The sequence below is a fragment of the Homo sapiens genome, chromosome 2 (assembly GCF_000001405.40).
Source record: "Homo sapiens chromosome 2, GRCh38.p14 Primary Assembly".
Taxonomy (NCBI): Eukaryota; Metazoa; Chordata; class Mammalia; order Primates; family Hominidae; genus Homo; species Homo sapiens.
The window spans coordinates 85,096,757-85,519,600 of NC_000002.12; the positions used below are offsets into that span (position 1 = coordinate 85,096,757).

At 47.3% G+C, this 422,844-nt stretch overlaps 6 protein-coding genes, 3 long non-coding RNA genes, 1 other non-coding gene and 8 pseudogenes across 83 annotated transcripts, besides 61 other annotated features; 9 read left to right on the forward strand and 9 right to left on the reverse strand.

Annotated features, from left to right (window-relative positions):
* On the reverse strand, nt 5,221-5,943 carry LSM3P3 (LSM3 homolog, U6 small nuclear RNA and mRNA degradation associated pseudogene 3; annotated as a pseudogene).
* Nucleotides 23,075-23,674: an enhancer, noted in NCBI's record as "OCT4-NANOG hESC enhancer chr2:85346954-85347553 (GRCh37/hg19 assembly coordinates)". NCBI's record gives its function as "activates a minimal SCP1, AML or CMV promoter by ChIP-STARR-seq in naive and primed H9 embryonic stem cells {active_cell/tissue: H9 hESC(naive and primed)}" and the evidence as "EXISTENCE:reporter gene assay evidence [ECO:0000049][PMID:30033119]".
* Nucleotides 36,236-36,305: a silencer, noted in NCBI's record as "silent region_11694". NCBI's record gives its function as "represses an Ori minimal core promoter by ATAC-STARR-seq in GM12878 lymphoblastoid cells {active_cell/tissue: GM12878}" and the evidence as "EXISTENCE:reporter gene assay evidence [ECO:0000049][PMID:35858748]".
* On the forward strand, nt 36,636-213,631 carry TCF7L1 (transcription factor 7 like 1). 2 transcript variants are annotated; one of them, XM_006712109.3, is made up of 12 exons: nt 36,636-37,177; nt 37,260-37,323; nt 37,567-37,694; nt 186,739-186,822; nt 205,728-205,860; nt 207,136-207,241; nt 207,499-207,582; nt 208,504-208,647; nt 209,450-209,609; nt 209,696-209,803; nt 210,886-210,961; nt 212,273-213,631. In XM_006712109.3, the coding sequence occupies exons 1-12, from the start codon at nt 36,929-36,931 to the stop codon at nt 212,704-212,706; spliced, it is 1,770 nt and encodes a 589-aa protein (XP_006712172.1). In that variant the 5' UTR covers nt 36,636-36,928; the 3' UTR covers nt 212,707-213,631. The 2 variants fall into 2 exon arrangements, with proteins under 2 accessions (XP_006712172.1, NP_112573.1); NM_031283.3 differs by having other exon boundaries at nt 207,139-207,241.
* Nucleotides 36,671-37,245: an enhancer, noted in NCBI's record as "NANOG-H3K27ac-H3K4me1 hESC enhancer chr2:85360550-85361124 (GRCh37/hg19 assembly coordinates)". NCBI's record gives its function as "activates a minimal SCP1, AML or CMV promoter by ChIP-STARR-seq in naive H9 embryonic stem cells {active_cell/tissue: H9 hESC(naive)}" and the evidence as "EXISTENCE:reporter gene assay evidence [ECO:0000049][PMID:30033119]".
* Nucleotides 37,821-38,395: an enhancer, noted in NCBI's record as "OCT4-NANOG-H3K27ac-H3K4me1 hESC enhancer chr2:85361700-85362274 (GRCh37/hg19 assembly coordinates)". NCBI's record gives its function as "activates a minimal SCP1, AML or CMV promoter by ChIP-STARR-seq in naive and primed H9 embryonic stem cells {active_cell/tissue: H9 hESC(naive and primed)}" and the evidence as "EXISTENCE:reporter gene assay evidence [ECO:0000049][PMID:30033119]".
* Nucleotides 38,396-38,969: an enhancer, noted in NCBI's record as "OCT4-NANOG-H3K27ac hESC enhancer chr2:85362275-85362848 (GRCh37/hg19 assembly coordinates)". NCBI's record gives its function as "activates a minimal SCP1, AML or CMV promoter by ChIP-STARR-seq in naive and primed H9 embryonic stem cells {active_cell/tissue: H9 hESC(naive and primed)}" and the evidence as "EXISTENCE:reporter gene assay evidence [ECO:0000049][PMID:30033119]".
* Nucleotides 62,722-63,312: an enhancer, noted in NCBI's record as "H3K27ac-H3K4me1 hESC enhancer chr2:85386601-85387191 (GRCh37/hg19 assembly coordinates)". NCBI's record gives its function as "activates a minimal SCP1, AML or CMV promoter by ChIP-STARR-seq in naive H9 embryonic stem cells {active_cell/tissue: H9 hESC(naive)}" and the evidence as "EXISTENCE:reporter gene assay evidence [ECO:0000049][PMID:30033119]".
* Nucleotides 66,154-66,653: an enhancer, noted in NCBI's record as "H3K4me1 hESC enhancer chr2:85390033-85390532 (GRCh37/hg19 assembly coordinates)". NCBI's record gives its function as "activates a minimal SCP1, AML or CMV promoter by ChIP-STARR-seq in naive H9 embryonic stem cells {active_cell/tissue: H9 hESC(naive)}" and the evidence as "EXISTENCE:reporter gene assay evidence [ECO:0000049][PMID:30033119]".
* Nucleotides 84,636-84,773: a silencer, noted in NCBI's record as "fragment chr2:85408515-85408652 (GRCh37/hg19 assembly coordinates)". NCBI's record gives its function as "represses an EF-1alpha promoter that drives an FKBP-Casp9 reporter gene in an ReSE screen in both phorbol 12-myristate 13-acetate-treated (for megakaryocytic differentiation) and untreated K562 erythroleukemia cells {active_cell/tissue: K562 | K562(+PMA)}" and the evidence as "EXISTENCE:reporter gene assay evidence [ECO:0000049][PMID:32094911]".
* Nucleotides 84,882-85,529: an enhancer, noted in NCBI's record as "H3K27ac-H3K4me1 hESC enhancer chr2:85408761-85409408 (GRCh37/hg19 assembly coordinates)". NCBI's record gives its function as "activates a minimal SCP1, AML or CMV promoter by ChIP-STARR-seq in naive H9 embryonic stem cells {active_cell/tissue: H9 hESC(naive)}" and the evidence as "EXISTENCE:reporter gene assay evidence [ECO:0000049][PMID:30033119]".
* Nucleotides 89,653-90,497, forward strand: TCF7L1-IT1 (TCF7L1 intronic transcript 1). The gene is made up of 2 exons (NR_046797.1): nt 89,653-90,042; nt 90,430-90,497. It is a non-coding gene; the product is annotated as a TCF7L1 intronic transcript 1 (long non-coding RNA).
* Nucleotides 93,035-93,536: an enhancer, noted in NCBI's record as "H3K27ac-H3K4me1 hESC enhancer chr2:85416914-85417415 (GRCh37/hg19 assembly coordinates)". NCBI's record gives its function as "activates a minimal SCP1, AML or CMV promoter by ChIP-STARR-seq in primed H9 embryonic stem cells {active_cell/tissue: H9 hESC(primed)}" and the evidence as "EXISTENCE:reporter gene assay evidence [ECO:0000049][PMID:30033119]".
* Nucleotides 108,170-108,276, forward strand: RNU6-674P (RNA, U6 small nuclear 674, pseudogene; annotated as a pseudogene).
* Nucleotides 116,802-117,303: an enhancer, noted in NCBI's record as "H3K4me1 hESC enhancer chr2:85440681-85441182 (GRCh37/hg19 assembly coordinates)". NCBI's record gives its function as "activates a minimal SCP1, AML or CMV promoter by ChIP-STARR-seq in naive H9 embryonic stem cells {active_cell/tissue: H9 hESC(naive)}" and the evidence as "EXISTENCE:reporter gene assay evidence [ECO:0000049][PMID:30033119]".
* Nucleotides 116,896-121,413, forward strand: LOC102724579 (uncharacterized). The gene is made up of 3 exons (NR_136323.1): nt 116,896-116,937; nt 120,264-120,450; nt 121,244-121,413. It is a non-coding gene; the product is annotated as an uncharacterized LOC102724579 (long non-coding RNA).
* Nucleotides 118,146-119,080: an enhancer, noted in NCBI's record as "H3K27ac-H3K4me1 hESC enhancer chr2:85442025-85442959 (GRCh37/hg19 assembly coordinates)". NCBI's record gives its function as "activates a minimal SCP1, AML or CMV promoter by ChIP-STARR-seq in primed H9 embryonic stem cells {active_cell/tissue: H9 hESC(primed)}" and the evidence as "EXISTENCE:reporter gene assay evidence [ECO:0000049][PMID:30033119]".
* Nucleotides 118,330-118,624: a silencer, noted in NCBI's record as "tiled region #8481; HepG2 Repressive non-DNase unmatched - State 20:ReprD, and K562 Repressive non-DNase unmatched - State 20:ReprD". NCBI's record gives its function as "represses a minimal TATA promoter and a strong SV40 promoter by Sharpr-MPRA in HepG2 and K562 cells {active_cell/tissue: HepG2 | K562}" and the evidence as "EXISTENCE:reporter gene assay evidence [ECO:0000049][PMID:27701403]".
* Nucleotides 138,000-138,505: an enhancer, noted in NCBI's record as "H3K4me1 hESC enhancer chr2:85461879-85462384 (GRCh37/hg19 assembly coordinates)". NCBI's record gives its function as "activates a minimal SCP1, AML or CMV promoter by ChIP-STARR-seq in naive H9 embryonic stem cells {active_cell/tissue: H9 hESC(naive)}" and the evidence as "EXISTENCE:reporter gene assay evidence [ECO:0000049][PMID:30033119]".
* Nucleotides 141,036-141,541: an enhancer, noted in NCBI's record as "H3K27ac-H3K4me1 hESC enhancer chr2:85464915-85465420 (GRCh37/hg19 assembly coordinates)". NCBI's record gives its function as "activates a minimal SCP1, AML or CMV promoter by ChIP-STARR-seq in primed H9 embryonic stem cells {active_cell/tissue: H9 hESC(primed)}" and the evidence as "EXISTENCE:reporter gene assay evidence [ECO:0000049][PMID:30033119]".
* Nucleotides 141,542-142,045: an enhancer, noted in NCBI's record as "H3K27ac-H3K4me1 hESC enhancer chr2:85465421-85465924 (GRCh37/hg19 assembly coordinates)". NCBI's record gives its function as "activates a minimal SCP1, AML or CMV promoter by ChIP-STARR-seq in primed H9 embryonic stem cells {active_cell/tissue: H9 hESC(primed)}" and the evidence as "EXISTENCE:reporter gene assay evidence [ECO:0000049][PMID:30033119]".
* Nucleotides 158,739-159,461: an enhancer, noted in NCBI's record as "OCT4-NANOG-H3K27ac-H3K4me1 hESC enhancer chr2:85482618-85483340 (GRCh37/hg19 assembly coordinates)". NCBI's record gives its function as "activates a minimal SCP1, AML or CMV promoter by ChIP-STARR-seq in naive and primed H9 embryonic stem cells {active_cell/tissue: H9 hESC(naive and primed)}" and the evidence as "EXISTENCE:reporter gene assay evidence [ECO:0000049][PMID:30033119]".
* Nucleotides 159,462-160,185: an enhancer, noted in NCBI's record as "OCT4-NANOG-H3K27ac-H3K4me1 hESC enhancer chr2:85483341-85484064 (GRCh37/hg19 assembly coordinates)". NCBI's record gives its function as "activates a minimal SCP1, AML or CMV promoter by ChIP-STARR-seq in naive and primed H9 embryonic stem cells {active_cell/tissue: H9 hESC(naive and primed)}" and the evidence as "EXISTENCE:reporter gene assay evidence [ECO:0000049][PMID:30033119]".
* Nucleotides 162,350-162,644: a silencer, noted in NCBI's record as "tiled region #427; K562 Repressive non-DNase unmatched - State 20:ReprD". NCBI's record gives its function as "represses a minimal TATA promoter and a strong SV40 promoter by Sharpr-MPRA in K562 cells {active_cell/tissue: K562}" and the evidence as "EXISTENCE:reporter gene assay evidence [ECO:0000049][PMID:27701403]".
* Nucleotides 162,350-163,076: a biological region, named in NCBI's record as "Sharpr-MPRA regulatory region 427".
* Nucleotides 162,354-163,076: an enhancer, noted in NCBI's record as "NANOG-H3K27ac-H3K4me1 hESC enhancer chr2:85486233-85486955 (GRCh37/hg19 assembly coordinates)". NCBI's record gives its function as "activates a minimal SCP1, AML or CMV promoter by ChIP-STARR-seq in primed H9 embryonic stem cells {active_cell/tissue: H9 hESC(primed)}" and the evidence as "EXISTENCE:reporter gene assay evidence [ECO:0000049][PMID:30033119]".
* Nucleotides 163,077-163,798: an enhancer, noted in NCBI's record as "H3K27ac-H3K4me1 hESC enhancer chr2:85486956-85487677 (GRCh37/hg19 assembly coordinates)". NCBI's record gives its function as "activates a minimal SCP1, AML or CMV promoter by ChIP-STARR-seq in primed H9 embryonic stem cells {active_cell/tissue: H9 hESC(primed)}" and the evidence as "EXISTENCE:reporter gene assay evidence [ECO:0000049][PMID:30033119]".
* SNRPEP11 (SNRPE pseudogene 11) lies at nt 165,158-165,558 on the reverse strand (annotated as a pseudogene).
* Nucleotides 165,782-166,709: an enhancer, noted in NCBI's record as "H3K4me1 hESC enhancer chr2:85489661-85490588 (GRCh37/hg19 assembly coordinates)". NCBI's record gives its function as "activates a minimal SCP1, AML or CMV promoter by ChIP-STARR-seq in primed H9 embryonic stem cells {active_cell/tissue: H9 hESC(primed)}" and the evidence as "EXISTENCE:reporter gene assay evidence [ECO:0000049][PMID:30033119]".
* Nucleotides 188,868-188,937: a silencer, noted in NCBI's record as "silent region_11695". NCBI's record gives its function as "represses an Ori minimal core promoter by ATAC-STARR-seq in GM12878 lymphoblastoid cells {active_cell/tissue: GM12878}" and the evidence as "EXISTENCE:reporter gene assay evidence [ECO:0000049][PMID:35858748]".
* Nucleotides 193,194-193,694: an enhancer, noted in NCBI's record as "H3K4me1 hESC enhancer chr2:85517073-85517573 (GRCh37/hg19 assembly coordinates)". NCBI's record gives its function as "activates a minimal SCP1, AML or CMV promoter by ChIP-STARR-seq in primed H9 embryonic stem cells {active_cell/tissue: H9 hESC(primed)}" and the evidence as "EXISTENCE:reporter gene assay evidence [ECO:0000049][PMID:30033119]".
* Nucleotides 197,623-198,294: an enhancer, noted in NCBI's record as "H3K27ac-H3K4me1 hESC enhancer chr2:85521502-85522173 (GRCh37/hg19 assembly coordinates)". NCBI's record gives its function as "activates a minimal SCP1, AML or CMV promoter by ChIP-STARR-seq in naive H9 embryonic stem cells {active_cell/tissue: H9 hESC(naive)}" and the evidence as "EXISTENCE:reporter gene assay evidence [ECO:0000049][PMID:30033119]".
* Nucleotides 209,457-209,957: an enhancer, noted in NCBI's record as "H3K4me1 hESC enhancer chr2:85533336-85533836 (GRCh37/hg19 assembly coordinates)". NCBI's record gives its function as "activates a minimal SCP1, AML or CMV promoter by ChIP-STARR-seq in primed H9 embryonic stem cells {active_cell/tissue: H9 hESC(primed)}" and the evidence as "EXISTENCE:reporter gene assay evidence [ECO:0000049][PMID:30033119]".
* Nucleotides 212,880-213,763: an enhancer, noted in NCBI's record as "H3K27ac-H3K4me1 hESC enhancer chr2:85536759-85537642 (GRCh37/hg19 assembly coordinates)". NCBI's record gives its function as "activates a minimal SCP1, AML or CMV promoter by ChIP-STARR-seq in naive H9 embryonic stem cells {active_cell/tissue: H9 hESC(naive)}" and the evidence as "EXISTENCE:reporter gene assay evidence [ECO:0000049][PMID:30033119]".
* Nucleotides 216,629-217,129: an enhancer, noted in NCBI's record as "H3K4me1 hESC enhancer chr2:85540508-85541008 (GRCh37/hg19 assembly coordinates)". NCBI's record gives its function as "activates a minimal SCP1, AML or CMV promoter by ChIP-STARR-seq in naive H9 embryonic stem cells {active_cell/tissue: H9 hESC(naive)}" and the evidence as "EXISTENCE:reporter gene assay evidence [ECO:0000049][PMID:30033119]".
* TGOLN2 (trans-golgi network protein 2) lies at nt 221,271-231,233 on the reverse strand. Of its 4 annotated transcripts, NM_001206844.2 has the most exons (5): nt 231,161-231,233; nt 230,223-230,929; nt 229,752-230,048; nt 228,159-228,242; nt 221,271-225,985 (listed from the first exon to the last, which is right to left on the reverse strand). In NM_001206844.2, the coding sequence occupies exons 1-5, from the start codon at nt 231,204-231,206 to the stop codon at nt 225,980-225,982; spliced, it is 1,140 nt and encodes a 379-aa protein (NP_001193773.1). In that variant the 5' UTR covers nt 231,207-231,233; the 3' UTR covers nt 221,271-225,979. The 4 variants fall into 4 exon arrangements, with proteins under 4 accessions (NP_001193773.1, NP_006455.2, NP_001355025.1 ...); NM_006464.4 differs by having other exon boundaries at nt 229,752-230,929; NM_001368096.1 differs by having other exon boundaries at nt 221,271-226,002; nt 229,752-230,929.
* Nucleotides 229,836-230,005: an enhancer, noted in NCBI's record as "active region_16116". NCBI's record gives its function as "activates an Ori minimal core promoter by ATAC-STARR-seq in GM12878 lymphoblastoid cells {active_cell/tissue: GM12878}" and the evidence as "EXISTENCE:reporter gene assay evidence [ECO:0000049][PMID:35858748]".
* Nucleotides 230,246-230,425: an enhancer, noted in NCBI's record as "active region_16117". NCBI's record gives its function as "activates an Ori minimal core promoter by ATAC-STARR-seq in GM12878 lymphoblastoid cells {active_cell/tissue: GM12878}" and the evidence as "EXISTENCE:reporter gene assay evidence [ECO:0000049][PMID:35858748]".
* Nucleotides 231,286-231,595: an enhancer, noted in NCBI's record as "active region_16118". NCBI's record gives its function as "activates an Ori minimal core promoter by ATAC-STARR-seq in GM12878 lymphoblastoid cells {active_cell/tissue: GM12878}" and the evidence as "EXISTENCE:reporter gene assay evidence [ECO:0000049][PMID:35858748]".
* Nucleotides 231,626-231,795: an enhancer, noted in NCBI's record as "active region_16119". NCBI's record gives its function as "activates an Ori minimal core promoter by ATAC-STARR-seq in GM12878 lymphoblastoid cells {active_cell/tissue: GM12878}" and the evidence as "EXISTENCE:reporter gene assay evidence [ECO:0000049][PMID:35858748]".
* Nucleotides 237,796-238,295: an enhancer, noted in NCBI's record as "H3K27ac-H3K4me1 hESC enhancer chr2:85561675-85562174 (GRCh37/hg19 assembly coordinates)". NCBI's record gives its function as "activates a minimal SCP1, AML or CMV promoter by ChIP-STARR-seq in primed H9 embryonic stem cells {active_cell/tissue: H9 hESC(primed)}" and the evidence as "EXISTENCE:reporter gene assay evidence [ECO:0000049][PMID:30033119]".
* On the reverse strand, nt 244,225-245,168 carry PEBP1P2 (phosphatidylethanolamine binding protein 1 pseudogene 2; annotated as a pseudogene).
* Nucleotides 245,199-257,772, reverse strand: RETSAT (retinol saturase). Of its 2 annotated transcripts, NM_017750.4 has the most exons (11): nt 257,580-257,772; nt 254,924-255,106; nt 254,024-254,265; nt 253,284-253,485; nt 252,628-252,825; nt 249,219-249,338; nt 247,838-247,976; nt 247,483-247,592; nt 247,243-247,409; nt 246,883-247,042; nt 245,199-246,625 (listed from the first exon to the last, which is right to left on the reverse strand). In NM_017750.4, exons 1-11 carry the CDS (start codon nt 257,749-257,751, stop codon nt 246,486-246,488), a joined length of 1,833 nt encoding a protein of 610 aa, NP_060220.3. In that variant the 5' UTR covers nt 257,752-257,772; the 3' UTR covers nt 245,199-246,485. The 2 variants fall into 2 exon arrangements, with proteins under 2 accessions (NP_060220.3, XP_047300784.1); XM_047444828.1 differs by lacking the exons at nt 245,199-246,625; nt 247,243-247,409.
* Nucleotides 257,774-258,275: an enhancer, noted in NCBI's record as "H3K27ac hESC enhancer chr2:85581653-85582154 (GRCh37/hg19 assembly coordinates)". NCBI's record gives its function as "activates a minimal SCP1, AML or CMV promoter by ChIP-STARR-seq in naive H9 embryonic stem cells {active_cell/tissue: H9 hESC(naive)}" and the evidence as "EXISTENCE:reporter gene assay evidence [ECO:0000049][PMID:30033119]".
* Nucleotides 257,840-258,239: an enhancer, noted in NCBI's record as "active region_16120". NCBI's record gives its function as "activates an Ori minimal core promoter by ATAC-STARR-seq in GM12878 lymphoblastoid cells {active_cell/tissue: GM12878}" and the evidence as "EXISTENCE:reporter gene assay evidence [ECO:0000049][PMID:35858748]".
* On the forward strand, nt 258,013-294,992 carry ELMOD3 (ELMO domain containing 3). 29 transcript variants are annotated; one of them, NR_138131.2, is made up of 15 exons: nt 258,013-258,073; nt 258,320-258,414; nt 260,211-260,496; nt 265,430-265,504; nt 266,341-266,410; nt 271,930-271,998; nt 272,983-273,074; nt 274,330-274,453; nt 274,684-274,806; nt 280,588-280,718; nt 281,189-281,267; nt 290,342-290,469; nt 292,995-293,071; nt 293,382-293,509; nt 294,004-294,992. NR_138131.2 is itself a non-coding variant. In NM_001135021.2 (15 exons), exons 5-15 carry the CDS (start codon nt 260,443-260,445, stop codon nt 294,204-294,206), a joined length of 1,146 nt encoding a protein of 381 aa, NP_001128493.1. In that variant the 5' UTR covers nt 258,013-258,073; nt 258,320-258,414; nt 258,799-258,960; nt 259,846-259,911; nt 260,211-260,442; the 3' UTR covers nt 294,207-294,992. The 29 variants fall into 29 exon arrangements, 26 of the variants coding, with proteins under 26 accessions (NP_001128493.1, XP_047301928.1, NP_001316720.1 ...); NM_001135021.2 differs by lacking the exons at nt 281,189-281,267; nt 290,342-290,469 and adding exons at nt 258,799-258,960; nt 259,846-259,911; XM_047445972.1 differs by lacking the exons at nt 281,189-281,267; nt 290,342-290,469 and adding an exon at nt 258,799-259,777.
* Nucleotides 258,276-258,775: an enhancer, noted in NCBI's record as "H3K27ac hESC enhancer chr2:85582155-85582654 (GRCh37/hg19 assembly coordinates)". NCBI's record gives its function as "activates a minimal SCP1, AML or CMV promoter by ChIP-STARR-seq in naive H9 embryonic stem cells {active_cell/tissue: H9 hESC(naive)}" and the evidence as "EXISTENCE:reporter gene assay evidence [ECO:0000049][PMID:30033119]".
* Nucleotides 258,410-258,469: an enhancer, noted in NCBI's record as "active region_16121". NCBI's record gives its function as "activates an Ori minimal core promoter by ATAC-STARR-seq in GM12878 lymphoblastoid cells {active_cell/tissue: GM12878}" and the evidence as "EXISTENCE:reporter gene assay evidence [ECO:0000049][PMID:35858748]".
* Nucleotides 271,526-271,824, forward strand: RN7SL113P (RNA, 7SL, cytoplasmic 113, pseudogene; annotated as a pseudogene).
* On the reverse strand, nt 276,698-276,758 carry LOC124906137 (U7 small nuclear RNA). Its single transcript, XR_007088705.1, has one exon. It is a non-coding gene; the product is annotated as a U7 small nuclear RNA (small nuclear RNA).
* Nucleotides 294,846-322,784, reverse strand: CAPG (capping actin protein, gelsolin like). 16 transcript variants are annotated; one of them, XM_047445951.1, is made up of 10 exons: nt 322,651-322,784; nt 305,367-305,402; nt 305,029-305,201; nt 304,773-304,927; nt 304,409-304,573; nt 302,380-302,529; nt 301,934-302,026; nt 301,264-301,396; nt 298,782-298,870; nt 294,846-294,933 (listed from the first exon to the last, which is right to left on the reverse strand). In XM_047445951.1, the coding sequence occupies exons 2-10, from the start codon at nt 305,387-305,389 to the stop codon at nt 294,853-294,855; spliced, it is 1,062 nt and encodes a 353-aa protein (XP_047301907.1). In that variant the 5' UTR covers nt 305,390-305,402; nt 322,651-322,784; the 3' UTR covers nt 294,846-294,852. The 16 variants fall into 16 exon arrangements, with proteins under 16 accessions (XP_047301907.1, XP_047301904.1, XP_047301906.1 ...); XM_047445948.1 differs by lacking the exon at nt 322,651-322,784 and adding an exon at nt 321,511-321,676; XM_047445950.1 differs by lacking the exon at nt 322,651-322,784 and adding an exon at nt 316,387-316,483.
* Nucleotides 305,074-305,573: an enhancer, noted in NCBI's record as "H3K4me1 hESC enhancer chr2:85628953-85629452 (GRCh37/hg19 assembly coordinates)". NCBI's record gives its function as "activates a minimal SCP1, AML or CMV promoter by ChIP-STARR-seq in naive H9 embryonic stem cells {active_cell/tissue: H9 hESC(naive)}" and the evidence as "EXISTENCE:reporter gene assay evidence [ECO:0000049][PMID:30033119]".
* Nucleotides 309,056-309,105: an enhancer, noted in NCBI's record as "active region_16122". NCBI's record gives its function as "activates an Ori minimal core promoter by ATAC-STARR-seq in GM12878 lymphoblastoid cells {active_cell/tissue: GM12878}" and the evidence as "EXISTENCE:reporter gene assay evidence [ECO:0000049][PMID:35858748]".
* Nucleotides 313,628-313,677: a silencer, noted in NCBI's record as "silent region_11696". NCBI's record gives its function as "represses an Ori minimal core promoter by ATAC-STARR-seq in GM12878 lymphoblastoid cells {active_cell/tissue: GM12878}" and the evidence as "EXISTENCE:reporter gene assay evidence [ECO:0000049][PMID:35858748]".
* Nucleotides 313,788-313,837: a silencer, noted in NCBI's record as "silent region_11697". NCBI's record gives its function as "represses an Ori minimal core promoter by ATAC-STARR-seq in GM12878 lymphoblastoid cells {active_cell/tissue: GM12878}" and the evidence as "EXISTENCE:reporter gene assay evidence [ECO:0000049][PMID:35858748]".
* Nucleotides 316,714-317,215: an enhancer, noted in NCBI's record as "H3K27ac hESC enhancer chr2:85640593-85641094 (GRCh37/hg19 assembly coordinates)". NCBI's record gives its function as "activates a minimal SCP1, AML or CMV promoter by ChIP-STARR-seq in naive H9 embryonic stem cells {active_cell/tissue: H9 hESC(naive)}" and the evidence as "EXISTENCE:reporter gene assay evidence [ECO:0000049][PMID:30033119]".
* LOC105374841 (uncharacterized) lies at nt 316,955-320,205 on the forward strand. The gene is made up of 3 exons (XR_940316.3): nt 316,955-317,311; nt 318,043-318,214; nt 319,338-320,205. It is a non-coding gene; the product is annotated as an uncharacterized LOC105374841 (long non-coding RNA).
* Nucleotides 317,111-317,160: an enhancer, noted in NCBI's record as "active region_16123". NCBI's record gives its function as "activates an Ori minimal core promoter by ATAC-STARR-seq in GM12878 lymphoblastoid cells {active_cell/tissue: GM12878}" and the evidence as "EXISTENCE:reporter gene assay evidence [ECO:0000049][PMID:35858748]".
* Nucleotides 317,291-317,370: a silencer, noted in NCBI's record as "silent region_11698". NCBI's record gives its function as "represses an Ori minimal core promoter by ATAC-STARR-seq in GM12878 lymphoblastoid cells {active_cell/tissue: GM12878}" and the evidence as "EXISTENCE:reporter gene assay evidence [ECO:0000049][PMID:35858748]".
* Nucleotides 321,299-321,408: an enhancer, noted in NCBI's record as "active region_16124". NCBI's record gives its function as "activates an Ori minimal core promoter by ATAC-STARR-seq in GM12878 lymphoblastoid cells {active_cell/tissue: GM12878}" and the evidence as "EXISTENCE:reporter gene assay evidence [ECO:0000049][PMID:35858748]".
* Nucleotides 321,405-321,940: an enhancer, noted in NCBI's record as "NANOG-H3K27ac-H3K4me1 hESC enhancer chr2:85645284-85645819 (GRCh37/hg19 assembly coordinates)". NCBI's record gives its function as "activates a minimal SCP1, AML or CMV promoter by ChIP-STARR-seq in naive H9 embryonic stem cells {active_cell/tissue: H9 hESC(naive)}" and the evidence as "EXISTENCE:reporter gene assay evidence [ECO:0000049][PMID:30033119]".
* Nucleotides 321,419-321,578: an enhancer, noted in NCBI's record as "active region_16125". NCBI's record gives its function as "activates an Ori minimal core promoter by ATAC-STARR-seq in GM12878 lymphoblastoid cells {active_cell/tissue: GM12878}" and the evidence as "EXISTENCE:reporter gene assay evidence [ECO:0000049][PMID:35858748]".
* On the forward strand, nt 321,958-340,273 carry SH2D6 (SH2 domain containing 6). 26 transcript variants are annotated; one of them, NM_001394463.1, is made up of 24 exons: nt 321,958-322,174; nt 322,273-322,488; nt 325,447-325,558; nt 325,674-325,734; nt 325,840-325,934; nt 328,552-328,651; nt 331,828-331,941; nt 332,616-332,712; nt 332,831-332,856; nt 333,225-333,259; nt 333,608-333,678; nt 333,782-333,896; nt 334,454-334,512; nt 335,143-335,203; nt 336,343-336,365; nt 336,815-336,875; nt 337,277-337,355; nt 337,584-337,614; nt 337,717-337,741; nt 338,309-338,367; nt 338,657-338,740; nt 338,910-339,068; nt 339,710-339,838; nt 340,081-340,273. In NM_001394463.1, the coding sequence occupies exons 8-23, from the start codon at nt 332,710-332,712 to the stop codon at nt 339,824-339,826; spliced, it is 1,008 nt and encodes a 335-aa protein (NP_001381392.1). In that variant the 5' UTR covers nt 321,958-322,174; nt 322,273-322,488; nt 325,447-325,558; nt 325,674-325,734; nt 325,840-325,934; nt 328,552-328,651; nt 331,828-331,941; nt 332,616-332,709; the 3' UTR covers nt 339,827-339,838; nt 340,081-340,273. The 26 variants fall into 26 exon arrangements, 25 of the variants coding, with proteins under 25 accessions (NP_001381392.1, XP_016859328.1, XP_016859330.1 ...); NR_172131.1 differs by lacking the exons at nt 321,958-322,174; nt 335,143-335,203; nt 338,657-338,740 and having other exon boundaries at nt 322,175-322,488; nt 325,681-325,734; nt 340,055-340,273; XM_017003845.2 differs by lacking the exons at nt 321,958-322,174; nt 322,273-322,488; nt 325,447-325,558; ... (2 more) ...; nt 328,552-328,651; nt 333,782-333,896 and having other exon boundaries at nt 331,182-332,383.
* Nucleotides 323,807-323,956: an enhancer, noted in NCBI's record as "active region_16126". NCBI's record gives its function as "activates an Ori minimal core promoter by ATAC-STARR-seq in GM12878 lymphoblastoid cells {active_cell/tissue: GM12878}" and the evidence as "EXISTENCE:reporter gene assay evidence [ECO:0000049][PMID:35858748]".
* Nucleotides 334,854-335,525: an enhancer, noted in NCBI's record as "H3K27ac-H3K4me1 hESC enhancer chr2:85658733-85659404 (GRCh37/hg19 assembly coordinates)". NCBI's record gives its function as "activates a minimal SCP1, AML or CMV promoter by ChIP-STARR-seq in naive H9 embryonic stem cells {active_cell/tissue: H9 hESC(naive)}" and the evidence as "EXISTENCE:reporter gene assay evidence [ECO:0000049][PMID:30033119]".
* Nucleotides 335,526-336,196: an enhancer, noted in NCBI's record as "H3K27ac-H3K4me1 hESC enhancer chr2:85659405-85660075 (GRCh37/hg19 assembly coordinates)". NCBI's record gives its function as "activates a minimal SCP1, AML or CMV promoter by ChIP-STARR-seq in naive H9 embryonic stem cells {active_cell/tissue: H9 hESC(naive)}" and the evidence as "EXISTENCE:reporter gene assay evidence [ECO:0000049][PMID:30033119]".
* Nucleotides 336,197-336,867: an enhancer, noted in NCBI's record as "H3K4me1 hESC enhancer chr2:85660076-85660746 (GRCh37/hg19 assembly coordinates)". NCBI's record gives its function as "activates a minimal SCP1, AML or CMV promoter by ChIP-STARR-seq in naive H9 embryonic stem cells {active_cell/tissue: H9 hESC(naive)}" and the evidence as "EXISTENCE:reporter gene assay evidence [ECO:0000049][PMID:30033119]".
* Nucleotides 340,697-341,126: a silencer, noted in NCBI's record as "silent region_11699". NCBI's record gives its function as "represses an Ori minimal core promoter by ATAC-STARR-seq in GM12878 lymphoblastoid cells {active_cell/tissue: GM12878}" and the evidence as "EXISTENCE:reporter gene assay evidence [ECO:0000049][PMID:35858748]".
* Nucleotides 341,137-341,246: a silencer, noted in NCBI's record as "silent region_11700". NCBI's record gives its function as "represses an Ori minimal core promoter by ATAC-STARR-seq in GM12878 lymphoblastoid cells {active_cell/tissue: GM12878}" and the evidence as "EXISTENCE:reporter gene assay evidence [ECO:0000049][PMID:35858748]".
* Nucleotides 341,490-342,006: an enhancer, noted in NCBI's record as "NANOG-H3K27ac-H3K4me1 hESC enhancer chr2:85665369-85665885 (GRCh37/hg19 assembly coordinates)". NCBI's record gives its function as "activates a minimal SCP1, AML or CMV promoter by ChIP-STARR-seq in naive H9 embryonic stem cells {active_cell/tissue: H9 hESC(naive)}" and the evidence as "EXISTENCE:reporter gene assay evidence [ECO:0000049][PMID:30033119]".
* Nucleotides 342,007-342,522: an enhancer, noted in NCBI's record as "NANOG-H3K27ac-H3K4me1 hESC enhancer chr2:85665886-85666401 (GRCh37/hg19 assembly coordinates)". NCBI's record gives its function as "activates a minimal SCP1, AML or CMV promoter by ChIP-STARR-seq in naive H9 embryonic stem cells {active_cell/tissue: H9 hESC(naive)}" and the evidence as "EXISTENCE:reporter gene assay evidence [ECO:0000049][PMID:30033119]".
* RNU7-64P (RNA, U7 small nuclear 64 pseudogene) lies at nt 345,162-345,219 on the reverse strand (annotated as a pseudogene).
* RN7SL251P (RNA, 7SL, cytoplasmic 251, pseudogene) lies at nt 345,739-346,035 on the forward strand (annotated as a pseudogene).
* Nucleotides 349,386-350,035: an enhancer, noted in NCBI's record as "H3K27ac-H3K4me1 hESC enhancer chr2:85673265-85673914 (GRCh37/hg19 assembly coordinates)". NCBI's record gives its function as "activates a minimal SCP1, AML or CMV promoter by ChIP-STARR-seq in naive H9 embryonic stem cells {active_cell/tissue: H9 hESC(naive)}" and the evidence as "EXISTENCE:reporter gene assay evidence [ECO:0000049][PMID:30033119]".
* Nucleotides 350,036-350,686: an enhancer, noted in NCBI's record as "H3K27ac-H3K4me1 hESC enhancer chr2:85673915-85674565 (GRCh37/hg19 assembly coordinates)". NCBI's record gives its function as "activates a minimal SCP1, AML or CMV promoter by ChIP-STARR-seq in naive H9 embryonic stem cells {active_cell/tissue: H9 hESC(naive)}" and the evidence as "EXISTENCE:reporter gene assay evidence [ECO:0000049][PMID:30033119]".
* Nucleotides 358,288-359,277: an enhancer, noted in NCBI's record as "NANOG-H3K27ac-H3K4me1 hESC enhancer chr2:85682167-85683156 (GRCh37/hg19 assembly coordinates)". NCBI's record gives its function as "activates a minimal SCP1, AML or CMV promoter by ChIP-STARR-seq in naive and primed H9 embryonic stem cells {active_cell/tissue: H9 hESC(naive and primed)}" and the evidence as "EXISTENCE:reporter gene assay evidence [ECO:0000049][PMID:30033119]".
* Nucleotides 362,170-362,725: an enhancer, noted in NCBI's record as "OCT4-NANOG-H3K27ac hESC enhancer chr2:85686049-85686604 (GRCh37/hg19 assembly coordinates)". NCBI's record gives its function as "activates a minimal SCP1, AML or CMV promoter by ChIP-STARR-seq in primed H9 embryonic stem cells {active_cell/tissue: H9 hESC(primed)}" and the evidence as "EXISTENCE:reporter gene assay evidence [ECO:0000049][PMID:30033119]".
* Nucleotides 394,169-395,024, reverse strand: RPSAP22 (ribosomal protein SA pseudogene 22; annotated as a pseudogene).
* Nucleotides 416,592-416,771: a silencer, noted in NCBI's record as "fragment chr2:85740471-85740650 (GRCh37/hg19 assembly coordinates)". NCBI's record gives its function as "represses an EF-1alpha promoter that drives an FKBP-Casp9 reporter gene in an ReSE screen in both phorbol 12-myristate 13-acetate-treated (for megakaryocytic differentiation) and untreated K562 erythroleukemia cells {active_cell/tissue: K562 | K562(+PMA)}" and the evidence as "EXISTENCE:reporter gene assay evidence [ECO:0000049][PMID:32094911]".

Consider the following 422,844-nt stretch of genomic DNA (forward strand, 5'->3'; position numbering starts at 1 on the left):
TTTTTTAAGAGACAAGGTCTTGCTATGTTGCCCCCAGGCTGGTCTGTGGTCTGGAACTCCCAAGCTTAAGGTGTCTCGGCTTCCCAAGTAGCTGAGATTACAGGCACTCATCCCTGCACCTGGCTACGACACTTCTCAAATTAGCGATGAGAAATTTCAGTTTTCTGAGTCATTTCAATGCACTAGAGGACAATGGACACAAAAAAGTTCATCTACATAATTAAAGATATTTGTAAATGGGCTTTACATGGGCTTTGAGTTTTCTGTTCATTTGTGTGTCATCTGTGGTGAGCAACTTACACATTCAGCAACGGCTCCCACAAAAGTGAAAAGACACTCGACTACAAATCATAGTCATTTGACAAGTAAACGGGCTGATTATTGTAAGTAGTTACTGGAATCTTCAAACAGACTAAAGTTTTTAAAAGTCACAAGCAGAAAAAAGGCTCAGGAAAAAAATTATTTAGTAGCAGAATTATTGCCTAGGATAGGAAAAGTCATACAGTTAATGAGACACTAACAATGCCAGATGGAAACTTAGAGTTGAGCAGACTCTAGAACAATATGCAGCATGAGAAATGGGAGGATTTTGCTCCCCCAAGTGCAACAAGGCCCCCTGTTAATGACATTGTTACCTAATGCCAAAGAGGTTTTATGTAATACAGTAAAATTAACAACATCTTTATCCAGACTGAGTCAAGAGATGTCACCAATAAATATAATACCTTAACATTTGTAATATTTGTAAATTGCAATAAAATTCAAGATCACTTTTCCTCTGTAAAGAGGTGCCGCAAAATCCATCAAGAAAATGTAGCAATTACACACATATATGCAGCTAACAACAGAAATGCAAAATATGTGAAGCCAAAAAATGAAAGAATTGAAGAGAGAAATAGACAATTTGACAATAATAGTTGAAGACTTATATGCTTCATTTTCAATAATGGGTAGAACAACTAGACAGAAGGTCGACAAGGAAATAGAAGACTTGAACAGCGCTAGAAACAAACTAGACTTAACAGACATCTACAGAACACTTCACCCAGCAAAAGTGGAATCAAAATTTTTAAGTGCACATGGAACACTCTAAAGATAGATCATATGACAGGTCATAAAACAAACCTCAATAAATTTAAAAGGACAGAAATAATACAAATTATGTTCTCCAATTACAATTAAATGGAAATAGAAATCAATGGAGAGAAATTCGGTATATCCACAAATAGGTGGAATTTTTTTTTAATTACTGACTTGAAGCTCATATAGGTGGAAATTAAACAACACACTTCCAAATAACGATTTAGTCAAGAAAGAATTTTTTTTTTTTTTTTTTTTTGAGACAGAGTCTCGCTCTGTCATCCAGGCTGGAGTGCAATGGCGTGATCTTGGCTCACTGCAACCTCCGCCTCTCAGGTTCAAGCAATTCTCCTGTCTCAGCCTCCGAAGTAGCTGGGACTACAGGTGCCCACTACCACGCCTGGCTAATTTTTGTATTTTCAGTAGAGATGGGTTTTCACCATATTGGTCAGGCTGGTCTCAAACTTTTGACCTCAGGTGATCCACCTGCCTCGGCCTCCCAAAGTGCTGGGATTACAGGCATGAGCCACTGCGCCTGGCTAAGAAAGAAATTTTTAAGGCTGGGCGCAGTGGCTCACACCTGTAATCCCAGCACTTTGGGAGGCCAAGGCAGGTGGATCATGAGGTCAGGAGTTCGAGACCACTCTGGCCAACATAGTGAAACTCTGTCTCTACTAAAAATAAAAAAAATTAGGCCGGCATGGTGATGTGCACCTGTAATCCCAGCTACTCAGGAGACTGAGGCAGGAGAATCACTTGCACCCAGGAGGCAGAGGTTGCAGTGAGCCAAGATCGCGCCACAGCACTCCAGCCTGGGTAACAGAACGAGACTCCGTCTCAAAAAAAAAAGAAATTTTTAAAAATCAGAAAATACTTTGAGGCAAATGAAAATGAAGACACACATACCAAAAGTTATGGGATGCAGCAATAGCAGTGCTTACAGGGAAATTTATAGCTGTAAATATCTACATAAAAGAAGAAGAAAGGTCTCAAATAAATAATTAAATCTTCTACATTAAAGAACTAGAAAGGGGTCAGGCATGATGGCTCATGCCAGTAATCCCAGCGCTTTGGGAGGCTAAGGCAGGAGGATTGCTTGAGCCCAGGAGTTCGAAAGCAGTCTGGGCAACGTGGCAAAACTCCATCTCTACAAAAAATACAAAAATTAGCTGAGTGAGATGGCACGCACCTGTAGTCCCAGCTACTCAGGAGACTGAGGTGAGAGGATCACCTGAGCCCAGGGAGGTTGAGGCTGCAGTGAGCCATGATTGCACTACTGCACTCTAGCCTGGGAGACAGAGTGAGACCCTGTCTCAAAAGAAAAAGAAAAGTAAATTAGAAAGAGAAGAGCAAACTAAATCCAAAGCAAATGGAAAAAAGAAATTAACAAAGATTAGAACGGAGATACATGTAATAGAGAATAGAGAAACAACAGAGAAAATCAACAAAATCAAAAGTTGGTTTTTTGAAAAGATCAATGAAATTGACAATATTTAGCTAGACTAACCAAGAAAAAAAAAAAAGAGAAGACTCAAGCTACTGAAATCAGTAAAGAGGAAATTTACTACCAACCTTACGTAAATAAAAAGGATTATAAGAGGCCAGGTGCGGTGGCTCACACCTGTAATCCCAGCACTTTGGGAGGCTGAGGTGGGCTGATCACGAGGTCGAGAGATCGAGATCATCCTGGCCAACATGGTGAAACCCCGTCTCTACTAAAAATACAAAAATTAGCTGGGCGTGGTGGCACGTGCCTGTAGTCCCAGCTACTCAGGAGGCTGAGGCAGGAGAATCTCTTGAACCTGGGAGGTGGAGGTTGCAGTGAGCCAAAATCATGCCACTGCACTCCAGCCTGGCGAAAGAGCAAGACTCTGTCTCAAAAAAAAAAAAAAAAAAAAAAAGGATTGTAAGAGACTACTGACCAGGCTCACACCTGTAATCCTAATGAATTGCTTGAGACCAGGAGTTTGAGACCAGCCTGGGCTACATAGAGAGACTCCATCTTTTTTTTAAAAAGTTCTTCTCACGCCTGTAATCCCAGCACTTTGGGAGGCCGAGGCGGGCGGATCACGAGGTCAGGAGATCGAGACCATCCTGGCTAACACGGTGAAACCCCGTCTCTACTAAAAATACAAAAAATTAGCCGGGCGTGGTGGCGGGCGCCTGTAGTCCCAGCTACTCGGGAGGCTGAGGCAGGAGAATGGCGTGAACCCGGGAGGCGGAGCTTGCAGTGAGCCGAGATCGCGCCACTGCACTCCAGCCTGGGCGACAGAGCGAGACTCCGTCTCAAAAAAAAAAAAAAAAAAAAAAAAAAAAAAAAAAAGTTCTTTAACTAGCTGGGCATAGTAGGATGCCCATAATCCTAGCTATTTGGGAGACTGAAGTGGGAGGATTTCTTGAGCCCAGGAGTTCAAGATCACAGTGAGCTATGATCATGCCACTGCACTCCAGCTTCGGTGAGAGAGTGAGACCTTGTCTCTAAAAAAAAAAAAAGAAAGAAAGTAAAGAGAGAAAAGAAAAGGAAAGGAAAGAAAGAAAAAAGTATGTCAACAAACTGGATAACTTAGATGAACAAATTCTTAGATAGACAAAAACTACAAAAATTACCTCGAAAGGAATAGAAAATCTGAATATATTTATAACAAGCAAAGAAACTGAGTCATTAATCTAAAAACATTCAACAAAGAAAAGCTACCAGATGGTTTCACTGATGAATCCCACCAAATGTTTGAAGAACTAACACCGACCCTTCTCAAACTCTTCCAAAAAATAGAAGAGGATGGAATACTTCCTAACCCATTCTATGAGGCCAGTAGTACCCTGATACCAAAGCCAGACAAAGACATCACAAGAAAACTATAAACCAATATCCCTATGCATATAGACACAAAGATCCACAACAAAACACTAGCAAACAAAAGTTTGCAACGTATAAAAAGTTTTATACACCATGACCAGGTGAGATTTATCTCAAGGATGGAAGGTAGGTTCAATATATGAAAATCGATTAATATACTACATCATATCAATAAAATAAAGGACAAAAACTATGCGATCATCTCAATACAATTAGGAAAAGCACTGGACAAAATCTAACACCCTTTCGTGACAAAACATACTTAATAAATTAGAAATGGAAGGGAATTCTCAACCTGATAAGGGGCATCTCTGAAAAACCCATAGTTAATAGCATAATTAACGGTGAAAGACTAGATGCTTTCCCCCTAAGGTCAGGAGCAAGACAAGGATGTTCACCAATTGTAGTCAGCATAGTACTGGAGGATCCAACCAGGGCAATTAGGCTACAATATGTAATAAAAGCCATCAGGATGAAAAGGTAGAAGTAAAGCTATCTTGATTTGCAAATCTTATATATAGAAAATCGTAAGGAATCTAGTAAAAAAATTATTAGAACTTGCCCAGGAGCGGTGGCTCATGCCTGTAATCCCAGCACTTTGGGAGGCCGAGGCTGGTGGATCATGAGGTCAGGCGGTCGAGACCATGGTGAAACCCCGTCTCTGCTAAAAATACCAAAAGAAAAAATAATTAGCCGGGCGCGGTGGCAGGTGCCTGTAGTCCCAGCTACTCAGGAGGCTGAGGCAGGAGAATGGCGTGAACCGGAGAGGCGGAGCTTGCAGTGAGCCGAGATAGCACCACCGCACTCCAGCCTGGGCAATGGAGCGAGACTCCGTCTTAAAAAACAAACAAACAAACAAAAAATTATTAGAACTAATGCATTCAGCAAGATCACAAGATGTAAGATCAATATACAAAAATTAATTATATTTCTACACATTTGTGAAGAACAATCTGAAAATGAAATTAGGAAAACCATTTCATCTATGATATCATCAAAAAGAATAAAATCCTGGGAATATAGTTAACTAAAGAAGCATAAAATTTATACTCTGGAAACTATGAAAATATTCATGAAAGAAATGAACAAATCCTAAATAAAAAGAAAAGTATTACACGTTCATGGATTAAAAGACAATTTTTTTTCTCTTGGTGGTCATATTTATTGAAAGAGCTTGAGAGAAATGAAAATACCATTTAGCTTAGTTATGAGTCATCTGCAAATCAACTCATTTCAGGAGTGGAAGAATCCCCAGAATTATTTCTTTTTTTATTTCATTTTTCTTTTTTTTTTTGAGATGGAGTCTCACTCTGTCGCCCAGGCTGGAGTGCAGTGGCACAATCTCGGCTCACTGCAAGCTCCGCCTCCCGGGTTTACGCCATTCTCCCGCCTCAGCCTCCCGAGTAGCTGGGACTACAGGCGCCCGCCACCGCGCCCGGCTAATTTTTTGTATTTTTAGTAGAGACGGGGTTTCACCATGTTAGCCAGGATGGTGTCGATATCCTGACCTTGTGATCCGCCCGCCTCGGCCTCCCAAAGTGCTGGGATTACAGGCGTGAGCCACCACGCCCGGCCTCAGAATTATTTCTTAATATCAAAATGTATGCAGGATTCTCTTTTGAATGTCTTGTACATTTAGAGAGGCCACTGTGCAAAGTCTCCTATTTTCCATACAGGACAAATTCTTTGTTTCAGCCAACTCTCAGTGGAGGGGCAACCAGGACAACGACATCTCCCTGGACAAAAAGCATTGGAATATTCCATTTCATTGGTTTATATATCTCTTCATATGTTTCTTCATCAATTTCTATAGTAGTCACAGTTTCTTCCATGTCTCCCAAGATCATATTTAAATGTTGATCATAAGCATGGTAATCTGCCTCGAAGCTCTCGGTCATTTCTCATTTTCACATAAATTCTCTCACCTAGGCTGAGCCTGATAAAATCCAGGGGCTCCTCTACAGTGTTGGTAGTTTGTTGCTGGTCTACTTCGTCCGCCATGTTTCCAGAAGACGTAAATATTTTAAAATTTATTTATTTATTTATTGAGATGGTGTTTCACTCTTGTCACCCAGGCTGGAGTGCAATGGCACAATCTCAGCTCACTCCAACCTCTCCCTCCTGGATTCAAGCCATTCTCCTGCCTCAGCCTCCAGAGTAGCTGGGATTACAAGCACCCAGAACCACACCCGCCAATTTTTGTATTTTCAGTAGAGATGAGGTTTCACCATGTTGCCCAGGCTTGTCTTGAACTCCTGACCTCAAGTAATCCACCCACCTTGGCCTCCCAAAGTGCTGGGATTACAGTCATGAGCCACCACATCCAGCCTATTTATTTATTTTTACCATAAGGCTTTTTTGTGAATACTTAATATTGTTAAGATGGCAATACTCTCCAAATTGATTTACAGATTACATCAATTCTTATCAAAATCTCAGCTGACTTCTTTGAAGAAATTGACAGGCTGATTCTCAAGTTTATTTGGAATTGAAAGGAACTCCAAATAGCCAAAATAATCTTGAAAAGGAAGAACAAAGTTAGAGGACTCACATTTCCTTATTTCAAAACTTAATACAAAGCAGCAACAATCAAGATAATGTGGTACTAGCATAAGGACAGATATATTGATCAACGGAATAGAATTGAGAGTCCAAGAATAAAACCATGTGTCTACAGTCAACTAATTTTTGACAAAGATGTCAAGATCATTCAATGGGAAAAAAATTGTCTTTTCAACAAATGATGCTGAGACAACTGGTAGCCATATGCAAAAGAATGAAGTTGGCTTCTTACCATATAAAAAAATTAATTCAAAACGAATATAAGACCTAAGTGTAAGAGTTAAACTATAAAAGTCTTGGAAGAAAACATGAAAGTATTGGAAGAAAAATATTGATTACCTTATATTTGGCAATGGATATTTAGATATGATACCAGTAGCGCAAGTAACCAAGGAAAAAAGAGATAAATTGGTCTTGATCAGTATTAGAAACCTTTGTGCTTCAAAGGACACTATCAAGAAAGTGATAAGACAACCCACAGAATGGGAGAAAATTTTATAAATCACATCGCTAATAAGGGATTTATAGCTAAACACATAAAAGACATAAACAACACAACTCACACTCAATAAAATACAGATAATTAAATTTTAACATGGGAAAACCACAACTAGGTGAACGGACTTAGCGCTATTGAACTGTATATGTAAAAGGACTAAGATGGTAAATTTTATGTTATGTATATTTTACCAGAATTTTTTTAAAGTTTTTTTAGGCCAGATGGGATGGCTCACGCCCATAATCCCGGCATTTTCGGAGGCCAAGATGGGAACCCAGGAATTTGAGACCAGCCTGGGGAAAATAGCAGGACTCCATCTCTACGAAAAATTTGAAAATTAGCCCGGCATGGTGGTACATGCCTGTAGTCCTAGCTATTCAGGAGGCTGAGGCAGGAGGACTGCTTGAGCCCAGGAGTTCGAGGCTGCAGTGAGCTACAATTGCACCACTGCACCCCAGCCTGGGTGACACAGCAAGACCTCATCTCTGGAAAAAAAAATTTTTTTAATGGGCAAATGTTCAAAACAGACATTTCTCCAAAGAAGAAACAGAAATGGTCAATGAGCACATGAAAAGATACTCAACATTATTAGTTGTCAGGGAAATCCAAATCAAAACCACAGTGAGATACCACTTCACACCCACTAGTATGGTTATAATGAAAAAGATAGTAACAAGTGTTACTGAGGATGTGGAGAAATCAGAACCCTCATATACTGCTGGTGGTAACGCAAAATGGTACAGCTGCTTTGGAAAACAGTTTAGCACTTCCTCAAATGATTAATTATAAAGTTAACATATGATCTAGCAAATCTACTCCTAGGTGTACCCCTGGAAGAATTTAAAACATATGTCTACATAAAAACTTTTACACAAATGTTTATAGCTTCCGTATTTATAATAGCCAAAAAGTAGAAACAACTCAAATGTCTGTCAACTCACAAATCTGTAAAGAAAATGTAGAATGATATATCCAATCAATGAACTGTTTTTTGGCCATAAGAAGGAATGAAGTAATGGCACAGGCTACAACGTGAATGAACCTGAAAACGTTATGATATTTCTCATAATGATACTGTAATCATTTTATATGATTCTATTTAAGAGATTAGTGGTTTTCCTGGGCTGGGATGCATGGGGGAGAGAGGGGGTCACAGCTGAAGGGTATAGGGTTCATTTTTGAGGTGATGAAAATGTTCTAAAATAGACTCTGGTGGGCCAGGCACGGTGGCTCACGCCTGCAATCCCAGCACTTTGGGAGGCCGAGGCAGATGGATCATGAGGCCAAGGGTTCGAGACCATCCTGGCCAACATGGTGAAACCCCGTCTCTACTAAAAATACAAAAATTAGCCAGGTGTGGTGGCATGCGCCTGTAGTCCCAGCTACTCGGGAGGCTGAGGCAGGAGAATTGCTTGAACCCAGGAGGTGGAGGTTGCAGTGAGCCAAGATCGAGCCACTGCACTCCAGCCTGGTGGCAGAGCCAGACTCTGTCTGGAAAAAAAAAAAAAAAATTGACTCTGGTGATGGTTGCACATTTCTGCGAATATACTAAAAACCACTGAACTTTATACTTTCAAGCAGTGGATTGTACGGTATGTGAATTATATCCTGATAAAGCTGTTTAAAATTTTTATGAAAAGGAAAGAAATAGATTAATTTCAATAAAGGTTAAACTAAGCTTAATATTTTTCAAGAAAGTTTGGTTAAAAAGTCATTTTTAGTTTTTAGTGGGGATGAAACATGCACTATATATCACAGTTGATCAACATCTTGTGTAGTAGAAATTTGTAATAAGGCTTTGGATTTTTTTGGATAAAGTAAAATAAGGAAGACATTTTTAAAATGAAAAGGTTTCTTTACCTATACTATTGATTTGCATGGGAGTTGACATCCTTTGTGGATTGGAGGGACCACACAAAAAGTGTGTGCTAATAAGTTCAGCAAAATGCACAACTCACAGGGGAAAAAAAAAAAATTCTCGACCAGGTGCGGTGGCTCACGTCTGTAATCCTAGCATTTTGGGAGGCCAAGGTGAGTGGATCACCTGAGGTCGGGAGTTCAAGACCAGCCTGACCAACAAGGAGAAATGCCGTCTCTGCTAAAAATACAAAATTAGCTGGGCGTGGTGGCGCATGCCTGTAATCCCAGCTACTTGGGAGGCTGAGGCAGGAGAATCACTTGAACCAGGGAGGTGGAGGTTGCGGTGAGCCAAGATTGTGCCACTGCACTCCAGCTTGGGAGACAGAGCGAAACTCCATCTCAAAAAAAAAAAAAGAAAAAGAAAAGAAAAAAATTCTCTTCTCAAAATGGCATTACTGATTTATTATTGAATGATTATATCTACATCTTAATAATCACACTAATATACCATGAGCTGTAGGTATAATTTTTATGCAGGGGTTCTCTGAGACCTAAAAATCATTTCAAGAGTTGTTCTAAGCAGTACGGTGGCTCACGCTTGTAATCCCAGCACTTTGGGAGGCCGAAGTGGGAGGATCACTTGAGCCCAAGCGTTTGAGACCAGCCTATGCAGTTTAGTGAGACCTCATCTCTACAAAAAATACAAAAATTAGCTGGGCATGGTGGTGCATGCCTGCAGTCCCATCTACTCAGGAGGCTGAGGTGGGAGGATTTCTGAAGTCCAGGAGGTCCAGGCTGCAGTGAGTTCAACTGCAGTGCCACACTGAACTCCAGCCTGGGTGGCAGAGTGAGTCCCCGTCTAAGCAAAAAAAAAAAAAAGGAGTTCCCCTGGAGTGAAAAGATTGGGAAAGACTGCTCTATAGGCAACCGTTTCTGCTTTCATTATTTATGAAAATATAATTTTAATATATAATTTATATATTCATATTTCCACACTTTTCTTACCCAAAGAATGGCACACTATGCACTGTTCTGCCCCTTGCTTTTTTCCATTTAGCCATATTTTCTGGAATCCATGGAGGTAGATAGGGGTTCTTCTCATTGCTTTTTACATCTGTATAGGACTCCACTGTATAGCTGCGACATTCAACCAGTCCCCAAACACCATTTTTGTTATTTCCAGTCTTTTATTGACACAAATAGTGCTGCAATGAATTGTCTTGTTTGTATGCCATTTACTGGTTTTGCTAGTGCGTCTTGGGATAGATTCCTAGAAGTAGGATTGCTAAATCAAAGTGTAAATGCATATTCTGTTTCATTAGACATTGCCAAGTTGCCTTCCACAAAGATTATATCATCCTGCATTCCATAAGCAATGTATAACAGAGCCTGACTCCCTATATCTCAACATCAGAGTATGTTGTCAAACTTTTGGAGTTTTGCCAATCTGATAGGGGAGAAATATCTCAGGATGATTTTACTTTGCACTTCTGGCCAGGCGCAGTGGCTGGTGCCTGTAATCCCGGCACTTTGGGAGGCCGAAGCAGGCGGATCACTTGAGGTCGGGAGTTGGAGACCAGCCTGGCCAACATGGTGAAACCCGGTCTCTACTAAAAATACAAAAATAAAATAAAATAAAATAAAATAAAATAAAATAAAATAAAATTAGCCAGGCATGGTGGCACGCGCCTGTAATCCCAGCTACTTGGGAGGCTGAGGCAGGAGAATCACTTGAACCCGGGAGGCGGAGGTTGCAGTGAGCTGAGATCATGCCACTTCTCTCCAGCCTGGGTGACAGAGCCAGACTCTCTCTCAAAAAAAAAATAAAAAACTGCACTTTCCTCATCATGTAAAAGGCTGACCATCTTTGCTATTTGCCTTTCTTTTAGAGACAGGATCTCTACCGTCACCTAGGCTGGAGTGCAGTGGAGTGATTATAGCTCACTGCAACCTGGACCTTCTGGGCTCAAGCAATCCTCCAATCTCAGCCTCCCGAGTAGCTGGGACTACAGGCATGTGCCACTGCATCTGGCTAATGTTTTTATTTTTATTTTTTGTAGAGAGTGGGTCTCACTATGTTGCCCAGGCTGATCTTGAACTCCTGGCCTCAAGCTATCCTCCCATCTCAGCCCTCTCAAAGGACTGAGATTACATGAATGAGCCACTGATCCCGGCCTCTTTTTTTCACTCTCTATGTTCATATATTTTGCCCTTTCTCCTTCCTCATGATTCTAAAAATCATGAACTCTTTGTATGTTAGGAGTATTAGTGTGTTATGACTTGTCAATACCTTTTGACAGTTTGTTAATTTCTTTTAAATATTTTAGGTCTTCCTCTCTCTCTCTCCCTTCTTCTCTCATGTTTGCAAATAATATTTACATTTATATAGTAACAGTTATCAGTCTTTTCTCTATAGCTTCTGCTTTTAAAGTTATAAATGTTTTCCCACTCCCAGTTTAAAAAGACACATTCAGTTTTTCTTCTAGTATTTGTGTTTTCATTTTTCATATTTAGATCTCTTACCCATTTGCCATTTATTCTGGTATATGAGAAGAATGAAGCTGATGTTATATTTTTCCATATAGGTACACGGTTGCAGTTGTCTCAATACCGTTTATTTAAAAGTTTGGCTCGCCGGGCGCGGTGGCTCACGCCTGTAATCCCAGCACTTTGGGAGGCCGAGGCGGGTGGATTATGAGGTCAGGAGATCGAGACCATCCTGGCTAACAAGGTGAAACCCCGTCTCTACTAAAAATACAAAAAATTAGCCGGGCGCGGTGGCGGGCGCCTGTAGTCCCAGCTACTCGGGAGGCTGAGGCAGGAGAATGGCGTGAACCCGGGAAGCGGAGCTTGCAGTGAGCCGAGATTGCGCCACTGCAGTCCGCAGTCCGGCCTGGGCGACAGAACGAGACTCCGTCTCAAAAAAAAAAAAAAAAAAAAAAGTTTGGCTCTTCCCCACTGCTTCGAGATGCATCCTTTCATTGATCTGTCTATTCATATATCAACACTATACTCTTTTAATTACAGAAACTTTATAACATTTTAACGTCGTGGAGGGCTAGCCTCCCTATGTATCTCTTTCTTAAAGAATTATTACTTGTTTATTCTTTTTTTTTTTTTTTTTTTTTTTTGGACACAGGGTCTTGCTTTGTCACCCAGGCTGGAGTACAGCGGCATGATCTTGACTCACCGCAACCACTGCCTCCCAGGTTCAAACGGTCCTCCCACTTCAGCCTCCCAAGGAGCTGGGACTACAGGCATGTGCCATCCTGCCCAGCTAATTTTTGTATTTTTGTAGAGATGGGGTCTCACTGTGTTGCTCAGGCTAGTGTTTATTCTTTTTAAAAAAATCTTTATATAAAAAACTTGTAAGACTACAAAATTATCAAAACCTCATGGTAATTTCCACTGGGATTATGATTAATATATCATTTAATTTAGGGAGAACTGACATCTTTATGACAGAATCTTCCTATCCAAGAACACGGTATGTCTTTCCATTTGTTTAAGTCCACTTTTGTGTCTTCCATGTGTGTTTCATAGTTTTTACTCATATAGGTTTTGCACATTTCTTTTGGTCTACAGCAAATATTTTACTTTATTGTTGCTATTTTAAGTGGATCTTCTCTCTCATCTCTCATTATATTTCCTGTTCTTTTTATTTTTATTTTTATTTTGAGACATAGTTTCACTCTGTCGCCCAGGCTGGAGTGCAGTGGTGTGATCTCGGCTCACTGCAACCTCCACCTCCTGCATTCAAGCGATTCTTGTGCCTCAGCCTCCCGAGTAGCTGGGATTACAGGCGCCTGCCACCACAGCCAGCTAATTTTGTATTTTTAGTAGAGATGGGGTTTCACCATGTTGGCCAGGCAGGTCTCCAACTCCTGACCTCAAGTGATCCACCCACCTGGGCCTCCCAAAGTGCTGGGATTACAGGCATGAGTCACTCACAGCACCAGGCCTTCTCTCATTATATTTCCTAATTACTTACTGTTTGTATATATGCAGATGATTTCTACATGGTGAATTTATTTATTTATTTATTTTTTGATGGAGTTTTGCTCTTATCGCCAGACTAAAGTGCAATGGCATGATCTCGGCTCACTGCAAGCTCCACCTCCTGGGTTCAAACAATTCTCCTGCCTCAGCCTCCCGAGTAGCTGGGATTATAGGCATGCACCACCACACCTGGCTAATTTTGTATTTTAAGTAGAGACAGGGTTTCTCCATGTTGGTCAGGTTGGTCTCAAACTCTTGTCCTCAGGTGATCTGCCTGCCTCAGCCTCCCAAAGTGCTGGGATTAAAGACGTGAGCCACCACGCCCGGCCCATGTTGATTTTTATATCCAGTTACTTTACTTAGTTTGCTTATTGTTTGTGAGAGTTTTTCTTTCCATCCTTTTGGGTGTTCCAACTAAACAATTATGTTGTCTATAAATAGAGATTGCTTTATCTGTTTCTTTTCTTTTTTCTTTTTTTTTTTTTTTTTTGAGACGGAGTCTTGGTCTGTCGCCCAGGCTGGAGTGCAGTGGCGTGATCTCTGCTCACTGCAAGCTCTGCCTTCCGGGTTCACGCCATTCTCTTGCCTCAGCCTCCTAAGTAGCTCGGACTACAGGCGCCCACCACCACGCCCAGCTAATTTTTTTTATTTTTAGTAGAGACAGGGTTTCACCGTGTTAGCCAGGATGGTCTCTATCTCCTGACTTTGTGATCCGCCTGCCTCGGCCTCCCAAAGTGCTGGGATTACAGGTGTGAGCCATCGCGCCCGGCCTCTTTCTTTTCAATTACTGTGTCTCTTGTCTGATATGATTTCCCTTGTATAATTTGCTTTAGCTAATACTTCCAACATAATGTTCAATTGTAGAGGAGATAGTAGACATTATTCCTCACTTCAGCAATTTTTTTTGAGACAGAGTCTTACTTTGTCGCCAGGCTGTAGTGCAGTGGCACCATCTTGGCTCACTGCAGCCTCTGCCTCCTGGGTTCAAGCAAAATCTCCTTCCTCAGCCTCCTGAGCAGCTGGGACTACAGGCACATGCCACCATGCTGAGCTTATTTTTATATTTTTATTAGAGACATTTTCACCATGTTGGCCAGGCTGGTCTTGAACTCCTGACCTCAAGTGATCTGCCCACTTTAGCCTCCCAAAGTGCTGGGATTACAGGTGTGAGCCACCACACCCAGCCAGCATTTTTAAATTAAGATAAGAGGCTAACTCTTGAGGAGTTTTACATAGATATAATCAGGTTTGAATTGTGTCATGTGCCTTTTCACATTATCGTTGAGTTCCCCTGAAAACAGATGAAGAATTTTCTGCATATTGTTTATGTGGGAAGGTGAGCCCAGAGAACAAGCATGAGAAATAAGGAGGAATGAAACAGGGAAAGCCAATGCAAGATGCACTGACCAATTGGCTGGCGTTATAGGTAACCAGTGCTTGATTCTGTGGAGTCATCTGAGGAGTCTTATGAAATGTGCTTCAGAACTGTTTGCCAGGTAATGAAAAGCTAGCTTTGATCAAGATACCTCACATATAAGGGTTGACCATATATGAATGCTGAGAGGGTTCCTGCTGGTATCAATGGCACTGTGTCAGAGAAGTCTTGGGGCAGGAAATAAGCATTCATTATCTTATAGCTTCTGTGGGTCAGGAATGTAGGAATGTCTTAGCTTGATGGTTCTGGCTCAGGATTTCTAATGTGGTTGCAGTTAGGACATCTACAGGTCCTGCGGTTATCTGAAGGCTTAATTGGGGCTAGAGAATTCACTTCCAATTGACTCATTCATATGCTTGTTGGCAGGAAGCCTCAGTTCCTCATCAGGCGGACCTCTCCATTGGTTGCTGGAGTGTCCTCACAATATGGCAGCCAACTTTCCCCAGAGCCAGTGATCTACAAGGGGATGGGAATTAGACTCCACCTCTTGAAGGGAGGAACATCAAAGAATTTGTGGACATATTTTAAATCCAGCAAACTGTCATAATATAGTCCAAATAGATCTTGACTATCTGAACATCCTGAAGAATATCACATTGGTCCATTTTGTCAATAACATGATGTTTATCGACCACATGAGTAAGAAGTGGCAAGTAAGTTGAAGCCTTGGTAAGATACACATTTTCCAAAGAATGAGCAATAAATGATAAATCTTAGGAAGATTCTGGGTCCTACCAGATCCGTGACATGTTTAGGGATCCACTGAGATGGAAGCATGATACTCGTTAGCCTCTTTGGGTTCTGGAGATGGTATGTTTCATACTGGGGAAAACTACTCTGACTCATTTACTGAATCACATGGAAGGCTGACAACTTTGAGTGGTGTCCAGAGTAAGGAAAGGCTCTACAGCTGGTTCATGCTGCATTACAAGCAACCCTGCCACTTAGGCCAGGTGACCCAGGAGACTTTGTGATATTAGAGCTTTCTGGGGTGTAAAAACACCTGTAGGAATGTATGGGAAACCCCAGACAGCTACATGCCACTCAATAAATAGTTCCTGGCATACTCCTGGGTCATGGTAGAGACGAATCAGCTGACTATGAGACATCAAGTGGCCTGTGGTTAGAACTGCCCATCCTGAGCTGGTTTCTGTCAGACCCATCAAGTCATAATGCTGAGCGGGTCCAGCAGCAGCCCATTATAAAACTGCAGTAGTGTGTCAGGATTGGGTATCAAGTAGAGCCAGAGGCTAAAAGTAAGCCACTAGCCACATGTCATCCTGTCATCCAGTACTGTTGCATGGATGCCTTTCCCTGGATTCCATTTACATCCACATAGAAAGTATTATGACCAACTGATGGAGGAAGCAAAGGACAAGCTTGATTCTTGGACGCACTAGCTTGATTTGTGGATATAAACCAAAAGCAGACTGGTGATACAGTGCTGTCTCACTCAGGGTGCCCCTGAAAGCATGTTGAGATAAAATCCTCCCATGGTCAGAGCTTTGGGAAGTACATCTGGTCTTCTACTTTATGTGGAAAGAGAAGTACCCCAAGATGAAAATATACACAGACGTGAAGGCAGTGGCAAATGGCTTAACTGAACAAGGACCTGAAAGGAACAAGATTGGAATACTGGGGACAATATTGGAAAGAAGCATGTAAATCAAGAATCTGCAAACTTTTTGTATAAAGGGTCAGAGTAACTATTTCAGACTCAAGGGCCATATGGTTTCTGTTGCAACTGCACAGCTCTGCTGTTGTAGTGTAAAAGCAGCCATATTCAACACATAAATAAGTGGCATGGCTGTGTTCCCATAAAACTTTATTCATAAAACAGGCAGTGGGTGAATTTGCCCTGTGAGTTTTAGTTGCCAACCCTTGGTAGAGATGGACCCAAAGAAGTGGGCAAAAAAAAAATGTGAATGTCTTTTTCTGCATTTCATTGACCACATGACAGCATCCACCAACAAAAGACTGACTGGACAACCAAATAGACAGGATGACTCAACTAGTTGATGTTAGCTACCCTCTGTTATCACTCACCACAGTTCTGGCCAGATCACCTCACAAATGGGGTAGTCATATGGCAAGGTTGGAGGCTATGAATGGCACAAAAGTATGAGTTCCTACTTACTAAAGCTGGTATAATTACTTTTGCCATGCAGTGCCCAACCTGCCAGCAGCAGAGGCCAATGCTGAGTCCCCAGCACGGTATCATTCTTTGAGGAGACCAACCACCCACTTTCTGCCAAGATGATTACCAGGCCCTTTCCACTCTAGAAGGAGAATTGCTTCATCTTGACTGGAATTAACACATGTTCTAGATATAGTCTTACCTTTTCTGCCTGCAGGGCCTTGGACAACACTCTGAGAACTCACAGAGTGATCTACCGGTATGGAATTCTGAATAGCATTGCCTCTGACCAAGAAACCCAACTTACAGCAAGAGAGTGTGGCAATGGCCACATGACAATGGGATCCACCAGTCCCATCATATACCACATCACTCAGAAGCTTCTGGACTCAATAAAGTGAGGAAATAGCCTTTGGAAACTGTAGACAAGATACCAGGTTAGAAATGATACTCGACTGGGCACAGTGGCTCAGGCTGGGCGCAGTGGCTCATGCCTGTAATCCCAGCACACTGGGAGGCCAAAGCAGGCGGATCACAAGGTCAGTAGTTCAAGACCAGCTTGGCCAATATGGCGAAACCTCATCTCTACTGAAAATACAAGAATTAGCCAGGCGTGGTGGCAGGTGCCTGTAGTCTCAGCTACTCAGGAGGCTGGGCAGGAGAATCACTTGAACCCAGGAGGTGGAGGTTGCAGTAAGCCAAGATCGTGCCACTGTACTCCAGCTTGGGCAACAGAGCAAGACTCCATCTCAAAAAAAAAAGAAAAAAGAAATGACACTCAACAAGAATAGGAAATCATCTTCCAGGATGCAATATACACCCTAAATCAATGACTATTACATGATATTGTATCCCCAGGAGACATAGTACATGAATTTGGAAACCAAAGAATGTCAATAGAAATGGCCCCAATTACCATCAATCCCACTGGCCCACTTGGGAAATTCGTGCTTCCCATCCCCTCAATTTTAAGGCCTAGAGATCCTGGTTCCCGGGCGGGGGTGGAGTGCTTCCACCAGGAGACATGGTAAGAGTCTCCTATAGCTATTGCCTAGTCACTTTGGGATCCTTGTGCCAAGAGACATCAAGAAAGGAAAGTAGTAACCGTACTGTCACAGGTAGTTAAGTGATCCTTATCATCAGAAGAAGATAGGGTTGCTGTTACTCAGTAGGGATAGGGAAGAATGTATTTTGCACCCAAGTGGTTTACTGAGAAATCTCTTGGTACCCCCTGCCCAATATTTATGGTAAATGGACAAGGACAGCAGCCACAGTCTAAGAAGGACATGATGACCATGTAAAGCCATGGCCACTCAATAATGACGGTCTGGGCCACCCATCAAATAAGCCATCTGGACCAGCAAAGGTGCTAGCTGAGGATGAAAGAAATCTAGACTCCTAGACTAGAGTAAGTATTAGAGGAAGGAGACTGTGGCTCAAGACCAGCTGAAGCAGTGAAGGCAATAGTTTGTCCCAATAACCTTCTTCTCAAAGTTTTTCCAGGAAAGAAAATTATTCAGAATCCTGGAGCTGTCCCCAGAATTGAATGCACAAAGTAAGCAGATCCAAGTGGTGCAAGGGATAAGCTGTAGTGGATGCTGTGGTATACCACACAGAATTCCCCCTTTAGGATTGAGCTACTCATTTCTTCAGCTGCCAGGAGTATTTTCTGCCAATGGCTCACAGCCGAATCCTTCTCTAGAAATTGCTCTGGGCAAAAGAGAGCTGCCTTGCCCAAGGTTTTGCCCCTACTCTGGCAGCAGTCCATATCCAACAACTAATCAATATAGGGATACAAAGGTCTGGCCCCCTTGCCTCAATGTGGGGCAAATCTAAAGGAATATTCCAGCACTAAAGCTCCCTGTGAGATCCATTAAGTCCTCTCTTGCAATTGTTGTGAATTCAAATTTTCTATCTGCCCAATCCTGACACACACACACACACACACCCCCCACAATGTCAAAGGAAAAAGTCTCCCCTATGAGCTCATCTCCAGAAAGCAGCGCTGCTCACTGCTTGGTGGATATTGCTTCAGATTTTTTTTCTATATAGCCAATAGCCAATATATCTTTCATAATTTGAAGAAACAATAATAAATTAAAAATATTTTAAATACCAAAAGATGATAAGAAATGGGATTAGAAAATATCAGAATTTGTTCATCTTAGGGCTCTCAGCAGTAAAAACTAACTCGCTTTATCAAAATTCTGTGTGTGTGTGTGTGTGTGTGTGTGTGTGTGTGTGTCTGTGTGTAGAGCATGTCCCACTTTAAGATACTAAAAAACTTTTTATGCTATGATTAGAGAAAAGTACTTGGGTGTCATCTCCTCTTTCAAATCAGAGCGAAAAAGAACATAAAGCATGAGAACGATAAAAATAACACCAAATGGCTAGAGGCCAGACTGTCCATAATAAACTGAGAAAGGAAAAGTGACTTGTTGGAGGAAAATACTAAATAATAAGACTTTTTATAAATTGTCATCTTCTCTTTCTATACATAGACCATGTTGAGATTTCCCCTGTTGGACCACAGATGTCCTTAGCAGCTGATTTGTCTGTATAATCAGGACCAGACAAGACATTTCATGGTTCTGTTTTCCAGTTTCATAGATGAGAAAACCAAGGCTTCAGAATACTAAGCTGACTTGTCCAGAGTCACATAGTAATGATTAGAACCCAGATGCAAACTCAAATCCTCACAGCTTTCAGTTGGCCATGTTCTTCATGCTGGCAACAATAGGAAAGACAGGTCGATGCACAATCCATTTTTAAAATCCAAAGAATGCTTAATAAACATTTATTGAGGTGATTCAGTGCAATTTTTGGTAGATGGGAAAATCCTTCAACTCATGGAATAAGTAGGCTATGCACTCTTGTTCAAATCTTAACCTACCCATAAAATGATTTAATTCCATATCTGCAAAAAGACACAAGGATGTAACTAAAAAAATTCATTCTGACCACAGCAGATTTGTCATGAACAGGCATGCAGTAATATGAAAACACTTAAAATATACACGTTATATTAAACTGGTGTTGCATGCCAGGAACATTTTGAGCCACCTGGAAGGAATATTTATTTCTTTAGAAATGATTACCCTCCAAAAAAAAACTGCAATTAGGAAAAAATTTCTCCAGGTAATTAATGCTCTGCGAAAGAAATCTAGAACAAAAAAGTAAATAGCTTTGGACTTTGCAGTCAAGATAAGAACAAAACAAATCCTCACCCCCTCTCCACCCCCTCAGCTTCCATTCCTGGTGTATCAGAACAACCACCAGTGATTGCCGCAAGAAATTATCCCAGATTAGAACAAAAACCATTTGTTATGACTTATACTTTATTTGCCAGTTTGCAGATGATGCTAAAATATGTTGGTCAAATCGACAAAAAGAAATGCAGACTTCTACATATATTCTATTTACTAGAAAATAGCACTAGCTTTAAAATTAGCAGCACAAAATTGGACTTGGGAGCAGTTTACAAATTGGCATTCCACTATGTTCATGCTCTATCAAATCTTTGTGTGACTTTTATGTATTGCTAGAGTAGCATGAAGAAAATAATGAAAGATGTTTGAAAAAAGGGGAAAAATCACCCACTTCATCCACGACATGAACACATTTTCATTTTCCTTAAAGACCTTGTCCATATGTGTAATGTAATGATCTGGTACCTATAGTTTTCCATTGTGCTATTTATTGCTTAGCATTGTCTGTGTTGCTACATAGTTATCTGCAACCTCTATTAAATGTAAAGGAGGTGACAGAATCTTAGAGGTTATGTGTGTACACACACACATATTTATTAATTTCTAATTTGATTACAGTTTACAAACTCAGAACAGGAATATTATTGCATTGACTTACTTCTCAAATATCATGGCAGCAAAAGTTCAGCTGTTGAAGAACTTGATGTCACTGAGCATTTAACTAACCTTTCAAAAAACATGATTGCAGCAAGACTTTGAGGTGAAAAGTCCAGATTTTATAAACCATTCCATTTTTATGCTTTTGTCTTTTGAGCATTTTTGTCATCGCTTTACCTTGATTTCCTAATAAAAGATATTTTAAGGAAATTCCCATCTGGTCTCAACTGAAGAAAGAAGTACAGGAAGTTGCCCTCTTCCAGGCTATGAAAGTCAGGGAGATCCATAGGCCCAAGGGGTCAGGTGTAAAGGGTAGCTGGGCCAGCAAGGGTGGAGACAGTGAGATCTCCCTGGGTCTGCAGTTGCACAGATGGGAGCAGAGAAGGTAAGAATGAGGGGCAGCTGGTGCTATCCCAGGGCATTGCATGGCTCTCTCTGTTTTACCTCCCTGAGAGACTGCAAATTCCCCAGGGCACAAACCATATCCTGGGCAAACTTACCACTAGGTCAGTAGCTGCTGAATTCATGAACTTACGTCTTGGAGAAAGTTTTGAGGCATTATAGAAGAGTGGAAATCAGCTGGGAGCTGTGGCTCACGCCTGTAATCCCAGCACTTTGGGAGGCCAAGGCGGGCAGACCACAAGGTCAGGAGTTCGAGACCAGCCTGACCAACATGGTGAAACCCTGTCTCTACGAAAAATACAAAAATTAGCTGGGTGTGGTGGCACTACCTGTAATCCCAGCACTTTGGGAGGCCAAGGCGGGCAGACCACAAGGTCAGGAGTTCGAGACCAGCCTGACCAACATGGTGAAACCCTGTCTCTACGAAAAATACAAAAATTAGCCGGGTGTGGTGGCACCACCTGTAATCCCAGCTACTCAGGAGGCTGAGGCAGGAGAATCGCTTGAACCCAGGAGGCGAAGGTTGCAGTGAGCCGAGATCACGCCACTGCACTCCAGCCCAGGTGACAGAGCGAGACTCCATCTCAAAAAAAAAAAAAAAGAAGAGTGGAAATAATAATAATGGCCACGAAGTTGTTAGTTTATTTATGCAACAAGTATTTATTGTGCATCTACTATTTGTCAGGCATTAATTACGTTGACTACCTTTTCATATGCTTCTTGGTTATCTGGATATACTTTTTGATGAAGTATCCAGTGAAGTATCTTGTCTATTTTCTTCTTGGGTTGTCTGGTTTTTTCCTTATGGGCTTGTGTAAGTTATTCATATATTCCGAATGAGTCTCTGGTCAGATATGTGTAAAGCAAATATTTTCATCTTGTCTGTGGCTTGCCATTTTACTCTAATAATGATGTTATTTAAGAAATCAAAATTCTTTATTTTGGGAGGCTGAGGCGGGCGGATCACGAGGTCAGGAGATCAAGACCATCCTAGCCAACACAGTGAAACCCCGTCTCTACTAAAAAAAAAAAATGCAAAAAATTAGCCGGACATGGTGGCACACGCCTGTAATCCCAGCTACTCAGGAGGCCGAGGCAGGAGAATCACTTGAACCCGGGAGGCAGAGGTTGCAGTGAGCTGAGATCGCACCACTGCACTCCAGCCTGGGTGATAGAGCAAGATTCCGTCTCAAACAAAAAAAAAAAGAAAGAAAGAAAGAAAGAAAAAAGAAATCAAAACTCTTACTTTTTTTTTTTTTTTTTTGAGGCAGGGTCTCAATCACAGCTCACTGCACCCTCAACCTCCTGGGCTCAAGCGATCCTCTCGCTTCAGCCTCCTGAGTAGCTGGGACTATAGGCACACACCACCACACCCAGCTAATTTTGTATCTTTAGTAGAAATGGGGTCTTGCCATAGTGGCCAGGCCTGTCTTGAATTCCTGGGCTCAAGTGATCTGCCTGCCTCAGCCTTCCAAAGTGCTGGGATTACAGGCAGGTGTGAGCCACCATGCCTGGATCAAAAGTCTTAAGTTTAATATAGTCCAGTTTTCACTTTACCTTTATAGTTAGTACTTGTGGGTCCTATTGAAGAAATCTTTGCTCACATCAAGGTTGTGAAGATATTCTCCATATTGTGTCCTAGGAGCTTTGTTGTTTTACTTTAAGTGTAGATCTACAATCCATCTGAATTGTATTTTTGTGTATGCCCTGAATTAGAGATCAAGGTTTTTCCCTCCATATGGATGGTTGCTAATCCCATCCTTTCTCTCTTTCACTGACATGACAACTTTATCATAAATCAGGTATCATGTAAGTGTGGATCTGTGTCAAGATTTTTCCGTTAGTCTAATTGTCTAGACTAGCACCAAGAAGGGGCACTGTACATTTCTAACAAGTCTTAAAATCTTTTAGTGCAGGGTGGGTGCGGTGGCTCATGCTTATAATGCCAGCACTTTGGGAGACCGAGGTGGGTAGATCATTAGAGGTCAGGAGTTCGAGACCAGCCTGGCCAACGTGGTGAAAGAAACCCTGTCTCTACTAAAAATACAAAAACTAGCCAGGTATGGTGGTGGACACCTGTAGTCCCAGCTACTGGGGAGGTTGAGGTTGAGGCAGGAGAATCAGTGGAACCCGGGAGGCAGAGGTTGCAGTGAGCTGAGATTGTATCACTGCACTCCAGCCTAGGGGACAGCTTAAGACTGTCTAAAAAAAAAAAAAAAAAAAAAAAAATCTGTTAGTGTAAGTGTTCAGGTTTTGTTCTTCAAAGTCATCTATGCTATTTTTAGCCTTCTACATGCCATATTGTTTTAAAATGTAGGTTTTATTATTATTCAGGTTTGGTGAGACTGACAGATTAAGGAACAACTGCCATTGAAAAGATAATTTGTTATTCACCGTGCCCAAGAAGAAGGGGTATGCCACACCATACAGGGCCACGTGGGGAAGCACCATGGCCAGTTAGGAGGCAGAAATGAGGAGAAAGCATGGGTAGGAGCCTTTTTTGTGGTTTTCACAGGTAGTATGGGAGAGGCAGTTACAGGCTAAGAAGGACTGGCATTGGCTAGTTTGAATAAATTCAGTAGGCTCCAGGGAGCAGGAGTGGTCCTGAGCTGTCTGGTACCTAGCCCTGGGGTGATTAGGGAAGGAGAATATTGAGGAGTAAGAGCCCTGTGAGAGTGCAACAAAGGAGGAGGTTGGAGGGTATGGGCTCTGGATTGGTTGTTTTGCATCTGAAAAGCTCCCTCACAGGAAAGCCATTTGCTATTTCTAGGAATTAGCTAGCCCTGAGAGGGGCAGTCTCTCCCAGGTCAGCAAGGCCTCCAGGATCTAAAAGATTAATAACATACAGAAAATAAAAAACATGATTAATACACATATCTATTGTAGAATCAGCTTGTCAGTTTATACACACAAACACACACACACACACACACGGTTTTTTAATTGGGTTTATATTGAATCTATTCATCAATTTGAATAGAATTAACATTTTTATAATATTAAATATTCCAGTTGATGAAAACAGAATATTCCTACCTTTTCTTTCTGTTGAAGTCTTCTTTAATTCCCATGAGTAATACTTTTAGTTTTCTATGTAGATGACTTGCATATTTTTGTTGAAATTATTTCTGGGATTTGGTAAATTTTGATGCTATCTAAATGATATCATTTATTGGATTTTTCTCATTGTTGATTGCTAGTATGTAGAAATACAATTGATATTTGTTATATTGATCTATAGAGAGATTTTGCTAAATTCACTTAATTCTAATAGTTTATGAATTCTTTTACATTTTCCTACATACAAATCATATTGTCTGAAAATAATGAGTTTTATTTCTTCCCTTCCAACTAATATAATATACCTTTTCATTCTTTTGAGACAGAGTTTCGCTCTTGTCACCCAGGCTGCAGTGCAATGGTGAAACAGCTCACTGCAACCTCCTCCTGGGTTCAAGCAATTCTCTCGCCTCAGCCTCCCGAGTAGCTGGGATTACAAGCGCATGTCACCATGCCCCACTAATTTTTGTATTTTTAGTAGAGACGGGGTTTCGTCATGTTAGCCAGGCTGAACTCCTGACCTCAGGTGATCCTCCCCGCTTGGCCTCCCAAAGTGCTGGGATTACAAGTGTGAGCCACCGCACCCAGCCTCTTTTTTTTTTTATTATTATTTTATTTTTTGAGATGGAGTCACTCTGTTGCCCAGGCTGGAGTGCAGTGGTGCAATCTTAGCTAACTACAACCTCCAGCTCCCGGGTTCGAGCAATTCTCCTGCCTCAGCCTCCTGAGTAGCTAGGATTACAGGTGTGCACCACAACACCCGGCTAATTTTTGTATTTTTAGTAGAAATGGGGTTTCACCATGTTGGTCAGGCTGGTCTCGAACTCCTGACCTCAAGTTATCCGCCCATCTCACCCTCCCAAAGTGCTAGGATTACAGGCGTAAGCCACCGCACCCAGCCCTTTTTCATTATTTTGCTTGCCTTGTTGTATTGTCTAAGAGCTCCTATCATAAATCTGAATAGAAGTGATGTTAGCAAGCATCCTTTTCTTATTCCCAATCTGAAAGGGAAAGTTTTCAATATTCCATCAAGCATATTTACTGTATTTTTTTGATTGACAACCTTTACCTTATTACAGAAATTCCTGATATTTCTAGTTTGCCAAGAGCTTTTATTTTTAAAAAACTATACATAGATACTGAATTATATAAAATAATAGTATCTATTGAAGTGATCATATAGTTTTTCTCCTTTATTCTATAATTGTGGTAAATTATATTGATTATATTTTTGAATGATAAATGAATTGTCAGTCTTGGAATAAATCCAATTTATCATGACTTACTATTCTTTTTATTTATATTTAAAATTTTTATTTAATTAATTTATTTAGAGCTGGGATCTCCCTATGTCACCCAAGCTGGTCTTGAACACCTGGCCTCAAGCCTTGACCTTCTGAGTAACTGGGATTACAGGCCTGAGACACTGCACTCAGCTCTATTCATTTTTTATATATAGCTGAATCCAGTATAATAATATATTATTTTGACCGGGCACAGTGCCTCATGCCTATGATCTCAGCACTTTGAGGGGCCGAGGCAATCAGATCACTTTAGGCTGGGAGTTCAAGACCAGCCTGGCCAACATGGTGAAAACCTGTCTCTACTAAATACAAAAAAATTAGCTGGGTGTGGTGGTGCACGCCTGTAATCCCAGCTACTTGGGTGACTGAGGCATGAGAATGGCTTGAACCTGGGAGGTAGAGGTTGTAGTGAGCTGAGATCGCACCACTGCACTCCAGCCTGGGTGACAGAGTGACACTCCAGCCTGGGTGACAGAGTGAGTCTCTGTCTCAAAAAAAAATTTTTTTTATTTTGTATATTTGCATATATGGTAATGAGAAAGACTGGCTTGTAATTTTCTTTTCTTATATTTTTTAGTTGTTGTATCAAGATTATGTTGAACTTACAAAATGAGTATTTCTGCTTTTTCTCTTCTCTGGAAGAGTTTCTATAAAATTGTGTATTAGTATCCCTAGGCTGTTGTAACAAAGTACTGCAAATTGGGCTGCTTAAAACAACAGAAATATATTCCCTCATAGTTGTGGAGGTTGGAAGTCCAAAATCAAGGAGCAGTAGCGTTGGTTCCTTCTGTGAAGGCTCTGAGGGAGGATCTGCTCCATGCCTCTCTTGTGGCTTCCGGTGAAGCCAATCCTCAGTGTTTCCTGGCTCACAGATACATGGCCTCCATCTTCACCTGGCATTCTGTCTTCGCATGGTTGTCTTCTTATAAGGACTCAAGTCATATTGGTTTAGGCGCTCCAGCGTGACCTCATTTTAATGAATAGCATCTGCAATGCCCTATCTCCAAATGTACTCACATTTGGAATTCTGAGATACTGGGGGTTAAGACTTCAACATATCCATTTTTGGAAGGGACACAATTCAACCCATAACAGATTGTGTTATTTGTTTCTTTGAAAGTTTAGAAGAATTAATCAACGAAGCCATCTGGGTGTACAATTATATTGTAGGAAAATTTTAAATTATGGATTTCTTTTTTTTTTTTTTTCCAGACAGGGTCTCTCTGTTGCCTAGGCTGTAGGACGGTGGCACAATCACAGCTCACTGAAGCCTCAGCCGCCTAGGCTCAAGTGATGCTCCCCTCTCAGCCCCCAACAAGTAGCTGGGACTAGAGGTGCTCACCAACACATCTGGCTAATTTTTAAATTTTCTGTAGAGGTGGGGTCTCCCAATCTGCACAGACTGCTTCCAAACTTCTGGCCTCAAGGAGTCCTCCCACCTCAGCCTCTCAAACTCTTAGGAATACAGGTGTAAGCCACGGCACCTTGCCACATTCCACTTATTTAACAATAATAGACCTATTCAGATTTTTCAGTTCTTATGTGAGTCGAGGTCAAGTTTTTTAAGGAATTTGTTCATTCGTATAAATTTTCAAATTTATTAGCATAGTTGTTCATAATATCCTTTTACTACTTAAGTATTGATATATTTTGTGTTTTATGGTCCCCTTTCATTATGGTACTATACCTTTTCTCTTTAAAAATATATTTTATTTTTAAATAAATAAAATGGAATATATTTGCATAATTTCCAAAATTGTAGGGATATTCAAATTTTTTGTTTTCTTTTAAAATTGCTTATTAGCTTATCTTCATTGTGGTCAAAAAACATACTCTGCATGGCAATTCTTTGAAATTTGCATGTGCACTTAATAAGTATATATACAGGCAGTGGCTCACACCTGTAATCTCAGCACTTTGGGAGGCCGAGGTAGGCGGATCACTTAAGGCCTGGAGTTCCAAACCAGCCTGACTAACATGGCCAAACCCCGTCTGTACTAAAAAAATGTATATATACAAAAATTAGCCAGGCGTGGTGGCACATGCCTGTAATCCCAGCTACTCGGGAGGCTGAGGCAAGAGAATCGCTTTAACCTGGGAAGCGGAGGTTGTAGTGAGCCGAGATCGTGCCGCTGCGCTCCTGCCTGGGCAACAGAGAGTCTGTCTCAAAAAATTAAATTAAATTAAATTTTAAAATAGGGCCGGGCGCGATGGCTCACGCCTGTAATCCCAGTACTTTGGGAGGCCGAGTCGGGCGGATCACGAGGTCAGGAGATTGAGACCATCCTGACCAACACGGTGAAACCCTGTCTCTACTAAAAATACAAAAATTAGCCGGGTGTGGTGGCACGTGCCTATAGTCCCAGCTACTTGGGAGGCTGAGGCAGGGGAATCACTTGAACCCAGGAGGTGGAGGTTGCAGTGAGCCAAGATCACGCCACTGCACTCCAGCTTGGCGACAGAGTGAGACACCGTCCCCAAAAATAAAATATATATATATATTTTATTTTAAATAAATAAAATGGAATATATTTGCATAATTTCCAAATTTTTCGGATATTCAAATTGCCTATTTTCTTTTAAAATTGCTTTTTTTGAGATGGAGTCTTTGCTCTGTCTCCCAGGCTGGAGTGTAGTGGCATGATCTCGGCTCACTGCAAGCCCCGCCTCCCAGATTCACGCCATTCTCCTGCCTCAGTCTCCCGAGTAGCTGGGACTACAGGCACCCGCCACCACACCAGGCTAATTTTTTGTATTTTTTAGTAGAGACAGGTTTTCACCATGTTAGGCCAGGATGGTCTCGATCTCCTGACCTCGTGATCCGCCCGCCTCGGCCTCCCAAAGTGCGGGGATTACAGGCATGAGCCACCACGCCCGGCCTTAAAATTGCTTTTTAGTTTATCTCCACTGTGGTCAAAAAACATACTCTGCATGGCCATTCTTTGAAATTTGCATGTGCACTTAAAAAGCATATAGAGGCGGGGCGCAGTGGCTCACACCTGTAATCCCAGCACTTTGGGAGGCCGAGGTGCGTGGATCACTTGAGGCCAGGAGTTCGAGACCAGCCTGGCAAACATGGTGAAACCTTGTCTCTACTAAAAATACAAAAATTAGCTGGGCGTGGTGGCACGCACCTGTAATCCCAGCTACTCGGGAGGCTGAGGAATTGCTTGAACCGGGGCGGCGGAGGTTGCAGTGAGCTGAGATCACACCACTGCCCTCCAGCCTGGGTGACAGAGTGAGACTCCATCTCAATTAAAAAAAAAAAAAGCATATGGATTCTGCAGTTGTTGTTGCAATGTTTTCTATATACGTCAAGTTTGTTAATTGCATTGTTCAAGTCTTCTATATTTTTGTTGATTTTTTGTGGCTTGTTTGGTCAGTTACAGAAAGAGTTATATTAAAATTGCCAGCTATGATTGTAGTTTTGTCTACTTCTCCTTTTCGTTCTGTTTTTACGCATATTTTTGAAACTATGTTATTAGGTAAATGAAAATTTTGAGTTATTTTTATCTTCCCCTTTTATCATGATGAAATGTCCCACTTATTTCTACTAATATTTTTGTTTTAAAGCCTACTTCATCTAACATTAGTATAGATAAATCAGCTTTCTTCCCCCACGCTATCCCCGGAGTCTTACTCTGTTGCCCAGGCTGAAATCTGGAATGCAATGGCGGAATCTTGCTGCCTAATGGTTTCAAGCAATTCTCCTGCTTCAGCCTCCTGAGTAGCTGGGATTACAGGCATGTATCACCATGCCCACCTAATTTTAATTTTTTTAGTAGAGATGAGGTTTCACCATCTTGGCTAGGCTGGTCTTGAACTCCTGGCCTCAAATGATCCACCTGCCTCAGCCTCCTAAAGTGCTGGGATTACAGGCGGGAGCCACTGCACTCGGCCTAATCAGCTTGCTTTCTTTTATTTATTTATTTATTTTTGAGACGATGTCTCACTCTGTCGCCAGGCTGGAGTGCAGTGGCACGATCTTGTCTCACTGCAACCTCTGCCTCCTGAGTTCAAGTGATTCTCCTGCCTCCGCCTCCCGAGTAGCTGGGACTACAGGCGCATGCCAACACACCCAGCTAATTTTTGTATTTTTAGTAGAGACAGGGTTTCACCATATTGGCCAGGAGGGTCTCGATCTCTTGACCTCGTGATCTGCCCGCCTTAACCTCCCAAAGTGCTAGGATTACAGGCATGAGCCACCGTGCCCAGCTAATCAGCTTTCTTTAGGTTAGCATTTTTTATGTTTATCCTTCTCCCTCTTTTTACTTTCAACCTGATTTGTCATCACCTCAAGGGTGTAGCTTTTGTAAGCAGCAGATAGCTGCTTTTTAAAAATATACTCTAAAAATCTTGTCTTTAAATTTGGAGTGTTTAGATCATATACATTTAAAATAATTACTGAAATTTTGACTGTATCATTTTAATATATTTTTATTTGTCTCATTTGTTCTTTAATTTTTGTCTCCTTTCTTCTTTCTTGCTCATTAGTTTGTTAGTAATATTCTTTTCTTTTTTTTTTTTTTTTTGAGACAAAGCCTCCCTCTGTCACCCAGGCTGGAATGCAGTGGCACAATCTCGGCTCACTGCAACCTCTGCCTCCTGGGTTCAAGTGATTCTCCTACCTCAGCCTCCCAGATAGCTGGGACCACAGGTGTGTGCCACCATGCCTGGCTAATTTTTGTATTTTTAATAGAGAAGGGGTTTCACCGTGTTGATCAGGCTGGTCTCGAACTTCTGACCACCTGCCTAGGCCACCCAAAGTGCTGGGATTACACGTGTGAGCCACCACACCCAGCCAGTTATACATTCTTTAATTATTCAGTGAGTGTTATTCTAGGGATGAACACATGCATTCTTGACTTACTAGAGTGCACCTTATTTATTTATTTATTTATTGAGACAGAGTCTTGTTCTCTCTCCCAGGCTGGAGTGCAGTGACACAATCTCGGCTCACTGCAACCTCTGCCTTCTGGGTTCAAGCAATTCTCCTGCTCCAGCCCTCCTAGCAACTGAGATTACAGGTGTGCGCCACCATGCCCAGTTAATTTTTGTATTTTTAGTAGATACGGGGTTTCGACATGTTGGCCAGGCTGGTCTCAAACTCCTGACCTCAAGTGATCCACCACCCTCAGCCTTCCAAAGTGCTGGGATTACAGGCATGGGCCACCACGCCTGGCCTACTAGAGTGTACTTTAAATTCCTACTTTCACGACTTCTCAGACAACCTTAGTTTGGTTCAATGCCATATCCCCCCTCTGCCTTTTGTCCTATTGTTGTCATGTATTTTATTTTATTTTATTTATTTTTGAGATGGAGTCTCGCTCTGTCGCCCAGGCTGGAGTGCAGTGGCACAATCTCAGCTCACTGCAACCTCCACCTTCCGGGTTCAAGCAGTTATCCTGCCTCAGCCTCCTGAGTAGTTCAGATTGCAAGTGTGCGCCACCACATCCGGCTAATTTTTGTATTTTTAGTAGAGATAAGGTTTTGCCATGTTGGCCAGGCTGGTCTCAAACTCCTGACCTCAGGTGATCTGCCTGCCTCGGCCTCCCAAAGTGCTGGGATTACAGGTGAGCCACTGCACCCAATCCCCATTGACTATTGATGTTATTTTCAATGTCCTAAACTCTTTTAGCAATGGTGAAAGGCAAGTTTATTTTCTCTGGACATATTTCTGTGGCTACTGCTCTTGAGTACAATTTAATTAAGTCACCATCAGTTAATAGCTCTCCTTGCTTTACTAACAAATGAGCCTCTAGGACACTTACTTTGTGAAGAAATTTTGCTGTGATTAGATATTCTGATTTCAATTTTTTTTTGAGATGGAGTTTCGCTCTTGTTGCCTAGGGTGGAGTACAATGGTGTGATCTTGGCTCACTGCAACCTCCGCCTCCTGGGTTCAAGCGATTCTCCTGCCTCAGCCTCCCTAGTAGCTGGGATTACAGGTGCCCGCCACCATGCCCAGCTAATTTTTTGTATTTTTAGTAGAGACAGGGTTTCACTATCTTGGCCAGGCTGGTCTCGAACTCCTGACCTCAGGCAATCCACCTGCCTCAGCCTCCCAAAGTGCTGGGATTACAGGCGTGAGCCACCGCGCCCCGCTTGATTTCAATTTTTAAATTTTTCTGGTCATTCCTTTCCTCTCAGTTGGGAAAATTGTTGATGAGTGCTTACTCTCGTGATGTTGACATATGTTCTCTTAGCATAACTGCTGTTGTTGCATACTAAACACAACGCTTTGTCACCTAATTTGCTAATAAAATAATCCATACTTCACTGTGCCTTCAAAGCACAAAATTCATAGTCTACTGATATGGTTTGGCTCTGTGTCTCCATCCAAATCTCATGTTGCATTGTAATCCCCATGAGTTGAAGGAGGGGCCTCGTGGAGGTGACTGAATCACGGGGCAGGGGGACCTTCTTTCTTGCTGTTCTCATGGTAGAGTTCTTACGAGATCTGGTTGTTTGAAAATGTGTAGCGCTTCCTCTCTGTCTCTCTCTCCTGCCACCATGTGAAGAAGTCGCTTGCTTCCCCTTCACCTTCTGCCATGACTGTAAGTTTCCTGAGGCTTTCCAGTCATGCTTCCTGTTAAGCCTGTGGAACTGTGAGTCAATTAAACCTCTTTTCTTCATAAATTACCCAGTCTCAGGTACTTCTTTATAGTAGTGTGGCAACGGATGAATACATCTACTTTTCTTTTCTTGTTTTGACATAATGGATATGCCCTGGTAATAAAAATTTAAAATAAATGTCGCAGTACAGAGATATGCATGGCACTGAAAACACTGTATCACCGTGATTTGTGGTGTACTGAGCAGCAGTATGAAGTGATAAGAGCATATACTGTCCCTGTTGCAACTACAGTCAGGCACCATATAACAAAGTTTTGGTCAATGAGGGATCACATACATGATAGGGTCCCATAAAATTGTAATACTATATTTTTACTGTGCCTTTTCTATCTTTACATATGTTTGGATACACACGTACCAATGTATTACAGTTACCTGCAGTATTCAGTACAGTAACATGGTGAACAGGTTTGTAACCTAGGAGAAACAGGCTATACCATATACTCTAGGTGTGTAGTAGGCTATACCACCTAGGTTTGTGTATACTCCATATGTTCACAGAGCAATGAAATTGCCTATTTCTCAGAATGTATCCCTATCATTAAGCAATACATGTCCTAAACTCCATCATTGTTTTGTGAAAGCAGCCATTGGCAATGTATAGGCTAAGGAGTATGGCTATGTTCCAATAAAACTTTATCAACACTGATATTTGAATTTCATATAATTTTCATGTGTCATAAATATTATCCTTATTTTTATTTTTATTTTTTGGGACAAAATTTCGCTCTTGTTGCCCAGGCTGGAGCGCAACGGCGCGATCTCGGCTCACTGCAACCTCCGCCTCCCGGGTTACAGGCATCTGCTACCACGCCTGGCTAATTTTTTTTTTTTTTTTTTTTTTGAAACGGAGTCTCGCTCTGTCGCCCAGGCTGGAGTGCAGTGGCACGATCTCGGCTCACTGCAAGCTCCGTCTCCCGGGTTCACGCCATTCTCCTGCCTCAGCCTCCTGAGTAGCTGGGATTACAGGCGCCCGCCACCACGACCGGCTAATTTTTTGTATTTTTAGTAGAGACGGGGTTTCACCGTGTTGACCAGGATGGTCTTGAATTTCTGACCTCAGGTGATCCACCCGCCTCGGCCTCCCAAAGTGCTGGGATTACAGCCGTGAGCCACTGCGCCTGGCCCTTATGATCTTTTTCAACCACTTAAAAATGTAAAAAAAGCGGCCGGGCGACGTGGCTCACACCTGTAAAACCAGCACTTGGGCGGATCACCTGAGGTCAGGAATTCGAGACCAGCCTGGTCAACATGGAGAAACCCCGTCTCTACTAAAAATACAAAATTAGCCGGGCGTGGTGGTGCATGCCTACATTCCCAGCTACTCAGGAGGCTGAAGCAGGAAAATTGCTTGAACTCGGGAGGTGGAGGTTGCAGTGAGCCGAGATGGCACCATTGCACTCCAGTCTGGGCAACAAGAGTGAAACTCCGTCTCAAAAAAAAAAAAAAAAAAGTAAAAAAAAAAAGTCTTAGCTGAGACCATTCAAAAACAGGCAGCAAGCTGTAGTATGCTGCTCTAGATGGTTGTTTTTGGTTTGGCCTCTATGCCTGGTGCTACAAATCACCAAATTCTCTGAGGGGATGAAACAGCAGTGAATACAAACTCGCTTGAATGAATTTCCCTTCTGGTATTTTGACTCCTCACGTCCTGGCTGACTTGGTTGACAGTGATGCCTTCAACTCAGCTGGGTTTTGTTGTTTTATTTTGGTATTTTATCCAGTTTATAGTTAGTTGTTCTTGATGAAGGAGTCAATCTGACATCAATACCCCATTAGAATGGGAAGTGGAAGTCTACATGTTAATTTTAATTTGCTACTTTTGCTTACCATTATGAGCCTCCTTCTATATTGACAAATATATCTCCACAATGTCATAACATTCCATTAGATGAATGCACCATGATTTAACTTAATAATTCCCTATAGGGGACATTGAAATTGTTTCTAGATTTTTTCACTGTGATGAACACACTTCTACAGGTTTATTTTTGTACCTAGTTGTTTCCTTCAGATAAAATCCTAGAAGTACGTGGATAAGTCAAAGGGTTCACACTTTTAAAGGTATTTCACAGGTATTACCAAACTTCTCTTTAGAACTGTTACACAATGGCCCAGCATCTATGTGCTTCTTAGTATAGGGGCCAATGCTGGGTGTTACCATTCTTTTCTTCCTTTGCCAATCTGACAGATGAAAACTGGTTATCTCAATGCTGTTTCCGTTTGCATTTCTGGTTTATAGGTGTGGCAGGCTGATAATGGCTTACTCCCAAAGCTGCATCTATGACCTAATCCCTGGAAACTGTGAATGTTTAAGGAAAAGAGGTCTTTGCAGATATGAAGTTAAGGATTTTGACATGGACAGGTTATCCAGGTGGTCCTTAAATGCTATCACAAGTATCACTTTTTTTTTTTTTTTTTTTTTTTTGAGACAGAGTCTCACTCTGTCGCCAAGGCCGGAGTGCAGTGGTGCCATCTCAGCTCACTGCAACCTCCTCCCTCCAAATTCAAGCGATTCTCCTGCCTCAGCCTCCCAAGTAGCGGGGATTACAGGCGCCTGCCACCACACCTGGCCAATTTTTTGTATTTTTGGTAGAGACAGGGTTTCACCATGTTGGCCAGGCTGGTCTGGAACTCCTGACCTCGTGATCCACCTGCCTTGGTTTCCCAAAGAGCTGGGATTACAGGCGTGAGCCACTGTGCCCGGCCACAAGTATGGTTTCTTACAAGAAGGGGGCAGAGGAAAATTTGTCACAGACAAAAAAAGGAGAAGGCAATGTGATTACAGACGCAAGGGTGGGAGTGATGTGGTCACAAGCCCCCAGAAGCTGCAAGAGACAAGGGTAGATTCTTTTCGGAGCCTCCAGAGGGAGCATGGCCCCGTCAACACCTCCATTTCTACTCAGTGAAACTGACAGTGGACTTCTGTCTTCCACAACTATGAGAGGATAAACTTCTGTTGTTTTAAGCCACCAAGTTTTCGTGATTTGTGACAGTAGCAGCAGAAAACTAGTACAATAGGTTTTTCATATATTTATGGACCATAAACATGAAAAATCGTCTGACTTTTAAATCTTATAAAAATAAAATAACACACAATAATACAAAGAGTATGATTCTATGTATGTACATCAGAATATCTGTAAATACGTTTACATATGTTCATAACTGCCTAGGAAAGTGTCTGGAAGGATATATACCAAACTAGTGACAGTGGTTAACCAGAGGCAGTTAACTGAAAGTGGTTAATTAGAAGGGTCCTGTGTCCTGAGGGGGAAAGAGGAACTTTTACTTGTTACTCGATACTGCTCAAGATACATCTGTTATTTGAAAACGCTTTATGAGACTGTACTCATGTATTGTGTAAAAAATTAGAAAAGGCATATCTGCTTGTTATAAAGTTCATAGAAACCAGAAAACTATCTCCTTTCACTTATCCTTTCCCAGAAATAGTCATTGATAATAATTTGCATCTTCTCAGATTTTTTTCTACGCAGAAATAAATGTGTATAATTTTTTTAAAAACAAAAATAAAATAGTGAGTGTCATATATAGTGTTTCATTTAAAGATGTTCCTCCAAAATCAATCTTGGTCCATGTGCCTGTGTGTGTGTGTGTGTGTGTGTGTGTGTGTGTGTGTGTGTGTGTGTGTATGGGTGGGGGGAGGGGCGGGGACACTGCATAGAACTGGCCAGCTGCATGGACTGTCACTGTAAAGAAAGATGAAGAATGCATGTCACCAAGCTCTCTGATGCTTTGAACCTAGCATATGTGGCTTTGCCCATATGTGCGGGCACCTCTGTAGAAACTCTTCTGCCAGTTGGGCTGAAAATAGTTTTACATAGTTCCATACTGCCTTCCAAGCTGTTTTCAAAGTTTATGCTCTAATAGTTCCCCACGGAGGATAACACAAGATATTCATTTTCCTCAAACTTTCCCGCACAGGTTGGAGAGAAACGACATCTTAATGTCATTGTAACAGGCATTTCTTTATTAAAAAAATTTTTTTTTTGGAGACAAGGTCTTGCTATGTTGCCCAGGCTGGTCTCAAACTCCTGGGCTCCAGCGATCCTCCTGCCTAGGCCTCGGGAGTAGATGGAACTCCAGGCGCGGGCCGTGGCGCTCGCACCACAGGCATTACTTAGGTATGAGGCTGGTTGAGCATTTTTCTCGTGTTCACTGGCTACTCACGCAGCTTTGTGAATGGCTTCGGAGATCACTGGACAGGCAATTTTCCCTCTCAATGAACCAAATCCAAATTCTTTTGGAACCCAAGACCGCGATTTTTCGATTTAGGACCTAGTCCCAAACAATGAAGAAAAGGTGATCTTCAAGATTTCAGCAGGGAAATCTGTATATCTGTACAAGGTTGAAAACCTGGGCCGGGGGTCGCGTTGGAACCCCACAGGAAAAAGGCGCGGAAAGCCGCCGGGCATTTTCCGGGGTTCCATAGATGTCCCCAGTGTCCTAGTCCGTGCATCAGCTCGCGCACTCGGAGGGACTCTAGGCAGGGGGAGGGCCCCGCGGCCAGTATGTGCGTCCGAGGCTTTCCCGCAGGGGGCAGTGCCGCCCGCCCGCGCGCCGATACGGTGGGAGGGGGTGGGAACCTGCGCGGAGTTCTGGAGGTTCTTTGGGAGAAAGTTAGGGGATGCGGAGGGGTGGGCGCAAGACTTCCAGGACTCCAGGGAGGCCGTGGGGAGGGCCGCCGAGGGTGCAGTGTGAGGCGCAGGAGGGGGTTGGGGGCGGTGCACGTTGCAGGGAGACGCAGCCCCTGGAAGATGCGAGTGTGAACGTGTGAGTGTGAGTGCGTGTGTATGTGTGTGTGTGCGCGCGCACCGCAGCTCTCCGGGTTCCGCGAGGCGCGCGGGTGTCAGCTTGCAGCCGGGGCTCCTCCCTCCGGCCCCCCTGCCCAGCCCGGCGGTCCCTCCTCCCTCCCTCCCCGCTCGCCCCTCCCCGGCGGGCCAGGGGCTGGGACGCCCCGGCGGAGCAGGCGGCGGCGGTGGCGAGTTGGGGAGCCCTAGGCTCGGCGCTGCCGGAGGGGCCCGAGCCGAGCCGCCTGCGCCCCGGCCGGGCAGCGCCGGGCCCGCTTCCCGCGGGGCCACGCCCTGTCAAACTTTGTTGCGGCGGCTAGCGCAGCGGGCCCGCAAGCGGGCGGGAGGGGCGCCGGGCCGGGCCGGGCAGGGCGCGGGCGGCTAGGGGCTCCGAGAGCGGCGGCCCCGGCCCGCGGCCCCACCATGCCCCAGCTCGGCGGCGGGGGCGGCGGCGGCGGCGGCGGCAGCGGGGGAGGCGGCGGCTCCAGCGCCGGGGCGGCCGGCGGAGGGGACGACCTCGGGGCGAACGACGAGCTGATCCCCTTCCAGGACGAGGGGGGCGAGGAGCAGGAGCCGAGCAGCGATAGCGCCTCGGCGCAGCGGGACCTAGACGAGGTCAAGTCGTCCCTGGTCAACGAGTCGGAGAACCAGAGCAGCAGCTCGGACTCGGAGGTAAGGAAGCACCGCGGCCACCCCCGGGGGATCCCGGCCCTGCGTCCGCTCACCCGCTCTTGCCTTTGTGTCTCCTCCGCAGGCGGAGAGGCGCCCGCAGCCCGTCCGGGACACTTTCCAGAAGCCGCGGGACTATTTCGCCGAAGGTATGTGCCCGCTGGGACAGCCCCCCACTCTCGATTCCCGCTGCGCTCCGCTGCTCAGCCCGGGCGGCCCACCGTCCCCCTTGCTTGGGTGGACGCACCCTTGCCCTCCGCCTTTATTGGCGGCAGCCCCCGTGGGGCGCGCGTGGGGGGCGCTGGGGTCCCCAGCTCCCGCCTCGAGCCCCCTGCCGCGGCGCTGTCAGTCCCGGGGGCCTGGGCCTCACCTCGCCTTGGTCTTGTTCGCAGTGAGAAGGCCTCAGGACAGCGCGTTCTTTAAAGGACCCCCGTACCCTGGGTACCCCTTCCTGATGATCCCGGACCTGAGCAGCCCGTACCTCTCCAACGGACCCCTGTCTCCCGGAGGAGCGCGCACCGTGAGTGCCCGTCGGGCGCGCCGGGGAGGGTGGGAGGCCGCGGCCCGCAGGATGCGCCCCCGGGCTTGGCCATGGAGTGGGGGATGGGGCCTTCTGCGCCGATCCCAAGCAGAACTTGTTTGCGGAGTTGAACTACTCTCTGGCGGCCGAGCGCGAGGCTGCGCTGGCCAGTGCCTGGATGAAAGTAAAGTTACTTTAACTTTTCCCCTCTTGCGGGTTGAGGTTTTGGAGTCCACCTCTGGGATCTTCCTTGGCCTCCAGAATTCTTCGCCTGCACCGAAGGAAACTTGGATTTGTGCCCGCTTTGGGGGGGTCTCGCTTTCCTTCTTGGAAATCGGTCAGCTTTCTCTGGCAGTGGGGCAAGGGGCCTAGGGAGCTGGGTTGGCGACGTTGTCCTCCGACTCCGGGTTCACTGGGCGGCTGCAGGCTGGTTCCTAAGAAACCCAGTTTTCGTGGCGGGTTATTCACAGCCCCCGTTCCCACCCCCAGCCCTCGCACCGGGGCCTCAGCTTTTCTGCGGAGCTAGCTCCGAATTTTAAACTCGCGTAGATGATTTCGAGGCGACCCAAGGCATTCTTCAAGTTGAGGAACTTGGCTTTTTCCCCCTTTTGTCGCCTGCTTTTCTCATTTAAAGCGAGCGCTGCGACACTTTAAACCTGTTAATGGGCGCGTATTGTGTGCTGCCCGCTGGCATTTAGAGCGGTGATTAAGCAAATTGACCGGGCCCCAGACGACGTGCAAATGAGGGCGGATTCCTTCGCCCCCTCTCTCTGGCTCTAAACTCCCGCCCCCCGCGTTGCGAGGGGCGCAGCTGGGGGCTGGCGAGGCCTTTGTGTCCCCCAAGCCGCCACTCCACCCCTAGGCTCCCTGCCCAGGTGCTGGGTCCGATGACAGATGTTGGGTGAACGCCTACCTACTGTGTGCCAGGTTCCCGCGTGCTGCTGCTTGGGCGCGATGTGAATCGTAGTAGTTCTTTGCTTCCCGCCCAGATTCCCATTGCCTGCCACTTCGCTGTCGACGGTGGGTAAGGGGGCAGGGAGTGTTAGCCTCTTAGGAGCAGGGTCCCAGCAACACACTTTATGCTAAGACTGCCCTAAAATAACGACGATAATTAAAGGGTGCTAGAGAAAGGCTAGGTGCTGAATGGCCATTCCTGCTGTCATTGTACAGCGGTCGGTGGAGAGCCAAGTCCTCCACATTTGGTTCAGCGGGGGCGCTACCATCACCAGATGGGTTGGAGGGGGATTGACGGGGGGCGGTGGAAGAGACTCTGACTGAGAGAGAGGGGAATGGGGAGTGGGACTACACAGACCTCACAGTTTTGCCCCGAGAGGGAGGGAGGTCTTGCAGCTTTGGCCCTGCTGGCCTGGAGCACCCCAGGAAGTCCTGAATGTAAGTGTCAGTTTTGCAGTGAAAACTGGATGTGGGTCTATGGCTGTTGCTTTTTCTCATTAAAAGAAAAGAGGTGCGTGCCAATCAAAGGGGGGGGGGGATCAACGAGCTGCTGCGGTCTTATTTAGGTTTTCAGTGATTCCCACCAGTGCCCACACATGTAGCTTAGTTCTGCAAGTTTTGTTGGGATTCGTGTAACTTTGCGTATGGGGGAGAGTTAATGCCGCTAAAGTCTCAGGTTTCCATTTACTATTAGGATATCTAGAGAGAGGGGTCTGGGAGGCACTAGCATCTGTGCATCAGCCCTCAGCCAAGTCCTGATGCAGTTAAAGTCACCAGAAATGACTATTTCACCATCAAATATGACTATGGCTCCCTCAAGGCTATTTCTCCATGCACCCATTTCTCTTTAGGGCATTTTGATTCATCCAGGCTCTGCTGTCTGCTCTCTCTGACAGTCCAAGTGAGACAGATTTTTGTTAGTGTCCCCTCCTTCCTTCCTTCTATCACATTATGTGTTCTTTCGCCTAAGAACTTCCAAAGGCTGATTCTTGCTGATCCTGGAGATTCCTGATTACTAAATCCAGGCCCGTGTGGGATTTTGGAGCCCCTCCTTGAGGCAGCCAACCTTTCGTCTCTGCATGCCTCTCTGACTGTCCTTGTTCATCTCTGCAGTTGTTCCCTGCCCTGGCCCAGGCACCAGCCTCCTTTCAAGCCTCCTAGGACATGTACTTTCTTGGGGACTTAGTATGTCCCATCCCACCCCCATACCTACATCTTGTCTCCCTGGTGACTTGCCCTTACAGAAGTTAGTTCAGTTCCCAGTGTTTCTGTGTCTCTGTGTGCCTTTCGCTGTGTTAGTTCACGGATATACTGGGGAAGTGTCCTGCCCTTAGGTCAGCACAGTTAAACCTAATTTGACCCTGTTCGTTTGCTGCCAGTAAGTAAAGCAAGTGAGGAAACACTTAAGCACTTGGTTGTCTGGACTATAGGGTGGAGATGATGGTTTTCTGCTGAACGATTCTATTAATATAATTAAGATAATTGTCACTGTAGGCAAATGGTAGGTACAGACAAAGTGGCCCTCTGTTGGTTTCCCAGCCTGGTAAAATGAATGTGGATAGATACGAGTGGGGAGGGAGGAGGGAGGAAAGTGCCTGGGATATATGATCCGATCTCTCTGACATCTTAGGTCTTTTTTATTGTTTGGCCTCTAAACTGCACCACTTTAGGCTTTGCTGCTCTAAGGCCTAGAGGTAGTATAAAATTAGGTGACCCCAGTTATCTGCTGCTCTAACACTTCCTCTGGAAATACCAAGCCAGATGCAGAAGTGGGAATTGTCTGGATTGTTTTCAGGGTGTTAATGAACCCTAGGAATAGCAGGCAGGAGGCTTCAGCAGCCTCACCCACTGGCATAATTCCTGCTGAGACCACTGGGGGCTGGCCCATCCTACAGTCTGGCCATCTCTCCCCATGAGCCATCACCCTTGCCCTCCACTCTGGTTTGGCTGGGATGCTGGGAAGTGGCTTTTTCCTGAGGCTCTTTAGAGAAGAGGTCCCCTCAGCATGGGATGTGGGCCAAGTCTCTGTGAGCTGCAATTGCTTCTTGTCTGGAGGCCCTGGGACCCTGTGAAGAGAGGAATAACTGCCACAAACCATTTTTCAAATAATCACCTCAAAATTATACATTCATTTCTGAAAAGGCTTCACGGTTTACTAAACTACTTTGGGGCTGTTGCCTAGAATTTTGTTAGGAAAATGTAAGTTGGCTGGGTGCGGTGGCTTAGGCCTGTAATCCCAGCACTTTGGGAGGCCAAGGCGGGCGGATCACCTGAGGTCGGGAGTTCGAGACCAGCCTGGCCAACATGGTGAAACCCCATCTGTACTAAAAATACAAAAATTAGCCAGGCGTGCTGGCGAGCACCTGCAATTCCAGCTACATTGGAGACTGAGGCATGAGAATCTCTTAAACCCGGGAGGCAGAGGTTGCAATGAGCTGAGATTGTGCCACTTCACTCCAGTCTGGGCAACAGAGTGAGACTCTGCCTCAAAAAAAAAAAAAAAAAGAAAGAAAGAAAATGTAAGTCAACACATTAGAAAGTGAATGCCAAAAATGGTTTAAGACAAAGAAGAGCCAAAAAGAAAATGTTGAATGTGGTTCAGCAAGCCAGCTACAATGTGATAGAAAGTAATTTGACTGTGACCATGAAGTGAGGGCTGATGACATTTTGGAAAGAAACACTTCTAGGTAGTATTGCTGAGGGAGTCTGTGGTTTTTGTGTCCATCTTATAAATTACAGAACCTCTTTCGTTCAGCACAAGCACACGAAAGGCTTTGCTTTATTATTTCTCAGACCATCTCATCTCAGGCTTGTGTATGAAATTGTCCTGGTCCTCAAACGCGTGCTCATTTTTAAGTCCTTTATATCCCACTGCTTCCCATGGGCAGTCTTGCTCATATCCTGGGAGCTCCTGTTCTTTCAGACCCAAAGGAACCCAAGCAGAAATCTTTGTATGTATATGTATGAAGAAGTTGTCTGTTTTTAGGAGTTGTATGTAAAAGCTAAGGAAACCTTTTCTTTTGGAAGATCAGTATAAACATGCTGCTTTTGGTAAAATTCTTTTGAGCCATTTCATCTAAATATAACTTCTGTTTCATTTTTTTTTCTAAATATAACTCAGAGTTTAATGAGGGCTTTTCACATGGAACAAGCTTTTGAGAGGGCCTGTGTTGCTGAAGTTTTCGCCCTTGGATTGCTGGGGTGATATTGGTGACAAACTCTGTAGGGAAGGACTGGGAACCTGTCAATCTTTTTTCTTTGGTTGGGTGGATTGGGCAGGGAATAGCTGACTTGATTTGTTATAAGTTTGGAAGGTTATAGTTTGGTCACATTCTTCATTGATCACACTTTTAGGGATTCTTGAAGAAAAGGGAAGCAAAACATACACACACACCCCCACCCAATCTAACAGCGTATTCCAGCCTTTACAGTGATGTGCAGTGTTACTAAAATAATTGGGAAATAAAAAAGAGTATAAATGATTAACTCGCTGGAAAATCTTTTAAATCTTCTATAATAGGAAGGCCCTACTTACATTCTAATTTAGAGACACCTTTTACATGCCAACCTAGGGAAATTTAGATTTACACTTTTCTTTTTTTTTTTCTTTTCTTTCTTTTTTTAGACAGGGTCTCACTCTGTCGCCCAGGCTGGAGTGTAGTGGTGTGATCTTGGCTCACTGCAACCTCCACCTCCTGGGTTCAAGTGATTCTCCTGCCTCAGCCTCCTGAGTAGCTGGGATTACAGGTGCGTGCCACCACGCCCAGCCAATTTTTGTATTTTTAGTAGAGACAGGGTTTCACCATGTTGGCCAGGCTGGTCTCGAACTCCTGACCTCGTGATCCACCTGTCTCGGCCTCCCAAAGTGCTGGGATTACAGGCGTGAGCCACTGCGCCCAGCCTAGATTTGCACTCTTAAAACTAATTCCTAACTCTTAAACTTCTTCAACTGAAGTCTATTGGATACCTATCATGGGCAATGGCTAAGGGACCATGGGAAACAAGATAAGACCCAGGCTTTGCCCTAAAGGATTTAAAAATTAAGTAGGAAAGAAGTCATGGTAGCACTGTAATAAGAAGTTAAGAGGTAGTAAAGTCTGGAGAAGCATTTTCATAATAGAAATTGAGAAAAATTACTTCCTGGGTGATCCAAGAAGGCAGGTCGAAGAAGTAGGTTTAAACTGGTCCTTAAAACTCAGTCATTCTTTAATCCAGGTAATTCTTGTTAATTTAGAAGAATGTAAATAGTAAGAGGAGGCATTTAGAGTGAAAAAGTGGAAGTCTTCCTTCACTCTCATCTTGAGGTGGGAGCCAGGACCAGGAGAGTGAAGACATGGAGGAAGGAAAAGTTCAGGGCGATTTGGGGGTAATGCAGCTTATTTCAGTTCCATTTGCCTGGAAGGAGAAGGGGCCAGGACATGGGCTAGGGGACCTAGAATGCCATGGAAGGAATCTGATCTTATTTAAGAGGCAGCAGAGAACCATCAGAAGTTAGGCTGGGAAGTGATGTGACTTGTACACATGGCTAGAAAGATAATGGTGGATTGGAGGACGAGGACCTGGAAGGGGATAGAGCAATTAGACTCACAGGAGTCAGGGGTGAGGTGAAAAGGGCTTCAGAGTAGCAGAGTGGAAAGGAAAGGTGGGATGGGAGGAAATAGGATTCTTGTCTGTACCTCTTTGGGGAGGGGAGGTACCAGATCCAGAAAGTGGCTGATGTCACAGTTAATTCCTGGTGTCCAAGCTCAGGCACCTGGAGACTGACTTCTGTGGGTGGGGAGGCCTCCCCAGTCTCTACCTCCCCAGTGGTGGACAGATGCTTACTGAATATTTTGGCGATGACAGAGCCCACACAGTCTATGAGAGGCTCTCATTGGGAGGAACCCTCGGTTTCATTGGAGACACGTTAGGTGTGAGGGGATGTTGAGGGGATGATTGAAACTGGCTGATGTAAGAGAGGTATAGAAGTAGGAGAAGGGATGCTTAGAGCAGGGACAGAAGTCGTTGGAGGAGGATGGAAGGGAGCATTGGGTAAGGTAGGAGAAGCACTTAGGGACTCCCCTCCCCCTTTCTTTTCCTCCATGGTGGAAGCTGGAGGGAAAGAAAGTGGGAGGCCAGGTGCAGTGGCTCATGTCTGTAATCCCAGCTCTTTGGGAGGTCAAGGCGGGTGGATCACCTGAGGTCAGGAGTTCGAGATCAGCCTGGCAAACACAGTGGAAACCCTGTCTCTACTAAAAATACAGAAATCAGCTGGGCGTGGTGGCAGGTGCCTGTAATCCCGGGTACTCAGGAGGCTGAGGTAGGAGAATCACTTGAACCCAGGAGGCGGCACCTGTATCCCAGCTACTTGGGAGGCTGAGGCAGGAGAATTGCTTTAACCTGGGAGGCAGAGGTTGCAGTGAGCTGAGATCGCACCATTGCACTCCAACCTGGGCAACAAGAGTGAAACTCCATCTGAAAGGAAGAAAGAATCCAGCCTGGGCAATAAGAGCGAAAGAGAGAGAGAGACAGAAGAGAGAAAGAAAAGAGAGTGTCCTTGGTGTTAGATGCCACAGAGAGAGAGGGGACAAGAAGATCGAGGAGTCAAGAGGAGCTTTTGAGCCAGATGCTGTGGCTTGTGCCTGTAATCCCAGCTACTCAGGAGGCTGTGGCAGAAGGATATTTTGAGGCCAGAAGTTCAAGACCAGCCTGTACAACATTGCAAGACCCAATCTCTAACAAAATTTTAAAACTTGTCCGGGCATGGTGGTAGCTCAGGAGTTCAAGGCTACAGTGAACTATGATTGTGCCACTGCACCCCAGCTTGGGTGACAGACAGTGAGACCCTGTCTCTAAGAAATAAATAAAAATAAAAAATAAGAGGAGCTTTTGGAATTCAGCTATTAGGAAGTTACTGGTGCCCATGGAGGGAAGTGTTCCAGGCAAGTGGTGGTGTTAAAGGTAGAGAGAAGAGACATTAGCTCAGTGCTTCCCAAATAGGATAGCCAAGGCGCCAAGCTGCAGACTGATCTCAGGTGTGGCCCAGTGCCTCCCCCTCAGCTGGAACCCCAGACCAGACTCCTGCAGTTTCAAGCAGCCTCCTCCTTCTATCCCGGTGTACCTTCCATATCTCAGTACCACCACGGGGAACCTCAAAGACTCGACAACCCATTTCAAAAGCCTGGCTATGGAAAGAAGAGGAAAGGGAGGAGCCGCAAGTTTGGGAGAAAGTGTATTTGGGATGCTGGAGTGGGAGCCTGTTTGTAGGAGCCATAGGGCAGGCTTGAAGATGAATGGGAAAGAAGATGAGAGGAAGAGGAGGTGAGACTGAGAGCTTCAAAAGCAGGTAGGCTTCTTACTTCATCCGTGGAGGGTGCTGTATAGTAGGTGTCCCCCCAGCTTTAAAGACGAGCCCAAGACTTGAAGATGAGGTTGTAGGGGAATGCAGAGGTGAGTTGGCAGAAATGGATAGTGTGCATTGGAGGACCAGATGGCTTCTTGGTATTCTCAGGAAAACCAAGGGCAAGTTGGCTAGAGTGGGGGCCTTGGAATTTTGTTGGCAGTAGGGAGACTGCAGGAACTTCCTCTCCATCCTCTCATAAAGCCCAAAATGTTGGGAACCTTTTAGCTACATGTTAGATAATGAAATGTTTGTGTATTGATTGAAAGGAAGACATGGCACACCTGGGAAATTTTCCCTCCTTTTATTATCTGGAGCTGGCTGATGTTGAAGAGGGATAGAGCATCAAAATACGCTTTGTGTCCTGGTGTGGTGGCTCATGCCTGTAATCCCAACACTTTGGGAGGCCAAGGCGGGCAGATTGCTTGAGCTCACGAGTTCGAGAGCAGCCTGGGCAATATGGCGAAACCCCATTGCTACAAAACATACACAAACTTAGCTGGGCATGGTGGTGGGCACCAGCTTCTTGGAAGGCTGAGGTGGGAGGATCACTTGAGCCTGGGCATGGAGGTTGTAGTGAGCCATGATCACGCCACTGCACTCCAGCCTGAATGACAGAGTGAGACCCTGTTTCCAAAAAAAAAAAAAATGTGTGTGTGTGTGTGTGTGTGTGTGTGTGTGTTGTGTGTATATATATAATATATATATATATATACACACACACACAACACAGACACAATTTGTGTGTAGCTAGGGGCAGATATTGAGATATTGAAGTGATAAGTAACTGGGGATGGGGAAGTACTGGTCACTTAAGAGCATATAGAAAACCGTCCCAGATTGTCTTTTCTAATCTATTTTTGGAGGAGGTTTTTATATATCCCATGTTTTATATTATTTCTCCCAAACCGGATTAGATATAGTGAACAATAAAATAAATGCAGTTTCCAAAACCTTGGTGTTCAGAAATGAAGGGAACCATGAGGGGAGTGAAGGGGACTTGCCCTTTGCTCTGTGCTGTATGCACTGCCCAGGGAACAGCCCCAGGACACTTCTATAGTTTCTTTCTGAGACTCACAAGGTGTTAGCAATGCTCTGAGCTCACTCAATTGACAGATACGTTTAAGGTTCTCAAATAAATTTCAAACTTCTAAATTTTTCCTTTTCATTGTGTGCATAATGTACAGATTAGGAAAATGATCTTCTAATTGAGAAGTATACTTCAAAGTTTGGAAATAAAATCATAAAAATGTTTTCCTAAACATAGCCTTTTTCAGGAGTTTTTGTGGATATGGTCAAAGGCAATAGCTCTAATTATCTGGGGTCCTCAGGACAGGAAATGAGCTCACACTCATGCTCTCAAACTGTGTCACAGCATTTTTGGAAATATTTTCATTTCTATTCAAGAGGAGGAACAAGGCCCCAAGTGTTCACCCTAATTGTAGAAAATAAACATAAACATGAAATTCACAAAAGAACAACTATAAATGGCTGCAAATATGTGAAACTATGTTTAACTTCCCAGGGAGTCAAAAAATACTAATTAATACAAGAATCATCTTTGGCCCACCACATTATGATTTTGTCTGAATAAGCCTCTTCAATGCTGGCAAATATGAGGTAAAATGGCTGCTCCGGCTGCTCTTTTTGGCTGGTCTTAAGGGGCGCAAATAGCTCCACCCCATTTGGAAAGCACTTGGCAATGGCTGCTAAGACTTTAGTGTTTTTCATAGCTTCTAACCTGCTAAGAAGTAGATACTTGTTCCCATTTTGCTGCTGTGCAAACAGACTTGTAGAGGTCAAGTATCTCGTACAAGGTTACATTGATGGTGATTGATGGCGCCAAGATTTGAACTTGGTTGTGAGTCCAAAGTCTAGGTCTCCCATTCTACCCATGTGATTTTACACACATGCCTGATATAATTAGCTCCTCCTCCTCTCCAGAGAAGGGCAGCTGACCTTTGTTTCCCAGTTCAGAAATCCTGGTGTGAGTTATCAGCTGGGGTTGAGGGTGGATAGATTTGTTCCAACTTTACACATTGGACCTGAGAATGTACTTTCCTGAATAAACAGTTGTAGAAGCGAGTGACAGTTGTGGTTGAAGTTGTTCCCCCAGTGCAGTGCCCCAGAGGGGTTAATGACCTTTCGTGGGCTGTCCCAGGAACTTCATCCGAGGAAAAGGTGCTTACCTGCTAACATTTGACCTGTTTGGAAATTGGGGATTGTTTTTCCTCATTGAAATTGGTGAGGGTTGGAAGAATACGCAAACGAATGTTTGGTGTGGAAGAACGCTGGAGGAGTAAACTTACTATACTCACAATTTGGATTACAACATAGTTTGGTTAACCCAGCTCTGGTGAACCAAATGTACAAGTATTATTTCCTTATGGTTCATCTTATAAAATATTTTATAAATTGGTTGCTTTCTTTAAGCTCTCCACAAATGAAAAATCAGTCCCAAAAATCTATAAAAGACTATTTCAGCGTTAATTGACCATTAAGGAAATACATACTAGGCTGCATGTGGTAGCTCACGCCTGTAATCCCCACACTTTGGGAGGCTGAGGCAGACAGATAGCCTGAGCTCAGGAGTTCGAGACCAGCCTGGGTAACTTGGCAAAACCCTGTCTCTACAAAAAAAAAAAAAAAAACAAAAACCAAAAAAAACATTAGCCAGGAGTGGTAACGTGTGCCTGTAATCGCAGCTACTCAGGAAGCTGAGGTGGGAGGATTGCTTGAGCCCAGGCTGTTGAGGCTGCAGTAAGCCAAGATTACCCCACTGTACTCCAGCCTGGGTGACAGAGTAAGACCCTGTCTCAAAAAAAAAATTTTTTTTGAACAATAAAGAAATACATACTAAACATTTACACAGTTATTTTGGGAATTGCAGAGGGGATATTTGTCTTCTTTCCCATCCCCCTTTCTCTCTCTCTCTCTGTGTGTGTGTGTGTGTGTGTGTGTGTGTGTATGTGTGTGTGTGTGTATGTATGTTTAAGATGGTTAGAAATCATGAAACTCCACCGGGCACAGTGGCTCCCTCCTGTAATCCCAGCACTTTGGGAGGCCGAGGCGGGAGGATCACTTGAGGTCATGATTTCAAGACTAGCTTGGCCACCATGGTGAAACCCCGTCTCTACTAAAAATACAAAAAATTAGCTGGGTGTGGTAGCACACACCTATAATCCCAGCTACTCGGGAGGCTGAGGCGGGAGAATTGCTTGGACCCGGGAGGCAGAGGCTGCAGTGAGCCAAGACTGGGCAAAAAAGCGAGACTTTGTTTCAAAAAAAAAAAAAAAAGAAATCATGACATTCCATACTTTTTCCTTTACTTCCCAAATTACTTTCCAATAATAGCATGGTGGAAAGATTAACAAAGGGGGCTTATGATATGGTTGACAGAAGTTGGGAGGCTTTTGGGGTCCTACCTAAGCCATCCTAGAGACCTGGGTATTGCAAGGCACTAAATCTTAGATAAATATCTTAGACCTCATTAAAGTGAATGGGGCTATTATATGTAGGAATGTCCATAGAGAATGTGTGGAGAAAGCAGAAAGGTGTAAGTTTGAGAGATGGCAACTGTGATTAAGGAACAGATGGATCTCATTGATAATGAGGAAGAAAAATGAAGTAGGAATGAGTGGTATGAAAAGCAGATCAATTTACAAGTCCAGATTTGTTGGCAGTAGTGCTTTCTGATGTTTGGGACTACACTCCCCTCTGTAAATTCCAAAAAAGGATATGTCAGGGTCATTAAACTCAGCCGGATTTGCAAGACATACCTTCTAGAGGTGGTTGGGTGTTAGTCCCTGAGATTCTTATCAAGGACCCTGCGGGAGTGTCCTCTAGCCCTCTGAGCTAGGTGGAACCATCCCGCCCACCCAACAGGTGAGGAGCACAAGCTCAGGGCAGTTGTTGACCTGCCCAAGGGCAAACAATTAGGAGTGATGGAAACAGGACTAGGGTCCAGCTGCACTCTACAGTGGTAAAGCTTCATCTTCTACCACTCAGGGAAGTACACAGCCAGCAGTGCTCCGGAGATGATGCACATCTTTTTGCTATGTTTTTATTTTATTTTATTTTATTTTATTTTTTGTTTATTTAAAAAAAAATAGAGACAGGGTCTCACTATGTTGCCCAGGCTGGTCTCGAATGCCTGGGCTCAAGTGATCCTTCCACCTCGACCTCCCAAAGTGCTGGGATTACAGGCATGAGCCACTGAGCCCAGCTGAGATGATGCACCTTGAAATACTTCTTTATCTAAAACCTAACACCTGACTCATAATAAGCGATTCACTTGTTGATTGTTGACAACATGAATATTTAAACATCAATATTAAAAAATAGCCCCATAAGCACCTTTAGTGTTCCAGGGCACTATATCACGCTGTTCTAACTCTTCCTACACTGAATTCTTGTGCATCTGATATTATCACCTCGATTTTATCCTTGAGGAAGCCAAGACTTTGACAGTAAACCAGAGGCCCAGAGTCACCTCCCCAGAAGGTGATAGAGCCAGCATTCCAGCTGTGGGGGATTCTGGTTCCACTGGGCTGCAATTTCCCTCCACTGAAAATTGAGAGCCAAATTGACGTGACAATGCATGAAAATGCCATTTGGGGCAAGATTCAAAGAAATGGTGTGTAGAAGTAAAAGATGAGTAACATCCCTCAGCATATATTCTTTTCAGTGGCATTTCTTTTCTTTTCTTTCTTTCTTTTTTTTTTTTTTTTTTTTTGAGATGGAGTTTCGCTCTTGTTGCCCAGGCTGGAGTGCAATGGCACGATCTCGGCTCACTGCAACCTCCGTCTCCTGGGTTCAAGCGATTCTCCTGCCTCAGCCTCCTGAGTAGCTGGGACTACAGGCGCCTGCCACCACGCCTGGCTAATTTTTTTGTATTTTTAGTAGAGACGAGATTTCACTGTGTTAGCCAGGATGGTCTTGATGTTCTGACCTCAGGTGATCTGCCTGCGTCGGCCTCCCAAAGTGCTGGGATCATAGGTGTGAGCCACTGTGCCTGGCTTCAGTGGCATTTCTATCCCTTTCACTTAGGAGGCATTTTTAGTACCTGACGTAGAATCAGAGCCTTAATAGCTGGTTGATTTACAGTCTCAGAGGTGGTGTTAATTGCTATCTTAATCTTTCTTTGCTTTTCTGCACTGTGCAGCTCTATTGATTCTGTTTTTCCCAATCTCCAAATTCCCTTGTGTTTTTCTTATGATATTTTGAGGTGGTACACTTGGTTCCTTAAATATCATAGGTGAGATGTTAACAGTTCTAGGTGGAGATACACGGGCAATCAATCTATTCACCCAACTTCTCTGTATGTTTGGAAAAGTTCGGAATTAAAAACCCAGGATAAATAAACTAAGGCCTATTTCTTCAGCCACATTCAAAGTCCCTGTAGTCTCACATCTGGAAACCCTGCAGTCTGCCTAGGCCGTGTCCTCCACCTCAGGCCAAGGTTGCAGCAGGTCCTTATTCTCTTGTCCATGATGAAGCTTTTCGTGGGGGGTCCGGGTAGCAAAATACTCTCACCCTGTCCTCACTCTGTGGAATCTTCCATACAACCCGAACTAGGGATTGCTTGTGTGTCCCCCTCCCACCTGTCACTCTTTCCCCACCCCTCCCCACGTGATGCTGTGGGAACCCAAACCCCAGCACCTCCTAGATGAGGGCAGTGGTAGGGCGCTAGGTGGAGATGGGGAGAGGAGGAAAGACAGGGAGGGGACTCCTGGCTCTTGGGGTCCAAGGGGATTCCAGAGAAAGTGAGGGAGGGGAGCCCCAGTCCCAGAGATTGAGGAGGACAGGATCTTGGTGGTCCCAGCTGGGCCAGGGGCCCCAGGACCCTAGCATTAAGGTGTAGCCCCTGTGCCACTTGTGGATGAAGCTGCCCTTGGGGATCCACTCACTGGCAGACGTGGTGGTGTCTGGGTGTTAAATCTATACACCATATGTAATAATGGTGGGCATCTGTTTGGTGCCTTAGTTTGTTGCCTCGCTCATACTCCTGACCAGCCCCACATCCTCGTGCATGTGTGGGTGTAACTTTACATTGGATATACAGATGCGACTGGACTTTAAATGGGCTTACATCTGGATAAACCCATCGTAAAGTCAAAAAAATATTAAGTTGGACCATCATAGGTTAGGGACTGTCTGTAGTTTTTACTTATTAATTATGTTATTGACTTAAACTATGTTCTGGGTGGGATGCATAGAGGAGAGTTACCATGGGAGGGTAAGAGTATAGTAGGAGTATTAGAGTGCATGAGCTGAAAACACTTTGCTTTCTACTTTACAACATAAGCTTTTTTTGTTATAAAATCCTTGTTAGGGAGAGTGAGACGCTGGTGCTGAAGCTTTGGAGTGGAAAATGGGTCATCTTCACAAGGGTGTTCCCAGATGATGCAAAGGAGAGTTAATGCAGGAAGGGGCTGGGATGGGGAGAGTCTGTGGAGTCTGAGACAGCCCTTTAATAAGCAGTTCCTTGGACCTTGCATGGAAAGAGAGGAGAGGAACTTGTGTGGAAAGAAAGAAGCCCAAGGCTTGAGGGATGGAGAATATTCTACTAACAGGCCACCCCTTGTCCCTCCAGGTGGCAGTGTGTCTAGGGGGGTCTGGAACTTGGGTTTTGACCAGGGTTTGCAGAGCACTGAATCCCAGCCGCGTCATGAGTTGGCTGTGTCCCTATGCCCCAGGGCCCCCCTCAGGGAGAATGGGGATAATGATAGTCATAATGATAAATGGGGACAGATAATGCTTTGAGAAGCACTGAAGTAACATTTTGTCTGAATGGACTGTGTTTTAAAATCAGGAGTTGTTCGAGGCTGAAATGAAATATCAGCATCATAGAATCTCCAGGATATAAAAAGAAATTAGAAATGTTACCAAAATAATATACAGTATTATCACAACTTTATTAAGATGTTTAGTAGCCAAATATTTTAACCAGCATCTTAACAAGTGGATCTTTTCTTACAGTATTTAATTTTTTTTTTTTTTTTTTTTGAGACGGAGTTTTGCTCTTTTGTCCGGGCTGAAGTGAAGTGGCGCGATCTTGGCTCACTGCAACCTCTGCCCCCCCAGGTTCAAGCGATTCTCTCTCCTGCCTCAGCCTCCTGAGTAGATGGAATTATAGGCGCCTGCCACCACACCCAGCTAATTTTTGTATTTTTAGTAGAGATGGGGTTTCACCATGTTGGCCAGGCTGGTCTTGAACTCCTGACCTCAGGTGATCCACCCGCCTTGGCCTCCCAAAGTGCTAGGATTACAGGTGTCAGCCACCGCGCCCAGCCCTTAAAATTTTTTTTATAGGAAATGACTAAATGGAGTCAGGGGAGAGGCCAGAAATGCATAAACAAAAGCAATTAGTATTTAGTGCGGGTTTTGAATTTACATGGTTGTCAATTCCCTTTGCAAAAACTTAACAAATTACTTTAACATAATTGCCAGTTTGTGTGAGTTCTTGATCAAATAGCTATCAACAAGATAATGTGCATATATATGTGTGTATATGTGTATATATGTATATACACATATACACATATGTGTGTATATGTGTATACACACACACACTAACTTTATAAATAAGTTGAAATTTATATGTAGGATATATGTAAGCAGTATAGTATATAAATATAAATTACATTTTAACTTTTAATTTTATAATAATTTCAGTCACAGAAAATATACAAAAATAGCACAAATAATTCCCTTGTACTTTCCCCTAAATTTGCCTTCTTTCTGTAACTTTTTTTTTTGAGATAGAGTCTGGCTGCAACGCCCAGGCTGGAGTCAGTGGCGCCATCTCAGCTCACTGCAGCCTCCGCCTCCCGGGTTCACGCCATTCTCCCACCTCAGCCTCCCAAGTAGCTGTGATTACAGGCACCTGTCATTACACCTGGCTAATTTTTGTGTTTTTAGTAGAGACAGGGTTTCACTATGTTGGCCAGGCTGGTCTCAAACTCCTGACCTCAAGTGATCTGCCTGCCTCAGCCTCCCAAAGTGCTGGGATTACAGGCGTGAGCCACCGCGCCCGGCTCTGTAACTTTTTTCTGAGCCATTTGCAAGTAAGTTGCAGGCGTAATGTCCCTTTACTTAAGGGGGCATAATTTGTTAGATTGCATCTCTGATACTATAGAGCATATTTGTGACTCTAAATAAGATGAAGGGACAAGATACGTTCTAAAAACAAGGACATTCGCCAAAGTGTAATTACTGAAATCGGGAAATTAACATAGAGACAGTACAATTGTCTCATCTATGGAACTTATTAAGATTTTGCCAGTTGTCTTACTGATAGATGTCTTTTGTAGAAGAGGAAAACATTTTTACTTTTATTTATTCATTTTTTTTGGCTTTAGGATGAGTTCAACATCACATCTTATGCTTAATTGTCTCTTAGTCTCCTTTAGTCTGGAAGTTCTTCGGCCTGTCTCTCATGTTCTTGACTCTTTTTTTTTTTTTTTGAGACGGAGTCTCGCTCTGTCGCCCGGGCTGGAGTGCAGTGAAGCGATCTCAGCTCACTGCAACCTCCACCTCCCGGGTTCACGCCGTTCTCCTGCCTCAGCCTCCTGAGTAGCTGAGACTACAGGCGCCCGCCACCACGCCTGGCTAATTATTTGTATTTTAGTAGAGACGGGATTTCACCGTGTTAGACAGGATGGTCTCGATCTCCTGACCTCGTGATCCACCCGCCTTGGCCTCCCAAAGTGCTGGTATTACAGGCGTGAGCCACCGCGCCCGGCCATGTTCTTGACTCTTTAAAGATTACAGGCCATTTATTTTGCAGAAGAACCTTGACTTTTTTTTTTTTTTCTGGTGTTTCTTCATGAGTAGCTTTAGGTTGTACATTTTGGGCAGGAAAGATAGGGTGTTCTTATTGTATCTCCTCAGGAACGTTATCTATTTTTCCCATTATAGGTGATACTAATTTTGTTTTCTTGGTTAAAATCATGTGTTCCAGCTTTCTCCAAGAAAGTTACTACTTTTCTTCTTTGTAATTAATCAGTACTTTATGGGACATACTTTGAGACTATGTAAATATCCCATTTCTCATCAAACCTTTACCCAATGGTTTTAGTGGCCATTGATGATTCTTGCCAGAAACAATTTCCACTGTGACAGTTGCCAAATTGATGATCAGTTTTTAAAAATTGACAGTGTAGGGCAGGAGCAATAATTTTTTCAGTTGCTAGATTGTTTCTGTGACACTATAGAACATATTTGTGCATACTAAATAAGGTGAAAGTATGAGATATCTTGGGGTCTCTCATTTTTAAAAAATAACAGGTTTATTTTCTCTGAAGCTTTTATAGTCTTTATTATGTCTGGATCAAAGATGATTTATCAAGAAACTATACTGCAAGATTTTGGAGTTTTTTCCTTACGAAATGTTGAGATAGCAAAGTTGACATTCTGCTCAGCATTTTTCATAGGATGTGAGTAACTTCCTAATTAGGTTTTTATCTTGATGACTCCTGTGGAGTTTTTCACAGTCTGGATTTTGCTAAGTGCAACCTCATGATATCTTTTAACATGTTGCTCTATCCACTGAAGTTCTTGAAAATTATTAGATTTAGATTTTTGGTCAAGATTCAGAGTGTTTCTCTCTCTCTCCCATTCCCTCTCTCCTTTTTTAACTTATTTTTGCAAGACTGCTTCATATAATAGATGTTGTTTTCCATCAGAGATACTGATTATCTCTCTGTGATGTCAGCAGCTACTAATTATCAGCACCCACATCCTTTACCTCATTTGCAGTTTCAAAATGGTGATAGTCTATTTGTATCATTCCCTTGTCTATCAGTTATAATATTTTTAAAAAGAGAAACTACCCCTCACCAACTCTTTAGTTACCTCAGATCAGAGGTCAGCAAACTAGAGTCTACAGGCTGAGACCAGTTTGCCACTTACTTTGATAAATAAAGTTTTATTAGAACACAGCTATATTCATGCATTTGCATATTGTTTAGGGCAGCTTTGGGGCACTACAAGGTGCCCAGTTAATTAGCTGTGATTGAAGCCATATGTGGCCCACCGAGCTGGAAAGATTTTCTGTCAGGCCCTTTGCAGTAAAAATTTGCTGACCCTTGTTTTAGATCATATGGGGAAAGCAATTTAAATGCCTCATTCTTTCCCTTTATATACCAGTTTCCTCCTGGTTTCATGGCACCCTGTAAAGGTGACCAATGAAGCTTAAAATATTATGAAATAGATTTAAACCTACTTAATGTCTTTCAATCCATTTGCAATTATTATCCTTATTGATACCCAAACTGTCCCATCTTTAGCCAGGGGGAGCCTCTTCAGGCTGGCTTCTGAGTCCTTGTGACACAATCCTGGTGGTCTTGGATGCTTCTCTGCTTACTGGTCTGGCAGGATACTCCAGCACACCTTGTACATTTCTTGTCCCAGGCCAGGAGCTGGCCATTTCTAGAAGAAGCTCTGTCTTCTTTTAGTGGAGAATGTTACTTACAGACCACTGTCTGAACCCTAGGGTTGCATATATAGCTACTAAAGGTTATTGTGTTTAATGTTATGAGTGCACTAAGCAGTTCTGTAGCGACTAGAGGTAGAATATAATATGCCTATTGTAATTTTAAAACAATAAGCATTTATTTGCTCTAAAAGGATATACCATTCTCTCTCTCTCTTTTTTTTTTTTTTTGAGACAGAGTCTCACTCTGTCACCGAGGCTGGAGTGCAGGGGCGCGATCTTGGCTCACTGCAACCCCAGCCTCCCAAGTTCAAGCAATTCTCCTGCCTCAGCCTCCCAAGTAGCTGAGATTACAGGCACGTGCCACCATGCCCGGCTAATTTTCGTAGTTTTAGTAGAGACAGGGTTTCACCATGTTGGCCAGGCTGGTCTTAAACTCTAGACCTCGGGTTATCTGCCCATCTCGGCCTCCCAAAGTGCTGGGATTACAGGTGTGAGCCACCACGTCCAGCCTAGTCTCTTTTTTTAAATGTACTCTTAATATTGGTGATTCTGTTCATCAATCCCCCTACTTAATAGTTGTATAATTTTACATGATAATTGCTTTCTACATAAAATTAATATTTTTCATGCTTATATTTTACTCTTTCAACAAAAAATAAGCATATATATATTTCTACCAACTGATACATTTCAAGAGATAAGGGTCACAAGGAGATTTTCACTCAAGTTGCACGTGGAATGTTTACCTGTTTTTGAAAGGGCATGCTCAGATAATGACAGCAGATTTGAACAATGCTTCGTTTCCTTAGTTCTCACATTGCTACATGGATGGGATATGTTGGTCACCTATGTGATTACATCATCATCAATCAGGCAGAAGTTCAGTCCTTCTGAAGATTCATGCTAAAGCTGGATAACAGATTTCCATTGACTAGTATAGGCTGAAGCCATACTTTGATGTATTCCCAGGATCTACCTCATAGTTGCAAAGATTAAATAAGGTTGCATATAAGCATGTAGAACAGTGCCTGGCACACACAGCAAGGGTTTTGTTAAGATAAACTCATTATCTGTTTTAGTGGTCCTGGGTTTCATGATCTTGCTAGCCTTTATAAATTTTTTTTTTTTTTTTTTTGAGATGGAGTCTTGCTCTGTCACCCAGGCTGGAGTACAGTGGCACGATCTTGGCTCATTGCAAGCTCCGCCTCCCGGGTTCACGCCATTCTCCTGCCTCAGCCTCCCAAGTAGCTGGGACTATAGGTGCCCACCACCACGCCCGGCTAATTTTTTGTATTTTTAGTAAAGATGGGATTTCACCGTGTTAGCCAGGTTGGTCTCGATCTCCTGACCTTGTGATCCACCCACCTCGGCCTCCCAAAGTCCTGGGATTACAGGCGTGAGCCACTGCACCCGGCTAGCCTCTATAAAATTTAATCTCTACACTGCACTATTCCTAGGACACTAACTTATGTTTAATTTTGGATTGCTAGTTTTCTAGAATACATATTCTTAAGTATGTTGGCTGTCATATTTCTCTTTTGATGATCATTGTCGCTAACACCATTCTTTGCACACAAAGTCTGCCTTCTTTCTGCATATGTGTGAATATCTGTTACTGTTGATTTACATTTCCCTCTTTTTTATGCACAGTATGTAATAAAATAAACAGCAAAAGCTGTCTTCCTCTTAGACATTTTAGGTTAACAAGGGAAATCATTGTTCACTTCGGGTATCTTTCCATGTGTAATTTTTGATAAGTTGATTACTGGTGGTTGTTCATTTTTATTTTGCTTTTTATGGAAGTTTTCTCAATTCGTCCCAGAATTGAGGCTGTACATCCTTTAAAAATAAATAAAGCCGAGGTCTGTGCTAGAGTTAGAACATTGAATCTGGCTCGCTGGTTTGTGCTATGGACTTTCCTTCATCTGTGTTACTGGGAGTATGTGAGCAGTTGTAGAGGCCATATCGTTTTATAGGCCTGTGCCAAGGAAAATACTTGAGAATTACATTAGCAACTCCAAGGTATTTTGGCTGCTCTGAGAGGACACATGATAGTTTTCCAGTTATATGAACAAGAGCTTTTGTTTTATACTGAAGTTTCTTATAGGCTATGAGAACAATAGTGCCTCTTTAAGTACTTCCCAGAGTAACATCCTTGGGATGTTATTAGGTAGAACGTGCTGGGCTTCATTTCTGCAGGACTTCTCAGGCCTTTAACATGCCAGTGAATCTCACAGAAGGGAGTGTATTATGCAGGATTCCTTGGGTTTGTTTGACCAAGGCTTTCCTTGTGTTTGGAATACTACCCCTCCACCTACTCCCCGTCACCCCATGCGTAAGTCTCACCTCATACTTCCCTGCCTCCCAGCCTTAGATGTGGTTTCCCTGCTGTAAGTTCTCAGCTCTCTGTACTTGAGCACATTTCACTGTCGGTAAATATGTGGCCTAATAATGATCTGATCCTCTGGATCTTAAACTCACTGAAGAAGGCAGGCAGTGGATTTGTTTTGTTCCTTCCCTCCTGTGTTCTCAGCACCAGATATAAGGAAGGCCGTCAAACAAGTATTTGCCGTCCAAGTGAGTGAGGCACCCATAGAACTTTTTTTTTTTTTGAGACAGTTTTGTTCTGTTGCTTAGGCCAGAGTGCGGTAGCACAATTTCAGCTCACTGCAACCTCTGCCTCCCGGGTTCAAGCAACTCTCCTGCCTCAGCCTTCTGAGTAGCTGGGACTACAGGTGCGTGCCACCATGCCTGGCTAATTTTTGTATTTTTAGTAAAGACGGGGTTTCACCATGTTGGCCAGGCTAGTCTCAAACTCCTGACCTTGTGATCCTCCTGCCCTGGCCTCCCAAAGTACTGGGATTACAGGTCTGAGGCACCACACCCAGCAGAACATTTTTTCTCCAAGTAGCATCTCATGGTGAGAGGTGAAGCCAGCTGGACTTCCTTGGTCGAATGGGTACTTGGAGAACTTTTCTGTCTTACGAGAGGTTTGTAAAATGCACCAATCAGCACTCTGTAAAATGGACCAATCAGCACTCTGTAAAATGGACCAATCAGCAGGACATGGGCGGGGACAAATAAGGGAATAAAAGCTGGCCACCCCAGCCAGCAGCAGCAGCAACGCTCTGTGGAAGCTTTGTTCTTTCGGTCTTCACAATAAATCTTGCTGCTGTTCACTCTTTGGGTCCGTGCCACCTTTAAGAGCTGTAACGCTCACTGTGAAGGTCCACAGCTTCATTCTTGAAGTCAGCGAGACCATGAACCCACTGGAAGGAACCAATTCTGGACACAGTGGGACTTGTGCTCCACAGAACCCACTTTGAGAACCATAGATTGGTCTATGGAACTGCTCTAGTCTTCGTACTTCATTTTCAAGTACAAATCACTAGAATACTATAGATCTTCATAATTCTAGTTAATTTACTTCATGTTTTCAGCTAACAGGGAACTGTTAACTAATTTAAAGATGAGGCTCAGCACTTGAAATAGATTGTCTTAGTGGCCCACAGAGAATCAGCCAGGATTAGGACGTTAATTTCCTGATACCTGTCCTAGGGCCAGTTACCCACCAGGCCCGTCTGCACCCCACTCTAACATTGTTAGTTACATAAATAGGAACCAGTGTTTTAGACTGTTGGGGGAGGGGGGAAATCAGATGCCCCTTTGTACACTAATTAACGCAGGCAGAACAAAAGGCCCAGCTTGGTTTTCAAGTTCAAGTTTGGCTCATATGTGGTCCTCAGTGAAGATTATGATCTTGAATAAATTAAAAACAAATGTTAAAGAAGTCATAATGAGGTAAAAAAAGGAGTTCAGGATTCTGGCCTTTAAAGACTCAGGGTAAACAGACTTCTCTTTAAAGCTGATGTTCACCTCCCCTCCTCCACTTTACCAGTCCCTCTTTGGAACTTCTGTGTTCCGTCTTCGTGATAATTGTTCATTTTTACTTCAGTGAGCCAAGTGGGTAGGTATGTACGTCTATGGTCTCATGTCGGTGAGCACAAGCCTCATTCACCAAGCTCTGCTGAACTAGGAAAATAGTACATTGAGAAGTCTGGTCAAATCCACTAAGTCAAAGGGATTTGCACATTTGGCAAAATGCCCTCTTCCTCAGGAATGACCACCGCAGCCTGCTGCCCCAGTCCAGCTTCAGCTTCCTTTTCCTCCAGGGTGCTCAAGGCGAGTGTTCAGGAAGGGAGCACACAGAATCCCCCTGTGTTCGTCTCCCCCAGGCCAAGTTCCCAGTACATTCTTGACCAGGGCAGACCAGATGTGGGGAGCTCTGGGGCCAGTGCGTTTATGCACTAAATGGGACTCTGTATGTATATGCCAAATTAAGTCTGCAGGCAGTCTTTACGAGCACAGTAACCGTTTTACAGATGTAAAGAAGCTCAAAAGTCCTGTGTATGTTTGTAGTCTCATTCCCTGTAAAGTTTCCATGAGCACATTTCAAGGCCTCTGTACACAGAAATTGAGTTCCTCTGCTCTCACCAGCTTACCTCTTCACTGTATCAAAGTTCGCATCTTATTATTCTGTGTGTGTATGTGTATACGCGCATGCATGCACATGTGTGCATGATGAATAAGTTCTCAGCTTGGGGCAGCATTGCTGCCCAGGAGACATTTGGCAATGCCTGGAGATATTTTGGTTAGAAATATTTTGGTTAGAAATATTTTGGTTAGACTTGGGTGGGGCTGGGGGCACATTCTACTAGCATCTAGAGGGTAAAGGTCAGGGATGTTGCTAACCATCTTACAATGCATAGGATGGTTCCTCACAACAAAGAATTATCTGGCCCCAAATGTCCATAGCCGAGGCTGAGAATCCCTGGTGTACATATACACATATTATATATACACACAAATAAAAACATATTCAGTATATATTTATTTACTGGAAGAGGCCTTAGAGACCCATTTGAATTTTAGTTATAGTTGAGGAAACTGAGGCTCAGAGAGGTGAACAGTGTTCCTAATGTCACAAAGCTCTTGAGAAGCATAGCAGGCCCAGAACTTGGGCTTCTGGCTTCTCTGAACAGTGCTTTTTGCAGTGATAATAGTTCTTTCCGAACTACTGCTAGATTGAGAACCCTCATTCTTTGGGTGTTCTCTGTGTCCCAGAGGAATATTGCATGCATTACTTTGTTTAGTCCTCAGAATGACCCTGCAAGTAGGAACTGGTTATTCATCCTTTACTCAAGAGGAAATCAAGGCCCAGAGAGGTCAAGATCCTTGCCTGAGGCCATTCAGCAAGCCTGGGGCAGGGACTGGCTTGGAAACCAGATTCACCCAGCCCCTGCCATGTGGCACCACCTCCCCCAGGGCCATGCTGACAGCTTGTGTAAGCCTGAGGGACAAGGCAGTGAAGATGCTGAACTGGGGACCCATGGGGTTCCTTCCAATAGTTGCATTCTGAAACTCCAGTTTGGAAATGGTTAATAATGCCTGAACCTTGTCCCTAAGAGGCCCTGAGCTATTGAACCCATGGGGTTTTCGGGTCTGCAGCCATTGCTTAGGAGGCCTCTGGGTGAAGAGCAAGAATGATGGTGGCCAATCTACCTGCAAGGACCAGGGGAGCTGGGTAGGGGCAGGATGGAGGGGCCCTGACTGGCTCTCCTGCCTTCCCCTCCCCTCCTCTCCCTCCTTCCCTCCTTAAGGGAGGTCTCGGGGTTAATGCGAGGTGAGGGGCAGTTAGTGGTAATTGTTCATCATTTGTGCAGATGGGGGCATGGCTTTTAGAGGTGCCTTCTGGGATGGAGAGAGCCTGGGAACTCAGAATGCTACATGGCGGACAGAGGAAAGCAGGCATTTCCAGGGAAGGAGGAAGGACTGGAGTTGCTCCTGGGAAGGTCAGCTTTACAGACTCCTGGCCATAGTGGTGTAAGGTGCTAGCTGAGTGGGCAGAAGGCGGGGCAGGGGCTAGGAGAGCTGACAGCAAGTGTGGTGCATGGCCCTCAACGTCCACCCCAGTCTAGTCCAGGACTCCTGCTCTGGCTTCTGCAGCCAAACCCAAACGGACTGGTAAATGACTTCATTTAACTTCCCGTGCCCACCAGCATGGCACTTTAGAACATAGGAGACCCAGTCCCCTCTGGGAGTCCTCTCTCTCCCCTCTCCTTTTGGGTCTGGTGTCCAGGAGACCATGCACATGACTCCGTGTGAAGCTGAAGCCAGTCCAGAACTCCGAGGCCCAAACCCCTGCAGGCTGTCTTAGTGCTTATTCAATGTATTTTGTCTTGGGGTGATATGAGCCTGTTTAAAAATAATGTCTGCCCAAACTCTTGCCTGAGAGAGGTTGGGGGCAGAAAGAAAGCTCACATTTGAGTCCTAAGAAAAGTCATTGTGTCTCTATTGCCAAAATCATGATAGCTCAGGTCAGGTTAGTTTCGGAGGTGTGATAAAGTTTTTATCTCTTTTGGAAAAAAACTCCCGGGATTTTCTATCGTGGACATATCTTTCATCTACATGTCCAGCTTTAAGAAAATGTGATTATGCCTCTCTGTAAGTGGATAATTGAGCAGAACAGCATGCTAATTTCTCTCTGTCAGGCCTTGGTTGAAGGCCGGCCCTTTGGAGGTGGTCCAGGCCCTGTGGCCACAGCTCACCTACTGAAGGGCCTCCTGGTACTGCCACAAGCTGGGACCCAGCCACACTTTCTGTTTGTCCTCGGAAGGTTTGCTCCACCCTAAGGTAGATCTCTGTTACTGAAGAATGTGTCTTTAAATCTACCTGCATTTCCATGTCTGGTTACAAATTGTCTTAACCCCAGGCAAGTTGCTGTCTCAGAGTTGGCTGCGAGGATGTTGAAGCATAACCCGGCTTTGTGGTAGAGGAGGGCTTTGTAGCACCGTGGACAGTGCGGTTCAGCCTTCGATCAATAAATAGAAGCAGGCTCCAGCTTCAGGAAAAGGGGAGTCTTGGACCGAGAGAGATTGGCGTTTGAGACAGGAAACACTTCCTGGTGTTCCTGCAGTGTCTGCGGCTTCTTCCCAGCCTTTTAGGCCTTTCCTAGGGTTTACAGACCACCCCTCGAGCCTGTGTTCTCCTCCTGATGGTGCCCAGGCGCCCGGGGCTCCCTGGGCAGACCATTCACTTCGGGAACCTGGTCTCCTGCTCAGCCTGCAGCTTCTGTAGGTTTAGCTGTCTGTTGGTTGCTCTGGGCTACTCAGGGACCAGTTGTGCAGGCACTGTCCTCTTTTGGCCTTTCTTCCGGCCTTACCAAGTTGTGGTGGTTGTCTGCATGCCCAGTGAAACCTTCTGCAGAAAGGACCAGGAAGGGCACACATTGGCTGCCTGCACTTGGGAAGATCTGAGGGAATGTGAAAGGAAACAGGTTGGCAGTTCCTGGTGCCTTCCAGACCAGTGCCTGCCCTCTCCTTTGCTTGTGGTACTGGCCCTTTGACCTACTGGAGATGGGAGAAGCCCCAGAGAAATTCAAGATCGCCTTCAGGCTTCCTTGACCCAAGGCCTGTGGGAAGGCTTGCGCCCTGGGATGCTTAGGGTGAAGTGTAACATCTGGCCTTCTCCAAGTCCCTCTCACAGCAGGCCTGGCCTGACATCCTGCCGGCCTTGCTGGTTTCCTTCTGCCCTTCACAAAGTCCCTCCTTGCTGGCTTTCTCGTGTGCCAGGGGGACCCAGCTTCCTCCACAAGCGTCTCTGTTGCTTCCCCCTTTGTTTGGCCCCCTCCTGTCCCCAGGCTCCCTGACCGATGCCCACTGGCTCTGTAGGTTTCACAGGCACCTGGGACACTGTCACATGGTGGGGGAGTTCACGCCATGTCCCATCTCCAGCCAGTGCTTTTCTCACTCTACCTAAAGGCTTTTTTCCTTTCAAAAATTTTAAATTAGCATACAGAAAGATTGAGTCTTTGGGTATACAGTTTACGAGTTTTAACACATGTACAGATTCATGTAACCACTGCTATAGTTCCAAATTCCTAAAATCTCCTGTGCCACCCCTTTGTAGTCATGCCTCCTTCCCCCTGGCAGCCACTGCTCTGTTCTCCAACACTCCAACAGAGATTTGTTGGCCGCATTGTGTGCATCTTCTGAGAAATGTCCTTGGTACCTTCTGATGTAGGATAAAGACATGCAAATCACCTCCACTCTCCTGTAGCCTCCCATCTTCCTTGGGATCACAGGCATGTGTCACCACGCCCAGCAAATTTTCGTATTTTTAGTAGAGATGGGGTTTCACCATGTTGGCCAGGCTGGTCTCGAACTCCTGACCTCAGGTGATCAGCCCACCTCAGCCTCCCAAAGTGCCGGGATTGCAGGTGTGAGCTACTGCGCTCGGCCTTATTTTTTGAAGTCTTGGTACACCTTTTTTTAAAAAAAGAAGCAGGCTGGGTGCAGTGGCTCACACCTGTAATCCTAGCACTTTCGGAGGCCGAGGTGGGAGGCTCCTTGCTTGAGCCCAGGAGTTCCAGACCAGTCTGAGCAACAGGGCGAAACCCCATCTCTACAAAAAATACAAAAATTAGCCAGGTGTGGTAGCAAGCCCCTGTCCCAACTACTCAGGAGGCCGAGGTGGGAGGATCACTTTAGCTTGGGAAGCAGAGGTTGCAGTGAGCCTAGATGCGCCACTGCACTCCAGCCTGGGGGACAGAGCAGGACTCTGTCTCAAAAAGAAAAGAAAAAAGAAGCCGCTTAGTTTTGTTCCAGAAGATCATTTGCAATCATCAATGAGAACCCGCACATCATTCCTGTTTAATTGGTGTAAAACAGGGGTGGCTGTCGGGGTCTGTCCGTGTGGAGGAATGAGGACCACAGTCCACTGGCCCACAGGTACATGCATGCCCTTAGTGGGCCGACTTCTGGGAATACACCAGCATCCGTAGAGCTAAGGATTTACCGTATGCCTTGTCCTCAGAAAAATCGCTTCCCCTGCCCATGTCGCCCTGATTACTGTAACAGCTTCAACGCATGAACCAGATTGTTCTCATTTAATGAAGTGTTGACTCTGGAGTCTCCAGGATAACTTGCAGTTGCCCAATTTCCTGGTGAATTTTCAGGTTCTCTAGTGGTTTGGAGACATGAATGAACTCAGGAATTTTTTAAGGTAAATAAAGTCTATGAAGTGTGATTTACTTTCTTGGTTTTTGGCGCCTGAACTTGAAGTGATGGGCCCTAGCTAGAGGGGCATGGAAGTCAGTCTGAAGGCTGCAGTTATCTTTGCAGCAGGGAGAAGCTGGGCTCTGAGCTGTGAGCAAGGGAGGTGCTTCGGGGCCGGTGGAGCTGCTTCACTGAGCTGGGAGCTCTCCTGCCCTCCCCGGGCTTGCTTCCCCTGCCTCCTGGGATGGGGATGGCTGGCCTCAGAGGAAGGGAAAGATTGCTGTTGGCAGAGGATGAACTCACCCCTGCGGTGTTGGTCTTTGGTCTGGGGAGCCAGGTTAACACGTGAAGCTCAAGGAGCACAGAAGTCCCTGTTTCTATCTTTGTGCAGTTTTGGTCCAGGGTAAAAGGATGAGAGTGCCTTTCCACACTGTGGCCTGCGGGTTTGTGGTGATTAACTTGTGGTGGGGCCTGCACTCTAGGGTCATCCACTTGGTCAGGTTGGTGCCAGGATGCTGGCCTGAGAGCAGGAGCCAGGGCTGGAAGCAGGGCTGGGCGTGGCTGGGTCTTTCGAGGCAGAGCTCAGAGGCTTGTGGTGATCAAACAGAGCCGGAGGGGGAGCCAGGGGAACAGTCCCACATGGGAAACAGAGGCTGAGGGTCTAGCGAGGCAGGCCCAGCAAGGCAAGCCAGGTGTTGGGCCACAGGCCTGGTGGTCTGCCCTCAAGATAGAGGTTTGGAGAGCAGTGCCCTGAAGTTCCCCCAAAAGTTGAGATTTAAAAAAAAAAAAATCAGAATACACATGCCTGGCTGGGTGTGGTGATGCATGCCTGTAGTCCCAGCTACTCTGGAGGCTGAGGCAGGAGGGTTGCTTGAGCCCAGGAGTTTGAGGCTGCAGTGAAGTATGATTACGCCACTGCACCCCACCCTGAGCAACAGAGGGAGACCCTTCTCTCTCAAAAAAAATAAATAAATAATTTTAAAAAAAGAAAGTCCGCATGCCTGACTTCTGTGCCCAGAATCTCTGGACATGGGGCCCTGGAACATACATTTATTCAAAGCTCACTTTTAAAAGTTGGTACACAGGTAGGGTGGCCACAGTGGGATCCCAGGCTGCTCTGTGGATCCAGGTAGAAGGCAGCCCCTGCTGGAAGGTCAGGCACTACTTTACCCAAGCCAGGCCACCCCTTATTAAACACCAGCTTCACTCGAGCAGTGGTTCCCAAATTTTCTTGGTCTGTGAAGACGTATTTTCTCTATTTTTAGCCAAACAGAATGATTTTAGTCCATCATGGGTCAAACCTTCTGATATTCTTTAGTCCCCATGGAAGACATTCTTGTTTCTCCTTTAAGACCATCTCTGGGGTCACCTTCGGTTGCCTTGGGGGTGTTTGAGCCTCTGCCGCAGGGACACTGATAAGGACATGAGTTGTGGTACGCCCCGTTTTGTGTAGCAGCTGTCAGTTTGTTTCTGGAATGAGACTGAGCTTCTAGAAGTCTGGGCATTTGGTTCTGGTTCACCTTTGAGCTGCTGGCACGGAGGAGCTTTGTAACACAAGCTTACTGAATTGATGTTTTAGTGAAAGGGAGAAAAGTCCTTTTCAGCTCCCTTTTTCCCACCATTCCCCGCTGTTCATCCGAATTACTCATCCACACATAGCCAGTAAAGGGCGCCGTAGACTGAACCTGTAGGAAACCAGACTCCAGGCAGCCCCAGAGCACACTCCCCAGAACCACTAAAATAAACACAAAATGCACTCTCGCCGGATTCTGAGAAGGAAAGGCCCTCCAAGGTCGTAGGGTCCAGTGGCTCTCAACCCTGGCTGCACATTTGAATCATCTGGGGAGCTTTTTAGAAATGGTCATGCCCAGCCTCCACCCACAAAGATTTTGATTCAACTGGTCTGGGGTGGGGCTCAGGCTTTGCTGGAATTTTCTAAAAGCTCCCCAGGGGCTTCTAATATGCAGCCAAGTTTGCAAACCACTGCTCTAGTTGAAAGCTCCTCACTGAATATCTGAATGAAAGGATTAAACAGATCCCTGCCTAGTGAGGTATTGGCCCCCCTCCCCCATAAGACCATGGGCTGGTGGTAGAGTTGCCAGCAGTTCTTTCCTGGATTCCCTATGCCCCTCCATCACCCAGTCACATCATCCAACAGACCTACCTCGGACCATCCCTCCTGCCCGACCAGAAGCAGACTCCGAACAGAATCTAATTTCAGATCGATCAGTGGGCAAACATAAAGGATGTGATAAGCTCCAAAGTAAGATTTCCTTGTTTCAGGCCATACGTTTGATTTTGAATGTTGTATTTTTGTATTAATTTGTTAGGGCTGCCATAACAAAGTACCGCATGCTAGGAGGCTTAAACAACAGAAAGAGTCATTGTCTCACAGCTCTGGAGGCTGGAAGTCTGAGATCAAGGTGTCGGCAGGGTTGGTTCCCTCTGAGGCTGTGCGGGAGGGATCTGCTCCAGGCCTCTCTCCTTGGCTTGTAGGGGGCTGCCTTCTCCCTGTGTATTCAAACAGTCTTCCCTCTGTGGATGTCTGTCTCTGTTCCTGCTTTTTATAAGGATAGCAGTCCAATTGGATTAGGGCTTACTGTAATGACCTCATTTAACTTGATTATCTCCTTATGTGGAGACAGGGTCTCCACATAGTACACATACATAGTACACCCTGTCTCCACATAAGGTCACCGTCTGAGATGTACTGGGGGTTAGGACTCCAACATAACTTTTTTTGTTGGGGGTGTATGAGGGGGATTCAATTCAACCCATAACAAATATCTTCCAAGCCGGCCACTTTGACTGCAGCCTTTAACGGGTAGCTGCATATTTTTTTTTCTTTACACCCACTCTCACCCTCAAATTGCTCAAAACACCGGAGCCCAGGGCTGGTTGCCTGTCAGCGTTCAGCACGAACCTGCCCACTGACTGGCGTCTGCTCCCTGGCTTCTGGGTACACTCAGAGGATGATTGTTTGCATTCAGGCTCCTCCAGAGATGAATATAATTCCCCTAATTTCCTCACAGTGGCAGCAGTGGCTGAAGGGAGAGGTGAACTGTGAGAGATGGGCCCCTCTTGCCTAAGATGAAGGCTGGGGTCAGGGGCAGTGTTAAACATCAGCTGGAGAGGATTGTGAAAACTCTTTGGACAAGAGGGGTTTGTTTTAAAGCGAGGCTACTTTGGAATGGACATCTCATTAGTGAACAGGTTGGGGAGTGGCAGGGTTATGGAGAGGAGGAGGCGTTCCATTCCCGTAGCTATTCTGTATCAACCGCTGGGGTCAGAGGCTCTCAGCTGGAGTCCACCCACAGACAGAATTCAGGGAAGCTCCAAAAACCTGAATGGAAAGAAATTACATTTTATTTTCACTAACTGAAAATTGGCATTTTCTTCAATTATGAATGTAGACTATAAACCACAGGGACATTAACAGTTCTCATGACTGTCACCAGTAGCAATTGCAAAGTGCATTTTTAAAAAATGTTTGTGGGTACATAGTACACCGATGTATTTATAGGTACATGAAAGCAAAGTTAATTTTTTACAGTGTGGTAGAGTCATTGTAAATGTCTTGATATACTGTTATCCTTAGCAATTCTTAATACTTCAGAATTAAGGTTGTTATGAGATTCGCTGCTAGGTCTTATTTAATATGTTAATTAAATATTACCATGGTGGAAAATATAAAATATTTTGATAACTGCATTTTACTGTAATTGGTTTCCTTTGCAATGCTGTGTATTTAATTTGTGCATTTAGCATCATTCTGTGGAGGCCTCTGTGGGCTTCCCTAGCCTACCAAGGAGTGGTCTGTGGCATTGAAGAGGATAGGGATCCTTGGTTTGCATTTATAGTAACTGTTTCCTGTTCCCAGTCAGTGAATAAATCCTGTAAGTGGAGATAACTCTAGATTACAGTCTTGACCATCGCTTGATTTATTAATAGTTAAATTTACAGCTCCTCTTTTTGGCTCCTTGAGGCTGCCGTGTGTGTGCACACATGTGCGCCTGTGTAGACTACGGCTTGCCTTCTTTTCAAAGACATCAGAGATTAGGTGATTAGGTAGAAGCTTTTGAACAAGCCCAGCCTTAAATCTGCCCTCCAGTCCTGTTAGATCCTTCTTGGGAAGCTGGTCCCTGTCCCTGGCCAGTCAGTCTCAAGTGAGTGGGGCTGAGAGGAGCTGCAGGCAAAATAAATACCCACTCCTTCCAGAGTTACTTGCCTTGAGACGTGACCTTCTGGGTCACTCTGGAAATGTGCAAAGTTCCAGTGCCCGAGTGGCGTGTGTTGGAGACGCTGAGGCTGGTTGGATGACAACACTAAAGCTGGGGTTGGAAGACCTGTTTGGGGCGGCCTGGAAAAACATGTATGGTGCCAGATCATGGGCCCTGGTTGATGTGAAAATAATCTGCTGTAGATCATTAGGTTTATGGAACTTGGTTTGTTTTTTGTTTTAATTCTTATTTTTAAATAATGATAGACTTAGGTTGCAAAAATAGGACATAAGATTCGGGAGAACTTCCTCCAGCTTCCCCAGTGGTGTCATCTTATGTAGCTGAAGTTCAATATCAAAACTAGAACATCAACACTGACACATTACTGTTAACTAGACTACAGACCTTCAGCCCTCACCATTCTTCATGTTTTGTGTGTGTGTGTAGTTTGTGTGGACAGGTCTATGCAGTTTTATCCCATGTATAAATTTGTGTAACTAACACCACAATCAGATACAGAGCTGTTTTATGGAACTTATTTTAAAACTTGATCGGGAGGCAAATGGCAGTGAGTTTGCATCAGTTCTGTTAAATTGTCCTTTAGCCTCAGGTCACAGTGGTGGTTGTAACATCTGCCTCCTGAGTCACCTGTCTGGTCAGCCTTGGGGCTGGAGGTAGAGATTTGACTGTAGGGCTGAGCCCCAGAGTATTTGGAGTCCAGTGCTAGGTGGGCTATTATTTACAGGGCTCAGCCTGGATCTGGAGCACTGCAGCAGGAGTCTTGGGTGCCAGTGGCCTCTTGCTTCACAGGCACAAGCACTCTGGGGCTAGACCTTGGGAGCAGAGTATGTTTCTCTGGGCTGGAGAGCAGGAATAATGTGAGTGAGGGGCAGGGCACAAGGGCACCAGCTGAGTCCTCAGGGGTTCAGAGAAGAGCTCCAGGCCTCATAGGCAATGAGGGGACAGGTCAGGAATAAATAGAGATGCCCTGACTAGACCTGGGTGGCGTGGTAAGGGTTGTAGGGTAAGGTCTTAGCCTGGTGGGCATGGGGGTACCCAGGAGCCCTGCCCTATCCTTCCCATGCACACTGGAACTGACTGTGCTGAGTACAGTCAGATCGGACATCACTGCTGGGCATGGCTTCCTACAGCCTATAATGTGAGATCCGATTACCACAGTAGATGGGAAGGCATTTGATACAAATCCCAGAGCACACTCAAAAACTAAGGTGGTGGTTTTGTCCCAAAGCTGGTCATGGGTTGATTGTCTCTTTAGCACCTCTCAGTTGACCAGGACATCTGATTAAGTGGAAAGCTACATTCTCCAACCACAAAAGATAATAATGTTCATACTGTGTCTGGGTTTTATGGTTTTAGATATCTGGCAATGCTGGTGCGTGTATTTTTTTCTTTTTTCAGACGGAGTCTTGCTCTGTCGCCCAGGCTGGAGTGCACTGACGTGATCTCGGCTCACTGCAAGCTCTGCCTCCTGGGTTCACGCCATTCTCCCGCCTCAGCCTCCCGAGTAGCTGGGACTACAGGCGCCGGCCACCACACCCGGCTAATTTTGGTGCATGTATTTCTATTTTTATTTTTCGTTTGCCATTTCTTCCAGTTTCCTTGGTTAAAGTTTTCAGCTAAGTACTTACCTTTATAGTCAGAGATAACGCCTACTCTACACCTGCAAGTATCATTCTCCCACCCTACCTTTTCTCCTGGCTGATTCCAGCAATGTGGGACTGGCTGGGGGGTAAGGGGCTAGCACATGGTACAAGACCAGCTCCCAAGAGCAAGTGTTGAGTGCAACCACTATGGAAAACAGTATAGAGGTTCTTCAAAAAACAAAAAATTAATTAAAAATTAAAGAATTATATGATTCAGCAATCTCATTACTGGGTATATATCCAAAAAAATTGTGAAATCACTGTCAAAGAGACGATCTGTACCCCCACATTCACTGCAGCACTATTCACAATAGCCAAGTTACAGAAACAACCTGAGTATCCGTCGACAGATGGATGGCTAAAGGAAATGTGGGCTCTGCACGCAATGGAATATCATTCAGCTTTTTAAAAGAAGGAGCCAGGCATGGTGGTTCATGCCTGTATTCCCCAGCACTTTGGGAGGTTGAGGCAGGAAGATCACTTGAGCCCAGAAGTTCGAGACCAGCCTGGCCAACACAGTGAGACCCCGTGTCTAAGAAAAATACAAAAATAAGCTGAGCATGGTGGCACATGCCCGTAGTTTCGGCTACTCGGGAGACTGAGGTGGGAGGATCGCTTGAGCCCAGGAGGTCGAGGCTGCAGTGAGCCAAGATCCCACCACTGTACTCCAGCTTGGGCAACAGAACAAGACCCTATTTCAAAAAAATAAACAAGGAGAAGGAAATCCTGCCGTTTGTGACAACAAATGGATGGACCTGGAGGACATCATGCTAAGTGAAATAAGCTAGTCACAGGACAAATATTGTATGATTCTGCCTGTATGTGGGATCGAAAATAGTCAAACTTAAAGAACGCTGGTTGCCAGGGAATGGGGGAAGAGGGAAATGTGTTGTTCGGTGGGTGTAAAGTTACAGATATGAGATGAGTAAGCTCTGCAGCTCCGCTGTACAACATAGTGCCCATGGTTTAGAGTTGGGCACTTACAACTTTATTAAGAGGGTCAATCTCATGTTAAGTGTTCTTACCAAACACACACACACACACACACACACACACACAAAGGGACACAAGGAAGCTTTTGGAGGTGATGATGTGTTTATTACCCTGACCATGGTGATGGTATTATGGATGTATGCACGTGTTCAAACTCATGAAATTATCTATATTAAATATGTGCAGTTTTTTGGTATATCAATCATACCTCAACAAAATTGTAAAAAACAAAAAAAGAGTAAGTGTGGGAACAGTGAAGATGGAGAAGGAGGGGTAGGGGTGGTTTAACCAGGCAGGCCCTACACTGTCCCTGAGGGGGACACCTCAGGTGGTGTGGGGGTGTCGGGGAGTCATGGAGCTGGGTGCTGCCGAGTCTGAGCACCATCCACCCACCGCCTGGTAGAGCTGCGTGGACTGAACCTGGGACAGGCTATCAGAGGAGGGCCACAGGTCCATCTGTAAATACGACTTTTTTTTTTTTTGAGACAGAGCCTCACTCTGTCACCCAGGCTGGAGTGCAGTGGTGCAATCTTGGCTCACTGCAACCTCCGCCTCCCGGAATCAAGTGATTCTCATGCCTCAGCCTTCTGCGTAGCTGGGACTACAGGCACCCGCTACCACACCCGGCTAATTTTTGTATTTTAGTAGAGATGGAGTTTCACCATATTGGCCAGGCTGGTCTCAAACTCCTGACCTCATGTGATCCACCCACCTCGGCCTCCCAAAGTGCTGGGATTACAGGTGTGAAACACCGCACCCAGTCTAAATATGATTTTTGAAACTAAACTTGTGGCAGGAGGACAGGGTTGCTGCAATCCCAGGACAGAATAAATCTGAGAACCTCCTGCCTCTATTTCCTCCATTCAACTTCCCTTGCCCATTAGTGTCAGTTTCATCTTCCAAAAAACACCATCATTTCATAACTTCATTTCTAGGAAAGCCACAATTGCTCCTTTTCACTTCACACACCAAGTCTAAACTTCCCTGTGTAACTCTCAAGGCTTTCCCCATCTGACCTCACTCGGTCAGGTCAGCCTTCCTTCTCATCAGTCCTTCATTCAGCAGTCTCTGAACCTTCCCCACTGAACACACCTAGTGCGCTTCTACCTCCTTCCAGACTCTACCCCCTAGCATGCTGGCCTAACAACATTGGCTTTGATGACCTGAACTCCAGATTCGCCTGCTGTCCACAGTTTCTTTCTTTCTTTTTTTTTTTTTAATGAGATGGAGTTTCGCTCTGTTGCCCAGGCTGGAGTACAGTGGTGCAGTCATAGCTCACTGCAACCTCGAACTCCTGGGCTCAAGTGATCCTCCCACCTCAGCCTCCCAAAGTGCACATTTTCTCATATGTACCTCACAATCAAACACAATTGCCTTTTTATAGGATGTATTATCTTATAACTTCTACCTGTCATTTATCTATGTGTGATTGGTGAACAAGACAAAGCATATTGTGTTGTTCCCTAATTGTTTCAGTGCAGAGGCCTTGTCTCCCTAGCCAACGGGAGGGGAGGGATTTTTAACCAAGGCTGTATTTTTTGGTCTGCTCTGGGCACCCGTGCTGCCATGTACCTGCATCTGTGCTTGCTAGGTGACAGTACAACCAGCTCCCATGATGCAGGGCCACACAGCCCTGGTCTGGGTTCTTCCTTGGCAGACTCGTCCAGCACAGACTGGAGTTTATAATTACAGTAGTCATTAGCCTGGAATGCAAGGGCCTGGCAATCAGGATTTTTTAAGATAATGTTTAGGTTTTACTTGGGCACAAGATAGTTAAACTCATTTTGAGATAATTGTGAAAGATCCAAATTGAAAAAGAAGAGCCAACAATACTTTCTTGTTACTAAAAGTTGATATCGCATAAACCTGCGTTCTGCAAACTTGGATCTAGAGCATGACAAGATAGCCTTGAAAGATGAATATTTCAGAGAGAGGAGGATGAGATCCCAAGGGCCAGCAGTGTGCTCACTCTCTGGAATAGCTCCTGCAGCCCAGTGAGTAGAGTTGTGTACCCCACCTTCCCTTCTTTGTGGAGACTGGAGCTGACTTTGCTCTGCTGGGTCATCTTAGGGTTGGGGCAGAGACTGTATCTTCCATAGGTGGATTTCATTTTCAGAAGCATCAAGCCTGGCATTTTCAACAAAGTGAGCAATCTCACTTTGTAAAATCAAGTCAATTTTGGAGGAGTAAAAGTCATACATATTCATCAAAAGAAAATTGAGCAATATAGAAAATTGAGATATAAAAAAATTTAAGGAGCAAATAGCTATGCTCAGGGTTTGGAGTGCCAAATCATGGGTTTGTTCCTGGTGCCATGCCACTGTGTTCTAAAACAAGCCAGAGCCTCCAATTATAATCAGTAGCTCTTCCTTGGTTCCTTTTGCCACTGCCTTCCTGCTGTTATCCAAAGACTTCTTCCCTTATTGTAAAGGGGGAGAGTTCTCTCTGATTCTTCTTCCTCTCTCTCTCTCGCTCTCTCTCTTTCTGCTAATTGGAGAAACTTCTGTCTCATAAAGATCTTAGTACCCGGACATCCCAGGAAAGAAAAATGGTGCCCAGGAAACCCACTCAGAGTGGAGTTTTGAAAGTGATTTTTTCCCGTCTGCCCAGGAAGCCAGCACATAGTAGGTGTGATGCAGTCTCCCTTGCTGCAGCCATTCCCCGACTGGAACCACAACAGAAAGACAACAGATGGGCTGTGGACAAAAGAATTTCCTTGGATTTTCCTGCCTAGGGACATCTTGGAAAATGCATATCTTGAAATTAGTTCTGTAGCCGCTTGTCAAAGGAATAATGAGGCTGTTGGTTTTTTAGACTTTGGGAAGGTGCCTGTTCTCATGCTGCTAATAAAGCCATACCTGAGACTGGGTAATTTATAAAGAAAAAAAGGTTAATGAACTCACAGTTCCACATGGCTGGGGAGGCCTCACAGCAGAAGGGAAAGGAGAAGCAGAGGCACGTCTTACATGGTGGCAGGCAAGAGAGCATGTGCAGGGGAACTCCCCTTTATAAAACCATCAGCTCTCATGAGACTTATTCACTGTCACGTGAACAGCATGGGAAAGACCTGCCATCATGATTCAGTTACCTCCCACCGGGTCCCTTCCATGACTCGTGGGAATTGTGGGAGCTACAATTCGAGATTTAGGTGGGGTCAGAGCCAAACCACATGAGAAGGATTATGTCAGAATGATTTGGGGGTGCTGTTTTAAAATGCACATCCTGGGCTTCACCCCTGTAATTTCCGCTCCAGATAGGACAGAACTGGGAATCCACAACAACTTCTAGGGTGATTCTGACCACAGCCAGGCTTGAGAGCTTTGTGGTGTGTACTGCTACTCACAGGACTGGGCAGTAGACATGAATGAGATGATCTGCCTTTGTCAGAGTCCTTCAGAGCTTCTGTTGTGGGTAAATATTGGGAAAGCCAATCCTCTTCAATAGGGTTCATATGAAATTTTATAAGCCATTTTTATAAGTCAGAAATAGTTGATGGTTAGCAATTCTATGCAGTTTCACTGATAGAGCCAGGAAGTGAGGCTGGTTGGGGCTTGGAGTTGACCATCTCCTGCCTGCTAGCTTTGCCGCCTTGGCCAAATAATTTGGACTCTCCAAGCCTCCATCTTGCATCTCCAGAATGGGGATTGTGACATCTCCTTTGCCAGATTCTTGTAAAATGTAGAGTTTACCGTGTACATGTCAAGTGTCCCTGGTACCTCAGTAGCTACTGTTTTTATCCTATTGTGATAACCATTCCCATCTTCCCCCCTCCCCCCACACTGCCCTAAACACATCCCGGGTTACTGCCTGAGTCCTCGTAGACCTTGGGGAGACCAGTTTCTCAGTCTTCACTGCTCCTAGGTGTTCTCCCGCACCGTCCAATGAGATGTGCAGTGTCCTCCCCGAGGCCTGTTTGAAATATGTCCTTGATGTTGCCACCAGAAGGCCCTGATTGCAGCCACGTGTCCACCAGGGGAGCCCCGCAGTGCTTCCCACCTCACATCCCACTCAGCCACGTCCAGCTTGGTATACCAACAAGCATCAGACAATGATGTTAGGGCCATGGGGTGCCATTGAGGTAATGGTCGGCCCTCCTCTCCCTTGGAGAGAAGGCAGAATTCTTCCCACTGAGCTGACCTCCCCGTGGCCCCTGTGGCCACCACCCCCACACCAACTTTGTTTGATCCATACTTCTTATTCCCAAACTCACTTGGCACACTCTTGTCACACAGCCTTTCACTTGTTCTGTGCCTCCTTCACCTAGAACATTCTTGTTTGTTTGATTGTTTGAGACAGTCTCGCTCTGTCGCCCAGGCTGGAGTGCAGTGGCGCGATCTCGGCTCACAGCAACCTCTGCCTCCCAGGTTCAAGCGATTCTCCTGCCTCAGCCTCCTGAGTAGCTGGGATTATAGGCAGGTGCCACCACGCCTGGCTAGTTTTGTATTTTTAGTAGAGACGGGGTTTCACTATGTTGGTCAGGCTGGTCTCGAACTCCTGACCTCAGGTGATCTGCCCGCCTTGGCCTCCCAAAGTGCTAGATTTATAGGCGTGAGCCACCGCGCCCGGCCACCTAGAACATTCTTTATCCTTTCACAACTGCAGGCTTGCTCCCCACTTCTTCCCTCCTTTAGTTTAACCGTCACCTCCTCAGTGAGGCCTCCCCTGACCACCCTATTTACAATTGCAGCGTCCGCCCCACCTCCAGCCCTCTTCACCCCTCTCCTGGATTTATTTGAGTCCAGAGCACCCCTGCCATCATTGGTCATTGCCCGTCTCCACTCGCTACCACAGCAGCGCCACAAGGGCTTGTTCACTGGTCTACCCCAGCACCCGGACAGTGTCAGCACACCGGAGGTGCCCAAGAAACGTTTCTAAAAGAACGAATAAATGAGTGGCAGCAGTATTTTAAAAGATCGAAATTTCCCGCCTTTGCCCACACACACCTTATTTCCTGAGAAAAGTTAAACTTGCCAAATAAATATTCCTTTCAAAAGGAAAATGAAGATAACAAGCTTGTCTTCTCCCCATCTTTTCCTGCTCTGTCTGAGCAGAGGGGCCTCACCGGGTGACTGATTGAAACTATTCATTCTGAGCATTGGCACAAGCACAGACCTGCCCTTGCACAGTTGAGCTGCAGGGGTGTGGAGGAGCAGGGGAGTGGGTACGGAGGGGGTGGGGGGCTCCAAACAGCAGGTAGGTGTTGGCCCACAGCCTGACAGGGAGCACTGGAGACAGGCAGGAGGCAGAAAAACAGAAACAGCACCATGGGGGGATATATAGAAGCACTCTGCGGGGAGGAGGGGCGCATGATTTTGATTACAGCACAGGGTACCTATTGATTGAATTATTAATAAAGATTAAATTGAATCACACATATCCTATATATGAAGGCAGGGGAATCGCAAATACATTTATGCCAGTTTTTGTTTTTCAAGAGACAGGGATATCGAAGTCTCCTAAACTCAAGGGGTCCTCTGGCCTCAGCCTCCTGAGCAGTTGGAACTATAGGCACATACTACGGTGCCTGGTTTAAGCCAGTTTTTAAACAACAGCTTTACTGAGATTTGCATTCCATAGAATTCATTCTTTTTTTTTCTGAGACGGAGTCTGTCTCTGTTGCCTAGGCTGGAGTGCAATGGCGCGATCTCGGCTCACTGCAACCTCTGCCTCTTGGGTTTAAGCGATTCTCCTGCCTCGGCCTCCTGAGTAGCTAGGATTACAGACCCGCACCACCACGCCTGGCTAATTTTTGTATTTTTAGTAGAGACAAGGTTTCACCATGTTGGTCAGGCTGGTCTCGAACTCCTGACCTTGTGATCCGCCCGCCTCAGCCTCACAAAGTGCTGGGATTACATGCGTGAGCCACCGCGCCCGGCCAGAATTCATTCTTATAAAGGGTACAATTCAGCAGTTTTCAATATATTCACAGGATTGTGCAACCATCACCACTATCTAAATTTAGAATATTTTCATCACTGCATTAGCAGTCACTTTGTTCTCCTCTCCCCCAACCTTTGGCAGCCACCGGCCTTCTTTTTCTATGTTCTGGACCTGTCATATAAAGGGAATCGTACAGTGTGTGGTCTTTGTGATTGGTGTCTTTCACTTAGCCTGGTGTTTTCAAGGTTCCTCTGTGTCATGGTGTGTATCAGCACTTCCTCCGTTTTTGTTGCCAAATACTGTACTGCATTATATGGATATACTACATTTTGTATATCCATTCATCATTTGGGTTCGTTCTACTTCATGGCTACCACTGAGTCATTTGGAAATGTGATGCAAGGCTCAAGGCTAATGGGGTTTCCTCGCTTCCAAAAAAGAGGTGATGTTGCCCACCTGGCAGGTGGGTATGAGGCTCAGCAATGGTACATGCATCTCATTTAACTGGTCACTGTCAACTCCAAAAATGGGCCTTCCCCCATTTCTGTGGCTGTTCTGTGCTGGTGTGCAGTGTGTAAGATGGTCAGTGTTCCTGTGTTTTGACTGGTGAGTCAAGTCTGAACTCACTAGCCTAGCACCTGAGAGCCTCCTCATGGGATAGCATCCCCCTGACTCCGCCTGACAACCATCATTTCTCTTCAGTTTTCACTCCTGCCCAACTGGTTTCTTCGCAGTCTATGCCCAGGGCCTCCAGCTTTCTCACACTTGGGCCCTGCTGGGGCATCCAGCCTCTGCTCCTACATCCTTGGGTCACTGCAGGTCCCTGCCCGACCCTACCTTTCTTCCTCCGGACCTCATATTAGACCAGCTCCTCAGGCCTTTTTGGACATGACCGTCTCAAAGTGTTACTATGTTTAAGTGTGTGGTTTTTTGTTTATGTGTGTGGTTTTGTGTCTTTGATATCGTTGATTTGCCTTATGGCCTCAACCAAACCCTCACTGTAACATGGCACAGGCAGCGCCATGTGACATCCTTGTCCCTGGCCCGCCCGGCGCAGCTCACAGTGGGCTCTCTGTGAATGCTGGCTGGCTGAGTGTCTGGGAGTTGTGAGCCCTTTGCCATGTAACTGGAGAGGGTGGAAGTGTGAATGGAGACACCTGCTCAGTTGTACAATGCTCTTTGGACAGGGGATCAGGTTTAAATCAGTTTGAAGCCTGCTTTACCACCCCCTGCCCCCACAATTGTTATTTCCTGAAAGCATATGGTTGGCTGAGCTAGCTGAAAAATTACCCGAATTTTGATAAAAATTTGAACCATGGATTTCCTTTCTGACCATGCCTAGCTGTGTAAATTCCACAGGATAGTAACAGGTGCCTGGCCACCATCCAGCAAGACCCCTGATAACGTCCATGCAGTGGGGAGCCACGGGGGCAAGTGCTTCCCCTCCCTCCTGGTCATAGGCTTGAGCATGGGTAGCCAGGATGGGGGGTGGGTGCAACTTGAGATAAGCAAATCGACAACAATGAGGTACACCCTGTTCTTTGTCCTCTTGTCAACTTGTGATTTCCCGATGGATCAGGTAATCCCCAGTAGCAGATAACTCAGTTGAATTTTTTCACTGTCGCTGTTATCTGTATTCATTGTCTGCCTAAATAGTAGTGAACAGAGAAAAAAAGAACATTAAAATAGGAAGCTGGGAATGACAGGAAGAGGGACTGTAGGCCTGGTAAACAAAAGTTGGCTGTAACATGAGCCAGGATATGGAAGCGTGACCAATACTTTGGACTCTCTCAATGCTGGCCCTCTGCGGTTCATGGCTCTCCTCCCTTTCTCGCTGTCACCAGCCACGTTTAGGTCAGTCTTTGTTTTTGGCTGTTGTTCCTGAAGACGCATTTATCAGGTGGATCTCTTAAAATCAGGGTTAGGGATTGGAAGTCTAGCTGGGACAATTCCTGTGAAGACAGACTTCCTTCTGATGAAATATTTACTAGCTTTTGTAGGAAGCCATCTCCTCCTCTTTGCTGTGATAAGAGGTACTCCCCACCTTTCTGTCTCATGGCAAGGGTGGAAACTGATGATATTTGTAGGGCATACTGGGGTGAGCCAACAGGCTGGAGGCAGCCAACCCTGGGCATGCAAAGAAGCACCGTTTGGAAGCTCTGGTGTAGCTCTCGTGCAGCAGCAGTCCAGGCCCTGGGACATCTGAGTTTGAGGCTTCAGTCCTCCGCTGACTGACCATATGTTTACACTGCAGCCTGTTGTGGTATGAAATGAGATCTGGAAGCACCTGAGCTCCCCAGTGTCTGCAGGTAGATGATTATTTAATACCCTCTTCCCATACATCTTCATGGTCAGGAGACTGGACCTTGGCAATTCTGTTATTAGACAGCTCCACTCGTAGGGAATTTCTCCCTTATATTTAGCTGTTGTTTTCTCCTCCATTCCACTGTCTGGAGTCCCCATGGCAAGTTCGCATCCTCTTTCATGTCCCTGGCTCCAAAGGCTTTGGTGTCTCCAGGTAAGTAGTTCTCACATGGGCTATGACCCCTCATCCTTCATTATCCTAGAAAAATAATGCTTTTCTGAAAATTGTATATTCCATGGGAAAATCAGTAGATTTTGGAAGCCTGACATCTTAGTCCGTTCTGGCTGCTATAACAAAGTGCTGGCCAGGCACAGTGGTTCACGCCTGTAATCCCAGGACTTCAGGAGGCTGAAGCAGGTGGATCAGTTGAAGTCAGGAGTTCAGGACCAGCCTGGCCAACATGGTGAAACCTTGTCTCTACTAAAAATACAAAAATTAGCCTGGTGTGGTGGCAGGCACCTGTAATCCAAGCTACTCAGGAGGCTGAGGCAGGAGAATCGCTTAAACCCAGGAGGTGGAGGTTTCAGTGAGCCGAGATCGCACCACTGCACTCCAGCCTGGGTGACAGAGCGAGACTCTGTCTCAAAAAAAAAAAAAAAAAAAAAAATCCAACCACAAAGTGCCAGAGGGTGAGTGGACTATAAACTGCAGACATTTATTCTCATAGTTTGGGAGGATAGAGGGTGAGATCAGGGTGGTGGCACTGTCGGGTTTTGGTGAGGACCCTCTTCCAAGTTGCAGACTGCTGACTTCTTGCATTCCTCATACAGTGGAAAGAGAACAAGCCAGCTCTCTGGCCTCTTCTTATAAGGGCACTAATCCCATTCATCAGGGCTCCACCCTCATGACCTAATTACCACCCAAAGGCCCCACCTCCAAATACCATCACATTGGGGATTGGATTTCAACACAGGAATTTGGTGGCAGGGGTGTGGGGCACAAACACCTTATAATATTTGCCATATGTTTTAAAAAAATTTTAAGTATAAAGTCAACATCCACCACACTATATAAAAGAGAGACCTGGAGTGGTGGCTCATGCCTGTATTCCCAGCACTTTGGGAGGTCGAGGAAGAAGGATCACTTGAGCCCAGGCATTTGAAAGTGGCCTGGGCAAGAAAACAAGACCCCATCTCTACAAAATAATAAAAAACTAGCCAGGTGTGGTGGCGCATGCCTGTAGTCCCAGCTACTCGGGAGTCCGAGGCAGTAGGATTGCTTGAGCCCAGGAGTTTGAGGCTGCAGTGAGCCATGATTGCGCCACTGCACTCCAGCCTGGGCAACAGAGCAAGACCCTGTCTCTAAAAAATAAAAATAAAAAAATGAAAAAAGGGAAAAGACGATTATAATCCTACCACCTAACAAACTGTTTTCATTTGAGTCTTATCTTTGTCTTTATTCTGATGAATTCATATTTTATATAGTTAAAATCAAAGCATAGGTACACAGTTTTTGGTGGTTTCTTCATTTCATTATATAATGATTTCCCTCAAAGTTCTAGGCATTATAAGATGAAGACGACAGAACACAGATATCATGTAGCTGCAGTAAGCATTGGGATGGCTGCACACCATTCTGTGGAACGGATATAGAGTCATTTGTTAACCAGTGATACTGACAGAGAGCAAGCAGATCAGTGAAGACAGGAGCAGGGCCCCCGAGCCCTGAGAAAAAGCAGGGACCTTGCCAGGTGAGGAAAAAAATGGTATGAGGTAGGGCTACACTACGCTCCCAGAGACGTCTCCATGGACAGTGAGCTCTTTAGAGGGGAAAGGAGTAAGCTTTTGAACCATTTGAATTATTTAGAAGAAAAAAACACAGTGCCTTTCTTACACACTTTTCAGAATTTCCTGTGTTTTCACCTGCCATTAGCTGGTTACTGTTTGGGCTTCCTTTCATGGTGGTAAACACAGTTTGTTTTGTTTAGCCATTTCCTTCCCCCTCAAATACCAACACAGATCAATTCAGTCTTTGCCTGAGTCATACATGGTTCATGTGTCTCTTTCCTTCCATCTATCTCCCCTTAATTCACACTATTTACTGAACTCCTCCTGTGCACCCAAGTCTCCAGAAGGAGCTGGAGAAGGAGCAGGGTGGCAGGGGTGGGAAGGGGACAGCTGTGTGGAAGGCAGCGGGGCTGGAATCCTGGCATCTAGGCCCTTTCACGCTCCCACTCAGAGGGCTCTCTCTTCAGGCCAGAAATGCTGATATTTAATGAGCACTTACTAGATGGTTATTTGTCCATTTTATAGACAGGGAAATTGAGGCCTGCCAGTGTTAATTGACCTTTCTACGGCCTAGAATCTGAAGTTGGTGCAGCCTCACTGAAGCCCTGGCTCAGCCATGGTTGCCACCCATCCTGTCTGAGCTTTGAGAACCACAGAGACAAGACAGGCGGCAGGGCTGTGATTTTAGACACTCTTGTCTTAGGTGTCTCAAGGTGGGGGTCACTTTGGAGCCTCAGCCAACCCCACTGTGATTGGATCTCCTGCCTACAGCCTGTTTCAAAGGGAAGTGGAGTTTAGGGAGACAGTCAAGAGGATGGATGGAAGAAAGGGGCTGGTTAACCTGAGAGGAGAGAAAGTAACTACCCACCCGTCAGAGCCTGGGGCTGATAAGGGAGGGCTCCTGGAAGACAGAGCTGGTGCTTCTCTCCACCTCTGAGCTGCTTTCCCTCCAGGGCCACTGGCTTCTGCAGGCGTTGTTGTCTTTTGCTCCTAAACAGCAAAAAGAGACTAATTGCCTTTATTGCCATGTTAAAATCAATAGAGCCACTCACCCTGAGTTCAAAATGATACGACCTAGGGAATGAAATTGGGACCACCTGTGGTTTGTTTCCTATTAGCCAGGCACAGAACAGTTTCTTGTTTCCCTTGGAATGAAACACAACCTGAGTCCTGGAGGAATAGTTCTCAAATGCATCCGGATCTCCTGGAGAGCCTGTTAACACACAAGCTGAGCTCCATTCCCAGAGTGTTTGATTCGGGGATTCTGGGGTGGGGCCCTGAGAATTTGTATTTCTAAGTTCTCAGGTGATGCAGATGCTGCTGGTCCCAGATGGGACTCTGAGAACCTCTATACTAGGTCATCTCTCAGACTTGGGCCTTTGTTCTCATCTTCCCCCTCCAAAACCTAACATAATCCACTACATGTGGTAGAGAGCCATCAAAAAGAGAGTTTCAGTCAAGGGGCTCTGGCTAAGTCCTGGAGCTGAGCTGCCCCCTCCCTTGCTCTGCTCACACCTTTCACCCCTCAGACTGAAACCCTCCGTTACCTGCTGCTATGCAGGGATTAGGATTAGAACAGGGCTGAGTGGGCTGGTACGGGGAGGGCCCTGCTGTGGTGTTGGTTTAGCTCCTTTTAGCACAAGGAATTTGATGAGCTAAGCATTTTCCACGGCAAGTGCATAAAAAAGATTTCTTACCATTTTTTGAAAGAAAGAAATATATCCTTTCTCTTGAGTCATCACTATTGTTAGTTGCTGAATGAAAAAAAAAGACTTAAAGCTCTGTTCTTTGAACACTTTTCTCTGGGTGCCTTTCTGTAGCTGTAGAAGATCTCTTGGGTTAAATTTTAATAATTGTTAATGGCTTCACACATAGGGGGTGTCTTGCCCTCCTGTGTAGGGTGTCACTGCCCAGGACGTGGCTTAGCCGGGTCCTGGGAACAGCTGCAAGGACTGTTGGAGAAAGGGGCAGGGGGCACTGGCTGGGGAGAGGGCCGAGAAGATCTCCTTTGAGAGATGGGGAGGGAGATGTGAGGCTGAGAATCTAGTATTGAGTTTCTAAACTTCTGATCTGCAAAGTGGTTTTTTTTTTTGTTTTTGTTTTTGTTTTTTTTTTTGGTAGAGACAGGGTCTTGCTATGTTGTATGTTACCCAGGCTGGTCTTGAGCTCCTGGCCTCAAGTGATTGTCCCGCCTTGGCCTCCCATAATGTTGGGATTACAGATGTGAGCTACGGTGCCCCAAAGTGCTCTTTTTGTTGAACAGTGTGTGAGCCCAGCTACCTGGAGGGTGTGTCTACCTGCCTGACCCTCAGCCATCGCAGCCTCATGACGGCTACACCCCGCACATTATCATACCCCTCAAATGTGCCTTCCAACCCCACACAGATTTCTTGTGGTTCCCATCCTGGTGAATCTTCTCAGTTATCCACATTACAGACCTCAGTGGAATCTTCCACACCACCTGGCTCATGATGGTCTCTGCTCCTTGCCTTTCACGTTCTTCAGAGGCTAGTGACTTCCTAAAGTGAGGATTGAGGAAATAACAACCACGATAAGAGTTACAGCTGACCCTGGAGTGTTTCCTGTGCACCAGGAGCCCGTTCCAAGTATCTGTATTTATTCACTCGTGTCATCTGTAGCAGCCCCAACACATAGGTTAGGACCTGTCACTAGTCCCATTTATAGGTAAGGAAGCTGAGGTGCTGGGAGGTTGCATGATGTGCCGAGCATCTCACAGCCAGCAAATAGCAAGTAGCTAGACCGCTTCCTCCCTGGCAGGTCTGAAGCACATGATTCCTAGCCCCAGCCTTCCTAAGGGCCCCTAACAGACGGTGGCCTTCCCCTGGCATCCAGAGTGGCTCTGCTGACTGGAGCAGTCAACTGTTTCTCCTCTGCAGTTCCTGAAGGAAGGAGAAAAGGGGGAGGCTGGTGGGTTCAGGTTTCGTAGACCTAAGAGGCCAGCTGCCCTGTGACCCCTCCTGAGTTGGGGCTTCTTTTTGGGGGATTAGGGAGGAGAGTTATAAGAGAAAGAGGTGCGGAGAGCAGGGAGCACCTGAGAGAGGGCTGGAAGAAGTGGTAAATAGATGGACCTGCCCAATGAGAGTAGCCAGCGTGTGCATGTGAGGGGCAGGTAGCACAGAGGGAATGTATTCCTTGTCTAACTTGGCATATAGCCAAAAGCTAGGTGTAAGTTAGTAAACTACAGCCTTCAAAACAGCCCCTGGGAAAGGCCCTGCTTTGGAGGGTAGAAGGACATATAGGAGGCTCCCAGAGGTACGGGTGTGCCTCCCTGCTGGGCATGGGCCCGCCTGCTGGGGGCAGCAGCAAAAGGAAGCAAGTAGCCCGGAGGAAAAAAAGAACTATGTGTGTGACTGTGTGGTGGCCAGGAGAGAGGGAGAGGGTTCAGCACACACAGGGAACCCCAGGCAGCTCCCAGAGCCCAGGGGAAGCATTCCTTTTTGTAGTTGAATGATCCCAGGGGAGCAAAAGGCTGGCTGGAGGAGAGGGAGAGGAATTCTGCTTGGAGGAGAAGGTCTGGGGCCAAACTGCCCCAGCTAAGGTGACTGGTCCGTGTGTCTGCATCTTAAATCTGAGACCATTGGTTCCTTTGCACCTGTGTAGTATCCTCAGGGAGGGTTCCCAGGGCGCTCGTCTGGTGTTGCCCCTCTTTGAGGCACCTCACTCATTGACCATTAAGCAAGCATCGAGTGGGTGTCAGTTTAACAAGTGTCTTGTGTTCAGTGCCAAGGCCAGGGGCAGGTACAAGGCATGCTGAATGCAGCCCCTGCCACAGGATCCATGTTTCAATAGGGAGGGAGACGCAGAACTTTGCGTAAAACTGAAACCTTATGGGGCGGGCCCTGTGGTGTCTAAGGCCACACTGGGAGTCTCAGATCCTGCCAAAGGACAGGGGAAAAGGGAGCAGCTGGTGGACATGGGGAGGAGGCAGGATGGACGGGGCGCCTGAAGGAATTAAGTGGGATTTCGGTTGGAGAGGAAAAGCAAAGATGGCAGGGAGAGACGAGGCCCTCAAAACTGAGCTTGTTCGTCAGATGGGAGATGGACATCCAAGCCTCTCCATGAGGTCTGGCACGTGATCTGGGGCACGGTCTGTTCTGCAGTCATAGCTGCTGGCCTGCGGGACCTGCAGGCAGAGTCCCTGATACTCACTCTCTGTGAGTTAAGGCCAGATGCAGGCTTCAGACACCTTTAACTGAGAAGCAGGTGGGTGCTGGCCTGGGGTGCCAGGGAGCTGAGGGTAGAAGGAATGTATTAATGCCAGCAGCTGCTCTCTGATCCTGGCCCTCTGTGACTTCCTCTTCACCCATTGTAGCATACCAGCCAGACTGTGAAGGAATGAATGAAGTGGGTAGAGAGGTTCCCGGTCAGGCTGTTCCAGGCAGGATAAGATAACCCTGGTTCTCTGCACTCCAGAGAGCTTGTGCTACCAGCTTTTGATGCTAGAAAACCCCAGGTGGGAAATGGCCCTCTGAGTAGACTGGACATGAAGCTGGTGATGATTACTGCTTCAGCAGGGACAGAATAACCACTTTCAAAATAACACCCCGAATGGCTTAGCACAATACAAGTTGATTTCTCTCCCCATCACGGTCCAATGCAAGTCTGCATCAGCACTGCCTGTTCATTCAGGAACCCAGATCTCCCTGTCTAAGAGCTCTGCTGTCTTCCTGAGTGGTGGCTCCCACTTGGAGTGTCAGAATCACCTGAGGACTTGTGAAAATACATTGCTGGGTCCCCACCTCCAGAGGAAAGGTCCTGAGAATCTGCATTGCCAACAAGTTCTCAGAGGATGCCGATGCTGCTGGTCCAGGGAGCGCACTGAGAATCCCCGCTCTAGGGCTTCGTGGTTCCTCACTAGAGCTTCTGCTTCAAGGGGTGAGAGAGCAGAAGTCAGACACAATGGCCCCACTTCACTCCAAGGAAGCCTGAGAAATGTAGTCCTTTTGTGCACCCAGGAGGAAAATCAAATGGTATTGTCTGTGCCACAGTGAAAAGGGGCAGCACAGAGCCGGGTTTAACCTGGTATCTGCCTGAAATACTAGATATCAAAATGCATTTCAAATGGATGGGCAAGTCAGCCAAGAGTGTCACTGACTCATAGGCATACATGCCTTTCAAGAAGGCAGATCATGAATGGAGGTCATTACTAATGTATAACTTGTCCTATTGTGCTAGCACCAAGGGGAGTCACCTAGGACTTGGGTTCCTAGGATGGATGGCCCGTGGTGTCCCTAGTCCAAGCTTTATATCCTAGGCCTAGGGAAGAATGCGTCAGACAGTAGTCAGATCATCATTGGACCTGATGGACTTTGCTTCTGACATTTCCATGATTTTGACATGTCTTTCTTGGTGTCTTTGCTGCCTGGTGTCTCTCAGAGCCCATAACCCTGCTGGCTTGAATAAGGCAGTAGGTGTTTTATATTCAGAATCTTAGCCATGGTGAATAAGCATGTCATATATAGTTCAGCCCTGATTTTGGGGAAAATCATCGGGCGAGTCAGCAAGTTTATGTCTGTGCCGAGCATTCTGGAGGATGTAAGAGAACATGACTCCAGGCTGTTTGGAGAGGCAAAAGCAACCCAAATAAAGTAAGTGAGGACTTAGTGCAGACTGCAAGTGTATTAGCCAGAGGTGGCATTACAGAGCCCAGCTCAGGATACGGAATGGCTCCAGCAACTCTGTACTGCTCAACCCACTTCTGGAGCTTCAGGCTTAGTTCTAGGAGCTGCAGTTTCACCAGGACTTAGACAAACAGATGATAGCAAGGGTCTGGGAGGCCTCTGCCTGGAGAAGAGGGAAAGTCAAGGGGCATTTCAGCCATTGAAATCTTTGTAAAGTTGGGTCGTGGTTGTGGGAAGAGAGGTGATACAAGGTGTCATTCCAGGAAGGAAAGCTAGGCCTAAGTTCTCTCCTCTTCTCAGTGGAGTGAGGTTGTTTTTTGTCTTGGGGTATGTAGGCACCAGAACTGTTCACACAGTTTGGCAGATTTCATGTTAAGGAAATGACTTTGGGAAGAAAAGGAGGTGTCCATGTGGGTTAGAAATCTGGAAGGGCATTTTCCATGGAGCGAGCCTTTAGCCAAGCTCTAAAGGCCAGGTAGGATTTGGGTGAGCAGGAGGAGAGGACGCTGCAGTCAGCAGATGGGCAGTGAGGCGGGGAAGAAAGGCGGAACCAGGCCTGGTATCAGAGCTGGGGCTGGCAGGGGAGAGGCAGTGTTCGGGAAAGTGGAGTCCGCCTGAAGATTGTGGGACCTTCCGTGGGGAAGGTAACCCGGAAGCAGTTTCAGATTGGGTATTGGAGGAGAATGAGCGGACAAGGAGCAAATTTAAGAGCCAGCTTTCAGGAAATAGGTCTATAGTCCTTGGTGGTTCTGGTGTCTAGATGATGCTGGTGATTATGAAGTCTCTTTGCAGCCCCAGCCCTTGGAGCATGCAGGTGGAAGGCCAGATTCCTCACCTGGAGAGCTCCGCAGAAGATGATCTCATCAACCTACCCTTTTCTTGGCCCATCTTCATGGTGTGTAAGGACAAGGCTGCAGCACTTGGACCCTCTCTCAGGGGATGCTGCTGTGCTTAGACTGAGGTGGCCCTGCTGATGTTCCCTGCCCTTGGTATAGGGGCGGGACAAGGCTAGGGAAACTAACGGCTGTGCTCCCCTCTCTTCTACCTGGGCTAGGTCTTTGCTGTTCAGTTTGGCCAGGCGGGCTGGGCTGTCACATGAGTGATCCCTTCTGATCCTCACAGCACCCTTACAAGGCAAAGACTCTTAGCAGCCAATCTGTTTTGTTTCTGACTGAAACAAGCTCAGAGAGTCAAGGGCCTGGCCCAGGGTGTCACAGCAAAGTTCAGTGACAGGTTCTACCTGTGTCTTAGTTCTCTGACTCCACATCTAGAGCTTGTTCTCTTCCACCATTCAAGATCTTTTATAGCCCCAGATGAAGAATTTCATGTTTCTTAGGAAAGTGACTACCTGGGCAAGGACTTAGCGACGCCTGAGAAATTAGCTTCAGGAGAGTGTGCCCTAGTAATGATAAGTGACGTAATAACCAGCCTGTATTGAGGGTCTACTCTGTGCCAGGCCAGCGTTTGAACTCATGAATCTGCATCACAGCATTTTTTTTTTTAAGAGATGGTGTGTTGCTCTGTCACCCAGGCTGGAGTGCAGTGGTGCTATCGTAGCTCACTGTAGCCTCAAACTCCTAGGCTAAAGCGATCCCCCTGCCTCAGCCACCCCATTAGCTGGGACTACAAGCAAGTGCCACCACACTCAGCAACATCACGTCTTACAGAAGAGGAAATGGGAGGCACAGAGAAGAGAGAGGTTAAATGAGCTGTCTGGGGTCACACAGGTAGAGCCAGTCTCAAGCAGGAGCCAGCCGATAGTCTCACACTGAACCACAGGGCAGCCAGAGCTCCTCATGGAAGCTCGCTTGTTTATGTGGCCCAGCTCCAGAGAGGGTTGTCCTGTCTATCTCTGCTTGTGGGTTTTCTGGGGAGGCTGCATTGGAGAGAGAGGATGTGTCTCAGCCTGACACACCACACTCTGCTGAGGTTGTGGCAGTCCCTGGCTTGGGGTTAGGACATCTTAGGAAGTGGCAGCTCACGCCTGTGGCGGGTTTTTGTGATGGGCTGATAGAGAGGAAGGTGGTCAGAACTGGGAGGGCCCTCACTGTGCGGGTAGCCCCATGTTGGTGGAGGCCTCCTAGTCTGTTTGTATGCACTGCTGCCTCATTTAACTTGAGACTTAGATCCTCGGAGCAGCCTGCCAGGAGATACGAGTTTACCTCCCAGTCAGGAGACAACACAGGGGATTTTTTTTTTTTTTTTTTTTTTTTGAGACGGAGTCTCGCTCTGTCGCCTAGGCTGGAGTGCAGTGGTGCAATCTCGGCTCACTGCAAGCTCTGCCTCCCAGGTTCACTCCGTTCTCCTGCCTCAGCCTCCCGAGTAGCTGGGACTACAGGTGCCTGCCACCACGCCTGGCTAGTTTTTTGTATTTTTTAGTAGAGACGGGGTTTCATCGTGTTAGCCAGGATGGTCTCAATCTCCTGACCTCGTGATCCGCCTGCCTCGGCCTCCCAGAGTGCTGGGATTACAAGCGTGAGCCACCGCGCCCGGCCGCAGGGGACTTTATTTTAGAGCCCGATCAAAGTAACATGGAAAAGCTAAAGGTTCTCTGAGCTGCAGTGGCTCCTCCTTTCCATGAGGGGGCGCCATCCAGAGTCAGCGCTTCCTCTGAACACATCCCACTTGAATGGGACAGGCAGCCATGGTAGCCATAGAGCATATGGGCCCACACTGCTTGCATTTAAATTTTCACTCCTGTTGTTTCCATGATGAGCATTCCTCAGGTTCTATGCCATAAATTTATAATTTGGGAAATATGGTCACCATTACCATATGGCTCCCATTGTGTCTTCTAATTTAGCAAAGATGATAAATTTGTTTCCTGAAAATTTTAGGGTTAAAAGCATTCAATTGGATTTGATTCGTTGGGAGTTGGTGATGTGCCTGATGTATCTGTAACAGGAATATCCCATTCTTCAACCATGCTGCACACAGAGTTAGGAGTCCCAAAGAAGGCATTTGCCTGAATAATTCCATAAAACGTGTATGTAAAAGAAGTCATAAACGGAGGAAGGAAAATACTAGGTAGGTAATAAAGACATTTTTCATACTTTTATCCTGTTTGGAATATAAATTCTTTGTTCTCAGCTAGATTTGTACTGTACTAATGAGGAAAGGTAAACAACAACGAACTGCCACCCTTTGACATGTATATACACTCCTTTTCTTTGCATGTGAGTTGGTGGATACCATGTATAAATGTCTGCACATGTTGGCTGAGTGTAGTTTGGTGAACATACTCCGTCCCCTGCCCCCAGCCCTGACTAAGATGCAGCACCAGATACACATTTTGGAAGAACTGACCTTATTGTTGTCAAGTAGGTGGAACTTGTCAGAACGTCATCTTTTTCCTCTTACCCCTCCCACCCTCATTCATTCTCCAAGTGCCCTTTTCATTTCACTTCCTTTTAGATCCTCCTCTCAGCTGTCAGCTAAAGAAGACCTGATACTCTGATTCACCCCAAGATTCAAAGCTCTCATTTCTTATCTCTCCCAGAAGAATTTTCTGGATGAGCCTTTAAGCCAAAGGTATGACTGTCTAATAGCGGAATTTCAGTCATCTGGGACAGACTAGATGGGGAGATGTTAAGGAAAGAGACTCTTCCTGGTGTACCCAGAATTATAGAACTCAGATGTCCTCATGTGCCCTGTGTTTCTTGCTAAAAGTTGTATAGTTTTGTGTTTTACATTGAAGTCTTAAGTCTTACATTTAAGATCCATTTTGAGTTACTTTTCATATAAGGTGTAATGTTTAGGTTGAGGTTGATTTTTTTCCCCCTCCTGTAGATGTCCACTTGCTGTAGCACACTTTGTTGAAAGGACTACCTCTCACCATTGAATTGTTTTTACACCTTTGTAAAAAAGCAAGTGGGCAATTTGTGTTCTCTATTGTGTTCCATTGATCTCCATGTCTAGCCCTCTACCAAGACCATGCTGTCACAGTTACTGGAGCTATATAGTAAGCCTTAACACTGGGAAGAGAGATTCCTTTATTCTTTTTCAAAATAGTTTTGGCTCTTCTAGGGCCTTTCTCTTATGTTCACAAGGAAACTTATACATGTGAATGTTCATAACACCTTCATTCAAAATAGCCTCAATCTGGAAACTATCCAGATGTTCTTCAGTGGTGTATGGTTGACCAAACTGTGGTATATCTATACCATGGAATACAGCAATAAAAAAGAAAAAATTATTGATCACATGCAACAATATAGGCGAGCCTCAAGGAAATGATGCTGAACGAAAAAGTCAGTCTCCAAAGGTTATATACTGCATTTGCCATTTATATAACATTCGTGAAATGACAAAATTATAGCGAGGGGGAACAGATGAGTGGTTGCCAGGTGCTAGGGATGAGGGGAATAAGGGATAGGTGTTGCTCAAAAGGGGTAGCATGAGAGAATCTGGTGGTAATGGTACAGTTTAGTATTTTGATTGTGGTTGTTACACAAAGCTACACATGTGACAAAATTACATAGGGCTACACATACACACACACACACGAGTGTTTGTAAAACTGGTGAAATCTGAGAAAGTTCTGTGGAGTGTGCCAATCTCAATATCCTAGTTTTGATAGCATGCTAGTTAGCTATGCAAGACGTTAACATCGGGGGAGGCTAGGCTAGATGCTTGGAACCTCCCTGTACACTTTTTTTCCAACTTCCTATGAATCTATAATCATTTTGAAATAAAAAGTTAAAACAATATTACATTCTGTTTATGTCACATCAAGAATGGCAAACCTGTAAAAATATGGACATACAGTTGCCTCTGCAAAAGGAGGCTTCATCTGATTTCATAACATTTTATTTGTTTAGAAAAACCTGGTCTTGAAGCAAACATAACAAAATGTTAACATTTGTGAATTTAGGATGATGGATTTTATTTGTTGTGTTTTTCCCTGTCCTTTATTATGTGTTTGAATCATTCCATTATTTAAAAAATAAAATAAATGTAAACAAAAGCAATAATTATGCCAGGGTATGTATCTCCCTGGTATCTTGGTCCACTCACAAAAGTGGTCTGAATGTTTAATATTTCCTTAGTAAAACTGCTACTTGGTCACAGGCTTCTCTCCATGAATTACTAACTCCGGGTTGGGAAGCCTAAGAACATAATCCATCTTTTTTATTATGACAAGCTAATTTAATTTTAATTGCTCCTTATAGTATTGCATTATGAGGAGGAACTATCTTTAATTATCTTTTTGGGGGGGTGTTTCTAAAGTAATGTGATCTCAGAAGCAGAGCATCGTCCCTTCCAAAGTAGCCACCTGACTGTGAACTTAAAATATTTGTGTGCAACAGTGTAAATAGACTTCTCTGCTCCTCCAACTGGTGGAGGCTGCCCTTCCCCCCGAAGCAATTAAAAGAATTCCAGATGGGTGATTCTCCCCTTCCTGGTCCTATTTAAAAATACAAGTGTCGCTTCGGGGATTTTTTTTTTCCTGGAATATACCAAGTGAGTGACACAAGAATTGGGACTCTCCATTCCTGATTTAAATATTGGCCGTGTCCTTTCGAGATCATTTTTCTTGGTGACATGTTAGACAATCTCAGGTCAGTCTGTGTCCTTAAAGATCACTGTGGGTGTCAGGAATGCTGCTTACAGATGTACATGATGGGCACATGGAGGCGCCCTTCAGGGCCTTTGGCTCAGATCCCCATCCTGCTCTTAAAGAAAAGGGCATTCTGTTATTTATTTGTTGGATTTTAATTTCTGCCTCTAGCCCTCTAAGGCTTCTCCATGTAGTGCCATCCTCTGCTGCTGTTACCACCATCAGGGGTGGGGGTAGGGGTGCTGTACAGTTGGCGGCCAGAGGATGCCATTGAAAAGTGGAGAAGTCTTCACACTGCTCTTTGTGGAAGGACGGCCTCCCTTCCCGTGGGCAAACCCCGGGGCTGGAGCCCTCCCAGCTGCCCAGTGGCTTTTGTGTGTGTGCAGCTTTCAGCTCCTGTCCATCAGGCTGAAAGGGCCCATTCAGGGGCATTCATGCGCCTCCGAGACCCCGGCCGCCTGGACACAATCAGCTGAGAGGGGCGCTGCGAGCCTTGCACATGAGAATGCGCCCACTCGGCCTGCCTCCAATTGTTTGGAGAAGCCCAGGGCCCGGGAGTGAGCCCAGAGGAATGACACTGGACAGCCACTTGGGGTTCATTCATTCTGTGCACTTGGAGCCTCTGGAAGGGAGGGGTGGGAATACCTTGCAGTGAGCTGGGAATGAGCAAGTTCAGGGCTGCTAGGGCTTATCTTTGGTCCTGACCTTCAGCTTTTATCTTTGTGTACACCTCTTGGAGCCCCTGCTTAAGGGTAGAGACCTTGTCTTCTTTATCTTTATAGTCCCACATACCTGAGGCACTCAGTAAGTCCTTGTTGAAGGAGTGAACTACATTGCTGCTCCTTTCATATAGCCCCAGGCACACTGATGTACTTTACTGTCCTTTGAAGAGGCCACAGAATATTTTGCCTCTTGGGGTGTGATCACCTTACTGAAAAGACTGGGCTCACCTCTTAGGTCAAGGAGAGTAGACTTTGAGATCTTGGAGGGACGAAGGACATTTTCAAGGTGGGAAGTTGCCGTAGAACAGAGTGCTGATGGCCAGGGATCTGCATTTGGAATTTGAGAGGCTGAGTAAGGAGCACCATAGGCCTCTGCAGAGGCCAGTCTTGGGTGGCTGGTTTGCAGGAAAGGGCAGGACCTGGTGCTGACTTGGAACCAGTTGGTGGTAGATGTGGAGATGGGAGAATGGACTTCATGGACACTTACCATATGGCAGCCAACACCCTGGGAACCTCTGGCACCTGATGACTGACCTAGGAACATGGGGGAATGAAAAGCACAGGCCAAGATGCTAAGGAGCCTTTGTGTTTCTTAGTTTTACAAAATTGTGTTTAAGGATCACAGCAGCAGCAGTCACAGTAGTAGCCAAAGAGATAGTAGAATCTTCTATTTATTGGGAACTTACTGGACTAAGAGCTTTGTACATAATACTTCACTGACTTAAGCTGTTCTGTTGTTATATACACCCACGTATGAGTGGTAAGTGCTGCAGGCATTTTAAGGTAGGAAAGGTTATTATTCCCATTTATGGACGCAATACCTGAGGCTCAGAAATATTAAGTGGCTTCCCAAGGTGAGTGGCAGAGCTTCAGTGGAAACGGGGGCTTAGGCTCTTAGCAACTGAGGCGAGGGCTGCTGCCAGCATTAATGACTCTGGTGCAGTGAACTGAGTTATCTTTATAATTTCTCCTTCAATTTTAAGTGTTAAGAAAGAAGGAAGAAAAGGAAAAATACCTCTACTAGTCTTTAAGAGCCTTATAACTTATTTGGAGAAACGCAGCACACAATATAGAAACACTTGCCAAGCTGCCAGTGCCGAGTGGTGGTATCAGTGCTGAGGACAGATAGGGAAAAGCTTTCCTACTTGTCACATACCCTGGGGAGGTGATCACAAACCCACTGCATGGCCTTCCTCCCAAGGAAGGAGTTAGGTTGCCCCATGGCTAAGGGAGGGATGTAGAACCACTTAACATGACATTGGTTTCAAACCCTCTGGTCCCGCCAGCTTCTTCTGTTAGGCACAGGTGCTATGTGACATCTCACAGACCCTGATCTGGTGCCAGCCCAGGCCAGATCACCAAACCCTGCCTGGCCTCAGCTCCCTGCACTATGCAATGGTATAGAAGTGGGATGGCACCTCTCATAGGGTTAGTTAGTATTTGCATGCTGTGTGCTCTGTACTACTCTGTTTAGTGCATTTAGAAGTTGATTTCCTTGGCACGTGACTCATGCCTGTAATCCCAGCACTTTCGGAGGCTGAGGAGGGCAGATCACGAGGTCAGGAGTTCGAGACCAGCCTGATCAACGTGGTGAAACTCTGTCTCTACTAAAAATACAAAGATTAGGTGGGTGTGGTGGCAGGTGCCTGTAATCCCAGCTACTCGGAAGGCTGAGGCAGGAGAATCGCTTGCAGCTGGAAGGCAGAGGTTGCAGTGAGCTGAGATTTTGTCACTGCACTCCAGCCTGGGCAACAAGAGTGAAACTCCATCTCAAAAAAAAAAAAAAAAGAAGTTTATTTTATTTCCTCATTGGATGTGACCAACTTCCTACAAAGGGAAGAAACTTCATCTTCAAGTCCCTAGGATAAAGCTTTTCATAGGGAGGGGACAAAAATTTAACTCCAGGTCACCAAGAGAAGTCATTTTGCAGCATGGAACTTAGTGCACTTTTGTTTTCACTATGGTCCCAGAATCCATTTGTCCTCTGACAAGGGGACTCTGTGCTGCATAGGGCTGGGTGTTCCAGCTATGTAGCCCTGTGCCTGATGGCAGGTGCAGCCACAGTTAGCTGAGGGGCAGTGGTCTCCATTCAGAGGTCTGCTTCCTTCTACCCTATTTCACCCTAATGAAGATATGTCATCTTGCAAATGACTACATGTTTTCTATCCTCCTCATTTCTAATCCTGAATTTAAGCATTGGAAAGAGCTTGAGCAAATCAGTCAGCTACCGCCCCTCTCCCCCAAACTCAGTCTAGTCATCTGCAAAATGGAGCTAGCAGTGAAAACAGTATGTATTAAATGAGATGATACATGTGAAACATGTAGAGCTCTAATTTTATTTTTTTTTTATTTATTTTTTTGAGACAGAGTCCCGATCTGTTGCCCAGGCAGTGGTGTGATGTTGGCTCACTGCAACCTCCGCCTCCCGGATTCAAGCGATTCTCATGCGTCAGCCTCCTGGGTAGTTGAGATTACAGGCATGTATGCCCAACTGATTTTTGTATTTTTAGTAGAGATGGGGTTTTCAGCATGTTGTTCAGGCTGGTCTCGAACTCCTGGCCTCAGGTGATCCATCTGCCTCGGCCTCCCAGAGTGCTGGGATTACACGTGTGAGCCGTGGCACCTGGCCTAACTAATCTTTTTTTTTTTTTTTTTAAGTGCACTGCACTGAAGTGCAGTGGTGTGATCACAGCTCATTGCAACCTTGAACTCCTGGGCTCAAGTGATCCTCCTGCCTCAGCCTCCCGAGTAAGTGGGATACAGGCATGCACTACCATCCTTGGCTAATTTTTTTTAAATTTTTTGTAGAGAAATTTTTGTTTCTCTACCAAGTTTTTGTTGCCCAGGCTGGTCTTGAACTCATGGCCTCAAGCAATCCTCCCACCTCAGCCTCATAAAGCACCAGGATTACAGGCATAAGCCACTGTGCCCGCTCTGTCTTATCTAACTGGGTAATCACTCAATAAAATTAAGTTCTTATTTTTTCATTTGAATGAATTGTATCGATACCTGGGAGAAGCCAAAGGTTGCTTTGTTAGTTGTAACTCCGCTGACTGACCACCTTTGCTGTGCTTGATATTTATGTAGAGCACTCAGGCTAAAATGCCCATGGCTTCCCTGTCCTTTTATTCTCGTGGGTGATGGCGAGTAGAGCACAGAGGGCCAAGTGACTTGTCCAATCTGCGTAGACAGTAACAGTTCCCCATCCATGGCTCTTTCCACAGCTGAGGAGCCAAAGTCTCAGGCAGGTCTCAAAGCTGGCAAGTTTAAACTAAGTGATATTTAGTCTGGGTGGGATACTGATCATGCATTTTTCTTTCTTTTTTCTTGCTCTAAAGGGCATTATTAGGGCCGGGTGCAGTGGCTCATGCCTGTAATCTTAGCACTTTGGGAGGCCAAGGTGGCAGGATTGCTTGAACCCAGGAGTTCAAGACCAGCCTAGGCAACAAAGCGAGACCTCATGTCTATATTTAAAAATAAATAAGTAAATAAATAGAGGGCATTATCAGGACAGCTGGCAGCATTTGAATAAAGTCTGTGGATTGAGTGATAGTATTCTACCAGCGGTAGTTTTCTGTTCTTTGTTCCTTCTCCTCTACCACTGCTCCACTTGACTAGCCTTAAAAAATAAAAAGCAATTAAAATAAATAAGATGGCAATTTTATGACTAGGTAAACTGGTATTGTAAGAAAATGTCTTTTTTGGGAAATACAGAAGTATTTAGACAAAAGGGGACATCATGTGTGCATCTTACTCTAAAATGGTTTGGGGAAAAATGCATATAGAGAGAGAGATAAAGTAAGTGTAGTTAAATGTTAACATTTGGGGTATGTAGGTGAGTGGTATGTGGAAGTTCATTTTACTATTCTTGCAACTTTTGTATAAGTCTGAAATTATTTTAGTATTTAAAAGTTTAAAAAAAAAAAGGCCCTCCTGTGGCTGAGGTGGTAGGAGGGTTAGTGTGAAAAGATGGGAGAGGGGCTATGGGATGGAGAGGGGTGGGGCAGAACCCTGGAAGGTGACCCCCTGGGAGTGGATGGCTGAAGACATGTGAATGAAGAGAGGAGAAGGGGGGAATAAACTGAATAAGAAAAGTCCCCCAAACAGAGCACCTTCCCACCGAAACAGGAGGGATTACCTTCGGGAAATGATGTGGGCAGACTCTAAGGCATTGCCAAGTTGGAATTACAGAATTCAGGAGTGGTGGCTCACACCTGTAATCCCAGCACTTTGGGGAGGCCAAGGCGGGTGGATTACTTGAGGCCAGGAGTTCGAGACCAGCCTGGTCAACATGGCAAAACCCCATCTCTACTAAAAATACAAAAATTAGCCGGGTGTGGTGGCGCACGCCTGTAATCCCAGCTACTTGGGAGGCTGAGGCAGGAGAATCAGGCTGATAATGAGCCAAGAGAAGAGGAGAAACCAAGTCTGCCAGGAGAAATATGAATTTGGACCTTGGAGAATGAAAATTGTAGGAAAAGTAGGCAGGGTAGATGGGCAGGGAAACCCAAAGCATGGTCAGGGCATCTTCTGAGGATGATGGGGATCCTGCAACTAAGCCAGCCAAACTTGAGTCTAGAATTGTGTGCCCCCAGGTGCCCTTGAGCCCAGGGTAAATAGCTGGTGTGATTACAGCAACCAGCAGTGTGTGCCATATCACAGTAAACACTCCAGGAGTGGGTTCTCACAGAAGAATCAGGAGGAAACCCCTGGCATGAGATTCAGAGCAGAATCCCCCTCAAGTTCTTGGATGGTGGCAGCAGCTGCTGTGGAGTCTCTGTTGCAAGCTTTTAGTTCGCAGGCACACTGGTTCAAGTTTAATCACCACAAAAATACTGCTTTGTGTGAAAATAATACATGAGTAGTCCTTATTGCAAAAGGTTCAAAGCAAACAGAAGGAATACATCAGAGGCCTCTTTCAGCTCCACCCCCCAGTCCCACCCCCGAGGTAACAGGTGTGGACAGTTCGTCTCCCTACAGTCCTTTTTCGCAGCATTTGCCCTATGGCGTAGTGGCTGGGACTGTGGGCTTTGAAGCAAGATCATCTGGGTTCACCAACTACCTCCACTACCTACAAACCTTGTAACCTTGAGCAAGTTACCTACCCTTTTCTCTGCCTACATTTTCTCATCTGTAAAGTCAGGATAATAACAGTCTAGACCTAATAGGGTTGTCATGGAGACTGAATGAGTTGGTAGGTGAAAAGAACCAGCACCTGGCACAGTCAGTGCTCAAGAAATGTTAACGTGCATGGGACGTGGTGGCTTATGCCTGTAATTGCAACACTTTGGGAGGCTGAGGCAAGAGGATCACTGGAGCCCAAAAGGTCAAGGGTGCAGTGAGTTGTGATTGTGCCACTGCACTTCATGCTGGGTGACAGAGCGAGGAGACACTGTCTCAAAAATAAATCAATAAATAAGATCTCATTACATATGAAGACCGATTTTCTTGCTTGCTTGCTTTTTGCTTGCTTTTTTGCTTTCCTTTCTTTTTTTCCTTCTTTCTTTTTTTGAGACAGGGTCTCACTCTGTTGCCCAAGCTAGAGTGCAGTGATGGGATCATGGCTCACTGCAGCCTCAACCTCCCAGGCTCAGGAGATCCTCTCACTGCAGCCTCCCGAGTAGCTGGGACTAGAGGGGCACGCCACCACCCCCGGCCAATTTTTGTATTTTTTGTAGAGATGGGGTCTCGCCATGTTGCCCAGACTGGTCTCATAATCCTGGGCTCAAGCCATCCTCCTGCCTCGGCCTCCCAAAGTGCTGGGATTACAGGTGTGAGCCACCATACCTGGCCCTATTTTCTTTCTTAAAAACCATAAAAAGAGTCCTACTCTGAATATTTTTATCAGTAGCATTCTTAGTTTTGAGCAGTAGGTATCAGCTGACTGAGATCAGAAAAAGGATTTCTTTAAAGGACATTGGGGTGGTTCCCAGTCTTGCTGGGATGGCTGTGGACTCAAACCATGGAGACCAGGCAGCAGCCCAGTCTGCACCCACAATAGTCACAAAACCAGAGTGGTGAGGACACTGTGCTGTTGATGTTGCTGGCATTTCCAGCTTCCAGAGTGGGAGGTGAACCCTGCGTCCTGCCAGGACTCATACGAGAAGCAGGGATTCCTAAACTCGGGACAGGAGTTCAGATGCCAGGGGCAAGTGTATCCCTGAATAGTTTATGATTCATTTGAGCCTTTTGTGCCCACATAAACGATGTCATTCTTCTTCTCTTAAAGACAAACTTCGCTATATTGCTTAGGCTGGACTCAAACTCCTGGGCTCAAGGGATCCTCCCACCTCAACATCCTGAGTAGCTAGGACTATAGGCGCAGGCCACTGCACCCAGCACATGTTATTCTGCACATTTACCTGTGCCAGGTGCTGTGCAGCAGTGATTCTCAGCCCAGCAGCACATTGGAATTACCTGGGGAGCTTGGATGATTTGGAATGTCCAGGCCGGGCCTGGTGGTAGGTCCCAGCCATCAGGACTATTTTTTTTTTTTTTAAGAGACAGGGTCTCACTATGTTGCCCAGGCTGGTATTAAACGTTTGACCCCAAGTGATGCTCCCACCTTGACCTCCTAAAGTGCTGGGATTACAGGTGCAAGCCACCACACCCAGCCCGGACTTTATAAGGTTCCAGGTGATTCCAATGTGTAGTCAAGGTTAATAACCACAGCTTCTAGAGGATAGTGCATTTAATAATCACCTCTATATTGGGTAGGTGATGTTTTTCTGAATTTATACATGGGAAACCAAGCCTGAGAAAGCATTCCTGCCTTGCTTTATGTCACCCAGTAAGTGAGGCATTCCCACTGCCCAACCCCTTCCCCTGACTGCAGTGACTGCTGCTGCTTGCCTGGATGGGGAGGAGGAGCAAGCCTCTTCCTCAGCCCCCGGCACTCCCCAGCCACACCAACCTGCCGCAGGCCATCCAAACTCCACGGTTTCAGGGCCTTGCGTGCAGGTTTCTCTGCCTAGGTTGGTGTTACCTCACTTCTCACTTGGACAGTTTCCACTTACCACCCCCAGCCTAAGTAAGTCCTCCTCTTCTTTTTCCTTTGTGTTACTAAAACAGTATGTGATTGTATATGTATTAATATGTATTAATCCGAGCACTTTGCAGGGCCGAGGAAGGTAGATCACCTGAGGTCAGGAGTTCGAGACCAGCCTGGCCGACACGGTGAAACCCAGTCTGTACTAAAAATACAAAAATTAGCCAGGTGCGGTGGCAAACGCCTGTAATCCCAGCTATTTGGGAGGCTGAGGCAGGAGAATCGCTTGAACCCGGGAGGCAGAGGTTACAGTGCACCACTGCACTCTAGCCTGGGCAACAAGAGCGAAACTCTGTCTCAAAAAATATATATATATTTCGGGAGTGGGGTGGCACAAATAGGCAGAATGTCTGCTAAGGCTCCTTGTGGGACAGTGATGAAAGAAACACCAACAAACACTGATGCGACTAAAGGCTATCCTAGGATCAAAAGGCAGTCTACTAAAAGTCCATTAATTAGCATTTGCTACCACTTATCTGTGGAAATTAAGATTTTTTTTTGGTTCTCTGCAATCAAAACAAAATTCAAAAATAAAATATTAGCTGATGTGGCTGATATAAGACAACTGTCAATCGTCACCCTGCCTTTTAGGATGCAGCAAAACACCTTTGTTCTTCTTACAGATTCATCTGATTTTTGTGTTGGAGATTTGAGATTTTGCTCGTTACTGAAAATGTTTCCTCTGCTGAGAGTTTGAGCAGCCTCCTGGTTGTGCAGAGTGGCCAGGGTTGGGCTCAGCTGGCCAGGTGGCAGGTGCAAAGCAGGGTTCTAGAAGAGAGTCTGCCTGTGGCCTCATAGGGGTAACTTACTTCAGTGAGCAGTGTTGGGTGCCTGAGTGAGGAAGTAGAGGTGGCAGAGGAGGGGTCCAGTGGGCTGTCTGGGCCATGTGAGGCTGTCTGCAGGACTCCTCAGAAAGGTTCAGGACTCACGTTCAGTGCAAGGGAAGACAAAGACCTTTATTGCTACAAAGTTGGGTGGGAGACTGAAGTCCTCAGATGGTCTACAAGCTTGAAAACCAAATCAAGTTGACCAACAACCTTCAGTTACAGTCATGTGGTATTGCTGCGACTTCTGAATTTCCCATTTGGGGTTTTATTAGCTTTTAGTAAAAGGCGACATTGTGAAGAAACCCAGATTAGAATTCAGTTTATAAAACAGCTGAGTGAGAAAGTGGGATAGGGGAGCCAGGGAACTACATAGAAAATCATTGAGCAATTACTCAACACAATTAGAGCCCAAACACCACCATCTCATGTGCACTCCTTGAGCTGGCAAGTAGGGAAGGGGGTGCAGAGCCGGAGCTCAGGGAGAGGTGTCCGTGGCTCCCTCACTTCTGGTCTCAGAGGCCTGGAGTGTCCTCTGTTCTGAGCATTTTCCACAGGCAGGGGCTGGTTTCAGGCCCAGACAGACTCCCAAAGCTAAACAAATGAGCAGCCCTCGCTGGCCATGACTTTGCCATTTAGAAGTGGCTTTGGGGCTCCAGAATGAATGGGGAGCCTAATGCAGACCCAACTGACCAACTTCGGCAGCTTTGGGGAAAGTAATAAAAATGAGCCCAGGGGTTTGAGACAAGCCTGGGCAACAAAGTGAGATCCCGTCTCTACAAAAAATTAGCTGGGTGTGGTGGCACACGCCTGTGGTCCTAGCTACTCTGGAGGCTGTGGCAGGAAGATCGCATGAGCCCAAGAGGTTGAGGCTGCAGTAAGCTGTGTTTGTGACACTACACTCTAGCCTGGGTGACAGAATGAGACCCTTTCTCCAAAATAAAAAGAAAAAAGAAAATGAGACCAGTAGTGATCTAAATAAGTGAGCACTTTGGGATGGCTTCCCAGAGATAAGTAGGTGATGTAAACCTCATCTTCCCAGCCCTGTAAAGAAAAAAGGTTTTTTGTGGGGGTAGGAGGAGGCTCCATTTCATCAAATCTGAAGGTGGACTTGAGAGTTTATAGTTTTCCCAGACTGTGAGGCTCCACCCAGGCTTTCTGTCTCTGCCAGTGCCAAGATGCTGCCTGTCCTACCACCTGTGCTGAGAGGGTGTCCCTAATGTCCATGATGGTTCAGGCTGGAGTAACTAGAAAAAGAACTCAGTTTCCTTCCCAAGGAAGAAACTGTAATTCAGTCCCTGCCCAGCTCACAATGGTGATCTCAGTATGTCTCTTAGCCATTTTGCATTTAAGATTCTCTGTCTATAAAATGGCAATCTGCTGATCTTAAAAAAAATGTGGAAGAGACAATAAAATAAAATCCCAGTTCTACTGAGTTCTAACAGCCAGAAACCGTGAGCCATTTAAAATTTTGTTTGTCTCATGTTTATGAGAAAGGATAAAATAACAGATATCTAAACCAACACCAGGGACTCTTTTAAAAGCTCAAATTCTAGGGCAGTGGTTCTCAACTCAGGCTGCACATTAGAGTCAACTGGGGAGCTTTTGAAAACACCAGTCCCCAAACTCCACCCCAGACCAATTAAATCATAATCTCTAGGAAGGAGGTCCAAGCGTCTGTATGTCTTTAAAAGCTCCCCGAGTGATTCTAATGGGCTGCCAGGGTTGGGAGTCATTGTTGGGGTATGCCAGTTGGATATAAAGATTCAGATTTATTTCCAGAAATATTATACAAGATAATTTTTTTATTTCTCTAATAGCTGAAAAATATATCTTATTTATTTATTTTATTGAGATATAAATCACATACCATGAAATTCATCCTCTTATTAAAGTATGCAGTTCAGTGGCTTTAGTATACTCACGGAGTTGTGCAACCATCACCACTCTCTAATTCCAGAAAAAACCCTTAGCTGTTAGCAGTCACTCTCCTTTATCTCCTGACAACCACTCCTCTACTTTCTGTCTCCATGGAGTTGCCCATTCTAGGCATTTCGTCAGATGGAGTCATACAACATGTGGCCTTTTATGTCCAGCTTTTTTCACTTAGTCTAATGCTTTCAGGGTTCACCTATATTGTAGCGTGTATCTGTACTTCATTCCATTTTATTTTTGGATAATATCCCATCGTGTGGATATCCCACATTTTGTTTGTCGATTCATCCATTGGTGGACGTTGGGGTTGTTTCCACTTTTTGGCTATTGTGGACAGTGCTGCTGTGAGCATTCTTGTACAGGTTTTTGTAAGGACATATGGTTTCAGTTATATTGGGTATACAGTTGACCTTTGAACTATGCAGGGGTTAGGACGCCAACCCCTCATGCAGTCGAAAATCCATGTATAACTTTTGGCTCCACAAAACTTAACTACTAATAGCCTACTCTCGATTAACAACTTATTTTGTAGGCTATATGTATTATATACTGTATTCTTACAATAAAGTAAGCTAAAGAAAAGGAAATGTTATTATGAAAACCATAAGGAAGAGAAAATACTGTATTAATACCATAAGTTTACATTGTCTGTCTACAAGAGGAATTGTTTGTCTGAAATGACAGGCAACTACACAGCTGCAGACCTCAATTTCTGGTACATATCAAGCAATTCAACTTTTTCCTGTAATGTCATGACTCTTCTCTTTTCTTGGGAGCACTTTCAGCATCACTAGTGGCACTTCATATGGGGCTCATGGTATTATTCAGGGTTTATGGTATTGCACTAAACACGATGAAAACTACATGAGAACCGCAAGAGATCACTTTTTACTGGAATAAGCAGTTTACTGGAGAGATGAGCAGCTCACATAGAGATCACTAGCATCTAGCTGTTGGATACCTGCGACACTTGAGTTACCTGCGACACTTGAGTTACCTGCGACACTTGAGTTCACGGCAATAGCAACAGGAGGTGGCTGTGAAATTATTACAATAGTGGCCAGGCACGGTGGCTCACGTCTGTAATCCTAGCATTTTGGGAGGCCGAGGTGGGTGGATTACCTGAGGTCGGGAGTTCAAGTCTAGCCTGGCCAACATGGTGAAACCCTGTCTCTACTAAAAAATATAAAAAATTAGCTGGTGCAGTGGTGTGCGCCTGTAATTCCAGCTACTCAGGAGGCCGAGGCACAAGAATTCGCTTGAACCTGGGAGGCGGAGGTTGCAGTGAGCCAAGATCACACTACTGCACTCTAGCCTGGGCTACAGAGAGAGACTTCGTCTCAAGAAAACAAAAACAAAAACAAAAAAATTATTACAGTCATACAGTATGCACTGTATTTAATTTTATGCAGTGATTATATTGCATCTTTATGTTTGTTTACATTTCTCTGACTATAAATGGTGCCATGTACAGTCTGTGTGTGCAAAAGTTTTGATAAATTTTAATGTTTTATGATAGATTTATGGATATTTGTGGTAGTAAATGATAAAATAGACTAGTATCTACGTAGATTTGATGCATTCATGACATACCTTTTTCTTAATTTTTTCAGCATTTCTAGGCTACATAGTTTACAAGTTTTTCCAAATTGTCACAAATCTCCAAAAAATGTTCCAATATATTTATTGAAATAAATTCACATGTAAGTGGATCTACAAAGTTCAAACCTGTTTTGTTCAAGGGTCAACTGTATATCTAGGAGTGGAATTGCTGGGTTGCGTGGTCACTTTATGTTTAACCATTTGAGGAGCCGCCAGCCTGTTTTCCAAAATGGCTACACCATTTTACATTGCCATCAGCAGTGTATGAGGGTTCCGGTTTCTCTACATCCTCATCAACACTTGGCATTATTTTCTGTCCTTTTGACTATAGCTATCCTAATGGATGTGAAGTGGTATGTCATTGTAGTTTGGTTTACCTTTTCCTGATGGCTAATGAAGTTGGGTACCCTTTAATGTATTTATTGGCCATTGTTAAGTCTTCTCTGGAGAAATGTCTATTCAAGTCTTTTGACTTTTTATTTATTTATTTATTTATTTATTTATTTTATTTTATTTTTTTGAGATGGAGTCTCACTGTCACCCAGGCTGAAGTGCAGTGGTGCGATCTCAGCTCACTGTAACCTCCACCTTGCAAATTCAAGTGATTCTCCTGCCTTAGCCTTCTGAGTAGCTGGGACTACAGGCACATGTCACCATGCCCAGTTAATGTTTTGTATTTTTAGTAGAGATGGGGTTTCACCGTGTTGGCCAGGCTGGTCTCTAATCCTGACCTCAAGTGATCTGCCTGCCTTGGACCCCCCAAAGTGCTGGGATTACAGGCATGAGCCACCATGCCCGGGCTCTTTTGACCTTTTAAAATTGAGTTATTTGTCTTTTTATTGTTGAGTTGCAAGAGCTCTTTCTTTATGTATTCTGGGTACTAGATCCTTATTAAATACATTATTTGCAAATATTTTCTCTCATTCTGTGGGTTGTCTTTTCACTTTCTTTGTAGTATTCTTTGAAGCACAAAAGTTTTTAATTTTGATGAAGTCTAATTTAGCTATATTTTCTGTTATCATTTGTGCTTTAGGTGTCATATCTAAGCAACCACTGCCTAGTCCTAGGTCATAAAAAATATGTCTTTAATTTATTCTAAGATATTTATAATTTCAGTTCTTAGAGGTCTTTGATCAATTCTGAGTTAATTTTTACATACAGTGTTAGGCAGATTTTATCACTCCAAAAAGGTAGGAGTACAGCTTCATTCTGTGCAAGATAAGTTGATCATATTAGAATATTAGAGCAGGCCACGGGGCTTGGGAGCTCTAGTCCCTTATTGTAATGGTGAGGCACGTAAGGTACTGTGAGGTTCAATTGAGAGATAAACACTGACTCTAAAGGCCTATTTGAACCTAAAGTACCTCCGAACTCTTTTTCTTTTTTTTTGAGACAGAGTCTCGCTCTTTCGCCCAGGCTGGAGTGCAGTGGTGCCATCTAGGCTCACTGCAAGCTCCACCTCCTGGGTTCACGCCATTCTCCTGCCTCAGCCTCCCAAGTAGCTGGGACTACAGGCACCCGCCACCACGCCCGGCTAATTTTTTGTATTTTTTTGGTAGAGACGGGGTTTCACCATGTTAGCCAGGATGGTCTTGATCTCCTGACCTCGTGATCCGCCCGCCTTGGCCTCTCAAAGTACTGGGATTACAGGCATGAGCCACCGCGCCCGCCCAGTACCTCCTAACTCTTATGAAAGGTTAAAGTGTATTCTCCATAGTTTCTCTGTTCAGTCAATTTTAATAGCATTTCTAACATTGGGAAGCTATAACTTATTTCTGAGGTATTATGTGTATCTTAACACCAGAACATGACCAGAACATTGCATGGCTCTGTCACAGGTGAGTTGCCAAACTCACTGTCATATTTTTAAAGATCTTAATTCTTTGGTAGATAACCAAGATTAGTTGAAATGCATGTTCAGATTATGGATACATCAGACTCAGCTAAATGGAAAATGTATACCATAGAAGAAAATATATTCCAATCAGACATGGTGGCTCACGCCTGTAATTCCAGCACTTTGGGAGGCCAAGATGGAAGGATCACTTAAGGCCAGGAGTTCAAGACCAGCCTGAGCAACATAGCAAGACCCTGTCTCTACAAAAAAAAATTTTAAATTAGCCAGGCGTGGTGGTGTGTGCCTGTAGTCACAGCTACTCAGGAGGCTGAGGTGGGAGGATCACTTGAGCCCAGGAGGTCGAGGCTGCAGTGAGCCATGTTCACACCACTGCACTCCAGCCTGGGTGACAGAGTGAGACCCTATCTCAAAAAAAGAAAAAAGAAAAAAAAAGGAAAGAAAGAAAGAAAAGGAAGGAAGGGAAGAAGGGAAGAAAATAAATTCTAAATAGATTAAAAAGAAGTTTAAAAAACTTAAAAGATACCTTTAACAGTATTGAAAACGATGTTGAAGCATCCTATAAAAGCCACAGCAAGTGATAATGATGTGATAATAGATGAAAAGAACGCAAGGGAAATCTCCTAAACGACTCAAACTATACAGGGAGGGGCGGTTTGGAAGGGGGAGTTAGATCCCTACCTCATGCCACACTCAAATATATCAACTGAATGAAAGATTTATTTCATTATTCTTTTTATATTTAATAAAGAGATGCTTGCTAATGGAGGTAAAAAAAATCAAACAGTACAAGTAAAATGAAATTCTTCCTTGATTTTCTTTTCCCCTCTCTGCCTAGCTCCACTTCACTCACTGCTATTTGGTGTGTGTTCTTCCTGGCTGGTTTGAATATATACATATACAACTACTATGTATTATTTTGTGGATTTTTTAACACAAAGAGGATTCTGTTATTTCTATTTGATAACTTGCTTCCCCCCCCCCCCCCACTTAATAGGGTATCTCAGAGACCTTTCGATGTCAGTACATACGCGCTTACCTCATTCTAATTAGCCACTGTGTGGTATTCCATAGTAGAGATGTACCTTGTAAGCATTCCCATGTTGGTAGGCATGTTAAGAAGAAAAAAAGAACATACTTGAACACACCTTTGTGTGCCCAAACTAGTCTTTCTCCAGCATAGATTGCTAGTAGTAGATTTACTGGGTCTGATAGTATTTGTGCATTTTATTTTATTTTATTTTGTAGAGGCGGGGTCTTACTATGTTGCCCAGGCTGGACTTGAACTCCTGGGCTTAAGCAAACCTCCCACTTCAGCCTACCAAGTAGTTGGAACTGTAGGCACGTGCACCACGCCCAGCTAGCATTTTAAATTTTAATAAATTCTGCCAAAATACCATCCAAAAAAAGGCTTTGTGAAATTACACTGTAATGAATAGTATGGGAGTGATACCCTTGCCAACTTTTTAAAAATTTAAATTAATCCAATGGGCAGAAATTATACCTCATTTAAATTTTTTTTTTTAATAAGCAGAGAAAATACTTGTAGAAGGTATTACTTAGTTTTGTTTGTTTTTTTTCTTTAGTCTATACACAGAAAACTACCTGGGGCTCTCTTTGACAGCACATAAACTAAAATTGGAACAGTACAGAGAAGAGTAGCATGGCTCCTGTGCAAGAATGATGCACACATTTGTGAAGCGTTTCATATTTTAAACAACATATTTAGAGATAGAAAAGGGAAAACTACCTAGAAGTGGAATGAGATTAGGAGAATTAGGAGGATTAGTTAGAATTTTTTCTGGTTAGAATTTTTATTTTCTAAATTGAAATTCTAGTTTCAAGTTGTTTTAAAATAATACAATTTTAGTTTCAAGTTGTTTTAAAATAATAAATGTATATTGCTTTTGGAACTTGAAAAAGAATAAAGATATTTTTTAAAAGAAAAATAAAGCCCTCTTGCAGCATAATTTACGTTGCATTTTCTCTCTCAGTGCTGAGCAGGCCTAGAGTTGAAGGTCGTGAGTGAACTGTATATTAAAAGCCTTTGTCTTCCGGCTGTAGCAATACCATACTTCTGTATGGCCAATTGTCAACTAAAGCCTGTATCTTGAAATGATGGACTCATGTGCAGATAGATTGTTGTGTGCATCTACACTCCCGGCCTGTTCATAGAAGACTTCCGGGGCAGCAAGCAGAAATGCTTGTCAGCCCACATTGTTTTTTTTTTTTTTTCAATACAGAGTCTCTGTTACCCAGTCTGGAGTACAGTGGTGTAATCTTGGCTCGCTGCAGCCTCTGCCTCCCAGGTTCAAGCGATCCTCCCACCTCAGCCTCCCAAGTAGCTTGGATTACAAGCCTGCTAATTTTTGTATTTTTTTTTAGTAGAGAAGGGGTTTCACCATGTAGGCCAGGCTGGTTTCGAACTCCTGACCTCAAGTGATCTACCTGCCTTGGCCTCCCAAAGTGTTGGGATTACAGGCGTGAGCCGCTGCACCCAGCCTCCATATTCTTTATTCTAGCTGCTCAAGCAGTTTTCTCCACACCTGTGCTTCTTTAAAACAGTGGACTTGATGGAAAAATTGAATGTTACCACTTTAGTTGGATCCTGGAGATGGATAATTCATTGATAAGGACTGCCATCCACTTGGATGCTTTCTTCAGAGCCCTGTCACCAAGAACAGATTGGCAGTCCATTCTGTAATTCACAGCATACCTTTATTGCTGACAAAGTTCCAAGTGAAGGTACCTGTTAGCTGGGGCTATTAACTCCCTCTTGTTGGGCTCCTGTACCCTGTCTGCAGGGGCTAGGGCCAGTGGCCATGATGAGAAATGAGCACACGTGGCTCAAGAACAGAGCCTGTGATTTGCCCATTGGTACTGAGTCCACCTTGGTGGGAAGTCAGTGGCAATTCTTCCACCCACACACCACTGACCTTGCCTTGTTGGTGGCCATCTTGTGTGTTGGCTCTTGACCAGAGACGCTCTGCAGTCACTCTGTGGGGCTGTTTGACCACAAAATGTGTCACTGGGTTAGTGGTTTTATGCCAAGGTAAGATTCTGATAGAAGGCAGTTAAGGTGGTAGTGTAAAAGCTGCATGAACAATCATGGTTCTTCTTGAATACAAAACAGTAATCTCTGCCACTAATTCATTGACTGCCAAGTCCCAGGCTCTGGGATGGGTACTCTTTGTAAGTCATGATTTCATTTAATTTCCCAAAAAGTCCATCCCATCACCTGTAATCTCACAGCTAGCATGTGGCCGACACTATATTGAGAGTGGGGTTTGTGCTAATCCAGACTCAGCAAAATCTTGACTACTGGGACCCTTTCATCTCATCCAACATATTTGAGGGATCTCCTGTGGGCCAGGCACTGATCCTAGTGCTGGAAGTCCAGAGATAATGCCTCCCTTCAAAGAGTTTCTAGTTCAATAAAGAGAGCCTCATTTAATCAAAAGTGTTGCACATACTATAATTTTAGGAGAAAATTAATCCCAGGAAACAAACGTCTTAGGAGATATTTTACTCTAGGAAAAAAAGATAATCCAATCTTTTAAGGATTTGTTTTTAGGACAATACACATTAAATCATTCTCCTGAATGTGAATGTTGACACCACTCTCTGGTCAGAAATGTCATTCAGAACAACAGTGTTAAGGCGCGTGCGTGGTATTCTGTCACCCAAAATGTGTTAGCTATGTTTACTCCTCATACCAAGATTTTTCTCAGACACTCAAGAAGCATCTTCACTGATGCAGAACAAATAGGAATTTAAACCCACATTTTCATAATTGATTTTAGTACTCTTTTATAATCAGTGTAGGGGCAAACATTTTAAGTTTGTTCATCCCTTCTATAAATCTTGTAAATAAAGTTAATACTTGCATGTCACTGATGAATTCACTTCCAAGTTACTGCCTGTGACCTACCATGCACACAAAGCAGTGGTTGCTGGCAGGTGTGGCCTGACCCTTGTTGTCTTTCACACCACTTTGTCCCTCAGTCACAACCACCAAGCTCCGTCCACTGCACCTGCCCACGTCCTGTGTGCTCTGCACATCCCTGATTCCCTAATCATACACAGGTTCCTCCTTTTTCCTTTCTCACAGCACCCTTGGCACTTATCTGAAACATAGCTTTGTATTTTTTTGTACACACAGCTGCCGGCTAGCTATCCCTCCAAGAGCAAATACTGTGTCTGTTCTCTTCACCCATTTATAAAATGGTCATCATGGTGCCTCACTCATCATTAGCTTTTACTAAAGGGTGGGTAGATGGAACGTGAAAGGGTAGGTGGGTGGATGGATGGACAGCTGGAATAGTTCTTTCACCAAGCAGAGATGGCCCCTAACTTATGATGGTTTGACTGAACAATTTTTTGATTTTATGGTGGTGCAAAAGTGATACACGTTCAGTAGAAACCGTACTTCAGTGCTGTATTCAACAGATTACATTAGATATTCAACACTGTTATTAAAAAGGCTTTGCGTTAGGTGTTTTTGCCCAACTGTAGGCTAATGTAAGTATTCTGAGTGTAAGGTAGGCTAGGCTAAGCATTGATGTTCAGTAGATTACGTCTATTAAATGCATTTTTTTTGGGGGGCGGGGACAGAGTCTTGCTCTGTCGCCCAGGCTGGAGTTCAGTGGCGCCATCTCGGCCCACTGCAAGCTCTGCCTCCCGGGTTCACGCCATTCTCCTGCCTCAGCCTCCTGAGTAGCTGGGACTACAGGCGCCCGCCACCACACATGGCCAATTTTTTGTGTTTTTAGTAGAGACAGGGTTTCACCGTGTTAGCCAGGATGGTCTCGATCTCCTGACCTTGTGATCCACCAGCCTCGGCCTCCCAAAGTGCTGGGATTACAAGTGTGAGCCACCACACCTGGCCTATTAAATGCATTTTTGACTTAGTATATTTTCAGCCTACAATGGGTTTATCAGGATATAACCCCGTTGTAAGTGGAGGAACATCTGTACTTGAGTATGGGGTACTTTCTAGTACTGGCCTGTTGCAGTGAATCAGATGTCACCTCTCAAGTCACCTTCTGGCAGGAGAGAGAGACATACGTATACAGCGTGTCAGGTGGGAAAGGGCACTATGAGCAAATAGAGCAGATAAAGCAGAGTAAGGCAGGTAGAGAGAAGAGGTGGGGATGTTGTTGTCCGTGTGTGTCACCGCATGGAGAAGGTGATATATAAGCAGAGACCCGAAGGAAGTGAAGGGATGAACCGTATCCAGTTCATGGCTAAATTCTCACCATTCCATGTTTTCAGAGTGAATTCTATCTGTGTGTCTATCTTGTCTCATGGTGCAGTTTTAGTTTTTGCCACACATCTAAAGCTAAATACACCAGGTTTAGTGGAAGAGGGCCTCTGGAAGGATGGAAATGGGAGCTGCCTCTTTTTGTGGAAGGGACAATTCCAGGGTGGGAAAAAGATATTTATGGGCCACATTTTTTATATCTTCAATTTACTTTTTATTATCTTGAGGAAGTAATAGATCATTGAAAATGTGAATTTTTTTACTTCTCCTGTTGAGAGACAATATGAAGTTAATAAGAACAAGATTACTTTACAAAACATTCTGGGCTTGGCAGGTTCAGCCTCATTTGTATGTCATTGATTTCTTTACATTTTTCTCTGCATCTGTTGTAGGATTTTACAGGAGTCATAGAATAACGGGGTCAAATATTTCTCTTAATCTGAAAGGCGCCACATTAAAACAGGGTGGTCTGGTTGTAAGCGTTTCCTCCGAGTGGGACAGACGAATGTTACATATCCAGTTCAGGTAGCAGGCAAGCTGTTTCCGATTGCCAGGAAGGCCCTTAGAACCAGCTGGCCTTCGTTAAGTTAGGCTAGAGAGCGAATAAGGCAGTATATCTCTAAGCAGTAGCCCAAAGAGGAAAGTGATTGCTGTCTCCAATGGAGGGATCACAAAGGTGTGGAGGCCTGAGTGACCTGTTCACCTTCCTTTGCCTGCAACTGTGGACACAGTTATATGTGAGGTGGTGGCACTTGTCCTATTCGGGTACATGCATGAGATGGAAAGGCTTAGCTGACCATTCTGCAGCCCTTTCCAAACTAGGTGTTTCAGTGGCAGTGCCAGTACTTGCTGGGAATCCTGCTGCTTTTCCTGTGGTCTGCCCGTTGCTTATGCTCTGAAAAGGCACTGTTTGAAACCTCAATGCCCTAAGGAGCATCTTGGGTGAGAAGAGAGATTGGGAAACTACACAGAGGATGCTCAGGAACTTCAAACCTGGAAAATGCCAGGGCAGTAATTCTCAGAGTGTGGTCCACAGACCCCTGCTTCAGAATCATCACAGGTGCTTGTCGAAATGCAGACTCCTGGGCCCATTCCAAAGCGCAGAAGGTGCAGCACTGGAATTAAGGGGCTGTCTCCCAGGGGTGACAGGCACATACACCCAGGCAATGGGGAGCGACACCTTTGCACAGAAACCCACCGAGGCAGCTATTGCATTTCCTGATTATGAGGTGATTTATTTCCTCTAAAAATGTATCCTATAGCCCTTTCCCAGGGAGTCTAATTTAGCAGATCTGGGGTGGTTCCAGACAGGGAAATCAGTTAGAATATTAATGAATTAGGAAACTGTTTTCATTTTTTAGCAGGGATCTCTGTTTGAGACATGGGTGTCTCTTGGTAAACTCTAAGGCAATTGGATCTCCATATTCTTAGAATCCTGGCAAAGGGGAGAATTCAGAAGGGCCCCACCTAGGCTGTGCCCATGATGAACTGGATATAGTCTTCACAGGTCAGTGTTGATTCAGCAGTATTTCTTGAGACCAGCCCTGGGTGAGGCCCCATGGGGAACACTCCCAGCCATGTTACCATTAACTGGCTCCTTATAGTAACCCAGCTGTGCCTTTCCCCTTGCCTCCTCTGAGAGGCCTCGCTCCTGCCTGGCCCCTTCCCCACACACATGGGCATCCCCATCTTCATTCTACCTTCTGCCCTGCTGGGGAGGCTGAGGGCCCAGCACAGCTATGGCCCCTGGCTGGAGCCCTGTAGTTTCTCCCCTTGGCAGGCATCTCCACTAGTGCCATAGGGTTGGTGCTAGGTAGACAAGTGTGAAGGGCTAGGAGAGGAGGACAGGGGTTTTGCATTGGCACAGTAGCCAAGACAGCAAAGGTTGGAAAAGAACAGGTAAAACTATCACAGTTTGCAGATTGTCTACCTGGAAAACCCAAGAGAGTCAAGTGAAAACACCATAGCCAAGATTTGTCCAGGGGAGGAAGAGGTTTCACCAGGCCATTGAAGGAAGTTTCAGACAACAGTGCGGAGGGAGGGCTGGGTTCATCCAGGTTGTTCCCAGCCCTTTGTCCTTGTCTGTTAGGGCCTCTTTCTTCCATGGGGCGTGGCAAGGGAATAGCGACTTAGTGTTCTAAATAATAACATGGTCATTTCCGGAGTACTTGCCATGTGCCAGGCATCATTCTAAACATGTATGTTAACTAATTTAATCCTCACAACAGCCCTGTGAGGTGGCGATTTCGGTCAGCATCATCTCATTACCTCCACATGCAGGGAGGGAAAATGAAGTGTGGAGAATCGCAGCAACCTGCCTAAGGGTCACATAGCTAACAAGTGGCAGAGCCCAGGAACCTGCGCGAGGCACCACCCACTCTGCACTGCCTCCCGTCACACAGCAAGATGGGTCTATCTCCCAGAGGCACCTTGACTTCTGCACTCATAAAATAGGCCACACAGTAGAGATTCAGTACGCATTGTTGAATAGCTTTCATCTCTAGGGCAGTTTTCTGTCTTCAAGACAAACAGTGGCCTGAGAGCTCTGAGAATTTAGGTATCCAGGGATCCAATTGCTTTCTTATTTACTGAGAGATAGGCATGTCTCTGGTGAGATCCTGCCAAACATAAACTCCTCCTTATTAATAAATTTAGGAATTGTCTGGAACCACCACGATGGAGACTATCAACAATATGTACATCAGTTCTCTGAGTTGAAAGGTGTGTGCACAGCACTGCCCCTGATGTCTGTGACTTTCGGTCAGAGACTTAACCTCTCTGATCTTTAGATCTTCACTGGTTTAAAAAGAAAGAGCTGGGTCAGTATTACCAACCTCAACAGGTCATTATGAGGATTAAATGAGACAACACATGGGAAGGGTCTCATCCAGTGCTGGCTCGTAGTGGGATCTCCATGAAGGTAAGTCTATCCCTGTGCCTTCCAGGAGGGGCAACAGCTATGTGGGATTTCATAAAACGATGCATTATAGGACCTGCTCCCTGCCCTCACCTAGCTTATAATTTAGGCAAGAAGAGTTTCTGAAACCACAGACATAGAAATCATAATTCCAGGCCACAGCAGGGGAGACCCCACATGGCAGTGCCTGGTCTGGTCTTTAGAGCAGGCATGACCTATGCCCGTGGGCCCACATCCCTTGTAGCTGTGATTTGGGGCAGGAACAGTGATTTTACAAAGTTAAAAAAGGCATGTAAAAATCCAGACTTTCGGCCAGGAATGGTAGCTCATGCCTGTAATCCCAGCACTCTGGGAGGCCGAGGCGGGTGGGTCACCTGAGGTCAGGAATTCAAGACCAGCCTGGCCAACATGATGAAACCCCATCTCTAGTAAAAATACAAAAATCAGTCGGATGTGGTGGCACGCGCCTGTAATCCCAGCTACTCGGGATGCTGAGGCAGGAGAATCGCTTGAACCTGGGAGGCAGAGGTTGCAGTGAGCTGAGATCACGCCGCTGCACTCCAGCCTGGGCGACAGAGCAAGACTCCATCTCAAAAAAAAAAAAAAAAAAAAAAAAAAATTCCAGACTTCTAGCCTGTCTCAAAAAATCAGGAGGTATGGCAAGAATGGGCTCAAATTCCTACACGGTAACAGTCAGCAGCCCCCAGATGGGCTGTGGCCACCCCTCCTGCAGAGCTCTGTGGTGTGTCTGGGCTGAGTGGGGCTGGGTTCAAACCCTGGACCCACCACTTACCAGCTGGCATGACCTCAAGCAGGTTACCTGACCTCTTCTGTACATCTGGGCAGTGGCAGTACCTGCGTCCTGATCTTGTTGTGGGGATTTGCTGAGCTTCAGTCTGTGTAAAAGCCCAGAAGCACCTGATAATTATTATTGTGGCTGCTGTTATTATCTTGACTCCTCTATGCCCAACCCTGGGAAGCATTCATGTGCTTGCTCTGTGGGTCGGAAGAAGGAAAACTCATCACAGCCTGGGGATTGATGGACTTTTTAGAGGACCTGTCTTTTGAATTGGGCCTGAACTGCGAGAGGGAAGAGCCATGCTAGGCAGGGGGACAGCAAGAGTAAAAGCGCAGAGGTGGAAAGTGTGCACCGTGTCAAGTGGCTGTCAGCAGGGTCCTTTTATGACTGATGAGTTTTCTTTTGTTTCTGTGTGAGTTGCAAATGGGTTTGGGTCTTGGTGCACGTCAGTATCTTGGACCCCTGAGGAAGGATGTCATCACCCCCAGGTTGAGCATGCACAGCCTTCTTCAGGACGGTGAGACGAACCCGCTGAGCAGGCTGTGGGCAAGGTCACTGTGGGGTCCAAACAGAGACATGGGGAGGGTCAGAGGACCCTTCTGTGTCATTACGGGATTGGGAAGTGGAATGGCCCTAAGATGTCCCCTGGGACTCGAATGTGACAAAACCTTGTCCCTCAGCAGAAGAGAATCTAGAAAATCTGTCTGGTGGAGTCCTGGAAGTGGGTGAGGTGTGGGGTGGGGTGAGAAGGGGTTGTGCAAGACTGGACTGGTGACCCAAGGGAGGCCCAGAAAACGCCTTGAAGGGGAGCACAAAGATGGGCAGGAGAAACCTCCAGTTTCCCTGTGGCTGGGGTGGGGGGAGGGTTTGGGGGCCAGGTGCATGAATGGACCCCAGCTCCTTTTTGGGTGGGAGCAGCCATGACAAGGAACTGTATTAAACTTCGAAATGCAGAACTCTAGAGTAGCCTGTGTCTACACTGATTTTAAGTTATGAATTTTCTAGTGGTTCTTATTATAGGTAATGAGACATATTCCCTACAAATCAGGAATATCCTATAATTCTATGGTTTCCACCTCCCAATGACACCTCTCTGATTGTCTCACACTTAGAAGTAATACCCAAAAATAGCCTTTGAGGAATCCTATGCCCCAGTGTTTTATTTGGAAGGTAAGGTCACTGTATTTATGTATCAGCCATAAATACTTGAATGAGAGTGAAAATTCCTAAGGATTTGCCATTTCCGGCTGATGGCACTAGATCCCTTGGAAGTGTCCCATGTCATAATATGCCAACACATTTAGAATTTTCAACAGTCATGGAAACAAACAGGTGCTTGGGGCAGCTAAAAATAACCACCCTGGGAAGTGAAACTGTGGCAGTGCCAAGGAGCTAAGGTGGGCAGTACTGCGCTTTTGGGTGAGGTCAAAACTCTGGAGGGAAGGCCAAGAAAAGAAAATTCTGCCCATGCCCCTCCTCCCAGCACCCAGGAGTGTGTTTTCTCTTCTCAGAATCTCTGTCTGATGTGCTAGCCTTTTTGTGTCATTTCGACTGAAACGTCTCACAGCTCCAACCCACTGCCCCCATATCTTGCATAGCTTTCTGTCCAGATTTCTGAATTAAAGGCTGGATCCAGAGGGTGTCCCACTGTGCATGGATGGGGGGCTTCCTCCCACCCCAGTGGGATGCTCCTGCTGCCATTCTCACCCCGGAACGCCCCTGACTCAGCCACCTCCGGGGCGGTGAGAGGTGTGAGGGATGATCGGGGAGTGCCATGCTCAGCAGCCTGAACCGTGTCAGGGAACCCAGGCATTCCAGCCTGTGTCATCCTCCCCCTCCCGTGAAGAGCCACAGCCACATCCTCCATGCCCTGCTGCACTTCCTGAGGAGTGAAAGATGGTGGCTGTCAGCGTGTCAAGGATGACGGGTGGCAAGAGGGGTAAACACAGCTTGTTACTACCAGATTCGATTACCGGGTGATGCTCGAAGACAAATGGCCTGGGGCCTTTCTGCCCCTTGAGGGCAGGGGCAGTCTTAGTCACCAGGAGCAGGGTCCTATGAGGAGGAGTTAGGGATGTTGTGGAATTGTCTCCCAAAGCCAGTGCCAGCCGATAGGACTAGTTGTGTTATCTCGAGTTTTCGTTGTTGGTAGTTTTGAATTGGGAGCCTTGATTTGACCCTGAGAATAACCAAAACTGTACAAAAGACATGTGTATTCAAAACAAGACACAATAAGGCTCAAAAACAAAACTGTCTATGGTGATAAAGGTTAGAGTAGGAGTTACCTTGGGGGCAGAGGAATGTTGGCTGGGACAGGATATGCAAGAACCTCTAGAATGGTTCTGGAATGTTCTGTATCTTGATCTGGTGGTGGTGACACAAGTTTATACAGATGTATTAATTGAGCTGTACATTTAAGATGTGGGGAATCGCTCTGAACCTATTCTGGTAACAGGGGCTCCCCGAGTTTTAAAAAAGATGTGTACATTTTACTGTATATATGCTATATCTCAGTGAATAAGTAACAATAAAGAAAAATATGCATAAAGGTGGACTGTGAACAGAAACACCTTGGCAACATTTGAATAACCTAGCTTTTACCATATTTGGAGTTTGCTGTCCCCTGGTCCTAGGTGCTAAAAACCTGATTTGGTTCAGTCCAGACATTTAAAACACCAGCCAGCTATGGAGAGTAAAATAATGGCAAGTCTCTTCCTAGTTTGACCATCAAGAGAGTAATTTGGAAACTCCAGCCCTGTGCCCTGAAACCAGAGTCTGTCCATCCCTCTACAATTAGATGAGATTCCTGGGGCATCAAGGTCAAGCAGATCCAGCTTTGAATTGCTGTTCTGCCACTTTAACACCGGGACCTTCTGAAAAACAGTTGCCCTCTCTCAGGTTCCGTTTCTTTGTGAATTGGGTGAACTCTTGAGTGTTCTTTAGCAAAGGAGTACCTGTAACGTGCTCCACCCAGTGGTGAGTCCGTAGCAGGTGATCAATAAATGCTAAAGATGCTGATTGTCATTGTCACCACTATCACGAAATTGTGCAGCGTTCGAGGGAACTCCAGGGAGCCACATACCCTCGCCAGTGATGTACCTCTACAATGGCTTCAACAAACAGTTCCCACACAACGCAACTTTTCCTACAGTTGGGTGGGCTCCAGGGTGCAGAGGCCCCCCGCCTTGCTTGGCAGGTTGGCTTGGCTGGAGCCTTTGCTGGTTCTCAGAGCGGGAACATGGTCGAGTTGGCCAACAGTGTACCCACGTTGAAGCAGCTGTGCCGAACATCTGGCTCTGATTATCTGGCTGGGAATGGCCGGGGGTGGGAGCACTGTGATTTATAGATTGCTCCTTTGGCTGTAAATCCCATCTGTAATTGTGACTTCTCTGTCCCTAATTGTTTGCAGAGAAGAGAGGAGCTCAATGGCTTACAATCCCTGGCAGAGCCCAAGGCTGCTGGGGTGGGGGTGGGGGGGGGTGAGGGGGGTGGTGAGGTTTGTTGCTAGGACACGGCTGTCTTTGTTTTGGTCCCTGCTCAGCAGTGTTTTTAAGGCCCTGTATACATTTCTCTGTATTGTTAATGTAATTTGTTCAGGCAGTGAACAGCCAAGTTCAGCCGAAGGAATCCGATACTCATAACAGAAACACCAGAGGCCAGGTTTTTGTGGTCAAATTAGGGTTTTGAGGCCTCTGAAGAGAATGAAATGTTGGCGCTGGGCGGGGGACAATCTCCCTTTCTCCTCTTGTGGTGATGCTGGCCTGGGTTCAGCTTCCTTGAGGAGCTTGGCTTTGGGGCACCAAGTCCACTGCATTCAGGGCTGTGTTAGGTGGGGAGCCCGGCTGCCCTTCTCCGAGAAAGGGAATGCAGATTTTATTCAAAAGGGAAGAAAAGGCACTAACAAAGTATGAGCAAGTTTGGGCCCTGCCTGCCCAGCCTTTCCTTCCCCGTGGCTCCGGGCAGCTTTTTTCCCCCCATCCCCCACCCTGCATTACTTGACTGGTGAGGAAATAATAGTTGGGCTCTGCTGAGAAGGTATGTGACTGTGCAAAATGCAATTTGCCCGTTTCCGCTGCCCATGAAGACCCGACAGCCCACTTGCCATCTGGGAACCTCGCGCCCTGCTGTGCTTGGAGTTTTCGGAAACGATGGATTCCAAACAACTTCCAGTGAGCAATTGGTGATATTAAGTTAACTGAGTTCATCTTACCCTTTTTATTTTGCCTCAGAGAGTAAAATAAGATAGAAGCAAACATACCAGCCCACAAACATGTCCATGCTTCCTTTTGCTTCTAGAAGGCGTATGTTGGGAAATTAATCAGACCAACGTTAGCCCCTTCCTCCCGGCCCTGGAAGAATGCCTGGTGTGTGTGCATCCCCCTCTCCAGTTAGCAATTACCGAACAACTTCTGTGGCTACCAAGGAGAGCATGATAGGGTCCCAGCCCTCCAGAGCTTACAATGTAAGAGAACAAACAGGAACATGAGTCTTTACAATACCTGCAGTGAGCGCCAACAAAGTGGAATAAAATGTCACCTGAAATACCTGAGAAAGGGGCTTCTCAAGCTTGGAGAAGGCAGAGGCTTTGGAGAGATGTTTGATCTGAGCCTTGCAGGAGACCGTCCAAGTGTGGGTTCTAGTACTACCTGGATGCAAGCCTTCCTCCGCCTGTGTCCCAGCAAGGAAGAGTTGCCTTCTTAATGACCCCATTCATTGTCCCTAGAACGTGGTGATTTACCAGAAGTCTTCAGAGGCAAGCCATCTTCAATTCAGAAGGGGAATCCCACATGTGTGTTGAATATGAGGCATTGTTTAAGACACCTCCTGCCCTCACCACATTGGCAAACTGACAGCGTCAACTTGAAACAAGTCTGCACATTGTGGCCATTTTCACTCCACAACAAATGTTTGTAAGTGGCCACCTAAGCCTGTGAACTTCCTAACTTTGATAATTACAAACACGAGGTAGATAAGATTGAAGCAAACCTGGCAAGTTATACTGACTTGCAGCTGAAGCACTCTGAGAAACAGAACAATTTGTTCACAGAAAAAGGAAATTAAGGTGTTTCTACACTCTTTAATTTCCAAGGTCTTTGTTTAAAGTGAATGAGTTCAAATGAGGGAAGACACATTCTGCTCACGTTTGATGTCACTCACTACTCATGTCGCAGCATAGGGTGTCACAGCCTGTGTCCCAGCTTCTTCCCATGGGCACCATGCTCTTCAGCCATACAGACTCGGACATTCCACTGCCAACCAGTATCCTCACCAATGACCCCAAGGTGCTGTTGAGGCACTTTTCTTTTTCAGAGTTTACTGACATCCTACCCACCACTGAGTAGCATGTTCCTTGCCCATGATTCCCTTCTGTACTCCCTCCCCCAATACCCTGTATAGGCCAAGTATCCCTTATCCAAAATGTTTGGGGCCAGAAGTGTTTCGCAGTTTTGGAACTCTTATTGGATTTGGGAATATTTGCATTATACTGACCAGCTGAGCATCTGTAATTGGAAAATCTGACATGCCCCAGTCAGCATCTCATTTGAGTGTCATGTTGGCACTCAAGAAGTTTCAGATTTTTGAGCATTTTGGATTTTGTATTTTCGATTTTGGGGTTAGGGATGCTCAACTTGTACTAGCATTAAATTAGGTCTAATCAGTTTTTATCAAAATAATTTTTTTCTTTTTTGTCTCCTTCACTAGACCATGGAATTCCTTGGAATCAAAAATCATGTCCTCTTCTCCCGTGCCTAGAAGAATGCCCGAGAGGTGTTCACTATGTATTTATAGGGTGAAATTTTCCTATATATGTCTTATATCCCTTAAGAAATTTTTTTCCAGACAATAAATGCTCCCTTTTCAAAGCACTATAATTAACTCTAGGTGTTTTTGATTTAAAATGTTCTGAAATGCATCCCACACTTTTCTAACTTTACTTATTTTATTTATTTATTTATTTATTTATTTATTTATTTTTGAGACAAGATCTTGCTCTGTCACCCAGGCCTGGAGTGCAGTGGCACGATCTTGGCTCACTGCAATTCCGCCTCCTGGGCTCAAGCAATCCTTCTGCCTCAGCCTCCTGAATAACTGGGACTATAAGCACATGCCACCATGCCTGGCTAATTTTTGTATTTTTTGAAGAGATGGGGTTTCACCATGTTGCCCAGGTTGGTCTTGAACTCCTAGGTTCAAGGGATTTGCCTGCCTTGGCCTCCCAAAGTTCTGGGATTACAGGCGTGAGCTACCACGCCCAGCGTTATCTGACTTCTAGTGGTTCCAAACATCTATATTAAAATCATGAACTAGGAAATATTTAGTTAAAATATCTTTTTATTCCAATGGGGGGGGGAAAACTGGTGATAGTGTTCTTTCCTAAAGCTTTTGCATTTTTTCCTCTAGGAGAGGTCCTTGGATATTTACCCAGGCTTTCCTGACTTGATAAAAGAACACTGCTTGATTATATAGTGCAGTCATCTGCAGATTAAGTGGCAGCTGACCATCTAGGCAGGGGAAAATATGAGAAGTAATAATATAAAAGGATACTCTGTGATGGACGGGCATAATGGTGAATAAGATGTTCAGAGCCAGGAGCACTGGGTCACACCTGTAATCCCAATACTTTGGGATGCTGAAGCAGGAGGATCACTTGAGGCCAGGAGTTCAAGACCAGCCAGGTCAACATAGCCAGACCCTGTCTCTACAAAAAATAAAATAAAATAGGCACACACCTGTAATCCCAGCTACTCAGGAGGCTGAGGTGAGAGGATGGCTTGAGCCCAGAAGTTAGGGGCTGCAGTGAGCCACGCTTGTGCCCCTGAACTCCAGCTTGGGCAACAGAGTGAAACCCCATCTCAAAAAACAATTTTTTTTCCCCAGAAAATGCTGTTGTATGCTTTCCATTGAAAGAAAGAAGCAGGATCAGAGAAATGCAGACTAAAACAATGAGACGGCAAAAGTTAAAGTCTAAGCATACTGGTGTTGGCGAGGATGTTTGTTAATAAATGACACATTTGCGTATTATATTGAGGAATGATTTGGCAATATCTAGTAAAATCAAAGATGCACATATCTTATGACCCAGCAAATCTACTACACATGAGCACAAGGGACATGAACAAGAACGCTCCTTGCTGCATTGTTTACAGTAGCATAAACTAGAAACAACATATGTGGCCATCTATGTATTAAATAAATAAATATAGTCATCTAGTAGAATATAGTGAATTAACTCAGATCTACATGTATTAACATGAATAAATTCTAAAAGTGTAACACTCATTAGAAAAAGTAAGTGGCTAGGCTGGGCACAGTTGCTCACACCTATAATCCCAGCACTTTGGGAGGCCGAGGCAGTGGGATCACTTGAACCCAGGAGTTTAAGACCAGCATGGGCAGCATAGTGAGACCTCATCTCTTTGAAAAGAAAGAAAGAAAAAATAAGGGGCTAAAAAATACCTAAAATGTAGTGCCATTTATAAGAATGTTTGTAACTCCCAAGAGAATGATAATTGCATTTGGTTATACAGGAGAATGCCCTGGTGTTTAGGAGATCTGGGCTGAGGTATTTGAGGGTAAGGTGTTACAATGTTGACAACTGACTTTCAAATGGTTCTGCAAAATTAAAATGTGTTTGTGTGAATACATACATAGGGGAGGGAGGTAAGCAAAGCCAATGTGTGAACATGTTAACGATGATTGATCTGGATGAAGGACAGATGGGTGTTTATTGTACTTTTCCTATAACTTTCCTGTAAAATGGAACTTTTCAAAATAAAAAATTGAAGACACTCATTGAACCTATAAATTGTGGATAATACATATGTAGTGAAATATATTCAATGAAAAACATGCAGAGGTATGACAAGCAGTACCTTTAGGACAACATTACTTCTGGGAGGGCAGATAAATGAATGACAGATCGGATACTTGAGCTATATCAATAACACTTTATTTCTTTAAGAAAAAAAAGAGGTGGGGAGCTCTAGATTAATATGGGAAAATGATAAGCTATTCAATCTGGTGTCCATTAGTGTCTCTACTTACTTTCTGTACTTAAAAAAAAATATATATATATGTATATATATTTTTTGAGATGGAGTCTCACTGTCACCCAGGCTGGAGTACAGTGGCGCAATGTCAGCTCACTGCAACCTCCTCCCAGGTTGAAGCGATTCTCCTGCCTCAGCCTTCCGAGCAGCTTGGACTACAGGCACGCGCCTCCATGCCCAGCTAACTTTTGTATTTTTGATAGAGACAGGGTTTCACCATGTTGGCCAGGATGGTCTCGATCTCTTGACCTCGTTCTCTACCCACCTCAGCCTCCCAAAGTGCTGGGATTACAGGCATGAGCCACTGCACCCAGCCTATAGTTTTATAACTAGATGATAGTTTATTCCATAACTATAAACAACATTTTTAAAACTTCAGAAAAGTGGGAATAAATAATTTAGTTTTCCTTTTAAAATTAAAGCTTATTTTGAAAGTTATTTTGGTGCTTAAAAGAGAGAGAATATATATTTTGTAGCTCTATCCACTGGAAAAGATTAGAAACAATGATTATCTCAATAGCACTGACCAGCTCCAGTGCTCAGATTATATTCACCAAATCCCATTTCCCAGTTAAAATAAAACCAGGCTCCTGGGAGAAGGAGCTGATTCGATGTATGAAGTTAGCCTAGAATATATTGTTATACAAGAAAGCATGAAAGCTATTGAAGACCATTAGAGACCCAAGTCTATTGTTACGCACTCAGGTACTAGGGCTGCTAGGTCGGAAGGACTCAGCAGCCAAACTGAGTAAGACGGAAAAGATGAAATAATTAGATCATCAAGAATATATTATATTTATTAAAATCCTTAAGTTCACGCTGACACCAAGAAAACACAACAAAATAAACACAACACTGGTCTCCTTTGGAGGACAACAGGGAGCTGAGTCATTATTTTCAATATGTTAATAGAAAGAATCACGCATTTGTCCTGCCTGTGCTGTGTGCTGTTTGCCACTGGGCCACTAGTTGAGGAAAGTTTTTCTTTACAGAAGTATTTCAGCTAATAAATGAAGAAGAAATAGTCTTGTTTCCTGTCTTAGTTCATTTTGTGTTGCTGTAACAGCACACCACAAACTGGGTAATTTATAAAGGAAAGATATTTACTTGGCTCACAGTTAAGGAGGCTGGGAAGTCCAAGGGCATAGTGCCGACATCTGCTCAGCATCTGGTGCAGGCCTTCTTACTGCATCGTCCTATAGCAGAAAGGCAAGAGAGTACGCCTGTGTGTGCACAAGACGGCAGAATGGGGGATGGGGGGCAAACTCATACTTTAATCAGGAACCCACTCCCACAATAAGGGCATTAATACATTTATGAGGGCACAGCCCTCATAACCTAATCACCTCTTAAAGTTTCCACTTCTCAACACTGTTGCATTATGCATTAAGTTTGCAAAACATGAACTTTGGGGGACATATTCAAACCATGGCATTCCCTCTCCCCTAAATAAAATAAAGTAAAATAACATTGAACCTGAATTTGATCAAGCCTCTAGATCTAATTATTAATTTACCAGAAATACAATTCAGAAGAACATGTTAGATTGACACCATGAGGATATGATTAGCAAAATCCAGACTTAAAAAAAAAAAAAACTACAGGAACAATAACTTGGTTTCCTCCACGAATAATACAGGAGGCGTGGGCAGGGTGGAAATAGGGAAAGAGAAAGACTCCTAAAGATTAAAAGGCTATAAAAGACTAAAGGTGGCCAGATGCGGTGGCTCATGCCTATAATCCCAGCACTTCTGGAGGCCGAGGAGGGTGGATCACCTGAGGTCAGGAGTTCGAGACCAGCCTGACCAACATGGTGAAACCTCGTCTCTACTAAAAATACAAAATTAAGCGGGCGTGGTGGCGCACGCCTGTAATCCCAGCTACTTGGGAGGCTGAGGCAGGAGAATCGCTTGAAACCAGAAGGTGGAGGTTGCAGTGAGCCGAGATTGGCCATTGCACTCCAGCCTGGGCAGCAAGAGTGAGACTCCATCTCAAAAAAAAAAACAAACAAACAAACAAAAAAAAAAACACTAAAGGCTTGGCCAGGCGTGGTGGTTCACGCCTGTAATCCCAGCACTTTGGGAGGCCACGGTGTGGATTGCTTGAGCTCAGGAGTTCAAGGCCAGCCTGGGCAACATGGTGAAATCCCTGTCTCCACCAAAAATACAAAAAATTAGCCCGGCACAGGGGTATGCACCTGTCGTCCCAGCTACTTGGGAGGCTGAGTTGTGAGGATTGCTTGAGCCAGGGAGGCAGAGGCTGCAGTGAGCCTAGATTGCACTGCTGCACTCCAGCCTGGGTGACAGAGTGAGACCCCATCTCAAAAAAAAAAAAAAAAAAAAGATTAAAGGCTTTAAAAAAGAATAAAAGACATAAATTGACCAATAGCAAATGTATGGACCATGCATTGGATCCTGATTGGAATAAACTGTAGGGAAAAATTATTTGTAAGACATAATATTAGAAAATTATTGTTAACCCTTAAAAACATTTTTTAGGATTTTAAAAAATTTTCTGCTTTCTAGAGATAACACACAGAAATATTTACCAATGAAGTGATAGGCTATCTGGGCTCTGTTTCGAAATAGTCTTGGGCTTAGGGGTGGATGAGCAAGGAGTGGGTGGGGGATGGATGAATGGAGACGGGCCATGAGCTAGTAATTGCAGAACCTGGTGGTGGCTTAACCAGATTCATTATATTGTTCTCTCTACTTTTGTGTACATTGGAAATTTTCCAAAATGGTTTGTTTTTGAGATGGAATCTCACTCAGTCGCCTAGGCTAGAGTGCACTGGTGCAATCATAGCTCACTGTAGCTTCAAACTCCTGGGCCCAAGCAATCCCCCCACCTCAGCCTCCTGAGTAGCTGGGACTATAGGTGTGTGCCATCACGCCCTGCTAATTTTTCTAAATTTTTTGTAGAGACAAGGTTTCGAAATCCTGGCCTCAAGTGATCCTCTTGCCTTAGCCTCCCAAAGTGCCGGGATTACAGGCATGAGCCACCACACCTGGCCACAAAATAAAAGGTTTTAAATATTTCATTTTTATTCACCTGGCAGAATCCCAGGTAGAAGTTAGAGTGTTTGGTGGATGGTTGAGTGTCTGAGCAGGACCCCACAGCCAAGGGGGGTTAGAGGGAGGGGCCGGCAAGGGTAGGGAATAAGGCCTGATCAAGTGAGCTGCTGGAGGTGGATGTATGGGGTGTCTGCTTCCCCAGGTGGAGCTGGATAGATACTGGTGTGCTGAGAATGAGAAGGAGGATGAAGAAAGTTGCAAAACCCAGCAAAAAGTACCCAAAAGCAACCACTCACAGCAAAAATTGGGGGAATGAGTGATTTAACCCCGCAAGGCATACACTTTCTAGGACTTTACAAATAAGAACACCTTTAGTCCCTACAGCAACCCTCCCATGAGGTATGTGCTTGCTGTTCTTTGTCCCTATTTTACCTTTTTTTATTATACTTTAAGTTCTAGGATACATGTGCACAACGTGCAGGTTTGTTACATAGGTATACATGTGCCATATTGGTTTGCTGCACCCATCAACTTGTCATTTACATTAGGTATTTCTCCTAACACTATCCCTCCCCCAGCCCCCACTCCCCAACAGGCCCTGGTGTGTGATGTTCCTCTCCCTGTGTCCATGTGTTCTCATTGTTCAACTCCCACCTATGAGTGAGGACATGCAGTGTTTGGTTTCCTGTCCTTGTGATAGTTTGCTGAGAATGATGGTTTCCAGCTTCATCCATGTCCCTGCCAAAGGACATGAAATCATCGTTTTTTATAGCTGCATAGTATTCCATGGTGTATATGTGCCACATTTTCTTTATCCAGTCAATTATTGATGGACATTTGGGTCGGTTCCAAGTCTTTGCTATTGTGAATAGTGCCACAGTAAACATACATGTGCATATGTCTTTATAGTAGCATGATTTATAATCCTTTGAGTATATACCCAGTAATGGGATTGCTGGGTCAAATGGTATTTCTAGTTCTAGATCCTTGAGGAATTGCCATACTGTCTTCCACAATGGTTGAACTAATTTACACTCCCACCAACAATGTAAAAGTGTTCCTATTTCTCCACACCCTCTCCAGCACCTGTTGTTTCCTGACTTTAATGATCGCCATTCTAACTGGCATGAGAAATCTCATTGTGTTTTTGATTTGCATTTCTCTGATGACCAGTGATGATGAGTATTTTTTCATATGTCTGTTGGCTGCATAAATGTCTTCATTTGAGAAGTATCTGTTCATATCCTTTGCCCACTTTTTGATGGGGTCATTTGTTTTTTTCTTGTAAATTTGTTTAAGTTCTTTGTAGATTCTGGATATTAGTCCTTTGTCAGATGGATAGATTGCAAAAATTTTCTCCTATTCTGTAGGTTGCCTGTTCACTCTGATGATAGTATCTTTTGCTGTGCAGAAGCTCTTTAATTAGATCCCATTTGTCAATTTTGGCTTTTGTTGCCATTGCTTTTGGTGTTTTAGTCATGAAGTCTTTGCCCATGCCTATGTCCTGAATGGTATTGCCTAGGTTTTCTTCTAGGGTTTTTATGGTTTTAGGGCTTACATTTAAGTCTTTAATCCATCTTGAGTTAATTTTTGTGTAAGGTGTTAGGAAGGGATCCAGTTTTAGCTTTCTACATATGGCTAGCCAGTTTTCCCAGCACCATTTATTAAATAGGGAATCCTTTCCCCATTGCTTATTTTTGTCAGGTTTGTCAAAGATCAGATGGTTGTAGATGTGCAGTGTTATTTCTGAGGCCTCTATTCTGTTCCATTGGTCTATATCTCTGTTTTGGTACCAGTACCATGCTGTTTTGGTTACTGTAGCCTTGTAGTATATTTGAAGTCAGGTAGCATGATGCCTCCAGCTTTGTTCTTTTTGCTTAGGATTTTCTTGCCTATGCCGGCTCTTTTGGTTCCATATGAAATTTAAAGTAGTTTTTTCCAATTCTGTGAAGAAAGTCAGTGGTAGCTTGATGGGGATGGCATTGAATCTATAAATTACCTTGGGCAGTATGGCCATTTTCACGATATTGATTCTTCCTATCCATGAGCATGGAATGTTCTTCCATTTGTTTGTGTCTTCTTTTATTTCGTTGAGCAGTGGTTTGTAGTTCTCCTTGAAGAGGCCCTTCACATCCTTTGTAAATTGGATTCCTAGGTATTTTATTCTCTTTGTAGTAATTGTGAATGGGAGTTCACTCATGATTTGGCTCTCTGTTTGTCTGTTATTGGTGTATGGGAATGCTTGTGATTTTTGCACATTGATTTTGTATCCTGAGACTTTGCTGAAGTTGCTTATTAGCTTAAGGAGATTTTGGGCTGAGACGATGGGGTTTTCTAAATATACAGTCATGTCATCTGCAAACAGAGACAATTTGACTTCCTCTTTTCCTAATTGAATACCCTTTATTTCTTTCTCTTGACTGATTGCCCTGGCCAGAACTTCCAATACTGTGTTGATAGGAGTGGTGAGAGAGGGCATCCCTGTCTTGTGCCGGTTTTCAAAGGGAATGCTTCTAGTTTTTGCTCATTCAGTATGATATTGGCTGTGGGTTTGTCATAAATAGCTCTTATTATTTTGAGATACATTCCATCAATACCTAGTTTATTGAGAGTTTTTAGCATGAAATGCTGTTGAATTTTGTTGAAGGCCTTTTCTGCGTCTATTGAGATAATCACGTGGTTTTTGTCGTTGGTTCTGTTTATGTGAAGGATTACATTTACTGATTTGCATATGTTGAACCAGCCTTGCATCCAGGGATGAAGCCAACTTGATTGTGGTAGATAAGCTTTCTGATGTGCTGCTGGATTCGGTTTGCTAGTATTTTATTGAGGATCTTCGCATCGATGTTCATCAGGGATATTAGCCTAAAATTCTCTTTTTTTGCTGTGTCTCTGCCAGGCTTTGGTATCAGGATGATGCTGGCCTCATAAAATGAGTTAGGGAGGATTTCTTCTTTTTCTATTGATTGGAATAGTTTCAGAAGGAATGGTACCAGCTCCATTTTGTACCTATCCCTATTTTACCATTAAGGAAGCTGACACACAGATAAATTACTTGCCTAAGTCAGTGGCAAGTCCCTTAAGTCACTGGCAAAGCCAGGATTTGAATCTGGGCTAGCCTGGAACCTGGCTTCTTTGCTGCTGTGCCACACTGTGCTTCTCTATGTCAGTGCAACTTCCAAGTTTTGGTGGAAATCTACCACCATAAAGTAGCTTCCTCTCCCAACTTTATTCTCTTAGTTCCCATTCTCCTAATCACCCAAACTTGGTGACTTCAGCTCTTCTCTCCCTCCTGTCCCATAATAACCACTCACTCCTAGGTCCTATGTATTCTCTAAAACTGTCCTGTGATCCCAGAGCCATCTCTCAGAACACAGTTTGTGGTTTTCCAGCCTGGATCACTGCAGTAGTGCCCCTGACTCCAGCTCTTCCCTTTCTGTTTATCTCCCCCCGCCTTTTTTTTTTTTTTTTTTAACCTCCCAGTGCACCACTTTCTCCATGTCATTCTCGTGCTTGCAAACCTTCAAGGCATCCTCATTGATCATAAATTGAACACAAGGTCTTGCTTCTAAGACAGCGAGAACAGTCAGGGCTTGGGTTCAAATAGCACCGCTGCCGCCGTTTTACCCTGTGACCCTGCAGGATGGGGATGGGACTCACTCAGAGAGGCTTTAAGATCAGATGTGCAAAAGCGTACATAGAGTGGCTGAGAAAATACAAGCACTTGGTCTCCAGAGTGAGTTGGTGCTTAACAAATGTTCACTCCTATGCTGTTTTGCTGTTTTTCCGGCATCTACCTTGTAACAACTCTACCAAATCCCTTTATCTTTGGACTTCTCTTCCTGCCCTCACCCCTTTGCACTTAGCTCCGCTCACTGCATTGCTCTGCTCTGCTTACACTGTCAAACCCCCTCTGAACTCAACTAAAGGAGCCTCCCTCTCCCTCAGGCCTTGGCGACCTGTTCTTCCCATGAACTACTAGAGTGGTTGCCACTTGAACAACGCCTGGGTTTTTTGGACCATTCGAATTTCAGAAAACTTGGTGGGGAAAAGGGACTGTCAGAGTAATACCCCCTCTTTTTTTTTTTTTTAACCAAGTAAGAATATTAAGAGAAACAACGATCCTAATTTCATGTGAAAAAGAATATTTTAATAATAACAAAAAGGGTGGGTGGGGGGACAAGCTCACCCTAGAGCAAAGGACAGTCTTTTAAATTATATAAGCTTAGCTTTAGTTAAAAACTTGACTCTTCAGTCTTGTTTCTACCATTCTAATAGAAACCAGTGATGCCTGCCACTTATTTGAGTGTATATGGCTCATTTCCCATCCTCCTTATAAGCTCTGGATTCTGGGCTGGGCACAGTGGCTCACACCTATAATCCCAACACTTTGCGGCCCAAGGTGGGAGGATCTCTTGAGGCTAGGAGTTCAAGACCAGGCTGGGCAACAGAGTGAGACCCTGTCTCTACAAAAATAAAAATTAGCCAGGCGTGGTGCCGTGCACCTGTAGTCCCAGCTACTCGGGAGGCTGAGGTGGGAGGATTGCTTGAACCCAGGAGTTTAAGGCTACAGGGAACTATGATCTCCCTACTGCACTCCAGCCTGAGTGACAGAGCAAGACCCTGTCTCCAAAAAAAAAAAAAAAAAAAAAAAATTAGTCACAAACATTTTCATGTTGTTTGGGTATTTGTTTTTCCATTCAACATTTAATCCTTGAGTAGGTCCTAGCAGTCTGGGCAGTGTCTTAGGGACTAAGGTATTATAAAAAGATAGGAGACTGGGTGTGGTGGCTCATGCCTATAATCCCAACACTTTGAGAGGCCAAGGCAGGAGGATCACTTGAGCCCACGGGTTCAAGATCATCTTGGGCAACATAGCGAGACCCAGTCTCTACAAATAATTTTAAAAATCAGCCATGTGTGGTGGTGCACGCCTGTAGTCTCAGCTACTTGGGGAGTTGAGGCAGGAGGATCCCTTGAGACTAGGAGGTCAAGGCTGCAGTGAGCCGTGATTGCACCACTGTACTCCTGCCTGGGTAACAGAGTGACACAAAATTCTGTTTAATAAAAATTAAATGATAGGGTTCCAGCCTTAGAGGGACTGCGTTTCAAGTGAGAGAGAGGGATGAATGTCCAGTCACCAGTGGGGACGTTGTGCTGAGGAAGGGCAGCCTAGACCTTGAAAGGGAGCGAAGAGGTGGGTTGGGGCTCCCTGCAAAGTATGCCACCTGACTTGGGGTTCCCAAGGAGTTCAGAATGGTTGGAATTTAGTCACAGGAAGCAAGGAAGGAGATGTTGAGAGATGGGCTAGGGAGGTAACAGAGACCAGCCCTCAAAGTCCTTCTTTATCATTCTTAGAAATTTGAACCTTAGGCTGGGCTCGGTGGCTCACGCCTGTAATCCCAGCACTTTGGGAGGCCGAGGCGGGCAGATCATGAGGTCAGGAGATTGAGACCATCCCGGCTAACACGGTGAAACCCCATCTCTCCTAAAAAAAAAAATACAAAAAATTAGCCGGGGAGGGTGGTGGGCGCCTGCAGTCCCAGCTACTCGGGAGGCTGAGCCAGGAGATTGGCATGAACCCAGGAGGCGGAGCTTGCAGTGAGCCGAGATTGCGCCACTGCACTCCAGCCTGGGCGACAGAGAGAGACTCTGTCTCAAAAAAAAAAAAAAAAAAAGAAAGGAAAAGAAATTAGAACCTTGGGCCAGGCGCGGTGGCTCACGCCTGTAATCCCAGCACTTTGGGAGGCTGAGGCGTGCGGATCACAAGGTCAAGAGATTGAGACCATCCTGGCCAACATGGTGAAACCCTGTCTCTACTGAAAATACAAAAAATTAGCTGGGCGTGTTGGCACACACCTGTAGTCCCAGCTACTCCGGGAGGCTGAGGCAGGAAAATCACTTGAACCCGGGAGGCGGAGCTTGCAGTGAGCTGAGATCGTGCCAGTGCACTCCAGCTGGGAGACAGAGCGAGACTCCGTCTCAAAAAAAGAAAAGGAAGGAAGGAAGGAGATTGGAACCTTATTCTGAAGGAAACAGGAGCTATTGAAAAGGTGTCCTATAACCCCAATTCTGCTAAAGAGATGGAGAGAGAAAGAACTGGAATGATAGGAACATGTGTACAAGTGCAGCTCTATTCTGACAGGACACTAGGAAGAGGCACACCAGACTGAGTTACATACAGAGAAGGGGGGAGCACATTCAGAGGGGTCATCACCTCGTCTGTCTTGAGCTACTAGAGAGAGAGAGAAGGGAAGGTGAAAGTGTGTTGATTAAAGAAAATTTGGAGATTGGGGGAAGATTTTTTTAAATTTTACTTAATCATCCAGCCACCAATATATATCAGTTTTAAAATGTTGGTCCAGTTTGGGTGCAGTGGCTCACACCTGTGATCCCAGCACTTTGGAAGACTGAAGTAGGTGGATCACTTGAGCTCAGGAGTTTGAGACCAGCCTGGCCAACATGGGAAAACCTGTCTCTACTAAAAATACAAAAAAATAGCCGGACGTGGTGGCACAGGCCTAGAGTCCCAGCTACATGGGCTGCTGCGGCAGGAGGATCGCTTGAACCTGGGAGGTCAAGGCTGCAATGAGCTGAGATAGTGCCAGTAACACTCCAGCCTGGGTGGCAAAGTGAGACCCTGTCTCAAATAAATAAATTAAATGTTGGTCCACTTTCTGCCAGACCTTTCTTCTGGCATGTAAGTTTTCTGCTTCTTTCTCTTTTTCAAATATCGTTGTCTTCATACTGAGGTACAATTTGGTGTCCAGCTTTTTTCACTTCATACTTTATCCTAAGCACTTTCTTCAGTTGACTCCCCTGTTTCCTTGTTTTTAGAAACTCGGGTTTTTCTGGTGCTTTACTCTCATAAACAATAGTGCAGTGCATGATTCTTATGGATTAAGCTTTTTCTGAATTTAGGATTAGTACCCTGGAGTACAATCCTAGATTTGGGCTCATTGAGTAAAAGGCTAGAAACATCTTTTTTTGAGACAGAGTTTCACTCTTGTTGCCCAGGCTGGAGTGCAATGGTGTGATCTCGGCTCACTGCAACCTCCACCTCCTGGGTTCAAGTGATTTTCATGCCTCAGCCTCCCAAGTAGCTGTGATTACAGGCACCCATCACCACGCCCAGCTAATTTCTTGAATTTTTAGTAGAGATGGGGTTTCACCATGTTGGCCAGGGTGGTCTCGAACTCCTGACCTCAGGTTATCCACTCGTCTCAGCCTCTCAAAGTGCTGGGATTATAGGCATGAGCCACCACGCCCAACCTTAGAAACATCTTAAAGCTACATCATATCACCAGATTTCCTTGCAGGGGGCTGAATCAGCTTATACCGGGGGCAACCATAGAGTGCCCATTTCTCCTGCATCCCTACGTGACACTCTGCTTTCTGTGGGGCAGCCTTGTTATTGCGAAGAACCAGTACTACTAACGTGCTTTTTTAAAAAACAAAAATTGTAATAGCTTCAAGGCTGCATACACGTTGCCAGAGGAAAAGCCTGAGGGGATGGGTGGATATCGCCTTTTAATTTGCTGTTAGTTTTCCATAAAGGAACAAATGCCTAAAACTTTCCAAAACTTAGTCTAAGTTTGGACAGATCCCTGTGTCTTGAAATCTTGGTCCCCTCAGGAATAATGCTCTATTTAGAGAGGAAGAACATATAAATGTTCCCAGAAACATTATAGGGTACTTGAAAATCCTTTGGAACATCTGCAAGTATCTTGCAGATGAACGAGGTTACTAAGCTGGCCAGCAGGAACAGCCAGGTCTAATGTGCGCCCCCAGGAAGCCAGGCCTGTTGAGGTGGGTCTGTTAGAGAGCCCCAGGCTGTAGGGTTGCCCACCTGACTCAGCTGCCCAAGCATCTCTCCTCTGTCTGGCGCTTCCTCCTAGCATCCTGGTTTGTATTCCTACTTTGAGTTGAAACTGGGCTTTTCACTCCTGAGTAGCTCTAGAAGACCTAAGAACCACTTCACATCTGAGAATGATCAATTGTTGGCTGAGATGACAGAGTTATCTGGTCCAACTATTTGTTGCCTGGCCTCTGCCTGAACACCTGCAGTGATGGGGGCAGCCTAGAGCAAACTGAATTCCTCCTCGTCCACGTGACAGCCTTTCACTTTTCAGATCACCTTCCTCACACTGATGGTCTCATACAACATCATTTTGAATGTCCTCAGCTCTCTGCACCACCCACCCAACTCCACTCTGGGCCACCGCTGGTGTATCCAAGATCAGGACACCAGTCCCTGGGCACCAGGGAGTATGCTGGCCACTGAAGCAGCTTCGTTTTTCCGGCACCCATGTTGTAAAATCGACTCCCCCAAAAGTTATTGTCCACATGTGTAACTGTCCCTCCCACCATGTCCCCTTCCACACACTATTTCCCACCCCTGGCATGGGTATAGGACGTCATTTCTGTTAACCTTGTGTTGGTGGGTTTATCTCTTTTTTCTAGCGTAGTGTAGGGATTGAGGGTGCAGACCCTTTGGTCAGGGTAGGTTTAGATCCCACCCTGGGTGAGTCAGAGAGCTTCCCTGTGCCTCCGTTTCTTCATCTGTAAAATGAGACCCTCAACAGCCCCTACTTCAGATAGTGCTCAAGAGGATTGAGTTAATGTTAGCGAAGGACTTCGGATGGTGCCTGGTATGCTGTAAGATGGGTGTCATTTCTCATTGTCACACCGTTGAGAGTCCAGATCTTCATCATGTTTCCTCTGCATCTGACTGGTGAGCCTCCCAGATCAGCAGCCCACAAGGCGATCGGGTCAGGGCTGAGTAGCTGCCAGCAGAGGCTGGAGACTTGAGGCTGTCGTGCAATCCATTCTCGCCTTTGTCTGCTTTCTGTCTTTTGTTTTCTGCTCTGTGTGTGTTTGTTTTTGTGATTGTTATTTTAAGTCTCTCTCAGGAATGCTTCGTGATGCTCAGCCCGGTCAAGCGATCTGTATACATCCTCCATTATTTCTTCTCCATTTCTTTTTAATCATATTTCCTCCTCTGAACTTCTACCCTCAGATTTATTCATTATCTAACAAATACTGATGGTGCAGCTCCATGGCCCAAAGCTGTTCTGGGGGCCACAGCAGTGATATGAGTGTCCTGGGGAAGCTGACATTCCACGGACACAAGCAGCCATTCGTCTGTCTCATTCCGCCAAGACCTCTGTGAGGTCTTGTTGACCCCTTTGCATGATGATCTTAAGTTTGTTCACCACTGTTCAGCATATGGGCATTAAACCCTATTTTTGCATTCTCCTTCCCACTATTTTCTCCTACTGATTAAGCGGTATCTCCTCCACTGTTATTTTTCTTCCAGTGACATATTCAGGAAGAGCAAGATCTCAAAAAATATAAATGTTGATGTTCCCCATCCAATCCCGGTTGTCATTAGAATGTTTATACTTATCCACGCAGTGCTTCAGTTCTGGAATATATTCATCTTTACCTTACCCTGGTTAGCAATAACAGCAACAGGAATTAAAACCAGTGGGCTACTGTTACAGCTTGGCAGGTGTAACTTCAGAGAACAAAGGGGATTCTTTTTTGTTTTTTGTTTGTGATTTTGTTTATTCATTTATTTATTTTTTTGAGACAGGGTCTCCCTCTGTCACCCAGGCTAGAGTGCAGCGAAATCACAGCTCACTGCAGCCTCGACCTCCTGGGCTCAAGAGATCCTCCCACCTCAGCCTTCTCAGTAGCTGGGACTACAGGTATGTGCCACCATGCCTGGCTAACTTTTTGGGTTGTTTTGTAGAGAAGAGGTCTCCCTGTGTTGCCCAGGCAGGTTTTGAACTCCTGGGCTCAAGAGATCCACCCTCTTCAGCCTCCCAAAGTGCTGGGATTACAGGTGTGAGCCCCCACACCCATCCTGGAGATTCTTCTTCATTTTCTCCTGACCTGAAGAGTCAGCACACTTTCTTTTTGTGTTCTCTAAAAAGGTTAAATTCAGAGATTTTTTTTTTTTTTTTTTTAGATGGAGTCTCGCTCTGTTGCCAGGCTGGAATGCAATGGCGTGATTTCGGTTCACTGCAACCTCCGATTCTCTGGTTCAAGTGATTCTCCTGCCTCAGTCTCCTGAGTAGCTGGGATTACAGGCACACACCACCACGCCTGGCTAATTTTTGTATTTTTAGTAGAGATAGGGTTTCACCATGTTGGCCAGGATGGTCTCGATCTCCTGACCTCGTGATCTGCCCGCCTCAGCCTCCCAAAGTACTGGGATTACCAGCGTGAGCCACTGCACTCAGCCAGAGAATTATTTTTAACATGCTATAAAATTAACTTTTGGGGTTTTAACAAATTGTACCACCACAATCATGATATAGAACAATTCCACCCACCCCCAAATTTCCCTGGGCATCCCCTTTGTAGTGAGCCCCAAACCCTGGCAACTGCTGATCCACTCTCCATCCCTCTGGTTTTGCCTTTTCCAGGATATAAGTGGATTCGTATGGTGTGTAGCCTTTTGATTCTGGCTTCCTCTGCTCACTAATATGCACTTGAAATTCATCCACATTGCTGCAGGTATTAGTAGTTCTTTTTCATTACCGAGCGGTTTTCCGTTGTATGGATGAACCCGTGTTTGTTTATTCATTCATCTGCTGAAGAACATTTGGATTGTTTCTAGTGTGGGAAGATTATGTATATAACTGTTATAAATAGTCACGTAAAGTTTTTGTGTGAGAATATAATCTTCTAATAAGGCATTTCACTTTTCATCTCTCTTGTTCCACTCTGCTTTTTTCATTTCTTTTCTTTTTTCTTTTCTTTTTTTTTTTTTTTTTTTTTTCGAGATGGAGCCTCGCTCTTTCGCCAGGCTGGAGTGCAGTGGCATGATCTCAGCTCACTGCAACCTCTGCCTCCCAGGTTCAGGCGATTCTCCTGCCTCAGCCTCTCGAGTAGCTGGGAATACAGGCACCTGCCAACACGCTCAGCTAATTTTTGTATTTTTAGTAGAGATGGGTTTTCACCATGTTGGCCAGGATGGTCTCGATCTCTTGACCTTGTGGTCCACCCACCTCGGCCTCCCAAAGTGCTGGGATTACATGTGTGAGGCACCACACCTGGCCATTCCACTCTGATTTTAAAGGTTGTGGAAATTTTGGTAGAAACTCTGCCTGGTAAGTTACAGATGGTACTGCATCTTTTGAAGGAATGCCCCCATTCTTTCAAAAGATTGATTTCACGAATTCCCAAACATATGCCAAAGAATTTCTCACCTCTTGAGAAGTCTTGGACCACATTCCCCATCTGCTGGAATTTATGTTCTGCCCGAAGTGGATCGCCTACTTAACTTTTAATTTTTTGTCTGTGGGTTGATACCTTTCTAAATCACAAAATCACCATGATGCTAAGCAAAAGATGAAGACGCTAAAGGTGGTGAGGTCCAGGAAACTCAGAATAGGGCTTTGTCGTCTCATGGACACATGGGAAGAAAGGTGAGGTCAGCTTGAGTGTGCAGATGTTGGCATCATTGAAGGTGAAAGGGTGGCTTGGATTGCAGAGGCTCTGCAGGAGAGGGTTGCTGGGGATGGGCCGAGGTTTGGGGATTTAACTTGTTTCTGAAGGGTGTTCTCAAATCCTGCTCTGGATAATTCCCCAACTACCATTTAATCAGCTCCATTAAACCCTGCCCTGTCTAGCGCACTGTGCTCCAGACAGGGCTCTCCTGGGCTCCCAGTAATAGCTCAATTGTGTGTAAGTGGCTGTGAAGAGGCTCTGTGTGCTGGATGAATAGGCCTCATCTCCATGGAAACCAGAGCTTACTGAGGGGCTGACCTCTGACCCACTTGTTGCCACCATACTGTTAACCACTGGTACCTCTTGGGTGGAGAAAGAAAGCAAGGAAATGGCTGTCAGAATTGTTTTCATTTTCCCTTAGTTTAGGCCTGGGTCCCCACTAAGTACAAATAACACGCTCATATTAATCCAAAGCACTTGGATGTGAGTTTGGCTTCATTATGGACTTTGTCTGTCCCTACCCTGTCTCCCCGAAGCCATTTCTTTATCCTACAATCTAGGATGCAGTGGAGTGAGCAGGGTTGGTTTATCACCACCCTCTGGGGATGCTGGGAATGTGGTTCCTAAGGGGCAGTGTGGAAAAGAGGAAGGCCCCGTGCTGGGAGCCCCACCCCCTAGGCTCAGGGCTGGCTCCCTTGTGGTGTGACCATGGGCACATTTCCTCATCTGTACCATGGAGCTAATCCCTACCTGCAGCCCAGAAGCCTCGCGGAGCTCAACTAGGAAGAGGCAGCCAATGTGTTATACCTGTGACGCTCTCCACTAGCCAAGGCATTAGGATCTTAAGGGCAAGGGCAAAACAGGTACCTTTTTAGCAATGACATAAATAAAAACTTGGCTACACCTTATAAGGGGCCAGGTGCGGTGTGGCTCATGCCTGTAATCCCAACACTTTGGGAGGCCAAGGTGGGAGCACTGCTTGAGCCCAGGCATTCAAGATCAGCCTAGGTAACATAGGGAAAGTCTGTCTCTACCAGAAATAAAAACCCACCAGGCTGGGTACTGTGGCTCATGATTGTAATCCCAGCACTTTGAGAGGCGGAGGCAAGAGGATCGCTTGAGCCCAGGAGTTCAAGACCAGCTAAGCAATATAGTGAGACCTCGCCTCTACAAAAAAAATCAAAAAATTAGCCAGGCATGGTGGCATGCCCTCAGCTACTTGGGGAGCTGAGGTGAGAGGATTGCCTGAGCCCTGGAGGTCAAGGCTGCAGTGAGCTGTGATTGCACTGCTGCACCCCAGCCTGGGTGACAGAGCAAGACCTTGTCTCAAACCACGCCATCCCCCCCCCAAAAAAAACCCAACCTTGAGACTCATGCCAAGATGGCTTTAACAACCCTGAAGTGAGTTATTCACTCAAGCCCGGTCTGTATCAGTGAGTATTTCAGACCCTATGGCACTCTGTCCATACAGGCAGATTTTTCTGGACTCTGTTCTTTGCTTTGAGATGACCTGGGTCACCATGGTTGTCCTGGACTCCAGGAGACATCACAGGCAAAATCAGGTCCATACTTCCCCCGTTTGTCTGCAGAGAGGCCTCTGGTGTGGGTCAGATCCAGGGGCTTTCCTTCTATGTTTGCAGCTGGAGGCCTCTGGATGCAATTGTGTGAACCCCCTGGTGTGTCCCTGGAGCCCCAGAATGTAAGAATGAATTTTCAAGAGAAAGGTGAGAGACAGGTGCTGGGCTTGTCAGATTTCTGGCTGGGAGGCATCCCATAAGGTAAGTCAGGTAATTTCTTGGAAAGAGAGCCTTGCCGGGGATCAGTTATATGTATCTACCCATGTATCATGCTCTGGGGGCTGTGTTGGGGGCAGGGGCAACATAAGAGGTAAACAGAGTCCCAAGTCTGAGCTCCTGGGAGAAAGTCAGAATGCAAAGTAACAATTTCATTTTAGAGGAGCGTCAAAAGTCTCATGGCTTTCTAGGAATTGCCGAGTAATAGGAACCAGGAGGAGAGAAGGAGGGACTGCAGGGTCATTTGCAGTGACTGAGATTTCCAAATGCTTTGTTCCCTAAACCTGTCTACCACCACGGGGCGAGGGCATCAGCTCTTTGCATCCCTCAGACCCCAGGTCACTGTCGTAAGCTCTTTTCTTGGAACTCTGATCTCAGATAACCTGCATTAGTCTGAAATAGGATGCTGAGATACCACCATAGGCTCAGGAGAGGTGCTTTTTAGACCTTTCTGGTTGGGTTTTCCCATCTGCCCTGAAGTATGGTCCAGGAGGTGGTGATCATTTGGAGCACGTCTTAGGACTGGAGAGGCCCAAAATACCTTCAAGCCTTTTGTTATAGTTCTAAGGTATTTGTTAGAACTCCTGGACAGTTTGTCTAGTGGTTTGTTGTGTTTTTTAAAATTTCCAGCAACTTGCCCACACACTTGGCCAAGCTTTGGACTGAGAAGGATGCAGTGGTGCAATCACAGCTCACAGTTATAACAAGGATCCTTCACTGGATCCTTGTTATAACTGTGGCCCCTGATTGGAGCCCTGGTGACTCCGAGGTCTGCAGTGCAGCCCCCTCTCAGCCTGTCGCTTGCTGTCTGGGGCTTCCACAGTGTGGAGCAGCTGCTCCTTTCCTGGGCTACAGGAAGGCTATGTACAACCTGCACAGGCATCCACAGGATCACTCACTCTAAGTGGTTCAACATGCTTTTCCATCCTCAGAAAATGTCACTATCCATGTACCAACTATTTACAGGAGATTGGGTTGGGGGCAGTGTTCCCTCTGCCCCAAGTTGTGGGGAGCCAGAAATACACATATATTAACCCTGGGCTTGGAGAGTGGAGAAGAGAGCATCTCTTCATTCTGCAGCTGTGTAAACAGTGGGGTTGGGGGGTGGGTTGCAAAGCTAAGGATAATGGGGGAGGGAGGAGGGGCATGAAGAAGGAGGGAGGGGGCTGGTGGGGGGCTGCCAAATCAGGCAGGGTCAGGGAGGAGAGGGTAAGAACAGGAGGCCTAAAGCGGGGTTCGCGGGCTCCCTGGCTCTTCACATATGGAGGACATGCCTCCGCAGAAGCGGGAGGCATGCAAGCAAAGTGTGAGCGGACAAAGAGGAAAGTGACGCAGGGGGAAGGTGATGCGGGCAGGACCCAACAGGTGGTGGCATTCCAGGCGAAGGAGGCTTCCGCCCTGGGCCGCCAGGGTCAGTGGGAGGAAAGGCTCTCCCTGCCTGGCTCAGTTGAAGCAGATGATTATTAGGTTCCTGCTGTATACCCAGAGCAGCCCTGGCGCAGTGGCAGCGAGCGAGGGAGGTGGAGATTCAGTTGTGTAAGACATAGGCACTATTCACTAACAGTCCATAAGTGCATGGGGAAGAAAGGCCAGCACACAGACGACTCCAGGCTTCGGCACTTTGTGTCCTGTGAAGGGTTTTGGAGGAAGGGGAGGAGCCCCGAAGTCAGGGCAGGCAGCGGGAGGCGGGCTTAGGAGCTTCAGCTGGGGCAGGGAAGGCCGTTCTCCAGGTACTGGGGGAAGGGCACAAGCAAACAGAGACACGGAGCCTTCAGCTGCCTTATCTGCAAGGAAGATGACTACTCTTTTGGGGGGATTCAGAGCAGCATCTTATCCGGCACATGGCACCCGTGGTAGGAACTGAGTCATCCCGCACAGCCGGGGCCGTGATTCCTTCATTGATTCTTCCTTCAACGCTTCCTTATGGATTGCCTTCTGCCTCCAGTCACTGTCCTAGGAGCTGAGGATGGGGCAGAAAACCACACAGGCAAAGTCTATGCCCTCATGGATATCACATTCTGCTGGGGGGAAACAGAGAGTGAACAGATGGAAACACCCAGACAGTAATGATACACCATACAGAGGACTGCGCAGCACAGTGGGGTAGTATCTGAGGGGCTACTTTAGGTTGGATGGACAGGGAACAATCTTTTGGAGCATTTTATTTATTTATTTATTTATTTATTTATTTATTTATTTATTTATTTATTTATTTTTCTTGAGACAGGGTCTTACTCTGTCGCCCAGACTGGAGTGTCGTGGCGCAATTTCCACTCACTGCTGACTCCGCCTCCCGAGGTCAAGCAGTTCTTCTGCCTGAGCCTTCCAAGTAGCTGGGACTACAGGCGTGATCCACCACCACACCGACTAATTTTTGTATTTTTAGTAGAGATGGAGTTTCATCATGTTGGCCAAACTGGTATTGGAGCATTTTAAACAGGGGTCCAGGGGTATGACTAAATCTGATATAAAATTTAACGTAATTCCTTAACTGTGTAGAATTTAACTGTGTAGAAAAGAGATGGAAGGAAGGGTTAAGAGTTGGGTCCCTGTTTTGGAGATGTATATACCCCACTTCCCTCACTGGACCAGCCCGCCAGGCTGAGGCTCCCCCTGCAGTCCCTGTATGCTCCTTCCTATGCAGTCGGAGGCCTTCCCTGTGGTCCTTTGCCCTGCTTCTCTGCTGCTGTGAGGGTTGCTCCCTGCCCTCCAGACCCCTCCCTGCCCTGCCACGGACACAGACCCCAGGCAGCATCCCTCCCCCTCATGCTGGGCACAGTGTGGACTGTTTCTCCTCTATGTGCAAACTCATCACAGTGTGGACTGTTTCTCCTCTATGTGCAAACTCTTCCCAACCCATCATGCCCTGGAAGATGCCATGCCCCCAAACGCAGTGGGAGCAGTGGATTTGGCCCAGGTCTGTCCCTGGCCTGCTGGATGACTTTGCACCAATCTCTCCAGGGTGGTACTGTCCAATAAAAATGAAATATAAGCTGAAGCAGTAATTTTAAATTTTCATGTAGCCACATTAAAAGAGAATGAAGATCGGGCGCAGTGGCTCATGCCTGTAATCCAGGCACCTTGGGAGGCTGAGACAGGCAGATCACTTGAGGTCAGGAGTTCGAGACCAGCTTGACCAACATGATGAAACCCCATCTCTACTAAAAATACAAAAAATTTAGCCGGGCATGGTGGCACGCACCTGTTAATCCCACCCACTGGGGAGGATGAGGCAGGAGAATCACTTGAACCTGGGAGGCAGAGGTTGCAATGAGCCAAGATCGCGCCACTGCACTCCAGCCTGGGCAACAGAGCGAGACTCCATCTAAAAAAAAAAAAAAAAACAAAAAAAAAACAAGAATGAAAAGGAAGCAAGTAAATTAATTTTAATAGTATATCTTATGTAACCCAATTCATCAACAGTATTAGCATTTCAACATGTAATCAATTTAAAGACTGATTACTGAGACGTTGGATGTTCTTTTCTCGTACTGAGTGTTCCGTGTGTGTTTCCTGTGGCCTGCATGCCATTTCCAGGGCTCCATAGCCACATGTGGCAAGTGGCCACTGCACTGCATGGACCACGTTGCACAGAGCAGCTCTGGGAGCCTCCCTTTCCTCCTCTGCACAATGGAGATGATTATGTCCCTGCACCTCCCTCTCTCACAAGGCTGTTGTGAACACAGAGGAAGCCGGGGGACTGCTGTGGAGATGAAGGATGTTTTAAACCTCAGGCTGTCATCGCAGAGGGTGTGGATGGCAAACCGGAGAGGAGTCAAAGGGCTGATATGGGAACTTCCCTCCTGTTTCTAACAGTTCCCGTGTTAGAGGTGAAGGAGATAACTGAGAAACACACAGATGATAAAACCATTGGCTGGGCATGGTGGCTCACACCTGTAATCCCAGCACTTTGGGAGGCCAAGGTGGGTGGATCGCCTGAGGTCAGGAGTTTAAGACCAGGCTGGCCAACATGGCCAAACCCCATCTCTACTAAAAATACAAAAAAAAAAAAAAAATTAGCTGGACATGGTGGCGAGTGCCTGTAATCCCAGCTACTCTGAGGCAGGAGAATCGCTTGAACCCAGGCGGCAGAGGTTGCAGTGAGCCAAGATCACACCAGTGCACTCCAGCCTGGGCAACAGAGCAAGACTCTTGCCTCAAAAAAAAAAAAAAAAAAATCAGTTGCCTGAAATAGTGCTTGTACTTACAGATTAAGTCACCAAGGGGCAGAATTTTGTGCCTGCTGAAATTTGAAAAAATAGTCTTGCAGCCAAAAGAGAGAAAAATGTGTTTCTTTCCTAAACTATGGTAATAGTAAAAGTATGTGATGCTTTTTGTTAAGTTTTATTTTAATGGAAATATTAAATCTGTGCCTTTTGTTTTTGTTTTTAAGGAAATGGAGAAAGGAAGGAAGCTGGAGGGTTTAAATTCATTATGCTAGCTTTAGATTCTGCAAAATCAGGAAATCAGAAAGTACAAGTTCTCAGAGTTAGTGACATTTAACTCAATTGGGAAGGGCCCGCCCAAGGTCACCCTTTTAAAGGGTTTGTCTTCCTTTTCAACATTTTTTACACAGCATGTCTTTTGGAGCTCAGCAGTTTTTGCTCTCTTTCTTTCTCAGTGTGGGAACAGAAGTTGGCACACGAGTATTTTCCTCATTTGACTCTTGAAATGCCCTGTCCTCAGTGCCTTCTACATGGTGGTGCACAGTAGAAGTTTGTTGACTGACTCATTGAGTCTAGAGGATGGGAGCAGGGGAACAGCAGGGAAGAGCCTCTTTGCACTCTTTGATCCAGAGGACTGGATGCACTTTGTTTTTGTTTTTTTTTTTTTTTTTTTTTTTTTTTTGAGATGGAGTTTCACTCTTGTTGCTTAGGTGAATGCAATGGCACCATCTTGGCTCACTGCAACCTCTGCCTCCCGGGTTCAAGCGATTCTCCTGCCTTAGCCTCCTGACAGCTAGGATTACAGGTGCCCGCCACCATGCCCAGCTAATTTTATATTTTTAGTAGAGACAGGGTTTCACCATGTTGGTCAGGTTGGTCTCGAACTCCTGACCTCAGGTGATCTGCCCACCTTGGCCTCCTAAAGTGCTGGGATTATAGGCATGAGCCATCGGGCCCAACCTGGGTACACTTTCAAGCAGTCCTTGTTCATGCATGATAATTCAGGCCCCAGATATATTTTTATTTTATTGACTTCCTTAGAAACTTAAAAAAAGAAATTAAATACAGCCACTGTTTATTTTTAGTATTTTAACTAAACTGTCTGTTGGACTCTATTTGTATTTCCTTAGGACCTGGATAACTCCGTGAGTCCAGGAATAGTTTGCTTTTTGGTAAATATTCCTTTCAGGTTTCTCTTTGCTTGCTTGCTTTTTTTTTGGGCGGAGGGGGGCGGTGGTGCGGGGGGGCAAGAATAGATTTTTGAATCATGAGAACCTAAAAACATCTGTAAGTCTAAGGGACCATCTTAAAGAAGCCAGTGAGAACTTCTTCTATTATCTGGATCACTTAAAATCAAACCAAGCATTTACCTACAAGGCCCCAGGGGCTCTGACATTTGTGATCTCATAATTCTTCCATTGATACCATGAGGCTGGAAACCCTATGGTTGCTGGCTTCCCTGGGTCACTTGGCTGCCTCTGGGCTGCCAACATAGAACCCACGTCACATAAAGCCCCGGCCCAAGTAAAATGCCAACATCCAGGCCAAATCCACACTTTTCCATTTGTGAACATGTCGCGCTTAAGAATTACCTCCCTTCTTTCTGGGATGGCTCAAATAATGGAAGGAATGGTCCTCCATCACCTTGAGGTTTTGTCAGCTTGACGTCCTCATCCAAGCCTGACCACAGCCGTTATGACAGCATGAATGCAAACACCACCTCTCCTGACCTAGACGCTGCACCCGGCTGTGCCCGCTTCTGCTGTAGGGAGAGTCAGTGAGGTCCATCTGCAGCCTTCCTCCTTTTCCTTGAATGGGGCTTGGCATTGAGGTTTGTGCACACCCTGTATAGAAGGCAAATGTTGAGGCCAGCCTTGTCCCCAGGCTCAGTCTTCCTGAAGACTTTGTCACTCCTGCTCACAGCACCCACTTTCTCCCCTTCCACACGGGATGTGTTGCTTCCTCCTGTTTCTTCTCTTTGCAGATCTCCAGTTTTCTGTCTCCTTCAAGAAATCTCCCCAGGGCCTCTATATCCCCTTTTCTCTGCCTCCCTATTGAAGCAGATGTTTTACCTCAGCCTTTCCTAGTACACTGTACTGTTTTAAAAACTATTGAATGAAAGGGCATGTTTTCCTTTCCTTTCCCCATTTAGATTACACACCTCTGGCAGTGGGGCCTCCAGCAAGTCTTAAAGATCTCGACGCACCGACATCTTGGCACATAGTAGTTAACAATAAGTAACTGTTCAATTGGCTTCTAGTTGAACCTCATATGTCTTGGTTAACATGTGCAGGATTGGTAGGCATTCAGCCCCAATTATTCCGCCCTTAACTCATTTTTGCAGTTTATTAATAATCAGTTGGCACGCAGTTTCGAAAGAACTAATTCTGTAATAACATGTTATGGCTACTCCTCGGCGCCATTACATGCCTGAGGTCCCTTGCTGTCCCTTTGTGTTTTTGATGAAAGGTAACAGCCTGGTGTTCCCAGCCGTCACCCAGAGGTGGGAGCAGATCCGGCTGCTGCAGCTTATTGCTAGGAATGGGTGAGGCTGAGTGGAAGCTTTAGTAACTCAGGTGCGGCTCTTAAGCTTTGTTTTGAGTTTCAAAAGGGCTGTTTTGTCCCTTACTCGTGAAGTGGCCTTGTGTGACATAATGGCCCCCTCTGTGCAGGGTTCGAGGGGAAGGGAAGGGGAACATGCCCAGCGACTCCACGTGGGGAAGTTGCATTTCCACACCATTCACAGGGGATCCAGTGTTTTCGGAATTGTCTGGGTGTGAACAGCATAAGAGGTGCTAGAAACTCAGCAAGGGAAGGGGGAGCTGGGCCAGGAGGAGAAGGCTGGGGATGGGCTGAGGAGAGAGAGCTTCCTGGCCAGAGGCAGCCCCAGGCATGGGTCTTGGGTTCTGAGTGGGCAGGATTCTGGCTCAGGGTGAGAGGTGAAACTTCGTTCAGGAGATATACGCTGAGCCATCCACTACGTGCCAGGCACCTTAGAAAGGGCCGGGTATTCATATTGTGACTTCACACGGCTCCCTGCAGAGTTGACGTTGGGAGCTGCCCTGCTAGCCACGGACCACATTGTGAACAGCACCCCCTGGGGGTGGGAGATGTGGTGGGCGGAGTTCAGGATCCAGCCACAGGGAAAGAACGAACAGGCAAACTGTGGGATCCCGGCCTGCCAGGGAGGGTTCAGGGTAAAGCCTTCAGTTTGCTTGTTCATTCATTTATTCAATATTTATTGAAGGCCTCACAGGGAGGTGACAAACTCTATAGACACATACACGGGGGAAGAGCACGCCAGGCAGAGGGAACAGCAGGTGCAAAGGGGATGGCGCTTGGTAGGTTCCAGGAGCGGGCAGAACAGAGTGGCTGGAGCAGAGTGGGCAAGGCTGGGGGGCAGCACTGAAGGAGGCACAGTCAGAAAGGGGACAGGGGGCTGGTCACAGGGGCATGCAGCCCATGATGAAGCCTTTTGACTGAGATGGGGAGTAGAGAGGGGTCTTGAGCAGAAAGGTGACGTGATCCAACCTTTGTTTTAACGTAGCGCCATGGCTGCCATGATATAATCATAGACCGAAGGGGTCAAGGGTAGAAAATCAGAGACAAGTTGTTGGGCCAGTGGGGCCTGGATGGTGGCAGTAGAAATGGGGAAAGTTCTCAGATTCTGGACCCATTTTGAAGGAGGAGTGACAGGATTTGCTGATGGAACAAATGTGGGGAGCAAGAGGAAGAAGAGTTAGGAATGTCTCCTGGGCAGTGGGAAAGAAGAAAGTGTCATTGACAGAAATGGAGAAGACTGTGGGAGGGGCAGGTTTGGGAGGAAATAATTAGGAGCTCTGTTTGGGACATGTTGTATTGGAGATACTTTTTGGACATCCAGTGGGGAGAGTGATAGGTGGGGTAATTGGGTCTAGAAGTCAGGGATGAGGTCTAGGTTAGAGACAGAGACTTTAGTCATCAGCATGTTGATGGTACTTCAAGCCATGAGACTGGAGGAGATCCCTGAGACTGAAGCTGAGAAAAAAAGAGGTCAAGGGCTGAGCCGTGGGCACTACAGCTTTTGCACACTGGAGAGAAGAGCAAGAACTGGCAAAGGAGACTGAGAAGGAGCAGCCAGAGAGGTAGGAGGAGACCTGGTGGGCGCCGCATTCCTGCAGCCAAGGAGGGGAGTGTACGAAGGAAGAGGGGCTGCTGCTGAAGGTCGAGTGAGATGAGGGCTGAGAAACAACCATTAGGTTTAGCAAATGCAGGTCTTTGCTGTCCTCAAAATATAGACTTGGCACTCTGCCCGCTAGCAGGACAGATTCCAGAATAGAATCTGGTATCAAGACAGATACCAGGGAGAGGAGGCTCTTCAAAATCCCAGGCACGTCTGGCCCCCTAGGAGACTCAGGAAAAAGTCTCCAGACTTGGAACCTAAGCTGGACTGCCTTATCTGAGAAGATTGGTGTAATCAATGGTTTGGTGTCAGGCTCCCATAGAGAATGGGGTGAAGCTGACTATGGCTCAGCACTTGCTTAGGATAGTGGGCCATAGGGGGTTCCCTTCTTGGATGGAGGGCCGAAGGCAAGCCTCTTCACTGGGCATCAGTCACCAGTCCCTCTTCCCTCTAAGATGGGGTAGGTTGGCTGACAAGGCTTCCCACTGGCACAGTGCAACCAGAAGTCCCAGATGGGGACCTGGAACCATGTGGCTCATCTTTGAGCTACAAGGTCAGAGCCAGGGGCCTCTTTAAAACAGACCGGGCCAGGCACGGTGGCTCACATCTGTAATCCCAGCACTTTGGGAGGCCGAGGCGGGCAGATCACGAGGTCAGGAGATCGAGACCATCCTGGCTAACACGGTGAAACCCCGTCTCTACTAAAAAAAATACAAAAAATGAGCTGGGCATGGTGGTGGGCGCTTGTAGTCCCAGCTACTCGGGAGGCTGAGGCAGGAGAATGGCATGAACCTGGGAGGAGGAGCTGGCAGTGAGCCGAGATCGCACCACTGCATTCCGGCCTGGGCAACAGAGCGAGACTCCATCTCAAAAAAAAATTAATTAATTAAAAAAAAAAAAAAACAGACCAACAGTTGCCCATAGACCAACAGCAGTTTGTCAGATGGAAACAGTTAAAGGATGGCCATGTCCTTCTTGGGCAGTGCAGTGCCGGTTTTGGTCACCCGGTGACTGACCAGCTCTCCTTTGCCCAGAAAGATCTCCAAGTGAATGGCAGTCAGGTGTCCCCCATGAATGTGGTTTAGGACAGGACTGTCCACAGTGCTGACTCAATGCAATGGTGTTATTTATTGCTTCTGCTAGTGGTGGTGGTTGGCTTGGTTCTGATCTCCAGATGTAACAGTGCCATCCCGGCAAGTGAAATCATGCATTGGGAAAAAATCGAGGATGGACATCTCAACACAGTTGGGTGTAGTTTCCACTTGCAATTACTCATAAGCTTCACAGGCTTAGTGGAATCTTAAACTGCCCTCAAAGGAAAACTCAATTAGATCAAAATGGATTTAATTACTTAATGAATTCTAAATGTGTCAAAATTGACAGGCAAGCTTATTTGGGGGCCTGGGAGAGGGAAGTACTATGAAGAGTGTCACATGCCTTTCATGACAGAGCAGAAGGGAGCTCACCTCCCACACAGCTCCACCCACATATTCCCAGATTGACATACTTAACGACTCACATCCATTATCTCATTTCATCCTCAAAATAGTTCTAAGAATTAAGTGCAGCTGGTATAATCACTCCTATTTAATAGACAGTGAGTTGAGGCTTATTGAGGTGATGGATTTGCCCCTGGCAAGGCGAGGCTCTCCACGCAGGTCTCCTGACTTCTCCATCTGGCCGTTGCTCGGTGGGGGAGGAAGCAGCCCCTCTGACAAGTGTACTCATGGATATTGCCACCAGCATTTATTAATAACAGATGAGCCAAGTGCTCAGCAGAATTGCAATCCTAAGGACTCTCAAGCATTTCTCTCAAGATATTTTTTTCTTATCTCATGAAATCATGCAGTCTAGTCATTATCTGATACATGTACCCCCATGATGGTTTTGACCACCACCCTCCTTCCCTCTTGTCCACTTGTAGGACAGGAGAATTGCTCTGTGCCTGATGTCACCATAGGTCCTGGCTACCCACCATTCTCTGTAAAGAGTGAGTGCCAAGAGCTTTCAGTGAGGTACATTCCACTGGAGTGGGAGGTTTTAGCAGCTCTTTCCTTCATAACTGAAACAGTTGATTGATTGTGCTGTTACCAGGCTCTGTTTGTTTGCCCCACTGGGTTTGCATCCCTACAAGAAGCCCCCTCTGTCTTTTTGCAGGTGCTTGAGCAAGTACACCATGCTAGTGAGCAGTTCAACAGAATCCATTTTCTTAGAGAAACTGGTGAAGTGAACACAGCTTACCAGGATACAATATCCAAATTAGCACACTACCTTTTATTGTTATTAATATCACCATGACCGCTATTATTAACCTCTCCCTCTTATACAAACACATTCACTCATATGCATCCTATTTCAGAAGGTTTATCTTCTTAAAGACTGATATAATTTTCACATTTTACTTTAAACAGTAAATACAAGTGTAGGAGGCCAGAAAGCAACAGCTAAGTTAGACCCTAGTCCGTAAATTCCAATCCCTTATAAGAAGGAATCTCTTCCAATGAGACCTTTTGTTTTTCCTGCCCCAAGGTGAATGTTTTGAGAACCTTTGCATCAAATCAATTCAGATACTTGTCTTTAACTTGCAAAACTTAAACAAATGGACTTTTTTCTGCTAGCACTATTTTAGGATTCACAGAAAATCCAGTCTCCTTAAGCAGTTGAATTGAGGTTTTTGCCAAAATTGTGAGGGTTTGAAAATCGGCTTTAAATTTAGAGCATGCCCATGGTAAGGTTGCGCGGGTGTCCTATGGCTCTGTAGAATTAAGCATTAACGTTGCAGCTGGATTCCATTTCTTTGTGAACATGCAAATTAACATCTTCAGTGGCTTCCTCTGCCTGCATACTTATATACCAGCCTCCAAATGTGTTATTTGTTATTAAAATCACCGTATTTATGTGTGGGGGTTTGCGGTGACTTTCCCAGATGCAGTGATCCTAATTGTAACCATACAGGTTATTCAAACATAGCTTGGATATTTAAAACAGAAGCGAATCTAGGCCAGCATGCAGTTAGTTGAGTGTAATGTAGATGTGAAAAGACTCCTTGTGGCCGGTAGTGTTCGGTTCTGTTAGCTCCAAGAATATATCTTCCTATGGTGATTGAATAATGTGCAACTGACCTGGGTCCTTCCAGGTACCTACTTTTAAACCAGGAGTTATAATAGATTTATAAATCTTTAGGCTTTACTGGTATTTGCTTTCTGTGAACAGGAAATCTAGGGAGCTAACTGCCCCCCTGCAATATGAAAGGCACATGTTCCCCAAATGTGACTTTGGGGGCTCTCTGGGGTTTAATAACAAACACTTGCTTGGTTTTTGGGACTGGCGTTTCTTCAACTCACCCATGCATGGGAACCGTCTGAAGAGATTGTGTAAACGCAGATTCTACTTCAGTAGGGCTGTCGTGGGGCCTGGAACTCTGCATTTCTAACACAATTCCACATAGTGCTGATGGTACTGGTCCAGGGAACACACTTGGAGTAGCAGGATCTGCAGCCAAATAAATACAACCCAGTCTCCAAACTAGAGCGGACAGGCCCCCAGGAGGCTGTTTCCATGGGCCCTGGGTTTTGCTAGCCTTCCCGTCCCACTTATACACACTTACATTTGCAGAGGAGAAATGGTGAACACCTGACAACATTTGTTTAATTTTTATCGTTGTGGGGCCTTTTGGGAGGGAGGAAGAAGAGTATCTCAGCCAACCACCAACTCCCACCCCCTAAACCATCAAGATTGCTAGCGTTGTGCTTGTAGTTTTCCAAAAATGTACATGAACATAGCTGATCCACCCACTTTGGTGGATAACCTTGCCAATAACAGAGGCAGCTCAGCCAGGAGTGAGTGATTGGTCCAGAATAAACCCACCCAGGTGGCAGTCAGTTCTTCACTGCCCTGTTTAGACCTGGCCTGAGGATTGACATTTCCTTTAACTGTCTCAAATGAGAGCTATCCTGGGCTTCTTCCAGCAACCCGTGCCTCCTCCCAGACTCTGCAATCCTGTGGGTGCTCCATAAATACTTGTTGACTGACTTGACTCATTCCCTTGGGGAGGGAAAAAAAAAACAGGAGGAAGTAGGGAAAGGGGGAGTGAACTTGGTTTTCCGTCTCTTGTAAGTATCATAAGGAAATACCTAGCCTAATGTCTGTTGGCAGACTATGACTGTTTGCATTCTACAAAGTAGCATTTGAAATTTTAGTTTTTGCTTTTCACTAGTTGCAGTTTTTCTCTGTGTGCTGAATGCAGAAAGTAGTTCCCTTTGGAATTTCCATCTGGGAACCCAGCAGGAGAACCAGCTGCTGCCACTGCCGCTACTGCTAAGGAAAAAGTGGTCCCTCGCTGGCCTGTGCTGGTGTGGGCCCCGATTCTCGTGCAGTTACCCTTGCATGGGTGAGCAGAGTCCTGGGTATTTGCTCTGGCGACACCAGTTTTTGATTGTTTACAGGCTGGGTTTTCCCTAGTTGTTCAGCTGTGAGAATCTGAGGATATGTTTGTTCTTTCCTAATTGCATCCTGTGCCTCTTTCCTTTTTTTCCCTCCAGAAGTGGAAGGCATTTTTCTGCCTTGATAAAGTGTACCAGGCCAAGGGGCCTGTTGTACTCCAAAACCCCTCTTCTCAAGGTGACCCCAGTTGCCACTCACCTGCTTTTCTGGGGGTCTGCGGAACCTTCCTCACAGCCTGCACAACTGTCTCCCTTAAGAACCCTTCCTGGTACAAAGCCTCCATAAAACTCATTTGCTCTTGAGTCTTAGTTCTGGTGGAACATATCCCTGAGTTTTTGCACACTGGGCCTCCATCCAGGCCTTTTCCTGGGAGAGTAGAAAACCCATGGGCTCTGTGGGGTGGGGAAAAGCCCTCAGTTCTGGGTCTGGAAGCATCATCAGTTGCAGCCATGAGCAAGGTTTTGCCATTCTGTGCCTCAGTTTCCTCATCTGTGAAAAGGTGATAACATTATTTCTTTATCCCACTATGTTGTTCTGAGGATTAAGTGAGTTTGCAGTGTAAAGACATAGACAAAGACATAGGGACAGAGAAAGGTAACATTTGTTATTGTTGTTTTTCTGTAGCATTTGTGTCTAATGCAGTGGACTGTGTGCCCAATAAATGAGTCCTTTAAATTAATGATAGAAAGAGAAGTGGGGAAATGGGTTATAAGCAGTGATGTACTGGTAAATATTTAACAGTCAGCTCCTGGTGGGGAGGATTGTGCTCTGATTAGTGTTTGCCAATTTCCATGATGTAAATACTCTCCCTGTGGCTGATTTCAAGCTACCAACGTGACATCACTGAACACTGAGTTTGAAGGAGATGCCAGTACACCAGTGCCAGCTGCTCTGGTCCACTACTGGAAGGCATCTGCAATAGACCAAAGCCATAAGGCACCCATCACCCCTGGCCTTCTCACCTTGCCACACACAGGAATTGGTAACTGGGCCTTTTAAAAAAGCACTCGGTAATATATTAAATATTAAACATAGACTAGCTCAAAAGTGAGAATTTTTTTTTTTTGAGACAGAGTCTCGCTCTGTCGCCCAGGCTGGAGTGCAGTGGTGCTATCTCGGCTCACTGCAACCTCCACCTCCCGGGTTCAAGCGATTCTCGTGCCTCAGCCTCCTGAGTAGCTGGGATTACAGGCGCCGGCCACCACGCCTGGCTGATTTTTGTATTTTTAGTAGAGACAGGGTTTCGCCATGTTGGCCAGGCTGGTCTCGAACTCCTGGCCTCAAATGATCACCCACCTCAGCCTCCCAAAGTGGTAGGATTACAGGCGTGATCCACCATGCCCAGCCGAAAAATGAGATTTTTAATAAGCCTGGCTAGCTTTGTATTACACTATTTTGTGTTTCGTGTATGTTAAAAGCTCCCAAGTTGTGCCGTCCCCTGCAAAGAAAGCCCTGAATGCACAGAATTAGGCACATCTTGAGGACAGATAACCTTTGAGAGACCTTTCAGAGCCACTAAAGAAAGGCAAAGGAGAAACTGTAGTCTCGGAGAATGCTTAGTGTTCAGACTGAGCAGCAAAAAGGTGTTAAATAAGTAATTAACAGCTGGATTCTAAATAGCAGCTAAGAGTTAGAGGCCTGAGAACATGGCCTGAGGCCACCAGAAGGTGGGAGAGAGATAAACCAGCCTATATTTAGGAGTTAAACAGATGGCAGGATCAGGGCCCTACTTTGTATTTAGGAGGTTTGTGTGGTTTGTTTACTTGGGTTTTGTTTTTTGCTGTAACTAATTTAACAATTTAGGAGTGGAAAGAAAAATTAACCAATTTATCTTGCTGTCTGAATAATGTTTTGCAATAACCAAGAATAGGTCAGTGGACCAAGTGGGTAGGTCACTGCCCTGCTTAATGACCCATATCCGGATATTATTATGTCTAAATGATAATCAGCACTCATTTCTATGCACACAAAGAGAAGCTTGTGAGGAAGAAATAAAAAGCCTTTGCCTTTATTGTGTACAGTATATAGTGTAAACAGTAGGGGTCTAATACATGTTTGTTTCCATAAAGGCTTTTTCTAGCAGCTGTGATCAGCAAGGGGAAAGGACCTGCCTAAAGTCATCACACTGCTAATTGGGGTCGAGTTAGAACCCAAGTCTCTGGGCCCCGCTTGAGGCTGTTTACCTCTTCAGGACAGAAGGGACCAGCTGGATATAAGAGCTGAAGGAGAGAGACCAGACCAGAGCATCTATTCAGGTCACTCTTGTAAATCGCCGCTTTTTGATAGTTCCCTGTGACTGGCATCTGATTGAGAAAATGTGACAAGAAGCTACCTACTGCTTGCCCCTTAAACTAGCTGACAGTTTCCCATTCAAATTCCGATTGCAATTCAGAGACACTCTAGGCTAGGTGCAGTGGCTCACGCCTGTAATCCCAGTATTTTGGGAGGCGGAAGCAGGCAGATCATTTGAGTCTCAGGAGTCTGAGACCAGCCTGGGTAACACAGCAAAACCCCATCACTACAAACGATACAAAAAATTAGCCAGGCGTGGTGGCACGTACCTGTAATCCTAGCCACTTGGGAGGCTGAGGTGGGAGGATCACTTGAACCCAGGAGGTCGAGACTTCAGTGAGCTGTGATTGCGCCACTGCACTCCAGCCTGGGTAACAGAGTAAGATCCTCTCTCAAAACACACACACTCACACTCCAGATGCTTCTCTGCTGCTGTGTGTGCATTGGGTGGTACAGTGACAAGAGGGCTGGGGGAGGCAGGTATCACAGAAAGGACTCTGAGGGAAGTGAGTGGTGCACCCAGGGAAACTGAGGCTATGGGTGGTCCTCCCACATCCTCCCCACAGGCTAGCTGATGCCTCTGGCCTCTCAGTTGTTTTCATCTAAGGAAACTTATTTTGAAGCCATATTCATGGCAGCTGTAGTCCTGAGCATTCGCAGGACTTGTAGATAATTCACCTACGTGGTCTCGGGCAGTTATACCCTGTGATAATTTATAGCCACCCGTTCAGGCAGACAATTCCACATGAGCATTTGCTATCACTCTACTACCCTGACCCAAGCCTCGGTGTGACCCAAGCCTCGGTGTGACCCCTCTGCATGGCCTCTCCAAAAGAGATCCCTTCCCTGGGAGTTTGGGGAGCCTCTGACTCCCAGGAGAGTAGCAAAGCCAAGAAGGGGGAAATAAAAGACCACAAAAGAGCGGTGTGTTTTGAAGGAATGAATGTTTTCTACAGCCCATTTCCAAAGAACAGTCTAGAAATGCTTGCACACAAACAGTGTCATCAGAGTAGAGTAAGTGTGTGGTTTCCAAGCAGCCCCTACCACAAGCTCCCCGAGGCCTGTGCCTGCCAGGGAGCCCAACCTCAGCACCTAGTATCCAGCTCCCCAGGGAAACTGTTCTGAGCATTAGTCCTCCCTTCTCTGAGCCCAGAACGGCAGGCTGCAACTTCTAGGGTTGAATGGATGGCAGCTCAAGGAAACAGAATGGCTTTCTGGTTTTAAAACCTCAGAAAACCTAAAAACTTGATCTCTATTGCTTTACTTTAGGAAATTTTAGGCCCTTTCTCAGACGGCCTAAAATTAGACCTTCGCCACTCCCAACCAAAGCATGTCATGACATGGAAGAAGGTGGTCCCTGGCCTAATGACCCATTTCTGTAAAAATGAGGTAGGATGTGTAAACAGTGCAATAAGACTATGGAACAACAGACCGTGAGCCAGTGTCACCTTAAATGTAAACGTTAGAGATCTAGGCTTCTGAAGAAATGTTGGAAAGCCTATTAAACCACATAGGTTTGGGATTTTTCATTGTGTAGCAGACATATGGCTTAGTGTTTGATTTAAAAAATAGGAAGTTGGTGGCCATTTTCATGAATAGTTTGACAGCCAGTCAGAAGTGTGATTGTCGTTTTACCTAAACGCAACTGCTGTTGTTCGTAAGGTCAGAAACCTGCTCACAGGGGCGGGGGCGGGGAGGTCTGGTCTGTTGGCTGTTTGACCCATTTGGTTACGACCTCCATGCTTTGTCCTGAGTAGGCTGGTTCATGCTGGCAAGTCAATGCAGAAATATTGATCAGGTTCCTACTAATTGCAAGGATTGGGTTGAACGTTGCAGTAGGTAAGTAAAAGATGAGTGGGGCCATGACCTTATATAGGAACTGTCTGTTTCCTGGTCCACCAGAGCAACAACACAAGTAGTGGAACTGATCTCAAGGCAGGGAAAGGTTAGTGTCACAACAGAAGAACAGTGAGCTTTGGAGCCTCAAAGAAAGAGGGGCCATCTCCCTGTCCTTAAAAGAAATCTTCCTCCTTTTTACTACCATCGTAAGAGTTTACCTACTCCAGGCCCTGTGCATGCTAAGCGTTCACTCAGTTAAACCACCACACAATCTTAGGAACTGGATTATACTAATACCTTTTCAACATGTGGGAGCTGAGGCTCAGAAAGATTAACTTTAGATCAAGGTAACAACTGGTAAGGGGTACAGTCAGGATTCAGTCCTAGCTCAGCCAGACCCCACTGTCATGTGTGACCTTGCAGTGGGGCAGGGAGTGGCAGCAGGAGACTGAGTGGGAGCCCTTGGGTCTTTGGGATGGTTTCACCTTTGGAAGATCCAGGCCCCTCTTGCCATGAGAGCCCCATGAAGGGCTCATGGCCTGGAGCGGGTGGGAGGGCAGGAAGCCCAGCTGGGCACGGGGCAGCTGGAGGAGTGCCTTATTTGAGGCTGCTCTCGCATCATCTCATTAGGGATAATCATTTGTAGACTTGCTGCCACTGCAAACCATCGGCCCCGCTCAAATTTTCCCTGCAGCAGTGATGATGAAGTGATTCCTTAGCAGAACTGCTGGGTAACACAATTAATTCAGACTTGGGGTGGATGTTAGTGTGAATTAGGGGGTCTTCTGAATTATAAAACCTTTCAAAAGGAGCACAGGTTTATTGCTTCTGAACTTCACCAGGAATTGAAGCCAGACTGGCAAGGGGGCTCCCTGGACGAAGTCCTCTGTGTGTCCCTTGTAGGTCAGTGGTGCTTTTTCCTGCATTGGGGGGGCTTGAAGGTTGTTTCATAGCCATTTAGATATTCCCCTTGGAGTCTTGCTTGCAATTAATCTGTACTGTCTGTAAAAAGGGTTTGCCTAGCAAAGGTAAACTCCAGCACCCCGATCCACATTAATGAGTTTTGCCTGTGTAAACCACGTTAATTGTGGTTGTTGCTTTTTAATTGTCCTTAAGTTTCTTGTATGTTAACTGCTCCAGGCTAGAACTCTGGTTTCTGTTTCCGTTGGGGGCTCTATTCTCACTCCTACCCAAATAGCCTCGCCAATCTGCACTGAGATCTGCTCCCCTGCCCCCACCCTGTCTGGCATTAGTACTAAGAAGAGAATGAAGCTCAGAAAAACAGCCTCACTGGCCTAGATGAGGAGGCACAGGTATGTGGGGAAAACACGAGTGGAAGCCACAAGGTCTTCTGAGGGTCTGGAACTACCAGGTCAAGAGAAGAAAGACTTCAGATTGTCACTGTTGGATGTCTTAATATGAGGAAGGACTCAAACAGAGCTGTCCGCAGCTGCAACTGGCTGTCTTGAGAGGTGGTGACCTTTCTCGAGAAGGGTGGAAACTGTAGCCAGACAACTACTTGGTGAAGCAGCATACAGAGAGATCGCCCTTCTGATGATGCGCCCAGTCTGAGGCCTCACTGAGATGGCCTCAAGAGTGTGTCTTGAGCTGGTTAGAAACTTACCATCCTGGGCCCCACGACACACCTCTTGACCCAGACTGCATCTTAACAGGATCCTCAGCTAATGCATGCGATTGTTCACTTCCAGGGCCTCTGGTTCAGGACCAGGGTGCATGAGCATCACCTGGAGGAGATTTTTAATACAAATGCAGGGGCTGAGCTGCTGGCCTAGGACATAGAAGGACCATTCCCATACCTCACAGTCCAGCTGTCTCCCCATTCCCTCCCCCCTACATGCTGTTGTGTTTCCAAGTTCATGCCTGTGTGCACACCTGCACACAAGGGAATAGGAAAATGGCTTTGATGTATGGAATCATGTCTACAAGCTGCTTCAGTCAGGGGCCCTTCTTGCTGAGAGACCAGGCAGCTTTCCCAGGGAGCCCCAGGGCAGGGGCCTGAGGCACCTGCTTCCTGTTCTGTCCCCTGAGAGCTCCGCTTTGCCGGGAGAAAGGAGAAGCCTAAACAGGGTGGGCTGGGTCTGCGAGGCCTGCCTAAGGCTGCCCTCTGCCTTCCCAGCCCTTCAGTCCCTGATCCTTTCGGGCCCCTCCTAGGCCAGAATGTCCCAGATTAGATGGGGTGGGGAGGATGTCTTCTGGTTGCTGTAGGCCTGCATTAGGGGAGTATCCTCTCTGGTCCCACGTGGGGCAGGTGCCCAGAGCCAGGAATGAGCCGCCTGTGGTGATTCCTGTGTGTCTGGAGTCCAGGAGTCCCTTGCACTGTTGGCCAGTGGTCACTGTGCGGTGATTGACTGGGCTCAGTGTCTGTAGCTTTTGTCTGAGCCCCTTGCACCCCTCCCCGGGGATGATTGTCTGAGTTGGTGGATGTTAATCTGCAGCCCCTGAGAAGCTGCCTGGCAAATGGGAGGTTAATGTGCAAACAGCGGGGAGCATTGTCCATGTGTGAGGCTGGACAGCAAGTGGGAGGGAAATAGTTAAAAATCCTATTCATGGCTCAGGAGGGGAGGAGGGGTGGGCGCAGGAGCAGGCCCGGCCTTGTGCTAATCTTGCTGGAATGTAACTAGTTCGGGCAGTTTCTGGCTTCGATGTGCTTTGGGGCCGGTTGGCGTCCCCCCCGCCCCAACCCAGTACATCGATGGTGCGTCCGCGCGCCGAAGGCTGCTCTTTGTGTTCTCTGCAGCCACAGCTTAGAAGCGTCCGAGTCAGACCGCTTTCAGTTGTAAGGATGGGGAGGGAGGAAGCTCAGCGAGGCAGTTGTGTTATCCAAATCCACAGGCTCTTTCTCTGTTGGAGGATTTGGGTGGGGGAAGGGAATGGGCAGAAGAGAATGTTCAAGGAGAAAGACCCTAAACCTGTTGGGTCAGGCTGCTCAGCTGCCTAGAGGCCTGGGAATGCCTAGGGGGAAGCCCCTGCTTCCGGACACACAATCAATTACATATAACAGTGGGGCCTTGTGTGTGTAGGCGGGACACTGGGAGGGGTCGGCTCACAGCTCATGTTTTAATGCTTTACAAGGAGAGTGTGTTCATGCATTGCTTCTGCAACTTATAATCAATTTAAAACATTCTACATCTTGATCTAGGCTGGTGGTTACATTGATATTTACATATTGGGCCAGGTTTGGTGGCTCATGCCTGTAATTTGGGAGGCCGAGGTGGGTGGATCACCTGAGGTGTCAGGAGTTCGAGACCAGCCTGGCCAACATGGCGAAACCATCTCTAATAAAAATACAAAAATTAGCCGGGTGTGGTGGCGGGCATCTGTAATCCCAGCCACTCGGGAAGCTGAGGCAGGAGAATCACTTGAACCTGGGAAGCAGAGTTTGCACTGAGCTGAGATCGCACCATTGCACTCCAGCCTGGGTGACAGAGTGAGACTCTGTCTTAAAAAAAAAAAATTACATATTAAAAATTCACTAGAGCCTGGGCAACGTAGTGAGACCCCCATCTCTACAAAAGTTTTAAGAATTAGCTGGCTGTAGTGGCACATGCCTGTGGTCTCAGCTACTCGAGAGGCTGAATCAGGAAGATTGCTTGAGCCCAGGAGTTCGAGGCTACAGTGAGCTCTGATTGAGCCATTGCACCCCAGCCTGGGCAACAGAACAAAATCCTGTCTTAAAGATTCATTGAGCCGCACACGAGATTTGTGTACTTGCTTATGTATACATATTACACCTTAGTTTTAAATATTTTAAATTAATTTAAAAAAAGAAAAATCCCTCCTTCCTGACCTACCAAGGCCTTGGCTGTCCAGCACAGCTGCAGGGAGGAAGAACAGGTTCCCCGGCTTAGCTCCAGGGCATCCTCGGACTGCCCACTGGAGTGGGCGCTGAGCTCCCACACCGCTGTTTGGAAACAGAATGAAGTTGCACAGCAGCCAGATTCTGGGGCTTCCCCACCCAAGTTTGCCACTTTGCTCATGGGATTTGAAGAAAGCATCAAAGGCAGCAGCTTTAGAAAATAGCTCCAAGGGCCCCCCTTGGAGTGAGGTCACCTTCTCAGCTCACAGAGGGCTGTGGTGCCAGCTGCTGGCCACACATGCCCACGGGGCTGCTCTGGCCCTGCCTGACCCTGACTGGCTTCCCCTTGCATCCCCTGGGGAGCCCACGCCCACTGCACAGCATACCCACCAGGTGCTGCTGCCCTCCTGAACTCTGTGGGACACACTGCTGCCCACGTGGGGACTGCCCCGGAATCAGGACCCTGGATTTCTCCTCTGCTACCTGCCCCCTCCCGCCACGTAGTGAGGGTTCCACATTATGAATGTCATGGTTCCTTCCGGCTCTTGATTTTCCATGATTCGGGATCAGGAAATGATTTTCCTCTGAGTATTTTTAGGCCATGAGACTCAGTATAACAGTCAAATCCTGGCTCCACAACCCCTAGCTGTGTGGCCTTGGATAAATTAAAATCTCTCTAATCTTAGTTTCCTCATATGTGAAATGGGAATAACAACAATACTAAACTCAGTAGGGCTGATGAGGATTAAGTGGAAACCAGACTAATGTTGTATTCATTATCTGGGATAAAGGTTAGCCTGTATCATCATAATCAAAACCACACGACACAGTGTGCCTCACAGTCCAGTGAGCCAAATCCTTGCCTGTGCACACTGTACCCTTAGACCTGAGCAGGGGGGGCCTGCATTGGACCCTACTTTGGAGGGCCCTGCTCTGACCACCCTGACCACTTCCTTCCTGACCAGGCCAGGAATCCACGGAGCTGAGGATCCAAAGAATGGGATCCTGAGGCTTGAGAGCCTGCCTGACTCTTCCCTGGACGTGCACCAAGCCACTGGTGTGCACACCTATAGGTTGAGATAGGGGGCTCGCGTTTGCCTGGGGCTGAGCTTTGATGGGGGTGCTGAGATGTCTGGGATGTTTCCATGTGTGGTCCCAAGACCTCATAGGACAAGATGGAACTGGGAATGGTGGGGGTGCCAGATCAGGCTCTCTTACCACCACCGCATTCTGGTACAGAACCCAGGAGTCTGGGAATTCTAAATTCGAGCCTGGCCTTTTCGTAGCATTCATATTTGTCAAGGGAGGAGGAGAGAATGTATTTAACAGTTTGTCAGCTTGAGTTATAACTTTTACATGTGTAAGCGTATGGGCTTGCATCTATGTTCTTGTCCCAAACCCTGCAGATATTGGGGTTGGGGGGGCTGTCTGCATGCCCTTCCTTCCCCAGTGGGTGACCATCACTGACCCCTGAGACTTAAGACAAATTGTAGCCATGCCCGCCTCCGAAGGCGTCTTTAGGAAAACAGTGTCGTAGGTCCTTTCAGTTCAAAACCCTTGCTTATTTATTAACATGAATACGTTGGTTCTAGAATAGAGCCTTGCCCTGTGGAAATTGCCATCTGTACTCTTCGAGGTCTACCTCAGATCCCACCTCTTGGCCTAACTCTGTAATACCCCCACACTCGGTGACACCCCCACTCTATGACATTTACCATTTGGGACAGAAGCCCTGTCCTCCCTACCTATAGCTGAGGCCACCTCCCAAGACACATTGTCATTCTGTCCCCCACAGCACCACACACAGTGGCTGCGCATGGTGGATGCACAGTGAGTATTTGTGGAATGAGCGGCCGAGCCGCTGCAGACTGATGAGTGTTCTGGGGCCTGTGTTTGTTTTCTAAAACTGCTCTGTCAGTAAGCGCCCCGCCAATCCCCGTGTAAACATATTCAGATCCTAAAGAAGATCAGGCAGCCACCCTTTAAAAAGCCCGATAAACCCAACCTTCATTTGTATTATCTTTGGGCAGGGTTTGCTTGGGAATTCGTATCTGTAGGAAATCTTAGTGCTCGCTGCTGGGAGGCAAATTGTTCGCATTCATTTGTTCTTTCAGTGGTTTGGCCCTATAAAGCAGAGGGCTGGCCTGAGGGAAAATTGTGAAAGAATCTGAGTTTGTCTTTGGGGTAGAAATTAAACAGCTTCTCTAGGCCTTGCCCTCAAACTTCAGCCCTGTTTACTATTGAAGATTGTGTGTCTCAAGGGGTAAAGAGAGCCGTGGGATAATGGAGACTGAAAAAATGTTGCGATTTAGCCATTTTGTTTTCTTTTTTCCTTGGAGAATAATCTTTTGGGAAAAACTTGGATAGAGACCCTTTGAGCCATACAATTTTTTAAAGTTGAATTCAAGCCTCTAGTCATGGCTTGATTCATTTTTTTCTGAACAATGAACAAAGAAATGCTGGTAGAGAGCCTTGAAATGCGGGGATGTTGAATGAGGAAAGGAAAAAGGAGGGCCGTGAGTGTTCCTGAGCACTGGCTGGACCCTGCAGAAGCTTCCGATCATTCTGGAGGTCTCCAGAACTTGGTGGCTGGGACACCAGATACTGTGCATATGTGAGGGGAGGGCCTCTGAGAACTCCCAAGAGGCCCCCAGCAGCCTCCCCCACAACTGACCTTTCACAGTTGGCACTAAACTGCAGGCTTATCTCCTTTCTCCATTTCCAGGACTGCAAATTGCAGCACCTGGAACTAAGACATCCCTGGAGGGCAGGCCTTCCAAACTCGCCCCCATTGATTAAGGCAAACACTGCTTCATCCACAATGTTACAGTAACATCAGCAAGAAGAAATGATGATCATAGCTGATAGCTGTCAAGTGCTTACAGCGAACCAGATGCTTCTGGGTGCCCTTCTCTATTTAATCTTGGTATGGCAGTGTACGTTGGCAGGGGACTGGAATTTAAGCAAAAGAAGAAATACTGATGTTTCCAATTCATCATTTAAAGAGACCTTGTACGTGGCCGGACGCAGTGGCTCATGTCTGTAATCCCAACATTTTGGGAGGTTGAGGCGGGCAGATTGCTTGAGCCCAGGAGTTCGAGACCAGCCTGGGCAACATAGTGAGACCTCGTCTCTACAATACAGGAAAAAAAAAATTAGCAGGGCATGGTGGTGCGTGCATGTAGTCCCAGCTACCCGGTGGGGACTGAGGTAGGAGGATTACTTGAGCCCTGGGAGGTCAAGGCTGCAGTGAGCCAAGATCGTGCCACTGCACTCCAACCCCGGTGACAGAGTGAGACCCTATCTCAAAAAAAAAAAACAGACAAATAGACCTTGTACGTGAGGCCTGGCCATTTGTTAACCCGTGTGAAAGATGTTTCGGTGGCCATTTAATGAACATATGTTGAATAATGTGCTGTACTGTGTACCACAGATACAAAGGGGAAAAAGATACAGAAGGAAAAAAGAAAACTCAGTATCACATACTCAGCCCCTTCTGATAGAACAGGTGTGTCCAAGCAGCAACATCCTAAAATAGTTGTCCTCCACTCTGGGATGTAAAAGAAGTTCTTCTGGGATTTGGTTTTATTACAATGACTGAGAATTTGCTCTCCCTCAGTTATCATATCTACTGTGACAGGCCTTGCACACGTCCTGTGAGATCCTACCTGCCAAGAACCTGTCTGCCATTTCTCATTAGTATCTTTGTGGTTTGCAGTCACCTGTGTAGAATTTGCACATATACTCAAGTGTTATTTGTTTTCAATTACTTCCTCAATTATTGCTGGTGTGTGTGTGTGTGTGTGTGTGTGTGTGTGTGTGTGTGTGTGTGTGTGGTATTTCATAGCCAAAGCTATAAAATGTATTTCCAATAATATTAGTAGAATTTTTTCAGCCCCTAAAACCCACCATAAAAGTTAACTATAATAACAAGGCCCGTAGGCCTGTACACAAGGGCATGGTTTCTATCGAAGTGTATTACACAGGCCAGACCTCTGGATTCTCCACCTCCAGTGGCTGCTGTTTAAAGCAGGCATTAAAAGGAAGATCATTTTCATGTTTGTGATTTGAAGCATGTGTGTGCTCACGAAGGATACCTCCCTGGACAATGCCTGGAAGAGGACTTTGTGAAGTGGAGACTGTACATGATTCCACCAGCAAGCATGTGTCTTGACAAAGGTTGTTAAGGACAAGAAGTTGTGCCTTAGCTGTAACCAAAACCCAGCCTAAGCAATCAGGTGAGTTGAAGTAGATGTTGTCAAAGCTAAAAAGAAGCCAAGCGTGGTGGCTCACACCTGTAATCCCAGCACTTTGGGAGGCTGAGGCAGTGGGATTCTTGAAGCCAGGAGTTTGAGACCAGCCTGGGCAACATAGCAAGATCCCATCTGTTAAAAAAAAAAATTAGCTGGGTGTGGTGATGTGTGCCTATAGTCCCAGCTACTCAAGAGGTTGAGGTGGGAGGATCGCATGAGCCCAGGAGGCCACAGTGAGCCATGTTCGTGCCACTGCACTCCAGCCTGGGCAACAGAGCAAGACAGCATCTCTTTTTTTGTTGTAAGACAAACAATCCCATAGCATTTATTGCCATCTTGTAATAACATAAGGGTAATCAAAACAATATGAATAAATGTTCATATTGGACAAAGGACAGCTAAAAACAAACTGTATCCTTCTCAACAATTTCTCACTTCATTGATCATTTCTAGCTGGAGACACTTTGTAGCAGAGGAATACCTCCTTTTAGCATGATCCGACCCAGTTGTTTTCTTGACTTTGTTTTAGAATGAATCTCTTCCGCATCATCTAATAACAAGGTTCGTATACTCATTAAAACCAATGATACAGCCTTCTGTCCGCATATTCACTTGCTCATAGAGCCACACCTGAATCTGCGATCTATTTTGTAAGTATCTGAAGATGAGGTTGATGGGCGCATCTTCACCTTCTGCACTTTCTGGCCCTGGCCATGGTATGCCATGGTGGAATTTCACAAAGAGCACACCCGCACGCTGCCTCTGAGAGCAACTTCCAGAATCAAGACACCGTCTCTTAAAAGAAAAAAAAAAAAACTAAAAAGAATAAGATGTAGGCTTAGGGCTTCCTCCCCTGAGGAATTCTTTTGGATCCCTCTGGCCTCTGACAAGCCAAGCAGAATATGGAGAAAGGAGTCTGTAGAGGCTGCTGTCAAGTCCAGGGTAAAAACACGAGCATTTCCAAGCATTTCATCAAGGACTTGTTAAAGATCCAGGTTTGAAGTCTCCAAGGAAGACTTTTTTTAAAGATGTTGCCCAAAGGAAAAGAGATCAAACCAGCAGAATGAATTCCCCATCATATACATGGGGGATACCCAGGAACTCACAGGGTCTCTCCGGAACTCTGAAAGCAATTAGAGAACAAGCATATGGGTTGTGGTCCCTAGAGTTGGAGCCTGATGCCATCCTCCAATAAGTTCTCCAGCAGATTCCCTTTGGAAGGCTACTCATGGACCCGGGAAGAAATGACACCCAAGAGCGGGGAACTAGAGGCTAACACAGGGTACTTGCTACTGCAGTGGCTTCAGATACCCTACCCCTACCCCAAACTTGGGCCAGGCCAGTGGCTATGGAACTCCAGAAAGAAGGGCCTCAGAGAGAGAGAGGGAGAAGGAGAGAGTGTCATCTACATCATGACAGTTGCACCTTTTCCATGTGCAACTGGGGAAAGCTGCGGTCCCTCAGCAGCCCTTTGCCTTCACTTGGGCCAATGACCAAAGGTACCCAGGGTGGTAGTCCAGTCACTGGCAAAAGCATGGCAGCCTTTTGGCAAAAGACTTGGGGGCATAAATAGTGAAACACTCAGAGAATGGAATGATTGGCTGGCTAGAAAATGGATGGAGGGTGTTGTTGGGAATAGGCAGTTGGAGATGGGAAGGGTAGGCCAGGGCTTTAATGCCCACTGAGCAGGCATCGGGAACCGCTGGAGCTTTTGTTGGGGGTAGGGTGGAGGGGGGGAAGTAATGCAATCACAGGAAGGGTGGGCTGGCCTGGGGAGGGGCTGCCGGCAGGAGGGCAGCTCAGAGTCTTTACAGAGGTCCAGGGCAGTGAGCAGCAGAGATGAAGGGGAACAATTGGAGAGACAGTCCAAGTTAGAATGACAAGACTTGGTCCCCTGTCAGTTGTAGAGAGTGAGGGAAAGAGAAGAGGCCAGAATGATCCCCAAGGTTTGTACAATACTCAGGGTGACCGCATGTCCTGGTTTACATCATCCATCATAATTGTTAAAGGTGTTCCCTTTCACTTTCAAAGGAGCCTTGGTTGATAGGATGTAGGAAACAGGATCAGGGCTGGATTTTGATGAGTCTGTGTGGGATTGAGCTGCCTGTAGCACGGTGTCAAGGAAGCACTTGGAGATGAGGAGGAAGGCTGGAGCCAGCTGCAGAGATGAGCGTGATCACCGCGTGGGTGCCAACCTGCAGGGGGAGGAGGAGACTACCCAGAGAACACCAGCTTTCGAGGCATAGGCCAAGGTTCTGAGGAGCGGCTGGAGGAGTAAGTGGAAAACCAGCCGAAAGGGTGCCCCAGAAGCTGAGGGGCCTCTTAGGAAAAAGACCTGGAAGATGACATTGGGTTTGGTAGTTAGGAGGTCAGCAGTGGCCTTAGCGAAAACAGGGCCAGTGACGTGGAAGGCAGGTGGCAGTGGGCCGAATGATTGGAGGGAGTGGAGGCATTGACAGTGGGGGTTTGACGGTTTTGTAAAGAGCTTGTAAGGGAGAGACGGCCTCAGCACAGGGCCCATCCAACTGTGGGTCTCCAGCCAATTGCACTGATTTTTCCTGCCCATTCTTCCTTCTTTGAAGGGAAAAATGGAAATTGAAGAGGAAGAAATCAATGACCCATTTGAACCATGACTTGGAGTTTAATTCAGCGTGTATCTGAGTGACTACGTGAGTACTCCTGACCTCCAGGAATGGATAGAATGGAATATGGAAAATCAAGGTGGATCAAATGAGAATTTGGCCAGTGGACTTACAAAAAAGTATTCAAATGGGCCACACCTACCCAGTCTGGTGCTGTGCATGCATCACAAATCCTCGGACATGAGATGGAGTTGTCACCTGGTCAGTGATTGGGTTTCAGAGTCTGGATAGGAACTGGGGGCTCAGGAAGGAAGTGGCAAAGATGTGGAATTTTCAGGTCATCATCAGGCCTGAACAAGACCTGATCACCACCCAGTCTCGGTCCTCAAACAGCTGCTTGTGAAAGTTAAGTTCTGTAACCAACTTCATGCACAGGCTATGCCTAGAATTGGTGTTCTACTAGGTCAGTCAGGAAGTGACAGGGGATTTGAGAAATGTTTTTAGAGCCTTTGTGCTCTGAAATGTACCCTCCTCCCTAACCCAACTAGCCTAGCCTGGATGCTTGAAATTCCATAAAGACCAAGCCCTGGATTTGATTGGAGAGTTGGGGGAATGTGTTGCAGCCCCTCTCCCAACCCAGAAAGAAGGCATGTAATGTGCTAACGCCGTTAGGAGTGTTTATGGCATATGGGTTATGATATTGAATTTGTCCAATAAACCATCAGGAAACTTGTGTGGGCATTTCCTGTCTCACTTTGTGATGGCTAATTTATGAGGGCTGCTGTCAGGTTATAGATTCTCCATTTTTACCAGAAACTTCCACCTTGAGCCTTATAATGGATCCACCGGAATGAAGATATGTATTCTAGGCAAGGATTTAGGTAGGGGAGAACCATGAACCTGGCACACAGTAGCACTAAACAGTGTTTAATGGGTAAGTGGGTGGATGCTTGCTCTGGGCTGTGAAAGAAGAGTGTAAAAGAGACAGGACCATAGATCCAGGAAGGTCATCTTTGAAAGAGAAGCCCAAACAATGGGTAGAAACTACAGAAAGTTATGGAGGGGTAGGTGTGAGCATTTGGGGACCACTCTGATCGCACATTAATATTACCTGGGAGCTTAAAAAAAAAAAAAGTAGATGCTTAAGCCCCACCCTGGAAGAGTTAAATCATAATGGGGAACGCAGACAGGAATCAGTGTTTTTAAAGCTCCTCCCAGCAGCCCTGGTGCCAGTGAGATCTGAGAACTAGCAGACTGGGTTGTCTCCTCTGGTTGAATTGGCGCCCAGACCTTCCCCCAGAGGGGAATCCCTCTGGAAGGGAAAGAGTGGAGGAGAGTGTCCAGGGCGGGGCTGTAGAGTGGACCCTTCCTCAGCCAAGGAAGGACTCGTGCAGCTGGCAGTCACAGCACTTACTGGCCCCAGCGTATGTTGCCCAGGAACCATTGAAGGCTTCCAAACGGCTGAGGTCACATTTTTCCAGGCCCTAATGGGAACGGTTGGGAAGGTTGTCAGGGGCAAGACCCCATTCAAAATAAAACAGCACTCAGAAGTTCAGAAATGAGAGGCTGAAGATTTGAATATAGACTTTACTGGGTTTTTTTTTTTTGAGTGTTTTTATATATTTAATTTTTTTAATTAAAAAGTGATTCCCATTGCATATATTTGCATTTACCTTTTAAAATCAATGTATGTTTAGCCAAAAGAATAAAATAAAAACACCCATAATCTTGTCTCCCAGAGAGATTAAGTTCAACTCACCTCTTAGTGTATATTCTTCCAGATTTCTCAACACATACATAAAGATACCTGTTTTACAAAATTACAAGTAAAAGTAGGATTCAATACATGTTTTTTCTTTTTTTAAGCACTCCCCATTACACAGGTGGAAATACATGTTTCGTATCTTGCTTTTTCACTTAACAGTGTAAACACCTTTCTGTTTCTGTAAATAACCACCTACTACATAAATTCAGATATCATAATTGCAGCATAAGGCATTTAATATCTTTCAGCTATTATAAACAGCTCTTCAGTGAACATCCTTGCAGCTATATTTTGCTTGCATCCTTAATTATTTCCTTAGGATGCATTCCTAGAGACAGTAAGCCTTCAGAAGACTTGATACATACTTCCAAATTGCACAAGACAGGATTTACTAATTTACTTTCCCACCACCAGGGTATTAAAAAGTGCCTGTGGTAATTAAAGGGGGAAAAGGCCACTGCCAACATGAGAGACTAAAAGTAGTTAACTCATTACTGAGTTCATAACTTCTTTATCTCAAATTCTGCAAACAAATGGGAGTGGAACCCAGAGATTTTCCTTGACGGCTTGATGCCCAGCCCAGGAGGATCTTTGTTGTCTGGCCCACCAGGTCACCGGCTCCTGGGGTTTTCAGTGCAGCAGGTATCCTTGTCCAGGGCCTTTGTTTCCCGCTGGTCATTGGTCCAGCATGCTTCCGGTGGGGACTTGGGAACCACCAGGGGGCAGTGTGGAGCTGTTGAGCATGCTCTGCATGCCTTACGGCTTATCCATATTGAAACTTTCAATAATACAAGTATTCTTTTGTTGTGTTTTATGACTTCTCAGATTGGTATTTATAATATTGATTTGCTTACATTAGTATTTCATCCCCTTCCAATTATTTTTATGTTTATGTGTTGTAAAAAAAATAACCTGATCCATCATAGCTGTTCTGTAGCTGGCGGCCAGGACACCTGGGTTGTTCTGATCCCAGCTCTGCCAGTGTCCTCCGTGACCTTGGTGGGACAGCTCACCCCATGGGCCTGACTGCCCTTATCTGAGGAGTGCCAGGATGGGCTGCAGGAGTGGTATGTTTTCTTCTCTTCCAGCACTAGCATAATGAAAGGATTGAGAGTTGGCCTTGGCCAGGTGTGGTGGCTCATGCCTGTAATCCCACCACTTTGGGAGGCCGAGGCGGGCGGATCACTTGAGGTCAGGAGTTCAAGACCAGCCTGGCTAACGTGGTGAAACCCTGTCTCTACAAAAATACAAAAATTAGCTGGGTGTGCACCTGTATTCCAGCTACTTGGGAGGCTGAGGTGGAAGAATCACTTGAACCCGGGAGGCGGAGGTTGCAGTGAACCAAGATTGTGCCACTGCACTCCAGCCTGGGCAACAGAGCGAGGCTCTGTCTCAAAAAAAAAAAAAAAAAAAAAAAGAGTTGGCCTTTGGGGCTGGGCATGGTGGCTCACACCTGTAATCTCAGCACTTTGGGAGGCCGAGGCAGGTGGATCACTTGAGGTCAGGAGTTCAAGACCAACCTGGCCAACATGGTGAACCCCTGTCTTTACTAAAAATACAAAAATTAGCTGGTGTGGTGGCGCACACCTGTAATCCTAGTTACTCAGGAGGCTGAGGCAGGAAAATCACTTGAGCCCAGGAGGCGGAGGTTGCAGTGAGCCAAGATCGCACCATTGCACTCCAACCTGGGCGACAGAGGAAAGACTCTGTCTCAAAAAAAAAAAAAAAAAAGAGTTGGCTTTTGGGTTTGGGATAGACTGGGGCAAGTTAGTTAACCTCTTTGTACCTTAATCCCTCCATCTGTTAAATGAGGATAATAATAGCATCAACTTATAAGGCTGTGGGGGTTAAACGAAATAACACATGGAGTATCTGGCACAAGGTAACGCATCACTAAATGTTTTCTTTAAAGAAATCTGTTTATCCAAGATTTATGCAGACAGTTTCCTGTCCCTGGCTTTGGCACATACTTATTTGCTTATCTGAAATGATATTAATATCAAACAGAGTATGAATTTCAGAAGTGCTGTATTCCACAGTGGGGCTGAACAGAAGAATCCCAGCATCAAGGCCCCCAGCTACAAAAGATTAGAATGTTTTTGTTTGTTTTTTAATAATGTATTAACTGTAGGGGAAAATATAAAAATAGAAGCAGATATGATATTGGTAAATGTTTTTTATTTGATCACTTTAGGTAAATGGAGTCTTACTCACCTGATAGGGTCCCCAGTGGCAGCGGACTTTCCCATTCCCTCTATCCATCATTCTCCCAAAAGGTGATGGTTTCTCTGTTCTCACCCTAGGTCAGCTAAATTAGGGTCTGTGGCAACAACCCCAGGAGTGTGACCGCTAATTGCCTTTGCAGACAACATTTCCACTAGAGCTGCCTGGGAGGCAGCACCTCCAGAGAGAAGGACTTGCACCTCTAATTTGGTTAATCCTAGAACACCCTGCAATAGTCATCAAGCACCTCTCACAAATGATATGCTGTGCTTAAGGCCGTGGGGACCCAAAGGGCGAATAAGATTGGATGCCTTTTTTTTTTTTTTTTTTTGAGACGGAGTCTCGCTCACGTCACCCAGGCTGGAGTGCAGTGGCACGATTTCGGTTCACTGCAACCTCTGCCTCGTGAGTAGCTGGGATTACAGGCGCCCGCCACCATGCCCGGCTAGTTTTTGTACTTTTCATAGAGACGGGGTTTCACCATGTTGGCCAGGCTGGTGTCGAACTCCTGACCTCAGGTGACCCACCCTCCTCGGTTTCCCAAAGTGCTGGGATTACAGGCGTCAGCCACCGTGCCCAGCCTGGATGCCTTTCTGAAGCGGCAGGTTAAAAAAAAAAAAAAAAAGATTGGATGCCTATCCCCAAAGAGCTTAGGGGAAGCTAAGCGAGGAAATGAGCCTGGCTGTGAGCTGGAAAGTCAGCGGGCAGCAGGGTGTGTGACCGACCTGGAGGAACGAGTGTGGGGCAAGGTGAATGTTAGGGAGCCATTGCAAGACAGTGGTAGTTGAGATTGAAAAAACACAGGACTTGATGGGCTAGATGACAAAGTGAGGAAGAAGGTGGAGGAAAAGATGTCTGAGGTTTTGACCCTGCAGGTACATGAGAAGAGAGAGATGGTAGATCTCGGTGAGAAGCAATTTGGGAAGACAATAGTGGTGTGTCCTGGGATGCTCTGACCTTTGAGTCTGTGTGCAGAACCTCTTTCTCCAATTCCTAGGGGTGCCCTCATCCACAACTGGCAGTAGCCCCTGGATGGCCACAAACATGCAGTCCTACAACCATATTCCCTGGATGTCACTTCCTCACATAATCTTTGCCACATACCACCTATACTATTTACATAATTATTTTTCTTTGAATTGATTCACTTTTTTCCACTTTTTAAAAATGGAGCTTCACTGTAAGCAACAGTATCCAAGATATCAAACTTTGCCTGTAACATGCATGTGTAATTGTGTATACGTATATACATGTGTATACACATACATAAAAAATACACATACATATGTATTTATAATTTTGTTTGTTTGGCTATATATACATTTTTGTTTTGTTGTGTTTTGTAGAGACAGGGTTTCACCATGTTGCCCAGGCTACTGTTGAACTCCTGGGCTCAGGTGAGCCTCCCAAAGTGCTGGGCTTACAGGCGTGAGCCACCACACCCAGCCAAAAATACTGGCTTAAATACTTAAATATTTTAAATACTTAAATATTTTAAGGCCGATTAATGTAAATATTTTAGGTACTAAAAAATAGGAGGTGTTGTTTAATAGTATTGAGATGGGAACTTCTCAGCCCTTCCACTGTCCGTCATAACTTCCTGCACCCTCCCTTCAATATGGACATAAAATCGTGTTGTTCCCTGAGATATGTAAGCCACATGTGCACCCACATTTGCATACACACTAGTGTAGGGTGCAGGACCCCTTCTTCAGGCTCCTTTATCAGGAGCAATGGCCCTGTATAGAGGTGGCTGGTGTGACCCTTATTCTCCTGTGTTCTTGTTCACCTGTGGGGTCGGAGAGCTCTCCTGGAACTGCCCGTCTATGGAGAGGCCTCCTCAGACATTTCCCATCTCCCGGTGCCCAGGAGTTGTTGACTTTGGCCAGCTGCTGGGCCTGCAGGAGCCGCGGGGAAGGGTTCTAAGAGACCCTTGAAGCTCTGTGGCTGGAAGGCAGCTCCAGGCTGCCTGGCTGTTCTTTTGTGTTGAGTATTTCACTGGCCCCAGATAAGCGCTTCCTGTTCCTCACTGATTATACACAGATCCTGCTTCCTTTCTCCTCAATACCTGGGATGCTTTCCAGCTTCTCCTCCCATAGGGGAAAGTCCGTAAACTTTAGAATTCTCAGGCCTGCTTTTGGTCAATGGACTTTCTGCAAATTATGACTGTTTTTGCCATCTAGTCACATTCTTGGTGAAGCCTTCACCTCTGTCTAGGAGCTGAGTTCCGCTTTGTGCCAGCCAGGAGAGATGCTTCTATGACCTGGTTTCTGCCCCTCCTTCTCACCAGACAGAACATCTGTATCTACCTCCTGGCGTAAATCAGAGAGAATAAATAGATTGCACCTTACAGGTCAGTTTTAATCAACTGTTAGTAGCTGCCTCAGTGTTGAGGATTCTGAGGTCTTACCCACCTTTAGCAAGAAAGAGTGCCATGGTCTACTAGCAGTGTCTGCCACAAGCACGGAGGGATGGGACTGCTCCTGTGCCCCATATTTGCTATCCCAAGATTCCGAGATCAGTTGGAAGTTTCTTTATTTTTTATTTAGAGACAGAGTCTCACTCTGTCACCCAGGCTGGAGTGCAGTGGCGCAATCACAGCTCACTGCAGCCTCGAGCTCGAGGGCTGAGTCGATCCTCCCAGCTCAGCCTCTCGGGTAGCTGGGACTACAAGCGTGCGCCACCACACCTGGCTAATTTTTTTTGTATTTTTGTAGAGACGGGGTCTCATCTAACTTTGTTTCCCAGGCTGGTCTTGAACTCCTGGGCTCAAGTGATCCACCTGCCTCAGCCTCCCAAAATGCTGCGATTACAAGTGTGAGTCCCATTCCCAACCACAAGTTTCTAGAAGGCAGAAATCATGTCCTTGTACCCTTAGAGTTACAACATAAACGCCCAAAGTCCTATATTCTAGTGCCAGTGTCGAGGAAATCCAACAGCCTCCAGCAGGCTCAATTTCCTTTGTTTTTTTGATTCAGAGTCTCCCTCTGTCACCCAGGCTGGAGTTCAATGGTGCGATCTCAGCTCACTGCAACTTCTGCCTCCCAGATTCAAGCAGTTCTCCTGCCTCAGCCTCCCAAGTAGCTAGGATTACAGGCACCCGCCACCACACCCGGCTAATTTTTGTGTTTTTAGTAGAGACGTGGTTTTGCCATATTGGCCATGCTGGTCTTGAGCTCCTGACCTCGTGATCCTCCTGCCTCGGCCTCCGAAAGTGCTGGGATTACAGGCATAAGCTACCGCGCCCGGCCCAGTTTCCCATTTTTTAAATGAACATAATAATATCTGCTTTACCTATATCCAGGAGTCAGTAATATCAAATCAGATAATTCATATGGAATGCTTTAAAAAGTAAAACAACTGTAGAAGTATATCCTGCCTGCAGGACCCAGCACAGATGCCACCTCCTCTATGAAGTTTTCAGTTGTAACACGATAATTCTTGCCCATTGCCATCCCTGTCTTATCTGAACCTGTCATTTATAGGCTTATAGTCTAGTTATTTATGTACTTTAAAAATCTCTCCTGTGGTATATCATGCATATAAACAGCCACCTTTTATATGAGATACTCACTAAACTTTGATGGAGGGCTCTGTACAGAGCTGTCACTGCATCTTGATCATCTGGTAGGCAGTCCTGTAAGAATGAGTAGCCTCCTGCTAGCTTTAAACAGCACAGTTTTATGTTTTAGAAAGATATTTCTAGAGGTAAGTGAAGGGTAGACTGGAAGAGATGAACTGAGAACAGGAGCACTGATGACTCAATGGAGAGAGGATTTGGGATCCCTTCATTTCTGTCAACTACCCTATTCTTGGACAACAGACATTTTGTCAATGTGAGGCAAAGCAACCTGCCGATGTGGTTTGCAGCCCACTACCACCCCTTTCAAACCGGGTTGCCCCCCACCCCCGCTGCCTTCCTCCTGGGTGAGAACCTGCAGGAGCTCAAGCAAACCCAGAAGGCTGCTGCAGGGGCTCCTCCTCGGAATAGGGTTCAAAAAATGTCCAGAAGCCATATAATTGGGTGGCCCAGAGCAGGTTAGGGAGGTAACTAAAGTCATTAAAGTGGATTTTGAGGTTTCTGGTTAGGTACACTGAAGGCACAGGATTGAAAATAATTCATCTGGGGTTACTTTTAATAGCTTTGCTTACTGTTGCTATGATATAAGACATACTGATTGTAAAAATTTCAAGTGAAGAAGAAAAATATGAAAAAGGAACTAATAAAATTGCCTGAAATGTTAAAAATCCAGCGATAACATTTGGGTGACTATGCTTCCAGATTATTTAATTGGCTTTTCTCACTGAACAGTTTGTCCAGCACACTTTATTCAGGTCAATAAATGTGGATGACCGGGCGTGGTAGCTCAAAGCTATAATCCCAAGCACTTTGGGAGGCTAAGGCGAAAGGATCACTTAAGGCCAAGAGTTTCAGACCAGCCTGGGCAACATAGTGAGACCCTGTCTCTACCAAAAAAAAAAAAAATTAGCCGGGTGGTGTGGTGCTTGCCTGTAGTCCCAGCTATGCAGGAGGCTGATGTGGGAGGATTGCTTGATTCCATGAAGTCAAGGCTGCAGTGAGCTACAGTCGTGCCACTGCACTCCAGCCTGGCTGACAGGGCAAGACCCTATCAATCAATCCATTAACCAGTATATCAATCAATCAATCAATAAAAAAATCACCCAAAAGGCATGCAGAACCTGCAGCCACAGGGCAGGAGCGGGGAGAGGCTTCCCCAGAGCTGCCCATGTCATGTGGCAGTTCAAAAGCCAGTTGCCTTTATTTTCTTCCTAAAGTCATCCATGGCCTTGCAAAGACAGGAGAGTGTCTACAGAGACAGTGGAGGGAGTGGAACAGAAGCCAGCCTTCTGGGGGCTGAGAAGTACCTGGGAGGCGGGGAGGGCATGTAAGCAGCCTGTGTACATGCGGGGAAGGGAAAGGGGGAGAACCAGAAGGGGCAGCTGCCCACCAGCAGCTTCCTGGGCTCTCCTCCCACCTCCTCCTCACTCACAACAGCGCACAGACTCAGCCTCAGCTCCTTCTCTCTGGCCTCTTCCACCTGAGTGAAGATCAAGTGCAGGAGAGGTTGCACAGGCTGTGCCAGCTGCAAGGAACCCACAGACCCCTCCTGTGTTTCACCTGCAGTGACTCCATATTCGTCCTCCCCCATCCCCGCCATCCAGCAGATTATGTGCCCCACTTCCTCTGTGCCACACACATCTTTTTTCCCTCCTTCAAATCATCACCCATACAGAGGACAATTCGCAGCCTCACTCATTATAAGAGTAATGGAAACTCCAGTGAGGGACTTTTTTACCTGTCAGTTTGGCAAAGTTTAAACAGTTTGATAACCTTGTATGGGCAAGGGTGTGGGGAAATAAGCCCTCTCCCAGGTTGCTGTTAGCAGTGTCAACTGGGAGAAATTTAATAACACTCCTCAGAACTTAAGTGTGCATATCTTTGACCTAGTGATTCCCCTCACAGCTGGAAATGTGTCCTCCCACTATAGACATACATGGGCGACACGGTGAGTGTTCAAGGGTGTTCACTGCAGCAGAAGCCTGGGAAACACCTCCATGTCTGTGAGCATGGGCCCCTTGAGTCGGTTATGGCACCTCCTGTAACCCAGGAGGAGGCAGCTCTGTGGGGATGGCTATGGGACCAGCCCTACTATGCCGGCGAATGGAGTGGGGGCAGAGTGGCGTGGGTGGGTATGGGCAGGCCAGAGAACAGGCTGCAGGCTGTGAAGGAGAAAGGCATTTGCTCTTTCAGCCCAGTCTGAGCTCCTGGTCAGAGGCCAGCAGGTGGACTCTGCATCCTGTGGGGGCCAGGGCAGATGTTCTCACCTGAGGGCCTGAGGGGAGGGAAGCGTGTCAGTAGATTCCCAGGCACACAGCGACAGGGGAGAGACAGAGGGAGGGGCCCAGCAGGGTTCACCTCAGGGAAAGGAGGACTGGGCCTCCAAAGCCAGTTTCCACGAAGACACTTCCTGCAGCACATTGGTGGCTGGGCAGTGAGCATAGACACTGCACAGACACTGCCCAGGCCCAGCAAACCCAAGGTCACAGCCGATGGGAGAGGCAGCTTGCGACTCAGCAGGCCCAGCGCTCCAGGCTGCAGAAATGCGGACTCGAAAGCAAGTTGAACTTTGACATTGTTTGAAAGCCTAGGGCTCTGTCCCGGGGTCCCCCTGGTCAGGGCCACCACAGAATGGCTGTGCCTAGTGCTCTGGGAGCAGAGTTTTCCCTCCTCCAGAGCATGCAGCTGTCGGGGGACATACCTAGCCAAGTGTCCGGCTCTCCATCAAGACCTCAAGCAGGCCCACGTCAGCTGAGAACCATGTGTGTCTCAGCTTTCCAGCCATCCCAGCAAGTCAGGACACATCTGAGACCACCCCTCCAACCCAGCTCTTGCCCACGGTCATTGGTGTGCCTGAGCCAGCTGGCACCCAGCCAATTGGTAGCATCTCTTCCGCGCTGAGCCTTCAGTGACTCATCGTGGTACCTTGAAATCAGCGGGAGTGTTTACACCATGAATACCAGCAAATGCTTTGGTTTTTCACTTTGTTTTTTGCTTAGAGAGCCAGTTGTTAGGCATTTACCAACACACCACCGAACCAGACCTGTCTCCCCAGGTAAAGCGCAGGTCACAGGCTCCTAGAATACCAATAACTTACACATTTAGTGACTGAACACAGATTTCTTACAAGCTCCCCGCATGCCCCACACTCTGCCTGGTCCTCTCCAGTGTGAGAGGACACTCACACTTGAGTGTGACAGCCACACGTGAGATAATCACTCTGCCAGGCAGTAGGTGTTCTTATTCCTATTTTACATGTGGAAACCAGAGGTTCTGAAAGGTGATGTACACAGGCACACAGCTTGTAAGTGGGGTTCAGCTAGGACCCCTGATTCCGTATTTGTTGAACACCTCAACACGGTCGGCACTCCCAGTGCCCTCTGTGTTTAGACAAACAGCTGAATTTGATTTTTCCTTCCAAAGGAGACCATCTAGTCCAGGCCCCTGCTTCAGGCTGATGAAGTAAAATATTCCCATTTTAAAGATGAGACGATGGAGTCCAGAAAGGTTAGAAAGAGCCTGGAACCCTGATCTCTTGCCTCCTGTGCTCTAAAACGAAAGCTTGGCTTCTGCGGGGGAGCCAGTTTTTAAAAACAAACCTTAGGTCAAATCTAGGAGGCAAAATTGCCAGGTTCTTTGGAATGCGAGGGGAAGAGAATAGTTTTGAGATCATCCACAAAAGAAAGAATCATTTGGGGAAAGCAGAGGAAAGAGGTGTTTATGGTGAAACTGACACCTAATTGACACACTCTTACTTTTGAGTTTACTATTCAGTTATGAAATGCTTTTGGAGCCCCTCTGCTACCAGTGCATGGGCTTTAAAGCCATTTGTTGACTAAATGCTGTGACAGGTGCTAGAGAGAGCAAAGTCACTTCATTGGTTTAAGACCAGTGTAGGCCAGGTGCGGTGGCTCACCCCTGTAATGCCAGCAGAATTGGGAGGTGAAGGCGGGCAGATCACTTGAGCTCAGGAGTTCGAGACCAGCCAGGGCAACATGGTGAAATCCTGTCTCTACCAAAACTACAATAAATTAGCCAGGCATGGTGGCACATGCCTGTGGTCCCAGCTACTTGAGAGGCTGAGATGGGAGGATTGCCTGAGCCCAGGAGGTGGAGGTTGCAGTGATCTATGATTGCGCCACTGCACTCCAGCCTGGACGACAGAGTGAGACTCCATCTCAAAAAAAAAAAAAAAAAATACCTCAAGAAAGAATCTAACCTACCCTCAGGTAAAACAAAAAATGTGTTTGGGATTTAGTGCCATCCACAAAGTTAAGCAAAGGCATAAATGACTCATTCTTAAGAAAGAAGGGATAAGAGTGTAAAACTTCTTTTATACTTTTGCCCCTGGAACTCTTTGTCTAATCCATCTTGTTTGGGAACAAGTTCTTTACACTTTCGTTTTCTCTTACCGACTGCTGAAAACTAAAAATGTTTTCCCAATTGGGAAAGCTTTTCTGTCTCCCTATTCCTGAGTTCATTGCTCAGTGTCAGTGTATTTTCAAACTTAGATCCATTTGTGAACTTTAGTACAGAAGATAGAAACAGGTCTCCAAGAACTGGCCAAGTTGGGCATCCCAGCCTCCATGCTACATTTACGTATTCTCGGCAGACTAAGCCAGTTACTGTGAGAAGCAGGCGTTGCCCATGAGTGAAATGGGCTCCTGTGTGGCGGCTTCCCACCACAGTGACAATGACATTATTCAAAATGCTCTCCTTGTCCTCTTAGAAGCTCTATGTAACAGGAACCTATACTATAACCGTATTATAAATGAAAAATGTGAAGAAGCGATCCGTGTCTCCCCGTCTCCATTCTGCCACAGTTGCAGTCGTTTCTTTCCTGGACTACGGCAAATCCTACCAGAGTCAGCCTTCTAAACACCAGTCACATCTCTCCCCTGCTCTAAAGGCTTCAGGCAGAGGCTGTTCAACCCCTCGTTACAGATGTGGAAACTGGGCCTAAGCTCACGGCATTAATACAGCATGGGACAGGGTTTCAACACATCATGATTGCCGGGTTCTGGGTGAGGAATTGAGGTGCAGCATGACCCTTGAGGAGCTTACCGTCCCAAGGGCAGACAGAGTGTGCAAATGGGGAGGAGTAGCCTGGTGAGTGCTATGGAAACACCGTGTACCGCTTCTCGAGAGCGACAGACTCATGGAGGCTTCATGCCAGGGAGGGTGACCTTGGGAGGAAATGGGTTTTGAAGAAGAGGGGTTAAAGTTTCCCACGAGTGAAGGATGCAGTAAAGGCCGTAGCAGGCCGGGGAGCAGCAGGGCAGCATGGTGCGTTCAGAGTGCAGTGAGGACTCTGTGCAGCTGGGGTGGGGGGCGGTGAGGGTGGAAGCCAGAAGGATAGGGTGGTGTGGGATTGCTGGTGAGTTTGGGGGCTTTATCTCTTGACCCCAGAAACCAACCAGGGAAGTGTTCTGAGCAGGGGAGAGATGTGACTGGTGTTTAGAAGGCTGACTCTGGTAGGATTTGCAGTAGTCCAGGCAAGAAACGACTGCAACTGTGGCAGAATGGAGACGGGGAGACACGGATCGCTTCTTCACATTTTTCATTTATAGTACGGTTATAGTATAGGTTCCTGTTACATAGAGTTTCTAAGAGGACAAGGAGAGCATTTTGAATAATGTTATTGTCACTGTGGTGGGAAGCCACCTGCACCCGGAGTTTGGGTGTAGCCTTGGGTTCTGGGTGGCACTGGGACTTTACATCTCCCGAAAAGCCTGGGCAACCCTTGCTTCTCTATCAAAGGGGATCCTGGCTCTAGGTCCCCAAAGTCACTGTTTACCATAGGGGTCCAGAGAGGCAGGAAGGACCGGTCACCAAAACTGGGACCCTTTGTGTCTGCTGATGGGCAAGTGGCCAAAAATGGGCGAGACCATGGGGCTGGAGCAAGGGGCGCTTTCTCTGCCTACTGGGCCTTTCCTCTAGAAGCAGCGGAAGGCGTTCTCTGGGCTGGAGTTTTCTCACCTGTGCAGTTTTTGGAGCTGACTTGTTTTCCTTGCATGCAACTGTGGGGAGCTGTGGATTCTGTAACATGAAGCTTTGTTTCCTCTGTTGCCCAGGCCCTGCTTAAAGGCTTTTCTGTGAGAACGTGCGAACAGGGAGAATGTGGGCATTCCCCCGAGCCCTGTAGAGTCCTGTCCACACTAAGCAAGTGTGGGACAGGGTGAGGACGGCTGGGGCGGGGCCCTCCCTACCTTCTGGGAGCCGGAGGGTTAATCTCCGTAGCTCATTGGCAGTCCTGCCTCTGTACAGGGCATGCTGGGATTTCCTCCCAGCTGTTTTACATCACGAAGATTTGTGTGTTGGGGAAATTCCAGGGCACAGCTGCAATTAATCTGCTCCATGGCTCCAATCAAAGCAAGGATTCTGTAGGATGGATTCTCCGCCTTCCTGCAGGAAAGGGGGCTCTAGCTCTCTAGTGACAGCATCCTTCAGAGGGACCCTTCCCGAGATCCACGTTGAGCAGAAACAGCCCGCCTGGCCAAGTGCTCGCCCCAAGGAGGGCTCTAAGGAGGGGCCCAAAACATTGAGAAAGAGAGGAGCAGAGCCCCTCTGAATAATAAAGCCACAAGGACACTGATGGCAACACTCGATAAAGATGTCACCCAAAGAAAAGAAAACTTTGTTCACCTTTACTTAGGAATGTAAAAGTCAAAAATTTAAAACATGACTAGCATTCCACAATACAGCGTAAGAAGGAACAAACCACCATGACCAAATAGGGCTTACCTGGGAAATGCAAAAATGCCTTCATGTAAGAAAATCTATTGCTATATATACATCTCATAAATGAGTCAAATAAGAGAAACCACATGACCATTTTGGTAAATGCCGAGAGAAAAATGCAACAACTGCTCCAATGAAAACAATGTAAAAATAGGATTAGAATCATCCTTCCTTAATGAGGTAAAGACATGTTTTAAACCACAGCCTCAGTCTACTTAACTGTGAACCACAGTAGCAGAACCCCAGTCCCCAGAAAAGTGTTTCTCAGATTCAGTGAGATTGGAAAACTGTGTATCTGTCCTGTCTTAGATAGTCACAACATATGTAAATCGAAGACAGTAGTACCTGCCGTTTGGGTTTGGTGTTTTCCTTTCTATTTTTGAGCATCCAAAAGCGGGTATTTAACCCATAGAAAGCACCCCAGAAGTGGGAGCGATCGCTATTGCCAGGCCATCAGTTGCATTGATGCCATTCATCACCATTTCAATGTGTTACATTCCGGTGGGCATCCCCCAGGAGGGAGGTGGCTGGACCAGCCCGTGTACACATCTTCGCTGTGGGCTGAAGCCCAGCCACGACACACTGGTCAGGAGCTGGGCCTTGCAGAGCCAGTTAAATGTAGCCTAGACTGGGCATGGAGAAACCAGCAGTTTTAACCTGCCCACATACCATTACCATGCAAAGAATCTAAGCACAGTCAGCCATCACTTACTTCCCCAAGGACATGCTCCCACCCATGAGTGATTGCCCTCAGGGTGATCGTGGGGTTGGCCTTACAGCTAAGAAGAGCTTTATTGGCTGGGCATGGTGGCTCACACCTGTAATCCCAGCACTTTGCGAGAGCAAGGCGGGAGGATTGCTTGAGCCCAGGCGTTGAAGACGAGCCTGGGCAACGTAGCAAGACCCCCATCTCTAAAAATAAAAAATAAAAATAAATAAATAAACAGAAGCACTTTATTTCCACTCTAGTTGGGCTAGGCCTGATGCTAGGAATTCAGAACTACCTGGCCATCTTCAAATGTCTAGTACTGCAGTGGAAGAGGATTACAAGGGTTGTCACTGGCTCCTGCTGCCCCAATTCACGGTTCTGGGAAGTTCAACTGTCCTTTCCTCAGAGTTGTGATGCAGAGGCCGTCCATGGCCAAGCTGTAGGGGCTCCAAAGTCTTAGAGCTCTTCCTCCTCCCCCCGTCACTCATCTCCAAAACTTAAAAAGACAAATAGAAAAGGGAAAGTCACGATCCTCCACACTCCTGCCTCCCAGAGTGAGTCCCTCCCTACACACCGCCCCTGCACCACCCCAGGCATGGCTGGAGCAGGGTCAGTCCCGGTGAGATGCTCACTGTTCCCAGGACCACCTCTCCCTTCTGGTCTTTTCCCTCACACTGCCTGACTTGTCTGTAAGGGGCCAGGTATCAGTGGTAGGCACGACCAGTGTGGTCTCCTCCCAGCAGAAGCCAAGACTTCTTGTTACATAGATAAAACAAGTACATGGTCAGACACCCAAAAGAGTGGCTGTTACTGAAAACCCTTACTATGAATGTGTGTACAAAATACAAGCATACATAAATGTACCTGTACCTTGATATCCCCAGCACCAAGGCAGACAAACCCTCATGGAGCTTGCAGTCTATTGGGTGCCAGCTCCTTGGCCACTAGAGCAGTGATTCTCAGTTGCGGGAGGGAAGATTCTCTCCCTCAGCCCCAGGAGACATTTGGCAAAATCTGGAGATATTTCTGATGATCTATATGGGAGTGCATCGGCATTTAGTATTATAGTTAGAGGCCAAAGATGTTGTTAAACTTTCCAGGACAGCCCACCACCCCCAATAAAAAAAGTATCCAGCCCAAAATGTCATAGTGCTGAGCCTGAGAAACCCTGCACTACAGTCCTACAAGCCGACTCTGCCAGACAATCTATAAGGTCACTTGAGAGGATTATTTAAGACCCAAAACTCTAGCACCATCCCAGACTAGGGTTTACATTTCTTTGGACCACCCCCATATGATCTAAGGACATCCCTGGTAAGCCAACAAGAATGAATGTGTGTCTTTGTGGCCCTAAATAGGGGGCAGATGCTGGTAGAGTTGATGGATTTTTAGGTACCCATCTATCCTGTTTAATATTAGGGGGTATAGATTTGGGATACTTCTCTTTAGCACCTGGTAGTTGTTATTGTAGTTTAATTTTTAAAACCAGAAATGTTCAAGTTGTTGCTTCTAGAAAAACGAGTGTGGTGTTTAGGCTTCAAGTGCAAGCTCTGGGCACCTTCAGCATCCCTCCAGGAGAACACTGACATGCATGGACCCATTCTGTTTCTGGGTGGCCAGCCCCGTGCAAGACAGAGAAGGAGAGAGAAAACACATCCGAGCAAAGAGAAGGCTGCGGGTGGAGAGTTGAGGAAGACAGTCTTAGGAAAAGCTTCGTGACTTGGTCTTGTGCAAGGTGTGGGATTTGAAGTCCAGAGACCTAGGCTCCAGCTCCAGCTGTCTTGTATGAAGTTGGGGAAGCGTTTAGCCTTTGTTTATGTCCATTAGCTCCTTTTTTTTTTTTTTTTTTTTTGAGACAAGGTCTCACTCTGTCACCCAGGCTGGAGTGCAGTGGTGTGATCTCGGTTCACTGCAACCTCCGCCTCCTGGGTTCAAGTGATTCTTCTGCCTCAGCCTCCCAAGAAGGTGGGACTACAGGCACACGCCACCATGCCCAGCTAATTTTTGTATTTTTAGTAAGAGACGGGGTTTCACCATGTTGGCCAGGCTGGTCTTGAACTCTTGACCTCGAATGATTTGCCCACCTTGGCCTCCCAAAGTGCTGGGATTACAGGCATAGCCACTGCGCCCGGCCTAGCTCCTTTTAAAATTTGGGATAGTCACCCCTACTTGTCATTGCAGGGTTGATGTGCAGATTACACTGGGTTTTGTGTGTGAAAATGCTTTGACAAGTGCAAATGTAGCACAAATGTTATTCACAGTGAAAATGAGTTTTAACTATTGATACCAATATTTGCCCAGTGCTTTTAACTTGCCACAGGCATTGAAATCCCAGTTAATTCATGTCGGGTGTGTGGGCTCTGGGTAGGGCAAGGGATGGGTGGTGGTGGGAAGGGAGGAAGAAGATAGGGTCAGCAGAGGACAGGGACAGAGGTGACACCCCATTTGAGGGCTGAGGGGTGGGGGTACAGAGGTCGCAAAGTGAAAAGACTGTCCTAATTCATAGGGCTTCGTTCCCACTTCCCACCAGGTCTCCCGCGCCAGGCCTGCTTGGCCCATCCCATGTGCTAGTCTGGCCTGTGGCACGTGTGACCTTAAGTTGTTGTTCCTGCCCATGGACACCTTTTTGAAAGCCCAGTCAGTCCCTGCCATCTTGGTCAAGACTTATGGTGAATGAAGAGCAAAGGGGCCTTCTGGGGCTCTTCCCATCGCCCTCCTGCTCCTGTACACAGCAGAGCCAGATTGTGATTGATTTTTCCTGATATTACATGACCAGAGTGAGGGATGATTCAAAGGCTTCTTTTTTTTTCTTTTTTGAGATAAAGTCTCACTCTGTCGTCCAGGCTGTAGTGCCATGGCACGATCTTGGCTCACTGCAACCTCCACCTCCCAGACTCAAGCGATTCTCCTGCCTCAGCCTCCCGAGTAGCTGGGACTATAGTCCTGCGCCACCACACCCAGCTATTTTTTGTTTTTTTAGTAGAGACGAAGTTTCACCATGTTGGCCAGGCTGGTCTTGAACTCCTGACCTCAAGTGATCCATCCACCTTGGCCTCCCAAAGTGCTGGGATTACAGGCATGAGCCACTGCACCCAGCCAAAGACTTCTTTCTGTGAAACTTCCTGGGGCCACCACTTTCCGTTACAGCTTTCATTCTCAAAGGAGTCTCAAGAATTCTGCAAAGAGGCTGCTTGCGGGTCTGTTGCCCAGAAGCAACCTGTCAGCGTTGACACTAAGACAACATGTGTGCTTTTGCTCCTGGCAAAGACTAATGGTTTGCTTATGGAAATAATAGGCGTCATTTATCAAATGTCTCCCATGTGCGAGGCACTGTGTTCAATATGTGACACCGTCCCTAGTCCGAACAACCTGTACCGTGAGTGATAATAACCTTGCCTTACAGATGCTGAAACTGGGACTCAGAGTTGTTAATCACTCATTCAGGGTCACACAGCCTATGTTGGCAGAGTAAGAGCCTGAACCCATGAATGCAGGGCTCCGGAGCCCAGAAGGGCCCTTCCCAGTGCTCCTGACTGCTGCTCCACTCAACTCATTCTTTCTAGGCTCTTGGCAAGGACTGTGCCATGCCAGAGAGAGAGAGAGATTGTGTGTGTGTGTGTGTGTGTGTGTGTGTGTGTGTGTGTGTGTGTGTGTTGGGGAAGTACTGTTTGGTTTGGGTTTTTTGCACTGACATGAGAAAGAATGGGGTGCTGGGTAATCTTTTTCAGGGTTGAGAGACGCTATAATGAAGGAAAGCTCAGCATCCTTGAGTTGGGGTAGATGTTGCCCATGACTCTGTGTCAGGCAGATGGCTTTTATTCATTCATTCCCAGATACTTCTGGATGGCTGTTTCGTAGGGAGCATTGTGTGTGGATGTCGTAAGTGATGGAAATGGATGGGGCAGGATGGCCATCTGGGAGCCTCTGCCTCCTTGGTCAGCCCTGCGTGTCCATGACTACAGCATAGGGAGGGGACTTGAGCCTCACTAGTAGGTTCTTTGAATATGTTGATTGGTTGTGCTGGAATGGATCGGTTCTCTCCACCACTTAAAGTTCAGCTTAGTTGTCATTCGTGTCCCCCCCCCCAAAATGACATAGGGCGTGGTGAGGCTGGTAGTGATTGTAAATATATGCTCGCTCCTGTTATAATCGTTTGGAAATTGACCCAGTACAGGGCATGTGGCATGAAAATGCAGGCCACCCCAATGGCCTGCCCCGGTGCCCTAACAGCAGAGCCCAGCAAACTTTGAGTACTTGTGAGGCCTCATCTCACCAACAGCTTTTTCTTTTCTGTTCCCTGTGCAGTACCTGCAGATGAAATGGCCCCTCCTCGATGTCCCCTCCAGCGCCACAGTCAAGGACACGAGGTCACCATCTCCAGCACACTTGGTAAGTCTGTTTCACCTTAAAGCACCAAAGGGCCACTATTAGTGGCCTCATCCCATGCCACTGCCTTCTGCCATCACGCTGAAGCAGATGGGGTCCAACAGTGTTTCCTCAAATGTGTGAGTACAGTGAGGAAGAGCTGAGTGCTTGGGGCTAACAATTGGGTTGTGACCTCAACACACACACCACACCGCCTCAGATGTTTTGTAATTGGAATAGCCGTCCCCCAACCCCCATGGCCCTGGCTGCTCACCCTGGTTCATCACAGAAGCCTGCCTGCGATCCTTCCCGGCTGCCATCTGAACCCGCTGCCCACTTCACGTGGGCAAGGGTGGCTTCTCTGTCCTGTTGAGGCTTACCCAGAATTGCCTCCTCTTCTCCCTCATAGCTGCCAGGCAATAGTTGAAGAGGCTCTTCTGTTTTTGTTTTTGTTTTTGTTTTTGTTTGTTTTTTGAGACGGAGTCTCGCTCTTTTGCCCAGGCTGGAGTGCAGTGGCACAATCTTGGCTCACTGCAACCTCTGCCTCCCAGGTTCAAGCGATTCTCCTGCCTCAGCCTCCCAAGTAGCTGGGACTACAGGCATGTGCCACCACGCCTGGCTAATTTTTGGTATTTTTAGTAGAGACGGTGTTTCACTGTGTTAGCCAGGATGGTCTCGATCTCCTGACCTCGTGATCCGCCAGCCTTGGCCTCCCAAAGTGCTGAGATTACAGGCATGAGCCACCGCGCCCGGCCGAAGAGGCTCTTCTGTACAGGATGTTATAGGAAAGAATTCAATAGGACGTATGCAAACAAATGCTCCTCAGGGCAGCCGAGCCTCTTCTGCCAGGCCCTGTGGCAATACCAGCTGGAAAGGAGGGTCTGGACAATCCTGGGAGACAGGAGCAGTGGATCCAAGCAGTACCTCTGGCCTCCTCAGGACATGCAAAGGACTGAAACCCAAAGCTGATAAGAGATGCTCCTGGAACAGAACCAGATATCCTACTTTCCTGGGCTTTTCCTGGGTGCTTGGGTCAACACTTGCCTTAAGATGCACTCACCCCACAAGCTAACTGGTGCTCGCCGACTGTACAGTGAGCCTCAGAATCAGGGAATGCGGTTAGAAGGGACCCTCATCCTGCATGACCTATGCATTTTACAGACGAGCAGACATAGGACTTCACTGTTACTGCCCTGTACTAGGTATTAGGCGTTGGGCTTCTATGATGTTTATTAAAGTTTAATTACAGAAAATTTTAAAGATGTATCAAAGTAGAGAGAATTACATAATGAATCCCCATGTTCCCTTCACCCAGAATTTCCCTCCTGCTACATAGGGGATTTAAAGTGAATCCCAGACATTACTTCATCTCATAGGACATTTTAAGAGATACTGATAGCTGGGCGCAGTGGCTCACGCCTGTAATCCCAGCACTTTGGGAGGCCGAGGTGGGCGGATCACGAGGTCAGGAGATCGATACCATCCTGGCTAACACGGTGAAACACCGTCTCTACTAAAAATACAAAAAATTAGCCAGGCGTGGTGGCGGGCGCCTGTAGTCCCAGCTACTAGGGAGGCTGAGGCAGGAGAATGGTGTGAACCCCGGAGGCGGAGCTGATAGTGAGCCGAGATCGCGCCACTGCACTCCAGCCTGGGTGACAGAGCGAGACTCTGTCTCAAAAAAAAAAAACTGATAATTCTTATTCATTAAAAGCTTAGAGTCTAGCAGAAGAGAAAGAAGATATGTGCAGAAAGCTAAATAAATAAGGGTGCAGGGAGCCTGTATGATTTCCAGTAATCAGGAGACCTGCTCCTGTGGAGCCCTTGGGAGTTTACAGTGGGATCTACAGTGGGATGCCACATGCAGCTCTCAGGTGATTGTCACAGCCATCACCAGGGAGTCAGGCAAGGATGACAGTGGAAGGAACCGTGAGTGCGGGACCAGCCATCCGGGAAAGGCAGCAGGTTCTGCAGCCAGTCGCCAAGGCACAAGCTGCTGTTGAACAAGCACTCCACACCTCAGGCATAAGCCAGGGTAGTGGCTTTGGCCCAGAGTCCCACTTGGGATAGCCAAGCACGAGGCGCGGGTGCCCTCTAGTGGTGCCAGTCAGCCCTGGTGGAGGATGTGCGGACCACATCTGCCCACCCTAGACCTGGCTCGTGCCCTGCACCTCCCCCCAGTGCAGCCATCTCTGTTTCAGATCTGTGCCTTCCTCTACCTCTCCTGTGCCGTCTGCCAGCCCACTCCTGAAGACCTGAGATGGCTGGGTCCTCTGTCTTAGTTTCTCTCTGCATATTGTCGCATCTCCATCTACTTTTCAAGAATGTTATTTCCCTTTAAAAACTAACACATGAGGCCGGGCGTGGTGGCTCACGCCTGTAATCCCAGCACTTTGGGAAGCTGAGGCAGGCAGATAACCTCAGGTCGAGAGTTCGAGACCAGCCTGACCAATGTGGAGAAATCCTGTCTCTACTAAAAATACAAAATTAGCCAGGCATGGTGGCGCATACCTGTAATCTCAACTACTCAGGAGGCTGAGGCAGGAGAATCGCCTGAACCCGGGAGGCAGAGGTTGCAGTGAGCCGAGATTGTGCCATTGAACCCCAGCCTGGGCAGCAAGAGCAAAACTCCATCTCAAAAAAAAAAAAAAAAAAATCGGCGTGGTGGTACGCGCCTGTAATCCCAGCTATTTGTGAGGCTGAGGCAGGAGAATTGCTTGAACCCAGGAGGTGGAAGTTGCAGTGAGCTGAGATTGCACCACTGCACTCCAGCCTGGGCAACAGAGCAAGACTCTGTGACTCAAAAAACAAACAAACAAAAAAAAAAACTAACATATAGTGGCCAGGTATGGTGGCTCATGCCTTTAATCTCAACACTTTGGGAGGCCAAGGAGGGAGGATTGCTTGAGGCCAGGAGTTTGAGACCAGTCTGGGCAACATGGTGAGATCTCTACAAAAAAGACGGAGTTTTGCTCTTGTTGCTCAGGCTGGAGTGCAATGGCGCGATCTTGGCTCACCACAACCTCTGCCTCCTGGGTTCAAGCGATTCTCCTGCCTCAGCCTTCCAAGTAGCTGGGATTACAGGCATGTGCCACTATGCCCGGCTACCTTTGTATTTTTAATAGAGACAGGGTTTCTCCACGTTGGTCAGACTGGTCTCAAACTCCCAACCTCAGGTGATCCACCCTCCTCGGCCTCCCAAAGTGCTGGGATTACAGGCGTGAGCCACTGCGCCTGGCCAAAATTTTTAAAATTAGCCAGATGCAGTCATTCACACCTATAGTCCCATTTACTCAGGAGGCTGAGCTGGGAGTTCGGAGCTGCAGTGAGCCATGATTGTGCCACTGCACTCTAGCCTGGGTGACAGAGTGAGACCCTGTCGTGAACAAAAAAACAAAACTAACACGTGTACTCTGAGTTTCCCATTCTTCCTTTTGCACAGAGCAATCCTCTGAGAAATGAAAGAAAAACCCTGTGTTCAGCCTTCCTGTTCCTGTGAGCACCGTCCTGTTTCTTTTTTATTGTTTACCGCCTGACTTCCCACACCTCTGTCACCTCCTTTATTCTGCCACTCCACTGCAGCCCGGCTTAGCGCTTCAGTCACCATCGAATAACTAACTCCACTCATTTTCCTGCTTTTTTGCAACACAGCCGACAGCCAAGGCCTGACTACTCTCTGCTTCCTGTAAATCTTATCATTGACTCCAAGATACTGTATTAATACACATAATCAGTTGTTTGTCTTTTTGAAGCTTCCATTTTCTTTCTAGACTTTTATTCAAATAAATCAACTCTTCATCATCACTTATTCCTCTCAATGTTTGTGACAGAAAAAATATATAAAATCCCATCAAGAGAGCTGTAGAACTCTCAAGAAAGTTCTACACCCGTAGTTCCAACTGCCAAACAAACATCTAACCATTGCAGATGTGTGCTCTGCAAATAATAACTCAGCATTGTGGTGGAGCAGGGGTCCCTTATTTTGTCTAAGGGCAGAGAAGCATGAACCGTTGCCACACATGGCATTATAGATAGCAACATGGATAGTTTTCTAGTAAATTTTATATTACCGTAGTCTATATTATAATATAGCAAAGCAGACACAGGCCTCAAAAACTTAAGGAACATTTATGGGAGAAAATCTTAACTGGGAATTCAACAGATGGGGAGAAGACCATCATTCTCAGTTTTTGAGGCAGAGCATCTCATTCCAACGAGAGGTGTGTACGTGCAGGAGCAAAACCTGAGACACCCGGGGAGGAGGGTATATGAGTGGGAGGCTGTATAATACACTTGGTTGCAATCCCAGATCCACCTCTTTCTATTTATGCAGCTCCAAGCAAATTACCTCATCTCTCTTTGCCTTGGTTTCCTCATCTATTAAATGGGGATTAGAAGAGACTGACTTCATAGAGTCGTTGTGCGAAAATGAGCCAGTGTATTGTAATGAGTCTAGAATTGTGCCTCTACCACAAAATAAGTCCTCAATAACTATTAGCTTACTACTCCCAGCGTCACCACCACCACTACCGCTACCTCTACTATTATTAAATGAGAGGGAAAGAACAACGAAAATACTGTTTAATTAGCAAAACTAAGAGGTAATGAGGGCCTGAATTAGGTGCCAGAACAAATGGACAGATTGCAGAGGTAACAGAGATAATGAGCCTATAGAATTTAGCATCTAATCCCCCAAGGATATGATTTAATTGGTCTGGGGTGCGGCTGGTATCTTAGTTTTTAAGCTCCCCAGGAGATTCCAAGGGGCAGCCAGAGTCGAGGATCATTGTTGTAATTGCAAATCACAAACCAGAGGCGGAGTGGAAGGAGGACCTAGAGACATCCCAGTTTACTCCATGCGGCTCTCCAGGCTAGACGTGTGAGCAGAACTTGAAGGTTTTTCGGAGGGAGTCACAGAGGTTTGGACACCGGCTTTTTTGTTAAAATACTTGAGATTATGAAATGTATTTTAGAGTCAGGAGTAAAATATTTAAGGTGAGGTTTGCCCTGGGAGTAGAGCAAGCGAAGGAAACAGCCTGCATACTTGCAGAGATTTAGTGAGTCATGTAGAAGCTGCCTAACAAGGAAGTATGTCTAAGCAAGTCACAACTGGGCCCGGGTGCGGGATGAAGTTAAGTGCTTAATAATTTGGACTTTACACCTTCAAAACAAGCTCTAAAGACTAACAGTAACATTGTATAAGCAACTATTTGTAAGATCCGATCAGTGTAATTTCATCACTTGCAGATTATTATCCAGACCCCTCACCATGGCCCCACATGCCAGGTGCCTGTCTTCCCTCCAGTGTCCCCCAGGAGCACTGTGTCCAGCCACGCAAAACACATATATGCCCCTCTAGAATATAAGCAACACGAAGACAGGAATCGCATCTGAGCGCCTGTTGTAATGCTCGGGAGCATTTGTTGAATGAATGGAAGAATGAATGGTCTGGTAAAAAGTTAATACCCCTTCTCTACCCACATTTACCCAAGATCCAACCCCTTTTTTCATTCAGAACTGTTTTTTAATTTTAAAAAATCTTTTTTTGAAACCGTAAAAGTAATGCATGCACTGTGTAGAACTCTTGGGAAAATGCCAGAAAGCACAGAAAAAGATCTATAATCCCACAACCCACAAACATTTTGTTAAATAGTATTTCAGTCTGGAGTGTGTGTGTGTGTGTGTGTGTGTGTGTGTGTATACTTATAACTTGCTCTCTGATGACCAAAATGCTTCCTGTCCAGGTAGATGCCTAATAAATTCTGCTGAGTTACAGGCAAATGGGGCCAGAGACCCAGAGACCAGGAGACAAATAATCCAGATAACTTGGAAATGGTTGCAGTTCTCCAAAACTTTAGAGTGACTTAATCCAGCTTTTTGGAAAATGGTCAGATATTCAGGGGTTTTTTAATGCAAATTTTAGCTGTTAGGCTGAGCATCCAGAATCAGAAAAGGGACCTAGAGAGTAAGGAGTTGAGGGATAGAGGAAGGTGTAGAGAAAAATCTAGATGAGGTTAGTGCAAAGGCAGAAATATCTACCACCTTTGAAACTTTGCCACCTCTCTCTTCCTGGTTGCCTTTTATTTAAACATTTTAAAAATAGATAGACATAGATGGTTTCCAGTTGTTTGTTTGTTTTGAGACAGTCTCACTGTTGCCCAGGCTGGAGTGCAGTGGCACAAACTCAGCTCACTGCAACCTCCACCTCCTGGGTTCAAGAGATTCTCCTGCCTCAGCCTCCCGAGTACCTGGGATTACAGGTATTCACCACCACGCCCAGCTAATTTTTTTGTATTTTTAGTAGAGACGGGGTTTCATCATGTTGGCTAGGCTGGTCTGGCACTCCTGGCCTCACGGGATCCGCGCACCTCAGCCTCCCAAAGTGCTGGGATTACAGGCACGAGCCACCACGCCTAGCCCAGTTTTTTTTTTTTTTTCTCCGAGACAGAGTCTCACTATGTCGCCCAGGCTGGAGTGCAGTGGTGCGATCTCAGCTCACTGCAACTTTCACACTCCGGGTTCAAGCAATTCTCCCTGCCTCAGCCTCCCAAGTAGCTGGGATTACAGGCGCCTGCCACCACACATGGCTAATTTTTGTATTTTTTTAGTAGAGACGGGGTTTCACCATGATAGCCAGGCTGGTCTTGAACTCCTGACCTCAGGTGATCTGCCCGCCTTGGCCTCCCAAAGTGCTGGAATTACAGGCGTGAGCCACCTCACCCGGCCCCAGTTTTTAAGCTAAAGTTAGCATCCTGTGCATATATTTGTATACGTGTGCGCTTTTCCCCCCATTTAAAAAAAATTAGAGTTAGGGTCTCGCTATGTTGCTCAGGCTGGCCTTGCACTCCTGGCCTCAAGTGATCCGCCTGCCTCAGTCTCCAAAAGTGCTAGGATTACAGGCATGAGCCATCATGCCCAACCTCCCCATTTTTAAGATATAATTTACATATAGTGAAATTCACATGAGTATATAGTTCTGTGAGTTTTGACAAACTTTTGCAGTCATACATGAGTTCACCACAATCAAGATATAGAACAGTTCTCCTAGTCAGCTTAGCTTGGTATGAAAAGTAAAAATAAAAAAGATATAGGACAGTTCTGTGTTAGGGTTCTCCAGGGAAACAGAACCAAGGTGATGTATGTATATATAGCGAGTGAGTGAGTGAGTGTGAATGTGTAGAGGGAGAAAGATTTAAGAGGGTAAGCTGGCAGGCTGGAGACTGGCAGGGAAGAGTTACAGTCTAAGTCTAAAGGCAGTCTGCTAGCAGAGTTCTATTCAATTTAATGCTCAAGAATAATCCTCTTTGGCACCATTCATTCTCTGTCCTTCCAGCCCACCAGGATGGGAGCTGGGAGCTGTGCCCCTGAGGCCCTGGGCGGCAGCCACACCTTGTGAATCCCCTCTTGGGGTCATTCTTCCCTCTTCTTGAAAGATAACAAATGTTTGCAGCCACATCACTGTAGCCCATTCTGTAGAAGTCTGACAGCCTTCCTTCCCTTTGTCCTGTCTTTGTCCATTTTAATCCAAAAGGGCAGTATTTCTGCTGAGGTGGTTGGTTGAATCCATGCTTCACAGCCCCAGTCTCATTATCTGATCGTCCAGCCACACCATTGGTGTTCTCTTAGGAACACACCTTCTCATTTTTTTGCAATGAGGCTAGGCTGAGAATTTTCTAAATTTTCAAGTTCTGGTTCCTTTTTGCTTAACAATAATTTACTTCTCACATTTTACTACAAGCAGTAAGGAGAAACCAAGCCACACCTTCAGCACTTTGCTTAGAAATAACTTGTGCTGAATATCTAAATTCATCACTCACAAGTTCTACCTTTCACAAAACACTACAAAATAACTCAGCCATGTTTCTTCCCACTTTGTAACAAGAATCGCCTTTCCACTAGTTCCAATAACATGTTCCCCATTTCCATCTGAAGCCTCACCGGAAGCACCTTTAACATCCATATTTTTGGGGTTTTGTTTTTGTGTGTATGTGTTTGTTTTGGTTTTAGTTTTGGTTTTGGTTTTGGTTTTGGTTTTGGTTTTAGGACGGAGTTTCACTCTTGTCACCCAAGCAGGAGTGCAATGGCACATGATCTCAGCTCACTGCAACCTCCACCTCCTGGGTTCAAGAGATTCTCCTGTCTCAGCCTCCCGGATTTTGGTTTTTTGTGCTTTGTTGAGAGACAGGATCTCACTCTGTCACCTAGGCTGTAGTGCAGTGGCATGATCATAGCTCACTGCAGCCTAAACTCAAGCATTCCTCCCTCCTCAGCCTCCCAAGTAGCTAGGACTACAGGTGTGCACCACCACATCCAGCTATTTTTATTATTTGTTGTAGAGATGGGGTTCCACTATATGGCCCAAGCTGGTCTTGACCTCCCAGGCTCAAGTGATCCTTCTGTCTCAGCCTCCCAAAGTGCTGAGTTTACTGGTCATATGTATTTTTTTTTTTTTTTTTTTTTTTTTTTTTTTTTTTTTTTTTTTTTGAGACGGAGTCTCGCTCTGTCGCCCAGGCTGGAGTGCAGTGGCACGATCTCGGCTCACTGCAAGCTCCGCCTCCCGGGTTCACGCCATTCTCCCGCCTCAGCCTCCCAAGTAGCTGGGACTACAGGCGCCCGCCACTACGCCCGGCTAATTTTTTGTATTTTTAGTAGAGACGGGGTTTCACCGTTTTAGCCGGGATGGTCTCGATCTCCTGACCTCGTGATCCGCCCGCCTCGGCCTCCCAAAGTGCTGGGATTACAGGCGTGAGCCACCGCGCCCGGCCGGTCATATGTATTTTTAAGGGAGAATGGGAACATTTCAATGGTAGCTGCCTTTGGGAAGTGGGGAGGAGCATAAGACTGGTGGAGTGTTTAAGAGGATTTAACTTTCTGTGATGTTTTATTTAAGAAAAAAAGAACAAAATTTAAAAGCTATAAAAACAATCCCACATGGCAGGTTTTGGGTGTGGTATCATTCTTTATACTTTTCTGTATTTCTCAAAAAATATTTTTGTAGACTTTATGTCTTAAGTTAGCTATTTCTCTCTTTTTGTTTTTTAAGACAGGGTCTTGCTCTGTCACCCAGGCTGGAGTGCAGTGGCACAATCTTGGCTCACTTCAACCTCCACCTCCTGGGCTCAAGTGATCCTCCCACCTCAGCCTCCCAAGTAGCTGGAACCACAGGTGTGCACCATCATGCCCAGCTAATTTTTTGTATTTCTTATAGAGACGGGGTTTCGGCATGTTTGCCAGGCTGGTCTCAAACTCCTGGGCTCACCCAATCTGGCTGCCTTAGCCTCCCAAAGTGCTGGGAATACAGGCATGAGCCACCACACCCAGCCCAAGTCAACTATTTCTTTCATAATGCTGTGTAACAAACAATTCAGTGGCTTACATTAGTAAACATTTCTTTTTCCACTGATGGACCTGTGGGTCACTTGGAGTGGCTGTTTTAGCTTGTTAAGGGGGAGGTTCAGGTCTTCTCCACATGGCTCTTATCCCAGGACCAGTGGCTATCCAGGTCATGTCCTTCTCATGGCATGTGGCAGATACAAAAGAAGGGAAGCAGATTGAAAGCTTCCTTTCACTTCATTTCATGTCCACTAATATTCCATTGGTCAGAGCAAGTCATAAGGTGATATGGTGTGGATCTGTATCCCCACCCAAATCTTGTGTCTAACTGTAATCCCCAATGTTAGAGGTAGGGCCTGGTGGAAGGTGACTGAATCACGGGAGTGGTCCTTCATGAATGGTTTAGCACCATCTCCTGGTGCCATTCTTGTGATGGCGAGCAAGTTTTTATAAGATCTGGTCATTTAAAAGTGTGCAGGACCTCCCCCCACTCTTTCTGTCTTGTTCCTCCTCCACCAAGTAAGATGCGCCTGCTTCCCTTCACCTTTCTCCATGATTAAAAGTTTCCTGAGGCCTCCCCAGGAGCCGAGCAGGTGCCAGCATCATGCTTTCTGTACAGCCTGCTTAACTGTGAGCCAATTAAACCTCTTTTCTTTATAAATTACCCAGTCTCAGGTATTTCTTTATAGCAATGCAAGAACAGACTAATACGTAGGGGCAAGTCTAATACTGATGGGGCAAGGGAAGGAAAGAGAATTATAAATAAATAGTAAAAGCAAACACATGGCTACATCCTGACCTATTGATCTTGTTTAGCATTTGAGATTCAAGAATGTAGAACATACTCTAAACAGAAATAAATTATTGCAAGTGTTAACAGTCTCGTGTCCAAGTACTTCCTGTCAGAGTTTAGCATCTTCAGTAGGATCAAAATTAGAATTTCTCTTGGTTGTCGTCTTCTCAGTATTAGAAGGACCCTACCAATACTGTTTAGACACTGGCAGCATCTTCCTTATCATCCGGTTGGTGGGTCTCTTGAGCAGGCATCGGAGTCATCTGGGGAACTTGTTAAAACAAAGATTGCTGAACCCCACCCCTAGAGTTTCTGATGGAATTTAGGTGTGGCCTGAACACTGGGATTTTTTTTTTTTTTTTTTTTTTTTTTTTGAGATGGGGTCTCCCTCTGTCGCCCAGGCTGGAGTGCAGTGGCACGATCTTGGCTCACTGCAAGCTCCACTTCCCGGATTCACGCCATTCGCCTGCCTCAGCCTCCTGAGTAGCTGGGACTACAGGCACCCGCCACCACGCCCGGCTAATTTTTTGTGTTTTTAGTAAAGACGGGGTTTCACCATGTTAGCCAGGACAGTCTCGATCTCCTGACCTTGTGACGTGCCCGCCTCGGCCTCCCAAAGTGCTGGGATTACAGGCGTGAGCCACCACGCCTGGCCGAGCATTGGGAATTTTAAAAGCTCTCTGGATGATTTCAACTCTGGGTGAATCACACTTTGCAGAGTTTGATTCAGTGGGTCGCGGTAGGTCGAGCCTGAGAATTTGCATTCTAACAAGTTTCCAGGTGATGCTTATGCTGCTGGTCTGGGGACTGAGCTTTGAGAACCACTGGCATAGGGACATTGTCTGCACTAGTAATGGTAAACACCCAGTTTTAGCATTGCAAATTGGGTCACTCTCAGAAGCAAACTGGAGAGTTTCATGTCAAATTATTGATTGCTGAGCCAGTGCTGGATGCTCTCTGAAAGAACATCAATAGCTCTGCCCCAGCTTTGAGCTGAGAAACCTGACGCTGCTTAACATGCCAATTCTCAAAAATATTCATTGGAATTTCCCTTTTACAACTGTACATACAGCCAGGCACGGTGACTCACACCTGTAATCCCAGCACTTTGGGAATCTGAGGTGGGAGGATCACTTGAGCTCAGGAGTTCGGGACCAGCCTGGGCAACATAGTGCGACCTCACCTTTACTAAAAATAAAAAAAATTAGCCGGGCATGGTGGCACATACCTGCAGTCCCAGCTACTCGGGAGGCTGAGGTAGGAGGATTGCTTGAGCCCAGGAAGTTGAAGCTGCAGTGAGCCATGATCAGGCCACTGCACTCCAGCCTGGGTGACTGAGACCCTGTCTGAAAAAAAAAATTTTTTTAAATAAAATTCTACATAACTTCTCCATCTTCTTACCAGTATACCTGTGTAGATGCAGAAAACTCCAAAACCCATAGCATATCCTGTTGGTGCTCTGTACTACCCTCAATACTGATTGTAATTCTTAATACACAGTAATAACTTTTGTTTTGTTTTGCTTTGTTTTGTTTTTTGAGACGGAGTATTGCTCTTGTCACCCAGGCTGGAGTGCAATGACGCGATCTTGGCTCACCGCAACCTTTGCCTCCCAGGTTCAAGCGATTCTCCTGTCTCAGCCTCCCTAGTAGCTGGGATTACAGGCATGTGCCCGCATGCCCGGCTAATTTTGTATTTTTAGTAGAAACAGGGTTTCTCCATGTTGGTCAGGCTGGTCTCGAACTCCCGACCTCAGGTGATCTGCCCGCCTCGGCCTCCCAAAGTGCTGGGATTACAGGCATGAGCCACCGTGCCTGGCCACTTTTGGGTATTATTTTAACTCCCAGAAAAGTTTCAAGAATAATACAAGGAACTCCCATATAACCTTTATCCAGATTCACACATTTTTCCCCTGGGCTTTGTGCTTCTCTTTCTCTCTCTCTCTCTCTGTTTTTTCTTTTCTGAAAAGTTTGAGAGTAACTTGGAAACATTGTGACCCTTTACCCTTAAATATTTTAGCTATATTATCTAAGAACAAAGGCATTCTCTTAAATAATCACAGTACAGTCCTCAAAATGAAGAAAGTAACATTTACTTTTTTTTTTTTTTTTTTTTTTGAGACCGTCTCGTTCTGTCGCCCAGGCTGGAGTGCAGCGGCACGATCTCGGCTCACTGCAGCCTCCGCCTCCTGGGTTCAAGTGATTCTCCTGCCTCAGCCTCCTGAGTAGCTGGGATTACAGGTGCCCACCACCACGCCCAGCTAATTTTTGTATTTTTAGTTGACACAGGATTTCGCCATGTTGGCCAGGCTGGTCTCAAACTCCTGACCTCAAATGATCCACCTGCCTCGGCCTCCCAAAATGCTGGGACCATAGGCTTGAGCCATCATACCCAGCCAGTAACATTAACTTTTCATGTCATTATCTTACTCACAATATAGATTGAACTTTTGGCCGTGTCCCAATAATGTCCATGATAGCCCATGTGTTTCTCCTGGTCCCAGGTTCCACCTGGCATCATGGATTACATGTAGCCCTCATGTCTCTTTAGTTCCCTCGAATCCAGCAGAGGTCCTTAGCCTGTCTTTGTCTTTCTTGACCTTCACATTTTTTGAGAAGTACAGGCCAGCTGTTTTGTAGAATGTCCCTTAGTTTGGGTTTGTCTGATGTTTCGTCATGGTTAGATTCAGATTGTGCATTTTTGGCCAGAATGTCACTGCACTAAAGTTGCATCCTCGTTACCTCATTTCAGGAGGTAGCCCTACAGTCTGCCTTTGTCCCAGTATTAGTGATGTTAGCATCAACTGTTTGGATTAGGTGGTATCTGACAAACGTTTCCACCCTAGGGTAACAATTTTTCCCTTTGTAATTAATAAGTGTTTTGTAGGGAGAGGCTCCAAGGCTATGCCAATGCCCTATTTCTCATCAATTTTTCACCCACTAGTTTTAGCAGGCAGTGATGGTTTTCCACCTGCATCGTTCCTTCTGTTCATTTCTGCTGTTGAGCTTCAGCGTCTTTGAAATTCTTACTCATGTCTCCCAGCCCATTCGTCTTTGTATAGACTGGAGTTGACATTGTGGCAAGTCACATTTGTGCCATTTGTAACTGTGATGAGAAAGTCGCTGATAGATACAGAGAAAAAAAATTAAAAACCATTCTACAAATAGTGTTTCTAAAGAAGAGACCAAACTGAAGGAAAAGAGGCAATTAAGAAAGTTAAAATGGGCTCTAAAAACAAAAACTTGAATTTATGGATTGAAAGAGCTCCTTTGAATTCTATAAAACTCAATGAAAATTGACATTCACCTAGACATATCCTAAAAACAGTTCAAATTGCAAGGGTTTAGAAATGTTTTCCTTCAAGCACCCATGCAGAAGAGAAAAAAAGGCAAATGCCAAAGGAACAAAAATAAAGGTAACCTTAGGGCTGTCTTTTGCCACCCTTAATGCCAGCAAACAGTGGGAAAAGAAGAGTTTGGGTAAGGAAAGGCTTATCCCAAGAATGACAAATCCTGTCCTACTTGCAAAGACCTCAGAAACATACCATTGCTCAGAAGGACCTGAAAGCACATTCCAGGTCCCAGAGTCTTTTCTCTCTCCTATTGCCCTGCAGAGACTCTTGACTTACCTTCACATTTTTCGTAGCCTGCAGCACACCACTTTCAGGAGCTCAGAAAGTATTTGTTGACCCATCCGTACAGACCCTCATTCTCCTCTCTGCTGCAGCCCACTGGCCTGCCGTGGGTCCTCACACGTGCTATGCCAGGCATACTACACTAGTGTTTCTTTGGCCAAAATGTCCTTCCCCACAATCAACGTGTCCAGCTCCCCACTTCTTTCAAAATGTGAAAGTCATGCTCTCAGGCCAGGCGCAGTGCCTCACACCTGTAATCCCAGCATTTTGTGGGGCCCAGACAGGCAGATTGCTTAGTCCAGGAGCTCAAGACCAGCCTGGGTAACATGGCAAACCCCCATCTCTACAAAAAATACAAAAGTTAGCCCGGCATGGTGGGAAGATCCCGTGAGCCCAGGAGGCAGAAGCTGCAGTGAGCTGAGGTCACACCACTACACTCCAGCCTGGGGGGACACAGTGAGACTGTGTCTCCAAAAAAAAGTCATTTTCTCATTGACACCTTCCCTGGTCATCCTGGGAAACATCCTGTTTAACCTGCTCACCCCCTCTATATTTCTTTTCTACTTTCTCTTAGTTTTTCTTCTTAGCATTTTAACACTGTATTAAAATATTTTAATAAACTTATTTATCTAATATTTTTTATTTTATTTTATTTTTGTTTGAGACAGAGTCTCCCTCTGTCGCTCAGGATGGAGTGCAGTGGTGCGATCTCGGCTCACTGAAACCTCCACCTCCCAGGTTCAAGCGATTCTCCTGCCTCAGCCTCCCGAGTAGCTGGGATTATAGGCATGTGCCACCACGCCTGGCTAATTTTTATATTTTTACCGAGATCATGCCACTGCACTCCAGCCTGGGTGACAGAGTGAGACTCCATCTCAAAAAAAAAAAAAAAGTGCAGGCCGGGCGCGGTGGCTCACGCCTGTATCCCAGCACTTTGGGAGGTTGAGGTGGGCAGATCACGAGGTCGAGAGATCGAGACCATCCTGGCCAACATGGTGAAACCCCGTCTCTACTAAAAATACAAAAATTAGCTGGGCATGGTGGCGGGTGCACGTAGTCCCAGCTACTCGGGAGGCTGAGGCCAGAGAATTGCTTGAACCTGGGAGGCGGAGGTTGCAGTGAGTCGAGACTGCACTCCAGCCTGGTGACAGAGCAAGACTCTGTCTCAAAAAAAAAAAAAAAAAAAAAGCATGTGAGAGAGGACACATGGCTTCCTAGGGAGACCAGAGTTTAAAGACCTTTGTCTTGTACCAACTCTAGAAACAGACTGAAATAGACGGGAAACACCTGAGCTAGAAAGAGCTGGCTTGCAGCGCTTGCCTGAAGGATTTAGGTCTGAGGTGGCTCTCAGGGGCTCTTTGGATGCATCTGGATTCAGCTTCCTGGCCATGCACACCCATGCCCACGCTTGTGTGTTTTGTCCCTGTTGGGGTTATCCACAGAGGGGTGTGCGGTGGTTCCCTACATTCCTAGTCCTCGGTTTGGGTATATGCTGTGAACATCCTGCCCCTGGGGGCAGCTGAGGAGAGTAATGAGCAGGAACTTTTATTGGGACAGAAGCCTGCAAGGAGAACCTTCCTTCTAGGAGGCCACTATCTACTTACCGCCTTCCCTCCCGGTTCATTTTCTGGACAATGATGCCACCTAGTGGGAAACGGTAAGAACTCACACAGCATTTCGACAACTATACATAGATCTTCAAATAAAAATTTCCCTACTTTGTATTAGGTTGGTGCAAAAGTAATTGTGGTTTTGCCATTAAAAGTATGGCCAAAACCACAATTACTTTTGCACCAACCTAATACTTAATTCTGTTACCCATTGAGTCCTGTTTGCTGGTTTCTCCCCAGGCCAAATACAGCACATGAGCAATCAGGATTTGCTAATACTATCACCAGTTTTTAAGACAGCTATAAATGATGTAAATAAATGTAAATTTAAAACTGATGCAGAGGCTGGGCGTGGTGGCTCACACCTGTAATCCCAGCACTTTGGGAGGCTGAGGCAGGGGGATCGCCTGATGTCAGGAGTTCAAAACCAGCCTGGCCAACATGGTGAAACCCCATCTCTACTAAAAATACAAAAAAATTAGCCGGACATGGTGGTGGGTGCCTGTAATCCCAGCTACTTGGGAGGTTGAGGCAGGAGAATCGCTTGAACCCAGGAGGCAGAGGTTGCAGTGAACCGAGATCACACCACTTGCACTCCAGCCTGGGTGACAGAGCAAGACTCTGTCTCAAAATAGAATAAAATTTTATTTTGAGCCACTGAGCCCGGCACAGTGGCTCACACCTGTAATCCCAGCATTTTAGGAGACCAAGGTGGATGGATTGCTTGAGCGCAGGAGTTCGAGAACAGCCTGGGCAACATGGTGAAACCGCGTCTCTACAAAATATTAGCGAGGTGTGGCAGTGCGCATCTGTAGTCCCAGCTACTTGGGAGGCTGAGGTGGGAGGATTGCTTGAGCCTGGGAGGTAGAGGCTGCAGTGAACCGAGATTGCACCACTGCACTCCAGCCTGGGCAACAGAGCGAGACCTTGTCTCAAACACACACACACACACACACACACACACACACACACACACACACTGATGCCCAGAAAGGCTTAATGAAAGGAGATATGCCAAAATGACCATAGCGACAGGGTTAGGATGGTGCAGTTATGTTGTCTAAATGCTTTGTGATACAATTATGATATAGTTTGCATTTCTTTCTTAGAAAGTTTGTGTTATTCATAGTATATTTTTTTAAGTAGTAGATCATGGTGAAAGTAAAGTTGGAAAATATGGAAAGAGAGACAATAAAGACAAAGTTACCCATAGTTTCACCACTCAAATATAACTTGTTTACATTTTTGGTGTGCTTCTATTTAGCCTTTTTTTAAATTACAGAGTTTATGTATTTTTTAATTGTGATTATGTATTTTCACGCTGGTAATAATTCTATTGGATTTATTTTACTAAAAGTCACCCTTTAGACAAAGCTGTTTCCAGAAACTATCATTAAGATGCATTGGCTTCCTGGAAATCTGATCTTACAATAATTTTTAATATTTTTGTGTTGTATGTTCATGTATATGGAGATATCTTCAAAAACGAGTAATTGGACAGGTGAAAACAGTAAGAAGACAGTACTTTTTAAATTCATGATGCAACATCCAGTGAGCCCACCAGCCACCAGCAGGGCCCAGCTGTGTGCTGGCGCCACCTGGTGGTCATGGTTATAAACGGTTTAATTCTCCGCCTCTCCTCTCTGCTTGGCACACTGAAAAGGAACAAGGCTGTGGTGAGCTCAAGGATACCCAGGAAATCTATGGATTGGAGTTTGCATTATGAGTACCAAATAGGCACCACATGAAAGGAAAGAAAGGTCTCATGGAATCTACGAAATGAAAAATTCAAAGAGGAATATAGCCATTTGGAGTTGTAGCCCTTGGGTTACCTCCAAATCATCTTTTTTACAAATCTCTTTTTTTTTTTTTTGAAATGGAATCTTGCTCTGTCACCCAGGCTGGAGTGCAGTGGCACGATCTCGGCTCACTGCAGCCTCTGCCTCCTGGGTTCCAGCAATTCTCCTGCCTCAGCCTCCTGGGTAGCTGGGACTATAGGCACACGCCACCATGCCCGGCTAATTTTTGTATTTTTAGTAGAGACAGGGTTTCACCATGTCGGCCAGGCTAGTCTCGAACTCCTGACTTCAGGTGTTCTGCCCGCCTTGGCCTCCCAAAATGCTGGGATTACAGGCATGAGTCATCGTGCCCGGCCACAAATCTCTTTTAAAAAGAAATCTCTTCTCCACTTGTAACTCACTTATCTTATTATCAAAAAACATAATTTCTGTCCTTTCTCTGTGACAGATAAGTTTTACGTTTTGAGAAGGTTCTGGGAGAGACAGGTTGTACAAGAGAAAACATTCTTGTTTATTAGAGCCATAAACAGCTGATATGAATCCCAGCTCTGCCACTTACTAACCGTGTCCCAGGCTAAGTCATGTAATCTTTCTGGGCTGTTCCCTCATCTCTGGAATGGGGGTAATCACAGCTTCTTTTCTAGGTTATAAGGAGTAGAAATTATGCCTGGTGCTGTGTTTGTAATGCAGGGTTCAGTGACCTGTAGATGTTTTTAAAATAAAAAGCCTTATGGATAAGTCAGATTAGGTTTAAACAATTAAAAAGTTAATTCTGTTTACCAATTGTAGAACGCACAGGTTTTTCCCATGTTAACATCTCTGAAGATGTGTCTGTGGCGTGCCAGCGTTTTTCTCAATAGCTTTATAAAATAATGGTGCTCCTTCCATTTGGTGGTGTTTTACACAGAATGTGGTAGTGAGGTCAGCAGAGTAAAGTGTTACAGAGAGAAGTGTTTCAAGTGCTTTAGGGTTGTGTCTGTAAAGCCTGAATATGAGACTTGGTAGTATGAGGTCTAATGGGGGCAACTCTCCCCCTGCCCTGTTCCCAGTCCCAGACTTGAACCTGAGAGCAACTGTTTCTATGAAGTTTATTTGAAAAATGTGTGTTAAACCTTTTCAGGGCCGGGCGCAGTGGTTCACACCTGTAATCCCAGCACCTTGGGAGGCCGAGGCGGGTGGATCACCTGAGGTCAGGAGTTCAAGACCAGCCTGGCCCACATGGTGAAACCCTATCTGTACTAAAAATACAAAAAAATTAGCCAGGCGTGATGGCAGACGCCTGTAATCCCAGCTACTCCAGAGGCTGAGACAGGAGAATTGCTGGAATCCGGGAGGCAGAGGCTGCAGTGAGCCGAGATCATGCTACTGCACTCCAGCCTGGGTGACAGAGCAAGACTCCATCTCAAAAAACAAAACAAAACAAAAAAAAAACCTTTTTAGATTCAATGAGATGACACAGCGCAGATCATCCCTCAGCAGCCTGTAGTGTTTGAGATGACACAGCGCAGATCATTCCCCAGAAGCCTGTACTGTTTCCCACACACAGTGCACGTGAGGGGAGCGATGGAGGGTGGGTGTGATCCCTTCTCAAGTCCTGCTGCTCTGCTGTGTCCACTGCTGTCATCTCTCAGGGACTGTTTTGAGGACTGAATGGGATGTTGCCTGGAAAATACCTGGCACTTACTTGATTCCATAAATAACAGCTGGTCATACTCTCCATCTCCTTGGCAACCATTCCTGGTCTTTTTTGTCTCTTTCAGTCTAATAAAGTTCCTGTCGTTCAGCACCCGCATCACATGCATCCGCTGACTCCCCTCATCACCTACAGCAATGACCACTTCTCCCCCGGCTCCCCTCCCACCCACCTCTCCCCAGAGATCGATCCAAAGACAGGTAAGTCGTCTGCCACTCAGGCAGTGCTGCTGCAGGGCAGGCGGGCTTCTCTTTTGTGGGAACATAACAGCCCTTGAATCAGGCTGACCTGGGTTCAAATCATGGCTCTTTGTCTCAGGAGTCTTTGGACCTTGTCTGCTAACTTTAGCCTTGTCATTTTTTTTTTCATCTGTGCCTCCCCTGTACCTTCTCCACCATAGGGTCACGATAAGGCCCACAGGAATTAAATGCAGTAAAGCACAGGGCCTGGCTCCATAGGCAGTGTGTGGGGTGGCTCTGCCCAAGTCTAGCCCAGCTGTGGGCCGTGCTTCCCTACACCAAGACATGTTTGCCCTAAACTGAACATTTTTAAATAGATTCATCAGTCTAAGCAGACACAGAAGTGCAACCGTAAAGCAGTGAGGCCAAACTGGCTTTTATTTATTTATTTATTTAAGACAGTCTTGCTGTGTCGCCCAAGCTGGAGTGCAGTAGTGTGATCTCAGCTCACTGCAGCCTTGACCTCCCGGGCTCAAGCAGTCCTCCTCCCTCAGCCTCCCGAGTTGCTGGGACCACAGGCGCATGCCACCATGCCCTTGCCCAGCTAATTTTTGTATTTTTAGTAGAGATGGGTTTCTGCCATGTTGCCCAGGCTGGTCTCAAACTCCTGGACTCAAGCAGTCAACTCACCTAAGTGCCGGGATTACCGGTGTGCCACCATGCCCAACCTGAACTGGCTTTTTTTTCTTTTTTTTTTTTTTAACTTGCCCACCAGACCTGTCCATTCCAGGGAGCCACTGTCTTTATAGCATTCACACAGAGTTGCCAGGGGAAGGCAAAGCATTTTTGGAGCCCCTCTTTGGAGAAATAACAGTCACTACAAGTTACAGATAATGAGGAAGACACATGTGGAGGAGGAATCCAAAGTTTATTTCTCCATGAATGAGGCGGGCTTTCTAGAGACTTGGTTCACCAGTGACTCTTGTCATTGGTCTTGTGGGTCCTGTCCCTCTCTTCCAGGACGCTGGCTTCTGTATCACAGCCAGCTGGAAGATACTCTTCACAGAGATAGAATCCGTGCAGCTAGAGAGGGGGTGCATTAGTCCTGCCTCCCCTGAATATGTCCTTGACTGACTGGTGAGAGCTGCTAGGGAGTTGACAGAGGGCAAGGACAATGACACAAGCACCTGCTAGGCTCCAGAGCACCAGGGACATAGGGCAGGATGCTCCCATTTGATGTTCGTTAAGGTGCTCTGGCAGGGCGAGGGAACAGTCTGACATATCTCTCTTTGGAAGCAGGAATCCCCCGGCCCCCTCACCCATCCGAGCTGTCACCGTATTACCCACTCTCTCCCGGAGCTGTCGGACAAATCCCCCACCCCCTCGGCTGGCTCGTCCCACAGTAAGGAACCCACAGCCTCTCTTCCCCCTGCTCCCTCCTTGCGCTGAGCTCTGCCTCTGTGCCCTGCGCGCCCTGCACAGTGGAGCCCCCTCAGAGGCAAGCCCAGGACTAGGCCTCCCTGCCCCCGCCCAGGCAGCGTGCTCCCAGCATTACCTTCCCGCTTCCTTCCCATATTTCTCATCCCTTCTTCCCAAGTGCCTCTCTTCCTCTGCCCTGAGCTTTCCCAATATGCTGACCAGATTTCCTCCCCCTCACAGGCAAGGCCAGCCCATGTACTCCCTTCCTCCCGGTGGCTTCCGGCACCCTTACCCCGCCCTCGCCATGAACGCCTCGATGTCCAGGTGAGTCCCGGGGCTGGGGCTGTCCGCATGTTTGTCTTAGCAACCACGCCATTTCTGACCACGAAACAGCTTTTTCTTGCCAGTTAATGAGCAGGCACAGGGCTCACCCTCCCCCCACCTCTCTTTGATCAAGCATCTTCTCACGTCCCGCGCTCCCCACCCCCAGGTCAGAATGGAGACCACAGGATCACTGTCCCCATCTCTCCAACAGAAGGATTGCAAAGCCCTAGCACTCTGCCTCCTGCCATGGGCTCTGGCACTGAAGCATTTTGAGGACAGATGCTCCCCGACTTAGGATGGAGCCGCGTCCTGATAAACCCGTCGTACATTGAAAACACAACTTTCCCCTTAGAATATTTGCAACATATGATGGTTTTATCCAGACATAACCCCATCTAGGTCAAGGAGAGTACTGAATTAATATCGTTTTTGCACCATCGTAAAGTCAAAATATCCTAAGTCACGGACTGTCTGTATATCACACTGAAGCTAGGGACTGGGAGAAGATGAATTTTTCCTGAAATGATGTCAGGAGAGGAGACGGTGAAAGGGGATTTCTGTCTCAGGGACCAGCTCTACCTGACAGTGGAACCTCTGAGGACAGAGGAAAGCTGCCCACAGCCTAAGCCCTTCTTTTCCCCAGTATGCCCGGGCCTCTGACCCTCCTCCCCTTTTGTGTGTTTCATCCCACCTGCTTCCAGCACCAGATGGGCAGCCTGGGTGTTGGTGGGGAGAAGGAAGAGCCATTAAGCATCTCCCAAACCTGGTTTTCTAGAAGACGACAAATAGCCTTCTAGTCCTGAGACTCTGCCCCACGGACATGCCTGTGCCCTTAAGGCAGAGAGCCACCGTGTCCTCTGCTGGGTGGCAGGTATCCAGCCTGAACCCCTCTGTTGCCATTTGTTTCTATCCGGTGCACAGCCTGGTCTCCAGTCGGTTCTCTCCTCACATGGTGGCTCCTGCCCACCCTGGCCTGCCCACCTCAGGGATCCCCCACCCTGCCATCGTCTCCCCCATCGTCAAGCAGGAACCGGCACCCCCCAGCCTGAGCCCTGCAGTGAGCGTGTAAGTAAGCGGCAGCCTGGATTCAGGTGGGAGGGTGCAGGCTGTGGGGAGGGGTGGCCACACTCTGAGCAGCAAATGTCATGTACTCTTCTCTCTTGGTGTCACTCAGCAGGCATCACAGCCTCCCCAGCCAGGCCCTCCCTCTTCCTCGGGACTTACTCCCTCTGACCTTCTGGGTCCCTGTCCTTTCAGGGACATGGTGCATCTTCTCTCTTATTAAGGAAAGTTTTACTGTCAGGTCTCAGAGGCTGAAAGAGAACCTGAGAAAGCTTTTAACACCCCACCGTAAGATATATGAAAAGGTGAGGCCCAGAAAGGAGACAGTGTTTTCTTAAGGACTTGTGGTGGGCTGGTGGCCGAGCTGAGATGAGCACCAGGGTCCTTACCTTGCCCGTGTACCATAAAGATGGCAGGAAGCCAAAGTCAGTGCTCCCTGGAGATCCCAAGAGAACCCCCTCCCAACTTGGTTCTGCCCAGAGTGCCCCACACTGTGTCCTGTCACCGCCGCCAGCACCTGCCAGCTCCAGTGAGAGCTCATCTCAGCAACCCCACCATGCTCTGTTCCTCTGTCAGGAAATTGGAGAGTAGATTTTCAAAGAATCTGGCGTGGAGATCGTTCAAAGGTGGGAAACTACGGGAGGAAGGTACTCAGGTGTTGAGTGCAGCCATGGGGCCACTTGAATTAGCATCCAGGCAGCCCGCGCCCCTCCCCAGAGACAATCAGCGGTGTTTCAGTGACAGGTGGGGATTGATGAGTTGTGTGACACCTGACATGCTAACCTACAACCACGTGCCTTCCCAGGAAATCACCAGTCACCGTGAAAAAGGAGGAGGAAAAGAAGCCCCACGTGAAGAAGCCTCTGAATGCCTTCATGTTGTATATGAAGGAGATGAGGGCCAAGGTGGTGGCTGAGTGCACCCTGAAGGAAAGTGCAGCCATTAACCAGATCCTTGGAAGAAAGGTAAGACCTGCCCTCTCCCTCCAGGCCAGGGAGGCAGCGTCCCTGCATTGATGGCTCCGTGTGGTCTCTGACCCTCTCTCCCCCAGTGGCACAACCTGTCTCGAGAAGAACAGGCCAAGTACTACGAGCTGGCCCGGAAGGAGCGGCAGCTTCACTCGCAGCTCTACCCAACCTGGTCAGCCCGGGACAACTATGTAAGTGCACACTCTGGGCAGAGGACGCTCAGACCCCAGGAACAGCCTCTGCAAGAGGAGGAAGGGTGAAGGAAAGCAACTGCATTTATTTTTATTTATTTTATTTTCTTTTATTTTTTGAGACAGAGGCTCACCCTGTCACCCAGGCTGGAGTGCATGCAGTGGCGCGATCTCGGCTCACTGCAAGCTCCGCCTCCCCGGTTCACACCATTCTCCTGTCTCAGCCTCCCGAGTAGCTGGGACTACAGGCACCTGCCACCACACCCGGCTAATTTTTTGTATTTTTAGTAGAGACGGGGTTTCACTGTGTTAACCAGGATGGTCTCGAGCTCCTGACCTCGTGATCCGCCCACCTCGGCCTCCCAAAGCGCTGGGATTACAGGCGTGAGCCACCGCGCCCGGCCAGCGACTGCATTTATAGAGGACTCTTAAGATCAGGGAGAAGCCCATACTTCTCTAGAAATAAGGAAGGTGTTTTAATTCTCAGGAGGTCAACAAGTCCTGAGGACGGACTTCAGTTGATGCATTTCCCTTTGAACTGGACTCTGCCCTCGATTTCATAACACAGGGCACGGGGTTAGCTGTGGTAGGAAGAGTTGTCTCCAGCCACTCCTAACCCAGGGCTCAAAGACCAGTGTGTGAGCCTCAGGGGGCGTGTCTCTAAGCTCCCGGAAACCAAGCCAATTTTCGCATGCGTGTTCTTCTTTGCTTTTTTTCTGGTAAGAGGACCCACAGTTGCATCAAACTTTCAAAGGGACCTGGGACCCCTCAGAAAAGATCTAGAAGCACTGTTCTAGGGAGAGAAACAGAAAAACAGAGTCTGAAGGGCAGTGGAGGGAGGAGGCCTTCCAAGAAGGCCTGGACACCCGACCTGGAGGGGAAACGCGTTTGTAGGGGAGGAAGGGCTCCCTCTGCCTCCTCACGGGCTCCCACGGCTGTGATCTGAATTATCTCTCCACACTCTCCCTGAGGGATCGAGAGCAGTAAAGGGCAACGTCCTGTCTTCTCTCTGATCTGGGAGCCCCTGAGAAGCCAGCATTCTTCTCTCCCAGCTTACCTCTTCCTTTGGCTGTATTTTCCAGGGTAAGAAAAAGAAGAGGAAGAGAGAAAAGCAGCTGTCCCAGACACAGTCACAGCAGCAAGTCCAGGAGGCAGAGGGTGCGTCTCGGGGCACTGGCCTCTTCTCCTGCTTTTCCTTTTGTCACAGCCACACCTGCCCATGCTGTCTCTAGCTCCCTGATGGGTCAGGGCTTCTGCCTCGGTATTCGCGGGCGGGTATTATTACCCCTTTCTCGAGGTGGCCACTTAAGAGGCTCTGAGATGTGAAGGCATTTTCCCAGGCACTCTGCTTCAGTGGTGGTGGTAGGATTTGATCCCAGGACTTTGTCACTTCAAAGCCTAGACAATCTAATTCCATTGAAAAGTGAATCATCCTACCTGAGGGTTAATGGAATGAGGTTGAAATTGTCTTTGAAATACCCTTAGGAAGGCAGCACATGAGCCCCTGACATCCCACCTGTCAGTGGATCCAGGGGAGCCCGGGTTTCCTTGGATGTTTCTTTGGTTGAACACCAGAAAAAATTAGTTTGCTTGGGTTTAGGAGGCACTTTGTGTCAAAACCATGTATAAAATCTCTATATTACCAGAATCATGCCTAGCACAGAAAGATGCTCACACTGTGACGATTATTATTAATATTTAGGTCACGCCCCCCATCTCATGCTCACTCCAGGACAAGTGTATCGCTGCTTGCACGATGTAAAGTGCTTTCAATCTCTCTTCTTCATTCCTCCCTCCCTCCCTTTCTTCCTCCCTCCCTTTCACCTTCCCTCCCATTCTCCTTCCCTCCCTTTCCCCTTCCCTCCCTCCTTTTCTCCCTCCCTTTCTCTTTCCCTCCCTCTCTTTCCCTCCCTCTCCCCCTCCTTCCCTCCCTTCCCCCCCTCCCTTTCTTCTTCCCTCGCTTTCTCCTTCCGCCCTCCCTTTCTCCTTCCCTCCCTCCCTATTTCCTTGCCTCCCCTCCTCCCTTCCTTCCTTCCTTCCATTATACATAGGAGCGCACATGAGTGGAACCCGTACCTGCTACAGAACCCGCTGTCTGGCACGCTGTTCAGCAGGCATGCACTCTCTCTGACTGTATTAATACCATAAACCAAAGATTTCAAAGCAAACTGGAGATTCATCCCAAAAGTTACCAGCTTTAGGAAAGGAGGGTGGTCCTGTGAGACACTGAGCCGTCTTCTCTCCGATCTGATGCTGGGTGGATCTTCATCAGTTTGGGCGTTGCCTCTTCTCTGTGCTCTGGGTATTTGTGAATGCAGTTTCCTAGTCTTGAAAGCCTTGGAAGTAATGTCAGGTCCTCGCCAAAATCATCCCTGTGTCTCCAAAGCACATGTATCGCCAGGGCTGTTCCTCAGCCTCCTCCTCTCACAGAGCTATAGCTGCTCACTCTTTCTTGTATTTTCCCCCTAGGTGCCCTGGCCTCCAAGAGCAAGAAGCCATGTGTTCAGTACCTGCCCCCCGAGAAGCCCTGTGACAGCCCTGCCTCCTCCCACGGGAGCATGCTGGACTCCCCGGCCACTCCCTCTGCAGCTTTGGCCTCACCAGCTGCCCCTGCTGCCACCCATTCGGAGCAAGCCCAGCCCCTCTCCCTCACCACCAAACCAGAAACCCGGGCCCAGCTGGCTCTCCACTCTGCCGCCTTCCTGTCGGCTAAGGCTGCAGCCTCCTCCTCTGGGCAGATGGGCAGCCAGCCTCCCCTCCTGTCCCGGCCCCTCCCCCTTGGGTCCATGCCCACAGCTCTGCTGGCCTCTCCCCCGTCCTTCCCCGCCACGCTCCATGCCCACCAGGCCCTCCCGGTGCTACAGGCCCAGCCTCTTTCCCTGGTCACCAAGTCTGCCCACTAAGCTCCCCCCGACCCCTGCAGGCTGTCACATGACTCATTGAGTAGTAATGATTCAGAAGAAAAAGAAAAAGGAGACTTTATTGGTCAATATTTGACCACTCTGGACTGTTCTGTAAAGTGGCTGGTAACAACAGCACTTTACAGTTTGTAGATGTAACCAGTAGCTGATCTTAAGGCTTTTTTAAAAAACAAAACAAAACAACAAAAAAAAATCTTTATAAGAAAGAGAACTGAAAAGTAGCGTGCTATTCGTCCTGTAGGTGCTGTGGTGGATGGACCTGGGCAGAGGGCACTTCTCTCTCTTACCTCTCTTGCACTTTCTGTCTCCTGTCTCTTCTCGCCCCTGCCGCCTGCCCCAGCTTCCCCGACTCCATCTGCAGCTCTGCCATTGTGACATTTCCTGTTACCCAGCCCAAGTTTTCATCGTCTGCTCAATACCGTGGGTTCTTCTTCGTCCTCTGTCCTCTGCCCAGTGTGAGGCCATCACCATGTGAGAAGACATCTTGGCCTGATTTGCTGCCACCAGCGTCCCCTCCCTCAGTGGGCCCGAACTCGCCAGCCCCAGCTTTCAGTGGAGAAAGCGGTCCTCTGAAATGGTTTCCTCCCAACCCCCGCATTTAAAGGGACTCAAGGTGCCTGCCACTTCCTCAGCGAAGAAGTCTGTGTTCCTCCCCGTCCTTGCCAGTGGCGATCATCCCTTCACAATCCCAGAGTGGCAGGCGGGACCGGCCCCATGGTCTGGCTCCTGTCACCTGGGTCCGTGCCAGCACAATCTGCCAAAGTTCTAGAGACCCTGTTCCCTTCCCCATCACCTCACATGCTTCTTCTGTGTGTATTTCTTTTTGTTTTTATGGTTTTTGGAGCAATTTAAACTCCCAGTTGTTTATTTTCACAAAAGAAAATAAAATTGCAGTTGCAAGACCTTTTCTGAGTGTTTCTTTAGTGCTTTTGTTGAATCAAACCACCTGTTTGTTTCACTCCCAAACCCTGTGTTAGACTTTCGCAGATATGCAAAGGAAGATTGCCACTTGCCACAGGGGAATGTTAGGCATGCCTGACACCCTTAGAAAACCTGAACCCAGCTTCCTGTCTCAAATGTGCATGGGCCAGTCAGTGTCCATGACTGAGCTGCAAAGGGGGTAATCATTTTCACAGCTGATTTAAATGAATTTGCCGCCTGGAATGACATTCAGCTTATGCTTCTATCACCCATTTGACTCGTAATTGCCAAGATGTGAGGAAGCATCTTTTGGATACTTTCCATAGTATCTAGCACCACAATTAATTTTTTGTAACAGCTTTATGGAGATATACTTCAGCCATTTAAAGTTACACTTCACCCATTTAAAGTATACAGTTCAGCTGGGCAGAGCCGCTCTTGCCTATAATCCCAATGCTTTGAGAGGCTGAGGCAGGAAGATGACTTGAGGCCAGGAGTTCAGGACTAGCCTGGGCAACATAGCAAGACCTGATCTCTTTAAAAAAAAAAAAAAAAGCAACTAGCTGGGGATGGTGGCACACAAGCCTGTAGTCCCAGCTTCTCAGGAGGCTGAGGCAGGAGGATTGCTTGAGCTCAGGAGCTCAAGACTGCAGTGAGTTATGATTGTGCCACTGCATTCCAGCCTTCTCAACAGAGTAAGACTCTGCCTCAAACAAAAAAGGTATACAATTCAGGCTGGGTGCGATGGCTCACACCTGTAATCCTAGCACTTTGGGAGGCCGAGGCGGGTGGATCACCTGAGGTCAGGAGTTCGAGACCAGCCTGGCCAACATGGCGAAACCCCGTCTCTACTAAAAATACAAAAATTAGCCAGGCATGATGGTGCGCACCTGTAATCCCAGCTACTTGGGAGGCTGAGACAGGAGAATCGCTTAAACCCGGGAGGTGGAGGTTGCAGTGAGCCGAGACAGCGCCATTGCACTCCAGCCTGGGCAACAGAGCAAAACTTCATCTCAGAAAAGAAAAAAAAGTAGACAATTCATTGGCTGTATGTTCAGAGTTGTGCACCTATCACCAGTCAATTTTAGAAAGTTTTTGTCAGTCCCAAAGGAAGCCCCATATCCTTTGAAAATCACTCCACATTTTGCCCATCTCCCCCAGCCCTAGGCAACCACTAATCTACTTTCTGTCTCCAAACTTGTCTATTCTAGACATTTCATATACAGTCATGCATCGCTTAGCAACTGAGACAACGTTCTCACAAATGCGTCGTTGGGCAATTTTATTGTGTGAACATCATAGAGTGTAGTTAGAAAAACCTAGATGGTGTACACACCTAGGCTATATGGTATAGCCTATTGCTCCTAGGCTACAAGCCTGTACAGCATATGCTACTGTACTGAATACTGTAGGTGACTGTGACACAGTGGTGAGTGTTTATGTATCTAAACATAGAAAAGGTGGCTGGGCGTGGTGGCTCACGCCTGTAATCCCAGCACTTTGGGAGGCCGAGGCAGGTGGATCACTTGAGGTCAGGCAGGTGGATCACTTGAGGTCAGGAGTTCGAGACCAACCTGGCCAACATGTTGAAACCCCATCTCTACTAAAAATACAAAAATTAGCCAGGTGTGTGGCACATGCCTGTAATCCCAGCTACTTAGGAGGCTGAGGCACAAGAATCACTTGAACCCGGGAGGCAGAGTTTGCAGTAAGCCGAAAGCGCACCACTGCACTCCACCCTGGGCGACAGAGTGAGACTCTTTCTCAAAAAAAACAGAAACAAAACATAGAAAAGGTGCAGTAAAATCTGGTGTAAAAGATAAAAGATGGGCCGGGTGCAGTGGCTCAAGCCTGTAATCCCAGCACTTTGGGAGGCCGAGCAGGGTGGATCACCTGAGGTCAGGAGTTAGCGACCAGCCTGGCCAACATGATGAAACCCCGTCTCTACTAAAAATACAAAAAGTAACTGGGCGTGGTGGTGGGCGCCTGTAATCCCAGCTACTCAGGTGGCTGAGGCAGGAGAATTGCTTGAACCCAGGAGGCAGAGGTTGCGGTGAGCCGAGATCGCACCGTTGCACTCCAGCCTGGGCAACAAGATCAAAATTCTGTCTTGGGGAAAAAAAAAACAAAAAACAAGATAAAAGATGGCATAGCTGTATAGGGCATTTCCCAGGCATGGAGCTTGCAGGACTGGCAGCTGCTCTGGGTGCGTCAGTGAGTGGTGAGTAACCATGACGCTGTACACTTAGGCAACACTAGGTTTATAAAGAAATATTCTTCTTTCTTCAAGAATAAATTAACCTTAGTTTAACTTTTTTACTTTATCAACTTAAACACTTTTTGACTCTTGTAATAACACTTAGCTTAAAACGCAAATACACTGTACAGCTGCACAAAGATATTTTCTTTATATCCTTATTCTATGAGCTTTTTTCTAATTAAAGTCTTTTTTGGGGCTGGGTGCAGTAGCTTATGCCTGCTAATCTCAGCATTTTGGGAGGCCAAGGTGGGCAGATCACTTGAGATCAAGAGTTTGAGACCATGACCTCAAAACCCCAACTCTACTAAAAATATAAAAATTAGCCGGACACGGTGGCGGGCGCCTGTAATCCCAGCTACTAGGGAGGTTGAGGCAGGAGAATCTCTTGAACCCGGGAGGCGGAGGTTGCAGTGAGCTGAGATCATGCCACTGTACTCCAGCCTGGGCAGCAATGCGAGACTCCCTCTCAAAGAAAACAAAAACAAAAACATTTTTTTTTTTACTTCTTAAACTTTTTTGTTTAAAACAATAAAAATATAGCAAATACATAAACCAGTAACATAGTCATTTCGTTCATTAAAAAGTACTATAGGCCAGGCGCGGTGGTTCACGCCTGTAATCCCAACACATTGGGAGGCCGAGACGGGCAGATCACCTGAGGTCAGGAGTTCGAGACCAGCCTGGCCAACATGGTGAAACCTCTCTACTAAAAATACAAAACTTACCCGGGCATGGTGGCGGCCGCCTGTAGTCCCAGCTACTCGGGAGGCTGAGGCCAGAGAATCGCTTGAAGCCAGGAGGTGGAGGTTGCAGTGAGCCGAGATTGTGCCATTGCAACCCAGCCTGAGAGACAAGATCAAAACTCTGTCTCAAAAAAAAAAAATACTGCACATAATTCTGTGTGATAGACTTCTTTGTATGACTGGCAGTGCAGTGGGTGGCTCCACCAATGCCAGCCTCTCCTTCCCCTGCCCCATGTGGCTGGGTCTGCAGCCTGCTCGGCCTCCCCTCTCTCAGACCGGGGGAGCTGAGGGGGTGAGGTAGAGACGGCCCAGGGGCAGAGCAGGGGGGTCGGGCTTGGTGCACAGGCAGACTCTGCCTTTGCTACTTCCTGCCTCTCTCTCTGTGACCCTGACCTCCCTTCTCCCCTGTCCCAGGACCTCTGGGAACTGACACTGTCCTGGCCAGGCCCCAGCATCTCACCCAGGCAGCCCAGCTAGAGCCATCTGTCCCTCTTGCCCTCCATCTGTGTTCCTGTGTCTCTTCCTCCTGAACACAACCTGAGGGCCTCACAAATATTTAGTTACATGAACGAAGCAGGCCGGGCACGGTGACTCACGCCTTCAATCCCAGCACTTTGGGAGGACGAGGCAGGCAGATCACTTGAGGTCAGGAGTTTGAAAATAGCCTGGCCAACGTGGTGAAACCCCATCTCTACCGAAAATACAAACATTAGTGGGTGTGGTGGTACATGCCTGTAATCCCAGCTACTTGGGAGGCTGAGGCAGGAGAATCGCTTGAGCACGGGAGGCGGTTGCAGTGAACAGAGATCGCGCAACTGCATGCCAGCCTGGGCGACGGAGCAAGACTCCATCTAAAAATAAATAAATTTTTTAAAAAATGGAAAAAGCAGAGGAGCCAGGGACCCGGCATCCCTCTGGCACGGGAATGGGAAGACAGCAGAAGAATCTGTGGGGGCAGTTTCCGGAACACCGGTCTCAGGTCATCTGCTGAGGAGTGGGGAAGCCCAGCTGTTTAGGTCTGGGGAACATCAGGTGCCCCACAGTGGCTGTGGCCTCTGCCATAGTGTAGTTCTTCCCTCCTCCCTCCAGCTGAGTCCTGAGATGCCAAGTACCAGTCAGGCTGCCTGCCTTTGCTCACATGCATTGGCATCCCTCTGGAGGCCTTGTGTTCTGATGTCACACTAAGAATCATGCATGTTCACTCACTCCGTGACTGCATAAAAGTTCATCCTGAAATCAGGCTGGTAATGAGCTGCTGTTCATGTGTGGTCTTCATGGGGGGAACCCAGTCATGTGCTCCACACTTCAAGACACGAAGGGGAAGATGGGAGGCAGTAAGCTTGACCTTCCTGCAGGTGCTGAGCCAGCTCATGGGGGCTGAGGACCAGGGCTGGGCTTTACCTGCCTCTGAAGGGGCTTGGAGCAGAGGCAGGGGAGGTGGAAGAATAGGAACCTGGGGCAGTGTCCTTCCCAGGCAGGAGGACACAGAAGAGCAGGCCCCTGCCAACATCAAGTTGAAACAGCTGTAAAAGTGGCCTGGGCACAAAGCTGGCAACTGAAGATAAGGCTCAGGACACAGCGAGCGGTCACCCTGAGGCTCTCCTGGGAGCAGGGAGTGGCTGTCTCCGGCCATGGTCCACAAAGGCACCAACCACTCCCCTTTGCAGGTGTGAAGCAGCAGCTGGGGACAGTTCAGCCCGGCTTAGGCATGACCTCTGTTTTCATCTGCCTGCGAGGCACCAAGGAGGACCTGCATCTGCCGTCCACCAACTACTATGTTTACTATGACACGGACATGGACCAGGCGTAAGGTGCACGTGTGTGTGTGGCCCGTGCCTCCCTGCTTGACTCAGAGAACGAGCAGAAGTTATGGAATGGGAGGAAGTAGGCAATTTCCAATTTGCACCTGGAAGTTTGTCACACCAAGGCTGTGGCTCAGCTTCACCCCTGTGGGGAGTCCCTAGGGACGAGCAGTCCTTGCAGTGGTTCTGGGGTTTTGAGGACAAAAGCCTGGAGATCGCACCACACTCTTGTCACACGCAGGATGGAGCGCTACATCTCCATGCCCAGGGAAGAGGCTGCGGAACACATCCCTCTTCTCTTCTTCGCTTTCCCATCAGCCAAGGATCCGACCTGGGAGGACCGATTCCCACGGGGGGCTGCACGTCCTGGGTGAGGGGGTGGAGGGAGGGGCCGGGCAGTAGTAATATCAGCTCTGATCCCCAGGCCGGTCCACCATGATCATGCTCATACCCAGCACCTACGAGTGGTTTGAGGAGTGGCAGGTGGAACTGAAGGGAAAGTAGGGCAGTGACTATGAGACCTTCAAAAACTTCTTTGTGGAAGCCTCTATGTCAGTGGTCCTGAAACTGTTCCCACAGCTGGAGGGGAAGGTAGGGGGTAAAGTATTTGGGGTGGTGACGGACCTCATGGTGCTATTTCTGCCCTTTCCTTGAGACAGGGGAATTGGGCCCCAAGACATGAGCCCCAGGGAAGGACAGGGCACCCAACCCCGGAGTCAGTGAATGGGAAAGAGTGGAAGAGGGAGGGGAGCCAGGATCTCACATGCCTGCCCCACCCTTTCTGCCCTCAGGTGGAGAGTGTGACTGCAGGATCCCCACTCACCAACCAGTTCTGGCTGCTCCCCGAGGTGTCTGCTACAGGGCTGACCATGACCTGGGCCGCCTGCACCCTCGTGTGATGGCCTTGAAGGCCCAGAGCCCCATCACCAACCTCTGACAGGTATACTCACTGCCCCATGTTGTCAGGACCTGAGACCCTGGGCCCCTGTCGCCCAACGTCCTCTGTTCCTGCCCTCAGGCCCTGCTGTCCCCTGCAGCCTCCCATCCCCTGAGCAGGGCTGCCTGGGCAGGCTGTGGCCCCTGTCTGATTGGAGCCAGCTCTGGGTGGCCCTCATGTGGAGGGAAGAGCACCAAGGCCCCACCCTCCCCTGGGCCTGCCTGGGTGCACACTCAGGGGCCTCTGCTCTTGCCTCCTAGGCCAGGGTATCTTCACCTGTGGACTGGTAGGGGCCCTGCAAGGTGCCCTGCTGTGCAGCAGCGCCATCCTGAAGTGGAACTTGTACTCAGACCTTAAGGATCTTGTCTCTAGGATCTGGGCACAGAAGAATTAGTTCCATCAGGGAGGAGTCAGAGGAATTTGCCCAATAGCTGGGGCATTAGTTCCTTGCACATATAAACCACTCTTATTTGGTTCTGATGCCTGAAGAGAGGCCTAGTTTAAATCACAATTCCGAATCTGGGGCAATGGAATCACTGTTTCCAGCTGGGGCAGGTGAGATCTTTCCACCTTCTATAATATGCCATCCCTACTAATAGGATATTGACTTGGATAGCTTGATGTCTCATGACGAGCGGCGCTCTGCATCCCTCACCCATGCCTCCTAACTCAGTGATCAAAGCGAATATTCCATCTGTGGACAGAACCCCTGGCAGTGTTGTCAGCTCAAGCTGGTGGGTTCAGTTCTGTCCTGAGGCTTCTGCTCTCATTCACTTAGTGCTACGCTGCACAGTTCTACACTGTCAAGGGAAAAGGGAGACTAATGAGGCTTAACTCAAAACCTGGGCATGGTTTTGGTTGCCATTCCATAGGTTTGGAGAGCTCTAGATCTCTTTTGTGCTGGGTTCAGTGGCTCTTCAGGGGACAGGAAATGCCTGTGTCTGGCCAGTGTGGTTCTGGAGCTTTGGGGTAACAGCAGGATCCATCAGTTAGTAGGGTGCATGTCAGACGATCATACCCAATTCATATGGAAGTCCCGGGTCTGTCTTCCTTATCATCGGGGTGGCATCTGGTTCTCGATGTGCCAGCATCAAGGCACCTTCAGGGAGCTCGGTACCCGAGCCTCAATCAAGCCTTATCCTCCAAATATGCAGGGAAAGGTGACACAGGGCAGGGAAGGGTGACGTCAGGAGTCAGGGCATCGACTGGTAAGATTACTTCATTGTGTTGAGGCAGGCTGCAGGGCATTCCACACAATGGCACAGCAGAGGACAGCACAGGGAGGCAACAGAGTGTTCCCAGCAATGGCCCAGCTACTGAAAGCAGGCAGCCAGGCTGGGAGGAGTCAGGTGGCAAGAGAGTTGGTCAGGAGCAGAACATGGAAAGCCAGAGAAAGTGTGCAAAGCCCAGAAATGGCATCTGCAATTTACTGGTACATGTGTGTGTTGGATGGAAGGTGAAGGAAGGCTCAAAAGGCATAAAAAGGACCTTTCACTTATGTTAAACTGACATGCCAAAGGTCTTATTGGAGTTCATCTTAATATAATATTAATAAATTTATTGGCCGAGCGTGGTGGCTTACACCTGTAATCCCAGCACTTTGGGAGGCCAAAGTGGGCGGATCACGAAGAAGAGATTGAGACCATCCTGGCCAACATGGTGAAACCCCGTCTCCACTAAAAATGCAAAAATTAGCTGGGCGTGGTGGCACGCACCTGTAGTCCCAGCTACTCGGGAGGCTGAGGCAGGAGAATCGCTTGAACCTGGGAGGCGGAGGTTGCAGTGAGCCAAGATCATACCACTGCACTCCAGCCTGGTGACAGAGCAAGACTCTGTCTCAAAAATAAAATAAAATAAATAAATAAATAAATGTATTAAATCCATTGCTTTAACATTTTGAAATTTATTTTGGTTTCTGTTCAACAAAACCAAACCACATTGGGATGGCATTTACAGAAGCTCAGAAAAACATTATGCACTGAAAAATACTTCTCATTAGACCACAACAAGCTTTAAAAAAATAAAATTAAGTAATTATAGTTAAGTTACAAAAAGCTGAAAGTATAAAACATTGTGGAAACAGTGACCATCTATTAACTGGGAAAACACAAAAGAAGAGAAACAATTTCAACCATTAATCATTTATCAAACATGAAGTCTGGTGCATTAAAGGAATATCTATCAGAGGGTGAGGGGCTGGCTTACTGGCAGTTTGACATACTATACAGCTCAGACCCAAACCCTTCACAGAGAGACTCTAAGTGTACATCTGACTTGCAGAACTAGACGAGTTGAGTCACTGTTAGCTCTGGATATACCGTTAAATTAAACCTCAAAATCTCTCCCCAGGACTCTTGCTCAAGCAAGTCACGCCAAATCCAACCTTCCTAACAGGGGTTTTCAGAAAATGGCCTGCAGAAGCACAGGATCTGGTGCCTCACAGTTTCCTCCATGCTGCAATGCTCTAGTTCTCATCACGCCCATAGCATCTGGCATCAGGTTACCCTGTACAGTCAACGGCCATAGAAGTCGCCAGCAGGGAAATTCCAGAGGTTTAGAATTCTATCAGCACATGTGTCACTGGAAGCCATCATGGGAGTACTATGTCAGAGCGTATGTAACTAGCTGTCAGGTCTTTCCCCGTTGCCTCAGCCTTTCTACACAGACTGGCCTTCAACTTCCCCTGAGTCCAGAAGTAGACTCTTTCAGCAACTCTATTCAGGAATCTGCAGCAGGAAAACTGCTTCCTCTATTAACATCTATGACTGAAGCACAGATGTGTCTAATAGAAATCACCCTTCACCCAAAAGCTGGGCGCAGAAAGGGAAGCCCTTAGCTGACTATAGGAGGTGCCTCTTGTGGCTCCACGTGCTTCTTACACACCACCCCCCAGCTTGAGCGATGCCTCAGCCAGCTCACCCTCATCCACACAATCGCTAGAAAACATGCTTCAAATATTCTATCTTTGAAAAGACACCATGCAGAAAATAAGCTTTCCTCTGATGTGCGGTATTTTCTTCAATGCTATTTCTTTCTTTTTTTTTTTTTTTTTTGAGACGGAGTCTCGCTCTATTGGCAGGTTGGAGTTCAGTGGCACGATCTCGGCTCACTGCAACCTCCGCCTCCCGGATTCAAGCAATTCTCCTGCCTCAGCCTATCTAGTAGCTGGGACTACAGGTGCACGTCACCATGCCCGGCTAATTTTTGTATTTTTATTAGAGACGGGGTTTCACCATGTTGGCCAGGATGGTCTCGATCTCTTGACCTCGTGATCCCCCCGCCTCGGCCTCCCAAAGCGCTGGGATTACAGGGGGAGCCACCGCGCCCGGCCTTTCTTCAGTGCAATTTCTAAAGAGAAACTTAAATCCTGTTGTATTCTTTCAACACAAGCAATGATACTTCTCAGAGTCTGCTCAAAAGCTCAGCTCTGTGGACTCCGTGACAAAATGTACGCGTCCACTGCCGACCCTCTTGGTTTCTGAAACCAACCTTTCTTCCTGCTCTCCTCTTTAAGAGCAAACCCCAACATGTATAAGGTCACAGCAAGTGGTAGCCAGGAAAAGCTGTGGGACCCCTCATTTGAGTCACATCCATATGGCATGGAGAAAGAAAACCTCTCTGCCAGAAGGAACTGAACTCTGGAAGTCCTAAGGAAGGTCACCATGATCAGCAGATAGGAAAGCATTGCCAAGGGCTGTCCCTCAAGAGCTTAGTTTTCTTAGGGAGACCAGAAAGACATCAGATCCTGACTGCCCTGTTTTGCTCAAGTTCTGAAATGAGTGGCATGATGAAGAGCTGGTGGAGCTGAGGGAAAGAGTCAACCATGTGGGGTGGGGTAGTGAGGAAGGTGTATGAGGAAACAAACTGGGCCCTGACGAAACAGGCGGATTGGGGAAGGAGAAAGAAGGAAGGGAGAGAAACCTAACCAAAGAAACATGGGAAGCTGGAAAGTCGAGGGCACAGCCGGAATAAAGGCACAGATGGGCACCCCACAGGAGGGGCCTTGGCCAGGTTGGGATGCAGAGAAAAACAGGCAGGAGGGTGTCAATCTATAGCATCCTGAACCCCAAAAGGTCTGTAACTGGATTCTCTAAGCCTTGAGAAGTTCACACCAAAGCTTCAGACCAGGGAAAATATTTTGGAAAGATCAGTCTTTCCAAGAGTGAGCTCCTTTCCAAGAAGCTGGACAGGAAACCCAATAAATGTGGATCTGAAAAAACAAAATCCAAGAGAGAAGCAAAATGGGCTGGGGGTGTGCAATAAGAGAAGCAAGGAAAATGGAAAGACTGTAGCTGAGGATCTTTTATTAAAAAAAAATGGATGGGACTTTGGTGATGAGAGAGAAAAAGGGCAAAAGTCTGCAGTTAGGAATTTAGGTGACCGAAGACTGTCCTAGACAGTTGGGAGGGACAGGCTGATGGACAGAAGAGAGAAATTCCTTTCAATGACAACCAAGCTGAACTATTCGATACCAGCAGAACTGGGTTCTTTAGGGATTAAGCCAAGACAAAGACTTGGGAATCACTCACTCCGAGGATGAAGAATGGGTTAATGGCTGAGGAGACAGTCAAAGGAATAGAGAGGCCTGGCTTTGAGGGCCTCTTCACCACCAGCACAAGATAAGGCAAAGGACCATTTGTCAGAGACACCAAGAAAGGGGAATTTCCATTTGGATGGTCAATAGTGTCCAGTTCTGCCAAGGACAAGACTAAGCTTTGAGAAAAAGCCATGGATTTGGTGATTGGATAACTGGTAACCTTTAGAAAAGTTTAGTTGACAGACAGAGACCGAAGTGAGTTAGTAAAAGTCATGAAGAGAATGAATGGCAACTTAAGGGAAGCAACATACTGGAGAAGTTGAGCAGCGGGATGAATAACAAATAGGACAGATGGGAACAGAAAAATCTGGGTGCATACGAAGGTGGATGGAAAGGAGCTGGTACAGATGGGCACAACCAGAAAACATGAGGAGGGGAAAGGAAGGGAAAAGGAAGGCAGGCAGGGAGAGAGACGTGAAATAGCCACAGTCTTAGGGGATGCTAGAGAAGCCTAGAAGATTCCTCAGGTTGGTGCAAAGTATTATAAGACTAACGCATCAGTACAGAGAATGACCCAAGAAGGGTAGGAGTTCATTCCTTACCTTCATAAAGTAGGCTATCCGCCAAGAATGAAAATGTCAACTCAAAGCTATGGGCTGTTTTAAGCAAGGTGGAAGATAATATAAGAAGCATGGTCCTTTCTTCAGACTTACTGCCTTGACAGCACAGAATTCATCTTATTTCCCTCATCTCCCAAGTTATTTGTATTTCCCTGAGATCAGCTCAGAAACAACTCTCTTTAGGCTCTCTACAATGCGGTAGAGCATGATTAGAAAAGATAAACCTTCAAACAATAGTGTTGTCCAAGACACTACCCTCACTTATCCCAGGGGAACCCACGGAATTTCTTCATTTGTATTAACTCCTGACATGGCATGGAAGAAGAATTTTTATCAAATACCCTTGGCATCTTATATCAGATTAAAGGACCATTAAATACACTGAGGTAAAATTGGCAGAGAGTATAGTTTCTATTAATAAATCTAAGTCTATTTTGTCTGTTTTAGGCAACAAAGGCAAAATGGACTTTGTGGGAAATGTATCTCATAAAAGCCCTTTGGAAAAACTGCAGACCAAAACCAAAACCCTCCTTCATGTTTTCTCGCATGAAACATAAACTTGCCCTATTTCAAAAAGTTCCTACTGAGTATGATTGTGTGAAAGATCACACTACTTCAAATCATATTTATTTTAAAAATCTGTGATGGGACAGTGGCCTCACTGCCAGGAAGCCCAAGTTCTGTTTTATGCTCGGTACAACTAAGTGGAAGTTGATTCACTTTGTCTCAAGCTACATAAAATAATCAGAAAATCAAGAAGATCTCATGCTAGACAGGTTAGACTTGCACCCAAAAAAGCATCTTTTTTTTTAACCTGCTGTTTTGGTTTGCTGCTGAAGTCTTTGAAGAGAATTATGTATTCAAAGTAGCTCTTTGCCCATTGGCATTTCCCCATCTTCTATGTCTTCTGTAGGGCACATCCCCCCCAAAGTAAGAGGCCTTAGTAGAAAAGCACTTCCACCTGCAGTTTTCCCCTAGGTCTGCAGAGAGAAACAGTGCAGAGTGCAATGCCACAGTCAAGGACCAACTTTCCTACAGAGCCCGGGCCCCAGGGAGGGTGGTCAGCAGCGCAGCCTGCCCAGGCTGGGATCTCCCTTTGGTCATAGCCGTGTTTCCATATACCCCTCCACTCACCCTCAGAGGAGGAACGGATGGAAGCCACCAGCATAAATAAAGGGAACACAGAAGAACAATGTCACCAAAGTGCAGGTGCAAAGCCCAAAGCAGCCCCCTACCTCTGCCAGCCCAGACCCGCCACTAAATTCTAGAGGAGGGTGTCTCTCAGGTCACAGTACTTTTTTCTTCATTTCTTTTGATTTAGAAACAAATCAGCAGGGAGGACAAGGTTCTCAAGGACAAAAAAATCAAAGCTGAAACGAGAGCAGCACAATCCATTGGTGACGTTCATCTTTTTCCAGAGGAATATACCATTCTGTTAGGACTTAGGGGAAAAAAGATCTTTTAGGAGGTGCAGGGAAAACATTCAGAATTAAGACATACTGACCCACCACCACAGAAACAGCAATTAATTAAAATAGCACACAAAATGATTTTTAAAGTTTGAAATGAAACCTAACACTAGAAAGATATACACTTGATGGAGAGAGAGGAATCCTGGCTTCTGCTTCATACTGTTCTGTACTGTTGTGAATTATTTACATGTGTTTTTTGTTGGTGGTGGTTTTCTTCTTTTTTGAGACGGAGTCTTGCTCTGTTGCCCAGGCTGGAGTGCAGTGGCATGATCTTGGCTCACTGCAACCTCTGCCTCCGAAGTTCAAGCGATTCTCCCACCTCGGCTTCCTCAGTAGTAGCTGGGATTACCATGCCCAGCTAATTTTTGTATTTTTAGTAGAGATGGTATTTCACCATGTTGGCCAGACTGATCTAGAACTCCTGACCTCAGGTGATCTGCCTCCCAAACTGTTGGGATTACAGGCGTGAACCACTATGCCCAGCCACATGTGTATTTTTTTAAAAATCATAAGCCATGTGTGGTGGCTCACGCCTGTAATCCCAGCACTCTGGGAGGCTGAGGTGGGTGGATCATTTGAGGTCAGCAGTTCAAGACCAGCCTGGCCAAAAGGGTGAAACCCCATCTCTACTAAAAATCTAAAAATTAGCTGGGCGTGGTGGTGGGCGCCTGTAATCCCACCTACTCGGGAGGCTGAAGAGGGAGAACTGCTTGAACCCGGGTGGTGGAGGTTGCAGTGAGCCAAGATTGTGCCACTGCACTCCAGCCTGGACGACACAGCAAGACTCCGTCTCAAAAACAAACAAACAAAAATCATAAAAGGGGGAAAACCCTTAAAGTCAATTATCTGAAAAGGCAGTAGTCCAGAGCTAAATTGTAAAGCTAGCCTACTGGACTAGTTAGCAAAGATATTCTGAGCTCAGTGGCTCGTTCTGTAGCTAATATTGAGTTGTGCAAGAGAATCGTGTTCCCTGCAGGAAGTCTGGGAACAATTCATAGTTGGGCCACCAATGGTTCTTTGCCAATGTCCTGGCTGTTGCTATGCTGAAAGCAGAAGGAAGGGTGCATGCTGGTAGCAACGCAGTGAGAGTACAGTCTTCCTGCTTAGACAGGTTGTCTTTAGAGAGACCCTTGCTTAGCTCTGCTGCCATGGGGTGGAAGGAGGGCTTATCTGTCTGACAGAGGAATGGATTGGCTGTACTCAGGAACTCCAGCCTACGGTGCTTAAGCCAGGCTGATGTGGGGAGTTGGAGGCCTATGTGCTTCCAGGCTCGTGTTTCCAGGGAGCACAGTCTAGCACTTTACCACACAAAGTGTGGATCCAGTGGCATTTGGTTTCACCTGGGAACTTCCTAAGAATGTAGACACAGGCCAGGCACGGTGGCTTATGCCTGTAATCTCAGCACTTTGGGAGGTCGAGGCGGGCGGATCACCTGAGGTTGGGAGTTCGAGACCAGCCTGACCAACATGGAGAAACCCATCTCTACTAAAAATACAAAATTAGCTGGACGTGGTGGTGGCGCCTGTAATCCTAGCTACTCGGGAGGCTGAGGCAGAAGAATCGCTTGAACCCAGGCAGCAGAGGTTGTAGTGAGCCGAGATTGCACCATTGTACTCCAGCCTGGGCAACAAGAGCAAAACTCCATCTCCAAAAAAAAAAAAAAGAATGTAGAAATATAGGCTCCACCCCACATCTAATGAATCAGATAATGCTTTTTATCAAAATTCCCCAAGGTGATTCAAATGCCTATTAAAGTTTATGGAGCGCTGGCAGAATGCAGAAAGCTCAGGACTGGGAGACTAGGGAGTTGCTATCAGGTCCTGAGTTTGCCACTAACTTGCAGTAGAAACTTAGCGGAAAAAAAAAAAAAAGAGTGTTTCTGCGTGGGCCTATTTCCTCATCTGTGAAGGGAGGTAGCTGCTGTAGAGTATTCCAAGGTCTCTGCTAGCTCTAACGTCACAGATATGTGTATCTAGATGTTTCTAGTTTGTTGTCTAAAAAGGGCGAATGCAACAGCAACAGCAACCGCATCCCCAGAATCAGCCACTGCTGCTTCATGGCAAATGCAAGCCCACTACTGGGTCCATCTGACGTTGCCTATCCCTCCTATCCCTCCCATGGACCTGGCTCCTCCTTCCTTACCTTCTGGTCCAAACGTTGGTAGTCACTGGCCTTTGGCCGCCGGGTGACTTTAGATCTTTTTCCTTCCAGGACAAAAGCAATGATCTGAGGAAAGGAAAAAGAAAATGATTAACAGGTGGCTCTGTAATGACATAGTTCAGTCTCTGAACTCAGAGGCAGTCACCTGGTAGCATATTTGTTAATGACCCTGACTGTAGAAAGAGCAGTACACTCACAGAGGTCTATTTAAACTATAACCATTTTAAGAAAGACAGAGCCTAATTACATCAGAATCCTTTGTATTGCTTAATAGGAAATAACAAATAGAAGGCTGTCTGAGCTCTAGCGTGTGGGAGGAAGTCTGTTTGATTTATTCAAAGGTACACAGTCAAAGATCTATCAACTCCTTCCTAGAGATATCTAGGATATAGGACATTCCTTTAAAAAAAGTCATAATCAGAATTTCCTATCTACAAATGTACTTTTTCACCCCACGATGCTACATCAACTACATTCTTTATCAATCTCATTTCATGACTAAGGTTACCCTGCATAATGGACACTTGGACATAGAATAAGAAATACACTTTTTTTTTTTCTTAGAGGCAAGGTCTCACTCTGTCACCCGGGCTGGAGTGCAATGGCGTGATCATGGCTCACTGAAGCCTCGACCTCCCACAGTCAAGCCATCCTCCCACTTCAGCCTCCTGAGTAGCTGGGACCACACACGTCCACCACCACATCTGGCTAATTTTTTTATTATATGTAGAGACGAGGTCTTGCTATGTTGGCCAGGCTGGTCTCGGACTCCTGGGCTCAAGCGATCCTCCTGCCTCGGCCTCCCAAAGTGCTGGGATTAGAGGCAGGAGCCACTGCACCGGGCCAGGAATGCACATTTTTACTAAAGGTCTTCCCCTTTATTCTTTATAGCCATAGGCCTTATGGCCAGAATTGGACTCTCCAATTTTAAGCAGGTTACAGAAACTAGCTTCTAAATGTTGGGGGCTCAATATGAAATGCAATCATTTTGTCATTAGAGTGGTTGCTAATAAACAGACCAAACCCTGATGAAAAAGTAACAGGTGTACGTGTCTGTGCAATTTCTGGGCTTTCTTCTAATTATTATTAATTGCAGAAGTCCCTGGGCTCTTTGGTCCTGGTATCGAAGACGCAGTAATTGAAACCATTCTTTGTGCCACTGCTGATGGAAGAGAGAATGTTGGGAAAGGAAGCTAGAAATGACATATCGTCTCAAGAAGGGAAATAGGATGGAAGGTACGTGCTTTAACTGTCAAGTACTCAGGTCCTCTGAGGCTGTGAAGGACCTAAGTGCAAAGTTATGGGAGGAGATTCCAAGTCAGGTCAGATCCTAATAATGTCCTAACTTGGCTCCTAATGCAGTAGCAGAGGACACTCAGAGTAAACAGGTGACAGGATGAAAACACGATTAACAAAACAAGAGTAAAGAGGCCTAATAGGGCCTGAGGAAAAAACTGAAGTTTGTTTTAAAGTCCCCAGTGCTCACGGGCATCTAGTGACGGGATACCCACCCACACCCAAGCTTCCAGGGTGCTGGAAACCCCACTCCCCTCCGGAAGGCCGCTGTCGACTTACCTTCCGCTTGTTGTGATGAGCGATATAGAGGACAGCCACAAGAATGGCTGCAGTCACCAGATATGCAAAGAAGTGGCTGCTCTCCGCGCTGCCATTTCCAGAACCGTTCGGATAAAGGTCATCCTTCTCGCTACCCGTGGAATCCGAAAGTGTCCCTTCACGGTTCTCACTGGAGGCAGAACCGGACATCTTTTCTTTCTCTTCTTTGGGCGGTGAGCCCTCCTCGGGTCCTGTATCATCATCTTCAGCCTCTTTGGGCTCCACATCCTCAGTAGGCTCTGAAGACTTAACTTCCTCCTGCGGGGGAGAAATGAGGTCAGTTTCCTCCCCAGATTCGGTTTTGAAAGCATGAGGAGAAAGCTTCCCTTTGTCAGCAAGCTGGTTTGTGTCAGCCTTGGGGAGCTCCTTGTTATCAGAAGGGTTGGAGATGGGCTTGGAATGGTCTTTCCGGGAAGGCTGCTCTGGAACCACCTTGTTAGGGCTGTCTTTTGAGGTCTGCTCCTCCGCACCCGACTTGCTGGGCCCGTCTATTGGGCCCTGCTCCTCTGCACCGGACTTGTTAGAGCCGTCTTTTGGAGTCTGCTTCTCCGCACCCGACTTGTTAGGGACGTCTTTTGGGGTCTGATCCTCCGCACCCGACTTGCTGGAGCCGTCTTTTGGGGTCTGGCCGTCCGCACCCGACTTATTAGGGACATCTTTTGTGGTCTGCGCCTCCGAACCTGACTTGCTAGGGCTGTCTTTTTGGGTCTTTGCCTCCGCACCCGACCTGTTGGGGCTGTCTTCTGGGGTCTGCGCCTCCGCACCCGATTTGCCAGTGCTGTCTTTTGGAGTCTGCAGCTCCGGATGCGACTTACTAGTGCTGTCTTTTGTGGTCTGCGCCTCCGAACCCGACTTGCTAGTGCTGCCTTTTTGGGTCTTTGCCTCCGCACCCGACTTGTTGGAGCTGTCTTTTTGGGTCTTTGCCTCCGCACCCGACTTGTTGGGGGTGTCTTCTGGGGTCTGCGCCTCCGCACTCGACTTGCTAGGGCTGTCTTTTGGAGTCTGCGGCTCCGGATGCGACTTGGTAGAGCCTCCAGGCCGTTGGCTCAAGCTGGGGTGGGTGGAGACGTTTCCTGCAGAAGGCCGTACTCCAGCTTCTTCTTGCTTGACGCTTTCGGTGGCCAAGAGCGGCACGGCTCCTGAAATAGAAAAACGAGTTAGCACCGGAGAAGGGCAGGCGGGAAGAAGGAACTCCTCAGAACTGGAAGAGATCGGGAGCAGCGGGGGAATGGGGATTGGGGGGTGGGGCGGGAGACGATGGCGAGCGGAGAGGTGGGTCGGGTAGGGAAGAAGCGAGCCTAGAGGTGACCTGCCCAGGTGAGAATGGGGGATCTGGGGGCAAGAGTGGGATGCGGGATGGAGGGTCTTACCCGCCGCTGCGACGTTCAGGAGGACCAAGGCAACCACGAACCGCATCCTGCTCGGATAGCGCTTCCGCCCTCTAATGCTCTCGCGAGATCCGCGCGCGGGGCCCCTCTCCAGTCCCGCCCCTGCTGCGCGCGTCTCTCAGTCTCCCGCTGCCGCCAAGACGAAGGGCGGGATTTAGGGGGCAGCTGCTGATGTCGGCGCTCGCCTTCGGCTGCTTCGCTTACTGTCGCCGAGTGGGAGGCGAGCCTCTTCTTCCTGGTTTCTCGTCTCCACCACAGCCACAACAGTCTGGCCCCCCGTTTTTCGTCCCCTCCGCCTCGTACTTCCGAGACCTTACAGGCAGAGCTGGAGCTCCCTCGCCTCTCGCACTGGCCGCGGAAGTGAGGTCACTAGGGGCAGGCTCCTCTTGGCCACCACCATCGTGTGCTTGCGTTTCTATCCTCTGCTTTTTTCGTGGTTCCCTCCTGGCCGTACACAAACGTGCTGTGCTCTGGTCTCTCCCATGTGGGAATAAATCCATCCGATCACCTGCAAAGCGTTGCCTTCGCATCCTGGCCCTCCTCCTTCCCGACTCCACGGAGACGGTGTCCTTCCAGGTCGCCAAACATCTTTTCCAAAAAGTGCATCCTTTTTCTGATACAGAAGCAGAAAACAAAGCCTGACTCCTACCCTTCCGGGATAATCACTATTAATGTTTTAGTGTATTGTCTGCCCTCTAAACATTTGATGTTTTTGAATAGATAATACATTATAATGTTTCAGAAATGAAAACCGGATTTTAAAGTAAACAGACTTTAGAAAAGTCTTCCTACTCCTCCACAGGTTACCGCTTACATTAGTTTATTATGTTTCCATTTAGTTTTGTTAAAAAAAAAAAAAAAGGACTCTTTCCCTTCTTAATTAGTGTATTTCTCTTTTCCTCTATGCATATTTATTTTCTCCCCATATTGGGATAATCAGGTAAGTGGTTTTGTATCTCACCGTTTACAGTTACTGTTATGTTTATACATTAAATGTTTGAAATCACTTTATCAACGATTGCCAGGCTTGGTGCTTTGGAGACAGTGATTTAAGAAATGATAGGTCTTATATGAGATTACATCAAGTTAAAAAGCTTCTGCACAGCAAAGGAAACAGTGAAGAAACAACCTACATAATGGGAGAAACTATTCGCAAACTATCCATCCGACAAGGGATTAATAACTAGAATATATAATAAACTCAAGGAAAAAATATAATTAAATGGGCACCAGCCGGGGCAACATGGTGAAACCCCATGTCTACCAAAAATACAAAAAATTAGCCAGTCATGGTGGCCTGTGCATGTAATCCCAGCTACTCAGAAGGCTGAGGATGGAAGGATTACTTGAGCCTGGGAGGTGGAGGTTGCAGTGAGTTAGCCAAAATCTTATCACTGCACTCCAGCCTAGGCAACCATCTCAAAAAAAGAAAAAGAAAAAAGAAAAACATGGGCAAAGGACCTGCTGAATAGACATATCTCAAAAGATGACATACAAATGGCCAACATAGAAATGGTATATGAAAAAATGCTCACTATCACTAATCATCAGGGAAATGCAAATCCAAACCACAATAAGAGATCATCTTAGCCCCAGTTAGAATGACTGTTATCAAAAGAAAAAAAAATACAAAATGGTGACAAAGATAAGAAGAAAAGGGAATGCTAATAGCCTGTTGGTGAGAATGTAGATTAGTACAGCCATTATGGAAAACAGTATTGGCAGGGCATGGAGGCTCACACCTGTAGTCCCAGCACCTTGGGAGGCTGAGGCAGGCAGATGGCTTGAGCCCAGGAGTTCGAGATCAGCCTGGGCAACGTAGCAAGACTCTTGTCTCTATAAAAAAATAAAGGAAAGCAGCACAGAGTTTCTCAAAAACTAAAAATAGAACTGCCATATGATCCAGTATTCCCACTGCTGGATATGTACAAAAGAAAGGAAATAAGTATATCTAAGATATCTACTCCTGTAATCCCAGCACTTTGGGAGGCTGAGGCAGGGGGATCACATGAGCCCAGAAGTTCCAGACCAGACTGGGCAACATGGCAAGATCCCATCTCTCTTTTTTTTTTTTTTTTTTTTTTTGAGACAGGGTCTTACTCTGTCACCCAGGCTTGAGTGCAGTGGCACGATCTCAGCTCACTGCAATCTCCATCTCCTGGGCTCTAGTGATCCCCCACCTCAGCCTTCCAAGTAGCTGAGACTAGTGGATCTCATGGAAGTAGAGGTGGTTACCAGAGGCTGGGAAGGGAAGATGGGAGGAAAGATGAAGAGAAGTTTGTTAATGGGTACAAAAATACAGATACATAAAAAGAGTAAGTTCTGTAGTCAGTAATACGGTAGGAAAATATAGTTAACAGAAACATTGTATATTTTAAAAGAAAAGAATTGTAATGTTCCCAATACAAAGAATAGATAAATATTTGAGTTGATGGATATCCCACTTACCCTGATTTGGTCATTACATATTGTATACCTGTATAAAAATACCACCACATGTACCCCATAAATATGTACAACTATATAAAAAAAAATTTTTTTGGATGGAGTGCAATGGTGCATTTTCGGCTCAGCACAACCTCTGCCTCCCAGGTTCAAGCGATTCTCCTGCCTCAGCCTCCCGAGTAGCTGGGACTACAGGCATGCGCCACCATACCTAGCTAATTTTGTATTTTTAGTAGAGATGGGGTTTCTCCATGTTAGGCTGGTCTTGAACTTCTGACCTCAGGGGATCCACCATCCTCGGCCTCCCAAAGTGCTGGGATTACAGGCGTGAGCCACTGCCCCCGGCCCTATATCAAATTTTTAAGGTAGGTATTAACTTCATGGAGCATGCAGTTTGCGGTACATAAATATTAAATATCTACACAAATGTGTGTATGTGCATGCACATTCCAAGAACTGCCAGAAAGAAAATTATAGAAACTATGAGATCATTTGAGGAAGGGACCTTTAAGATGAGGACCAAAGGATGTAGCTATGTCCCAGGTACATACTGGGAAGATGAAGGGAAGAGGAGGATGAGCTTTCCTGGCTGAGTGTACAGCATGTAGTAGGTTGGTACAAAAGCAATTGCGTTTTTGCTGTTTGACAAAAACAGCAATTACTTTTGCACCAACCTAATACAATGGCCTGCAGACAGGTGGGGACCTGGTATTTTGTGTAAGTCTAAAGACTATGATTGTCAGGTAATAGAGAACAAGGAGAAAGGCAGGAAAGAGGCTGGAGCAGAGCCAGGTTAAAGAACAAATGACCTGAGAATTGTCTAGAACATGAATCTACTAAGCACAAAAAGTACAACAGAAAATAAGGCAGTTAACTTTGTGGGTTTTGTTTTGAGATGGAGTCTCCCTCTGTCGCCCATGCTGGAGTGCGTGATCTCAGCTCACTGCAGCCTCCGCCTCCCGGGTTCAGATGATTCTTCTGCCTCAGACTACTGCGTAGCTGAGATTACAGACACCCGCCACCACGCCGGGCTAATTTTTGTATTTTTAGTAGAGGCGGGGTTTTACCGTGTTGACCAGGCTGGTCTCAAACTCCTGACCTCAAATGATCCACCCACCTCAGCCTCTGAAAGTGCTGAGATTACAGGCGTGAGCCACTGCGCCCTGCTGTATGCCAGTTAACTTTGATTGAAATGTAAACTAGTCCCTCTCCTGCCAGAAAGAACTATAGCTGCCAGGGGAAATAACTCCTCTGGAGTCTACTGAGGGCAATATTTGGCTTACATGATATGCAGTTCTAGTCAATCAGAGTTCTTCAGAATTTCAAAGAATAGTGCATATAGTGGCATATAATTTTCAGGAACAAGTGCTTTATTTTTATTTTTATTTGTTTATTTATTAATTTGAGACAGGGTCTCACTCTGTCGCCCAGGCCGGATATTTTTTAATTTAAAAAACAATTATGTTCTCAATATGTTTCTCTGTCATAAGAAAATGTCTCTCACACATACACTCATTACTGAAGAGAAAATAAGAATCACAGGAAGTGAGAAATCTTTTGCCAAACTATTTAGAACCTTGACTCCACTTAGGCTAAAAGAAATGAATTGGTAAATTAATTTGTTTCTAAAAGAAAACTCTGGTGAGGTGCAGTGGCTCACACCTGTAATCCCAGCACTTTGGTTGGGAGGCCGAGGCTGGCTGATTGAGCCCAGGAGTTCAAGACCACCCTGGGCAACACGGCGAAACCCCGTCTCTACAAATAATTTTAAAAATGAGCTGGGCGTGGTGTGCACCTACAGTCCCAGCAGCACTGAGATGGGAGAATTGCTTGAGCGTCATAGGTGGAGGCTGCAGTGAGCTGTGATCAGGTTACTGCACTCTAGCCTTGGCAACAAAGTGAGACTCTGTCCCAAAAAACGGAAAAAAGAGAAGACAAGAGAAAAAAAAAATTCTGGCTGGGTGCGGTGGCTCAAGCCTGTAATTCCAGCACTTTGGGAGGCCGAGGCAGGCGGATCATTTGAGGTCAGGTGTTCCAGACCGGCATGACATACATGGTGAAACCCCGTCTCTACTAAAAATACAAAAAAAAAATTTAGCTGGACATGGTGGTGCATGCCTGTAATCTCAGCTACTCGGGAGGCTGAGGCAGAAGAATCACTTGAACTTGGGAGGCAGAGGTTGCAGTGAGCTGAGACTGCACCACTGCACCCCAGCTTAGGCGACAGAGCAAGACTCTCTCAAAAAAAAAAGGAAAAGAAAATTATTTCTACCTCCCCTAAATAAGTGTTTGACTAACATTTAAAGATATTGGCTTATCAAGGGTATGTGTGTCTGGTGAGGGAACAGTAAATTATTAAGCCTGACCTGGTGTCCAAATTACTAGACAATAGAGGAAAGGAGTCCAAATGATGCAGAACTCATGGGGCATGTCCAGGGTTTTGTATTTTATCTTAACAATAATGGTACCGCTAGAGTTTTAAGTAGAGGAAAGATAGAATCAGAATTGGGATTTTTTAAAGACAATCAAATTTAGCAATGGGGTGTTATATATTAATACAAAGTGTAGTGATACTAATGTTAGTAAGTTCTGAGAACCCAATACCATCAGACCAGCTAAGGGTTGGGAATTTTTATTATTTTTTATTTTATTTTATTTTTGTTTTTAGACGGAGTCTCACTCTGTCACCCAGGCGGGAGTGCAGTGGCACAATCTCGGCTCACTGCAACCTCCGCCTCCTGGGTTCAAGCAGTTCTCCTGTTTCAGCCTCCCGAGTAGCTGGGATTACAGGTGCCCACCACCATGCCCAGCTAATTTTTGTATTTTAGTAGAGGCAGAGTTTCACCATGTTGGCCAGGCTGGTCTCGAAATCCTAACCTCAAGTGATCCACCCACCTCGGCCTCCCAAAGTGTCGGGATTACAGGCGTGAGCCACTGGGCTCAGCCAAATTTTTAAATATTACTCTGGTTGTAGCATGAAGAACTTCAGTGGGGAGGTATGTCTGGAATTGGTGGGTTCTTGGTCTCACTGACTTCAAGAATGAAGCCGCGGACCCTCGGGGTGAGTGTTACAGTTCTTAAAGGCGTGTCCAGAGTTTGTTCCTTCTGATGTTCGGATGTGTTGGGAGTTTCTTCCTTCTGGTGGGTTCATGGTCTCGCCGGCTCAGGAGCGAAGCTGCGGACTTTCGCGGTGAGTGTTACAGCTAGCTCTTAAGGCGGCGCATCTGGAGTTGTTCGTTGCTCCCGGTGGGTTCGTGTTCTCGCTGGCTTCAGGAGTGAAGCTGCAGACCTTCGCGGTAAGTGTTACAGCTCATAAAGGCAGTGTGGACCCAAAGAGTGAGCAGCAGCAAGATTTACTGCAAAGAGAGAAAGAACAAACCTTCCACCGCACAGAAGGGGACCTGAGTGGGTTGCCACTGCTGGCTGGGGCAGCCTGCTTTTATTCTCTTATCTGGCCCCGCCCGCATCCTGCTGATTGGTCCATTTTACAGAGAGCTGAGTGGTCTGTTTTGACAGGGTGCTGATTGGTGCGCTTACAATCCCTGAGCTAGACACAAAGGTTCTCCACCTGCCCACTAGATTAGTTAGATACAGAGTGTGGACCAAAGGTTCTGCAAGTCCCCACCAGAGTAGCTGTACACAGAGTGTCGATTGGTGCATTCACAAACCTTGAGCTAGACACAGGGTGCTGATTGGCGTGTTTACAAACCTTGAGCTAGATACAGAGTGCCTATTGGTGTATTTACAATCCCTTAGCTAGACATAAAAGTTCTCCAAGTCTCCACCAGAGTAGCTAGATACAGAGTGTGGATTGGTGCATTCACAAACCCTGAGCTACACACAGGGTGCTGATTGGTGTGTTTACAAACCTTGAGCTAGATACAGAGTGCCGATTGGTGTATTTACAATCCCTTAGCTAGACATAAAGGTTCTCCAAGTCCCCACCAGACTCAGGAGCCCAGCTGGCTTCACCCAGTGGATCCCGCACTAGGGCCGCAGGTGGAGCTGCCTGCCAGTCCCATGCCGTGCGCCCGCACTCCTCAGTCCTTGGGTGGTCGATGGGACTGGGCGCCGTGGAGCAGGGGGCGGTGCTCGTCGGGGAGGCTGGGGCCACACAGGAGCCCACGGAGGTGGGGGAGGCCCAGGCATGGCGGGCTGCAGGTCCCGAGCCCTGCCCTGCGGGAAGGCAGCTAAGGCCCAGCGAGAAATTGAGCACAGCAGCTGCTGGCGCAGGTGCTAAGCCCCTCACTGCCCGGCCGCTAGGAGTGCAGGGCCCGCCGAGCCCACGTCCACCCGGAACTCGCGCTGGCCCGCAAGCACCGCGCGCAGCCCCGGTTCCCCCCCGCGCCTCTCCCTCCACACCTCCCCGCAAGCTGAGGGAGCCAGCTCCAGCCTTGGCCAGCCCAGAAAGGGGCTCCCACAGTGCAGCGGCGGGCTGAAGGGCTCCTCAAGTGCCGCCAAAGTGGGAGCCCAGGCAGAGGAGGCACGGAGAGCGAGCGAGGGCTGTGAGGACTGCCAGCACGCTGTCACCTCTCAGAGGGAGGAGTGAATTTAAGAGTTAAGAGACTGATGCAATAGTCCAAGTAGGACTAGTATAGGGAAAGTGAGAATGGAGGGAAGTAATTGGACTCAAGATAAATGTGAAGGTAATACTAACAGGCCTTGAAGACGGACAGGGTGTGGGGGAAAAGGAGTGATGGTGAAGAAGGTGTGGCGGTGTCCTTTCCCTGAGGGAAGGAGCACTAATGGAGAAGCAAGTCTGATGGGGGTGGGGCATAGAAAATGAATTTGCTTATGGTTAATTGCTTCTGTGTACTGTGGACCATGAGACAGCCAGGTGAAAATAATCTAGTTGGAAATGTAATCATGGAGTTCAAAGGTAAGTATAGGAACAATTTTTCTAACTAAATATTGTTCAAAACAGGATTGTTAATGGTTTCATAAAAAGTAATCTATTAGTTGATCATAATTGTGACAGTTCTCTTGCTATTGGACATCCGTATTATTTTTAGTTTTCTATTGTTAGTTAACTATTGTTAAGTACTGGTTAGGTGCCTTTTAAGGTAAGACAAATGCTTAGAAAGATTAAGTAGCCCTGGTAGAGTGGCTCATGCCTGTAATCCCAGCACTTTGGCAGGCCAAGACGAGAGGATCCCTTGAAGCCTGGAGTTTGAGACCAGCCTGGTCAACAAATTGAGACCCTGTCTCAATTTTAAAAATTTAAAAATTAGTCTGGCTTGAGACCAGGAGTTGGAGATTACAGTGAGCTATGATCTCTGCATTCCAGCCTGGGTGACTGAGTGAGAACCAATCTCTAAAGAAAAGAAAGAAAGAAAGATAAAGCAATTCTATTATTTTGCCAAAGCTTTGATAGCAGTGAGTATTATTAATCTGCCAAACAGATAGAAATATAGTCCTTAAGTGTTATTCTTTAATACTTATTGCACAAGTAATTCACATGACCGTGGACGAGTTACTTAATTACTTTAAATATTTGTTTCTTTATTATTATTATGTTGAGACAGGGTCTCACTCTGACACCCAGGCTGGAGTGCAGTGGTGTGATCTTGGCACACTGCAACCTCTACGTCCTGGATTTGAGCAATTCTCATGCCTCAGCCTCCCAAGTAGCTGGGACTACAGGTGTGTGCCGCCACACCCAGCTAATTTTTGTATTTTTAGTAGAGACAGGGTTTCACCATGTTGGCCAGGCTGGTCTCAAACTCCTGACCTCAAGTGATCCGCCCACCTTGGCCTCCCAAAGTGCTGAGATTACAGGTGTATGCCACCACGCCTAGCCTGTTTCTTCACTATGAAATGGAAATTAAAATGTTAAGAATTAGATTATTCATGTAAAATATAGTGTTTAACACCATATGTAGCATATAATGCTCTAAAATTATTACTGTAATATGTTAATTATAGAAAAATTATAAAACAAAGATGAACCAAAGTAAGAAAGATATTTCTTTTTTTTTCTTTTTTTTTTTTTTTTTTTTGAGACCGACCATAGCTCACTGCAGCCTTGACCTCCCAGGCTCAGGTAATCCTCCCACCTCAGCCTCCCAAGTAGCTGGGACTACAGGTGCATGCCACCACACCTAGCTAATTTTTAAACTTTTTGTAGAGACAGACTATTGCCCAGGCTGGTCTTGAACTATGTTGCCCAGGCTGGTCTTGAACTCCTGGGCTCAAGCAATCCTCCCACCTCAGCCTCCCAAAGTGCTGCAATTACACATATGAGCCACCACACCTGGCCAGAAAAATATTCTTAATCCAGAGCTATTATCATGAATATTTTGTTGGTCCTCCTTTCCTATAGTAATATGTGCATATGATTGTTAACCAAAAATAAAGCAAGTTATAAACCCATATGTTGGCTGGGCACAGTGGCTCACACCTGTAATCCCAGCACTTTGGGAGGCCGAGGCAGTGGATCACTTGAGGTCAGGAGTTCGAGACCAGCCTGGCCAACATGGTGAAACCCCGTCTCTGCTAAAAATACAAAAATTAGCCGGGCATGGTGGCAGGTGCCTGTAATCCCAGCTACTCTGGAGGCTGAGACACAAGAATCGCTTGAACCCAGGAGGCAGAGGCTGCAGTGAGCCAAGATCCTGCCACTGCCCTCCAGCCTGGGCAACAGGGCGAGATTCTGTCTAAAAAAAAACAAAACAGGCCAGGCACAGTGGCTCACACCTGTAATCCCAGCACTTTGGGAGGCCAAGGCGGGAGGATCGCGAGGTCAGGAGTTCAAGACCAGCCTGGCCAAAATAGTGAAACCCCGTCTCTACTAAAAATACAGAAATTAGCCGGGCATGGTGGTGTGCGCCTGTATTCCCAGCTACTTGGGAGGCTGAGGCAGGAGAATCACTTGAACCCAGGAGGTGGAGGTTGTAGTGAGCCGTGATCTCGCCGCTGCCCTCCAGCTTAGGCAACAGAGTGAGACTTCGTCTCAAAAAAAAAGCCAAAAGAAAACCTTATGTAAAATGTTTGCCTTGCAGGCCTTTAGTGCTATACCTAGTCAGGTCACTTATCTTCTGGGACACTATCTCCTTGTTTTCCATTGTTTATTTTCTCCACATCCTTTGAGATCAACATACAGAAATCAACTATATTTCTATAACTTTGCAATGGACAATCTGAAAATGAAATAAGAAATAATTGCATTTGTGAATAGTATAAAAAAATCCATAGAAATAAATTTAACCAAAGAATTGCAAAATTTGTGTTGTGAAAACTACAAAACGTTGAAAGAAATTAAAGAAGACCTAAAGAAATGGAAAGATAGCCTATATTCATGGATTGGAAGACAGAGTTTTGTTAACATGGCTATGCTCCCCAAATTGGTCTACACCCAGTCTCTATTAAACACAGTGTCTATTAAGATTCCAGCTGGCTTGGTGCAGAATCGACAAGCAGATTCCACAATACATATGGAAATGCAAGAGGCATACAAAAGCAAAAACAGACGTGGAAAAGAACAAAGCTGAAGAATTCACACTTCCCAGTTTCAAAACTCACCAAAAAGCTGGAGTAATTAGGGCAGTGTGCTACTGGCAAAAAGACATAAAGAGAAACATCTTTGTTAACTACCTCAAGAGGTCAGCTTCACAATTTAGCGCTGGACTGCTAGCTTCTCAGATAATCAGCCTTAAGGAGTTTCCCCTCTTCATTATAACTTTTCTTTCAATTTGGGGGAAAAAAAACTACATGTAAATAATGCAAAATAATACAGAACAGTGTGAAGCAGAGTCAGGATTCCCATCTCTCCATCAAGTGTATTTCTTTCTAGTGTATGTTTGATTTCTAACTGACTTTAAAAATCATTTTGTGGGGCCAGGCATGATGGCTCACACTTGTAATCCCAGCATTTAGGGAGGTCTGCAGGTAGGAGGATTGCTTGAGCCCAGGAGTTTGAGATCAGCCTGGGAAACATAGCAAGACCCCATCTCTACACACACACGAGGTTTTGCCATGTTGGCCAGGCTGGCCTCGAACTCCTGACCTCAGATGATTGGCCGCCTCGGCCTCCCAAAATGCTGAGATTACAGGCATGAGCCACCACTCCTGCTTCACAAACTCCATTTTGCCTTTGGCAGAGGACGTGTTTTCTTTCTTCATGCCCTCTGGATATGATAGAGGTCCCCAAGCTTTTCCTGGCTACCACTTGCTCTGACCTTATACATGTTGGGTTTTGCTCTTAAAGAGGACAGCAGGAAGAAAGGTTGGTTTCAGAAACCAAGAGGGTTGGCAGTGGATGTGTAGATTTTGTCACGGAGTCCGCAGAGCTCAGCTTTTGAACCTCTGAGAAGTTTCATTTCTTGTGCAGAAAGAGTACACTTGAATTCAAGTTTGCCTTTAGAATTGCACTGAATAAAATACTGCACACTAAAGGAAAGCTTATTTTCTGCATGGTTGTCTTTTCAAAGACAATATTCGAAGCATGTTTCCTAGAGATTGTGTGGATGAGGGTGAGCTGGCTGAGGCATCACTCAAGCTAGGGGTGGTGTGTAAGAAGCACGAGGAGCCACAAGAGGCACCTCCTATAGTCAGCTAAGGGCTTCCCTTTCTGCGCCCAGCTTTTGGTTGAAGGGTGAATTTTTTTTTTTTTTTTTTTTTTTTTTTGAGACGGAGTTTCGCTCTTGCCCAGGCTGGAGCACAACGGCACGATCTCAGCTCACCACAACCTCCCTGGTTCAAGCAATTCTCCAGCCTCAGCCTCCCGAGTAGCTGGGACTACAGGCATGCACCACCACGCCTGGCTAATTTTGCATTTTTAGTAGAGACGGGGTTTCTCCATGTTGGTCAGGCTGGTCTTGAACTCCCGACTTCAGGTGGTCTGCCTGCCCCGGCTCCCAAAGTGCTGGGATTACAGGCGTGAGCCACCACGCCCGGTGAAGTGTGATTTCTATTAGACGAATCTGTGGTTCAGTCATGGATGTTAATAGAGGAACCTGTTTTCCTGCTACAGATTCCTGAGTAAAATTGCTGTAAGAGTCCACTTCTGGACTCAGGGCAAGTCGAAGACCAGTCTATGTAGAAAGGCTGAGGCAACTGGGAAAGACCTGACAGCTAGTTACATATATTCTGACATAGTCCCCCCATAATGGCTTTTAGTGACACATGTGCTGATAGAATTCTAAACCTCTAGAATTCCCCTGCTGGTGATGCTGGTGTCTTCTTTTGTGCTTGACTGTACAGGGTAAACTGATGCAGAATGCTGCAAGTGTGATGAGAGCTAGAACGCTGTGAAAACTCTTGCTAGGAAGGTTGGGCTCGGTGTGACTTGCTCCAGTAGGAATCCTGGGTAGAGATTTTTAGCTGCAATTAAACGGTACATCCAGAGCCAAGGGTGACTCTCAACTCAGGTAGTTCTACAGGTCAGGTGTGAATTTACCAAATCTCCCAATTTGTTTATTTGTTTTGTTTTGTTTTGTTTTTTTAGAGGAGGGTCTCGTTCTGTCACTCTGGCTGGAGTGCAGTGATCACAGCTCACTGCAGCCTCAAACTCCTGGGTTCAAACAATCATCCCACCTCAGCCTCCCAAAATACTGGGATTACAGACATGAGCCATTGTATTTAGCCAAATCTCCCAATTTAGAAACTCCTCTGTAAAGGGTTTGGGTCTGAGCTATATGTTTGGTCTTTTTTGTTTGTTTTGTTTTGAGACGGGGTCCCACTCTCTTGCTCAGGCTGGAGTGCAGTGTCACAATCTTGGCTCACTGCAACCTCCACCTCCCGGGCTCAAGTGATCCTCCCACCTCAGCCTCCTGAATAGCTGGGACTACAGGGGCACACCACCATGCCCAGCTAATTTTTCTGGGGGTGGGGTGGGGACTTTCTATAGAGACAGGGTCTTGCCATGTTGCTCAGACTGGTCTTGAACTCCTGAGCTCAAGCAATCTACCTGCCTTGGCCTCCCAGAGTGCTGGGATTACAGGCATGAGCCAAAGCACCCAGCCCTGAGCTGTATGGTACTTCAAACTGCCAACACGCCAGCCCCGGACACTCTGATTGGTATTCTTTTAATTCATCAGACTCCATGTGCAATAAATGACTGAGTGTTGAAACTGTTCTTTTTTGTTTGCCCAGTCGGTAGATGGCCACTTTTTGTAACTTTTTTTTTCATTCAGGTTTCTATTTTTATTCAACTATAAGCAAACAGCACAATTAATGCAATGTTCAGCAACTCCAGACCAGCTTTTCTTACTCCCGTGAAGAATGATCAGTTTAACAAACACCGATCTAAGGTTTCCTCCCAAGCTGTCAGCGAGCGCTGCTGCCGGTCTAGATGGCCATGTCCCAACAACAGCAGCGCCACTCTCCCTCCTGCTTCTTCCAGGATTGCTCTTTAAAGGGACCAGAGCGACATACTGATGCCTATTGAGGCATCTGAGATGCACCGTGTTGGGGGTTAGCCTCAATGCCAGCCTCTGGTTGTCTAGGTGAGTGACATCACCATAAAAACACATTGTGTACCATTCTGGACTCAGGATCACAAAGGCAGAGGCAACCAATCTTTTTTTTTTTAAAACCTTCCTTAAAGATTCTTTGATGCTTTGCTCTATCACTGTAGACCTGGTTTTTTCCCCCTAGTTTTTTCTTTTTTACATTCTGGGTTGCTATTTTCAGATTAACAATTTGATGACCCCATCACAGTACCAAAATATCCCCCAAAATGAAGTTCAAATTTGATCAAAACATAAATCAGAGTGAGTGAGTAAAATTATAAAGGCCAGGCAGCAGGAAAAGTCACCCTCAACCACCATCTGACTGGTCAGGTCTCACCTGTGCCAAGGGGGGCAGGAAGAGGAGAAACCTATTATACATGCAACACTGAACTGGGGAACATGGCTTGGGGCCTCCAGAACAGTTCAGGTCCCCAAGCTAACCCACTAGTTCCCAGAGAGTTGCTCGTACAGTTTGGGCACATAGTCGTCCCACTCAGCCTGGTAACACGTGCCAGCCACCGGGGCCCCGAGCTCGTACTTTTTACGGAAGGACACCACCTCAAATTTGCCACGGTGGTCTCCAGATCGGTTGCTGAGGATGGGCTCGTCACACTTTAGTGGCCTGTCCTGCTCATAAACCAGCCAGACATAGCGGTGGAGACCTGTGCCCTTGGGAGGCCCCGAGCCCACATAATCGGAGAGGAGTGTGTCACTGCTGATGTCATTGCCCTTCATGTTGACCACCAGGAAATGATGCCATTCTCTGTATTTGGGATCCTTCCTGCTGGGAGCATCAGGGTCTGTCAGGACCAAGGTGTAGAGCTTCCCTGAATCAAGACCATCCCACTAAATGCTGGTGGGTCTATTCTTAACCTGGGTGGGCGTCAGCACTTTGCCCAGCTCGTCCACCACCGCCCGGGCGTAGGTGACATGCAGCAGGTGCTGTGACCGCTCGTCCATTTCTCGCAGGCTCAAGGGCCCGGACCACTTGCTGAGGTCCACCGGCATGGCAAGGCCAAGCAGAGCATGCAGCCGGGAGTGCCGCGGTAGGCCAGGTGCGGGCGGCAACAGCGACATGGAGAGCTCAGCACACTGGCCTGGGAAGGCGCAGACCCCACTTTTTGTAACTTTATAATTACTTAATTTTATTTTTTTAAAGCTTATTTTGGTGTTATTCAGTATATAGTGTTTTACTGAGCTTCTGCAAATGCCATCACAATAATAGTTTTGTTTTCTTGAACAAAAAACCAAAATAAATTTCAAATGTTAAAGCAATGGAATCAATAAATTTATTAATGTTACATTAACACGAACTACAAAGAGACCTTTCGTATGTCTGATACCAAAGACATAACTGAAAAGTCATTTTTCCAAACCTTGAGCTTGCATTCACCTACCTGTCTAACCCTCACATGTGCTAATTAACTGCAAATGCCATTTCTGGGCTTCACACACATTCCGTGGCTTTCCCTTTTCTGATGTGACTTCCCTCCCTTACCCCACACCTCCCTGCACTGTCCCCTGCTGTGCCCTTGGCTGGAATGCCCTGCAGCCTGCTTCAGCCCAGCAAAGTATTCATCTTACCAGTCCATGCCCTGACTCCTGATGTCACCCTTCCCTGCATCACCCTTCCCTGTGTATTTGGTGGATAAGGCTTGATTGAGGCTCAGGTACTGAGTCCCTGCTGGCACATTGAGAACCAGCTGCCACCCCGATGATAAGGAAGACAGACCCGGGACTTCCATATGAATTGGATATGATCATCTGACATGCACCCTACTAACTGATGGATCCTGCTGTTACCCCAAAGCTCCAGAACCACACTGGCCAGACACAGGCATTTCCTGTCCCCTGAAGAGCCACTGAACCCAGCACAAAAGAGATCTAGAGCTCTCCAAACCTATGGAATGGCAACCAAAACCACGCCCAGGTTTTGAGTTAAGCCTCATTAGTCTCCCTTTTCCCTTGACAGTGTAGAACTGTGCAGCGTAGCACTAAATGAATGAGAGCAGAAGCCTCAGGACAGAACTGAACCCACCAGGTTGAGCTGACAACACTGCCAGGGGTTCTATCCACAGATGGAATATTCGCTTTGATCACTGAGTTAGGAGGCATGGGTGAGGGATGCAGAGCGCCGCTCGTCATGAGACATCAAGCTATCCAAGTCAATATCCTATTAGTAGGGATGGCATGTTATAAAAGGCGTAAAGATCTCACCTGCCCCAGCTGGAAGCAGTGATTCCATTGCCCCAGATTCGGAATTGTGATTTAAACTAGGCCTCTCTTCAGGCATCAGAACCAAATTAGAGTGCTTTATACGTGCAAGGAACTAATGCAGAAAGACATTATGGGTAAGTCAAGGGAGATGCCCCAGCCATTGGGCAAATTCCTCTGACTCCTCCCTGATGGAACTAATTCTTTTTCTTCTGTGCCCGGATCCTAGAATCAAGATTCTTAAGGTCTGAGTACAAGTTCCGCTTCAGGATGGCGCTGCTGCACAGCAGGGCACCTTGCAGGGCCCCGACCAGTCCACAGGTGAAGATATCCTGGCCTAGGAGGCAAGAGCAGAGGCCCCTGAGCGTGCACCCAGGCAGGCCCAGGGGAGGGTGGGGCCTTGGTGCTCTTCCCTCCACATGAGGGCCACCCAGAGCTGGCTCCAATCAGACAGGGGCCACAGCCTGCCCAGGCAGCCCTGCTCAGGGGATGGGAGGCTGCAGGGGACAGCAGGGCCTGAGGGCAGGAACAGAGGACGTTGGGCGACAGGGGCCCAGGGTCTCAGGTCCTGACAACATGGGGCAGTGAGTATACCTGTCAGATAGAGGTTGGGGATGGGGCTCTGGGCCCTCAAGGAGGCCATCACACAAGGGTGCAGGCGGCCCAGGTCATGGTCAGCCCCGTAGCAGGCACCTCGGGGAGCAGCCAGATAGAACTGGTTGGTGAGTGGGGATCCTGCAGTCACACTCTCCACCTGAGGGCAGAAAGGGTGGGGCAGGCATGTGAGATCCTGGCTCCCCTCCCTCTTCCACTCTTTCCCATTCACTGACTGCAGGGATGGGTGCCCTGTCCTTCCCTGGGGCTCATGTCTTGGGGCCTGATTCCCCTGTCTCAAGGAAAGGGCAGAAACAGCACCGTGAGGTTCGTCACCACCCCAAATACTTTACCCCCTACCTTCCCCTCCAGCTGTGGGAACAGTTTCAGGACCACTGACATAGAGGCTTCCACAAAGGAGTTTTTGAAGGTCTCATAGTCACTGCCCCGCTTTCCCTTCAGCTCCGCCTGCCACTCCTCAAACCACTCGTAGGCAGTGGGTATGAGCATGATCATGGTGGACCGGCCTGGGGATCAGAGCTGATATTACTACTGCCCGGCCTCTCCCTCCACCCCCTCACCCGGGACGTGCAGCCCCACCTGGGAATCGGTCCTCCCAGGTCGGATCTTTGGCTGATGGGAAAGCGAAGAAGAGAAGAGGGATGTGTTCCGCAGCCTCTTCCCTGGGCATGGAGACGTAGCGCTCCATCCTGCATGTGACAAGAGTGTGGTGGGATCTCCAGGTTTTTGTCCTCAAAACCCCAGAACCACTGCAAGGACTGCTTATCCCTAGGGACTCCCCACAGGGGTGAAGCTGAGCCACAGCCTTGGCGTGACAAACTTCCAGGAGCAAATTAGAAATTGCCTACTTCCTCCCATTCCATAACCTCTGCTCATTCTCTGAGTCAAGCAGGGAGGCACGGGCCACACACATACACACACACGTGCACCTTACGCCTGGTCCATGTCCGTGTCATAGTAAACATAGTAGTTGGTGGACGGCAGATGCAGGTCTTCCTTGGTGCCTCGCAGGCAGATGAAAACAGAGGTCATGCCTAAGCCGGGCCGCACCGTCCCCAGTTGCTGCTTCACACCTGCCAGGGGGAGTGGTTGGTGCCTGTGTGGACCATGGCCGGAGACGGCCACTCCTTGCTCCCAGGAGAGCCTTGGGGTGCCAGCTCTGGCACCTGCCTGAGGCATGCCGGGCCCCTGGCCACTCTGCTTCCTTCATTTAACTAAATATTTTTGAGGCCTTCAGATCGTGTTCAGGAGGAAAATTCATAGACAAGGGAAAATTGTAACCAGACAGTGAGAGGGGGGCGGGAGGGACAGATGACTGTAGCAGGGCTGCCTGGCCAGGACAGTGTCAGTTCCCAGAGGTCCTGGGACAGGGGAGAAGGGAGGTCAGGGTCACAGAGAGAAAGGTAGGAAGTAGCAAAGGCAGAGTCTGCCTGTGCACCAAGCCCGACCTCCCTGCTCTGCCCCTGGGCCATCTCTGCCTCACCCCTTCAGCTCCTGAGAGTCTGAGAGAGGGGAGGCCGAGCAGGCTGCAGGCTCAGCCACGCAGGGTGAAGGAAGGAGAGGCTGGCGCTGGTGAAATCACCCTATGCCCTGGAGACAATCACAACTGCCTTACCACCCAGTCCCCATGCGGAAAGCCAGGACCTCGCTTTACCCCCCAGCCCGCTCTGCTGTCCCCTTCCCCGGCTCCTCAGGGAGCAGCTCCCGGGCCCACCCTCTGGGGTCAGGGCTCCTTCCCCTGCTCTCTAGCTCCTGCACCAGTCAAGGTTTCCGCCATACCATATCCGGAGCTACTCCATGCTCTCCAGCTCCCGCCCCATCCTGAGTCCTTCATCTGGGCCCCTCTCTCTCACCCCTGCTGGGTTACTGGTCCCCTCTTCCCAGCGGCCTCCCTTCCTCAGATCCAGTTACATGAAGGTGGCGGGACCTCTTAGCTGCGTTGGCTCGGCGGCTCTGCTCCCTGTGGGCTGCCTGCTCTCCTGCTTCTCTTCCTGAGGCCTCTTCTCTGGAAGCCCCCTCAGCCCAGAAGGGTGGGAGGAGCGGAGCTTTCAAATCAGACCAGCTACTCTGCTCAGCCCTGCCCCTTTCAGCTGAGTGGCCTCAGGACTGTAATTAATCTGTATGGGCCTCAGTTTCCCCAACATTAAATGCTAGGGTTAGGATGATGTTAGAGGTAGCGTTCTCACCTTGTTGCTTAAGGACAATCAGAGGGCCGGCCAAGAAGAGGAGAAGCATGACCCACACGGAGCAGGTTGGCTCCAGAAGGGGACACATTGGGGAACCTGCAAGAGGGGCAGTGCAGACCCGCCTTTTACCTGGCAGGCAGCGGGCGTTCCCCGGCAGTAGGTGTTCATAGGTGTTGAACAGTCCTGCGTTGGAGACCACGATGGGGCAATAGATGTTCACCAGCTCATGCCCCTTCTTCACACTGACACCTGCAGGCACAAGAGCTTGGCTGAGGGTCTGTGAGCTCTGGGATGAAGAGAAAGGCCCACGGCCCCCATGGATCTCTCTCTGCCTGTGCCCATTTCTCAGACCTTGGAGTCCAGCTACCTAGACTCAGGCAGGGCAGGCCCCTGGGAAAATGCACAGTGAGTGAGTATCTTCAGGTGCTTTCACACTATCCTACAACTGCTTGGGCTTACTTTCCCTAGCTCTGTACCCACCTGTGTGTGTGTATGTTTGTATGTACTCTGTGTTTGAGCCAAATCCCAGACAAAGCTCAAGGGCTAAAGACCTTCCACTGGAAATCCAGGCCCTTTTCTCTGCTGCCAGAGTTGTTTCCAAATACTCTTTAATACCCTCCAATCGGGGCTAGGCACAGTGGTTCATGCCTGTACTCCCAGCGCTTTGGGAGTCTGAGGTAAGAGGACTGATTGCTTGTGTACAGGAGTTCAAGACTAGCCTGGGCAACATAGTGAGACCCTGTCTCTATAGAACAAAAAAATTTAAATTAAGCTGTATGGAGTTGTGCACACCTGTAGTCCTATCTCCTCAGCCAGAGGAATGGGTTCAGCCCAGGAGTTAAATGCTACAGTAAGCTATGATGACACTACTGCACTCTAGCCTGGGCAAAAGAGTGAGACCGTGTATCTAAAAAAAATGAATGAATGAATGAATGAATAAAATAAAAATAAAACCCTGCAATGATGCCTCATCCTGGATAAGAGAACCTCCAAAATCTTACAGCAGCCTGTGCAATGTGGTCCCTTCTGTGTGTCCAGCTCCATCCGTCTCTGGTCACTCTCACTAAACTCCCACTAAACTATTAGGCAGAACCAATATCAAACAGCTGAGAGTCAACCATTTCTTACCTACAAAAATGGCAGTTTCTTATTGTTCGACCTAATACTTCTGGATGCCTGAAAACACCCAGCTCTTTCATATCTCCACACCTTTGCACATGCTGCTTCCCATTCCTGGAATATTCTCCAACCTCATCTGCTTGCTAGCTTCATCTCACCCTTTATTACTCAGCTCCAACACCTGTGCCTCCAGGAGGCTTCCCCTGTTCCACCGTGCTGTCTGTTATCCCCATCCTTAGCACACGCCTCCAGATGGCAAGTAAATGAATGCTTTTTCTTTTTTAAGATGAAGCCTCGCTCCGTTGCCCAGGCTGGAGTGCAGTGGTTCAATCTCAGCTCACTGCAACCTCCGCCTCCCAGGTTCAAGCAATTCTCCTATCCTGGCCTCCAAGTAGCTAGGATTACAGGCTCCCAGCACCGTGCCTGGCTAATTTTGGTATTTTTAGTAAAGACAGGGTTTCACTATACTGGCCAGGCTGGTCTCGAACTCCTGACCTTGTGATCCACCCACCTCGGCCTCCCAAAGTGCTGGGATTACAGGCGTGAGCCACTGCGCCTGGCCCTGGCTAATTTTTGTATTTTTAGTAAAGACAGGGTTTCACTATGTTGGCCAGGCTGGTCTCGAACTCCCAACCTCAGGTGATCTGCCTGCCTTGGCCACCCAAAGTGCTGGGATTACAGGCATGAGCCACTGCGCCCGGCCTCTTTTATCTCTATCTTTTATTACCTAGCACTTGAAAAACAAACAAATATATCTGGATTGTATTTAACTCAACTGATACCTTGCTTCCTGGACCCCTTTCAGCTGAAAGGAGAACTTGTTCATGGACATCAGAGAAAACCTTGCCCAACCAACAGCCACCTCTCTCTTACCACCCGGTAACTTATCAGTCTCTCCTACTAATGGATTCTCTCAGATCACTGATGGCCTTTTCTCCTTCATTTTTCATTTTGCACTGGGCCCCCCACTTATCACCTCCTTGAAAGGTTCCTCTGATAAATGCATGTCTACATTAGCCCAGTTTTTCCCAGGCCTCTTTTTGTCTGCTTCCCTGGCTTCTTTAAGCACCCATTAGTCATAGATGGCCTATTCTGTTTAACAGAGTCCTTCTTGCACAGACCCTCTATTCCAAGAGTTCATTTATACTGGGATTCTGAGTCCCTATGCGGGTTACAGCATCAACCTGAGCCAGGGTAATAACGTTCTGGGCCCCACTTTACAGATAGAGGCAGGGAACCTTGCTGGCCTCCATACTATCCTGTGGAATCCAAGGTTACTCATTCATTCTATTGGCCACTGAACAGCATTTATTGAGCCTCTAATATGTGCTAAGATTTATAGATACAAAGATAAAAGACAGTCTCTACACTCAAGAAGATAGTCGGCTGGTCTCCGTGCCTGACGCCTGTAATCCCAGCACTTTGGGAGGCCAAGGTGGGCGGATCACAAGATCAGGAGATTGAGACCATCCTGGCTAACACATGGTGAAACCCCATCTCTACTAAAAATACAAAAAATTAGCTGGGCGTGGTGGCGGGCACCTGTAGTCTCAGCTACTCGGGAGGCTGAGGCGGGAGAATGGCATGAACCAGGAGGCGGAGCTTGCAGTGAGCCGAGATCACACCACTGGACTCCAGCCTGGGCAACAGAGCGAGACTCCAACTCAAAAAAAAAAAAAAAAAAAAAGAAGACAGTCATAGATTACTGGGTAAATAATTTTATCTATTAAATAAATAAATAAATACTGTTCTTTGGGGACCATGCAATCCTTTATTTTTCTTTTCTTTTCCTTTCTTTTTTTTTGAGATGGCGTCTCGCTCTGTCGCCCAGGCCGGAGTGCGGTGGCGTGATCTCAGCTCACTGCAACCTCTACCTCCTGGGTTCAAGCAATTCTTCCGCCTCAGCCTCCCAAGTAGCTGGGACTATAGGTGCGTGCCACCATGCCCAGCTAATTTTTGTATTTTTAGTAGAGACGGGGTTTCACCGTATTGGCCAGGCTGGTCTCGAACTCCTGACCTTGTGAGCTGCCCGCCTCGGCCTCCCAAAGTGCTGGGATTACAGACGTGAGCCACCATGCCCGGCCATATTTTTGTTTTTTTTTTTTTAAAGAGACAGGGTTTAACCATGTTGCCCAGGCTGATCTCAAATTCCTGAGCTCAAGTGATCCTCCCATCTCAGCCTCCCAAAGTGCTGGGGTTACAGGCTTGGACCACTATGCCCGGCCAATCCTTTATCTTTCCTGCTTCCTTTTTATTTCTGGACTAATCACTATCCCTGGACCCTGCTCTGGGGCAGATTCTCACCTTTAGCCTCCATGAGGAGGTCAGTTCTCCTACTCCTTCTGGTCTCAGGGAGACCCCAGGTCTCGCCCACACCAACCCAGGGACCCAGAAGGGCAGGGCGGGGCAGGGCTCTCACCACAGGCTTTCCCAGCTGAGTCCAGCAACACACTCTGCACAGTGGCCTTTGTGAGGACAGCGCCCCCAGCCCGCTGAATCACAGGGATGGTGTGGAAGGCAATTTCACTGGAACCCCCTCGGGGATAAAAGCCTCCTTTCATGTAGTGGTTGACCAGCAGGGCGTGCATGGAAAAGGCACTGTGGTTGGGGGTGACACCTGCAGAAGCAAGGAAGGGTGGTGAGCTGGCAAGAGAAGGCACCAGCACCATTCAGAAAGGAACGTGGAATTCTGTGAGATAACACACAGCCCAGTCTATCCGAGGAACCACATGTTCCTCAGGGTCCAAGGCAGCCAGAGGAGCCTTTCCATCTAGACATGGGGTACCTTAGAGATCTTGGCGCCAGTAGGAATACCCCCCCTGCAAACTGCCATGCTGCCAAGACCAAGGAGGATAGTGTTGCTTGAATTGAAAAATCATCCAAGGCATGGATGAACAGAATTTTGACCAAGGAGTCCAGCAGGTGGCCAGACTTCTCATCCACAAGCTCCAGAGGGCCTGGGGTTTACACTGCTCCATATCAGTCAGCCAGGCAGGGTCGAGAAGAAAGATTGAGAGATGAGAGGGCAGCCGTTCCTCCTCCAGAAGCTGCCCAGAGCCCAGGCCCAGTACCCACCGTAAGTGGGGAAGATGTAGCTGAGTACTGCCTGGAGCTCAGAGGAGGCCCCCAGCTGCTGCAGGACCTCAGCCAGGCTCTGGGTGGATGCTTGAAGGAATGGAGAGAAACGAGTCAGCAGCCCACACCTGTCGAGGAGCTGAACCACGGGCAATGGGAGGAATTTCAACAGGATGGCATGAGGGGCTCCACTGGATACCACCTGGGGGAGTGAATGAGGACAGCAGGCCTCACCTCTAGAACCGCTTTGACAGAACTGCTATCCCCATAGCCTGGACCAGCCCAAGAATCCAGCAACACTTACCCCTGACTGAACTTTGCTGAATTTGAATATTTTTAAAAAATCTATACTCTGTGAATTTTTCCCATCCTACACTCGGATGAGTCCTTTTTTTGCTTTTAATTTTCCTGCTCAAATTCCTTTTCAAAAATCCCAATCTGGTCTCGGATGCAGTAAAAAGGAGTAGTGATCTGATGTCATGGAAGCCAGCCTAGTCAGGGAGGAGAGCAGGGCATCCCCAGAGGCCAGGGTGACAGCAGCAGCCGTGGAGCCAAGGCTCCAGAGAGAGAGAGACAGAGAACTGGATGGACTTGGGTGGAGGCTGAGCTAAGAACAGATGTGACTCTTCCTCCCTTCCTGCCTCCCGCACTGCACTCTCCACCCCCAGTGCCTCCACTAATAATAAAGAAACCCAGCCTTATCGAGAACAAACTCTGGGTCCTCAGCATGTCCATGTTACCTTAACCAGCTTTATATACTTGTCAATGATAGCTTCCTCCTGTGGAAACTTCTCCTTGAGGCCCTGAATGTAGGCTTTCTCTCCACTGTACATGGGGTACTCCTTTCGGCCATTGGGCCCTTCCAGTACCATGATGTCAAAAGGAGAGGACAGGGGAGCCCAGTCCAGCTGCCCTTCAGTGATCTGGTCCAAGATAAAACGGCCAATGCTGCCCTCTTCCATACGCCCAATGTAATGGATTCCTGTTGGGAGATGGAAAAACAAGGTAGTAAAGGGATATGGGGATTGAGCCCTGGAAAGGTGGCTGAGGAAGTGAGGTGGAAGAGTTTATCTGGCCTGGCCAAGTTCACGCCCAGAGTGAGCTGCTCACTCTGTCTGTAGGGAGGTGTCACAGCAGAAACCGCCAGATCGCTGCCCGATTCAACTCCCAGTAGCTATGCTGTCACATAAGAAAACTGCCCAGAGGCTGGGCACGGTGGCTCACACCCATAATCCCAACACTTTGGGAGGCAGAGGGAGGTGGATCACTTGAGGTCAGGAGTTCGAGACCAGCCTGGACAACATGGAGAAACCCCATCTCTACTAAAATACAAAAAAATTAGCGGGGTGTGGTGGCCCACTTGGTGGGATTACTGAGTGTAATCCCAGCCACTCGGGAGACTGAGGCATGAGAATCACGAACTCAGGAGGCAGAGGTTACAGTAAGCTGGGATCACACCACTGCGCTCCAGCCTGGGTGATGAAGTGAGACTCTGTCTGAAACAAACAAAGAAAAAAAGTACCCAGAGAGAAGATGGCACTTCCAAAACAACAGAAATGCTCAGTATCACCCCACAAGGGCTGCTCCAAGCCTCTTCAACATACAGCCATGCTCCCAACCCTTTTCCACACAAGCCTTACCTGTGTCAAATTCAAGGCCATTCTTTCCAAAGGTATGACAGCAGCCCCCTGCCTTGGTATGTTGTTCCAGCACCAGGACTCGCTTGCCAGCTTTAGCTAGAATTGCAGCTGCAGCCAGGCCCCCAAAGCCACTGCCAATTACCACCACATCCAGCTTCTCCGGCACTTGGTTGGCTGAAAAAGCTACAGCAGAAGGGCCAAAGGGTGGGTTTCTCAGGCAGGGGCAGGGAAATAGCAAAGATAGGGAAACCAAAGAAGACTTCTCTAGCTTGTACAGTGCAAGAAACCTCTAGAGTGGTTTGGCACAGAACTCTTGACTAACATGTTTCAAACATTTTACCTGGGAATACTCAGAACCAGCCAGGCAGATTTGGGGTTTTGCTTATTTGTTTTTTGAGACAAGGTCTCACTATGGCCCAGGATGAAGTGCAGTGATGTGATCACAGCTCACTGCAGCCTTGAACTCCTGGCCTCAAGCAATCCTCCTGCCTCTGGTTCCCGAGTAGCTGGGACTACAGGTGCATGCCACCATGCCGGGCCATTTTATTTTTATTTTTATTTTTATGTGTTTAATTATTTTTTAAGACGGAGTCTCACTCTGTCACCCAGGCTGGAGTGCAGTGGCGCAATCTCCGCTTACTGCAAGCTCCGCCTCCTGGGTTCACATCATTCTCCTGCTTCAGCCTCCCGAGTAGCTGGGACTACAGGTGCCCACCACCACGCCCGGCTAATTTTTTTTTTTAATATTTTTTAGTAGAGATGGGGTTTCACCATGTTAGCCAGGATGGTCTCGATCTCCTGACCTCGTGATCCGCCTGCCTCGGCCTCCCAAAGTGCTGGGATTACATGCATGAGCCACCGCGCCCCGCCTATTTTATGTTTTATAGAGCCAAAGTCTTGCTATGTTGCCCAGGCTGATCTTGAACTCCTGGCCTCAAGTGATCCACCCACCTCGGCCTCCCAAATTGCTGGGATTACAGGCATGAGCCAACACACCAGCCCACAAGCCGGGTTTCTTTGGAAGATGCAGGGTCTGCAAGCAATAGTGGAATAGCTGGGTCTTATGGTGGCTCTTCCAGGTCCTGATGAAAAGGCTTGGGCAGGACAGAACTGCTCAGAGGCTGCAGCTCTGAGAAATCACAGCACCAGCCCCTCCCATAGGGAAGGTCTGGGGGCAGTGCTGAGGGAGGCAGCACCTTCTCAGAAGACAAAACTGGATAGCAAGTGGTGCTATATGGGTACTTCCGACACAAGATCTGTTCTTTAACAATCACTGGCAAAGAACTGAGATCTGGGATGTTTCAAGATACAAGAGAACTTGGCAAACTGCTTATTTTTTTAATGTTTTTAGAGAGATCAATAGTAAAAAAAAATTTCACATGTAAGTATATAAGATAAATACATGAAACAAGTGTCACAATGCAATACTTAGTGGAACTATGTATAATGCACTCTGATATTTTCTATTCTACTGCATTCTAAAATACTAGTTGTGGCCAGGCGTGATGGCTCACGCCTGTAATCCCAACACTTTGGGAGGCCGAGGTGGGCGGATCGCTTGAGGCCAGGAGTTCGAGAGCCTTGACAACATGGTGAAACCCTGTCTCTACTAAAAATACAAAAATTAGCTGGGCATGCCCACTACTCGGGAGGCTGAGGCAGGATAATCACTTGAACCCAGGAGGCGGAAGTTGCGGTGAGCGGAGATCGCGCCACTGCACTCTAGCATGGACAATAGAGCGAGACTCTGTTTCAATAAATAAATAAATAATGCCAGTTGCAACTCACTAAATTGATTTCATAGCCCACTAATAGATCACAATCCGGTTTGAAAAGCAGTTAAGCTAGTCATCTCATTTTTAGACCAGCCCAGGTAGGTGCTAATGGTTATGCAGCAAATTAGTGACAGAGTCCAAGCTAAAACTCAGTTCTCAGAAGTCCAGATGATTAGTCCTTCCACTTAGAACAGTACTGTCTCCGATTGTGTAGCAAGATATGACACGGAGAATTCTAAAATTTACAAGTGAGAGGGACTCCGTAGATCAAACAGGTGATCCATTATTTTTTAAAGCAGCAGAACTCTTTAAACTCTAGAAGCAACCACAAAATATGTTTTAAAGATGAGAGTGGAGAGCAGGCTCTGAGCCTGAGGCGCCTTGTTGAACCTCTGCCAATGTTTCAGAACTAGGGTTCAATCCTTACGATTTGGGACCATGCAAAGCCTGTTAAATCACCGGACGGGCAAAACGCAATTTCCTACGCATTTCTGTGCTGCTCCCCCACACCCCTGAGCTCGCATGGGAGGGTAGGTGAAAAAGTTAAGGTCCTGGAACCAAGTGGAGGAATGAGTCACGGGGATTATCAGTTCCACGAGCCACGGGGATTACAAGTGGCAGGGCGGGTGCCAACACCTTGCAAACCAAGGACAATGACCACACCCTTGGGACTACTATTCCCGGGGCCTACTAGGGCAAAGGCTATCGACAGTGTTGCACACTAAAGCGGGGCTCCTCCACGTGCAAGGAAGCCCTCCTAGTACTTTACATATGGGGAAACTAAGGCCCACGTCTGGTAGCGGCTGCCTTGGCAAAATGAGAACCCAAATCTGTGAGAAAGCCTCGAGTGCAGCCCCGGACCCCAGGGTCCCTCCTGCTACCTTGTTTGAGAACCTTCTTCCTGGCCTCCTTGTCAGTTACCAGGGGCGCTGGGGGCCGTTTGACATCTTCGGAGAAAGGATTCGGGGAGCTGCCAGAGAATAGTCCCAAGTAAACTTTGCAGAGGACGGCCAGCAGCAGCACAGCCAGGAGCAGCACCAGCGGAAGCCACATCACGCCGGCGTCGGGTCGGGTAAATGGGACAGCTCCGACTGCGCTCAGCCTCTAGGACTGTGGCTCCGCCCGGGCTAGTTCGCTCTCCAGTCAGGAGGCGGAGGCAGCTTTGAGCACTGATTAACCAGCCAGCCAGCGAAGAGCCAACTCTCAGGTGATGATTGACCCTCCCGGCTCTCCGTACTTCTTTTGGGTTTCCATTGCCTACTGGGAAATGTAGTTCTCGGGGCCAGGGGAGCCGGCACGGAAGCGGCTGTGCGCATGAGCAGATGAGGCCTAGCCGAGGCGGCGGGACCCCCAAGTTTGGAAAGCTCTTTTAACGGTGAGAACGCGTTAACACTTGCCAAGGGGAGTGGTTGGTGCCTGTGCGGAGCTAGCAGCCGGCCTGAGGAGGGAGGGAGAATGTGATCCGGTGGAAATTATCACTATGGGGCGAGACAAGGCCGAGAGTTGTAAGACTGAAAGAGAATCCCGACTGGGAGACAGGAGTCCTGAGTTCTGGTCCTGGCTCTGCCCTGGACTCGCTGCCTTGAGGTGTTAAATTGCTTTCCTCGTCTTACGCCTCCAGGCTATGCGAAAGTTCTGTCCAAAGGCTGCTCACAGCCCCTGTCTGACTGGTTGTCATGATGAATTGAGCTCTCTGTTACCTGCGCATCACAACCGGTGAGCGTCTGTCTCTGTGCCCCTCAAAGTGGCCCATAGTTTTGTCCTGGGGGCCCGCCTGGGACGGAGTCCTCTATGGCGGGTCCCTAATGACACCCCATCCGTGGGGAACCTGGGGGACGGGGAGCCGCCCATGGACAAGCATGGTGAAAGGATCAGCTAAGGGCCCATCTAATTTAAATTCCTATGCAGAGAATCTAACCTCCAGCAAGCAGTTGAAGAATCATACCCCCTCCTTGCCTAAAGAGGGTGCATAATGAATACTTGATTGGAGAAGGATCCATTTTTACAGGAAGGCCGTTTCCTTAGGTCCAACTATCAGGAATTTGCCTTTGAGTACTTCCTTGTTTAATGGAATTGTTGCTCTTTTCTTCTCTGCTACAGATAGTAACTGTCCCTACTGAAGGCCCCAGGAGTGCTCCAGCCAGGTGTGGAAAGCTGGTCACGATTCTATGCTACTTGGTTCATTTTCTACACAGCAACAGAAGAGCCCTCCTGAGATTGCTATTACCATACCCGCCTGTCACCTTGCCAAGGCTGGCCAATGTGTGTTTTGTCATAGGCTGTCATGGAGGCCATGATGGAGGAAAAGGAAAGGGGAGGCAGATGTTGAGGCCCCAGAGGCCACAGTGAGAGCAGTTTAGTTCCTGGGGTGCCAGGACTAAGGGGGCATTGCCCTGTCCCCCGGATTACAGTGAGCCACATGTCAAGCCCAAGAGCCAGGAGGTATTCTTCCTCTCAGTGTTAATAATCAAAGCATCCTGACACCAGCAGCCAGTTTTTATGGCATCCTGGAGGGCTGACCTCATAGAGAGGCTACCCTCCTTCCTTAGTCACCCAAAGTTGTGAACTATGATTGTCAGTTGTGTGTGGGCCATCTGCCCACTTAGGATGCAATTTTTGATGTGACAGACATTCCGGATGTCCAATTCCCCTGTGATGAGGTATGAGCCTTGTCCAGCCCTTTTCCTGAGGGAAGCAATGTCAGATGAAAGACTTAGAATTGCCCAAACTGGCTAGCCAGCTGCCACATGCACAGTATTGCTGATAACTGAGAAAGGTTAGAACATCGTGTTGCATTTTGAATTTCTACCATTGTTGGAACCAGGTCTAGTATTATAAGCCCCTGACCCAGCCTGTGTGTGAGGCCTAAACAAAGCCTGAGCACTTCAGCTAAGACCACCCACCAAGGTGACACCTTTAGCCTCACGCCTTTGATAAGCTGGCCCAGGTCCCAGTAACTCCATTGTCAGAAACAGACCCCATCCCTTCTAGTGGTGCTGCTGCCTTTTGGACACAGAATCCAGCTCACAGTCCCCTGTGTGGTCCCCTTTTGGCCATCCTGTGGCTTGGGTAGTAAGAGGTAAGCATTTGGCTGAGGCAAGTTGTTCATTCAGAATAAATTCACAGCTGCTTAAATTTTGTCAACAGGCCGAGCGTGTTGGCTCATGCCTGTAATCCCAGCACTTTGGAAGGCCGAGGCAGGCGGATCACGAGGTCAGGAGTTCAAGACCAGCCTAACCAACATAGTGAAACCCCATCTCTACTAAAAATACAAAAATTAGCAGGGTGTGGTGGCGCACGCCTGTAATTCCAGCTACTCGGGAGACTGGGACAGGAGAATCGCTTGAACCCGGGAGGCGGAGGTTGCAGTGAGCCGAGATCGCACGGCTGCACTCCAGCCTGGGCAACAGGGCAAGACTCCAACTCAAAAAAAAAAAAAAATTGTCAACAGAGGCATAACTGAATGGTGAAACCAGTTTTCTTTTTCAATTTCTTTTTTTTCTTTTGTGCAGAGCTGAGGCTTCGAAGACCTCAGAGGACTTCTCTCAGCACTCACAGAAACCTCCTACACCCTCGGATGGCACAAAGGGACTGTTTTCTTACTCTTAGTCTGAGTGACTGCCAAGGAAGGCAAAGGTAGAGCAACTGGATCTCTGGCTCTCCACATAGCTTCTGATCTCAGACCTTACTAAAATGCTTTCTGGGCCCAAGGACAAAGCTCACATGAACAAATGATTTTGAGTCATGAATGAAAAATCTTGCTCTTTCCATAGTAAAGAAGAATTAAGAGATGGACAGGTAAGCATGCACTCTTATTTGGGAAAGGTGGTGTTGGTTTGAGATATATCATTAAGTATAGTAAGAATATATTAAGAGAATATTTGGAAAAATTTAGAAACCCTCATTATAGTTCTCTTTGTTCTGTAAGAAGGAGCTTCTATTCACCTCAGGGTCAATTGCTTTTCCTAATAGCTTGTTTTGTAAGTGAGTTATGAGATTTTTGTTTTCTTTTTGCTTGGGTAGTGGGGAGAATTTCATTGAGGAATCACCCAAGAAATCTGTATTTCATTGATTTGGATCATTACCTTACTAGCCTCTTCCCTGTGAAACGCTTGCTTTGGCCTGATCATCCTCAGGACTCAGTTCAATGTGATATGTCTTTGTATGAGCCGGGCAGCTAACCCTACATGCCTTACCTTTCACACTACTTTGCCCACCCAAAAATGGTCTTAAATGGAGGCTGTGGGATTCAGTGGCCAGACTGGGACAAAGCCTTTGCTTTGGGTCTCCAGAAAGATTTTCTTCACTGTAGTAATATGCGAACTGTTCCAAAGAGGGAAGTCTTTGGACACTGGAGGGGACTGAATTGGAGAAGGAAAGGAAGGATGAAATGAATCTCAGGTACACAGATGCCTGCAGGAAGTTGTTCAGCACAATGAATCACCAAATATTTTAGAGATAAAATTTCAACAAAAATTTGAGAAATATATTTTGTGCTTAGTACTGTGCCAATGGTTGTGAAACATATAAAAGAAATATAAGAGCCTGGAGGCAGTGGCTCACGCCTGTAATCCCAACACTTTGGGAGGCTGAGGTGGGCAGATCACTTGAGGTCGGGAGTTGGAGACCAGCCTGGCTAACATGATGAAACCCTGTCTTTACTAAAAATACAAAATTATCTGGGCATGGTGGTGCATGCCTGTAATCCCAGCTACTCAGGAAGCTGAGGCAAGAGAATCGCTTGAACCCAGGAGGCGGAGGTTGCAGTGAGCTGGGATCACACCATTGCACTCCAGCCTGGGTGACCAAGTGAGACTCTGTCTCCAAAAAAAAAAAAAAAAAAAATGAAAAAAGAAATATAAGAGAAGGTCCTTATGCAGGCCTTTTGCAGAGGAACTTTTGCTGCATACAAGGGTTACTGGACTTAGAGGTGTGAGACAGCATTGTAGCCCCAGCTAGTAAGGTAGGTTGCCTTGAGTAGGTGGAACTGACCTTGATCAGAGAAGAGAGTGGAGGTGTATTCTGGAGGAAAACTACATGAACAAAGGGATGGAAGTGAGGAGAGGGATCTGCAGCAGGTGTGTTGATTGCATTACAGTGGGAAATAAATGCTTAGCCATCATGAGCTCCTTTACCAGGGAGCTTGGTCAGCTGTGAGGTGTTTTGGCCTCCATCCTTGCATCTGGAACATGAAGAAATGAAAGTTGTGTTTAATGAGCATTAGTTGGAAAGGCAAAAAAAAAAAGCAGAAGGATTAGAGTAACAGGATGATCTGGGATTCCAGGGCCTTGGCATAATACATTCACATGGTTCAAAATGCAAAAAGTACAGAACGATATATGTATTGTGAAGAAACCACCTTCCACCCTTGTCCCCCCAGCCACTCAGTTTTTCTGCTGGAGACAAAGCTACTGCTTCCTTGGGTATAACTGTGAAAATGGTCTCTGCAGAGACAAGCAAATGTGCTTATGTACTTTTAAAAAATAAAATGGTAAAATAGTGTATAGACTCTGTCCTTTGCTTTTTCACTTAATACATCACGGAAATTGTCCCATATTGCCTGTAAAGTAAAGCACTTTCTCATTTGTCTTTATGGCCATATAGTATCTCACTGAGTGAATGTGCTTTTATTTATGTAAATCAGCCCATTAATGAACATTTAGGTTTTTCCAGCCTTTCCCTATTATAAACAGTATGACAAAGAATCACACTATAAATGTAAACATGTCGGTTTTGCACATGGATGAATATATCTGTTAGATAAATTACTAGAATGCAGTATCAGGCCCCGCATGTACAAAACATGTATGATTTCATTAGGTACTATCAAGCTGTAGAGGTGGTAACAGTTTACTCTCCAGTGTGTTATGCACTCTGGCCAATGTACATGTTATCAGACTTTTTGATCTTTGATAATCTGACTAATGAAACACAGTAGTTTTACATGACTCTTTTTTTTTTTTTTTTTTTTGAGATGGAGTCTTGCTCTGTTGCCCAGGCTGGAGTGCAATGACGCGATCTCGGCTCACTGCACCCTCCGCCTCCCAGGTTCAAATGATTCTCCTGCCTCAGCCTTTCGAGTAGCTGGGATCACAGGTGTGCACCACCACGCCCGGTGTGCTAAAAATACAAAAAAAATACTTTTTTGTATTTTTAGTAGAAACAGGGTTTCACCATGTTGGCCAGGCTGGTCTTGAACTCCAGACCTCAGGTGATCCACCCACCACAGCCTCCCAAAGTGCTGAGATTACAGGTGTGAGCCACGGTGCCTGGTGACGTTTTTCTGTTTTGCTTTTTTTTGTTTTGTTTTGTTTTAATGAGTGAGGTTGAACATTTGTTCATATGTTTAAAACCAATTTGTGATTGTGCAGGATGGCTCGTGTCTGTAATCCCAGCACTTTGGGATGTCAAGGTGGCTTGAGCCCAGGAATTTGAGACCAGCCTGGGCAACCATATGTAGACCCCATGGCTACATGGGCATGGTGGTGTGCACCTGTGGTCCCAGCTGCTTGGAATGCTGAGGTGGGAGAATCCCTTGAGCCAAGAAGTGAGTGAGCCATGATCGTGCCACTATGCCCCAAGTGGGGCAACAGCGCGAGACTCTATCTCAAAAAAACCCACATGGAGAAACCCCGTCTCTACTAAAAATACTCTACTAAAAATTAGCAGGGCGTGGTGGCGCATGCCTGTAATCCCAGCTACTCAGGAGTCTGAGGCAGGAGAATCACTTGAACCTGGGAGGCATAGGTTGAGGTGAGCCGAGATTGCACCATTGCACTCCAGCCTGGGCAACAAGAGCAAAACTCCATCTCAAAAAAAAAAAAAAAAAAAAGCCACCATTTCAGTTACCTTTTGTGTAAACCATCTATATCCTTTTTCTAATGTTTCCACTGGGTTGGTTTTTCTTTTTTTTTTTTGAGATGGAGTCTCACTCTGTTGCCCAGGCTGGAGTGCGGTGGCGTAATCTCAGCTCGCTGCAACTTCCACCTCCCAGGTTGAAGCCATTCTCGTGCCTCAGCCACCTGAGTAGCTGAGATTACAGGCATGTGCCACTACATCCGGCTAATTTTTGTACTTTTTAGTAGACATTGGGTTTCACCATGTTGGCCAGGCTAGTCTTGAACTCCTGACCTCAAGAGATCCTCCTGCCTTGGTCTCCCAAAGTGCTGGGATTACAGGCGTGGGCTACCACACCCGGCTGGTTTTTCTTTTTTGCCTTAATGATTTTTTTTTTCTCTGAGATTAAACTTTATTAAAGTTACTTTTCCAGAAAATTCAGTGAATATGGTAACATAGGAACAAACTTAGGCTCATAAGCCCTTTACATTTTTACATAATCTTTAATGATGTTGATCAGGAAATTCTTTCACTGGTAGAATTACTTCTCCATTCTCCAGAATTGTATCATCTGGGAATATTCTGGGCTTCTTTTCAATGGTGCCATATGGTTTTTTTAGATACATGATACTTCTTGGTGCTCTATATGTTCAGAGAAACTTCTCTAGTAACAAACTATAGAAATGATGATTTTTTATTTTTTAAACAGTAGAGACAGGGTCTCCGCATGTTGCCCAGGCTGCTCTCGAACTCCTGGGCTCAAGCAATCCTCCTGCCTCAGCTTCCCAAAGTGCTGGGATTGTAGCTGTGAGCCACCACACCTGGTGATTTTTAGGATTTTAAAAGAACACGTTGAAAAATTAGCTCTGTATCTGTGAAATGAGTTACAAACAATTGGCCGAGTATTTTGGTCGGTTTTTTGTTTTTCATCTGTAGCAGGGGATAGGTTTGGCTGAGCAGAAAGGCCATAGGAAACTGCTTCACTAAACTTCGCTCACTCAGAACCCTCAGACTTTCAAAGAGCCAGGAAATCGGTATAAAATTTTTGAGATAACATTAATTAAGCTTTTTGCAGTTTTTCCTAGGACCAGATTAAACAGAAGTTTTCCTTTACAGTATTCATTATGGTTGGTATCTCCAGAGTTCATCCTTTTTTTGTGGTACTGGGAAAAGTTGCAACATTTACCTTTGCAGGGACATGGATGGAGCTGGAGGCCATTATCTTTAGCAAACTAACACAGAGCAGAAATCCAAATACCACATATCCTCACTTATAAGTGGGAGCTAAGTGATGAGAACACATGGACACATAGAAGGGAACAACACACACTGGGGCCTATTGGAAAGTGGAGGGTTGGCCGGGCCCGGTGGCTCACGCCTGTAATCTCAGCACTTTGGGAGGCCGAGGCGGGTGGATCATGAGGTCAGGAGATCGAGACCATCCTGGCTAACACGGTGAAACCCCGTCTCTACTAAAAATACAAAAAAAATTAGTCGGGCCTGGTGGCAGGCGCCTGTAGTCCCAGCTACTCGGAAGGCTGAGGCAGGAGAATGGCGTGAACCTGGGAGGTGGAGCTTGCAGTGAGCCGAGATCGTGCCACTGTACTCCAGCCTGGGTGACAGAGTGAGACTCCGTCTCAAAAAAAAAAAAGAAAAAGTGGAGGGTGGGAGGAGGGAGAGGATCAGGAAAAATAACTAGTGGGTACTAGGTCAAATACCTGGCTGATGAAATAACATGTACAACAAACCCCTGTGACCCAAGTTTCCCTATGTAACAAACCTGCACATGTACCCCTGAACTTAAAAGTTAAAAAAAAAAAAAGTATGACATTTAAACTATTATCTTTGGGGGATTAATATGTGCCTAGGAGATTGACCCTTGTCTGTTTTACAGGGTGAAAGATTGTCTGCTGGATATTCTCCATCATATGACAAGGACAAGAGTGTTCTGGCTTTCAGAGGAATCCCTGTATGTATCACCCACAACTTGGTACCTTCTGCCAGGGCTTTTGTTGTGTGTTACTGTGTGGTGCCAGAACTGTGGTAGACGCTGGGGACACAAGGGTGGCATAGACCTTAGCTTCCAAGAGCTCACACTTGAGGGGAGTGAGGGGAGGGTGTATGGAACACAAACATACAAAACAACTTCTATTTAATAAGATAATTGCCATAATGAAGCAGGCTATAAAACGCAGAGAGAATACCAAAGGCACACCACAGTCTGAAATGAGTGTATGAATTTTTGTTTATTTACATTCAAGGTGGACATACACTTGTCCCCAACATCACCCAAGTTCCACATCATAGTTAAAGTTTTCCAGGTACCTCAATTTAAAATGGACTTCAAGGCCAGTAAGTGGCTCATGCCTGTAATCCCAGCACTTTGGGAGGCTGAGGCAGGCGGATCACTTGAGGTCAGGAGTTCAAGACCAGCCTGGCCAACACAGTGAAACTCCATCTGTACTAAAAATACAAAACTAGCTGGGTGTGGTGATGCACACCTGTAGTCTCAGCTACTTGGGAGGCTGAAGTAGGAGGATCACTTGAGCCCAGGAGGTGGAGGTTGCAGTGAGCCAAGATCAGGCCACTGCACTCCCGCCTGGGCAACAGAGTGAGACTCCGTCTCAAAAAATAAATAAATAAAAAGTAAAAGAAAATAAAACTGACTTCAGTCAACCCATCAGGGCACACTAGGTCCTTTTGGCCTCCAGTGTCAAGGACATTCAGTACAGTGGGTGGGAAGCGTTTGTGTATATGGGGGTATGTGGATTCTATCCTCAAGCTAAAGGTCAGCTGCCTCTACAGATCTCAGAGTTGAAGAACCATGGCATTCTCCAGGCTCTGACCACAGAAGCTTATGAATGGGAGCCACGTGGTAAGGTTCCCTTCAGGGCCCTTGGAGTCTGGGTGGGACCCAAGTCAGACCTTCCCATGCATCTGCTGTTCATCATTTGAATTTCTCTCACTCCTTGTCTTTCAGAATTTTGTAGATGTATCAGTCCTTGGGGAAAAATAGAATCAACACTGAATTAGGAATCAAAAGACCAGAGTTCTGATCTTCCTCTGCTAGTGGTTTACTGTGTGCCTCTGGGCAAGCCATATGATCTCTAATATTAGTACCTCCCTTATCCTCAAAGGGATGTTATGAAAATGAGACACAATATAGGAAAAGCCTTTGAAAAGTTATTCTACTTCATCTGCTTTGCAAGGCGCTTCCCCATACTATATTTAAAGTTCACTCTACTTGCCAAGTGATTATGGAGAAAGGTACACTCCAGCCTGGCCAACATGGTGAAACCCCATTGTATTAGTCCGTTTTCATGCTGTTGATAAAGGCATACCCAAGACTGGGAAGAAAAAGAGGTTTAATGGACTTACATTTCCACATACCTGGGTAGGCCTCACAAACATGGTGGAAGGCAAGGAGGAGCAAGTCACATCTCACATGGATGGTGGCAGGCAAAGAGAGAGCTTGTGCAGGGAAACTCCTGTTTTTAAAACCATCAGATCTTGTGAGACTTATTCACTATTATGAGAACAGCACAGCAGAGACTGGCCCCCATGATTCAATTATGTCCCACTAGGTCCCTCCCACAGCACATGGGAATTATGGGACTTACAAGATGAGATTTAGGCGGGGACACAGAGCCAAACCACATCACCGTCTCTACTAAAAATATTTTAAAAATTAGCCAGGTGTAGTGGTGTGTGCCTGTAATTCCAGCTACTCTGGAGGCTGAGGCACAAGAATTGCATGAACCCAGGAGGTGGAGGTTGCAGTGAACCGAGATTGTGCTACTGCACCCATACCTGGCCACTAGAAATATGAACTTTTAAAAAAATACTCTTTTTTTTTTTTTTTTGTTAGGGACAGGGCCTTGCTTTGTCCCCCAGGCTGGAGTGCAGTGGTGCAATCATAGAATTTGTGGGTTCAAGCAGTCTTCCCACCTCAGCCTCCTGAGTAATTGTGTACCACCAGGCATAGCTAATTTTTTTTTTTAAGAGACAGGTTCACCGGGCACAGTGGCTCACGCCTGTAACCCCAGCACTTTGGGAGGCTGAAGCAGGCAAATCACGAGGTCAGGAGTTCAAGACCAGCCTGACCAACATAGTTAAACCCCGTCTCTAGTAAAAATACAAAAATTAGCTGGGCATGGTGGTGCACGCCTGTAATCCCAGCTACTCAGCAGGCTGAGGCAGGTGAATCACTTGAACCTGGGAGGCAGAGGTTGCAGTGAGCCGAGATCATGCCACTGTACTGCACCCTGGCAGCAAAGCAAGACTCCATCTCAAAAAAAAAAAAAAGAGACAGGTTCTTGCTGTGTTGCTCAGGCTGATCCTCACCTTATCCTCCTGAGTATCTGGGAATATAAGTGTGAGCTTCTATGTGTAGCTAAAAAATATTCTAATATAGGAACATCATTTGGACATCTGTGAAGTTTCTTTTAATGGAATTTTATCTTTATGGTGACAAACCCAGCATTAATACATTAATAATTTTTACTTTAAATACATATATATATATATATATATATTTTTTTTTTTTTTTTTTTTTTTCTTTCCAGAGACAGGGTCTCACTCTGTTGTCCAGGCTGAAGTGTAGTAATGTGATTGTAGCTCACTCCAGCCTTGAACTCCTGGGCTCCAGCTGGGACTACAGGTGTGCACTACCATGCCTAGCTAATTTTTAAAAAATTTGAGATGGAGACGGTCTCATTATGTTGCCCAGGCTGGTCTCAAACTCCTGGCTCAAATGATCCTCCCACTTTGGCCTCTCAAAGTGCTGGGATTACAGGCATGGTGGCATGTGCCTATATCTCTGGCTAACTTTAAAAAAAAAAAAAAGTAAAAAATAAATGTAGGCTGGGCACGGTGGCCCACGCCTGTAATCCCAGCACTTTGGGAAACTGAGGCGGGCGGATCACAAGGTCAGGAGTTCTCTACCAAAAATACAAAAATTAGCCAGGAGAATCACTTGAACCCGGGAGGCAGAGGTTGTAGTGAACCGAGATCGCACCACTGCACTCCAGCCTGGGCGACAGAGCGAGACTTCTTCTCAAAAAAAAATATATATATAATAAATAAAAATAAATGTAAAAGAGAATTAATAAATAAGCTGACTCAATTGGCAGTGCTCTTGACTATATGAGTAAGTGGAAGAGAGCTGAAATAAAGGAGACAATTATAAAAAGGAAAAAAGATAACCTAATTAACGTGAGCTGTGTTAATTATCCTGACTATTTGTCCTTTGCCCCCGTGTTCTTCTGTTGGTCAGGGGAAAACAGTATTTATGTCACACGTAGGAGGCATCTCCCTCATTCCAAGAGAAAAGGAGAAGCTCTTACGTGGTTTGGGCATTTGTGTTGAGGTTTTAAGCACCAGCTTGCTATTGCTGGTGGAAACCTTGAACTTTTGTTGACTAACCTGTTTTGACAGCATATTCCCACCCCCTTGCCACTGTGGTTCCTGCTCCTGGCTCACAGACTTTGATCAAGCTGTTTGTAGGCGAGGGTGTATGGGGTTGGGGAGGGATTGGTTAAGTTGCTGGTAGATGAGGCTCTGACAGGTGAAGAATCAATAAATCAATAAAGCTGCATGAAGGTAAGAGGGTGAAGGATCCTGTTCAGCTTCATAATAAGCATTGCATCCTGCTGTTCTACTCTTCCCCCAGTCCCTTTTTTTTTGAAACAGAGTCTCACTCTTGGCGCCCAGGCTAGAGTGCAATGGCGCAATCTTGGTTCACTGCAACCTCCGCCTCCCGAGTTCAAGTGATTCTCCTGCCTCAGCCTCCCAAGTAGCTGGGATTACAGGCATCTGCCACATACCCAGCTAATTTTTTTTTTTTTTTTTTGTATTTTTAGTAGAGACAGGGTTTCACCATGTTGGCCAGGCTGGTCTCAAACTCCTGACCTCAGGTGATCCACCCACCTCAGCGTCCCATAGTGCTGAGATTATAGGCGTGAGCCACCGCACCCGGCCTACTCTTCCCTTTTTGTTCAGCCACTTTGTCCCTCCTTTTTAGCTCCTATGCTGAAAGTAAGTTTTATTTTCTTGATCCTCCAAGGTTGAATATTCTCTTAAAGCTGTCTTAGGAACTCCAAGGCTCAGTGTCTGCTACTCCGGACTGGAGCAGGTGAGATGGAATTTCCTAAAGGTCCAGATATTTAGGACCCTGGACCCATCTCACCCGCTGCCTCTGTCCATTGCCCTGCTGGACCTGAGCCCACACCTATGTTGATAATAATAGCTTACATTTGGGCCACGTGCTCTCCTAGGAAGTAGAATTACCCCATCCTCACAACAGCCCCATGAGGGGTTACAGATGATAAGTAACTTGCCTGAAGACATACAGCTAGTAAGAGGCAGAGATGAAGCATTCACAAGTAGTTTGGCTCTCAAGTGTGCTTTCAGTAACTATCCTCTACTGCTTCCCAGCCGCTTTCTCTTCCTTATTATCCATTAGTGTCTGGTAGCATTTCATTTAATCTGCAGGTATATTCTCCCAACAGTTTATTGTCATGTGATGTCCTCAGCCAAGATTGTGAGGCAGAGAGGAGCTGTCCCAACCTACTATACCACCGAGGCTGGAGAGATCATATTTTTGGTATTAAACTGGAGTCTCTCCATCCTTCACATTGTTGATGTCCTCTGTAGCAAACCGGAAAAGTCAGTGACAGAAGATGCCGCTAGCAGTTTGAGCCAGAGAATGACAGCTCTGGTTTGGAGAAAAGGGCCGGATGGTGGCTCTAGAAAGCCCATCCTTCTGCTCTTCTTTTTTTCTCCCCCTTATATTGTGCTTTCATTCATTCATTCATTCATCAAACATTTGTTGAGCACCTATTATGTGTCAAGCTCTGTGCTAGCCTCTGGAAAACCTGCCCTCATGTAGCTCACTGTGGAGTAGGAGAAACAATGACTACACTATGATAAGCACGGGTTGTCAGGGTCTCACAGAGCAGTGGCCCCTCATCCAGACCGATGAGGTCAAAGAAGGCATCCAGGCGAGGATGGTGTCAGAGCTAACTGAAGAATGAGAGGGAGCTGCACCAGCAGGGGTTGGAACTGAAGGTGGCAGTGCCTGGAGTCTTGATTCCAGCAGAGGGAGAGCAGTCTGTGAAAAGGCACCAAGGGTGGGAGAGGGCAGAGCACATGGAGGAACTTCAGGTAGTTCTGGATGGCCCTGGGGCAAAGCTAGAGAGGTAAGAAGAATCTACAAATGTTCCTCGAGTTACATGAACTTCCATCCCAATAAACCCATTGGAAACGAAAAATTTAAGTCAGAAGTGCATTTAAGGCTGGTCCGAGTAGAATGATTTTTACAACGAATTGATCACAACCAGTTACAGATGTCTTTGTTCCTTCTCCACTCCCACTGCTTCACCTGACTAGCCTTTAAAAAAACAAAAAATTTAAAAACAAAAAGAAAAGAAAAATGCATTTAATACCCTGATAAATCCATCAAAAAGTCAAACAATTGTTAAGTGGAACTGTCATGAGTTGGGGAACCATCTGTAGATTGTGAAGTTATGTGGATACTGTGCTGTAGAGTATGGGTTTTATCTTGAGGACTGTGGAGAATCCCTGGAGGGTTTTGAGCAGTGATGTCGGATCTTACTTTTCTTTTCTTTTTTTTTTTTTTGAGGTGGAGTCTCGCTCTGTTGCCCAGGCTGGAGTGCAGTGACATGATCTCTGCTCACTGCAACTCCGCCTCCCGCGTTCACGCATTCTCCTGCCTCAACCTCCAGAGTAGCTGGGACTACAGGCGCCTGCCACCACGCCCAGCTAATTTTTTGTATTTTTAGTAGAGACGGGGTTTCACTGTGTTAGCCAGGATGGTCTCGATCTCCTGATCTCGTGATCCGCCTGCCTTGGCCTCCCAAAGTGCTGGGATTACAAGCATGAGCCACTGCGCCCGGCCAATCTTACTTTTCAAAAGCTCACTCTAGCAAACCTGTGAGGAGAGGATCAGAGGGTGTTAAGATCCAAGGCAGCCAGATGTGGTAGTGCGTGCCTGTAGTTCCAGGTACTCAGGAGGCTGAGGCAGGAGGATTGCTTGAGTCCAGGAATTCTGGGCTGTAGTGTGCCATGCTGATCATGTGGCCCCACTAAGTTCAGCATCAATATGGGGACCACCCGGGAGTGGGGGATCACCAGGTGGCCTAAGGAAGGGAAAACTGGCCCAGGTCAGAAATGGAGCAGTTCAAAAATCCTGTGCTGATCAATAGTGGGATCATGCCTGTGAATAGCCACTGCACTCCAGCCTGGGCAACACAGTGACACCCCATCTCTTAAAAAAAAAAATAGGCCCAAGGCAGGCAGACAAGGCTGGGGTCTGCAGTAGAGGCCCAGACATACCTAGATCTCAGAGGGTCTCCTTTTCTCCTACTATTGCAGTTGTGAGTACAGAGGTGGTCAGAGCCCAAGAAGAATGGGAAGCTGTGGACACCATCCAGCCAGAGACAGGTAACTGTACGAATGCTGCTGTCTCCCCATAGCCCCTCTGCCAGCAAAGGCACCATCCACACATGTGGCAAATGTTTCTGTGAGTCTGGGACTAGGAGATAGAATTCCTGAGAGTGCTCATTTTAACTATATAACATAGATTACAGTACCTTTTTCAAATCCTAAGATGATGACATCCTACCTCTGGAGGAAACCAGAGTGAAGGCCATGGAGAAAGGGCTGCCATCCCTGTCCATCTTTCACCCAGCCATGAGAGAAGACAGGGTTGACCTTGGTTAGGGCAGCTTCTACAGAGTGGCAAGGCTGGGTAGGAGGATGGAGATGGGCCCCTGTGTAAGGCTGCTCAGGTTGTTTACTGCACAAGGAAGTCCCTGGGGATGGGAGCTGAAGCAATCTGCTGGAAGGCTCTGAAGGCTGAGTAAAAATTGTCTCCTGTTTCTTTCTAAGAGGTTGGATGAAGAGATAGAACTAGGACCTATATCTAGCCTGAGCCTCTCTTCAGCTCCTTGGGCCCAGTGAATAGTATCAGCCATTGCCTATATTGCTAACTAATCAGTTAATTCCCTATTGGCTATAACAGAGGTGTATGGTTGGGGGTTCCTATACAGGGTGTAAGAAGGGAAAAGTGGAAATTAGGAAAGGCCCTTAAACAAACTGGTTGCATGCTCTTATGTGGGTACCCACCCCAGGCAGTGACTTGCCCCCTCGTAGATGAGAGCATTTAGGGATCACCTCGTGGGGCAGATCCGCCCCATACCCACCACAGAGGCTGACCTAGCAAGACTGAATAGCCTCGTCCAAAAAGAGAGTCCTCTTCGCCGACAATGCCAGCCTCTTGAAAGAAGATTGGTTGTAGCTGTAAGTGTCTGATGTTCAACTGGAAGCCAGTGCTTGGCTTGGAAGTGACAAGTAGGAGGGCCTCAGTAAATGTTTGTTGACAGAATGACTCCTATAAATCCTGGCATGTCTTCCGTTTTGCCACAGGGAGCCAAGCTAGCTCAGAGCAGCCTGGGCAGCTAATCTCCTTCAGTGAGGCCCTGCAGCACTTCCAGACTGTGGACCTTTCCCCCTTCAAGGTATGAGGGTAGCAGGGTTTGGAGTCTCAAGCAAAGTGCCTTTTCCCTAGGAGCCAAGCCTCTATCCCACCAGGACAGGGCATTGGGCAAGCAAATCTCCCCTAAGATCTTGGTGCCCAGGATCATGGGTGGCCTAGGACCCATGCTTCATTTGGGGCCTTGGTAGCTTTTGTGGGACTATGCCCTTACAGCTCCTGTAGCCCTGTCATTCAGGGGCCTGTATAGCTGTTTATCTACTCTTCCCTTTTAGGGATGGGGACATCTAGAGTCAAGTACTAGGTAGATCCTTGCAGAGGCAAGGCAAACTGTTCAGGGAGCTGAGTGATTCATGGCCAGTGGAGGAAAACCTTCCATTCCCTCAAGGAACCAGAAGCTATTTAGGAATTTAAGAAAGATATAAGCTGGAAAAAGAAGGAATATTTGGGGGAATAAACGCTAGGGGTGGGGTGGGTGCTGGGCATAGTGGCTCACACATGTAATACCAGCTCTTTCGGAGGAGGCTGAGGTGAGGGGTCACTTGAACCCAGGAGTTCAAGGCTGCAGTAAGCTATGATCACACCTGGGCAACAGAGTGAAACCCTGTCTCCGTAAAAAAAAAAAAAAAGCTGGGGAGCTTTCTGGGCCATATTGAGTAACAATACGTTTAGAGAAATGTGATTTCAGGTCTTCTACCTAAAACCTTGCTCAGGGGAGAGAGGCTAAAAAGATAGGAACCAAGTTGTTTTATAGGACCCAGAGAGCCGAAAGCTACCGAAATCAGAATATTCTAAGGCTTGCAGTAGTGACCCTGAGCCATGAGAAGCCAACATGACCTCACTTGGGAAGTGCTGGTTGTGACCAAAAGATTCCAGCTACCCCTCAGAGTCATCTAACTCTAGTGGGTCCCCACCTCCTGGGAAACCTGTCCTGGCATTTGTCTGACTGCCTGGGGGAGCTGGGCAGGTGTAACCCCTGTGGGAGTCAGTGGAATACCTAGTTCTGGAAAAGCCCAGAGGACTAAATGCAAATAATGGCTGATAATACCTACGCTTGGGGATGTCTTTCACCTTGCAAAAAATCTGGGAGCTGGAAGAGCCTGGCTCTAGAGACTCAACAGGTGCCTTGCAGCTTCTGCCTCCTTCCCTTGGCCCAAAGGCCAGCCAGATAGCTGGGGGAGTTACTTTCTGCAAGCACTGCCTCTGGTCTGAGCCTGATGGGAAGTTGATTAAGGGAAATGAACCAGCATTCTGCCCATTGCCTGCAACTTCTTCCCCAGAAAAGAATCCAGCCAACTATTCGAAGGACTGGGCTCGCCGCCCTCCGACACTACCTCTTCGGGCCTCCAAAGCTCCACCAGCGCCTTCGGGAAGAAAGGGACTTGGTCCTGACCATTGCTCAGTGTGAGTGCAATGCGAGCCCACAGGGCAGTTGCTGCATCTGTGGTTGGGCAAGACCGTGTGTGCTGACCCTGTGAGGCTAAGCCAGGAATATTGCATGTACCATGGTTGGCGGGTGAGAGTGGGAGCTGAGAACTGGATGTCTCACAGTCCAGATCTCACATTCTCTGAGAAGCACCCGGTTCTCCCATGAGGGGCAATCTGGCAGAGAGTGTGGGTGTGTTTTGGGGCAGGTGGCCTGGATAGCCAAGACCCAGTGCATGGCCGAGTCCTCCAGACCATCTATAAGAAGCTGACCGGCTCCAAGTTTGACTGTGCCCTTCATGGAAACCACTGGGAGGACCTGGGCTTTCAGGGTAAGAGGGAGGAGTAGCTCATCTTCTTTTTCATGCCTCTGATTCCAGGACTAGAGTGAGAGGCCAGGTCGTTCTCTTCCAGTGCTATGAGGGGGAAGATCTTGGGGGAGTATTCCGGGAAGAGGGTGCAGCAAATGCAAAAGCCCTGAGGGGGCGCCTGCTAGTTCTGCTTGAAAAATAGCAAGAGTAGGTCGGGCGTGGTGGCTCACGCCTGTAATCCCAGCACTTTGGGAGGCTGAAGAGGGCAGATTACTTGAGGTCCTGAGTTCGAGACCAGCCTGGCCAACATGATGAAATCCCATCTCTACTAAAAATACAAATATTAGGGTGGGGTGCGGTGGCCTGTGCCTGTAATCCCAGCACTTTGGGAGGCTGAGGTAGGTGGATCACGAGGTCAAGAGTTCGAGACCAGGCTGGCCAACATGGTGTAAGCCCGTCTCTACTAAAAATAGAAAATTTAGCCAGGCCTGGTGGTATGCGCCTGTAATCCCAGCTACTCGGGAGGCTGAGGCAGGAGAATTGCTTGAACCTGGGAGGTGGAGGTTGCAGTGAGCCGAGATTGCGCCACGGCACTCAAGCCTTGGTGACAGAGTAAGACTCTGTCTCGGAAAAAAAATTAAAAATAAAAATTAGCCAGGCGTGGTGGCACGTGCCTGTAATCTCAGCTACTCAGGAGGCTGAGGCAGGAAAATCACTTGAACCCGGAGGCAGAGGTTGCGGTGAACAGAGATCGCACTACTGCACTCCAGCCTAGGTGACAAAGGGAGACTGTCTCAGAAAAAAATAGCCAGAGTGTGGCTGAGGTGGAGATGAAAGTGACAGGAGGAAAGATCACTTGGTGGTCTTTTAGGCTGTTGTAAACATTTACTGTAAGTGATATGGAAAACACTGGAGTGATGTGACAGAATCTGGCATTTTTGGGTTTTTTCCTCTCTAAAAAATATTTATGAAAATTTTATCATATATTATTTTACTTTCTGAGTGAAACAGAATCATTTCACCAGTTTTTGGATTGTACTATTTTTTTTCAAAACCATATCAAATTGGCTGGGCATGGTGGCTCACACCTATAATCCCAGCACTTTGGGAGGCCAAGGCAAGTGGATCACCTGAGGTCAGCAGTTCAAGACCAGCCTGGCCAACATGGCAAAACCCCAATTCTACTAAAAATACAAAAATTAGTCGGGTGTGGTGGCACGTGCCTGTAGTCCCAGCTACTCGGGAGGCTGAGGCAGGACAATCGCTTGAAACCGGGAGGATGAGGTTGCAGTGAGCCAGGATTGCGCCACTGCACTCCAGCCTGGGTGACAGAGCGAGACTCTATCTCAAAAAAAAAAAAAAAAAAAAGACAAAACCATATCAAATTATATTTGTATAGAATAGGAAAATAACTTTGAAAGGAAACTTTAAGGCCGGGTGCTATGGCTCACTCCTGTAATCCCAGCACATTGGGAGGCCGAGGCAGGCAGATGACTTGAGGTCAACAGTCTGAGACCAGCCTGGCCAACATGGCGAAACCCCATCTCTACTAAAAATATATAAATTAGCCAGGCATGGGGGTGTGCACCTGTAATCCCAGCTACTCAGGAGGCTGAGGCAGGAGAATCGCTTGAACCCAGGAGGCGGAGGATGAACCCAAGATTGCACCACTGCACTCCAGCCTGAGTGACACAACAAGACTCTGTCTCAAAAAATTTTAAAAAAAAGATAAAAGGAAACTTTATGTACCCCTAATTAACTGGTGGTCTGTTGGTATGGCAACATGGTTAAGTCCCTGTTCCCTCTCTCATCTATCATGTAATTGTCTTAAATGTATCCTCTCTATATATTGAGAATCGCACCAGTAATGTTAAGATTTTTGTTTCAATCAACAAACATAATTTTTTTGAGGAGGGGTTCTCACGAAGAACCAGAAAACCTGCTAGACAAATTGTAGAAGAGCTGTGACACTGCAATATACATAATTTCTGAATCTCTGGAGAAAAAGGAAAATCTGGGCCAGGCACGGTGGCTCACACCTGTAATCCCAGCACCTTGGGAGGCCACGGCGGGAGGATCACGAGGTCAGGAGTTCAAGACCAGCCTGGCCAAAATAGTGAAACCCTGTCTGTACTAAAAATACAAAAATTAGCCAGGCATGGTGGCGCGTGCCTGTAGTCCCAGCTACGTGGGAGGCTGAGGCAGGAGAATTGCTTGAACCCAGGACGTGGAGGTTGCAGTGAGCCGAGATCTCACCACTGCGCTCCAGCTTGGGCAACAGAGTAAGACTTCGTCTCAGAAAAAAAAAAAAAAGATAAGAAAAAGGAAAATCTATTGTATTTACTCTTTCCATTGTTTGTTCTTCCTTCCTAACCCTCTTTTTTTTTTTTTTTTTTTCTATTTCAAGGACTTCCTTTAGTTATTCTCTTAGGATAGGTCTGCTGGCTATAAATTGTCTTTGTTTTCCTTCATCTGAGAATGTCTCAATTTCCCCTTCACTTCTGAATTCTCTGGATATAAAATTCCAGGTTGACAGTTCTTTTTTTTCAGCACTTGAAAATGTGCTACTTCCTTCTGGCCTGCATAGTTTCTGATGAGAAATCCACTGTCATTTGAATGATCTCTCCCTTATAAGTAAGGAGTTCATATTCTCTTTCTGCTTTCAAAATATTTTTTGTGCCAGGCATGGTGGCTCACACCTGTAATCCCAGCACTTTGGGAGGCCAAGGCAGGAGGACTGCTTGAGACAAGGAGTTCAAGATCAGCCTGGGCAACATTATGAGAACCTATCTCTACAAAAAATAATTTTTTTTTTCTTGAGATGGAGTCTCACTCTATTGCCCAGGCTGGAGTGCAGTGGCATGATCTCAGCTCGCTGCAACCTCCACCTCCTGGGTTCAAGCAATTCTCCTGCCTCAGCCTTCTAAGTAGCTGGGACTACAGGCCTGTGCCACCACACCCAGCTATTTTTTGTATTTTTAGCAGAGATGGGGTTTTACCATGTTGGTCAGGCTGGTCTTGAACTCCTGACCTCAAATGATCCACCTGCATGAGCCTCCCAAAGTGCTGGGATTACAGGCATAAGCCACCATGCCTGGCCAAAAAAAAAAACTTTTGTTTAGTAGCCAGGTGTGGTGGCGCATGCTTATAGTCCCAGCTACTGGGGAGGCTGAGGCAGAAGGACTGCTTGAGCCCAAGAAGTCGAAGCTGCAGTGAGCTGTGATAGCACCGTTACACGCTAGCCTGGGTGACAAAGTGAGACTCTGTCTCAAAAGAAAGATCTTTGCTGGCCGGGCGCGGTGGCTCATCCTGTAATCCCAGCATTTTGGGAGGCCAAGGCGGGTGGACTACGAGGTCAGGAGTTCGAGTCTAGCCTGGCCAATATGGTGAAACCCCATCTCTACTAAAAAAATACAAAAATTAGCCAGGCATGGTGGCATGTGCCTATAGTCACAGCTGCTTGGTGTGGAGGCAGAGGTTGCAGTGAGCCAAGATCGTGCCACTGCACTCCAGCCTGGGCGACAGAGCGAGATTCCATCTCAAAAAAAAAAAAAATCTTTGCTTTGTCTTTGGTTTTCAGGAATTTGACTGTGATGTGTCATTGTGTGGATTTATTTGGGCCTCTCCTGTTTGAGGTTAGCTCAGTGTCTTGAGTCTGTAGGTTTGTGTCTTTTGCCACATTTGGTCAATTTTCAGCTGTGATTCCTTTGAATACTTTCTTCAGCTCCACACTTTGTCCTCTCTTGTGGGATTCCAATGATACAAATGCTATCTTTGTTCATTTTTTAAAATCTTTGTTATAGCCTCAGATCTCCAAGGCTCTGTTCATTTTGGTTTTTGTTTTTCTGTCCCTCTGTTGTTCATATTATGTTATTCTATTATTACTGTCCCATATTCAAGTTCACTGATTCTGTTGTCTCCGTTCTCCTGTTGACCCCATCCAGAGAGTTTTTAGTTCTAGTTCTTCTATTTTTCAGTTCTAAAGTTTCCATTTGGTTCTTCTTTATATCTGCTGTTTCTTTACTGAAACTTTCTATTTTTTCATTTTTTCAAAGTGTATTTGTTCATAATTGCTTACCAAAGGCATTTTATGGTAGATCCTATAGTCACTTTCTATCATTGCTGTAACAAATTACCACAAACCTAGTGGCTTAAAACAACACAAATTATTGTCTTATAGTTTTCTAGTTCAGAAGTCTGACTCAGGTCTTACTGAGAACCTGTGGTCAAGATCAAGGTGTTGGCAGCACAGTGTTCTTTTTGGAGGCTCTGGAAGAGAGTCCATTTCCTTGCCTTTTGCAGCTTCTAGAGGCCACCTCCATTCTTCCATCTTCAAAGCCAGAAACAGCATCTCTCTGAGCCCGATTCCTCACATCTCTTTCTCTGGCTCTGGGCTTCCGCCTTTCTTTTCCACTTTTAAGGACCCTTCTGATGACATTGGGCCCACCCAGACAGTCCAGGATCATCTCCCTCTCTGCTGATCAGCAACCTTAATTCTACCTGCAGTCTTAATCCCCTTTGCCATGTTACATAACATAGTCATAGCTTCTGGGGACATGGTCATCGTGGGGCGGGGGGATTATTTTGCCTACCACGGCTGCTTTAAATTCCTTGTCAAATAATTCCAACAACTGTGTCATCTCTGTTGGTGTCTGTTGATCATCTTTTCTCATTCGAATTGAGAATTACCTAGTTCTTGGTGTAACAACTGATTTTTTATTGTATCTTAGACATTTTGGGTAGTCTGTATGAGACTCTGGATCTTACTTAAATCTTCTACTTTAGCAGGCCTCCCCTGTTACTGTGCCAGCAGGGGAAGGAGGGACGTCACCATGTTACTGCCAGGTGGGGGTGGAAGTCCGGGTATCCCACTTGGCTTGCAGTAATACCAAGTTCAAGACCAGCCTGGCCAACATGGCTGGTGGGGCCAGGGGTGCCTCGTTACTCTTCCTATGTGGCTTCCACATTGCAGAGGAGGCAAGGGGGCTCCTTACCACTGGGAAAGATAAAGTCCCAGCTCCCTGCCCGGCCTTCTCTGACGCTACCCTTGTGGAGCTAAGGGGTGCCTTGATACAGTTAGGCCAGGATGGAAGTCTAGGGTCCCTGCTCAGCCTTTTCTGGAGAAGAGTGGGGATGGGGCCACATTTTTCTCTGTGGTGTTTTGCTGCAGTAGGGTGGGTATTGGCTAAAGCCTTCTGTCTTGCTACACTGCCTCTTTCCCCACCCTTTGGCTAGAGAGAGCAGCTTTCCTTGGGGCTTTTTGGTCTGCTCCCATTGGCATTTCTGGGTTGCTGTCTTCTCCATCTGGGATATATTAGGCAAAAAGAAACCCAGGAATTCACCAGAGAGTCATTTCTCAGCTCTCAAGATTCCTAGTAAGTCTGTCTTCCCTCCTTTCAGAGCCTTCTGTTTATTTTATATAGTAATGTCCAGGGCTTTAGCTGTACTTAGTGGGAGGAATAGGCAGAAAGTGCATTATTCATCTTGTTCCAGAACTGTAAATTCAGCCTTTTTTGTAAAGGATTGCTTTGGTGGTTTTGTGTAGAAGTAACTATCAAGGGTCATAGGCAGCAGCAAGAAAACTGATGTGGGAGGCTGCCTCCAGGGCGCTGGGGTCCCCATTTGGTGCATAGCCCCTGCTTAGCTCATTAGAATGAGCCCCACAAGTGTGGCAGAAAGTGGACGTGTGCTGCTCATGCTCCGCTAGCCTGGGAAGAGGCCAGTGTCAGGGCAGCTTCCCATGGCAAGCCCTTGAAGCATTGCTCGCTGCCACACCCTGTTTCCTCACGGTCTCTGTTACAGGAGCGAATCCAGCCACAGACCTGAGAGGCGCAGGCTTCCTTGCCCTCCTGCATCTGCTCTACCTGGTGATGGACTCAAAGACCTTGCCGATGGCGCAGGAGATTTTCCGCCTGTCTCGTCACCACATCCAGGTGAGACTTTGGTGGGAAGCCAGAGGAAAGGAAAGGGCCGTGGAGCTAGGACCTGAGTGGCCGAGAGGGCTCCCAGGACAGCTGAGATAAACCAGGAATGGGCTTCCCCGTCAGTCTGACCTGCATTGAAATATGAGCTGTACCGCTCATTAGCTGTGTAGCTCAAGCAAGTTCCTCGACTCCTCAGAGCCTTGATTCCCTCATCTGCAGAATGGAAATCATAGTGTTGTTAGAAATGCTTGTTCTTTGGTGCCGTAAAGAAATAGCACTTGAACATAAATTTAATTTCTTCAGCAAGGATTTTTTTTACTTTCTGCAGAAAGGGTACACTCACTAGCAGTTTTGCCACGAGAGTACACTGAATAAATGAGACAGGATCATTTATAACTTGACCCATATACTTTACTGCTGTGTCCGGTTTCTATTGGCTGGAATGGGACTTCACATTCGTATTTGTCTTGATTGGCTAGCAACTTAGAACTTTTTAAAAGAAGCAAAGGAAGAGGAGAACAAAGGAAGGAAGAAATAACTTGTGGAATGCTGAGAAAGGTAAAAACACCTTCAAATAAGGAAGAAGAATAGGCTATGACTTAATGCTTGCTTGGACCAGTATAAGCATGCCAGGGCAAATATTTAGGCTAAATTGTGGGAGCTAAGAACATAAAGTACAGTGACTTCTTCATTATGGCTAGCAGATATTTAAGAACGTTAGCAGAGGTCTTTGAATAAATTTTGCTTCTAAGAGAAGTTACTATTTATCTTAATTAGATGGGGAGGAAAGTCTTTGAAGAGGAACGTCTACTTTACTTTTTACAGTGTGACCCTGAAAATCTGAGGTCTCAGTTAATTTAGAAAGTTTATTTTGCCAAGGTTGAGAACACATGCCCGTGACACAGCCTCAGGAGGTCCTGATGATATGTGCCCAAGATAGTCAGAGCACAGCTTGGTTTTATACATTTTAGGGAGACATGAGACATCAATTAACATATGTAAGAATGAACATTCATTCAGTCCAGAAAGGCGGGACAACTAGAAGCAAAAGCGGGAGGACTCGAAGCAGGGAGGGGACTTTCAGGTCATAGGTAGATAAGAGACAAATAATTACATTTGAGTTTCTGCTTAGGGTCTCCAAAGGAGGCAATCAGATATGCATTTATCTCAGTGAGCAGAGGGGCAACTTTGAATAGAATGGGAGGCAGGTTTGCCCTAAGCAGTTCCTGGCTTGACATTTCCCTTTAGCTTAGTGATTTTGGGGGCCCAAGATATTTTCCTTTCACATTTTCCCCCTTTTCTTTTTTAAAATCTTTTGGAGAAAGCATTTTAGAAGAAAATGAATCTCTGGTCTTAGGTTTCATCTGATCTCTTACGGCTAGGATGGTTTATTCCTAGACGGATAGGTCCCCGAGTTATTAGGAAAGTTCATTTTTAGAAGGTTGTGAAGTCTCATGTCCTATGAAGAGAAAATACGGGGAGGAAGTGAAAACAACAACAACAAACAAAAGAACAATCCTGGATATCAATATAGGCCACATTCTTCTGAAGTCTATACATCAGTAGGCAGGTATGAAAGTGGCTTATGTATGTAAATAGGTTGCTGTTATTTTCTTCTGAAGTTGTCTGGCTTCAGTTTGCAGGGCTGTAAGAAAGTACGGCTTAATTTTCAGTGACTCCAAATTAGGAAAATGGAAAAAAAAAGGAGGAAAAGAAATTTAAAACATTATTTTGTTTTGTTTTGTTTTGTTTTTTTGGAGACGGAGTCTCGCTGTGTCCTGTTGCCCAGGCTGGAGTGCAGTGGCGCGATAGCACACTGCAGCCTTCGCCTCCCAGGTTCAAGTGATTCTCCTGCCTCAGCCTCCTGAGTAGCTGGGATTATAGGCACATGCCACCACGTCCGGCTAATTTTTGTATTTTTAGTAAAGACGGGGTTTCACCATGTTGGTCAGGCTGGTCTCGAGCTCCAGACCTCGTGATCTGCCCGCCTCAGCCTCCCAGAGTGCTGGGATTACAGGTGTGAGCCACCGTGCCTGGCTGAAAACATTATTTTGAAGACTTGTAGCCAAGAAAAATTAGAATTCAGCCCAAACTGTAGAAAATTATTAAAATTGAAAAACATTAGGCAAGACTAGGATCTAATGACAGGTGTACTATAGTTTTTGAAACATAATTTTTCTTTCTCCAGTTTCCTGTTTTTACTAAAGACAAATCATGGTAGGACCGATTTGCTTTATAATACTTAGCCAGATTATTTGTATAAAGTACAGCAAGAATAGTTATTTTTCACATAGGCTTTTTTTAAAAATTGGCTTTGATGGAACTTTGTTATATAGAAGGAATCTCAGGCAAGACTTTTTTTTAAAGCCAAGCCTTGCCATGGATTTGTACCATCAAATATCTATGAGTTGGGTGAATTTCCTCTCCTCTTGAGGTTCCAGGATAAACCTGGGGCTCCTGGGCCTGCCATAAAGTAACATTCTTTACTTAACACAAGTCAGAAACCCTGTTCAGGGACTGTGTACACAAAATATGAGGCCAGTTTCCCAAGGGCGTTATTGGCTTCATAAATCAAGTTTGAGTTCTTAAAAGAAATGACATGGTTCCAGTCAAAGCCTTGGTAAAATAATTAGTTTCTCCAGTTGTGTCCTATTAGCAGTGAAAACAGATTCTTATTGTATTTATGCAAATAACTGTATTGCCATAAATTAAGAATACTCACAAATAGTTTCCAAATTCTGGAGAACTCAGGTAGAGAGAAACAAATATGTTCCAAATTTTGGTCATAGCAGTATACTAAATTGTTAAAAGCTGTCAATAGCTCAAAAGAGAAGTTTGAAGACTCTGAAAAACAAAACAAAGGATCAGCAACGTTTTAAGCAAAAGGTCAAAAAAATTAGTTCAATCCATGCAGTTAATTCCTGTTCTGCTTTGATATTCATGAACATTTTAGCTCTCCATGAGTCTGAAAGTTTTTCCTCTATTCTGATGTCACAATCTCCAAAGTTATCAGAAACCTGCATTCAAGAGCCCCTGTTAGAGTTTTAAGATGATGATTATTATTTATTTATTTATTTTTAGACTACTCTTGCTCTGTCGCGCAGGGTGAAGTGCAAGTGGTGCAATTTTGGCTCATGGCAACCTCCACCTCCCAGGTTCAAGCGATTCTACTGCCTCAGCCTCCGAGTAGCTGGGATTACAGGCACCTGCCACCACACCCAGTTAATTTTTGTATTATTAGTAGAGACAGGGTTTTGCCATGTTGGCCAGGCTGGTCTTGAACTCCTGACCTCAAGTGATGTGCTCGCCTCAGTCTCCCAAAGTGCTGAGATTACAGGCATGAGCCACCATGCCTGGCCTTTTATAGCTGATTATAAAACCACCTTCTAAAGAGGACCAAACAACACAACAATTGTCTGTGGATGACAAAAAGTTTTAGGGAAGCCATTGTTGAAGACCCAGTTGACAAGGAAATTTGTTATCTCTGTGGCACAGAATAATTTAACATAACAATTATAATTATTACTGATAATGTACACTAAGTTATATCAGAATTTTAGGAGTTTCCCATAATTTTGGAACACATACCAATAACACATTTATACAAATACAGCCCAAAGAAAATCGTACACCATTTCATATTTGACAATGCTTCCTGTATAATTTTTATACCAAATAAGCCAAATTATGTCATTTTTGGACTTTATGGAGCCTAATATCTTAAAGGATTTATCAGGTCAGAAAAAGACATAATTTATGATTTGATTTTGGAAAGTTTGTCAAATATCAAAGGTTTAAAACTTGATATCACAAAATAGGATCACAGGTCATTATAAGATAAGTCATTCTTTTAACCAAAGCAATAACTCAAGGATTTCAAAAAGAAGGTGAAAATCTCCATTCCTTGAGAGCGGAGACTTGATTTTTCAATCAATAAGCCCTAATAAAAACAGCATGAAGCCAATTAAATTTATTTTTCAAAATTTTGTAAACAATCTATAAAATTTTAATCTTGACCATAAGATATAACTTCCATAAGCCTTTTATAACCTTTATAACCTTTATTAAGGGGCTGGTTAATGCTTCAAGAAAATCTTGTTAATCTGATGCAGGGGCTCATGTGCTGCTTTTGCATCAGTGTGCCTTTGACATTCATGATTAATTTATAAAGAAACTTAACCTATTTTATCTTTAAAAAATCAGCTCTTGCAATCTCATGCACCCACCTCTTCCGCAATAGTCCCTGGGCCTTGAAGAGTTGAGTAGCTTTAATTTCTGGCCCCGTGTCTTAGGAATGCAGTTTATTCTGATTGGCATCTTCTACCAGGCCTGAAGATGAGGCTTTAATTGCTGTCAATGTTTAAGATTTGGGCTGGGCGCGGTGGCTCACACCTGTAATCCCAGCACTTTGGGAGGCCGAGGCAGGCAGATCGTGAGGTCAGGAGATCAAGACCATCCTGGCCAACACGGTGAAACCCCGTCTCTACTAAAAATACAAAAAATTAGCTGGGCGTGGTGGCGGGTGCCTGTAATCCCAGCTACTCGGGAGGCTGAGGCAGGAGAATGGCGTGAACCCAGGAGGTGGAGCTTGCAGCGAGCCGAGATCTTGCCACTGCACTCCAGCCTGGGTGACAAAGCAAGACTCCTTCTCAAAAAAAAAAAAAAAAAAAAAAAAGATTTGGCAGGACATAGGGCTGGGTGCAGCGGCTCATGAGTGTAATCCCAGCACTTTAGGAGGCCGAGGCGGGCAGATCACGAGGTCAGGAGGTCAAGACCATCCTGCCTAACGTGGTGAAACCCCGTCTCTACTAAAAATACAAAAAATTAGCTGGGTGTGATGGTGGGTGCCTGTAGTCCCAGCTACTCAGAGGCTGAGGCAGGAGAATGGCATGAACCTGGGAGGCGAAGCTTGTAGTGAGCCGAGATTGTGCCACTGCACTCCAGCCTGGGCAACAGAGCGAGATTCTGTCTCAAAAAAAAAAAAAAACATTTGGCAGGACACGGTGTTCCTTTTAGACCCAGGAGTTAAAGCCCTGTAACTCAATGTCACAAGGACTTTTTTTTTTTGAGACAGAGTCTCACTTTTGTCACACAGGCTGGAGTGCAGTGGCGCAATCTTGGCTCACTGCAACCTCCACCTCTCGAGTTCAAGTGATTCTTCTGCCTCAGCCTCCCGAGTAGCTGGGACTACAGGCGCGTGCCACTATGTCCATCTAATTTTTGTATTTTTAGTAGAGATAGGGTTTCACTATGTTGAACAGGCTGGTCTCGAACTCTGGACCTCAGGTGATCCACACGCCTTGGCCTCCCAAAGTACTGGGATTACAGGCGTGAGCCACCGCGTCTGGCCAGCACTTTAAAAGCACATACAGAAAGATACACGGATGTAATAACCTTAATTTAAAAACAAGACAATTCAGTTACTTATCTAGGGATGGGTCTCGGGCTGTAGACTCTACCATCCCAGAAGCAGGAAAAAAAAAAAAAAACAAAAAAAACTCATCTTCCCTGTTAGAAGTGAGCTCAAACTCCATAAAGAAATTACCTGCCTTCCATTGTCATGGAAACAGGAAATCTTACCTTCCTTGTTAAAAGCAAGTAAAACTCCAAAAAAAAAAAAAAGAGGAGTTGTACAACAAAATAAACTTTAGATCTTTTTTGTTTTTTTGTTTGTTTGTTTTGAGATGGAGTTTCACTCTGTCACCCAGGCTGGAGTGCAGTGGCGTAATCTTGGCTCACTGCAACCTCCACCTCCCAGGTTCAAGCAACTCTCCTGCCTCAGTCTTCTGAGTAGCTGGGGTTACAGGCGCCCACCACCACGCCTGGCTAACTTTTGTATTTTTAGTAGAGACAGGGTTTCACCATATCATATTGCTTGATCCTGGGAGGTCGAGGTTGCAGTGAGCTGTGATTGTGTCACTGCATTCCAGCCTGGGTGACAGGGCGAGACTCTGTTTCAAAAAATAAAAATAAAATGGAGGGATTGCTACATTTTGCTACTTGAGAAAACCATAAAACCCAACCCCAGAGGGCAGGTCCAGACAGAGATAGAGAAGCTACTGGTCTCAGGCTGGTCTTGAACTCCTTACCTCAGGTGATCCACCCGCCTTGGCCTCCCAAAGTGTTGGGATTATAGGTGTGAGCCACCACGCCCAGCCAAAGATCTTGAACAAATTTGGGGAGATCAGGGATTCTCTGGAGGGTGTACTCCCAGACCTCAGCAAATTGTTCTGTTGTTTTGAGCCATAAAGTTAGCTCATGCTGGTACCAAGCATGGATAGGAGATTTGTCAAAGGCCAGGGGTACCTCCACTCAGAATCCCTCTGTGGTTACCAAAATGTGAACCCTGAAAATCTGAGACAGGTCTCAGTTAATTTAGAAAGTTTGTTTTTCCAAGGTTGGGAATGCGCACCTGTGACACAGCCTCAGGAGGTGCTGATGACATGTGCCTAAGTTCATCAGAGCACAGCTTGGTTTTACAGTTTTAGGGAGATATGAGACATCAATTAACACATGTAAGATGAGCATTGGTTCCTCCGGAAAGGTGGGAGGACTGGAAGCAAAAGCGGGATGACTGAAAGCAGGGAGGGGGTTTCCAGGTCATAGGTAGATAAGGGACAAATGGTTGTGTTCTTTGAGCATCTGATTAGCCTTTCCAAAGGAGGCAATCAGATATGCGTTTATCTCAGTGAGCAGAGGGGTAACTTTGAATAGAGTGGGAGGCAGGTTTGCCCTAAGCAGTTTCCAGCTTGACATTTCCCTTTAGCTTAGTGATTTGGGGAACCCAAGATATTTTGTTTTCACAATAGAAACTTCAGCTGGCTCATTGGGAAAATTAGAGACAATGTACAAAAGTAGCAAGCACAGCTGTGCTGTTGCTGTTTCAACTCTCTGCCCTCCCTGAGGAAATGCCTTGCACAGGGGTAGCATCTCTTGGCCCTGAAAGAGAAGAGTTAGCCTCCACGGGCCCAAGAGGAGGAGATGGACCTCCATGGGTTATGTGAGCCACAGACTTACCAACAGGCCAGAGGTGCTTCAGTAGCTCCTCTGTCTCTGTCTGGACCTGCCCTCTGGGGTTGGGTTTTATGGTTTTCTCAAGTAGCAAAAGGTAGCAATCCCTCCATTTTATTTTTATTTTTTAAAACAGTCTCACCCTGTCACCCAGGCTGGAATGCAGTGGCACAATCACAACTCACTGCAACCTCTACCTCCCAGGCTCAAGCAATCCTCCCACCTCAGCCTCGGCTGGGACTACAGGTGTGCCGTACCATGCCCAGCTAATTTTATTTTTTTAATAGTCTCTCCATTTTAGAAAACAAATTTGACCTGTTTCCTGCCATCTGTCTATCCCATATTCATGGGACCTAGGATTCATTCATTCACTGAATGAATATTTTTTCAGCATCCCTTGGTGCTATTCTTCTTGGTACTTGGGATACATCAGTAAATAAAACAAAGATTCTTCCAGCAGAGATGACCATAAGCTCAATATATCAATACATTATAGAGTGCTCTAGAAGGTAATAAGTACTAAGGAAAAATAAATAGGATAGAGTTGAGAGAATGTGGAGAGACAGTTACAGTATTTTTATAGGGTGGTCAGGGTAGCTGTCATGAGAGAGTGAGACTTAAACCAAACCTTGGAGGTGGGAATGTTAGCCAAGCTGATATCTGGGAGAAGAACATACCAGGCAGAGGGATTAGCTAGAACTAAGGTCTCAAGAAAGGAGTGTGTCTAGCATAGGTAATGAGTAGTAGGGAAGCCACCGGAGTGAAAAGAACACAGGAAGTTTCACTCATGTCTGTATGAAGAGACCACCAAACAGGCTTTGTGTGAGCAACAAGGCTGTTTATTTCACCTGGGTGCAGGCGGGCTGAGTCCGAAAAGAGTCAGCGAAGGGAGATAGGGGTGGGGCCATTTTATAGGATTTGGTTAGGTAGTGGAAAATTACAGTCAAAGGGGGTTGTTCTCTGGCTGGCAGGGGTGGGGGTCACAGTGCTCAGTTGGGGAGCTTTTGAGCCAGGATGAGCCAGGAGAAGGAATTTTACAAGGTAATGTCATCAGCTAAGGCAGGAACAGGCCATTTTCACTTCTTTTGTCATTCTTCAGTTACTTCAGGCCATCTGGATTTATACGTACAGGTTTGGGCCCAGAGGCCTGACAGGAAGGGCAGTAGGAGAGGTGGTCGTAGATGATGGGCCAGAGGGCGCAGGGCCTAGCAGGCCATGGAAAGGACTCTAGGTTTTACGCTAGGTAAAATGAGGAGGCACTGCAGGGCTTTGAGCAGCAGAGTAACACAGTCTAACTTACTTTTTTTTTTTAATGGATCCTACCAGCTGCTAAGTTAAGAATAATTTCCAGTGAGGGCTTTTGTAGTAAATTAGAGATGATGCTGGTTTGTCAATCTCCCCTTCCAGCAGAGGAATGTGTGGGTAAGAGAGTCACAATGTTTCTGAACAAAGCCATAGCTCCTAAGTGGTGAAGCTGGGCCTAGAGCCCCTGTTTCCTGACAGCTGGCCTGGCGGTGGGCTCTGTACAGCATTGATTCCCAGCCAGCAGCACACCCTGAAAAGTCACATAGCAGTGGGAGTGCAGATGCTTAGACTCTCCCCATCAGAACCACTCAGTTGGAATCTTCAGGGTTGGGGCCAGGTCAGCAGCAGCCGCAGAAGATACTCTGGTCTTCCTGCTTCAGCAGACAAAGGTTTCTAAGCCCAAACGTGAGGCATGAGGATAAATGAAATTGTAAATGGAAGCAGAAAAATGTCCAGGTCTGAGTTCCTCTGCTGTGTTTTAGTCAGTTTCAGTGCAGTATTTTAGCTCTAAACAATGCTTTTTAGGTCTGAGGGAACTGCTGAAGGAAAGGAGACATTTAGATCTGAAATCCAATTTTTACCATTTTTTGATACGTAGGCTTTTTTTTTTTTTTTTTTTTTTTGAGATGGAGTCTCGCTCTGTTGCCAGGCTAGAATGCATGGCACAATCTCAACTCACTGCAACCTCTGCCTCCTGAGTTCAAGCGATTCTTCTGCCTGAGCCTCCCAAGTAGCTGGGATTACAAGTGCCCACCAGTACACCTAGCTAATTTTTGCGTTTTTAGGAGAGACAGCGTTTCACCATGTTGGTCAGGCTAGTCTTGAACTCCTGACCTCAAGTGATGTGCCCACCTCGGCCTCCAAAAATGCTGGGATTACAGGAGTGAGCCACCATGCCTGGCCAATCAGTGGGCTTTTTAAGAATGTTCCCGGGCTGGGTGTGGTGGCTCACGCCTGTAATCCCAGCACTTTGGAAGGCCGAGACAAGCAGATCACCTGAGGTCGGGAGGTCGAGACCAGCCTGATCAACAGATCAACATGGAGAAACCTTGTCTCTACTAAAAATACAAAATTAGCCAGGCATGGTGGTGCATGCCTGTAATCCCAGCTACTCGGGAGGCTAAGGCAGGAGAATCGCTTGAACCTGGGAGGCAGAGGTTGTGGGAGCCGAGATCGTGCCATTGCACTCCAGCCTGAGCAACAAGAGCGAAACTCCGTCTCAAAAAAAGAATGTTCCTGAGAATGGATGAACACTAAGTTCAGGTCCTCTGTTAATAATGTTGTTACCATACTGTTTTTCTCATATTTATTTTTAGATTGAAAGAAATCAAGGGAAGGGATGATATTATGCAAGTATATATGATCATTAAATAGGCAATACCTGAAGGTACAGAGGTATACATGAAGGTCAGCATCAATGGTGTTCTCAGCTACCCATGTTGAGGCAAGTATAATAACGACGAACATTTGTTAATACCTACTTGGGCCAGGTGTTGTGCCTAGTACTTTGCACATGTGATCTTAAGTAATGCTCACAGCAACTCTGTGAGGTGGGTAGTGGGATAAAATGTTAAGTGTTGACAAAATCTGTCTCATAAGGCCAGGCGCAGTGGCTCATGCCTGTAATCCCAGCGCTTTGGGAGGCTGAGGTGGGCAGATCACTTGAGGTCAGGACTTCAAAACCAGCTTGGCCAACATGGTGAAACCCTGTCTCTACTCAAAATACAAAAATTAGCTGGGCGTGGTGGCACGTGCCTATAGTCCCAGCTATTTGGGAGGCTGAGGCAGGAAAATCCCTTGAACCCAGGAGACAGAGGTTGCAGTGAACCGAGATCACGCCACTGCCCTGCACTCCAGCCTGGGCGACAGAGCAAGACTCCATCTCAAAAAAAAAAAAAAAAAAAAATCTGTCTCTTGGAGTTGTTGTAATGATTAGTGACTTAACTCTACCCAGTGTGGCACTAGCGCTGGATTTCCAAGACCACCTGCAGGTTCAATGATTCCTGAGAGACTCAAGGGACTCTACGTATAGTTATACTTAACAGTTCTGATTTAGTACAACAGAAGCAAAATCAGCAAAGGGAAGAATTACATGGGACAAATTCCACAGGAAACCAGGTGGTGATGTCCAAGAGGCCTCTCCCAGTGGAATCACACAGAACACACTTCATTCTTCCACTGCCAAATTGTGCAATACGTATAAAATGTCACCAATCAGGGAAGCTCATTAGAGGTACCCAGTACTCAAGGTTTTTACCATGACATGCTGGTCATGTAGGCACCCTCTGCCTAGCACATACCAAAACTCTGGAATCACAGAGGGAAAGCTGGTGTTCTGCATAAAGTATCTTTTTTGTGTTTGTTTTTTTGAAAAAAAAAAAATTTTTTTGTAGAGACAGGATCTCACCATGTTGCCCAGGCTGGTCTTGAACTCCTAGACTCAAGTGATCCATCCGCCTGTAATCCCAAAGTGTTGGATTGTGAGCCCTGGGCCCAGCCAGCAAAAACTATCTTGTTTGCATGAGCAGTTGAGGAACAATGTTAGGGAATGATGGGAACCATCTCAAAATCCAAGTTCTCAGCTGTCAGCCATGGCCTGATCTAAGAATTTTCTAAGGCTCAGGCTCTAAGGAGTCTCAGGCCTGCTGTGTTAACTTTTTTCTGCACAGCACTCAAAGTTTATGTCCTTTTTGATTTTGAGAGATGGGAAGACTGAGTTTCACAGAGGTTGGGTGACCTTCTCAAGGACACACAGCTACCAGGTAGCCAGGCCAAGATCTGGAATTCAGGTATCATGGAAGACCCTGAGAAAAATCTCTGTGGAGCCAGAAGACCTTCTGCAGTTCAGCACTGTCCAGAACTTTCTGCAGTGACAGAAGTGGTCTAGATATTGGAAATGCACCATCCAGTACAGCAGCCACTAAGCACACGTGACTACTGAGCACTGGAAATGTGGCTAGTACCACTAAGGAGCTGAATTTATATTTGTTTTTCATCTTTAACTCATTTAAATAGCTACATGCAGCTGGTTGCCACCATACTGGGCAGTACAGTTCTATACTATAATGTAATGGATTTTTCTTCAACTGGGAAGCAGGTGGGATAAATAGACCTTGGTTCTTGTTCTGTACTAAGGAATGCACTGGTCTATGTGTTCCTCTCACTGGGTGTCCTTGTGTATGTGCAACAGGGGAAAATAACATGTCATGTCTGCAAGTTCCCTGAAAAAAAGGCCCTTTCCATTCAGGGATTTTGCAAGCTTGGTTTCATTGTTATTAAAGAAAGGAGCTTGCCTGACTAAACATAGAGCATTAAAGCTGTCCCTGTAGGGGATTCTGAGGCCCTTCCTGGTGAAGCTCCCCTGCCAGACTCAGGCTGCCTCCTCTTGGGGTCTGACCCGCACAGCTGGCTCTCAGGCCTCTGTGTTATCGTGAGATGGGGTGTCCCCCCAAGTCAGGATGACCTTCTACCCACGTGCGTCTTCTCTGTCTTAGGATGAGGTGCTCACGATCAGCCAGACAACCAGAAGCCCAAAGAAGGGGAGAGGAGACTTTAAGAACCCGTAGGGCTAGTTAGAGCACCGAGCCTCTCACTTCTGTCTTCATCCTGACACCAGGAGATGATGTGGGCCCAGGGGTTGGGTCTGCTGCAGGCCAAGGAGAGCTGACGGGTCAGGATGATGAAGAGGCTGGAGAGCTAGCACGGGGGTTATGCACATCAGCTCTGGAGCAAATAACCTCAGTTGGTATCCTGGTTCCCATGCCTTAGGAAAGTTACTAAAGGTCACTGAGCCTTAGTTCCTCATCTGTAAGATGGGAAGAAGATTATTAGGAAAATTAAGTGGAAGCAATAATAATATCAGCTGTTGCCTCTGGGGCTGTGCTTGCCTGCGAGCCACACCAGGCTGCAGATGACAGGAAACACAGTGAGAGCTGGAGTTGCTGCTGACTGGGTGCCCCTCCATTCCAGCAATTCCCTTTCTGTTTGATGTCCGTGAACATCACCCACATTGCCATCCAGGCCTTGAGAGAGGAGTGTCTCTCCAGGTGAGTCCCCAAACACCAGCTGGTTAGAGTGACCCAGCAAAGCCTTGTTCGTCCCCACTCTGGCTTAATTTTCCCCAGCTCTACTCCACCTGCTGGCTCCTGGAGGGCCTGGACAAAGTCCCCATGCACCGGTCTCCCCAGGACATCCCTTCTCCCACCCCTGGCCTTAGATGTCAGGCTCCTGGGGAATGGTGGGGGCATCCTGGGTTTGGGCTGGCTCCCCTGGGGAAATGGGGAAGGAAGGCGGGAGGGAACCTAGGTCTCAGCCTTCATCCACCGCTGAGCAGGTCACCTTGCCTTTTTCCTGCAGAGAGTGTAATCGGCAGCAGAAGGTCATCCCCGTGGTGAACAGCTTCTATGCCGCCACATTCCTCCACCTCGCACATGTCTGGAGGACACAGCGGAAGACCATCTCAGACTCGGGCTTTGTCCTCAAAGGTGTGCTCTTTCTTCTGGGGAGGCCTAGGCTGAATGCACAGTGTCCCAGGTCCAGAGAGCCCAAGGTGGTTGCTAGACTGGTTTTGGCTGCAGTTCTTCCCCATCCACACTTTCTCAAATTCCAGCTTACCAAAATCTCCATCACCCACCCCCTGGAGTCTGCTAGTTCTCCTTTCTCTGCCCTGACTGTCGCCCTTTTCTGGTCTTATACTTATGACAAGCATATATTCTGATCAAAAATTGGGAGCCAGGGTCCAATAGTTGGACTATTCAAAGTTGCAATTGTGCAGACAAGGTAGAGTGTGTGGTCCCTGTGGCTGTAGCTGGCTCCCTAGCCTACCTCTCTGGTGATCTCTCCATCTGAGGCTCCTTCACTTTCTCTCCATGGGATAGGGGTTGGGGGTACTCCCTAGAGCTGCTAGGCTTGAGGCCTTGACTGTTGTGTCACCCAGAGCCCCCTCAAGCCTTCTGCTCCCCAATTCTCTCTGTTGCAGAGTTGGAAGTATTGGCCAAGAAGAGCCCACGGCGGCTGCTCAAGACCCTGGAGCTGTACTTGGCCAGGGTGTCAAAGGGACAGGCCTCCTTGTTGGGAGCACAGAAGTGCTATGGGCCAGAAGCCCCTCCCTTCAAGGATCTCACCTTCACAGGTGAGAGTGACCTGCAGTCTCACTCATCCGAAGGCGTATGGCTGATCTGACCTCCGAGATGAATGGAGGCTTAAAGGCTGAGCTGCAGGGGCTTTCAGGGGGTCAGTGGAGCCATGTCAGGAGCCTGGCCAGGCCGCACCCCTTGCTGTCTCAGCAGATGGGATATAGGAAGCTCCTGGGCTTAGCTGTGGGAAGCCAAGTACCCTCACCGGCATGGGACATGAGGGGCAGCTAGACTTCACCCCCTTCCCGCAGACCTGCCTCCAGAGCAAGGAGAATTCTGCCTTAATCTGTTGGGCTCCAGTCTCCGGGTTGAATTCCAGTGTATCCCACTGGGAGTGAATGGATCATGAGGTGGGATGGCCCCATCTGGATGTTCTGCAGATCCCCACATGGGAGGAGATTCCCAAGTAGAGGCAGCCAGAATTCTGACTCCCTGGCAGCAGCAGGGCTTTCAGGCACCAGTGTCTGTGTTGTTAGAACTCAGAGGAAGAGGCAGGGGCAGCAGCCGACAGGGGGCAGCATGACCCAAGCAAGGGGCCTGAGGCCTCAGTGGGGGTAGGGCAAGGAGGTACCTCACAGGTGGGTGTGAGGCCCCCTCTGGAGTTTCTGGCCATTCACTTACCCACTCTCTTCTCCCCCTGACCCCCGCTCCATTGTTTATGATGGAAAAACGGACATTTGGCTAGGTGTCTCTCACGGCTGCTCCATCCTAGCCCCCACAAGCTGGGGCTTCCTCCTGTAGATGCTGTGCATGCCCCATGATGAGTTTCTGGCCTAATTGAGGGAAGGAGGAAATTCATACCAGCAGTTTTCAAATAAAAGAATTGTTCTAATTAAGCGTCTCAGGTGTTTTTTTCCAAGACAAGTCTTGCACCATCCTGTGGTCCTGTCATTCCGGAACCTGGTTAGAGCCAGGCACACCTAAGGGTGAAGGCATAGGTGGGTTCCAGCCTGGTCATGGGCTCCAGGAGACAGAAGGTTGCCTGTGCTGCAGCCAAACCTTGCTGAATTCATAGGATGTCCATCCTCTGCTATACTTACAAGCCCAGAGACTCCTTGCAAGCTCTAGCCAGTGGACGAGGTAGCCCAGCTCTTGTTAAGATTGACTGGTATAAGGCATCCACACCACGTTTTTCCTGCATTTGCTTCTGGCGAAGGCCAGCACTGTTGGTTCCTTCCCAAAAGAGCCTCCAGACTGGGCGCAGTGGCTCACGCCTGTAATCCCAGCACTTTGGGAGGCCGAGGCGGGTGGATCACGAGGTCAGGAGATCGAGACCATCCTGGCTAACACAGTGAAACCCCGTCTCTACTGAAAATGCAAAAAATTAGCCGGGCGTGGTGGCGGATGCCTGTAGTCCCAGCTACTCAAGAGGCTGAGGCAGGAAAATGGTGTGAACCCGGGAGGCGGAGTTTGCAGTGAGTCGAGACTGTGCCATTGCACTCCGGCCTGGGCAGCAGAGCGAGACTCCGTCTCAAAAAAAAAAAAAAAAAAGAGCCTCCAGGCCAGGGTACCTGAGCTGGGGAGTGGGGGGCAGGTGAGAGCCCCACTATGCTACCTTCTGTCCTCCGGACCCCCTCAAGTGGAATGCTATGGAAGACCACTATCTGGCCCTGCAGGCCTCTTTAAGTCTGACCCACTGCAGGGGGAAACATCACAGAGGTAGGGAAGAGAGGTGGCCACCCAGGCGTGGAGGGGAACTCCTGACTGCTGTCAGCAGGATGCCTCAAGGGTGGGGCTGGTAACAAACCCCATAGTTTGCCTTGTGTTGTCTGCCTGACCTGAACTAACCCCTTCATTCACAATACTTCCTCCAGTCTGGTCCTCAGCTAACCAACAGAGATAGCAGGGAGATTGCTGGGCATGGCATGGCAGGAGTTGAATTGCAGGGGAGAAAAGCTGCAGCTCGGCCTCCACTTTGGAGTATCAGGTTGGGTGATTCTTCCCTCTGCAGGGTCCTTTCTGCCCACCATCCACCTGTTTAGTGCCCCCCAGATGACAGAGTACTCACAGCTTCAGACCCTGGAACATTAGCAATAATGTAGTCTGGCAATTTTAAATTTACAGTTCTGTTAATGAACTGGTTGTGAGGGGTACCTGAACCCTCTGAAAGCAGATGCAAAAATCTTTTTTTTTTTTTGAAATGGGATCTCACTCTGTCACCCAGGCTGGAGTGCAGTGGCGCGATCTCGGCTCACTGCAATCTCCACCTCCCGGGCTCAAGCCATCCTCCCACTTCAGCCTCCTGAGTAGCTGGGACTACAGGTTTGTGCCACCATGCCCAGCTAAGTTTTGTATTTTTGGTAGAGATGGGGTTTCACCATGGTCCCCAGGCTGGTCTCAAACCCCAGAGCTTAAGGAGTCCGCCTGCCTCTGCCTCCCAAAATGCTGGGATTATAGGCATGAGCCACCGTGCCCAGCCACAAAAATCTTAATCTGTGTATATTTATAGGGAAAGGGGCTAGGCCTTTCATAGGAGACTTAAAATACTCCCCGTCTCTACAAAGGTTGTCAGAACCACTAATGTAGTGCAACCTTTATTCTCTCCCCTTTAAAAAACCATCCCTGGCACCTGCTCTTTGTGTAGGCTGTCAAGTAGGGCTAAGAAGTCTATGGAGAAGACATGGAGGCAGATCCACAGAGGAGCTCATTTCTTTTTTATTTTTATTTTTTGAGTCGGAGTCTCTGTCACCCAGGCTGGAGTGCAGTGGTGCAATCTCGGCTCACTGCAACCTCTACCTCCCGGGTTTAAGCGATTCTCCTGCCTCAGCCTCCCAAGTAGCTGAGATTACAGGCATGCGCAACCATGCCCGGCTAATTTTTTGTATTTTTAGTAGAGAAAGGGTTTCCATGTTGGCCAGACTGGTCTCAAACTCCTGATCACAAATGATCCGCCCGTCTTGCCCTCCCAAAGTGCTGGGGTTATAGGCGTGAACCACCGCACCCGGCTGGGGTATCTATGGTATGGTTCTTGGCACAAATCAGCAAGTTCAACTTGCCAATTGATCAGAATTTTTGTTTTGGGATGAAAGAATCCAATTTCTGGAGCTCAGAAGCCACATAGTCCAGAGGACCTGGGGGTGAGGATGAGTCAGGGTGGTTGCAGCCTTGCCAGGCCTCACGGCCTCTGGTCCAAGCTGACACAGGCTCACTCACACCCTGCTCTTGGCCCCTGGGCATGCCTTCTCAGATGGGACCTCTTCTTGGCTACTGCATTCTCCCTGCTATTTAGCTCTCTAGCCTCTGACATCCCACCACCACTTCATTACCCAAGAGAATGAACTAAGGTCTAGCAAAGGAAAGTAACTTGCCTAGGATCACAGAGGCAGGGTAAGAACCAGACTGAAGACTGTCCATGCTAGCCTGGTGCTTTTCGCACAGCCCTGCAGTGGCCCTGGGCTCACCAGCCAAACATGCTGGGCAATGTGCCTACGAAGTAATAAGCCAGGCTTGGTACAATTGTGAAAGGCTGTCCTCTCTTGCTCAGTGGGCATATGTCACTTGAAGCTGCCTGGCAGTGCTTTATTAGGGCATCCGAAGAAATACTGCCTTAAATGGAACTGCATCCCAAGCCCATTGCCACAACCTTCTCCCTGTTGGGAATGTGAGACTGAACTGAACACCCGGATGCAACTGATCCTGAGGCCTGGCACTGTGCCACCTCCCTATTGGGTTCATGGCAGTCCCTGCAAGCCTGGCTGGGACTCCTCTGTCATGCAAAGCAGCTCTGGCCCCTCCAAGGCTGTCCAATTGTCATCTGTGTGCTACTCCACCCCCAGCATGGGGATGAACCCAGGTGAATAGGTGGGTGACAGTGAGAATCAGCCCAGGGCAGGTGGTGCAGGAAAAGAGCTGGGAAAGCACTTGTCTCCTTTATTGAACATCTGCAGGGGGCACCTCTGCACTGACCAGGCAGCCAGAGAAGCAAGCAGGCAGGTGGTGGGGGGCAGGGGAGCATGGGGCAGGAAGACGCCCACCCTCATTTCCAGTCCTTGAAAAATTGCTTGAAGATGGGACTCTCATGGCCCTGAGGCAGAATCTCCACCTGCAGGGACAGCGGGGGAGAAGTCTGGTTCACAAAGTTGCCACCTCTGCCTCTGCCCAGGAGGACAGGAGGGGGCCAGAGCCAGGGAGGAGGGTGTGGGCGCCTGGCCTGAATCCATGTGCAGTCCAGGCTGGGAAAGCTCCCCTGGATGAGCCATGAGATGAGAACCAAGATTTCAGGGACACAGACAGAGGCAACAGACTGCTTCAAGGGCGTGGGTGCACAGTTTAATAAATGCCACCAACGGTAGCTGAGCCCTGTCAGCTCCCCACGGGATGACTTGTGGACACTGTGCTGCGGCAGGAGGGGTGGCACCAGCCAGGGACAACGGCCCAGAGGAGGAGTACCCAGTTCTCTGGGCACCCAGGAGAGTGCTGCCCAACATCCTCTTTGAAAATAATAAGTATTTTGACATTTTGAAGGATTGAGATGGGCTTTCCCACTGGATGGGTCTAAGAGGGAGGCCTGGTTGTTCCTGACAGTGCCCAAGGCTCTCCTGCCCTTCCTGGCCAATTTGAGGGGTCAGGGGCCACAGGAAGAGCCCTAGGAAGAGGGCTGTGGTTGTGCGCATCTCCTCACCTGAGTGTTCGGGGCGTACTGCATGCGCGAGATGAAGCCCTCGGCCACCTGCAGGGCTGCCTGCCGCTCCTTCTCATTCGCTTTTCGCCCTAGATCATAGGAAGGAGATTTTTAAAAAGAGCAGGGACCCTCTTTAGCTGCCATCCCATTTTTCTTGAGGAAATTTAAGGGAGTCCACAGAAGAGCCAGCAATTTTTACAATAAATGGACCAGGGGTCCCAAGAATGCCGAGGGGCTCTTTGGAGATGTGGAGTCAGTCCCTTAAGAATTTTCCCAAACCGGCAGCACCAAGGTAGATGAAAACCCCTCGTCTGCCCGGGTCTGATCATGCAAAACTCTGCTCTGACCTGGGCCCCTGGAATATTTCAGGGAGGGGAACAGGTGTTCACCCTAGCATCAGACTGTGAGGCCGCAGGTCTCCTTTTCCTCTAGGACCCCTCACCTCTTGAATTCATCAAGCCTTTTCTGAAAAACTAAATAAGACAAAGGGTACAATTTATTATAGAGGTGATTTACTCCCATAATGCCAGCAGGGCTACACTGGCCTAACAGTTATGCTAACTAAGCACTTACAAAAATGAAGACCCCACGTAATCCAGTCATTTCTGCTAGCAGTCCTGAGAACTCAAACTGCTCATTCCAGGCTTTTTTATTTTTATTTTTTCTGAGACGCAGTCTCGTTCTGTCGCCCGGGCTGGAGTGCAGCGGCACCAACACGGCTCACTACAGCCTCAACCTCCCAGGCTCAAGCAATCTGCCCACCTCAGCCTCTCGTGTAGCTGGGACCACAGGTGCACGCCACCACACTCAGCTAATTTTGGGGGGTTTTTTTTTTGTAGAGAAGTGATATTTCGCCATGTTGCCCAGGCTGCCAGACATTTTTCCAAGGAAATGATACCGAAACGATGCCGTGATGTGGTTGGCTCTCTAGGCAGGCTATAAAATGCCATGAACTACAATGTATCTGAAATTAATATGCTGGATTCCTTCCTCTGTCAACTGACCAGCTGCCCCCCTACCCATGAGATCCTTCTCTTCCTGGCCTCCCAAGTTTCCTGTTTTTCCTCTGATTTCTCTTTCCATAGTTGTTGGGTTCCTTGCTCCGGTTTATACATGCTTCTGTGGGCCTCTGTGAACCCCCCTCTGCTTGGCATTGGTTCCATGGGATATGTGCCCTCTGGCAGGAGAGAAAAGGCAGCCCTGCAGCACACGCCTCTCGCTTTCCACTCTTTTGCTGCTCCCAGCTCCTCCCTTTCACTTCTATCCCTGCTGAGTTTCAGAAGCAATACTATGAAATGCCTGGTAGCAGCTATCTGTAGATACCCACCTACTTGTCTGCCTTCCTGACCAGGCTAGGGGCTGGCATTTTCTCCACCTTGGTTGACCCCACAACTGGGTGTTGAGCAAATGCTATTGCTGAAAATTCTCAGACCCCAGGCAGAGACTGAGAACAAGTTTGTTTCATTTTCAGTCAAACCAAGCAGAACAGGCTCTGCCCAACAGTGTTTCTATTTCCAGAAGATAGAATCTTTTGGAAAAACAAGTTCTACAGGTTCACCACTCACTGCATAAAATGATGTTTAATTTGTCTAAAATTCATTTCTGTCAAACCTTGAGACAGAATCCCAGGATCAGGGGTCCCAGAAGCCCCAAAGGTCTAGAGCTGGGCTAGGGCAGTGGTTCTCAAAGTGTGATCCCTGGAACCAGCAGCACAGACATAACCCATAACCTTGTTAGAGATGCATGTTCTGCCCCACTCCAGACCTAGTGAATCAGAATCTATGGGGGTGGAGCCCAGCCATCTAAACAGGCCGTGGGGTGATTCTGAGGCTTGCTGTAGTTTCAGAGCCATTGTCTAGAATTTAGGAGGTGGGAACAGCAAAGAGAAAATGGCGAGGCAGTGGCTCACATCTGTAATCCCAGCACTTTGGGAGGCCGAGGCCGGTGCATCACTTGAGGTCAGAAGTTCGAGACCAGCCTGGTAGTGAAACCCCATCTCTACTAAAAATACAAAAATTAGCCAGGTGTGGTGGCACGCACCTGTACTCCCAGCTACTCGGGAGGCTAAGGCAGGAGAATTGCTTGAACCCAGGAGGCAGAGGTTGCAGTGAGCCAAGATCGTGCCACTGCACTCCAGCCTGGGTAACAGAGCAAGATTCCTTCTCAAAAAGAAAGAAAGAAAGAAAGAAAGAAAATAGCAAGGCCTATGCCATGGCTCACGCCTGTAATCCCAGCACTTTGGGAGGCCAAGGTGAAGATCACTGGAGGCTGAGAGTTTGATACCATCCTGGGCAACATAGAAAGAACCCATCTCTATCTTTTAAAAAAAATTTTTAAAGAGAGAAAATGGTCAGCCAGAAGCATGCAGGCTTCCTGAGGCTGTCTTTTACAAGCAGCTAGACAGGCTGAGTCCTGCAAAGGGAAGCCTGCCCGGGTCAGAGCAGCTACAGGCATCTCAGGCTGTTACAGAGGAGCCACGTACCCTTCCAGATATAGATCTTGCCACAGAGCCCGTTGTCCAGCACAAAGCAGTCATCAGATATCAGCAGTTCAAGGGCAAATGGGCTGGAGTCAGCCACCTTGGTCAGGTTCATCTGTCCAGTGGCATCAGAGACCTGGGGAGGAGGGACAGTGCCTGATCTCACCCCCCACACACCAGCCCTCACCTCAGCCTGAGGAGGGGGAGGCTGGTCCTCCCTAGGTCCCTCCCACTGTGCCTCGCTGCCCACTGCCCAGGTCCCAGGAGCAGACAAGAGAGTGAAGACCTGAAAAGCAAATTCCAGGCAGCCCCACTCCCTCTCATCACCCCAATCCCTGCAGCACAGGGGCCCCGAACCCATTTGGAAATTAGGTGGATTCCAAATTACAAAGAAATGCACAGAATTCAAGAAAGAAAAGCTCAGCATTGGCTTCAAGCCTTCACCAAGCATAGGCTGGAAGTGAGGTGCACTCATCTCCTCAGGAGGGCCTGCCTTCCGCCCACTCCCCATCCTTGTCTCACTCCCAGCCCTGTATAACTCCCCACCTCCCACCTCGGTTCCAGCCCCACCTTCCCCCTGCCTTCTCCCCTCCACCCTGCTTGCATGCAGCTGTGCTGTGCAGGCTCCCACCCTCCCTGCTGCCGGGTCCCAGGGCAGGCTTGGGGGGCCCACCTTATACAGAGCTGCGGCCTGGGCATTTGCCTTGTCAGCTGTGAGGTCTTCCTCAGGGTTGCCCTCCTTCAGAGCAGGCTTGGGGCCCAGGACCTGCAGGGGCCAGGGCAGGCCAGGTTTATAGGGACCCCTGCCCTGGAACTTCCCAGCCCATCATGCCCAGGGCCACTGCTTCTGGTGGGGCAAACTGCGCCCTGCACTAGGGCACCCAGCAGAGGTGAGGTGAGTGAGGGCTGAGTCCAGCCCACCCCACCAGCCAGGCTGCTCAGCCTCGAGGACGAGCATCTACCCAGAGGGGCACCCTGTGAGCTGGCCACAGCCCTAGGCAGTACACCAGATGGCCCCTGCCACCCTCCACCGGCCACTCTCAGCCCTCAGCTCATCACCACCTCTCTTGGCCACTTTCAAGCAGAGGCTCCCAGCCACCCACTCCAATGTCCCCCAACCTGGATCATCTCAGCAGGCTCCTCCCCATCAGTGACAATCTCCACCTGGGCCTTGCCCTGTCGCTCACTGTCCCGGATGGCCAGGGCCAGGTCCCTCGCCTTGTTGCGTTCCAGGATGTTGGACTTTCCACCACACCAGGCGAAGATGTTCTGCAAGGAAGCAGGAAAGTCCGGGTCAGAGCCAGATGCCTGTGTCCTGCTCCCCAGCTCAGAGAAGGGCGCACAGCTCTCCCTCTCTCCTCTCTGAACTGTCCCTGAGGCAGGACAACCAGGAAGGCAGAGCACAGCACAGAGGGCTCTCTGAAAATGCCCACGACCACCCACTGCAACTGTTTCTCTGCCCACCTGCCATCTGTCTTCCTTTCTTTTTTTCGAGACAGGGTCTCACTCTGTCATCCAGGCTGGAGTGCAAAGACGTGATCATGGCTCACTGCAGCCTTGACGTCATGGGCTCAAGCAATCGTTGCACCTTAGCTTCTAAGCAGCTGAGACTATAAGCACTTGCCACCATGCCTGGCTAATTTCTTAATTTTTTGTAGAAATGGGGTCCCACTATGTTGCCCAGGCTGGTTACAAACCGCTGGGCTCAAGCCTCTTTCTTTTTCTTTTTTTTTTTTTTTTTTGAGATGGAGTTTCGCTCTTGTTGCCCAGGCTGGAGTGCAATGGTACAATCTCAGCTCACCGCAACCTCCACCTCCTGGGTTCAAGAGATCCTCCTGCATCAGCCTGCCGAGTAGCTGGGATTACAGGCATGTGCCACCAGGCCCGGCTAATTTTATATTTTTAGTAGAGATGGGGTTTCTCCATGTTGGTCAGGCTGGTCTCGAACTCCCGACCTCAGGTGATCTGCCCACCTCGGCCTCCCAAAGTGCTGGGATTACAGGCGTGAGCAGCCACGCCCAGCACCTCTTTATTTTTCTTCCCATCACATATCTCCTATGTTTAAACGTCTCTTAACCACCTATCTCCACCTACTAGAAAGTGAGCTTCATTAGGACATGAAGGTTTTGTTTGGCTTTGCTCACCACTGTGGGCCCACTGCTAAAACAGAGCCCGGCATGGATTTAGGCGCAAAATAAATATTGACTGACTGAGTGAAGGACTGGATGGGTGAATGGCTGAATGGCTCCTTGAGCGCAGCATCTCACACTTCTACCCACCGCCCTGCCAGGCAGAGCCCCTGTCACCTCTCCTTTTCTGGTAATGGCGAGGTCTGTTCACCTGTCCCCTTCCTTGTCTCAGCACGTGTAGTCCTCACCAAGAGCTCCTGGATTGATCTCCCTGCCCCAAATCTTCAGCGCCACAAGACGCAGCCCATACTCCTCAGCCAGCCAATCTCCTCATGACCTAGGGCTCACCTTCCACCTTGCTTAGGAATTTCCCTCCCCCTGCTCCTGTCCCCCAGCCCGGGTCCCAGTCTCACTAGACCCCTGGTGTGTGCATGTCTGCACCCTTCCCCACCTTGGTGGCTCAGCTCACCTTCTCCCTTTGCCTGGAGTGGCATCTCCCCTCCTATAGGTCTAGTCCAATGTCACCTTCCTGGGACAACTGGCTTCGGCTCAGGCTAGAGGGCCCCTCCCTGCCCCAAGACCCCCCCAGCACATGGCAGCTGTCCCCCTTAAAGCCCTCATCACATCCTGCCTCAGGTTATGGCAAGTGACTGGCCCATCTTGGCTGCCTCCCCAGAGCGAGCTTTTATGGTCCCTGTGCTGGCTCAGAGAGAGCATCATAGATTCACTGAACGAAGAGATAAATGACTGAATTAATGAATGGTCTGGCAGGCAGTGAACTCAGAGGCTTCCAAGAGGAGGGAAAAAGCTCCAGAGCATCAGAGGCAATGTCTAGATGGCAGAAGGAGGCTGGCATCAGTCCTTACAAATATAGGGACATTCTCCAATGGTCAGAGTGATCTCACTTGGAATGGGTTTACGGCTTCTCAGCTTCTCTCCCTCTTTCCTGGCCTCCTGCCCCTCCGTCCTTATAAAGGATGGTGCCAATACGGAGTGCTCAGTCTGGCCAGCCTACCCACCTGGCCCAGGTCCAGGATGAAGCAGTCCCCAGTGTTGAAGCTGTCCCAGTTCAGTGCCCGCTCGGTGGCACGGATGTTCTTCTTCCCCTTCACCTGGTAGAGTTTCTTGATGGCAGCTGGGGCTCCTGTGGAGGTCTTGTGAAATGCTGACTCCACACCACCTTCCTGCAGCCCAGACGGCCCATCTGAGTGGACTGACAGGAGACCCAGAGCCCTCTGCACCCCATCCCACTGGAAGACGGGCAGAAAGGTGGGGACCCGGCTCCAAAGGCACCCGGGTCTTCTGCAGGGTGAGAACCAGCCAGAAGCAGGGCTGGCTCTGAGGGAAGCTGCAGGGTGGGGGTGCCTAGAGGTGGGCTCTGACCTGGTACTTGAGGCCCCGTGGGAAGTAGCTCATGAAGAGGTCAGACTCATTGCCCTGCACCTCGCGGTGCTGCACAGGCCGCTCTCCCAGCAGCGTGTTGAGGTGCACAGCCAGCACGGCACAGGCCCCCTGCTCATCCCGGGATGACTGCTGGCCTGGGACAAGTGGGAGAGGGCAGGGCAAGGCCCTTGTGATCCATACCAGCCCCCTCCCTCCCCTTCCTGGGCCCAACCTTCCCCCATCCAGATCCCCTTACCTATCCACAGGTGCAGATGGGAAACCTCTTCTGGGCCATTGTGCAGCACTAGGTAGGAGTCCCCCGAGAAGAAGACGCCCTGGTTCTCTTGCGCCACAGGCACCGGCTTCAGCTTCTCCACCCGCCACACATGCAGGCCTGGATCCTGCACTGAGCCTGGGAATGGAGAGCCACTGCGAGAAGAGAGAGGGTTGACAGCAGCCTGGACCCACTTGCCCAAGCACAGCCCTGGGCAGGCCTGGCGACTGCAGTCTGGGGATGAGGAGAGCAGTGGGGAGGGGCAGCCCTTGGAGGTAAAGAAGGGGAAGTTGTGAAAGGAGATGGGGCATGCAGCTTACCTCTGGGGAATGGCTGTGTACATGCTGTCTTCAGATCTGGAAAGAAAGAAGAAGCCATTATTATTACAAATGCCACAAAAAGGACCTCTCACGTGGGGCTGGAGAGGCCCTTTCCAGTGGCCAAGTACTTTCATATTCATCAACTACTCCACCTCTAGGAGCCCTAGTTCCATTATGCAGACAAAGAAAATGAGTCTCAGAAATGAGTCCAAGGCCACACAGCTAGTGAGTGGTTCATGGAAATAAGGTCTCTGACCCCTGGGCCAGGGTCTTCCGTCTGCTGAGATCTCACAGAAATTAAAATAAAAGCAGAAATTAACAGAAAACAGAAACAAGAGAGAAGAGCAATGAATTTTTTTTTTGAGACTGAGTCTCACTCTGTTGCCCAGGCTGGAGTGCAGTGGTGCGATCTCGCCTCACTGCAACCTCCGCCTCCCGGGTTCAAGTAATCCTCCGGTCTCAGCCACCCAAGCAGCTGGGATTACAGGCAACACCATCACACCTGGCTAATTTTTGTATTTTTAGTAGAGATGGGGTTTTGCCATGTTGCCCAGGCTGGTGTTGAACTCCTAACCTCAAGTGATTTGCCCATCTCAGCCTCCCAAAGTGCCGAGAGTATAGGCATGAGCCACCATGCCTGGCCTCAAGTTGGCTTTTTTTTTTTTGGAGACAGAGTCTCACTCTGTCACTCAGGCTGGAGTGCAGTGGCGTGATCTCAGCTCACTGCGACCTCTGCCTCATGAGTTCAAGTGATTCTTGTGCCTCAGCTTCCCAAGTAGCTGGGATTACAGGCCCACACCACCACGCCTGGCTAATTTTTGTATTTTTAGTAGAGACAGGGTTTCACCATGTTGGCCAGGCTGGTCTTAAACTCCTGACCTCAGGTGATTCACGCGCCTCAGCCTCCCAAAGTGTTGGTATTACAGGCGTGAGCCACCGTGCCTGGCAAGTTGTTTTTTTAAACCGATAAAATTGATAAATCTTTAGACAAACTGATTAACAGAAAGAGAAAACACAAATATCAATACAGAAATGAGAGATGTGAGATCACCATAGATTTTACAGATATTAAAAGGATAAAGGGAATATTATAAAAACTTTATGCCAATATATTCAACCACTTATATAAAATGGGCAAATTCCTTCAAAGACACAAATTATGAAAGCTCATTCAAGAAGACACAGATTATCTGAACAGTGGCCATATCTATTAAAGAAAATAAATTTGTAGTAAAAAACTCGTTCCCCCGCCAAAAAACCCAAGCCCAGATGGCTTCCCTGGTAATTTCTACCAAAAATTTAAAAAGGACATAATACCAATTGTACACAAAATCTTCAAAAAAAGAGATGACAGAACACTTCTCAATTCATCCTATGCTGCCAACATTCTCCTGATAACAAAACCAGATAAATATATTATGCAAAAAGAAAATTACAGATCAGTATCTCTCATGAACATACACATACAAAAATTAACACAATTTGGCTGGACACGGTGGCTCACGCCTGTAATCCCAGCACTTTGGGAGGCCAAGGTGGGTGGATCATGAGGTCAGGAGTTCGAGACCAGCCTGGCCAACATGGTGAAACCCTATCTCTACTAAAAATACAAAAATTTGCTGGGTGTGGTGGCACGTGCCTATAGTCCCAGCTACTCAGGAGGCTGAGGCGGGAAAATTGCTTGAACCCAAGAGGCAGAGGCTGCAGTGAGCTAAGCCCATGCCATTGTACTCCAGCCTGGGTGACAGAGTGAGACTCCATCTCAAAAAAAAAAAAAAAAAAAAAAAATTAACAAAATTTTAGCAAATGAAATCAAATAATATATAAAAAATAAACCATGATGACCAAATGAGGTTTATCCCAGGAATGCAAGGTTGGTTTAATATCTGAAAATCAGGGTGATGATAGCTAATAATAATGCAGTGTATATTTCAAGATAGCCAGAAGAGAGGATTTGAATGTTATCATCACAAAGAAATGATAAATGTTTAAAGTGATGGATATGCTAATTACCTTGATTTGATCATTATACAATATATACACATACATTGCATATGTACAATGAAACATCACACTGCTCCTGCTAAGTATGTGCAATTATTATCTGTCAATTATAAATTTAAAATAAATAAATAAAGCCGCTCACAACGCAAAAAAAAAAAAAACAGGCCAAAATTTGAAAATCAATGCTATACACCCTATTAACAAACATGTATGTGTAATCACCTCAATAGATGCAGAAACAGCATTTAGCAAAATTCTACATTCATTCCTAGTTTAAAATTTTTTCAAGCCTGGGCAATATAAGGAGACCACAACCCTACAAAAATTTTAAAAATCAGCCAAGGCCAGGTGCAGTGGCTCACACCTGTAATTCCAGCACTTTGGGAGGCCGAGGTGGGTGGATCACGAGGTCAGGAGTTCGAGACCAGCCTGGCCAACATGGTGAAACCCTGTCTCTACTAAAATACAAAAATTAGCTGGGCATGGTGGCATGCGTCTGTAATCCCAGCTACTTGGGAGGCTGAGGCAGGAGAATTGCTTGAACCCAGGAGGCAGAGGTTGCAGTGAGCTGAGATTGTGCCACTGCACTCCAGCCTGGGTGACAGAGCAAGACTCTGTCTCAAAAAAATAAAATAAAATAAAATAAATAAAAATCAGCCAAATGTGGTAGTGCAAGCCTGTAATTCCAGATCCCAGCTACTCAGGAGGCTGAGGAGTGAGTATCGCTTGAGCCCAGGAGATAGAGGCTGCAGTAAGCCAAGATCATGCCACTGAACTGCAACCTGGATGACAGAGTAAAACCCCCTCTCAAAAAAAAAAAAAAAATTTTTTTTTTACCCACAAACTAGGAATAGAAAGAAATTTCCTTAACCTGTTAAAAAGGCATCTATTAAAATACAACAAACAAACAAAAACCCTTCACCTAACATTATATTTAATGGCTGCTCTAATTCTAAACTCCCTCCCTGAGAAATTTCACCCACTCCCAGGCATCAGCTATCAATTCTGTATGCCCAGCTTCCCTCAAATGCCAGAATGATGAACACTTTTTCTGGACAAAAGTCATTCAAGGGAAAAAATGCTAAACGCAAGTATTTTTTAAAAAGATATTATCTTTTTAAAAAATTCAGAAAATGCAACAGCTACGGCTCCACTCACTGTCGCTTTCATAGGTTCCCATCACTAGAGGATTTCTTTTTTTGGCTCAAAATGCAGAGATCACAGAGCCAGCATGCACTTCGTACATAATACAATTCATGCTGTGCATCCATTTGGACAGAGTTTGTGTAAGATGAGCCCCAGTGGCACAGGGTAAGGGCTTGGGGAATTGGAGGGTAAAAATGCAAGCTGGCACCATTAGGAGATTCTTGGGGGCTGGGGCAGCAGGATCAGGAAGTGCAATATTTCGCAGGGGCCAGGGAAGTCAGGGGTAGGGGGAAGGCAGATGACAGAGCAGAAGGTATTAAGTCTGAGTAGGAAACAAAGAGGGACAGGTCAAGGGCAGTGATAATGGATGTGAAATGCTGTGTGAATTATGACTTTCCTTTTCCTTTCCCAACCTACAAAATAGTGGAAGGCATATTTTGGCACCACGATTCCGGAAGAGGACATGCAGAGAGCAGAGGTTTGCGGAGGGAAACTTTAACGTTTCTCCATCCCACAGAGGATCACATGCTGTGCCCACATCCCCTGCAACAGGCAGCCCAGCCTGTGACTCAGGCCTGAGCTGGTGAAGTGGCTGCCCCAAGCTCAAGCCATCAGGGAGCGCTCAAGAATGAGACACGGAGTGCGCCAATTGTCACCTTTACTATTTTTCATTCTGTGTTTAACTCAAAATCAGGCAGCCTACATGCCAGAGAGCCACATCAGGGTTTGGATGAAAGGGGTTTGGCAGGCCGGGTGCGGTGGCTCACGCCTGTAATCCTAGCACTTTGGGAGGCCGTGGTGAGCAGTTCACTTGAGGTCAGGAGTTCGAAACCAGCCTGGCCAACATGGTGAAACCCCGTCTCTACTAAAAGCACAAAAATTATCCGGAAATCACTTGAACCTGGGAGGCGGAGGTTGCAGTGAGCCAAGATCCATGCCACTGCACTCCAGCCTGGGCAATGGAGTGAGACTCGGTTTCAAAAAAAAAAAAAGAAAAGAAAGGAGTTTGGCTGCTCATTAGAATGACCTTGGGACCTTATTAAAATGTCGGTACTGACAAAGATTCTTTGCTTGGCCAAACTTTAACTAGGCTTCTGAACCACCCCGTAGGCCCATCTGTGTGCTTGTAAAATCCGGTTTTAGCAAAAGAACCCTGCTAAGGCCATTTACCTAGAACCCCCTACCCTTGATATCTGGTCGATCTGATAATCGTGGATATCTGATTGGGTTCCTCAACACCCTGCCCCCGCCGCCCCAGTGATGTCTGATCACTCTGGCCTGTATTCAGCAAGAATCCTGTTAGGGGCCGGGCACAGTGGCTCATGCCTGTAATCCCAGCACTTTGGGAGGCCAAGGCGGGCAGATCACCTGAGGTCGGGAGTTCGAGACCAGCCTGACCAACATGGAGAAACCCCATCTCTACTAAAAATACAAAATTAGCTGGGCTTCGTGGCTCATGCCTGTAATCCCAGCTATTCGGGAGGCTGAGGCAGGAGAATCACTTGAACCCGGAAGGCAGAGGTTGCAGTGAGCTGAGATCATGCCATTGCACTCCAACCTGGGCAACAAGAGCGAAACTCCGTCTCAAAAAAAAAAAGGAATCCTGTTAGCTCAGTCTAGCCAGAATCTCTTTACCCTTGATGTTTCCTCTTAGTAATTTTCTTTTTTTTTTTTTTGAGACAGAGTTTCACTCTGCTGCCCAGGCTGGAGCGCAGTGGCACAGTCTCAGCTCATTGCAACCTCTGCCTCCTGAGTTGAAGCAATTCTCCTGCCTCAGCCTCCTGTGTAGTGGGATTAGAGGCGTGCACCACCACATCTGGCTAATTTTTTGTACTTTTAGTAGAGGTGAGGTTTCACCATGTCAGTCAGGCTGGTCTTGAACTCCTGACCTCCAGTGATTGCCCACCTTGGCTTCCCAAAGTGCTAGGATTACAGGCGTGAGGCACTGCGCCTGGGCCATATTTTTTTTCTTTAACAGTGCCCAAGCCCCTGGTCTGGGGATTCTGATTCCACAGGTCTGGAATGGGGCTTGATCACCCATATTTTGAACATATGTTCAAAGTGATGGTAGTAGTGCCAGTGAATTCTGTCCAGAACAGTGTCAAATGCTCACCTGCACATTAGAATCATTTGGGGGCTTTTGAAAAACCCCAGTGCCAGCCAGGCATGGTGGCTCATGCCTGTAATCCCAGCACACTGGGAGACTGAGGTAGGTGGAATGCTTGAGCTTAGGAGTTCAAGACCAGCCTGGGCAACATGGTGAAATCCTGTCTCTACAAAATATACAAAAATTAGCTGGGCGTGGTGGCGCACACCTGTCATCCTAGCTACTTGGGAGGCTGCAGCACAAGAATTGCTTGAACCTGGGAGGTGGAGGTTGCAGTAAGCCGAGATCACACCACTGCACTCCAGCCTGGGTGACAGAGTGAGACTCTGTCTCAAAAAAAAAAAAAAAAAAAAGTAATTTACAGAAAAATAAGAAAGAAAAACCCCAGTGACTAGCTTCCATATTGGACTCATTAAAACCAGACTCTCTAGGTGGAGCCTGGATGTCAGTGTTTGAGAAGCTCCAGATGACTCTAATGCTTGGTCAGGGTTGAAACTCCTGCTGCCTCATTAGATCTCTGTCCCGAGACCTTTTGTTCCAGTCTCTCCTGGGGAAGGGTCCACCCTGACCTCTGGCCTTTCATTCTTTCCCCTATCCCAGCCCTCTGTCCAAGCCCACAGCTCCTTGAGCTTCCTCAGTGTCCATGTTCACCCTTACATCCATTAAAGCCCCCTCATCCTAGGCTGGGCACAGTGGCTCATGCCTGTAATCCCAGAACTTTGGAAGGCTGAGGCGGGTGGATCACTTGAGATTAGGAGTTCAAGACCAGCCTGGCCAACATGGTGAAACTCCATCTCTGCTAAAAATACAAAATTAGCCAGGCATGGTGGTGCGTGCCTGTAGTCCCAGCTACTTAGGAGGCTGAGGCAGGAGAATTGCTGGAACCCGGGAGGCAGAGGTTGCAGTGAGCCGAGATGGCACTACTGCACTCTAGCCTGGGCAACAGAGGAAGAATCTGTCACACACACACACACACACACACACACACACACACACACACAAGCCCCCTTATCCTTCCAGGCCCGTATCAAGCCCCAGCTGTCCAAGGAAACTTCCAGGACATTAAGTGGCCTCCGCCTTCTCTGGGAGTTCTCCCAGCCCTCTCCCCTGGGAGCACATACTTTAGCCTGTTTTATAGCATAAACTGGCTGCTTCACATCTCAACTGGAGCAAGGACACACCTGATGCCTCTGTTCCTCAAGCAGCCCAGCAAAGAGTCTATTCCATTCCACTCAACGTCTGTGCTGGGGGCTTGGCACTGGGGGTGACATGCACAGAGACAAAGAATAGCCCATGTTTTATGGTTTAGCTGCAGGGTGCAGTGAACAAGGGAGCCACCATACCCAGTGAAACCGCAGACGAACTTCCTCTAAGTGGGGAATGTCACAGAATCACAGATGTCAGCATTAGAAAGTGCTAAAGTTGAAGAGGGGAGCTGGGGCCGGGGGGGAGGAATAAAACAAAAAAAAGAAAGCGCTAAAGTTCTTATCTAGTCCTGCTCTGCCTGCACCGCCCTACACATACCCATACACGCATAGTGCAGAAATCTCTTCTATAGCATCCCTTACCATCCTCTTCTTGAAGGCTTCCAGTGATGGGAAACTCACCACCTTACCAAACAGCCTCTTCTACACCTCTTAAAGCCTTTACTTTTCCCCACTCTGCCATAGTGTGGTGAGTTATGGACCCGCCTACCTCCACTACTACACTGTAGGGTCCTTTAGGGCAGGAAGTGTATTTTGCCTCTGGATCTAGCTGGAACCTCATGCAGGTGCTCAAAGAATGCATTTGATTAACTGGACCTGCTGGGCTCTGATTATTAGACTGGGGTGGCACCTAAGGGATAGCCCAGGATTTCAAAAGGCTGGGACAGGCTGGAGCAGCCCCAGGAGGCAGAGAGCAGGGGCTAGGGGTCCCAGACTGCCATGGGGCTGGGGGAGGGGAGGACGCAAGTCCTGCTGGCTGTCCCATGGTCCTGACTTAGGCTGTCTTTGAGGACACACTGGGGGACCTCGGAGAGGAGGTCACCGTTACACACACCTTTAAGGAAAGACTTGACAGCCATCAGAGGGACAAAAATCCTGCCGGGGTCCAGTGGTACCTTTGCCTTCCTCAGACCCTGATTCCACTGACCCCCAATAGGTCTCTTCCCTTCACAGTCCCTGCTTGCCCCTAGGTGTGAAATGAAACAGCACCTCCACTTCTCCTGGTGGAGGTAGGTGCCCACCCTCGAAACCAAACTGAATCTCCCAGCCTGGGACATGGCATTCTCAGAATCTAGGTCCAGAGGCCTCATTTGGGGATTCCAAATGGTTTTTCCCCTGATACCAAATAGGTCTCCTACCCTTCCCCAGGGTCAACCACTTCCTCCCTCCCCACCTCCTACCTCAGACAGTCCACCTAGACCCTCAGCCAAGGTCTTCCAGAGTTTGCAAAATAATCAAATGTGCCACTTGCATTTGAATTCAAATGGCTAGGACTGCCCTGCCCCCTCCCCAAGCCACTCCCACCCAAATAGCATCACACCACAGTCCTGTCTTGGGGACAGGCAGCTTCTAATCTGATTTCACCTCCAGTCTGGCTGAGGGCCTTCAGGAGCAGTGTGGTGGCCTCCGTCAGGAGGTCTGGCACAGCTGGGACAAGCCCTGACCCAAGAGTTCCTCCATGTGCAGCATGGGCACAGCCCACCCATCCTCCCGGGCAGCTTCACAGCTGCCATCAGATCAGGTGCCTGGAGCCTGGCATAAGGCTGGCAGGACAGCAGGCTGGGGGAACTCCACCCTGGCACAATGTGGTATCCAGAAATGTGGGTCTCTGTTCCCAGGCCACCACAGCCAGCCCTCGCCTGCCCACCCAGGAGGGTACCAGCCAGCCGCGCTGGCAGCCACCCTGCCACCTTCACCTTTCAACACTCCTACTTTCCTTTCTTCCTCCTACCTCTGCTTCGTAGGTTCGTCTTCCTTCCAGCCTGCCCCACCCGGCTTCTCACTTCCCTCTTACTTCTCTGGCTGCCCCAACCACCAGCCCCACCCACCAGCCCCACCCCTGGGCTCCTTCCCCAGCCGGTGTGGAGGCGATGTCCCCCGACAGGGAGGGGCAGGCAGTGCTGGGAGGCCAGCAGGCCTGAAGCAGAAGAGCAGTCACTGGGGTGGGCAGTGGGTATGCCAGGCCGTCTCCTCAGAGGGGCACACAGGGAGGCTGGAGGTCCACACAGCCCCACCACAGTGGCCTCAGCCCGCTGCAGGTCACAGCCAAGGCAAATCAGGGAGGGCATCTCTGAGTCTGAGACCAGCAAGGAAAGCCATGTTCTCCATTCAGGGCCTGGGGCAGGCGCGGCACAGCCCCCACCGCTGCTGGGTTAGTCACATTTTCTGGGCAGGGTCACTGGCTTCACATTACTTTTTCCTCCTCCCTCAGTTTGTCTTTCTCCTTGCCCTGAATGCAAGTATTTGATTTTTTTTAAGATCAGTTTTTTGGTTTTTTTTGTTTTTTTTTTTTTCCTGAGACAGGGTTCACTGTCACGCAAGCTGGAGTGCCGTGGCATTATCACCGCTAACCGCAGCCTTGAACTCCTGGGCTCAAGCGATCCTCCTGCCTCAGCCTCCTGAGCAGCTGACACCACAGGCCTGCACCAACATGCCCGACTAATTTTTTTATTTTTTCTGGAGACAGAGTCTTGCTACTCAGGCTGGTCTAGAACTCCTGAACTGAAGCAATCCTCCCACTTTGGCCTCCCAAAGTGCTGGGATTACAGGCGTGGGCTACTGCACCTGGCTAAGCTCAGTTCTCAGGGAATGGCTGAGGCCATAAAACATTCTTCACCATCTTCCGCATGCCATGCTGATGCCTCTCAGGTCTCTACCCTTTGGTCTGCTTCTCATTCACCAGATGTTTATCATCATGACTTCTGGGCCCTGGGCCCTCTGAGAGACAGCCCATCCTGGGTTGACCCAGGGCAACTATCCTGCCTACATCACAGTCACTAGACCCTAGAGCTTGTCTCCTCCAACTCGCTGGCTTTCTGGAGGACACCGAGGTCCTGAGAGCACAAGAGACTGCCCACAAACACACAGGGAGTGGAAGCCCCTGCAAGGGAGGCTCCCATTCCCTTCTGAATCCCTGGGGGAAGGATGAGCGGACTCAGTATGAGGCTCCAGGAGAAAGTGAGCACCCAGTTATGCAGCCACACAAGCGTAGTTCCTCTGCCCAGAACCTAGCCGGCCTGTCCTGGAAAGGTATTGGTCAGCAGGCTGGCTTGAGACAAGGCTCCAGGTTCAGGGTCAAGGCCTGGGGACCCTGGAGCAAAATCTGGAACAAATCTTCCTAATTAGCAGACCTTCAAACAAAACCTCATTATTTGACTGCGTGGGAAAAGTCTGGAGAAAATACAGTACTGGATAGGCTGGGCATGGTGGCTGTCTCCGGTAATCCCAGCACTTTGGGAGACTGAGGCAGGCAGATTACCTGAGGTCAGGAGTTCAAGACCAGCCTGGCCAACATGGTGAAACCCTGTCTCTACTAAAAATACAAAAATTAGCCGGGCATGGTCATGGGTGCCTGTAATCCTAGCTACTGGAGCGACTGAGGCAGAAGAATCACTTGAACCCAGGAGGCGGAGGCTGCAGAGAGCCGAGATGGCGCCACTGCACTCCAGCCTGGGAGACAAAGCAAGACTCCATCTCAAAAAAAAAAAAAGCAATACTGGATGAATGTTTCTCATTGAAACGAAATTGATAAAATTTCACTAGAGCAAGACGGGAAGTTAAATCTTCTCCCCAAAGAACATGGCCTGTAGCTAGCATCCAAGTGTCTCCATGGCCAAACTGCCAGGCTTAAAAATAGGGTAATATGGGCCGGGCGCGGTGGCTCACGCCTGTAATCCCAGCACTTTGGGAGGCCAAGGCGGGTGGATCATGAGGTCAGGAGTTCGAGACCAGCCTGGCCAGCATGGTTAAACCGCCATCTCTACTAAAGACACAAAAAATTAGCCGGGGGTGGTGGCGCATGCCTGTAATCTCAGCTATTCAGGAGGCTGAGGCAGGAGAATCGCTTGAACCCGGGAGGCAGAGGTTGCAGTGAGCCGAGATTGCGCCATTGCACTCCAGCCTGGGTGACTGGGCAAGACTCAGTCTCAAAAAATAATAATAATAACAATAATAATAGGGTAGTTTGGTGGAGGGTGGGAGGAGGGAGAGATTCAGGAAAATAACTAATGGGTACTAGGCTTAATACCGGGGAGACAAAATAATCTGTACAACAAAGCCCCATGACACGAGTTTACCTATATAACAAACATGCACATGTACCCCTGAACTTAAAAGTTTAAAAAAGAAAAAAAAGGATAGTCTGGGTGAGAATCCCAGTAGGGCCTAGTCCCCACAAAACCACAGGCTGGGCGGTTAACCTGGTAGAGTGATAAGAGCTAGACAATTTGGCTCCTTACTAGCTGTGCAAGTGACTTAACCTCCTGGAGCCTCCCTGTGCCCCAATCTGTAACACGTGCATACAGTTAAATGTGAAGATGAAATGAGATCCTATGATTAATGAGCAAATAATACATGCTCGATAAACCCAGACTTCTTTCTCTTCCCTTTAGTTTGCAATGTGCCATCAGCACCTGAGGTAGAAATGTGCCTGGCCACTCCCCTAGCTCCCGGTTTCTCCACAGGAGGAAAGAAAGTTAAACCACAGAGCACTCTCCTATTTCCATCCCCAGCCCCAGCGCTGGAAAGCTTCATAGATTTTGGTCACAACAGCGCATACCTTGGGTGGCTCTTAAGTTCTGGACTCTGTGACCCACGGAGGGAACAAGGATCAATGGGAATCACTGTTCCTCACACTCAGCTGTCTAGGCTAAAGCCTCTCCTATCACCACAGGAAAAAAGGGGAGAGGTTTACACATTAACAGCGAAACAACTGGCTGGGCGCAGTGGCTCACGCCTGTAATCCCAACACTCTGGGAGGCCGTGGCGGGCGGATCACCTGAGGTCAGAAGTTCGAGACCAGCCTGACCAACGTGGCGAAACCCCATCTCTACTAATAATACAAAAATTAGCTGGGCGTGGTGGCGGGCGCCTATAATCTCAGCTACTCGGGAGGCTAAGGCAGGAGAATCGCTTGAACCCGGGAGGCGGAGGTTGCGGTGAGCCGAGATCTCGCCACTGCACTCCAGCCTGGGCAATAAAAACAAAACTCCGTCTCAAAAAACAAACAACAACAACAGCGAAACAAAAGGGCCGGTCGCTCAGCCTAGGACTCTCGGGAGCGGCTAGGAACTCAATGCACATGCTAATGAGTTATCTGGTAACGACGCTCTAGAACTAGTTTTTTTACCAGACGCACAGTGTTCCTACCCTTGTGGTCTCCCCTGAGCACTACTGCTTAGTTTGTCCCAAATGAAGTAAAATAAAGTATTTCTTTAGCACGGACCCACCCTCTCCCGCCTTTTCTTACAGGAAGCCAGGAGACGGCGCGCCCCTAAGAGAGGACCCCGGCTGTGGGAGAAGAGGAGGGAGCGGGGCGCCCCCGAACCGGCTAAGCCCGTTCGACCCCTACATGGGGAGCCCAGGTCCCCGGCGACCGGACCCCGAAGCGCACTACTTGCCTGCCAACGCCTTGCTCCGAGGCCCTGGGCGCTGTCTCAGCCGCCCCCCGCCCCCTGGAGGTGCGCGGCCAGGAGCCGCCCCCGGTGAGTCAGAGGGAGGGGCCCGGCCGGTCTGAGCTGGCGGGGAGCCCCTATGGGAGGCTGGGGCGCCCGAAAGGGTCCTAGAATTGGGCGTGGGAAGGAGGGTATAGGGGAAGCTAAGGACAAGCTTACTGTGCTGTAAACTTTGCGAGAGAATTGCAGTGTTCACTTCCATTCAATCGTTAGGCCCCCGGCCTCAATCACCCTGTGAACAGCTACTGTTCTGTGAGAGCCTACTATGTGCTTGGTGCGTCCTCACATCTACTATCATTATTCCTGCTGGAAACATGAAGTCTTTGGGAGGCTCAGAGAGGGTAACTAACTTGTCCAGAGTGTCACATTGCTAGTTCAGTAGCAGAACTAAGATTTTTTTTTTTTTTTTTGAGACAGGGTCTCACTCTGTCGCGGCACCTGGAGTGCGGTGCTGTGATCACAGCTCACTACAGCCTCAACCTCCCAGGCTCAAGCAATCCTCCAGCCTCAGCCTCCTGAGTAGCTGGGACTGCAGGCATATGCCACCACGCCCAGCTAAACTTTTTTTTTTTTTTGGAGAGACTGTGTCTCACTCTATTGCCCAGGTTGGTCTCAAACTCCTGGGCTCAAGTGATCCTCCTGCTTTGGCCTCCCAAAGTGCTGGCATTATAGGCATGAGCCACCGCACCCAACTGCTGAACCAGGATTCTAACCCAGGCTGATCTGACCTGCAACACCTGACCCTTCTCTTCTTTATTCAGAGGAAAACAGGCCAGCAAGCATCTGCACCAGGAGGCCAGGCCTTCTGGAAATGTGTTGGACAGCGATGGGTCCACACTTCCGCCTTGGCTCCTGAATGTGGCATAGCCAACCCATGAGAGATGTCAGTTGACAAAGAGCATGAGGATCAGGCCATGGCCTTGTGACACAGTGGTAAGATCCTTTTGTGGGAGGCAGCTTCGAAAATCCCAACCAGAATGAGTTTCTCTGAAGTCCATGGGTGGGGCCTGGGGTAAGGAAACAATCTTTCTATCTGGGTGACCTCAGACAAGCACACTCCAGCAAGGAGTCCTCGGAAACCACCTCCCGCTGCCTACTATCTGCCTTCCTTTGACCAACTCTGCTCACTCTGCAGACTCAGCTTAAATATCCCTCCTCTGAAACTCCCTCTGCAGTGCTCCCCAGGTATTCTGGACATCAAGCCACTGGGCCACCTGCATCTACACGCCCATGGGAACACTTCTCAGGCACACCCGATAGCAAAAGTGGATTTGGATCCATGGGCAACCTGGCCTGCTTCCAGACAACTAGGCCTCTCCAAGGTTGTGCCCAGGCATAGTCCTTCCAGAGCATTCAGTTTTTGTTTTGTTTTGCTTAGGTCAAATTTATAGTGAAATGCACAAATCATGTGTACATTTAAATCAGTTTTGACAGATGCAACACCCATGTAACCCACATCCCTACCAAGATATAAAACACTTCTATCACACCAGAAAGTTCCCTCCCCACCATGTGCTTCCTCCACCATAATGTTAGCACCTCTAGCCAGGGACCGTGTCAAGTCATCCTTGCAATCCCAGCACCCTGCATAGCGCCCAGCAGGTAATAGGCACTCAAAAAAATTTTTACTGAATGCATTAACAGATTAGACAGCAAAACCCCCACATTCTAATACTGCCCAGATTCTGTTGCCTCGGGATAATCCCTTAAGACTTCCTAGCCACAGATTCCTCATCTGTGAAACGAGAACAGAAGCCCCAGTCCTCCTACCTTGGAAGGTTGTGAGGATTCAATGAAAGGCTGCTTTTTTTCTTTTTTCTTTTTTTTTAAGAGACAGGGTCTCACTCTGTCACCTAGGCTCTGGAGTGCAGTGGCATGATCATAGCTCCCTGCAGCCTTGAACTCCTGAGCTCAAGTGATCCTCCTTCCTCGGCCTCCCAAAGTGCTGGGATTACAGGAGTGAGCCACTGTGCCCAGCCGGGAGGATCCGCAAAAAGAATGAAGGCCTGGACAATGCAAGATACCATCACCATTATTAATAAACTCCTACTTCTAGGATGAACACCTGGCTGAAGAAACCCAGGAGAGAGAAGCACTGGACACTGGCTTCTGGGCTTAGCTGCTTGGACTCTGGCCAAGGTCTGGGGATGTCCAGGACAATCAGCTTTCTGCTTCTGTGCCCATAAACTCGGGGTATGGACTCATTTCCAGTGCTGAGAAGTTCTGAAATTGCAAAAGATTCTTCCTAGCAAGTTCTCGACCTGTCTTCTAACTACCCTGCCATGTGGCCCTCTCTGGGCCTCAGTTTCCCATCTGTGAATGAAAGCACTAGACTCGAAGGGTCCCTTCTGGCTCCTCTAACTCCAACCGAGAGGCACAGCTCAGGCTGAGCAGTTGCATTTCCTCATCACGGGGGACTGACAGGGATCTTTTGCAATGCTCAATTCTAACATCAAAATTCCCCCAAATATTCCTTTTTTTTTCTTTTTTCGAGACAGAGTCTCACTCTTGTCGCCCAAGCTGGAGTGCAATGGCACAATCTCAGCTCACTGCAACCTTCCCCCCCGCCGGTTCAAGTGATTCTCCTGCCTCAGCCTCCCGAATATCTGGGACTACAGGCGCACGCCACTATGCCAGCTAATTTTTTTGTATTTTTAGTAGAGACAGGGTTTCATCATTTCGGCCAGGCTAGTCTCGAACTCCTGACCTCAGGTGATCTGCCTGCCTCGGCCTCCCAAAGTGTTGGGATTACAGGTGTGAGCCACCTCACCGGCCCCAAATATTTATTTGAAGACATTGATTCAGGATGCTTCTAGCCATTAAATTTGATTTGCAAATGAATTTTTCTGGATCACCTCACAGGCCCTGGGGAATGGCCAGGGGTCTGGGTGGCCATATTTTCCGAATAAAGCTCAAAACCAAAACTTTGGTTTTGCCTTTTCTTAAATCACTGCTAGGTGCTCAGGGGCAACCAGAACAGTGACATGCTGGAATTCCTTGTGACTTCTTGGGAAAGTGGGACTGTCCAGTACAGCATGAGTGGCCTGGGGAGGGCACCAGGTGCCTGGGATGGGGGGACTAGTCCCCCAGAAGACAAGTTTACCCCTGTACAGCCAGCGTCACACTGGGTACTCAACACCATAACAGCTAACACTATTGTGTGCTGCCACTATATGCCAGGTGCTATCCTTGATATGATTTTCTCATTTAATCCTTGCATTTACTCTCTAACATGGATCCTCTTATTATCCTCCTTTGACAGATGAGGAAACAGAGATAAAGAGAGATAAAGTAGGTCAAAATCACTTGTTCTAGGTCCCACTTAGTAAGCGGCAGAGGATAGATGGGAGCCATGTAGTGGGAGTCCATGCCCTCCCCACTATCACCGCATGCTAGTGCCAGTTGTGAGTCCTTTCACATGCAAACAGCTATCTCAGCTCTTTTTTTTTTTTTTTTTTTTTTTGAGACAGAGTCTGGCTCTGTTGCCCAGGCTGGAGTGCAGTGGCACCATCTCGGCTCACTGCAAACTCCGCCTCCTGAGTTCAAGCAATTCTCCTGCCTCAGCCTCCCGAGTAGCTGGGATTACAGGCACGTGCCACCACGCCCGGGTAATTTTTTCTATTTTTAGTAGAGATGGGGTTTCGACATGTTGGCCAGGCTGGTCTTGAACCCCTGACCTCAGGTGATCTGCTTGCCTCAGCCTCCCAAAATGCTAGGATTACAGGCGTGAGCCACTGCGCCCGGCCATACCCTCCCTTTTGAGGTGAGGCTCTTGAAGGCCCAGACCTTTCCTCCAGTGCTTTGAGGTCTGATCCTGATGATAATAACACCTCACTCATAACCTGGACTTCACAGTTTACAAAACACCCCTCCTCCTCACCCCCTCCCAAACTCGGTTTATTTTTGTCGTTAAAGCAGAGTTGTAGGCCAGGGTGGACCATAGGTTTTCTTGGTCACGAGAGACTTCCTCCCTCCCTGGGCTCCCCTCTGTAGTGGTGCCAAATAAAAATCTGATCAGTCAAGCCTGTAAGGTAACTAGCGCTAATGTGCAGAGCCAGTCCTGGGCAGGCCTGTTCATTATTTTGCACACTCTTACACCGAAAGGGCCCAGGACCCTCGCCTGACCCAGCCTTGCCTGCCAGGCCTGGGCTGGGTCTCCCAGCCCAAATTCTCACAAGAGGGCCGACTCCGGCCAGAGCGCGCCCCTCTTTGTGCCTCGGTTTGCCCACCTAGAGGTCAGTCCCGCAGGCGTGGCGGGTACATCTCAGGGTCGGCAGAAAGTGCCACCGGGAGCCCAGCCGGAGTTGAGGGCCTCGCGCCGGGCCCACTGTCCAGATCCAGGGCTCACGAGAAAAACGAGGACGCAGGAGAGCCACACGCCAGGACGCGTGTAAGGCCCCAACCCGGCCCCAGCCTGGGCCCTAGACCCCTAAGAACTACAAATCCCAGCAGGCAGTGGGCCGCGGGGCGGGGTCTCGGAAGCTGCGGCCTGTGGTGCCTTTGCTGAGCCCAGGTCCGGAGGGCCCTCGGGGACGGGAGCACCACAACAGACCCCCGGACACACTTACACACACAGTCTCACAAACACACAGTCACACACGCACACACACACACGCGCGCGCGCGCGCCTTTTGGCCCCTCCCCTACAAACTACAAATCCCGGCAGGCAGCGGGCCGTTGGGCGGGGCCTTGGGTGCTGATCCGGACGCAAAGATTGCGCCAGCCAGGGTGGGATCCCGGTAGCTAGGTGGGGGCTACCCTGCTGGGGAAGAGATGGCCTTCTCTCCTCGCAAACCCAGCTCCCCACCCCTGCACGCGCCCCTCTGCCCTGGAGTCGCTGGTCCGAGCCCTCCTTCTCTGCGAACCTGAGCCCCGCCCTGCCCTCCCTACGAGGTTGGGGCCGTGGGAGATGAAGATGGTGGGTGGGGGGTTGGGCCCACAGCCTGCTAAGCAGGCAGAGTGGCCTCCTGAACCCTTCCTCCATCGCCTAGAGCAAACTCCCATTCCTGGAAGGAGGAGCAGCCCAGACCCTGAGACTGGACTAGGTCTGTTAGGGTCCCTGTGTGGCCGGCAGGACTCGTGGTGAAGCCCGGGGAAGGCCTGGGTCCTCCAGGTCAGGGATGTAGGTCCCAGGGTGTGCAGGCCGCGGTATCTGACCATCGTCGGCGCCCTGCGCCCAGGCATCAATTTTACATGGCAGAGTCAAGGTGAGGTTAGGAGGCTGCCAGGAGGTAATAACCAGGGCGCTCGCATTCAGCATCCTCTCTCTCAAAGCACTCTCCTCACACCTCAGGGTCAAATGTCAGAGCTCTTGTCCTAACTTCCCAGGTTGCCCAAGGAGCTTCTGAGGCGCTACAGAAGGGACTTACCCAGACCCTTCAGTGCAAGCCAGGAACTCAGGGTCCGGCCTGCTCGGTAGGATGAGCTGTGCTGAGGCCCTACTTCATCCACCCTTCTGGGCCAGGGCAGCCTCTTTCCAGAGGCCTCTTCTCAGCTGATTTCTGGCTCCCAAGCGGGAGACTCAGGTTACACCTGTATCGGGAGCAGTGACACCACAGTGGCCAGCAACACATTGGACTTTCTGTCTCCAACTCCATTTTCAGCTTTTACACTTCCTGATCTGGGCATATACTGCTACATACTGGATCATCAAGGAAGGAGGAAAATACCTAGTCAATGAAGGTTTAGCCATGACCTTGTAAGTCAGTGAGATTTCATTCTTGTGTGGTTAGTTCGAGGCGAGCTACTTCCTAGAAATATTTCATTTGATCTCTAAACACCTAGAAACAGCTCCAAAAGGGATATTCAAAGTAGATTGCCCAGATTCTCTTGATAGCAGATGTGGGGTTCATATTAACTGGTCGCGTGGTCTCTAAGCATGCCTATTTCTGCCTGGGAAGTTCTCAAAGGTTTGGTTTTCTGAGTGTTTCTGTTAAAACAATCAGCCTTTTGTTGAGTAGCCCTTTTGCCCCTAGAGAGGAGAGATAGGTACCATAGAAACTTGGAGACAGCTATTGACTCAGTCCCTGGACTCTTTAATAAGAGCCCGTTCTGTTTTGTTTGTTTGTTTGTTTGTTTGTTTCCTGAGACAGAGTCTCGCTCTGTCTCCCAGGCTGGAGTGCAGTGGCGCAATCTCGGTCCACTGCAACCTCTGCCTCCCGGGCTTAAGCGGTTCTCCTGCCTCAGCCTGCCTCAGCCTCAGTAGCTGGGATTATGGGATCACAGGCGCACACTACCACGCCTGGCTAATTTTCGTATTTTTAGTAGAGACGGGGTTTCACCATGTTGGCCAGGCTGGTCTCGAACTCCTGACCTCAGGTGATCAGCCCACCTTGGCCTCCCAAAGTGCCGGGATTACAGGCATGAGCCACCGTGCCCGGACTGAGCCCATTCTCTTATTATTAGAAATCTTATTATCAGAATGTGAGCTTCTGCATTCCAGGGCTTCGCACCAGACCCTCAAGTCAGTAATGACCCTTGGGACATGCAGTGTGCCAAAAGCTGTTGAATGCCCATTCCTGCTCCCTGAAGATCCAACCAGCAATCAGCAGGGTGCAGTTAAAGTCACAGAGCAGTGTTGTTAGGTCATTACAGGGAATGTGGCTAAGGAAGGGCAAAGCCCAGCAAAACTTGTCCTAACTTCCCACGTTCTTTCGCTCTGCGGGCCTTGCCTTCATTTACCTTCCTGATAACTAAAGCCTGGGTCGGTGGTCCTCCAGGCCACGCCCCTTCCACCGTCAGCCTCCGGGCCCAGGAAATGAGCGACAGGCTGCCATGCCCCTCCTCACCACCAGGGGTCGCCCTCTCCCGTGGAACGACTGCTTAGGTCCCCACAGTGGCCCGGGACGGGGTGAGGGGACTGTGGCTTTGGCTCTGTGTACATCATATGGCCTTGGCCAGCATCCATTCTTCTCTGGCCTCGGCTTTTCTGTTGGTAAAAGGGAGGGAGGGTGATCTCAGGGCCCTCCAGGCCCATCAAGGAAGGAGGTGGGGTTGGAGACGTCGGGGAGCCACTGTGTCCAGTCTCTCCTAACGGGGAGGGTAGAAGACCAGCTGGGAACAGGAGAAGCTTGGCTCCCAGGCTCTGTGCTGAAGAAGGAAGCCTAAGCAGGGCCATGTTACATTTGGTGGAGGAGGGAGAGTGTAGGGGAGGAACAGACGCCGGCCGCTCCCGCTAAGGAAGGCAAATTGAGGAAAGGACCCAGTGGGGTGGGGAAGGTCGGCCAGAGGTATCCAGAGAACCAGAGAAAGTGAGTGTGAGGGAGTCCTTGGTGATCCATCTGCGCTGGGGAAAAAGGTTTTCAGCAGATAAACAGCCGGGACCTCGGGGGATTGTGCCTCAGCCTAGGCCCGGTAGTCGAAGACATATGGACAGGAAATGGGCAAGACACGGGCCTTTCAGAGAAGAGAGACCAAAGATGTTTGCAGAGAGGCAGGCTTTGCGCAACCTGTAAAGAATGAGTAAGGTTTGAATAGCAGCTACAACAAATATTGATTGAGAGCCTGCTGTGTGCCAGACTGTGGGCCCGGCACTTGGAATTTGGCCGTGAACCTAGCAGACACAGTGGCTGCCCATTTACATAGCGTGCAGTCGAGTGTGGGAGTTTACAGTCTAGCTGTGAAATAAACCTGTAGGTTTAATTATGGTGGGAGCTCAGAGAGCGGGGTAGGAGACTGTCCTGGTCTGGGACCTCCACTGCTGAGGAAGGGTCACCTAAGCTGGGGCCTGCAGGAGGAGGGAGGAAAGGGGCCAGGATGTTCCAGAGGAGGAATAGCAAATGTACACTCCAGATAAGAAGGGCCTGGTGGAGATTAGAAAGGGTGGAAAGAAGCCATGTCACACTGTGTTTGCAACCACTCTCCCCCACACCCAACCTCACCTGTGTATCCTGTGTACTTGGTCACCTCCTGGGCTCTCTTGGGGGCAGAATCTGGGCAGCGGGGGAATGGATCAAGCTGAAAGACAGCTAAAGAGACTGTGGCTGAGTGCAGGATAAAGAGCCAAGGTGGAAGGGAGAGGGCTGGGCTCTGGGAGACGGGGACATCTGTGAAGAGGATATTGCCATTTTGGGGGTAACATTTTTTGAAGTATGATATACATATAGAAGAGTCCTTTTTTCTTTCTTTCTTTTTTTTTTCTTTTTACTGTTGTGCTGCATATTAAGAATGCCCTCTTGGTCGAGTGCAGTGGCTCACACCTGTGATCCCAACACTTTGGGAGGCTGAGGCAGGAGGATTGCTTGAGCCCAGAAGTTCAAGACCAGCCTGGACAACATAGTGAGACCCCATATCTGTTTTTAAATTAAAAAAATTAAAAAGAATGCTCTCTCTCTTTGTCATATTCTGTAAAGATTGAGTAAATATCTAGAAATTCCACTAAAATTTCCTTAAGTCAACAGGACACAGAATGGTCTGCCTGGGCCTCAGTCACATTGGAGGAGCAGAGAGAGAAGGTGAGTGTGAGGGAGTCCCTGGGAAACAATGGAGGGACTGGGGATGGGGAGGTAGGAGGGGCCTGATCTTTCCAGGCATCAAGAAGCATTTGGTTTCTGTTCAAGGAGCCATGAGGAGTCACTCAAGGGTTTTAGGCAGAGCCGTGACACAACCAGAGATACTACGAGCAAAGGTTCCGGAACAGGGCAGGGCAGGACAGGTGAGTGGGACAGAGGCACACCACCTGGGTGGGACAGAGGGAAGAGGATGCTGCTGTCTGGGACACTGTGCCCTAGAGGCTGGGGAAAACCAACCTCAACTTTCAGCTCCCAGCCTAACCCTAGGAGAACCTGAGAAGAACTAGTGGAATGCCTTCCGGAAAAACAGAGACAAACTACACACCAGACTTTTGTTTGTTTGTTTTGTTTTGTTTTGAGATGGTGTTTCACTCTTGTCACCCAGGCTGGAGTGCAATGGCACGATCTCGGCTCACTGCAACCTGCACCTCCTAGGTTCAAGCAGTTCTCCTGCCTCAGCCTCCCTAGTAGCTAGGATTACAGGCGCGTGCCACCACGTCTGGCTAATTTTTGTATTTTTAGTAGAGACAGGGTTTCGCCATGTTGGCCAGGCTGGTCTCGAACTCCTGACCTCAGGTAATCCGCCTGCCTTGGCCTCCCAAAGTGATGGGACTACAGGCGTGAGCCCCTGCACCCGGCCTGTTTTTTTTTTTGTTGTTGTTGTTGTTTTTGTTTTGTTTTGTTTTGTTTTTTGAGACGAAGTCTCACTCTGCTCACTCTGTCGCCCAGGCTGGAGTGCAATGGCACAATTTCGGCTCACTGCAACTCCCACCTCCCAGGTTCAAGTGATTCTCCTGTCTCAGCCTCCCGTGTAAGTGGGATTATAGGCGTGTGCTATCACACCCGGTTAATTTTTTGTATTTTTAGTAGAGATGGGGTTTTACCATGTTGGCCAGGCTGGTCTCAAACTCCTGACCTCAACAGATCCACCTGCCTTGACCTCCCAAAGTGCTGGGGTTAGAGGTGTGAGCCACTGCACCTGGCCAACAAACTACACACCAGACTTTCTACCCACTGCCAGGGGAGACAGAGGGATGGTCTCTCACAAAGCTCTGAAACTGTGGCAAGAAATGATTGTGCACCAGGGAGGGATGGGGCAGAGGCCTCTCCTAGGGAGCCATCTGTCCCTCGCTCTGTCAGCCCTTCATCACCCATCACAGCTGTCCCGAGTCAGCTGAGTCAGCAGACCTGTGACAGCAGCAGGCGAGGGAGGAAGAGGGGCCTCTGCTAGCTTGTGTGAAGCCAGCCCCATCATCCATTGGCCCAGGACAGCCCCTTCCCTCCCTACTGCAAACTGCTGTCCCCCGGGATTGCCCCTGGCTTTAACTTGAACCCAACCACAGAGTTCCGTTGGCTGTAGGCCCTTCCACCAGGAACGTCTTGGGCCTCTAACCTGAGCACCTGCTCTGGCAAAAATGTCCTGAGGACTCAAGGCCCCTTACCCTTGTGGGACCTTCTTCTCCACATGCAGCTCCCTGCCCTGTCCCCCTGTTTCCAGGCTGGTCTTGAGCTTCTGAGCTCCCCAGCTCCTGTCCCCCTATTTCCTCAGGGACAGACCTCTCCCCACGCACTTGGCCCTAACCTCATGTTCAGAAAGTTCTTTCCTTTCTACCCCACCTAAACTTCACTTGCCTTTGTGGGTTCCCACTCTGCTGGGAGAGGAATCCTTGTGTCATCAGTACCTCTCTTCCACTCCCCTCAAGAAGGGAAACCTGGCTTTCCCATGGTGGCCCCCACATAACCTCCTGTTGGCCTGGCCTCCCGCTCCCTGGCCCTGCCTTCCCCTAGTGCCTCTGTCTTCCTGTGCTTCCTTATATTTGAAGTCCAGGTCACATCTCCCTCCCTCTTTCCCTTCCTCCCTTCTTTTTCTTTCTTTCTATCTATATTGATGGATTTTTTTAAATTATAAAAATAATTAATGGTTGGGCACAGTAGGTCTCACCTGTAATCCCAACACTTTGGGAGGCTAAGGCAGGAGGATCACTTGAGGCCAGGAGTTTCAGACCATCCTGGGCCACATAGCAAGACCTCATGTCTACAAAAAATGTTTAAAAATTAGCTGGGCCTGGTGGTGTGAGCATATAGTCCTAGCTACTTGGGAAGTTGAGGCTGGAGGATCAGTTGAGTCCTAACCTAAACTTGAGGCATGAGTTTGAGGCTGCAGTGGTCTATGGTCATGCCACTGCACTCTAGCCTGGGTGACAGGGTGAGACCCTGTCTCTAAAAATAAATAGTCCTGGCTGGGCTTGTTGGCTTACGCCTGTAATCCCAGCACTTTGGGAGGCCGAGGCAGGTGGATCACAAGGTCAGGAGTTTGAGATCAGCCCGGCCAACATAGTGAAACCCCGTCTGTACTAAAAATACAAAAATTAGCCAGGCATGGTGATGCGCGCCTGTGGTCCCAGCTACTCAGGAGGCTGAAAAAGGAGAATCGCTTGAACCTGGGAGGCAGAGGTTGCAGTGAGCCAAGATCGTGCCACTGCACTCCAGCCTGGGTGACAGAGCGAGACTCCATCTCGAAATAAATAAATAAATAAATAAATAGTCCCAACACTATACAAGTATAACGCCGTAACACTAGTTCTATCTGGTTCCACCTTCCCAGGAGACACCCATACCTGGGTTCACTGTTTGAGTTTCTTGGCATCCATTTGGTGATCCCACTGACTCTGAGGTTTCATCCCCAAATTAAAGTTCTTTTCTTTCTTTCTTTTTTTTTTTTTTTTTTTTTTGAGACTGTGTTTCACTCTTACTGCCCAGGTTTGAGAGCAATGGCGCGATTTCGGCTCACAGCAACCTCCGCCTCCTGGGTTCAAGCTATTCTCCTGCCTCAACAACCTCCTGAGGGCTGGGATTACAGGTACTCGCCACAATGCCCGGCTAATAGTTTTGTATTGTTTTTAGTAGAGACAGGGTTTCACCATGTTGGCCAGGCTGGTCTCAAACTCCTGACTTTGTGATCCACCCACCGCAGCCTCCCAAAGTGTTGGGATTACAAGCGTGAGCCACCACGCCCGGCCGGATTAAAGTTCTTAACTGAAAGTAAGAGAAACAGACTCTAGCTAGTTTAAGCTGGAAAATAAATTATTAAAACTATTCTGTAGCTCATAGCATCTCCAGCAGGGCTAGAGAGTTAGCCAGGAATAATGTCCCAAAGGTCACAGCCAAGCCAGCCTGGCAGAGCCACCCTGGACACTGATACCACTGTTTGCCAATGCCATTGATTTGGGCCCTGGGTGGTGGCACTAAGGGCTCACTCCCCTAAGCCTCTGGAAACAGGATTTGGCTGTCACCACCCTCCCAGGGTGCATTTTTCTTGGTGCCTGATGCAGGTTCAGAGTCTGGCACGGGGCCTCTGGCTGGCAGACCCTGCACCTCAGCGGCAAGGGGAGGCTGGGAAGGCCTCACCTGGCTTCTGCAATTGGAAACGAGGATTCATGAGGCGGAGAACTCCCCAAATGTAAAGCATGTTTAGCAGCCAAAAAGGATGGCAGATGTCCCCTTCTGTTCTTGGTGAGCCCAGCCACCCACATCTCCGCGGCTCTTCCTCCACGTGCTGCGCTCTCCCACCTCTGAGACCTCTGACCACAGCCTGCTTACCTGTCCCCCTGCAGGTCCTCAGAGCCACCTCCATCTTCCTCCTTGCAATGAATCCCACTCCACTCACACCACGGGTCCCGGCTACACTTCGCCATCTTCTCTGTCTGCTGGCAAAAATGACCTCAAGTATTTCTTCCATATGTAGGTTTTCGTCCACGGTTCCAGGCTCATAACTCCCACAGCCCTGTTTAGAGCCTTTGATTATGATGTTGGCTGTGTTAGGCCTCAGGAGCAGGCCTTGGGGAAACAGAATCTCTCTGGCCTTTTCCTGTCCTCCTTTCACCCGCCTAAGGCCGTACTCTAATCTTCCTCCACCTTTCTGATTGTGGGACCCTAATTCCAGAGAGGGTCCTGCCCCATACTCTGGGAGAAGGAATGCTGTGGTTATGAATCTTCTATAAAAACCCAAGAGGCCTGGTTCAGAGAGCTTCTCCATAGCTGACCATGTGAGGCTCCTAGAGTGTGGTGTGCCCACGGAGGGCATGGAGCCTCCACACCCTTTCCCACTATTTCTGCCCTACACATCTCTTCATCTGTATCCTTTGCAATATCCTTCATAATAAACCAGTAAACATAAGTAAGTGTTTCACTGAGTTCTGTGAGCTGCTGCTCCAGCAAATTAATCAAACCCAAAGAGGAGGTTGTGGGAACCCCAGCTTGAAGCCAGTTGGTCAGAAGTTCTGGAGGCCCAGACTTGTGCCTGGTATCTGGGGTGGCCGGGCAGGCGTCTTGGGGACTGAGCCCTCAACCCGTGGGATCTGACTCTGTCTCCAGGTAGGTAGTGTTGGAATTGGGTTGGAGGACACCCCGCTGTGTCCGCTGCAGAACTGATTGCTCACTGGGTGGTGGGGAGAACTGCCCACCCCGCCACCACGTTTGGTCACAGAAGTCTGCTCTGTGTTGACTGTTATTGTGTGAGAGCAGGGGAAAAATCCATTTGAGTTTTATCTAAACACCACTGTGTGTTTTCTGAGGGTGGATTAAGACTACCTTGGGCCCATGGCCTGTTCTCAGTAGCTGAGACCTGAGAAATTTGGAGAATCACTTTGTGCTATGGAAGGACCATAAAACAGGCACTCAGGTGCTGCTGGACAGTGGGGCGTTATACCTTCAAAATGTGAGTTTCTAGTAAGTCCACTTCCAGGAATTCATCCCCAGGGAATATCTATGGTGTGCACAGAGCAATTCCATGCCAAAGATGGATAAAGAGAATGTCCCAATCTGCCTGTGTGACAACATGAGGCCACTGAGGCAGCCCTCTTTCCTTCCCCTTCTCCCAGATCTGCCCAGGCCAGTGCCCCCACCCAGATGGCATGGACTCTGCCCTCTGCCTGGGGCCCTTTCACTCACCCAGGCCTTGGCATTTGCCTATGCAAAGCCCTGAGCAGAGCAGGGAGGTGGCTGGAGTGAGGGCAGCATGGACTGGGAAACTCGCTCAGGCTGAGGTTTACAGTGGGGTGGTGTCCAGAACTTCCTACTGACCCTGATTCCAAACGAGGTCCCCTTGGGTGAGGGAAGTTGCCGCCTGCCTTATGGTTCAAATGTGGAAGAAAGGTCAGCTGAGAGTGGAGGACAAAGAATAGACCCAGTAGAACCAATTCTGGATGAGGATTTGTTATTTTTGTTTTTTTGGTTTTTCCCTTTGTACCAAATGGGCTCCCTGTGAAGCCACCCCAGTGACTCTTCTTGGTTTCTTGGATGCCCTTTTGCCTGCAGGTCCCAGGAATTTTCTGGTCTTCCTCTCCATCCCTGGGTGTCTCCCCAGTGCCCCCAGCCTGGTGGCCCCCAAAGATGCAAGCACGTGGGCTTTGTTTCTCCTTTGTGCCAACAGCCAGGATGCCACCGAAATAATAAGCACAAGAAAGCTCCAGGGCCTTAGAAGTTCTCATGTCATCATTCATGATCGTGGTCTGTGTTTCCTCATTCCCTGACTTAAACAGAGTCAGACACCAGGCCCCAGCCCTCCTTTTTATCTTTTTATCGCCACGCTTCTCAGAAAGTCAAAGTTCCTAAATTCACTCAGGTAACAGAGCCCCTGGAAGTCATGAGCTCCTTAAGGAAGGTCACAATTAGCACTGCTAATTCCATCGTAGGAAAGTAGGGTCCAGACCCAATCCTGGTGAGGTACAGGTTGCTTAGCCTTTAGGGCACAGGCTCTGGGGCAGGCAGAGCTCAGGTTGAATCCCACCTCCAACACTTGCTAAGTGCATGACCTCAGGAAAGCTATTCAACTTCTCAGAGCCTCAGTGTTATGACTGAATTGTGTTCCCTTAAGATTCATATGCTAAAATCCTAACCCCCCATGTGACTATTTAGAGATAGGGTCTTTAGGGAGGTCATTAAGAATAAATGAGGTCATGGGGGTGGGGCCCTAATCTGATAGTGTGGGTGTCTTCATAAGAAGAAGAGTTACCAGAACCGCCTCTCTCTGCACAGACAAGAGGCCATGTGAGGACACAGAGAAAGCAGCCGTTTACAAGCCAAGAAGAGAGGCCGCATCACAAACCAACCTTTATGGCACCTTGATCTTAGACTTCTAGCTCCAGAACAGTGAGAAAATGACATTTCTGTTGCTTAAGCCACACAGTTCGTGGGTTTTGGTTATGGCAGCCTGAGCTGACTAATACACTCAGTTTCCTCATTTGAAAAGCAGGGATAAAACTAGTACTTGCGGCATGACGTTATTGTGAGAATCCAATGAGGAAACACACGTAATGCCTTCCTGCTTCATTTTCCTACGGCATCTTCAACGCCTGGAACAGCCTCTGGCAGACAGTGGATGTTCAATAAATACCCACTGAATGGATAAATACATCCATCAAAAAATGAAGCTGCCACACTAAATATGAGAACTTCTTTCTAAGCGCTTCCCTCGCCTTCATCTCCTTAATCGTTGGTCATCACTCACCAGCAAATGACAACAGTAGTAAAGGGTTTAAGAAAAGTGTCTGCAAGGCCAGCATGCTGTTTTTAATTGGATCTGCCAAATAATGTAATGTTGTCTATGAGTTGAGAAAGGTGACACTGATCAGAGAGCTGAAGGAAGCCTGAGAACCCTGGTCCAGCTTGGCTCTTCCTCTTATCGTGCAGAGGGGCTGGAGACCACAGCTGGGGGAGGCCCGCCTAGGGGAGGCTCAGAGACCTGGGGCTGGGCCCTGAGAGTGTCCTGGATGAAGTTGGTCCAGGGTTGGAGGCCACAGCAGATCTACCTTCCTGGTGTTTAGGAGATGCAAATGATGGGAACAATGGAGCCCTTGTCCCCAGGCCATTTGTGGCAGATCCTGGGCTCCAGGGAGGCAAAGCTCCTCTGCCTCTGCCATGGTAAGATGTGGTCCCGGGACGGCCTCAGGCATGTAAACCTGCCCACCTGGGAGGCCCAGGACTCGGCCACGGGGGTGGTTGCACTGACCCCTGTACTCCCCACCCTGGCTTTTTCCAGGACAAGCTCAGTGGGAGCAGGCCCCGGTGAGTACTGGGACTCCTCTCTCCCCTGCCCTCCCCTCTTGTCTCTCTCTACCCCTCCTCTCCTGGGCACAGCCATCCCAGGAGCTGTGCTGTCTCTGCCTGGCCCCTCTCTGCCCAGGGAGACCATTCACGCGCCTCCACTTCCTGTCAGCACTAGGGCTCCCTGACTCCCGGCTTCCCCAGGGCACCAGCTCATGCAGTTATGCACCCACGGGCACCAGCTCTGCCCCCAGCCTCCTTCTCTGCTGCCCTGGTACCAGGGTACCTGTCAGTCACACTGTCATGGATGTGAATGTCCCAGAACACAGCGTCTGTCTCATAGAAACTCCAGGGCCCCTTGGGCAGAGTTGACTAGAATGTGCTTGCAGGCTGGGGCCACCGCTCCCACCCCCCAGATGTGTGGGTAAGTGACACAGGGGGTCAGAGGGGCCCAACAGACTGGGATCCCTTGCAAGTCAGGTCCCCCCTGAGTGACTCTGCACACCTCCTGCCTCCCAGAGCCCAGCACTGCTGAGTCACAGGGGCCTAGCTCTCCCATCTGTCTTGGCCAGAGTCAAGGGTGCAGGGGACAGGGGATGGGCATAGGTGGAAGGGCCCCTTGTTTCCAGACTGCCTACCTCAGTGGCCCCGTGGCAGCATTGGGAATGCCTGTGATGAGTGGTTCCTTTGAGTTGAAGCACTGGAGGGCGGGTGGTTTATTATACTGGGGAAAGGTGGGCAGGGAGGAGGTGAGGCCAGCTTGTCTGTCCAGACTCCCCAGGTTGGAGAGAAGATGCTCCCAGCCCTTCCTTCCTGCCTGCCCCAGGGACTTGGAGACACAAGGTGAGTCTGCCTACTGAGGTTGGGGTGGGGAGGCAGCGGCCAGAGCCTGCTTTGAACACCCTCTCCCCTCCATTCCTGCTGTGCTGAGCATCCCTTCCTCCAGGCCCAGGAGGAGGACGAGGAGGAAAATAAGTATGAGCTGCCCCCCTGTGAGGCTCTGCCCCTCAGTCTAGCCCCTGCCCACCTTCCTGGCACTGAGGAGGACTCCTTGTACCTGGGTGAGGGCTAGGAGGTGGGAGGCAGGGAGACCAGGTGCTTGGGCAGGGCAGGAGGGTCCCCACAAGACAAGAGGACATAGGCCTCGCCTCTCCTCCCCTGCCCGCACTAAGGCAGCAAAGGAGGCCTCAGCTGGCAGTCACCAGGGCCTCTTGGCTGGGCAGGGAGAGAGAGAGGGATGAAGGAACGGAGGGAGGGAGGGTGGGAGGGAGGAAGAAGAGTGGGAAGGGAAGAGGAGGGGTGGTGTAACCAAGGCAACAGCAGGGGCCTGGCATTCCCCTTCTGAGATCCCAACACTTCTTCAGGCCAAGGGCGGGGGTGCTGGGAGAGCCCCGGCTGCCGCTGGCATCCCACCCCCACTGCTCAGCTCCTCGGCCAGGTTGGGGCAGGGAAACTGCCCGCCTCCAGTTGCCATGGAGACTGGGCTGTCAGGAAGCCAATGAGCAAGGGGAGCGAGGAAAGGAGGAGGAAATGGAGGCTGGTCGGGGGGAGGCGGGAGGAAAATGGGAACCCACCTGGGAGGAACCCACCAACTCACAACAAATGCGATCTTTTCCAGATCACTCTGGCCCCCTGGGTCCATCAAAGCCATCGCCACCCCTGCCTCAGCCCACCATGGTGAGAGGCCTCTCCAGAAGTCCCTCCTTCCCCACCCGCCCCATCCCAGGCTGCCATTTCCCAGTGAGTGAATCTTAGAGGCATCTCATTTGCAAGATTCCCCCACATTTGCATTCAAGAGGCCCCTGAAAAATCAGATGCCAGATGCATGAGAAGCCAGAGCCCTGCCGCTGTCAGTCACTCCTCCAACTCGCCTGGCCTGGTCCTTCCAGCCTCCCCTTCAGCTTCACCCACGGTGCCCTTCTCATGTCTCTGAGGGGGAGGGGAGGGGCTCAGCTGCCCTTCCCTTGGATTCTGGGGCCTGAGGACCCCTCCCCACCTCCAGAGCAAAGAAATCCCTTCCTCAGCTGTCAGTCACTGCCAGCTCCCATTCCCACCTTTATCCCAGTGGGACTTTATGGATTTTGAAAGCTACTACCTTTATCATACATTTCACTAAAATTTTTGTAAAAAGCAGGGAGCGATTCACAGCAAAGAAAGAGCCACAGGGTAGAAGCAAAGGGAAGAGTCATCCCTTTTGTACATTTTTTAAAGCTACACAGATACAAGTGGTCCCATCCCATCCTATCCCGCCCCATCCTTGCCTCCTGCTCTCACCATCTGCGCTCACCAGCCCCACTGTGCCCACAGCTGAAGGGAGCAGTGAGCCTGCCGGTGGCCGGAAAGCAGGGACCTATCTTTGGGAGGCGAGGTAATGGGGATGTCCTCTCTTTCTGTGGCTCCACCCTGGGACGGGGAGTACTCCCGCCACGGGGTAGAGCTGTGCTTGCCTGACATGGGTCTCATACTCTGCCCCTTCATGGCACTCCCCTGGCTGTGCCCCTTTTTAACCTACCAATCCTCTAAGGTAGGCAGGCAGGTGGCGTTGCCTCTAATGAAATGAATGAGGAGACTGAGGCCCAGAGATATGAAATATTGTGCCTAAGATCACACAGAAGCAGAGTCTGCTCTTTTTTTTTTTTTTGGCTCGGCTGCTCTGATTTTTTTTTTTTTTATTGAGTCGGAGTCTCGCTCTGTTACCCATGCTGGAGTGCAGTGGCACGATCTTGGCTCACTGCAACCTCTGCCTCCCGGGTTCAAGCGATTTCTGGCTAATTTTTGTATTTTTATTTATTTATTTTTTTTGTTTTGTTTTGTTTTGTTTTTTTTTTGAGACGGAGTCTTGCTGTCGCCCAGGCTGGAGTGCAGTGGCGCAATCTCGGCTCACTGCAGGCTCCGCCCCCTGGGGTTCACGCCATTCTCCTGCCTCAGCCTCCCGAGTAGCTGGGACTACAGGCGCCCGCTACCACGCCCGGCTAATTTTTTGTATTTTTAGTAGAGACGGGGTTTCACCGTGTTAGCCAGGATGGTCTCGATCTCCTGACCTCGTGATCCGCCTGCCTCGGCCTCCCAAAGTGCTGGGATTACAGGCGTGAGCCACCGCGCCCGGCCGAATTTTTGTATTTTTAGTAGAGACAAGATTTCACCATGTTGGCCAGGCTGGCCTCGAACTCCTCACCTCAAGTGATCTGCCCGCCTCAGCCTCCCAAAGTGCTGGGAATTACAGGCATGAGCCACTGTGCCCAGCTGCTATGATTTTTTGAACAGTCCAAAGTCATTTGGAGCCAGGCCTGCCAAGTCAGTTGGGAGGTCAGGAAAGGTGACACCATAGGGCTGTGCAGAGAACCATCAGGGGATGAGAAAAGCTTTCTCCTGGGGCTTCAAAGCTGGCTCTGAGATGTCCTCCTCGGAGGCACCCTAAGGAGACTCTGCTTTTTCAGCCTCAGTCCCGCTGAATTCCTTTCTGCTCCCTGCCGTGCATGACAGGTGGTTCTCTCCTTTTCCTTTCAGAGCAGGGTGCATCGTCCAGAGTGGTGAGCAGCCCCTCCATTTCCACCTCAGTTTCCAGGCTTCTGGTTAAGAAACTGGCAGGGGTGGGGTGGGGCCTAGGGAGGGCCAGGAAATATCCCTGAAACCAAGGGAAAAGGCCCAGAGCAGGGCCCCTGCCCCTCAGCCACAGGCCCCTGGCAGGCAATGAGCCAGCTGTCCTGAGGGTGCCGCCCAGGGATCCTCCTCACACTCTCTGAGAGCTGGGGCCCATGGGCGCCTCTGAAGGGGAAGGTGCTCGTGGGATGCCCCCTCTGAGACAGAGGAGAAATTGTAATCATTCAAGCTAGCTCCCAGAAAGAGGGTCACCATGTGAGGAGGGAGTGAGGTGCCTGCCACCCCTTCAAATCGATGGCTCCTCCCCCAAAACCCCAGTCCTAAATGGAGCCTCAGGACTGGTCAAACCCATGGTCTCACACACCCCTCCCTACCTTAGGTGCCAGGCCCTCCAAAGAAACCTGATGAGGACCTCTACTTGGAATGTGAGCCGGATCCAGGTGAGCCCCTCCCTCAGCTCCAGACCCCTCCTGCCCGAGGCCCTCAGCTGCTCACAGCACAACACACTCTCCTGGCTCCATCTGCTTCCCTTGCTGCCTCTCACCACCCCCCACCAACACGCATTTGCCTTCAGTCACCGCATGGACATCACACTCCTGCCTGTGGTCCAGGCTGACCCACACTGTGCCAGCAAGGGAGGTGCTCCCCTTAGAGCATGGGCTGGGTGGGGCTCCCCAGCTGCTGCGGCCAGGACAGCATCTGCCTCTGGTTGGAAGCACTCCCAGAAAGTCCAGGCTGCAGAGAAGCAGCAGGCCCTGCAGCTGTTCTCAGCCCTGCCCTGGTCAGCATGGATTCCCTGCCTGGTGCTCAGCCGAGCCCAGCCTGCCCCTCCCTGTTTCAGTCCTGGCTTTGACTCAGACTCTCAGCTTCCAAGTCCTGATGCCCTCAGGCCCTCTGCCCAGGACATCAGTGGTGCCCAGGTAAGTGCCCCACCAGGTGTGCACCTGTGTGTATGTATGTGAGACACAGAGAGAGACAGCACCCCAGTTCAGGCTTCCCCAGCCCTGACCCTGGGATGGAATCTCCTTGCACTGTCCCATGGTTGTTGGCAGTGGTGGCAGGGGCAGCTTGGAATGCTGGGTTCACTGGCCCTTTCTCTTGAAAAACATAAAGACCCTGAGTTCTGTCCCCCGATTTGCTTCCCACAGGCCTACCACAGCCCCCCAGGAAACTCGGAATGTAAGAGGCTGATGGTCAGGGGAGAAGAGAGGGAGGCAGGGAGGGAGGCTCAGGGTGGGACCTGGGGCCCGGCCTCTTCTGATCAGACCTCCTGTATGCCAGGGAACAGCAGATGCTGCCTCTAAAGGTGAGTAAAGGCTGGTCCAAAGGTAGTGAGTTATCCCAACTGATTGTTCACAGTCAGTTACAGATCAAACTCCTTGTTCTACCCTTTCCCCACTTCTCACTACTGCACTTGACTAGACTTAAAAAAAAAAAAAAAAAACTAGGTGAATGCAGGCATCTTCAGCATGAATGCAGGTGGTCCTGCCAGGGCCTGCCCCAGCCCCAGCCCTGCAGGCCAGACTCCCTCAGGCCCCAAGTTACTGAGGATGTCCCTGAAGCTCTGACTCCAGCTGAGATCAGGCCTGAGGGGACCCTCTTGGGCATTTTCCGGTGCCTGCACCAAATCAGGAAGCTCCTAGTCTGTGCCCCAAGATCACGCCTCATTTGGAGGTCACACGAGGCCTGGCTGGTGGGTCCTGCCAGGGCACTGGATCTGGAGAGTGGAGGAAGCACTGGGTGCCGGGGTTTGGGCTCGGGGCCATGTACGCCTCCTCCTACCCCCCACCCCCGCAGCTGTCCCCTAGAAGCCACCTTTGCCCACCCCCACCCCACCCCACCCCACCCCAGCTCAATAATCTGCTTCTTCTAGAAGGAAGGAAATCGTCTCTTCCCTCTGTAGCCCCCACTGGGAGTGCCTCAGCTGCTGAGGTGAGGAGGGGCTGGGAGCAGGCTGTAGGGAGAGGTTCCGGGAGCAGAGCCTGAGAGTCCTTACCCAGGAACCCTCTTGGGCTGAAGGGTGCACCACTGCAAGAACACATTGAACACACGTGTGCGGCACCCCGCCGTGCCCCAGACAGGGACACCACTTTGTTCTGCCTGAGGGGGACTCAGTTGAGCATAGGAGATGGGAACATAAATAACTGCACCCTGGGTCCTCGGCTCCGCATGCCTGATTGAGTGCCCTGGCATGTTTCTGAGTGACTGTGTGTATGCACAGGACAGTGATCTGCTGACTCAGCCTTGGTACTCGGGGAACTGTGACCGCTATGCTGTTGAGAGTGCCCTGCTCCACTTACAAAAGGTGGGCAGCCACGGACCCCGGGTCTTCTCCAAAACCCCTTTTGCTCACAGGCTGTGGCTGGCCGAGCAGTGGGGAGCAGGAGGGCCAGGAGGGTTCTGGCCCCATCATGGGTCAGGGCAGTGGGAGGGCCATTGGAAGATGAGGTTGATGGCTGGGGTCTCCTCCACAGGATGGGGCCTATACCGTGCGCCCCAGCTCAGGGCCTCATGGCTCCCAGCCCTTCACCCTGGCAGTGCTTCTCCGAGGCCGGGTCTTCAACATTCCCATCCGGCGGCTGGATGGCGGACGCCACTATGCCCTGGGCCGGGAGGGCAGGAACCGTGAGGAGGTGGGAGCTGGAGGAGGCAGGGGCCTAAGGAGGGACCACAGAGCAGTACCCCAGGCCTAGCCAAGAGCATTTGCCTAGGGAAAAATCTTCATTTTGTATCTTTCTGGGGTGGGCAGAAATGACAGAGCCCAGAGCCCTGAACTCCTTCCAGACACCTGGCCCTCTGGTGGGGGAGGTGCCCCTCCTGCCATGGCTCAGTCTGCACAGGGTCGAGGTGGGGCCTTTGTGCCTTTAATGAACCCAGCTGGGAGGAGGGCGGGGTCCAGGATCTTCAGACTCTTGTCTACCTCCCCCAGGACTCAATGTCGCACCCAGCATTTGCTAGGATGCAAACTAGAGACACCCATCACACAGCTCCCCACGCTGGAGGACCAGGGCAGAGGCGCACCCTAGAGTCAGTTTGATCTAGCCTTGGACATAAGAGTCTGGCCAGTGGCGTGCCCATGGGTGCAGCAGCAGGAAAGTTGCCTGAGGCCTGGAACGGGGCAGCAAAATGGCAGTGGAGCGGCATGGGGCAAACAGGAAGGAAGATATCTAGAAAAATGTCAAAAGTCCCCTTGCCAGAGTCCCACAGTTGCCTCAGGAAATTGCTCCCAGCATGAGGCTCATGGGACTCACGGATGCCCTGCCTCCCTGGCCAGCTCTTCTCCTCCGTGGCGGCCATGGTCCAGCACTTCATGTGGCACCCTCTGCCCCTTGTGGACAGACACAGCGGCAGCCGGGAACTCACCTGCCTGCTCTTCCCCACCAAGCCTTGAGGCCACAGCGAAGTACACACCGCCTTTGGCCCCAGTTTGCTTCTTGTCCCGCCCCACCTTGGGCTGTCTTCCTCTCTCCTTCCCCACCCCTCCTCACCCTAGCCTTTCCCAGTGCCCACAAGCAGCATTAATGGGGAAAGCCTGCCTGGAGGCCCAGGGAAGGGTCCTGGAGACCCCACCCCATGCTCACCTAGAGCCTTCCACTGCCCTCTCTGTTGCCTCTCCAAGGCTGACACCCTCTTCCTGGCCTCCAGGAATGCAGGTGTCTGCCCAGTTCACTAGGTCCTGGATGAAGGAACCGTGGTGGCCTAGACCAGTCAGGGGACAGCACAGGCACTGCTGGAACAGCAAAGGATCCTCTCACATCTACTTGTGGGCCTAGGGCACCCTGAGAGGGACTGGCCTACCTTGCACAAGTTCACATTCAATAAACATTTGTTGAATGAATTATTGAATCTGCTAAATGAAGCAGAGGTGTCCTGCACGAGGGAGGCCCCACGGTTCTCAAGTGTCACAGGGCAGACTAGCCTGCAGTTATGGAGATGCAGGAGCTAGGCCCGGGCAGAAAGGGCCAGCCGTTTCTACCCCAGATTGGGGCTTTTACTTTTAGATGCTCTGTGCCGAGCGAGGCCAGGCTGAGTGGCTGATTTTTGTTTTGATTTGTGGGAGTTGGAGTGGGGAAGGGAGGGAGGCGCAGTGCTGTCTCTGACACCCTATTAAATGAGGAGAATGGAGTCCATTACCTACTCCTCCAACACCTACTTACTGTACCTTGCTCCCGGGGGAGTGATGAGCCTGATTTTGGGAGCTTGGTGTTGTCTAGAGGAGGGGAGACAGTGGGCCCCGGGAAACAACTAGATCTGATGCTCCAGTCTAGAGTCAAAGCTAGGGAAAGCTGAACAGTGGCGCTCAGAGAAGACAGGACAGCGGGCGAGAGCTTGGGGGGCGATGGGAGGTGGAGAGGCACTCCAGGTCCCCAGGGGGCCAGGCGGAGCTGCGGGACAGGGCGCAGACCCCGAGGCCCAGGGAGCACCGGGTGGCCGGCGGCCTGCAGGCTGGCGAGGGCGTCGGGCGGCGCAGGGCAGGCCAGGGGGCGGGGGCGTCTGGGGCCCTGGCGTGGCGCCCGGAACACCCCGTGCCGGAAGCTCCATGTGACCGTGACTCCGCAGAAGCCGCGAGCGCAGCGAAACAAAGGGCGGCTCTGCGGCCGCCTCGAGCTCAGGCTGGCACCGAGGGCCCGGACCCCCATCCCACTCCGCACCCCCGGGCCTCCCGGCCCTTCTTGCCCTCCGACCCCGGGCTCTGGCAGGGCCGGGAGGCGCAGGAACCCCGCGGGGGATGGGGCCGGCGGACTGGCACTGAAGACACTGGGATGCAAGCGGGAGGCTGGGGGCGGGGGGCTGGGGGCGGGGGGCGGGGCTGCAGGGCGTGGACGGTCTCCGTCAGTGCCGGCTCCTGCGGATTACCGCCTCGGAACCGTCATTTCTTGCCTGTAATAAGGGGAAGATAATCGTCCCTACGTAATCGTCCTCCGGTTAGGAGGCTTAAGTGAGACATGCCACGTAAAGGGATGCCTGCGTAAAGGGGTGCCTGATGGGGAGAAGGAAACACCAAATTCGGGCCAATTAGCTGCCACTGTCAAAATCGCTGGGAAGACACAGTTATCGGCCAGGGCACCAGGAAGGGGCACGGGCTGGGGCAGCCGTCATAGGGGTGGGGTGCGGGGGGCGGGTGGACACCGGTGTGTGTATGTGAGGAAGGGACCAGCAGCGGAGGCCTCTAGCAGAAACAGGAGAATAGGAGACCGGCAAGACACGCCTTCAGCCCCACTGGCCCAGCCCTGGCTCCCTCCAGAACCTGGCCTCCGTCCTCCACACCCTCCCCAGCATCATCCCGCAGGCCCGCAGGGGCTGTGGAGGCTGGGGAGCTTGGCACCTTGGGCTGGGACTCAGGGTACAGTCAGCCCCCTAGTATCCCCACAACAGCTCTACAGGTTCCACTTCCCTAGAGGAGCTCTCCACTCTGTGGCCACAAAGGCCTCGGGACTCAGGGGCCTGTTGTTACTGAGCCCCGCAGCCATGAGGCATTTGGTGGGGGAGTAGAAGTTACAGCCCAGAGCTCCTGAAGTTAATGGCCCAACAGGGACTCTGATTTTTCCCAGCTTAGGGACTAACTTCAAGGAATTAGCCTCCATTCCTCCCCTCCCTGGGGAGAAAGAGAGGAGGAGCAGCTAGGCAGTGGGACAGTCTGTAACCCGGGCCCTTGAGGGCAAAAAGGAACCTGTTGCCTGCCCAGTACCTCCTCAGCTTGCAGGCCTGAGCAGATGGCCCCTTGTCCAGGGAGCCTTCACCACTCCCCCAGCCTGGGCCCAGGTACTTAGGCCGTCGTCTCTTCACTCCCAGGACAGACCGGCTACTACTGCCCACTATTGGATATTCTGGGCCTGGAATACAGCAGGTGGCGTGTATTTATTGAAAGAGTGATCAAATAGGTCAAGTCTATTCTGGATTCCTCTAAAGCTGATAACATTCTTTTATCAGGGCCTCCTTTGTTAAGTGAAAAGTCCAATCCAGTGCTGTCCAATAGAACTTTCTGTGATGATAGAAACGTTCTGTATCTGCATGGTCGAGTACAGTAGCCACCAGCCACTGGGGGTCATTGAGCACTTGGAATGTGACTAATGTAACTGAGAAACTGAATTGTTCATTCACGATTTAATTACTTTTAAATAGCCACATATGGCCAGGGTTCCAAGTCTCATGCCTTCGCAAGTGTGAGGGGCAGTGGGGAAAGCTGGAGAGGTCGGCAGGGGCTAGGTCTGGAGGAGCCTGGGAGGCCTCCATAAGGCACTGGGGAGCCATGGAGGCTCTGAGCAGGGGTGGATGCAGGAGGGATGATGGTATCCTAGGAGCATCACTCTCGTTGTGTAGTGCTGAATGGGCCAGAGGGGCTGCACAGAGGCCAGGGGAACATTTAGGGGCTACAGGTATTCTGATCATTCAGGCGAGAGATGAGTCCCCTTGATTTTTCACCATGCCAACATCCCTCTAAGCACCCCATCCCCATTTCCTCCCAACCAGCCGGCCAGACTCTAGAAAATTCTAGGCAGGGTCACCGACTAGGGGATTAAGTCTTTGAGAACTGCCGTTTGGAGGCCGGGTGAGGTGGCTCACACCTATGATCCCAGCCTGCTGTGGCGGGCAGATCACTTGAGGTCAGGAGTTCGAGACCAGCCTGGCCAACGTGGTGAAACCTGTCTCTACTAAAAATACAAAAATTACCCAGGCCTGGTGGCACATGCCTGTAATCCCAGCTACTTGAGAGGCTGAGGCAGGAGAATTGCTTGAACCCTGGAGGTGGAGGTTGCAGTGAGCTGACATCACGCCACTGCACTCCAGCCTGAGAGACAGAGCAAGACTCCGTCTCAAAAAGAAAAAAAAAAAAAGTGCCTTTTGGTGAAGAAGCCCGTGTATTACAAACAGACAGTGGGTTACCTGTCTCCAGAGGCCGGGGAGGGTCTGTAGCACAGGGAAGCTGAAGGAGTGTGCAGCTGAGAAGGGCATGAAAGCCTCAGCAAAACCATACCTGCCGGGGCTCAGAGCATGGTCTAAGCAACCTTCTGCCAGGCTTTCAGCTTTGGTTTCTGAAGAGGCAGTCTGATCTTTGGTGAAAACACGGGCAGAAGGACCCAAGTTTCATTCTGGCTCAACCACTCACTTCCTGCGTAACCTTAGCCTCAGTCTCTCCACTTTTATGTTTTTGAAACCGAGTATTACTCTGTCACCCAGGCTGGAGTGCAGTGGCATAATCTTGGCTCACTGCAACCTCCACCTCCCGGGTTCAAGCAATACTCCTGCCTCAGCCTCCTGAGTAGGTGGGATTACAGGTGCCTGCCACCACGCCCAGCTAATTTTTGTATTTTTTTTAGTAGAGACGGGTTTCACCATGTTGGCCAGGCTGGTCTTGAACTCCTGACCTCAAGTGATCCACCCGTCTTGGCCTCCCAAAGTGCTGGGATTACAGGCGTGAGCCACCGTGCCCGGCCAGTCTCTCCACTTTTAAAATGGGGCTAATAATACATATGTCTCAGGATTGTTGTGAGGATGAGAAATGATGTAAATAACATGTATAGGCTGGGCGCAGTGGCTCACACCTGTAATCCCAGCACTTCAGGGGACCAGGGTGGAAGGATCACTTGAGCTCAGGAGTTCGAGAATAACCTGGCCAATAAAAAAATCCCATCACTACAAAAAAATAAAAAAATTAGCTGGGTGTGGTGGTGTGTGCTTATAGTCTGAGCTACTTGAGTCTTCAAGGTTGAGGCTGCAGTGAGCCATGATCACGTCACTGCACCCTAGACTGAGCAACAGAGCAAGATCTTGTCTCAAAAAACAAAACATGGATTTAACATATACTTTGCAGCCATAGAAAAAGAATGAGATCATGCCCTTTGCAGAGACATGGATGGAGCTGGGGGCCGTTATCCTTAGCAAACTAACACGGGAACAGAAAACCAAATACCGCATGTTCTTACCTGTAGGTGCCCGTGCTAAGTGATGAGAACACATAGATATGTAGAGAGAAACAACACGCACTGGGGCCTATCGAAGAGGGGAGGGTGGGAGGAGGGAGAAGATCAGGAAAAATAGCTAATGGGTACAAGGCTTAATACCTGGGTGATGAAATAATCTGTACCACAAACCCCTTTGACACAAGTTTACCTACGTAACAAACCTGCATATGTACCCCTGAACTTAAAAGTTTAAAAGGTCCATATACTGGCTGAGTGTGGTGGCTCACACCGGTAATCCCAGCACTTTGGGAGGCCGAGGCGGGCAGATCACGAGGTCAGGAGATCCAGACCATTCTGGCCAACATGGTGAAACCCCATCTCCACTAAAAATTAAAAAAAATAAAAATAAAAATAAAATTAGCTGGGCGTTGTGGCGTGCACCTGTAGTCCCAGCTACTCGGGAGGCTGAGGCAGGAGAATCACTTGAACCCGGAAGGCAGAGGCTGCAGTGAGCCAAGATCACGCCACTGCACTCCAGCCTGGGTGACAGAGTGAGACTCTGTCTCAAAAAACAAAAACAAAACAAAACAAAAACCTGTATACTTAGCCTAATACAGAGCTTGACATGCAATAAGAGCCATCTGATTGGTACCTAATAATATTAATAACTGTGATTTGGCAAAGCTTGGTTCAGGTCACTTTTTTGCTGCATTTTTAAGGACTCAGTCTTTCCCAATATACACACATACTTATGACGTCTTTAGGCACTATAGGTACTGTAATAATTATTGTTGTTGTTTTTTAAAAAAAATTTTTTTCAGGGGGCTTTCTGGTAAAAACTGGAAAGGCTGCTAGACGAATACTAAAAGAGCTGTAACATTAATAATTATTGTTTTGTCTGCTCACCGGGCTTTCCTGTTCCCCTTCTGGTAGCACAATCCACTTCCCCCACTATAGATCAGGCATGTGACCTAGGTCTGACTGGGACCAAACAGGGCCCATGAAAACCTCTTGATGTTGAGAGAGAGAAGCCAGCCCTCTTTCCAAATCTGAGCTGCAAATGGCCACCTTCCCTGCGATGTGGATAGAGCAGAAGTGAAGCAAAGACAAAGAAAAAGAGTCTTGGAGACTTTGGGTCCTGCCCCAAAGCCGCAGCATTTGCCTTAGTGCCCCTTCCAGTTATGTGAGCTAGAAATTTCCTTTTTGGTTTAAGCTAGTGGGAATATGGCTTCTGATCTTTGTAAAGAAGACTCCAGGCCGGGTGCAGTGGCTCACACCTGTAATCCTAGTGCTTTGGGAGGCCAAGGAGGAAGGATTGCTTGAGCTCAGGAGTTTGAGACCATCTTGGGCAACATAGTGAGACCCCTGTCTCTACAAAAAAATAAAAAGAAAAATATTAGCAGAGGTAGTGATGTGTGCCTGTAGTCCTAATTACTTGGGAGGCTGAGACAAGAGGATTGCTTGAGCCTGGGAGTTCTGGGCTGTAGTGTGCTATGCTGTTCTGGAGTCTGAACTTAGTGGCATCAATATGGTGACCTCCCAAGAGTGGGTGATCACCAGATTGCCTAAGCAGGGGTGAACCTGCCCAGGTAGGAAACAGAGCAGGTTAAAACTCTTGTGCTGATCAATAGTGGGATCATACCTGTGAATAGCCATTGGCGCTACAGCCTGGGCAACATAGTAAGACCCCATCTTTTAAAAAGAGAAGAAGAGGAAGACTCCTGCCAGTACAGGCACACATGTCCTTGAAGTCCAGGGAGGTCAGGAGATTCGTCTGAAGCACAGAGCAGTTAATGGTAGAACGATTAATAGAACTTAGACTTGTCTGGTCATCTCTGAATTTACCATAAACTATACCATACATTCCATTGTTCACTCACAAATAATAATTGAGTGCTTACTATGTGCCAGGCACCAAACCAGCATCTCATTTTTCCTCTACATCTGCTGAAAGATTCTCCCTCCCCAGCTTCACTACCAGTCTCTAGGAACCCTTGAGTCAGGGGAAGACTCAGCCAGGTAGAGAAATAGCCTTTCTCTACCAGGATAGGGCCCAGCACACTCACTGTCTTCCCAGAATCAATACTCCCAGAACTCTTAAGTGCTAACGATGCAAGAGGAGCCAGCGAGCTACCCACCCACCTACCTCGTACTTACCTGCCTACCTACATTCCGTGGTTCTGCCCAGCATGGAGTAAGTCCTAGCCCTGGCCCAGGGACCCCAGCTGGGCCTCTGCCTGCACACCTCTCTGAGCAACTGTGCTCCTGTTGCCCTCATGTCTGCAGTGAACATTTTGGGGGATACTGAAGTTGTTTTCAAAGTGTTTTTGGGCTGGGCACAGTGGCTCGTGCCTGTAATCCCAGCACTTTGAGAGGCTGAGGTGGGCAGATCACTCAAGCTCAGGAGTTCAGGATCTGCCTGGGCAACATAGTGAGACCCTGTCTCTGTAAATAAATAAAAGTACTTTTGATCTAAATTCTCCTGAGTGTTCCCTTTCTTTACTTTGCAAAGCTGGTTGAAGAGAAAGAGAGGTGGCAGCAGCAGAAGGACGTCAGGACAGTAGTTTCCAAATCTGGTCCTCAGAACACCCATGAACCATGATGATGATCACCATGTCATCACTGGTGACAAAAAAAAAAAAAAGAGAGAGAGAAAAACACAACCTGTGGCATGAGCTTTTTTTTTTTTTTTTTTTTTTTGGAAACAGAGTCTTACTGTGTCACCTAGGCTGGAGTGCAGTGGTGCGATCTCAGCTCACTGCAACCAGCATGAGCTTTTTCTGTGCAAAACTATTCCATTTAAGGGCCATCTTTTAAATGGAAGTCAAGTTCTTCCTCCTTTCTTGATGTTAAACTATATTTTCTTGGCTGGGCGAGGTGGTGGTGGTTGGTATTCTCAACACTTTGGAAGGCCGAGGTGGGTGGGTCACCTGAGGTCAGGAGTTTGAGACCAGCCTGGCCAACATGATGAAACCCCATCTCTACTAAAAATACAAAAAATTAGCTGGGCATGGTGGTGGGCACCTGTAATCCTAGCTACTTGGGAGGCTGAGGCATGAGAATCGCTTGAACCTGGGAGGCAGAGGTTGCAGTGAGCTGAGATCATGCCACTGCACTCCAGCCTGGGCAACAAGAGTGAAACTCCATCTCAAAAATATATATATATATATATACACACACACACACACACACACATATATACGCATATATATGTGTGTATATATATTCTTTCAAGTCACTTGATTTTGCTGGGCCTCAGTTTACTCATCTTTAAAATGGGGTGAGACGGGCAGGGTGGTTGGCCTCAAGGATCCCTAAGGGCCTTTCCAACTCCAGTATTCCTACTGCCTGGGACTATGCCTCTCTCACAGCCTGGGCTGCCTCCCAACTCCCACCCTACTCACCCCAGCACCCTCTCCCCGATGCCCCCCACCAGCCCTTCTACTTAGCTCCACCAGGTGTGCCCTCCTAAGTGTCCTCTGGGGAGAAGTGCCCCTCCACCATGCACTCTGGATTCCCAGGAGATACAGTGGATAAAAGTCAAACATGGGTTTCAGACATTCTAATGTGGATTTGCCCAGCTTCCATGCAGCCGGGAAGTTGGAGGGACAGAAGGTGGGAGATGAGGAGCAAAAGCACAACAGGCACCAGGGTAGGGGCTGGGTGGGGAAAGAGCATTGAAAGAGAGGGAGGTTCTGGCTGAGTCATAATAGCATAGATTCCTAGGACATCTGAGCTGCTGGGCTCTGAGACTGCCTTGTCCTGTCTCCTCACATTATAGATGAGGAAATTAAGGCCCACGGAGGGGAGAGCAGTCTGTGAATGGAGGGGAGAGGGTAACTCCATTTTTCCTCTAGCAGCTCCTCAGCTAAGGGAAAGTCCTGCCTGTGGGAAGGAATCAAGGAAGAGAGATTGGGAAACCGAGGCCAGAGCACTAAGTTAGGACTGACCAGGACAAGGGCCCCAGGCTCCCATGAGCCCGTGTTCCTGCTCCCCCGCCTGCTTTCTGCTCCAGTCCCTTCTCCGGTCTCCCTTCCTTTGCCTGTAGACCTCAGCTCTGCTCTCAGGACATCCCAGATAGCAGCCCTCATGCTCAGAACACACTTTTCTTCCCAGGGTACATCCACTTTTGCACCCCAAGAGGATCCGGAGATAAAGAAGGTACCAGGCAATTCCAAACACTGGGGCTGGGTCCCAGGGAGAACAACTGAGCCAGGTGTCTCACCTGCGAACCTCCTGTCACCTTCAGCCCTGAGATGCAATGGCAATAATCCATGGCCACTTTGGAAGCCTCTCTCATACACTGTCAGCTTGCATCTGCGGCACCTGCAGCTGTTGCTGGGGGCTCATTTTTATATTTAATTTTTTAGAGACGAGGTTTCTCTTGCCCAGACCAGAGTGCAGTACTGCAATCATGACTCACTACAGCCTTGAACTCCTGGCTCAAGCAATCCTCCTGCCTCAGCTTCTTGAGTAGCTGAGACTATAGGGCACACCACCATGTCTGGTTGTTTTTTAAATATTTTGTAGAGACAGAATCTCACTATGTTGTTCAGGTGGGTCTCGAACTTCTTGGCCTCAAGCAATCCTCTTGCCTTGGCCTCCCAAAGTGTTGGGATTACAGGCATGAGGCACTGCACCCAGCTGGAAGATTGTTTTTAAAGCAGTGATGTCATGGCCAGAGAGAAACCAGCCCCACAGTTCCCAGATCAGCCTGGGAGATGTCCACAAACTTAGGAAGGCTTCCAGCAAAGAGGCCTTGGGCAGGCTGGGTGATCTCCCAGGCCCTAGGCTGTGCCTGCCCTTGATTGCACAGAATGTTCACTGCCTGGGAAGCTGGGAGCTGGGACAGCTGGGTGACCTGGAAATGGAGGGGCTGAGGAGCTCCAGGCTGGCCTGCTCCTCCTTGCCACCCTCTTCCTGATAACAACAGACAAGGCTGGGAGGCTCCTGGGAGCCTGCTGCCTAATTCCCAGGGCCTGGCAGCCAGCCCTGCAGCTGATGCAAGGCCAGGGGTGGGTGAGCTCAGCCTGTCCCCAGCACCCAGAGCCTCTTGCACCTGGTATGCCCTTGAAAATGCATCTGTTCATGCCCCCTCTGCCTCAGCCTCCTAGGGTCCAGCTCTATTCCTTCTGAAAGCGTAGGAGGGCCACCTAAGGATCTGGAAGCAGGCCTTGCTTGGGGGATGGGGTGGGAATTAGGCAGCAGGTTCCCAGAAGCCTCCTGGCCTTGCCTGTTGCTATCAGGGAGAGGGTGGCAAGGAGGAACGGGGCAGCCTGGAGCTCCTCAGACCCTCCATTTCCAGGTCATTTCTGAGCATCTCTGAGTCAACCCCGCACCTCTGCATGGGCAGCCTAAGAGCAGTGCGGGGACCACAGCCCCGCCTCCAGGGACCTCTGCAGTGGAATAGAGGGGCAGGGCTCCCTGCGGGCTCTGCCCCTCAGGGTCTGTCCACACCAGCCCACTTCCTCTTCCGGGAGAGGTCAGACAGCCCCTGGGAAGTCTCCAGACCTTCTTATCCCGTGAGAAGATGGACTTTCCTCCTCTGGCTCTCCCCTTTTACTGGACATGCAGGCCCAATGTAGGAAGGCTGGGGCCTGTCACTCTTCAACAGCCCTCAGGTGTCATCAGCTCAGGACCAGGATTCATTCAGCATCTACTTACTAAGAGCTCTGTAATGAGAATGTGACAAATAATAACTCGACGCATATCAAATGCATGCCTCATCTTACAAAGTGCTCTTGCGATTAGTGTTTTGAGGGATCCTAGTGACGATGCTGCAACGTAGGGAGGCCCTAGGTGGAGAAACTGAGGCCCAGGGAGCTGAAGTGGCAGCACCAGGAGTCACACCACAGGGTCTTCCCATATCCTCCTGCTACTTTAGTCCTGCCCCATACACACGCACTGAGCAGGAGGCAGGCTTCCTGCCACATGCTCGACTGTCACAGGACACCAGCTGGGACAGGGAGCAGAGAACAGTGTTTCCCATGGGCAGTGGTAGATGTAGGAGGCTGGGAGACCAGGACTTGTGGATTTAGGGTAGTTGCATGCCAGAGCCACAGCTGTCTGGGAGGGACTGGAGACAGGCTGAGGAGCAGGGAGGGTACCTGGAGCACTGGAGCTGTGCCTCCCTTTACCATAGCTGTTTGCTTAGACAATACTCAACTGTCCTGCTGAGCTCAGGCTGGCATCGGTAGGATTGGGTCTGTTGCCTGGGGATTGAGGCTGGCTACAGGACCGGCTCCTCCAGTTCTGGCCAAGGACCAGTGGCCGTGGCCATCACTGGACTCCTCGCTGATGCCAGGATTGAACAAGGCCTTTCCAGTCTGCCCATTGTATCTGGGGCCTGCCCTTTGTCCTCAACCCAGTCTGACCGTCTCTGGGGGACCACGCACCCACCTTCATGACTCCCGGCCAACCCTCCCAGCGGCTCTTGCAGCATATGCAACTACTGCTGCTGGTGAGCTCAGGCAGCTGGACTCATGGGCAGGCAAGAACATGGTGTCCTGCGCTGGAGGGCAGGCACAGGCTGTGCCAACTGCACCCACCTCTCCCAGACTTAGGCCTGGCAGGGAGGCCTGCAGTGTAGGCAAGGGCTCGCTGGAAAGAGCGATGAGGAGGCCCAGCCTGCTGAGCACTCCAAGTCCTCCTTCTACTCTCCTGTCCTTTCACTGAGAGGAGATCTAAAGAATAAAGTTTAGCTGGGCGTGGTGGCTCACGCCTGTAATCCCAGCACTTTGGGAGGCCGAGGCAGGTGGATCACCTGAGGTTGGGGGTTGGAGACCAGCCTGACCAACATGGTGAAACCCTGTCTCTACTAAACATACATAATTAGCCAGGAGTGGTGGCACTTGCCTGTAATCCCAGCTACTTGGGAGGGTGAGGAAGGAGAATCGCTTGAACCCAGAAGGTGGAGGTTGTGGTGAGCTGAGATCGCACCATTGCACTCCAGCCTGGGCAACATGAGCGAAACTCCATCTCAAAAAAAAAAAAAAGAATAAAGTTTAACTCCTGACTCTGCCCCAACCCTGAACCAATTCCTAGAACCTTGAATTACTTGAATCACTTTTTTCTTTTTTTTTTTTTTTTTGAGACGGAGTTTCACTTTCTGCCCAGGCTGGAGCGCAGTGGCATGATCTTAGCTCATTGCAGCCTCCGCCTCCCGAGTTCAAGTGATTCTTGTGCCTCAGCCTCCCGAGTAGCCGAGATTGCAGGTGCCCGCCACCATGCCCAGCTAATTTTTGTATTTTTAGTAGAGACAGGGTTTCACCATGTTGGCTAGCCTGGTCTTGAACTCCTGACCTCAGGTCATTGGCCCACCTCAGCCACCCAAAGTGCTGGGATTACAGGAATGAGCCACCGCGCCTGGCTCACTTGAATCACTTTTAAGTTTGAATTCTCTTTATTTGTTACTAGATATTACAATCACATTGTATTACATTTAAAAAGTGCAAAAGAGTATAATACAGAGAAAAACAATTCTCCCCCCATGCACCTATGGCTCAGCTGCCCCGTTCTCCACCCTCCAGGGGCAAGCAGTGCTACCAGTCTTTTGTATGTCTTTCCAAAGATAAGGCTTCATTAACCACTGAATTTTTTTATTATCTGAGCTCACACGGCAAGGTCACAACTCGCTTAACTCTTATGCTTGGGATGAGGAAGGACAAACTCCTCTGCTTTGAACATTCCTTGAGAACCAAAAGGCAATGACCAGAGACAGGCTCTTCCCATCACAGGCCCCCGCTCCAGTTCTCTCTCCCCTCACAGCCCTCCACCTGTTACCCCACTGGACGCCCAAGGCAGAAGCGAAGAACAGATGGTATTTTCCTCCTTGTTTCTTAGGAAAGTTGAGGATCCAAGAATTAAGAAGACTCAAGGTCACAGCTAACTGGGGCACCCTCAGTTTTTCATATCATTGCCCCACTTCCCTATTATCTTCTCTTTGCTTTGTAAATGACCTTGAGTTCTTAAATATCTCACCACAACTTGTCTATGGAGATCTCAAGAAGAGGGTCAAGGACTCTTCTTCTTGGGTCGTCTCTTATGAGCTGGATTTCGAGCTGGGCCCTAGAACAGCCCCTCAGCAGTGGCTGAGGATGCTGGCTGAATGCAGTGAGAGAGGGAAGGGGTCTGCTGTTCTTCCAAGGGCACCCCGAGGCCCTGCGGTTTCTCCCAGGACACACACACACATCCCTGGCCACCAGACCCACTGGCCCACGGGCCCTGTGCCTCATGAGTTCTTTTTCGTGCAGTTGGCTCTGTTAATGCCCCTGCTCAGAAGACCAAGGCCGTGGGTTGGCTCCCTGGGGGTGAGGCCTCCTGTGGTGAGACATTCTGTTCCTTGGCCATGAACTGAACAGAGTGTTGCACATTACAACAGGATGACAAAAAGAGACTGTCCCTGCGTGACATGGAAAATGCACAGTTCTCTAGCTGAAAGGGTGACTCCTCCTGCGATCCCCTCCTCCTTCCAGTTCCTTCTCACCCCACCTCTATGATCCGTGGGGATTTTCTGAGATGAGCCCTCATCTATTATATCTTCACATTCTGTCTTTGACGTAAAAGCTAACTTTAGTAAAGCAGGGCTTGGCTGGGCACAGTGGCTCACGCCTGTGATCCCAGCACTTTGGGCGGCCAAGGAAGGTAGATTACCTGAGGTCAGGAGTTCGAGACCAGCCTGGCCAACATGGTGAAACCCCATCTCTAATAAAAATACAAAAAAAAAATAAAAAAAATTAGCCAGGCATGGTGGTACATGCCTGTAATCCCAGCTACTTGGGAGGCTGAAGCAGGAGAATTGCTTGAACCTGGGAGGCAGAGGTTGCAGTGAGCTGAGATCACACCACTGCACTCCAGCCTGAGCAACAGAGCCAGACTCCGTCACGATAAAAATAAAAATAAAAATAAATAAAATAAAGCAGGTATCTCTCTAAACATCACAGAGTGCCTAGAAGAATCAGGTTCTCAGGAAGCAGGATAATAAGAAGGCTTCAGAGGGTATGAGCTGTGGCTGATTAGTAATGCAACAGGGACAAGAGGAGACTTTTATTTATTTCAGAGGACAGAAAGTAGCTGCCACGGCTGTTTTGTGAAACCAGGCTCAGTTCTAGGGTGGATCTGAGGACACCACTGGGGTGAGAGACTCCGGGAAGGGACCCATGAACCAGAGGGGCTCTGACTTGAGAGGATCAGAAGCCCGTGCTGCTGGAGGGAGAAGAACAGGTCAAGTCATGGGGCTGGAATCAGAGAGGGGATTCCCAAGGATGGAGAAGGGTGAGGGGATGGCTAATCTATGGTGTGACAGGCCATGGGTCACAAAGAAGGGATCTGGAGGCTCCATTTGGTGTTTCTACCACCTGAAAATTTGTGTACTCACCAAAGAACTCATCTGTTCTAACACCTGGGACCCCTTCCTGCTTCCTCATTCTGCCCAAAGTGTCACTGTACTGAAGGGCCAGGGTCTCACCTGACACTCACCAGGCTCCCCAGAGACCAAAGCTCTACTGTGGCTGTCAGGCCCCACCTGCCTACCTGGAATTCCATCCATGGTCTCCTGCCAAGTGCTGCTCCCCACGGCACCCTCATTGCCTGTTCCCTCCCGATTTTCACTGCAGGTGGCTGTGTGAGGGGGAAGAAGAAGACTGCTGGATTACACTGGATGGATTGGCCACTAAAAATGGCAGCCTCTGTCAGGTACAGTGGCTCATGCCTGTAATCCCAGCACTTTGGGACACTGAGGCAGGAGGATCGCTTGAGCCCAAGAGTTTGAGACCAGCCTGAGCAACATAGATACCCCATCTCAACAAAAAAAATTTTTAAATATTAATGGCCGGAAGTGGTGGCTGACACCTGTAATGCCAGTGCTTTGGAAGGCCAAGGAAGGCAGATTGCTTGACCTCAGGAGTTCAAGACAGGCCTGGGAAACATAGCAAGACCCCATTTCATTAAAAAAAAAAAAAAGATAAAAGTAAATAAAAAAAAAATTAATCAGCTGTGCTGGTGTGAGCCTGTAATCCCAGCTACCCAGGAGGCTGAGGCAGAAGGATCACTTGAACCTGGAAAGTGGAGGCTGCAGTGAGTCGTGATCATGCCACTGCACTCCAGCCTGGGCAACAGAGTGAGATCCTGTCTCTCAAAAAAAAAAAAAAAAAGGGCAGCCTTTCTTTAATATATCCATAATGACACCAGGCCTCCAGAGTAACTGCTAACAAAGTGCTTGCAGAATCACCCACCTATAGCATGAATTCAGTCTATCAACAACACTAGAAACAGAAACACAAGGGTTCACATTTTATTTTTTTAGAGACAGGATCTTACTATGTAGCCCGGGCTGGCCTTGAGCTCCTGGGCTCGAGTGACCCTCCAGCCTAAGCCTCCCAAGTAGCTGGGATTACAGGTGTGCTCCACCATGCCTGGCTGGGATCATGTTTATTAAACACATCCTTACTTGGCCTCTGAGACACCACCCTTTCTTGGACCTTCTTTTATGTCACTGGCCCCTCCTCCCCCATGTATATTTCTGGTTTCTCTTCATTTTCCTGGTGTCAAAATACTGCACGGCCGCAGGAGTCAGTCCTTCTCTTCTCTGTCCTTGTTCACACTCCAGGTGACCTCATCCAGGCTCATGGCTTTAAGATCAATCTCTCTATGCTGACCTCTCCCAAATTTGTATCTCCAGCCCTGACCTGTCCCCTGAACTCTGGGTTTGAATATCCAACTGCCTAATCAACACCTTGACCTGGGTGTCTAATAGACACAGCTGGCACAATATCCAAAATTAAACTTTTATTTTTACCCTAGACCTGCTCCTTCTGCAGCCTTACCAAACTCAGTAAACGATACCTTCACCTTCTCCATGCTCAGACCAAAACCAGACAAAGGACTCTTCCTTGACCTGTTTCATTTACTCACGATCGACATTAATAACCAGCAAGGCTAGACGTGGTGGCTCCTGCCTGTAATCCCAGCACTTTGGAAGGCCGAGGCGGGAGGATCACTTGAGTACAGGAGTTCAAGGCCAGCTTGGCCAACATGGCAAAACCCCGTCTCTACAAAAAATACAAAAATTAGCCGGGCATGGTGGTGCTTGCATGTACACCCAGCTACTAGGGGGGCTGAGGTGGGAGGATCACCTGAGCCCAGGAGGTCGAGGCTGTAGTGAGCTAAGATTGCAACCACTGCACTCTAACCTGAGTGATAGAGCAAGACCCTGTCTCAAAAAAGAAAAAAAAAAAATCAGCAAACCCTGTTGGCTCTACCTTCAAAATATACCCACCACTGGCCCTGCTGCCACTAATCCTAGCCACTGAAGTCTTGACCACAGCCTACCAGGCCTTGTGTGATCTGGCCCACTGCCACCTCCCTGGCTCCATTTCCTGCCACTGACTTTTCCCTTGACCCCTGCCACACTGGCCTCAGACACTGCAAGCCCACTCTTGCCTTGAGTGTATTGCTGTCTTCTCAGCCTGGAATTCTCTCCCCCAAAACACTCACAAAGCTGGCTGTTCTATTTCCTTCTGGTCTCTGCTCAGATGTCACCCCTCAGTGAGGCCTCCCCACACTACTTTAAGACGAGGAAATCTTCCCACACTCCACATTCTAGATTCCTCCTCTGCATTTTTTTCATATCATATATGTGTGTATGTGTGTGTGTGTGTGCACATGAGTGCACATATATAAAAATAAAATATCACAAATTTCCGAATTTCCTGAATTGGGCGATGATCACTCTAGCTACTTCCCGCTGGATAGGGGCAAAGAAGTCTCACTCCGTCCCTCAGGCTGGAGTGCAGTGCTGCGACCTCGGCTCACTGCAACTTCCACCTCCCGGGTTCAAGCAATTCTCCTGCCTCAGCCTCCTGAGTACCTGGGATTACAGGCATCTGCCACAATGCCTGGCTAACTTTTGTATTTTTAGTAGAGATGGGGTTTTGCCATATTGACCAATCTGGTCTTGAAGTCCTGACCTCAAGTGATCCGCTCACCTTGGCCTCCCAAAGTTCTAAGATTACAGGTGTGAGCCACTGCACCTGGCCTTTTTTTTTTTTTTTTTTTTTTCCCTGAGACAGGGTCTTATGCTCTGTTGCTCAGGCTGGAGTGCAGTGGTGGGATCATGGCTCACTGCAGCCTAAATCTCCCAGGCTCAAACCATCCTCCATCCTCAGCATCCTGAGTAAATGGAACTACAGGTGTGTGCCACCATGCCTGGCTAAATTTTTAATTTTTTGTTGAGATTGGGGGGGGTCTCACTATATTGCCCAGACTGGTTTTAAATGCCTGGGCTCGAGTGATTCTTCTGCCTTAGCCTCCCAAAGTGCTGGGATTACAGGCACGAGTCACTATACTTCTTCTTGGCTATTTATTATGTCCCTCTCCTCTCTAAACTATAAAAACTCCATGAAGATGAAGAATTTGCCTGAATTATTTCCTGCTAGAGCCTAGCAGGTAGAACAGTGTCTGGTACATAGTTCCTGTTAAAAGAAAAGCTTCAGCTGAATTAAATGTAAAAGCTGAGCAAAGAATGATTCCCAAATCAGGCAGCCTCCTGAGCCAGAGTAGGCCCACAGACTGCAGTGTAGCCACATGGTGGAAGAAGATTTATGGACAGAAAAAGGAAAGAGACATACAGCAAACGGAAGCGAGTTACAGAAACAGCTGGATTGGTTGCAGTTTTGCGTTTGCCTTATTTGAACACAGTTTGAACAGTTGGCCACATTTGAATGGCCAAAACTCGGTGATTGGCCCAAGAGTAGATTACAGTCTGTTTACGCTTCCATTTAGGCTGTAGTTCATGATGTACAGAGAAACCTTTAGGCCAAACTTAAAATATATAAGGAGGCCAGGCGCGGTGGCTCATGCTTGTAATCTCAGCACTTTGGGAGGCCGAGGCAAGTGGATCACCTGAGGTCAGGAGTTAAAGACCAGCCTGGCCAACATGGTGAAACCGCATCTCTACTGAAAATACAAAATTTAGCCGGGTGTGGTGGTGTGCACCTGTAATCCCAGCTACTTGGGAGGCTGAGGCAGGAGAATTACTTGAACCCGGGAGGCAGAGGTTACAGTGAACCAAGATCACGCCATTGCACTCCAGCCTGGGCAACAGAATGAGACTCTGTCTCAAATAAATAAATAAATAAATAAATAAATAAATAAATAAATAAATAAGAAAAAATGTAAGGAGGCAGCTTTAGATTAAACTTGATTTAACATTTCCTAGATACTAAAACTGTTGAATGGATGAGGCTTAAAGAGGCTAGATTAGTTTCCTAAGGCCACATAATTTAGTAAATGTTGAAACTCAGTGTTAACTAATTTTCCCAAGGTCACAGATTAAGGAGCAAAGGCAAAGCTGGGGTTCAAGCCCAGGTCTGAATTAAACATGGCATGAAGCCACAGAGCTTTCCACCTCCCCGTCCCCGTCCACCCAAGGCCAACACTAGTCAATGGCTCCCCTCCCAGATGTTCTCAACAGTCACCTTCCTGTCCCGCACCCTGCCCTTCAGCCTCTCCTTAGCGGCAATTCATTCTTCGGAAAGGTTTATGTTCATCCTATAATTATAACATAATACATGTTCAGCCTAGAAAACAAGAAAGAATGTTTAGAAAGCAGGAAGGAGGCCAGGCGTGGTGGCTCATGCCTGTAATCCCAGCACTTTAGGAGGCTGAGGTGGGCGGATCATGAAGTCAGGAGTTCAAGACCACCCTGGCCAATACGGCGAAACCCCGTCTCTAATAAAAATACAAAAATTAGCCGGGAGTGGTGGCGCACGCCTGCAGTCCCAGCTACTCGGGAGGCTAAGGCAGGAGAATTGCTCGAACCCAGGAGGCAGAGATTGCAGTGAACCAAGATCGTGCGACTGCACTCCACCCTGGGCAACAGAGCGAGATTCCGTCTCAAAAAAAAAAAAAAAAAAAAATTAGCCAGGCATGGTAGTGGATGCCTGTGGTCCCAGCTACATGGAATGCTGAAGCAGGAGGATCACTTGACCCCAGGAAGTCGAGGCTGCAGTGAGCCATGTTCATGCCACTGCACTCCCGCCTGGATGACAGAGCAAGACTCAGTTTCAAAAAAAAAAAAAAAATTATAACCTGGCCACTAGTCACAAATCCTGGGTTCTAATCTTCTAATCCCAACAGGAAGGAAGTAAAGGCATGTATATGGGCATAGAAAGACAGGCAGGCTTTGGCCAGAGGAAACAAAGAGGGTTGGTCTCTCCCAGTGTGTCTGGAGTTGGTTCCTTCTGATGGGTTCGTGGTCTCGCTGATTTCAATAATGAAGCCGTGGACCTTCACTGTGAGTGTTACAGCTCTTAAAGGTGGCACGGACCCAAAGAATGAGCAGCAGCAAGATTTATTGTGAAGAGCAAAAGAACAAAGCTTCCACAGCGTGGAAGGGGACCTGAGCGGGTTGCCGCTCCAGGCTGGGGGTGACCAGCTTTTATTCCCTTACTTGTCCCTGCCCATGTCCTGCTGATTGGTCCATTTTACAAACCTCTAGCTAGCCACAGAGTGCTGACTGGTGTGTTTTTACAGAGCACTGATTAGTGCATTTTACAAACCTCTAGCTAGCCACAGAGTGCTGATTGGTGCGTTTTACAAACCTAGCTACAGAGTGCTGACTGGTGCATTTTACAATCCTCTTATAAGACAGAAGAGTTCTCCAAGCCCCCACTCAACCCAGGAAGTCCAGCTGGCTTCACCTCTCACCAGCAGGGGACAGACAAGCAGGAAGGGACAAGGAGATCAAAGGGCAGGAGTGGAGGCAGGGTGGGGAGGAGGGGGAAATGGGACCCTGGGAGCAGTCACAGGTAAGATAAGGTAGGAGGAAGGTGTAGAGAGCTATGAACAATAGCTCAGGCTGAGGAATTTGGACCCAACAAAGGAAGCCTGAGAGTGGGCTGGAGACACTGCAGGTGGGGAGGCTGCTTAGGGATGATGAAGGGTTTTTAGCAGAGATAACTCAAAGAACAATGCAGTGTGGAGGTTACAGGACCAGGAGGAGTCTGAGATCACTCCCAAGGTGAGTGGCCAGTGACTGGGTGAAAAGTGGTGGCTCTTTGGAGGCTCAGGAAGAGGGAAAGGACAGGCTGGGCTCAATTCTGGTTGTTGAGAATTGGCTGGGAGCAGGTCTATGAGCTATGATGTCCCAGAGGAGACTGTCAAGATTATCAAGACAGATGTTTCCATGAGGAGACGCCGGTGAGGGAAACAGGGTGGAGGAAGAGGCACAGGACAGCTCTCCAGCGTAGACTTTCCACTGACCCCAGATCAAGCCTGCACTCCCCAGCCAGGTGTGCAGGGCCCTCCACATCCCAGGCCTACTCACCTCCTCCTGCCTTCTCTCTCACTCAGGAAGACCCTCCACTCCCAGGGGACTGTGCCTCCTCCAGCACTAACTCTTCAGCCACTCCATTTTGCTTGCCTCCATGGGCTGGGCTGCCATCTTCCTTGATGGTCTCCTGCTTCCCAGTCCTCAGCTGCATCATCAGTCCTGGAGCACCTGACGGGTGCTGGAGCACACAGCATAATCCCCACAAACAACCCTTGACTTGACTTCCCTTTTCCACTCTCCTCTCACCGCCCAGTCCCCAGCTCTGTCAGCCTCACTCCCCGCTGATGGCCAAGCTTGTCTCAGAGTTGCAGGTAACCTTGGCATTTGTGCCAAACGTTGCTGACCAGGGGCAGACTTAGCTGTGTAAGGCTGGTCCAGACTCCTCCAGCAGTCACATAGATCAGCTTTAATGTGCCCACGAATCCCTGGGCTTCTTGTTTAAATGCACATTCCAGTGGGTGAGCCTGGGATAAGCGGGCGATCTGTGTTTCTAACAAGCTCCCAGGTGATACTGATGACCACACTTTGAGTAACGAGGATATGGAGGACTTTTGGATCCAGTTTTCTCATTCACCAAAGAGGGCTCTGACCACTTCACTGGGTTACCATGGAATCAAATGAGTTAGAGTTTGTGAAAAGAAAACAAAAACCAAAGGTGCCAGGCAAATGTCAGATTCACCATCTATCCCACGTCTTGCTGCCAGGATGAAGATGATAAAATATGCAAAAGGCCTTGATTGCTTAGCAGATGCCAAACAAATGTTAGGTGCTCCTCCCCCAGAGCCTTCAAGGTTGAACTCAGCCGCTGGGTGGGCTCTCGGCTCATGACTTCATTCCTCTGCTCACTCCACTTACTGGATCTGCTCTCACTCTAGCTTGGCCTTGATCACATCTCCCCATCCCCTCCCGTCAGCCCCATAACACCACTTTTTTTTTTTTTTTTTTTTTTTTGAGACAGGGCCTTGTTCAGTTGCCCAGGCTGGAGCGTGGTAGTATGATCATGGCTCACTGCAGCCTCAAATTCCCACCTCAGCCTCCCGAATGTCTGGGACTACAGGTGCAAGCCACCACACCTGGCTAATTATTTGTGTAATAGAAATGGGGTCTCAGCCAGGCATGGTGGCTCACACCTGGAGTTCGAGACCAGCCTGACCATGATGGTGAAACCCTGTCTCTACTAAATACAAAAAATTAGTCCAGCGTGGTGGCACATGCCTGTAATGCCAGCTACTCTGGAGATTGAGGCAGGAGAATCGCTTGAACCTGGGAGGCGGAGGTTGCAGTGAGCCGAGATCACACCACTGCACTCCCGCCTGGGCAACAGTGAGAGATACTCTGTCTCAAAAACAAATTTAAAAAATTTTTTTAAAATAAATAAATAAAAGAAATGGGGTCTCAATCTGTTGCTCAGGCTGGTCTTGAGCTCCTTGGCTCAAGTGATTCTCCTGCCTCGGCTTCCCAAAGTGCTAGGATTACAGGCATGAGTCAATGCACCCGGCCCACAGACTGCTTTTGATGTTTGTAACAGAGTTCCATGCTGATGCCAGCCTTTTCTGGGTGGGGTTTTATTCTGCTTGATTTGTGTGTCAGCTTGACAGCCACAGCCATCTCACTGCCAGATACAATAGGATAAATGTCACAGTGATTACCAGCAGCGGATGATTAAAATGGTGACTAATTGGGTACCTGTGCCAAGGGAGAGGTAGGAGTTGAAAATAATTCCTAGGTTTCAAGCCTGGGAGGTGCAAGAATGATGAGGTCAATTTGGAGCATTGAAGCTTGGGGCCAACGTGCATGAGACAACACAGTGGAAGAGTTCCTCAGGCGGGTGGAAGTGTGGGACTGAAGGTGAGGGAGAGGTCGGCAGGGGTTTACAGATACCCATAGAGATGTAATCGCTGAATCTGCGTAGAGAGAAAAGAGCAGAAGACTGAGGATTAGACATTTGGAAACGTCTCTGTTTATTCATGTAGCCAAAATAAATTCCAAGAGAGAGTCATTTTGACCAGGTTCTCAAGCAGGGCATGTTTCTTCCCAGGCCCCAAATGGCTCCCATCCTGGCCCTAGCATGGAGGGGTATAGGGCTGCAGGCAGAAGGGCAGTGGGGTCTGGGTCTCACTTTCACAACAGGTCTCAAATTTAGACTCGTGATGTTATTTCTAAATAGGATTATATCATACCTACAGTCACAGACAGAGAGGCCCTGTCGGCTTCCTCGTCCCATCCAGGTGCAGTGAGCATCAGGTTTCCTGTGGACATCAACTCCCACCCAGGAGCTGGGTAGGCTCCCTTTTCTAGGGATTGTCCTTCTCCATCTCTGTGACTGTGCAAGCCACTGTGTGTGTGGAACATGTCTCCACTGTCCCTGCCACACTGATGGTCCCTCTTGGGACAGGGACCTATTCCCACACCAGTCATGGTGCTGTACTCCTCTTGCCAAAATTAACTGGTAGAAGGGAACACCTGACTCAAACTGGACCAACGTGTCACTTAAAGGGGGTCAATGTGTCACTCTCCAGGGGTTTTGTTGCCCCGTTTGAGAGTCAAATGTATTTCTCTACGTAAAAATTAACATAACAACAACAAAAAGGTGGCAGAAATCAATGAATATTTCCCCCTCTGGAATCCACTAACATGCTGGTGGAGGAATTTGTAAATAGACATAAATGAATAAGAACAAAGGGAACCTGTGAGGAGACATAGCAACATGACTTTGGAAGCTAGAAATCAGTGATTACTGAGAAGATCTGAGAATGTTGAATACTGTCAGCTGCAGGAAAAAACAAGTGGTAACCAAGTGTTAACCCATAGAATTCCCTAAAAGGCTCCAGGTACCTCCTGAAGGAAGGTTAAAGATGAGCCTAAAAATGAAGACTCATTAAACGTCTGTTTTAGAAACAGGGCCGGGTGCGGTGGCTCATGCCTGTAATCCCACCACTTTGGGAGGCCAAGGCGGGTGAGTCACCTGAGGTCAGAAGTTCGAGACCAGCCTGGCCAACATGGTGAAACCCAGTCACTACTAAAAGTACAAGAATTAGCTGGACGTGGTGGCGTGCACCTGTAATCCCAGCTACTCAGGAGGCTGAGGCAGGAGAATTGCTTGAACCCAGGAGGCAAATGTTGCAGTGAGCCAAGATCGTGCCACTGCACTCCAGCCTGGGCGACAGAGTGAGACTCTGTCAAAAACAAAAAACAAAAAAAAACGAAGAAGAAGAAGAAGCAGTTAAACCCCAATCCCTCCCCATTGCCCTCCAGTGAGTGACTGTCCCTCCTCCAACCCAGCAAAAGACACTAGCGGCTTCTACTAGGAAAGGATAAAACTGAGGTTTTCTGTACTAGGAGTCATCAGTTACAGGTGAGGGCTCGGATATTTTATTGGAGACAGGGGTTGTAAGTAGGATCACCCTTCACACTAAATGAAGATACTGATATCTCTTGTCCCCCACTCAGTAACCAGAACTCTGGCAGTCACATTTATTCCATCTGGGCAGGAGATTGGAAGAAACATTTCCAGGAAATCTGACCAAACCAATTAAAAAAAAAAAAAAAAAAAAAAAAAAGCCCTGCAGATACTGACATCAGAGGTTTCCCAGAGAACTGGCCCAGCAGGACCATCTACTGTGTGGTCCCCAGTGGACAAGCCTCCATGTGTCCATGGGGCTTCCAACTGGTTTTTCTGCACCCCACTCTTTTCTTTTTTCTAAATTTTATCTTTTTAAAAGACTAGTCAAGTGCAGTAATGAGAAGGGAGAAAAGAGTAGAACAAGGAGTTTGATCTGTGACTGTGAACAATCAATTCAGATAACTCACTACCTTCAGACCAGTCAATGTATCCCACTCTTTAAAAATGTATGCAGACAAGAAGTCCCCAGGATGGTGACCAAATGAGATCCCAAGATCCTCCTAAATAGAAGGCCTAGGCCAGGTGTGGTAGCTCATGCCTGTAATCTCAACACTTTGGGAGGCCGAGGCAGGTGGATCACTTGAGATCAGGAGTTTGAGACCAGCCTGGCCAACATGGTGAAACCCTGTCTCCACAAAAAATACAAAAATTAGCTGGGCATGGTGGTGAGCACCTGTAATCCCAGCTACTCAGCAGGCTAAGACAGGAGAATAGCTTGAAGAGGGGAGGTGGAGGTTGCAGTGAGCCGAGATTGTGCCACTGCACTCCAGCCTGGGTGACAGAGTGAGACTCCATCTCAAAAAACAAAACAAAACAAAACAAAAAAACAAACAAACACAAAGGCCTAAAGAGCCACGCATACAGCTGGGATGAGGTCAAAGACCCTGGGAGAGATTTTGCCTCATGTTTGAGAGTCAAAGGTATTCCTCTATGTAAAAGCAGAGGGAACGGCAGGGCAGAGTAAAAAATAAATAAATAGAAAAAAAAAAAAAAAAAAAAAAAACAGGTGCAGTGGTTCACACCTGTAATCCCATCACTTTGGGAGGCTGAGGCAGGTGGGTGATCTGAGGTCAGAAGTTCGAGACCAGCCTTGCCAACATGGTGAAACCCTCTCTACAAAAAATTTTAAAAATTGCCCTGGTGCGGTGACTCACACCTGTAATCCCAGCACTTTGGGAGGCCAAGGTGGGTGGATCACCTGAGGTCAGGAGTTTGAGACCAGGCTGGCCAACATGGCGAAACCCCATCACCACTAAAAATCCAAAAAATTTAGCCAGGCATGGTGGTGCACACCTGTAATTCCAGCTATTCAGGAGGCTGAGGCAGGAGAATCGATTTAACCCAGAAGGCAGAAGTTGCAGTGAGCAGAGATGGCGCCACTACACTCCAGCCTGGACAATAGTGAGGCTCTGTCTCAAACTAACTAAATAAATAAAAATTAAAATAAAAAAAATTAGCCAAGTGGTGGCCCACCTGTAGTCCCAGCTACTTGGGAGGCTGAGACAGGAGAATTGCTTGGACCTGGGAGGGAGAGGTTGCAGTGAGCTGAGATTGCACCGCTGGACTCCAGCCTGGGAGACAGAGTGAGACTCAGTCAAAAAAGAAAGAAAAGAAAAGAGAAGAAAAGAAAGAAAGGAAGAAAGAAAAAAAGAAAGAAAAGAAAAGAAAAATACAATGTGGGGCCAGATGCAGTGACTCACATCTGTAATCCAAGCCCTTTGGGAGGCTGAGGCAGGAGGACTGCTTGAGCCCAGGAGTGTAAGACCAGCCTGGGCAACATAGTGAGAAGACCCCATCTCTACAAAAATAAAATAAAATAAATAAATAAATAAATAAATACAACATGGGGTCAGGAACAAGCAGGTGCTACAGGGAGGTAACTTTGAGAAGCAGAATTGGAGGGAAACTGGAGATGAGTGGCAGAGCAAAGCATGGGCATCAGGGCTGGACCTGTCCATTCAGTCATTTTTCTGGACAATGGGGTGAACCAAAGCTTCTTTTTTTTTTTTTAGACAGAGTCTTGCTCTTGTTACTCAGGCTGGAGTGCCATGGCGTGATATCGGCTCACTGCAATCTCCACTGCCTGGGTTCAAGCGATTCTCCTGCCTCAGCCTCCCAAGTAGCTGGGATTACAGGCACCCACTACCACACCCAGGTAATTTTTGTACTTTTAGTAGAGACGAGGTTTCACCACATTGGCCGGGGTGGTCTTGAACTCCTGACCTCAGGTGATCCACCTGCCTCAGCCTCCCAAAGTGCTGGGATTACAGGCATAAGCCATCGTGCCTGGCCTTTTTTTTTTTTTTAAGACAAAGTCTCACTCTGTCACCCAGGCTGGAGTGCAGTGGTGCGATCTCAGCTCACTGCAACCTCCACCTCCCGGGTTCAAGTGATTCTTCTGCCTCAGCCTCCGGAGTAGCTGGGACTACAGGCAAGTGCCACCACGCCCAGCTAATTTTTGTATTTTTAGTAGAGACAGGGTTTCACCATATTGGCCAGGCTAGTCTTGAACTCCTGACCCCATGATCTGCCTGTCTCGGCCTCCCAGAGTGCTGAGATTACAGGCATGAGCCACCACGCCTGGCCCCAAGACTTCTTTAGAAGGCCCCAAACCCTGCTCCACCAGCAACTCTCTTGGGGCACACACAACACTCTAAGTCTTTATTAGTAAGGGCATTTCTCCAGGCACCTGAGAAGAAGGTTCAGAGTTCATGTGCCTAGAATAACACCTTGTGATAGTGAGGGTGTAGAGAGGCAAGAACTCTTCCCTGAACTGTCAGTGAGAATGTGTAACTAGATGGGCCTCTCTCTGGCAGGCAACTTGGCAACATACAAAACACTTTTGGGATTTATATTCCCTTTGACACAGCAATTCTTCTAGAAATCTCTATCGAAGAAATAAGGATGCTAGCAAACTGTTTATACTAGCAGAAAAACTAGAAATGACCTTACTATCTAACAATAGAGAATTTGCCAATACATTTATATGATGGAATTACATTCAGCTGGTAGCATCCACTGTAGTAGTTTTAAAACAAATTTTGAGTGGGTGTGTCAATAAGTAAAATTTATTTTTATTATGGAGTAACCATTCTGGTTAAATTTTTTTTTCAGTTTTTTTTTTTTGAGATGGAGTTTCGCTCTGTCACCCAGGCTGGAGTGCAATGGCACGATCTCGGCTCACTGCAACCTCCGCCTCCTGAGTTCAAGCTATTCTACTGCCTCAGCCTCTCGAGTAGCTGGGACTATAGGCATGCACCACCATGCCTGGCTAATTTTTGTACTTGTAGTAGAGATGGGGTTTCACCATGTTGGCCAGGCTGGCCTCGAACTCCTGACCTCAGGTGAGTGCCCACCTCGGCCTCCCAAAGTGCTGGGTGGGATTACAGGCATGAACCACTGCGCCTGGCCTATTTTGGTTAAGTTTTAAGCAGTACAGAAATTTAAGTTAAGTTATTATGCATACTGTGAAAGTTCTTGATAATAAAAGGAAATTTCAGTTTGTCACAAATACAGTAGTTTTTCTAAATCGTTTATAAATATATCTCTTCAAAGATAGAGGCTGTGCTGCCCACAAATCTCCTGCAATGCATTTGTTTCACTTTTCAAATAAACTCCACACAGGTAGTGCATCTACTGTTATATACCAAATTATAATCTGCATTATACATTGTGTTTTCAGGTATTGAATTATTCGTGTGTTTTTACTACAGCCAATTATATTTACAATATCATTCAACTAGAACATACTATTATAGTATAGATGTTACTTAAATCATATTCATAAGGCTACAAACATATTAATGAAGTACATTACACATATATTTGTGAAATTCTGATACCTTGGAATAGCAATAGATTGATACAGAATAAACCAGAAAATCTAATAATCTGGCTTATTCTATACATAACCACAGTGTTGGTCTATGTGTCTGGTCTACACATAGTTATTGAACTTTTACTGTATTATAAAAATTTGAAGCATACCAAAATTTTTCAAGAAAAAAAGTAAAAAACAAAAATAAAATAAATTTGATCTAAATTCCTCCACTCAGAATAATTCACTGTTGACATTTAGTGACTATCATTCCAGATGTTTCTATGTAAATATACAGATAAAAATGAGAATGAAAGATTGTGTGTGTGTCCATGTGTAGGCGACAAAGAGAAACAGTTTACAGAGAATGGAAATACCCATGATAGCAGTACAAAAAAATGAGATCACATTTTCTTTTTTTTTTTTTTTTTTGAGACGGAGTCTCTCTCTGTTGTCCAGGCGGGAGTGCAGTGGCACGATCTTGGCTCGATGCAACCTCCACCTCCTGGGTTCAAGCGATTTCCCTGCCTCACCCTCCCAAGTAGCTGGAATTACAGGTGCTCGCTATCATGCCCAACTAATTTTTGTATTTTTAGTAGAGACAGGGTTTTGCCAAATTGGCCAGGCTAATCTCGAACTCCTGACCTCAGGCGATCCGCCCGCCTCAGCCTTCCAAAGTATTGGGATTACAGGCGTGAGCCACTGCGCCCGGCCCACATATTTTTTTTTTTTTTAGACAGAGTCTCGCTCTGTCGCCCAGGCTGGAGTGCAGTGGCTTGATCTCAGCTCACTGCAACCCCTGCCTCCCGAGTTCAAGCAATTCTCTGCCTCAGCCTCCCGAATAGCTGGGATTACAGGTGCCTGCCACCACGCCCGGCTAATTTTTTGTACTTTTAGTAGAGATGGGGTTTCACCATCTTGGCCAGGCTGGAATTGAACTTCTTATCTCGTGATCCGCCCGCCTTGGCCTCCCAAAGTGCTGGGATTACAGGCGTGAGCCACCACACCTGGCCCTTTTTAATTTTTAAAAATGTTTTGACTCTTTTGTAATAACACTTAGCTTAAAATACGAACACATCGTACAGCTTTACAGAAATATTTTCTTTCTTTTTATCCTCATTTTATAAGCTCTTTTCTTTTCTTTTTTTTTTTTTTTTTGAGACAGAGTCTCCCTCTGTAGCCCAGGCTGGAGTACAATGGCACGATCTCGGCTCACTGCATCCTCCACCTTCCGGTTCAAGCGATTCTACTGCCTCAGCCTCCTGAGTAGCTGGGATTACAGGTGTGCGCCACCATGCCCGGCTAATTTGGGTATTTTTAGTAGAGATGGGGTTTCACCATGTTGGTCAGGCTGGTCTTGAACTCCTGACCTTGTGATCCGCCCGCCTCGGCCTCCCAAAGTGCTGGGATTACAGGCATGAGCCACAGCGCCTGGCCTTCTTTTTTCTTTTTTGAGACAGGGTCTCACTCTGTCATCCAGGCTTCAGTGCAGTCGCATTATCAGGGCTCGCTGCAGCCTCAACCTCCCGGGCTCAGGTGATCCACCCACCTCAGCCCTCTACCTTCCACCCAGTGGCTAGGAGTACAGATGAGTACCGCCATGCTGGCCTAATTTTTAAAGTTTTCTTTGTAGAGATAAGGTCTTGCTATGTTGCCTAGGCTAGTCTCGAACTCCCAGGCTCAAGCGATCCTCTCGCCTCAGACTCCCAAAGTGCTGAGATTACAGGTATGAGCCACCACGCCTAGCCAAAAGTTTTTTGTTTTTTTGGTTTTGTTTTGTTTTTTAAGACAGGCTCTCCCTCTGTTGTTCAGGCTGGAGTGCAGTGGCTCAATATTGGCTCACTACAACCTCGACCTCCTGGGCTCAAGCAATCCTCTCACTTTAGCCACCCAAGTAGTTTGGGACTATAGGCACACACCACCACACCTAGCTAAGCTTGCTTATTTTTTGTAGAGATGAGGTCTCACTGTGTTGCCCAGGCTAGTCTCAAACTCCTGAGCTCAAGAGTAATCCCAAAGTGTTGGGATTACAGGCTCACACCACTGTGCCTAGCCCAAAAGTTTTTAAAAATAAATTTTTTAAAAATAGAAAAAAGTGACCAGGCATGGTGGCTCACACCTGTAATCCCAGCACTTTGGGAGGCTGAGGTGGGAGCATCGTTTGAGCCCAGGAATTTGAGGTTGCAGTGAGCACTCTAGCCTGGGCGGTGACACAGTGAGAACTTGCATAAAACAAACAAACAAACAAAAACAACTAAGACACAAACACCCACATTAGCCTAGGCCTACACAGGGTCAGGATCGTTGATATCCCTGTCTTCCACCTCCACATCCTGTGCCAGGCAATAGGAATTTTTCAGGTCTATTATAATCTTACGGGATCATCATCACATATGCAGTCCATTTTTTATCAAAAACATTGTTATGCAGCACATGACTGTATGTATTAGTCTGTTCTCACATTGCTGTAAAGAAATACCTGAGACTGGGTAATTTATAAAGAAAAGAGGTTTAACTGGCTCCTGGTTCTGCAGGCTGTACAAGAAGCATGGCAGCTTCTGCTTGCCTTCTGGGGAGGTCTCAGGGAGCTTTCAGTCATGGTGGAAGGCGAAGGGGAAGCAGGCATTTTACATTTTACATGGTGGGAGCAAGAGGAAGAGAGAGAAGGGGAAAGGTGCCACAAACTTTTAAACAACCAGATCTCATGATAACTCACTCACTGACTATCACAAGAAGAGCTCTGAGGGAATGGTTCCAAACCATTCATGAGAATTTTGCCCCTATAATCCAATCACCTCCCTCCAGGCCCTACCTCCAACACTGGGAATTACAATTTGACATGGGATTTGTTGGAGACACAGATCCAAATCATATCACTGTACTTCTATCATTTTCATCTTTCATCATCTATACATTCTTTGAAATCATAAAGTATTTACTGGATTCTCTTTTCCACAAAGTAATCCTTATTCTGATGTATGTTTTTCATTTGCTTTTTGCTTATGTGTCTTAGTCCATTTTGTGCTGCTATAAAAGAATACCTAAGACTGGGTAATTTATACAAAGCAAGAAGTTATTGGCTCCTGGTTCTAGTCCAAGAGCATGGTGCTGGCATCTGCTAAGAATTTGATGAGAGTCTTCTTATGGCATCATCCCATGGCAGAAGGTGGAAGGGCAAGAGAGAGCAAGAGAGAGTCGTCAGGAAGGGAACCTAACTTGTCCTTTTATAAGTAGCATATTCCTGAGATAATAGCATTAATTTATTCATGAGAACAGAGCCCTCATGACCTACTCACTTCTTAAAAATCCCACCTCTCAACACTGTTGCATTGGGAATCAAGATCCCAGTACATGAACTTTGGGGGACACATTTAAACTATAGCAGGTGGGGACCACTTATGATCTAGGAGCAAAGTGAAGGAAGGGGCAAAGTGAATGGAAGTTTCACCATTCAGGGAACAAATTTACTTTTTTCCCTGCCATGGTTAACATTTGGTATTTAGCCTTCCAGACAGATACATACATATTTTTTCCTCACAAAATGAGATTACCATATACATGCTATTTTTTTTTTTTTTTTGAGACAGAGTCTCACTCTGTTGCCCAGCCTGGAGTGCAGTGGCACCATCTCGGCTCACTGCAATCTGCGCCTCCCAGGTTCAAGCAATTCTCATGTCTCAGTCTTCTGAGCAGCTGGGATTGCAGGCACACACCACCACACCCAGCTAATTCTTGTATTTTTAGTAGAGATGGGGTTTTGCCATGTTGGCCAGGCTGGTCTCTACCTCCTGACCTCAAGCGATTCACCTGCCTCAGCTTCCCAAAGTGCTGGGATTACAGGCGTGAGTCAGAGTGCCTGGTCTGACATGCTATTTTGTAATCTGCTTTCTTCATGTCATACATGCCATGCATGTTTTTATGTCATCAAATATACTACTCTCACATTATTTAAGTAGCATTCCATTGGCACAATATATCACATTTTGTTTAATCCGATCCCCTATTCATGGACATTTCTGTTGTTTACAGTAATTTATCATTGGAGTCAAACTGCTGCACAATTTTCATTTTCATTTTAATTTTTTTGAGACAGAGTCTCACTCTGTTGCCCAGACTGGAGTGCAGTGGTGCGACCTTGGTTCACCGCAACCTCTGCCTCCCAGGCTCAAGCCATTCTCCTGCCTCAGCCTCCCAAGTAGCTGGGACCACCGGCATGTGGCACCACGCCCAGCTAATTTTTGTATTTTTAGTAGAGATGGGGTTGTACTGTTGGTCAGGCTGGTCTCGAACTCCTGACCTCAAGTGATCTGCACACCTAGGCCTCCCAAAGTGCTGGAATTACAGGCTTGAGCCACCGTGCCCAGCCAGACCTCCTCTTAATCCCTGTGTTTCTAATTCCACATAATTTACTGGCCCCCTTAAGGTCTGTGTCCCCAAGTCAAGAGCCTTTCGGATTTAGTTCCTTCGAGGCCCGAATCCCCAGTTTCCTGCTCAGGCTGGTGGTCACCCTGGCTTTAAGGAGGGGAGGAAGGGGCCTATGATCTAGCAATTCAATATTCAGCTGTTTCCACCCCCACCTTACACACAGTCTCTGGTGCCTTCATGGAGTCTGCAGACGTGTCAAACCATATCTTCCTGCGCTTTGCTACCTTAGTTGCTTCTCTCAGCTACTGATGTTTCCTGACTCACGTGGGTGACGGTGAGGATAGGCCCTTTCTATTCCTTCACTGGCCTTTCAGTAGGGTTTTGGGTGGGGGAGGATAAAAATACCACCTCGTTTAACTGGAAGTTGCATTAATTATACAAAGGTCTTTCTGATCATTGCTCATCTTTGAAAGAGACCAGTTATTGGTTAAAAATTAATCTAGAGAAAGATGAGGCAAGTGACCTGGAACAGACCACAGTTTTCAGCTGACTTTTTTTTTCAAACAACCTATCACCAAATGTGTTTTCTCCTCTGTCTTGGGCCATATCCCTTCTTTTCAGGATGTAGGAGGGCAGTGTAGCAACAGACTCTAAGATAGACTTTCTAATGATTGCTGTTCCCTCAGGCCCTCTCCTCTGGCTCCCTCTCCAGCAGCAGTTTTCTCAGCTGGGAGGCTGAGACATAGATGGTTAACATGGATCTACACATAACTTCTCTGTTAGTTCCACCTCTCCCACTCCCTGCAGCCTGCAGGGTGGAGCTGACTTCTCTGGAGTCATTCCAGCTGCTTGCCTTTTGTGGTTCTAAACAATGGATCGTTAAGTTGGGCCTTCCAGAGCAGTGCCCTTATCTATACGTGGCAGTTTGGAATTGTGCCGCCACCTAGCCTTTGAAGCTAAAGACAGGTACAGGAATGTTCAGCACTGTCTGTAATAGCAAAAAGCTGAAAACATGCAAATGACTGTCACCAGGAGGATGAGTAAATACGTCACATACTCATATCATCGAACACAATTCTTCAGTGAAAATGAGTGAAACTATCACTGCACATGGTAGTAGTTGGGTGTGTGTGTATGTGTGTGTGTGGGGGGGGCAGAGTCTCACTCTGTCCTCCAGGCTGGAGTGCAGTGACGCAATCTCGGCTCACTGTAACAATCGATTCTCCTGCATCAGCCTCCCGAGTAGCTGCGATAACAAGTGCACGCCACCATGCCCGGCTAATTTTTGTATTTTTGGTAGAGATGGAATTTCACCACATTGGCCAGGCTGGTCTTGAACTCCTGATGTCAAGTGATCTGCCTGCCTCGGCCTCTCAAAGTGCTGGGATTACAGGCAGCGTGCCATCACACCCGGCCGCAGTTGAGTCTTAAAAACACAGTTAAGTGAAAAAAGTTAGTCACAGAAGACTATATACTTGACTGAATGATTTCATTTATATAAAATGCAAAAGTTCCCTGGAACTGAAACATATTGTGTGGGAAAATATACACGAAGAATAACACTCAGGAAAAGAAGGGAATTATTATTAAGTCAAATTCAGGATGGTGGTTATCACAGGAGGGAGAGGAAGAGGTGACTGAGGAGGGGCACAAAGCAGTCTTCAAAGTCACCAGTTAAATTCCATTTTCTTTTATTTTGAGACAGGGTGTTGCTATGTTGCTCAAGCTGGCCTTGAACTCCCAGACTTAAGGGATCCTCCCACCTCAGCCTCCCAAGTAGCTGGAACTACAGGAGCACACCACCAAGCCCGGCTTCTATTTTCTTAAAGCTGGTTAATAGGTACATGTTTTCATTTTTGTTATTAGTGAAACTACATACATGTTAAGTATATTCTTTTGTTGGAACAATATTTCAAACTAATAACTGGAGTGATTACTCTCTTTTTTCCTCATCTTTTAAAAGATGGAGTTGTTTCTCTTTTTCATTTTTGGAGAGTTTTAAGGTGAGGAGAAGAGTAAAAAATAAACTACTTTTTTTTTTTTTGAGACAGTGTTTTGTTCTGTCGCCCAAGCTAGAGTGCAGTGGTGTCATCTCAGCTCACTGCAACCTCTGCTTCTCGGGTTCAAGTGATTCTCGTGCCTCAGCCTCCCAGGTAGCTGGGATTATAGGCTCCTGCCACCACGCCCAGCTGATTTTTGTATTTTTAGTAGAGACGGGGTTTCACCATGTTGGCCAGGCTGGTCTTGAACTCCTGACTTCAAGTGATCTGCCCACCTCAGACTCCCAAAGGGCAGGGATTACAGTTGTGAGCCACTGTGCCCGGCATTTTTTGGTTTGCTTGTTTGTTTTTGAAATGGAGTTTTGCTCTTGTCACCCAGGCTGGAGTGCGGTGGCCATGATCTTGGCTCACTGCAACCTCCACGTCCCGGGTTCAAGCGATTCTCCTATCTCAGACTCCCAAGGAGCTGGGATTACAGGTGCCTGCCACCATGCCCGGCTAATTTTTGTATCGTTAGTAGAGACAGGGTTTTGCCATGTTGGCCAGGCTGGTCTCGAACTCCTGATCTCAGGTGATCCGCCCATCTTGGCCTCCCAAAGTGCTGGAATCACAGGTGTGAGCCACCGTGCCCGGCCAAAAAATACTTTTATCACTCCCTCGCTGCAGCTGTCTATGACTTTCTCCAGGGGGTAAATAATTCACATACACAGCCTGTGAAGGCACTGGCATTATGGACCTTGGGTTTCCAAATAACACTGAAGAAAGCGAGTCCATGGAAAACTGATAATCAAGAAGCTTTATTACTTCCAGGATTGCTTATTTTTAAAACCCCTGAAAGGAAAATGGCTTTAATTCAGAAACTGGCTTGTGGAGTGGTGGTGGGGCAGCGGCGAGGCAGGGTTGATACAACGGCAACTGGAGGAAGAAGTTACTGTGAGGGGAGGCCCACCCGCATCCGGTGCCCCAGTGGACTGGTGCCACCTCAGCTGGCATGACACCTGCTAGAGCTGTGGGTATTTCTCCTATTCAGGAGCTCTGGGTCTGTTGATGCCCGCATATGTGAATTGGGCCCCAGGGCTCTATGCCACGGCCTGGAAGAGGCTTCATGTCAGAACTTGATGGATGGGGGTGGGATGGGGGTGGGAGGGAGGTGGGGCAGGCACTATGCCAGGAAAGGTCAACAGAGTCTTGTTGTGCCTGGGAGGGAATTTGGACTTTATCCTGAGACAAATGAGGAACTGTTAAAGGGTTTCAGCCAGGAAAAGGCAGGATAATTTTTTTTTTTTTCTGATAGAGTCTTGCTCGGTCACCCAGGCTGAAGTGCAGTGGTGCAATCGTAGCTCACTGCAGCCTCTGCCTCCTGGGCTCAAGTGATCCTCCAGCCTCAGCTTCTCGAATAGCTGGGACCACAGGTGCATGCCCCCACGTCTGGTTTATTTTTTATTAATATTGTTTTGTAAAGATAGGGTCTCACTGAGTGCCCAGTCTAGTCTCAAACTCCTGGTCTCAAGCAATCCTCCTGCTTCTACCTCCCACAGTACTGGGATTACAGGTATGAGCCACTGCAGCCTGCCCAGGATAAGATTTGACTGAGAAAATACATAATGAAAAAATGCTGGGCACAGTAAAACTTCAGTGACTCATTTAAAGGAAGCTATACTGTATTCATCCCATCAGCAGCTACATAGATTATGACAATGTCCATATGTAGGCAAAAGATATTTTCATTCTACAGACAATACTTAGGACATGTAAGGATTTAGGAACATTTGGCAAAGACTCTGTGCCCTAACCCCCCACTCCCCTAGGACTCAAGACTTACGGGTTAGGCATTGCTGATCCAGTTAATGGCAATGCTAAATTGTTCTTTTTTTTTTTTTTTTTTTTTGAGATGGAGTTTCGCTCTTGTCATCCACCCAGGCTGGAGTGCAGTGGCGCGATCTTGGCTCACTGCAACCTCCACCTCCCGGGTTCAAGCAATTCTCCTGCCTCAGTCTCCGGAGTAGCTGGGATTACAGATGCCTGCCACCACGCCTAGCTAATTTTTTGTATTTTCACCATGTTGGCCAGGCTGGTCTCGAACTTGTGACCTCATGTGATCCACTCTCCTCAGCCTCCCAGAGTGCTGGAATTACAGGTGTGAGCCAGTACCCCCAGCCTGAACTGCTCTTTTTGACAGCAATAAACAAGTTCAGCTTCATCCTTCCTTAGGTTGGTAAGACCGTGTCTCCAACATCAAGGGAAAGCATGCCTTCCTATTTGTTATAAGGGACCCACAACCAAGTTGCCATTTAAATATATGTGAAAAACAAAAGAGGATCTAATACCCAACATGCATTTATACTATTTAGGACTGTTAGCAAGACTCTATTGCCCATGTGATTTTATAAATAGTATTATGACAACAGTTTTGAATGTGTCTGACTGCACATTGACTCATTTAATCCTCACAACGTCTGCTGGGGTAGGTGCTGTTATTGCAGTTGGCATAAACTACAATTAATTATGTAATTTCTTGTTGAATATTCATGTTCTGTGATCAGTTCCATGAGAGCGGGAAGCTCGTCTTGTTTATCCTTGTATCCCTGGTGCCTACAACAGGGCCTGGTATGTGGCAAGCATTCAAAACGTATTTACTGAATAAATTTCGTATTCCCCTTTACAAGTGAGGACAGAAAGGCTTAGAGATGTTAAATAGCTTACCAACCTTTAGGTCACCAGCTAATCCAAACTCACATCTGTTGAACTTTATCTTCTTACCAGCTCTCAAGTAGTCTAAGGTTTTATAAAGATCACATAGCTTGGTCGAGTTCCTAGCTATTAAGTAGAAAGTTATTGAGAGATTAACAAACACTTTTTTAAAGATTCTTCCTTTGTTTTTAACCATTCTGAAAACATAAAACAGAATTCAGAGGAGAGCAGTAGTGGAATGGTTATGTTTAAACTTGCCATGTTTCATAAAGACATTACATTGAGAAATTCACACCTGGCATTTGAGAACAAAAGCTGGCGTAGAACTTGGAGGAAGTATTATTAGGAATTCACCCAACTAAATCTTCCTAAGCTTATTATCTATAAAGCTCATGTTTTATTAAAATATAGCTCATATGGCTTTATAGCTCTTTCTCCTCAACTGAAATCTTTGGTGGGGTGGGGGGCGGCCTCCAGTTTTCATAGGCCACCTGGTATTGATCATTCTTACCTTACTTGGTTAAAACAGTTGGCCAAGGAAGCCTAGGTCCTGATCCCAGCCCCTTCACCATACCCAGCCCTGCCTCGGTACAAATTTCCTTACAAAATGCCCAATACTCCAAGGCCTCTGGAAGAAGCATGGGAAACTAAGATTACTGTTTTCCATAGGAAAGGTATTGAAGTAACTTTCACAAGCTACCTATGGTAAAAGAGGGAATATAAAGATTTGGAGAAAGGGCTCTAGTGGGAGTAAGTGACAAGTCCTGGCCTATTCCCATTCCATCCCATTTCTAGGCAGGAGTCTAGCCAAGCTGCCAATCGGGCCCCCGCCAGACAAGACAAGAGCAACTGATGTGTGAACATGCAGGTGTTACCCTGCCCAAGAGATGAGCCCAGACCTTGTCTTGTCTCTGGGTTCCATCACCCCGAGTGTGAAGAGAATGGGGAACTCCAAGAAACCAGCCTGAGACTTCATACCTTCTCTCTCACTGCAATGTGGGCAGAGGCCCATGTGCAAAGGTCTCAGGAACTTGAATTCCCTGTAGTTTTAGTAACTAATGTTGGTATAGATTTTGATGGTACAACATTTTTTCACATGCATCTTTCCACTGAGGTTGATATACAAATATTACCGTCCCCAAATTAGAGATGAACAAAGAGATTTCATTACTTGTCTAAAGCTGTATCACTCCCTGCATATCCAGCCTCCTGGTGGACTACTGTTCAGTCATGAGTTTGGGTTTTCTCCCTCTTCAAATCAATCATCTGTGACTTTTACATCACTAGTGCTCAATCTTTGGTGGACGCTACGTAGAGAATCTAAGCAACACTTTGGGTTGTCTTTCCAGAAAAAAAGCACATCTATACACACACACACACACACACACACACACACACACACACATCTGTTAGCTCTCAGGACTTTTGGTGATCCCCTGGCGACCATGGACACAGGGCTGAGAATTCTTCTTTTATAAATAATGTATGTGAGACCAAAGGGACATAATAACCAAGCACAATGTGTAAACCATGATTGAATCCTAGTTCAAAAATTCAGCTATGGAACACATTTCAGGGACCACCATAGAAATGTGAATATGGTATATATATTAGGTTTCACTATGGAATTTTCTCAGGTGACTTAAGGGTAATTTTCTTTGATGTGATAATAGTGTTTATTATCAGAATATCCTGATTTTTAGGAGATGCCTAAGTATTTTGGGGTGAAGTAATATGAAGTTCTCAACATATTTTCAAATGGTTCAGAAAAAATATAGAAAGAAACAAGATTGAACCACATGAAAGTTGCCTACATATATTATGTATATATTTATATTTATATATATATATATATTTATATTTATATATATATATATATATATATATTTTTTTTTTTTTTTTTTTTTTTTTTGCGGGGGATGGAGTTTCGCTCTTATTGTCCAGGCTGGAGTACAATGGCAGGATCTCAGCTCACTGCAACCTCCGCCTCCTGGGTTCAAGCGATTCTCTTGCCTCAGCCTCTCGAGTAGCTGGGATTACAGGCATGCACCACCATGCCCGGGGAATTCTGTGTTTTTAGTAGAGACAGGGTTTCTCTATGTTGGTCAGGCTGCTCTTTAGCTCCCAACCTCAGGTGATCCACCCACCTCGGCCTCCCAAAGTGCTGGGATTATAGGCATGAGCCACTGTGCCCGGCCGATTTAACCTAATTTATAAAGGAAATATTGTAAACTATTAAAAGTAGTTTAATCTGGGTGGTGGTATATGGATGTTAATTAAAAAGTTATTTTAACTTTTCTGTGCATTAGAAAATGTTGCATGATACATAAATTTTCATAATAAAATGTGGGGGGAATAGTTTCTGTTTCTTTGTGATAGCTCTCAAATCTGCCACTATATTAGTTACCTATTGTGGTGGAACATAAAAAATTACCCCAAAATTTAGTGGTTTAAAACTACAAACATTTCTGGGTATAATCAAAAGAATTGAGAGCAGGGACTCAAAGAGACATCACACACTCATATATTCATAGCATCATTATTCACAATGTGCAAGAGAGGGAAGGAACCCAAGTGTACCTCCACAGATGAGTGGATAAAGAAAATGTGGTATATACATACAATCAAATACTATTCAGCCATAAAAAGGAACAAAATTCTGACATGTGCTACAATCTGAATGAACCCTGTAGATAAGCCAAGTCACAAAAAGACTAATGCTATATGATTCTATTTATATGAGACAGCTAGAGTAGACACATTCATAGGGACAGAGAGTAGAATGGTCGTTGTCAACAGATGGGGAAGGGGAAACGGGCAGCTATTTTTTAATGGGTAGAGTTTCAGTTGGTAAAGATGAAAAAGTTCTGGAGGTAGATGATGGTGATAGTTGCACAGCAATGTGAATGTATTTAAACCACTGAACTGTGCACTTAACAGTTGTTCAAATGGGCCAGGCACAGCTAGGTGTGGTAGCTCGTGCCTGTAATTCCAGCACTTTTGGAGACCTAAGCGGGAAGATCACTGAGGCCAGGAGTTCAAGACCAGCTTGGGAAACATAGTGAGACCCCATGTTTACAAAAATTAAAATTAAAAAATTAGCTGGGCTTGCTGGCATGCACCTGTAGTCCTGGCTACTCAGGAGACTGAGATGAGAAGATCACTTGAGCCCAGGAGTTAGTGAGCTATGATCATGCTACTGTATTCCAGCCTGGGAGCCTAGGCAACAGAGCAAGTGCATTCCAGCCTGGATGACAGAGCAAGACCCCAGCTCAAACAAACACACACCACCACCAACAACAAAAAACCAAGAAGCCTCAAAATTCCCATCTAGTTACTACATATAGGTCAAAGTTCAGTATCTTTGGGTGGCACAAAGGTCTTCTGAGCTGGTGACTTATAAACTAAAAGACAATCCATCCAAAATAGGGACTGAGAAGAATAGGTTAACATGATTACAGCTCTCATTCGGCAAACGGAGGAGTGGGAAGCATGCAGTTATCACTGCACCAAGTCCAGCTGGGGAGGAGTGGAGGCTTCTAGCCACTGGTGTCACTGGCACCTTGGGTTCTTGTAATCCTCCCAGGATAGAAATAAAGAGAGATCACCAGACACAGCAGCAAAGAAAAAGTTTATTTTAGCTTGTGCACAAGGGAGCCAGCAACAAGAAAGGAGAAGGCACAGGCTCCTCCCCAAGGGTAGTCTGTGGGTTAGTCTTTCTATAAGGAAGGGTCACGTCAGGGCATGTAGAGGAGGGATTTTTCTAGTGCTTGTGCAGTGCTAAACATGCTTCTTCATACATTGTATGTAGCATTAGCATTTTAAATCTCTACCCCTGGGCATTATTTTTAGCATTAAAATAAGAAACAGGTAACTATAGGTTGTAGTTTAAGTCTAACGGCACATACAGGGCCCCAGAGAAATCCCTAGCCCCCTGAAATAGGAGCTTGTGATTAAGGGTTAATGGCTTCTTGAATCTTTTGTTACTGATTGGCTGAGAGTTAGATAAGCTAGAGCTTGAGTGAGAAGCTGTTGTTTGTTTGTTTGTGTTTGTTTGTGTGTTTGTTTTGTAGGGACAGGGTCTCACTAGGTTGCCCAGTCTGGCTTTGAACTCCAGCAATCCTCTGGCTGAGGCCTCCCAAAGTGCTGGGATTACAGGGACCAGTCGCCACACCTGGCCCATGAGACAAGGGCTTTTACCCTCTTCCTCCAGACCATCTTAAAAGAGAGAACCAACCAGCTTGCCTGTCCACTGGCAGTGGGGTAAGCTGCCTGGTAGCCCATCTGGCAGCCCCAGGTTCTCCCATCTGGGAGAAACAACCTAGTCTATCATCCTTTGTGGCCATGCCTCTGCCTTCTCTGAGGTTCCTCCCTGTCCCTTGTGCCCCATGGCCACATCTGAGTGGGCATGGAAAGTATGCTTCTTGGAGCTGCACAGCGTTTACACTCTGTTTACTGCTGGTGCCGATTTAGGGCCTGGGGTATGCTTTAGGGAGCTGAACTGCCACAGATTGTGGCGGACCAGTCTTGAAATTTCTTTGGCAGTCTTGAGATTTATCAAGCTGTACTCTATGGCTTGTGGGCTTTCATGTAAAGATGTTATAATTCAATAAATAATTTAAGCAGAGTGTGTCTTGGAAGCAATGGAATACAGTATGTCAAGGGAATGGCCGAGCGTGGTGGCTCACACTTATAATCCCAGCACTTTGGGAGGCCAAGGCAGGTAGATCACTTGGGGTCAGGAGTTCGAGATCAGCCTGGCCAACATGGTGAAACCCCGTTTCTACTAAAAAAAAATACAAAAATTAGCCAGGCATGGTCGTGGGCACCTGTAGTCCCAGCTACTTGGGAGGCTGAGGTGGGAGAATCACTTGAACCTGGGAGGCAGAGATTGCAGTGAGCCAAAATTGTGCCATGGCATTCCAGCCAGGTGACAGAGTGAGACCTTGTCTCAAAACAAACAAGCAAACAAACAAACAAACAAACAAACAGCATATGAAGAGGAGACAGATGGGCAGAGCAGAGACAGCAACTGCCAGATGAGGGTCTCTAGGGTTAAAACAAATAATCTTGGTTCCAAGCGGAAGCAAAAAGTTTGGGAGCCCAGTCAGTTTTCAAGGAAACTCTTGTTGTGTGTGGTTGTTGTGTGTGCTAAAAACTACATTATTTTAAAACCATCAAAACTAATCTATAATGTTAGAAGTCAGGAAAGTGATTACCCGTGAAGGAAGTAGTGACTAGAAGGCTTATGTTATGGCTGATGTTATGTTTCTTGATCACATGGTGTGATCACTTCATGAAATTTTATCAAGCTGTACTCTATGATTTATGTGTTTTCATGTACATATATCATCCATATTTTTGTGTGTGACTGTGATTTATTTATTCTTATTGCTGTCTAGTATTGCATCATGTTAATATTACCACAAATTATGGATCCATTCCACTGTTTGATGGGTGTTTGGGGTAGTCACCAGTTTAATAAATAGCGCTGCTATGAATATTTTCAGGTTTGTCTGTTGATGAATTTATGTACATGTTTCTGTTGGGTATTGTTCCAGCTACCTATTGCTGCATGACAAAGTGTTCCAAAATGTAATGGCGCCAAACAACACTCATTTTATTATACCCATGGGCTCTGTGGGTGAGGAACTTGAACGGGGCATGGAAGGTATGGTTTGCTCTGCTCCACCTTGCCTGGGGCCTCAGTTGGGAAACCCAGGTGGCTGGGGGTGACTTAAATGGCCAGGGCTGGAGTCATGTGGAGACTTCTTGCTCACAAATCTGGTGTCTGGGCTGGAATAACTCGAAGCCTGCACTCACCTGAGACTAAACCTCAGGGTCTCTCTCCCCAGCCTGCCCCTGTGACTTAGGCATCCTCACAGCAGGGTGGCCTTGATGTGGTCAGACTTCCTACCTGGAGGGTCAGGAATGTAACAGCAAGTATTCTAGAAAGAAAACAGGCCGGGTGCGGTGGCTCACGCCTGTAATCCCAGCACTTTGGGAGGCCGAGGCAGGTGGATCACCTGAGGTCAGGAGTTCGAGACCAGCCTGGCCAACATGGTGAAAACCCTTCTCTACCAAAAATATAAAAAAATTAGCTGGGCATGGCAGTGGGCGCCTGTAAACAAAACTGCACATACCCAGCACTGTAATTTCTGGGCCACAAAATTTCACATGCTCAGCTTTAGTGCTGCCAATCAATTTTACAAAGCAATTATATCGGCGTTACCGCCGTGAGCAGTGTGTGAGCATTTTGGTTGGACTACATTCCTTCGTTTTTCATTTTAGCTATTCTGGTGGCTGTGCAGTAGCAGCACACTGTGACCTTAATTTGCATTTCCTTTGGATTTTCCTGATGCCTAATGATACAAGCTATAGTGGGCTGAATGGTGGCTCTAAAAGATATCAGGTGCTCAAACTTCAGGAAGTTGTGAATGTTGCCTTACATGGTAAAGTTTTTGCAGATGTGATTAAATTAAAGATTTTGAGATGAGATTATTCTGGATTATCTGATGAGCCCTAAATGCCATCACAGGTGTTCTTATAAGAGAGAGTCAGAGGGAGATTAGACATTCACATAGAAGGTGAGGGCAAGGCTGGGTGTGGTGGCTCACACTTGTAAGCCCAGCTCTTTGGGAGGCTGAGGCAGGTGGATCACTTCAGGCCAGGAGTTCAAAACCAGCCTGATCAACATGGCAAAACCCCATCTCTTCTAAAAATACAAAAATTAGCCAGGCATGGTAGTGTGCACCTGTAGTCCCAGCTACTTGGGAGGCTAAAGCATGAGAATCGCTTGAACCCGGGAGGTGGAGGTTGCAGTGAGCCGAGATCACACCACTGCACTCCAGGCTGGGTGACAGCGAGACTCCCGAGACTCCATCTCAAAAGAAAAAAAGAAGTTGAGGGCAAGATGGAGGAGTAGTGCAGCCACAAACCAAAGGAAGCCAGGAACTACCAGCAGCCCCCAGAAGTTAAAAATGCCAAGGAATGGATCTTCCTCCGAGCCTCCAGAGGGAGCACGGCCTTGCCAATACCTTGATTTTGGACTCCTTGTCTCCAGAACTTTGAGAATAAATTTCTGTTGTTTTTAAGCCACCATGATTGTGGGAATTTGTTACAGCAGCCCCAGGAAACTAACACAAGCATATTTTTATTTGTTTTTTCACCGTTATTTTATCTTCCTTTATGAAGATAAAATATACTTACTCATGTGTATTGCCTATTTTTTACTGGGTTGTCTGCCATTTGTTTATTGATTTTTAGGGTTTTAAAAATATATATTCTGGATATAAATTGAACTCGTTTAAGCTCTCTGGGAAGCAGAGATTGAGGTGGAGTTAGATGTGTCAAAGGAGCCAGGTGTGGTGGCATGGCCCTGTAGTCCCAGCTACTCGGGAGGCTAAGGCAGGAGGATCGCTTGGGCCCAGGAGGTGAAGGCTACAGTGACCTATGATTGTGCACTGCGCTCCATGCTGGGCAACAGAGCAAGACTCTGTCTCTTTTAAAAAAATGTTTTTCAGGCCAGGCGCAGTAGCTCACGCCTGTATTTCCAGCACTTTGGGAGGCCGAGGCAAGCAGATCACCTGAGGTCAGGAGTTCGAGACTGGCCTGGCCAATATGGTGAAACCCCATCTCTACTATAAATACAAAAATTAGCCGGGTATGGTGGTGAGCGCCTGTAATCCCAGCTACTTGGGAGGCTGAGGCAGGAGAATCACTTGAACCCAGGAGGCAGAGGTTGCAGTGAGCCGAGATCATGCCGCTGCCCTCCAGCCTGGACAATAGAGTGGGAATCAGTCTCAAAATAAAAAAAAATTAAACCTGGAAGCCAGGAGCGGTGGTACATGCCTATAGTCCCAGCTACTCAGGAGGCTGAGGCAGGAGGATCACTTGAGCCCAGGATTTTGAGTTCAATCTGAGCAACATAGCAAGACCCCACCACTAAAAAATAAAAAATTAATAAAGAAGAAATTAAAGCAGAGAAATGTTAAAGAATATTCATTAATTCATTAAAAAACCAAACTCATTACATGTTAACATCAGAGTGATGAGGCAAGGTATGGTGGCCCACGCCTGTAATCCCTGCACTCTGGGAGGCTGAGGCAGGTGGATCACTTGAGGTCAGGAGTTCAAGACCAGCTTGGCCAACATGGTGAAACCCCATCTCTACTAAAAATACAAAAAATTATCCGGCAATGGTGGCAGGCACCTGTAATCCCAGCTACTTGGGAGGTTAAGGCAGAAGAATCACTTGAATCCAGGAGGCGGAGGTTGCATTGAGCCAAGATCGCACCACTGCACTCCAGCCTGGGCAACAGAGCAAGACTCCATCTCAAAAAAAAAAAAAAACATCAAAGTGATGATGCCATCTGAAATCATGTAGCCTCTGGAAAATTCCACTGCACAATCTTAACAGCATGGGCAGAGTAAAGAATGCCAATAATATCTATCTTAGTGTTATTAAGAAAATGGCTTTGAACTCATGAACCTCCTAGAAGGGTCTTGGGTTCCCAAAGTACATTTTGGGCACTGCCATCTAGTTCATTCTCCTCAAAGCACTGGCTTCTTATCCCTTCAGGATTAAGTTTCAGTCTCTTGGCCTTTTACACCCGTGTCCTCTTCATCTGTGCTCTAGCCCACTAGGACTCACCAGTCTGAGCCCTCCAGCCCAGAAATTGTCTGCCATACCCTGCCTGCCATCCTTCCCCAGCCTCACCCCCACTCCTCTTGCCTCCTTTTCCACCTGCCCCATGGCTCACGACCATTCCTACCACCAGACTCCTGAGACATTGCGATTAACACACATATTTACATATGTCATATATAATTTTCTTTTTATTCTTTTTATTGTACAGAAAAAGATAAAATGCATATATTCTGGAATTTTTTGCTAAAACTATCATGGATATTTTTTATATAGATCCTGCATCCTTTTCAATTTTTTTTTTTTTTTTTTGAGATGGAATTTCGCTCTTGTTGCCCAGGCTGGAGTGCAATGGCATGATCTCAGCTCACTGCAACCTCTGCCTCCCGGGTTCAAGTGATTCTCCTGCCTCAGCCTCCTGAGTAGGTGGGATTACAGGTGCCCACCACCATACCCAGTTAATGTTTTGATTTCAGGTAGAGACAGGGTTTCACCATGTTGGCCCTTGGCCTCCCAAAGTGCTGGGATTACAGGCATAAGCCACCACGCCCAGCCCTTTTACAATTTCATCCAACAAAAATAATCATAGTTATTTAAGCAGTTTCATTAAATAAATCCACAAAGGTGACAAACATCAAGACAAAGCACATGTAGACAAAAAATCCAGTGTCAAGTCAGCATTAAATGTCTAATTAACAATTGGACAAAAACTTCTAATATTTGAATTCATTTTACTGTTTACTGTAAATAGTAAAAATAACATAAAGAAAAATAATATAAATAAAAACTATGATTCAGAAAAAAATGGCTAGTTGCAGTTGCTCATACCTGTAATCCCAGCACTTTGAGAGGCCAAAGTGGTAGGATTCCTTGAACCCAGGAGTTTGAGACCAGCTTAGGCAACACATATGAAGAGTTCATCTCATTTGGCCGGGCACGGTGGCTCACGCTTGTAATCCCAGCACTTTGGGAGGCTGAGGCGGGTGGATCACGAGGTCAGGAGATTGAGACCATCCTGGTTAACACGGTGAAACCCCGTCTCTACTAAGAATACAAAGCATTAGCCAGGCGTGGTGGCAGGTGCCTGTAGTCCCAGCTACTCGGGAGACTGAGGCAGGAGAATAGCTTGAACCCAGGAGGTAGAGGTTGTGCTGAGCCGAGATCGTGCCACTGTACTCCAGCAACAGAGTGAGACTCTGCCTCAACAACAACAACAAAAAAGGTTGCAACAGAAACTGGAATGGGTCCGGAATCAAATTGGATCTGACAATTAACTGGCTTGGATCCAGTTAGAGGCCTTGGATGTTTAACTTGGATCAGATAGAAACTGGCAATAAATGGCAATACTGCAAGTGTACAATCTTTGGCTTTCAGAAATTCATAGGAATTTTTGTGTTCTGTCCCATTTGTTTCTTTTTCTTGTGTGCTTAGGTAGAGAAAAATCGCTGGCTAAGTTGTTCAAGAGGATCTGAGAGCCAAAGCCAAGATTCAATGTAAAAATGAGATCCTTAATTTCTGAATAACTGAGTGCTCCATTTTCCAGCTATGCCTACCTATACGTGAATAAGTATTACGACCTGGAAGCAGCAAACGCTTATAGAAATGGTAAAATCTTACTAAAGGTAATTTAAAGTTATAGTGGGACATTCCAAATGAACAACATTGCACTTTAAGAAGTGCATTTAAAAATGAGGGCTTCCACATTCCCTTTGAAAACTGGCACAAGACAGGGATGCCCTCTCTCACCACTCCTGTTCAACATAGTGTTGGAAGTTCTGGCCAGGGCAATTAGGCAGGAGAAGGAAATAAAGGGTATTCAATTAGGAAAAGAGGAAGTCAAATTGTCCCTGTTTGCAGACGACATGATTGTATATCTAGAAAACCCCATTGTCTCAGCCCAAAATCTCCTTAAGCTGATAAGCAACTTCAGCAAAGTCTCAGGATACAAAATCAACGTACAAAAATCACAAGCATTCTTATACACTAACAATAGACAAACAGAGAGCCAAATCATGAGTGAACTCCCATTCACAATTGCTTCAAAGAGAATAAAATACCTAGGAATCCAACTTACAAGGGATGTGAAGGACCTCTTCAAGGAGAACTACAAACCACTGCTCAAGGAAATAAAAGAGGATACAAACAAATGGAAGAACATTCCATGCTCATGGGTAGGAAGAATCAATATCGTGAAAATGGCCATACTGCCCAAGGTAATTTACAGATTCAATGCCATCCCCATCAAGCTACCAATGCCTTTCTTCACAGAATTGGAAAAAACTACTTTAAAGTTCATATGGAACCAAAAAAGAGCCCGCATCGCCAAGTCAATCCTAAGCCAAAAGAACAAAGCTGGAGGCATCACACTACCTGACTTCAAACTATACTACAAGGCTACAGTAACCAAAACAGCATGGTACTGGTACCAAAACAGAGATATAGATCAATGGAACAGAACAGAGCCCTCAGAAGTAACACCGTATATCTACAACTATCTGATCTTTGACAAACCTGAGAAAAACAAGCAATGGGGAAAGGATTCCCTATTTAATAAATGGTGCTGGGAAACCTGGCTAGCCATATGTAGAAAGCTGAAACTGGATCCCTTCCTTACACCTTATACAAAAATCAATTCAAGATGGATTAAAGACTTAAACGTTAGACCTAAAACCATAAAAACCCTAGAAGAAAACCTAGGCATTACCATTCAGGACATAGGCATGGGCAAGGACTTCATGTCTAAAACACCAAAAGCAATGGCAACAAAAGCCAAAATTGACAAATGGGATCTAATTAAACTAAAGAGCTTCTGCACAGCAAAAGAAACTACCATCAGAGTGAACAGGCAACCTACAGAATGGGAGAAAATTTTCGCAACCTACTCATCTGACAAAGGGCTAATATCCAGAATCTACAATGAACTCAAACAAATTTACAAGAAAAAAACAAACAACCCCATCAAAAAGTGGGCGAAGGACATGAACAGACACTTCTCAAAAGAAGACATTTATGCAGCCAAAAAACACATGAAAAAATGCTCATCATCACTGGCCATCAGAGAAATGCAAATCAAAACCACAATGAGATACCATCTCACACCAGTTAGAATGGCAATCATTAAAAAGTCAGGAAACGACAGGTGCTGGAGAGGATGTGGAGAAATAGGAACACTTTTACACTGTTGGTGGGACTGTAAACTAGTTCAACCATTGTGGAAGTCAGTGTGGCGATTCCTCAGGGATCTAGAACTAGAAATACCATTTGACCCAGCCATCCCATTACTGGGTATATACCCAAAGGACTATAAATCATGCTGCTATAAAGACACATGCACACATATGTTTGTTGCGGCATTATTCACAATAGCAAAGACTTGGAACCAACCCAAATGTCCAACAATGATAGACTGGATTAAGAAAATGTGGCACATATACACCATGGAATACTATGCAGCCATAAAAAATGATGAGTTCATGTCCTTTGTAGGGACATGGATGAAATTGGAAAACATCATTCTCAGTAAACTATCGCAAGAACAAAAAACCAAACACCACATATTCTCACTCATAGGTGGAATTGAACAATGAGAACACATGGACACAGGAAGGGGAATATCACACTGGGGACTGTTGTGGGGTGGGGGGAGGGGGGAGGGATAGCATTGGGAGATATACCTAATGCTAAATGACGAGTTAGTGGGTGCAGTGCACCAGCATGGCACATGTATACATATGTAACTAACCTGCACAATGTGCACATGTACCCTAAAACTTAAAGTAAAATAAAAAATAAAAAAAATAAAAAAAAAATGAGGGCTTCCAATTTAATCTCATTCAGGGATGTCTATTGATGTGCAGAAGTTTTGAAAAAGATTTCAGGCTGGGCATGGTCACTCACACCTGTAATCCCAGCACTTTGGGAGGCCAAGGTGGGCAGATCACCTGAGGTCAGGAAGTCGAGAACAGCCTGGCCAACATGGCAAAACCCCACCTCTAATAAAACTAAAAAAATTAGCCAGGCATGGTGGTGGACACCTGTAGTCTCAGCTTCTCGGGAGGGTGAGGCAGGAGAATCGCTTCAACCTGGAAGGTGGAGGCTGCAGTGAGCTGAGATCAAGCCACTGCACTCCAGCCTGGGCAACAGAGCAAGACTCCATCTCTAAATAAATAAAAGGGCCGGGCACGGTGGCTCACGCCTGTAATCCCAGCACTTTGAGAGGCCAAGGTGGGCAGATCATATGAGGTCAGGAGTTTGAGACCAGCCTGGCCAACATGGTGAAACCCCATCTCTACTAAAAATACAAAAATTAGCTGGGCATGGTGGTGGGTGCCTGTAATCCCAGCTACTCGGGAGGCTGGGGCAGAAGAATCACTTGAACTTGGGAGGTGGAGTTTGCAGTGAGCCGACTTGCACCATTGCACTCCAGCCTGGGCAACAAGAGTGAAACTCCATCTCAAAAAAATAAATAAATAAAATTACATAACAAGTCTTACCTTTGTTCACTGCCATCTTGTTTTAACTGGGTCTTCACATTCTTCTTCCTTGGTTTGGGCAAATGATGCTACAGTATTTAGATCTGAAGTCTCAGCTTGATGCTTTTTTTTTTTTGAGACACAGTCTTGCTCTGTCACCCTTTCTGTAGTGCAGTGATGCAATCTCAGCTCACTGCAACCTCTGCCTCCTGGATTCATATGATTCTTGTGCCTCAGCCTCCCACGTAGCTGGGATTACAGGCATACATCACCACGCCCAGCTAAATTTTTGTATTTTTAGTAAAGATGGGATTCGCCATGTTGGTCAGGCTGCTCTCAAACTTCTGGCTTCAAGTGATCTACCAGCCTTGGCCTCCCAAAGTGCTGGGATTACAGGCATGAGCCACCACCCCCAACTAGCTCTGTGCTTTTGAGATATAAATTTTCTACCTTGTTCCACCTAAGAGTCATCCCTTTAGACATGCAAGTTTAGGGCTGCTTAGCTAACAATTGTTTAGGGCATTGAAATAGGTAATTGAAAGACTGATAGTTTGAATGGGGAAAAGAAAAACTACTTGAAAGCTGGCAAATGAGTATTTGTTAAGGAAGTTATAAGTTCTGCTTCTGTCTGTGTGTCTCTATGTCTATATGTGCTGTGCATATGTGATAATATTTGGTAAATAAAGCTAGTTTTTAAATTATTAGTAAAATGAAATTGGAAGGCCGGATGTGGTGGTTCACACTTGTAATCTCAGCATTTTGGGAGGCTGAAGTGGGCAGATTGCTTGAGTCCAGGCGTTCAAGACCAGCCTGGGCAATATGGCAAAACTCTGTCTCTGTAAAAAATACAAAAATTAGCCAAGCATGGTGGTATGTGCCTGTAGTCCCAGCTATTCAGGAGGCTGAGGTGGAAGAATCACCTGAGTCTGGGGAGGTTGAGGCTGCAGTGAGCCATGATCACTCCACTGCATAACATCCTGGGCAACAGAGTGAGACTCTATCTCCAGAAGAAAGAAAGAAAGGGAAGGGAAGGGGAGGGGACGGGAGGGGAGGGGAGGGGAAGGGAAGGGAGGAGGGAGGGAGGAAGGAAGGAAGGAAGGAAGGAAGGAAGGAAGGAAGGAAGGAAGGAAGGCAGGCAGGCAGGCAAGAAAATTGGAAAGGCTCCTCCTCTCCCTCTCCCTCCTCTCCCTCTCCCTCCTCTCCCTCTCCCTCTCCCTCTCCCTCTCCCCACGGTCTCCCTCTCCCCACGGTCTCCCTCTCCCTCTCTTTCCACGGTCTCCCCCTGATGCTGAGCCAAAGCTGGACTGTACTGCTGCCATCTCGGCTCACTGCAAACTCCCTGCCTGATTCTCCTGCCTCAGCCTGCCGAGTGCCTGCGATTGCAGGCGTGCGCCGCCACGCCTGACTGGTTTTCGTATTTTTTTGGTGGAGACGGGGTTTCGCTGTGTTGGCCGGGCTGGTCTCCAGCTCCTAACCGCAAGTGATCCGCCAGCCTCGGCCTCCCGAGGTGCCGGGATGGCAGACGGAGTCGCGTTCACTCAGTGCTCAATGGTGCCCAGGCTGGAGTGCAGTGGCGTGATCTCGGCTGGCTACAACCTCCACTTCCCAGCTGCCTGCCTTGGCCCCGCAAAGTGCCGAGATTGCAGCCTCTGCCCGGCCGCCACCCCGTCTGGGAAGTGAGGAGCGTCTCTGCCTGGCCGCCCATCGTCTGGGATGTGAGGAGCCCCTCTGCCTGGCTGCCCAGTCTGGAAAGTAAGGAGCGTCTCTGCCCGGCCGCCATCCCATCTAGGAAGTGAGGAGCGTCTCTGCCAGGCCGCCCATCGTCTGAGATGTGGGGAGCGCCTCTGCCCTGCCGCCCCGTCTGGGATGTGAGGAGCGTCTCTGCCTGGCCGCCCCGTCTGAGAAGTGAGGAGACCCTCTGCCTGGCAACCACCCCGTCTGAGAAGTGAGGAGCCCCTCCGCCTGGCAGCCACACCCTCTGAGAAGTGAGGAGCGTCTCCGCCTGGCAGCCACCCCGTCTGGGAGGGAGGTGGGGGGGTTAGCCCCCCGCCCGGCCAGCCGCCCCATCCAGGAGGGAGGTGGGGGGGTCATCCCCCTGCCCGGCCAGCTGCCCGTCCGGGAGGGAGGTGGGGGGGTCAGCCCCCCGCTCGGCCAGCTGCCCTGTCGGGGAGGTGAGGGGCGCCTCTGCCCGGCCGCCCCTACTGGGAAGTGAGGAGCCCCTCTGCCTGGCCAGCCGCCCCATCCGGGAAGGATGTGGGGGGGTCAGCCCCCCGCCCGGCCAGCCGCCCCATCCGGGAGGTGAGGGGCGCCTTTGCCCGGCTGCCCCTACTGGGAAGAGAGGAGCCCCTCTGCCGGGCCAGCCGCCCCGTCCGGGAGGGAGGTGGGAGAGTCAGCCCCTGGCCCGGCCAGACGCCCCATCCGGGAGGGAGGCAGGGAGGTCAGCCCCCCGCCCGGCCAGCCGCCCTGTCCGGGAGGAGGCGGGGGGGTCAGCCCCCCGCCCGGCCAGCCGCCCCGTCCGGGAGGTGAGGGGCGCCTCTGCCCGGCCGCCCCTACTGGGAAGAGAGGAGCCCCTCTGCCCGGCCAGCCACCCCATCCGGGAGGGAGGCAGGGGGGTCAGCCCCCCGCCCGGCCAGCCACCCCGTCCAGGAGGTGAGGGGCGCCTCTGCCCGGCCGCCCCTACTGGGAAGTGAGGAGCCCCTCTGCCCGGCCACCACCCCGTCTGGGAGGTGTACTCAACAGCTCATTGAGAACGGGCCATGATGACAATGGCGGTTTTGTGGAATAGAAAGGGGGGAAAGGTGGGGAAAAGATTGAGAAATCGGATGGTTGCCATGTCTGTGTAGAAAGAGGTAGACATGGGAGACTTTTCATTTTGTTCTGTATAAGAAAAATTCTTCTGCCTTGGGATCCTGTTGATCTGTGACCTTACCCCCAACCCTGTGCTCTCTGAAACATGTGCTGTGTCCACTCAGGGTTGAATGGATTAAGGGTAGTGCAAGATGTGCTTTGTTAAACAGATGCTTGAAGGCAGCATGCTCGTTAAGAGTCATCACCACTCCCTAATCTCAAGTACCCAGGGACACAAACACTGCGGAAGGCCGCAGGGTCCTCTGCCTAGGAAAACCAGAGACCTTTGTTCACTTATCTGCTGACCTTCCCTCCACTATTGTCCTGTGACCCTGCCAAATCCCCCTCTGCGAGAAACACCCAAGAATGATCAATTAAAAAAAAAAAAAAAAGAAAGAAAGTTGGAAAGGCTTCAGGATTGTCAGTTAAATCTAATTGTTTTTGCCTGGGTCTACTGACAGACAGGTTTACATCGTCTCTATTACCTTTTTTTTTTTTTTTTTTTTAATTTGTTTTTTGTTTTTGAGCTGGAGTTCTGCTCTCATTGCCCAGGCTGGAGTGCAGTGGTGAGATCTCAGCTCACCACAACTTCCGTCTCCCAGGTTCAAGTGATTCTCCTGCCTCAGCCTTCCGAATAGCTAAACTACACATGTATGCCACCATACTTGGCTAATTTTTGTATTTGTAGTAGAAACAGGATTTCACCATGTTGGCCAGGCTGGTCTCGAACTCCTGACCTCAAGTGATCTGCCCACCTTGGCCTCCCAAAGTGCTGGGATTACAGGCATGGGCCACCGTGCCCAGCCTATTACATGTTTTAAGGTCATAAAACTGCTACTTCTGGAATATTTCTTAAACTTGCTTGATTTGTCTAAATTGAGCTAAAGCTGTAAGGTCTGGCTGCTGGGCTCCCTGAAACCTTGCACATATCTTACTGTATGACTGTATTTCGTTTTGAGTCTCTGGATTCTGGGGTTTGGACAGATGACCATAGTGAGGCCTGCAGAAATATGCATGTCCTCAGTGTTTGGACTGCCAGCTGCAAGGCAGAGCCAAACCCAATATGGCCCCATCATCCCTGGCTCAGCTGTGCTACCTGGCCATGCTGGAAGGGGTTTGATCTTCCAGGAATTTGCTTCACAGCTCTTTCCTGTCCCAAGATCTATGCCTGATGTGTAAATTCAGGACCCAAAAGGGCACAAAAAAGCAATAACTACTAAATATAAGGAAAACAACTCTGTATACAGCATGTATAAAGAAAAGCAAGATGTATTTGGGGAGATAAAAGTTGTAAAGGCATTAAGATGTGTGTTTGTTGAGAAAAAATAAATTTGTGCATTTAAGAAGTTACTTAAAAGTTGTTTTTTTGTTTGTTTGTTTGTTTGTTTGTTTTTTGAGACAGGGTCTCACTCTGACACCCAGTCTAGAGTGCAGTGGAGCAATCATGGCTGACTGCAGCCTTGACCTGACAGGCCCAAGCAATCCTCTCACCTCAGCCTCTTGAGTATCTGGACTACAGGTGTGTGCTGCCAACCCAGCTGATTTTCTTTTTCTTTTTTCTTTTTTTTTTTTTTTGAGATGGAGTTTTGCTCTTGTTGCCCAGTCTAGAGTGCAATGGTGTGATCTCAACTCACCACAACCTGCACCTCCTGGGCTCAAGTGACTCTCCTGCCTCAGCCTCCCAAGTGGGATTACAGGCATGCGCCACCATGCCCAGCTAATTTTGTATTTTTTAATAGAGACGAGGTTTCTCCATGTTGGTTAGGCTGGTCTTGAACTCTCGACTTTAGGTGATCCACCTACCTCAGCCTCCCAAAGTGCTGGGATTACAGGCGTGAGCCACCGTGCCTGGCTTACCCAGCTGATTTTCAAACTTTTTTTGTAAAGATGGGGTCTCACAATGTTTCCCAGGCTGATCTCAAATTCCTGGGCTCAAGTGATCCTCCTACCTCAGCCTCCCAAAGTGCTGGGGTTACAGGCATGAGCCACTGTGCCCAGCCTTAAAGGTTGTTTTTAAATGAAGAAAAAAGATATCAATAACATTAAATGAATGTAGAAAGTTGGGAAGAGAAAGAGAATAGAAAAAAATGTGTAAGAGATTATAAAATGTTTATGAAAATCTTGTGGGTCAAAAGCTGACTGAAACTGGATGGATTTATTTATAAGCTTTTAATTATTTATTTATTTTTAGAAAACTGATGTTTATTTTCCATGAACCTTATTTCCACATTGCTTAAGAGACTGTGGAAGAATAGCTTAAGCCCACTCAGTGGTTGTTCCTACCCATTTAGTGGCCTGTGCAGTGGGAGCTGCCTACCAGTCTTTTGTGGAAGGCTGAGCACTCCAGTCTTCAGTAGGAACCTGCTAAACAGGCACAGAGGGCACCTGCATGCCTTCAGACCAGTGTGCAACTTCAGGCTGAGCAGCGGTGAATACAGGAGGTGGAGCAGTCTATTTACTCTGAAGTTCCTTCTTGATCACAGCTTTTTCAGCAGCTCTTCCTTCTCAATCTTCCTTCTCAATCTCTTCAGGATCTCTATAGAATTAGAGATCAGGTATAACCTCCCTTGGGTGTCCAATGGAGATGGTGCCACGCATGCTCAGAACTTCCCAGGCCAGCCTCCACCACATCAGACCCACTGAATGAGCTCTCTTCTTGTTGCATGTAATGGCAATGTCCATACAGTGCAGAGGAGAATCTGTGTTACACAGAGCTATGGTAGGCAGGTTAACATAAAAGGCCTATGTAGGAGGCCAGTGGTCAGCCCTGGGACCAGTAACCACCAGAAGACATGGCCCCCAGGAGGCTGTCTGGATCTGGTTAGTGTAAGTTCCAGGAATGAAACAGCCAGCAATAGGAGTGGCTCCAATGGCAGCAGCAAACTTCAGCACAGCCAACCAGCTAGTATTCCTGGAGGATGATGCTGACATCAGCAGGGTTTTCAATAGCACAAGCTGCCAATAGAAGCTTCTCCAGATTTATGATGTCGATGCCATTACTTTTCCTTTTATAGATGTGCTGTTCCATTTGGAAGTCAAGGTTGGTGCTACCTAAGTGGCTTCCTGCTGCAAGGAACTTGAGGACACCCTCCTCCTTAATTTCCAGAACATCAGTGCTCCAAATATCGTAAAAGTTTCCCTTTAAGTTATGACAGGGCTGGACACAGTGTTTCATGCCTGTGATCCCGGCACTTTGAGAGGCTGAGGTGTGAGGATTGCTCAAACCCAGGAGTTTGAGACCAGCCCTGGCAACACAGTGAGACCCTATCTCTATTTTAAATAAATAAATAAAAAGTTGGCCAGGCGCGGTGGCTCACGCCTATAATCTCAGCACTTTGGGAGGCCAAGGCGGGCAGATCACCTGAGGTTGGGAGTTCAAGACCAGCTTGACCAACATGGAGAAACCCCATCTCTACTAAAAATACAAAAATTAGCCAGGTGTGGTGGCGCATTCCTGTAATCCCAGCTACTCAGGAGGCTGAGGCAGGAGAATCGCTTGAACCCGAGAGGCGGAGGTTGCGGTGAGCCGAGATCGTGCCATTGCACTCCAGCTTGGGCAACAAGAGTGAAACTCGGTCTCAAAAAAAAAAAAGTTATGATGGGAATCCAGAACAATGGATCTATGGACCCTTCTCTAAGAAGTGAGGAAAGGTAAGGTTTCATTAAAGTTAGCTTTAGTATTGATAATACACTATATGGAACTAAAATTTGATTTTCTCTTTTGAGTAAGAATTTTGTATAGTTTGTTTTTTTTTTTTTTACAGAGTCTTGCTCTGTTGCCAAGGCTGGAGTGCCATGGCATGATCTCAGCTCACTGCAACCTGCACCCCCTGGGTTCAAGCGATTCTCCTGCCTCAGTCTCCCAAGTAGCTGGGATTACAGGCATGCACCACCATGCTCAGCTAATTTTTGGTAGAGATGGGGTTTCACCACATTGGCCAGGCTGGTCTTGAACTCCTGACCTCAAGTGATCTGCCTGCCTCGGCCTCCCAAAGTGCTGGGATTACAGGTGTGAGCCACCAAACCCAGCCTGTGTAGGATTAATAAGAGATAGTAAAATATTTTTGTTTATCTTTGAGTAAACTGCAAAAAAAAAAAAAAAAAAAGGAAGAGAAGAGACAGATTCTATCTCAGGCTGTCTTTATTAGGTCTTTTGATTGTTAGAAAAACAGACTTTTCTATCAAAGAATAAAGGTTTTTGCTTTTTAAAACCTTTTAATTATCACTTTGGCTAAATAAATATTATTTTACAGTGATCTGTGATCCTATTTTTGTTGCTTGTTTGTTTGTTTTTGAGATGGAGTCTCACTCTGTCGCCCAGACTGGAGTGCAGTGGCAAGAACTCAGCTTACTGCAAACTGCCTCCCAGGCTCAGCTATTCTCCCACCTCAGCCTCCCAAGTATCTGGGATTACAGGCACTCACCACCACACCTAGCTAATTTTTGTATTTTTAGTAGAGATGAGTTTTCACCATGTTGGCCAGGCTGGTCTCGAACTCCCCCTCAGCCTCCCAAAGTGCTTGGATTACAGGCGTAATCCACCATGCCCAGCCTCCTATTTTGGTTGTTTTAAATTTTTGACAGGCTTCTCAAAATCAAATTTTAAATTCAAAATTAAGTCTTTTAGGCCACAAACTAACTTTGCAATGCTACAGGAGGCCCCTGCAGCATCCAAAAGAGAGACAATAAGCAGGCTTATTTAATATTTTAAGTGACATGGGAAGCATTGTCAAATAAGAAATGATGTTTAACTTTCTTTTTTTGTTGTTTTGCTTTTCTGCTTTTTTGAGATTGAGTTTTGCTCTTGTTGCCCAGGCTGGAGTGCAATGACACAATCTCGGCTCCCTGCAACCTCCACCTCCCAAGTTCAAGCAATTCTCCTGCCTCAGCCTCCTGAGTGGCTGGGATTACAGGCATGCACCACCACACCTGGCTAATTTTGTATTTTTAGTAGAGATGGGGTTTCTCCATGTTGGTCAGGCTGGTCTCGAACTCCCGACCTCAGGTGATCCGCCTTCCTCAGCCTCCCAAAGTGCTGGGATTACAGGTGTGAGCCACCGTGCCTGGCCTGATGTTTAACTTTCAAATTACATTTTGGATATGTTATTAATGTATGTTCCAAAATTGGCTGGGCACAGTGGCTCATGCCTGTAATCCCAGCACTTTGGGAGGCGAAGGCAAGAGGATCCTTGAGCCCAGGAGATTGAAATCAGACTGGGCAACATAGGAATCTCTTCTCTACAAAAATAAAAAATTTAGCCAAGTATGTTGGCATGCCCTGTGGTCCCAGCTACTCTGAAGGCTAAGGCAGGGGGATTGCCTGAGCCCAGGAGGTCAAGGCTGAGCCATGATCATGCCACTGCACTCCAGTGTGGGCGACAGAGCAAGATCCTGTCTCAAACAAACAAAAAAAAAACAAAAAAAACAAGGCATGGTGTGGTGGCTCATGCCTGTAATCCCAGCACTTTGGGAGGCTGAGGTGGGTGGATTGCCAGAGGTCAGGAGTTTGAGACCAGACTTGCCAACATGGTGAAAACCCATCTCTACTAAAAATACAAAAAAAAGTAGCTGAGCATGGTGGCGGGCACCTGTAATCCCAGCTACTAGGGAGGCTGAGGCAGGAGAATAGCTTGAACCTGGGAGATGGAGGTTTCAGTGAGCCAAGATCGCACCATTGCACTCCAGCCTGGGCAACAAGAGCAAAACTTAGTCTCAAAAACAAACAAACAAACAAACAAAAACAAAATAAGACTGTATGAGATTCCTAAAATTCTGATATGTCTTGGTATAAGTCACAGTTATGGCTATTATGTTAAATTATTACAGTCCACAGAAATAACCAAATTTCCTTGTCAATTGGGTCTTTAACTATGACGATTTTAAATTGTTTCCACAGTTAATTACTTAATTCTGATGCATTTTCTGAAAGCTCTTTACGAGCAAGTAAAATCATAGAGTGTTGTGTCTTCAAGGAGGTTCATGGAAAGAATATAAAGGACCCTGACAAGCACATCTTTTTTTTTTTAAAGACAGAGTCTCATTCTGTCACCCAGGCTGGAGTGCAATAGCATGATCTCGGCTCATTGAAACCTCTGCTTCCTAAGTAGCTGGGACGACAGGCATGTGCCACCATGCCCAGCTAATTTTTGTATTTTTTTGTAGAGACAGGATTTTACCATGTTGCCCATGCTGGTCTTGAACTCCTGGACTCAAGTGATCTGCCCGCCTCAGATTCCCAAAGTGATGGGATTACAGGTGTGAGCCACCATGACCGGCCATTGCCAGATTTTCATGCTAAATCAGCCAGTACTGAAATTGTTAGGATATGCAGTTTGAATGAACTCCATGGTCCAAGTCAGATTACCTGTGATAACCCAGTTTTTACCTATTTATTTATTTTGAGACAAGGTCTGGCTCTATCACCCAGGCTGGAGTGCAGTGGTGCAATCTCGTTTCACTGTAACCTCCTTCGCCACCCCTTCCCCATCCCCCACCTAAGCCCCGCAAGTAGCTGAGACTACAGACATGCACCACCACACCTGGCTGGTTTTTGTATTTTTTGTAGAGATGGGGTTTCACCATGTTGCCCAGGCTGGTCTTGATCTGTGAACTCAAAGATCCATCTGTCTTGGCCTCCCAAAGTGCTGGGATTACAGGTGTGAGCCACTGCACCAGGCCAACCCAGTTATTAAACAGTACTATTCACCTGAATTGGAAAAACAAAATTGGTATTGAAGAAGATATACATCCAATGTTAAGCATAAACTCATGGAGAGCCTGGACAGCTGCCTCATCCTTCCTGAATCCTTAAAGCTTCCACTCTTAGAAGCTCTGTACTCCATGACACATTATGGTAGAGATTAAATGATCCAAATAGAAAATGTGTGTGTGTGTGTGTGTGTGTGTGTGGTGTGACCGTTTTAAATTGCTAAAATGGTTTTTGACCAATGCTTAGTTTGTCAAATCCATAATCCTGGGGAAACAATAAAAACTTCAGGTACACTTCTGCTACCTGATTGGCCATTTGAACATTTATAGAGGGAGTTCATTCAATTGTCATTCGGAATGCATATTTTCTGGTTGTATAGAAGCTTTCCCACGAAAGAAGTCTGATGATATAACAGTAGCTAAAAGTTTATTAGGAAGTGTGTTTTTTTCAGGGGGCATTCCTGGAGAAATCTCCAGTGATAAATGTATTTGTTTCATTGAACAAATTGTAAAACAGTTAAATAAGAAACTACAGACAAAATAGTACTAGGCAAAGCTAAGTAAATCAACTGGATTGTCTTGGTCAAAGGTATTGCAGATTGATGACAATTAGATCCACTTTCAGCAGAAAACATCAGTTGACCCTTTATAAAACAGTCACTGGAAGGCCTATGCCCCTAATAATAGAAACTCATGACTAGGCGCTGTGGCTCACGCCTGTAACCCCAGCACTTTGGGAGGCCGAGGCGGGTGGATCACCTGAGGTCAGGAGTTCCAAGCCAGTCTGGCTAACATGGTGAAACCCCGTCTCTACAAAAATACAAAAATTAGCCAGGCATGGTGGTGCATGTCTGTAATCCCAGCTGCTCGAGAGGCTGAGGCAGGAGAATCCCGTGAACCCGGGATGTGGAGGTTGCAGTGAGCTAAGACTGAGCCACTGCACTCCAGCCTGGGTGACAGAGCGAGACTCTGTCACACACACAATAAAACCACACACACACACAAACAAAACAAAACAAAACAAAAACTCATGTATCTTCTGCTCCTAAACTTTGATATGGCTAACTGTGGCTTTAATGCATTATGCCAAAGTGCATTTTCACCAGGTAAGGAAGGTTTTCATGATCCACTGACTGAGGACAATTAAATCCTTCATGATCAAGAACATAGAGATTGGGTCTTCTAGAAACAACACACCTTGCCACCCACACTGCAGCAAAACTTTAGGACTTTGAACCTTGGGTCTGTAATCTCACAACTCAGAAGGGCCCCTCCAGACTCTTAGAACTGTATATCTGTTGGAGACCTCAAGATAAAGCTAACCAGGGAAGTTTCTCACCAGAAGCAGATGGAATCCTAGATGTGGAAAGCTTTCTCAAGATGACAGATCAAGACTTCTTTGCCATCATGAGACTCTTACCTCTCTTAATTTTTTCCTCGCTTATGCCTTTATGAAGACTAGAACTAGAAAAAGTCTTGTGTGGACCCATGGGGTATACTTTTATTTGTGGAGGATTTCACCGCTAACCTTATGCATGAGCAACCTTATGCCTTGATGGATAGAAGATGAAGGGCCAAAGTGGGTGAGGAATTTTCACGGTACCTTTGTAGCTCCATAATCAGTCAGAAACAGAACATTGGTCTATTTCTTTTAACCTACATTATAGGTTGAAGCAAACGTTGCCAGGAGGCCTTCACCCTTCTGAATGGGCATAATTCGTTAGGTTGCTTTTTCCATGATTTGGGGTAAATGAGGCAATGATTAGAAATTTGTCCCTCATAGTAGACTCTATAGCAGATTCAACTATAAACACTATGCTAAAGACTTCTTTAAACTTTTTGCTAAAGTTGTGCTACATAATAGAACTGCTCTAGGCTACTTACTGGCTGAACAGAGAAGAATCTGTGCAGTTGCTGACTACATATATATATATATATATACATACACACACACACACACACACACAGAGAGAGAGAGAGAGAGAGAGAGAGAGAGAGAGAGAGAGAGAGAGAGGAGAGAGAGAGAGACAGGATCTCACTACGTTGCCCGAGCTGGTTTCGAACTCCTGGGCTCAAACAATCCTCTTGCCTGGGCCTCCCAAAGTGCTGGGTTATAGGTGTAAGCCACCATGCCCAGCCAATTGCTGACACTTCTTGTTGCACATGGATGAATATGTCAGGTACTATAGAGATTCATTTGCAGGGGATTAAAAAACTGGCTGCTTGGTCGAAACTCGTAGACCATTTATCAAGCTTATTCTTTAATCTATTTAATTTTAGTTGGTTCAGTTCATGGGGACCCTGGCTAAGCAGCATACTCCAAACTCTTGGTATTGTCCTTCTGGTAGTCATAATAGTCATCTCCCTGGTGAAATATATCCTCTCAAAAATTGTAAATGTTTAATGCAGCCATGCATAGAATGTCAAATGGTCTCTCTTCAACTGGGATGACAAAATCTCAAAGAAATACATAATCATGAGGACACTATAACCTATGAAAGACATGTTGAGACCAGAAACCCAAAATGATCATAACTGAGAGTAGCAATTAGCGATGTTTTGGTCACACTCTCACTTAAGTGACAACATGATCAAAAGGGGAGAATTGTTCAACAAAATTATGGGAGGCCATTGTTTTGGACTGAACTCATGCACTAGGCCCCAACAGACTAGATTGGATCTAACCAAATGGAGTCAACTCATGCTAAATGCAGCACAATCAAACTAAAACTTTAAGGAAGCATATGGATCCCCAAAGAGACCAGATTTTTTTTCTCCAGAAAAGAGGGGATTATAGTATAATAAGGAAGTCGTCTCTGCTCTACCCTTTACAAAAAGGGAATCTAAATTCCTCGTTTCCACCTTATAAAACACAGTGTTCCACTATTTCTCAGTGGGATTTGAAACCAAGTAAGTCTATTTGCTATGGTGACAAAGTGACAGCAATACATAAAGTTTGGTCAACCTCTTCATTTTAAGAGGTTGACTAAAAGGAAGAAATTGTTCAATTAAGTTTAGCCTAAAGCTGCCTGCTTACATATTTTAAGTTTAGTCTGTAAACATATTAAACTGTAACCTAACTGGATGTGTAAACAGACAGTACCAATCACTGAGTTTTAGCAAATCACAGGTGGTCAACTGTTCAAACTATGTTCAAATAAAATAAACACCGATCTGTAACCAATATGGCTATTTCTATACATCACTTCCATTTTCTTTTTTAATTTTATTTATTTACTTATTTATCTATTTCGAGACGAAATCTTACTCTGTTGTCCAGGCTGGAGAGCAGTGGTGCAATCTTGGCTCACTGCAACCTCCACCTCCCAGGTTCAAGAGATTCTCTTGCCTTGGCCTCCTGAGTAGCTGGGATTACAGATGTGCGCCACCACACCCGGCTAATTTTTGTATTTTTAGTAGAGAAGGGGTTTCACCATCTGGCCAGCCTGGTCTCAAACTCCCGACCTCAAGTGATCCACCCACCTTGGCCTCCCAAACTGCTGGGATTACAGGCATAAGCCACCACGCCCAGCCTGACTTCCATTTTCTGTATGTCATTTTCCTTTTTTTGTTTTTGTTTTGTTTTGTTTTGTTTGAGACCAAGTCCTGCTCTATCATCCCCCAGACTGGAGTGCAGTGGGATGATCGTGGCTCACTGCAACCACCACCTCCTGGCCTCGAGTCATCCTCCCACCTCACCCTCCTGATTAGCCAGAACTATAGGTGCACACCACCACGCCTGGCTAATTTTTGTATTTTTTTGTAGAGACAGGGTTTCAACATACTGCCCAAGCTGGTCTTGAACTCCTGGGCTCAAATGATCCGCTCTCCTTGGCCTGCCAAAGTGCAGGGATTAGAGGCGTGAGTCACCACGCCCAGCCCATTTTCCTTTTCCTGTCCATAAATTCCTCTCTGACCACATGGCAGCATCAGAGTCCCTCTGGTTCAGGGAGTTACCGGATTCATGAATCATTCTTTGCTCAATTAAACTCTGTTAACTTTAATATGTCTAAAATTTTTCTGGCTGGGCATGGTGGCTCATGCCTGTAATCCCAGGCGGGTGGATCACCTGAGGTCAGAAGTTCAAGACCAGCCTGGCCAACATGGTGAAACCCTGTCTCTACTAAAAATACAAAAATCAGCTGGATATGGTGGTGGTGCCTGTAATTCCAGCTACTTAGGAGGCTGAGGCAAGAGAAACACTTGAACCCGGGAGGCGGGGGTTGCAGTGAGCCGAGATCGCGCCACTCCACTCCAGCCTGGGCGACAGAGGGAGACTCTGTCTCAAAAAAATAAATAAAATTTTCTTTTAACATGTGTAAGAGGCTGGGCGCCGTGGCTCATGCCTATAATCCCAGCACTTTGGGAGGCCAAGGCGAGTGGATCACCTGAGGTCAGGAGTTTGAGACCAGCCTGACCAGCATGGAGAAACCCCATCTCTATTAAAAATACAAAAATTAGCCAGGCGTGGTGGCAGGCGCCTGTAATCCCAGCTACTTGGGAGGCTGAGGCAGGAGAATCACTTGAACCCAAGAGGAGGAGGTTGCAGTGAGCCGAGATCGTGCCATTGCACTCCAGCCTGGGCAACAAAGCAAGACTCTATCTGAAAAAATAAAACAAAAACAAAACGTGTAAGAGGAAAGGTCTCATACTTACTAATATAAACGAATTGAGAACCAAATGCTCCATTCGCCTGTCCTGCTGCTCTGGAGATATCACCTCTCCCCTACTGCTTTTGAGGCCCAGGTTTTCAGTTATTCCCAGTCTTCTTTGTCCTGTCGTCCTTGCCTTCCCTCAAGCACTCATGACCAAAGAATAAGTAGGCCAAATAGATAACGTTCTTTAAAAAGAGTACAGAGTTCCTGACCTATTCATCTCCACTTTCCAAATACCTTTTGGCTTCAGCTTATCTCATTTTTGCAGCTTTAGCACCGAATGAAAACTGTGCATGAAGGAGCAGGCAGGTTCTCGCTTTGTGAAGCGTCTCCTTGTGCCTCGAGCTGGGGGAAGGGCTAGAATTGCAGTAACAGCAAGAGCACCCAAGAAATCGGTCTCAGTTTCCTTCCCCATTTTCAGAGGACAGTGGAGATCTCAAACAAAGCCAGCTAGGCACAGATTTCTTTAGAGCTTTGGGTTCTTTCCTCTACCAAACATTTTAAATTGTCATGTAAATTATACATTTGTCAGCTTTATCCTTTATGGCTTTTGGTTTTTCAGTCTTGCTTGGAAAGAAGTTTCCTAATCCCAAGACTTAGTTCTTCTTTATTTATTTCTGGTACTTTCATGTTGCTTAACTCTTCAATCCATTTGAAATTTATTCTGGGACTCTCCCCCAAATTAATGGCTTAATCCCTCTAATAGCATTTCTCCACTTCTTTGAAATGCCCCCTTTAAGAAGAAAATATTCTTCTATTCCCATAGTTGTTTCTGAATTGGATTCTGTTCCATTGATTTATTCCACTGATTCAGGGTCAGCACCACATTGTTTTTATTCTTATAGCTTCAAGGTATCTTTTGATATCTAAAAGGACATCCTCTTGTTTTTCTGATTTTCCAAATTTTTCTTGGTTGTTTTATACTTTAGTTTTGCAACCTAGAGCAAGTTATATAAGTCTGTGTCTATTTTCTCACCTGAAAAGGTTAAGATTGTGGGCTCTGCAGCCATATTGTCTGGGTACAAGTAAGGGTCCACCCAGGGAAACAGAGTCTTCTAGGTCTCTCTGGCAGAAGGAATTTAATACAGGGAATTGGCAGCACTGGAAATGGAAGGACTGAGAAGTCTAATGGAAGCACAAGACGCTACTATACAGGGAGTTACGTAGGAGGAGGTAGTGCAGCTAGAGCCCAGAGTGGGGGCCATCTGGTGGGATCTGAAACCCCATAGAGGCTGCCTGATGGGAGCTGAGATCATGGAGGGAGGGCCTGTAGAGTAGATGTGAGAGCCACCTAAGGACATAACTGTTGCCAGAGACACTACAGGAAGAAGAGAAAGAGAGAGAGATACCTTGGCTTCTCTCCACCTCCTCCCTCTCTCCCAGCTTTCCATTGGCTGAACCAACCTGGAAGCCAGAGAGCAAGGGAGCCTGGGAAACGCAGTTCTCTGTGATATAGCACAAAGGCTCAGAAAGGCAGAGAATTACTCCGAGAGGAAAAGGCAGTTGACCACAGCCGTTTATTAGTTGTGTGACCTTGAGGAAGTTAGTTAACCTCAGTTGCCTTAGCTTCCTCCTCCAAAAAGTGGAGATGAATAATAGTAGTACTTTCCTCACAAGGCCACTGCGAGGATTAAATGCATTAGTACGTGTTACATATTTTGTATTATTTAACTTAGTAAGTGTTATTTATTATTATTGTATAAAATGAAGATAGCAATACCTATCTTGCAGAGTACTATAAGATGTTTGCCGGCCAGGCGTGGTGGCTCATGCCTGTAGTCCCAACACTTTGTGAGGTCAAGACAGGAGGATCACTTGAGGCCAGGAGTTTAAGACTAGCCTGGGCAACACAGTGAGACCCAGTCCCTACAAACAAATTTAAAACTGGGGCAAGGGGGAGGGTTTCAAATTTAAAAAAATTTAAAATTAGCCTTGGCCGGGCATGGTGGCTCATGCCTCCCAGCTACCTGGGAGGCCGAGGCAGGCCAATCACCTGAGGTCGGAAGTTCGAGACCAGCTTGACCAATATGGAGAAACCTCATCTCTACTAAAACTACAAAATTAGCTGGGCATGGTGGTTCATGGCTGTAATCTCAGCTACTTGGGAGGCTGAGGCAGGAGAATCGCTTGAACCCGGGAGGTGGAGGTTGCAGTGAGCTGAGATCGCACCATTGCACTCCAGCCTGGGCAACAAGAGTGAAACTCCGTTTCAAAAAAAAAAAAATCAGCCATGCATGGTGATGCATGCCTGTAGTCCTAGTTACTCAGGAGGCTGAGATGGGAGGATCACTTGGGCCTAGGAGTTCGAGGCTGCTGTGAGCCCTGATTGCACCACTGCACTCCATCCTGGCTGCCCAAAAAGAAAGGTTTGCACCGTGTTGTGCACATAGTACTGGGTACTTCATAAATGTTAGTCCCCCTTGTAGCCCAGTGTGCTCACTAATATCTGTAGCCGATAATAACAATGGCTTTGACCTGGGGAGGAAGCAGCCTCCCCAGAGTAGGGAGGGACATTCTTCTTGCATTACCAGAGATCTAGGAGGACTCTGGAGGGCTGGGACTTCAGTAGTCCAGGCAGTGCACACCCCTACATCAGCCAATATGAACACACAGAGATGCATTTGGAGTAACATCTGCATTCTTTTCTGGACCTTCTCTTCTTGATCCCATTGGTGTCCCTTCTTTGATTTTAGCCTGATTTTTTTTTTTTTTTTTTTGGCTCATGCTGATAATTATCTGTTTTTGCACTCACATACATGCTGCCAACGTTCATGAGCATACAACTTCCTGTGCGCATTAAATACTTTACCACTTATTGCCCCAACTGATCCTCCCAACAAACCCCCTGATGCAGCCAGGGAAGCTTCACTATCCCCATTGAGCAGTAGCAGAAGCCAACACTTTGAGAGGACACGTGTCTGACCCAAAGGCCCACAGGGAGTAGGCTAAGTAGTCAGGACTTGGGACAAGGCCTTCTCACTCTAGCTCAGGACTCTTCCTGCTAATATCCCAGGCTGCCTCCACAGCATGTGTGAGTTAATGCACACACACACACTCACACTCACACTAATACACCCACCCCTAAACACACACATAATAGATTCAATATCTCTGAAGGAAGGGTTCATGCCTTATCAATTTCCTGCTACAGATAAACTACCTGGCAGCTGAAATATAATAAATGATTGTGGAATTGAGTTGACATTGACTGCTACACTGCACCCCCTTGGGGGACTAACAGGGAGCACACAGATGAGGACCACAGCCAGAGCCAGAGCCAGAGTCCAAGTCCATCTTGACAACTCAGAGAAGACTTTGGCCCTTGCTTCTGGCTCTGTCCACGCCCTTCGTAGCACCCACGGAGCAGAGGGGCCTGGTCACAGGGAGAGGCTGAGATGCCCAGAGAAATGGATCTGGCCACCTGAGCTGAGGCTTCTCTGAAGGTGAGTCTTCACCGACCCCGCCCTAGTAGTGGTGAATCGCGTGTCCTGCCCTGTTCTCTGCTGCCCCTGAGCAGTGTCTGAACCAGGGGCGCCTTTTAACGCCACAGATTCTGCCTCAGGGCGTGGAACACCTTCTTCTAGAGGGGCGCGTGAGAACTCTGGTAGGCAGGAGCTTGCTCTGAAACTACTGTGCTAGTCAACCAATTGCCTCAGCTGGCCACCCAGGGCCTGGCATCCACACTGGTCCCTGGCAAGCCGTTCTGCACAGAGGTTTTCACACACGTGGGTACGGAGCACTGGCAGGAAGTACGAGACATTAGAAATTAGAAGCCCAAGCTAATAACACAGATCACCATCGGGGCTTCACTTTTTGCCAGCCACTTCTACGTAAATATATCTGGTTCTACCCTTCACTCAGCCAAGGCATGGGCGCTACTGGCCTCTGACTCAGCGCTCTTCATTGGCCTCAGCTGTTAAACTTGCTCCCTTCTGATATTTTGCAGATGCTAAGCACTCAACTGGTTTGTTGTGGCTTTGCATCGTGCTCTTTCTCATAATCCTGAGATGAGAGGCCACTATGTCCTCTGGGTCTGCGGGACTTCTGGGGCAAGGGTGCGGGGCAGGCCCAGCACAGGTGTCCAGGGAGCTGCCCACACTGCCGCTGTGTGCTCTTGGGAGTCCTGTTGGCTGTTCCATTCTCCTCTCTGCCCACAGAGGTCACAGTGCCCTTGCGAGTAAGCAGGAGAAGGCAGAGTCATGAATTAGCAACTGGAAAGGATAAATGCCAAAGGCCTTGCTATGAAATCGAGGACCCCGCACCAGCTGCCCCGAGGTCCCTCTGGCTCATTTCCTCCTGTTCTCTCCTCACGTCACTCCTCATTTTTCCTGGAACATGCCAGGCCCACTCCTGCCCCAGGGCCTTTGCATCACATGCCATCCAGATAACCTGGTGCTCCCTTCCGGATTCCTGCTTAGCTTTTTGTTCTAATGTCTTTTTTCTTTTTATTTTTTATTTTTATTTTTTTGAATCGTGGTCTTGCTTTGTCACCCAAGCGAGGCTGCAGTGGTGTGATCATGGCTCACTGTGGCTTTGAATTCCTGACCTCAAGTGATCCTCCAGCCTTAGCCTACCAAAAGCTGGGATTACAGGCATATGCCACGGTGCCCAGCCCTAATGTTACTTACTCATTGAGGCCTTCCTTAGCTGCTGTCTCTACAATTGCAAGCCCCCACCCCTCCCCACCCCCCACCATCTGCTTTTTCCTTGGTGCCTCTCACCGTCTATCTTATCTCGTTAATGTTTGGTCTCCCCACCTCAGTGTTTTCATCTGTTTGCCTGCTGCTGCATCACCAGCACTGCAACAGTGCCTGACACATAGCATGTGCTCAGTGATATCTGTTATATGCATGAATGAGTGGGGCTGGACTGTGAGCTGATGAGGTTCTTGCCATGGCTAACTCCAGGCAGTCATGTCATTTGGCCCAGTTCCACTCCCTTCTGGGCCTGACTCAATTCATCTGGGTAATGAGGAGGGCACAGGAGCTGCTGCGTAAGCTGCCCTCCAGCAGTAATAATTGATGAGTCCAGGCAGTATCCACTTACCACGCCAAAGAGGTCCAAGCAGCAGGCAACAGGGGAAGGGAGGCAGGAAGCAGCTGCCAGGATGACTAATTGGGATCTCATGTCATTGGCTCCACGTGCCAATCCTTACAGACCTCAGCAAAGCTCAGGACTATTAGCTCCTGAGACTCATGCAGTCTCCTGGTCTGACCTGTCCCTCAGTGACACTCGAAAAATAACTCAGCCAGGCGTGATGGCACACGTCTCTATTTCCAGTTACTTGGGAGGCTGAGGTGGGAAGATCACTTATGCCCAGGAGGTTGAGGCTGCAGTGAGCCCTGATCACTCTGCTGCATTCCAGCCTGGGCAACAGAGCAAGATTCTGACTCAAAAAAAAGAAGAAAAAGAAAGAAAAAGAAAAAATAACTAATAACTTCATCTTACAGTGGTGACACGGAGACCTGGAGCAGGAATACAGAGATGTGCCAAACTTTGTACAGAAATTTTGCAAAACTAGATTCAGCTCTCATTCCACAAATACCAGGACCTCCCCTGCACCAGGCACTGTTCTAGGCAAGGACAGAGCAATGAAGAGGGGAAGCTCCTCACCTGTGTTTCCTCGTGAGGCCTGAAGCGCCTGCTTTCCCTTCCACCTCCTGCTCTCCAGCCTCTTAAGTCCCCTCACTCTGTGGTCAATCTAATTGGATAGAACCCTTTCATCTCAAAACCAAAACAACAGCGACCCATGCACACTCCTAGTAGACCAATGGGACTGTAGCACTGATTTCACCATATGCCCCTCCTGCATCCCAGGGACGTCAACTCTGCACTTCAGTCCAGCTTTCAGGAAACTCCAAATCTCTCCCCCATTCCCACCTCTTCCTGTCTATGGTCCCACTGTGAGCCGATAGAGTTCTCACCACGGCTGACACCAGGCAGCCATGTGGTTGGGGCCAGTCCCATTCCCTTCTGGGCCTGATTCAGTTCATCTGGCTAATGAGGAGGGCACATGAGCCTTCTGTGCCTGTTGGGCCGGCTGCCTCAGTGACCACTGCCAATTGTGTGTTCCCCTTATTCAGCACCTTCATACCTTCTTCCGGTTTTGCCCATCTGAGCTGAATCAATTCCTCCATCTTCACAGGGAGGTAGCCTTCTCTCAGTCCCCAAACCCTTGATAAGGGAACGCACCACCACCTCGCAGGCCTGCCTGACTTGAGTGCATCACAGTTCTCCACCTAATTATTTGTTGTCCCGGATTGTTTCATGTATGTATGTCTGATCTCTCCATAAGACTGTAAACTTACTGAGGGCAGAGATGACGCTTACCTTTCCATATCCTACATGCTTTAGCCTGGTGCCTACTCACTGGGCAATCCATCAGTGATGAGTTTACCTGGATTTACTAATTCGTGATATTTACAAAGAATACATTTGGGAAAATGTGTATTTGTTTACAGATGTTAAAAGGAAAACGTAAAATACAAGATTGTATGTACAGCTTGATAATCACAGTGTCAATTACGTGTTCATATGGGTAAAACTGGAAGGCAATTGGTAAAAATAAAGAGTAGTGTGAGGGCTGTTAGATTATGAGTGATTTGTTTAAATAATCTGTGAATATTGTTACTGCACTGTTTATGCATTTGAAAAGCCTTTTTTTTTTATCCTAACCAGTAGACCACCAGGGATAAAATGATTTTTAAAAATACATAGAGGGCTTTAAGAGTCATTGAAACATTCCACTCTTGGATGTAAGCTCATTAAGTCTTTCTTAGTCAGCAACTACTAGGGAATGGGAACAGGGTGGGTGGGGGGCTTGGCAGTCTTTTAGAGACTTTACTCACGGAATATTTATACACAAATAGCTGAGCAAAGGAGGAAAACTTCTCAAAGTTGATTTTTTTGCCTGCAAACGTTAATTCCGTGGGGAAAGGACAGAAAGATAAACAGTTTAAAATAACCAAATGAAATCATGTGAGCTTGTAAAGATTTTTTTTCTCTCTCTCTCAACAAGGATGGGATGTCCATGAAGTCCTCTCGGAGCTTCCCGGATTTTTTGTGCTCTGAAGCTCCAGCAGTGGGGAGCGGGGCTGAGAGAGGGAGATGGGTGATGTGGCGCCCATCCCTCCAGGCAAGGACTGCCCTGGCACAGCTTTCCTCTTGATTCCCTAACCGCTCTTTACATGTTTATTTTATCTCTATCAGACTATGGGCTCTCACAGATGAAGACCATACTCTTCCTGCAAAACACTCGGTCCCACAGCACATGTAATATCTAAGAGGAACCTGAGAGGTCACTGGTCTAATCCCCTCATCAGACAAAAGAGGACCAGACTCAGAGAGAGAGGCACGTGCCATAGCGACACAGCCAGTTTCTTTGGAGGCCTGGTCTCAGCTCTGGACTGCTCAAGCCTATCCTTGACAGTGGCACTGCTCAGCCTGGACATTTAGAGTGTCCTTCTGATACAAATGTATTGAGTCTCTGCCCCTGAGCTAGAAAGATGGCAAAACAAAGATAAGAAAAGGCCAAAAAACCAAGCTCCCTAACATTAAGGATATTATAATTCAGAGGGAAAGATAGGGCACTCTCACAGACAACTAGAATACAAGCAGAAAGTGAGGATGAGTTGCAAGAGGCATACACCTAGTTGGGAAAGAGCCTGCTGGGGAGATGGACCAAAAAGGGCTCCACTGGGATTAAGCCAGCCCTTGAATGGGGATCAAAATAATGCAAATGAAGTCAGAGGCACTGAATCAGTTCATTTATTTAACAAACACTGACTACCATGTGCCAAACAAGGATCTAGATACTCAGGAAACACATCTCTACTAGCCTCATGGAGCTTACATTCAAAGAAGGGTAGGGGACAGGCACTAAACAAAATATATAAGTAAAAGTAGGTTAGATAGGCTGGTGGGAATGTAAAATGATGCAGCCATTATGGAAAGCAGTATGGTGGTTCCTCAAAAAATTAAACATAAAATTACCACTTGATCCACCAATTCCACTTCTGGGTATATACACAAAAGAATTGGCCGGGTGCAGTGGCTCATACTTGTAATCCCAGCACTTTGGGAGTCCGCGGCGGGCGGATCAGGAGGTCCGGAGTTCAAGACCAGCCTGACCAACATGGTGAAACCCCATCTCTACTAAAAATACAAAAATTAGCTGAGCGTGGTGGCGCACGCCTGTAGTCCCAGCTACTTGGGAGGCTGAGGCAGGAGAATCGCTTGAACCTGGGAGGCGGAGGTTGCAGTGAGCTGAGATCTTACCCCGGCACTCCAGCCTGGACAACAGAGCGAGATTCCATCTCAAAAAAAAAAGAATTGAAAGCAGGGACTCAAAGAGATATTTGTATACTCATGTTCATAGCAGTATTATTCACAATAGCCAAAAAGTGGAAGCAACTCAAATGTCCTTTGACAGATGAATGGATAAACAAACTATGGCATATACAGACCATGCAATATTATTCAGTCTTTTTTTTTTTTTTTTTTTTTTTGAGATGGGGTTTTGCTCTTGTTGCCCAGGCTGGAGTGCAATGGCGCAATCTCGGCTCACTGCAACCTCCGGCTCCCAGGTTCAAGCAATTCTCCTGTCTTAGCCTCCAGAGTAGCTGGGATTACAGGCGTGCACCACCACGCCCAGCTAATTTTGTATTTTTAGTAGAGGTGGGGTTTCACCATGTTAGTCAGGGTGGTTCAAACTCCTGACCTCAGGTGATCCACCCGCCTGGGCCTCCCAAAGTGCTGAGATTACAGGCGTGAGCCACCACGCCTGGCTAGTCAATCTTAAAAAAGGAACAGAATTCTGGCTGGACATGGTGACTCATGCCTGTAATCCCAGCACTTTGGGAGGCTGAGGCGGGTGGATCACCTGAGGTCAGGAGTTCAAGACCAGCCTGGTCAACATAGTGAAACCCTGTCTGTACTAAAAATACAAAAATTAGCCACGTGTGGTAGCATGCACCTGTAGTCCCAGCTACTCAGGAGGCTGAGAAAGGACAATTGCTTGAACCTGGGAGGCGGAGGTTGCAGTGAGCCGAGAGATTGCGCTACTGCATTCCAGAATGGGTGACAGAGTGAGACTCCACCTTAAAAAAAAAAAAAAAAAAAGGAATGAAATTCTGACACAAGCTACCACATGGATAAACCCTCAAAGACACTGTGCTAAGTGAAATAAACCAGACATAAAAGGACAAAGATTGGCCAGGCTTGGTGGCTGGCCGGGCGCAGTGGCTCATGCCTGTAATCCCAGCACTTTGGGAGGCTGAGGCGGGCAGATCGCCTGAGGTCAGGAGTTCGAGACCAGCCTGGCTAACATGGTGAAACCTCGTCTCTACAAAAATTAGCAAGGTGTGGTGGCAGGTGCCTGTGATACCAGCTACTTGGGAGGCTGAGGCAGGAGAATCGCTTGAACCCAAGAGGCGGAGGTTGCAGTGACCCAAGATCGCACCACTGCACTCCAACCTGGGCGACAGAGCAAGAATCCATCTCAAAAAAAAAAAAAAAAAAAGAGAGAGAGAGAAAGATCCTAGTGTTACAGTTACATGAGGCACCTAGTGTAGTCAAATTCATAGAGACAGAAAGTAGAATGGTGGTTACCAAGGGCTGGGGGGAGTGGGGAATGGGGAGGTAGCGTTCAAAGAGTATAGAGCTTCAACAGTTGAGGAAGATGCAAAAGGTCTGGAGATGGATAGTGGTGATGGTTGCACAACAATGTGAATGTAATTAATGCCACCGAACTGAAAACTTACAAACTATTAAAATGGTAATTTTTGTGTGGTGTATATTTTACCACAGTGAAATAAGTAAATAAAATAATAGGGAAGGGAGTAGGTTAGATGGTTTAAGTGTTACAGGAAAAAAATGAATAAATCAGGGAAGAGGGATGGGGTACCGGAGTGAAGCATCAATGTTAAACAGGGCATCCAGGGTGGCCAGGGAAAGTCTCACTGAGAAAGCAGCATATGAATAAAGATCTGAAGGAGGTGAGGGAGTGAGCCATATACGGCAATCTGGGGGAAGAGTGGTCCAAACAGAGGAATCAGCAAGTGCAAAATTCCTGAGGCAGGAATGGCAATAGGGCCACTGTGCTAGAGCCATTTTCTTTATTTTATTTTATTTATTTATTTATTTATTTATTTATTTATTTATTTATTTATTTTTGAGACGGAGTCTCGCACTGTAGCCCAGGCTGGAGGGCAGTAGCAGGATCTCGGCTCACTGCAAGCTCCGCCTCCCGGGTTCACCCCATTCTCCTGCCTCAGCCTCCGAAGCAGCTGGGACTACAGGCGCCCGCCGCCACGCTCGGCTAACTTTTTTGTATTTTTAGTAGAGACAGGGTTTCCCCATGTTACCAGGATGGTCTCGATCTCCTGACCTTGTGATCCGCCCACCTCGGCTTCCCAGGGTGCTGGGATTACAGGCGTGAGCCACCGCGCCAGGCCATTTTATTTTATTTTATTTTATTTTATTTTATTTTATTTTATTTTATTTTATTTTATTTTTTAGATGAAGTCTTGCTCTATCGCCAGGCTAGAGTGCAGTGGTGTGATCTCGGCTCACTGCAACCTCCGCCTCCCGGGTTCAAGCGATTCTCCTGCCTCAGCCTCCCGAGTAGCTGGGATTACAAGCATGTGTCACCATGCATGGCTAATTTTGTATTTTTAGTAGAGACAGGGTTTCTCTAGGTTGGTCTTGTCTCAAACTCCTGACCTCAGGTGATCCACCCACCTCGGCCTCCCAAAGTGCTGGGATTACAGCACTTCACCATGTTGGCCAGGATGGTCTCGATCTCTCGACCTCGTGATCCGCCCACCTCGGCCTCCCAAAGTGCTGGGATTACAGGCGTGAGCCACCACGCCCGGCCAACTCTGTGCCTCTTTGATCAATTCCAGTGGTACCAGGTAAACTGCTTATGAGTGAAATTTAGAAAAACCTCCCCCAGCAGTGGGGGAAAATGCACAGTGCATAAGGCCTTATTTGGGTGAGGAGTTGGGGGAGTGAATGTATTAACCTTGTAGTGAAGTCACCTTAGATTCTAGTAGTTATGCTTCTTTCAGGAATATGACCACTCAGACCATAAAAGCTGGATGTGACCATGGTTTCATTTCTTTGGAAATGATTCTGCCAGAACAGGAACTGAGAATTTTTTCTCTGTGACCTCTGGGTGAGTTTGTGTTCCATGAGAACATTGGGCTTTGCATTTCTCAGTACACTGCTCTCATAGCTCTTGGGTTTGGAAGAGGTCACTGTCATCAAACTTTTTATGACTTTAGCCCTCAGAGAACCAAGGATAAAGGTGAATAAAGAACGCATCCAAGGTAGAAAGCTCCAACACCCCCGAGATGTTTACTTTCTATAAAACCTGGAGTCTCATGCCAGAGGGATTATATAAAAATAAAGCCAGGGTAGCCAAGTGCAAACCGTAGAGTTATCAACAGTGCTGTGAGATGAAGTCTTTTGTTCAAGGTCCTTTAATTGCCAGATGCAAAAGATAGTAAAATGGATTCTTTTATTCTTGAAACTTTGCCAGCCTCGTGGCTAATGCCCACTACAGCTGCATTAAAGGCTCTGAGGATCTCTGCCAAGATGTGATGATGGCCAAGAACCAGTGATGACTTCAGGGGACCTTTCTCAACCTGCCAGCCCTGCCATCTTGGCCTAGCCCACAGGCCACTGCCTGACCCAGTCTGATTTATAGCTCCCATGGGATCGCTGTCAAAAAAGGATCCTATGGGATCCTTCCATAGAGGCTAATATTCACAGAACGCTTTAGAAAACGAGCTTAAAGTTTAATGTTGAGGGATGTTGTGGGCCAAAGGGTGGTCCTGAAGGGAACTTCTCTGAAATTCTGTGCTAGGAGCTAGGACTCAGGCACAGTGTTATGTGTCTCAGGCACAGTGTTATGGAAAGAGCATAGGATCAAGGGACAAGAAGTCCGAGATCAGTTTTTTTTTTCAGCTTTATTTCAGTATAACTGGCAAATAACAACTGTACATATTTAAGGTGTACAACTTAACGGTTTTTTTTTTTTGGAGGGGGTGGGGTTGTTTTTTTTTTTTTTCTTTTATTTTGTTTTGAGACAGAGTTTTGCTCTTGTTGCCCAGGCTGGAGTGCAATGGCGCGATCTTGGCTCACTGCAACGTCTGCCTCCCGGATTCCACCAATTCTTGTGCCTCAGCCTCCCGAATAGCTGGGATTACAGGCGCCTGCCACCACACCCGGCTAATTTTTGTATTTTTAGTAGAGATGGGGTTTCACCACATTGGCCAGGTTGGTCTCAAACTCCTGACCTCAGGTGATCCACCCACCTCTGCCTCCCAAAGTGCTGGGATTACAGGCATAAGCCACTGTGCCCAGCCCCTGTTTTTCATTTTTTTAGAGACAGGGCCTCTCTCTGCTGCCCAGGCTGACTGCAGTGGCACAATCTCGGTTACACTGCAAACTCCACCTCCCAGGCTCAAGTGATCCTCCTGCCTCAGCCTCCCAAGTAGCTGGGACTATAGGTGCATGCCCCACACCTGGCTATTTTTTGATTTTTTGTAGAGATGAGGTCTTACTATGTTGCCCAGGCTGGTCTCGAAATCCTAGGCTCAAGTGATCCTCCCACCTCAGCCTTGAAAAGTGCTGGGATTGCAGGCATCAACCATCATGCTGGTCCAACTTAATGTTTTGATATAGGTATACATTATGAAACAATCACAATCAAGACCATTAACATATTCATCACCTCACATAATTATCTATTCATTATTATCATATTATTATTATTATTTTGAGACCGAGTCTTCCTCTGTCACCCATGCTGGAGTGCAGTAGCATGATCTTGGCTCACTGCAGCCTCTATCCCCGGGTTCAAGTGATTCTTGTGCCTCAGCCTCCCAAGTAGCTAGGATGACATGCATGTGCCACCATGCCTGGCTAATTTTTGTATTTTTAGTAGAGTCGAGCTTTCGCTATGTTGCCTAGGCTGGTCTCGAACACCTGGCCTCAAGTGATCCGCCTGCCTCGGCCTTTCAAATTGTTGAGATTACAGGCATGAGCCACCATGCCTGACCTATTATTTTTTATTTTGTTTTGTTTTGCTTTGTTAGAGTCTCACTCTGTCGCCCAGGATGGGGTAAAGTGGTATGATCTCAGCTCACTGTAACCTCTGCCTCCCGGGTTCAAGTGATTCTCCAGCCTTGGTTTCCCAAGTAGCTGGGACTACAGGCGTGCACCACCATGCCCAGCTAATTTTTGTATTTTTTAGTAGAGACGGGGTTTCACTATACGTTGGCCAGGCTGGCCTCGAACTCCTGACCTCAGGTGATCCACCTGCCTCGGCCTCCCAAAGTGCTGGGATTACAGGCATGAGCCACCACGCCCGGCCCTACTATTATTTTTTTAAAGGAAGTCTGAGGTTTACTCATGGATTCACCTCTGTGCTGGATATCTTCTGTTGCCTACTCCATCCGGGAGCCACTCCCTACTCTCTCTCTTCAGTGCCCAGGAGACTGACCTGTGTAGAAACCTCAGCAGGCTCCCTTGCCCTCTGGCTTCCAATAAGGCCAACGAGGGTCTCCTTTAGGGGATCAGAAGGAGGGAGGACAGAGGGGTTGGGTGTTAATTATCCTGAGTTCTTAGACCTAGGAGGTCTCTGTGCACTGACACTGCAGGCCTCTCCAGTTCTGGTGACCTGGCCCTCCTTCCTCCCTCCATGGCAAGCCTATGTAGCTCCCCACAACAACACACTGTCCCTGTGGCTTCCCTGCACCCTGCCCCTATTTTTGTAAAGAGTTCCTTTATTAGGTTCTGCTGAAATTACCCAACTGGAGTGTGCCCTCTGTTTCTTGCCAAGACCCTGACCAATGCAGCCACCAATGAGTCCAGTGACCCTGGTCACACCACTTAGGCCCCGTGGCTTTGGTTTCTTCATCTTTATTTATTTTTAATTTTTTTATTTTTTAAAATTTTATTTTTATTTTTATTATTTTTGGGTTTTTTTGAGATGGAGTCTCGCTCTGTGACCCAGGCTGGAGTGCAGTGGCAAGATCTCGGCTCACTGCAACCTCCACCCTCCAGGTTCAAGTGATTCTCTGGCCTCAGCCTCCCCAGTAGCTGGGATTACAGGCACCTGCCACCATGCCCGGCTAATTTTTGTATTTTTAGTAGAGACGGGGTTTCACCATGTAGGCCAGGCTGCTCTTGAACTCCTGACCTCAAGTGATCTGCCCACCTTGGCCTCCCAAAGTGCTGGGATTACAGGCATGAGCCACCGTGCCCAGCCTAAAATGCCAGTTCTTACACACTTGCTTCACGGGGCTTTCATAAGGATTATAATAGATATAAAGCACTAAACAAACATAATCTTTAAAAAAAAAAACATAATGTGCTTTCTAAGTTTCACAATTCCAGAATGCGTAAAAATAACAAGTTGTCTTTTATATCAAGATGCTGCTGCCAATACGCAACTGCTCAAATATGAACTCTGAGCAGTTTTTCTAAAATTCACGATGGTTTTTATTGAGTACGCAAAAGGCTAAACTAGATTTCACTCTGATAAACATAATGATATTACGTGACCCAATAATATTAAATCCTAAAATCTATCCCAAACCCAGGCAGATAAGACAGCTAAGATAAAAACATTTTTAATATGTTGTACCCAACAGGGTAGTAATGATTTGTATTTTATTAGAAAAACTCTAAATAAAGACATTAGTATATTTTTCATTTTAGAAAAACAAAAACAGCTTTGTTATCACCATTGGCTACCAAGATATGGTGCTGGAAAAAATATATTGCTAGATTTAAAAGATAGGTCCCCACTTTAAGTGCAAGTTTTGATGCATTCTGTGTGACCTTAAGCAAAGCATTTAATCCTTCTAATGTTTTTTATCAGGTCTGTATTCAGGTGAGAGTCTCTCACTTAAATATTAGATCAAAGTGAAAGTCCTTTGTAACTGAAATTGGGCTATTTGTAATTGATCCCCCAAGGCTTCTTTAAATACTGTCATCTCTGATTATTCGTATCTGATTAAGATATGGAGAGGAGGCACTGAGGGCTGCCCTGATTTGAGATTCACAGGGGAATGGCCCTAAGTCTTTGAGGAAGACAGTGAGGGGACCAGGCAGAGGGCCAGAAGTCCCAATTGAATTGACCTAGCAATTTTTTTTTTTTTAAGAACCGAGTCTCACTCTGTCATCTAGACTGGAGTGCAGTGGCGAGATCTTCGCTCACTGCAACCTCCGCCTCTTGGGTTCAAGCGATTCTCCTGCCTCATCCTCCTGAGTAGCTGAGACTACTGGTGTGCGCTACCACACCCAGCTAATTTTTGTATTTTTCGTAGAGATGAGGTTTCACCATGTTGGCCAGGCTGGTCTCGAACTCCTGACCTCAGGTGATCCGCTCACCTCGACCTCCCAAAGTGCTGGGATTATAGGCATGAGCCACCCTGACCTAGCTTTTAAGAGGTTTCAGCCATGCTATGTTGGCTACGGTCCAGACACAGAAGTGAGCTCAGGGGCGAGTAAGACAAAGGTCTTGCCTTCAAGGACTTTACTCTATAGCTAGGGAGCTCGGTGTAACATGAGGAAAATTAGTGCAGTTCACACAAAAAGCTTTTCAGGATGCAAGGGAGAGGCTGAGCCTCAAGTGGAGCCTGGGTCCGAGACAGGACATGGCACCTGTGCAGGGGGAAGGCTGGTTGTGGGGTGGGGCAAATGACCCTAGGAAGTTAGGACTGGGTGGGCTGCCCAGGTCTTCAAAGTCAAGCTTGATAAAGTTTGCATTCAATGCATTAAGAAATAGAAGACTACTGTGCATTTTTTAGCAAAACAATACCAAGGTAAGACCAGGCAAGTTTGCTCAGCCTGTAATCCCAGCACTTTGGGAGACTGAGGCGGGGGGTGGATCACCTGAGGTCAGGAGTTCGAGACCAGACTGGCCAACATGGTGAAACCCCATCTCTACTAAAAATACAAAAATTAGCTGGGTGTGGTGGTGTGCGCCTGTAGTCCCAGCTACTCAGGAGGCTGAGGCAGGAGAATCGCTCGAATCCAGGAGGCAGAGGTTGCAGTGGCCTGAAATAGTGCCACTGCACTCCAGCCTGGGCGACAAAGCCAGTCTCTGTTTACAAAAAAAAAAAAAAAAAGGGCGGTGGGGGGCGGAATAGGTTTTGCAGAGATAGGCAGGATGAAGGGGCAAGAATATAGGGGAAAAAAATAACACGAAGCAGATTTTTTTTCACTCCTTTAAAGACAACTAGATACTTGCGGTGTAGCCCAGGATGGGTGGTTTTACTCCTCTCACAGAAAAGTCCTTCCCACAATAATATTTGTTCTCCCTTTATCATATTTTTTTAAAACAAAGGTGTAAAATCAAGCAATGCTCTCCCTTTAAACATCGTTTATCTACCCTTCAGAGCAAGAAGCTTGTGCTATTGTGAGGTGAGTGTCGTGGCACTACAGGTCCCAAATCATATGGGGACTCTGCTCAGCACCCTATGGATTCACAACCACAGATTCCCACTCCTCACACTCCAGCTACAAAAAAATATATTGTATAGACATATATATGTGTGTGTATGTGCATTTTTTAAAAAGCATTCGTGCTTATGCAATATTAACCCACTGGTATTTCAGAGATGGTGACAGAGGTCCCATCTGGCACCCTTAGTTTCTTTGGGAATCAGCATTCCTTTATCAACTCACCCTGCAGACTTGGTTTAGCAGCAGAAACCTATCCGGCTCTCCCAGGCACCGGCTTTGGCCCTTCCTGCACAGCCTCGGAAGTGCCTGGATCACCTCCATCAGCAGCTATCGACCTCTGTCTGAAGTCCAAGTTGTTTGCTTACCTTTCCTGGGCTGAGTCATTAAAGGAAATGTATTAGTTTACTTTTTCAACTTCTCTATTCTCTAGAATTTAGCTTCCTTATTTTACACACGAAAGGATAAAGGAGTTATACTGGATATTTTGTAGCAGATTGGGGGTGGGGGGGCGAGGGTCGGGGGAGACAGAAGGAGGGCCTAATCTGCAATAGAAAAAGAGAGAATGATTCTTGTATTAATGTTTGTTTTTCATTTATTTATTTTTCCTGCATGATCATGTTCACCATCATGTCCTGAAAGGCAACACCTACAGGCAAAGAAGATGTGGAAGGGCCTGCACCACCTGATCGCCATCATCCCTGCCCTCTGGGGCCTGGCAATCCAGTTGGGCAGCCTGCACAGAATGACCTGTATTTTCTGGGCCAGGACAGAAGTCAAGAGGAAGGGGAGATGCACAAAGGCCAAGGTAGTCAGAGAAGGTTTAGATGAGAAGAGGCCCTGAAAGGTGGTTGGGACCTGGAAACAGCAGAGTGGTGGGTTCTGGGCAGGGAGATGCCCAAAGTGCAGCTGTGGCAGGGCATGATGGCTCACGCCTGTAATCCCAGCACTTTGGGAGGCTGAGATGGGTGGATAACCTGAGGTCAGGAGTTCAAGACCAGCCTGGCCAATATGGTAAAATCTTGTCACTACTAAAAATACAAAAATTAGCGGGGCATGCTGGCGCGTCCCTGTAATCTCAGCTACTCCGAAGGCTGAGGCAGAAGAATCGCTTGAATCCAGGAGGCGGAGGTTGCAGTGAGCCGAGATCATGCGGCTGCCCTCCAGCCTGGGCAACAGAGAGACTCCGTCTCAAAGAAAAAAAAAAAAAAAAAAGAAACAAAAAGAAAATGAAGCTGTGGAGGCCAAGACAGGCTGGATGTGTCTGAAGAACGTGGCATGTTGCGGGGCTGGGAGTGCAGAGAGGGGATGATAACCTGGGAAGGCAAAGCCTTGTCACAGAGCAGGCACTTGAAACCCATGGTCTTTCGCCAGCTGCAGGGGTCCTGAGCCCTGAAACTGTCCTTCAAATGGGGTGTGTTTGTGTAAGCTTCTGCAGAGATGGCCATAGGAGTCAAAGGAGTTTGGGGAGAGATTCATGTGCCTTGGCTAAATGATCTGAATTTTACTCTGTGGAAGCCAATGAGTTTGAGAGTGGAGAAGAAGCGAGGTATCATGAGAAAAACAGTTTTTAGATGTGGGTTTTGTTGTTGCTATTCTTTTAGTTTTTATTTTTATTTATTTATTTTTTTCTGAGATGGAGTCTTGCTCTATCAGCCGGGCTGGAGTGCAGTGGCGCGATCTCAGCTCACTCCAACCTCTGCCCCCAGGTTTAAGCAATTCTCCTGCCTCAGTCCCTGGAGCAGCTGGAACTACAGGCGCATGCCACAACGCCTGGCTAATTTTTGTATTTTTAGTAGAGACAGGGTTTCGGCATGTTGGCCAGGCTGGTCTCGAACTCCTGACCTCAGGTGATCCGCCCGCCTCAGCCTCCCAAGGTGCTAGGATTACAGGCGTGAGCCACCCCGCCCAGCCTAGTTTTTATTTTTTAAAGATTAATCCAGGAATGGTGAGTTAGAATGGGGAGGAACTCAGACAGGGAACTTTTAAGTTTCAGTCCCTTTTGGTATAGGCATGACGTGGAAAAGGCCCCAAAACAATGAAGGAATGGGCAGGAGAAACATCAGAAAAGATGAATTGGCAAGATTTTATGACTGCATGTGATCGGAGAAAAAGAGTGTGCTAGTGACCCAAAGGTGACTAAGATTTTAGCTTAGGCAAGGTGTAACTAGGTTTCTGCACAATACTAGCTTATTTCTATAAGTTACTGTTTTGGGTTTTTTTGTTTTTGTTCTTTTTTTGAGACAGAGTCTCGCTCTGTCACCCAGGCTGGAGTATGGTGGTATGATCTTGGCTCACTGCAACCTCCATATCCCAGATTCAAGCGGTTCTTGTGCCTCAGCCTCCTGAGTAGCTGGAATTACAGACATGGGCCAACTCGCCCGACTAATTTTTGTATTAGTAGAGATGGAGTTTTTTCATGTTGCCAGGCTGGTCTTGAACTCTTGGCCTCAAGTGATCCATCTGCTTCAGCCTCCTAAAGTACTGGGATTAGAGGCATAAGCCACCGCTCTCGGCCTAACTTACTGATTTTAACAAGAGGTTTTGCTTACAAATTGTACCAATCACAATTTCTGGAGGATCATTTTCTTGAAGGATCAATGTGCCTTCTCAAAAAGATGTATGAGTGGTCAATAAACTGAGCTCCTTCCTAGACAGAAAAGTTATGCCAGGATACCCTATCGAGCTGACAGTATCAAAATAGGTCAGTTTCCAGGAGAAAGTCACGAAAGGCCTTAGGGATTCACTCACTAGTTTTCACTATTACATCCTTCTTTTAAATTATTATTATAAAGACAATGTGTAGAGTAGAAAAAAATAGAAGAAAGGATTCTACTTTTGGCTTTGGCAAATAGATCCCTGAACAATCCTACTGACTGAAGTAACAAAATGCTCAAAAAAGTTTAATATTTATTGAAAGCCTACTACCATCAAAACAATTTTGAATTTTAAAACAATGAGGTGTTTTTCTTTTTTTTTTTTTTTGAGACGGAGTCTTGCTCTGACTCCCAGGCTGAAGTACAGTGGTGCAATCTTGGCTCACTGCAACCTCCAGGTCCCAGCAACTCCTGTCTCAGCCTCCCAAGTAGC

Bases quoted from the DNA above. Each gene is read 5' to 3' on its own strand.
- TCF7L1 (XM_006712109.3), top strand. From the start codon at position 36,929: ATGCCCCAGCTCGGCGGCGGGGGCGGCGGCGGCGGCGGCGGCAGCGGG. The intron at 37,324-37,566 runs GTATGTGCCCGC...TCTTGTTCGCAG, and splicing joins GCGGGACTATTTCGCCGAAG to TGAGAAGGCCTCAGGACAGC. The intron at 210,962-212,272 runs GTGCGTCTCGGG...TTTTCCCCCTAG, and splicing joins GCAAGTCCAGGAGGCAGAGG to GTGCCCTGGCCTCCAAGAGC.
- TGOLN2 (NM_001368095.1), bottom strand. From the start codon at position 231,206: ATGCGGTTCGTGGTTGCCTTGGTCCTCCTGAACGTCGCAGCGGCGG. The intron at 230,930-231,160 runs GTAAGACCCTCC...TTTCTATTTCAG, and splicing joins CCTGAACGTCGCAGCGGCGG to GAGCCGTGCCGCTCTTGGCC. The intron at 226,044-228,158 runs GTAAGGAAGGAG...GTGGTGGGTCAG, and splicing joins ACCAACGTTTGGACCAGAAG to TATGTCTTAATTCTGAATGT.
- RETSAT (NM_017750.4), bottom strand. From the start codon at position 257,751: ATGTGGCTTCCGCTGGTGCTGCTCCTGGCTGTGCTGCTGCTGGCCGTC. The intron at 254,266-254,923 runs GTAAGGCTTGTG...ATCTCCCAACAG, and splicing joins TGGCCTTGAATTTGACACAG to GAATCCATTACATTGGGCGT. The intron at 247,043-247,242 runs GTAGGGGGTAAA...TTCTGCCCTCAG, and splicing joins TCCCACAGCTGGAGGGGAAG to GTGGAGAGTGTGACTGCAGG.
- ELMOD3 (NM_032213.5), top strand. From the start codon at position 260,443: ATGAATGAAAAATCTTGCTCTTTCCATAGTAAAGAAGAATTAAGAGAT. The intron at 265,505-266,340 runs GTATGTATCACC...CTGCCTCTACAG, and splicing joins TGGCTTTCAGAGGAATCCCT to ATCTCAGAGTTGAAGAACCA. The intron at 266,411-271,929 runs GTAAGGTTCCCT...CTACTATTGCAG, and splicing joins TTATGAATGGGAGCCACGTG to TTGTGAGTACAGAGGTGGTC.
- CAPG (XM_047445951.1), bottom strand. From the start codon at position 305,389: ATGTACACAGCCATTCCCCAGAG. The intron at 305,202-305,366 runs GTAAGCTGCATG...CTCTTCTCGCAG, and splicing joins TACACAGCCATTCCCCAGAG to TGGCTCTCCATTCCCAGGCT. The intron at 304,574-304,772 runs GTCAGAGCCCAC...TCTGGGCTGCAG, and splicing joins CACGGGGCCTCAAGTACCAG to GAAGGTGGTGTGGAGTCAGC.
- SH2D6 (XM_017003839.1), top strand. From the start codon at position 333,051: ATGCAGTTATGCACCCACGGGCACCAGCTCTGCCCCCAGCCTCCTTCT. The intron at 338,741-338,909 runs GTGGGCAGCCAC...TCTCCTCCACAG, and splicing joins CCCTGCTCCACTTACAAAAG to GATGGGGCCTATACCGTGCG. The intron at 339,069-339,709 runs GTGGGAGCTGGA...CTCCCTGGCCAG, and splicing joins AGGGCAGGAACCGTGAGGAG to CTCTTCTCCTCCGTGGCGGC.